Source organism: Homo sapiens, chromosome 21 (assembly GCF_000001405.40).
Source record: "Homo sapiens chromosome 21, GRCh38.p14 Primary Assembly".
In the NCBI taxonomy this organism is placed as follows: Eukaryota; Metazoa; Chordata; class Mammalia; order Primates; family Hominidae; genus Homo; species Homo sapiens.
The window spans coordinates 31,088,773-31,643,394 of NC_000021.9; the positions used below are offsets into that span (position 1 = coordinate 31,088,773).

The following is a 554,622-nucleotide window of genomic DNA, read 5'->3' on the forward strand; positions in this document are numbered from 1 at the left end:
AACTTTATTACATGGGGTGCAGTGGTTCACGCCTGTAATCCTAGCACTTTGGGAGGCCGAGGCGGGCGAATCACCTGAGGTCAGGAGTTCAAGACCAGCCTGGCCAGCATGGTGAAACCCCGTCTCTACCAAAAATACAAAAATCAGTCAGGTGTGGTGGGCCACACCTGTAATCCCAGGTACTTGGGAGGCTGAAACAGGAGAATCGCTGAACCTGGGAGGCAGAGGTTGCAGTGAGCTCCAGCCTGGGCGACAGAGCAAGACCCTGTCTCAGAAAAAAAAAAAAAAAACTTTATTCCTTTTTCTTGCTGAATAATACTTCCTTACATAGATATACAGTTTGTTTAGCCGTTCATCTGTTGACAGACACTGAGTAATTACCACCTTTTGGCTATTGTGAATAATAAGCATTGTTGCACAAGTAACTATTCAGGTCCCTGCTTTCGGTTCTTTTGTATGTATACCCAGAGCATACGGTACATTCCATGTTTCATTTTTTTTCATTTTTTTAATAGAGTCTCCCTATCTTGCACAAGCTGGTCTCCAACTCCTGGATTGAAGCAATCCTCTTCTCAGCCTCCCAAGTAGTTTGTATTACCGACATGAGCTACCACACCCAGCTATGCTTAATGTATTTGTGTGTGTGTATATATATATTTTTTTTTATTTATTTTTTTTTTTTGGAACCACCACCATAGTCTATTCCACATCAGGTGTACCATTTTACATTCCCACAAGCAAGCCACAAGGGTTCCAATTTCCCCACACCCTTGCCAACAGTTGCTGACGGGATTTTTCATTGTGCAAAACTGAAACTCTGTATCCATTAAACAACTTTGTTTTCCTTCCCCCTACCCTTGGCAACCACCTTTTCCTCACTCCAAACACAAACTTCCTACCCATTAAGCAGTAACTCCTCCTTTCCTCTCTCCCAGCTCCTGGTAACTTTCAATCTACTTTGTTTCTATGAGTTCGGCTACTTTAGATACCTCTTGTCAGTGGAATCATACAGTGTTTGTCTTTTTATGACTGGCTGGCTTCACTTAGCATAATTTCCTCAAGGTTCCTCCAAGTTGTCATATGTAACAGGGTTTTTTTTCTTTTTAAAAGCTGAATAATATGCCTTTGTATGTACATTGCATTTCCTTTATCCATTCTTCCATCAATGGACATTTGGGTTGCTTCTACCTCTTGGCTACTGTGAATAATTCTGCAATGAACATTGGTTTGAAAATATCTCTTCAAGATCCTGCTTTCAATTCTTTTGGCTATATACCCAGAAGTGAAGTTGCTAGGTTATATGATAAATCTATTTTTAAGTTTTTGAGGAATCTCCATATTGTTCTCCATGGCAGCCTGTACCATTTTACCTTCCTACCAACAGCACACAAGGGTTCCAGTTTCCCCACATCCTCTCCAACACTTGTTATTTTGTGTTTTTTGATAGTGGCCATACTAATATGGGTATGAGGTGACATTTCATTGTAGTTTTGATTTGCACTTCTCTAATGATTAGTGATGCTGAGCATCTTTTCATATGCTTGGTGGCCATTTGGACACCATCCCTGGAGAAATTTATATTCAAGTACCTTGCCCAGTTTTTAGTTTTTTGTTGTTGAGTTGTAGTAGCTCTTTATATATTCTGGGTATTAATCCCTTGTCAGATATATGATTTGCAAATATTTTCTCCCATTCTGTAGCTTAGCTTTTCACTTTGCTGACTCTTTCCTTTGATGTGCACAAGTTTTTAAGTTTGATGTAGTCCCATCTGTTTGTTTTTGCTTTTGTTGCCAAGCTTTTTGTGTCATGTATAAGAACTTATTGCCAAATCCAAGATGATGAAGATTTATCTCTGTTTTCTCCTAAGAGTGTTATGGTTTTAGCTCCTATATTTAGGCCATTGATTTATTTTGAGTGAATTTTTTTTCTTTCTGCTTTTGGGCTTTAAATAAAACAAAATTTTATTGAGCTGTAAAATTATTTATATACATATTTTTGGCTTACATTTATATGAGACATCCACTCCAAATGAAATTTCAAATGAAATTTTTGACATTTTATTTCAAAATTATACTTGTGTGGTTTTCTGCATATTTACAAATAGTAGTTGTAATTTTTTCTCTTATGATTTTATTCTCAAACTATAAATACTGACTTAGATACCCTTAATTCATCATAATCTGTCAAACATTTTCTGATTTTATTTCTCTATATTTTATAGAGGATATGTCTCAGGTTTGGGATAGTATCTTAATACAATAAAGTAACTTAACCCCTGAAAAAGGCAAACATACAGATAAAGTCTTACCAAAAAGCAATAATTTTTCAGTCAATTTGATAAGAAAGAAGGATGAACTATAGACACCCTGAATAAAAATTGAGGCATTGTTATTTTTTTACTCATCATTAAGAAATATGGGTTTTAATTAAATATAATTTCTATAATTAACTATTTAAAATTCTTTTTTCTCTTCTATAGTTTTTTATTGATATATAATAATTACACATAATTATGGAGTACATTTGATATTTGGTTAGATTAATACAATGTGTAATCAAATCAGAGCAATTAGAATATCTATCACCTCATTTATCATTTCTTTGTGTTTCTAACACAGAAATGCCAGATCTTCTCTTCTAGCTATTGTGAAAGGCACAATAAATTATTATTAACTATTGTCACTTTATTGCTCTACCAAACATTAGAACTTATTCCTTCTATTTAATGTATTTTCTTTATTGGGTAAGGAAATACATCCCCAATCCCCACTACCCTTCTCACCCTCTGGTAACCATCCTTCTATGTTCTACTTCCATAAAATCAACTTTGATTGAGACATATGAATAAGAATATGTGATATATGTGTCTTTCTGTGCCTGACTTATTTCACTTAATGTAAGGTCCTCCAGATTCATCCATGCTGGCACAAATGACAGAATTTCATTCCTTTTTTTGGCTGAACAGAATTCCATTGTGTATCTGTGCCATATTTTTTAATTCATTTATCCATTGATGGATACTCAGGTTGTTTTCATATCTTGACTACTGGGAATAGTGCTGCAATAAATATAGAAATGCAGATATCTCTTCAACATCCTGACTTCTTTTTTTTTTTTTTTTTTTTTTGAGACAGGGGCTCGCTCTGTCGCCTATATTAGAGTGCAGTGGTGCAATCTCAGCTCATCACAAACTCTGCCTTCCAGGTTCAGGCGATTCTCCTGCCTCAGCCTCCGTAGCTGGGATTACAGGCCTGCACCACCACTACTGGTTAATTTTTGTATTTTTGGTACAGATGGGGTTTCACCATGTTGGCCAGGCTGGTCTCAAACTCCTGACCTCAAATGATCCACGCACCTCAGCCTCCCAAAGTCCTGGGATTACAGGCGTGAGCCACCGTGCCCGGCCACTGATTTCTTTTCTTTTGGATATATACCCAGTACTGGGATTGCTAGATCCTACAGTAAATCTATTTTGAATTTTTGAAGAACCTCCATACCGTTTTCCATAGTGGCTGTACTAATTTACATTCTCATCAACAGTGTACTGGCATGAATTTGTCATTTCTTGTATTTTTTATAATAGCTATTTTAACTGGGGGAGATAATATCTCATTGCATATAATATCTGATTTGCATTTTCCTGATGACTAGTGATGTTGAACATTTTCCCATATACCTGTTGGCCATTTATATGTCTTCTTTTGTGAAATGACTATTCAGATCATTTGCCCATTCTTTAATCAGATTATTCAGGTTTTTTGCTATTGTTTGAGTTTCTTACATATTTTGGTTATTAATCCTTTGTCAAATGGATGTAAATATTTCCTCCCATTCTGTAGGTTGCCTCTTCACTCTGCTGATTATTTTCTTGCTGTGTAAGAAGTTTTTTAGCTTGACATAATCCTATTTGTTGATTTTTGCTTTCGTTGCCTGTACTTGTGAGGTTGTACTAAAAAAAAAAATCTTCGCCCAGACTAATGTCCTGGAGCATTTCCCAGTGTTTTCTTCTAGAAGTTTCATGGTTTCAGGTCTTACATTTAAGTCTTTAATCCATTTGATTTGATTTTTTAATATGGTGAGAGATAGGGTCCTAGTTTTATTCTTCCACATATGGATAGCCAGTTTTCCCAGCACCGTTTATTGACAAGACAGTTCTTTCCCCAATGTATGTTCTTGGCATCTTTGTCAAAAATGAGTTGGCTATATATGCATAGATTTATTTCTGGGCTCTCTATTCTGTTCCATTTGGTCTATGTGTCTGTTTTTGTGCCAGTACTATGCTATTTTTGGTTACTATAGCTTTGTAGTACATTTTGAAATCTGTTAGTGTGATACCTCCAGCTCTGTTCTTTTTGTTCAAAATTGCTTTGGTTATTCAGGGTCTTTTGTTCCAAGTGAATTTTAGGATTTTTTTTTTCTATTTCTGTGAAGAATGTTGCTATCTTTTGGATATTTGACACCCCCACCCCACCACCAACTCTCACATTGAAATGTGATCCCTGATGTTGGAGGTGGAGACTGGCAGGAGGTGTTCGCATCATGGAGGCAGATTCCTCATGAATGGCTTGTTGCCATCCGCCTGGTAATGAGTTCTTGCTCTATTTACAAAATCTGATTGTTAAAAAAAAGGCCGGGAACCTCCTTACCTGCTCCCTTCCTCCCTGTCTTGTCATGTGATCTCACCGGATCCTTTTCAGCTTCTGCCATGAGTAGAAGCAATCTAAGGCCCTTGCCAGAAGCAGATGCTGATGCCATGCTTCTTGTACAGCCTGCAGAACCGTAAGCCAAATAAACGTCTTGTATTTATAAATTACCCAGGTATTCCTTTACAGCAACATAAGCAGACTAAGACAAGTGTCACTGGTATTTTGATAGGGATTGCATTGATTCTGTAGATCATTTTAGGTGGTGATATGATTTGGCTGAGTCCCCACCCAAATCTCATCTTGAATTGTAGCTCACATAATTCCCTCATGTTGTGGGAGGGACCCAGTGGGAGATAACTGAATCATGGGGGCAGTTTCCCCCATACTGTTCTCGTGGTAATTGATAGGTCTCACGAGATTTGATGGTTTTATAAGGGGAAACCCCTTTTGCTTGGCTCTCATTCTCTTCTCCTGTCTGCAGCCATGTGAGAGGTGCCTTTTGCCTTCTGCCTCCTGCCATGATTGTGAGCCCTCTCCAGCCACGTGGAACTGTGAGTCCATTAAACCTCTTTCTTTCGTAAATTGCCCAGCCTTGGGTATATCTTTATCAACAGTGTGAAAACGGACTAATACAGGTGGTATGGACACATCAATATCAGTTTTTCCAATCCATGAGCATGGGATATCTTTTCACTTTTTGGTGTCCTCTTCAATTTCTTTCATCAGTGTTTTGTAGTTTTCACTATAGAGATCTTTCACTTGGTCGATTAAATTTATTCCTAGGGCTTTGTTTTTGCTTCGGTAGCTAGTATAAATGGGATTGCTTTCCTTTTCAGATTGTTCTCTGTTGACATATATAAATGCTACTGATGGCCAGGCATGGTGGCTCATGCCTGTAATGCAAAAACTTTGCAAGGCCAGGGTGGGAAGATTTCATGAGCTTAGGAGTTCAAGAACAGCCTGGACAACAAAATGAGACTTTATCACTATGAAAATTTTTTTAAAAATTAGCCAGCTGGGACTTTAGTCCCAGCTACTTGGGAGGCTGAGGTAGAAGGATCACTTGAGCCTGGGATGTCTAGGCTTCAGTGAGCCGTGATCCTGCTACTGCACTCCAGCCTGGGTGACTGAGCAAGACCCTGTCTCAAACAAACAAATAAACAACAAATGCCACTGATTTTTGTATATTGATTTTGTATTTTGCAACTTCACCAAATTTGTTCACTAGTTCTAACAGTTTTTTGGTGGAATCTTTAAGTTTTTCTAAATGTAGAATCATGTCATCTGTAAACAAGAATAATTTGACTTGTTTCTTTCCCATTTGGATGCCCTTTATTTCTTTCTCTTACCTAATTGCTCTGGCTAGGACTTCCAGGATTATATTGAATAAAAGTGGTGAAAGTGGGCAACCTTGTCTTCTTCCAGATCTTAGAGAAAAGGCTTTTGATTTTTCCCCATTCAGTAGGATGCTAGCTATGGGTTTGCCATATATGACTTTTGGCCATATAAAAGTCATATGGCTTTTATTGTTTTGAGATATATTCCTTCTATACTCAGTTTGTCAAAAGTTTTTATCATGAAGAGATGATAAATTTTATTGAATGCTTTTTCAGCATCTATGGTAATTATATGGTTTTTTGTTCTTGACTCTGTTTATGTGATGTATCATGTTTATTGATTTGCATATGTTGAACCATCCTTACATTCCTGGGGTACACATGATCATAATGAATGATCTTTGCAATGTGTTGTTGAATTTAGTTTGCTAGTATTCTGGTGAAGATTTCTACATGTATATTAATCAGGAATATTGGTCTGTCATTTTCTTTTTTTGTTGTCTCCTTATCTAGTTTTAGTATCAGATTAATGCTGAAATCACTTTGAATTAATTTTTATATATGGAGTGAGGTAAGAGTGCAACTACATTCATTTACACGTAAAAATCCAGTTGTCTCAGAACCATTTGTTGAAAAGACTACTCTTCCCCCACTGAAAGAACCTGGCACCTTTATCAAAAATCCATTCACCATAGATGTATGACTGTCAATTCCATTTTGGCCTATATGCCTATCTTTGTAAGTATCACATTGTTTTGATTACTATAACTTTGTATTAAGTTTTGAAATCCAGAAGTGTTAGCTTTCCAATTTTATTCTTTTTTTTTTACTTTTATTTTAGGTTCAGGGGTACATGTCCAGGTTTGTTACATACATATATTGAGTGGCATGGGGGTTTGGTGTACAGATTATTTCAGCACCCACATAATAAGCACAGTACCCAATAGGTAGATTTTTAAATTATTTTTCTTTTTCAATATTGTTTTTGCTATTTAGGGGCACTGTGCAATTACGTATGATTTAACAATTGGCTTTTTCACTTCTGCAAATAAGGCTGCTGGGGAAACTATTTTTCAATAACTAAACTGAAAAGATCTTAACACCTAATGCAACTTTTTTCCAGATACTTATAAGTTTTCTGGAAAACCTAGTGACTGTACATGAAGAATCAAGTTAATCAGAGAGCAGATACTACCCGTGACAAAATGTCTAAGTAATGAGACTATTCCTGCTCAGGAAATAAAAGCGAAAAAAAAAAAAAAAACCTGTCTCATTTACATGTTCAATCAATCCAATCAATCACCAGTGTTTATATTTCTATTAAACTTCCGTAAAAGCCCAAAGCAGAGTTTCATTTTTACTTTTTAAAATTCTAGTATCTTTGCTAAAAACAATGCCTACGAAATAATGTCTTTGGGAAGGATGTCACCCAAGCCGATACAACCAAATAAGTTTTGATCCCAAAAGTGGTCCCATGGGGAAGAAAGTATATTCCCAAAGAGGATGATTTTACCCAAAAATTCTCTACGGCAACTGCTGCGCTCAGAATAGGCTTAACACATGCATACATACATACATCCACACATCTACACACACGCATTCTAATTCCAATCCGGTCACATCTTGGTTTGGAGTGAAATTTTTTACAAGCATATTAGCTACTTGTTTATTGTTTCCTACATCAGCTTTGTTGTCTTATATATGAGACTCTGTTTCCAATCAGCTTGTTTCTGCACAGGCCTTCAGAGCGCCCAGCACAGCCCCAAGCTCCTGTGGCAGCCTCACCAGCTCATCTGTTCTACCTGCAGCCTTAGCTTGTTCTGCACCAAGGCAACAGTTTTTGTGAATCAGAGTTTGAAAGCCTGAGAAATGGCCGTGCGTGTTGGCTGATGCCTGTAATCCCCGCACTTTGGGAGGCCGAAGTGGGCGGATCACGAGGTCAGGAGATCGAGACCATCCTGGCTAACACGGTGAAACCCTGTCTCTACTAAAAATACAAAAAAAGTTAGCTAGGCATGGTGGTGGGCGCCTGTAATCCCAGCTACTGGGGAGGCTGAGGCAGGAGAATGGCGTGAACCCGGGAGGCGGAGCTTGCAGTGAGCTGAGATCGCGCCACTGCACACCAGCCCGGGCGACAGAGCGAGACTCCCTCTCAAAAAATAAAAGAAAGAAAGCCTGAAAAATCCAGCCCCACCGTGTGTTATCTCTACGTCACCCCGGGTGTGTTAGCCAGGGTCCTCTAGAGGGACAGAACTAATAGGATAGATGTATATACACAGGGGAGTTTATTAAGGAGTATTGACTCACATCATCACAAGGTGAGGTCCCAGAACAGGCCATCTGCAAGCTGAGGTGGCAAGGAAGCCAGTTCAAGTCCCAAAGCTGAAGAACTTGGAGTCTGATGTTTGAGGGCAGGAAGCATCCAGCACGGGAGAAAGATGGAGGCCAGAAGAGTAAGCTAGTCTAGTCTTTCCATGTCCTTCTGCCATTTTTTATTCTGGCCGAGCTAGCCCCTGATTAGATGGTGCCCACCTAGATTGAGGGTGGGTCTGCCTCTCCCAGTTCACTGACGCAAATGTTAATCTTTTCTGGGAACACCCTCACAGACACACCCAGGAATAATACTTTGCATCCTTCAATCCAATCAAGTTGCCACTCAGTATTAACCATCACACTGGGTCATAACCCAAAATGTAGTTCCCCGCAATCATCTGACACCTCCTCTCTCCTTGTGTTCCTTCTGCTCTGTGCCCTTTGCTTCTCTTCCTCCCAAATCATCCCCTTGTGCCCTCTAGGACGTTCAAACCCTGATGAAAGGCCGGCTCCATCCTCAGGCTTCATCACATCACTCACTTCCATATTGCAGCTTCCTGGGTTTGCACCCAATTGAGTAAAGCCCAGCACACACATCTACATTCCAGTTGCAAGGGGTGTGTGGGAGGGCTGGGAAAGGAAGCTGACCAGATTTTACCTTTAGAAAGCAGGACAATGCTCCCGAGGTGAGACGCTATCTATGCAAGGAGGGTGTTCAACATTTGGACAGCCACGGCTGGAAGATGTCCACTACCCAGGTTTTCATAGTCATAGGCAAGGGGAAGTTGTGGCAGTGGAGGATTCAAGATAATTTTTTTTATTTTTTTTTATTTTTTTGAGACAGGGTCTTGCTCTGTCACCCAGGCTGGAGTGCAGTGGTGCGATCTCAGCTCACTGCAATCTCCACCTCCCGGATTCAAGCCATTCTCCTGCCTCGGCCTCTCGAGTAGCTGGGATTATAGGTGCCCACCATCACGCCTAGCTAATTTTTGTATTTTAGTAGAAATGGGGTTTTGCCGTGTTGGCCAGGCTGGTCTCGAACTCCTGACCTCAAGTGATCCGCCCTCCTCAGTCTCCCAAATTGCTGGGATTACAGGCGTGAGCTACTGCACCCGGCCTAAATTTTACAGGAAGCAGGACTCAGTGATGGATTGGATGTGGACTACAGAGAGAGATGACTAGTTTTCCAGCCTGAGCAACCTGAGAGAAGGTGAGGCCATTTACTGAGATGACGGAAGAAGATAAAGTGAAGGTGGAAATGATAAGTTCAGTTTGGGACATATTGGCCTTGAGGGGCTTTGTAAATTTTCAGGTTCTGAGGCTCCAGTGGTGGCAGCAGCAATCACCCGTGGCCTTGTGTGTGGCACCCAGCATCTGTTCTAATTCCATCCATCACCAGCTGATTCTCATTTCCCAAGCCTTTGTTCAGGCTATCGAACTCCAGGGATCTGAGTTACCCTCTCCTATTCCTAAACACTGTCCCCAGCCAAACCCCACTTAACCTAATTACTAGGCATGTGAGCCTGGGCAAACCGCTTCACTGCTCTAGGCCTCGGTTCCTCATCTGTAAAATGAGAGGGTTACAAAATATGACGTCCAAGGGTCCTTCTACGTCCATTCTGGTTCTAAATAAAATGCGGCACTTTGCTGATCCACCGCGAGAGGGCACCAGAGAAACGTCCTCGCACAGGACCGCGCTGAAAGTGCCCCGAACCAGCCAGGCACGGTACCAGGCGGGATGCTGTGAGGGAGGTGGAAATAAGGTGGAACGCCATCCTTCCGCATCCTTCCGCATCCTTCCTACTCGGGCAAACCCTTAGATCTGGGAAAAACGTTCGATAAGCAGCAACCGCAGCCAACATTCTATTTATCCCCTTTATTTCTTTATCAAGACAAAAATCATTCTCCGGCTCTTCACTGCCAGAACCTGTTCGTTAAATGCACGAATTTTCAAGGTAAATTAGATCCAACTGGCACATTACAATCACCTGGATGCTCTTAAATACACCGATGCTCCGCTCCCAACCCAGAGCAGCGTGAGGGGCCACAGCCCTCCCTTTAGCTAAAAGATGAACTTGGGACAGATTCCTGCTTGGGACGGGTTCCTGCTCATCTCCCACTCCTGGACCCCGGAAACTCACAGCCTGGTTGCTAAGTCAGATTTAACTCCTTTGTGGACATTGCCAAAAAAGCTTGAGACGATCCTACAGGTCTCCAGCAGGGAGCACGGGGGTACACGTCATACCCTCAAAGCTGGGTCGGCAAAAAGCCCTTGATGCGTGGCGAGCTTGCTCTGTTATCCTTACTACGAGAAGCAGAGTGGCATCTTGCTCCTTGGATTTCTAGCATACAGTCCTGTTATGATAGCTAATCGATAAACTGTCTGGCTTGGAAATGCACGGTCTTCCAGTCTTTCCCTCTGTGTGCGGTCTAATCCCGGTCATGAACACGAAACACAAAAGCTGCTGTTTGTGGTGTGAGCCACACCTTCCTCCCTCACCTCTAAGATGGTGAGAAAAGATAAGCTTATCCGCCCAATTCATCTGACAGGGTTTGGGAGGACCAGATACATGTATAGGTACATGTTCTGAAGTGTATAATACAAATGCAATCTCCAGGTGGAATTATTTTAAAGGTGTGATTAATTTTACTGTTGATAATATAATTATACAAGGGTGTCATTGTTTTCAAGGTAACGTTCACATCACAGTGTTTTATTTACAATAGCTAAAATGTAAATGATCTAAATATCCAACATTATCAAATATCAAGTTGAGACCCTCCCTTTGTTAGCAAGTATTTGAGGACCTATAGCGTGTTAGTCTGTTTTTGCATTGCTATAAAGGAATATCTTGGCCAGGCTCAGTGGCCCACACCTGTAATCCCAGCATTTTGGGAGGCCAAGGTGGGCGGATCACGAGGTCAGGAGTTCAAGACCAGCCTGGCCAATATGGTGAAACCCTGTCTCTACTAAAAATACAAAAATTAGCTGGGCATGTGGCGCATACCTATAGTCCTAGCTACTTGGCAGGCTGAGGCAGAAGAATCGCTTGAACCCAGAAGGCAGAGGTTGCAGTGAGCCGAGATCATGCTACTGCACTCCAGCCTGGGTGACAGAGTGAGACTCTGTCTCAAAAAACAAAAACAAAAAAGAAAAAGAAAAGGAATACTTGAGGCTGGTAATTTATAATAAAAGAGGTTTAATTGGCTCATGGTTCTGCAGGTTGTACAAGCATGGCTCCAGCGTCTGCCTCTGGTGAGGCCTCAGGAAGCTTCTAATCATGGCAGATGGCGAAGGGAGAGAAGGTGATGTCACATGGCAAGATCCAGGGTTGCCGGGAGGTTCCAGACTTTTATACAACCAGGTCTCACGTGAACTCACCGAGCAAGAACTCACTTATCACCTGGGGATGGTGCGAAGCCATTCACGAGAGACCTGCCCCCGTGATCAAATCACCCCCACCAGGCCTCACCTCCAGTACTGAGAATCACATTTCAACATGAGATTTGGAGGGGGCACACGTCCAAACTCTATCATTTGGTGTGTCATCCCAAAGGGAATCTTTGTAACCATTAAAAAGTATGTTATAGGAAGATGCTTAATGATAAGGGGAACTACTCATGATGGATAATAAATGAAGGCAGATAGTACAATAAGGTACAATATGATTCTATTTAAATATGCATTTATATATGTGTATAAGTTAGACACGTGTATACATATGAAAATATAGGAGCAATACCCAAATGTTAGCAATGGTTATGTAGAGGCAAACCGGATCTGCCATATATGGGTGGCTTCTTGTGTCATTTACAGACAGAAGAACAGCTAATATGACAACTAAGTGGGTTTCCCTCCATTTAAATTTATTACTAATTAAATTGTGACCAGGTACAATGGCTCATGCCTGTAATCCCAGTACTTTGGGAGGCCAAGGCAGGAGGACTGCTTGAGGCCAGGAGTTTGAGACCAGCCTGGGCAATACAGTGAGATAGTTTCACTACAAAGAATCTTTTTAAAATCAGCCAGGCATGGTGGCATTTTCCTAGCTACCTGGGGTGGTGGGGCAGTGAGGGGAGTGGGGTTGGGGGGAAGTGGAAGGCTGAGGCAGGAGGATCATTTGAGCCCAGGAGTTTGAGGTTACAGTGAGCTATGATCACTCCACTGCACTCCAGCCTGGGTGACAGAGTGAGACTCTCTTTAAAAAAAAAAAAAAAGTGTGTGTCTGTGTATAAATGTGTGTGTATATGTATATATAAGCTATAAAAATTTGAACTTACATTAATTTTGGAATTTAAAAAACAAAAGAATAATTCAAGCAAATGTACTTCAAAGAATGAAGGACTTTTCAGTTTTACAGCTCTGAAAATCCTCATGTTGCATCTTGCTTTTCCATTCCTATTTCAAATACTGAACTCCTTTCTAGCTCAGAAAAACAATTATTTTGCCTGTACCTATCTTAGATTCTCTGGCTGGTTCTCTAGCCCTGTAACTTAGACTAACAAAAGACAAGTTAACAAAAGAAAATATACAGATGTATTAGATAATGGTTTTATGTGAAACGAGATCCTTCATTAGGAAATAAAGACCTAAAGAAATAGTTAATTCTAAGTATTTTTTTATATATACTAGGTTTGATGAAGAGTAGTACCTGGGGTTTGGGGTTTATATGGGTACAGGATAGCGGGAGGTGGCAGGCCAAATGGCGACATCTGGGTGTGAAAACAGGAATGTCCCCATTTAGGGCTGCAGGTTTCCAGGCCTGGGGGTGGGGCCTTTGCCAGGGAACTGCCCTCTTCTACCCAGTATTTCCCTGTCTCCTGTCTGTGTATCAGCTTGTTCAGAAGCCCATCACCTTCTCAGGAAGTTCTTGGAGGAGGAAGATAAAACAGCTCTCAGGGAACAGGAATGCTAATGACAGGTGTATATCAGGGGCAGCTCATACACTTGTATCTGCCAGATTATAAGCACCTTTAAGCAGAAATCATGCTTATCCATATTATGCCCCCCACCTCTTATGTATAATAGGTGCTCAATAAATGTTACATGGATACGTTTCTCAAATCACCAAGGTAAATTAGATCTAAATATTTTCAATCCAATTACAAGACAGAGAAGGAAAAAAGGACTAAGTTTCTTGTTAGTCATCAATATTGACCAATAGTTCACTGTTCTACTGGCACATTAAAATCACCTGGAGGAAGCTTTTAAATACAGTGGACTCTGGAACAACATAGAAGTTAGGGACAACCCCCCATGCAGTCAAAAATTCATGTGTAACTCTTGACTTTCCAAAGACTTAACCATTCATAGCCTATTGTTGACCAAAAGACTTACCAATAACATCAAGTCAATTAACACATATTTTGTATGTTATATGTAGTATACACTGTATTCTTACAACAGAATAAGCTGAAGAGAAGAAAATGTTATTAGGAAAATAATAAAGAAAGAAAATATATTTACTATTCATTAAGTGGAAGTGAATTACCATAAAAGTCTTCATCCTTGTCATCTTCATGTTGAGTAGGCTGAGAAGGAGGAGGAAGAGGAGGGGTTAGTCTTGCTGTCTCAGGGGTGACAGAGACAGAAGAAGATCCACGAATATGTGGATTCACACAGTTCAAACTTGTGTTGTTCAAGGGTTAAGGTATGATGATGCTCTGATCTCAACCCCAGAGATTGTGATTTTCTTAGCATGAGGAGGGAGGGTCTTGGCATCAGTATATTTTCAAAGCTACTCAGGCTTGAGCATATACAACTGATGTGTATGATTTCCTAATTTCACTGTCCCTCAATACCACCAGAAGAAAACATCAGCTACCTGGAAGCCAAATGGAGGCCATGTCATATTCTGAGCATCTGTCTACATGCACATTAAGCTATCATGTGCTTCCCTTAGACAAAAGATTGCACCTCTTCTGCAATTGCAGGAAACCCCAAGTGAAAAGGTCCTAATGAGCACAACAGGGAAAGAGCAAGGGTGGGACCTTCCAGTTACCGAGTCCCTCACTATCTATGCATCACTGCCCGCTCCTTGCTCCTAAAGACCTAGGAGTTCCTCCCACTGCCCCTCCTCTTCACCACTGCCACATCCCAAGTGTGGCTATCAGTTATTAGTAGCAGAGACACTGAGTACATATCTATGGAACTTTATTACTCTTCACTTTATTGCTGTCCCAGAAAATATCTATGGAAACTTATTTACTCTTCACTTTATTACTGTCCCAGGAAACAAGCATAAACAAGTACCTGTGTATACGTGTGTGCAACTGAAATTTCTATGAGGAAACAGGAACTAAAAATAATAACGAACACAGGAAGTAAAAATAGTATCATGAAATCTCAATGTTAAGCCCTTGCCTATGTTTGATTTTGACATTTTCGTAGATTCTGACCTTTCTTGTAGGCATTTCTGAACCCATTTGCAATTATCTGGGGTAATTCCCTCCAGTTCTTATCATGGAGAGCTACCCTTATCTGCATCATAAACAGGTGAAATTCTTCAAATTTTACCCAGTTTCCAGGACTAATGAAAACTCTAGCTCCTTTCAGAACTGGGTTCTTAATTGTTGGTCTCCATCGAAAAGAGAACAGTGAAGAAAGTTCTTCAGAATCTGTTCCCTTACAGTTTCCTGTGTGGCTCTGGATTTATCTCTTGACTTTACAGAGATTGCTCTTCCTCTTCTCAGAAGTCTCTGTGTCACCAGAAATCCCTCTCCCAGTGTCTCCATTTGGTCACTGTCTTAGTCTGTTTTGTGCAGCTATAACAGAATACCCGAGACTGGGTAATTTATAATGAGCAGAAGTTGAGTGCCTCATGGTTCTGGAGGCTGGTGAAGAGAGCAAAGATCACAGGGTGGCCATCAAGCAGACCATCTGGAGGCAAAATCCCATATCTAAGAAATTCAGAAGTCATTACATTTCTCTATTATCTAAAGCTACATCTGGCACCAGACCTCTTTCCCAAGAATTTGTAAGTAACTAGAATTTCTATACATCTCCAGAATGCATGCATGTCGAAACACACTGTGCGACCTTTGCTGACATCAAAGCACCAAAATGTCTACAAATGTAATTATTTATAATGACCTGTGTGACTAATATGGTCCAAATTACCCTTAAGCTCCCACTGTAAGGTCCATAAATATCACTAAGGGAAATCCACTGCAGTGCACTCAGTCCTGTCTTACTGAGGCACCCCACTGCACTCCGCTGCAGCATTCTTTCTATCAAATAATACTTTCCTCTTCAAACCTATACTGCTGTTGGTATATTCTTTTACCCCCGTGTATTAGTCTGTTCTTATACTGTTAATAAAGACATACAGGAGACTGGGTAATTTATAAAAGGAAGAGGTTTAATTGACTCACAGTTCCACATGGCTGGGGAGGCCTCACAATCATGACACAAGGTGAATGAGGAGCAAAGTCACATCTTACTTGGCGGCAGGCAAGAGAGAGCATGTGCAGGGGAACTACGCTTTGTAAAACCATCAGAACTTGTGAGACTTATTTTCAATCATGAGGACAGCATGGGAAAAATGCACCCCCAAGATTCAATTATCTCCCAGAAGGTTCCTCCTATGACACATGGGCATTATTACAATTCAAGGTGAGATTTGGGTGGGGAGACAGAGCCAAACCATATCACCCCACAAGCCAACCACTCTCATTGCTGGGGCTCTGACACCTCACCCAGAGGCTGGAAAGTCCAAGATTGAGGAGCTAGCATCTGGCCAAGGCTTTCTTGCTGCATCATGCCATGGTGCGGAAAAAAGAGAGGGTGAGAGAAAGACAGAGAGAAAGAGGGAGAAAGAGTAAGAGATTGTGAGGATCCATGGCTGTTAGCTGCCTAAACATTCACTGAGAAATCACTGGCATGAGGCAGATTGAGGAACGGAAAAAGAGCATACAAATTTATGTAACATGTACACATAGGAGCCTTCAGAATGAAGACCCAAATTTCCAGTGAGTTACAGAAATTTATGTACCATTTTTATGTTACAGAAAGAATGGGGGCTTGGATTCTTGTAAAACAGGTTATGGGAGAGGGGAGAAGAGGAATTCTATTGAGCGGCAATAAGTGATTGCTAGGGAGGATGATTGGGTGGAGAACAGAGATGAAATTGTAAATAGTTTTCTTTGGAATTTAAATGGACTTGGAAACAGCCATTATACTTATAAAAGTTCTGCTCTGGTGTGGTCACATCTTAGTTTTCTTTTCTGCAACAGATAATGAGACAACAGGAAGAGAAAGAAAGAGTCATTATTCTCCTTGGTAGCTCTGTGTATTAGTCTGATTCGTCTGTTCTCAGGCTGCTAATAAAAGACATACCCAAGACTGGGTAATTTATAAAGGAAAGAGGTTTAATGGATTCACGGTTCCACATGGCTGGAGAGACCTCCCAATCATGGCAGAAGTGAAGGAAGAGAGCAGAGTCACGTCTAACATGGTGGCAGGCAAGAGGGCATGTGCAGGGGAACTGCCCTTCATAAACCATCAGATCTCATGAGACTTATTCACTATTGCAAGAACAGCATGGGAAAACCTGCACCCATGATTCAATTACCTCCCACAACACATGGGGATTATGGGAGCTATAATTCAAGATGAGATTTGGGTGGGGACACAGCCAACCTATATCAGTTTGTATCTTAGGCAGATAAAGGAACTTCAGTTTGTTTGGGAGAGCTCTTGGGGATAGGTGGTCAGAGACCTTGAGGCTTCTTCATTTCAGCATGGCAGAAATGCCATATTGTGAGGTATTGCTTTCTGAGCCCCAACAAGTTCAAACTTGTAAACTCCAACTAAGCCCCACCTCCAGAGTCTGTTGCATTGGGGATTAATTTTCCAACACATACTTTTTGGGGAACACATTCAAGTCATAGCAGTCACTAAGATTGTCTTAGTGTGTTGGTGAGTTCGGCCACACGTGAAGCATCTTTACCCATCTGCTGTGGTTTGAATGTGCCCCCTTCTCAAATTCATGTTGAAACTTATATTAGTCCATTTTCATACTGCTATGAAGAAATACCTGAGACTGGGTAATTTATAAAGAAAAAGAGGTTTCATGGACTCACAGTTCCACATGGCTGGAGAGGCCTCACAATCATGGTGGAAGGCTAAGGAAGAATAGAGGCACATCTTACACGGTGACAGGCAAGAAGGCATGTGCAGGGGAACTGCCCTATATAAAACCATCAGATCTCATGAGATTTATTCACTATTATCAGAACAGCACAGGAAAAACCCACCCTCCTGATACAATTACCTCCCACCAGGTCTCTCCCAAAACATGTAGGAATTATGGGAGCTACAATTCAAGATGAGATTTGGGTGGGAACACAGGCAAACCATATCATTCCACTCCTGGCCCTTCCCAAATCTCATGTCCTCACATTTCAAAACCAATTGTGCCTTCCCAGCAGTCGTCCAAAGTCTTAACTCATTACAGCATTAACTCAAAAGTCCACATTCCAAAGTCTCATCTGAGACAAGGCAAGTCCCTTCACTTAAGAGCCTGTAAAATCAAAAGCAAGTTAGTTACTTCCTAGATACAATGAAGGTACAGGCAATGGGTAAATATACCTGCTCCAAATGGGAGAAACTGCCCAAAACAAAGGGGTTACAGGCCCCATGAAGTCCAAAATCCAATAGGTCAGTCATTAAACCTTAAAGTTCCAAAATGATCCCTTTTGACTCCATTTCTCACATCCAGGTCATGCTGATGCAAGAGGTGGGCTCCCATGGCCTTGGACAGCTCCACCCCTGTGGCTTTGCAGGGTATAGCCCACCTCCCAGCTGCTTTCAAGGCCTGGCATTAAGTGTCTGCAGCTTTTCCAGGTACACGGTGCAAGCTGTCAGTTGATCTACCATTCTGGGGTCTGGAGGATGGTGGCCCCCTTTTCACAGTTTCACTAGGCAGTGCCCCAGTGGGGACTCTGTGTGGGGGCTCCCACCCCACATTTCTCTTCCACACTGCCCTAGCAGAGGTTCTCCATGAGGGCCCTGCCCCTGCCGGAAACTTCTGCCTGGACATCCAGGTATTTCCATACATCCTCTGAAATCTAGGCAGAAGTTCCCAAACCTCAATTCTTGACTTCTGTGCACCCGTAGGCTCAACACCACGTGGAAGCTGCCAAGGCTTGGGGTTTGCACCCTCTGAAGCCACAGTCTGAGCTGTTCCTTGGCCCCTTTTAGCTATGGCTAGACCAGCTAGGACAAAACAGGGCACCAAGTCCCTAGGCTGCACTCAGCAGGGGAGCCCTGGACCTGGCCCAGAAAACCATTTTTCCCTCCTAGGCCTCAGGCCTGTGATGGGTGGTACTGCTGTGAAGGTCTCTGACATGCTCTGGAGATATTTTCCCCATTGTTTTTTGGTGATTAACATTCGGCTCCTTGTTACTTATGCAAATTTCTGCAACAGGCTTGAATTTCTCCCTAGAAAATGCATTTTTCTTTTCTGTTGCCTCATTAGGCTGCAAATTTTCCAAATGTTTATGCTCTGCTTCCTCTTGAATGCTTTGCCACTTAGTAATTTCTTCCGCCAGATATCCTAAATCATCTCTCTCTAGTTCAAAGTTCCACAGATCTCTAGGGCTGTAGCAAAATGCTGCCAGTCTCTTTGCTAAAGTATAACAAGAGTCACCTTTGCTCCAGTTCTCAACAAGTTCCACATCTCCATCTGAAACCACCTCAGCCTAGACTTTATGGTCCATATCACTGTCAGCATTTTGGTCAAGGCCATTCAACAAGTTTCTAGGAAGTTCCAAACTTTCCCACATCTTTCTGTCTTCTGAGCCCTCCAAATCCCTAGGAAGTTCCAAACTTTCCCACATTTTTCTATTTTCTGAGCCCTCCAAACTGTTCCAACCTCTGCTTGTTACCCATTTCCTTTCTTACTCTTCCCCTCTGTATTGAGACTTCATCTCAAAAAAACAAAACAAAAAAACAGTGTGTATCACTTCTCCTTTTGCTCTCTTCCTCCTGCTCCAGCTGGCTTCCCCTTTGCCTTCCACCATGATTGTCCATGCTTCCTGTACAGCCTGTGAAACTGTGAGCCAATTAAGCCTCTTTTCTTTATAAATTACCCAATCTCACGTAGTTCTTTATAGCAATGTGAGAATGGACTAATACAATTAATAAAACATTTCAGAGTCATTTCAGAATCTAACCAATGACTTGGACTTTTCCAGCTTGAGATGCCAGCTTTCCTCTTGCCTCCCCAAGACAATTTTATTTTTGCCATGTCAAAATTTCTTAAACATAGTATCTACCAAGGTACAATAGGAACATTTCCTTGTAGAAAGCATGACCATTTCTTAACTTATAAAAACAAGCTCCATGGCAGAGAGGGATCCCCTCTGAGGCCCCACCACATGGCAGTGGCAGCCTGGGATCCCACTCCCGGGATTAGTGATATTGCTGGAGTCTGTAGATCTGAAACATAAGAATTATCCTGGACAAGCTGTCTTCATAAGAGAGCTCTTAATAAATAAAAATCAGACCAACTTTTCTGGGCTATTACAGAAAAATGAGCAAAAGAAAATAACAACTGAAGGGTAGCAAATATAACACCTCAAAATTTGACACTTTGGCATAAGGAACCTTTCTTTTCTTTTTTATTTTATTTTATTTTTTTTTGAGACCAAATCTTGCTCTGTTGCCCAGGCTGGAGTGCAGTGGCACAATCTCGCCTCACTGCAACCTCCGCCTCCCAGGTTCAAGCGATTCTCCTGCCTTAGCCTCCTAAGTAGCTGGGATTACAGGCATGCACCATCACGTCTGGCTAATTTTTGTATTTTTAGTAGAGACGGGGTTTTCCCATGTTGGTCAGGCTGGTCACGAACTCCTGACCTCAAGTGATCTGCTCGCCTTGGCTTCCCAAAATGCTGAGATTACAGGCGTGAGCCACTGTGCCCGGCCGACATAAGGATTCTTCTGAGATGAAGGCAATTGAGAAGAAGCAGATAGGAGAAAAGCTCTCTGCCCTTCCCCTATTTGCCTAAAAGCAAAACAGATTTACATCAGGGTCCCTCCTCTCGTCTTTACCAAAAAGAGATGACTTTACAGCCTTATCAACCTGAAGATGGCACCAGAGGAATCCACATGACAAACTAGCCTTTATCCACCCTTAGTTTCCTTTCTGTTTATTTGCCTTCCCACAATTTGCCACCCCTAAAGACTGAAGGTCCTTTTCCTTGTCTTGTCACTTCTCTAAAGATGTACTGCTCTTTGTTAAAGGTACTATATACAGCAAAGTTCTCAGCCACCTCTTTGACAGTTACTCTTTCTCTGAGTTTTCTCCCATGTGTATATGAAATATACTTGTTAATCAGCTTCTGTTTGCTTTTAATAATCTGTCTTTTGTTACACAGATCCCAGTTAAAAACTAAGAAGGATAGAAAGAAAAATTATTTTCCTCTCACAGGCAATTACAAGTTTTAAAACTCAAATATAATTTTTTAAGAGAATTTCAAGATCAACTGCTTAAGAAAGAGCAGTATCAATAAAACTCTGGTAGAATTCTCAAGTGTGTTCCTTATAAAAATTGAGTGAATAATATAATTTTAAGTAAAACAAATTGTGTATGCCCTGAACAAGATTAAGAAAAATTAAAAAAAAATGAAACAGTTGATGGAATTTCATGTGTATTTGTACTATAGATTTTTTTCTGGTGTGCAGAGTTATAGGAGAAATCTGAAATTCAACCAGAAAAAAATATTTTAGTAAATTTTTCCTATCTTAGCTAAGATATAGATTATGGGTTTTAATTCTTTTTTAATTCCCAAACTGGGGTACTTCAGACTCAGCTATCTGAACATGAATTATTGAGTAATACAGCAGTGACACAGGGCTCACCCACAAATTGCTAGTTTGATTACAGCTTCCATATTTGCTTTAAAAATCAGGCCGGGCGCAGTGGCTCACCCCTGTAATTCCAGCACTTTGGGAGGCCGAGGCAGGCAGATCACGAGGTCAGGAGTTCGAGACCATCCTGGCCAACATAGTGAAACCCCGTCCCTACTAAAAATACAAAAATTAGCCAGGCATGGTGGCATCACCTGTAGTCCCAGCTACTTGGGAGGCTGAGGCAGGAGAATCGCTTGAACCTGGGAAGCGGAGGTTGCGGTGAGCCGAGACGGTGCCACTGCACTCCAGCCTGGGCAACAGAGTGAGACTCCGTCTCAAAAAAAAAAAACAAAAAAAAAAACCAGTACAAAAATTGAACACACTTTCAAGGTAGCTTTTCCATTATTTAAAATTCAATATGAAAATGTTTATTTTTATTCTAATCACTTAGATCACTTTTAAGTCTAGATTAACTTTTATATATTTAACAGGGCGGTGAATAACTTTACAAGTGGATACAAAACTGTAATTAGAATAAAGGCATTTTCCAGCTTGTTCTCTACAAATGCCAATTTTCACTTGATTTGTCAAAACCAGAGCTAGAAGCTTCCAAAGCGAACTTGGCACCATCTCATCATCTCAGAACACTGAGAACATTGAGGCCCTGCAGCTTTGTCGATGTGGGCTGCGGGAGGGAGAGAGAGACACAGCAGGTGGTGACCACTAATTGGTCACAATGATAAAGTAGGTATTATTATCCCCACTGCAGAGGTGCAGAAAGAGACACAGAAGCATTGGTGTTTTGCCCAGGTTCACACAGCTGGTCAACAGAAATGTCAAGGTTCAAGCACACAGGGGGCCCACCCCAAAGCCCATGCACTTCCTCTCCATTCAGACGCCCTGTTCTCAATACAGAGGGGAAGAGTGAGAAAGCCTGGACTGCCCTCGACAATAACTCTGACTTCTCTGTAAAAATTTCCAATTTCTTCTCAGAAACTCCCTAAGATAATTTTGAAAATATATTCCTTCTGACAGCTAAATGTCATAATAAATGTTTTTATTACCAATTTAAGTAGTTTCAAAGGATGCTATGTCTGGCTATGGTAGATTACTGCAGTAATGGTCCCTAAGGAGTCACACTTCCCTGGATCCATGACCCTGGAGAGTTCCTTCCCAACTGGACACACGGCTTGCTTTTGCCAAGGGTTATGAAAAGGTGAATCAGGAAGAAGCCTGAAAATCACTTGTGTTCTGGGGCTTGCTCCTGCTACTCTTTGGAACCTGCAGTCACCATGTAAGGAAGCCTATGCTAGTCTACCGGTGGAAGAGAGACCACGTGAAGCTCTCCTGGCTGAGGTTCCTAGACCAAGCAGCCTTCCAACTGACACATACGTGAGGCCACAGGGTGTGAGAACATGCAGCCCCAGCTGAGCTGAACCGCCAGCTGACCACGGAGCTCCACCAACCCAGCCAAGTCCAGAACTACCCAGCTAAACCCCCAGATTCATGAACAGCATAAGTGCTTGTTGTATTAAGCCACTAAGCCTTAGGGTGCTTTTGTTACCTAGCAATTGATACACTTACATATTATAAAATTTGATATTTTCAAATAAAACTATTATGTCAGTTTTAATGTATCCAGTGTATCCAAAATCCCAAATCAATTTAATGCTCATCATCCATTCAAAGGATACATTTAAAAACTCAAAAATTTCACATCATTCCTTTTTTCTTTTAGCCCCATTTTCTAATATCCTATTATATCCTATTACCCTATCAAACTTCTCTAGAACAAAGATCTAGATAAATGTCTATGTTAAAAGTTTTGGCATTTCCTATGACCATAAAGCTCCAACTATTTTTTTAAAAAATCACTTATGGATTGTGTTATCACTGCAATTATTATTGGTAGACGATTGACCAATATAAAAATATATCAGCTAGGCACAGTGGCTCATGCCTGTGATCCCAGCACTTTGGGAGGCTAAGGTGGGAAAACTGCTTGAAGCCAGGAGTTCCAGACCAGCTTGGGCAACATACGGAGATCCTGTCTCTACAAAAAATGTAAAAATTAGCCCCAGGGGTCATGGCATGTGTCTGTAGTCTCAGCTGTTCAGGAGGCTGAGGTGGGAGGATCGCCTGAATCCGATTTGAGGCTGCAGTGAGCTATGATTGCGCTCTTGCACTCCAGCCTGGGTGACAGAGCAAGGCCCTGTCCCCCTCCACCGCCAAAAAAAAAAGTGTATGTATATATATATATATATTTTAGTAAAAGGTACCAAGGTTTATTTCAAGTGAATGACACTCCATCCCTACCTTGACTTTCTATCCATTCCCCAAACTAAACAACTCTGTTCCTGGAGCCATTACCACTTTCCCATCTGCTGGAGTTTATATATATATACACAGAGAGAGAGAGAGAGAGTTTATATATGGGTATATATATATATATATATATATATAGAGAGAGAGAGAGAGAGAGAGAGAGAGAGAGAGAGATACATAAAAATATCAAATATAAAGAGTAAAATTTCACTGGAAATAATCTCTTAAATGAAATGGATATTTTTATTTTTCAATTAGTTCATGTATCCAGTCAGTGGATCTTATTTTTAGCTAGACAGAGTTCTGCATCAATTCTATTTCTACTTTTCATTTTTGTAGATGCAAGCACAGAAAAGCCTTGTTTGAAGACTACTGGGAGTGAAAGAAGTTTAATTACGGCAGTTTTATGTGCCACTCAATTCTCTGACCTCTTGAATTATCTGCACCAAATCAGAGATATCATCTATAATTAATGATTTATCACCTGACGACTTGATTAGGTCCTTCTTCAAACTGATTAGGAGCAAATAATTAGAAACCACCTGGCTTACCGAAGGATTAGCTTCCTGGTCGGTGGTGTCATTTACTTTCCGAACACACCACTTCTCTGTGACCATTTGTTTGGTATCCCAGAGGTTCTTCCTCTAAGTACAATCCAGGACAGCTGAGAGGAGTCTCTTTTTTTAATAAAATGGGAGCAAGATGACTGTCAAAAGGGAGGGAGGGAAGAGAATGTGCAGTTTATCACAAGCACATTCCCAAGCAGATCAGTTTTAGGAAAGGGCATTTGACATTGAGTATCTAGATAAGGATTCCCCTTAAACCATCTGCACCCTTGAACCCTTGGAAAGTCACATTTTGGTTCAAGGATCATTGCTCTATTGGGTCTGATGCACCTTACTCCAGCTGGTGGCGAGAAACTCCCTGAGACTTGAAAGGTTAATACGAGACCTGCCAGTCATTGTCTGTTTCCCTAGTTTTCCACAAAAACACATCTTTTATGCAAGGGCTCTTAGTAAAAGGTATCAAGATTTGTTTCAAGTGAATGACACTCCGTCCCTACCTTGACTTTCTGTCCATTCCCCAAACTAAACAACTCTATTCCTGGAGCAATTACCACTTTCCCATCTCCTGGAGTTTAGGAGTGAATTGTAAGATTATGGTCACTTGAGACCTAGTCCTGTGACATCACTGGTCCAACTATTGAGTCTATTCAAACCTTAAAAAAAAAAAAGTCAATAAATCCTTATTCCTCAAAATGGCCATGTCTGTCATATAAAACTGATTTCATCAATATCATAAAAAACTCAACCTTCATTTAAATCTGGAGGCAAGACATCAGACAGCATGTATGAGGTAAGGGAATATTTAAAATCTCTGAAACTTTGAAGGGGAGTTCATGGATGCTCAACTCCTGTCACCAGAAACACCCAATACCCTAAAGACTAACAGTAAAACTGAGTGTGCCTGTAATCCCAGCACTCTGGGAGGTTGAGGCGGGTGGATCACGAGGTCAGGAGATCGAGACCATCCTGGCCAACATGGTGAAACCCTGTCTCTACAAAAAAATTAGCCGGGCGTGGTGGCACATGCCTGTAGTCCCAGCTACTCGGGAGGCTGAGGCAGGGGAATCGCTTGAACCTGGGTGGCAGCGGTTGCAGTGAGCCGAGATCGCCCCATTGCACTCCAGCCTGGCGACAGAGCGAGACTCCATCTCAAAACAAAACAAAAAACTGAGTGTGAACAGAGAAAGGAGGACAGGAGTGGGAGAAGTCCCAGCTCACCAAGCATATCCGGCCCAAATAATCGAAATACAAACTCAGGTGGAAAAGCCATTTCTGTGACAAAGTGGACACACTAGACAGGAAGTAGGATCTTGACATCTCACCAGAAGCCAAACAGGAATACAGCATCTTAGAATTTAGAAATGGCAATCAAGATCTTTAAAATGTATATAAATGTTCCCAAAGCTACCTCTTCAGTATTCCCTCAGGAAGCAACTGGACCAGTGCACAGAAATATCCAATATGGGTGTTCATCATGTTTTCTTAATAACAAAATAAAACCCCTGGAATCCTTCATGCCCATCAGCAGGGAATTGGTTATGTAAATTACGGTGAACTATGACTATTATGATGGATGTGGCCATGACTTACAGTGACGCAGACCTTTTTAGAATGTCAAGAAAATGTCTACAACTTGTATCATTAAGAGTAAAAATCAGGTTAACAAAACTGTATGTTAATAAAATATAAACTCACTTTTAAGTGTGTGTGTGCACACATGCACACCCCATGCATATATTCAACAAACCAATCAAGGACAATCAAATGTTACCATCTTGATTGAAAGTGAGGGGCCTATAATTAACCAACCATTAATGTCTAAAATACAAGGTAATGGCACCACGCGGAACACCCAAGCACAGAGTACAGCAGAACAGAACACAGGACATCCTGTAACCAAATCATTCTTGGGAACAGCCCAGGAAGCCCCAGGTGGTGTTCAAGACAAGAAACTAAGTATCGAAGTTAAAAACGATGAAGCTGGTGCCCAGAAAGCTGAAAGTAATCCCACTAGGGCCTCTTGGGCTAAAAAAATCTAACTTCGGCTTGACCTGGGTATGAAGTATGTTGAAGAACATGGAAAAAAAAATTCTGAAGGATTATGTGATTCCTGAATTTTTAAAAAAATATTAGGGACCCTGGATTTGGGTTTTTTAAAAAAGCGTCACACCTCCCCAACCTGAGGGTAGTTGACTGTACAGAAAGTGCAAGGTGTGCACACATAGTCTAAATCCCTTGTCATTTTTAATCCCAAGGGACTGCCTGTAATCACAGCACTTTGCGAGGCCAAGGCGGGTGGCTCACCTGAGGTCAGATGTTCGAGACCAGGCTGGCCAACGTGGTGAAACCCTGTCTCTACCAAAATATACAAAAATTAGCTGGGCAAGTGATCCTAGCTACTTGGGATGCTGAGGCACGGACAACTGCTTGAACCTGGGAGGCGGAGGTTGCAGTGAGCCGAGATCACACCACTGCACTCCAACCTGGGTGACAGAGTGAGAAGAAAGAGAGAGAGAGAGATAGACAGACAGAGAGAGAGAGAGAGAGAGAAATAAATCCCAAGTGACAACAGCAGAGGATCTACTGCACACAAGTTAGAAGCCGTCAGCCCAGTTCGACAGCAGTGACATGAAGATGTGCGTGACTCACATCTCACTCAGGAACACAGTCGAGGTGGTGGACTCAGTGACAGCAGAAATTGACTTACTGAAACAGTAGAATGTATGGGCTAAAGGTTGCTTCAAGATGTAGAAAGAATAGACCAGAATAAACTCCATTGTCGACGAATGAGGTTTTCTATGCAATGCATTCTATTGGTACATGGTGGAGGCGGAGAGGCATATGACAGGCAGAAGAATGGAAACAAGGTGATCCCAGGAACACGACCTGGGAGGGTTTCTACCCCTGCACTGTTCAGCAGGAGACAGTATCTTGCCAACAGCATCCATACTCCATGTGTTTACAGAAGCCTTACACATTCATGATTTGTGTTCTGAATACTCCTTTTTCCTTCTACCAACAATGACTTCCTTTAGAGAAGCCTAGGGGGATTGTGACACTGCCTTTTTTTTTTTTGAGATGGAGTTTTACTCTGTTGCCCAGGCTGGAGTGCAGTGCGGCACGGCAATCTCAGTTCACTGCAGCCCCACCTCCCGGGTTCAAGTGATTCTTCTGCCTCAGCCTCCCAAGTTGCTGGGATTACAGATGTGTGCCACCACGCCTGGCTAATTTTTGTATTTTTAGTAAAGGTGGGATTTCACCACATTGGCCAGGCTGATCTCGAACTCCTGACCTCAAGTGATCCACCCGCCTCGGCCCCCCAAAGTGCTGGGATTACAGGTGCGAGCCACAGCACCGGCCATGACACTGCAATTTTGATCTCACACATTCTCTACGTAAGTGGCTGAATATTTTGAGTATTTCTTTCTCTCCTTGTATTTTCATGACTTCCCCCCAACCTGCTCAACACCTCCCTTCTAAGGCAACTGTCACAGGGATTCCCTATCCCAGAATAGGTTTGCATCAAAAAGCAGAACTGCCTATAAAACTTGGGTATCAACAAAAAATTTGCAAAAAGACACAAGGTAAGGGCTCCCCACTGCAACCCAGCTTCACTGTCCTCATCCCCATAACCACACACACACAGAAAAGGCAATAGCCAGCAGGGCACGATGGCTCATGCCTGTAATCCCAGCACTTCGGGAGGCTGAGGTGGGTGGATCACGAGGTCAGGCATTCGAGACCAGCCTGACCAACATAGTGAAACCTTGTCTCTACTAAAAATACAAAAAAATTAGCCAGGCGTGGTGGCGGGCGACTATAATCCCATCTACTCGGGAGGCTGAGGCAGGAGAATCCCTTGAACCTGGGAGGCGGAGGTTGCAGTGAGCCGAGATCACGCCACTGCACTCCACCCTGGGTGACAGTGTGAGACTCCCTCTCAAAAAAAAAAAAAAAAAAAGGCAATAGCCCCTGGCTGGGGATACAGTCAGGAGAGCTCTGTGGAAGGGGAGGGACCAGAACTTGGGGGAGGCATCCTGGCAACGTCCCAGAGAGGAGACAGAACACCGGGGACCAGGCTGCAGAAGAATCCTGGGTGAGCAAAAGGATACACTAGAGAGCCCACCATCACGCGTGAAGGAGCTCGTGGATGGATGAGGACACTGGTCACTGCTACAGTTATCTTTGCAGAAGGAAGCACCCCGCCCCCAAACCTTAAGAACTGAAAGGGAGAGGAAAACTGAGGATGTTTTCTGCCAGCCTGGTGGGAGGGAGATGAGCCTGAAAATAAATGAAAACTAGTGGGGAAAGGCATGATTGTTCCTCTATAGTTGACTTTGAGCACTCATTTCCTCTGCACACACAGGCTCAGCTATTGGTGAGGAAAGCAGCCCAAACTGCTAAATCTCATTTACACCAGAGTACAAACTGCTGGAATAACTTCATGGAGCAGGTGTTAAAGCTGGCTTCAGTCATCCCCCAAGTCGGATGCACTGGCTACAGAGAGACATCTTGTGTCTTAAAGATGTACATATTGCTGCTGTAATGCCTGAATATATTTAAAATAAAGAGGAATGTGCTCCAAATCACTGCTCAACATCAGAATGTTTGGAGGCTACCAAACGAATGTGACTCAAACATGAACATGGATGAGTCATCAGAGGATCCTGTTAAGATGGAAGTTCTGGTTTAGTGCCTCTGGGTGGGGCCCAAGTTTCTGCATTTTTCTTTTCTGAGACAGGGTCTCTGTTTCCCAGGCGGGAGTGCAACAGTATGATCACAGTTCACTGCAAGCCTCAAATTCCTGAGCTCACCTCCCACCTCAGCCTCCTGAGTAGCTGGGACTAAAGGTGTGAACCACCACGACTAGCTAAGTATTTTATTTTTCGTAGAGATGGGGGTCTCACTATGTTGCCCAGGCTGGTCTCGAACTTCTAGCCTCAAGTGCTCCTCCTGCCTCCCAGTTTTCTGCACTTCCAACAAGCTCCCAGTGACACCGACGCTGCTGGTGTCAGGACCTCCACTGTGAGGAGCAAGTAGCTACACCACAGGGCTCCCCATGCGCCAGGGAGAGGCTCTTCTAGTGACAGGAGACAATCTTTTCACTGAGGGCAGGGATGGATGGGGTAACATTGATGGGTAAGGTTTGTAAGGGACTCGAGAGGCTCAGATCTGGGGACTCTGACAGGAAGAGAAAGGCAGCCCAAGACTGTATTTACCTTGTTTGGTGATTCTGTGAAAGACTCAGGCAGCAGGCCCCCGGTGATAAAATGTGGAGTGATTCAAGAGCTCAGTCAGGCCAGTCAGAGCTCTGCACTTCACCCCAATATTTTCACAGGAACCCCCCCAGCCTGCTCCCATCGGGATAGGCAGGAGACTGGAAAAGAAACAGTGCCCAGTAGGGGCAACGTTAGGTCAAGATGCCATGCAACTGTAATGCACCTTTTGTTGTTGTTAAAACTTCAAGCGCTACAACAGCGTTCTCCTGATGATCACGAGTTATTTCAATAAATGGCATTCCCAGGAATCTTCTCCCACGGCCGCTCTCCCGCCAACAATTCATACTCATCCTCCCATCCAAAAAGGCATAGAACCGCCCAGACACTTTTCGTTATTTTTATTGTTTGACAAGCATTTACAACGTTCCATTCATAGACCTAAAAACATAAAAATAGACCTTCTTTCAGCTTATAAAAGAAATATATAAGAACTTTTGACATAGACACGTCATGACCTTATGTACAAGAGACAATGGCACCCTCTCCAAGCACCAGACTTCCGAGTGTTTTCAGATGGATGTGTTGCACTGGAGCCAGTAAATGCGACGATTAGAAGCCTCTGCTTCCGTTTTCCATCTGGACGCGATCGAACCGGAGATGATATGGAAAAATGCAGTGATACAAAGGGTATAGAAACCATTCTAAAGCTTTTTCAGAAAACCAGAAGATATAGCAAAAATTTAATAGAATAAAACTTTCAAAAGATCAAGCTCGAAGCCCTGGAAACCCGAAAGGCGGGGGGAATACAGGGTGGGAACGCAGGAAAAGCAGGCAGAGGCACAAGAGCATGATGTACTGAACTCTCTATTGTCTGGAAATATAAAGTCATAACTGATTTTTATAAAATATAACTCCTAAAGCTACTATAAAATTCAGGTCTTTAAAGTACCTACTGATGTGTCAAACACCAAATAGATATTTTCCCCAAAAAGAAAGTTTTCATAGTATTTTAAACCCTTCTTAGGAAGTGGACATTGTGACATGGGAAAAGAAAAAGCTATAAACCTTTTTTTAAAAAAAAAAAAAAAATTGAAAGTGCTATAACTTGTTTTTCTTCTTAGTATTTGGATATCTGTTTAGACTGTTAATGTTTTGAGCATGTTTACCCTGTTTCGTTGGCATGAAGAAAGTGTTAAACACAAGAGAAGTTTTTAAAGAGGTTGTTCTGTTTAAAGGTTTGGTTATGGACTGTCAGGGAAGGGGAAGGTAATCTATGGATGAAGATGCAATTTTGATGGAAAAACCAATGATCACCATGGCAACCCCATGAGAAGGAGGCTCCCCTCCCTGCCATGTGCAACAGACACACACACCGCCCACCGGGGTGTCATGTTTAATCCAACCAAACTCCCATCTCAAATATAGATTCAAACATTAAAAAAAAAAAATCCGCTTTTTGGAAGAAAAGTATATCCTTCGCATGAGCTTGCTGGCCTTTCATATATAAATATAAAACCACCACGCCTCACTCTCTCTGTAAAAGGTTATATCCTCATTTTTTAGGCTCAGGGATACATACACTAACACTGTAAAATTCTCATCTATTTGTGCCCCTGTATCTCAGGTAAAATACAAAAAATAGTGTTTCTTTTCTTTCTCTCAAGCGATAAATTTGGATCTCTTTTCAAAGAGTTTGGCATCTCTATAATTCTATGCAAAACTAGAGCTTCCGAACATGGACACAGAGTAAGACCAGCCATAGACCAAAACAGGAAGGAAAAAAAAAAAGAGGCTCATTGAAACATGAATCGCCACCCTCTCCTCACACATTCTTAAAATACACGGAGATTCTCAGACATGGAAGAGGGAAGGGTACAGTCAGAACACGGCAAGCTGTACACATTTCATTTTGTGTGTGAAAGAGGTTTCCCCAGCTAGGAGACTGATTTCAGATAGAAGGATCGTGTGTGTGCTACTATCCCTTAAATTAATCTGTTGTACATCCGTTAACTCCTGGGGTGATTTGCTTTCCAGTGCTATAGAATCTTTTTTCTTTTAATTGTTCAGGCCCTGATTTATTGAGAATAAATAAAAGCCCTTAGTAATATACAGAAGATAGGACTCAAGCTTATTTGGGATTCTGATCAATTCTTTCTGATGTTGTTGAAAATGACAAAGTTGGGTGGCTACATGGCTTCAGAACCAAGTCAGCTGCCAAAACCGTGTGTGCAAGAGCGCGACCTAAGGGGACATTCTTGTCGACGGTACAGGAGGGTGGGCAGAGTTAGGGCAGGAAGTATCTACACACATTCTCTACGGGGCAGGTGACGCAGTCAGATCTCAGTGTTCAGTTTCCTGGAGGGGGCAAAGTCTTCACGCCTAACCCAAATGACTTCCTCGCTTGCGCTCTCCAGGCCTCCATTGATCCCCGACAGGGCAGCTTGCTTCTTGAGCTGTGCCATGCGGGACGCGTGACTATCCAGGGTTTTCCGGCCTCTTTCCCGCTGACTGATGGAGGTGGCCTGAAGCCGCTCCTGCAGGTCTCTGTCCACTGAGGCACCCTTCACGGACTCACAGAACTCATCATCGTCACTGAGGATGTCTGTCTCCTTGATGTCATCTTGCTCCTCATACTGAGCAAGATCAAACTGCTCCTCTACCCATCGGTCAGTGTCCCCACCACCGGGGGGCTGCTGGGACTCTTTCTCCGGGCTGCTTGCGGAGACGGCATCAGAATCAATGGTAAACCTGTTTCGAGCCAGCCGCCGCCTCCTCCTCCCAAGAGACTTGCTTGGGGCAGACACTGCACACACACACAAAAATATAAAAATAAAACCCCCACATGCTTTACGTGAGATGAAAATCCAGAAAGCAAAGGACAGGAGAAAATAAAAACCAAAACGGTATGCATTGAATGCCTTGATGTCTTTTGGGGCTTAAAGTCTACATATCACCAATCTGTCATGGAGCATTTACCTTGTCGAGGTATCTGGACTTAGAGGATGTTCTAGCAACTGATGCAAGGGCAAGGGGGAACCGGGGCACACAGGAGAGGTTGTAGGTTATGGGCAAAGGGGCACTCAACTCCCTCTGAAATAATCTACTGTTCTAGCCTGTGCACCTAAGAGATGGGTAACACAGACAGCAGCTGCTCTCAAGTAGACAGACCACTGATTTGGGGATCAGTTAGTGAGTTAGTGTCCTCAATCCTGGCCATGTCCCATGGCCCAGTGCTATGAAGATCCCCAGGGCTGTCCCAGGGTTGTTTAGCTGGAATAGGTCTTTAGTAAGGGTGGGGGTGCATCTATGGTTTTGCTGTCTTTGTAGAATGTGCATCAAGGAGGCAGAAGCACCAGTGTAAGTTACTTGTTTTCTGGGAACTGGAACATAACATTTCTTGGGATCTGCAGTTAGATTAAGGGCACCACGTCACTCTTAGAGAGCCTATGAAAAAGAGTGGCTCTCAAAGACATGGGATCTTCAGTTATTTCCCTGTCTTCTTTCTGACAAAGTCCCACATGAGCTAGGAAGCTAAGCAAATGTGTGCCTTAGTCTCCCCCAATTACAGTCTGTGTATCACTCATTCTTCTCCAAAGCAATTAACATATCAGTGCCTCATTGGAATGAGAAATAAAAAACCGATGACATCCAAGCAGTTTGATCAACAAAGTGCTGTATAAAGTGACTACCAGTTAAGAAAAATTCATTCTTTCACCTACTGCCCTCTAGGAAGCCAGAATTAAAAACAAGCAAACAAAAGACACCATCCGATCAAGCCAACAATCCCACCACACACATACACGAGACTGCTCACAGGGAAGGCTTCTGCTTCTCCCTCGAGAGTGAAGCGGTTGTTGCATTAGACACGAAAAGGTGAAATGCAACACGGGCTTTCCAGTGGAGGGGAAGAGTCTCAACGCCAACTGGGAGCTGCTTTCCTGAAACCTAAGCCCCAGAACCATCCAATTGCTTCAGTGCTGCTAGAAGATGCCTCGTGTCTCAATTACTGCCAAATGCAGCCTTGACTTCGAACCCAGCAGGCACAGGGTTAGAGTGGTCAACGAGGGGCTGAATTGGCTCTCATGGCAGCCATCCTCTGCTTCAGACCCCTGCGTGTCCATCACTATTCCTGAGTGTTCCGCCATCTAAAACTGTGGAACAAATGGACACTACTGTTGGTTGAGGATGGGAATAAAAGCCATTTCCAGGCAAAATGGAAAAAGGGAATAGAAAATAGGAAAAAAAACAAACAAACTCTGACTTCTATTGAGAAGAGACAAAAATTCTTGTTCACTTTTATCTCAGCACCAGCAAAATACAGCATCCCTCTCTCCAATCACCACATTAGAACTACCCCAACTCAAAGCTACTGGAAATATTTGTTAATGATTTGCATGCTGAAGTATCTAGGAGTAAAGTGTGTTAATGTCTACATCTTTGAAATATGTCAAAAATAAGATGAGGTGATGGATGACAGATGGATTCTAACAGATGAGTGATAATGAGAATATAGAAAAACATTATAGAATATAGATGGTAGGTATGAATTCTTTCAGCTCTTCTATAAGTTTAAACATTTTCATAAGAAAATAGATAGAACAAAGAAAAAAATTTTTAATTGGGTTATTGGCAAACGTATAGTACTTTAGGCTGAATATGGAAGCAGAGTATTTGGCTTTACTATCCTAGCCAAACAGAACAGAGGGAGAAATAAACTACCTGAGTATTCAAGACAAAGCAAAATGAAGCATGAGTATCTGTTCCTAGTATGCTTAAGAACCCGGCTACCATTATTGGGTTCTTCCCAGTCTTTCAGGGATGCAATCTTTGACTATTTCCAGTGGTCACTGTTAAGACTGACCAGCTATGCTGTGCTGATCTACTCAGGCACCATTTTAAAATCCTCTGACATGAAGATTCTGAGGATAGTGAGATGCCTCCAAACAAAGTGATACAGACTTTCTTCAGCCAAAAATGAGCCATCAGGCAGAAAGATCTTTCAATCAGCTAAATCCAACAGGCTATGACATCAAGGCTTTCTCTTGGTAATCATGACGGACGATGGTGTTAAATTGTGGGCTGGTTTTGTTTTCTTTCCAAATGGATCTCAGCAGGAAAACTTCTGAGTGACAGACTAACCATGCTTAGTTTCAAAGTAAATGCAGCTCTGAATTTAGGTTCATTGATTAACAACTGAAACAGGTTGAGTTCCCTGAGGTTGAGACACATATTCCCAAACCTTTTTAAACATTTCCCTAGCAAACAAGAGGGGCAGATAAGACAAATCCAAGATAAAAATCTCTAAAGTGAGTTATAAAGGACCAATAAACTATTCTTCCATGGCGACCCCATGCGAAACTGCGCATATGGACGTATGAAAGACTCTTAGGATACATCAGAAAACTCAGCAAAGTGCTGGGTGTTCACTGCACTAAGTTTTCAACAAACATTTATCAATTGATTGGAGAAGAGGTTTACAGTAACTAGTCCCCTAAATTAAATTTAAGGTGCTTGAAGAATGTAATATCCCATGTCAAGCCAGGTAGGTTTTGTCTATGAAAACCTTCAAGCATTCACACTTCTGTCCATCCCTCTTCAATAGGTAGGATGGTAATGGGTACAAAGGCCAGAAACTTTTCTGGCAAGTGCAAAGGGGGCCTTCTTTTAATGAAATCCTCCCTGCAAAATTCTGGGCTGCCTCTTAAGAAAGGTTTGATAAAAATGTTAGTATCTTGATGTCATTAAGTCCCTAAGTATTAAAACAGCCTTCTTCCTAGATACATTTTGCTACCATTGACAGGTGGCAGTATTTATTTTATTTCTCTATTGCTCCACTGTAATGGATTAAGTCCTACAAGAATATTTATGCTGGGACCATTTAAACTCTAGATTCTTGTTTCCAAGAATAGCTCGAGGCTTCCCCAAATTAACATGGAGACTAAAAATAAAGTTGCAGGCACAAGGTCAGGATAAAAACTGGAAGTGCCATGTGGGCTACCAAACCTAGAATCCTTACTACTGAGAGCAGGCATTGCTGTGCTGCCAGGCCGTGAAGCCACCATGTTCTCAGAACAGAGGGCTGTGACCTTGCTGAAATGTGACACACGGCTTTCTGCTAGACAAAGCTGGCTGTCATGCAAAGCAGCGACTCTCATTCTGCAAGCAGGCTGAGACAGCCTCTCCAGAAAGAGGATGTGTCTGCAACCCGACTTGGCAAATGAGGGAGGAGCTCACCAGCCAAAAGGAGAAGGGAGGCAAAGGGAAGGCTTGAGGGAGGACAAGAGGAATGTAGATACAGGGCGGATCCCCAGGAGCCACTGGGAAGGAGGCAAGGGCAAGGAACCTCACACCAGGGAAAAACCGTCCTCCTACATCAGCCCCCACCAGGCCACACCTCACCCCCACTCAACAAGGAGGTCAAGCTCACTGGAGTTCTACTGCGGAGTGGGGGTGACGGGAATCTTGAACGTCCGAATCCCCACAGTACCTGCCCTGCTCATGGCCGGCCTGGCCCCCTTCAGTGCACACAATCTTTTGCCTCCAAAAGGGACATATTGCTGGGATGAGGGAAGGCTCTCGGTTTTGAGGAGCTGTCTTCTGTGCTTATCACGCAGGATTGAATGCACAGCCTTTAGGAAATCCTTTCGGCTCTCTGGGGAGCTAGGAAAAGAAGATTTACAGATGTTAGAGAATCAGGGCTTAACACATGGGGAACTTCTAAGGTTATCAGGTGCAACCAAATAAATATCCCTTAGGGCCAAAGGCTAAAGACTGAGGCCTTGACTCCAATTTCTATGCTGAGCGGTGATTTCACGCCAGTGATAAAGAGCACATAACTCCTTTCCCTTCATGCTTTGTGATCTATCTCCTGGCGCTGATGTGGGGCAGAGTAGCCCATTAACGAACAGATCTATGGACAGTGGGAGTTTGTACCAAGAAGCTGCCAAATTCTGCTCCTGGCACTCAAGGCAGAGTTTTTCATTATAAAATGTTTTTGAGGGCAAATGAACCACAAGATTCTTGCGGCTCTGCAGAGCACCCAAAGGCCGACGTCTCAACGTCCTAATGTCCTCTAGAGCTGAGCTCCCTCCTGGTAAATATCAATGGTTCCCATGACACATTTCAACATGTATATATTAAGGCTGTAAAGAACTATAAAATCTTCCCAAGTCCTAATTCTCATGGTTAAAAAAAAAAAAAAAAAGTGCTTCCTAGGAAGAGTTATTTTTCTTATTATATTCCCAATATTTTTACCCAGGTAAGTTTTACCTGGTATTCCCTATTAACAATAAATACGGCATCCGTGTAGGCAGGGCTACTAAACCCCATGGACCTTACCAACAAAATCACAAACAGATGAGCCAAAATAGACGGTAAAGGTGGTGCTCAAACCCCACGAGGTTATACAAACAACATTTCACTTATAGTCCTGACAGCTTCCCGGGGATCTGCCTTTTGTTGACCTCTGTCACCCAACACAGAGAGATCTGATGTAGCAACACAAAACATGGGTTTTGAGGTTAAACCCACCATTTATTTTCTTTTTCTTTCTTTTTTTGACACAGAGTCTCGCTCTGTCGCCCAGGCTGGAGTGCAGTGGTATGATCTTGGCTCATTGCAACCTCCACCTCCCAGGTTCAAGTGATTGTCCTGCCTCAGCCTCCCAACTAGCTGGGATTAAAGGCACCTGCCACCAGGCATGGCTAACTTTTGTATTTTTAGTGGAGACGGGGCTTTGCCATGTTGGCCAGGCTGGCCTCGAACTCCTGACCTCAAGTGATCCGCCTGCCTTGGCCTCCCAAAGTGCTGGGATTACAGGCATGAGCCACCATGCCCAGCACCAGTGTTCATTCTCTATAAGGCCTTAGGCTAAGTACCATCTCTAAGCCTTGCTTCCCCATTTGTAAACTGGAGTAAGAATTGTATTAGGTTGGTGCAAAAAATAATTGCAGTTTTTGCCATTAAAAGTAATGGCACTTTTAATTACTTTTAATGGTAAAAACTGCAGTTTCTTTTTGTACCAACCTAATACCTTGGTCTGACTAAATGAAATAATGAATGTAAGGTGTTTAGCATAGTTCATGCTTGGTAAAGGTACCTTCTTACCATACTAACATTATAAAATATTGCTAATAATCATAATATTGATTCTATTGTCTTTTGTAGGTAATCCATAGTATATTAGTACTCACTGTGTGAGGTACTGGGTAATTACTGAGTAAATCACTGAGTATCTACGATTAAATTAAAGTTAGCCAGACGTGGTGCTCACGCCTGTAATCCAAGCACTGTGGCAGGCCGAGGCAGGCAGACCACGATGTCAGGAGATCGAGACCATCCTGGCTAACATGGTGAAACCCCGTCTCTATAAAAATACAAAAAATTAGCTGGGCATGGTGGCACATGCCTGTAGTCCCAGCCACTCGGGAGGCTGAGGCAGCAGAATGGCATGAACCCAGGAGGCAGAGGTTGCAGTGAGCCGAGATCATGCCACTGCACTCCAGCCTGGGCGACAGAGCAAGGCTCTGTTTCAATAAATAAATAAATAAATATATATATAAATAAAAGCATGATTCAATACGGGCACATTTAAAGCCAAATATATTAAACGCCATCTGTTGGAGTCATCTATCTTGTATTTTTAGAAAAATAAAAGAATAGGTTTCATATGGGAGAAGACCTCAAATTCTCATGGCGGAGGGAGAGAATACAAGGAAGGGCAAAAGAGGGTGGCAGGGTAGAAGAAAAACAACAAGAAATAAGTAGAAGCCCACATCATGAGCCCAGCTTCCCCTCAAGACGTGCAGGTGATCAACACAGGCTGACCTCCATATGTGCTCCAAATGATCAGGAATCCCGATAACACCTTCACAAGCTGTCAGCTCCTCCCAGCTGACTCTCCATTTACTGCATCTCAGTGATGTTACAGTACAAACAACGTACCAAACACCAGAACACAACGTAAGACACCAAACCGTTCCAATCTGCAGAAATGTCAACACGGCCTCGACTTTACAGGCCCAGGCTCACCTGCAGCACAAGTGAAAGACCCTCTCCGGCCTCCCTTCAGACTCGGATTTTACATGGACAATTTCACACACGGCATTTGCCTCTGCATCTAAAGAAATTAAAACAACAATGAATCAGGGTATGTTTCAAGTGGATTTATTTACATGTTTGCAAAAGCATTTTTCAGCTGTGATAGAGGATTAATAATGCAGAACACTGTATAAGATCAAAGATATTTTCCTACTATTTCACAATCTAAAGAGATGAAGCGACTGAAAGCTTAATGGATGCAAAGAAGAGAACACTTGGAAAATTTCCAGTTGGTAAAATCTTCTAGATGGTCTAAAAGGTCAATCATATGGACCGAACTTTTTTTTTTTTTTTTTCTTTTTTGAGATGGAGTCTCATTCTGTCATCCAGGCCGGAGTGCGGTGGTGTGATCTCAGCTCACTGCAACCTCTGCCTCCCGGGTTCAAGTGATTCTCCTGCCTCAGCTTCCTGAGTAGCAGGGATTACAGATGTGCACCCCACGCCCGGCTAATTTTTGTATTTTTGGTAGAGACAGGGTTTCACCATGTTGGTTAGGCTGGTCTCGAACTCCTGATCTCATGATCCACCCGCCTCGGCCTCCCAAAGTGCTGGGATTACAAGCGTGAGCCACCGCGCCCGGCCTGAACTCACTCTTCCAGCCATGCAGTCTGGTTAACTGAACTGTGCATTTCAATTAAATGATTAATTGTTTTGGCAACAGTTGGACTCAGTGGAGCCAAAGCCTCCTATGCAGATTTCATCCGGCCAGGGATACGACAGGTAAGCCTTTGCTGTCTGTTAAGGGAGGCTTCCCCCAGGTGGCTGGGCCTAAAGCCCTGGAGACCTAATTGGGTTTCTCGTCCCCAGCCTACCCCTGGAGTCTGCTTTGAACACAGCAGAAAATGGTATATCAAGAAGGTAAGGGACAATTTTAAAATAATTTTGAAGCTCTGTAGTGCCTATAATAGCACAGTACTTTAAGTCATGAATAAAGTGTTTGTGAAAGGAACAATTCACTGCAGACATTCAGGCCATACATTGTGAAGTCTCACTTTTATCCAGTGGTTCAGAACCCTGGTCACAAACCCTCACTGTGGTTGCATGATTTAACCCTAACCAGAATCTATCTGCAAAAAATTGTACAAACTTTCCAAACTAAAATAAAAACCTAGAAATTCCACGTTGTGATTCTCAAATCCACTAGAGTGGATTTCATAATGAAAGACATCTTGACTAGCCTTTATAACTCAACTAAAATAAGCTTTTATCTTGATGGTTTTAAACTTGACTTGAATGAAAAATAGAGAGTGAGAATGGAATGTCGTATTACAAAGATGGCTTTGTCTTCAAAATTTGAAGTTTTTATGTGTTTACTCCTCAACGCAGGCGAAATTCCTGGCTTAGAAGCTGTCAGTTTGCTACAGAAATAAACTTTCCCATTTGTAAACCTGGCATGAGGAAACAAAGGAACTAGATAATTCATAACCTACGATTCTAAGTAAGACTTTAGTATTTAAGTGCTCAAACCTCAAAATGCTATGTATTGCTGCCCTAGACTCACAACTTACAGGTGCCTGCAAATTCATATATAAATCAATTTTGCAAATCACATCATAAGTAAAAGGGCATCCGGCAAATCTCTACTGGAAGCTTAGAGAGAAACCTTCTAAAACAAATAATCATTCCAAATATATTTGCCCTACATGGTTTTTGCATTTGAGTTTTCCTACTGTAAGGCAGAAAAACTGTGAAGGAAGAGATGCCTCATTTAATTTGGAAGAGTAACTCAAAGTGTGCAAAATATGGCAAGAGGGTTCTCCTCATGACGTTGGACTAGGGTGGGTTGGTTTTCTGAGGATCAGATCCAGTTTTACTGCTTATGACAAGTGGAAACAAGGAGGCTAAAAAACAGAAATTGGATAGTAGGAACTTGTAGATGCCAAAAGCATAAAATAGAAATTCTCTTGATCATGCACCTGCAGGTCTCTACCACCAAGGCTTTTCTTTACCAAAGCTGCACCTGCTGTCCAAGTGGGACAGGGAACAGATGTGGCTAAAGAGTTTCCATTTGACTCTCCAGAGATGCTCATTCCAGGATGTGCCTGGGAGAGCCACACAGTCCATTCCTCCTCTTGAGAACTTGGCTTCAAATTAGGCCCAGGATGGGGAGCTTCTGGGTCACAGAAATATCACTTTTCTTAGTCAGTACCCCTGCTACTCATGTGTTTCAAGCATCGTCTAATTATATTATGAAGTATACTTATAGCTACCCAACAACTCACTTCACTGCTATGTGGATCACAGAAAAAGAATCAACATTTCAGGTTGGGCATGGCAGCTCACGTCTGTAATCCCAACACTTTGGGAGGCCAAGGCGGGAGGCTTGCTTGAGCCCAGGAGTTCAAGCCTAGCCTGGGCAAAATAGCAAAACCCTATTTCTACAAAATATTTAAAAAATTAGCTGGTTGTGCTGGCACATGCCTGTAGTCCCAGGTACTTGGAAAAGATAGCTTGAGCCTAGAAATTTGAGGCTACAGTGAGCTATGATAGCACCACTGCTCTCCAGCCTGAGCAATGGAATGAGACCCCATCTTTAAAAAAATTAAAATCAATGTAAAAAAGAATCAACATTTTAAAAGCCTTCACACTAACAGCAAAGATAAAGATTTGTAATACTTTAGGGAAAAAACATGTGTAGTCAATGCTTTTTAGTGCTTTTGGTGGTATTTTTGGATCTCTCAGTTGAAAGGCAAGTGAGTAGTTTATGTGGGCTTTGTTTGCTCAGTCTCAAGGATTCTTTCAAGAAGCACAGGCTCACTGTACTCAGGTGGTAGTCACTATAGTATTAATCTATAGAATAGAATAACTAGAATCTTTTCCAGGAATTTTGAAGACATTACACATCCATTCACTCAGTTCATTCATTCACTTGGTTCATTCATTCATTCATTCAATATTTAATCAATGGCTGGGTAAATAAGAGGCAATAGAGAGACCGAGAGACAAGAGAGTTAAGCATAGGGAAAAAAAAAAAAAAAAGACGGTAGAAGAGTTAGACCAAGAGTGTGGATTCAAACAAATAATTCCTACACACATCAGAAATATGTGTGTGAAATACCCAGCACAGGTGAGAGTTTACCTGCACTCGCCAAAGCTCGAACCTGCAGCGCTTCCGTGGGGATCATGTGTCGAAATCTGAAGGGGTCCCAGTCCTCATAAATGGAAAGCCTGTGAGATCCTACCTGCAGAGGAGAAGGAACCAGCTGCATAAGAAGAATCTAACCTGCCCCGGACCAGTTCCCTGCATTTTCTAAACCAGCGACAGACTCTCACGCAGTAACTCTAGGCGTGCCCAAAGGATCTTCACCCCCATGAGCTCCTGTCCATCCAGCAGGAAGTGAGAGGCTGCGTGATAAATACGTTGAGGGGAGGGTGTGCAAAGAAGTTTGCTAAGCAAATGCAGTGAAGAGAGACACACAGAGAAGAGGAGAAAAAGGATCCCAAAAGAAGAACAGGGGCAACAGAGAAGGGGAAAAGTAGCGTTAGGAAGGTTCTGGGCCATGGCAGACCCAATCACCAATTGAGTCCAGTTGGTTCCAATTCACAAAAATGAGACCAATTCATGTTTGTGCTCTAAACATAAGCCTGCCTGAAAAGATGGCAGGATGAGTGATCTCAAGCATCCTTAGCAATGCTTAAGAAAGAAAAAAGATCATAAAAAGGCTCATACTGACAAAATGGTAGAATTATGCAGGCATAACTGATAAGCAGATAGAGAAATAGTTTCAAACCATGGGGTAACATAAGATGTCTTACAAGTTTCTTCTTCTGTTTGGAACCATCTTTATACACAAGGACCACAGCAGTTTTGAAGACTGGAAAAAATAAAATAAAGACAGTTATGGTATGTCATGTGTAGGGTTTTCCCCTTGACATCACCAACTTGTGGTAATAAACACTACAGTTATGAAGAGGACGTTGAGATCCCAGTTAACTGACTCCCACCCACCTTCCATTCATTCATCACATCTGTGAAAATCAAAAGCCTATTGAGACACAAGTTTCCAGGTTCAAAATAAACATAGAAAGCCTACATAAATGGAATTAACCTATGGCCCAAAAAACTTTTGCGTAAAATATGTTAGGTATGATACAATTTCAAGGTTAAAACTTCAGCTGATACATATTCAACAAAAATGTACTAATTCAGTAGATGGAGGAATAATATAAACGTCTTTCACAATAACAATGCAATTGCTGAAGATGATTTACATTTATGCAAATTAAGGTAATAGTGCACATAGACAGTGATAATTTAGGAAATATAACTCATCTTTTGACCTAAAGAAACAAAAATGAGTTTATGAAATAGAATTCAACTGTATGTCTTCCAGAATGACTGAATCAGGTAAGCTCTCTAGGAGTGGTAAACATGTAGTTTCATTCTTATATTCTTTCGGGGGTGGGGAGATACAATGGAGTTATGCATAATCTTCCAGAGAATTTGTTAAGCAATGCCAAGCACATTTAACCTGCAGTGATTCTGATTCTTCCTAGAAGGGTAAGTAGAGTTGGCACCCAGAAGGAATAGAAGGGTGACTGACTCCTGCCTGTCCTTTGTTCTCTGTGTCAGCGTCTCTGCTATGGTCCAAATGTTTGTGTTTCCCCAAAATTCATACCTTGAAACTAATCACCCTTGTGATGGTTTCAGGAGGTGGGCCTTTGAGAAGTGATCAGGCCCTGAGGACTCTGTCCTCATGAATGGGATGAGTGTCCTTATAAGAGACTTGAGAGAGATGCCTTGACCCTTTCGCCATATGAAGCCACAGCTAGGAAGTAGGAGAAAGCAGGATCTTGGACTTCCAGCCTCCACAACTGTGAGAAATAAATCTCTGTTGTTTGGAAGCTGGCCACTTTATGGTATTTTGTTATAGCAGCCCAAATGGACTAAGATAGTCTCCATTATCCCTTCATACTGACCCCAAGGAATAGCCCAGTCACACAGCGGCTGAAGGAGGCACAGCCTTGTACACCAGACACAGAATTACAAAAGGAACAAACATTCAGAGAATTCTCAGGGATGGGCCACCAGGCTCACAGGCCCTTTGGAGGCCAACTGGAAGTATCTGGTTCAATTTCTATCCTACGGAGGGCAGGTCGGTCTTGTCTCCTCTTTGTGTAAGATCATGCTAATCTCCACTGCAGGGAAATAAGCGCTGAGATGCAAAGAAACTGACTCCAGCCACTCGGTCTAGACTGCCCATAGCCCTTCACACCTCACAGCATCTGACCCCTCAAGGTTCCCAGAGCACAGACTGGCAGGTTCCCCACAAAGGTTCACACTGACCCGAGGAGGCCACACCAGCTCTTCACAGCAGCTGAGCACAAGCAACCTGAGAAGGCCTTTTATTCCCACTATGAAGCCTTCAGAAATCAGAGAGGCTGGGACAGCTAGGTCCTCTTAGAAATGAAAGAGCTCTACCCCAATGACTCTAATCTCAGAAGCGCCACCATGCCACTGGGACCACAGCTCAATGCTATGATTCCCTCGATTTCCCTCAATCTTAACCATTGTGGATCACAGCAGGAGGGCCAGAAAGTGAGCTTCAGCCTGGCACCGGGACCTCAGCCTCTCCCTTAAACTTTCCCTAATCCTCGGAGCTAGTGTTACTCAAGTGACTCCACAGTGTTGCCCGATCCCTTCAGACATGGCCTTGATGATCTCCAAAACTCATGCTACCTTTGCCAGCCTAAAGCATCCACTCTGTGCCCCAAAACGTGAATGTCAAATACCCTTCAAGGCAGAAGGCTATTTCTATTTTTGTTTGTTTCTGTTTAAGGCAACAATCACCAACATTTGGTACACATGAGCCATCCTGTGAAACATCAAGGCGCTTCGTTGGCAGCAAGTCAACTTCGGTTTCAGAAGAAAGCTGCACTATTTCCTGAGGTTAGAGGTTTAAACCAAAACAAGACAACCACATTTTAACCCCAAATCTGCCGACTGAGGGTAACCATGATCCTTCCTTCACAGCACCTCTTCCTTATTTCAACTCCTTGCTCAGCCTTTCTGCTAGTTCTGCCTTGCTACTTGAAATCACACCCAAACCATCAAACTTGTCTCTTTAACGGCTGGGAATCCACAGAAGCTCATCATGACTACAGCCTTTGTTCATAATCCCAATTTTAATCCTTCCCCTTCTCTTTCCTATTACTCTGGAGAGGATTCTGAATAATGATAAACACGTCTTGTACCTCAGAGCCTTCAGTTTTTCTCTTATGAACTACAGCCCCTATTGAGTTTGCTGACAGTGTGATGCCCATGAAGCTGGAGTATGCAGTCTCCATTTACACCAGGGACAGGTGCTGTGGGCCCGCCTTCCTGGAGACAGCACCCACACCGACTTCTCATAAACAGCCCAGGAGGCAGGGAACAGAGTAATGTAGAGTCCACTATCGGAGCCTGTGCAGAAAGTGGTACCTAAATCCCCAACCTCAAAACCAGCATTTTCCTGAATCACTTACACCATGGGTTGGCAAACAAGGGCCCTCAGGCCAGACCCAGGCCTGCTGCCACCTGTGTGGTGCAGCTGCTGATCCAGCCATCTCATTCATTTACATGTTATCTAGGGCTGCTTCTGGCTCCAGTGGCAAAGCATGTGGCCTCTTGGCCCAAAGCCTAAAATGTACTATGTAGCCTTTAACAGAAAAGAGGGTCGGGCGCGGTGGCTCATACCTGTAATCCCAGCACTTTGGGAGGCCGAGGCGGGCAGATTACAAGGTCAAGAGATTGAGACCATCTTGGCCAACATGGTGAAACTCCATCTCTACTAAAAACACAAAAATTAGCTGGGCGTGGTGGTGCGTGCCTGTAGTCCCAGCTACTCGGGAGACTGAGACAGGACAATCGCTTGAACCTGGGAGGCAGAGGTTGCAGTGAGCCGAGAACGCACCATTGCACTCCAGCCTGGCAACACAGCGAGACTCCATCCCCCCAGAAAAACCAAAAAAACAAAACAAAACGAAACAGAAAAGAGTTTGCCAACCCATTTTCTCCTACTTAAATTATTTTCTTATTCTAAATCTCTTGATTTCTAACTACAGTGAATCTGTAAAACTGAGGGCAAAGCCATGAAAAATCTAAATGTTGACCTCTATGACTGCTAGTCTGTAGTCCCACATCACTGTGTGGGTCATTTACATCAATATCCTGCATCCCATGAATGACCCATTAAGCAGCATCCAGGAGATCCCAGACTCCTCCAAGAAGAAATCACTATAGAAGAAACACAAGTGGTGATGTTGAAAAGAAAGCAAATACTACTTCCCCCCTCCCCCAAAACACCTACCCCATCAAAAACTAACAACTTGTTAAAATACCCCCAATATTCCTTTGAATGGCCTATTTAGTCACATGCTTTCTCTGCACTTACATTTGTTTTGTTTTGTTTTTTTGAGACAGAGTCTTGCTCTGTCACCCAGGCTGGAGTCCAGTGGAACGATCTCAGCTCACTACAACCTCTGCCTCCAGGGTTCAAGCGATTCTCCTGCCTTAGCCTCCCAAGTAGCTGGGATTACAGGCACCTGCCACCACATCCAGCTAATTTTTGTATTTTTAGTAAGGACGGGGTTTCACCATATTAGCCAGGCTAGTCTTGAACTCCTGACCTCAAGTGATCCGTCCACCTTGGCCTCCCAAAGTGCTGGGATTACAGGTGTGAGCCACCACACCTGGCCTCCTTTGTTATTTTTAATGAAATGACCTCAACAGCTACAGGGGCTCTTTGGAAATTTTGGGAATATTAGTAACTTTTCAATGAAGGCTAAGTCATTGAAATACAAAGTCCAATGGATCTTTGCATTAAATACTTTGATTTTAAAATCACTAGGACATTCCATTTGGGGATACTTTGTTCACATCATGGAGGAAAAAAAAAAGTTTAGTTAAGAAGGAGAAAGCAACCTCCGTTCCCAGCAAGCCCACAAAAATAATATAAGGCAAGAGAATAAGGCAGATTTCCATTATATTATGTTCCTACCCATGAGTCTTTTAGCAAGAGGCTAGGACAAAACGCAACCTAAAACAAAAGCATGGAGTGTTGATAGTTTTATATTCATGAACAACACAGCAATATGCCAATAAGCATTTACATTGCAACAACAAGCTATGTTTCCTAAATTATATGCTAACCCATGTTTTTTCTCTCTCTCAAAAAGCATATTACAATACAATCACATGAGATCTCTAATTGCAGCAACTGCATCCATCTAAACTGGTTTATTAAAAAATAAGTCATTCGCAAACATCTCTAATTTCACTAGTATTGAGTGGCAATGCGATTGGGATGCACCTCACAGCTGATCCAGGCACTCCAGAGTTGCCACAACAGCTCAGCTGAGAACCAGCATCCTAAATCCTGGCCTTAAGACCAAACAGCAACAAAGTCAGGAAGCAAATAAAAGATCTAGGACTGGGGGGTCTCAGAAACAGAGGCCATTTTGTCTTGATTTTTCACTTTATTTTTCCTTGGTTTATAATTAACCCATTATTTTGAAAAGACACGCAGAGCAGCAGCCAAAAAAAAAAAAATTCTTTTCCTGCCTCTGTGTTTATGTCTGGGATAGACTTGGGCACAGCCATTTCCGCCCACCCATGTGGCTGAGTGACCACATAGGGCAATTTAACTCGAAGGTTTCATTTAGTGTTTGTGAGATGTTGGTGGCTACGGCAGGAAGACCGATTCAAGTAACTGCAATTAACTTTATTTTTAATCAATTGGGTCTTGAAAAAGAAATGTTCTTGTTTTGAAAACTAAGCTAGACTTTTCCCCCTCCATAAAACGCTTTTCTGATACACACCGAATGCTGCCAACTCTGGTTCCTTTTTCCACTTGCCCAGCGAGGCCGGCGGGTTCAGCCAGATCACGGTAGTGTGCAAAAGCAGGTCTCCCATGCTCAGATCTGCAACCTGAAAGCCAGAGACGTGACAAAGCTTACTGGGTGGTGTTATCAATACTCAGATTTTCATGATGTTTGAAAATTCAGCATGCTGATATTAATTTTACTTCAAGAAAATACTGCTCCTAAAAACATTTGCTTAAATATGTGAGATAATGCTAAGTTAAACTGCTGGATTTAGCCATTCCACAATGTAACATATCAAAACATCATGTTGTACACCATAAATATATAAAATTTTTACTTGTCAATTTCATGTTTTTGAGAAAAGAAATCGCACCAAAATGACAGACTACATTTTTTAAAAATATTTTCGATTTGTGACTGTCTCAATAAACACCACCTCCCATCAAAACAGGCTGAAGATACAATATCCAGTTAACCTTTCCAATGGGAAATAATAGTATCATTATGTTCTAGCCAAGTTTGAGCTAGGAACAATACAATGAAATTTTAACGAAAAAAAAAATCCTTTAATTCATATGAAATCTCCTAATTGAAAAATAAATCCTCTCCATTCCCAAAGAAACACATGGAATACAGGGGAGAGAAAAGGCTCATCTTTTTTTTCCCCATTTATTCCATGCTTGTCTACTAGAATTTCAGAAAAGGATGGCAAATAGGTACAAACTGGGGCTCTGAAATTCACATGCAGTTAGTCTGTCAAAACTGATCTACAAAACTGGAGATGTTTTGTGTTCAGAGACAGTTTCCCAAGGAGATGCTAATGGCCGTCCATGACAAAGATCCACCCCCAGATAACTGCAGACATTTCCACCAGTGAATATCCACTTTTGGGAAATGTAGGCAAATTATTTCTTCTTCCAATCCATTTCAAAGACGACTTTATTTCACTTTAGATGAGGGAGAGAGAAGCCAATAAAGAGTTTGAAGATTCCTCTATTGGCACAGGCAGCGTGAATGCTGGAATCCCAAGAGACCATGAGGTTTAGTCGCTCACCCCCAGCGGTCACACGCTAAACTGTCTCCGACAGACAAGTGCTGGTTGCAGAGCCATCTAGACACGATGATCCAGAGAGTCTGATGCAAGTTCAACGTCTATGCCTCACAACAGTCCCGTCTGCTTTTCTCACTGCAGTCACTGGCCTCCTTCCAAATCTAGCTGGGTTTCCTATACAGCAGCAACCTGGCGACCCGCCACTGAACACAGTGCAGTTTGGATTGCCCTTCTCGAGCCACCAAAACAGGCTACCGTGCTGAGATGTGGCTCCAGCAGTACAGGATACAGAGGTATTGTTGCCTCCCTTGATTGAAATTATTATAATCATCACTGTCATTATTACTAAGCTATAGTACCATTAGTACAATCAAGGGTTAAAATAATTTTTAAGCAGCCATATTATTTTGTCTATAGATATTAAGTAACTCATCAACCAAACCCCCAGGATATGATCAGCCAAGGTAATGACATAGTCTCCACTACCTATCCCCCGAAGACCCACATAGAAGAGGAGGAGTTACATACAAAAGACAAATTCCCAGAGGCCACAGCCCCTGGGAGTACGTCTTTAAAAGTGATTAAAGGCCAACATGGTAGACTGTCCAAACTCTACTTCTTCCAACAGAATTACATTATCTGCACCTTCTGCCATGTGATTTTCCAGCACCTCCCACTAGACTAGGCAGGGTACACACATCGCCGCCCGGATGACTTTGGGTGTAGGCATGTGACTTAGAGCCCACCTTCCAGCCATGGGAAGGACTTGCCCAAGACAGCCATTGCTGCTTCAGCCTGGATCCTGGAAGGAAGAGACAAGGAGCACACCAGAACCTTCAGAACTGGAGCTAACCAAGAGAAACCAAACCTTGGTTGACCTACAAAGCCACATACGAGATAAATATCTGTTGTAGAGAACCACTGAGATTTCCAGTTATTTGTTACACAACTGAAAATGGGCTGATGCTGTTCCTGTGCACAGGGTTTTTCTCTGGACAAGCTTCCCAGGGCAAGTGGACTAGGGGGTCAGGGTGCTCCCTCTGGCCACAGCCTCTCTCTGGGGCTTCCACTGGTTCCCTTCTGAATCCTCCTCCCAAACCCCAAGAAAGAGTTCTGCTGGGAGGCCTCCACCTTACTAAGGACTGGGATGCCCGACTGAGTCAGCATTTTTAAGGACTTCTTTTAAGGGGAAATGCCCTCTTGCATTCTTCTTCCTCCTAGTTAAGCAAAAGGGATTTCTTAGCCTAACTCCCCAGAGTTTAACATGGGGGTAGGAGGTTGAAGGCCCAGTTTCATCAAAAAGCTGTTTCTTTGCCAGCTTTGTTCTCTGTGAACCTATTTGCCTTCAGAGATATCTTAAGGAATGTTGGTTGAAGACCCAATTCAGGTACCTTGTGTTCCTAGAATGTTACCATTTTACAATAAACCTGCTGTTACCAGCAGATACTGATAAATGTTCCTATTCCTCTTTACAAACTTCATCAATCCATTCTAGGCTGTTACTTCACATTGCCACTAAGAGGGAACCACAAGGATCAGGAATTACTTTTGTGAAAATCTGAATATAATTTGGGTACCTCCACAATCACCCGCCTGAGTCTCCGTAATTCTTCCAATATACTGCTGAGAGCAGTGGAACAGAATTGTCATTGATCTTGGCACAGACCATCCTATTTCCCAAGACTCATTCTCCCTAGGGTTTTGTTCTTACGGCATTGAGGCTGCTGCATCCTTTCCAGTTTAAAGGCCATTCTCCTCAATGGAAGAAAAAGAGATGAAATGGGGCTTAAGACTTGAGTAAAACCAACTGCCTTGGAGTAATTGATTCCCACTGGGGGTCTATTTCCTGCTCGTTTGTCTTATCCTTCCACAACAATATCTTCTCTTGCTCTCTTTGGCATCTTTTCCAAGCCAGAAATTTTCTGGGCTTTGCACCTCCTGGTAAAAGTAGGATTTTCCTCCTCTTCAGTCCTGGTACTCAGCCAGTGTCCCTCCTTCCATCTTTTGCACATTTCTTTTTACAATCTCAGCCCACAAAAAATACTTTGTATAGCACTATATCACTTTGTTCCTCACTGGAAAGATTTCTTACATATCAGAATTTCATTTTAAAGGACTTCCAGGTTCACTGAAGCCATATTCCCTTTTACAGTCTCTGACTTCTGATCATATTCATCTTTTTTTCCTAAATTCTTTGCAACCCAATATCCATTTCGCCTTCTAATCTTTAGCATCATGGTCATTTGCTCCTAAGGTCATTACAATCTAATAATTAATTTGGCATATAAAGAAAATGTAATATGACGTAATGAAAATGTTCATTTCCATGGCCCAGTAAAATGCACTTCTGTCAGAATGAAATAAACCAAAGGATGGGAGGACTTCTTATAATAAAAAAAAGTTTACAGTATTATTCATATTAGTCAATAACAAAAAGCATTAAAATTCTGTGATCAACATAAAATCAAGGTATAAAATTACCTTCAAGATATAACTAAACATATACATAGATATTAATTTAAAACAATCAAAATCAACACCAAAATATGGTAAGTTCTATGTCTTGAAACCATAGTTTTCTTCTTGCCTTTTTCTGTATTTTGCCCTCTTCTTTAATAAGCATAATTTTTTTCTTCTTATAAAGTTTTATAAGAAAGTGAGAGCTAAGTCCAGGGTGGCAACCTTCATCTTTTCTATACTCTGATAGATTAAATTACCTGCCAAGTAGTCTCAGAACATTCTCATGCTCTGCTTGTAATGTTATGTAAAAACAAAATTGTGTTGCAGTTGAAAACTACATATCCTCTACAGCAGACCTTCCTGGGCTATCAGATCCTGACTGTACACTGTCTTTGAGAGCCTGTGCGATTCTTTGTAAAGTGTAGGTAACAGACAGATGTGTAAATTCTGTCCAGTCTGATACTGGCCTAGCTGATTTCCTCCAGCTGTGGAAAAACCAGTTTGTCTCATTTACAATTCACCTCAACATTTCTTCACTCCATATGTAAACTTCTGTGATTGTGATTTTTCCAATGAACCTTTACAACACCTGCCTGGGTCCTTCACATCTTATGAGTAAAATAAATTATGAGAGGTCATAATTTTACCTCTTTCAGAAAATTATCCTTTAACAGCCTGAAAACTTGTTTTGTTTCATTAAGGACAAAAAAATGAGCCTGGATAATGGCCTTTAGTATCTCTGGAGATAAGGTGCTTTCTCTAGCCTACACTAAACAACCAAACTTTGCCCCACCCACACTGCTTTTAACCCTGCTGCTAGTCACAGCAAGAGTGTTTTTCCTCTAGGTTCCTTCCCACATTTTCTCTTTTTTAAGGTGGAAAGAAAAACTGAGTCTAATCTCTAGTTGAATTTGAGCATACAGAGGCATTGACGAATGTTACTATATATCATATCCCTATGATTCCTCTAAGTATTATTGGCATTTTGTAATTGAAAAATAATAATTGTATGTATTCAGGGGTACACAGTAATGCTTTGATATATGTACTGTATAACCCATCAGATCAGAGCAATTAACTTATCCATCATCTCAAACATCTACCACTCCTCTGTGTTGGCAACATACTTTTATTCAGGTAAGTGCATGTTAATGACTCAGGCACAACTTTTAGCTCACCTTAAGTCTTTCTCAGGTGTATCTGTTCCTGCCACTGCTCTTCTAAGTAGGTTTTTGGGTAGATTTAACTGATTCAGAGTCATTTGAAATTTTCATTCCTTTGACAACTATTTTTTGGGCACCCACTATGTGCCTGGTGTCATTCTAATCTCTGGAGGTAGAGCCTTGGACTTTCATGACATTTCTAGAAACAGCCCAGATTGTGGTAATGGAAGTTCACTTTCACACTTAACACAGAATAAAGCCAGAGATCCCCAGGGTGAGGAGCTGAACATCAGGAAAACATTTCCTACAGGAAGAAATAGTCCAGCTGAGGAAGAAAATTCACATTGCAGCCTTGGATAAAGCACAGATGTTCCACTAAGAAAAACAACAGCATCCTAACTATTTTACTTACAAGTAACACCTTTTTAAAAAATAAATAAATAAATAAAAGCAAACTCAAACTCGGCTTTCCTGACAGATGTCCTGAGAAGATGGGGACCCTCACCTCTTTTTTCTCACCAGTCTGTTCAGCAATCAGCTGGTCAAACACAGCCCCAAACTCTTCATGGATTTTCTGCATCTCATTGATGTGACTGGCAACCTTGTTCATGGTCTTGATGGCCACTGGAAGAAAACAGGTTGTGAAATGAGAGGCTATTTAGAGACCCTCATGGAGACTCAGGCCTGCCGGGGGTCCCAGGCCGAGGCCTACCGTCCAGGTGGTAGTGCTCCTCGCTCTCCGCATCGGTCAGGGCGAACAGCTCCCTGAGCAGAAGTGGGTACTTGAGGATCCTCTGGATGGGCTTGATGAGGTACGACTCCAGCGTGGATGAGTGCTGCTGCTTCGGGTTCTGGGCATCCAAGAATGCCTTGAAAGCCGTGTCTGTCTTGGCTGGCAGGGTTTAAACACAGGTCATGGGGGTGGAACGCCCACGTGACTCCCTTCCCACAATTTCCCTCCCTTCCTCAGTGACTCCAAGGTGCCTTTTTGCAGGACTGAGCAGAGAGTGGGTGGCAGGAAGAGGGACAGGTAGGGGAGGGGGCAGTCAGGGAGACCACAGGCAGTCAGATCTATGTATTTATGTGTTGGGGGTGGGGTGGGGAGAAGCCTGATGAGTTAAAGGATGACGGAGTGTAGACTGCAGACACCCGGATTTCCAGCGGCTGCTCTTTATCCTCCTCCTATTACACATGTTTTTTTATCCTGATGTTTTGACACCTGGGGCCTTACTGTCCATGGGGAGACTGCCCCGCCCACGCTGGCCAGTTCCTGGAGATAGTAAAAGACTTGCCAGGAAATGTGCCTTTTATAGAGTCCCCACACACTGCCACCTCCTGTCTGAGGCTCTTACACCCTGGGCCACCATTCCCCTGTCCTAATCATCTCAGGGTGGGGAGCACACATCTCGGCTTCGAGTGCACCACAGAGCCCGGCCTCCCCAGTTCCTTCCCTCAGAAACCCCAAGAAAGGCTCTTGGCCACATTTTCCCCTCGCTCCCTCTGCCTCCTGACACTGCATGTCCTCATCTGGCCCGCATGGCATGGGGTGCCCCTGCCTCTTGGGAACTGTGAGTGACAAACTAATAATCATCCGTCCCCTGAGCTGTTGGCCCTGTCATCCCAAAATAATGATAAACCTACATTCTGAACACTCCTTACCCTGGTTTTCCTAATCTTTCAAGCATTTCACTGCTGGAAAAACCTCTTTTGAAAAAGGCAAGCATGCCGTGCACAGTGGCTCATGAATGTAATCCTAGCAGTTTGGGAGGCAGAGGCGAGCGGATCACTTGAGGTCAGGAGTTTGAAAGCAGCCTGGCCAACCTGCTAAAATCTCATCTCTACTAAAAATACAAAAAAAAAAAAAAAAAAAAAAGCCAGGCTGGTGGCAGGCGCCCATAATCCCAGCTACTCAGGAGGTGGAGGCAGGAGAATCACTTGAACCTGGGAGGCGGAGGTTGCAGTGAGCCGAGATCGTGCCACTGCACTCCAGCCTGAGTGACAGAGGGAGACTCCGTCTCAAAAAAAAAAAAAAAAGAAAGAAAAAAAGAAAAAGAAAAAGAAAAAAAAGGCAAGCAGATGCAGAAGCAGCAGCATCTCGCAGTGCCAGTGAAGCAGAGCAAGGCAGGATCTCCCACGGTGATCTACTCAAAGTTAACTCGGTGGCACCACCTGTGGGCATCCGTGGGCTCTGATCTGATGCAGCTCAGGCAGCACTTTCCTCACCAGCCTTGCCTCCTTCCTCAGTGTCCCAGCTGGTTTGGGAAGCAGCCCTGGGGAGTTGTGGGACCCCAAACAGAGGTACCTGGCAGGGGATGATACGAAGCCGTGGCTAATGTCTTCCAGGTGCAAAGGAATGTCAGGGGAGGGCAAAATATGGGAAGAGGAGGGGACAGTGTATCCAAGCAACGTAACAGTGGACACACGCTGCCTCTGGGCTGGTGAGCACCTGGGGGTGATGGGGGCTGTGGCACGTCCAGCGTGGGCACTCTGGACGTTTCCAGTGTGGAAACTCCACACACCCCTCCCCCATACCTCGCCCAGTCACCTCTCCATTTGGCTATTCCTGAGCAGCATCCTTTATGATAAACCAGTAAATGAACACAATCAACATTGGAAAAAGCACATTCTTCACATTCATCTGGATGACTTTCCCCCATTGGAAATTCATTTCCAATGAATATTCATCTGGATGACTTTCCCCCACTGGAAATTTAACATGGCACTCCAGTGACTCGATACTTTTCATAACAGCACCTGGAATGTCACAGGAACTCAAAAATCTCTTCAATAAATAAATACCCTCTCCCCGCAAAAAACAGTGGGAGTGTATATATAATTTTTATATATATATATACACACACACACACGTATATTTTATTAGAAAGTTTAAAATATAGAAATTTAAAAGTTTAATGATATATATTTTTTATTAGAAAGCTTAAAATACAAAAATTTAAAAGTTTAATGATATTTATAGATTTTATTAGAAAGTTTAAAATATATAAACATTAAACTTTTAAAATGTCTAATAAAAATGTCTTTCCATCCCCAGTGGTTAGGGGTATGAGCTAAGACTAAAGATGCTATAAAAGGGCATCAGAACATGATTCTTCTGTCTTTTTTTTTTTTTTCTGAGACGGAGTCTCGATCTGTTGCCCAGGCTAGAGTGCGATGGCACACTGTGGATCACTGCAACCTCTACCTCCCGAGTTCAAGCAATTGTCCTGCCTCAGCCTCCCGAGTAGCTGGGACTACAGGCATGCACCATCAGGTCTGGCTAATTTTTTTTTTTTGTATTTTTAGTAGAGACGGAGTTTCACCATGTTGGTCAGGTTGGTCTCGAACTCCTGACCTCAAACGATCTGCCCACCTCGGCCTCCCAAAGGGCTGGGATTATAGGTGTGAGCCACCGCACCCAGCCCTGTCTTTAATTTTAAAACACAGCAATCATGGGGGAAGACCTCATAAGACCACAATCTTGTTATCCCTTTTAAGCCCCATTAAGAGAACAGACTCCCTGGGTTGGCATCATTTCTTGTCTTTCCAAAGCACAAAATCCTGAAGAGAAAGGACACTGGGAAGAGTGGCCGACTGGCCCCATGTGACAGGAGAGCTGGGCCGGGCTGGGGGCCAGCATATGTGGAACTGATGGATTTTGTGGGGCATCCCAAGTCTAGGGCCACATCTAGAAGGACCTAGGAACTCTTCCCCAACAAAATATTCTCGTCCAAAAATATGGCTGTGGGTATTTCACCCATCGACTGAATTCCATATCAGAGCAAAAGACTGCACAGTTCACAGCGCTTGGCGCAGTCCAGGAGCGTCACTCCTCCAGGCCAGCTGTGAGTCCGCGATGAACATGAACATGCACTTTGTTGTTCTCAGAGTTATCCTGACACTCTGGGCTCATTAGACAATTAGAAAATATGGGTCAGCTGGGCATGGTGGATCACACCTGTAATCCGAGCACTCCGGGAAGCCAAGGCGGGCAGATCACCTGAGGTCAGGAGTTCAAGACCAGCCTGGCCAACATGGTGAGACCCCCGTCTCTACTAAAAATACAAAAATTAGCTGGGCATGGTGGCGTGCACCTGTAATCCCAGCTATTCAGGAGGCTGAGGCAGGATAATCACTTGAACCTGGGAGGCAGAGGTTGCAGTGAGCCGAGATCACACCACTGCGCTCCAGCCTGGGTGACAGAGTGAGACTCCATCTCAGAAAAAAAAAAAAAAAAAAAAAAGAAAAGAAAAGAAAAATATGGGTCATTCCCACTGTTTTAAGGGATAGTTTTGAAAGATAATATAATATTTTTCTTATTGAATTAAGAAAAAATCCATGGGGGCAGAATTTAATCTAATTGAGTGATTAAAAATAACACAAATTGCTCAAGGGCAGAGATGGGTATATAATTTCACTGTGGAGCAAAGCACTCTAAAATTGTTACTTTAACAATCTCGTAACAATTAGCATTCAATAAAGGTTTTAAAAGAAACACACTGCACACACAGAGCCATATGCCCAACACAGCACACGGGAAAGGTCAGGCAGCATGACAAGGAGAATCCCAGGTCCCCTTTTCATTTGAGGTTCCACCAGAACTCTGTTGCACAGACCACCACTACCGTTAAGACTGTTTTTATCTGGGGCAGGCTCTTTGTTACCCAGAGATCTGTATTGTGCTAATACTTCCTATAATAGGTTTTAAATTAAGTCAAGCTAGTTCTCTTTGGCAGCAAACATAAACACAAGAACATTATTTACATATCCGGGGACCTGATCAGCAGCTGTTTACTTGGCAGCTACAGTGAAGTGTTAAGGAACAGCAAGCTGATTTCCAGAGATTCTTTAAAATCAAACTTTCTGTTGGTGCAACTGTTTGCCAAGAAAATGTTTCCTTAATCCTTTTACCATCAAAAACCACCATATGCTGAACTATGGCGACATAACCACTTTCTGGAGACTCTCAGAATGTTCCACCGTCTTCTCAGAGCACTTAAGGAAAAGCAGCTTGCCCATATAAAAATTCTACTGTGTCCTGCACAAAAATAACTACAAATGCAGCAGTTTTCAAGGATAACTGAGACAACTTTAGAAGTGCTTTTGGGAGCTGTTATCACACTCCCAGGAACAAAAGTAGGTGAAGGAAAGATAAAATTCCACAAAAAGGTATACGGTAAGTCCTCACTTAATGTAGTCAGTAAGTTCTTGGAAACTGCAACTTTATGCAAAATGACATACAATGAAACCAATTTTTTTCCTCATCAACATTATAACAAAATGATGTTGAACAAAATGACATTAGTTGGGAACCTGCTGTACATCGTGTCACTTAAAAGTCACAGTTTCCAAGAACCTGTCGACAACGTGAAGTGAGGACTTAGTTATGAAGTGTGGTAGGTTATAATCGAAATTAAAGAAAAACAGAAATAAAGCAGGGAATTTCTAAACCCCCTACGTTTTTACATAACTGCAAAATGACCCATCAATTCTGGCCCCAAATAGCAAGGTAAAACTTTCATTACAAGAAAATTGACAAAACCATTAATTCAAGATATTGGCCAGGTAATCCTAGCACTGTAGGAGGCCGAGGTGGGCGGATCACCTGAGGTCAGGAATTCAAGACCAGCCTGGCCAACATGGTGAAACCCCATCTCTACCAAAAAATACAAAAATTAGCCAGGTGTGGTGGCAGGGGCCTGTAGTCCCAGCTACTCAGGAGGCTGAGGCAGAAGAATCGCTTGACCTGGGAGGTGGAGGTTCCAGCCCAAGTGACAGAGCAAGGCTCTGTGTCAAAAAAAAAAAAAAAAAAAAAACAAGGCAGGGAGCAGTGGCTCACGCCTGTAATCCCAGCACTTTGGGAGGTCGAGGCGGGTGGATCACCTGAGGTCAGGAGTTCGAGACCAGCCTGGCCAACGTGGCGAAACTCCATCTCTGCTAAAAATACAAAAATTAGCCAGGTGTGGTGGTGCACGCCTGTAATCCCAGCTACTCGGGAGGCTGAGGCAGGAGAATCACTTGAACCTGGGAGGCAGAGGTCGCAGTGAGCCAAGATCGTGCCACTGCACTCCAGCCTGGGCAACAGAGTGAGACTCTGTCTCAAAAAAAAAAAAAATGAAAAAAAAATGAATACATTACATTGCTCAGCACCCATATCAGTGGCTTGCTGGAACATCTATCTGGCAACCAATGACTCTTAGATTTCTGCCCAAAAGCCCCCAACCACTGTCAGCCACACAACTGACAAGCAACACACCCCCACCTCCACATCCTCAGAGGCCTTACCTTTCACCAGGACCTTGGGAACTTTTGTGTGGCTGGCGCAGAAGGCACTGTAGAGCTTGAAGCGGTCAGCATAATACAGGAATGATCCCCCCAGAGAGAACAGCACTTTCTGGATTTGACGAGAAAAGGCACAGTTGGTTGTTTCCTTCCTCCACTGGAAATATCAGCAGGTTATGGCAGGGAGCTCACATCTGCCTGGCCCACCCCACAAATCAACATCTTCCGTGCCTGTCAGAGCCTTTCTTTGCTATCAAATGCCCTAAAATTGCCCATTACAAAGTATGTGCTTGTACAAGTTTGTGTAAAAGGTGTTGGACTTTTTGTCTTCTTAGTATTTATAGGGTAGATGTCCCTGGTTTTCCAGGTCTGTGTCTTTTAATAACCTATCCGGGCTGTTTGAATGTTGATGAGAAAGTATATACTTTGGAAAAGTCAGAAATCTCAATTCTCTCATTAGCTCCTGTTGGCAAACTAAATAAAGGCAGGAAATGCTCATACCTCCCGCCCCCGAAGCAGAAAACATGTTCCTCTGATCACTATCTTCATGCCTTCCAAAACCACCTTCTCCTCTAGCAACTAAGAACATAAGCAATATTAAAGGAAGAAACACGCTCAACTATGGAAGTCAGGTATCATCTCCCCAGCCTCTCTGCCCTGTCCCAGTAGGATCACAACTGGGTAGAGGCCTTCTCATTAAGATTTTACTATGCCTGAGAAGATACTTTGTATCCCACACATTATATATAGAGATATGTTATATGTAAATATATAATATATAGATATATATAAATATATATTCTATAAAATATATATTTTATATAATATATAAAATATATAATATATAAAAATATATAATATATAATTAATATATTATATTAATATATTATATTAAAATATATATATATATATATGGCCTCAGAAAAACACCTTCTGTTTCACACTGAAAGAGTCTTGTTTAGAGAGGGACCTTATTTAGCTTATTGAGGCTTAGAATTAAAAGGCAGGGTTCAAGCAAAGAAATAAGGTTTTGAATTTGAGTAACAAACTAGGTTCCCCAAAGTGCAATTTATCTAATGAACAATGCAGAGGATTCTGAGTCTGTCCATGACCAAAAAAAAAAAAAAAAAAAAAAAAGGTTTATTTTAAACCATACATAATTGGTAATTAGATGCCTCACTACTCTTCTTACGTGTTCTCCTTTTCCTCCTTTACTTTCCAAGCCCTCCGCAAATCTCCACCCTGGCTTGGAGGGTGTCAGCAGGAGTACCCTGGGTACTGCCATCGGACTCTGTGAGGGAGTTATCCTTGGAGCCTGATATGGTTTGGCTGTGTCCTCACTCAAATCTCACCTTGAATTGTAGCTCCCATAATCCCCATATGTTGTGAGAGGTAACTGAATAATGGAGGCAGGTTTTTCCTGTGCTGTTCTCATGATAGCGAATAAGTCTCAGGAGATCTGATGGTTTTTATAAAGGGCGGTTCCCCTGCACACGCTCTCTTGCCTGCCGCCATGTAAGATGTGACTTTGCTCCTCCTGAGGCCTCCCCAGCCATGAGGGACTGTGAGTCCATTAAACCTCTTTTTCTTTACAAATTACCCAATCTCAGGTATTTCTTCATAGCAATGTGAAAATGAACTAATACAGAGTCATACCCAAGAATTAAGCAAAAAAAGTTGTGGAAGAAAATGTGCTAAATGTAACCCCTCCCTTTAGCCATCCTAAAGCCATTCATTTATTTAACTTAATATTTACTGTTTATTTACCCTACCATAACCACAGATGAAACACTAAGGTATTCACTTATTCCTCCCGCCTTAAAAATTGATTCTCAGGGAACAATGTGCACACAAATATGAGGGTTTATACACAAAGACTCCACTTCCCCAATGTTTCTGTTCTGTAGGACTTCAGAACGCTTCTCACAGGCTGACGTACATTGCAAATTTCCAAATGAAAATTTTATCAAAACTTATTTGACATCAGAACTAATTATTTCCTTCTGATACTACCTTGAGACTAGTGCTCTATGCAACACAGTTTGAAGATTTTAACAAGTTTTTCTTTTTCTTTTTTTTTTGGTCAAATATACAATGAGGAGTTTAAAAAGAGCAGCAATTGTGGAAATCAGCAGCAACAGGTTTGGGAGCAAATCTGGAAACCAACTCAGAGAGCCTGGAGAGAATCCTGCAGGCAGGCACACTAGTGTTCATGAGCCATCTCACCTTACAGATGGAATGGAGACAATCAGATTGTGCCATAAACAGCAAAGTGAAGGTATATGAAGAGGGTCCCACTTATGTGGAATTGAGAAGAGTGATGGTTGAGTATGGAAGTACCGGTTTGGTATCCTTGATCCAAAATACTTGTGACCAGAAGTACTTCAGATTTCATATTTTTTCATATTTGGGAATATCTGCATTATATTTACTGGTTGAGCATCAAAAATCGAAAATCCAGAATGCTCCAATGGCCATTTCCTTAGAGCAACATGTTGGCACTCAAAAAGTTTCCAATTTTAGAGCAGTTTGGATTTCAGATTTTCAGATTTGAGATGCTCCACCTGTCACTAAAAGAAGCAATGTACCTGCCTCTCCCTAGAATAACACTGCTCTCAGTACACTCAAGTCTATATCAAAGTTCTGGTACCCAAAGTCTCCTTTTTGTGAATCTTTTTAGTGATTAACTGGACCCAAACTCAAAGAACCAGCCCCACAGCAAAAGACTTGTAAATGAATATAATGAATGTTAGCTACTTTAGGTTAAAACGTAGTATTTTAAAGTATGTCTATAACCATATTTTAACCAACCCTGGCCTCCAGAATATATCCATTTTTATTAAGCAGCTTTTTTGTTTATCTAACTACCAGGCCACATTATGTGTTCTACTGTGCAAATTATCAATTTACTAATTTAGAAAACAGGTATCACTACAATGAACCTAACTTATTTCAAATGAAGAGCATAACCACCAACAAGCAATTTTTGAACACAAAAATGAACTATATGGAGTATTTAGGGTGAAAGATATATTATTGTGCCTACAACTTTCTCTTAAATGGTTTTGGAAGAAAATATTTTATATGTACACATAGACACACCATACATGCATAATGTACACACATGCACATATGGATACATATACACATAGGAGACAGGGAGGGAAAGAAAGAATAAAGCAAATGTAGCCCAATGCTACCATTTGGGGAATCTAGATGAAGGGTATTCAGGAATTCTCTGCACTATTCTTGTAACTTTTCTGTAAGTCTGAAATTATACCCAAACAAAAATGAACACCTATAATATATACATATATATTCACATACTTATGTGTGTTTGTATGTAATTCTTAGTAGCTCCTGTTGCAGAGAGGCAATGTAAAGAGATAACACATACACAAAAAAACATATATTGAGGTAGAATATCGAGGTGAGGCAGTCTTTACCCCGGCTCCAAAACTTGTACCCTAACATTACACAGCTAGATTCCTGCAAGTGTTAGAAGGCAGGCAAAGTGTATGGGGGCCTATACACATATGAACAGCTCATTCTTAACACAAATGCAAAAGAAATTGAGTGGAAAAAGGATCAAACGACAGCCATTGCAACAAACAGGATTAGAAAAATTGGATATTCATACACACACAAATTAACTTTGATTCCTACATTAAACCATAACAAATTTAAGTTCAAATAGATCAGAAGTCTAAATGTAAAACTATAAAACTTCTAAGAGAAAACTACAAAACTTCTAAGAGTAAACACAGGAAAAAATCTTTAGGCAAAGATTTCATAGATAAGACACCAAAAGTGTGATTCAAAAAGGGAAAATTTGAAAAACTGTACTTCATCAAAATTAAAAACTTCTGCTCTGTGAAGGGCACTGTCAAGAAAATGAAAAGATGGGCCTCAAATACAGAAAAAAATATTTACAAATCATGTATCTGATAAAGGACTTATAAAGGATATACAAAGAACTCTCAAAACTCAATATTAGTAAACAAATAACCCAGTAAAATAAATGAGCAAATTATTTGAACAAACACTTCACCAAGGTGGATATACTGAGGGCAAAAAACAAGCACATAACAGAAGACGCTCATCATCGTAAGTCATTAGGGAAATTAAAATTAGAACCATAATGAGCTGCTACTACACACCTGTTAGAATAGCTAAAAAGAGAAAGTGACTGTGACCTCAGCAGAACAATGAGGAGGAACTGCTGGAGGGAGCTGCAATGGTATAACCACTTTGTAAAACAGTTGAGCAGTTTCTTAAAAAGTTAAACATACCCTTACCATATGACCCAACCATTCCCTTCCTGGGTACTTAAGAGAAATGAGAGCATATATCCATACTAAAACTTGTACACATATGTTCACAGCAGCTTTATTTGTAATTACCAAAAACTGGAAACAACCCAAATGCCCAAGAAAGGTGAATGGATAACAAAGTGTGGTCTATCCATTCAATGGAAGACAATGCAGCAATGAAAAGGGATGAGCTCTTGATACACACAGCAATATGGACGGATCTCAGTACAACTACGCTGAGTGGAAGCAGCCCCAGAAAAACGGGTACTTGGTATGGGATTCCACCAATATAAAATTCCAGAATGCAAACATATTTAACATAACAGGGAGCAGAGCATGGAGCAGGGGTAGAGTGGGAGGGCAGTAAGAGGCAGAAGAGAAAAACCACAAAAGGGCAGGACAAGACTTTCAGGAGAAATGATTATGTGCATTGTCCTGATTGTGACGATGGTTTCATAGGGGTGTGTGTGTGTGAATTCATCAAATTCCACACTAAGTATATGCAGCATATTCTACTGCACAATTATACCCCAATTAATCTGTTAAAGCACATGAGGGTGACACGTAAGCCAACACATGAAGCAATGTGCTTTGTTAATTGGAGGTGCAACACAGGAAATCTGCAATAAAAGAAAGCCAAGCAGGGGAGAGGAAATAAGCATCCTTGCTAAGGCACTAGTCATAAATCCTCATTAGGCTGCAAGGACACCGTGTGCTGGAAGATTGTCTTTCCCCTGGATAATGATAAGCATTTCCATTAAGCAAAGTTTCCCAGAACACGATAAATTAATTTGTTTACTGGGTAACCAGAAGTGCCTTTTTTTTTTTTTTTTTTTTTTTTTTGTAAGACGGAGCCTCGTTCTTGTCCCCCAGACTGGAGAGCAGTGCTGCAATCTCGGCTCACTGCAACCTCTGCATCTCAGGTTCAAGCGATTCTCCTGCCTCAGCCTCCTGAGTAGCTGGAATTACAGGTGCCCACCACCATGCCCAGCTAATTTTTATACTTTTTGTAGAGATGGGATTTTGCCACGTTGGCCAGGCTGGTCTCAAACTCCTGACCTCAGGTGATCTGCCCGCCTTGGCCTCCCAAAGTGCTGGGATTACAGGCGTGAGCCACCATGCCCAGCCAGGAGTGCCTATTCTAATTCACTGATAGCTAAAGCATTAAAGGCCCCCACATAAACCAAACAAAAGGTCAAGGTTGGTACTTCTTCTCACGTAAAAGCCAGCAGCTGCACCAGTTTAATGCAAATTGATGGCATTGGGCTTCCCTTAGCCAGACCAGCAAGACACACTCCATTCCCCTCCCTCTCAGACACCCTTAGGAACAGACCCCACTGTGGCCCTCCAATGAAGACATCAACACGATCAGGGGATTCAACTTGAGCCACACTATAGCCCTGACGCTGGAGGCAGCTTTGCACTATTTACCTTAAATTGATCAACCTTCTCAAGCTTTTCCAAATCAGGTACCAGTCTCACTCCATCTTCTAGAGTTTTAAGGAATTCTACTTGAAACTCTACCATTTCCGTTAAATTTCCAAAAAGCACGTCAAGCTAGAAATAAAACAGAATTTAATGCACCTCATATCTCATTAGTCTTCCTAAACGTTATTTATATCTGATTACAAGGTTTTTCTATCAATTCTTATCAATTAAGAGAATAATCCCACTACCAGAGAGCGGGGCAGTTTTTTACTCTTCATGAGCACACCAAAGCTTAGCAGGCAATAATTTCAGCTAGTTACAATTAAATAAATTTAAAATGTTTTCAGTGTTACGCATGTCCCCATTTTTCCTCTTTACCAACAAGTCAAACCACGGTATGATGGTCACAAAGTTGAAACCATTTCCAGCATACCTCATCCTGGGTGAGAAAAGTTTCTTTTTGAAGAGGCTTTAGGTATCTCTCCATAAGACAGTTTAAATCCTAAGAATTGAAAAGAGAACTCATTAGCTTATGTGTTTTATTTTTTATATACCCTAGAACTTAAAGTATAAAGCATATGTTAATGTCTATAAAAGGATCTAGAAGAGAACAAACAGATCCTGTCCCGAAGGCTAACGTTAGAGACTTTAGGTCGTTAAGGTCCATTTCATGCAGGAGTAAGCCAACCTTTTCTGTCAATATTTTAGGCTTCGAGGACTAAAATACGGTCTCCATTGCAACTTCTTCAACTGTAGCACCCAAGCAGGCATAGACAATATGTCAAGGAATGAGCGTGGCTGTGTTCTCATCAAACTTTATTTGCGAAAACAGGCAGCGAGCTGGATTTGACCTGAGAGCCGTCGTTTGCTAACCCCTGATTTAAAAGACTAAGATATAGATACTTAAACAGATCACCCTGCTTTCGCATAGGAAATGTGACCAGGTGTCAGAACAAGTGATAACACAAAGACAACAGACCTGGCAGTCTTCTGGCTAGATTCTAATTAGATTATGAAGATCATACCCTCAACTTTTAAAAAAATTAAATGTAGCTTTCTTATTAGGTCAACAACACATACATATATATATATATATAAATGAATTGCCGTGAAAATCACTAGGCTTCCTTAAAAATCACAAGAAGGCTGGGCGTGGTAGCTCTCACGCCTATAGTCCCAGTACTTTGGGAGGCCAAGGTGGGAGGATCGCTTGAGCCCATGAGTTCGAAACCAGCATGGGCAACATGGTGAAACCTCCTCTCTACAAAAAAAAACAGAAAACGGGGCTGGGCATGGTGGCATGCACCTGTGGTCCCAGCTACTCAGGAGGCTGAGGAGGGAGGATTACTTGAGCGCAGGAAGTAAAGGCTGCAGTGAGCTATGATCACACCACTGTACTCCAGCCTGGCCAACAGAGTGAGACTATCTTAAAAAAACAAAAAAAACAACTCAAAACAAGCTTTTAACATTCAGAGTATAGGCAAAATTCCAGGAGAAACCAAGACGCTCTTCATGAACACAGTTTAAATCAGCTGTTAATGAAAACCAGCAGACACACCAACTTCACTCCTTTACGAGGCAGAGGGAGGGCAGGGGGAGAAAAAAGAAACATACCTTCACGTAGGTGCGCTCCGTCTCCAGGAGCTCGCAGATCACCTTGCGCAGCTTATCTGCATCCGAGAGTTGTCTCATGGTCGCCAGCTGAGGCCCCGTGGAGTCCTGAGGAGATGGGCTCTGGTCAGAGGGGTTCATCTCATGCAAACTGCGGCAAAATGCGGCCACCTGTTCTGTACTCTTCGGAGCACAGGGGGGAAGGGAAGGCAGAGGTCATTATCCCTCATTAGACGCACCTGACACCTGGACCGCCTAGAGGTGTTCTCCCTGGTTAGTCAACTGTCACATATGAATGTCGTCTTGTGTTTCCACAAATTGCTCCACATTTAGGAGAGCTTCTTGAATGCTCATAACAACCAGGATAACAATTGCTAACATACACTCATCGCTTACCACACGCCTAGTGCCGGTCTAATGCATTTCATCTGCCCACACGGTAAGGACAACGGAAGCCCAGAGGGGTTAAGTAACTCATCCAAGATGATGCAGTACGTAAGTGGCAGAGCTGGGATTTGAACCAGGCAATCTGGTTTCAAAGCCTATGGATCTTAACCACTCCCCAAGCAAGAAGTCGATAAATCAGGAGACATAAAAGTTAGCTGCATTTCACCCAAGGTACAAGCCTCATTAATTATCAGACTCCCAGTTCAGTAAACTATCTACTTTGCAATGTTGCAAAGATGATTTTACAAGCTAAGGTTCTTCCTGTTAAAAATGGACACTGAGTCAACTTTCTAGATTAAGAAAGATACCCATACTTAAATAAAAGTTTCTCCCTCTCCAGCTTCTCCAAAGGCAAAAAGATACCACTCCCCTTTAAGAATAACGAGATTAGCCCTAAAATAGGCCTCAATGGGAGATCCCAGTCTCCACATCTACCAGGGATGAATCAGGTGTAGACCATAAAGGTTGCACACGTTTTGTCATCCATTTGAAACGTAGGATTCCAGGATTCTAAAATTCCAACTCTTCCAGTTACACAAACAGTTCTCCAAAGCAAGGGCTGCTGTAAAAACCCATGAGACCAGTAGTTTTCCAACTTGGCTGCTTATGAGAATCACTGGGGAGCTTTTCAACCTCCCGATGCCCATGCACACCAGAGATCAATTTCATCAGAATCTCTGGGGTGGGATATGCAGATATCAATATGTTTTAAAGCTCTCTGTGTAATTGCTCTAGAGGCTATGTAGTAGCACAAAATTTAATTCACTAATATTTGTTCCAAAGCACCACTCAATGAATGTTTGATGGAAATTTTCTTACTTTTTTTTTTTTTGAGACGGAGTCTCGCTCTGTCACCCAGGCTGGAGTGCAGTGGTGCGATCTCAGCTCACAGCAAGCTCCACCTTCCGGGTTCACGCCATTCTCCTGCCTCAGCCTCCCGAGCAGCTGGGACTACAGGCGCCCGCCACCACGCCCGGCTATTTTTTTGTATTTTTAGGAGAGACGGGATTTCAACATGTTGGCCAGGATGGTCTCAATCTGACCTTGTGATCCACCCGCCTTGGCCTCCCAAAGTGCTGGGATTACAGGCGTGAGCCACCGCGCCCGGCCCCGGAAATTTTCTTGAAGCTAGTGGCTGTCCTTCTCACGCTTCTCTCTCTGCTTCTATTGTCTAATTCAACTCTAGGCACAAAGCATTTCCAGTAAATACCGGTGCAAATAAAGAATAACTTCTTCTATCATCCACCTACCTAGCAAGAACATGAGAATACCCTCCCAAAAACAATCGTTGGTGCACAGAGCTAAAAGTCAAGGCTGCTGTTTTGTGTAGGTCAGAAAAGCTAAAATCAAGTGTATGCCATGGAGGAGTTTTAAACACAGAGGAAGGCAGCCAACACTGAAGAGCCTTTCCCTCATTAGCATATCCAAAAGGGAAGGAAGTCTGGAATAAAGATGAGGCAAGGACAGGGAAAATCAGAACCTAAGAAGGATGCATTAGCTGCAGTGGCATGACAGGACAGAGGAGAGCCAGGACCCACATCCACATAATTATTATTCTAATTCTCTTACAATTACCACAGCTTATTCATTGCTAGCACTAACCCTGGTCTTATATGCCAGAAGGTGTCAGTCACCTGTCAGTGGCACTATTCAATGTTTTCTGTGGAAATGCATGTTTCTGACACTGAGTAACCCCACAAACAATTTTCCCTTAGGTGACTGACTGGAAAAATTGACCAAAATGGGCTCAGCTCTATGGTATGTAAATTATATCTCAACAAGGCTGTTAGAAAAGAAAAACTGTGTTTTTCATCAAAGCTTGTTTCAGTAGAAATAAACTAAACAATTTTATTTAGTTAGCTAGAATTTCACTAACTCAAAATCATCATTAAATATACAGTCAAGTAGGGCTTTGTCTTAAAAATTACAAAGGAACAAATACATCCATTTTAGCAAAAAATCTTCATGTGTCTTTTAGATGATCCAGTGATAACTGTAATAGAAAACTCATTATAACACAGTCATAATGAGAAAGAAAGCAAACCCTTGCCAAAATGAAAATCCATGGACAGACAGTGATAACAGCTGACAACTAACTGTGCCCTGTCCCTGTCTTATCCCAAACTCTCCTTGGTTGCTTTGATTTGGTACCTGGCAAAGGCACCTAACACAACAAATGTATAATTGGCACCTCGCTTTATACCATCCTTTTCTAAAGCTTCCAACAGTAACCACAGCTGTCTGTTTTTCACAGAATTAATAGGAAAGCTACTGCTCATAGCAAATATATTCTTCACTGCAGTCTATTACAGTGAGTCCTCACTTAACATGGTTTATAGGTTCTTGGAAACTGACTTTAAGCTAAACGGCATAAAGAAACCATTTTTACTGTAGGCTAATTGATACAAACAAGTTAAGTTCCTACAGCACATTTCTGGTCAAAGAAAAAATCACCACGCTTCTAAATAAAGACCAAAAGACTTCTAATATTAAACACTGAAATAAATGTAAGCCAGATATCCATTTAAGTAAGATAAATAAAAACAAGTTAAGAGAACTATTTACCCAGCTTTTGGTGAACTGGTGAGTGACGGTGGTCATAGCGGTAGTGTGTTAAGTCAAGCAATAAATGTTTGCAAAGCAAAAATTGTTAAGGGGCACCTCCTACCATCATGCAGTTCAAAAACTAGCAAGAACAACTTTGGCAGGATCTCTGAATACTTTTGTACTGCATAGTTTCCTGCTATGCATTTGTATGATTGTATACTTTACAAGTTTTTATTTTATAATGATTTGTATTCACTTATTCACTCATTTTCCAACCCACTTATTCCAGCTCAGGATCATGGGTGACTGGAGCCTATCTTGACAGCTCAGGGTGCAAGGCAGAAACCAACCCTGAATAGAATGCCATTCCATCACAGGGTGCACACACATACACACTCACTCAGGGACCACTGAGACATGCCAATTCATCCCATGTGCGCGTTTTTGGGCTGTGAGAGCAAACCCGAGTACCCAGAGAAAACCCACGAAGACCTGGATTTAACATGCAAATTCCACGCAGACAGTGGTCCTGGCTAGAAATCAATTTTTTTCACATAAACGTTATGATGAAATGATGTTGAACAAAACGTTATCTGAGGAACTGCCACAGAGGCAGAGCACACCTTTTATCATTTAGGCAAACTGTGTGAAATCGTGATTCACGAAAGGCAAACATGGGGATCTGACACATATCAAAGGCAGGAAATTCCAAAAGACAAAGGAACCTAACACATTCCTTTGTGCTTCCAATTCACACCTCACTACCTCTGGGTTTTCATTCCATCTGTTCTACCATAAATACTTTGAGAATTCCATTTTTAAGAGTGTGAACAGGGTTTCTGACTTGGTCTATGTAAGTTTACCACGCCTGAGGTTTGGCATCCTTAGTTTGAAGCAGGCCTGTGGGGTGAGCTCAGGTTAGTAGGATGCAGGCTAGGGCTTCAGTCCTCTAAATTCAGCTGTCTCCTAGGCCCAACCTCACCCTCAGACAGCCAGAGATAAGTTCTGGCTTATATTAGGAAACACCTTTAGCATCTCAGGGGACAGCTAAAATTCCCTTGGGTCCTCTTTGGACATTTCACAGCCTTAAGTATCCCTTCCTTATTAGGTACGACCTAGGCCTAGGATAGACTTAGCTGAGTGGTCTCTCAAGTTGAGCAAGGGGCAAAGCAGTTTCCCCACCGGCAACCCTACTCAATGAATCAAGGCACCAACCCTCAGGTGTAGCACAAGGAACTGAGTCCAGATGGATGTAATCTCTTTACTGTCAACTGCACGTTATTTGAATAAAGAATAAAAAGGTACCATATGCATCATTACAAGTTATAATGCACATACATGTTGTTAAGCGGTGTTATATACAAGCCTCTTAAAATTTGCTTGGAAACAAATTAAAAGGATGTCATCAAGTTTGAAAATTCTGTTTTATTAAAATAACACCCCCCCAAATTTTTTTTGGAAGGAATTATGAAATGCAGGTTTTCTTTAGAATACCTCTAAGCTAGAGATTTTTCCATACTGTGGGGCTCAGCTTTTAAATCCCCCTCCCTCTTTACTGTGGCCAAACTTCTTTACATCAAAATCCATCAGGCCCTTCTCCACGCAGCTTAGCCATGATGTGGAATATAGGAGGAGTTGGGTTCAAGGCTTTGCCCCGCTCCACCACTGAGTGTTACAGATGGCATCCTAGTCATTCCCACACCAAGCGCTGTAGCCACAAGTGCCAAGAAAGGTCGCCTCAATGGGAGCTTCTCAACACGCTCCCAAAAGCCAAGTATCCTGGATGTGGGACAAGCAGCTTAGGACTCCAGCAAGGGGAAGGCAGACCAGGTTTCTCCAGTGGGGAAAGTAAAAACCTCTCCCCTACTTGAGGACTGTAATCAGTCACCCTGGAAACCAAAAAAGTACTTACAGGCATTTTGAGAGTTTAAAACTGTTAAAGGGTAGCAGAGCTTTTCCACTGTCAGGACTAAGAATTATCCAACCAACATACAGACAAGGAGAGGACAATGGCAAGAGGAAATGGGCCACTTTACTGAGACCAGCGTGATGCTCAATGTTTATAATGCTGCTTTCCTCCTGTGGAAGATGAAAAGAAAGTACAAAAAGAGGGGGTAGACTTTTAAGTACACACTATCAACTCAAGCCACCCAGCTGTTTAAGCTCTTCCTGTTATGCAACCACCAAAGGCAATTTCTAACTCTAGATGAGTTCACAGTTCTAAAACTGTTCTTTGAGTCTGACCGATTTAACACATCCCACAGATTTAAAAGGGGCCAGAGTGGCCTAAAATCTTATAGCCTTTACTTAAGCTTTTTTTGGGGACAATGCGCTCCATAATTTCAGAGACACTATGTACAATGGTAATCCCTACAGTTCTCGATCACCTTTTCAGTTTCCTCTTGAACAAACTTCAAAGAAGAAATATCCAAGAAGGAAGAAGGCTTATTTGAGCAAATCAGGTGTACGCACTGTAGAAGTTTAAGTTTGATTAAATGACACAACATCTAATAGTCGACAGACTGAGCTATTAATAATAAACTATTAAAAGGTTGAATCTGATTTTGCTAAATTATTTCTTGCCATTACCCCACTACACTTCCTCATTGGAGAGTGAATATTTACTGTAGGAATAGACCTGTTCAAATAGGTCAGTTGCTGTCAAACCAGTAACACGTCCCCTGAGCCAACCCTTCTATATCTATCTCCTTCTCAAGGAAGCAGAAATAAAGTCAAAAACACCTCAAGCCTTATAAAAGGAAACAAGTTGAACATCCTATTTCCAGACCTCCCTGCCGATCACTCGGACAGCCCGTTCTGAGGGGGGATGGGAGATTCTCACCATGCACGTAACACAAAACACAATCAAAATCTCAATAACCAAAACAAAGGCAAAAAATGCAACTGACCATTAATTAAACAAAAAAATGCAGATTACATCTTTCTGCCATTTAAGTATAAAAGAGTAGAAAAATGTAAAGATGCTAGGCAAATTCAACTCCATACCAACTCTGAACCTCCCCACGTCCCCCACCAAAAGCCACAATACAGACTTTATGAACAAGGGTATCCAGAGGGTAAAAGGACAGAATACGGGGAAATGGGAAAGGTGTAATCACTGTCATTCGGATTGAAAAACAACTGAGCTAGAAAGTCATAACACAATCAAACCTAGCAAGATAGGATTCAAACAGCAAAGGCGCTCACCAGATGAAGTGTTCGATACATAGAGTCACCGGACTTGTCATTGTTTTCAATCCTGGGCTTGCGCTTTATTTTCCACAGTGCAGACATCATCAGGAATGTATTCTCATGGTAATTAATTCTACCACCTGACGTGTTCAGCACGGAGACAGAAGTTTCTTAAAATATTCCCAGAGCACCAAACGCCTCCTAGCTCTGAAGAGAGCATCCTCTCATATGGACGTCCCATGCTGGTTTTCCCATGAAAATCTACGGCCACGTCTCAACGCAGCAAGGACAGCGACGGTGAGACCCCGGAGCTGCACTCGCTTCCCACCAGTGCCCTCTGGGAAGCTGTCAAAGGCTAAACTGTGGACCAGAACTCAGGCTTTGATTTCACCTGGCTAAACAACAAAAGTTCCAGAAAGGGAGAGCTGAAACTGGCAAGAAAACAAAGCACAAAATGCCTCCCCGGGATGTAAGCGTCTCTGCCCTGCAGCCTGAGATCAGCTGATTGGCCAGCATCCTGCACTGCTCAGGAATATTAAACCTGCCCGGCTCCGACAACTTTCAAGGTATTCCACACTGAGTCAAGAGCAGGCAACTAAGAAAAGTTGTGTGTGTGTGTGTGTGTGTGTGTGTGTGTGTGTGTGTGTGTTTAACAGTTGATAATTTCACATTTTTCCACTCATGCTTTGTTATAAAAGCAGACATTTCTGAGACAAAAACAATATGGATGAGAAAGAAAAAGTCATTCCTAATGGAAATGTCCTGAAAATTATTCTAATACATTTGCTAAATGGAAAACACAATCACAGCTGCCAGGCGGCCTGGAATGCATGACACATGACCGCACTGCCCTGAAGCTAATTAGCATTCATCTCCAGAAACAAGAGTTTTCAATGAGAAGCAGAGAAAAAAGTAGCCAGTGATGATGAGGCTTTTTGAGGTTGTCACCCACAGTCACAGGAGAGAGGAGGCGGCTCAGAAAGAGAAAGGCTGCTAGACTGTCCCTGCAGTGTGACATTCCCCTGCCCCTCCCCAGCGGCTGTGACATTCCAGTACCACCACGCTCAACAACAAGCATACAATTATTTACTTGCTCAACTCTAAAAGGCCACACATAGCAAAAACTGCTATTCAGTACAAGTGCAAAACATACAGAACTCCAACATGCTTTTTCTTTATGCTGACCGATATCATGTAAAACAGTCCATTTAGAAAGAAACCAAGAATATTACACAAAATCAACAGCTCTAACATATTCAGCTGGAATAAAAAGTGATTATTTGTTTCTGTTTATTTAGTTATTTACACATTTACATCTCTACACTCAGCCTCGTGCATTCAGACAAGGCTAAATCATGCTTCCGAGTTTAGACAGCTAACGATTGAAAAATTAATTTTCAGCTTATTCTCAAGAAAAGCTTCACACTTATATAGGAGACGCATCAAAAAATATTTAGCCTTGATCAAGAAACTTCAGGTGTTTTCTTGCTCTTACTTTAAATCATAAAAAGAGACACACAGAAACATTAAGCATTAGGAAAAAATTTAAGTGGTTTATGGCTGTATATATAAATGGCCTACAGCACCACTAATAAATTAATTCCTTCTTTTTATGAAACCCAGTATTTAAAACCAGATGTTAACAATCTGGACACAAGGTAGTTTTAACATAGCCACTAACAAGACAAGACCTGGAGCCAAACCAGGTTTGCATCCTGGTTTTGTCATCACAGAGCTGTGTGACCTTCAGCAAGTCGCTTAACCTCTCTGTTCCAGTGCCCTCATCTATAAAATAGGGCAGATAATAGTATCTCCCTCAAGAGTGTTGTGAGGCTAAGATGAGTTAATATGGAACAGTGCCTAATATATACAAGACCTTAAATAAGTATTACTTCTCATTTACTATTAATAACACACAGTAGAACCCAGCCACCAAGAACTGCTCATTTAAGCTTTTTGCGTTCAAATACCCTAAGTGAGAAATTTAATTGACCAAAGGTTATTTTAGCTAACTAATTTGAGTTGCATGACAAAATTTCAAATAGAGAAGATGAAGTCTGAATCAAAGCAAAACCAGGAAGTATTTCGGACACAGAATTACACAGTGCTCCCCACATCCAACCCAGCAGAATGAAATACGAACTTATGGTTTGAATGCAGTCTACTGCATGATCTTTAAAATATATTCAAATCATCACCCAAACTTCTTAATCTTTTTTTTTTTTTTTTTGAGATGGAGTCCCACACTGTCTCCCAGGCTGGAGTGCAGTGGCGCGATCTTGACTCACTGCAACCTCTGTCTCCCAGGTTCAAGCAATTCTCCTGCCTCAGCCTCCCGAGTAGCTTGTCAATAATTTTGAGAAAATTCTGTCCCTTTTTAGAAAGCCCACTAAGAATTTCTACAAGAAAATCTTTGAACAGCACCATCTATTTCTATATTTGACCCTTCATGTTCCAGATAAGTTCAAGAGCCTTGTTCTCTGGAAAAAGAACCACGGAGTCAGAGCGACACATGGGACCAGTCAGCAAAGCCCTGGAGCCTCTTCCGTCCTCTCCACTGCCAGAACCTCATATTATACAGGACTCTGTTTATGACCTCATGACTCACTATATTTAACATGGAAACGATCTCTCTCAAAATCCACAAGGAGATGAGAACACTGACCTATCAAAGTAAAGTAAAAATGACCTAATCATTTTGGATCCAATACTTTTTAAGTGTTCAGAAATAAATGTTTTAGATACAGGAAAAATAGCTATTTGCCTAAATCCAGTTAGAAATTGAAAATTAATATTTTTAGTTCTTATAATACTGTAACTTAATAGATACCCTTCAAATTGTCTTACATCAGTATAGAAATATCTGTTTCTCCTGAGGACAACTGACCGACCCCACAAAAGTAAGTGGGTAAAAGAAATGTAAGGGTCACCTAAATAAAAAGGAACTTTAAGCAGTTGGTTTTTTAAATTTGCCTTAAAAGGAAACATGTGCATTTCCAATGATCTGCTTTTTAATTAACAACCAACAACATAATGCCTTTCAGTCTATAAATATTAATGTTGCTTTCAAATATTAAATTTTATATTGTGCCCAACTTAAAAAGACACTGAGAATGAAGATCCTACAGTCAGGAAAGAGAAACAAATATGGATAAAAGATACTGAAGAATCAAATATGTGCACACAAGAAAGTCCTACAGAATATACACATACAGGGGGAATCAAAACAGGAAATGTACAAACGTAGGTTTTCAAAATAATAGTTCATGTTTGAAAAGCATTTTTCCATTATCAATGTGCTTTCTCATAGTTATATTATTTGACCCACCCAAAAATCCAATCTCCAAGCAAAGGTAAGAATCACCCTGATTTTGCAGATGAGAAAACAAAAGTATACAGTTATGTGATTTGCTTAGGTTAAGTGACTAGTAAGCGTCAAGCAAAAAAAAGAGAGATCGTAGAGAAATATACATATCTCAACAACATTATAGAAAAAGATGAATAAGTATGGAAACAAAATCACACGCAATTGCTTTTTTTGCGGGGGCAGTGTCGTTTGGATTCAGGTAACACAGAGGTTTTAAGTTGGGTTGTGTTTTGAAGACTGTGGTAAAAGAGGCTACTGACCCATGGAACTCTTTATGAAGTGGAATAGAAGCATGATAAGTTATGGGCAACAGGCCGGGTGCAGTGGCTCACGCCTGTAATCCCAGCACTTTGGGAGGCCAAGGCGGGTGGATCACGAGGTCAGGAGATCGAGACCATCCTGGCTAACACGGTGAAACCCTGTCTCTACTAAAAATACAAAAAATTAGCAGGGCGTGGTGGCGGGTGCCTGTAGTCCTAGCTACTCGGGAGGCTGAGGCAGAAGAATGGCGTGAACCCGGGAGGCGGAGCTTGCAGTGAGCCGAGATCACGCCACTGCCCTCTAGCCTGGGCGACAGAGCGAGACTCCATCTCAAAAAAAAAAAAAAAAAATTATGGGCAACAATTTCAGTGTCTTGCACCAAAAAGTCAGGAGAACTTTCTTACTATGTTCAACTAAGGGAAAGTGTATTTGGATTAATTTTAAAATATGGTTTCTTTCCCTTTAACATAAAAGTTGCTCACTTTTAACAAGAGCTGAATGCAGGTAATTCAAAAGGAGTTCATTACAGAAACCCTAAGTAGCAAGAAAGCATAGCTGACTCAATCCCACATACTTTTGATGCTGTTTCATCCTACACAAATGAAGATGTAATAGGGAAATGGAATAAAATTATGGCATTAACTGGGAGCTCCAGCAGTGGCAGAAATTTAAGAAAAGGGATTTTATTTCATTACGAGTGATTTCTCCCCTATATTCTCACATACAGGTTTGTTACCAAGGCTATAATTTGGATTTCATTTCCTGCTATTCAGCAACATCTCAGAAGCAAAAACACTTCGTCCATGGAGAGGCCTGGTAACCACATACAGCTGTGTAGGTGACATTGTCAGCTGTGATTCTTCAGTGGTTCAAAGCATGGGATGTGAAAATGAAAATCTCTCACCTTGCTGCTGTGATCAGTCTCATCTGAGGATTCCAAGTCTGGCCCCTCGGTCTCCTCTGGAGCGGTCTCAGCACTGCTGCCCTGCTCGCTGCAAAGGCTGTGCCCTGTCAGATGAAATCAGAAGAAAATGTGGGTCAACATGGACAGTAATTGCTAAAAGCCACCCCTGTGTGAGGGGGACAAGGAATCTCGCTCATGACATGTACATATACTGTAAGACCCTCCAAGTACAAGCTCCATCACCTGGGCTCAATCAAATTAAAATGATAGTTGTTACTGTTACTACTAGTATTATTACTTTATATTTTTCATAATAAATAATAGTTGTTGTGGATTGAATGTCTTTGTCTCCCCCCATACAAATTCTTATGTTGAAGACCTACCCCTCAATGTAATAGTAGTTAGAAGAGGGATGTTTGGGAAGTAATTAAGTTTAGATGAGGTCATGAGGGTGGGGTCCCCATGGATGAGATTAGTGTCATAAGAAGAGATAGAAACCAGAGTTCGTTTTCTCTCTACCATGTAAGGACACAGTAAAAAGGCAGCCGTCTGTAAGCCAGGAAAAGAGCCCTCACCAGGAAACTGAATTGGTTAGTACCCAGATGATGGGGCTTCCCAGGCTCTAAAACCATGAGAAATAAATGAGTGTTGTTTAAGCCACTCAGTTTATGGTATTTTGTTACAACAGCCTAAGTTAAGACAATAATAATTTATAATAAAAGAATATATATATTATATACTAAAAAATTAACTGATTTTGTTGATTTTACAATTAGCAAATTGATGAATTAATTCATTAATTACTAAAATAATTAAATAAGCCATACTGAGAACAGTACAACAAAAAAAATGACTGTCCCATATCCATTACCTGAAAAATCCTGCAACGTCTGTTTTTGCCATGTCTGGCAAACTATAAACATCTTATAATACCTGCTCTTCCCATGATATTCTGTGCAAAAGTGCAAGCAACTTTCTTCCTTTGCTATTTACTGAGTGCCCACCACAGTGGTTCTCTATAGTGGTCCTCTGCGTTGAGAAGAGAATATGAGGATCACTTTCCCCTGGGGTGCTTCTCAAACTGACAGAGCATCTGGATCCCCAGGGGAACATGTTTAATGCAGATTCTCATTCAACAGGCATGGGGTTGGGCCTAAGACTGTGTGTTCCTTACTAGCTCCGAATGATACTAATCAAAACTGCAGGTCCATGGACCACACTTGGAATAGAAAGACTCTAGAACATTAAAAACCTTCTCTAATTGAATCTGAGAAGACAGTGGATTGAGTACCACTGTCCTAAAATATGAGGCACTGGATCACGGACTAGAGCACTATCAATATAACCAGACAAGAGAGAAGGAAAGAGAAGAAATGGGAGCAGAAGGAGCCCCTGATGCTTTAGATGAAAGATTCCGTCTGCAAAGTGGCTACCTTGCTCCAATGACACCATTACAGCTGTAAGCTGCCTGGCAACACTTTCTATTCAGGTCCAAGCTGGCCAGGAAAGTTAGGGAGGAAGTGGACCCCTGAGCAAACTTGGCACCAATGCTGCCTCCTACCATCCCTTTCTTCTCTGGAATGAAGCACCAACTAAGTGAGTGTACCCTGAATGGCTTAGAGGTTTCTGTGTGTTTCCCCACCTTTTGGCTCTGGCTCTTGGATTTTCTTGTGTTACTTTTCAGTATTCAATCACTCATTACTTGCTCTTAAGGTGGTAGTGGTCAAAGAAGGAAGCTCAGTTAACTTGGCAGATATCATCTATGGCAACTGCCATTGCCAAAGCAAAAGTGCTTGAATATTTTGCACAGGGGCAATGACCTAGGTACAGGTACTGATCCCTGATGTGGAACAGCTGACAAGCTCATCTGGGAACACAATGGCAACAGCACTCAGTGCTCTGATCACAGGAACCACAGCATCCTCAGTGGGACGTCCGGAGCAGCCAGGAGGCACGACTGACAGGGGCCCCCTTCACACTGTGGTCTGCAGAATCACAACCTCCTGGAGTTGAACAACCCATATACACTGTGCAGAGAAATGCTGTAACCCTGCACATCCCATCGCTCACAATGCCTAGGATAGCTGATGCTCATAAAATAGTGGGAAAGCAAATAAAAGGATTTCCTTTTTTTTTTTTTTTTTTTTGAGATGGAGTTTCACTCTTGTCACTCAGGCTGGAGTGCAGTGGTGCAATCTCAGCTCACTTCAACCTCTGAGTCCTGGGTTCAAGTGATTCTCCTGCCTCAGCCTCCCCAGTAGCTGGGATTACAGGTGTGCACCACCATGTCCGGCTAACTTTTGTATTTTTAGTAGAGACAGGGTTTCACCATGTTGGTGAGGCTGGTTTTGAACTCCTGAATGCGCCCACCTCGGCCTCCCAAAGTGCTGGGATTACAGGCATGAGCCACAGTGCCCGGCTGGATTTTCATTTTTAATAATACCGTTGAGAGCCAGGTTTCCTGAAGAGCAAACAAATAAATCTACAAAACACTTAGAAATGCTAAATAAAGTAAAACAAATGTCCTTTTTAAACAAAGCTGAGCTCCGAAAACTCTCCAAAGCCCAAATGAAGAAGATAAAGTTGATAAAGGAAGTGGGGTAGTGTCCATGCTATGGCAGCCTAAGTATATCCATCAATCCCCAAGCCCTAAAACGGCGTTTCCCACAGGGTGTGAGAACCTGTTGGTGTTAGCAGGGGGACAATTCTTTTGGGACAGAATTGTGCACTTCGTAGGTACACTTGGCACTAGGCTCCCTGGCTCCTGAGCACCAAACGATTAGGACTTGATTGCCACTGTGACAATCAAAAATGTACCCACACATTTCCCAACAGCAGCACCACCCAGTTTGAGACCCACTCCCTGGAGCCTTCGGTTTTAACTGTAAGCCCATGATACATGATACAGAAAACAGGGCTTGGGTCAGTACAACTTCAGGAGTTAGAAGTGAATGTCCCACATTCATATGGTTCCCCTGAGGGGCTACACCCCTCAGTCTAAAAAGACATAGACTAAAAGAGAAAAGTGCTCACTGGCAAAAGAAAAAGAGATGGAAAAAGAAATTCTGCCTATACTTTGGGGTAGGAGGGTGGAAAAGGAATACAGCAGGTTTCTTCCCTGAGATTCTTATTATTTTTTTTTTTTTTTGGAGACGTAGTTTCACTCTGTCGACCAGGCTGGAGTGCAGTGGTGTGATCTCAGTTCACTGCAACCTCCGCCCCATGGGTTCAAGTGATTCTCCTGCCTCAGCCTCCTGAGTAGCTGGGATTACAGGTGCCCGTCACCACGCTGGCTAATTTCTGTATTTTTAGTAGAAATGGGGTTTTGCCATGTTTGCCAGGCTGGTCTTGAACTCTTGACCTCAGGTGATCTGCCCACCTCGGCCCCCCAAAGTGCTGGGATTAGAGGCATGAGCCACCAGGCCCAGCCTGTTCCCTGAGATTCTTTTTCTTTTTTGAGATGGAGTCTCGCTCTGTGGCCCAGGCTGGAGTGCAGTGGCGCAATCTCGGCTCACTGCCAGCTCTACCTCCCGGGTTCACACCATTCTCCTGCCTCAGTCTCCTGAGTAGCTGGTACTACAGGCGCCTGCCACCACGCCCTGCTAATTTTTTGTATTTTTAGTAGAGACAGGGTTTCACCATGTTAGCCAGGATGGTCTCGATCTCCTAACCTCGTGATCCACCTGTCTTGGCCTCCCCAAGTGCTAGGATTACAGGTGTAAGCCACTGTGCCAGGCCCCCTGACATTCTAATCATAGGACTGACTTCATATGTTTGTATTCCAAGGCATCTGGTAGGAGCAAAAACAAATCTACTCTGGTAGAATTCACTCTTAATGATGATATCATATAATACCCAGAGATAGAGCTTGGTCAAAGAAGAACCCATAATCCCATATTATAAAACACAAGAGGCAACACATCACTATGAGCAAGAGGCAACAGACACAATAACTGACAAAATCAGGCCACCAAGGAATGACACCGCAATGATCAGATGTAGAATGTCAAATAAGTATGCTTAAAATATTTTTTTAAAAGAAGAAAGGGGGCTGAACACGGTGGCTCATGCCTGTAATCCCAGCACTTTTGGGAGGCTGAGGCGGGTGGATCATCTGAGGTCAGGAGTTCAAGACCAGTGTGGCCAACACGGTGAAATGCCATCTCTACTAAAAATACAAAAATTAGCTGGGGGTGGTGGCACATGCCTGTAATCCCAGCTACTTGGGAGGCTGAGGCAGGAGAATCACTTGAACCTGGAAGGCAGAGGTTGCAGTGAGCCAAGATCGCACCACTGCACTTCAGCCTGGCAGACTGAGTGAGACTCCGTCTCAAATAATAATAATAATAATAATACTAAAACAGAAGAAGAAAGAGATAATTTCAAAAAACACCAGGTAAATTAATAGAATTTTTAGAAATAGAAACTATAACCAATGAAATGAACACTCAATAGATGAGATGTAAATTGACGAAATGAGAGAAGACTGGAACATCTATCCGAAGACACTGACTTACTAGAGCTCCTAAAGAAACCTTCAAATGTTAAAACTATCAATATGGAATTGCATTTTCAGCTAAAATATCATCCACGAAGGAGACTTTAAGACTTTTGAGAAACAAAGAATGAGAAAGTTTATCATGAACAGAATCTCACTGAAAAAGTTCGCTAAAGGATGTACTTTCAGGTGGGGAAAGAAAGAAAAAGATCTGGTATACAAGCGAAAATGATAAACAGCTGATACACACACAGGTAAGTCTTAGTATATATGACAACCCCCTCAACTCCCCAAAAAAGGTACTTGGGGGCAAAAAAAAAAATACAAACTGTAACTAAAACAATGGTGGAAGTGATTATATTTAAAGCCATTTCATAATTTTATGCAAGAGGGAACTAGAAACATTAACTTTGGTTTCTGTTAATAATCATCTTAAAATTTTAAGATCAAACACTAAAAGAACAGAAATAGATTATACAGGTTGAAAGGAGAAAGCAGAATTTATAAATGCAACCTAGAAGAGGACAGGAAAGGAAAAGAAAAACAAGCAAGACAAATTCAGCAAAACAAGATAATAGAAACAAATAAAAATACACAGATATTCTAAACAAATGTAAAACAGGCTAAACGTAATACTTAAACTTCATGTTTAGATTATAGAAAAAAACAGTGCAAAACAAAGCCCCAGCTGCATGCTATATGGAAGTAATAGACTTAAACACAAAAGACACACAAGATTAAAAGGCTGGAAAACTATATTAGGCAAACATAAAGAAAGCCTCAAAAATGTCAGACACAATCGATTAGTCAGGATACAGAAGATGTAAAAATCAGTAATTATACAGCTTGATCCATGAATGCATTTCAAACCTATTCCCAAGAAATTGGTGAATATACATTTTCCATAAGAATTAGCAATTTATGCAAGTAGGCCACATATTAGGCCACAGTGTAAATTTCAAGCAATACCAAAGAATCTGTATGGATGCAGACCACACTGGCAACATTTTTCTTGGAACTAAATATTTTATGAAAGAAAAAAAGGCCAATAACACCCAGGACAGTTTTTAAAAAGAAAAACAAGATTAGGGTACTTTACCTACCAGATCTCAAAACATATTATAAAATTACAGTAATCTAAAGCAGTGCACAACAGGCTAACAGAACAGAGAGCTCAGAAACAGAGCCTCCATCCCATGCAGATGTTCCTCAACCTATGATGGGGTTATGTCCCAATAAACCCATCATAAAGTCAAAAAATCATTAAGTCAAATCATCATAAATTGGGGACCATCTGGCCAGGTATAGTGGCTCACACCTGTAATCCCAGCACTTTGGGAGGCAGAGGCAGGCGGATCATGAGGTCAGGAGTTCGAGACCAGCCTGACCAACATGGTGAAACCCCATCTCTACTAAAAATACAAAAATTAGCCGGGCATGGTGGCACGCACCTATAATCCCAGCTACTCAGGAGGCTGAGGCAGGAGAACCGCTTGAACCCAAGAGGCAGAGGTTGCCAGGAGCTGAGATTGTGCCACTGCACTCCAGCCTGGGTGACAGAGTGAGACTCCATCTCAAAAAAAAAAAAAAAAAAAAAAAAAAATTGGGGGCCATCTGTATATGGAAATGTGAAATACAGCAGTTATGCCATTGCGGACAAGTGAGAAAGGAATAGAATATTTGATAAATGATGCTAGGACGGTAGATTACCCACGTGAAGAAACATAACATTGGAACCTAACTCACACCATTCACAAAAATCAGTACCAGAGATATAAATCAGTATATGAATAGCCCAAACTGTAAATCTTTTAGAAGAAAATATAGAAGACAGCGTTTATTACTTCAGGGGAGAGAGAGATTTCTTAAACAAGATGTAAAGAGTACAAACCATATAAGATTGAAAATTCAGATTTTGCTGAAATTAAACACTTTTGTTTGTAAAAAGGCACCATAAATACAAGAAGACATCACAGACTGATAAAAGTTATCTTCAATACATCTAACTAACAAAATGTTAACATCTAAAATATAAAAGAACTCTTACAAATCAATAATTGGCGGCATATCTGATTCTAAAGCATATATTTTTTTATCCCCATATGTCATGTTTTCTACCCTTAACTGAAGGTAAAAATCAATAAAATGAATTAAAATGGGCAATGCAGTTTGTAGCAGATCATTTGCAAAGATGACAGTGATTATTTCTTTCATCTCTTTAAGCGCAGACTTTTATGTCTATTTCGCCACTCCATGAATTTGGGCTGGTGTTGTGATTTGCTTTGATAATATGTTAATTGTGATCCAAGGCCTCAAGTGACTTTGCAGTCTCTGGTCTTGCCCTGCTGGGAACTCTGAGCCCACCATACAAAGAAATCTCAAGCTAACCTCCCATGAGAGACCCCAAGGAGAGGAGGCCCAGCTGTTTAGTCACCATACGTGGGAGTGAGTAAGGCCATCTTAAACCCTCCAGCCCCAGTCAGACCACTGGATCACAGAGTCACATGAGTGACTCCAGGGAAGGTTAGCAGAACAACCAACCAGCTGAGTCTGGCCCAAACTGCTGAGCCACAGAACAGTGAGCAAGTAAAACAGTTGTTTCAGAGTGGTCTATTACGTGGTAGTAGATAACCAATAAGTGGTGAGGGGGAATTTCATGATACCAGAAAGCCAGAAAGCAGGAGGTGACAGTGGTACGCTTCAAGGAAGCTGAGGAGAGACACCAGCATGGCAGGAAGAGGGAATTCAAGTGGGAAAGGGCATTGTTCTCACTCCCATACTTGAGGGCCTTCTCTAAACACTCCCAGCTTAAGAAGTGTAGACAACAACATGGTCAAGTTTGTTTGTTTTTTTTTTAATCCCATACAAACAGAGTTTTGCAATTTCCTACTCTAGCTTCCCCTGTGCTACTCACAATAGTAGTAGGTGAGCGGCTTTCCCCTAATGACAGAAATTGGAGGAATTATCCTCTTTGTTCTGGACATTCCTGTCCCCACCTACTTACCAGGAAACAAAGCACGACAGCTCTGCTACCAATCAGAGAGAGAAGAAAGCTGAAGATAAGGCTCAGTCGTGGCTGGAGAAGCAGGATGCCCATCCACATCCCAGTACTGAGCACACTGCCAGGCATGCAGCAGGGGACCGGGGGAGAGGAAGAGGGCTCGGTCTAGAGAGACAAAGTCTCAGGGAATGAAGAAGCCCAGAGCAGGACTGTGGACTCTCTCAGACAGGGATCATAGGCCAAATCAAAAGCTGCTATAGAGCCCGGCGCAGTGGCTCACAACTGTAATCCCAAACTCTTGAGAGGTTAGAGCAGGAGATCACTTGAGTCCAGGAGTTCAAGGCTGCAGTGAACCATGATTGTGACACTGCACTCTAGCATGGGTGACAGAGAGAAACCCCAACTCTATTTGAAAGTAAGAAAAAAAAAAACTGCGGTAACCCTGTAAATAGAATTGATTGTTGTGAACAGGTAAAATCAATGCTTTGCCTTTTAAGTTACCTACAATAATATTTTTGTGACTGCAAAAACGTTTGCAATCAGTACCTCTGACGCACCATCAACAGGACAGACAACGAGGAGATTTGGGGAAGTACAAACATATTAGTGCAGTTTACATTGAGATTTACCTTTCATTTACCCAGATTACACACATCTACTTTGGTTTCATTCAAGTCCATGTGGGACTTAAGCTTAAGGAGGAAGAAAAAAAATTCTGGCCTCGTGAGATGTCTTAACAATGTGCTCTAAGCAGACCCTCCAATTCAAACATTGACAAAGAGAAACAATTACAACACGAAACTTTTAAAAGGTCTTTTTAATGCCTGAGTTTAAATCCCTGATGGAAAAAAAACGTTTGGGGGTGGGGGCAAAAGAAAGCTTAAACACTGTCAATAAAGATATTTAGCTGGAACTCAACTGTTAGGATATAATTTTATTTTGCGTTTCAGTCATTTTACTGTTATAAGATTTTAAGAATTCCATATAAATACCCATAATAACATCAGCATAAACACTCACCCCTCCAACAAAGCTAAAAAACAAAGCAAGAAAGAAAGAGAGAGCGAGAGAAAGAGAGAGAGAGAGAGAGAGAAAAGAAAAGAAAGAAAGAAAGGAATGTTACAATTTGAACTTGGTAGACAAATAATAACTCCTTTTTAATCAAATGTCACAAAATCTCAGTTTTTGTTTCCTATAAAGAGAAATTTAAAATTCCATTAAAACTGTAGATTTAAAATAGTAACTTCTTTTTAGTCAAATGTCACAAAATCTCAGTCTTTGTTTCCTATAGAAATTTAAAAATCCATAAAAACTTACTAATCCTGTTAGCTTGTTGTGAAAGTCAAATATACATTAACAATCTTTAAAAATATCAAAATAGAGCATCTCAGTCTCCGAAACATGTTTTTTCACACGCAGGATTTGACGGTGTCATCAGTCAAATCTCACTGGAAGTTACCCCGCCCCCGGCCATAGCAGGGCCCACGCAGGCAGGCCATGTGCTGTGTGACAAGAAGCACAGCAGGCCGACAGTTTACGAGGCGCGCGTGTCTCCAAATGTTATCGACAAACAAACAGAGGACCATGTGCTGCCGGGTATCTGTGAGACTTCAGAGAATCTGAAGCCCTGGACCATATTTGTTTGTGGGAAGAGAAATCTGTGCAGTTCCTCTTCCTTTGCCGCCCCTCCCTGCCGCCTGACTGTCTTCGGTTTTCAGAATCGAGCTCCAGGCCATCTCCATGGAACATCAGACCAAAATAGAACCTCACACTTCACGGGTACTGCACAGAGGCACGTCCTGCCCATGCAGACCAAGCGGCTGTCCGTGCTCAGCACTTGGCAATTCCTCTCTCTGAAGCAAGGTGCCTTCGACTTTCACGGCTATCACAGAGGCCTTTCCTGTTCAACAAACGCTGCTTAATCTACTTCCTGCAGGAGGGACACTGGTCTGGACTGCAGAGCACAAGCTTCCACTTGGCATCAGACAGACACGCCTGAGGTTTATCAAAGGATCTGACTCTGCAACTCCAGCGCTGGCCCTAATTGCCTTTAACATGCCATAGGCCTGCTGTTAGCCACACGCACTTGGCTTTCTCCAACACCACAGCAGGAATAACCATTTTTTGAACAAGAAGCAGCTCTTGGAACGCTGGAACTTTTATTATTTTTAAAATTGTTACCTTTTTTCTCTTTTTCTTTTTTTGAGAGAGAGTTTCGCTCTTGTTGTCCAGGCTAGAGCGCAGTGGTGCGATCCCGGCTCACTGCAACCTCCACCTCCCGGGTTCAAGCAATTCTCCTGCCTCAGCCTCCTGAGTAGCTGGGATTACAGGCACCTGCCACCACTCCCAGCTAATTTTGTGTACTTTTAGTAGAGACAGGGTTTCACTGTGTTGGCCAGGCTGGTCTTGAACTCCTGACTTCTGGTGATCCACCCTCAGCCTCCCAACGTGCTGGGATTACAGGCGTGAGCCATCGTGCCCAGCCTGTTACTTTCTTTTTTAGAGATAGGGTCTTGCTTGTCTCACAGGCTGTGTGTAGTGGTATGATCAAGGATCTCTGCAGCCTCAACCTTCTGTGCTCAAGTGATCCTCCTGCTTCAGCTGCCTGAGTAGCTGGGACTACCGGTGCACACCACCACGCCTGGCTAATTTTTAAATTTTTAGTAGAGACAAGGTCTCACTATGTTGCCCAAGCTGGTCTCAAACTCCTGAGCTCAAGTAATCCTCCCGCCTCAGCCTCCCAAAGTGGTGGGATTACACGTGTGAGCCACAACGAACGCTTGGCCTCTGGCACTTTTATTGTAATCCTGTGGGCTACTCACTGAGGTAAACCAAGGCACCTGCTTCGCCCCAACTGGTCAAGTGGAATTCTAGGGACAATCACAGCACAGCTGTATAAACCACAAAAATAAAGTGAACGTGAACCCAAAGAGAGAGAGAAACAGGCGTTTGAAACTTCGGAAAGACACTAATGGTGTCACTTCAACTATGATTCTTATAATTTGCATAAAAGCTGAGGTTTTGCATAATTACTGTTACATAATTCCATTTATTTTTTCTTGGCTTTCTTCTTGATGTAAAAAGGAAAAACAAGGCCATAAATGGGGATTTGTGTTGGAATTCTCTCAATAAATGCTTTATAAAACTTTTTTTTTTGAGACGGAGTCTCCCTCTGTCGCCCAGGCTGGAATGCAATGGTACGATCTTGGCTCACAGCAACCTCTGCCTCCCAGGTTCAAGAGAGTCTCCTGCCTCAGCCTCCCAAGCAGCTGGGATTACAGGCGCCCGCCACCACGCCCAGCTAATTTTTGTATGTTTAGTAGAGACGGGGTTCCACCATGTCGGTCAGGCTGGTCTGGAACTCCTGACCTTAGGTGATCCACCTGCCTCGGCCTCCCAAAGTGCTGGGATGACAGGTGTGAGCCACTGCGCCCGGCCTATAAAACTTTTTTTTAAGAACTGTTTTACATCTAGATTTGCTTTGCTTTCCTATATTGATGTTCCCTGCAACATTTCCCTAAAAGGGTGATAGAGCTATACCTTTTAATAAATTAGGCCAGTAGTTCTCAACTGGGTAAGATTTGGCTGCCCAGTGGCCTTTTGGCAATGTCTGAAGATATGTTTGATGGGCACAACTTGGGGAGGTGGCGTACTATTGTCTCGTAGTGGCTTGCAGGGGTACTGCTAAACATCAACACACAGGACAGCTCCCCACAGCAAAGCATTACCTAGCCCAGATTGTTAATATTGCTAGATAAGATCAGTATTCAAAATAAATCACACAAGAACACAAGAGAGACTTTTTTGAAACCTCATACAAATACAGTTCTGCAACTTCCTATTCTAGCTTCCCCTTCACTGCTAAGATCTTTTTATAAAAACAGCCACTGAAGGAACTATCTTTTTGTCCTAGACATCCTTCCCTTTTTTTCCTACCAATATGTATGAAAACAAATGCTTAAAAAAAAAACCAAAACAGATGAAAGTAGCTCCAGTAAGACTGCAACCAGAACTCAGGGATGGCAAACAGCCAAGGATAGGAAACTGAGTCTTACAGAGAACACTCAGCATAGACTCTCCTTATGCAGATCCTGGCTTTCTAAGCCAACGTGGCAACCCATTCAGCAGGCTTCCCTCGTAAACCAAGGAACGGGAGAATGGAGAATGTACTACAGGACCACCTAACAAATTTTCATTACAAAAAAATCTCAATGAAGCAGATCACAAAATGTGATCAAGAAACTATAGAAGGTTTGCATGTCACCGTAAAATTCCAATTATCTTATGATTCCACCAAGACAAGAAAAAGGACAGGGAGCAGTAACCAGGAAGAGTTGGTGACCTAAGGCAGTGGCTCCCAACCAGGGCTGGACATTAGAAGCAACCACCGGAACAAATGCAGACCCAGACCCCATCCCACACTAGGTGACTCATGAGCTCTGAAAAAGGGCCCAGGAACCTCAGCATTCTAGACTACAGCATTCAGTTCTTTCTACTCGAGAAAGGAAAATATGAACAAGCTGTAATTCACAAACTTAGTTATCAGGTAATTCACCTGTTGCAGACTGAGGTGGCGTAGAAGGCAGGGAGAATACTGAAAAAGAGCAATCTCTGGTCATAGGCCAGGGAATCCTCATGTCCCCCATAAGAGAATGGCTTCAGGTACAAAACATTTATTGAGCGCTTACTGGGTAATATTCTAAATGCTTTACTTTTATGCCTCATTTGGTCCTCACAACAGCCCAATGAGATGACAGTGTGGCATTATCCCCATTTTGCAGGTGAGGACACTGAGGCACAGAGGGATTAAGCATGACCAGGTCAAGGTCATGAAGCTGATGAACATAGAAATGGACTGATTTCTGGCCAGGCATGGTGGCTCATGCCTATAATCCCTGCACTTTCGGAGGGTGAGGCAGGTGGATCACCTGAGGCCAGGAGTTCGAGACCAGCCTGGCCAACATGGTGAAACCCTGTCTCTACTAAAAATACAAAATTTAGCCGGGCGTGGTGGCGGATGCCTGTAATCCCGGCTATTTGGGAGGCTGAGGCAGGAGAATCACTTGAACCTGGGAGGCAGAGGTTGCAGTGAGCCAAGATCCTGCCACTGCACTCCAGGCTGGGTGACAGAGTGAGACTCTGTCCCCCCCACCAATGACTGAGTTCCAAAGAAATGGACTAAGTTCCAAATAACTTGGTTCCAGGCCCTAATCTTCGCCACTAGGCTGTGATGCTTCTACATAGAAGAAACAAACCTCTCTATGAGAAAGCAGTTCAGAAATAATCCAACTTTGAAAGCTAATCCCATACTCACTCAGGGTCCTTAAGGGAGGACCTGGCCAAGTCTGACCACTTGAGTTTGTGAGACTGTGGAGCTCTGCAGGACAAGCCTCCAGCAGCCAGGTAGCAGCCAGCACTCACGTGGACCCCAAGGTCCCTGAGACCCAGCAAGGCTCTCTGTCGAGGACACCAATCATCCACCTTAACTTACTCCCATCAAACCTCAAACCTGCCACTCAGGATGTTTCCTATTTTTGTTACTTCTAAATTTAGACTAAGGCTGTAGTCCATCCTGCCCGTTGTACAAAATTTTCTCGGTTGTTTTCTATTTTAACTGCAGTGGTCTGCTGATACTGCTTTATCTCTGCCCCATCACAGAGCAATCTTTCAGTTATTTTATCCTGTTTATTTGCCTCCACTTTTATCTTCCACTGTTAAGTGGGGACTAGGAAGCAGAAGCAATCAGAAGGCAGATAGGCAGAGACCCAGGTGGGGAAGTGAAATGCCTTCTCTCCACCAGCAGGTCCAATTGGGCTGCTACTTGACCAAGTATTCAGGAATTCTTTTTTTTTTTTTTTTTTTTTTTGAGACGGAGTCTCGCTATCGCCCAGGCTGGAGTGCAGTGGTGTGATCTCGGCTCACTGCAGGCTCTGCCCCCGGGGTTCACGCCATTCTCCTGCCTCAGTCTGCCGAGTAGCTGGGACTACAGGCACCCGCCACCTTGCCCAGCTAATTTTTTGTATTTTTAGTAGAGACGGGGTTTCACTGTGTTAGCCAGGATGGTCTCGATCTCCTGACCTCGTGATCTGCCTGCCTCGGCCTCCCGAAGTGCTGGGATTACAGGCGCGAGCCACTGAGCCCGGCCAGGAATTCTTCTGAAATTTACTAATTTTGAAGCCAGTTTAGAAACTTTACCAAAAACAAAAACAACAAAACAATACAGTGGCTTTACTTCCATGCTTTATTCCTGAGTCAGTCTGATTACCTAACTTGACAAAGCAGACTCTGTTCTGGAGGATTTTTCTTTTTTGATGGAGTTTCGCTCTTGTTGCCCAGACTGGAGTGCAATGGCACAATCTTGGCTCACCGCAACCTCTGCCTCCTGGGTTCAAGCGATTCTGCCGCCTCAGCCTCCCTAGTAGCTGGGATTACAGGCATGTGCCACCATGCCTGGCTAATTTTGTATTTTTAGTAGAGACGGGGTTTCTCCATGTTGGTCAGGCTGGTCTCGAACTCCCGACCTCAGGTGATCCGCCCACCCTGGCCTCCCAAAGTGCTGGGATTACAGGCGTGAGCCACCACACCCAGCCTGAAGGATTTTTGATGATTGTAAAACTACAAAATTTTAAGAAATAAAGCAATGTGGCCGCACACAGTGGCTCATTCCTGTAATCCCAGCTCTTTGGGAGGCCGAGGCGGGCAGATCACCCGATTTCGGGAGTTCGAGACCAGCCTAACCAACATGGTGAAACCCCATCTCTACTAAAAACACAAAAATTAGCCAGGCGAGGTGGCAGGTGCCTATAATCCCAGCTACTCAAGAGGCTGAGGCAGGAGAATCGCTTGGACCCAGGAGGCGGAGGTTGCAGTGAGCCAAGATGGCGCCATTGCACTCCAGCCTGGGCAACAAGACCGCAACTTCGTTTCAAAAAAAAAAGATAAAGCAATGAAAAAATGAAAAACTACATTAAAACATAAACTGGAGGACAAAATTTGAGTCATAGTTATTATCAAACTTTCAGCTCCATGCCTGGCACATAGTAAATACTTAAAAAATATCAGCTCCGAGTTATGGCCGCTTAATTGAAAAAAAAAAAAAACCTTCCAAAGATGATCCCAAAATTGCAGTTTTAATGTGTTTTAAAATAATGGCAGGGTCCATGGATTTAGCGCACAGCCTCCAAAGGTGAGCGGTCTGAAGGAGGTAACGTGGTCAGTTGTAAAGTCCAGTTGTTTAGTTTAAAACTCCACCACACAAAAGACCAGACAGCAACTGTATACACAGAAATACTCAGATATTTCTAAAATAGATATATATAAAATGCATTTTAAAAATCTTTTAAATGCATTTCAAGATTTATTCAATGCATTTTAAACTCTATTAAATGTATTTTAATAGATTTTTAAGCAAACACACGTACACGTACATATACATACACAGATTTTTTTTTTTTTTTTTTTTTGAGACGGAATCTTGCTCTGTCGCCCAGGCTGAAGTGCAGTGGTGCAATCTCAGCTCACTGCAACCTCTGCCTCCCGGGTTCAAGCGATTCTTTTGCCTCAGCCTCCCGAGTAGCTGGGATTACAGGCGCCTGCCACCACGGATGGCTAATTTTTGTATTTTTAACAGAGGTGGTGTTTCACCATGTTGGCCAGGCTGGTCTCAAATTCCTGACCTCAGGTGATCCGCCTGCCTTGGCCTCCCAAAGTGCTGGGATTACAGGTGTGAGCCACTGCGCCCGGTAGACTTTTTTTAAAAAAGAAGAAAGAAATAGACGAAAACATTAACCGTGTCTATCCTTAAAAAAACAAATTGTGAGCAATCTCAGTCATACTTTACATCAGGGACAGCGAATTTGATGTGTAAAGGGCCATAGAGTAAACACTTTTGGCTTTGTAGACCCTAAGTCCTTGTCACAACGACTCAACTCTGCCATTACAGAAGGAAAACAGCCAGAGACAAGGTGTAAATGAATGGCATGACTGTGTTCCAATAAAACTTTATTTACAAAAACAGGTGGTGGGCTGCTTTTAGCCTATGGATTATAGTTTACCCACCTCTTTTTTTTTTTATATCTGTAACCCAGAAGAAGGGCTCAGACAGAAGAAAAAAATCCAAAGAAAGTTGAGTACACACTGTTGCTTATAGCACATATGTGCAAGCTTATAAAATCCTTTAAATAATCTAATCTAACATAATATGTCTCATTCAAAGTCATATTCCAGAAACAACTCTATCTGTGAACCGTTTTATGGGATCGATCCTGCCATCTTGTGGTCACATGAAATAACAGCCTTTATAGTCTTCATTCTCCTTTACTAAGGGTACACAACTCACTGGAGCCACTTTTCAAAAATTTGATTGGGATGTGGGGACCACAATAACATAATGAGTCAAGGAAGTCAACTGTAACTGAGAGCAATCAATTTTCTGAAGCTTCAACTTGTCAAAATCTTCCAAGGAGCCAATGGACAAAAGAATGAGGGGTCCAACTTCCTTAGCAAGCCAAGCTTCAGAAAATGATTTGAAAAACAACAATAGCAGGGCAAGAATATCCAACTACCCAAGAGCCTTCCATTTCAGATTTTGAACAGAACGCTCCTTTTGTATCCCAAGCTTTGAAAAGAGAAAATAATGACAAAACCCCAACTTACTAAATCAACCCAAACCCGAGAACCCGGTCATGGAGAAATAAATGATAGTAATCTATGCTGTTCATCTGTTCCATCACTCACTCACTCTCTTGCTGAACAAGAAAGGGCCACCCATGTAGCAAACCACATGTAAAGAGCCGGGAAGACAAAAATGAGGAATATAAACCCAGTCTCAGGAAACACATTTAGGCGAAAAGAGAGACACAAGCAAGTAAGAATCGCATGATCTAATGAGGGCCCATATGGAAGTCAAATTTGCAGGGTTGTGGGGGCCCAGAGGAGAGAGCTAACTCTATGGGGTCCCAGGAAGACTTCGAAAGGCAGGTGGCACTCACGCTGCTTCTAGTAGAATGAGCACAGGTTGCCAGAAGGAGCGGGGAGAGGAAGGAAGGGCAGGGCAGGGGGGTCACTGAAGCGCTCGGGTTCAGTCTTCAGGTTGAAAAAGTCCAAAAGACAAACAGAGCTCTGCACACATTTCCACTCTGGGCCTCTCAGCATCTCAGCTCACGTCCTTCTCTCAGACAGCAGGAAAGCAGGGCTGAGTGGTGGTTTGGAAGATGACGATAGAGAAGGCAGGAACAGAGGTAGGACTTAGTCTCAGCATCTTATGTGATTCCCAGCACTTCTTCTTCTTCTTCTTCTTTTTTTTTTTTTTTTTTTTTTTTTTTTTTTTTTTTTTTTTTTTTTTTTACGAGACAGGCCTCTGTCTCCCAGGCTGGAATGCAGCAGTGCAATCACAGCTTACTGCAGCCTCAAACTCCTGGGCCCAAGCGATCCTCCTGACTCAGCCTCCCAAGTAGCTGGAACTACAGATGCTCTCCACTATGCCCAGCTCATTTTTTTTTTTTTGGAGAGATAGAGTCTCGTTATGTTGCCCAGGCTGGTCTCAAACTCCTGACCTCAAGGTATCCTCCTGCTTCCACCTCCCAAGTGCTGGGATTACAGGTGCGAGCCACCACACGTGGCCCAATTCCCAACACTTCTGTGCCTCTGTATCTCTATCCACAGCAAAGTCTTCTAAATATTCACCTTTCCCCAAAATGAGAAACAGCAGAAGCATTATAAAGCTGCCCATGGGTGACAGGTGGATCTGTAGCAAAACAGCTCTATGAGAAAATAAAGTTCCCTGCGCCTTTGAAATTTCAACAGGAAATGCAGGGCCAGTCATCAGCCCATCTTGCACACACATTTTATACCACCTGCCAGACAGAGGCACTCACTGAAACACACAAGCCGCATGATAAACTCCCCGGGTCGTGGCACAACGGAGTTCAGACTCGCCCCCAGCACCCTGCACAGCCATACCTGGGTTGCTGGTGAGAAAGGCGAGGGGGCTCTCGCCAAGGTCGGCAGGGCCGTCCACTCGGTGGGGCGGGCTTTCCAGCAGCTCCACTCCTTCCTCCAGCTCGGGGTAGGTCCTCACCAGGAGGCCCAGCGAGGGCTGTGAGAGGAAATCTTTGAGCATAGAAGAGTTCAGGGCGTCAGCAGCACGATTATTGATCTCAAGAATCTCATCTCCTGCTTTCAGGCCTGCCAACGCAAGATGGAAAATTTTTAATTTCACACACATTATCAGAACACAACAGCTTAGGAGCTCTGCTATAAAGGGCACACCTGCTGTGGGTCTCACAGCCCCAGGTGCTGCTGCAGACAGGCTGCGGTGCTCGGGAGTGATCCTCAGGAGAGGACAGGGGCCTCAGGTTCTGAAGGTTCTAGATTTGCAGGTTACAACATGCCTAGCTGGTCCTTCATACATCAAGCAAACAAACTTACTCCTTCATTAATTTGTGTGTTCCAAGCATCTGCAAATTTCTCACAAATGCTAATTAATTCCGGTTATCTTCCTACACTTTTGGGGCGGGGCGAGCGGGGAATGGCAGTGCTCTCTGATGACTGCCATCACTGTGTTTTGTACATGTTCATGCCTCAGTGCACACTTAAGTCACAGCCAGCTAATATCTATTGATTATTTCCAAGGAACCAAAATGCAGGGCGTTCACTCTGGCTATGAGGACAGAAGTAAGAATGTCTCATTCCAAATACACTTAGAGATGACAGTTTCAAGAACCCAATGCAATCATTTTGTCCTTTTTTGTTTTGTTTTCAAACTACATCTGAACCTTGGGATGAATCTCTTTTGGTAGATCCCCAAAGGATCTGCTAGGGGAATTGCCAAAATTTGGGACCCAAGGGAACGACCATGAACAAGCCCAACCTAGAAGAACAGCAAGTTGAGACACCAAGGTGCAGTTCAAACTCGCACTGGAAGAACATTCCAGCAGCCTGAGAAATGGAGAGGGTGGGAAGAACATGAAAGAAAATAAAATAATCCTTTCAGCTAGGGAGAGAAAAGGAGCCCAATTTCTAATTTTATACACCAATATGGAAAAACCAACTTGAAAAAGGGAGTGAGCGAAGGGCAGGCAAAGATAAATTGCAGGAACGAGAAGCCTCCCAGGCCCTCGGGCATCCCACTCAGATTCTGCAGAAAATGACCCTACAAAGAAGTTCTCGCTTCCCAGCTTCACAGAGTCACATGCCCTGGACATCCTTATTCAGGTTTCTAAAATATCTGAAATCATTTTTTTTTTTTTTTTGAGACGGAGTCTCACTCTGTTGCCCAGGCTGAAGTGCAGTGGTGCGATCTTGGCTCACTGCAACCTCTGCCTCCCAGGTTCAAGCGATTCTCCTGCCTCAGCCTCCCAAGTAGCTGGGATTACAGGCACTCACCACCACGCCCAGCTATTTTTTGTATTTTCAGTAGGGACGGGGTTTCACCATGTTGGCCAGGCTGGTCTGCTGACCTCAGGTGATCCAAATTTTTTAAAATTTTTATTTATTTATTTTTTCTGAGACGAAGTCTCACTCTGTTGCCCAGGCTGGAGTGCAGTGGCACGATCTTGGCTCACTGCAACATCTGTCTCCCGGGTTCTCCCATTCTTCTGAGTAGGTGGGACTACAGTCATGTGCTACCATGTCTGGCTAATTTTTGTTTTGTTTTGTTTTTGAGACGGGGTTTTGCTCTTGTTGTCCAGGCTTGAGTTCAATGGCGCGATCTCAGTTCACTGCAACCTCTGCCTCCCCGGTTCGAGTGATTCTCCTGCCTCAGCCTCCCATGTAGCTAGGATTATAGGTGCGCACCACCATGCCCAGCTAATTTTTGTATTTTTAGTAGAGACAGGGTTTCACCATGTTAGCCAGGCTGGTCTGGAACTCCTCACCTCAGGTGATCCGCCCACCTTGGCCTCCCAAAGTGCTGGGATTACAGGTGTGAGCCACCGTGCCCGGCCAATTCACAGCTAAATTTAACATAAAATACCCCCAATATCTTTCTAGACACGCCAGGTGTTGGGATCGTGTTTGTGGACCAGGAGGACAGAATGGACATCACTCTTGCATCTGTTGAGAACAGAGCAAGGGGGTTAGTACAGATGACCGTTCATCTTCATTTAACACCAGGGCTCTCAGATTCAAAGACCTAAAACAGGATGTGACTGAAACCAGAGCAGTAGATTCCCCACCCCCGTGCCACGCAAACCGGCACACTCGTTGTGATGAAAGAGATAAAAATCAGTCTTTGGGCTTGAAGGGGAAGAAATCCTGTCATCTCTGCTCTTAGCTGAGATACAGCTCAGTGACTGGGTCAAACTCTGGCCCCAGGCTGCCTATGGCCTAGAAAGTATAGAAGGAACAAGAAGGAAAATGCTCCTCTGTGACAGTCAGCAGCAGATAAATTATCCTGACTTTATTTCTCACTCGTCACACCTTTGCCTTTCCATGCATAGCCAAGTCCGCGGTTGTGCTTTTCCAGTGTTTACAGGACAGGTCAATATAACCTGCACAGGTAGCTTTGCAAGCCATGAACTACCCAGAACTCAGCTGAACCAGGACAAAAAAGGCAGTGGCGAAGATCAGCACTCAATTTCCCTTCTCTGCTCCATTCAGCAGTAGTTAACACAACAGATGCAAGGTAAGTACATCTAAGCACAGTTGATCTGGATGTGTTGATCTCTGACGTTCAATACATATTATTTTGCCACTTCTTGGATGAAACTACAAATCCCATAGCAAGAAGAAAGAAACAAAGGTGGATTTCCAGCCCTACCTACCTGTCCCATTTATTTACAGCGAGTATAGTGGGTCGAATAGAGTCCCTGTCCACCTAGAATGTCAGAATGCAACCTTCTTTGGAAATAGGGATAGATATATATCACAGATGAAATTGTAATAATATAATCATTGTAATTATATAATAATTGCACATCATAATTATATATAATTATGCTATATAATTATATATAATTATGTTATATAATTATATATAATTATATTAACGATTATTATATAATGTATTAATATATTCTATATTTATATATTATATGCTTATATATTTATATATAATATGCTAATATAATATATTATGCCATTATATATTATATATTAATATAATATATTATATATTAATATAATATATTATATATCATATAGCTATATATTATATTAATATATTATATATCATTATATGATAATTATATTATAATAATTACAATATCATCATTATAATTATATAATAATTACACATAATTATATACTATTACACACGAAAGTTACAATGAACTCACAATGATTTAGTGTAGGTCCTAAATCCAATGACTGGTGTTCTTATAAGAAAGCCATGTTAATGACACAGAGACACACACAGGGCAGAAGCCATGTGACTTCAGGCAGAGATTGGAGTGATACAGCCATAAGCCACAGAATGCCAAGTGCTGCTTTCACACCAGAAACCAGAAGGAGGCATGAAGCCATTCTTCCCTCAGAGGCTTCAGAGAAATCAATCTTGCCAATACCTTAATTTCAGACTTCTGGCCTCCTAAACGGCGAGAGGATAAATTTCTGTTATTTTAAGCCACCCAGTGTGTAACAGTTTATTACAGTAGCTCTAAGAAATTAGCACTGTGAGCAAATCATCTAGGTTGCAAAGACTTTCCAGGGGTAGAAAAAGGATGAAGAGTTGGGGTTCCCCAAGTAGCCCAAATGCATTATAGGCCATTTAAGGGCTAAAATGAAACAGGCAGGATGTAGCGGGGAAGCGCTCTCTAAAGAAGGGGAGGGAGGCTGGATCTCAAATCCCTAGGTTCTCAACTTTCGCAGATTCTTCTATGAACGGAAGCAACAGAACAACTGGTTTGAAAGAGCTCTGCAGGCTCAGGCAATAGCCAATGTCAGCTTTGACCAGTGTGGACCAAAGTACAGAGGGGTCTTCCCCCATGCTCTGCTCCAGGAAGAACCCCCCCAGGATCCCCACACCATCCTAGAAGATGGAGAAGGACGACCACATGATTAGAATGGAATTTCCCACCAGCCCCAGGGTAATGGGCTCAATCAGTTTAAAATCCAAAAATGAGTGACTTGAGAGGCTGAGACAGGAGGATCGCTTGAGCCCAGGAGCTCAAGAACAGCCGGGGCAACACAGCAAGACCCCTGACTCTGAAAAATAAATAAGTAAATAAATTAGTCAGGTGTGGTGGCATGCACCTGTACTCCCCTAGCGACCTGGGGGGCTGAGGTGAGAGGGTGGCTTGAGCCCAGGATTTCGATGCTACAGTGACCTATGATTGCGCCACTGGACTCCAGCCTGGGTGATAGAGCAAGACCTTGTCTCTAAAAATTAAAAAAAGAAAAAAAAAGTTCAAGAATATGACCTTTCTGGTACACTTAAGTTAATGGAATAAAATGCATATTCCCTGGAAGGGTTTTCAATGAGAAAATGTTCAAATACTTTCCACAAATGAATCCTTTGGGCATATCTTTCTCCTTCAAAAACTAGAGAAGCCCCAAAGGGCATTTAAGACAGACAGACCAGCCCTCCTTCACTGACTTACCTTTCTTGGAAGCTAAACCGGTTTCCTTCACACTATTCACGTACAGCCTTCGAATACCATCTTCTTCCACAGAAGAAAGTGAAAACCCTGTGAAACACAAAAAGACAGAATGGCAGGGCTCACACCTTCTGAATGTTTAGCAAACAACAGGAAGTGCCTGCTGTGAACTAGGTATGTTTCATGTTTGTCATTATAGTTTGGACTGATTGTTTTTTCTTGTTTTACATAGCAGAAAAGTGTATTTTTAGATCACTCTGGAAGTCACTACTTGTAAAAATAAAGATTACTATGTACGTCTATCTTCATATTACCTACCAATCAACTCAAAGGAAAGCAAATTATTTTGTTTAATCTTGCTTCCTGGTAAACGCCATCATTTTTTCTTTTCCATACTCTCCTCCAAAGCAGAAAACAGAAAGATTAGCTTACCTCAAAGTCCCCAGACGTTTTTCATCAAATCTATGTCCTAGAATATGTTAACAACTGTACTGTTGGAGGGTGTGTGTTCATCCATATGTATGACTATATGGACACTGCTTTAATACAATTCTGCAAACAGGAGCAAGATGCAACTCACATTACGAATCTGTAATGTGAATTACACATTACAGAAACTGTACCTGATTTCACACTCTAGCAGTATCTGATCATAAGATTATCTTATACTTCTCTGGGCTCCCAGAGCTCAAAGCCAACTTGCTAATTAACCCTGGGCTCTGCTACATACTTCAGAGAGGAAAGCAGAGTGAGGCCGAGGTATTCTACGTGGCTTGAGGATCCTAGGTACTCAAAACTCTATGGTTACAAGTCCTGGTCACTCCTGTTTCCAGACCGCCTCATGTAAAACTCTTTCCTAATCAATTACTTTGAATGTCCACAGTGAATACCTACTTTGCTAAGGGAAAGAAATACCTTTGCAGATATTTCTAAAAAGGGCAAGGGGAACACATGTCATTGTATATATCTGCAATAATTTCAGCTCTGGGAAAAAAATCATCCCATAATATAGATACCCATCGTAATGCTGAGGGGAGAGCAGTGGTTGAAAAAAAAACAAGCAGGCAAATAGCAAAACAGAATTTTGTAAGATTGGGTTCCAGGGAGTCATTGAGCCTTTTTAGGCCATGTCATGATGAACACATGGTTTTTTGTTTAGTTTACAGGACCAGGAAATGGATAACCTCACATAGGCAAAAAGGCTAATTGCCATCGCCCTCTCAAGTACCGTAACACCCTCAGATAGGGAACAGCAGAGGGCCACCCGTGAGGACTTTCCAAAGTCTTCATTTCATTCTCTTATTTTAAATTCTCTTCTTTCAGCAACTTCTAACTTTCAGATTAAGTGTCAAGAAGCCCTGCTGAAATCAAAATATTTTTACACAAGAACCATTTAAGTTACATTAGCCTTAACACAGGTGTATTTATCTGCATTTTAGTGGAAATTAAAAAAAAATCTATTAGGCGAGATAGAATCAAGGGCTACGTCATAGGAAAGAATGAATAGGATTCATCTAACTATTGGAATTTCCTTTTTGAAATGCCATCATTCTACTACATTCTGAGACCAATTTTTTTGTTTGTTTGTTATTAAAGAGACAGGGTCTTGCTCTGTCCCCCAGGCTGGAATGCAGTGGTGTGATCATAGCTCATTGTAGCTTCAAACTCCTGGATTCAGACAATTCCCTACCTCATCTACCAGAAGACCTGGGACTACATGTGAGTGCTACCATGCTTGACTGATTTTTTAATTTTTTTTAGAGATGGGGTCTTACTATGTTGCCCAGGCTGGTCTCAAACTCCTGGCCTCATGCGATCCTCCCACCTCAGCCTCTCACAGTGTTGGGATTACAGGCTTTCACTACTGAGCCTGGCCCCAGTTTTTTTTCTATTAAAAAATTAGCACCCCTGTGGGGTACCAGGAAACACCTTTGCTTAACTGGAAGATGGCAGGAGAGGCAACATGGTGACAGCCTGCTGCAAGTCACCTGAAGCCAATTAGATGGAGACATGGAGACACCTCAGGTATGATTTGCTCCATTCCCTCTTTTTTTTTTTTTTTTTTTTTTTTTTTTGAGATGGAGTCTCATTCTGTTGTCTAGGCTGGAGTGGAGTGGTGCGATCTCAGCTCACTACAACCTCTGCCTCCCAGGTTAAAGCGATTCTCCTACCTCAGCCTCCCTAGTAGCTGGGATTACAGGCACACACCACCACACTCAGCTAATTTTTCTAATTTTGGTAGAGATGGGGTTCCGTCATGCTGGCCAGACTGGTCTCAAACTCCTGACTTCAAGTGATCCACCTGCCTCGGCTTCCCAAAGTGCTGGGATTACAGGTGTGAGCCATCACACCCAGCCATTCCCTCTTTTCTTGGTCCTCTTTTTGTATAATCAAAAGGTTAAATAGAGGAGACTTCCAGTCTGAGGACTGCAATTGATTATGTAATTTGTACCAGACAACTGGGTAAAAAGACTAGGTCTGAGAAACAGATCAGACATCTCTAATTAGTGGGGAAATCTCTATGATAGGAAAGAGGATGGAAGAAACGATAATGGGCATAAGTTCCTTCTTTGAAGATCACCCAAATGAAAGCCAAAAATTTACAAAAGTGAATAGCACATTAGCTCTGTACTGGAATTCATATTGGACACCAGTTTAGGGGTCAAACAGGAGCCCCTTTCACTGTTCCAGGTAGGCAGCCCTCCCCACACCTTGCCTTGCAACAAACATGTGAGCGGCTTCCATTTAAAGATGCCAATACTTTGCACACTGGGGGAAAACCTTATAACCATCTTCTACATGAACAAATATAAAGAAAATTATGAAATATCCTACAGCTGGATTATGTGGAACTGAATGAAGAACATAATGATTTTAACAGTTAATCAGCAAAGTCAGATCTATTTCTTTTAAATAGGACAGCAATGTTCTAACTCTCAGCAGACAACTCTAATATCGTCCAAAATGATTGCCAACAGGGGGCAGAGGGAAATTATTCAATATAAACCTATGTATCCACCAACTGGAAGGCTGTTAGCTTCAAATACAGGAAGGGATCATGAGTGGCAACTGGAATAATGATCAGGAGAACGAAGGAAGTGCTTAAAATTAAGTGATGAAACTAAGGTCGGGCGTGGTGGCTCATGCCTATAATCCCAGCACTCTTGGAAGGCTGAGGCGGGAGGAAAGCATGAGCCCAGGAGTTTGAGACCAGCCCTGGCAACACAGTGAGACCCTGTCTCTACAAAATTTTTTTTAAAAAATTAGCTGGGCATGGTGGCACGTGCCTTGTAGTCCCAGCTACTTGGGAGGCTGAGGTGGGAAGGATGGCTTGAGTCTAGGAGGTTGAGGCTGCAGGGAGTCATGATCCCACCACTGCATTCCAGCCTGGGCGACAGAGTAAGACCCTGTCTCAAAAAAGAAACTAAGAACAAACTCATGAGATGAACCACCAAAAGATTCCTCAACCTAGAAAAACCATAACATGATAAACAATAGAGAATTACTCAAAACTAGAGTCCAGGATACAATGAAAATTCAGATAACAAGCACAGGCACCTATAACATGAGGAGAACACACGACTAAAAAATATAATAGTACTAGAAGTACCCAGAGAAAAGGAACATTAAGTTGCTGAAATGACGCATCCTTCTACTTCAAGGCAGCCGAGGGTCTCATGCTTAGTCTAAGTATCATGTAACTGGATATGTGAACTAATTTCAACAGTAAAGTGTGGGAGTGAGCTGAGGGCTGAGATGGAGAGAGAGGCAAGAGAGAGAAATTAAGTAAATGTTCCCGCTTTAAGTGTGTTCAGTCAGTTGGATTATTAAATTATATTCTCCTCCCTAAAGTGTTCTAAAATAGAAAGCAGCATATGATCTGTATTGTGAGGTGTTTCTGTGTTTGTGCCGGCAGCTTTTACTTGTACTGAACTCAGTATCTAACCAGAAGCCACTTAGCTAGGTGTTAATATTAGATACAGATGGGCTGAATTTCGACTCTGCGGTAGCTTTTAATCCAGAGGCAATCAGATCTCTGAGGACTGGGGGAATGTTTCACCTCTTCAATCAATACGCTGCTGGAACATCAAATGCCAAAACCAACCCGAGCACGGAGAAGAAATGATTTAACTGAGCTTATTAGCCATGAGTGGCAGGCTTTTCTTTTCTTTTTTTTTTCTTTGAGACAGAGTCTCACTCTGTCACCAGGCGGGAGTGCAGTGGCACAATCTCAGCTCACTGCAACCTCTGCCTCCCAGGTTCAAGTGATTCTCCTGCCTCCCGAGTACCTGGGACTACAGGTGTGTGTCACCAAGCCCGTCTAATTTTTTTATCTTTAGTAGAGATGGGGTTTCACCATGTTGGCCAGGATGGTCTCAATCTCTTGACCTCATGATCTGCCCACCTCGGCCTCCCAAAATGCTGGGATTACAGGTGTGACCCTCTGTGTCCAGCCTGTGGCAGGGCTTTTCAAAGTGAAGTCAGGGAACAGGTGCCAACTGTTTGCTAATGGCAGTAATGTCAGGACAGAAATCAAGACTAAGCATTGAGAACCTCTTGTAGCTTTGACATTGCCACAACCTCCAAGCATGGGATTTTGTATTTCACAAAAGCAGCAGTGGTCACAAAAGAGTGGAAATTAAAACAAAACAAAATACCTGCTTCTTTACATCGGATGAGTTGGGAAGCACTGTTTGTAACACTCTCAAGACTGACGCCTGGTGCCCTGTCATACCCTCCTCAGGGGGTAAAAGTAAATGGGTTCTGTGAGTAATTCAGTGACTTTAACAAAAAGTATTAAAATGTATACAAACGGTAGCAGTTTCATGCCCAGTTCCAATTTCTGAGTCCCTGAATCACTCAATCTTAGAAGCAGAGTCCAAGAGCTTTGAAATTCAGCCTTCTGAACTTGATCTTTGCTAGTTTATCCTTACTCAACAAAAATTAAGTAAACTGAAGAGAAAAAGAATAATCATTATGGAGCATCTAATTTTGGAGGATCCAGGCACTTCACTGCTACCAATTACAGCTCTAATTACTGAGGTCGGCTTTTTGCTGCATAATAAGCCGCTCATAAACATTTATTCCTTGCCATGAGAAACATTCTCCTGGCTTTATTATGTCTTTAGTTTTAAGGTCAAGAAATAAACAGCATAAAGTTATAACGCAAGTGGCCAGGGTTCAAAACTGGATTCTCTTCATTAGGCCCAAATCCTCTATTGAGTATTCCGAGATGAAGACTGGTGGCCTACAGGGGAAGGTGCAGAAGGAATGTAATATCCCAGTGCTCAGAAAAGAGTTTTAAAGATTTTCAAATGCTAAAAAGCTTAATAACCTGGGCCAGGCACAGTGGCTCATGCCTGTAATCCCAGCACTTTGGGAGGCCGAGGTGGGTGGATCAGTTGAGGTCAGGAGTTCAAGACCACCCTGGCCAACACGGTGAAACCCGTCTCTTCTAAAAGTACAAAAATTAGCCAGGCATGGTGGCACACGCCTGTAATCCCAGCTACTTGGGAAGCAGGAGAATCACTTGAACCTGGGAGGCAGAGGTTGGAGTGAGCTGAGATCGCGCCACTGCACTTCAGCCTGGGCGACAGAGGGAAACTGTGTCTTAAAAAAAAAAAAGACAGCTTAATAACTTGATTCAGAGAGAAATCTTAAGCGAGCATATGAGGTAGTCTTTATGTCTTTCCACCGGGAACTTTGTTCTCCTTCTACCAAACAGTAGAATCACACTTCAGTGCTCCCTCGTAGGTAGGTATGGCTGTGTGACTTGCTTTGGCCAATGAATTGGGAGTGGGACAACACCTGCTTTCCCATCTCCCCTTCCCCCTCTGCAGAGTGACAAGCACTGTCCCAGGTGGCAGCTGCTCCAGACCTGGGTGTGGAATGAGGACAACGTATGGAGTCCCAGCCAACCCACAAGGGACGCGTGGTGAATGTGAGAAATAAATGTCACTGTTTCGAGCCACCGGGCTTTGGTGGCTGTCTGTTACCTCAGCTAACCTCGCCACTCCTGACTGATACAGCACAGCATGGATTTTCCTCACTTAATTTACTCAGGCACCAACTCTGTTACTATTCAAGCCATACAGTGTAATGCTAAGTAAAGAAGACTGGTCTTAAACATATGGAAAGGAATATATATTTAACTCCGCCAGAATGTAGACAACCGCATAGGAAAGCGTTAACACAGCAGGCATGACTGCTATTCTTCGAAAGGCCCGCTTACAAATTTGAACCTTGGCTGGTATCCTGAGAACTTGGATTTTGGGAGGGTTCCCAACACCCTGAGTGGCTCACAGTGCCTAAACTGTGGTACAAACAATGGGATTTATGGTGAACGCCTACTTTCCTCCTGGGAGTCTGGAATTTTGGTGCATGCTAGGCAGAGGGTGCCTAGGGAACCAGCCTCCCCAGAAAAGCCCTGGGCACTGACTCTCTAACCACCTTCCCTAGGAGAGAGCATTTCTCAGGTGTCCTCACAACTTGGTGCTGCAGGAGTTATCCTCATTCTACGTGACTCCACTGAAACAGGGCCCGCTGAAGCTCACACCTGGTTTCCCCTAGACTTCACTCCATGCGCCTTTTCCCTTTGCTGATTTTGCTTTGTGTTGATACAGGAGTTAAGATGAAATGATTTAGGCAGAGAGCGAGGAGAAGAAAATCCTCAGTAACATTTTCCTTTTAATGAAAAGCAACCCCCAAATAATTTTTTTTTGTAACAAAAAGCAGCCTGTAAAATCAAGCTGCACACACAGACAAGCAAGCTGGAAGCTTACACCGGTGAGTGCCGGCAGTGTGAATCGGGAAAAGCTAGCTGGGACTAAGCATGTTCAAAATGGCGGCTCCATCCTCTCTTCTCTTTGTCAGCCATGCGTACAGTAAGAAGCAGTGAACATGGCCCCCGCCAGGCAAAGACTCCATTTGCATAATAAAGATTAGGATAGGGCAGCCAGCTTCCATGCGTGCTGTGTAGACCTCACACCTGGTCCAAACAATCTGTGGGCCTTATGTAAATCAGACACCGCCTCCTCAAGCCTGGCTATACAAATCCAGTGCATTCCGCCGCTGGCCGGAAGACCCACTCGGGCACCCCTCTCTCTCTGCAGGAGAGAGAGCTATTCTCCTTTCTCTTTTTTTTTGCCTGTTAAACCTCTACTCCTAAACCCACTTCTTGTGTGTCCGCATCCTCGATTCCCTTGGCATGAGACAACGAACCGTGGGTATTTACCCAAGACAACGAAGCCGCTTCAGTATAATTTGCTATTAAAAAAATCATAGTTGTGAGTATGACCAGAGGCTGAGCTCTGTGGGTCTTCCTAGTGAATCAGCAAACCTAGGGATGGTCTTGGGGACCCCCCTACACACCACCAAAATAGTTCCTTTAACATTATTTGTATGGGAAGGGAGGATAATGTAGGATAATGGCTTACTTATTTTGAGATTTCTCAAAATTTATAGTTTTCGGGAGGGGGTGTAAAAGAATAATTCCTACATTACTAAGGTACATCATAGTATATGTTAAACAAAAATTATGGGAGGTCATTGTTGTGAACTGAGTTCCTGCATTATGCCCGAAAGGCCAGATCAAATAAAAATGGAATCACTCATGCTGGATGCCACATAATCAAACTAAAACTTTCAGGAAGCAAGTAGATCCCCAAACAGACCAGTTTTTCCTGAAAACATGAGATTCCGGTCTACCTGAGTCAACAAAATAAGTAGGTCCCCTCTGCTTTAACCCTTACAAAAAAGTAACCTGAAGTAAGCTAAGTTAAACAATCAGTTTTCTTCTTCCACTGTTCTGTTTCCTTGTCGCCAACTTACAAACATCACTGTTCTGCCACTGCCCAGAGGGAGCTCTCATTCTATTTTGTAGAATGGAGGCTATCCCATGCATGAATCACAAATAAAAGCCAGTCAGATTTATAACTAAACTTGTTGTAATTTTATCTTTTGACATATAAAATAAGCTACCCACTTCCTTTTTAGGACAGTAGAATCCCAGTAATTAAAGTTATGAAATTTAACACCAAAGTCTACATCGTACCCAGAGTAAATATCCCTGTTATTCCCTAGTGTGGCTGCCCTCCACAGAGCAGGAGCCAGATATACTATCTGTTTTAGATAGGACTCAAAGGCATTTTGTTGAACTGTAAATAAATGCATGCTTACATAAGAAATACTTTACCTTAAAACACAAACAAAGAAAAATAAACTTACCGTAAGTATCAGCAGCTGTATCTGACTTCTCAATGTGGATGCTCTGAGTGACTTTTGGACAGATTTCAATTTCTTTGTACAGCTGAAAGTTACAAAGGGGAATCTAATTAGAATTTCATTATAACTAACTTTTAAAAATGGTCATCATTTCATAAATCTATTTTTTCACAATTGATACTTACGTGAATTTGCACTTCACAATCTTATCATTAAACGAAACTCATTAAAAGTAAAAAGTAAAAGTAAAAACTTCCAGCTGTCGTCCTCAAACATAGCCACAGTTTGGTTTCTAAGTAATTCCTCCACATCACTCTGTCTGTCTATTCCTACCCAATGTCTATCACAGACCTGAAAAATAATGCTAAAGTAATGGAGATCTCTAGTTGTGGGGAGAAAAAGTTTATTAAAATCAAGAAGAGGTTATAAAGATCTTGGTATGGAATTCATGGAAATAAGATAAATCTCTATGCTTCCATTCAAAAAGTTCATCATAGTACAAATAAGTAGAGACAAATGATAGCATTGAAACAGAAAACAAATTACGTAAAGGAGGATATTCTTTTTTTTAGCCACTGAACTGTATCGAAATTAGCTAGAAAACTGAAGTACACAAATTAATCAGCCTTCTAAAAGCCCAAGAAAGGAAATAACTTATGACTAAGTCCTCAAAAGCAACTGCAACAAAAATGAAAATGGAAAAGTGGGACCTAATTAAACTAAAGAGCTTCTGCACAGAAAAAGAAACTGTCAATAAACAGACAATCTACAGTATGGGAGAAAATATTTCCAAACTGTGCATCTGACAAAGCTGTAATATCCAGAAACTATAAGGAACTTAAATCAGCAAAAAGTGAATAATCTCATCAAAAAATGGGCAAAAGACATGAACGGGCACTTCTCAAGATAAGACATATATGTGGCCAATAAATATATGAAAAAATGTACACATCGCTAATTATCAGAGAAATGTAAACCAAAACCACAATGAGATACCATCTCACACCAATCAGAATGGCTATTACTAAAAAGTCAAAAAACAACAAATGTTGGTGAGGCTGCAGAGAGAAGGGAATGCTTTTCTTTTCTTTTTTCTTTTTTTTTTTTTTCACACGGAGTGTTGCTCTGTTGCCCAGGCTGGAGTGCAGTGGCGCGATCTCGGCTCACTGCAGCCTCCATCTCCCAGGTTCAAGCAATTCTCCTGCCTCAGCCTCCTGAGTAGCTGGGATTACAGGCGTTTGCTACCACATCTGGCTAATTTTTTTTTTTTTTGTATTTTTAGTGGAGATGGGGTTTTGCCATGTTGGACAGGCTGGTCTCAAACTCTGACCTCAAATGATCCGCCCACCTCAGCCTCCCAAAGTGCAGGAATTACAGGCATGAGCCACCATGCCCGGCTGAGAAGGAAACACTTATACACTGTTGTTGGGAATGTAAATTAGTTCAGCCACTGTGGAAAGCAGTTTGGAGACTTCTCAAAGAACTTAGAACTACCGCTTGACGCAGCAATCCCATTACTTGGTATACATCCAAAAGAAAATAAATCATTCTACCAAAAAGACACGTGCACTGTATGTTCATTGCAGCACTATTCACAATAGCAAAGATGTGGAATCAATCTATATGCCCATCCAGGGTGGATTGGATAAAGAAAATGTGGTACATGTATACCACAGAATACTATGTAGCCATGAAAAAGAACAAAATCATGTTCTTTACAGCAACATGGATGCAGCTGGAAGCCATTATCCTACGTGAATTAACACAGGAACAGAAAACCAAATACCTTCTCACTTACAACTAGGGGCTAAACAATGAGTACTCATGGACATAAAAATGGCAACAATAGATACTGGGGACTACCAGAGGGGGAAGGCAGGAGGAGGACAAGGGTTGTGAGACTAACTGCTGGGCACTAGGCTTACTACCTAGGTGACAGGATCAACAGTACCCTAAACCTCAGCATCATGCGATATACTCAGGTAACAAACCTGCACATGTGCCCCTTGAATCTAAAATAAGAGTTAAAATTATTTAAAAAATTTTTTAAACAAAAAAGGCTGGAAAAAGAGCTTTGTACAAAGTCAAGATAAGAATGATGCAGAGTTCACACATCATAAATGTTGTTTAAATTAATCAATATTTCATTTTCTTTTTTCTTTTTTTTTTTTTTGAGACGGAGTCTCGCTCTGTCGCCCAGGCTGGAGTGCAGCGGTGTGATCTCGGCTCACTGCAAGTTCCGCCTCCCAGGTTCACGCCATTGTCCTGCCTCAGCCTACCGAGTAGCTGGGACTACAGGCGCCCGCCACCGCGCCCGGCTTTTTTTTTTTTTTTGTATTTTTAGTAGAGACAGGGTTTCACCATAGTCTCGATCTCCTGACCTCGTGATCCGCCCGCCTCAGCCTCCCAAAGTGCTGGGATTACAGGCGTGAGCCACCGCGCCCAGCCGGATATTTCGTTTTCTTATGTCAAGATCTATCATCAAGACAATAACTTACAGAGTTCTGACCATGTGTCACGCCTCTCACGCTAACTCCATGAGACAAGCGTGATGTCCATTTTACAAATAAAGGCAAGAGCCTAAAGAGAAAGTACTTTCCTAAATTCAGAAGACCAGTTCATACACAGCTGGGATTATGAACCCAGGTCTCACTGGCTCTAGAGCCGCATTCTTTCCACTACACTACGATGCCTCCCAGATCAGCCTTCACTGGAACACAGGGTATGAACGCAAAGGGAACCTACCCTCTTAGGTCAGTCAAAGGTTCAAATCCAAAATTTATAATAAAAACTCACAAACAAATAGATGTGTCAAATGCTCATATAGATTTTTAAAATTATTACTCTATCTTAAAATGAAAACCAATTTTGAGCCAAGGTCAATAACAAAAAACGTGGCCGTTAGCACTAAAGAGAAGTCTTGATGATTATCTAAACTTGCCCGTATCCCTGACCACACAGCCATTCGTCCAGAAACGATTTTATTCAGGCAGGTAGAAAAGAGTGGCCAGTTTCTTCTCTTTATTTGCTTGGGGCATTTGAAAGGTCAGCATAATACTTGTGACTCAGGAGCCTGAGAAAGCGTTTGCTATAATAGAATGCCAAGGAGTGTGGGGGATAGGAACGTGGACAGGACAGCTTGGATCCTTTTAAACACCTCAATTTAATGCAATTTCCACCAAATGCAACGTGTCAAGGGCATGACTGAATGTGGTTTCAGTGTTATACTTTAGAAATGTTTCATACTGATACATTTACAAATGAGAAGAAATCAGTTATACTACTTTTTCATTCAGAAAATAGCCACCAAAACTCTAAATACTAAATTCAATAAGGTTTACAATGTATAACCTAACACCACAAAATGCTCAAGGAAATGTTATCAACTACGTTCACTTCAACTTATCAGGAGCCTTACTTTTATTTTTTAAAACTTTAAGAGCCAAACCCTTCCTCCAGGTGGCAGTATATAACTGTTTGTTTTAATCATTTCCACAGGATCTAGTGGGACTAGAGCTTTGTGCATAATCTTTCCTATATTTTCATAATACTACTTCCTAGTTTTCTTTGAAATTAGTGTGAATATCACTGTGTCTTTTGCTGGTCTCAGACAACAACTCAGTATCATAAGACAGGCCCGCTGGCCACAACATCCTTAGGCTGGTTGGACTAAAGCCAGGTTTAGTGAACAAAACTAAAACTATATCTCAAGAAGCGTTTGTACTTTAAAATATATTTTCAATGCAACCACGATATCTGGAACTAGAAATCTGGAAATTCAGTAGTTTTATACATAAATGCACTTAATGATGAAATAGCTCACATCTTCCCTTTCTTTTATTAAATCAATAATGTTGCAACTTTCCCTGTTTTCAAAAACTGGATGAGAAGATCACCAGATTTTAAGAAAAAAATTGCTTACCTAGGGCTCTTGAGTTCTCACAAAATCAGGATCATTTCTTTCTCTGTCTCCTTTGGGTGGCTTGGTCTGAGCCACCGTCACGCTCTTGCCTGACGATGACTCTCTACAGCCTTCTATGGGCCCTGGCTGCTCATCTTCTCATGCCCTATGGGCCCACTCATCTGCCATAGTGAGCCTTTCAAAGCCGACAATGCCCTTTCTCTCTGGGGTTTCCTATGGCACTTAGGCTCTACATGGCCTATCCTTTTTCCCTCCCCCCCACCATCTCCTGCATCCCCTCTTTCGTGCCCTCTCCGCCAATCCTCCTCAAACACCAGGTAAGCCACCTCCACCATGGCCACCCTCCCCCTGCCCAGGCCTTAGCCAGCTTTGTTCTCTCAGCCTAGAACATTTTTTTTTTTTTTTTGAGACAGAATCTGGCTTTGCCACCCAGGCTGGAGTGCAGTGGCACGATATTGGCTCCCTGTAACCTCCGCCTCCCGGGTTCAAGCAATTCTCCTGCCTCAGCTTCCTGAATAGCTGGAACCATAGGCGTGTGCCACCATGCCTGGTTAATTTTTGTATTTTTAGTAGAGATGGAGTTTCAGCATGTTGGCCAAGCTGGTCTCGAACTCCTGACCTCAGGGGATCCACCTGCTCAGCCTCCCAAAGTGCTGGGATTACAGGCGTGAGCCACCATGCCTGGCCAGCCTAGAACACTTGTCTGCAAAATACCTCTATGATTCCACTCCCTCTCTTCACTCACTCACCCTGTTCGAACATCACATTAAAAAAAAAAAAAAACACACAAAAAATAAATAAAATAAAATAGCAACAAGACCCACTGCAGATGTGCCATCTCCCTCTCTCTACTTGCCCCAACTTCTTGTCTCTCCAGGCTTTGAACATTCCCTGACATATTACACATTCACATGTATTTTTACTTGTTTCTGCAAACTTGAATACAGGTTCCACCAGAAGCAGAATTGTTTTGGTGTATCCCCAGTGCCTAGAACAGCTAGAGTAGTGCCAGGCATACAAATGCTAAATAAATATTTGCTAGATGATAGCTGGGTGTGGTGGTGGGCAACTCTATTCCCAGCTACTTGGGAGGCTGAGGCAGGAGAATTGCTTGAACCAAGGAGGCAGAGGTTGCAGTGAGCCAAGATCGCGCCACTGCACTCCAGACTGGGCAACAGAACAAAACTTCATCACAGAAAAAAAAAAAAGTGATATCTTTATATTTACAAACCTTAAACTGAAAATCAGCATTTCCTTTTATCCTAAATGAATGTAGGCAACAAACATAGTAATAGTAGCAGTGCCTGTGACTCCGTCACGAATGGAAATCACAGTTATTTTCATATCATGTTTTAGCTGCTGCTAGTGTCTCAAAATATTATTTATGCTCATCGTTACCTCAGAACAGTGGTAGCTATTAGATCTACTGCTAGGTCTTGTAATTTAATGGTCTAGCTATTAGGTCTATGTCTACCTATTAAGCCTTATAATTTAATAAGCTAATAAATAAGAACATATATTACCAATAATTCAAAAAATATTTTTGAGAACTATTTCAATATATTTAGGGCACAGGTAAGCCTATGTATTCTATTTTACGCGATTGAAAATATCATTCTGAGAAGGGGTCTGGAGGCTCCACCAGGCTACCAAAAGTATCCAAAGGACAAAATAATTAAGAACCTTGGTTGAAACAGAGGTTTTGCAAGACTGTGGCATTTGCATCCTTACAGATCTATGGGCTGGAGACCTTCTGCAACAGGCCAAGAAATAATACCATGGTCTCCCTGTACTTAAGATTCTTTTAAAATACATATATAGCTATCTGCATACAAAAATTGTAGATCCAAACAGACTAAAGAGACCACACAATGGGCAAGGCTTAAAAATAATGAGTCCATACAATTTCAAAAACTATGTCTGAAGTACCTATACCTCTTATGTGAAAAATATGAGGAACATGGAACCTGGTTAGGCATGATCCCTATAATTCAGGATGCAAAATACTCATTAACCCCAAGATGCAAAATATATAATCTAATAACTCTTCTAGTGTTAGCAGGAAAGCACTTCCCTTTTTTAAGTAAGAAAAAAGGGTTTTCTTTCCTTTACTCATACAGCAGCACCAAGACTGGCCTTTTCCCCAGGCCAGAAAAAGAATACATCAGCCCTCTCTGTTAAATGTACTGAACACAGAACAGTTACTGATTTAAGTGATAGTTGGAAAAGGGCTCATTATTTTGATAATCTTCTATTGCATAACGTGCTATAAGTGTTACAAAAGCACACGCTCTCTTACATTTCCTTAAAAGCCCTTAAAGGGGCACAAGGTAACTTTTCAGATAACAGAAATGTTCCAAAGCATGATCACAGCAGTGGAAACAAGACTGTATACATTTGTCAAAACTCATTGGATTGTGTCCTTAAAGTTGGCAAGAGTTTCCTTAAATGTAAAGTATACCTCAATAAAGTTGACTAAAAACACAATTTCCTACTCATTTTTAAATCATGCTTCCCTTTTCCAAAAAGAGAATAATACTTGGGTTTAAATGTTCAGTTCCGCTTTCTGTGGTGAAACCCTCTCTGAAGTCACTGTTATTCACACATCCATGGCAAGCAGTCAGAGCCCCCAGAGGAATGACTAAGAACAGAGAGAGCACAGGAACTCCAAAATAGAGGCGCCTTGCTCCCAAAATGTTTCTTTCCTGGAACTGACAAACGCACCACTTTGCTAAAGAGCAAAGAGCTTGTCACTGGGCTTACTGCAATAACAACCATTGTAATTTACCAAGTAAGCATATTATCTCTAATCTTTGTAAAATCCTAGAAATTAAGTATTAGCATTTCATTTTTTTTTCTTGGCTAGTTCCATATGATTAGTAAGCAGGTCTGATTCAGAACCCCAGTCCCATAAGTATGTTCAAACTCAAATATATGTAAATGTCCCCGAGAAGCTATATAAATACAGTTCCAAAAGACTAGGACATAGATGGCAGCTTTTTTCACCCAACAAGATTTGATCCAGCAGTTTCAACATGGCTACGGATGTCACACAAAATTAGAATTAGCACTGTTTTCTGTAACAACAACCAGCTGATTTTTAAGTCACCAATTAAAATAAAAGACTGGCCGTGCGCAGTGGCTCACGCCTGTAATTCCAGCACTTTGGGAGACTGAGGTGGGAGGATCACTTGAGCCCAGGAGTTCAAGACCAGCCTGGGCAACAAAGCAGGATCCTGTCTCTACAAAAAAAAAAAAAATTAAAAAATAAAAGTTCGTCAGCCATGGAGCTGCGTGCCTGTGGTTCCAGTTACTCAGGAGGCTGGCACAGGAGGACCACTTAAGCCCAGTAGTTCAAGGTTGAGGTGAGCTATGATCACACCACTGTACTCCATCCAGCCTCGGTGACAGAGTGAGATCCTGTCTCTAAACAACAAAATAAAAATACTAAAATACAATAAAATAAAAGATTGCCAATGCAAGGAAAGCTAGTATTATAATAATGACTAAAGTTCTATCTAAGAGATAGCTCTAGATTTTGATTTGTCATGATAGCACTGCACTGCTTCGTGCGTAAACAAAGGTGATCATTCCACTCTGGAATACTGAGCTAAGTAGGGCCATCTCCACCAACTTAAGGGCTATGAATGAAGCTCATTTATTTTTGAACTCGTTCCACTCCACCAACTACAATTAACACGAGAACACTCATAATTTGAAGATAATCTCCCATAAAGTGTGCTTGGACAACAGTCATAACATTACCAGCTCATAGATGTCTTCCTCGGGCTGTGGAACATAGAGCTGCATTTTGTTTTCTATTAGAAATTTCAGGCGCAGGTAATGAGCAGAATGATCCAGTTGATGTGTCTGGGACAAAAAAGAAAGAAAGAAAGAAAATGTCTGTTCAATAGTAAATAGGCACAATTAGTTCTCCACCAACATACGATGTATTCCTATGACCAATAGAGTTTGTTGTTGTTGTTGTTGTTGTTTTGAGATGGAGTTTCACTCTTGTTGCCCAGCCTGGAGTGCAATGGCGCAATCTCGGCTCACTGCAACCTTCGCCTCCTGGGTTCAAGTGATTCTCCTGCCTCAGCTTCCTGAGTAGCTGGGATTACAGGCGCCCACCACCACGCCCAGCTGATTTTTGTGTTTTTAGTGGAGATGGGGTTTCACTATGTTGGCCAGGCTGGTCTCGAACTCCTGACCTCAGGTGATTCACCCGCCTTGGCCTCCCAAAGTGCTGGGATTACAGGCGTGGGCCACTGCTCCCGGCCCAATAGAAATTTGATGCTGAATGGGGGTATAAAGTTTCTATACTTCTTAAAAAGTTTACATCGTAAATGCAAAGTTTTAAAATAACTTTCATTGAACACACTGGTAACATTCCAAGGGTATCTTAGGATTCAATGGAAACAACTGACTCACATCTCCACGCCTCCTTATTTGATTCATTGTGCTCTCTAACACTGGTAAAATTTTCAACACAACACAGCAGATCAAAAAGGTTCTTAAATATAACTTCATAGATAGGTGATTAAAGAAAAGGGTAACAAGAAAGGTAAGAAAATACTGTATTTACAATGAGAGAAAAAAGCTGTGCCCAGGCAAAGTTGTTTTTTTAACCACATAGGGACAGTGGGACAGTTGTTAACAGTTCATTTGCAAGCGAGTCAGTGTGAAGACAAGGCTTTTGGACTTCAATCTTATTTATATACTCCCCAAGTGAGACTCCCTCCAGGGGCAGTGCTAATAGGCGTGTGTCCAACTATGGAAACACACTGAATGACTCGCTCAAAGAAAACAATTCTAAAATTGAAATTTTCAAGGACCCTTTAGTCCAGGATGGAACAATAGATTTTTTCTTCCTGTCTAAAAAGTAATCTTTGAATTAATTTTGAGGAATAAGTAATAATACCAACATGGTTTTATAAATCATTCTCAGTAGACAGTCAAGAGGATACAGGGAAAAAAAGAAAATGCTCTCCAAAAGTTACACAGCAACATGAAAATATATTGCTAGAGAGAAAATGTTTAAACCAAGTGATTTTTTTAAGCATCCTTATCTTTTAGGGGTACATCCTAAAGCGCTAATAGATAGAAATGATATAATGTCTGGAATTTGCTTCCAAAACAAATAAGAGTTGGGGGTGGGAGTGAGTAAATCGATAAAACTTAATTTGATCATTACAGATGCTAGGTGATAGATACATGAGAATTTATTACATTGTTCCCTACTTTTATACAAATTGGACATTTTTCACAAAATAAATATAAAACCTCTTCACATTCAAAGCTCTGCAGGTGAGAATTATTTCAAAATAAATAAAGTTAATTTTAACTGGTTCAGTACTCTTTCTACTTACCCCACCCTCAAAATAATATTTTTAAAGCCAAACTAACAGCATTCCAATAACCATTCCAGTAATATATATTCAGTTACACTTAACGAACTCTTAGATACGCCAGACACCATGTGCAGTAGTGAGAATACAGAAACTAATACAACATAAATGCAGTCTTCAGGAGTGTCTGCAGCTGCAGGTAAAAGCTATGTAGATGTGGAAGGTGAGGCAGCAGTGGTTTAGCATTTTAAATAAATATGTACATGCAGGACAGGCAACCTGCATTCTTGTAAAAGCACATTTCCAGAAAGTGGAAATGAGTTCACTCTGAACACATAGCAGAAGGATAAAGTTTTCTATCAGTGATTCTTGGGAACCCCAACCTTTCTCCTCTCCTGAGTAATATGATAGTTTGCAGCCTGCTGTGCCAGACACAGATGCCATTCACCGAACATGTCCCAGTGCACCTGGCTTTTGTCCTTTCACTGCCTATATTTGAGACCAGATGCTCAATGTCTGACAGATCCAAGATTGTTGATGTCAAAGATAATAAGGCTGGAGGCGAAAGCCCAGGGAACATAAAACAGGAACTTTTTAAGTGTGCTACTTACTGCTGGAGAATCATCAAGATAAATAAACAACAACAAAATACTAATATTTAGGGTGATGTGATGAGCAAGAAAAGTTTTCCTAAGAGAGATCGAAGCTGCAAATGTTTCCCACCTACCTGGGTCCTCACTGAAATCTTTAATTAGAAGCAAAAATTTTGGTTCACCATCTGTTTCCGACTGAGGCGGAAGGGAAAGAAATGAAATTTCATGGGTTCTTAGTAACAGGAACAAATTCACTTGGAAACCTTATCATCATCATTAATAAACACTTTGTGGGCACTCCTTAATGAGACTGCCACTGAAACAGACTGTCTTCCAGAAATCAGGCCAAAACAGCAACCTCACCCAAGAAGTTCTGGTTCCTGAAACTTCAGTGTGAGAGACAGCCCACTGTCAGGCACAAATAGCCTAAGGTGGTCCTGGTGTGGACTGCGGAGAACTGCAGCATCCCCTAAATGCTACAGTACTGAAAACATTTATACAAACATGCAGAGAATGTCAAGGCACCTCACTTGAATTGTGTAATGCATTGCAGAGAACTAAAGAATGATAAATATAGCAATGGTAATAAGAATGATTCTTGGCTGGGCATGGTGGCTCATGCCTGTAATCCCATCACTTTGGGAGGCCAAGGTGGGCTAGTTGCTTAAGCCCAGGAGTTTGACCAGCCTGGGTAACATGGTGAAACCCTGTCTGTATCAAAAATACAAAACTTAGCCACGCATGGTGGGGTGAGCCTGTAGTCCCTGTAGGCTACTCAGGAAGTTGAGGCGGGAGGATTGCTTGAGCCTGGGAGGGCAAGGCTGCAGTGAGCTATGACTACACCACTGTACTTCAGCCGGGGGACAGAGTGAGACCCTGTCTCAAAAAAAATTAATAAATAAGTAAAAGGAAAAAAAGATTATTGCCACAAACCATCATATTTTTCAAACTTCTTTAAGTTACAATAATGTCTTGATAACTTTAAAAAATAAAAATCAGCACAAGCAGCAAACATGAAAATTATAATGGTCTTACTTGTAACTTAAGAGCCCTAATTTTGGTCAGTAAATAGTTACTCTCAAAACAGGACATTGGATCAAAATATATACCAGTGTGTCTTACTATTTTGGTAAAAGTTTCTGAATTATGAGCCCTTGTTAATCACGGCTGGTCTAACATAAAAATAAAATCCTAATGAATTAATTAAATCAGATCATCAGAACGATCAAGAAGAATTTTATGCTCCTTAGATACCTGTTAGTCAATATCAAAGCAAGTCAAACAACTAACCATGTTCAGAATACATCTTTGTGCAAAGGAATTTCAAATGTTAATGAATATTTAAACATAGTAATTCTAAATGTGTGGCCTTGCTTTAGACATAAAACATTCAAGTGAAAACTCAAAAGAAAATTGAGACTCGTAAAACATTCAAGGAAAATTCAGTTAGGAAAAAATTTAAATGGTATAAATTTGTTTTCCAATGTACATGTACTTAAGTTACTTAGCATTTGATGCATTTTGAGGCAATGCAGCCGCAAATTATACCCTAAGTATTATGGTACAACAATTTTTAGTTTAGTTGGCATAATTTTTTAAATTCGCATCTTACTATGACTATTTCAAAGGATGAAACAGCAAAACACAATGTAGATATTTTCAGTAAATAGTTTGCACCAATTAAAATAGATAACATGTCTCAGAATTTACTGCCTTAGAGCTCCTAATCCATTATGTTTTGCTATTTTTCTTCATATTCTTCCATTTCAGTCAAACTTCTAGAAGACATACAAACATGCAATTACTGCATACACAAATGCAAACATGTAGTCACTGCATACAGAAATATGTATACACACACACACACACAAAGTGCTATTGTAGAATTTCTAAAGATATTTTCCCTCCCCTTCAAAGTAACCTTTTCTTTCTCTAAACGCCAATGGTTATAGCATATCCAAAGCCACAGAATGACGTAGTAAAAGCATGAAATAAAACTGACACATGGTCACATGTGAATAATATCAGTAGGTATAAATGAATGAAAATATGTTGCAATTATTTTTGTAGTTGTAACGATCAGAATATATCCAAAACCTACAGGGCAACATGGTTACCTGCTATATTTAGCAACAATCATTCCAGTAACATCTGTGACATGAATTGTATATGAAATGAAGATCTTGAAACATTTACTATACCAGAACTTGACTGGTGCTCAGATGGCAGATGGCAAACTGATGTGAAATGATGTGGATCAGATAGAATAGGAAAGAGAATGAGCTGAATGCAAGAGACAGAAGAAACAGATTGATTATTAAATATTAGAGAAAGCATCTATCACCAAACATTGAGAATAACAATAATGAAACAAAAGACAGGCATTTTTACAATCATGTTTGTTTTCAATGAGGAAAAAAAAACCATTCGCCATTATATCAGATTGTTAATAACATGGGACACTGTTTTCCCCATTATCTCCTTCCCTCTTAAGAATAAAATCAGATCCACTAATTACAATAAGGTGTTTTCCAAGGAAGAAACAAGCTTTAGAAGGCACCTGGCCCTGAGCATACTATATCACTTTTCCTACATGGGTGCTTTTCCAAAGACCATCAATTTCTGAAATGCACACACAAGTCTTCCAGTTTTAAACTCATGAGATTTTTTATGTGTGTGTATTTTTAGTACAGATGGGGTTTTGCCATGTTGGCCAGGCTGCTCTCGAACTCCTGGCCTCAAGTGATCTGCCCTCCTCAGCCTCCCAAAGTACTGGGATTACAGGTGTGAGCCACCGTGCCCGGCATAAACTCATGAGATAGAAGCTTGTTCCACATCACGTTGTTTTTGCTTTTATTTCTATGTCTTGGGAAAAAGACCTGAAGGCCCAGGGAAAATTGGACAGGACTAACTTTTACTGTTGGAGAAAGGGATTTTGTACCTTAATGATGCCATCAGAAACCTTTCAGGTGACAGAAATAAACACTTTAAAGGGGATCAGGTCCACTACATTATCTAGATATGGTCTCTAACTGTCAATGACAATACTATTCTTCATTCCCCTAGTTTCTTCCAAAGCAAAAGCTTGAAACATACGTAAAGTGGGCCAATCATTCATTGCTTCACTCACTGATCAATCTTCCACCAATCAATGGTAATCGGAAAACTTTGGCTTAACCTTCGATTCCTGATCCAGTTTAAAGCCAATGTGCACAGGATGCTCCAAAGCCATGTTATTCTTCTGGAAACACCTTCCAGAGTTCGGCTTATACAAAAAAGCCAGAAAGTTCTACTTTTAACACCTTCATCTGCAGATCTGACAATAACTCTTCAGCTCTGCAGAATGTTAATGGGTCTCTAAAGAATTGTGCTAATTATAAATAAAGGAATGCAGAAATCCTCTACAGACCAATTTTGTTAAGTAATTAACATGAAAAAATTGTGAACTGAGATACCATTATCTCCAAAAGCTAGAACCCTCGTACATGAAGGATTCAAAGCACACAGAGAGGTGATACCATTTATTTTTAGCATCCATGTCAGGGCTGACTTTAGTTATGGCCCAAAACAAGTGATTCTTCTATTTTTCCTCCACATACATAAGACATTTTAAGAGGCTAATTTGAGCTGAACTGTCCATTTCTCTGATTCATATGAAGAGCCATGTTTTTTCTTTAAAAAGCCGTCTGTGATTTGCTTTTTTGAAAATACAAAAATTGCTGATAGTAGAACTACAAAATTGAGGTACTTGCGGAGGTAGTGAAAGTCATTCAGTATTTACAAACATTGTGTTGAATGATGAGATCTTTAAAACGTCATTTCATCCATCCAACTTCTTCTAGGATAAAATTGTGATAGAAAAGTTTTTCATTTTTTTTTTTAGCAGCCCCAAAGAAGACCAATTCACTCCCCTAAGAATATATTCTAGATTCTTCTGAGCCTTACTGATTGTCCTTCCTGAAGACTAACCCAGGTTCTGAGAGTTCTTGTGGACACTCGGCACTGCAGGATGCACCCAGCTGTAGAGAAGCCAGACGTGGGTTCAGTCTCTCCTTTGCAACTGACTGTGATGTGAGTTCAGGCAAGCAGCTAAGGCCCTCTGAGCTTCACTTCCTCCATGTGTACAATGGCAAAGTCTCAGCTCTTTCTCAGGCTCAGACCTGATACGACTACGACATAGAACTATTAATGCTATTCATTATGTAAAAATAAAAACAAGCATGCAAGTAAAGTTCTTCTTTCCTCTCTCTCCCCTCACTCAAGACCATTCACCTGGCTGCCCTTCACGGGGAAAAATGAAACCAGGTTCACTTTGAAAAAGATCAAGGCATTTCTTCCATGGTTTAAGGTGAAAGAGAAAAGGAGCTCAATCATTTGTCATGTTTCTAAAAAGGCTAATTCTGTGTTCACAAAAGAAGAATTTCCCATCAATGGAGGTCAAACTTATATTTCCTTCCATTTTCCCCAATTCTAAAGATGCCCATAGTGTATCGGTTACTGATTAAAGAGCAGGTGACAGAACAGTACCCATAATATGATGCCATTGAACACATGTATCTGTATGTGTGCGGAAAAAGGAATGAATGGTCAAACGCCAAAATGTTTGCAATGGTTATTTCTGGATTTCGTGAATAAGAGTGGCCTTAATTTTCTGTTGTGTTCTTCACCTAGATTTTCTAAAAGGTTTGCAATGAGCATGTGATACATGCATTAGAAATCTATCAAACACACACATTGAAAGATGCTACTTAGAAGAGTTCCTCTCTTCCCAAAGGTGAAGCATTCACTAATATAATTTTGAATACTATCACAAAGGAATGCAATGCTGCTCCGAAATGAAAGGGAGGTGTGTTTTAAGCACCTTCCTCTCCCACACGGCTCTGGGTTTCCACATGTGCCTTAGAAGATTGCTACACCCCATTCTGCTCTTCTTGGAGAAACAACCCAAAGCAGCTCCATACCTTGCAAATCAGCTCCAGGGTGTCCCGTGCAGTGTCGCCTGGCCGGACGACCGTCAGGGCAGGCTGATTATTGGGCAGACAGAACCAGGATGGAGTGAAATACTCGTGGACCCAAATGTCGCAGTCAGGGTTGTGCTGGTGAACGTTAGGTAAGACCACTTCTTTCTCCCTCTATAACAAGAAATAAAGTTAGCAGGGCAGCAGCAGTGGAGCTCTGACAACCCTAGATTCCCAGACTGCACACAGGAATCACCGATTCCCATGAAAACAGCCCAGGGCAGAAGCGGAGGCAGTGGTGGGAGGCAGGGGAACCCTTGGAGAGAGAGAAACTACTGAGAAAGCAGATTTATGGTGCAATGGAGAGATTTCAAACTTCAGCTGTGAGGCAGGCTTCACAACCCACAGCATCCATAGGTGATCACGGCATGAATGAGTGGGCATCAAAATTTGGAAGAAAAGAAAGAAAGAGAGAGAGATAGGGAAGGAAGGAAAAGAAAGAAAGAAAGAAAGAAAGAAAGAAAGAAAGAAAGAAAGAAAGAAAGAAAGAAAGAGAGAAAGAAGGAAGGAAGGGAGAAAGAAAGAAAGAAAGAAAGAAAGAAAGAAAGAAAGAAAGAAAGAAAGAAAAAGAAAGAAAGAAAGAAAAAGAAAGAAAGAAAGAAAGAGAAAGAAAGAGAAAGAAAGAAAGAGAAAGAAGGAAGGAAGGGAGAAAGAAAGAAAGAAAGAAAGAAAGAAAGAAAGAAAGAAAGAAAGAAAGAAAGAAAGAAAGAAAGGTCACCATTCAGCTCAGCTTTATGGCTCTTATTTCTTCCACAAACTCATTTCAAGTTTCAAGCAGGGAATTCCTACAACAAGCACATCTGCCATGAGAACTTTACAGTTCAAAGCAATGGTGAAGCCCCAATCATTTTTTTTTTTCAAAAAGATCATGTTTTAGCACTACATATTTATATTTATATTTATAGACAGCATCATTTTTGTGCTCTCCTTGGACCTTCAGCACGACCCGGCGCCAGAGACAATTCAGTTTTCTGGAGGTCAAAGAACTTGACGGATAACATCATGGCACAATGTAGCAAAAACAAGCCTCCTTTGCTGCCATCACTGTATCCTCTCCATCACTGCCTGAGGACCAGGGAGTGGAATGAAGTTTGTGAATGTGGGAGAAGGGTCGGAAGTCCTCCTTTAGCAGCTGGGTTAAACCTAAGCAAGCTAAGCAGATGAAGCAGAGGATGTTCCTTAGCTTGATATAATGTTACTTTCCTTAGATTGATACAATGTTAGGAGCCCCGCGAAATAAGCAAGGAAAGAATGATGTTAGATTTCAGCAATGTAAACATAATATTGATGCTCAATATATGCTAAGTAATAGGCCTTCATTATTGATTTATAACCAGGCCACTAGTTGGTAAATATGTATCTACTGATGACCAAGAACAAGGCTGGTATCAGCAAATTACAAGAAGGAACAAATTTCCCAATGAAGGCTGAGAGGTGGTAATATAACCTCCATTCAAAAGAAGAATGGAATCCAAGAATGGGGGAAACGTTTTCGTAAAAGCCATTCAACTAAATCCAACTGGGGAAGATAATTTCAGCCTCGCCTTTGAACAGAGTTGCTTTAGCAGATAAGCTGGACTCCAGGGAAGGAATTGTCAAAAAGCAATCAACATACCTAAATCCCATTAAGTATAATTGGAATATTCAGACTCTGTTCCAGTGTGCCACATTAAATAAATGCCCCTTAGCACTGGATCAACCCAAGTTTTGCATCTAAACACTCTGAGAACAAGGCATTCTAGCCAGGATGTGGGAGAAAGACGTACCTTAGAAAAATGGAAAACCAAAAATGCTACACAGAAATCCAATGGAAAAACTTTCGCAGTTTCCAAGTTCTGTGGTCTAGAGAAGATATCTCAGTATTAAATGTGGACTAATAATGGTATGCAAGATGAACTGGCCAACCTCAGAAATGACCAAGTTAACATCAAAAACTATGCTTGGATTGCACATAGGCCCAAAAACTGAATTTCTTCAAATTTCATCAGACAGAGATGCTCAGACAGTGGCCATGGATGAGTATTTCCAAGGACAGTGGCCTTTATATCCAGGATAGCATCATTCATGAGTAGTTTGTGTATGAAGGAAAGAAAAGGCCTTCCCATGGCCACTCTTCTCTCTTCCCCTCCAATAGCAGAACTCCCCATGGCACTCTGGATTCTGAAGCTCAGCTCCATCTACAACATGGGGCTGAGCCACTGATGACTGACACTACTTGGATGCATGGCAACTGAGGGCTGAATTCTGTCATATTGATTCTGAGCCCAAGAACCAGAGGATCCCACCAAGGTCACATTATCAACATCAGACCATCCCCCATCCCCCACACAAACAGGCTCCCAGTATCACTACTAGGGTCTTGAAAACGAGAGACGTCTATTTATTTAGAGGCTGAAAAAAGTGGCCAATTAAAAAACAAATCAGTATTTTTATGGGCTTTCAATCAGAGCAGTTTGAAAGCCCCTGTTTAAATCCAAGCACAAGGCTGAACCAAGCCTGTGAATCTTTTTTTTTTTTTTTTTTTTTTTTGAGAGAGAGTCTTGCTCGGTTGCACAGGCTGGAGTGCAGTGGCTCCATCTCTGCTCACTGCAAGCTCCGCATCCTGGGTTCACGCCATTCTGCTGCCTCAGCCTCCCAAGTAGCTGGGACTACAGGTGTCCAGCTAATTTTTTTTTTTTTTGTATTTTTAGTAGAGACGGGGTTTCATCGTGTTAGCCAGCATGGTCTCCATCTCCTGACCTCGTGATCCACCCGCCTTGGCCTCCCAAAGTGCTGGGATTACAGGCGTGAGCCACCACACCCGGCCGAATCTTTAATTGAATACTTGACTTGGGAGGCAAATGCGTTTTTGTTGTTTTTCTTTTTTTAAAGAACACGCTATCAGAACAGTTCTTTGAAACTAATGGGAGCAAAACAGCATGTGTGGGCAGAGAGGGAGGGTAGTAAGAACACACCTCTTGGGAAGAGAAGTTGTACATGGAAAGAAATTGGCAATGGCATAAAATATTCAGCTATTCAGAACCCAAATTTCCTCTTACATTCTAGTTAGAAACTCACACATCAAATGGTAAGTATGGGAAATGTTATGTCAGCAGGAGAATGTTCCCTCTACCACTCAGTTTTAAATATAAAATGATTTTCCATCTCTTGTTGACTTATTACATAACTTTTAAAAACTGATTTCAGTTTTTAATATTGAGTTTACTTAATTTTAGTAGCTCAAGACAACACTGCACCATGTATATGTTGATGCACTTGTGGTACTTTTAGAAAAGAAAACACACGTTTATTTTTACCTTGCCATCTGGAACAATGTCATCAAATATTCCCTCTAAAGATTTCTTTACAGCTTCGGTTCCCTCTCCAAACACCTGCATATACAAAAGTACCACCTTAAAAAGGAATCTGGGCAACAGGGCAAACGAAACGTAGGAAGGGGGAAGGAAATGGGCATGGCTATGACAAAACCTTACACACGTGTTCAGATACTCCTACATCAAATCCCAAAGCAGGTACAATAATTTATGGGAGCAGACCTGGAAAAACACATCCCTCTATCTAGATCACTTCCCTACGTGTTTGACAGTTGGAAAAAAAAAAGTTTGCTCTCAAATATGGATAATTCATCTCTACTTAAAGAAAATAGGCTGGGCATGGTGGCTCATGCCTATAATCCCTAGCACTTTGGGAAGCTGAGGCGGGAGGACTGCTTGAGCCTAGGAGTTTGAGACCAGCCTGGGCAATATAGTTAGACCTCATCTCTACAAAAAAAAAAAAAAAAAAAGAATTACATTAAATTAGCCAGGCATGGTGGGGTGCACCTGTAGTCCCAGCTACTCCTGAGGCTAAGGCAGGAGGATCACAAGATCACATCACTGAACTACAATCTGGGCAACAGAGGGAGACCTTGTCCCAAAAAAAGTAAAAAGAGAAAGACAATAGGTTAGGCGTGGTGGCTCATATCTGCAATCCTAGTACTTTGGGAGGCTGAGGCAGGAGGATTGCTCCAGCCCAGGAGTTTGAGACCAGTTTGCTCAACAGAGTGAGACCCTGTCTCTATAAAAAATTTGAAAATTAGCCATGCATAGTGGCATGCTCCTGTAGTCCCAGCTACTTGGGAAGCTGAGATGGGAGGATCACTTGTGCCCTGGAGGTCAAGTTTGCAGCGAGCTGAGACCACACTACTGTACTCCAGCCTGGGCAACAGACTGAGACCTTGTCTCAAAAAAAACAAAAAAATAAAAAACCAGAAAGAAAAAGAAAAAGAAAAATATAAATAAAAGAAAAGAAACTAGCAAAAGCAATGAGCTAGATAAACTCACAATGAAGCATTTCTCCTATAGCCTCATATACCTGACCAGATACTTATAAGTAAAAATCTGCTTGCTTTGTAATACATTCTTAAGTAGAATGTGAGAATATTATAGTTTTTTACCTCAACATGGCAACATAGGGGTTTTTTTAATTAAAAAATAGAAAATTGTCTCTTCCTTGAAATGTAATCAATCCTGCTAACTTAAAGATGCCATGAAAATTAGAATAGGGTAACAATGCCACTAGGTAAGGAAACTCATGGACATGAGGAATTTTGTGATTATCCCTAAAACAAGAATGTAGTATCAGGATAATGTACACAATTGAGAAAAAGCCTTTCCTCCATGCAAATAAAATATACAAAAACATACAATGTTTTTAACTTTTTTTCGGTAGAGAAAGCATGTTGCTATGTTGCCCAGGCTGGTCTCAAACTCCTGGCCTCAAAGAATCCTCCCACCTTGGCCTCCTAAAGTGCTAGGATTACAGGCATGAGCCACCACCCCGGCCAAAAAAACATAATTTTTGTCCATTTCAAATTATAGAATTAATGACTAAATTCCTACTGGTATGTTTATGGCTAAGCAAAAGGTTCTTAAAAACTCATACTTTTAGAAAAAATACAAGAATTGTTTCTAAGACATTACATTGTGCTTTGATTTTAGAAAAATGTTAAAACATTCTCTTGAATTCATTTAAATTCAGTCATATATTTCAGTAGAAAAGGGCGGTAACATAACCTGGTGCCAATCAAGCAGAAGCACATGAACAAAGGGTTTTGTTAGAAAACAAGTCCAAACTGTGAAGTCCAGAAGCAGTGGGCTGAGCCATCTCTCAGGGCAGAAGACACATACACAATGACACCACCACCTCCCAAAAGAAGAAGAGAAATGGGCCAGGCGCAGTGGCTCATGCCTATAATCCCAGCACTTTGGGAGGCCAAAGCAGGCAGATCACAGGGTCAGGAGTTCGAGACCATCCTGACCAACACAAAAGTTAGCTGGGTGTGGTGGCAGGCGCCTGTAATCCCAGCTACTCAGGAGGTTGAGGCAAGAGAATCACTTGAACCCAGGAGGCGGAGATTGCAATGAGCTGAGATCGCGCCATTGCACTCCAGCCTGGGGCAACAGAGTGAGACTCTGTCTCAAAAAAGAAAAAAAAAAAAAAAAAAAAAGAAGAGAAATGCTGATGGTTCATGTCCTCCTTTTTGCAGGTTTTAACTGAGAACCATCAAGTCTCTTTTGTTATTTTTCTGATGAAATGTTGACTTTCCTCCACAGTTTTTTCTTTAGATTTACATAAAAGTAAAACCCATGGAAGCAAGCTCAATGATCTACTCTCCCCAAAGATCACAAGACAAACTGCGAAACTGCTTCAGTCTCACACTCGCTTAGCATTTGCTCATCTGCTCTCCGCAGGTTCCATCAAGGATAGGGAAATGCCACATTAAAACAGAGAGTATCAGCCAGGCACGGTGGCCCACGTCTATAATCCCAGCACTTTGGGAGGCCGAAGTGGGCAGATCACTTGAGGTCAGGAGTTCGAGACCAGCCTGGCCAACATGGTGAAACCCCATCTCTACTAAAAATATAAAAATAATAAGCTATTAGCTGCACGTGGTGGTGAGTGCCTGTAATCCCAGTTACTCAGGAGGCTGAGGCAGGAGAATCACTTGAACTGGGAGGCAGAGGGTGCGGTTAGCCGAGATTGCACCACTGCACTCCATCCTGGGTGACAGAGCGAGACTCCATCACAAACAAAACAAAACAAAACCAAAAAACCAATGAGTATCACAGTCAGCTAAGGGACTCAGGGCATCAGCTTTCAGGACTAATCTCTTTTCTAAAATTCATTTCTTAAGTAAATTAATGGCTGGAACTGTCCGAGCAAACAAGGAGAGATCATTCTATCAAGTCAGTCGATGACGTCCTCTCACTTTTCACAAGGGCATGCGGTGAATAGGTCAAACTAGCAGTCTTAGTCATGACCTCCAAAATGCTGAAGGCCTGACTTTCCAGCCACCGCAGCCCACAAACTGGACATTCTTCTTCCGAAAGACTACAGATGCTCACGTTCCTTTAGTCCCTGAAATCTAAACAAGCAGTTCTGGAGCTACTCATTTCTCAAAGCCGAACGACAAGGAAGACAGTAACAACAGACAGTGGGCTTCACGGAAGTAACCCCAGCAGGAGACTGGCCTTGGCGAGTGAAGAAGTCAAATTTAATGGGCAAGAATTGGGTGGCTGTACATGGTCAGTGGACACCCGTCACGGCACCAGGCTATGTTGCGCCCTCACGACATACCGAGATCCCGTTCCAGCCCCTGGACCTGAGCAGAAGGGGGCTGTGGCAGTGGGCGAGCTCTCTCGGATTCCTGTCTCCTCATTCCAGTAGGCAGAGGATCTGCCCATTTAATGTCAGCTCCAAAAAGTCAAGGGCAGAGAATAATCAGAATTCCCTGGAGGCTGCCTTTCATCCAGTGCCAGAGGCAGCTTAAAAAGTCTCTGCATGGCCAGGTGCAGTGGCTCATGCCTGTAATCTCAGCACTTGGGGAGGCTGAGGCGGGTGGATCATGAGGGTCAGGAGTTCAAGACCAGCCTGGCTAATATGGTGAAACCCCATCTCTACTAAAAACACAAAAATTAGCCAGGCATGGTGGTGGGCACCTGTAGTCCCAGCTACTCGGGAGGCTGAGGCAGAAGAATCACTTGAATCAGGGAGGTGGAGGTTGCAGTCAGCCAAGATTGTGCCACTGCACTCCAGCCTGGTGACAGAGCGAGACTCTGTCTCCAAAAAAAAAAAAAGACTGCACTCAGGTACCCACTTGGCTTCATTGCAGAGCCCTGCTTTTTCCTGAAGACTCAGGGTGAATTGTGCGCTTTGAGTAGGTCTGTAATTAATGAGGGTTTGGAAAGGATGCAGGTGGGAAACTGCAGCTTGGTGATAGACTAATAGCAGAGTTCAATGTTATGGGTATGCATTATCTATTAAAAGTGTCTAGCACAGCTAGTTTCTTTGTGCCAACTAGTTGATTTTAAATAACACTCGGCCTCACTGAAGAAACACACACACCCCAAATTGAGGTGGCCACAGAAGTGATTTGTGCGGGCTCACTTTTCATCTGCTCTGGAACCTACCTGATTGATGCTTGGCCGTCCCTGCTTCTTTTTGGAGGTAGTATCCAGACCCCACAGAGAAGAAAACCTGCTCCTTCGCTTGCTCGCGGATCTGGACATGGCCTGAGTACGTCTTCTCACTCCAGTTTCACCAGTGCGTGCTGCCACCTGAGGATGGCAAGGACAAGCAGCCACAAGGGAGATGCATCAGGACCACCCACTTGTGCCTTGAGGTCCCCGTAAGTCCCACCCTTCAAAAAACCCTCCTCCATCATGCCAGCCAACCCTGACCCCAATGCCTAAAGTATTCAATCCATGACCCAGACATATTGGGACTTTGAGAGCCCTTCATGGATTCAGAATGGAAATGAAAAGCTGGCAAATTCAATCCTTGTTTGAAATCATCAGCAAAAATACATAATATAGGAATAAAATATATGTTCTGTTTCCAAAAATGACATGTCCTTCTGGTCACAGGCTTGAACTACAGCAAGGGAAATGAGCCAGGCTTTCTCTCCAAATGCTACAGAGCTGTTTCTGCATTCTATTGAAAAATGGTGCTAAAGCGTCAGCAACAATAGTGGAAAAACAACAGATTTTGGTTCCTGGGTTTCCAGGTTAAATCTAAAATTACCAATCTCTACTATTTTGTTTTCTTAGGATATATAAAATCACGTTTTAAAATCAGACGAGTGATCATTGGCCCCCAATATCCATTCTCTATTCCATCTTAGTCAGAAAAATCTCAAATGTAGGCCAGGTGCGGTGGCTCATGCCTGTAATCCCAGCACTTTAGGAGGCAGATGCAGGCAGATCACCTGAGGTCAGGAGTTCGAGACCAGCCTGGCCAACATGGTGAAACCCTGTCTTAACTAAAAAATACAAAAATCAGCTGGGCACAGTGACAGGCACCTGTAATCCTAGCTACTTGGGAAGCTGAGACAGGAGAATTGCTTGAACCCAGGAGATGGAGGTTGCAGTGAGCTGAGAACACGCCACTGCACTCTAGCCTGGGCGACAGAACGAGACTCTTTCTCAAAAAAAAAAGCGGGGGGTGGGGAATCTCATATGTAAGTGAGCATGCAGCCACTGAGTCCAAGATGACTTATTTTCCTTGCAGTAGGGCATGGATTGGGCTTAAGTCCTGGTCAATGGCATACAAGCAAAAAATATTTGCAACTTCCAGGAACTGTGCTCAATGGGAGGGGGCTTTCTGTTATTCTTTCCGCTATCCTATCTGTTTTCTTTTTCCTGATAAAAGGAAGGTCTGTGTTGTGGTCTAGGATGTCCCTACCTAAGCCTTTTCAAGGATGGCAGAATAACAAGACAAAAGGGACTGGGCTCACTGAAGATGAAGGCACCTTACCAGACTTGCATCACTTACATGTCCTATGTTTAGGTAAATGGGAAAGAAAACTTGTATTTTTTTGTTGAACAAAAGCTAAACTCTGTCGAGGTATTACAATGTGCCAGCAACCCAGAGAAGCATTTCCTTTTTTTTTTTTTTTTTTTTTTTTTTTGACGGAGTCTCGCTCTGTCACCCAGGCTGGAGTCCAGTGGAGCGATTCCAGAGAAGCATTTCACAAGGGAACACCCTAAATGTAAATCTGTCACCAGGATAATTGCTCAAGTAGAATCTCCACAAGGACTCCAGAAAGTCCTCCCAGGCAAAACATTCAGGCTTGAACTTTATCCTACCAGGTGGCAAGCAAAGTCCCAGGAATTTAAGGGAACTTCTGCCAGAAGGTCTCCATGGGCCACCCACCCGCTCGCCTTTCAAAAAAGGGAGTGGCAGGAGGAACAGCGAGTCAGACTTGAAATGAAACTTCTCCACCCACTCTTTTGTTGCCAGAGGTGAATGTCTTGGAACCTACTTGTAGATTCCCACACAGGCAACTCCCAATGTGACAGATGCCAATTGGCAGCAATGCAGGGGATGAGGCACTGTTGGTAACATGAGGGGCCTCCCCAGCAGTCAGCGTGTTGGTTGGAAGGCACGCCCCTCTGGGGCTTCAGTACTGACAATGTAAACACCGCAGAAGCCCCACGGGTGGCAGGGACCCCTACGTACATTAAAAACAGGAATCAAAACGGCTTCTCTACAAGGGTATTAGAGGGAAGGTTTTTGGACCCAAACAAAAATAGGAAGATGAGGGAGCTGAGAGGTCTTGCATTTTGCATTTTCTCAGCTTAGCACGTTAAAAAAACAAAACAAAACAAAAAAAAACCCCAGATCAGGGCATAGAAAAATGTGGTATCCAAGACACTGGTGAGAATTTTCATGAGAAAGATCTTAATCTAAGATTACACCGGAGGTGTCACAGGGAACAAAATCACAAGACAAACACACCGTAAAATATGTAAAAATTTTCTCTTCTCTATTTTCATCACTTTCTCAGTTAAAGGTAAACAAAGGTTGTAAAAGGAATAAATTATAACATGCAGACATGCATATGCTCACATGACTATGTCAACACTGAATAAATGGTGTTAAAAATTTTTAAATTCTAGAGGAAAAAAATGTCCATTTGGCCTCACAGTCATATAGTCATTTTATAAATAAATCCAGTCATTAACAGTGACACATACATAGAGGCAACCGTATAAAATACGTCGACATATATTACTGTTTGCTTTCTTCATACACACAGCAATACCTGTACTTACTGTGTCTAGTTAATTGTTTACTTATTTCTTACCCTTCTCTCCCACAAGAATATAAGCTTCAAGAGGACAGGATCTCTGCGCTGTTCACTATAGTCCTAATCACAAGGATAAAACTGACGGATGCCAGGCACTTACATACATTTGTTGCTTGAACAAATAAATACATAAATACCACAAAGCAAAAGCACATCCTATATAACACGGTGACAACAATGGGTGCATCACACCAACACGGCACATGTATACATATGTAACAAACCTGCACGTTGTGCACATGTACCCTAGAACTTAAAGTATAATGTAAAAAAAAGAAAGAAAAAAGAAAACTCTTCAGTTTACAATTTCCAGACAAAGACAGCATGAAAGAGAAATTCATACACCCATAAATATTCTCAGTTATCAGCTGACTAGTTAGTTTAGTCTGTTTAACAAACACTTTACTTAAGTTTCTTATAAGCAGTAATTCTAAATTGCTTGGGGCCTTGTAAACTGCAAAAGTAACCACTATCCCCAAGACAATAATGACTCAAAATGAGCAAAGGGATTTAGAAAAAGGGCTGGCAGAAGAACTGCTGGACCAGAGCTCAAGAGTTTCCCAATGATCTTTGCCCAGACAATGCCTCCCTTTGTGGCCTGAACCTGATTACTCTATCATTCTGCTCATCTGTGCAAACAAGAACAATGATAACCTTCTTTCAAAGAGTACAGCGAGGACCCTTCAGTTAATTACTGCAAATCACTCAGCATTATGGGAAGCTTTCTCAGTGAATGCTACTTCAATTGTAGCTCCCCAATCTACCCAGCCCTGTTACCCTCACACCTCCTCCTTCCTCCTCCCCCACTAAAAAGAAGAAAAAAAATTTCTGGACAAAGACTAAATTGAAGAATGTTTCAACCCCAAGGAGAAAAAAAATCCCAGGGGTCAAATGACAAGGAGAGGAGGGAAAGAAAATAAGAGTTCCTAATAAATCAGACTGCAAAATTCCCTGCCCGGGATCTTCCACAGGAGCTAAAGCAACAAATAGGAACAGACACCCAACAGGCTCGCCTGACTTGTTCCGGCTGAAATGAAACCCCTCATAGAAAAGAGAAGTTGCAGGAACATATTGAAACACCCAGACTTGTATCACTGACAAAGCGAGCAAAAACCCAAGAAAGGAACAGAGAGTTGAACGTATGGACTTCAATGTTCTTTAAAACCACTGACCAAAACACCTCAGAGTAACTAACTCTCCCATCCCCATCTTCAGCTGGCCAAATTTTAATAGCCTGCCCCCCTGAAAGAAAAGTACACACACATCACAGACATTGAGATGAAGGAAATTAGAGGGTCCGAAGATGAATTATGGAAGAGTAAAACGGTAACCTTCTCAGGGAGGCTGCGCCCAGTGGCTTTGAAGAAAATAATGAAAGCATACAAGTTTTAGGGAGAAAGCAAAATTATTTTCTCCAAAATCTAGCAAGGTACAGTAAGAGGAGGAAGCCACTTCGATGCTCCGGGTTTGGTATTAATACAGATGGTACCTCGATGACATCACGAGTTCCCTTCATAAAAATGCGTCCTCAATGGATGATATTCTGACAAGGAGATAAAGAAGAATTTCTATCCTAGTTTTTTTGTTTATTTTTGTTTTGCAGAATAGGCGAACTGAGATTTGGCTAAGTTAAAAATTGGTGTCCAGGTCTCCAAGAAATAGATCTGGAGTCAAAAACTGAAAACGTTTTGTAAGTTTATTCAACACAGCACTTTGTCCCACCACTACTGAAAAAACAGGATTTAATAGCTGTATGGAGAGGTGGTAGCCAGGGAGACCAAGAGCTGAGCTGTAATTAGCAGAACAAATCAGGATGCCAGTTTTAATAACTCCAGAAATTGGTTTAAGACTTCTTTAAAAATGTAAATCTACCCCTAATTATCTGAATGATGATGCTAATCTATTTATAAAGAATACAAACGCCTCTGACTGAATTATAGCTCTGAATGCAATTGAAGGGTACAGCTGACAAAGCAAGAGAAGAACAGCACAGCTAAGGTTTTACAAAGCAGTTTCTGGAACCTGAGACTTAACATTTAATTCTCTAGCAAATGTGCTAAGGTGCAGTACATTCTAAGTGGGTGTCGACTTGGAAAGACTAAAACCATGTTACTCATACAGCAATTTTTGAGAAGGAGCCAAAAGTACACAAAGCTGCTCGCAATTTAGCAAGTACATGAAATTACAGATTATAAACACACAACACAACTATACAATCTGCCGCTCTAGAGGTCAGATGGAAATTCCCTTCCTCAAGCAATGCATATATGTTCAGCTGGCGAATCACAGAGTTCTTCGCCTTGCTCTAATGCATCGGGTATTCGTGGTCATCAAAACAATGGTAAAAATAAAGTGAAATGGAGAGCTCCAAAGAGATCTGTGTTCCATATATGGTGTATGTGTGTATGTATGTGTGTGTATATATACATACATGTACACATACATATATATATATATATATATATATATATATATTTTTTTTTTTTTTTTTTTTTTTTTTTTGAGACAGAGTCTCACTTTGTCACCCAGGCTGGAGTGCAGTGGTGCGACCTTGGTTCACTGTGACAACCTCCTCCTAGGTTCAAGCGATTCTCAGGCTTCAGCCTCCTGAGTAGCTGGGATTACAGGTGTATGTCACCACACCCAGGTAATTTCTGTACACTTAATAGAGACAGGGTTTCACCATGTTGGCCAGGTTGGTCTCGAACTCCTGACCTCAGGTGATCCACCTGCGTCGGCCTCCCAAAGTGCTGGGATTACAGGCATGAGTCACTGCGCCCAGCCTGAGAATGCATTGATGTATGAGAGTGAGCACTCCACTCACCATTCCCACCAAGTTTATATAAAAAATATGTATTTGGGTTCCAAACATGACACTGTCTAAAGATGACAAGAGCTATCAACAAATACTACATGTGAACAGCGCTGAAGATGGTACCCTTCATATTTCCTTTGCACAATAGCTTAGGCCCCCCCATCAAGAGATAGATGCTTAAGTAATATATTCCAGACAGGTTTAAATGGAAATTTGCATCCACTGCAAAGGGAGGGCATTTCAGAAATCCATACACAGCAGGAAGCTCGAAAAACACTTAGGAGACTCTTGTCAAGTCCTGCTCAGGATTAAGCGTCAAGCTTAATGTTTTTCAAAAATTCATTAGCTTCTACTCACCAGGGCATGAAACGATGATACCGAAAAGATTCCAAGGCGGCCCATGGCCACTTTCGTTGGTCGACTTGCAAAAGCGAGAAGCCTTTTGGGGTTTGGCAGCTCCCCACCCTGAAGGCTGGCTAAATAACAGCGGAAACGAAACAGGTCCATTTGGAACTGCTCGAGATTTTGCTCCCAGACAAAGATCTATGGTAGTGAAAACACGGGAAAAGAAAAAGTGAGAAAATGGGAAACAAATGCTAATATCTTTATCCTATACAGATCTATATGTCGTAAAGGCATTCATTATAATCCTAAGGAATAAACAACAGGTACCTAAGTTTCTTAGTTACTTATGTTTCTTCTGCAAGATCTATAGCCATAAATTCAGCATCATAAATAGAAAGTGACAAGTTCCTCTGTTCCCTCCTATCTTGGAGTTCGTACTGGGGGCATGATAGGTCTATCAACTCCAAGATCTGGACCACAAACTCTAGACTCCAGAAGTAAAAATGTAGAGATTTCCATCACCAAAGAACTATATGACTTAACAAGAGGTAGGTTTTCATACAAAGAAAAGTGAGACGAATGAAAGGCTAGAAGCAATGGACCAAGTGCTTTTGGGAAGAGCGGGGTAGCCCGGAACACAGGGTGGAAGTGGAACACAAGATGGTGGAGACCCAGACTCTGGAATACAAAGTTCCAACTGTAGCATGTCTCTGAGACATTCCCTTATTTTTCAAAGTGGCAAAATAATAACTACCTCCTTAGGCTGTTGGGATGTTTGAAAAAGATAATACAAGCATAAGTACAAGGTCTGGCATAGAGTGAAGGTGCAGTGATGCTGACAATGGTACAGATAATGAGGAATGGTTGAAATCTCCCTTTTTGCTTCAACAAAATATATATCACTGTACACACATGTTCATAGCAGCACTGTTTGCAAAAGGTGGAAACAGCTTGAATGTCCATCAAGAAATGGCCAATAAACAAACCATGGTGTATACGTACAACCAGAACCCAGGAGTAAAGTGCTGATGTATGCTACCATGTGTATCCACCTCCAAAACATGAAGCTCAGGGAAGGAGCCGGACACAAAAGGCCACGTACTGTGCAATTCCATTCATATGAAATATCTAGAATAGGCAAATCCATGAAGACAGAGTGCCGGGGGCAGAGAGGAGCAACTGCTTCACAGGTACAGGGTTACATTTTGGGCCAGATTAACAATTTCAGGGCTAGATGGGGGAGTGTTTGCACCACATGGTAAACGTACTCGATGTTACTGAATTGTTCGTGTTAAAATGGTTGATTTTACATTGTGTGAATTTTGCCTCAATTTAAAAAAATACAATGTCAGGTAACAAAGGGAAACCCCAGAGGGAGAGAAATGTGGAAGGCCCATGTCAATTGTTCAATGATTTAAATATCATTTATTCATGTAATTATTTCCTGAGCATTAGGACAAAGTGTCAAAGCACTACCAGATGGCTATTACTGACAGCTGAATAGCAGGCAAAAATGTGCTTTGTTCATTTCACTAAATCTTTTTTCTTTAGCATGAAATATACTTATGCACATATAAAGCAATTATATATCTAGATCTAGATAGATAGATAGATATATCTCTCTCTATATATATCTATATATATAGAGAGAGAGCTTGCTCTGTTACCCAGGCTGGAGTGCAATGGCACAATCTTGGCCCACCGCACCCTCTGCCTCCCAGGCTCAGGCGATCCTCTCCTCTCGGCCTCCTGAGACTACAGTTGCGGCTAATTTTTGTATTTTTTTTGTAGAGATAGGGTTTTGCCATGTTGACCAGGCTGGTCTTGAAATCCTGGGCTCAAGCGAGTATGCCCACCTCAGCCTCCCAAAGTGCTGGGATTACAGGCATGAGCCGCCACACCTGGCCAGATATATATTTTTAATGTACGTTACCTTTTCCAAATTAAGAATTCAAAATTTACTGAGGAGTCAGAAATGAGTCCCCACCATAAGAGAACTCCAAGTCAGTCTGATAACATGGGAAATGAAATTGCAAACTTTCTAATTACACAGATCCCCTAGAAGAGCACATCATTGATGGGGGCCAGGGCTCCTCTACTGGGTTTCTGTCTTTCATTCAATGTAATATTGTTCCGTTTAGCTATTAACAATCAGCTATGAACAAAGGGTGAAGAACACTGACAGTCACAGTAAAGAACTTAGCATCCTGGATGACAGGCTGTCGAGGAGATATCCGATGATGTTTCACGATTCCAAAACAGCAAAAAAAAAAAAAAACCCTTTTAGAGACCTAACAATTTTGTCCGGACCTAAACACGGAAGAACGATTACCTGATCTAATATTGTTTTCTTTTTCTTTGAGTCAGTGACTGAAGACAGCTGCATTTCACCCATTTTCTTCATCTTTTCATCCATGTCAATCTTCTGTTCCAGTTTTTTGATCTCTGATTTCAGGAGTCGGAGCGTGTCTTCCTTGTGGTGGTGCCTCGCGACCGCAGTGGCGCAGGCAGAGTGGATGGCGGTGATCCAGTTTTCAAGCTCCGTCTGGCTAGTGGTCTGTACCAGGAAGAAGGGGCAGGAAGAAAAAGGCACCTCTTAGGAACTTAAGAGAAATGAACCGGAGCATTTCCAGAGAAGCAATGCCTGGGAGTCGAGGTGACAGGTCTAGACACCCATGGATAAGAATAACCTGACCTCCTCTTTCTTCAGGAAATCAGTAACAAAAAGTGAGTCTCAGGTCAGATGCCCACTCTCCCCTCCTCCCTTTCAAGGGCTGTCCTGAATGAAGCCACCATGTCTGCTCACTCAATGTACTTACTGAACTCACTTGTGAAAGTGATACTCCTAACACACAACTTGGTGTCTACTCACGAGGGTTGCTGTGAAGCAAAGGTCAGTTTCCAGATAGGATCGGTCAGTTATAGGACATGAGTGGGACTGAGGGACATTACTGACATAGGAAGCTACAACAGCCCTGCCCCTCGTGAACCACTGCAACCCAAATCCAAAGGTCCTATTCCTGGTGCTAAGCAGCAAGACAGAACTAGGGTTGGGGAAGTGGTCAGGTAGCCAGAAGAAATACCGTCTTTGGGGACTCTATGGAACCCTCTAAGAATTGCAGCCGCCCAACAACACTCCATGTGCTAAAAGTGGCCTGTTTGAGAAGGGCATTAAGAAAATGGTGAGCGACACCCACCAATGGTGACCTGCATGGGATTGGTGTGACTCGGTGTTCTGAAAGGCAAAAGTCAGAATAGTTTTCAAGAGACAGCACATGTGATAACTCGCTATTAATGATTCTTTAGGAATTCAATCAATGAGTTTTTACAAGTGAGGAGATACTGGACTTTTCCAGATACTCTCTTAAGCCCAGAGAGGTGAAACAAATGCTCAGAAGTTAGCCCATCTCAAGAAATAATCTATTCAGCCACTACAATACTAAAGGAGCTACTAACATTATTTTTCATGCACAAAAACACTTCATTGTTTTTTCTCCTTTGAAGCGCCTTCTTAGTTTTCTAACTAATTTGAGTGATGGCTTGTATACAAAATTCTGTGTTTTTTTTTTTTTTTTTTTTTTGAGACAGGGTCGTGCTCTGTTGCCCAGGCTGGAGTGCAGTGGCGCGATCTTGGCTCACTGCAGCCTCTGCCTCCCAGGTCCAAGCAATTCTCATACCTCAGCCTCCCGAGTAGCTGGGACTACAGGTGTGTGCCACCATGCCCGGCTAAGTTTTATATTTTTAGTAGAGACAGGGTTTCACCATGTTGCCTAGGCTGGTCTCGAACTCCTGACCTCAAGTGATCCACCCGCCTCGGCCTCCCAAAGTGCTGGGATTACAGATGTGAGCCATCTTGCCCAGCCACTTGTAAACAACATTCTATTAACAGGAACCCACCAGCACATGACACTGTGCTGGCTGGCAGCTGGAATTTAAGTCAAGATAGTACTTTATCTTTATTATTTCTGAATCTGATCAGTTTTGTATTCCACAGAAGAAACAGCATCAAATATTAAAAATGGTGTCAGCCAACAAAGTCACCTCCCACTGGGCAAACCTAACTGGTCCAGCAGTTGTTATGTGGATAACAAATATTTTGCCTGTGGATAAACATTTCAATATGCTAGACAATCTGAAGAAGAAACAGCAGAAGTACCACCTGATAAAGCAAATGGAATCACTTTGTAAAGACTGAGTGGGAGGAGGAGAGGCGATAAAGAAACCGGAAGCCACAGGTGAGGACTTGTAGATTGAGAAACTTAGGAGGAAAAATGCATGTCTATTTATGAGATTAAATTTGCTTCACTTTATTTTATAGTTGTCTCCTCTTTGCAGGTCATTATCTTATAGTTTGTCCTTACATATCATCCTGAAGTTCCACCAGAAAAAGAGAGGCTCTCCTGCATCTAATGAGAGCACCAAGCTTGCTCCTGCTGATGTACTGTACAAAGCTTGATCATTGGATCTCCCAGTGCCTCACAATAAATGGGTATCTCGTTAGGTGGGGTTATACTCCCAGCCCTTTTTTTTGAGACGGAGTCTGTCTGTCACCAGGCTGGAGTGCAGTGGCGCGATCTCAGTTCACTGCAACCTCCGCCTCCCGAGTTCAAGTGATTCTCCTGCCTCAGCCTCCCGAGTAGCTGGGACTACAGGCATGTGCCACCACGCCCAGCTAATTTTTGTATTTTTTTTTTTTTTTAGTAGAGATGGGGTTTCACCACGTTGGCCAGGATGGTCTCAATCTCTTGACCTCATGATCCGCCTGCCTCAGCCTCCCAAAGTGCTGGGATTACAGGTGTGAGCCACCATGCCCGGCCTCCTTTTTTTAAAAAAAAAAAAAAAAAAAAAAAAAAAAAAAAAAAAAAAGGAAGGAAAAAAAGAATCCAAGATGAAAATACCCAGTGTTGGCAAAGATATGGAGTAACCAGAACTCCTATGCACTGCTGGCCACTGGCTGGAAAGTAAACTTGTACAACTGCTTTAGAAAGCTGTTGGATATTACCTACTAAAGTTGAATATATGCATACCCTGTGACCCAGAAAATGCACTCTGGGTACACACTCAAGAGAAATGCACTCATATGCACACGAAAATATACACACAAGAACATGCCCAGCAGCAAATCATGGGTGAAACTGGACACCATCCAGGTGCCACCAATAGGGGAATGGATGAATATGTGGGATAATCACACAATGAAATACTATACAGCAAGAATGAAGGACCTATAACTATAGATTAACACATATAAACTGGGCACACATCTTGTTGGGGAAGGAATCAGATGCACTGCAGTATATACTGTAGGATTCTATTTATATAAAGTATTGTATTAGTCCATTCTCATGCTGCTAACAAAGACATATCCAAGACTGGGTAATTTATAAAGGAAAGAAGTTTAATTGACTCACAGTTCAGCATGGCTGAGGAGGCCTCAGGAAACGTACAATCATGGCAGAAAGGGAAGCAAACACGTCCTTCTTCTCACGGTGGCAGCGAGGAGAAGTGCAGAACAAAGCAGGGGGGAAAGCCCCTTATAAAACCATCAGATCTAGTGAGAACTCACTCACTTTCACAAGAACAGTATGGAGGTAACCGCCCCCATGATTCAATTACCTTCCAATGGGTCCCTCCCACGACAAGTGGGGATTATGGGAACTACAATTCAAGATGAGATTTGGGTGGGGGCACAGCCAAACCATATCAAGTATCAACACAGATAAACTAATATACAGTATTAGAAGTTGAGAGGGCAGGTTTTTTTGGTGGGATGAGATGCAATGGGTAGAATCTGGTAAGAAGCACAGTAAGGTTTCTGGAGTGCTGGCCACCTTCTGTTTCTTCATCTGGGTGCTAGTTACATGGTGCTGGGTGCTGGTGTATGACAGGGGTGTGTTCAGTTTGTTAAACACCATCAAAATGTGCCTTTTCTGTGTATACGTTAAACTATCATAGAAAGTTTCAAAGAACATCCTTCCAAGGTATATTATCCTAATATTTGAGTATAATTTTTCTATAACTATGCTAAAAATATGATACCTCATATTCCGGTTTTCATTAAAAACTGTCCTTACAAAACTACAAAGGAAGTTCCAAAAAGCTTCACCCTTCTCCACCATTTATTTCTTTGTCCTCCCAAGTGCCTGGTAGTACCTGATAAAAAGCTGGTTCCTTGACCCGAAACATGCTTTCCATTTTGTTTGTATCGCTCAGTGGAAATGAGGAGCTTTTAGATTTTAGGGGAGTTCGTGTCTTCACCCCCCCTTTTTTTTTTGAGATGGAATCTTTCTCTGTTGCCCAGGCTGGAGTGCAGTAGCAGTGCAATCTCGGCTCACTGCAACCTCCGCCTCCCAAGTTCAAGAGATTCTCCTGCCTCAGCCTCCCGAGCAGTTGGAATTACAGGCACCTGCCACCATGCCCAGCTAATTTTTGTACTTTTAGTAGAGATGAGGTTTCTCCATGTTGGCCAGGCTGGTCTCGAACTCCTGACCTCAGGTGATCCACCCGCCTCGGCCTCCCAAACTGCTGGGATTACAAGCGTGAGCTACCGCGCCCGGCCATCTTCACCCATTTTTAAAGGATAATGTGTGGGCATCCAGATGCAATCCCTGCAGAGGCGCACGCAGCACTAAGGAGAGGCTATGGTTCCTGCACAAACACCTGGCAGGTGGAAGCTCAGGGGCGGTCCACATCCATATCTTCAAGGCAAACCTCTCTCATCTCTGCCTCAGTTAGAACCTCCCAGCCCCTACCCTCACCCCCTAACTCACAGAGTAAGAAAAGGAAATACCTACAACCCTGACATAATACCTGAGTAATGGATAGAAAGATCTGAAATTTCTGACAGCAAGCTCGGCTGAATATATGTTATGAACTTAAGAATTTAAATAAAAATATTTATCCAGAAGGGACTCAGATGACCATTTTTCACAGATGGAGGAAAAAAGCCCAGAAAAATTAGGAAGAACACAGTCATTTATTATAAATCCCAATCTCCACCAACCCTGTTCTTAAAAAAAAAAAAAGTTTTGGTTCTGTTTTTTCCTTGTTTAATATGACATACTGATCCTGACCCCCAGCTCTTGTTAATTGCTCTGAAAGCCAGGCTGCAGAGTCACAAGCATTACCCATTCGATAATTATTATTTTTTAGACAGAATCTCACTCTGTTGCCCAGGCTGGAGTGCCTGGGCATGATCTCAGCTCACTGCCACCTCCGCCTCCTGGGTTCAAGTGGTTCTCCTGCCTCAGCCTCCCTAGTCCCTAGCTGGGACTACAGGCTACTAGGGAGCCACACACCCAGCTAGTTTTTTGTATTTTTAGTAGAGACAGGGTTTCACCATGTTGGCCAGTCTGGTCTTGAACTCCTGACCTCAAGTGATCCGCCAGCCTCAGCCTCCCAAAGTGCTGGGATTACAGGCGTACACCACCAAGCCCAGGTAATTTTTGTATTTTTAGTAGAGAGGGGTTTCACCGTGTTGGCCAGGGTGGTCCTAAACTCCCGACCTCAGATGATCACCCTGCCTCGGCCTCCCAAAGTGCTGGGATTACAGGCATGACCATTCAATATTTTGAGCTCTTCTCATTCTAGGAATATGGGAGAATAGAACTTTCTGGCCCCCTCTGAAGCCAGGCATGGCCATGGCACTTGGCTTTGGCCAGTAAAATGTGAGTAGAAGTGACATCACTGCTCAACAAAAGCCTGATTCGCCCCATTCTTGCCCCGTTGCCACGGTCACAGAAGCACTGTGTCAAGATAGAGCTTCTGTCTGCCTGGATCCATAAGAGTCTAGGATGAGTACGGCTCTGGAGCCAGCCTCGATCATGCCAGGAAGGAGAAAGCATGTTAAGCCGCTGAGATTTAAGTGCTCCTTTCTTCAGCCTAATTCTATCCATCCTGACTGATCTACCAGCAAAGTAAGAATTCCACTGCAAAACAGGGGATGCCTCAAACATAACGGAGTCTGTGTAGTGCACTTGGAACCCCAAGAAAGACCATAATCTGATATGTTCTGTGGAACTGCAGCCTTTTGCTCTCCTTATTTAATGAAAGTGGGTCTTCTTTCCCCTGTGAGGACCCCAGCCCAATTCAGCCAATAGCAACACAATCCATTCTGATGTCAGAGAGTTCACGTTTGTCTTCCACGTAAGAAGGAAAAACGAAGGAAGCTGACCAAAGTTAAACACCCTTTGAATGGTATATATTTAATTTCGGCAAAGCAGCTATCCTGGAACTTATAAAGAAAGACAGTGGTTGCTAGGGGCCGGAGTGAAGGGGATATGGAATGTTGTTATGTAATGGGGACCGCATTTAAGCTTTGCATGATGAAAAAGAGTTATGGGCCAGGCGGAATGGTTCATGCCTGTAGTCCCAGCACTTTGGGAGGCCAAGGTGGGCGAATCACTTCAGGCCAGGAGTTCGAGACCAGCCTGAGCATGGTGAAACCCCGTCTCTACTAACAATACAAAAATTAGCTGGGCATGGTGGCACATGCCTGTAGTCCTAGCTACTCGGGAGGCTGAGGCACAAAATCGCTTGAACCCGGGAGGCGGAGGTTGTAGTGAGCTGAGATTATGCCACAGTACTCTACCCTGGGCAACAGAGAGAAACTCCATCTCACAAAAAAAAAAAGTTCTGGCGATGAATAATGGTGATAGTTGCACAACAGGGTAAATGTACTTAACGTCACTCAACTGTCCACTTAAAAATGCCTAGATGGTAAATTTTATGTGTGGTGTACCTCAATTTAAAAGAAAAAATAATTATAAAATAAAAAAAGCATAACAATCCCCAAAACCTAGAGAAGCATATATAGAAATGTGTGATGACAGCTGCATGAAACATTTAGCCATCAGCCCTTTTAACTATTAAGTATGCCTCAGCCCCCCAAACTTTTTAAAAACCTGTCAATGGCTGAAGGCAGTTCCATTAGAGAGAACTTTTGCTCCCACTGTCTTGTCTAAATAAAGCAACAGTCCCTACCATTCTCTATCATGAAGCCAAATCAATTTCTCAGAAGGACAATTCAATAAATGAGCTTTTCTGCAGTTTGTCCCTTTGCAGTGGCACACAGGGAGCTATGTGTCCACAAGAGGAGACGAACTCTCCACTGACTGCTTTCAAAAGCTAGTTGGGTGGAGAAAAAGTCTTGCAACATTTCATGACCATTTACTGGCTTAACACCTCAACTGCTCACAGTGGACTCCTGACCTGACACAATGTTGTTCCTCAAGGTCTCTCCAGGATTTAAATTCTGACATGCTAGAAAAAGCCATCCGAAGCCACTAACCTTGCCTCCCCTTCTTGAACCGGGCAAGGTTAGTTAGGGACATCAGATTCATGATGGGTCCCTTCGTCAGAATTCAGAGGCCAAGAAGGCAGGAAGGAGAGACCACCCAATGGTGCCCTCTCAACTTGTTAACCACAAATCACCTTCCATTAAACAAACAGCAGCAGACAGGTAAAGAGAGAGGGAATTCTGTGATTCTTCCTTTGCCTTCTGGAGATGCTATAAATACTGTATACAGTTCGGTGAAGGGAATAAGCAAAGTTCTTGCCAACAGACAAATATAATCAGCAAAAAAATGCATTTTGCATAACAGCCCCTTTGAGTGCAGAGATAAGATGAAGCTCAGGACTTCATTATGTATTTAAATAGATCCAGCTTCAACTATCCAATGGCATGGAGGACACTTGGTGATTTCAGATAATCAATGGTTTACGTAAGTGGCAGGAAAAGGGAAATTCATTTTAAACACGAGAAATACTAGGGAATATATGCCAAATCTAGGAAACTAAAATTTGAGATAATTCAAGTTTATAGAAGCACAAGAATAATTGTAAAGTAGGTCAAACGCTTTCATTTTAAAAGAAAAAAAAAGAAAGTTACCATTTTTTAAGAGGCTAGATAGGAATAAAGCTCCAGTGTGAATTCTGAAAAGGCTTTTTTCTTGTTGATTCTATACTCATCATATTTTGTTTACATAAGACTTATTTAAGCTATTATTTTTAATATCTGTAAAGAGAACTTAAGGCCAGGCATGGTGGCTCACGCCTGTAATCCCAGCACTTTGGGAGGCTGAGGTGAGATCACTTGAGATCAGGAGTTCAAGATCATCCTGACCAACATGGTGAAAGTCCATCTCTACTAAAAATACAAAAATTAGCCAGGTGTGGTGGTGCATGCCTGTAAACTAAGCTACTTGGGAGGCTGAGGCAGGAGAATTGCTCGAACCTGGGAGGCAGAGGATGCAGTGAGCCAAGATGGCGCCACTGCACTCCAGCCTGGGCAACAAGAGCGAGACTCCGTCTCAAAAAAAGACAACTTTAAATTTGAGGTTTCCCTCCCCCACTGAAAATGGTGATATAATGGATCCCTCTCACCCTCACCCACGCCGGGTTCATTCTTTGGAGAAGAAAGGAAGCTCTGGACTCCAGGAAGACAGACACAAGGAAAACAGGGACCGTGCGCTGCAAAGAGGCGAACAGATGGCAGCCTGCCTGAGGAAGGGCAGTGGCAGGATTCATCTCTGGCAAAGCTCAGTCGCCTCCAAGAAAAGACTCACAAATAATCGTCAACCGGAGTCTCTCCACAAGGCCGCTTACTGTCTGTCCATGCTATGAAAGGTCCCAGTACTTCTAATGTGCACAGATGATATAAGCAGCTTTTTCATATCTCACATGTAAATATGACCAGTCAAGGATCACCAGACATTTGCTGAAAGCCCCCAGCATGAAAGGCAGAGACTAAAGCACACAGGAGAAAATGTACTAGGAGAAAGGAGAAGCCATGCCTGAAACAGAGAAAGCTTCCCTAAAATCTACACAACCCTTGGAGATGCAAGGGAATCTAAAACTATAAACAAGTGAACAAAAAGTACAGGTTACAATAAAAAGGAACAATGAGACTGAAAAGAGAGCAGGAGAGGGGAAGGGAGGGAGGGAAGGAGGAAGGGAGAGAGGAGGTGGGGAAGGAAGGAAGGAAGGAAGGGAGGGAGGGAGGGATGAAGGGAAGGTGGGAGAGAAAGCTTCTTTTAGGAATTAAAAAAAAATAACCAAAATTAAAATGTCAATAGAAGGAAATCACTATGAAGGATCAGAACACCAGCAAGGTGCAGTGGCTTAAACCTGTAATCTCAGCACTTCGGGAGGCTGAGGCAGGTGGATCACTTGACCCCAGGAGTTCAAGACCAGCCTAGGCAACATGGCAAAACCCCGTCTCTACAAAAACCACAAAAATTAGCAAAGCATGGTGGTGTGCACCTGTCATCCCAGATATTCGAGAGGCTGAGGTGGGAGAACCACCTGAGCCTTGGGAGGCTGAGGCTGCAATCAGCCATGATTATACCACTGCACTCCAGCCTGGGCGACAGAGTGAGACCCTGTCTCCAAAAAAAAAGAGAAGAAATTGTGCTTGCTTTGGCAGCATATATACTAAAAAAGGATCAGAACACCAGTGATAAGGAAATGATGCTAAAGAGAAAAAAAGAAAATAAAACACAAACATGCTAATCAGAAATGGGAACATAATCAGAAAATAATTAAACCAAGGGGAAATGATCTCCAAGCCAAAATTCCAAATTACTCAAATATTATGCAAGTAAAAGGTAGAATGAAGACATTTTTAAATGTGCATCATTTTATAAGAAGTTACTCCAGGTTATTTTCATGAAAACGAAGCAGCTGGTAATTCTACAGAGGCTGTTGTACATGAGGCCCGGAGAGCAGCCATATGGGAGCAGGACAATGTGCCAGGGGAGGGCAGGCTTCAAAGGAAAACATCAATGATGAACAAGCTAACATGCTGGAGATTTAGAAAATATCACTGCCACATAACCAGGAAAATAAGCAATATGAGCCTTCCTCCCAAAAAAAGGGGGCAGTCATTAACTACAGAAAAAAAAATTAAGAAATTATTACAGAAAAGAAATAAGATCACAGTACACTACTTGACTCAGCAGCCAATACTATTTATATGGTCATAACAATGTAATAACACTGATTAGTGCTTTAATCCTAAATGTTCATATACCTATATGGGAAGATGAGGAAAGAAGAATTTATAGCTAACACAGCTAAATGTTCATCTATCATAATAGAAAGTCAGTAGTATCTAAAATCCATTAGAAACAGCAGTATAAACATGTTAATGAGGGCAAATACAAGAAAACAAAAACATCAGCTAAAGTAGTTTTGTATCGTTGCTTCTAGGGAATAAGCCTCATGAGGCGAAGAGGGCAAAAGGAGGAAAATAATTTCACTTTAAGCCTTTTAATGTTAGCTGAATTCTTTTAAACTATGCTGATATTGATTTAATACAAATTTAAACTAATGTAAGAAAAGGAAGAATACAGTTAGTAACATAATTTGCATGATACATAACAGTATAGAAATTGTATAGGAAGATCTAGCTCAACCACAATTATACCTCTGCAGTGTGGGGAAACCTCTGAGGCACCCACAAGAAGGCATAAAATCTAGCTGATTTCCAGCCTTGTATATTCATTTTGCACTTCAACATCCACATTCTCCATTAATAGTCTCCTAAGAGGTAGGCAAGTGGGGCCCCTGCCAGGGCTCTGCACCTCAGGAGGTCCCATAGTTTGGAGGGCTTTTCTTGAAATTTTCCAAGTCTCCCTCTGTCTCCTGGAAAGGGGAGGTTTCAGGAGGTTTCTCCCCTTCAGGGAGCTCTCTCACCCTGTACCAGCTATTCAGTGTCAAAAAGATGCCCGAAGCTCTTGAACTTGAGTCTGTGGCTAGTGAGTCGCACCCACCAGACCGTGTGGTATTTCTTTCACCAGATTGCTTGAGATTGGGCCACCAGAATGGTGCTGACAGTTGATCCGGAGTGAGCCAAATTCTTTATATAGATAAAGCCTCCATAAAAAAATATTTGCCTGGGGCTCCACATATCCTAGAGTTGGCCCTTCACAACTAATCCATGCCAAAATCAAAGGTAAATATTTCTACAGTGGCTGGCTAGGGGCAGGGATATAATCTACGGTGTGGGGAAAACAGGACTTAGCTACAGACTAAGTCAACACGGAAACCAACAAAGAGAATGAAGACCTCGCACTCAGCTTGTCATATCAGTGGATAATGTGAAGTTAAGAGGAATATAAACACCAGGGAAGATCAAATAAGGATCCCAGAGGATTTCAACAGTTTATTAGAAGGATAAAAGCCACAAGGATAACATATCAAAGAGGTACATTTAAGTTCTGAGTTGGGTTTTTGAAAAAAAAATCTATTAAAATAAGATGGGGAAGGCCTTGTTGGGTAAGAATTGATGTTGAGGGTTTAAGATACCACGAGCTCAGTCTGAGTCAACAGTTTGATGTGGCTTTTAATAAAAGGAATTGACTCTAGAGGAAACAAGGACAACGGGAACCTCACTGCAGCCTGCATGGGGCAGACCACACAGAGGCTCACACAGGATGCTGAGCGCCTGGGCACGCTTACAAGTAAGAACAGGGAGAATGGCTTGGGAACCTTAGGCAGGGTTGCCCAAAGAGACGTGGCAGGAGGTAAATGAAAGCCGTTTTTAAGTATTTAAAAGGTGATGAGTAAGGATAAGCAGAAGACTTGCACAGGACTCTGTGGGTGAATATAGAAACAAAGAGAAATGGCAAGACTCACCAGAAAGAACATATTATCTCAACATGATGAAGAACTTTCTAGGACTTAGGGCTGACTAACAAAACCGATGGTTGAAAGCTGGGAGATCTCCAGGAATGGGAGAGGCTGCCCAGTGGGCAGGCTCACCTGTTGGCCAGGGTCTTGCAGGGACCATACCTCCTTTGAGAGGGGCACTGGGTCAAGATGCCAAATCCCCATTAAAGTCTCTTCTACCACAAGTCCACTTGACACCTCCTTATGAAAGATGATTTACAGGTTTTTCCCTAACCTGGCTGCCCTTGTCCAGGGCATGTGGCCATGACCTTCCTCAAGTCTGACACACACAGCTAGACATGGCTTCCAAGGTAGTTCTCTTGAGCCTGACGAAACTCAAGACCTTAGCCTTTTCACAGTGAAGCCACACTTAATTTTTGTAAAGATGCTTATTTAAGAGGAGCCCATGGAACTAGTCTTTTTTTCTTTATTACTAAAATGGTAACTGTTAAGCATTTGCTATCTATCAGACACTTACCATCATTATCACACTTAATCTTCAACTCAACTTAATGGCATATGAGTCTTTTAATATGCATACAATACCCTTGCACAAGTGACTTTCTAAATGATGAGAAAACTTTCTATGGGAAGAAAAGGCAATCAATTCCTAGAGATAACATTTTCTATACCCCTTTAGATATATAACTGCATATGATTTTCTACTCTATTGTCTTTCTTATTTGCCTGGTAGCTGTGTTCCCAAGGCATTTAACAGACAAATTAATAACTAATATTAGGATATGTTACCATAAAGGTGGGTGAGCTTTTTGGAATTGTATGTGACATCCTAAGGTAATGAATGAATGAAGGCCCAATAGGAAATTGTACTTTGTAGGTGGTAGGTACTGTCTCTGGCTTCAAGTTGAAGGAAAGAACTTAAATTAAAATAGTGCAGACAGCATAGCACTTCTTCCATATACATGACTCCAACATTCCTGCTCATTCCCACTCTCCCCTGGCCTCACACATATAAATTCCTTTTCTACTTTTGTTGGTAACATGAATCTCCTTTCCATGGGTGAATCTGTGGGTATTTGAGTAACAGTGTCAAATCAGCAGCACACAGGCTCTGGAAACTGTGTGCACTGAATTGAGCCCTGGGGCTGGAATAACCTACACATTACTTCCATAATCATGGCTGATTGCCTGTGCTTTAGCCTCACCCCTACACAAACAGGTTTCATTCTGATTCGGCTGCTCCAGAGTTACATGGATTTATAATAAGCAGAAGGCAGAGAATGCCTTCATGGTATCCAAACAGCAGTAATTTCCTCCAAAAGCTTCCTTTTGTGCTCTATCCCTCATAAATGGCATAAAGCTTTCACCATAGCAAGAAGACACAAAGGTTTTCAAAACTAAGATCCTACGTTGTCACATATAAAAAAGTTTACCTCATGTGATCTATTGGGTATTTACATTCTACTAGCAATTTTATGGCCATGAAGTTCCTTTCAAAAGGAATTCACATCAGAAATGTGTAAGTTAAAAAGAAAACCTTCTGATTCCACTTGAGGGTTAAAAAAAATTTTTAAGGGAACCTTTCTGAAATCCATCTGAGAATCATCTAACCTGTGTAGTGAGGCAAGAATAACCAAAATCAGGTTTCACTTTAGAAATATTTCCAATGAGTAGCTTAATTGTAGGAATGAGAAAAAGCTAGTCACTTTTTACTGTAGCCACTGACTCTTGCCCACGTTCTTCTTAGGGTCAACAGTAATAGGACAAATAGTATACTCAGACAATAAAAGGCTTTGGAGAAACATAGGCTTGATTTGAGTTGAGTTTGGGTCCAATTACTAGCTTTTGTAAGCCTCGACTTCAACAAATGGGGTATACAACACACATCAATGGATTAAAATGTGGATACATAATCCAACTAACTACTGCTCTAAGAATTACATGTGACTCACATTAAGATGGTGGTATACAATAAGGGCTAAGTAAAACATAGCCACCGATCTCACAATAATGTTACTGTTGCTGTCAGGTAGTTAGACATTTCCTCATTTGCAAGATTTCCAATTAACAAATAAAAACCATGTCAGATGCAGAAAAACAATTTTTTTTTTTTTTAAGATAGGGTCTCGCTCTGCCACCCAGGCTGGAATGCAATGGTGCAACCACGGCTCACTGCAGCCTTGACCTCCTTGGTGCAAGTGATCCTCCCACCTCAGCCTCTCAACTAGCTGGGACTACAGGTACATGCCATCGTGTCCAGCTAATTTTTTTTATTTTTATTTTTTGGTAGAGACAGGGTCTTTCCATGTTGTCTAGGCTGGTCACAACCTCCTGGGCTCAGTGATCTGCCTGCCTTGGCCCCCCAAAGTGCTGAGATTACAGGCATGAGCCACCATGCCCAGCCAAAACAATTATTTATAACATATATACAAGAAAATTTTCATGACATTATAGCATGTAGATTTAAAAAATAAGACACTCAAAGCATTACCCATTAAGGAAGGCTTAAGAAGTGAGAATGGGCTACAATTAAGTTTCACTGCAACAAATGACACCATTAAGAGAGTAAAAAGCAAGCCACAGAGTAGAAAAAGATACTTGCAATGAATATAATCAACAGCGATGATATACAAAATACACAAAGAGCTGCCATAAATCATTAACAAAGAAACTCTGATGGAAAAAAAATGGACAAGAGAGTAAAATAAGCACTTCACAAAAGATGATATTGAAATGGTCATTAAGCGCATGAATATGTGCTCAATTTCATATTAATATCTTAAAAAGGATTTTAAAAAATCTCAGTATCAAGTTTGCAAAGATGAGGAATAACTAGAATTCTCCTAGGCTGCTAATGAGAGTATAAATTACATTAATCATTTTGAAAACTGTTTGGCATATCCTGAATATGTGCCTAACCCATGACCCTGCAATGCCACTCCTAGGTATATATGTTTGTCCAACAGAAATGTGGACAAACATAACCTGAGAACAGGTACAAGAGTGCTCACAACAACATTGCTTGTGATCCTTAACACCTGGGAACAACTCAAATGTACCTATGGAATGGTTGCTATATGTCCCAGTTGGCCTGGGACTGTCCTCGCTTATACCTGGTATACTGGCATAACTGTTAATAGCGTCTACTCTCGAAAGTGTCCTGGTGAATGCCATCAACATCAATGGGGGTTGGGGTGGGGTAGGAGGGTTAAGAACTTCCAAAGAGCCATTCCTTCACAAAAGCAACACGAACAGTGGTAAAAAATGGTCAAAATCAACTTTTTCACAATTCCAGAAATTAATCTAAGTTCTGCAACAATCTAAGCTGCATTTATTAAAGACAAATGGCTGAACTTCAGTAAAAACAGCAAGTTTTGTGATATTTTAAATTGCTCTATTTCCATCTTTTTCTCCTCATCTATACAATCACATGAAAACCAGCTGTGTAGCACCACAGGAGGGAACAACCTTCCTCAAGTCTGACACATGGAACTAAACATGGCATTCCAAGGTAGATCTCTACATCTTCCCCAAAACACCTTTCTCAGAGAACCATCACTAAGCGACCTGTCTAGCAGGTCCCAGAAAAACCTCTTCACGAGCTTGTTGCTATTTGACCTGACTCAGACCTCATTCATGCAAACACTCTTCACTCCAGGGGGTGCTTGTGAAAAACAATTAATGACAATTGTTTAGCACTACAGTCGCCTGAAGCAGTGATAACAGTCGAACAAATAAGAAGTTGACCAAGAAACTTGAGGAAAAGTTGGGGAATACGATTTCCACAAAAGGCTCTGAAAAGCTATGACACAGTCCTTGGAATCTGGAAGGTCACTGATACGGTTTGGCTGTGTCCCCACCTAATCTCATCTTCAATTGTAGTGCCCATAATTCCCACATGTCGTGGAAGGGACCCAGTGGTAGGTAATCAAATCATGGGTGCAGGTCTTTCCATGCTGTTCTCGTGATAGTAAGTCTCATGAAATCTGATGGTTTTATAAAGGGGAGTTCCCCTGCACATGCTCTCTCTTGTCTGCTGCCATGTAAGAAGACTTTGCTCCTCCTTTGCCTTCTGCCATGACGGTGAGGCCTCCCCAGCCATGTGGAACTGTGAGTCCATTAAACCTCTTTTCCTTATAAATTACCCAGTCTCGGGTATGTCTTTATTAGCGGCTAAGAGAGTCACAACACAGTCTTAGTGAATTGACTAATACAGTCACAAATATGTATAAGGCTGTCCACAAGCCCAGATAGTCCCAAGAAGTTCCTAAGCTCACCCTATGACTGACCCTACAGCTCGGTGAAAGCAGAGATGAAGGCTAAGGCAGAGATGAAGCTAGTTGCCTGAGTGTTGATCATGTGCTTGAACTTGCAAACTTCTGTTCTTAGGAAAGACTAGGAAACTTATTGCTTCTGTACTTTTAAGGAAATCTCTCTCTAATAATTAGCTGACTACTAAACTAGCTGAGCAGAGACTTCAGTGGGCACACATAACAAAGCCTAAATATTTCACAGATTTTAAGAAAGTCACTAAACAAAGAAGCACTATCACCACCGATAATCAACAACAATAGCAAATCCTGGAGGATGGGAGGTGGATCTGCTTTCAGAGTTGCCACATTTATATTATTTTAAATGTACAATTTAAACCAAAAAAGTATGAGACATGCAAATAAACAACAAACAACAATAAAGTATGGGCCAGGAATGGTGATTCATGCCTATCATCCCAGTGGGTTGGGAGACCAAAATGGGAAGACTGCTTGAAGCCAAGAGTTTGAGACCAGCCTGGGCAACATAGCAAGATTCTGTCTTTAAAAAATATTTTTAAAAAATCAGCCAGGTGTGGTGGTGTACACCTGTAGTCCCAGCTACTTGAGAGGCTAAGGTGGGAAGATTGCTTGAGTCCAGGAGTTCAAGGTTACAGTGAGCTATGATTGCACCACTGTACTCCAGCCTGGGTAATAGAGCAAGACCCTATCTCTAAAACAATTAAATAAAGTATGGCCCATATATAGAAAAAGAAGTAGTCAATAGAAACTGTCTCAGAAAAGTCCCATGTTGAGTGTACTAGACAAAGATTTCAAGCAACTATTTTGAACGTATTCAAAGAACTAAAATAAACCATGTCTAAAGAAATAAAGTATGAGGCTAATATCACATTAAATAGAGAATATCAATAAGGAAATATAACTTTTGTTTGAAAGAACCAGGCCAGGCACAGTGGCTCATGCCTGTAATCCCAGCACTTTAGGAGGCTGAGGCAGGAAGATCACTTGAGGCCAGGGGTTTGAGACCACCCTGGGCAATAAAGCAAGACCTCCATCTCTACAAAAAAATAGAAAAAATTAGCTGGCTGTGGTGGTGCACACCTGTAGCCCCAGCTATTCAGGAGGCTGAGCTGGGAGGATTGCTCAGCCCAGGAGGCTGAGGCTGCAGTGAGCTGTGATCAGTGCACTACTGACCCTACAGCTCAGTGAAAGCAGAGATGAAGGCTAAGGCAGAGATGGAAGCTAGTTGCCTGAGCGTTGATGATAGGCTTGAACTTGCAAACTTCTGTTCTTAGGAAAGACTAGGAAACTTATTGCTTCTGTACATTTAAGGAAATCTCTTTCTAATAATTACCTGACTACTAAACTAGCTGAGCAGAGACCTGGCAATTTATGAGACATGCAAATAAACAATAAACAACAATAAAGTGGGTTGGGAGACCAAAACAGGAGGACTGCTTCTATTGACATTCTAGTAGTCAATAGAACCTGTCTCAGAAAAGTCAGATCCAAAATCAGTGCACCACTGCACTGCAGCCTGGGGGACAGAACAAGACTCTGTCTCAAAAAAAAAAAAAAAAAAAGAAAAAAGAAAAGAAAAGAAAAAATGACCAGGTGCAGTGGCTCAGGCCTGTAATCCCAGCACTTTGGAAGGCCAAGGCAGGTGGATTACCTGAGGTCAGGAGTTTGAGACCAGCCTGACTAACATGGAGAAACCCCACCTCTACTAGAAAAAAAAATACAAAATTAGCTGGGCTTGGTGGCACATGCCTGTAATCCCAGCTGCTTGGGAGGCTGAGGCAGGAGAATTGCTTGAACGTGGGAGGCAGAGGTTGTGGTGAGCTGAGATTGTGCCATTGCACTCCAGCCTGGGCAACAAAAGCAAAACTTCATCTCAAAAAAAAAAAAAAAAAATATATATATATATATGTATATTTCATATATATGTATATTTTATATATATATAAATATAAAAAAATAAAAATAACCAGAAGAGCTCAACAGCAGATTTGAGTTGGAAGAAAAAAGAATCAGTGAACTTATGACAGATCAAGTGAGATTAAGGAATAGAATGAAAAAAAAATGAACAGAGTCTCAGAGGCTTATGGGACTTCATCAAGCATACTAATGTAAACACAACAGGAGTCACCAAAGGAGTGGAGCAAGATAAATGAGCAGGAAGACTATTTGAAGAAATAATAGCTAAAAACTTTCCAAATGTGATTTAAATACACAAACACATGCACACAAATCTACAGATCCAAAAGACACTACCCCATAAATATATACACATTGTATTTTGTGGCTACTAGTACCCACAACAATTTTTAAAATTTAAAAATATTAAAAGATACATATCTGAAAGACAATAAATTCCAGGTAAAGTAAACTCAAAGAGAATGATACCTAGACACATAATACTCAAACTGTTTAACGACAAAGTCACGATCTTCAAATCAGCAAGGGAGCCTCATAGGATAAACAGCTGATTTTTCATCAAACACCATGAAGGCCAGAAAGCAGTGGGATTTTCAAAGCACTGAAATAAGATGGTCAATTAAGAATTCTATATCCAGCAAAACTATCCTTCAAAAATGAAAGGGAAATTAAGTCATTCCCAGATAAATAAAAGTGTCCTGGCTTGGATGATAAAAGACATACTCAATTCAACTAGTAGGCTGCATTTGTGAGTGGGGTGGGGTTGGGGAAGGTGGCTTAGGTGCCTGAAACTTCTATTTCTTGTCCTGGTTGGTGGTTGCATAATTACTTTATGATAGCTCACTGAGCAGTACACTTATGTTGTGTGCACTCTTCTTTCTGTGTTTTACATCACAGATTTTTAAAAAAGAAAACACAGATGCTTTGTCTTTATATAATCAAAATTAGCACTTTATATTTCTTACTTTAATTGTCCAAATAGAAACAGCTTCTGAAGCCAAAGCCAGAAACTTGGTGAAATAAATGATTTCTTTCCTCTATACCTTTGTTCTAGCCCCCTCCTTGCATGTTATATTCTTACGGTCCTTGTCACGCCATTTATACCTGCTCTTCCTTTAATAGTCATTGGTAGGCTTTACCACATTATAAAGATTTGCTATGTCTGTCCCCTCCGTTATATGTGAACACTTTTAAGAAGACGAACTGTCAGCTGGGCGCAGTGGCTTACACCTGTAATCCCAGCACTTTGGTAGGCCGAGGTGGGTGGATGACCTGAGATCAGGAGTTCGAGACCAGCCTGACCAATATGGTGAAACCCCGTATCTACTGAAAATACAAAAATTAGCCAGGCGTGGCAGCAGGTGCCTATAGTCCCAGCTACTCAAGAGGCTGAGACAGGAGAATTGCTTGAACCTGGGAGGCAGAGATTGCAGGGAGCTGAGATCGTGCCACTGCACTTCCAGCATGGGTGACAAAGCAAGGCTTCATCTCAAAAAAAGAGAGGAACTGTCAAAATCTTCTTAGTATTCTCAATAGCACTATGCAGAGCACATAGGAAGCACAGAATAAAGGTTTGAGAAAATAATTCTTCAATGGAATCAATAAAGAAAGCCTTCCTACATAACAACACAAAAAAGTTCTTGCAGAGTATATTACAACTATTCCAAACTCAAAAGATTCCCTATCAGAAAAATGTTAATCCTGAAGCAGTTAGCAGAGAAGTATTTTTTTTAAAAAATGTTGAAATTCAAGGATGCTGAGTAGAAAGTTCTGATCAGATGAGGAAGAGAAACTGTTTAGGTGATGCCAGTCATTTCTGAGATGTCATTATTTTACTTTATGATTAATATGAGAAAGGAACATATTATAAATAAAACTTTTTGACAGCTCAAATCATGTCTAAAAGAAGAAATTCACGATCCCTTTCTTAAATGCAACAGAAATGGTACTGAGACCACACAAAGATATCCTTCAACTCATGACAAACAGAGCAAGTTTCTCACATCCAACTCATAGCCCTCCTTAGCCTTCACTTGGAAAACTTCTGAATGTACCTACTCCTGGAATTTAATATAGATGTTTATTTTGTCATTCACTGTTTTTGTTTTTATAATGAGCAACAGATTAATCTCACCACTAAAAAAAAAAAAAAAAAAAAAAAAAGCAGTGGAGGGAGACTGGGTGCCTAGGCAAGAAAAGAAGGTAGCCAGTTCAGAGGTTTGAAATGCCCTGCAAAGGAAGTGCCCAACAAACCTGAAAAAGGAAGGCATCACCCAGGGAATTGCTGAGGCAGAAGACAAAGTCCTTCTTGGGGTGCTCAGGCACCGCCTGCACAATGCTGTTCTCCACCCAGACGGCGTGTTTGGGGATGCTGTTGTGGTCTATCCCAGACCTGCCGTCGCTCTCGTAGAAAAATAGCGTGCATCCTGAGGAAACAGAACAGGGGTGTGCATGAGTATTCAGTGCTTGGGAAACAAAAGAACCCACAGTTGAACCTAACATGTGCACCCTGTCAGAGGCTGAAAATTAAAGCACGTGGAACCCAGGAAGTAAAGAGAATGGAGCCAGGCTTGGACTCAAGTCTTGGATGGGCCTAAAGAAGGACAAAGATCTTAAATTGTAGCTTCTCAGCCTGCCCGGGTTTCCTTCCTGCATGCCCTCAAGTTCTCTCAAACCCTTCCTTTGGGTTTTAGAATGATTCATTACAGGTCTCCTCACAGACATAGGGTCTTGTGACTCCTCTGTCCCGAGGCAGAGGTCCTCCAGGCCAGAACTTTGCCTGGCACTATGTGAGGATCAGAAGTCACTACCGTCCGATTGAAGCCCATTCAAATATGTCTCGTATGATATGCAACCAGAAAAATCTAGAAAATGTATTTAGTTCCAGACCATGCCCTTGGATAAAACAATATATAATACCAGCGTTAAGTACTTTAAGGATAAGAAAAACAATGATACATTTTTGGTCTAACATCCCATCTATAAACTTTTTTTTTTTCTAGAAGCCAACCATGCCCTTGTTCCTACTGAAAGAGGAAATCTATGGCACACATACAAAGGCCTGGGAGAAGCCGGAGTCCTGGTCCATGCATAATTGCACTGTGAAACTAACAAGATAGTAGCAACAGAATATTTTATAGACTTGTGGCAAGATGGCTTCCATAGACTCCTTCCATTATCATCTAAACTTGAGGCTCACTTTAATAGCAATTATGAGCTGAACATTTACTCCAAACTAACTGAAATCAATTTCAGGGGAAGCCAGGGTATAACTTTATGACTCTTCCTCAACTTCAACATAAGCTGTCCGTCCATTTTCACCATTTTCCTTACCACAAACAAGTGCCACACTTCCTGTGAACTGCACAACCCTTGAAAGTTCAATCTATTCGGCTACAATGGGAATCTGTCAAGCAAATTTGCTTATATGCGATTAGTAGTGTAGAATGATGCAGATCAATGGAAAGGTCACACTGGTTCAAGGGCAACTTTTCCTAGCCTATAATATTTCACATTACCACAGAATAGCTGTTGAACTCTACGTCCCTCCAAACAGATGAATGTAGCATATTGATATGCCCTGCCCACTTATTTCACATTTTTTTTCTCTTGGTACAGTTTGACCATGGGCTCTGCTTACAAGTCCTTATTGCACGGTGCTGCTGAGCATCATGATTTCATACTTGTGGTCCTTGTCTCCATAATTTAGGAGTCTCAATTATTCCTTCTACCCATTCAAGTTACAGTTGCTTCTTTTTTCAAAGGTAAAGCCCTATGCTAATGCTTTTTTGAAAGATAAAGTTTGCCAGGCACAGTGGCTTATGCCTGTAATCGCAGCACTTTGGGAGGACAAGGTAGAAGGATTACCTGAGCCCAGGAGTTCAACACCAGTGTGGGCAATATAGCGAGGCCTCGTCTCTACTAAAAATAAAAAAAATCAGCCAGACATGCCTGCGGTTCCAGCGACTCAGGTGGCTGAGCTGGGAGGATTGTTTGAGCCCAGGAGGTTGAAGCTGCAGTGAGCCATGATCATGCCACTGCACTCCAGCCTGGGCAACAGAGCAAGACCCTGTCACAAAAAAATAAAAATGAAAGATAAAGTTTTATATTGCTTATTGTTAAAAAATTTTAGTGGAGTTCTGCAGGGTTATTTTTATTTTTTATTACTATTATTTTTGTAGATATGGGGTCCCACTGTTGCTCAGGCTGGAGTACAGTGGCACAATCATAGCTCACTGCAGCCTTGAACTCCTGGGCTCAAGTGAACCTCCTATCTCAGCCTCCCAAATAGCTGGAACTACAGGCATATACAACCATACCTGGCTAATTTGTGTATTTTTTTGTAAAGACAAGGTCTCACTATGTTACCCAGGTTGGTCTCAAATTCCTGGCCTCAAGTGATCCTCCTGCCTCAGCCTCCTATAGTGCTGGGATTACAGGAGTGAGGCACCACACCAAGCTAATTTCTTTTAGTTTGGGGTTTAAAAGTTGCATGGTACAATTTAAATACATACCTGTAGAGTAGTCTGCCCCAACTCTATTTTTCTCAAATCCCAAAGATTTTGAGGATCTCAAGGCTTTTCAGGAACACTTGTATGAAAAAGCAGAATAATCTGTACCTCCTATTTCCATGCCTTAGGCTAGCACAGATTAGAGAGACAAAGAAATAACAAAAATGGGAGGGGGAAACCGTTTTCCTCTAAGTCAGAGGTTCTTATGATGGGGCAAACTTGGCAATGTCTGGTGACCTTTCTGGTTGTCACAACTTGGGGGAAGGTGCTATTGGCATCTAGAGGACAGAGCCTAAAGAAGCTGTTAAGCATCCACAATGCCCAAGACAGCCCTCACAACAAATAATTATCCAGAAAATGTCAACAGTGTCACTGTTGAGAAACCCTGCTCTAAATAGTTTTTACGACTAATTCAACACTAATGAAAAGTAGATTCCTAACATAAAAGGAGCAACACACGTTAGCATAGCTTAAGAAGAGAGAAAGAAGCCTGTGGATAATGAATTAGGGGACACTCACCAATCCTAACACACGCACCTAGTGAATGTTGTATGGTCCCATCAGGTAACTGTTTGTATAATTTTTCAACTTTGATTTAGAATCATCCACAACAAAGCACCACCAAAAGTGATTAAAATCAGCTTTTACTCATGATCAACTCGTTCCAACTTTAAGATGAACGCGAAGCAGCAAATCTGAGAACCACGTTCTCCCTGGTGAAAGTCTGTTTACCTTCATCTTCCCTGGAACATAATCTGTACGTTCTTCCGTTGTCCATGGAAACACTCCAGAGACTAATTCCAAATGAAATCTTTTTTTAAAAAAATCAATTACTTTGCCTAATGGGAAAGAATCTTTAGGGAAAAAAAATCTCTATCCCACAGTTCCAACATGTTCTGCTTTTTATTTCCCAATATTCAAGCATTGCTAAGAAAAAGTCAGCTGCAAGTCTTGCTTTTGAGCAGCAAGGACAAAGCCCTGAGGATGTCAACAAATCCTGGGAACCCATCAGGATGAAGCAAAGAACTCGGTGGCTCCATGTTCTGGGCCTGAATTCCAACAGGCTGTGTCACTCAGCTCTGCGTCACCAAGAAAGTAAAGACTCCCTTCCCTAAAGGGCCTGTGGGCTGTGCTCCTGGACACCTGCACCCTGACTTCCTGTGTCATTTACTCTCTGAGGGAATGGCAGAAACAAAATAAACCCCTCTGATATGTCCCAAGTAAAAAAAAGCCAACTAATCATTTTTATTTTATGCCACTAACATTGCTGCTCTCAAACTGAGAGTGAGAATCCCCTGGGAAGCTTGTTTAAATCACAAAGTCAGGGTCTGCTGAAGGCTGAATTGTGTCCTCCAAACATCCTAAATCCAGTTAGCTCAGAATATGATCATCTTTGGAAATAGGGCCTTTAAAGAGGTAATTACGATAATATGAGGTCACGTGGGTGGTCCCTGATCCAATATAAATGGTGCCATTATAAGAAGGAATTTGAACATAGACAAGTAAAGGGAAGACCATGTGAAGACATCGGAAGAAGACAGCCATCTCCAAGTCAAGGAGAGCAGTCTCAGAAGAAACCAACCCTGCCAACACCTTGATCTTGGATTTCCAGCCTCCAGGACTGTGAGATGATACATTTCTGTTATTTCCACCATCCAGTCTGTGGTGCTTTGCTATGGCAGCCCCAGCAAACTCATCCAGGGCCTACCTCCAAATCTTGTGATTCAGCAGGTGTGGGGTACAACCCAGAAAGACCCTCAAGAGGCTGTGATGCAGGTGATCTTCGGATCAAGCTATTAAGAACTTGGCACTAATTAATAAAATGAATGCTAAGATGGGCTGCTAAGGATAAGAGGCTGCAGCGTCCAGAGGTGTGCCCATCTAGGGGAGAAGCGGGAAGTGGAAGAGGAAGAAGCCTTTCCCCTCATCTCCTCTCACTCCCCCAGAGCAGAGCAGCTGGTGTGATCCAGGCCCCTCAGACATAACCCTGTAACACCTCCAAGTTAAGCCAAGGCACGTCACACATGAGAAAGAACACTGCAGTTCTCCAAAATGCTTCCACACGATGCACATCTATGTCTCATAGGCAAGACCACTACAGCAAAAAATCATCAAAAGATAATGTTCTAGGAGGCCGGGCACCAATGCAACTGTAAACCCAAGGCCAAAGCAGGAGGATCGCTTGAGGCCAAAAGTTGGAGATGAGCCTGGGCAACATAGTAAGACCCTGTCTCAACAAAAAATAAAAACATTAGCCAGGCATGGTGGCACATGCCTGTAGTCCCAGCTACTTGGGAGGCTGAAGCAGGAGGATCACTTGAGCCCAGGAATTTGTGGCTGCAGTGAGCTGTAACTGTGCCACTGCATTCCAGCCTGGAAGACAGAGTGAGACCCTGTCTCAAACAGAAAAAAAAAAAAAAAAAAAAGAAAAAGATAATGCTGTAGGAATAGCTGAGCAACAAAACTTCAGAAGGAGCCAGGGCCTCTGAGTGACTTCATAGAAAAGAGTTATCACACAAGCCTTAAATCATCTATTTTTGATAGGTGGGAGGGAAATAAAGTTCTGTCTTGCTTATGGCATTGGGATTGGCATTGCTGGTCTCTGGCACATGCAGCAAAACCTATATCCTGACCAATACCCTCCCTTCCTGTGTCATCAGGCATCTGAGCAACAGCTGGCACCAAGAATAATGGGGCCAACGCAAGTCCTACTTGTGCAAGGGTTGACCTGCACCTGCACATCACCGCATAGGCATTTGTGTTCACCTCACTGAGCAGAGCTCTAGGCTGCTCCATGTCTCTAGGATTGCATGTTCCCAAACCAACCACAGTCTGTGAAATCCAGTATCGAACGGTCTAGTTTGATACTGATAAGCCCAGGCTTCTTCCTCTTGTGCCCTTCCATCAATCCTGTTGACCTATCTAACCTAGCCTGCCATGTATTAACCCTGTTTCAAGTCTAGCTTGGGAAGAAAAGTCTGTGTGTTTGAGAAGTGTTTTTCCTTTTAAAATATAGAGCTCATAAATATATTACATTTTCTAGGCTACCAGGATGTATGCAGTACGTGCAACAATACGTACATGTACTTCACGAAAATGTGCAAAATGACAACAAATACCAACAAATACAAGCATGGTTATATAAACAGAAAATAAAGTGATCTACACATGCATGTCTGTATCTATATATACACAGTCAAAAACACAAAGTTTGACTATTAAATAGTGACTGGCTTTTTCATAAACATGATGGTCTATACAATCCATTAATATCAGGTTGAATCCTATGAAATTAACATTATTCTACCAATTTTTTCCTTTAAACATGGCAATTTCATAGAATTCAAGCTAATAAATTTCCCTCCAAAATAGTCACTTTGAAAGACAAAAAGCTGGATGAGTCCAAAAAGATTTGGTTTTTTTGGAACTCATCCTTTGAAACTGTCATCAAACCAGTTGCATACATGCCAAAACTAGACATGAGATGCTCCTCTAGCGTTAACTGTGAAAAGAGAAAATCAAACATCATTTGCAGGGGTGGGGATGGGAGAGTTACTAATTAGGGGGCATAAAGTTTCACTTAAGTCACATGAATAGGTTCTAGCTTATTTATTTGTTTGTTTGTTTATTATGAGCTGGTGTCTTGCTATGTTGCCCAGGCTGGTCTTGAACTCCTGGGCTCAAGTGAACCTCCTGCCTCCCAAAGTGCTGGGATTACAGGTGTGAGCTACTATGCCCAGCCCAGATGACTAGATTCTAGAAATCTGCCTTACAACATTGCACTTGTAGTCGATAATGCCATATTGCACATTTTAAAATGTAAGAGGGTAGATTTCATGCGAAGTGCTCTTACTATGATAAATGTTTTAAATTAGTATGATTTTCAAATTCTGTATAACAACAACAACAACAAACCCACCCATCCCGTGAGTATGTGCACAACGGGGCACCTCTATTGGTGCATTTGGCACATAGCCGGGGCCCTCCCGCTCTCACCTTTCAGGGACACCCAGTAGTGCTTCCACTTCCTCCGGGTGGCTGACTCCACCTTCTTGTTCTTCTTGTGCACCAGGAAGTTCTTGACGGCCAGGGCGCCGGCCTTGCGCACCGTGCCCTGTGCGGCGGTCAGCAGGATGTCCGACTGGCCCGGAGAGCTCAGGGTGCCGCTGCTCTGCTCATCGCTGTGCGCCGAGCCGGCCTCCTCCAGGCTCTCGCTGTTGGTGGTGCTCATCTCCAGCTCCCGCCGGAAGTTCTCGTACACCCCCTGACGAGCCGCATCCCCGGTGGAGCTGCTGCCGCTGTCGCTGCCCACAAAGGCCCGGCCTGTGGTGGGTGAGTAGCTGGAGTTGGTGGCATTAGATCGCCTGGACAGGAGGTCCGTGTCGGTAGTGGCCCCTTCAATCCCACTGTCTGCAAACTCACTGCCCTCGCCTGCATTAACATCCTTGGGAGCAGAAAGAGAGAGCAAAGAAGACAAGCGTCACGTGGAGAAGGAACCCAGGGTCACGTGGAGAAGAGCCCTGGGTCCAGCCAGGGCTCTGTAGCAGCGGGATACGCATAAGGCACAGCCACTCCTGACGGCTCCTGGACCAGGTCCTGCTCAACCCTGGACCCGCACAGACCCAGCAGAGCTGCTCAGGAAACCTTCAGCCGCCCTCCGTGAGAGCACACGATTTGGAATGTTCAAGAAATATAAAAGAAATAAGGAGCACTTCAAAGAGCTTATTATTTCTCTAAGATAATTAACGAATTGGCAAATTCGCGATTGAGATTCTACCGCTGCCATGCTGAGAACCCAGCATCCTCAGCCTCATCAGCTTATCCTGAACTCCAGGAAATTCTGCAGGCAGATGAGTTAATTGTTCCAGACGTAGGGGGTGACAATGAATAACTAGGTCTTTATAGCTGATATCTTTAAAAATAAATAAATAAAAGGCATGCTTAGGAGTCTCTTTTATAATGGAGTGACTGAAAAGATAGCTAGTGCACCGCCTCACCCACTCACCCAGCACGGCTCCGTGTTCCAGGAGCAGGCAAGAATCCTCATCCTCTAATCAGATTCGCTTCTTGAAAACAAGCAGCCTCTCACTCTGCATTGTGCTAAATAAGTCTGTGGGGCCTACAGCTCCATTGAGCTCTCCAATTACCTTGCCCTTTCAAAGCTGGGATGCTAGGAGCCTTGGGCAGGCTACTTGCTGCCCCAGGGCCAAATGACAGCTCGGGGCAACTGCCAAGATACTGAGGGTATCAGTTCCCAGTTTAAAAACATTGGGAACTTCCAAAGCTGCTTCTGCTCTGAAGCTGAACATTTCCGGGACAGACAGGTCTGTTCTGAAATCAGTATCTTAATTGCTCTAAAGAGCTACAGGCATTTCCATAAACAATAATTAAATAATGGTAGTCATCAAGGAAGGATACTCACTGCAGTATTGGACAGACAGCTCAAAGTCTTATGCATAAGAAAGGAGCCTAATTGTTCTCCAAGGAAGAGAACGGGAGGCTGAGTCTAATATAGAAGATGCCAAAGTAATACACAGTTTGGCAGTTTCACCAATTTGGGGGCCTTTAGTCTCACAAATGGCTCATTCTGGTTCAAACACGTAAAAACTAACCAGATATTCTGAATTACCATACAAATGAATGCTCTGGGCTCCTATCTTTGCTGAGAGGCAATGGGGGCAGTATGAGCCATGCCACAAACTAATACTGGCCTACACAAGGCCCCAGACAGACACTGTGCCCATATCTCCACGAACTTCACTTAGTTCTAAGAATTGCTCAAAGTTCACCTTCATCATGAAGAAATACTAAATAAGCAACTAAAAGAGATGTATAGCAAGACATGGAAAAAAGAGGGTGGTGGGAGTAGAATGGCAGCAGGAGATTGCTGGGTGAGCTTCTAGGGATCAACTCCATTATAAATGGAGCTTAGACCCCTGGGAGTTAGAGGGACTTAAGGGAAAGAAAGAAACCACGAATGCAGCTCAGATGCAGACCCCTATAACTGCTGGTTCCCACAGCTTTGCTATCTGCTATCCTGCTTATTAACATCCACGGGTGGTCATGAAAGACCTAGAGCCAATTGGTAAAAATCCTCTACACAAACAGGAAAACACTGTTATCAACCCACATTTCTCCTTGGCAGGGACATTGACCATATGCTTCCCTCTTGATACAAGACAAAAGAAAATTTGACAATTGTTGATTATTCAGGATAACCAATGAGTTACACAAGATGAGTCTGTGAATTTTCCAAACTTTTGGATTCATTTTCATGTCTCAGTCCTTCTGGGAAGAAGGTTTGGTATGCGTGAAAACATCAGCTATTAAGCTCTCTCTAAAATGCAAAGAGGTGAAATGCTTCTCTGCAAGACAGGGAAATTTAGCTACACAGGTAACATCCCTATTCCATAAGAGAGACTTTGGTACAAAGGAGAAAAAATGATCCCAGGCATCTTGTAATTCCCAGAGCTCCAGAAGAGGAAGGGACTTGGCAAAGCTATCTCATTGATTGACAGCCTGCGGCTTAGAAAATCACAAGTCTGGTTGGTGGCAGATGGGAAGTTGAAACCTATCCTTCCAAGTACACTTTCCACTATTATATGGTGACCTCATGACTCAGCTGCAGGTAGCACCTGACCAGATTCTGTCTAAATATTCAGTCTCAGCAGGGCATGGTGGCTCATGCCTATAATCCCTGCACTTTGGGAGGCTGAAGCGGGTGGATCACCTGAGGTCAAGAGTTTGAGACCAGCCTGGGCAACAAGGTGAAACCCCATCTCTATTAAAACTACAAAAAAATCAGCCACACATGGTGGTGCACACCTGTAGTCCCAGCTACTCGGGAGGTTGAGGCAGGTGGGAGGATCACTTGAGTCCAGGAAGTGGAGGTTGCAGTGAGCCAAGACTGCACCACTGCACTCCAGCCTGGGCAACAGAGAGAGAGAGACCCTGTCTCAAAACAAAACAAACAAACAAATCAATCCCATGCCTTCCCCCTTTTCTTACCAACAATGGCTCTTCCAGATTTTTTCAGCAAAAGCTGAGTGACTGTGACCTGCCTGGCAAAAAGCTAAAACCTGCAAGTGCAAGAAAGGGGAAGGAGGATGGGAAGAGAGAATAAGGAAAAGCGAGGCAGAAACCCGAAAGACCAACTCTCAAGGGCGTGTCTCATAAGAGTTCACTACATTGCCAACACCATCCATCCCTTTACAGAAGGCCCTCACATCTGTCTCTATTTAAACTAAGAGTAAGGCCTCAATGGACACTCACCTCTGTATAAGACCTGAACATCTGCTCATGCCAACTGATGCTGTAGCTTTGCCATGACCAGACTGTGTGTGTTCAACTCTGGGACAACCACTAAACCAAGCAAGGAAGTGATTACTCCAGGTAAAAGACCTGCGGGCCCCAGGTGAGCTTGCATGCTTTGGAAGCAAACAGCTCCGTGTCATCAACGGGGAATGCTCTTGTCATCTGTGATCCAAGACAACTCCACCTTGTCTCCTTAAGTGGTTATTCAGGCTCAGTGGTACACATGCCCCCACTGATATGTGACCCAGCCCATTGAGAAACGGATGCAGGTTGCCCAGCCCCAGCCCTTATTCAGTCATGAAACTTGGGATGTCCCAAATTCCCAGAAGTCCATTCTCCAGCATTGCTGGAAAGGGTGATGACCCAGCCAGAGGTGCTACTCAACACCGCTCTTTCTTTCCTTCATTGTGTTGCAAACTTACTTAGTGGTCATCTTTCAGAGGGGCTCCTGCTACTACCCACCTGAGAATCCTGATCCTCCCCCTATCCCAGAAGCACCTGTAAACCTCCCCAGTCTTCCCAGCAGTGAGGAATACAGAAGACTGACACCACGGAATAGTCCCAGGGGAGCCTCAGCAGTTTTTGTAGCAACTGCAAGGTAGGTTACCTCTTAGAGTCAAATACTAAATTTTAATCAAAAAAGGCAGAGGACATCAAGGGAGATGGTAAGATCCTGGCTAGACAGAGAAATAATTCTAAACATGGTTCATGATCTAGCTGAGACTTCCAGAAAACAGCTCAAAATAAACTCTCCATGTTAGAACCACTCCGTTGAAGAGATTTCCGATCATGAACAACATTCACAGGGCCGAGAGGCTCTTCAATCCTGTTCTCCCAGGACAAATTCTCTGAAGCCAGATTTTCAGGGCACTCACCAGTTGCCATTCCACTGGCAGCTTCCCCAAAAAATGAATGTATGCACAAGTGGCCAGCTGTAGCCTAATACATACAACAGCTGTGGGCAAGAGTTTTCTTAGCATTTGAGCTGGGCAACAAATGCTTAAATGAGCTCCCAGGCTAAAATGAGGGAGGCAAGAGGCAAATTCAAAGCCTGTTTTCACTGCCTTGAAAACTGGAGGGTCACGCAGCATGAATGTAGACTAATGACACATTGTGGTAAGGCTCCAGTTGTTTTGACAGGAGACTTCAAATACTACCAAAGGGAGAGGTTTTCTGTGCTAATGATGTGCGAACACAATTTTGAAAATGCAATTAGCCAGAAAGTGCAAAGGCTCTGGGACAATTCCAGGACCAGTAGAATCAATTGGCCACTTGTAGTTAAGTTATAAGTCGAATGCAATTAGATACTGTTTCCTTTGTCACTTGAATTTCCCTGATAGATCCAGCTTGAATACACCTGTGTTAAGATGCTAACTACAATGCAGAATTCACTGAATTCCAGGGGGTAAAGAAATGTGGACCTACAGAAACCCTGAATTAGAACTGTTTCTGGCTTGTTAAATTCTAACATGTCCTTCCTCTGATTTATCATCTTCTTCCTAACCCCAAAATATTAAGTACCCCTCACTACACACACACACACACACACACACACACACACACACACACGTATATTATCTTTGGCTCTCAGTATTATCTCCTTGGTATTCTCAGTATACTCTCCTTTGATAATCTCAGTACAGCAAGTATCAATTCTAGGTAAATGACTCTGAACCAATCCATGCCTCAATTTCTTGATATGTATAATGGGGAGAGCAACACATCTACTTTGTAAGACACTGTATAAGACACTGTGAGATTGAGTTAACCCAGGAAAAGTGTCTTAAACTGAGCCCAGCACATAGTACCTGCTCAAAAATGTTAACTATAATTACGGTCATCTCTACCTTCAGCCCTACTTACATCTTGGCCCAAGGAGAGAAGGCATTGCCTGAACTCAGTTGCTAACTTCCTGCACCAACATGGAAGAAAGGTCTCTGAGAAACCTGGGAAAAACACAGGCATACCAAGGCTGGTGCCAGCCTAATACTAATTAGGCTTGTTAATTGTTCTCACGTTCACAAAACAGCACACTAAACTAGGAAAATGGTGACGTTCTCTACATTATAAATTAGTAACTACTGGTCACTATTATGAAATACTAATAATTGCCATCCCTGATTTGCCAGAATAGGAAATCAACTCTATTTTCCCTCCCCTTCCTTTCTTAGGGCAAAATCTCTATGCCTTTCTTTTTATGTTTCCAACAACCCATTCCTTTTCTTCTAACGATTTCCAATGGGAGTGACTCACAATTTCAGCTACAAGCATTGGAACCAAAATTCCTACTGTTACTAAAAAGGGATTCCAAAGTAAGTTGGCAAAAGCTTGAAATGTTCCTTCAGGTAACTCCTGATTGGAGAAGCTTTATGTCTAAGTTAAATGAATCATTGCCTCTCCTTTCATCTGCTTTTCTATGTATGTGCTTATACCTTACAGTCATCCCTCCCCTCCCTCCTCACTATCCATAATATATCAGAGACTCAGTTTTTTCTCTTCCCCTCCGAGTGCCACATCACTGGTTGAGCAATAAGCTCTCTCTTCTAACCCATCTTCCTTCCATCAATCCATCCGGCACACCACTGCCAGGTAAATGTTCCAGGAGCAATGTGGAGGACTCCTCAGACTGCTGTTCAAGACCCTCCCCCGGTGTCCCGCGTTAAAACTTGAGCTTCGATGTCCCCACCCACTAGTGAAATTGAAGAACTCATTCCAGGGCATACTCCCAACCTTTCTCACTCCCAAGAATACTCACGTCCCCCCTTTTACTACAACCAGAAGGCTTCTCTGTGCTTCCTCCAACTACCATGCCAACCTCTCCACAGCATCTCCTCTCCCACCTCCACCCCACCCCAGCCACCCTGAGCTCCTCCTCCTTGCTCGAATGTGCTGGGCACCCTCCCACATTGCAACTCAGGAGCCAGCTCCCTCCTCCCCTCCTCTCCTTCCAAGTCCCTATCCAGGTCTGCCCTCACCCTGACCACCCTGTCAGAAATTGCCCCCCACATCCCCCACACCCCATCTTCCTCAACATGCCCTGTCTTTCTTCCACAGCACATCGCTTCCTTATTATGCTAACTGTTTTCTGCCACACACACACCCACTTCACCCCAACGAGCTCCACGAGCTTGTGGATCTTTCCTTGTTGACGCATCCCAAGTGCCAAGAATAAAGCCTGGCATGGGGAAGGCACTTCAAAAATAATTGCTGAATGAACTCACTGCTGCTCATTTTCCACCACAATCTCAAAACAAGGAAAACAGTTTCTCATGGAATGCACTGCAGCTGGAGTTAAAGGTTTTGTCATTTCTAAACTCAGCTCATGCTCAACTAAAGTTGAGGTGACAAATGAGTCCTAGCTATAAAGCTTACATTTATAGGCTTTAAGCAGCCTAGTTGGATTATGTCTTGTGTGGATGCAATCGGAGTTCACTTAAATTTTTGTTCTTTAACTCTTTTAAAAAATTGAGGAAGTAAGAAAGATATATTAGGCTGGACGCAGTGGCTCATGCCTGTAATCCCAGCACTTTGGGAGGCCAAGGCGGGTGGATCACGAAGTCAAGAGATCTAGACCATCCTGGCCAACACAGTGAAACCCCGTCTCTACTAAAAATACAAATATTAATGCACCTGTAGTCCCAGCTACTCCGGAGGCTGAGGCAGGAGAATCACTTGAACCCGGGAGGCGGAGGTTGCAGTGAGCTGAGATTGCACCACTGCACTCCAGCCTGGCGACAGAGTGAGACTCCGTCTCAAAAAAAAAAAAAAAACCAGAAAGATATATTGAACTATCTTATGGCCCAAGCTAGATACTCGGTCAACTGGTGGTCCAAAGCCAACTGGGCCCAAATGACAATGTGACAGGCTGGTCAGGTGTTTCCTAAGTTCTCCATTGGGATCCATGGAGACCCTGTCAGGCCTTTAGGGCAGGCTGGCTTTATGGCCACATCCAACAGTCACACATTTACAGTTATGCTGTAAAAAAACAATGATTACACATTGTTATGACACAATTTGAGTCAAGGGGCTCAACTTTCCTCTATTCTTATACTAGGAATGTGATCTTCTTTTTTTTTTTCCTTTTTCTTTTTTGAGACAGGGTCTCATTCTGTCATGCAGGCTGGTGGAATACAGTGACATGATCATAGCTTGCTGCAGCCTCAACCTCCCAGGCTGAAGCATCCTCTCACCTCAGCCCACTACGAAACTGAGACTACAGGCACACACCACCACACCTGGCTAATTTTTTTGAAATTTGGTAGAGACAAGGTCTCACTATGTTGGCCGGGCTGGTCTTGAACTCCTGAGCTCAAGCGATCCTCCCACCTCGGCCTCCCAAAATGCTGGGATTATAGGCATGAGCCAATGCACCCGACCTAAGAATGTGATCCTCAAAAGCTGAACTGGTGGGCATAGTGGTCCATGCCTGTAGTCCCAGCTACCCAAGAGGCTGAGGCAGGAGGATCACTTGAGCCCAGGAGTTCAAGGCCGCAGTGCACTATGATAATATCTGTAAATAGCCACTGCACTCCAGCCTGGGAAACACAGCAAGACCTGTCTAAAAAAATAAAATAATAATAATAATAATAATAATAATCCTGAATGTTCCCAACCTGTATTAGCATAAATGACCAGCTCTCAAAGTATGGACTAGGGTTCCCTAAAATACTTCCAGGGAGTCAGTGAGGCTCCTCCTTTTCCAACTACCCTGTGCAAGTCCAGGTTCTGCTCATAGGGTCCAACCAAACAGTATATTGCAAGAGAGTGAATGCAAAAGTAGGTATGAGACGCTAGTGTCTTCTGTTAAGCTAGAAATCATAGAGATCTGCAAAAATGGAAAACAATGCCTCTGTCCCACATCTTTTATTTTAGAGAATAAAATATTGTATTACTTTAGAGATAGGGTTCTCATTCTGTCACCCAGGCTGGAGTGCAGTGGTGTGATCTAGCTCATGAAAGCCTCAAATTCCTAGGTTGAAGCCATCTTCCCATCTCAGTCTTGCAAGTAGCTGGGACAACAGGTACTCACCATGGCCAGCTAATTTTTCCTTTTTTTTTTTTTTTAGAGGCGAGGTCTCACTATGTTTCCTAGGCTGGTCAAAAAATATATTTTTAATATAAATAAATAAATAAATATTTTTATATAAATATATATTAATAAAATATATATATACACATATATACTTTTTTTTTTTTGAGACGGAGTCTCACTCTGTCGCCCAGGCTGGAATGCAGTGGTGCAATCTCGGCTCACTGCAACCTCCACCTCCTGGGTTCAAATGATTCTGGTGCCTCAGCCTCTCGAGTAGTTGGGATTACAGGCACCCGCCACCACGCCTGGCTAATTTTTGTATTTTTAGTAGAGACGGGGGTTTCACCATGTAGGCAAGGCTGGTCTCGAACTCCTGACCTGAAATGACCTGCCCACCTCGGCCTCCTGAATTACTTTTTAAGAGTATAAAAAGGTCTAAGAATGGCTAACATAAGCTATCTCTCAACTACCTACCCACCTTCCAACTTCCCAAAAACAGATCTTGGCAAAGAAGATATATATTCTTGTTGAAAATGCATGGGTTTGTTTGCAAAATAAATATCTCATTGCTTAACTTACGTGCCAGAAAAAGAAAGATAAAGAGAAAAGAAAAAAAAAAAAGCATCAAACAGAAGATAGAGGAGAACAGAAAAAAAAAAGGGTGTTTTAAAAATCGATTTTACATGAAAAAATTTGTTTTATAAAAACCTGAGGTTCTTAACCAGAAAGAAGCCTCTAGATGGACTTTAGGGGACCTATGGATCCCTTGAAATGATATGCAGAAGGGTGGTCCCTGTCTTTATCTAAGGAAAACGTCCACATTTTTCATCTGATTCTCAAGAGTCTGTGACCAAAGGTCAAGAATCATATGGTTGTTGATGTGCATTTTCAGCCCAGGAAACAAACTTATCTCTGAGTCATTGAAGCTCAGTTGCAAAATAAAACAAAACTTTAAACATCAAGACAATTTTTCTAGGAACTCAAGCTCCTCCTCTGACAATGCTGCACTCTTTACCTTGTTATTAATGAAATCATCAACGCGACTACTTGCTTATCAAAGAAAGCAGCCGTGAGGGATGGCTCTGCTACAGTTATCCTGGCCATCTCTCTCCGTAATCAGTGTTTTAGGTGACAAAAGTGGGCAGTAATAATTTTCTTTTCAGCCAAGTCCTTTTTTTTTTTTTTTGTATCTGTACCAAAATTGAGGGTTTTGATCTTAAAATCTGAGGATATTGAGCTGAAACCTTTTCAAGCACGGGGAGGTAGTCAGTGTGGGTGTGTGCTTTGGAAGAAAAGGCCCTCCTTGATTAGCAAGTCAGAAAGAAGACTTGGATTTTTGGCCGGGTGCGGTGGCTCACGCCTGTAATCCTAGCATTTTGGGAGGCTGAGGCGGGAAGATCACCGGAGATCAGGAATTCAAGACCAGCCTGGCCAACATGGTGAAACCCTGTTTCTACTAAAAATACAAAAAATTAGCCAGGCGCCGTGGTGCATGCCTGTAATTCCAGCTACTCAGGAGGCTGAGGCATGAGAATCGCTTGAACCTGGGAGGCAGAGGTTGCAGTGAGCTGAGACCGTGCCACTGCACTCCATCCTGGGCAACAGAGTGAGACTCCGTCTCAAAAAAAAGAATACCTGGGTTTTCATCCAGTTGTGACACCTCATCTCCTAATCTCTTTATTTTCTAGGGATGCTGCTGTGTCTGAAACTGGCCAGTGAAACCCACAAATCTATTCACCAGCACCACACCTGGCTAGGGACGCTCCGAGAGCCGGGCTCCTTGCTGGTCTCCTGAGGCTGAGGTTCCCAGAGACATGCTCAGTACAACCTGGCCGTGTTCCTTCATCTCCCAAGTGGATGAATGAAGCTCTCCTCACAAGCATGCACAACGGCTCCACGCCAAAGCTTCCCACAGAACACAGAACCTGGCTATAAGGCTCCATCAAACGGCAGGTTTCTCTCTCTCTCCAACTCACCCACTGAAAGTTTCAGAGACACGGGAGAGCAGAACCCTAGAACAATGAGGCAATCTTCAACATCACAACTAACAACTCCTATTTATTAAGCATTTGTATGTGTAAAACTGTGCCATGAGTTTTCCATTCATTCCCTTGCAGAATCTCCAGCCTCATTTAAGAGGCACTGAGATCCATGGAAGTCAAATAACCAAGAGGTAACAACCTCAAAGTTGCAAGCTCAGATATGCTGCTAACTTCCTTGTCTGACACTAGGCAGCCCCCTCCTCTGTCTGTAACCAAAGAAATTCATAAAGTTCAGGCCCAAAGACGAACTAGCCATCAACTAAATCTAAGGAGTAACCTATTAAGTACTTTTACAGAAACCAACAGAAATAAATTCTGCTTCAAATAGCATGAGGCTTTACTCATACTGACTCCCAAGACAAACTTTTCTGCACAGCGCACATGTGGATGCACAACAAACATGCTCATAAAATACACGAATTAAACCAAAAATTGCCAGCAGACCCTGTAGCACATATGTGCCACCATTCAAGACTTAAATGTGAACTCCTGTGACTTCACATTACAATAATCCATCCAACTACTGAAAAAATCCAAAAACAGGAAAAAGGGCCAAAAACCCATTTTTGATCATTTTCAAATCAAATGAAGTTGTTCACATTATTTCAGATAAAATGTGTTTTCTTCCAGGCTTAGAGGTCATGCTCTTGGGTCAAATGTCTGCCAGGAACTCTTTTCTGGGGAGTAAAATTGCTGACAGGATGATCACAGATTCAACTACATCATCAGGGCAGCCAAGGAGACTTTAATATCTATGATTCAAGCTCACTGGAGAGGTCCCCTGGGTCAAAAACTTTTACCAAAAAAAAAGAAAAAAATTTTTTTTTAAAAAAGCATTCTTTTCAAGGAAGCTTCCACACCCACTGCCTCTTAAAATACACTGTTTGGAACATAGTGGGCTCTCAAGAAATAGCGTTGGATGAACACGCCAAACTTAGACTAGGAAATGTGGGCGGGTGGATAGTGTTGTGCATAATTCCGGGGTTTGTTTCAAGTCATTAAAGATCCTCACTCAACATATAAAGTCAATACAAAAATAATACTTCCGTGCATTTTATACGCTCCACAAGAGGTTTCCATGCATGGTATCCTATTTGGTTCTCCCAATGGCCCTGTGGGAGGCTGGTGTCACTCAGACTGGACAGCAACAGATCCTGGGGCACAGAAGATGGAGTGACTGGCCCAAGGTCACCACTGGGTAAGCACACATGCCAGGATGCAAATGCACTTCTTAGGATTCCTGGCCAATGGCACTTCCCATTACATTAAGCTGCCTAAGCAGTGATTTTATGAGACACCACCTTTAGATGATCTCACTTCCATATATTCACAATTTTAGAAGGTGACAAGCCAAAGAATAGAAATTTCGTATAATAATGACACATGAGAGCTTTCAGTGGTACCAGACCTAGAGGGGAGAACTGTCCTTTGCTTTGCCCATTTTCTGGGGGTAGCCGTAACTCAAAGGCTCAAATCCCCATCAGCCATCGAGTATAGGGGAGAGCCATCCCTAGTGTCAGAACCACAGAGAGCCAAAATACAACAGGGCACCCTTCTCAAATCTTACATAGCATATGCACTAACTGAGCACTGTTCAGGTAGAAATGAAAGTCCAAGGTGATGTTCTGTTTTTAACAGTCTGCGTCACTGTATCCTTCTCTAAGCTCCGAAGGCCCCATAGATCATCTCTTTGAATCAGCCTTGCAGTGCCAATCTGATAATGCCTTCAAGACAGCCCTTCAATCCCTTTCAGGTGACTCTTTAATAGGTCACATATCTCCATGATCTGTCCAATTGACAGTGCAGAAGTAGCCCTCGCAGGGTAGACAGAGGGGCTGCAGGTGGGTTATCTGGTCATTTGTGTCATTACAATCTCAATTCAGAAGAGATGGGTTTAAAATTCAGGGAGTGCATCTGGAGGCAAGCTTCAGGCTTACGTTCTCAGACCACAGATGCAGCCTTGGTAGCAACTTGGTTTCTAGGACACAAGTGTTTTTTTTTCTTTCCTTAGAGTCAAGGGGTACACGTGCATGTTTGTTACATGGATATATTATGCAATACTGAGATTTGGGCTTCTATTGAACCCATCACCCAAACAATGAACACAGTACCCAATAATTCGTTTTTCAACTCTTGCTCCCCTCCCTCCCAGCTTTTGGAGTCCCCAGTGTCTACTGTTTCCACCTTTATGAGGTACTCAAGATATTGATCCAAACAACTACCCCGAGTCCTCAACCCATATGCCTCCACTAACAATGATGAAAATTACAACAGCTAACAAAGTTGCCCTTACTGGCTGCTTCCTAAGAACCAGGCACTATGCTTCACATATTATTTCATTCTACTTTCTCAAAAAACCTTATTACCCCCATTTGACAGATGAAGAAATTAAGGCTACAAGAATGTGAACAACTTACCCAAAGTCACTCAGGTAAGAAGACGTGGAGCCAAAATATCCGGCTTGGACACCATCAGCAAAACCTGTCCTCAGGCAGGAACACAGACAGTCTAATGCCGATTTTCTTTTTCTCGGCTTCCCCTACATCCTCCATCCTATGCCCATTATATTTAGACCCCCTTTCCAGCAGAACATACCCTTGAAATGCCCATTTGACTTGCACTGGAGCAAGGCTGGAAGGTGCAGTACCACCTCCTACTGGGCAATCAGAGTGCTGACTGCAGGGAAGTCTGCTGGTCAACCTTGAGGCTGCTCCGCCATTCAAGGCAAACGGACCCAGTCTGGAATTTTAACCTGAAGCACCATCTACAAACCACCTCCACATCCTCAGCAAAAGCCAAGACTCCCTGAACTCTGCCTCAGAGAACAGAAGTACCAGAAAAGGCCCAATGCATGCAGGATTACTCCACATTTCTTTCTTTCTTTCTTTTATTGACACAGAGTCTCACTATGTTGCCCAGGTGGGACTTAAACTCCTAGGCTCAAAGCATCCCCCTGCGTCAGCCACCAAGCCGGCTCAACTGCCCAACATTTTATTATCCTAATCTTAATTATCATTGCCAGCTAAGGTAATGGTGCCTCCATTCACTAGGAAAACACTTTCAAAATCTTTTTTTTTTTTTTTTTTTTTTGAGATGGAGTCTCGCTTTTGTTGCCCAGGCTGGAGCGAAGTCTCTTAGTTTCCTCCCCACGGTTTCGTGCACTAGACCCCGAAGCAGGCAAGCTGAGCATCTTTATCCCCATTTTTCAGAGGAATGACTAGAAGTCAGGGTTTGCCCAAGGTCAAACAACTAGCTGGTTGCAAAGTAAGAATTGGAAGCCACCCATGTTATTCCTTCCGCTACACCTCCCTCCAGAGACAGGGCTGGCCAGCATCGCACGGAACAGGAAATTGAAATGGCTCCCGGTAAGGCAGCGAGCCTGCCAACCACCGAGAGAAGCTGACAAGTGACCCAAACCCGCCCAGAATTTAAAATGCCTCCTCAGAGGAGTTGCCGACTAACCTCCTCCCACCTGCTGCAGTGAAGAAATAAGTTCCAAGAGTCTGCAACCCACCATGCCTGTTTTTCCACGGGAAGGACCAAGTTAGAAAGGAAGCTTGAATAAGTGGGATGCTGTTGAAGAACTAAGATGTAGAAGCAGTTTCCCAATATGAACTTACTAGCTTTTTTCCCACTCCTATCACATCGCCACTCCCCCCACACACTTCCCTTAATCCCCACCCCTTAACCACAGAACTCTAAGAGGGGCAAAGCAGAAGAGAGAGAAATCCTCCCAAAACAGCACCAGCTGCAGCAACTACCAGGCAAACAGGGTAAAACCCGATTAAAAGATGGAAATCTTCTAAGAGCAAAGTCATGCACTTAAAGAGTCATGCACCATTCCCAAAATATTGAAACAAATTTCAATCACTTTACCTGAGTTGTTTTAGCTCTTCTGCCTTGCATGCTGTTGCTATGGCTAATTTGTGGGTTGGTGGCACCTTCAGAGAGACAGTGAGATTTCCTACAGGGAAGTGTGTTATAATTACTGTACGGAGGAGTCTCTTCAGCAGCAGCTGGTGGCATCTTATGGTTTGCAAGATTGGGAATATCAGACACCAAATTCCGACAGTAGCCTGCAAATTTGCTCCCCGGCCCCCCGTTTGCTGTCACTCCAGAGTTTTTCTGAGCATACAAGTCACCCAAGGAATTGGCTCTCTGACAGGTGCTGAGCTGCCGCGGACTCGCCCGCGTTTCCATCCCCCGAGCCTCCTCGCAGTCCTTCTCTTCGGCGGAACCCAAGATTTCTTCGTTGCTTGTTAAATGTTCTTGGCTCAGATCAGAGAGTGAGAATTCCAGGCTGTCCTCCCGCCAGATGTCTGCAGATTTGGAGCGTTTCTTCTTAAAGCTCGCCGTCTCCATGAAAGTGGGCCCATTGGATGTATAGGAATGCTGCCTCCTGCCTCCCTCAGCCAAATATGTAGCGTCATCCCCGTAAAGCCTGCTCTCCTCAGTGTCTGGCATGCTCTGCACAGAGGCTGCTGTGAGGACGATGCTGCTGTCTACGCTGGGAGTGACAGAAGAGTCAGTGTAAGACACAGGTCTCAAGCCCATGTCCACTCGGTCCACCCAGATGGGGCTCCCGAAGTCTTCTAGGGTACCATCTTGGGAGAAGGGCTCCAGGCCATTTTCAGCCAGGGACTGGGGGATGCTGGGGGTGCTGCTGGATCGGGTGCTCACTTCGGAGTTCCTGTGGATCACCTTCCCCGAGGAAGCGTGCCTGGTCCTCCGCGTCTTGTGCGAGAGGCGCAGGGAGCGGGAAGTGTGCTTGCGCCCCAGGCTGGCATGCTTTTCTCCATAAAACTCGTGCTCTACATGTTGACTTTCTGCGTTTCCCATGGTTTTATGGTCTGCAGCAAAGCGGGGGGAAAGGGGAGAATTGAGTCACTATTAGTACAGGTATAGGCATCTTAGAGAAAGCGCTCAGCCTGCAGGGAGGGCAGAACACCTTGGCTCACAGGGGTTGTTAGGTAAGTAACAGCACAACTTCCTATATGCACCTGGTAGGTTCTCGGACTCTTACCTGGGAGCAGGTGAACAGTAACATCATCTACTGAGACTGCCCCCTGAGATGTGAAATGAGCTCATAAATATGAGCATCAGAGAGTTAGACTTGTCTCTGCCCAGAGAGAAGATGGCCACAGGCCATAGCTGAGAGCGCTGCTTTTGGACAGCCAGAAACTCTGCTGACCTTGTCTTCCTTACTAAACATTTGAAGTTCTGCTCCTATCTATACATTGAAAACTCTGAAAGTACAAACCAAAATGTTCACCAAGGGAGTAATTTCTGTTTGAAATGATACACATATTTCAAAAAACAAAACTTAGAGGTGCATTTGGTAACCTCCTTCCCTCCCTGACAATGGGTACGTTTCGTTTTTTCATTTTTTTTTTTTTTTTGGCTCTATTTGAGCTCTAATGATACTTCAAAATCAATCAAAAATGGAAAACCTCAAGGTGTAAGTCTGATCAACTTTTCCTAGTAAATCAAAGTCAAAAATTAAAAAAAAAAAGCTTTGACCTTTAATGTCACAGCCTTCTGAGAACCTGGATTTTGGGGCATTTGGGGAGGGCTATGGAGGGGTGGTGGGGATGGGCAAAACAAAATAGAAAAAAATAGAAACTCCGCTCTCTGCTTAGCAGTAGATTAATGGGTTTATTTCTGGGAGCAAATCCAACCTGTGAACATTAATCTGGTACAGCATGCCCTGCAAACAGAAATTCACATTGTGAAACCACTAAGTGTGATTCCGCCTTCTGGGGCCCCCCAGGTTAATTCAAGTCCCTCCTTAATATTTTTACAGTCTCTCTCACTGACCCGATGACACAATTCTGTTACCCACAGTGGGAAAGAGAAAAATCTTCAAAGCTCGACAACTGTGACTCTACTTAGCCTATTCTTGTTCCATGAAGTCTCTCTAGCGCACTTCAAATTGTATGCACTTAAGATAACGCACATGAAAATAGCTGGAAAGGAAAGAAGAAAAACAGAGTAACTGGGCATATCTCTGAGGTGGTTCTTTTAACCACCTATAGAGCCATTCATTCAGAAAATACACATTGAGCACCTACCATGTTCTAGAAGCCAGAGATACAGCAGTGAACAAAAGGGACACATCCCCTACTCTCATGAAGCTAATTTCTAGCCAGGGAAGGCACGTGATAGACAAGAAAGTAAAAGCATCGTGGTGAAGCAGGAAGTGATATTACCGTGATCATTGCAAAGAGATCGAAAGAGCCTGGAACACAATATACCTTCACATTGATCCCAGACTTACTCTATAATTCCACTGTTCAGGCTAAAACGTTGCTGAAACTCTCACCAGCACATCTTCACTGAAATAAAATTTGTGGCAACACAAAGGGAAACCCTCCATTGAATGTTCCAGTGAGTTCAGGGGTAACTCATACAGACACCAGATGTTAAGCTGTTCCCAGGCTGGAATATTCCCCACCAGGTCACACATCACAGGAATCTCAGAGGGAATTTTCCAATAAAGACAATCTCTTTTTTACTAGGAGCAAGTAGATTTCAAAGCAATATGTTCACGCTTCTCTGGTATCTTTAAGAAGCAAGAAAAAAGATAAAAACGAAAAGATCAACGGTCTGTGCACAACCATTTATATTATCTAAATTCCTAAGAATGGTACATGCTACATTTCTTACAAGTAAAATAAATAAATATGCATTTCAATAACACTAAAGGCTTTGACCAATGCCTTGGAGTTCTTTATTTTTTTAAAGTACATATTAAGATACCTGGATGTGCCTATGTAACTATATGTTTTGCCAATAAATAAAGACTTAGAACCAATGTTAGTCACAGCCCCATTTTAAGACTCACATAGGTTTAAATTTAAAAGAGGAAAGAACTATGAGGAAATAAATTGAGTAAAAGGCAAAACTGTCGCCTCAAATATGCTAAGATTTACCCTCCTCTAGCACATATATCAAAAGTTTGCAAACATAAATTGACACATATATTTTCAACAACAGCTTTCTGGTAAGGCTTGTTTCTGCCAACAGAAAACTCATCAAGTTAAAAGCCTCAGGAGAGGTTTCCTGAAGGAAATGGCCCCAACCTTCAAGAATTACCGCACTACATGCATCACGCTGATGGGTCTGTTATATTAATAGCATTTTTAGTAGCAAGATTCTTTTCAGCTGGCCAAGGTAGGAAAGAAGCCACTTTTATCTTCAGAACTAGAATGTAGAGAGGAATGCCAAATCTCCTAAATCCTACTAAGAGAAACTCTCAGGGGATGGCCTAAGGAGAGTGAGCAGGAAGTTTGAAGCAACTGAAGTTAAGAAAAATAAGTTTCTAGGGATTGCTGAAACACCCTTCAATTTGAAAGCTGTTCCTGAGAGGTTAATAAGAACGATGAAAGCCCATGTGGGATCAGCGGAGGACTCTGAAATAACATCAGCGTGAAAAGTTGAAATTGCTCATTGCATACAGGAGACACAATCTCCACTTCAGGGACAACCCCTGCCCCACTGGCAACCCCCAGAAAGTTGGTGAACTTTAAGTTTGTTTGTTTTTTTTTTTTTTTTTTGAGACGGAGTCTTGCTCTGTCGCCCCGGCTGGAGTGCAGTGGCACGATCTTGGCTCACTGCAAGCTCCACCTCCCAGGTTCACGCCATTCTCCTGCCTCAGCCTCCCGAGTAGCTGGGACTACAGGCGCCCGCCACCACGCCTGGCTAATTTTTTGTATTTTTATTAGAGACAGGGTTTCACTATGTTAGCCAGGATGGTCTCAATCTCCTGACCTTGTGATCTGCCCACCTAGGCCTCCCAAAGTGCTGGGATTACAGGCGTGAGCCACCACGCCCGGCCGATGAATTTTAAGTTTTACCCTTTCCATGTACAAATGTAAAATGCCAGCTACTTCCATCATCTTAATTTCTTCCTATTCAATCTTACTTAACCCTTTTTATTTTTATCTTCAACAAACAAAACCTGATTTGCATTTTATATTTGTGTGGGTTTTGTTGTTCCTGTAGCCCAAAGAAAGCAAATTCAGAGCAGAAATTAACTTTTACTTTTTTTACGGCTTCCACAAGACTAGAAATATTCCACGCACGATAAAGCATCAGTAAATATCGGTGCATTTTAGTAACAAAAGCAAAAAGTGAAGGACCAGCACCTCACTAACATCATCACACAGTCACTAGGTAGGAGAGAGAATATTTGGGACAAGGAGGACAGGCTGAAATGCAAAAATTGGGATTGACATTGAAAAGGTGGATGCCAGAAAACTGGTACTAGATCTCAAGCTTGGAAACACTACCAGTTTTAAATTCATTAAACTCTTAATTTCAGACTATGATTTACTTATATAGAATGTTAGTGGTCCCACATAGCTCTCATGTTTAGGGACTAGGTAGGAGGGAGGGAGGACAAGCTTTTAGCCTAAGAACAACTCTCCATATTCAAACCTCAAGTCTGGCTTCTCGTGCTTTTCTTTCTTTCCAATCTTCTAAGTCAAGCTTGTCCAACCCATAGCCCACAGGCCACATGGATGGCTTTGAATGCAGCCCAACACAAATTCATACACTTTCTTAAAACACTATGAGATTTTTTTGCAATTTTGGTTTTTTTGGCTCATCCGTTATCGTTAGTGTTAGTGTATCTTATGTGTGGCCCAAGACAATTCTTCTTCTTCCAATGTGGCCCAGGGAAGCCAAAAGATTGGACATCCCTGTTCTAAGTTCTGGCTTCCTTAGCCTGCCTCAGGGCCTGTGCCTGTCCCTCTGCCTAGAACGCTCTGCCTTTCCGCCTACTCCACCAAGTTCCTTCAGACCTTCAATCAAATGTCCCCTGGTCAAGGAGGCCTTTCCTGACCCCTCCTCCATCTAAAATGACAACCAGTGCTGCAGCACTCAACATTTCTTACCCCTCTTCTTTTGCTTTGCCTTCACATTGATCATAATTGTAACCAACATATATTTCACTTACTGGTCTTTCTTATTCTCTATCCTTTCCCACTAGAGCCTAAGCTTCAGGAGGGCTGGAAGTGTCTTGTTTCCTGCTGTATCCTCATTGCCTAGAACCCAGCCTGAAAGGTTGTAGGTGGTCCATTAAAAAAAACACCAAAAACCCAAAAGAAAAAAAAAAATACTGGAATGAATGAATGACAAAGACACTTTAATCTAAGATGTGAAAACTCATACAACTACAATGCAACATAGGTGAGAACATGACCACAATGCTAATGAGACACAGCACACATCAGTCTTAAATACGCTAGCCTCTTCTCTCAGGATGCCTGGAAGAAACTTCCCAATCAGCTCTCTGCTCTCTGGGTCCCTTCCACCTGCAGGTCTGTGTCAGTCCCTTACTCTGGACCACTGGGTTGAAGGTCATCCTGATCCATGAACTTAGGGGTGAGGGTGTTCAGCTTGTGCTCCAGTGTGTTCCCCTCCCCACCCCCAATTCTTCCTGGGGAAAGAATTAAGGGCTTGCACCTGTCTAATTCCACTGAATTCTTGCCTCCAGTTCCTATCTTCCTCTTCCTTTTGGAGCTGCAGTGCAGAGGTTCAGGAATGAGGTTAAGAGTTGAGAGGGCAAGTGTAGAACTGCTCAGGCCTAGGACGATCCAGAGAAAGTGAGAGCAAAGGAGTCTTAGTGGCATGATGGGCAAGAGTGTCATCTGAAAGTGGTATGGGGTCAAAGCATCAGGAGTTCCTGGGGGAGTGCTCAGGGCCAGGGATCAAAGACAATAGGATGAGTGTGATTTTTCTTTTCTTACCAACACCATGATCCCTCTCTTAAAGTGATAAGTTAAACTTTTCAATAAGTAATCACCTTAAGGGCCTTTAAATCCCACCAAATTAAATGCAGATGCTCCTCCATTTATGATGGGGTCATGTCCTCATAAACCCATTGTAAGGTGAAAATATCCTAAGTCAAAAATTCATTTAATACACCTAACCTACCAAACATCATAGCTCAGCACAGCTTACCCTAAATGGCTCAGAACACTTACATTAGCCTACAGCTGAGCAAAATCATCTGACACAAAGCGTATTTTAAGTATTGAATGTTTGTTGAATATTTATTTATAATAAGTGTTGAATATTTCATGTAACTTACTGAATACTGTGCTGAAAGTGAAAAACAAAATGATTGTATGTGTACCACCGTAAAGTTAAAAAAACACAAGTCAAACCACCCTAAGTTGGGGACTGTCTATACATAGTAAAGGAATTAAAAGGTATTTTAAGAAACTTTATCAATATACACAAATACTTATTAGTTAGGGTGGTTCATATATATATATCAGGTAGGTGGTCATTTCTCAGGGGCTGCTTTTATAGATTTATTAGGCTACTAAGCCTTTTGTAAAAAAAAAAAAAAAAGATATAGAACTATACACATATATTGAAACAATGTCAAATTCCTGGCTTTAGTATTTTACTATAATCATGTAAGATGCAACCATTAGAAAAAACTAGGTGATGGTTACATTTCCTGCATACAATTTCCTGTGAATCATAATTATTTTGAAATAAAAAGTTGAACAAACAAAACGAGCCTTAACTAACTAACTGAATATTCTAATGAAACTGTAGTTTAAAGTAAGGGTTCTTCCAAAAGAAATATAGTTGAATCCCCTTTTATTTTTAGCTGAAAAGCATCTAGAATATTCTAACATAATTTCAATGAATTAGGCAACAACAACAACAAAAAAGCAAGCATTTAGCATCATCTGGCAAAATGTGATCAGAAAGTACAAAGCAAACAGAACAGTGGTCCAAAATGAGGTTAAATAAAGAGGTGATGTTGATTATAGGATAAAGCTTCTGTCTTAATAAACTAGTGAAAAAAAAATAAGTTGTTAATATCTGGTGCCAGCAAGTTGGAGTAAACCAACTAAGGCCTATCTTGCCCCAGCTAATGACAACTAAAAACTCTGGACCAAAAAGTAAACAAAAGCAAACAAATAAAAAAATAAAATAAAAAAAGATCAAAACCTGAGGATGCCACCCATTTAAGGGTGAGTTTCCTATTTTGTTTTTGTTGTCCTAATTTCTCACCCAGCCTTATACCAAGGGTGAGTACGGCTCCAGTGAAGCTATGGCACAGGCAACAAAAACTCTGGATCAGACCTTGTTGTTCCACCCAGAGGAATCAAGAATGGTCCCTGTAAGCCAGAGAGAGTGTGGAGATCTTAGAGAAAAGAGAACTGGAAAAGAACATCCCATAATGGTGTGTATAAATCTGCACAAGTGACAGGCTCACTCCTCAGATGCACATGCCTAGGACTGACCCAAAGCAAGATAGCAAAAGCTTTGAGAACTGAATCATGACATAAACCACAGCCCAACCCTCAGACTAACCCCTGAGTGGCACAAAAACGGGACAAACTCAAAGCAGTATACCAAAGGCTTTGAAAACTGAACTGACATTAGAGCCTCCACCCACGGAGGTGAGACAGCACTTACAATCTGAACCAAGTCAGGTTGACTGCCTGCAAAATAACAACAAGGAAAAATCAATATTCTCCAGATGATGTAACAATACCTGGAGTATCACAACATAATATTCAAAATGCCCACAATGCATTCCAAAGAACCAGGAAAATTTAATTAGCTCTCAGGGGTAAGTACAATCAATAGATGCCAATCCCAAGGTTGCCCAGATGTTGGAATTATCACACAAAGACTTTTAAAGCAACTATTACAAGTGTGCTTCCTGAGTAAATGTAAACACCCTTGAAATTAATGAGAAACTTAACTGCTTGCAATGCCTGTGCAAGATCATTATGAACATCAATGATGATATTAATACATGAGTAAATGCTGGGCATGGTGGCTCATGCCTGATCCCAGCACTCTGGGGGGCCGAGGTAGTTGGATCACTTGAGGTCAGGAGTTCGAGACCAGCCTGGCCAACATGGCAAAAACCCATCTCTACAAAAATACAAAAATTAGCCAGGCATGGTACACACCTGTAATCCCAGCTCTACTTGGGAGGCTGGGGCAGGAGAATCACTTGAACCCAGGAGGCAGAGGCTGCAGTGAGCCAAGATCGTGCCACTGCACTCCAGCCTGGGAAATAGTGCGAGACTCCTTCTCAAAAAAAAAAGTACATGAGTAAACAAACAGAACACACATAAAAAAGAAAGGTCAACCCTATATGACCCAAGATACAGCACGTACCTTGCATTTTTAAACCACCTGTACTGCATAAGAAAATATTCCAGTTAATAGAAAGCCACCCTGTGTTCAAAGTCCTGGGCATAAAGAACATAGAAAAATATTTCCACAACCACAGATTGTTGAGGGAAAACAGGAAAGAAAAAGACACAAAGGAATCTGGAAACAACTTCATCACCTTGAGAACTAAGGAGGTTATAATAATATTTTTATGGTTTAGGATGTCTAATGCCCTCAATTACACCAGCGGTTCCAGTGGTGCTCCTAGCAGACAGCAGGACAGGATGCCTCACCCCCTAGCTGAAGAACAGGAAACTTCCACATGAACAATGCCCAGCCCTGTGGGTCAGCTGGCCAGGGCTTGCCCCGTGTGGGAGTAAATAATCCAAAAGGTGATTCTACCACTGGGGTCAAACATCTCTAGTGCAAAATTCTTCTCATCTTCCAGAATTAAAATCTGAGATTTGAGATGCACGTTCAACATACAGACCTTGAGACAGCTAAAAATTTTCTCCAAGAATATTAAGATGTGGCTGGGGGCGGTGGCTCACACCTGTAATCCCAGCACTTTGAGAGGCTGAGGCAGGTGGATCACTTGAGGTCACGAGTTTGAGACTAGTCTGGCCAGTATGGTGAAACCCTATCTCTACTAAAAACTACAAAAATCAGCTGGGTGTGGTGGGGGCGGGGGGCAGGGGTGCCTGTAATCCCAGCTACTCGGGAGGCTGAGGCACGAGAATCTCTTGAACCCTGGAGGCGGAGACTGCAGTGAGCCGAGATTGCACCATTGCACTCCAGCCTGGGTGACAGAGCAAAATGCTGTCTCAAGTTAAAAAAAAAAAAAAAGAATATTAATATGTAAATATTTCACATGCATATACACATGATAAATCTGCGTAAGAATTTTAAAAAGCAATTATTCCGGATGGATTGCTTGTAGGGCGTTTTAATTTTCACAATTATACCTTTTTTTGGTATTTTCTAATGTTTTTATAGTAAATACGTAATTCACTTTAAGGAAAGTAAAATAAATAGAACATGCCAACAGGTTTTTAAGTCACCGAATTTTTTTTTACAGTTGAAGAGAGTAAGGATGTGGGCACTATGCTGACAGCTACAACAAAACGGCATCAAACCCAAACTCTAAAACAGATGGCCTGGAAAAATTACCTAAGATGAAGAAAATACTACCTAGCTTGGACTTATTCTACTTTTTCGCTATATTTCAATGGCACACTGACCTCCTCTCATTGTATCTATGGCAGCGTTATTTGTACACTGGCACATTTGTCTTGTTTTTAAGTACCCTCTTCTCATTTTATTATAAAATCTCAATGGCAGAAACCATCTCTTACTTGTGATGGTAACCTAAATATACGGAAGTTTTCGTCTAGCTCTTCTGAGTGGGAATGTTCAACACCGACATTGCCTTATAACAAGGGCACTTCAAATACATAAAACCTTAGATCTCACTGGTGGGTCCATGATCATCCAATTCATATCATATTCAAGTTAACTGTGAAAGCAAGGTTTCTCTGTCGTTGGGAAGGACATTGTGAAATCTGACCATAAGGCATTTAATGATGTAAGTTATAATGATTAATAATATAAATTTTCACTCCCCTGAGGTATTTAAAAACTTATTAAAATAAACGTAATCATTACCCTTCTATGACTTGAAAACAGGCCTCCAAAACTGCAGGAGAAAGGATGAAATGTATTTATTTCTAAGTTAAATTTGAAGCGAAATCACAAGACAACAGATTGCAAATGTAAAATTAGATTCTAGTGGGAGGTCTTGGTTTCAAGCCTGTTTTTTCCCTACTGGAGGCTGAGCTTGAAGACGGTGTTGGGGGGTGGGGGTGAGGGAGAGCTAAGATTAAATTGAGACGAAGTTCTGAAAGTTTTCGCTAAATCGTTACAACCCATGAAAAGAGTTTTGCCAAGTCACACACAAATACCCTGAACACCAGAGACTAAGCAGGAAAGTTTTGCAACAAATATAAGATGATCTTTGATTTTGAAAAGATTATTATTTTGACTGTGTTTATTTTTACTTTTCAAAGATTATCCAAAGCAGAAACAAAACATATCATTGTTTTCAAGTCAGATTTTGAAGCTCGGGTTTGCCTTTTTCAAACATAATCCGATATAAAGATGGTGAAGCCCAGGGATAAATTTACGAGATCCTGAGGGCAATTCACAGCGGAGAAAGGATTTCATAGGCACCTACTTTGTCTTTTCTGTTTTGTTTTAACGCTAATGCTTTCGAATTGTCAGATAGGTGTAACCCTAATCCAAGGAAGTGATTCCAAATTCTTTTTCCCACGAGCTACACACAACAATGATAGTAAAACGTATCTGTCCCACCACCTTTGAAGCATTTCCATTAATTCATACAAACATATAGGCTCAAATATACATATGCAAACCTACCTTAAAAGGCAACAGTGGTCCCCAGCCCAACTTGCTCCAAGAGCACTGTGGCATTTAGATATTGAGGTTGGAAATGATGTCCGGATGAACAGCCACAGGGCTGGGGACGATGTCAGCACCTGCCCCCTGCGGTGGCCATCACAGTTTCATCTAAGTCTGTGAGAATGCGCCAAAAACCTGGAGAGGAGCAGGTCAGAGGAGATAGAAAAACAGAAAGAAAAGGATGAGGCAGAAGGAAGGAAATGGGCATTTTCTGTCAAACCCATTTCGTCAATTCCATGACGTCAACTTTTTGTGAAATACTGTCAGAGACGTTTGAACCACAGCAACTCCATCTTAAATAGGAGCTGGGTACAATGAGGCTGAAACCTACTGGTCTGCATTCCCAGATGCTTAAGGCATTCTAACTCACGGGATGAGGCAGGAGGTCAGCACAAGATACAGGTCATAAAGACTTTGCTGATAAAACAGATTGCAGTAAAGAAGTCCGCTAAAACCCACCAAAACCAAGATCGTGACAAGAGTGACCTCTGGTCATCCTCACTGCTACACTCCCACCAGCACCATGATAGTTTACAATGCCATGGCAATGTCAGGAAATTACCTTATATGGTCTAGAAAGGGGAGGCATGGGCTGGGCGTGGTGGCTCATGCCTGTAATCCCAGCACTTTGGGAGGCCAAGGCAGGCGGATCACCTGAGGTCAGGAGTTCAAGACCAGCCTGGCCAACATGGTGAAACCCCATCTTTACTAAAATACAAAAATTACCCAGGCATGATGGTAGGTGCTTGTAATCCCAGATACTCAGGAGGCTGTGGCGGGAGAATCGCTGGAACCCGGGAGGTGGAGGTTGCAGTGAGCCAAGATCACACCTTTGCACTCCAGCCTGGGAGGCATGAATAATCCACCCCGTTTAGCATATCATCAAGAAATAACCATGAAAATGGGCAACCAGCAACCCTCGGGGCTGCTCTGTCTATGGAGTAGCCATTCTTTTATTCCTTCACTTTCTTAATAAACTTGCTTTCACTTTATAGACTCTCCCTGAATTCTTTCTTGTGCGAGATCCAAGAACCCTCTCTTAGAGTCTGGATCGGGACCTCTTTCCTGTAACAATATGACATCCCAAATCAAATGATGCAACATTTGGATACAGGCATAAAATGACAGGCTTAAATCAGATAAATAAATAAATACACACCAGCCTATTTACATTTAGGGTAATACATAGCCCTACAGACTAAGTTATCTTATTATTTTAATCTATCTGTGTATATTAAGGTGTTGGACAACAGAAACAGGTTACTACAGAATGATTCCCATGTCCCACTCAATCTTCAGAGTCTCAAGAAACAGAAATGAAAGGAAACCAGCAACCCTCAGTTATTCTCAAAGTAGTGCTGTATTTATAACAAACATTGAAGAAAATGCTGAAAGAGAGTAAAACAGAAGCCCAAATCACTTACATAGAACTTTCCATTGTATACACGTTTTCTTACGAAGGCAAACATCAAATTCAGAGAAAATGCATGAAGAATATGCACAGGAAAAAATTTAGGTAAAAGATCCAAACTGCAATTTAACATGGAAAATCAATGGACAAGAGCTCCAGGAACACGTGGGGTTAATGGGGTTGTTTTATTTCCTTCATCTTTTTAAAGCCTGCTGGTAGAGGTGAAATTACAAATACTAAGGCAAGCAAAAGAAAGGCCTGAAGGGCCTCTTTGGGTGGCTTCATTTTGGTACTTTCTTCCCAGACATTCCCCTGGGGCTGCCCGCTGCTGGTGGTTTCAGCAGGTGGGAACCTGAGATGACAAACACTTTGAGCAGGAATATGAAGAAAACTGCCTATTTTGTGGAAAGGAGCCACATACAGGCAGTAAATAAATATATACGTCTATCCAGAATGGAACAATAAGCAAAGACAGTTCTTCCTTATCTTGGAAAATATGCTATTTAACCATGAAGTTAGTGACTCATGCTTGCAGGGAAAGGAGCACGAGTTCTCAGCAATACCCCATTATTACCCCACAATATATTCCCTTTCCACAATTCCCCCATTGCTACCCGGTTGGCTCCCTTTCCCTGGGCATCCTCCTTAAACGGCTCTCTGCGAATTTCCGAATTTCCAAAGCAGTTCCTGAATTGCTTAGGAACTGGCAGAAATTAATAAGCAATAGCCCATTTATGCTGAAATGGACTCATTACGGTGCCAGCTGCCAATAATTTGCAAGGCTGGATTCTTCCTGGCAAAGGAGGCCGGCAGGCGGCTGTCCTTCCACCTGCACAACGGAGGCTGATAATGCATTTTCTATACTTTAAAAAAATTACGTATTCAGATAGAATAAAATTTTTTCTCTATCTATATTCTTCTAGTCCCTGAACAAAAAAATATATAAATAAATAAATAAACAAAAAAAAACTATACAGAGAGAAAGGGCATTATTTGAAAAACACGAAGGAAAGCAAAACGGAGTCGATTTGGTATAACTTCTTTCTGACTTTCGTGGGGAAAAAATTTGCCTATGACCCTGGTTGCGGAACTGATCCATGACATGGACTAATGAAGAGCTCCACAATCAGCAGATATGCTAAGGTCACAATGTGCCAACAAGTACGTATCCATTTCCCTTACAGCAGGTTAATTGTCTCATGGCCTTGTGAATGGATGCCACCATGGCAATTTGGGAACTATCAGTACTCTGGGTTTTCTCCAAGAGCTGCAAAGAACTCAGTTTCACTGGGAGACAGCTACGTACCAAGCTCAGTGTTGGGAGTCCAAGCTGGGAGTCGGGCTGCACGCATCCGGTCATATCTTGGCTTTGCAAGTCAAATCTTTACTTTCAGCGTGACTTGGGGCAAACTCTAAATGTCCTATCCCTCTAACAGGTGGGGATGATAAGATTCCTAAATCATTGGGTTGTCATGAGCATTAAATGAGATCATCTATGTTACAGAATTTGCCTCGTGCCTATCCCATTATCGTTTCTCAATAAATGTTACCCTATCTCAGGATCGGTTCTCAATAAACATTAGCTATTATTTCCACTACTATTTAAAATGTTTAAACCATAAAGAATGTGCTACAGAATGGGCCAGTATTATGCAGGCTTCCTTAGCAAAATGATACCTAATTCATTGAAACTGAATCATATGTTATAAATTGAATGACATCAGTCACCTTAAATTTGCTGTGGAACAAGGAGAGTTAACTAATCCAGCTAGAAGATGCATGCGGTCTACTCAATCGGCTACAGCTCACACAGACACACAGACACACACAGACACACACGCGTGCGCGCACACACACACACACAGCCATACTGATGAAATCCAGCAGTACCAGTAGGCCTGCTTACATTATGTTAAGATGACTCCTAGGGAAGCGAATGCTGAAATTACCAAGTTTTTCAGTCTCACTCTGAGGCATCCTTGATATGGTTTGGCAGTGCCCCCACCCAAATCTCATCTTGAATTGTAACTCCCACATTCCCACGTGTCATGGGAGGGACCCAGTGAAACGTAGTTGAATCATGGAGGTGGGTCTTTCTTGTGCTGTTCTCCCAATTGGTGAGTAAGTCTCATGAGAGCTGATGGTTTTAAAAAGAGGAGTTTCCCTGCACGAGCTCTCTCTTTGCCTACGGCCATCCAGGTAAGATGTGACTTTCTCCTCCCTGCCTTCCTCCTTGATTGTGAGGCATCCCCAGCCACGTGGAACTGTGAGTCCAATTAAACCTCTTTCTTTTGTAAATTGCCCAGTCTGGGGTATGTGTTTATCAGCAGGATGAAAATGGACTAATACAATCCTCAATTCATATGGCCAATTTCTGTGTCATGTGTCAAATAAGCAGTTTTCACAGGAAAATGTGTGTACTGGAAGTATTACCAAAACTAATCTCAGGCTTCAAATACCCGCAAAAATTGATGGGGCTGAGAAGTCCCACTGCTCCACTCCTGTAATATTATTTAAGATGAAAATACGGTGTCAGAAATACTGTGTCCACAGCATTTAATCCTTGGCTTTTCCAAAAATGTCTGCCAAACCAGAACTTTCTTTTTCACCTTCAAAGTGTCAAAGACACTTGGGGGTGGGGGGGCAGGGGACAGACACAGTGGCTCATGCCTGTAACCATAGTGCTTTGGGAGGTTGAGGTGGGAGGATGGCTTGAGGACAGGAGTTCAAGACCAGCCTGGGCAAAACAGTGAGACACCCACCTCTACAAAAAATAAAAAAAATTAGCTGGGTGTGGTGGCGTATGTGTACTCCCAGCTACTTGGGAGGCTGAGGTCAGAGGATCCCTTGAGCCCAGGAGTTTGAGGTTATAGCCTGGGCAACAAAGTGAGACCCTAACTCAAAAAAAAAAAAAAAAAAAAAAACAACGACAAAAAAACACACTCATAAGGGAAATTCTGTCATTTTTAAGTCCTTGCAAGTTCCAGGCATCAGTGTGTAGAGAAAAGGATACTGTATTGTATTTGCCCTCAAAATACCCAGGTTCAATTCAGGTGCTATTACTTCATAAATAAAGTGACTTTTGGATAGTAAATTACCCATTCTGAAAACCATCAGAAAAAATGAGGACGTAAATATTATTTGTCTTATCAATACTTACCTCTAATACCTTTTCTTATAGGAAAGAAATTAGATAATCAACATGTAACACTATAAACTATAAAATTTATGTAAGTATGGAAATTCTTACTGTGTTTACTACGATTTAGTGTCCCCAAATTTTCCATAACCAGTAGTTTAATGACAATCAGGAGGTTTTCCTTTACATTGAGCTTAAACAGTGGGGGCAGAAGTCTTGGATCAAAATCCTAAACATGTATTTCATATGCAATAAGCACCAACAGCCTTTAGCTTTTAACAGTCATACTTAGACCCCAAATCAGTACTGACAGATAAATAGGTGGATGGTAGATGGGTAGATGAATGGACAGATAAGTGGATGGATGGATGGATGGATGGATGGATAGATGGACAGACGGTGATGGATAATAGATATATGGATGAATGGTAGATGGATGGATGGGTGGTGGATGGAGATAGAGATATGGATGAATGGTAGATGGGTGGATGGATGGATAGAGTGATAGTGGATGGTGAATGGATAATTGATGGGTGGTAGGTGGATAGATGGATGGTAGATGGGCAGATGGATGGATGTAGATGGATGGATCTAGCACATTAGAAAATTTTAAGTGGCTCAGAAATTAAAGAAGTTTCATCACTTTTTAAACTGTTACTTAAGAAAAAACTTGGGAATGACTTCTAAGGATACACAATTTAAAAAGTAATAGGAGGAATGAGGGTAACCATGAATATCCTGTTGAGCTACACATCTAGCTCCATTTAACAGTAAGCTTTATAACAGCCAAGTCAAATAGGAAAAACATGGCAGTTGTAAATTTCACAATGTCCAAATCGATGGCTCAAAGGAAGCACAAAAGTTCTTGGTTCTTGGTACTCGGATCAAACAGGCATCTCCACTGGTGTTCCTCTGAGGCCACTGTGATATGATGAGCAATGCTCTAGACCTCATCCTTCCACGGAGGCTCAGTGACAAATTTCATAGGAATGTTTCTTGTCTTGAAAATTATTTTTTTAAAAACCGCAATTCAGCAGCAAGCAGCCGTCTTGAAGACGCAGGATACTGCTGCAGAGTGGACAGACAGTGTTCCTTCCAGGAAATTCTTCTTGAGCACTGCCTGCCCTCCACGGAGTGCAGAAGCATGACTGAGTGGGGGTGACCTTGAGATGGACTCTCTGGCTCACAGCTGATTGTAGCTGGGACATGCTGACAGATGACCACACCCCATCTGGTGTAAAGCCACTGTTTTCACCAAGGGTGTGTCTGTCTGGCTTCTGTGAAAGCTGAGATAGCAATAAGGATTCATGCACAAAGCTTCCTACCTTCCCACTGACGGCCCTGGGGCAGGGCCAGGACTCCCAGTGAAAAACCAATCCCTCCGAACAGATGAATGAGCCATGATAAGGGCCCCAAGTTCCTACTCCATAAAGCATGAATGAAATAGTTTTAGCCCCACCATATTTCAAAGGCAGGTATAAAAAGACACCCAAATCAGAAAATTATTAAAAAGTCCCCAGAACTTTCCATATCCACAGACTGCCCTAGTTTTGGGCAATGTTACTTCCTAATGTATCCAAATATATCCTAAATAAACTAAGCAAGAGAACAGATTCATACAATCAATATGTTTAAGTCAACCACAAGTTGGGAACTATCTAAAATCATAACTTTAATTTTAGAGCGGTAAATCTTTGACAATACTTAATCAACAGGTTCAGCCAGGACAGACATTACCATATTTCTTAGAAGTAAAGTCGGTACATTTCAAAGTGAAGTTACTATGTATGTCAACTTAGGGCGAGCTACCATTTATGGAAAGCTTACTATCTGGCTGGCACTGTGTTCATGGCATCAGGCCAAAGTGCTCTTTAGACTTCCCCTAAGTTCTTGGTGTTTATCACCTTGCAACTACACCTTTGACTGACAGCTGCCAACATACTGCAACACTGACACCACATCACTTCCTGCAAAGCTTCCTCCCAACAGGGTTTAGAAGCCACCAGACCCCCAAGGGCTGTGTTACATGGCCAGTGTCCAAATCTCCCAAATATTCATACAGCCTGACTCTAGGAATGGTTCAAATGAGGCCCCAGCTCGCTGAAATGGATGTAATAACTTTCTCAGGACACACCATGAGAATCATGTGCTTTCTCCAAAATCCAAGCAGCATCTCTTTTCCCATTTCTTTCTTTCTTTCTTTTCTTTCCCTTTTTTATTTATTTATTTATTTATTTTTGAGATGAAGTGTTGCTCTGTCGCCCAGGCTGGAGTGCAGTGGCATGATCTCTGCTCACTGCAACCTCTGCCTCCGGGATTCAAGCAATTCTCCTGCCTCAGCCTCCCAAGTAGTTGGGACTACAAGCGCACATCATGCCCAGTTAATTTTTGTATTTTTAGTAGAAACGGAGTTTCATCATATTGGTCAGGCTGGTCTCAAACTCCTGACCTCAGGTGATCCACCCTCCTTGGCTTCCCAAAGTGCTGAGATTACAGGCATGAGTCACCGCGCCCATCCCCTTTTCCCATTTCTTAAAGCCGCAAAGCTACTGAACACTTGGGAATTCCACCCAACACTCCAAGAGTAGTTTCCATGGAATGCTAGAACACAGCTTTGGGCTCGCTCTTGGCTCCTAAATTCCAAGTTTCAGTCACATCAAAAAAGCACGCTTACATCGTAAGGCAGGGTAGAACATTTGATCCCCAAAGAAAATAGAAATGGAGCTGAATGTCATTAACTTCTAATGCTTAGATCTGTCCTTTGCTATTTCACCACACTGTGGCTTAACGTACAGGGTGTTCCCTGTGAGAGAACTAGGTAATCTAAGCTCGTGCAAGAAGACAGTGGGAGAGGACAGTATTCATTCTCAGTGTTTTCATACCTCCTATGAAACATAAGAGAGTAATAATCCTTAAACCGCACACCAAAATAATCGCCTCAAGAACATATCAACACCTTGGTTTAGAAGAGATGTCAAAATCAAATCACTTTATCCAACAACTCATTTTCCAAAATTGAGCCACCCTTAGGTCTCTTCCCTTGGACAGAGCTGCCTCCCACTCCCATGTAAGTTGTAGAAGCTGCAACAGGCACAGGAGGAAGCCACACTTCCTAGGACACACAGCAGGGGGGGTGGAGGGTAAACAGAGCTCCTCTTTCACTGTCAAAGACTGAAGTTCCAGGAAAGGAATTTTTTTATTTTTTATTTTTTTGAGATGGAGTCTCGCTCTGTCACCCAGGCTGGAGTGCAGTGGTGCGATCTTGGCTCACCGCAACCTCCACCTCTCAAGTTCAAGTGATTCTCTTGCCTCAACCTCCCGAGTAGCTGGGACTACAGGCATGTGCCACCACACCCGGCTAATTTTTTTTTGTATTTTTTTTAGTAGTGATGGGGTTTCACCAAGTTAGCCAGGCTGGTCTTGAACTCCTGACCTCAAGTGATCAGCCCACTTTGGCTTCCCAAAGTGAGGAATTTGGTTCTAATTCTCTGTTTTCCAAGCCTGAAGTTCAGCCTTGAGCCAGCCTGGAGACAAGGGAGTCTCCATTCCAAGGGACATGGCCCAACATGGGAAGTCAGGGAAAAAGGCACCGCAAGGGACTCTCAGACTCAGCAGCTTCTGTCTACCTCCAAGACATTCTCCAGACCTGCCCCAGTGACCCAAAAGCACGAAAGTGCAACCTGCAATTTCCCTGATGGCCTCTGACCCCTACAGCCTGGCTTCCCCTAACCTGTTCCCTTACCATGCAGCCAAGAGGAAAGTCTTTCAGCCAAAAATACAGTCAGGATATCAAGAGGTCCCCTTCCTTCATCAGGAAGCAGAACAGGATGTGGTCATCAGCTATGATTTCATTCCCCAAGCCACCCCCCCAAGCCAATTCCCAACCCATAGCTGCCTTCGCACACAGAGGGGTGTGGCCACTCTGGAATCAGGGAAGAGCTTGTGGGGGGGGCGGTGAGGCCATGAACTCAAGAGGCCAGGGTGGCAACTAAGCCTGTTGGCAACAAGGGCTGGGACTGCCTGCATCCAGACAACAGAGAAGATAATCCCAAGCACTGCTGGAAAGGTCACGGGGATGGGGTGTGAAAATCTGCCTTGTTGTCCCTGGATGCTTTGAGCCTAAAGGGCCCATCCAAAAAGAATCACTCCCCCCATGGACTTGCTGCTTTCACCTTGGGGCTGTCTCTGCTGCTGTTGCACTTGTGTTGACGGCATGAAATTCTTTTAACAGAACATGGTTAAAGAGAGATTTCACGCCAGGCATGGTGGCTCACATCTGTAATCCCAGCACTTTGGGGGGCCAAGGTGGGTGGATAACTTGAGGTCAGGAGTTAAGAGTCCAGCCTGTCCAACATGGTGAAACCCTGTCTCTACTAAAAATACAAAAATTAGCTGAGTGTGGTGGCCCACACCTGTAATCTCAGCTACTCGGGAGGCTGAGGCAGGAGAATCGCTTGAACCCAGGAGGTGGAGGCTGCAGTGAGCGAAGATCACACCATTGCACTCCAGCCTGGGCACAGAGTGAGATTCCGTCTCAACAAATAAATTAATTAATTAATCAATTAATTAAAATAAAAGAGAGAGTTCAGTCTTCCAGATAATGAGAAAGCTTTTAAGGCTATGACATTGTAAGTGGAGAGGAAGAAAGAGAATCTAGAAATATTAAGTATGTAAGTGTGTGTATATCATTGATCAGCAACTTAATTTAATAACTAAAAGGTATTGGGCAAGTATGATAGTTGGGAAATAAGAGTTTCCATATGTAAAAAGTGAAATTGTAATAGGATCCTGTGTTGCACCATTGCTAGGGGGATATTATGAATATCATCAACCTTGATATGTGTTTAGGTAGCATAACCTAACAGAAGGATTTTAATCAAAGACTAAATAAACATCGCAGTGCAGCAAAGAATATTGCATTTTAAAGTTAATGATTTAAAAAAATATTTAAAGGGTCCAGGCACAGTGAGTGGCTCATGCCTGTAATCCTAGCATGTTGGGAGGCTGAGGCAGGAGGACGACTTGGGCCCAGGAGTTCGAGACCAGTCTGGGCAACATGGTAAGACCTCATGTCTATTTCTTTAAAATAAAAATATTTAAAGGACTGGGCTTGGTGGCTCATGCCTGCAATCTTAGCACTTTGGGAAGCCGAAACAGGAAGATCACTTGAGCTCAGAAGTTCAAGACCAGCCTGGGAAACACAGTAAGACATCATCTGTAAAAGCAATTAAAAAAAAAAATTAGTCAGGTGTGGTGGCATGCACCTGTAGTCCCAGCTACTGGGATGGCTTGCCCGGGAGGATCACTTAAGCCCAGGAGATCAAGGCTGCAATGAGCTGTGGCTGTGCCATGGTACTCCACCCTAGGCAACAGAGAGAGATCCTGTCTCAACAAATTGTGTGTGTGTGTGCATTTATTTATTTAAAGAAATTCTTCCCACAGATTTTCAAAATACAGATGATTCTTTTGAAAGAGAAGAACTGAGGTTGAAACTTGAGGACTTTGTCAGAGGTACCACAAGACAGAGTGACGTAACCATGGTCAAAAGGCCTTGAGTCCCAAGTCACTCCCTGGGCACTTGGTCCCAAATTCTCCTTTAGTCACTCCTCATTTTAAAATGGAAAAAAAAAATGACCTTAAGTTTTTATTTGCAAATCATTTCAAGTTGTTTCACAGTTATACAATTAAGACTACAAGCTCTAACATGTAAAAACATAATTCTTTATTTCATTGATTTTAAGAAACACTATTTTTGACTCTTAACATCTTTGAAATTGAATATATCTTACAATCACAATGGTGTATTGGGGTTTAGTGGTGCCATTTTCTCTGCTTCTTAGTGGTATGCAAAATAGTGGTGCATTTTACAAATGACAGCATCTTATGAAAAAGAGTATATAAAAATAGGCTTCTAAATAGCTACGCTTAGGGCTATCTAAAAACTGCTTATGAATTGTTTGGGTAAGACAGAGTATCTATGTAGAATTTTACTGATGATCACACATTCAGTTCAACTCAACCAACATTTTACTGGGCACCTGTTATATGTTTGGAATGAGGAAATAGACCATTTCTTTATGATGCATATAATCTGGGAAGACAGTGGGCATCTACCCACTCAGACAGGGCTGTAACAGCTAGTCTGGCATTATTAATAGTGAAGGATGTGAAGAAATAGACTAATTCTGCTAGGAGAGGCTCTCGGTTGAACCTGGTCCTGACAGGTTAATAGGATTTGGCTTAGCTTAGGAGGATGAGAGGAAATGAACAGGGATAGGAGAGAGTTTACACAAAGAGAAGGACAGAAATTTCCAGTAAAAGAGAAGGGTATAAGCAAAGACTCTGAGGAATGAAAGTATCATTAGCCCAATGTTGCAGTGAGGCGAGTGCATGGGAAAAAGCTGGAGATGATGAAGCTAAAAAGATGGGCTGGGGCTATGGATGCTACACAAAGGAACTGAACATGATTGTATTTGATGGGATTACACGATGAGATTTTATTATGGGAGTTACATGATCAAACATAGTTTTCCCACCTGGGTAGCTTGGAAGAGAAGGGAAAGACTTATTGCAAGCCATCAATAAGTTGGGATGGCCCAACGGGGACAGTGAGTGCCTTGGAGTAGTGAGAATGACAGGTAGGATCACCAGGACTCGGTGGCCACATACATCCTTTGAGGAAAGAAGGAGGAAGAACAAGGAGGCATAGACTTCTCTGAAGTTCCTGGCTTGGTAACTGAAATGGAAGGTGACAATAACACCTTCCACTCTGAGGTATAATCAAGCACCAGATTCAAATGTTATCCCTGAGGGGCCACAATTCACTCACAGTGATCTTACTGGAAATTTGGTGTCCATTCCACAAAGGACCTCAAAAACAAAGGACTGGAACCCACTAGAACAGCAATACAGTTAAAAAACAAAAACAAACAAACAAAAAAAACAACCTTCCTGCCTTAGTATGTTTGGGCTGCTATAACAAAATACCTTAGACTGAGTAATTTATAAACAACAGAAATTTCTTGCTCACAGTTCTAGGGGCTGGGAAGTCCAAGTTCAGGTTGCCAGCAGATTCAGCATCTGATGAGGGCCTGTTCCTCACAGATGGCACCTTCCTGATACATCCTCTCCTGATAGAAAGGGCAAACAGGCTCCTTCAAGTCTCTTTCATAAGGGCACGAATCCCATTTATGAGGGCAGAGCACTCATGACCTAATCACGTCCTAAAGGCCCCACCGCATGATACTATCACATTCAGGTATTAGGTTCCAACATATGAATTTATACCAACATTCAGAGCATAGCAACTCCCAAAAAACTTAGATCAGGGAGGATATTGGAATGGAGACACAAATAATGGCCAATTCCAATGCAGATTTATGGAACTTAAAACACACACAAAAACAAAACCAAACCCTCTAATTATCCATGAGAGGCCAGAAGTTTCAAACATTATCTCAACCACACTTTGTATGGACTAAATCAATACCTGTAATAATAAATGGATTTAACAGCTTCAATAATTTAATGCAAAAATAAAAATAGGATGCCTCAGCCTTGGCATCATAAAGTTAAAAAGTAAATCAGATTTGGGTTCAGTCTCCAAAATATTCTCAGGCTGCAGGAAACCCACCATGCTGTTGACTCACATCTTGAACTCACTCTTATTATTTAAATAAGATCACTGAATGCAGGCAATGATCAAAGCTGTACAAATCACAGTGCAATATATCTGCAATGCATAAATAAGCATGCCCAAGTGCCACTTAAACACATGTAGCATTTAAGAACAATCATTTAACTTTTCTGTGAGTGTATAAAATAAGAAGTCAATAGCTTTGCAACACCATGCAGATCTCAGGCAATGCCCTGGTTTATGTGAGTGACCAGACCAGCAAAGGATGAGAGTGGAGCACATGGTGATGGGCACAGAGGGATGGCAAGAAAGACATGGGTTAACTATGGGACACAAGTGACTTGGCCCAACTCTCCTAAGCACCCATTCTTTTTAAAGTTAGGTGGATGGTCTGGAAGTTTTTGTGCTCCCTACGCCTGGAAAGAAGTCCATATTTCTTTAACTTTCTCAAGTCAAAACCCACGGGCATCACAATGGTAACCACCATGAGATTTTTCTCTACTGGGTATTCTTTTTTCAGTATAGGTGATTCAATTAAGGCAAAAGTACCACTGAGCTGGACCCCAGAAAAGTGACCTAAGCTCATTTAAAAGCCGGTGCAAGATATTTTGGCTGTACAACAATTACTGTTCATCCTAGCCAAATGACAAATTGGGAGAGAATAAAAAGCATATGAAGTCATTGCGAATCAGATTTGTTATGTAGAAGAAAACAAAAATCAAACAGAGCCCATATTCCCCTCCCTAAAAATCATAAGAGGATAATCAGCCTCTTTTAATATAAAGGCAATTCCTGGGGAGTCATGGGAACGTTTCTCAAACAGTGATACATCAGTCCCCATGCAGAAAACCGATACATAAAATCACAAAGCAAATCTGTTTCTAGTATGACAGCAACAGGCTTTAAAAGCCTGACATTCACTGCCAAGTAATATCTATGGGACCACACACAAGGGAAGTGAAACAGACACTAGGCTTGCCCTCTACGAATCAATGAGTATACTCCTGTCCAGGGCACTATGATGCAAATGGTTTTATTGGCATCACCATTCAAAAAAATAGTTCTAAGCATGCCCACCCCGAAGAGTATGCCTACCACTGCTGATTTATTTAATGTATATATACTTGAAGTACTGTTCAAATACATTATGCACATTTCAATTTTCTGTATGTATTTATATAGCACATAATTTATTTGAACCAACAGAAATCTAAAGGCAAAAGATGAAACATAAATTTTGAAATTTCCTTTCATGCCCTGATGAATTCATCTTGCACATTCATCTGATATTGAAGGCCAGTGCTCAAGGAAATACAGGGCCGATCTGGGACCTACCAAAAAAAAATCAGGAAAGGCAACTTGTGGAGAACTCAGGCTCAAAAAACAAACATTGGCTGGGCATGGTGACTCACGCCTATAATTCTATCACTTTGAGAGGCCACAGCAGGCAGATCACTTGAGGTCCGGAGTTCAAGACCAGCCTGGCCAACATGGTGAAACCTCATCTCTACTAAAAAAAAGAAAAAAATATATAAAAATTATCCAGGAATGACGGCGCGTGCCTGTAATCCCAGCTACTCTGGAGGCTGAGGCAGGAGAATCGCTTGAACCCAGAAGGCAGAGGTTGCAGTGAGCCAAGGTTGCCCCACTGCACTCCGGCCCCGGTAACAGAGCAAGACTCTATCTCAAAAAAAAAAAAAAAAAAAAAAAAAAAAAAAATTAGCAACAGATTATGGAATAGCTTTTTACCAAAGAGGATCTGTTTTCTGCTGATGGCGACTGCTTTTGCAACTAGCAAACCCCACCTGTGTTTCCTCAGTTTCCCCATCTGTACAGTCAAAATATTATCTACATTTTAGCCTTATTACGAAGTCATATCATGTGCGAGGGCCAAAATCTCCCAGAATCTTCAGGAAGGTAGCACATCACCATTAAGGAGACATGTGCTGATATCCTCTGGCTCCTCTGAAATCATCTGGTGATAGCACTAGCGCTCACTAGGGACCACTAAATTCAGCTGTGCTTTTGCAACAACGATAATAACAAATTATCCCTTCACCAGTAGTTAATAAAACCGCACCATATGTAGAAGAAGAAAATTATAAGACAGAAGGGCTCATCTCCACCCACCACAAGTCAAGACAATACTGTGTATTGTGATTCACCAAGATGCAGTAAACAAAAAAACACCTTTCCAACCATAACTGCATTTCTCAGTGTGGGTGATTTCAGACACAGCCAGGGTAAGAAGCCAAGAAATTTCAGTTCTACAGTCTGGAAGAATAAAGGCTAACAACAACAGGCAATGAAAAATTATTTTTAAAAAAGTTATACAAAACTTTTCTCCTCATAGATAGAAACAACAACAACAACAAAAAAGCTTAATCTTCCAGAAACCTGTCTCTGGCCAGCTTCCAATCCAGAAAGTCTGCTGATGATGGAAGGAGCTCTCCTTAGGAACTCATATGGCTATGACCTCCCATCTGCATCTGATCCTGCTGATCTGCACCCCCTCCAAAATACACACCCTTCCCTCAAATTCCATGCCTTTATTTATTTATTTGTTTATTTATTTATTTATTGAGATGGAGTCTCGCTCTGTCGCCCAGGCGACAACACAATGGCGTGATCTCGGCTCACTGCAACCTCCACTCCCAGGTTCAAGTGATTCTCCTGCCTCAGCCTCCTGAGTAGCTGGGACTGCAGGCATGCGCTACAACACCTGGCTAATTTTTGTATTTTTAGTTGAGAAAGAGTTTCGCCATGTTGGCCAGGCTGGTCTTGAACTCCTGACCTCAGGTGATCTGCCCGCCTTGGCCTCCCAAAGTGCTGGAATTACAGGCATGAGCCACCGTGCCCAGCCGAATTCCATGCCTGTATAACCCTCAGATATTCCTCTTGCCCCAACTGTAGGTTCTGCCCACAGCCTTCTACATGGCTCCATCTAGTTCCTTCCAGACTCTCCTTCTTCAGCACAAATCCCTCTTTCTCACCTCCTGGGATTATCCTACTGATGATCCACCACTTAGGGTCAAAACCTTTCACCCTTATGAGGGCAGCGTGATTGGTAAATGTAACATAGGCTTAGGATCTGAGAGACCTGATCCTAACCTGCCATTCACTGCATCTGTGACCTTAAGCCAGCCACTTAATATCCCTACGAATCACTTTCTCCATCTGCAAAACAGGATACCTGCCTGCAGGTTTGTGCTGGGAATTAAGTGAGGCAATGTATGTAAACACACTTTTTCTTGGTATTTAGTTGGAGCTTCATGAATATTCATTTCTTTCTTTCCTCTTGTGTCCTTCTTCCCCTTGTTCTTCCCCGAAGGTCCCTGAAGTATCTTCTACATCTTGTCTCTTCTATTCCTACCCTTCTAATCCAGGTCAGGTCACCTTGCTTTCAATTTCCTTTTTTTTTTTTTTTTGAGACAGAGTCTTGCTCTGTGGCCTAGGCTGGAGTGCAGTGATGCGATCTCGGCTCACTGCAGCCTCTGCCTCCCGGGTTCAAGTGATTCTCATGCCTCAGCCTCCCGAGTAGCTGGGATTACAAGCATGCGCCACCAGGCCAGGACAATTTTTGTATTTTTAGTAGAGACGGAGTTTCACTATGTTGGCTAGGCTGGTCTCAAACTCCTGGCCTCAAGTGATCCACCCGCCTCAGCCTCCCAAAGTGCTGGGATTACAGGCATGAGCCACCGTGCCTGGCACTTTTTTTTTTTTTTTTAAGACAAGGTCTCACTTTGTTACCCAGGCTGGAGTGCAACGCGGTGATCTCAGCTCACTGCAACCTCCACCTCCTGGGTTCAAGTGATTCTCATGCCTCAGCCCTCCAGGTAGCTGGGATGACAGGTGCGCACCACCACGCCTGGCTAATTTTTGTATTTTTAGTAGAGACATGGTTTCACCATGTTGGCCAGGCTGGTCTCGAACTCCTGACCTGAAATGATCTGCCCTGACCTCAGGTGATCCACCTACCTCAGCTTCCCAAAGTGCTGGGATTACAGGCGCCCGCCACCATGCGCAGCTCATTTTTGTATTTGTAGTAGAGACGGAGTTTCGCCATGTTGGCCAGGATGGTCTTGAGCTACTGACCTCAAGTGATTTGCCCTTCTGGGCCTCCCAAAGTGTTGGGACTACAGGTGTGAGCCACCGTGCCCAGCCAAGATTTACTTTAAAGAATTGGCTCATGCATTTGCGGGGGCTGCCAAGTTTGAAATCTGCAAGGTAGGGTTGGAGACCCAGGGAAAAAATGATGCTGCAGTTTGAGTCCAAGGGCATCTGGAGGCAGAACTTCTTCCTTCTCGGGGACCTCAGTCTTCTGTCTTAAGATCTTTGACTGATTGGATGAGGCCTACCAATGTTATGAAGGGTCATTTGCTTTACTCAACCCCTACTGATGTAGATGTTAATTACATCCAAACATAACTGACAGCAACATCTAGACATCTAGACTGGTATTTGACCAAACGACTAGGCACCACAACCTACCAAGTTGACAGATCAAATGAACCATCATTCCCCACACAACAGACTTTTTCTCCAGTGCCTAGTAATGCCATCAATATTAGCCAAAGGAAGAAAGAGAATAAAATGTATTCCCACAGAATGTCTACAATGCAATATCCAACAGGTGCTCCTGACAGACTCTCTTCCATCCCACAAGGCCACCTGTCCTGTGCTCTGAAGGGAGGTCAGCTCAGGTGTTCCAGGTAGCCACAGTCTCCGGGGCATGAAGAGGTCGCTGCGAAGAGCGGCAAGTCTTGCAGAATGTCTTCCTTTCCATATATTTCAAGACAATTGCAACCATCCAAGCTTTTGTCTCTTGGTAGCCAACATCATCAAGAGTGGTGACTACCTTTTATTTCAACATGGAAAACTGCATTAAAATATATTTACAGATTGGAAAACACACATATCCAGGAACAATGTGGTAGTTTATACCACAGCTTCTGATTCTTGAAACAGCCGCTACTTTTAACCACCCTCCCTCCCCTCCCAACAAACATAAATTATGGAGGTCCTGGGTACATAAGCTACCCTGTTGGTGTTATTTCTGCTCTAGTCTTGGATCTGAAATCATCACCCTCTCCCACCTCTAAGCCAAGACTTCAAGCACACAGCATGGTGAGGGTGGGGGGTGTCCCCAGCAAGTCCTCAATTCCAATGCAGCTGGGCTTAAAGTTCAGCATGAAAGGCCAGCAGTGGGGAGGGAGGTTGGAATGATTGTTCAACAGCCTCCCACTCCCTGCTCATGACTAATGCATCATACTGGCAGAGCATTTCCTCCCAGCTAGTAAGAACTGACAAGTCACATTTAAACCAAACCAATGCCAAGAAGGCTCAGGAGGCACTCAGCCCCTCCAAGCCCTAACTATACCCCTTTCTGAAAATACCCATCTAGAGAGAAAGCAAGCTGAGAGTGTTGGCTTAGGAGTCCTTTCTAACTCTGCTTCTCCACCACAGAGCAGGGAGTTTGAATTTTCAAGGGTCAAAACAAAGAACATACATAGTGGGTAAGCAATTGGTATTCCATTTTGAGCACCAGGGTAACCTGTTAACTTCGGGAAAATCAGTTAATTTCTCTGTGGTTTCAGGTTCTTCCTCAGTAAAATTTAGCACCTAGTAAGGGCTTTAAAAATGTTGGGCTTCACAGAAAAGAGAGCCGTTGGGTATGGTATGTAAAGAGAAAAAACATGATTGTGGGCATCATTAATGTAGAGATTTATTTTTCCAGTAGTGATTTTCCATTCAAAATAGCATCCATGAGAAGAAGGAGGGAAATTAATCAAGTGTATTCACTAAATAGAGCTTGGTGATCAAAATAACATCAGCCTTCTGGTTCTGCGGCTGCCTCACTCGCACAAGCACGGGGAAGGGGGCCCCGCACACGGCCTGAACGCATGTTGGCACCAGGGTGGCAGCTCTTGAGCCACCTGTTTGGTTCTGTTTCTCTCACTCCGTCCCCACACTCACAGGAACAGCCTGCCATCTGCGCTGCGCCACCCAGCACAGCTCGGTTTTCCATAAAGGTAAATAAGATCCTGACGCTAGTTTTCATCTAAAAATTTCCCTTCAATTTATGGCTTCCAGACCTCCATCTCAATTCAACTCAACCCCATTCACTGTCACCATATGCTTAGCACCCACCTTGTGGATGGCATGGTTCAAGATTCCACACAGCATGGTAGGACAAGGAAGGTTTAAGACTTCTTAAAGGGTCTTAAAGGGCCAGGTGCGGTGGCTTACGCCTGCAATCCCAGCACTTTGGGAGGCCAAGGCGGGCGGATCATGAAGTCAGGAAATCGAGACCATCCCGGCTAACACGGTGAAACCCCGTCTCTACTAAAAATACAAAAAATTAGTTGGGCGTGGTGGCAGGCACCTGTAGTCCCAACTACTCAGGAGGCTGAGGCAGGAGAATGGCGTGAACCCAGGAGGCGGAGCTTGCAGTGCGCCGAGATCACGCCACTGCATTCCAGCCTGGGTGACAGAGTGAGACTCCATCACAAAAAAAAAAAAAAAAAAAAGGTCTTAAAGATTATTTGGGTGGGTAGCAATGAAGACATGAGATGGGGACCCCAAAAATGTAATCTAAGGCTCAAAAGTTAGGTGCCATACGATAAACTCAGAGGCTATGAAGAGGGAGGCATGCAACTTAATGAAATTCTTTATGATGAACAGTTAACAGGTTATCCTAGTACTCAAAAGGAATACCAATTGCCACAGGATGGTAATAGAGCTGAGAGTCTCTACAATTCAATAGATGCCCTTAACAGGACAAAGGTAAAGAATACACGTACCTTTTGAGAATATGCACATTAGGATTCTCAGGTTCTTGACTCTGATTATTTTTGTTTGTTTGTTTTTTGAGACGGATTGGGCTGGAGTGCAGTGGAGCGATGTTGGCTCACTGCAAGCTCCGCCTCCCGAGTTCAAGCGATTCTCCTGCCTCAGCCTCCTGAGTAGCTAGGATTACAGGCATACAACACCGCTCCTGGCTAATTTTTTGTATGTTTACTAGAGACGGGTTTTCGCCATGTTGGGCAGACTGGTCTCGAACTCCTGACCTCAGGTGACCCGCCTGCCTCAGCCTCCCAAAGTATTGGGATTACAGGCGTGAGCCACCGCACCCGGCCAACTCCGAATTTTTAACCTGGATTTGATGATTATTCAGGAAAATAGTATGATCATTTTGGTATACTATTTAATGTATAATCAGAATACTATTGAAATCCTTGGGAAAGGAAACATTTCTATTTCTGGGGGTAATAAGGAGTATTTGGATATACTTTTACCCTAAAATCCTGGTATAGAAGAGAATACTCATTCCAAAAAAAAATATGCACACCTCAAAAGGTTTAAACTTTATTTAAATGAACAAAAACAGATAATTTCAAATTTTCGACTATTTATATGTGAAGTGGATGATCTTCACCTAAAAGTGACAGAGGACTTCCCCAACGGAGCCCCAAATCAAAAACAACCATTTTAAGACAGGCAGAAATGACAAAATACATAATTTTTAAAACTCCTGCTTATGCATGAATCATCTGCAAGATAATCCACAAGAGAAAAAGATAATACTTAGGTGCTGACACTCATGTCTCTTCTATTTCAAATCCCTGGCTGAAGAAGAAACAAAATGAGTCTTCTTATCAGGGGAGTCCAGGGTCCTTTTAGTTTCAATTTGAGATTGGACTGGAATTTTTTTTTTTTCTTGAGACAGAGTCTCGCTCTGTCACCCAGGCTGGAGTGCAGTGGTGCGATCTCAGCTTACTGCAACCTCTGCCTCCTGGGTTCAAGCAATTCTCCTGCCTCAGCCTCCAGAGTAGCTGGGACTACAGGCATGTGCCACCACGCCCAGCTAATTTTTTGTATTTTTAGTAGAGATGGGGTTTCATCGTGTTAGCCAGGATGGTCTTGATTTCCTGACCTCATAATCCGCCCGCCTTGGCCTCCCAAAATGCTGGGATTACGGGCATGAGCCACTGCATCTGGCCTGGACTGGATTTCTGATCTGCATTTCTCAAAGGCATATCCTTGACATCCCTTCTCCTAAACTCATGCTACTAACTCTTCAGGGCTGTTCTAGAGGAACGTTCTAGGGATACATGCACCCTTCCAACTTCATGCTATGTAAAAGAATGGCACTAGCGGTGAGTAAATTAAGAAAATGAATAAAACTCAATTACAATTTCACATTATATAAAATTAGAGGGTATACTTGAAAACATTATGCTAATTGAATAAACCAGACAAAAGAGGACAAATACTGTATGATTCCACTAATGCGGGGTACCTAGAACAGTCAAACTCATTGAGGCAGAAATAGAAAGGTGGATGGCAAGCTGTTGGTGAATGGGTACACAGTTTTGGTTCTGCAAGACGAAAAGAGTTCTGGAGATGGATGGTGGTGATGGCCACATAACAGTGTGAACGTACTTTCCTTTGAGACGGAGTCTCGCTCTGTCACCCAGGCTGGAGTGCAATGGCGAGATCTCGGCTCACTGCAATCTCCGTCTCTTGGGTTCAGGAGATTCTCCCGCCTCAGCCTCCTGAGTAGCTGGGATTACAGGCACCTGCCACAACGCACGGCTAATTTTTGTATTTTAGGTATCACCATGTTGGCCAGGCTGGTTTCGAACTCCCGACCTCAGGTGATCCACCCGCCTTGGCCTCCCAAAGTGCTGGGATTACAGGCATGAGCCACCGTGCCCGGCCAATGGGAATGTACTTAATGCCACTGAGCTGTTCACCTGAAAACAGTTACAATGGCCAATTTTGTGTTTTACGTTAGGGTTTTGAGACCCCAAAAATATGATATAATGCTCAGAGTTAAGTGCCATACGATGAACTCAGAGGGCTATGAAGAGGGAGGGGTGCAACTTAATGAAATTCTTTATGATGAACAGTTAACAGGTTATCCTAGTGCTCAAAAGGAATACCAATTGCCCGAGTATGACGATACATATATTATGGCAATAAAAACATTAGAGGGTGTAATAATAACTGCTATTTGCAGGGTGCTTCATAATTTGAAAAACGTTTCTATGTACATTAGATAATCTAATCATCACAGCCACCTGGGTGGGGGAGGGCACATGACTTACTCTTACACCCATTTCTGTGTAAGTGGCCTGTCCACAGCTGAGCGGATGGAGTGGCTTGACTGTCATGAGAACCCAGGTGGGCTTCCTTCCAAACCTGCAGTGCCCACTTCACTCCGCCACCCTGCCTTCCAATAACTATGCATATTTCTGTAGAAATACAGGAATGTTACCAGGTGCTCCAAGAAATATGCATTCTATGGCCAAAGTTGGGCACTCCAACTCCAACAGTAACGAAATGGATTTCACTTTATTTAACCTAGTGTTTTCTAAACTTTCTTAATCATGAAAACTGATTTTGTAAACTGTCTATTGAAAACCTGTGAAAGAGTTAGTGTGTCATGGTGACTACCGCGGGAAATAATCTTAATGAAATGTGCTCAGTTCTACTCCTACAGATTCCATCTACTTGTAATAATCAAGTGATCAAGGTGTTTACTTAATTGGCATTTCCAAATATCAGTGTCATGGCTGGCCAGCTCTACTCTCATCTGGTATTCTTCCCTCTCTAATTGTCTGTCTTCCCTCATCTAAAACTTTCCATCAACCATAAAAGTACCACACATAATAGACCATGAAGAAGGTAATCACTAACGTGACAGACGTCATCCTTGGCTCCTGTACTTCTTACTCACCAAGCATGGATCAGATCAGATCCAATTGAGGGTGTGTGTGTGTGTGTGTGTGTGTGTGTGTGTGAGAAACAGAGAGAGAGAGAAAAAAAAACAATGAGAGAGAGAGAGAGAGAGAGAGAGAAAAACAGATGGAGAGAGAACTGGGCCATGAGAAGTATAATGGTATATATCCTCCCCACCTCAAATCCCTTTTCACAGGCCTGCTACAAATGAGTCAGAGAAAGAAGCAAATATATCACTCCGTGTTAAATAAATGTTATCGGAGGAGGGAGGCGTAGGGCGAACAGGAACACAGGTTCAACAACAATACTTAGATTTGGAGTTTAATATACCTCATTAGCAGTTTCTTCACACTAATGGAAACAAAAACATCAGCAACCACAGACCAAAATTTCTAATCATGGGTTTCTTGTCTTGTTTTGTTATGAACACAGTGCATCCAAAAACCTTTAAGACAAAGCAACAATTTGTTCAAAAATAATTTATAATATGATAGGCATATTTAATTATTGAAAAGACTTCAATAGCTCCTTCTGGGATTCAATTAAAAATAAATGCCCCTCCCCTATGCCTTTCGCAGCCCTCCTTTTTAAGTTGTAAACCTGGCCATGCTACCACGTCACCACCTTCTCCCTTCCATGACATTTCTGAGAAGGCATTAACTGCTGACACTGGCCCAGGCTTCAGTGGAGAAAACACTAAACCTATCAACTGTTATTTCTTGTTGGGACTTGCACTGTTTGTTACGTATGTTCAATTTATAATGGAGTTTGTCAGCTTATTTTGTTTGAACTTGACACAATGGGAAAAGCCCTTACGGGTTAATTATTAATCTTGAAATCTGAAACAGATAATGAACAGGTCTTGAGCAACTGTGAAAGAGACCCAACAGCATTAGTCAAAATAGGGACTGTTCCTAGACGACAGCAGTCTCAAGCCCCAAGGCACGACGTTACCCATTATGTGGTAGGGAGTAAGGGATTCATGCTTGGGGAATGGGCTTCAGAGCCAGACAGAATCGGCGGGGATTTTGCCTCTGCTGCTTGAGGCCCAAATGACAGTGGAAAGTCATTTCACATCACCAAGCCTCGGTTTCCTCACTGGTAAAATGGGAATAATAAGAGTACATGGAACAATCTGTTGGAAATCACAGTCCGCTGCCTGAGCCACAGAAGTGATCAATAAATGGCAGCCTGGAAAAACCAAAGGTCGGATCTTTCCTTACGTCTGCATGTTGATTGGTCATCATAATCTCCAGTCTCCTGAGCTGACAGAGCTTGGATGTTGTCCTTGCCCAAATCTCATATTGAAATGTCATTCCCAGTGTTGGAGGTGGGGCCTGGTGAAGGTGACTGGATCACGGGGGAGGATTTCTCATGAATGGGTTAGTACCAGCCCCCCTTGGTACTGTCTTTGCGACAGTGGGTGAGTTCTCGTGAGATCTATTCATTTAAAAATGTGTAGCACCTCCCCACTCGGTATCTTGCTCCTGCTCCCCTGACTCCACACTCTGGCATGAATGGAAGTTTCCTAAGGTCTCCCCAGAAGCAGATGCCAGCATCATGCTTCCTGTACAGAACGGTGAGCCAATTAAACCTCTTTTCTTTATAAATTACCCAGTCTCAGGTATTTCTTTATAGCAATGCAAGAATGGCATGAGCCATAATAACTGGAATTTTTCAAAAAAAATAAACAAGTATGGGAAATGCTCTCTGAAATTAGTGCCTGAATTCACAGAATCTCATTCCTTATTGATTACAATGAAAATACACAAACTCTTTCATGGCCAGAGGAAGGCACAACATAGAACAGAGATGGGGGCATCCTGAACCCCTCGTCAATGATAAACGTCAAGGATAAGAAGTGTCAATGCAAAGGACCACTGACTTGTAAAGTAATAATACATCAATTCTCTAGCTTCTTCACATCTTTACTACAAGTTTTTGCAAAAGATTATTGTTGCTAAAGATTAAAGTCACAGACAGTTCATCTTCTAAACGTAAGTAACTATTGTTGACTAAAGATGAAAAGAAGCAAAAATGTAAGGATCTTGGAAAGAACATTGCCAATGGCAAACATTATTTATTGCTCCAGAACTTATCAGAAAGGCACAAAGCAAATCAGAGTTACCAAATAGAGATACGGTAAAATGCTAATTCTATAATACTTAGATTTTAAAAGTCACACTTTTGAGGCATAATCAAATTCCAGCTATCTCATGGTAGGAGGTGCCAGTAGTAAAATGTATTTGCTGCTAAGTTGACTCAAGAAAGGCAGCACCAAAAACATGGCTTATAGTAGACAACCCCCAGTTATGTATGAAAGTAACAGTAAGGATGAAACTGCATTGTGAATTTTGGAGCCGAGTGAGATTATAAGATGTGATCACTTTTTGTTAACAACCATACACAACAGCTATTATGAATATTCCCAGTGCTTAGGACAGGGGCGAGAATGGAAGTTGTATCAGCTCGAATGCAGATGTGCTATCCTCACGAGTTCTCCTGGAAGGATCCAGACCACAACAAGGCCAGGAAGCCAGTGGCCTGTTTCTAGAAGGCCTAATTCCTAAGAACTAGATTAATACAGTGGAATTTAAAATTCTACAATAAAAACCCTGGGTTCAATTTCTCATTCTTCTCTAGATTCTCTTAATAACAGCCCGTAACTATGGAACACAGATGAGGGTATTAAAACAAGACACCATTGGGATTCTACAGCACAAAAGACCAGACAGGAATTACATTCTAGGTAAATTAATCAAAACATAGAATAAATAGGTAGTTATCCATCCATGCTATCTAGGTGGGATTTTGGCTTAGAGAATGAAAACATTATTCAACATAGAATGGAAGCCAGGCACAGTGGCTCACGCCTGTAATCCCAACACTTTGGGAGGCAGAAGAGAGTGGATCACCTGAGGTCAGGAGTTCGAGACAAGCCTGGCCAACATGGCGAAACCCCCTCTTTACTAAAAATATAAAAATTAGCTGGGCATGGTGGCACACAACTGTAATCCCAGCTACTCAGGAGGCTAAGGCAGGAGAATTGCTTGAACCCAGGAGGCAGAGGTTGCAGTGAGCTGAGATTGCGTCATTGCACTCCAGTCTGGGCAACAAGAGTGAAACTCCATCTCAAAATAAATAGATAAATAGATAAATAAATAAATAAAATATATATAATATATATAAAATGTGTGTGTATATATACGTGTAATAAATAAAATATATATGTAACATATATAAAATGTGTGTGTATATATGTGTGCGTATATATATATGTGCATATATAAAACATATATAAAATGGAGATGTAAATAGCCTGCAATGCTATCCAGAGTCAATTTTAAGTTACTTTTTGTTTCTCTAAAATTGTATTTTAATTTAAATTACAGGGCCAGCCTGAATTCTGATAAGAAATTCACTTTTCCTCAGGAGAAAGAAAATGTTTTCATGGCATTGTTAAAAAATGTATATATCTCCACTTTTTTAAGGGTTAAAAATCACTTTAAGTAACTGTCTTATATAAAATTAAACCTTTACAACACAAAAAGAAACCACTTCCAGTATATTAGTCTTGGTAATATGAATATATTTAACTATCATAACTTCAAATGCAACATTTCAACCTTGAATGTTTTCACATTGTTTTGTTTAAAAACAAAACCCAAAAAGTCTTAAGGACCTTCAGATTCCAACGCAAGAGCAACACATTAATGCTGTATTAATGAATGCTGTCTTTGACATACCGCAACCCCTCATTCTCTTCCACGTAAAAGGCTCTAGTGCTACAACATAATTGCCAAAGTAGAAGCTGTTGTGTTGTTTAAGTTCTAAGAATGAGCTGGGCAAGAAGACATTTCTTCCACTTAATGTAATCCATGTTTTCACACTAACTCCAAACGCACAACACTACACCACAAAAGCCAGGATGCTGCATAACGGCCAAGTCTGCCTTCCTAAACATCTAAGAGATTTTCTTTTCAAGGAGACTACACTGCTTGCACTGCTTTCTGTAGAAAAAGATGAATTATTTCACACAGATTCTGGTAAAGACAGTCTCAGGAAAAGATCATTATGATGTAGACTGCCATTTTAATAAAATTAAAATCTATCTATATTTTCTGGAGCTATTTTCCTAATTGATGTTGCTTGAAGATTTTAAAATCTCCTGAAACAGCAATTGGGAGGCCCATTTTACTGGCCAATATATAATTCCATTAGTAAGGCAGACTAGCAAAGAATAATCATATCAATTTCCTAATCAGCTGCAACCATGCTGAATTTGAACTGGCAAACTCTGATGTGTAAGTTGCTAGCTGTGATCTTCATATCACTAAAACGAACAAGATACCATTCTAACAACTTTACACAGACATAGTCTAGGAGACATTGTTCTGCCATGGTCACAGTAACAAAAAAGTGGTATAAAATCAGTTACTTTATAAATACTGATAATTTGCAGCAATAAGGAACAGGACATTAAAAAAAGTAAATTTTCCCATAGGACACCTATGACTAGGAACTCTTCCTAAGAGAAGCCAAAGTTTTAATTATTCAGTTTCACAACTACTGTACTGGGTTACCTACTCTAAGAAAGAAAAGGTGCTCTACAGAGGTTTCCCCCACACACAAAGAATCAGCATTAATTGAGCATGATCTCTGTCATTCACAGATCTGGCAGATTCATTAACTCATTTTAAATGAATAAGGCCAACAGGATGCGGGAAGGTGTGGCTGATTGAGTTCCAGGGCTGTATCTCAGCTTATTGATGGCACCCCATTAGGAAATTGAATACAAAGAATTGGTTTTTTTTTCTTGTAATGTTGTCATATTTAAATAACTTTTGAACTTAAACCTTCTGGCTTACAGGGCAGCATTGTCTTCATTTAATTAGCATCAAAATGATTTATAATTTTCAAAACAAAAAAGAACTAGACCTTTAAAAAAACACCCTCAGGGAAAAAAATCACCAAAAGAAAACAAAAAGTGGTCGGGCATGGTGGCTTACCCTTGTAATCCCAGCACTTTGGGAGGCTGAGGCGGGTGGATCACCTGAGGTCAGGAGTTCGAGACCAGCCTAGCCAACATAGTGAAACCTTGTCTCTACTAAAAATACAAAAATTAGCCAGGCGTAGCGGCATGCACCTGTAATCCCAGCTACTCAGGAGGCTGAGGCAGGAGAATTGCTTGAACCCTGGAGGCGGAGGTTGCAGTGAGCCGAGATCGCACTACTGCACTCCAGCCTGGGCAACAGAGTGAGACGCCATCTCAAAAAAAAGAAAAGAAAAGAGAAAGAAAAAGCAAATGAGATAGTGAATATGACATAGCTCTGTCCCAGGGTTCTACTTTCAAAAGCAACGAAATAGAAGATGCTGGCTTGGTGGGGCTTCTGAGGGCTCTGGCCTTCATTTGGCTGTGAGAGCTACACACATGTTCATATACTTCACTTACTCCTCTAGCAAAGAAAAAGTTCTTTTTCCAATTTCCTCAGAAACTCCAGGCCAACGTAAAGGTTTCCTATCTAAGTTAGTATCAGAGGCATAAGAAATGGTAAATATAGCAACCATGCAAATAATGTGTAGCTAGAGGGAAGGAAAACGAAGAGAAGGAAGAAAATAAAATTAAAAAGTAAACGACAAAATAATCTTGGAAGCTTTTGTGAAAAGGGAATCAGGATACACAGATTAAATCCCAGTCTGAAGTTTTGAAATGCTCTTTATTCATTGGAAGCTATCAGGAAAAGCTGCTTTTAAGAAATCCATCTTACAGCCTCAAAATTAGGGGCCCAGTTCAATTCCACTCAGCCAAACAAGTACCGTATGCCACAGGTAAGAGCACCGTGCTAAAATATCAACGTGGTTAAGATTCTTTTTAAAATGTGGTTGTGGTTGCTGAAAATTCAATAAGACAAAAAGAATTTTTCAGTCTTAGTAAATCCTGACAACAGATTAGAATATTGTATCATTGGTATGTCTTGAATTTTTTATTTTTGAGACCGAGTCTCACTCTATCGCCCAGGCTGGAGTGCAGTGACACACCCAGTGGCATGATCTCAGCTCACTGCAACCTCCGCCTCCTGGGTTTAAGCGATTCTCGTGCCGCAGCCTCCCAAGTAGCTGGGAGTACAGGTGCCCACCACCATGCCCGGCTAGTTTTTGTATTTTTAGTAGAGATGGGTTTTCACCATGTTGGCCAAGCTGGTCTCAAACTCCTGACCTCAAAAGATCCACCCGCCTCGGCCTCCCAAAGTGCTGGGATTATAGGCGTGAGCCCACCACACCCAGCCCATTGAATTTCTAAATTCACGGAACTCCTGTCTCCAATAAATATCTTTCATCACACTGCTCTGTAGTAACTTTATATGTGTACAAGAGACAGACAGACAACATTTATAAAATAAATGGTAAAAATTTAAAATATTTTGCTCAACAAAGATGTGCAACTAGAAGTGTTCATTAGGCCCTCACTCCACTAAAATGCTGACTTTTAAAAAATCTACCTATAAACAATGTTTTAAATTAAATTTGGAGCCAACAGTTTTCACTGATTACTTTCAATGTGGTAAATGAGAATAAACCATATAGAAAATTAGATGATACCGAATAAGCGATTGGTTCTACAACTGGCCAAAAAGGCTGGATCTCAGGACTCAGCAGCAAGGGGGTAGCAAATAGATTAGGGAAGGAGCGATGGGCATTAACTCTGAAATAAAAATAAAAAAAAAAAAAAAACAGTTCTTAGCCTTTTTCCTTCTTTACAGGACCTTGGATGAGAATTTTAAAACAATCTCCAAAGGTTCCACTGATAGCTGCCCCTCACGGGGGCTCACCTCCTTCTCTCTCACCCACACCTCTCTTTAAAAAGCTGCCCTCCTAGCTCCCTGGAAATTTTATCAACGGCCAGTTGCTGAGAGAAAAGTGATTACGACATTTTCAAACTGGGGTTTTAACATGACTGAACCCCTCCTGAGTCTTTTAATAATTTGTATGAGAATTTGCCTGGAGGCGCAGAGCTACCCTTCTGTGCCAGTTTATGAATTCTAAACAGGCCTCATTTTTTCAATTTAGGCACAAAAACAATTCTCCCTAAAACCTCCAGGAAAAAAAAATGTCTATGGCTTATTTAACCCAATCTAACTACAAGATATACTTTTTTTAAAAACGTGGTGACTGGAGCCAGAAGGTGTCTGCTCACGGGGGTGACTGCCATGGTGGTGTCAGAAGCCCCAAAGGGCAAGTCCCCCAGGGGAGGAACCGCCAGTGTCCTCACAATCCAGGCAGAGCACAGGATGGTGGCACACAACGAGACAGAGGAGCACACTTGAAGGGGTGCCTGCAGGCCAAATCAGGGACAATTTGAGTACCAAAATAAATAACAGAATGGCCTGGCAACCCACCAAGACCTCATCTCTACAAAAAATTTAAAAATAAGCCAGGCATGGTGACATGCACCTGTAGTCCCAGCTATTTAAGAGGCTGAAGGAGGAGGATTGCTCGAGCCCAGGAGTTTGAGGCTGTGGTGAGTTCTGATTGCACCACTGCACTCTGGCTTGGATGAAAGAGCAAGACCCTGTCTCTAAAAAAAAAAATCAATAAATAATACTACTAGCAGATTATAACCCACTGAATAAAATAGGAAACTACAAGTCCATATAGAGAGAAATAAAATTGGAAATCTGATGAGAAAGAAGAGACTTATATAATTTCAAAGTATCCCCCCACAAAACATTTACTAACATTTCTTTCCTTCACAAAGAGGAAAATAATAACTTCACAACTGGGAAGGCTGGCAATGCTGTCTTAACCAAGTGGCCAAGGTGAGTAGACAGCATCAGAAGTAGGACAGGCCAACTTCGGGAGCACTCAGAGAACACACAGGAGGAGGACACCCTACATCGTGGCCTGTGATGTGTCTGCCAGTGATGCAACGATCCAATGTGGAGTGAATCGTGAGAAAACATCTGGGCAAACCAAACTGAGGGGCATTCTACACAACAACTTGCCTGGACTCTTCCAAAGTATCAACGTTGTAAGTCCAGGAAAGACTGTGCAACTGTTCCTGACTGAAGGAGTCTAAAGACACGAGACAATCACGGGCAAGGCATGATCCTCCACTGGAAACCTTCGCCGTTTTCCAGCGCCCCGATTGACTGGCAGGAATGGGTCAGCTCATGCTGTGACTCTGACCCCTGTATGGTGGCTGTATAGAACAGTTGCCTTGAAAAACACTAATGTCTTTGGTAAGAGCCAAAGACATTTGGTACTCTCGAATGATTTAGAGAAAATAAAATTCTTCATACTGCATTGCATCGCCAACTTTTCTAGAAGTTTGTGTCAATTTCAAAACAAAAACAAAATCTCAAACCCGACGGCTGATTTATTCTTAGTTATGTATACAGGTGAAAACAGATATGGATAACTGATATAATGGAATGAGGCACAAATTACCACATCACTTATTCTACTAATGTGAGAATTAATGACAATGTATAAAATTTGCTAATTTTGTATTAGAAAAAACAAAAGGCCCTTTAGCCACATGGGTTAATGTGCTCTTCTTGTCCTCACCAGAGTATCCACACCCTCAGCCAGCAGGTTGTGCAAATTCAGGGCTTTGCTCTGTCTTTTCATGCCAAGCCACTCTTATGACCATTACCAACCCTCTGAGTACACGGAGGGCTAAGAAACACCTCCTGCATCCAAGAGTCCCAGGACACCATCCAGAACACGGCCAGAACTAAGGAACCAAATAGGAATCCTTGTCAGGTCTTCTGCTTTCAAAGGCCATGCTGTCACAGACTGAACAAACACATGGGTTCTAGTCCCGGATCTACCCCGGAGAACTCTGTGGCAGTATCACACTGGGCCTTGGTTTTGCTATCTGGAAATTGGGGAGGTGGGTGCGATCATCTAATTCTGATCAACCCCACCAGCATTTAATAAAGGTCTCCCCTTTTGCCAGGTCCTGGTTCTGTCTTCAAGGAGCTCAAGTCTAGCAAGGAGGGGCTTGCAAACAGATGCCTCTGGACAAGTGAGGGGTAAGGGGAGAGGGGCCATTATCTCATTAGACGGTACAGGCTCCATCCTGTTCAGGAAGAAGACACTGGAGAGGAGGGAAGGTTACAGGAAGATGGAGAATCTCAGTTGAATTTACAAGATAAAAAATAGAGGTTTCCCTAAGTGAAATAAAAGGATGGGGAGAAGAGAGCCAAGTTAATTCAATCAGAGTCAATACTATACAATGGGCTGGGTGCGGCAGCTCACACCTGTAATCCTAGCATTTTGGGAGGCCAAGGCAGGCAGATCACTTGAGAAACGAAATCGGAATCCCTGTCAGGGTTCAAGACCAGCCTGGGTAACATGGCAAAACCTCATCTCTACAAAAACTACAAAAATTAGTTGGGCGTGGTGGTGTGCACCTGTAGACCCAGCTATTCGGGAGGCTAAAGTAGGAGGACTGATTGAGCCTAGGAGGTGGAAGTTGCAGTGAGCTAAGATCGCGCCACTGCACTCCAGCCTGGGAGATGGAGTGAAATGTCATCTCAAAACAAAAAACTAAAAGCTGCACAATGGTTCGTCTGCATGACCTTAGGCAAGGTAGGTAACCTCCGTCTCATTTCCTCGTTTGTATAAGGAAGATAATGGCATTATCTAACTCATCCTTGGGAGGAGGGTTAAATGTTTTCATATATTCTATATGCCTATATATTTTATATATTTAATATTTAACCTGTAATTATTAAATCACTAATATATGGTTTATATTATATATTAATTACATATAATTATTTTAAACATTTCATAATTTAATCTACATTTACTATATTCTAAATGCTTCAGTCGCCAGGAATGTTTACTATAGTATACTCTATAAAAGGACCTGGCACATTGTATGCACGCAATAAACGCGTGTTGTAATTTGTTATGATGATATTGATAATATCCATTATAATTTGGTGTGATTCGGGAAGGGGATGCAATGTGTGTGTGATGGAGGTGGGAGGGTTGCAGCAACTCGTGCAACCAGCTAATGCCAGATGAGCCAGCTGCCAGAGGCCAACAGACGCCAGGACAAGGAGTTTGAACTTGATTCTGTCAATAATGAGCGTCATTCTGTTGTAGTCCCTATGTACAGCCTATTGATTCTCAATTTAACAAGTTTGGTTATCTGGTTTGACAGCCTACAGCAAACTAAAGGCTGGGAGTTGGGGGGGTTAGTGCTGATGCAGAGGAGGAAACAGGGATGAAAAATGAAGCAACTATAGGAAGCAAATGCAATTAGCTTGAAAACTTCACCATTCTGGGCCTTACAAGCTCAATGACCTCCACCTCACCAAATCTCTGCACGATATACCGATCAATTCTGTGGGAGGGGGAAAAAACTGACTAAAGATCAATTTAGAGTAATTTAACATATTCTGTCAAAGACGACTAGTAACAGATGAAAGGTTTAAAGGTCTTCCAAAATTAAGCTGGGTGCGGTGGCACAACCTGTAATCCCAGCACTTTGGGAGGCTGAGGTGGACAAATCACCTGTGGTCAAGAGTCCAAGACCAGCGTGGCCAACATGGTAAAACCCTGTCTCTACTAAAAATACAAAAATTAGCCGGGCACGGTGGCATGCACCTGTAATCTCAGCCACTCAGGAGGCTGAGGCAGGAGAATCACTTGAACCTCCAAGGCTGAGGTTGCAGGGAGCCAAGATTGCACCACTGCATTCCATCCTGGGCGACAGAGTGAGACTCCGTCTCAAAACTAAATAAATAAATGAATAAAAAAATAAAACGAAACTCTTGCAAAATTATTTGAAAGGTGAAAAGCTTTTAAACTTATTGGGAAAAAAATCTTTCAGCAGGAAGAGTCATGTGCCTAGAATTCTAGAGTCCTAGACCGGAGAGTCTGGCTGGCGTCCTTCTGAAAAGTCATGAGAATGCTTCACAAATGAAAAAAATGAAGATGTGGCCTACAAGCCCTGGAGAGCTAGGATCAGTGAGAAACTCAGGACAAACTTAAGGGCATCTCTGAAGTCAGCATAGATCCCTATAAGAAACTATATGAAAAACCCAAATCTGATTTCAACTAAAATCCATCATGCGTGACCAGACATTCATTCTGGCTCTCTGAGCTGGATATAAAGACATCATCAGGCAAAGAAGAAAAGTCTCCAGCATTTTAAAAAGTAAAAAACCCAAATCCCCTTCTTTCCCATCTGTGAGAAGCTCATAACCACCTAACGCAAAAATAAGTCCAGAAATGCAAATCAAATACCCAGCTACCAAGTGAAGTAAATTGCACAGCTAATGTCTTCCTAATAGATACACTTCACCTTAAGATTAAGTTTAAATACCCAACAGTGGCAGAGATGCTAAATCAATTCCTTTTTCACCTGGGAAGTAAGGAAATGTACATTTCCAGGCCCATCACAGCTATGTGGGGGCCACACGCCTGAGTTCAGGCCAGTGAAATGTGGGTGCAAGGAATGATGGCCACTTCCAGACCCTGCCCCAGTCACGTCCCTGGAAGGCCTCCAAGCTCTATCTCTAGTATTCCCTGCACACCAAATGCAGAGAAGCCAGGTGAGGATTCTGAGAGCTTAGAACCAACTAGATAGAGGAAGCTTGGGTCCTTGTATGACCACATGGCGAGAGAGAAAGCAGTCCCCTCCCACAGCCAGCCAGCTTTGGCCTGTGACATAGGCAGTAAGTAAACCTATAAATCCATGAAGCCACTGAAATTCCGGGTTGTGCGTTACAAGAGTCAGCCACCCTGGGTGAAAAATGGCCTTGGGTTAACGAACTTCTGTGAGAATCTTCTAGGTAGTCACAAAGCTACCAAAACCACTCCAATAAAGTCTGGGAAATTTACCCCCATGGAGGTTAAACTAATTTCACAGACTTACAACCGGGACACACCTGATTCCTAAAAATCCAGGTCACTCGCTGCCTTTCAGACGCAGAAGGTAACCACTCCCTGATGGAAAACGCTACCTACTGCATTTCCTTCTACTACCAATTTGGTGACCCCAAAATGACAAAGCAGACAAGTTAGAAAAGTGCTCTTGTTAGCGTAGCCAAAAACCCTAAAGGAAAGGTTACACAATGCAGGATGAGAGAAGAAGGATGGCACTAACAACCGTCATTGAGGAAAATCATGTAAGGCAGGATGTCAAAATGTTTATTTCTACAGCAAAGCATACTTTGCATTTTCGGATATTTACATTTAGCTCAGTGACTCGTGCAATGCAATCCTCTGACAAAGGGCCGCATTCCAATTTTTCTTAAGAGAAAATAGAGTGCAAACTTGTCTTAGCAAGTCAGCAACACCTGCATTGGCTTGGCAGGACTCTCTCACGATATGTAAATAATGAACTGCCAATAAGCTCGTTCCAGAACAAAGGAGAAGAAATTTGATTCCTCTCCCTGATGTCTCTGCCATCAGGAAATGGTTTTTTTGTTTGTTTGTTTTGTTTTTTTTTTTGTCAAATTTGGAGGAATATTGTCAAAATTGCTAACTCAAGGAGGAACAAAGACCCTCCAAAGGGGAGCAGGAGGGCCTGGATTGGGCTGCCAGTTTCCTAAAAAGGGGATGGACTTCAGTTTGGGAACAATTCATATTACTAAGAAATTGTCTTCTCTAAGACATTACCCAATGAAAGACTAAAGCTTTAAACATTTAAGTCAAATCATTTCAAATATGCCCACCATGGGTTCCAGGGATTATGGCCCAAACAGAATGGAAGGTGATTTATCATCACCCTTGTCCAAATAATTTCCTGAAGACCATCTGACACCTGGGTCTAAGCAAAAATGCCAAAACAGCTCCATTTCTGCCACATTGGAATGTATCAAGTGTGTGATGAGCAGTCCATGAATTGAGGGGGAGAAGAGGATTCTCTACATCTCCTCACTAGCCTATTTATGCCTGGTACTTACTTCTACAAAAGTCTCTAGTACCCACTTCTTCACATGGACTGAGCAGTGATTGAGAATTTAACCTCTGCGGCCAGAAAGACAATGAGAGGTGTGATAGTTAATACTGAGTGTCAACTTGATTGGATTGAGGGATGCAAAATATTGTTCTGGGTGCGTCTGTGAGGGTGTTGCCAAAGGAGATTAACATTTGAGTCAGTGGACTGGGAGAGGCAGACCCACCCTCAATCTGGGTGGGCATCATCTAATCAGCTGCCAGCACGGCCAGAATAAAAGCAGGCAGAAGAACATGGAGGGGACTAGACTGGCTAAGTCTTCTGGCCTCCATCTTTCTCCCATGCTGGATGCTTCCTGCCCTTGAACATCAGACTCCAAGTTCCTCAGCTTTTGGACTCTTGGACTTACACCAGTGATTTGCCAGGGGCTCTTGGGCCTTCGGCCACAGACTGAAGGATGCACTGTTGGCTTCCCTGCTTTTGAGGCTTGGGGACTCGAACTGGCTTCCTGGCTCCTCAGCTTGCAGAAAGCCTGTTGAGGGACTTCACCTTGTGACAGTGTGAGTCAATTCTCCCAATAAACTCCCCTTCATATATACATCTATTCTATTATTTCTGTCCCTCTAGAGAACCCTAATATAAGGGAGTTAACCACATTAAACATCAGTTTTTCATCCATATATGAGGTTCCTAATAATGACCCCCTCCCAGGTGAGCCATGAGAGTTAAGCACATAATACTGGTCTTGGAAGGGAAACAATATAACAGGTGAGTTAGCGTCATTAGTATACGCAGCATGTAGTGGCAGATCCCTTACAGATCATGGGAACATGAGGAATAATGAGATTTCAGGAGTTCTAAAAAAGACCCTCCTTGTTCACAAAACACTTTCCCTAACCAAAAATTTCACTGTTTGATTTTTAAATTATTTCTCTTCTTAAGAAACATACATACACCCAAAAGGAAAAAAATCTGAGCCTTATCCGTATGAAGGTGTTTTCACTGAATCCATCCATAATAATAGGGTCACTTTACAATGAGCAAACTGAGGCTTGGAGAGGTCAACTATATGGCCCAAGTTCTCGAAAGTAGCTGAGTAGAAATTCCAACGCAGGTCCACTTGCTCTTAAGTTCATGCTCCTTTCCCGGAGGATTCTGCTAGATACAGTAACTGCATTCTCCCTAAGGGAAGGTTTTTATAGCCAGACAGAATGACGGGAAGAAAAGAAAAAAGAATATGAAAATAGGAAAAAAGGCGAATGAAAGAGGTTAGGTTATGATACAGAAATGTGTGCCAGGGGGCATCCTTTTAACAAAGGTCAAGCCCTCTGAGACATAGCTCAGCAATCTTCTCCAGCCCACATCACACACAACCCTTAAATTACGGCAGCTACTCACCTGCCTGGTGCAAAAAGAATGTTTCTGTGCATAGTGTGTCCAATATATTATTTAATAAGATACGACAAGCCCAAACATTCTTCTTGCAAATTGTTCAGAGTGGTGCAGAAGCCAAGTTTTCATGCGTAATTTTCTTTTCTAAGAATGTGAATACATTTATTTGCAGCAGACATTTGCTTTTAGTATACTTAATAATCCTGGAAATTCAGTATGTTTCTTTCCTTAAAAATCAACATGATACCTACAAAAAGTACTTCCGGAGGGGGATGGGGGTGAGGAGGAGTACACCAGGAAAATTGTTTAGCTCTTTGTGTGTTTTTTTTCCACTACATTTACTTTAATAACAAATCCTTGCAGTTGAGTTTCAATGTTATTCTGAGTCTTCTGGGAGGCTCCCATCTGGGTTCCAAATAATCACCATTTGCAACATTTGTAGGTGAACAGACTGTTGGTTCACAATATAGAGAAAAGAAAGATTGTTCTTTTAATGTCATTCATGATATGTGGGGGCAAAATAATTTATTAAAAAATTCAGGAGTTCAATAGAGCACACTTTATTTTTTTTGAGACAGTCTTGCTCTGTTGCTCAGGCTGCCATCCAGTGGCGCAATCTTGGCTCACCGCAACCTCCACCTCCCAGGTTCAACCGATTCTCCTGCCTCAGCCTCCCAAGTAACTGGGATTTGCAAGCATGCACCTCCACACCCAGCTAATTTTTTGTACTTTCAGTAGAGACGCGGTTTCACCATGTTGGCCAGGCTGATCTCAAACTCCTGACCTCAAGTAATCTGTCCGCCTCGGCCTCCCAAAGTGCTGGGATTACAGGCATGAGCCACTGTGCTCAGCACACTTTTTTAAAAAAGATTAAACAGATGCTTTTGAAACAAGGCCAGAGTGCCCATTCACTTAGTTAATGCAGTCAGAATGGACAACTTAACAGATTCTCAGAAATCCTAATGGGAGTGTAAGATGTGATTCCTGCATGGTAGACAAACAGTACAACTGCTACTAAGAAGAACAATGTTTATGGAAGAATTACGCTATGAATTTTACATATAAAAGCTCATTCAGTCTTCCCAACAATCCAGAGAGAAAAATATCATTATTATCAGGACCATTTCTCACTTACAAATGAGAAAAGTGAGGCCAAGGAGGAGAAGTCTCCCACATGAAATGGTTAACTAGTGGCCAATCACACTGACCCTTGGCAAGGATATATTTTTTTTAAGTTTTACTATCACAGAAAATCAGAACATTCAGCAGATTTAAGCTCACTGATATTAGAGGTATCCTGAGAATAACTGTGGATAAATGATGATTGGCAGTAGGATATATTATATAAAATGTTAGTAAGCCCACTAAACTCTTTGACCCTACCTATGAAGAAGAAAAAGGGCCAACATAGTCAAAGCATTTAATGAAAAGAAAGCAAATATTTCTTTAAATTGCTCCCACTGCCCTAAATATATAGTAAAACAAGCTGCACATACATCAGTTTTTCTTAAACAGGGACCCATATTTTTATTTCTCAACCCCAGTACACACACATAATAGCTTGGTTTACTTTTTATCCTATTCCAATATATTTTTTTAGAAATATTGGCTGCAAACCACTAAAATTATTTTATAAACTCCCAAAAGGTTTCAACCCTCAGTTGAAAAGCGCTACCCAGACGGAAATTACAATTTTGCACACGGAGCTATTTGTATTTTTAAAACGTGCATGCTTGTAAAGGGTAGGGGTCACACAGACTTGCTAATTTCAGCGCTTCTGCATAGGCCCTGGGAATGGACCCAGGACAAGGATGCTTAGCACACGATCCCTGGAGGACTTTCAAAGGTATCTGAACCTTCTGGAATTGAGTGTAAAAATTATGTGCAGGGACGTACCTGCATTTGTATAAAGAGCAGTTCCATGGCTTCTACCAGCTTTATAAAGGTGGGGTCCATCCAAGTTTCACGTATTTATTTATTTAACTACTTTAATTTTTTGGTGAGAGTCGCCAAACCTCGCACCAAAACCACATTTTGGTTAAATATAAATAAAATCAACATGCAATGAGGCTGGGCGTGGTGGCTCACTGTAATCCCAGCACTTTGGAAGGCCATGGCGGATGGATCACCTGAAGTCAAGAGTTGGAGACCAGACTGACCAACATGGTGAAACTCCATCTCTACTAAATACAAAAAAGTAGCTGCGCATGGCCGGGCGCAGTGGCTCACGCCTGTAATCCCAGCACTTTGGGAGGCCGAAGCGGGCAGATCACGAGGTCAGGAGATCGAGACCATCCTGGCTAACACGGTGAAACCCCTTCTCTACTAAAAATACAAAAAAATTATCCAGGCATGGTGGCGGGCGCCTGTAGTCCCAGCTACTCGGGAGGCTGAGGCAGGAGAATGGCGTGAACCCGGGAGGCGGAGCTTGCAGTGAGCCAAGATCACGCCACCGCACTCTAGCCTGGGCAACAGAGCAAGACTCCCTCTCAAAAAAAAAAAGTAGCCGGGTGTGGTGGCGCATACCTGTAATCCCAACTACTTGGGAGACTGAGGCAGGAGAATCACTTGAACCAGGGAGGCGGAGGTTGTAAGTGAGCCAACATAGCGCCCCTGCACTCCTCCAGCCTGGGCAACAAGAGCAAAACTCCATCTCAAAAAAAAAAAAAAAAAAAAGGACAGGCGCAGTGGCTCACTACTGTAATCCCAGCACTTTGGGAGGCCGAGGCAGGCGGATCATGAGGTCAGGAGATTGAGGCCATCCTGGCCAACAGGGTGAAACCCCGTCTCTACTAAAAATACAAAAAGGCGGGTGTGGTGGTGCACGCCTGTAATCCCAGCTATTCAGGAGGCTGAGGCAGGAGAATCACTTGAACCTGGGAGGCGGACGTTGCAGTGAGCCGAGATCGCGCCACTGCACTCCAGTCTGGGAGACAGAGCGAGACTCGGTCTCAAAAAATAAACCTGCGATGAAAGGAGATCATCAACCATGATGACCCTGAAATTGTGTCACAAAAATACGGCCGACTGTCAATAACCTTCACTCATTTCTTCTACATATTGAGTGCCTACCAAGGGTGATCCACTGTATTAAGATTCTGGGTTAAACTGGAAAAGGAGGAAGTTAAATGAGAGGTACCCTGATGTCCTCTGCAGTGTTCTAGTATAATTACACTACAATTCTGAAATCCACAAAATTGAAGATTGTCACCTAGCTGTTTCCTGCCTCCCACAGAGAAGCTGCCAGAATGCTCTGAAAGAGGATGAGTTTAAACCAAAAATCGTATCGTTTTATCACTGCTTGTTCCCAATTAACAGCCAAAATATTTCAAGGAAAGGTTTATACCGATTGAGACAATGGTGACATGTAGCCACCCTCAGATGAAAAGGCATGAGCATTTTTCATAAAGGAGAGTATTTTGTGAGGGCTAAATCAAAAACTGCATTCCCACTTGAAAGACCATTAAAACACTAACAGTGCATTCTTCTCCTCACCCTATGGCTGGGAAACAATAAGCTCTGTCGCTAAGAAGTAATCAGGACTGTGTGGTTTGACCCTTATCGGATCTAAGGTGTTCTGAGCCAAGATAGGATTGTGTGATGGGCATGCCTATGCCTCTTGTTTCCTTCCACATCAAGGATTCGCAACTACAGCAAACTTCCTGGCCTCTCTGAGCCCTCAGGATGGCTCTGGGAAGGTGAGTCATTGATGTCAACAGAGGAGAGAGTTTGGGAGAATGACCCACACATGCCTAGATAAAACCCTTCTATTTCACTTGCTTAGGAATCCAGGCCTCTGGGGAAGTCAAGGTTGGACCACCGTGGATCGTGAGGTAACTGGAAAGATCCTGCCCCCCAGGGAGGGAGGCCTGTTATCCAGTGCCAGGTCTGCCTAGGTGGGTAAGTCTACCTAACTCAAATGGCCAGGGATGTCCAGGAAACCTACGTTGCTGTACCTCTGAGTCACAACCTCAAATCCTATATTTACCGATAATAAAGCTGAGCTTTTGGTCTCCACTTGCTGAACCCTTTGTTTGTCTCAGTTGGTCCAGAAATTAAGCAGGAAAAAGAGCTTCTCAAATCCCCGTAAGCTCTGTCCTCTCCATCTTCTCAATTTCAAGTGGATTGACGACACTTAAAACACTGCTTGGCCGGGCATGGTGGCTCAAGCCTGTACTCCCAGCACTTTGGGAGGCCGAAGAGGGTGGATCACCTGAGGTCAGGAGTTTGAGACCAGCCTGACCAACATGGAAAAACACCGTCTCTACTAAAAATACAAAATTAGCCGGGCGTGGTGGCACATGCTTGTCATCCCAGCTACGCGGGAGGCTGAGGAGGAGAATTGCTTGAACTCGGGAGGCGGAGGTTGTGGTGAGCCAAGATCGCGCCATTGTACTCCAGCCTGGGTAACAAGAGTGAAACTCCATCTCAAAAAAACAAAAAACAAAAACCAAACAAACATAAAACACTGCTTGGTCGGGCACGGCGGCTCACGCCTGTAATCCCAGCACTTTGGGAGGCCGAAGTGGGTGGATGACCTGAGGTCAAGAGTTTGAGACTACCCTGGCCAACACAGTGAAACCCAGTCTCTACTATAAACACGAAAATCAGCCAGGCATGGCAGCACGCACTTATAGTCCCAGCTACTTGGGAAGCTGAGGCAGAAGAATCCCTAGAACCCAGGAGGCAGAGGGTGTAGTGAGCCGACATCACACCACTACATTCCAACCTGGGCAACAGAGTGAGACTCTGCCTCAAAAAAAACCCCAAAAAACAAACAAACAAGAAAAACCCCACCACTGCTTAACTCATCTGTGACTTTCCAATTTTAGGACAAAAGTACATGTGCCTACTTGATGAGACAACTATAGGTCTTATTCATATTCTCAGGCAGCCCCAACACAGCAGAGAAGTTCCTAGAAATCAAAACATAACTAATGACCCAGCTCAACAGGATTTCAAAATGAAGATATTTTTCTTTAGGTTACTGCACAATCACAGAGTAACAGCAGCTTTGCAGAGTGAGTTAAACAGTAATTTGGGTACAGCTCCCAGGTCTTTGCAGAAAGAGGATCAAATTCTTTTTTATTTTTTGAGACGGTCTCAGTCTGTCACCCAGGTGGGAATGCAGTGGCACCATCTCAGCTCACTGCAACTTCTGCCTCCCAGGCTCAAGTGATTCTCCCACCCAAGGTTCCTGAGTAGCTGGGACCACAGGCACATGCCACCACACCCGGCTATGTTTTGTATTTTTCATAGAGACAGGAGAAAGGGTTTCACCATGTTGGCCACGCTGGTTTCGAACTCCTGAGCTCAAGTGATCTGCCTGCCTCAGCCTCCCAAAGTGCTGGGATTACAGGCGTGAGCCACCGTGCCCAGCCACAGGATAAAATTCTGTCATTCAAAGTGAATTTCCAAAATAACAAATATCAAGGGTGAGTGTCCCAAGACATTCCCACAGCCTAATAAAATCCAGGATGAATTATCAACAATTTGGTAGTTAGTCAAGAGACTCTACTCTGTATATAGAGCATCCAAGAACCCAAAACCTACTGGTTCCTACTTAGATTTTCTATTTATGCATCTGATTAGCAAAATCTGTCAATTTTATCATGGTAAAGCCAACAAAATTTACTACTTTGGAAATAGTTCTTTTTGGCTTTGAGTCTGGGAGGGGAAAAAATGGAAAGAGTTCTGCATATAAATCTTCCTGATGTTATTTTGTCTTTATCTTGATAATGTTACTAGAAAGATAAAATCTGATTCAGCCTGGTTTCTCATTCAGGATGCTTCCTCCATAACACAACATTACAAGATGCCCTTCGAGTTGGTGGTTTTTGTTTTTGTTGTTTTATACAAAGACAGGGTCTCGCTCTGTCCCTCAGGCTGGAGTGCAGTAGCGCAATCACAGCTCACTGCAACCTCGAACTCCTACACTCCTGAGACCCTCCTGCTCCAGCCTCCCAGCTGGCTACAATTACAGGCCTATACCACCATGCCCAGCTAAACCTCTGAGTTTTGAATCAAATTTTTTTGTGTCTCCAGCACATCACAATTGGGCCTCAGTTTCTACTCATTTGGCTTCCCATCATGAAGTACAGCATAAAGGTTGCCAGGCCTTTTGTTTCTGGAGCTTTACTTTCTGCTGTGCAACAAGCTAAACACCCAGACAGTGACTAACCAGCCTTGAGAAGGGTGAACTGATAAAAAAAAAAATACATGTTCCAAAGCTGCTCAACTGGTGTACAAGTGCATAGTTGAGTCCCCGTTTTCAATTCTTTTGGGCATATACGTGGAAGTGGAATTGTGGGGTCACATAGTAATTCTATGTTTAACATTTGGAGGAAGCAGTAAATTCTTTTTCACAGTAGCTGTGCTATTTTATGTTCCCACCAACAATGCACAAGGGTTCGAATTTCTCCACATTCCTTCCAATACTTTATTATTTTCCATTAAAAAAATTACTATAACCTGGCCGGGCACGGTGGCTCATACCTGTAATCCCAGCACTTTGGGAGGCCAAGACGGGTGGATCATGAGGTCAGGAGATCGAGACCATTCTGGCTAACACAGTGAAACCCCGTCTGTACTAAAAATACAAAAAAAAGTAGTCGGGCATGGTGGCGGGCACCTGTGGTCCCAGCTACTCGGGAGGCTGAGGCAGGAGAATGGCATGAACCCGGGAGGCGGAGCTTGCAGTGAGCCGAGATCGCACCACCACACTCCAGCCTGGGTGACAGAGTGAGACTCTATCTCAAAAAAAAAAAAAAAAAAAAAAATTACTATAACCTTTCTAGTGAGCATAAGGTGGTACCTCACCATGGTTTTGATTTGCAATCCCCTACAGATATTGAGCATCTTTTCATGTGCTAATTTGGCTATGTGTATATTTTCTTTGGAGAAGTGTCTATCCAAGTCCTATGCTTATTTTTTAAATTACATGTTTTGTTGTTGTTGCTGAGTTGTTTCATCACTGTTTATAGCAGCATTATTCACAATAGCCAAAAAACTGAAACAACCCAAATGCTCATTTACAGAGGAATAAACAAAACATATGTATATATACACCTATGCTTACATGTATATAAACATATATATAAAAGATACATATATATATCATCAACCCAAAACAGGAATGAAATTCTGACACATACTACAACATGAATGAACCTTAAAAACACGATGCTAAGTATGATGTATGATTCCACTTAGACGAGGTACCTGGAATAGGCAAATTCATAAACAGAAAGTAGAATGGAGGTTACCGGGGCAGGGAGGTGGAGGATGAGAAATGGGAGCTATTGCTTGCTGGGTACATATTCTGTTTGGGATGATGAAAAAGTTCTAGAATTAGATCATGGTAATGGTTGTGCAATTGTTCACTTAAAAATGGCTACAGTGGTAAATTTTATTATAGATATTTTATCAAATGCAAAAAATTCACTTTACACTTCTGAATATCATTAGTCAAAAAAAATCCACAACATTACAAAAAATAATGGCTTTGGTCAATGATGGTTGAGTCTGAGGTCTCCAAGGCAGGAATGAGCCAGAAAATGGCATTCAGGGTATGTGGTATCAGAAGCTTAGGTCAACCCCAGCTGCACACTGACCAGTGAGCAATGGTAGGTGACTCCCTCTACCTCTCAGAGCCTCGCTAAATGTGGAATTGAAAAAAAGGAGAGTTGGGCTGGGCGCGGCGGCTCACGCCTGTAATCCCAGCACTTTGGGAGGCCGAAGCAGGCGGATCACTTGATGCCACAAGTTTGAGACCAGCCTGGCCAACATGGTGAAACCCATCTCCACTAAAAACACAATAATTAGCCAGCGTGGTGGCACACACCTGTAATCCCAGCTACTTGAGAGGCTGAGGCTGCAAAATTGCTTGAACCTGGGAGGTGGAGGCTGCAGTGAGCTGAGATCACACCATTGCACTCCAGCCTGGGTGACAGAGTGACTCTGTCTCAAAAAAAAAAAAGAGATCTGGGTACAGTGGTGTGCACCTGTTGTCCCAGCTACTTGGGAGGCTGAGGCAAGAGGATCACCTGAGTCCAGGAGTTTGAGGCTACAGTGAGCTATGATTGTGCTACCGCGCTCCAGCCTGGGCCACAGAAAGAAGGGGGCGGGGGGGGATGACCTGAGAGTTATAGGACAGGTAGAGGAAATTCCCTATGTGCTCAGTGCAGGGACTGGCCGAAGAAGCCATTCAGCATCGGCAGGCCTGCACCTCTGCCTCGGACTCAGGCTCCTCCACATAATCTGAGGCCGGTCCACACTGCCTTCTCAGAGTACGTTATTTCCCATGCTCTACTGTTTGTTTGTTTGTTTGTTTGTTTGTTTGTTTTTGAGACGGAGTTTCGCTCTTGTTGCCCAGGCTGGAGTGCAATGGCGCGATCTTGGCTCACTGCAACCTCCGCCTCCTGGGCTCAAGCGATTCTCCTTCCTCAGCCTCCAGGGTAGCTGGGATTATAGGCACGTGCCACCATACCCAGCTAATATTGTATTTTTAGTAGAGATGGGGTTTTGTCATGTTGGCCAGCTGGTCTCAAACTCCTGACCTCAGGTGATCCACCTGCCTCGGCCTCCCAAAGTGTTGGGATTACAGGCGTGAGCCACCACACCCAGCCTCTTCTGTGTTTTAAAAATAGTTCAGGACAGAATTTTAAAAGCAAGTAAAAATTGCTCCTTATAACATAAGAAGCCAAACTGATTGAAACTTTAACCCTTCTTGACAGCCTTCAAAAACCATCTCAGGCCGGGCACGGTGGCTCACACCTGTAATCCCAGCACTTTGGGAGGTGGACAGATCACCTGAGGTCAGGAGTTCAAGACCAGCCTGGCCAAAATGGTGAAACCCCATCTCTACTAAAAATACAAAAATTAGCCAGGTACGGTGGTGGGCACCTGTAATCCCAGCTACTCGGGAGGCTGAGGCACAAGAATCACTTGAACTTGGGAGGCAGAAGTGGCAGTGAGCCAAGATCGTGCCACCTGCATGAGACTCCATATCAAAACAAACAAACAAACAAAAAAACAAAAAAACCAACTCAGCAGAGAAAGAAATAAAAATCTAGAAAGAAATCATCTAAATAGGAATAGTGAATACCTTTGATAGTTTTGATTGCCATCTTTTTGCTTAGCCATATATTCTAGTGTTCCTATAATGAATATGCATGATTATCTAAGAATATCATATGCAAAAAGGAAAGAAAATACTAGCTTGGAGTCCAGCTTCTCCCAAGTCTCCTTGCTCCTTCTTCTCCTCCTGGACCACAGTCTTCCCTCTCACTCTGTGTGTTGCATCTGCCTCATAATGATGGGGAGGACAATTCTAGCTCGTATTCACAAAGGTGTACCTGTGGAGAGCACTCCTCTAAGTCATGACACACGTAAATTCATGTCCTACTCACGATACCTCTATGGGTGGGGGGGGGTGCCATCATCTGCCATCTTATAGGGGAAGGAACTGAAGCCTGGAGAATGACAGCAACTTGCCCCCTGGGCACCCTGCTCGCCTGTGACAGCCCTGGCTTCAAACCCACACTGAATCCTGAACCCAGTCTCTTGGCCTCAACAACCTGGCCCCTCCTGTGGGTGTTTCTACTTTTGCCACTGCCTGTCTCTGTGTCACGATGCATTGACTTTTCTGTCACCTCCGCCACACTGTGAAGCAGGGGCTGTGGCCCTACCCGAAACAGCTAACCCACAGTCTGTCCACTGAATTGAGTTATGGCTGAATATTAGGTCCCAAACGCAATGACATTTTAAACCTATCTACACATGCAATTGTATTTCTATTTCCACAAGGGGGTCAAGCAACCACTGGTCACTTCAGCCAGGCGGGGCCCACTTCATGGTTTTCCCACAGAACTCCCGCAGGTGAGACAAAGCGCCCCTCAGGGAACTCGGTTCCTTGGTGGAGTCCATGGTAGAACGCTGTAGGTGCACTTCAGGGCTCCACAGCCAAAGTAAAGAAAGATGAGAGGCCGGGCGCAGTGGCTCACGCCTGTAATCCCAGCATTTTGGGAGGCTGAGGCATGTGGATCATGAGGTCAAGAGATCGAGACCATCCTGGCCAACATGGTGAAACCCTGTCTCTACTAAAAATACAAAAATTAGCAGGTCATGGTGGTGCCCGCCTGTAGTCCCAGCTACTCGGGAGGCTGAGGCAGGAGAATTGCTTGAACCCGGGAGGCGGAGCTTGCAGTGAGCCAAGATCACGCCACTGTACTCCAGCCTGGGCAACAGAGCGAGACTTTGATTCAAAAAAAAAAAAAAGAAAGAAAGTGCATGAAGCCATAAAAAAAGTGGTGCTAAACCAGTCTGAAAAGACTACACATTGTAGGATTCCAAGTATATGACGTTCCAGAAAAAACAAAACTATTTAGAGACATCAGTGGTAGGCCAGGCGCAGTGGCTCATGCCTGTAATCCCAGCCACTTTGGGAGGCCAACGTGGGCGAATCACTTCAGCCCTGGAGTTCAAGACCAACCTGGCACCATCTCTATAAAAAATTTAAAAATTAGGCTGGGTGTGATGGCTCATGCCTGTAACCCCAGCACTTTGGGAGGCCGAGGCGGGTGGATCACCTGAGGTCAGGAGTTTGAGACCAGCCTGGCCAACATGACAAAACCCCGTCTCTACTAAAAATAAAAAAATTAGCTGGGTATGGTGGTGCGGGCCTGTAATCCCAGCTACTTGGGAGGCTAAGGCAGGAGAATCGCTAGAGCCCGGGAGGCAGAGGTTGCAGTGAGCCGGGATCGCGCCATTGCACTCCAGTCTGGGTGACAGAGTGGGACTCTGTCTCCAAAAAGAAACACACAAAAATTTAAAAATTAGCTGGGTGTGGTGGTGTGTGCTTGTAGTCCCAGCTACTCAGGTGGCTGAGGTGGGAGGATCACTGGAACCCAGGAGTTCAAGGCTACAGTGAGCTATGATCACACCACTTCATTCCAGCCTGGGCAACGGAGCAAGACCCTGTCTCAAAAAAAAAAAAAAAAATCAGTGACTTCCTGGAATTAGCAAGAAAAGGGAAGAATTGGTGGAGCACAGAGGATTTTAGGGCAGTGAAACTATTCTGAATGATACTGTAATGGTGGGTACAGTAATGGCCGCTTGACCCCCTTAAAAACAGAACAATGACTGCGTGCGTGGAAAAGTTTAATTCATTGCGTTTGGGACCCAACATTCAACAATAACTCAATTCAGTGGACAGACTGTGGGTGGATACTGTAAAGGAGAATCACTTGAACCTGGGAGGCGGAGGTTGCAGTGAGCTTAGATGGCACCACTGCACTCCAGCCTGGGCGACGGAGAGAAACTCTGTCTCAAAAAAAAAATTTTATTTGGTGCCTGCTTATGGGCAGAGGGATGCTGTCCATGATGGTGATAACAACAGTAATAGTAATTGACACTTGTAGAGGACCTACTGTAAGTCAGACGCTGAAGAAGTTTCTTAATTTTCTGACAATTCTATCAGGAAAGTACTTGTCCCCATTTATAAATGAAGAATCCAAAGCACAGAGAACTCAGGCAACTTATCCAAGGCCACACAGCCTGTAAGTGATGGAGCTAGTGATTTTTATTCCCACAGTGCTGCTCTCAGCCATCTTTTCTGCCTGTAACCTTTCAGACAGCTGCCTCTAGCCTACCTCTGAATTCTAGGATTCCATCCACAGGGCCCCTAACATTGCCAAAAGCAAAGAGATTAACTGCCCAACTAGAATATGTGACATTCAGGCTGGAGACAAAGATTTTGGCTTGATTTGGTTTCCAAACAACAAAATCATTTCTTTAAGTATTTCAAAAATGTTTAAGAAATATTTTGGTAATGTTTCCCTGTACTGCCCCCAAAGTACAGGGAAATGGTGAATACCTACTCCATACCAGCATCCCTCAGTAGGACCACAAGGGTAAACAATGAGTACACCAACACTGTAATAACCAAAGGAAAGAACAGAAGTATTTTTTTACAGGCCAGGCACGGTGGCTCACACCTGTAATCCCAGCACTTTGGGAGGCCGAGGCAGGCAGATCACTTGAGCCCAGGAGTTCGAGACCAGCCTGGACAACATGGCAAGACCCCATCTCTACAAAAAAAAAATACAAAAATTAGCCAGGAATGGTGGTGTGCAGCCGTAGTCCCACCTACTCAGGAGGCAGAGGTAGGAAGACCACTTGAGCCTAGGAGGTGGAGGTGCGGTAAGCTGTGATCAATCATGCCACTGCACTCTAGCCTGGGTGACAGAGGGAGGCCCTGTCTCAAAAAAAAAAAAAAATTAGTTTTTAGTTTCATACTACTAGAGAAGAATCATGGAAAGATACATTCTCATAGAGTATGTTTTTAGAATTTACTCAGAAGGGGCCAGGTGCAGTGGCTCATGCCTATAATCCCAGCACTTTGGGATGCCGAGGCAGGTGGATCACTTGAGGTCAGGAGTTCGAGACCAGCCTGGCCAACACGGCAAAACCCTGTCTTTACTAAAAATAAAATAATTAGCCAGGTGTAGTGGCGCTCACCTGTAATCCCAGCTACTCGGGAAGCTGAGGCATGAGAAACACTTGAACCCGGGATGCAGAGGTTGCAGTGAGCCAAGATGGCACCACTGCACTCCAGCCTGGGCGACAGAGCAAGACTCTGACTCAAAAAAAAAAAAAAAGAATGTATACAGAAGAAGGTTCATCTAAAATAACATAAATATTCATCATGTATCTGGGGAAATATAGATACATTTCTACCTTTTAAGTCAAAAAGCTGGAAAGAAACCAGCCATCAGTGAGTTAAGAGGTGTCACACGGAGGGGGCATTGAAGAACCCACACTTTTCAATATTTTTCCCCTTTACTGTTTACTTTCACATGCAACTGCGAATAAAAGCAGTAGATATACTACACACTGGCATTTAGAAATTGTTTAAAATGGAGCTAAAGACATTACATTTAAAATTGAAGAAGAGCATCCCTTTGCAAACCAACCGTGTTTCTCACGCCCTCCAGACCCTCCAGACCCTGCTGAGGCCTCTGCTTTTCCACTGTCAGGCAGAGTCCCCCTGGAGCAAAACTGCTGTGCATCTGAACACCCTGACCCCAGCGAGACCCCAACTCCCCTCCCGCAGGTGAGCCACTGAATTCCTCACCTATTAATGACATGTCCTGATTTTGTTTGGTTTTGTTCTGTTCCATTTTTCTTATAGAATGCCCCATTCTCTAGGAATGGAGTTGAGCAGCTGCCACTCTGTCCTCTGATCAAAGTTATGGTCCTCTCCTGTCTTCCTGTTGTCCCAGCTCACCTGAGAGACTTTCTGGGAAGAGACTCTTAGAGGGAAGGGGAGTACTATGGCATTCATGGAGAATCCCCAGTGACCAGCTTGGAAGGCAGCTGAAATTTTCAAAGGAACTTCCTGCCTATCTGTATCCCAAACTAAAAAGATAGAAAGAAAACCAAACAGCTTTACCAGTTAACAATACCATCCTTCAGTGCACACCATCAGACTCCAAATAATCCATATTAAGTGGTAAAAGCCCATGAACTGGAAAGAAAGAAGGCTTCTGCAATGACAACAACAAAAAGATAGGGCAAGTCCCTAGTATCTCAGGGTATTCCCCACGCCCTGCAGATGTGCGTGATCATACACTTCCCACCAGGTAATACTCGGGAAGTATTTAAGATGCTAGATGAAAGGCATTTGTTACCCAGGGGCAATCCCCCTAAGTTTCTTGCAGTGGTGATTAAAGCGATTGCCCTCCATCCCTTCCCTACCTTCCAGTGATGTGAGGTTTAACTAATGTGCACTTGGGGTTTTAAGATCCCTAGATGAAAAGAGGACCAGATGTGAAAGTTATTATTATTTTGTTCAAAGTAGACGGGTATACTAACATCTGTGGGCAAGTTTACCACACGCCACTTAAAACAGGCTAACAGGGTCATATGCCAAAACGTTCAGGTTTGCATTTTTGAAAAGCTCAGAGATCTGACAGATGTGTTCCGGCCGCGATTTAACATGCGGCTCCAGTGAGAAGGAAGCAGATATGACAAATGGTTCACTTATTTCAGAACTAAAACCCCAGAGGAGCAGCCTGAGCCAAAAAGGGAAGTGATCAATGGAAAAGACGGTCGAATCTGCTCACAGGCAAGGCAAGGGGGCAACACAGAGCATGTGCAGGGAGGAGGAGCTTTCTGTTTGGAAGGTAAATGAAACACTGGGCTGCAGAGAACCCGAAATTATCTTCAAGCATTTTTTAGCCACGCTTGAACTCATTCTAGAATTCATCAGCTAAGTACCCTTATAGGATAAAAAGTCCCTTTCTTCATCTTCTATAAAGAAAGAGATCTGTGGGCTGGGCGCAGTGGCTCATGCCTGTAATCTCAACACTTTGGGAGGCTGAGGTGGGCAGATCATTTGAGGTCAGGAGTTCGAGACCAATCTGGCCAACATAGCAAAACCCATCTCTACTAAAAATAGAAAAAATTAGCCTGGTGTGGTGATGCACACCTGTGATCCCAGCTACTTGGGAGGCTGAGGCATGAGAATCGCTTGAACCCAGGAGAGGCAGAGGTTGCAGTGAGCTGAGATGTGCCACTGCACTCCAGCCTGGGCAACAGAGTGAAACGCCGCCATCTCAAAAAAAAAAAAAAAAAAAGGAAAGAAAAGAAAACAGAAAAGAAGAAAAAAGATTTGTGCCTAGAGAAATTGCAAAAATAAAGACCACCCCACCATCACCCTGCACCAGTAGGATCCAGACTGTGTGAGCAATAAGAAAGTCTAATCGATGCCCAAACACAGGCTTACTGAGAACCATGGTCCACATGAAATGGTGCGTAGTCTCCTCCCAACGCAGCTGTCAGGGAGAACCTATGGACCTAAACCAGATCGTGTCTCCCTAGTCCTATCCACAACCCTCAAAGGCTTCCCATCTCACCAGCAGTCCCGCAGACCCTGCCCTGACGACCCTCCTCTGTCTTCATCTCCTTGGCTCTCCCACTTTGCTCTTTCCACCCAAACTTCCAACATGCCCAGCCCAGCCCTCTGCCCTCTGCCTCGATGCTCCCTCTGTCAGCACAGGGCTCGCTTCCTCAACCCCTTGCCATCTTGGCTCCAATGTCACCCATGCAGTGGGGCCTTCCTAACTCCCCTATGTTCAAAAGCTCAAACACCCAACACTTCCTTGCTTCAAGGGCCTCCACTGTAACAATCACCTTCCCACATGGTACATGTTGTAACTACAGTCGCCATTCCCTATCCACGGGTTCAGTATCCATGGCTTCCATATCTGTGGACTCAACCAACCGTAGATCAAAAATATTCAAAATAAATCAAGAAATGATTGTGCCTGTACTTAACACGTACATATTTTATTTTATTTTTTGAGACAAGGTGTCACTCTGTCGCCCAGGCTGGAAAGCAGCAGCACAATCACGGCTCACTGCAGCCTCAGCTTCCTAGGCTCACATGATCCTCCCACCTCAGCCTCCTGAGTAGCTGGGAACACAGGCACACGGCACCACGACTGGCTTATTATTATTTTTTTTTTTTATTTTGCTCTAAGTTCTGGGATACATGTGCAGAACGTGCAGGTTGGTTACACAGGTATACATGTGCCATGGTGGTTTGCTGCACCGATCAACCCGTCATCTAGGTTTTAAGGCCCGCATGCATTAGGTATTTGTCCTAATGCTCTCCCTCCCCTTGACCCCCACCCCCCGACAGGCCCAGGTGTGTGATGCTCCCCTCCCTGTGTCCATGTGTTCTCATTGATCAGCTCCCACTTATGAGTGATAACCTGTGGTGAATTTTTCTATTTTTTGTAGAGATGGGGTCTCGCTATGTTGCTCAGACTGGTCTCGAACTCCCAGGCTCAAGTGATATTCCTGCCTTGGCCTCCCAAAGTGCTGGAATTACAGGTGTGAGCTACCATACCCAGCCCAGACATTTTTTCTTGTCATCATTCCCTAAACAATACAGTATAACAACTATTACCTAGCATTTATTTTGTTTTAGGTATCCGGAGATGATTTCAAATGTGTGGAAGGATGTGCCTAAATTATATGCAAATGCTATGCCATTTTCCAAAAGAGATTAAGCATCTATGGATTTTGGTGTCCTCAGGGCAGGGAGGGGATGTCCTGGAACGAACCCCCCACAAATACGCAGGGACAACATCTCTTGATATTGTCTGTATCCAGAATGTCAGTTCCCTGAGGGTAAGGATGCTTCCCAGCCTTCTGCCCTATTGTCTCCTTACTACCTGCAACTGAGCACGTGAACGCAGTGAACACACAGATGCTGACTTCAAAAGTCAAAGACAACCCGCAAGAAGAAACGCTGAGGTCGGCTCCCAGAAAAATCCTCGTAACTGCTCACTTTCGTGCTAAGGTGCCTGTGCACACAGTCCTGACGACTCCTTGTGGGAAGGGTGATAAGACTGAGGCAGGATTTGAGCATTTCTGGTCCCCAGGTCACAGTACATTCAAATACGACCAAATCCCTGCTGTCCGTAACCACCCTTGATGCAGGAAAGTGTGGCTAACACGGCATCTACCATATGAATCAGCTCACCAGAAAATGCATCCTTAGTGTCCACAGCGCAGCACATGGCCAGAAGGAAGAAAACAGGAACATGAAGTCAGTGCTTTCACAGCTATGAAGCCGCCAGGGAAAATCCCATTCTTAGAGTATCAGAGCCTCCTGCTTGATGAGGGATTCTCCCCTGCTGCCCAGTGACTGCTGCCCAAGCCGACAGGCTGCAAAGAACTTCAAGAAGTACTATAGGTCAAAAGACACTTTACTAGATGTCATGAGTAGAATGCAGTGCTGTGTCTCCTCAATTTGGTTTGAATGTTGTTGCTGTTTCATAATACCATTTTATAGAGCAGTTTAAGGTTCACAGCAAAATTACGCAGAAAGCACAGAGATTTCCCATATACCTCCTGCCCCACACGCACAGCCTCCCGACTACCAAGATCTTTCAACAGAATGGTCTGTTTGTTGCAATCAATAAACATATATTGACACATCATTATTACCCAAAGTCCATAGTTCACATTAGGGTTCAGTCTTGGAGCTGTAGATTCCATGGCTTTGGATGAATGTATAATGACATGTATCTACCATCACAGTCTCATACAGAGTAGTTTCACCACCCTGGGAGCACCAGTCCTGTGTGCCCTGCCTGTTCATCCCTCTCTCCTCCCTAGCCCCTGGCAACCACCTTGATGGTTCTTCCATGTTCTTTCATGACTAGCTCATTTCTTTTCAGTGCTGAATAATATTCCATTATCTGGATGTACCACAGTTTATACATTCACTTACTGAAGGGCATCTTGGTCGTTTCCAAGTTTCCAATAAACCTGCCATAAACATCCGTGTGCAGAGTTGTTTTTGGTTTTTTGCATGGTTCTTTGTATTTTTTGTTTGTTTTTGTTTTTCTTTTTTGGGGGACAGAGTTTCCCTCTGTAGCCCAGGCTGGAGTACAGTGGTGCAATCTCAGCTCACTGCAACCTCCCCATCCCAGGCTCAAGTGATTCTCATGCCTTAGCCTCCCAAGTAGCTGGGATTACAGGCATGCGCCACCACGCCTGGCTAATTTTTGTATTTTTGTGGAGTTGGGGTTTCACCATGTTGGCCAGGCTGGTCTCGAACTCCTGACCTCAAGTGATCTACCTGCCTCAGCCTCCCAAGGTTCTCTGTATGTTTTTAATAGCAGTTTGGTGTGGGGAGACACACCGAAAGAGAAATGCAAAGAATGACCTTAGTGAGTTAGAGACAAAATAGACTTCATACTCTCCAAGAAAGTCCCTCTTTCTAAGAACACTTTTGAGAAGTTAAATTTGGCAAAGAATTCTAGTGTTAGTTTTATATACACATGCATCCATTTCTAATACTATGATTTTTTTTCAAGCACTTCAGATGGATTTATAAACTCGGAAAGGTAAAATGTGATTTGAACATTTTCTTTTGTCCCTATTAAATAAACATGTCCGTGGAACTTCGCTGTAGATTCCATTATACTTAGGCTATGTTTTCCCAACTGGTACTACCAGCCCACGTGTTCTCTGAGGGATCCACTGTTGTGACATACAGAGCCAGTGCTAAAAAAAACAAAAATGCTGGGTTGAATGCATTTCAAAGATTCAACCAAGTAGTCAACGAAGATGATGACAAACTGTAAAACAAAGATGCCTACAAATTTCTGGACACAGGAGTAGAAATGAATTATGAAAGTAAGCATCCATCCCACCAATTATGTCTCAAAATCCATATATAATTATTAAACTGAAGTTGCAAAACTGTAGGCATCTCAAGGCAGATAGGTTCATCCTTTGGAAAAGGGGAGCTCACCACATCAAACACAGCCTGCAGGCCCATAGGCCCAACCAGCCACAATGACTCCCAGGGGAAAAATGAGGAAGGAGGATGTCCCAGAACCCAAACGTGTCTTAAATGTTATTCCAAAAGAAACTACTTCTCAACTATCTCTAAAATCCAAATGCATTCCTGGTAGGACAGAGCCTACCCTACCACACTCCTGAGGACTGGGAATCTCCGGCTATGCCACACCAGCTTGAAACATCCAACCAAAAGGCATTTGACCAGGCCTTCCATTGGACAGCACTACTTTCCTACTGAGGGCTGACATTCTGCAGATAAATTTCCCAAATCCTGTATTTACCACTCTAAGTATTCCTGGGCACTCACACCCACTGCCATTTGTGAGTCAGAAAGAGGGCTGGCAAGGAAGCCTGGTGGATACACAGACAGAGGTCACAGAATGAGGGTCCCACATGCAGGATTTCAGTCTGATTTCAAACGATGGAAATAAGAGGCAGGCAACTCACATTTCAATACCAACTTCATGTGCTCTTGAGAAAAGGGAAATATTGAACATTCAGATCAGCTTTTTGCTTTCTTTTAACTACAAGGTCCCAGCGAAAACATAATCCGTGTCTAACATATCCAATTACTGAGAAAAAGCACGTACATGCTCCTGTGTTCTCTTCACCTGGCTAGTAACAAAATGGTATATTTTCCCATTTTATTTAATTTTTCTGCTCTCAAAATTACTTCCAGATCCTATTTTTTCTTTAGTTTTCATTTTCATCCTACATGAAACCCCCTACTCCTGGAGTAAAAAGGAAAGAAAGAAAAGGAAACAACCACAAGTTAACACGGTATTTTAAAATACAACACCAAAAATATAAAATCCAGCCACGGCATCTGAGACTGAAAGAAACAAATAAATAATGTGTAAATAAATAATGCAGCACTATCAAGCTAAAAGTTGAGTCTTGGTACATAATATCCATATTACAGGCTTTGCCAACTATACAGAGAGAAATTTCTATACACTCAAGGAACCTAAGGATGCAACTCACAGCCCTGAGCAACAGGCTCAACTAAGGTTGAAGAGTCAGGAAGAGCCCAGGATAAGAACTTTGGTCTCCTGACCTCTTTCTAGCCCAGTGCTCACCTTCTCATATTTCATATTAATGAAATACTAACTAGCAAATAATGATAATCATTTTGTTTAAACATACATGACTGAGCTTACCAGAAATACCCTCACTCACCTCACTCAAAAAAACTTTTTTTTTTTTCACCAAAAGAGAAAAACCACTGTGCCCTGAGCAGGAACCATTTCTAGCAGTATCAACACTGCCACTGGAACCACCCAGAGAAAATGCTCAAACCACCACCAGGGAACTCGCGATAAAACACCCACACTCACATTCACACTATGTATGTGATCATTAAAATCACCCTCCAATGATCTACAAAAAAAAAAAAAGTCTGTTGGTTAGAGCTCTTCATGACTAAATGGCTCATCAGACATCTGCCCAAACTAGATTCCTCTAAATATTGAGAAAGGTGAAGCAGAAACACTAAGAGTCCACATTGGTTTTCTGTCCCAACTCTTAAAAAGAACTAAATAAACCAGGCATGGTGATGTATGACTGCAGTCCCAGCCACTCAGGAGGCTGAGGCAGGAGGATTGCTTGAGGTCAGGATTTCAAGGCCAGCCTGGGCAACATGGCAAGACCCCATCTCTCAAAAGCAATTTTTATTTTAAATAAATAAATGAATTAAAGATTGTAGATGCACTGTTCACTACTTGAGCTACCAACACAGGGAAATCAGGACCACAGAGGCTAGGGTTTCTCAGCTGCCCCGAGGGCTGAGGATCTGGGTAGGTGTGGTTTGTCCGCCTGGGGGCTGCTGAGCCTAGTCCAGGCACTTTACTTCTCTCCAACTCCGTTTTTTTCAGCAGTAAAACTGGAATATTAACAGCTCATTGGATTACTTTGAAGATTAAATGTCCTGACTCTTCAAATTTATCAAACTTCTAGTTTATACCTCTCATTTGAACCCTTCTAAACTTCTAGTTTATACCTCTCATTTGAACCCTTCTATGAACTCTCTTTTTGTTTTTTCTTTTGCGACAGGGTCTGGCTCCGTCTCCCAGGCCGGAGTGCAGTGGCGCAAACATGGCTCACTGCAGCCTCAACCTTCTGGGCTCAAGCAATCCTCCCGCCTCAGCTTCCTGCGTAGCTGGGACCACAGACATGCACCACCACACCCTGGCTAAGTTTTTTATTTTCTTGTAAAGATGAGCCCTCACTTTATTGCCCAGGCTGGTCTCGAATCTCTAGGCTCAAGTGATCTTCCCACTTCAGCCTCCCAAAGTGCTGGGACTATGGGCATGGGCCATCACGCCTGGCCTGAACACTTATGAATTCTTGATGGTATATCTTTTCTTCCCTTCTACACTGTAAGCTACGCTGTACCCCAAAGATGATATTCTACACTGTATCCCAAAGATGATATTCATAGCTACCCAACAAATGATTTGTTGAAAGAATGAATAAATGAGCTAACCATACCACCCTCCCCCCCAAAAAATTAATATGAAGCATAGTAACTAGATGTCACTCTCCTAACCTGAATACATTACCTTACCTTGGCTTGTTGAGACTTCTGCAAATACATTAGAAAGATAAATAGCAACAGTTACTACGTAGAGGTGAAAATCGGAAACGCTTCCAATCAACGCTTATGGCTATAGGCTTTTCCACTTCGATTCAACCCCACGCTTGGTTTGCATGCAGGCAATTGCAACAGCCCCTAGTGTTCCATTCTAAAGCTGAAACCACGAAAAATCCATTTTATTTTCACTTAATGTCAACTCTTGTGCTTTCTTTGAAGAGGGATTCTGCTGCCTCCAGCCCTCCCCACCTGGGTGCTGTTTCTTTATTATCCCCACCTCCCCGCCTTTTTTTTTTTTTGACTTGGGATCTCACTCTGTTGCCCAGGCTTGAGTGCAATGGCGTGGTTCTGACTCACTGCAGCCTCAAAGTCCTTGGCTCAAGGGATTCTCCCCCTGCTCAGCCTCCGGAATCGATGGGATTTTATGCAGGAAACACTGCACTCGGCTGTTCTTCATCAATGCTTCAGTCCTCATTACACATATTGATGCTGTTTGATCAGCAAAAAAATCCCACTGATAAGGGCACCTAACTGCGCTATCTTGACTCTCCGGGGATTTCAGATACCCTCACCTGCGCCTCCAGTAAAGCTAACCCAGGCCTCTGGAAAGAATTTTTTTCTAGCTCTGAAAGTAGTTATCTGCAGCCCATCCCTCCCTTCACAGCCCCCACATGGTTCATTCCCATCCCCATAAGCAAACCGAACTCTGCTGAGCATCAGTTCGGAGCAGAGAGAAAAGGCTGTGTGCTTTGAGCAGACTGGCTCCTTCCCAAGCTAAACACACTTATGTGCATCTGACTCCATTACCGCCCCAGCCTGCACATGTACCAGGGCGCCCAGCCTTTCCGGAGGTGAGCTTGTGTTTACCCACTGCCATGGGAGTATTTCCCAGTCAGCCTCTCCTCCCCACAGTGGAGACTGGCTGCAACCACCCGACCCCCAACCCAGGCAACCAAATGTGACATCCAAGGAGTTCCCGGAGTGGCCATCTGTCCCTGCCATGCCAATGTTTACGCGACATGGGCAGGAGAAGGACAGGCCAGGGAAGCCTCCAGGGTATCTTGCATCAGACCCAAGGCATCCACATCCCAGGCCGTTTGTGCCACAAAACAAAAACAGTGAAAGAAGAGTCCTCTGTCTAACCAGAGAGGTTCCCGGTTCCTAAAGAGAAGCATCCATCTCTTTAACTTTCCTGAGGGTGTTCAAAGAACCAGCCTGATACGTTTCACCTGTGGACCAACATCTAAAAATAAAATGAGATCCCTAATTTTGCAGTTTTTAAAATATTACCTCACCCTCCCCACCCTCCACAAAGTGAAACCTAAACATGGTATTTCAGACAATAATGACTTCAACAAGCTCATGAACAGTGAAATGCTAGGAGGAATTGGCTAATGTAGAAAAGATTTAGATCAGAAATAAACTCAAGCCAGGTGCGGTGGCTCATGCTTGTAATCCCGGGAGGCCAAGGCAGGTGGATCACCTGAGGTCAGGAGTTCAAGACCATCCTGGCCAACACGGTGAAACCCTGTCTCTATTAAAAATACAAAAATTAGCTGGGCATGGTGGTGCACACCTGTAATCCCAGCTACTTGGGAGGCTGAGGTGGGAGAATTGCTTGAACCTGGGAGGCGGAGGTTGCAGTGAGCCGAGATCACACCACTGCACTCCAGCCTGGGTGACAGAGCGAGACTCTGTCTCCAAAAAAAAAGAAAAAAGAAAGAAACTCAAGAGTCTCCAAATTCTAGAGTTAATATGACCATTAGACATGCTCATCTAAATGTCTCTGTTTATATTCACAACCGGAGGTCAAGATGTGTGGGAACAGTCACGAGTTTAGAAATCAGATAACACACAGTTCAACTCCAGGGTCACTGCCACAATAGAGTGATTTTAGTCAAGCTACCTAGGTTCCACCAAGTAGACTTGGAGATGAGAATACGCACAGGCTCAGAGGGGCTGTGAGGTGCAATCATGTATTCTGTTAGAGATCACAAAGCAGAAGTATGCCAGGCACACAGTAGGTGCTCAATGTTTGCATCTTCCTTTCCAGCCCTAGCCCTCCTTCCATAGCCTTACAATGTCGGGGGCGCACCCAGGAGGCAGAAGATGTCCAAGACAGAATAAGTGAAGACAGACGCCACTGGGGAGCGTTCGGCCGGCCATCAGCTAAGACTCAGCGCACTGACTCTGCTGGGACATATTTCTGTTATCTTTCGAATGGGGACAAAAGATGCTTGACATGTTTCACCTACCATTTGCATGAAATCTGTTGAACTACATCTGAAGTACTGGGGGAGAATCCACATTATTCATCACATAAATGTGCTTAAACTCCCTCCGGGGGGAAGATGGGCTAGCCACTGTGCCTGAAGCCAAGAGATGACACATCCATTCTATGACTCAACTTGAGCAGCTGCAGTGTGAAAATACACACACAGGCTCACACAGAAATGGGCTAACAATTTTTAGAATTGCCCCTTGCTTTTTTTTTTTTTTTTTTTTTAGTTTTGCTCTTTAACCTCATTACTTTCCTTTGCTCACAGAACCTGGAAGCAACGTTGACATTTCTTTGGACAGCTCTGACCGGGTTTTAATCCCAAAAAGAATCCCTTAACACTGTGGCACATGAGGCACAGGGCACAGTCACAGGTCTCAGGGACTCATGATCCTACTTCAGGGAGAGCTCAGAAGGGTAACATCATCTGAGAAGGAACACTGGTTCCGAGGGGCAAAAATCACAGTGGCTGGGGCAGTCCAGAAAGACAGCCGGGAGGAGGTGGACTTGAACTGACTCTGAAGGAGAGGTAAAATCTGAATCGGCAGAGAGCAGGCAGGAGGCCAATGGGGGTAACCAACAAGGACAGGTGCCCTGAGACAGGACTCAGGAAAGCTGACTCTGGCGGGCTGTGTGGCCACTCGTTCAGCTAACATTTACTAGGCACGCCATGGCAGTCACTATAGCCATGCTGGGGCAAGTATAAAGAGAATCCAAGCAACCCACCCTGGAGGAACACACAATAGCACGGTGATCAAGAGACTAGACTCCATAGGCCAGGCTGCCTGGTTCAAATCCTGGTACCTCACTTTCCAATGCTATTGCTTTGAATAGGTTACTTAGGCCAGAGGTGAGAAGTCATGTATACGTTTTTGATTAGGAAGTGTTTTCAGAGAAAACCAGAAAGTAGGTAGGGGAGATCTTGAAGGGAAGGAAGCCCTGGGGGCACTCTAGACCCAGGGCAAGATAAGACCTCAGCCTTGGCCTGGAATATGTGCACCCTTCTCAGGGTTAGCCCTTGCTAGGGATGCCCTGGGGGTATAGAGACTACCAGGTAGTTGGCCAAAGGGAATCCAGCCCCTAAAGGCACCCTCCACCAAAGACAGCAGGAGCGAAAGCACTCAGGGAGAGGGAATTTACTAGACAGGTGAAGGGGACCCAAAGGGATAGGGGCTGAACATGGACAGCCGGTGCTCCAAAGGGTTAATAATTGTTGTTTTTATTATTATTATTGTTGTTATTATTATTATTATTATTATTATTATTTTGAGACAGAGTCTTGCTCTATTGCCCAGGCTGGAGTGCGGTAGTGTGATCTCAGTTCACTGCAACCTCCACCTCCTGGGTTCAAGCAATTCTCCCGCCTCAGCCTCCCGCGTAGCTGAGATTACAGGTATGTGCCACCACACCGGGCTAATTTTTGTATTTTAGTAGAGACAGGGTTTCACCATGTTGGCTAGACTGGCTCGGACTCTTGACCTCAAGTAATCCGCCCACCTCGGCCTCCCTAACTGCTGGGATTACGGGTGTGAGCCACCACACCCGGCCTATTATTATTTATATGATTATTTTTACCCCTTGAAAAAGGCATGTAGCCTAATTATGATAATACAATGTGTCTGTATTATCACAGGGAAAGTGAGTGCTTTGGCTCCGCTCTCTGTTGGAGGGTGCCCTTAGGGACTGGATTCCCTTTAACCAACTACCTGGGAGTCCCTGTACCCCCAGGGCATCCCTAGCAAGGGCTAACCCTGAGGAGGGTGCACATATTCCAGGTCAACCCGGAGGTTTTATCTGCTCCGTGTCCAGACAGCCCTTGAAAGAAAGGTTTCTCCAAGCCACTGTGTACATGCGGAGAAAGGAGTGGCTACGCTGCTGTGCGTCTGGATGCAGGCAGAGCGGAGCAGCAGGTAAGACTGGAGGAACAAGTCACGGCAAGATCTGCAAAGCAGGACCCGGAATGCAGGGTGGGAAACTCTAAAAGTTACAGGAATCATGCATTCCTCAGGAAGCACCTGTGATTCTTGCCCTCTCTCAAGTCCACAGTCTCCTATTGTGTTCAATTTCTGGACCAACCAACATAGGAGCCCAACCTGGTAAAGGTTAAATAATGCATCCCGATGTCACCTGCTAACAAGGTCGAGGTGCGTTTGTCCACGAGAGGAAGGCAAAGTTGAAAAGAACAAGAGCAACTTCACATAGCTAGAAAGCCCCTTTTGGTCTACGTCATTCTCCTCCTAGGAAGTAAACGGGGACTGCATGGGCTAACGTGACCGTTCCCACTTAGAAGGGAAACTGAAGTACCCACAGCCCTTTCTGCTGGAATTCCCTAGAAGGGGTCTGTGCCACATACAGGAAGTAGGGAGGGTGTCTTTGCAGCATATTTCTTCTCTTGGAGTTAACTGCGAACGTTGCACGGCGACCTCTTGATCCATTCTGTGAAAGCCCCAAGCCTGTCATGCAATAAAGACGTCCAGTTTCACCGCAGCAGGGAGGCCGCATGAAATATTCCACTTGAACAAAACCACTTAGCAGTTTACATCAATGCTTACCCTGTCGCATTGAAAGTGATGTGAACCCACACCCAAGAGCCCCCAAACCAGCACGTTGATACCAAGTTTCCCCAGCTGCATCCAAATCAATTCCTTCTTCCCCTTTCCTAGTATCATGGGGGCAGACAAAAGAGAAGTCAGAAAGACAGAGGATTACCCGCAGCCAACTCCAAAATAAAATAACCATGGGAACCACCCAGGAAGAATGGGAAAGGTTCCCAGGAAACCCATTTCAAAGCCTCAGATTGCAAGTGGGGAGACTCAGCAACCCTTTAACCACCAAAACAATCGTCACAAACAATGAACTTTCTATTGTCCCAAAAAAGGTGGATTTGGGCAGGATCAAGATAATAAAGACTTTAAAAGCTTCAATCCTCATTCCCCAGCCTTTTGCAAACGCCACACTTACCCCATTGGAAACAGAAGAGGCTTTGTCAAGATCTCCAAATGGGCCATCTGCAGGGACTGCTCACATACTAGGTGAGAGACTAGGATTCAGAGCATTATGCCCATGGTACCAACCAGCCTCCTCTTCCTCCTCCTGGGCTTCAGGTCTAGAAAGGTGGGTCTCAGTCCACAGTGATTCTACCTATAAGAGCAACATAAGAAAATAATGGGTTTTGTGCTTCGTTTTTACATACCTCTAGAGATTGCAAGATTATCCTCAGAAACATTAACGTGATAACACAGGAAAAGTACCTTACATGTTGTAGACACTCAATACATTAGAGTATGGATATTTTGATAAGCAGTTCGTATTTTAATAAAGAAGCATTTACCAGGCTTAGTTATCTATAGCTTTGTAGAAAGCACCTTGACTGTAGAGATTCTTGCCCACCAAAATCTCATAGTTAATGGAAACACTGAAGCATGTGGCTGCAAGGTACTAGAGGAAGCTCTACGATTCAGTACAAGAGCTCACAAATCAATCCACCCTGAATCATTCAAGAAACAAAACTTTCCAAAAGTGATGATCTCTTCCCTAAAAGTGTTACCAATGAAAGCCATGCTAACACTTGTTTTCAAGCAACGGCATCAAAATAAACTGGAGAAGTGGGTGTTGCAAAATACTCATGAAAACGACGCCTCCTTGTTCTCCATTCTCATGAAAGCATTGGCTAGAACAAAATAGCACCACTGGGTCATAGTGGGCAGGCCAGACCAGGTGCAGCTAGTCAATCTGTCTTCATTGAAAATAACTCCACACTTGAAGCTGATTCACTACCCAAAATGTAAACCAAGACTCACTCCTTGAGCAAAGCAGAACTTTAGCATAGCACCATAAAGCAAATGAAGCCTTTTCCCAGCTCACAATCCCTTTCCATCCCCAGTCCAGTCCCTTGCAATACTAGATGCATAAATAAATGCTAAGTAATTATGCCATTACATAGGACAAGGTCCTTATACCCTAGGACCTTGTCAACTGAGAGACCCTAAGAAGAACCAATGGCTCAGGGTTGGGCAAACTCAATAACGCTACATTCCCTTGTCGGGGAATATTAACCAGCCAAGCTCCTCTGTCCTATGCTCTTATTGTCCCTTTTTGGTTACAGCATCAACCATAATATCAAACAATCAACACTTCCCCCAAAAGTGCTTAGAAACTCCAAGGTCTGAAAAAGTACTCCAAGGTCTGTGGCACGAAACTGCTATGGCAGTCACCAGCATCGTCTATCTTCACGTTTAATTCTTTTCCTGTTTTAATTTAATTTTTAGAGAGGGGGTCTCACTATGTTGCCCAGGACAGCCTCAAACTCCTGGGCTCAAGCAACCCTCCCGTCTCAGCCTCCTGAGTAGCCGGGACTACAGGCACACACCGCCATGACCAGCTTCCAAGTTAAATTCTTGAGTAACTAAATTTAACACACTTTGCCTTCATAGAAGCAACCCACTAACTTACATCTCAGTCGCTGCCAAGTTTCGGGCTTTGTACTCATTTCATTTTTACACTAAAGGCAGGCAAAAAAAAAGGAAAGAAAAAAACAACAGAGCAGAGCAGTGGGTAAGATCCTTAGGAGATGAGACAAACTGAGAGGAAAAAAAAAAACCAACACTGGGAAAGTAAGATAAAAATTGGAGGGAAGAAATGGTAAGATAATCAACTAGGAAAACAAGATAAAAATACTGAAAATATGGAACTTGCCCATAATGAAGAGAGAACAAATGGGGGAAGTGGTTTTTGTTTTATTCTACGGCAGTAACTTCACCTTCCTTCACCTTCCATTGAGAGAAGTGGAAAGGTTGGAGGTAGGACAAGAAAGGGTAGGAGGCAGAAAATACTAATCGTTACACTGAAAACACTAAGTGTCACTATTAAATGCCTACTTTGTGCCAAACAAAGGATAGAAACCTTACACGAATATTCATAATGAAATCTCATTATACGCTGAATTCACAGTGCAATTTCACAATCAGTTTCCAGATCACATTTGGGGAAATACAAGTTCAGAGAGGTTAGGCAATTTTCCTGAGGCCACACAGTCAAAAGGGGCAGAGCAAGAATTCAAAGCCAGGTCTTTCTGACTCCAGCATCCTTTCTGATATACTTAGAAAGAATCTGTTCTGAGAAAACTTTAAAATGCTCAGACTCATGCATTAAATATGAACCAAAATGAAGTGTCTTCTCCAGTCATTACAGCAAATTTGTTCTGCTGTCGTACAAGGTAAATCTGTATTGTCAAGTGGGTTGAAAGTACCTACAATTCACTTTAAATTACCAGTAAGTCTTATGTAAATTCTAGTTACATTTTTCCAGAACAATATCACAGGGTGTGCCTCAATTAATACACAAAACCCACCTTGGAACAATTTGGTCCACTGTGTGTGGTGTTCACAAACAGAAAGTATATTTTAATAAAACTGAAAAAACATAATCTATGTCAAACATACAAAGACAAATACATGGTGTCCTCCTACTTGCAGCTAACGAACTCAGTTGCTAATTTTCAAAGGCTGTTTAAGGCCTTTTTCGACAGAGTTCCACTGGGCAGAATTTTAAAAATGAATATAAACTCAAGAAAGGAGGTGGCCTTTGTTTGTGTTCCAATTAAGATACCATCAAAAATCGAAGTTGGTTCTTCCAAAAGACCAATAAAATTGATAATACATTAGCAAGACTGATGGGGAAAAGGTACAAATAACGCCATGAATGAAAAAGGAAACATATCTACAGATACTACAGTCTTTAAAAATATTATGAGGACAGCATGTTCAATATTATACCAATTTTAAATTGTACATAAAATGGGAAAATTTCTGTAAAAATTAGGTATTAAAACAAACAATTTTAATGATCTAGTATCTATTAAACAAATTTACAATTTAAAAACAGTCAGATAAGGTGGCACATGCCTATAGTCCTAGCTATACAGGAGGTTGGGGCGGGAGGATCACTTGAGCCCAGGAGCTCCAGTCCAGCCTGGGCAACAGAGCAAGACTCCATCTCTAAAAAGAAGAAATAAGTGAATAAAATTTAAAAATATAACCAACCAGAGACAAACCAGCTTATTTACTGGGAGAGGTGGGGAGACAATATGAAAAGATAATGATACAGAAATTGCCACTTTCTCTCACATCTACACGGTCATATACTAGCATTAACCCCAATTTCAAATGTCCTCATGATGGTATCTTCCAACAGTCACATGTGACAATATCTAAAAACCTTTGCTCTATGAACAATGCAGTTCCCCTTTTTGTAGCTAAGAATTATTGTTCCATAAAACTCCGTCTATTAGTCAGTTTCACCAGCATTATCATGAGATCCAATTTGGTTGTCTTTCCTGTTGAGTGAGTTACTAAAGGTTCCTTGTGGGGTGGAGGGGCGTGAGGGAGTAGATCACAGACCTCATGTCAGCATCAATTTCACATCTACCTGCTGCTGGGTCCTTTCTTGAGCTCAAAATGAGCTAGAACTCAGGGCTCTAGCCCTGGATCATGCAACCTGTTGTTCTTCCCTAAGCCATGTCTGATTTGGTTTAAAAGTAATTTCCTCTCCATCTGTATCTTTAACTTCAAGGAAGTGGGAGAGTCAGAGCAAGCTAAGCAAACTGCGGCCCCAGCAACCTGCCTCCCGACCCCCAAAGTTCAAGGGAAGGTATGCTGAGAGAGTCTGCCAATTCCGCTTCGATATAAGAAAAATGATAAAATCAGCTACTGACATTTTCCTGATTGTACCCACCCCAGACCTGGGAAAGAACATTTGGCTTGCTATAAATACAACAGGAGCCACACATTTTTCACCTTCATTTCTTCCCCTCAAAGTAAGATGATTCTGTAAACATTCTCATGAAGGATTCGCTTACAAAAAAACAAAAACCAGCTCCAGCTGCTGGTGTACTATTAAGTTGTTGATCAGGTATGAAACAAGTGCAACAGGTAACAGTTAACCCAATAGCCTCCCTCTGACCCCTACACACTGAGCAAAAGCTACACAGGCCAAATGGAAGCCCAGTGACCAGCTCCAGACTTGAAATAAAACCTAAATCCTGTCTGTGAGAAGCCTCATTTGAGCTAAGTTTATCCTTTGCTGGGACATACTGCCACTTGCAATGATCCCAGCCCCCAGCACCACCTTCCACCCAAACTTCCTCTCACAAAATTGACTTAGGCAATCGATCCAAAGGTAAGCTAGCTTTCACAGAAAGACAGACATTTAAAAAAATGATCCAGATAAACAAATCACACCTCCACAGCCAGGAACCTAGAGTCGAACTAATTTAATCAGATGTAAAATTAATGAGAACCCCGAGACTTCCGACGTCCCACTCCAGAACTCCCATCCAGGTGCGGTCGGGAGCCACAGCTTCTGAATATTCCTTCGGAACTTTTTTCTCACTTGATTCCCAAGCCTGTCATGGGGTTCTTTTTCAATGGCACTGACCTGCAATTACCCAACGAGCAGCGGGACAGCCCCGGGCAGGACGCATCCTGGGTGGGTGACGTGATCCCGCAGTCTCCTCCCCGACCCCATATCCCATACAATGATCCTCGCTTACAGAAGTCAAGGGGGAAAGATGACGCTTTCAAAGCCCGAATCTCTTTACCCTGGAGCCAGAACCAGCGTCGCCGCCGTCCCCTGCAGCTCAGCCGGCAACGCGCGCCGAGCCTCGGGGCGCAGCTTGGAGACGCGCTTGCTCGTTCTGGGAAGGGGCACGGGACGCACGGTTCCCCGGCCCCAGCTGCACAGCTCAGCTCGGGGCTCTCACCTATCCTCGTTCAGAGCCACATTCGGCTGCCTCCCCTGACCACCCGACACAAAGAGATTCGCCGGTGGAAAGAATCGATTTCAAAATTCAAGCTCACCGCTGCTCAACAAGGCGCGCACGTTTCTCCCCGTCTGGCTTCACATGTCCCAAACTTCCAGTAACAGAAATGAGGAAGCAGCAGCCTTCCCCGGCTGCTGGCGGAGGCAGTGGGTGTAACTTGTGAAGTTTCGTGCTATGATGAATCTGGTCACTTGGGTGTGTTGGAGAGGGTTGGTCGCTCCTCCCTTCCTCCTCCCACCATCACCTCCCTCCTCTCCGCCTCCCTCTCCAATTTAATTCTTCCCTCTGGCATTCGCCGGCTGTCACTCAGAATCCCAGCACCCTCCCCACCACATCCTTGGGGGCAATGTATTTCGAAAAGGTCTTAACCATTTTACGGATGAACCTGGTCACCCTGCACAAAGCGTGAGTGCTTGTCAAATAATTTTCTACAGCACGTGGCAAAAAAGCAGCGCCTCTTAAAAGATATAAAAGGCCAGCAATGTTACATAAGCGCCCCCCACCAGCCCTTCAAGGACAGAAACGTGGGTAGTTCATTCAGTGGAGACCTAACTCCCAAACATCTATTGAAAAGGAGTGAAGGGCAGAAAAACAGAAACCAAACTTTCAGTTGGCTGCCTTTTCTTTCATATGTACTAGAAAGTATTTCCAATATACAACATATATTTGAAAAGAATATAATGAACACCCACGTGCCCACCATGTAGCATAAAAAAATTAAAATTACTCACATAGTGGAAACTATCTGTCAACCTCTTCCTCGCTGAAATACATCCCTCTTTCCTTCCCCCTGGAAAGAAAACTGCCCCAAATTTGATTTCCCATGAGCAATTTTTATATCAGTTTCTAAAAATGTGAAAGGGAACATGCTAACTTAAAGTTTACCAGAAAGCCATGCAATGAACATCCCTCTGCTGTGCTTGACCTTGGTTTCCAAACAGAAGTTTCTTTAAATAAAACTTTAAATGACCTCAGGTTAAATGATGCCTCAGGTGGCTGGTTAAAGAGAATGAAAGAAATCACAAAAGAAGAAAACGGTAAATCTGAAGTGACAAGTGAGAGGCTATATCTGAAAGGGTTGAAGCATTCATGGATGAAATTGATAGATTAATAGAGTATTATCATTTTATAAGGTTAAAAGCTGTGCCAAAAACTAAGGATACTCATCCATACTGCAAGGGACTTTCCTCAAAGACACAGGCTACAAAAATAAAAACCCAACATTCATTAAAGAAGTCATAATGACTCAAATGCCAGCCAGGGATGCAGCCTGGAAACAGTACTCTAAAAAGGGAACTTTCAGAAACATTTAAACTTGACTCAAATATATATGTATATATATCCATATATATATTTTATATATATTCATATATATCCACACGGATTCACACATATATATATTCATATGTATATGAACATGAAGAAAGAGATGGCTGGTTCATCTTTACATTCTTGGTAAAGAATATAGGCTGGTATAAAGGCTGGTATAGCAGAAAATTTAATAACCACCTGATAAATGAATTAAGCAAATAAACAAAAGAGTACCCACAAACACATCTAAAGGAACAGAATGGGCACGGTGGCTCACGCCTATAATCCCAGCACTTCGGAAGGCTGAGGCAGGTGGATCACCTGAGGTCAGAAGTTTGAGACCAGGCTGGAAACACGGTGAAACCCCGTCTCTACTAAAAATACAAAAATTAGCCAGGCACGGTGGTGTGTGCCTGTAATTCCAGCTACTCAGGAGGCTGAGGCATGAGAATTGCTTGAACCTGGGAGGTGGAGGTTGCAGTGAGCCAAGATCACACCACTGCACTTCCAGCCTGGGTGACGGAGTGAGACTCTGTCTTGAAAATAAATAAATAAACAGAATGAAGAAAGAGAAGAATGTTTGGATACAGCAATGGTCCTTAGTTGGAGGTGAATTTGCCTCCGGGGAACATTTGGCAATATCTGGAGGCATTTTTGGTTGTCACAGCTGGGGGTTGCTACTGATATCTAGTAGGTAGAGTCCAGAGATGCTGCTCTACATCCTATCATGCATATAACAGGCCCCCACGACAAAGAATTATCCAGCCACAAATGCCAATAGTGCTGCTGCTGCTGAGAAACCCTGATTTAGAAGTTTCACTATCACCTGTCATTTAATTAATGTATTCCATCTATTCCATATAGCATCATCAATTTGAAGAGACTCTCCAGGGACTTAGAAAAACATGAAACAACACTTCTCCTTTTCCACTGTGCAGCATTCAATCGCTGAGAACCATACATATGGGCTCAGAAGAAAGCAGACACTGAGATCAGAGGCAGGAAAGCATCCCGTGGTTTTGGGTGCAGCCTTGGCATCCATGCACTCACCAAGCTACTGACTTACGCTGAATCTGGATGAAAACAATCATGAAGGGGATGGGAGAAGGATGATGTAAAGCCAGGCGGGACTGTCTTGAGAATCAGAGATCGCGTACTTCGGGGAAGCCGACATGGTGTGCAGCGAGAGATGTGACAGATACTGAGACAAAGCAGCCCCATCGAGGCCCATCAGTCATTTCTCCATTGACAATTATGAGTCTCCGCTGGAACTACTCCACACACAACAGGAAGGCGCTTCATCTCATTACAGCATATAGAAAAGAATGTTACAAATCACTCGTGGGAAGAGGAAGGCAAGCACCATGAAGTCAGTGGTCAGAGCATCAGAGCAGTGGGCTTACACGGGGAGCACATCTTGCCTACAGGTTTTCTGGTCTCATGATTACCTAAGAAGGTTTCTTTTAGCTCTGGGTGGGTGGGGGGCATATACTTTTTTTTCACCTTCTTTCTGATATTATTATTTAATTTTGCATGGAGGGGGAGAAGAGCTTTTTGTTGTTACTTAGTGTTTCTCTAAAGGGGACGTGGGGGAACAGTAGGTTTGCTCATCTTGAATTTTCTTAAAGCCACATATATGGTGGGGACGCAATACATACATGTTGGATTAAACCAAATAGTCCCCACCTTCTTCCCTATCTCTCAGGCCTAAAAATAAAGGGTCCCCTGTAGATGCTTCTAGAGAAGAATAACTTGAGATCAAGAGTCTGAGCAACATGTGAACACGTTACATAAACCCTGCTGGCTCCATACAGTGGCGGGCAGGTTTTCACAGATCTGAACAGAACGGCTTACCTGATAGTGATGAAAATACAGCAATATCAGAACTGGAGAGGCCCCAGGCATTGGCCTTGGGCCTCGGAGGGAAGCAGGACTTAGCATCCAAGAATTTACTGCTATAGCAGAAGGGCTGTGTCCTCCTGCCCAGGAAGATTCCCCCACAACACTAGTAGACAAGTGGGCAGTAAGGAAGACGCCTATCCCTCTAAAGGTACCAGTTTCTTAACCTGCAGTTCTGAAAGCCACTCGTTTTGCTTTTTAAGTCATGCGAATTTCGGAAAAGAAAATGTGAACGCAGGTCCGAGCCCCATCAGCAGCAATGAACTTATACACAAATGTACAGTATTTCTGCTCCAAAGAAATGCAACCAGTAGAGGGAGCACAGCTGACTTTTGTTGTTAATTTCTCAAGATCGGGATGAACCTGGGAATGACGCTAAATGATACAAAAATAACACACATCACCGCAAAAGAAAAGATGCATGCACGGACGTTCAGAGAAACTGCAAACCCTGACACCCTTATGCACGAACGTTCAGAGAAACTGCAAACCCTGACAACTTTATGCACGAACGTTCAGAGAAACTGCAAACCCTGACACCCTTAGGAGGTATGTGAATTGTTAGTGGATATTTGCACAAGAGCTGGCTAAACAGACAGAAGAGGACTACATAAAAAATAAATTCATGTTGGAAAACAATATGTGGCATGTGGAGAAAAGGTCACAAAGGGTTAAACTTCTTTTTCCCTTTGTCAAGTGGATTTACACTCAGAAATGAAAACGTATGGAGAGTTTATTTAAGCATATTCTCTCCAAAAATTTTAACTCAAGTGTTTAGCTTGCTCACTCTCTCTCTCTATATATTAGATCTACAATAGCTGGGCTTTAAAATTCCTTTCAAATTGCATTCTCAGTGACAGAGATGACTTCCAAAAGCAAGCATTTTCTGGATTGCTCTTCAGGGGTCTCCAGAACCAACTTGGTCAGGAATCAAGGTGTCTTCAAGATCTGCGAATTTGAAGCCATCAGCCACAATGGAGCTTACCTCCACCTTTTCAAGCCTTCATAGAACAAAAACAAGGTAAGAAGTGCTGGCACCAACGCGTCCTCACCTATGTCACCTAGCAACAATGTTATCAGCAGCAAGGCCAGGGAAGAGTCTCCTCCTCCTCCTCGTGTTAGGTGATACGCAACAGGGGTGTCAACACCGTCAAATTACCTGAATCCAAACACGATTTCCCAGCATAACTGCAGTTCCAAATATGCATCCTGTTAATGGAATCCATATTTGGACTGCTATGGAAATGCAGAAGGTTTTTCATAACTACATTTTGTGGTTGACTACCAACGGATTGCCAAAATCAATTTTTTATATTTGAAACTGATGAAAGGTCTAAATATGGATCCATCCCACACACTCCCATGCTAGGTAATCTGAGGGTCTGCTTGGGAATACGGACATGTTTGAAAACACTGCAAACACTTGTTTCAGCCCTGGATGGGGTCTTTCTATTCTCTGAGAGACAAACAAGGTTCACCTTTCTAGGCAAAGTTTTAAAACACAGTCTTCATTAAATTTGATTTGATACAAGAATGTTTTACAACTTCAAAGTAAACCTTATGCCAACCAAACTTAGAGACTCTTTACATAGTTTTCTCTATCTGAAAACAGAATACCTAACAAATACATAGAGATATTCTTAAAAAATACAGGGCCAGCCAAAAAGAGGCCAGGAAACTCTAATAGCTTTTAAACACCACCTCCAGAATGCATTGCAGGGACTGTGTGGCAAATTCCCTAAAATCCAAGGGCTTCAATTTCCTTTACTATAAAATGATGAATGTTCGATTTAATTTTCTCTGCCTTCTGAGCTCTATCTTCCAATTATAAGTTTCCATGATTTTAAAGCCCCCATTGTTTTCATTACCCCAAATTAGATTTCCTTACAGAAGAACAACTTTCATCTAACAAGTCAAAGTCAACAGGGTCAGGACTCCTTGGTAGCCCACATTCTTCTAAGTGAAGCCAGGTTTGTAACTGAAAGGGTGAAGGGAAAAGGGAGGAAGTGCAACCAGAGTTAGATAAAGATAACAAAGAAGGCCAAGGAAACATCCGTGAGCTCTTAGCTCCCACCAGCAATAAACCATATGGGGCCAGATGCTGTCCCACCCACACACACAGTAAGGCTTTTGATTTCAAGGGCCCTGGGTGCCTTGCACAAATGGTGCATGTGTTCACGGGGGGTAAAAGCATCGAAGTTTTTCCTAGTTTGGGACCTTTCAGATACCTCCCTGCTCGGCAGCAATAAACAATAATAATTGTTATTGGCACTAGAAGTAAGATAATATAGAATAACTAAGAAGACAAAAAGTCAAGTTCTAATTTCAGTCCTGCCATTTCTTCAAAGAATGCCAGGATAGCTTTATAATCCCCAGTATAGCCTCTTGAAAAAGCTGGGTCAGGGAGTATCCCATCGGGGAGGCCTCATTGGGTCATGAGAGAAGCAAGGATACAAAATGAGAAGAGCCGGTTCAAGTCCAGGGTCCAGCGACAACCAGAAGAGTAACTCAGAGCAAGTCCCTCTGCCTACCCTTCGGTAAAGTGGGAACTTAAAATAATAGATGCCTATTGGCAATGGAATGCATGGGTTAACAGGCTTTGGACTGGGCACATGCCCAACACTGTCTCTAAATGGGCGAATGGGCACTAAACATGTCAAGACAATTTTCAATCAGGAAATAAGCCAACCCTGTTTCTTAAACGATCTTAGCATTTATAATGTTCTCAATGTTTTCACATTGACGGTGCTATTTTGGCAAAAAGTACAGTTCTGGCACTAGTTACGTGTCAGATAACAGAATGGAGGTCCTTCCCAATGGGGTCACAGAGGGCTCACCCTCTTGAGCCCTAAGCCTTCCCCAGAGAGTCCCTACTGTGGGGAAGTAGCAGGCCACCCTTGTGAGGGTGGACGCAGTGAGCCACAAAGGCCCGACACTAACCAGGTCCAACCAATTTAATGGTATTTAATGGTATTCATGGGTGGGAATCATTTTGATTTTTATTTTATACTAAGATACAGTAACTGTCACTTTAAAATTTTGGGGGGCCAAAACATACTGGGGCAGGGAGTGGAGAATGACGCTGGCTAAGAAGGTGATATAGTTTGGATATCTGTACCCACCCAAATCTCATGCTGAATTGTAATTTTTGGTGTTGCAGATGGGGCCTGGTGGGAGGTGATTAGATCATGGGGGTGGATTTCTCATGTAGAGTTGAGCACCATCCCCTTGGTGCTGTTCTCGTGATAGTGAGTCAGTTCTCGCAAGATCTGGTTGTATAAAAGTTTGTGGCATCTCCCCGCATCTCTCTTTTGCTCCTGCTCTGGCACGTGACATGTCTGCTCCTGCTTCTCTTTCTGCCATAACTGTAAGTTTTCTGAGGTCTCCCCAGAAGCCAAGCAGATGCCAGCATCATGCTTCCTGTACAGCCTGCAGAACCATGAGCCAATTAAACCTCTTTTCTTTATAAATTACCCAGTGTCAGGTATTTCTTTATAGCAATGCAAGAATGGCCCAATACACGATGAGACATCTAGCACAGGGGTAGGATGGTGAAGTGAAAAGGACCCCACCTATAGACCTGCTTGTAACACATGACACCTTACAGAGTTTTGTACTAACCACAGGCACAAAATCAATTAAAATTAGGTGACTTGTAATGAATAATGGCTAGGGAAACGTGTTGATGAGAATCCACTTGTCTTGTGTTCCCTTCCACTAACATAGGCATTTGATTTCACTCTAGGAATACTTGCTGCCATCTTCCCTAATGTAAATGAAAACCAAACATGTACAAGTTACTTTCAATCAGAGAATACGACAAACCTGTATCTCAAAATATTAAAGGGTCTAACATAGGGGTGACACATTTAGGGTCATAGACCTCTATATGTAAGAGAAGAAAGGAGGTCTTATAAATCACTCATTCATCTGAAGTCAGAAGGAGTAAGTGACTTGTTCAAGCTCACATAATAAAACCATGACAGCTTCAGCCCAGTACCCAGGTCAACAGAAATAAACTTGCTGTATGTTCCACTCAATTATTACCTCCTTTAAAAAATATGTCCATAAAATGAACATTCAATGCAGTGTATGCACATATAATTTGGGGGCTCCAACCTAGTACAAAAGGCACATACAAATAAAAAACAATATAAATTGAGCCCATCTAGAATTAATAAGCAAACCATAAAAAGTGGGTACATGAGAAATTCTTGGCTAAGCTCCAGACAAGCAAGCAAGGGGCCCAGAGACCTGGGAGGGAGGACGCAGTCAAACCCGGATGGCTGGAGGCAGTCTGACTCACCAGCAGCCAGCGTCCTCCCAAACAAATTACAGAGGCAGGCTCAGCAAGAATGCAGGGGAAAGATCCACATGTGCCCAAGGGGTTAAGATAGCAACCTGGTCAAAGATACAGACTTCCTCAGTTAGGAAAGCTCTACCCCTGGAATACCAAGAAATTAAAGTTCATCTCTGGCAGGGCGTGGTGGCTCATGCCTATAATCCTAGCACTTTGGGAGGCCGAGGAGGGCAGATCACCTGAGGTCAGGAGTTCAAGGCCAGCCTGGCCAACACGGCGAAACCCCATCTCTACTAAAAACACAAAAATTAGCCGGGTGTGGTGGTGTGTGCCTGTACTCCCAGCTACTTAGGAGGCTGAGGCAGGAGAATCGCTTGAACCCAGGAGGCAGAGGTTGCAGTAAGCCAGGATCACACCACTGTACTCCAACCTAGGCAACAGAGCAAGAGTCTGTCTCAAAAAAAAAAAAAAAGTGCATCTTTGCTAACGCCACAAAATACCGTCATTTTCACTTGTCTGTGAATATTCATTGCAGCATTACTCACAATAGCCAAGAGGTGAAAACAATCTATGTGCCCATCAGATGAATGAATAAACAAAATGTGGTATATCTCTGCAATGGAATATTACTCAGCCATTTAAATATTGAAGTTCTGATCTGTGCTGCTACATGGATGAACCTTCAAAATATTATGCTAAGTGAAAGAAGTCAGACACAAAAGGACAAATATTGCATAATTCCACTTACACCCAAGTTTTGGACATAGATAGTGGTGATGGTTGTACAACATTGTGAATGTAATTAATGCCAATGAAGTGTGTACTTAAAAATAGTTAAAATGCCAACTTTTATGTTATATATATCTTACCACAACTTTTAAAAAAGATTCCAAAAATATCATTTTCAACGTTTTGGCTCACATATATGTAGCTTTAAAAAAAAAAAAAAAAAAGCTGCTGGCCTGGTACAGTGGCTCATGCCTAAAATCCCAGCACTTTGGGAAGCCGAGGTGGGCGGATCACTTGAGGTCAGGAGTTCAAGACCAGCCTGGCCAACACAATGAAACCTCATCTCTACTTAAAAATAAATAGATAAATAAATAAATAAATAAATATTAGCCAGGGATGGTAACGCACACCTGTAATCTCAGCTATTTGGGTGGCTGAGGCACAAGAATAGCTTGAACCTGGGAGGCGAAGGTTGCAGTGAGCTGTAATCATGCCACTGCACTGTAGCCTGGGCAAAAGATTAAGACTCTGTCTCAAAAAAAAAAAAAAAAGTTGCTGCTAAAAACAAAAGTAATCAAAACTTTACACACATTAACCAAGCCTTCCAATAAGCCAACTCTTCCTGTCATATCACCATGATCTTCACACGCCCAGATAAGTGATTTTCTCTGATTGTAAGAGATAAAATGACATTGCCTCACCTATCAAGGTAAATCTTTCACAATTATGAAGATAAAACAAGGCACACCCTTGCACAGTATGCTGGAGGCACAGCAGTAGGGAACAGCTGCTTCCACCAACCCATCCCAACCCCAAATTTCAACGCATATCAAGAAACCAAAAAGGGTCAGATATGAGTCCAAAACCCTAACAGTGGGGGAAATGAATCAAACCCAAATTCTTAATTGTAAATATTAAATGTTACACATGTTAACTGACCACATTCAGGTGTACCCTCAACTCGCAGTAATTTCAGCAGTTAAGACGTAAGCAGGGGTGCCAGGCAGTCTAAGTGAGAATTGCGGGTCAGCCAGGAATTCCTCTTCCAGTCACAGGCCTATCCCTTAATCTTCATAAAGCCTCAGTCCCTCATCTGTAAAATGGGAATAAGAGCATTTCCCTCATAAAACTATGTGAAGACAACTTTGATGACAATGAGTTGCTGACATTTCCTGAGCACTTTCTCTGTGAAAGCCACTAGGCTAGGGGCTGCTCATTCAATTTTCTACCTGGTCCTCATGACAGCTCAGCAAGGTACTACTTATTACTAGACCCATTTAACAGATAAAGAAAACTGAGGCACGGAGAGGTTAAATGAACTGCCCAAAGCCACTCAACAAGTAAGAGGCAGGTCTAAAATTCTAACCTAGTCTCTGTGAGGCTGGGACCCCAGCTCTCTCCAACCTCACTACTGCATTTGGGCTACAATCTTGTCATTAACAACCTTGACATCCTTACATTTGATTTATTTGTTTTTATTTATTTATTTATTTATCTTTTTTTTTTTTTTTTTTTTTGAGACAGAGTCTCACTCTGTTGCCCAGGCTGGAGTGCAGTGGAGTGATTTCAGCTCACTGCAACCTCTGCCTCCTGGGTTCAAGCGATTCTGTGTCTCAGACTCCCAAGTAGCTGGAATTACAGGTGCCCGCCAACAAGCCCAGCTAATTTGTGTATTTTTAGTAGAGATGGGATTTCACCATGTTGGCCAGGCTGGTCTCGAACACCCGACCTCACACAATCTGCCCACCTCGGCCTCCCAAAGTGCTGGATTATAGGTGTGAGCCACCATGCCCGGCCTTATTATTACTAATATTACCCTTTGTATCATGAATCTCAGTTTCTGGGTTCACAAAGTCAGAGGGCTGAGTGTGATTCCCAAAGCCTACACTTACTCATGGAGAACCTCATGCCCTCTTAAGGACAAATGTGGCAGGCAAGCAACATATTTTAGGGTTTGTCATGAAGCTCCTGGAAGTTAATTGTCACTCCGTCTGAGAAAGGTGAGTGAACAAGGTATCTAACGTGAGCCAGCTCAATTGCACAAGAGGCAAATAATATGCATAATGCATGTGTGGGAGATTCCTAAATGTATTCCTGGGGCCCTTTCACAGAACCAAGGACCCCCCCTCCACACCCCCACCACACGAAGAGGCAAGTTCAAACTCTGGACTGAGATAATTAACGGCTGGTGGATATTTTACACTGACCTATTTATAATACCTCCCTGAAGTACTAATGTTGGTTCACAATCAAAAGAAATACATACTGAACAGAATCTTGCTCGCAGCTGAACCACCCAACTTCCCGGTAAAACATGCATGACAGGTGACTCACAAGGATGACACAGTTCCTGGCACAGGCACCAAGAGTTACTACCGGTGTGGAGGAGGCTCAGCCAGCAAGTTGACAAACACTTCACCACATCACCTAAAACACCAAAGTTCAACCCTATGCTCTCAGATGCCTGGTTTCTGAGAAAGGGAATTTCTCAGAATGGGACCACAACGCTGACAACCTGCCCAGCTGACAATCCTTGCTGTGGGCTGGCAGACGCCAAGATAAGTCATCTCTGACTTTTATTTTTCTCAGCCTCAACAACTTCACACACCTTGCTTAGGCTCAGGCTTATGATTCAGACTTCTCACCCCTCCCAAAGCCCTGTACCCTGGGAGCCTTTGTTCTTTTTCTGGCCACAGATGAACTCAGCCCATTAAAGAAGAGCTGTAATCCCTTACACATATAACTTTCCATTGGCAAAAATTAGTCAGGTCGGCTGGGTCTGAGGTCAGCAGTCTCCTGCAGAAACACCCACCAGACACTGTTCCCCCACCACCAAAAAAAAAAAAAAAAGGTAGCGGCTAATGAACTGCCCATTAACCGTCTGGTAGAAACACACACACAGATACTACTGACTCATTCCATTTCAATAACCAAAAACAATATTCTTGGCCTTTGGCATGAATATGGGTTTTTGTTTTCTTAAGGATAGTGGCCACCTTGGTCTATTTGCTCCCGTGCAAACTTGTTCATCTTCCGCTTATGAAGGTAACCTTAGACTTGAGGTCTTTGTTCAACATCACCTTCTCAATGAAGGTGTCCTCCTGGCCAGTGGCCCCACCCCACCACCTCCACCCCTCATCCCTGGCACATTTCCTTTCTTACTTCCCTGATTTATTTTTCTCTCCTTTATTATTTATTTATTTATTTATTTATTTATTTATTTATTTATTGAGAAAGAGTCTCGCCCTGTTGCTCAGGCTGGAGTGCAGTGATGTGATCTCGGCTCACTGCAACCTCCACATCCCAGGTTCAAGCAATGCTCTTGCCTCCGCCTCCTGAGTAGCTGGGACTACAGGCGCGTGCCACCACACTGGGCTAATTTTTGTATTTTTAGTAGAGACAGGGTTTTGTCATGTTGGCCAGGCTGGTCTCAAACTGCTGGACTCAAGTGATCTGCCCGCCTCGGCTTCCCAAAGTGCTGGGATTCAGGCGTGAGCACTGCGCGCCCGGCTATTTTTCTCTCCTTTGTACACATGCTGAATATTTTCTTATTTTACTCTTTTTCTTGTTTCTCTCCTCCACTAGAACATAAGCCCCACAAGAGCAGGCACTTTTATCCATTTTGCTCACAGTTCTATTGCAAGTGCCTAGAAGAGGGCTTCATACGTGGTAGACTCTCAACAAATATTGCATGATTTGAATAACGGTCATTCATTACCCCGAGATGATAATTCAAGACAAGAAGCATGATCAAAACCACCCAGGTCTGAGGTCTCTTCTTTAACCATAGAAAAAAAGTCCTTTTAACCAATTCCTTCTGAATCCTTAACAGCAAAGAAAGAAATAAGGAACAATAGGAGAAATAGACATTTATGTCAATAATACACAAACACTTGGAGTTTTCAACTTATACATTCACTAAGGATGTTCAAGACACTGCATGCCAAATCTCTGAAATACACAGATTATTAATAATAAAGGGTAAAGATACCAATTGCCCGTATGCCATCATTGTCATGCATCCCCCCCACAGCTCACACCTCCCATCTTTTCAGACCACTCAATCTCATACTCTGTTAGGGTCTGAATGTTTGTGTCCCCTCAAAATTCATATGTTGAAATCCTAACCCCCAAAGTGATGGTATTCTAAGGTGGGGGCCTTTGGGAGAGGATTAGATCATGAGATCGGAGCCCCCAGGATTGGGATTAGTGCTCTTTTAAAAAGAGGTCTCGGAGTTCATTCATCTCTTTCACTGTGTAAGGACATAGCCACAAGGCGCTGTCCAGAGGAAGCAGCCCCTCACTAAACACTCAATCTGCTGTTGCCTAGATCTTAGACTTCTCAGCCTCCAGACTGTGAAATACATTTCTGTTGTTTATAAATTATCCAGTCTGTGGTATTCTGTTATAGCAGCACCAATGGAATAAGACACACTCCAAGAATCCCTTCATAGCTTCGATATTTCATGCTCCTCCTTAAGAAATGTAGATTCCATCTGGGCGCAGTGGCTCAGGCCTGTAATCTTAGCACTTTGGGACACTGAGACAGGAGGATGGGGCTTGAGCCCATGGGTTCGAGACCAGGCTGGGCAACACAGCAAGAGCCCATCTTTAAAAAATAAATGAATGAATAAACATTTTTAAAATTTTTAAAAGAGAAGTGTAGATTCCATCATCTGTCATTAATTTCCCTCCCTCAACTCCCTGGCCCATCTTTTACTTGGTCATATCCTTTTGGCAAAAACATCTGGTTAAATCCATCAGACTGCCCAGTTCACACCTGTACCCAGACAGCTGACTGTGGCTAGAGAAAACAGAAGAAAGCATGCAAACATGTTGGCTGGTCTCACTTTAAATTCCTGACCCCTAATGTCAAGTGTCCCCTTAAATGCCACTGGCAATCACACCAAAATTCTCTGTCTATTCCCTCACCCACACTCACGAAGTTTATGTCTTCTGCTTTCCTTCCAGATTCCCAACAATTTCTTCCCATCTGATGACCTTTTGTTCTACTTCTCTGAGAAAAATGAAGCAATCAGAGAGGACTACCACAAACTTCTAAGACTATATATATTCTCTGGTGATCTATCTGCATGCAGGTATATACACTCTACCTTTCTGCCTGTTGATGTAGACAACTATCCATACTCCTCTCTAAAGCCAACCCCTCCACTTGTGATGAGGTCCAATCTCCACCCCTTGCTCACTCAAGGGCAATGTTTTAGCAATTTTCCTCTCTCTCCTCCACATCATCAAATTATAACTATGAAAATTTGCTGCTTTCTCCCTCTCCTTTGCAGAAATATTAAAAGAGGCATCTGTATTTGCCATGTTCCCTTATTTTCCCCATTCTCTCTTAAACCCACTCCAGTGCATCTTCCATCCAACCACGTGCTGTTCTCAAGGGCACTAATGATCTCCCGGTTTATAAAGCCAATGTTTCTCTCTTGTCTTCATTGTACTTGACCTATTCTATCAGCAGCATTTGACACCACTGATTACTCATTCTGCTCTGGTGTACTTTCTTCAATTGCTTCCAAGACACCATAAATTCTTCTGCCTTGCTGGCTGCCTTTGCTGGTTCCTCCTCTTCTCCCTGACCTCTTAATGTTGGAGAACCACAGGGCTTAGTCCTTGGTCCTCTTCTCTCTTTTCTTTACACTGTGGTCCTCAGTGAGGGAGATAGGTAGATCCACTGTCCCGATCTTAACCCAAAGAAAGACTTGCTGTCCAGCTACGGGGGCTGTGGTCAGAAGGCAGCCTCGAGCCTTCAGTTCCTGCAGGACCTGTCTCAGGGCAGAGGGCGGCATCCCAGGGTAGGCCATATCTGGTGACTGAATGAGGCAGGGATAAAGGACTGGTCATATCAGCCTCTGCAGGACAAGGATGATGGGCAGTATTAATTCCAGAGCTTCCAGCCAGGTTGTTCTACACCACTGTTTGACTTCTCCACGCGGTCCTGCTTGCTTCCTCTTTCTTTTGCAGTTCATCTAAATGCCGTCTTCTTGCCTGTTTCTGGAGAAATCAACCTACAACTCTTGGAGATCCCCTCCGGTCTCATGACTGCGAATACTTTCCACATGCTAACAACTCCCAATGCATGTCTCTAGCCAGTGCTTTTTCCCCTAGACTCCACAATCGAATACCGCACTGTGCACGTACACCCTCTGGGTATCTTCCAGGTGCCTTTCCCAGCTGAGCTAAGGGCAATTGAACCCTCCCAACTATTCAGACCAAAATACTTGGTGCCATACTTGCCTTCCCTTTCCTTTCACATCCCACATCGAATCAGTCGGAAAATTCTGTTGCATCCACTCTCCAAATATGTGCCAATCCAAATCTCTTCTCACCCCTTCCTGCTGCTGCCACTATAATCCGAGCCACCATTCTCTACTAGATTACGACAAAACCTCTGAACAAGTCTCCCTGTTTCCACTCTTGTCCTTCTACAATCCATCCTCATCCAGGACCATGGGGATCCTTTTAAAGTATAAATTAGATCACAGCATTCCTCCGCTCAAGGGGTAAAAGCCAAACTCCCTAGAGGGACCCACAAAGCATATCACCCCTCTGGCCTCGTTATTACTTCTCTGTCCTCATCTCCTGCTGCTTCTCCCCTTGTTCATGCCACTGAAGCCACACTTGGCCTCCTCGATGTTCCCTGAACTTTCCAGACACACTCCCTCTTTCTGGAACATTCCAGGTAGGCTGCTAATTTCTTTATATTCTTTTAGTCTTCATTCAAATGGTACCATCTCATCACTATACCCTAATCTACCCCGCTTACCTCCCAGAACTGCCCACCCACCCAAAGCAGGTCTACTTTGCTTTTTTAAAATATCATTTCCCACTTCCAACACACTGAATCATTAAGTTAAACTTAATTAATTCATTTAAAATGAAGACGTAACTCATTACAATTAATAAACAATTATTTATTTTTTAATAGTAATTCACAAAGACAAGGGTCTTTGCCTCTTTTGATCACCAAAGTATCCCAAGTACCTAGGACACTGCCTAGCACACAGTAGGACCTAAAAATAAATACATTTGTTGAGTGAACAAATAGTATTTGCTCTTCACAAGATTAGGTTGGCAGAATGAAGCATAAAGGGACAAAAATAAAACAAAGAAAGAAAGAGAAGGTAGGAGACATAGAAAATACAGTGAAAGGGCCGGGCATGGTGGCTCACGCTTGTAATCCCAGCACTTTGGGAGGCCGAGGCAGGAGGATCACAAAGTCAAGAGTTTGAGACCAGCCAACATAGTGAAATCCTGTCTCTACTAAAAATACAAAAATTTAGCAGGGCATGGTGGCGGGTGCCTGTAATCCTAGCTATTCAGGAGGCTGAGGCAGGAGAATTGCTTGAACCCGGGAGGCAGAGGTTGCAACAAGTCGAGATCACACCATTGCACACCACCTGGGAGACAGTCCACAACTCTGTCAAAAGAGAAAAAGAAAGAAAAAGGAAGGAAGGAAGGAAGGAAGGAAGGAAGGAAGGAAGGAAGGAAGGAAGGAAGGAAGGGAGGGAGGGAGGAAAGACAATGAAAGGATGTAATATGAAGAAAAAAGAGAACTGGACTGAAGAGATACAGGTTGGAAATTTCCCAAAATGCAAAAAAGATACCAACCCATAGATTCAAGAAGTCCTACAAACCCTGAACAGAATAAATAAAAATATATTTACACCTAGACATGTCATAGTGGAACTGGAAAGCCAAAGGCAGAGAGAAAAACCATAAAAGCAACAAGAAGGAGACTGATGAGCTATTGTACTAAGAAGCAACAATTAGGCAGAGAGCCGACTTCTCAGCAAGAACAGATGCCAGAAGATAATGAACTGGTATCTTCTAAGTGTTTGAAGAAAATCACCGCCAACTGAGAATTCTATATGCAGCAGAAATAAAGATAATTTAAGACGGACAGAAGTATAATAATAATAATAATAATTAACAATAATGTCTTAGATGTTTAGAATAGTATGAAAGAAAAAAATTTACTATATATTATAATCCAGTAGAGAATAAAAGGAGTTAATATACTCTAATGTCCTTGTATTATCTAGGAAGGCTAATGTCCTTGTATTATCTAGGAAGGCTTCAAAGTACTAATTTATATTAGACTTTGCAATCCAAGGTAGCTATGGGTAATCCTGAGGTTTTTTTAATAGGATAGACATTAAAAAGCCAGTAACTGATCATTCTGACTACATTCCAGGTAAAAACTTAGTTGTTTACTTAAAAAATAAACAAGACAATAAAATGCAAGCCACACGGTGAGACAATGTTTGCGACTCATGCAACTGACAAGGAGATATTATGCAGAATAATTTAAAACACACACATGCACACAACTGTACAAATCAATAAGAAAAACATCAACTACCAAATAAAAAATGACAAGTGACATTTGTCAGGCAGTTCACAAAAGAAAATATTCCAATGACCAATAAACCTATGAATAGGAGCTTGGCCATGCTGGTTTTTCAATTTACAAAATGTAAATTCAAACCAGGAAATCCACTTATTACCAGAAGAGCTAGAATTGAAATGACTAATAACACCAAGGTTTTCTGAGGGCATAATGCAAGAGGAACTCCCTTATCCTACTAGGGAGAGTGTAATTGGGTCAGGCACTTTAGTAAAGATGAAAAATCAGCAATTTCAATTCTAGAAATACACCCCAAGAAACACATGGACATGAGTGCTGGGGAAGGTATCTCCAAAAAAAGTCCATTGTAGCACTATTCACAATAGTCAAACATTGGAACTAATCCAAATGATCACCAGCAGTAGAATGGATTATGAAGTTATAGCCTATTTATACCATGAAATTGTATAATAATTAAAGTGTACAAACTAGAGCTACACCCAAGAGAAAAGTTGAGGAAATAAAGCCAGACCCAGAATACTTAATAAAGTATGATTCCACTGATATACAGTTCAAAAACAAGCAAAATTAAACTACAGTGCTTAAGAATCTACACTCAAGCACTAAATGTGAGACAAGAAGCAAAAATATGATTCCATAAAAATCAAGCCTGGTTGTTATCTTTAGGAGGCAGGGAGAAAATTGTGATTGAGGATGGGAGGGGAGGCTTTCTTGGGGGCTGCCAATGTTGCATTTCTCGAGCTGGTGATGGCCACATTACCCAGTAGGCTGTACAGTCACGTGTTGTGCACTGTTCTGAATGTGTGGCATGTTTCACAATTTAAGAAGAGTTATAAAATCCACATAAACTATCCTGTAGACGAATATTTCCCACTGAATAGTAACCCCTTCCCAAATAAGAAAGCCTTTTAGATTTTGGCTATAGATATAAAATCTTGTATAAATATCACTGCTTCATTAAACCACTCAAAAGCCCAATGAGTAACACATTTAATGACAGATAAGACAACTAAAGGTGATACTTAGTTCATTAAGACATTCTCCTCTTCCAACTATTAAACTAATAGCAGATGATATTATCATAGATTCCTTTGAGGAAGAAAGATTAGATAGATAGATAGATAGATAGATAGATAGATAGATAGATAGACAGACATGTGTATACATTTGGTATGTATACATATACACATATATACATATACATGCATGTAAGTGTATATACACATACACATATATGTGCATGCAAGTATACATATATGACTGACATAAAAACATGTTCCTTGGCTGGGCACAGTGGCTCATGCTTATAGTCCCAGCTACCAGGGAGGCTAGACAGAGAGATTGCTTGAGCCCAGGAATCCAAGGTTACAGTGAGGTATGATTGTGCCACTGTACTACAGCTTGGGTGACGGAGCTGTCACCCTATCCCTTTTAAAAAAAAAAAGATATACTCTTTACTGTGACTTTATTTGAAAATGAAGGCAGCATAAGAGTGAGTTCAGTGCATCCACCCTCTTCCTTCACTCTCTCTCTGGTGTCACTGGACTGGATGAGTTATGGACATGACAATTCCAGCCCAAGGGCACTAGAAAGTAAGTGAGAAGGGAAGAGCTGACTTATCCCACACTGAGCCCAGAGATTCAAACCAGCCACCCAAGGTTCGCCTTTCTCTTCATGACGAGTCATAGATCCATTACCCATTAATGCAGTGACAATTATTATTATTATTATTATTATTATTATTATTATATTTGAGAAAAGGTCTCGCTTTGTCACCCAGGCTGGAGGGCAGTGGTGCAATCTTGGCTCACTGCAACATCTAGCTCCCGGGTTCAAGCGATTCTCCTGCCTCAGCCTCCCGAGCAGCTGTGACTACAGGCGCCCACTACCACACCCGGCTAATTTTTGTATTTTTAGTAGAGATGGGGTTTCACCATGTTGGCCAGGCTGGTCACGAACTCTTGACCTCAAGTGATCCACCTACCTCAGCCTCCCAAAGTGCTTGTATTACAGGCATGAGCCACTGTGCTCAGCCAACAATTATTTTTAAAGCAATGCTAGTCCATCACCCCTTAGGGCAGGGAGCGCTCACTCTCATTCTTACTTACACTGTAAGGGGGTTTATCATTGTATTTTCTGATTAGGATGCCCTACAGAACAGGACATCGAGTTCTCTGATGGGTATTTTTTTTGCATAGGATTGGTGGAAGAGACTATTCCTTTCCCCCTTTATTTGTAATGTTTTCCTCTGTACTGCACCTCCATACTTCTTCCACCATCCTTAACCACAAGATGGGCACAGGATCCAGCTGGGATCATTGTTGAACCTCAAGCCCTGTACACAGTGATTGGTCCAGGGGTGGGTTCACGATCGATATTAGCTAATCAGAGAAATTCCTTGGGAATTTTTTTATTTTAAAACTGCGGACGTCAGCCTAAAACTGCTGGCAGCCATGCTTCTGTTTGGTTCAAGCTGGCCTGAGAAGAACTAATCTGATCCAGGGAAAACAGGGATGAAAGACAGAGAGCATTTGATCGTGTTAACTTCCCTGGGTCCAGCTGTCCCCTAACCCCAGCCTTACCCTGACTGGTACACAGACAAACGTATTCCCACTTTGGCCCTAAATCAACTTAGGTTTCTGATCCTTACAACCCAACATTCTAACAGGACCGGGATTTTGTTTTTTTTTCTGGGTTTTTTAAATGGTTTTACTGCTGATGTTGTTTTGCAGGGGTAAGAAGCAGAGAAGATCTGCTCCTGTGATCCACAACACTCCTCCATACCACATATTTGTGCAAAAACATCTTGTTAGTCCCTAAGCTTCCTCTAATGATGTCTTTTAAAACTGCACCTTACATGTCTTCTCCTTGATTAACACCCTTGTTTATTACCTCATTCAATCCTCCTTTTCCCTTTTCCAAATGCTGAATGATCACACGATGAATGTCTTAGATTTTTCTCTCTTCTGTGAAACTGCTGATCACTCCCAAATTAAGAATTAAAAATGGAGCAGCTGCAGACGCTTTGCTAGCATCCAGATTACAATCTTAGAGTTCTTCCAGAAGAAAGCTCTCTGTTTCTGAGGAAACTCTGGTTGGTTGGGGGGCAACCCAAGGAAGTATCTCTGAAACCACACAACATGCAATGAAACCACAGGAAAAAAAGGGGGAGGGGGTTCTTCCTGTGTATTTGCTGAAGTATTTTGCTTTAAGAGAGATCAGTGGTGTTCAATTTCAAGAAAGAAACACCCATGAGGAAAAGTGCAGAGCAAAACAGCCCCAGGACATCTCTACCCAACACACAGGCCTGCTGGTGTCACTTGCATTGAACTTATACATTTCTTCATTATCCTAGTAATAAAGTCTGTGATTTCAGCATTTTACAGGAAGGTAAAAACACATTCACAATAGCACTAGCCGATAGCTTTCTTAAGTAACTGCATGGTGAGCTTCATAGTATCCCCCGTTCCTAAAGACAGATTAGAGGCCCCAGCACTGCACTGTTTCAGATTTCTGTGGGCCACCAAAAATAAAAAGCATCCCAGGTGGAGTAAACTTGTTAACCAAAGGGCTACTTAAAAATAAAATTGCTTGTAGAGAGCTCTCTTACAGCTTAATGAATGAGGCACCATTTCTCAAACTAAGATTGTGATCAAATGAGAAACCCTCCAAAGACCTCTGCTGAATACCTCACTTACACTCAAGCCTCCGCAGAGGGAGCCAATGAATGAGCCCCCAGCAACTGAAGTGGGTGTGGGGGAGTGGAGAAGGTTATATTTGAGCATGTGATGGTAGAATTGAGAAAGCACTGAGACATCAGCCACAGATGGAGAGGAAAGAGCAGCTCTACCTATAGGAATTGTTAATAAGAGTTCTGTACTCTCTATTAACAAATCTTGGAACAGCTGACACCATGATGGCCAGGGACCATGGATGGACGGATGGATGGATGGGTGGATGGATGGATGGCTGCATGGATTGATTGATGGATGGATGGACGAATGGACAGACTGAGTAAAGAATGGTGGCAGTTACAGCTGAGTGGGTGTGTGTTGATGGGGGAGGAAGGACAGAGGACAGGCCAACCACACCATAATTGTTGAGTAATGGCACAGTCCAGAGTGGGCAAAGTTTTTCTTTAAAGAATCAGATAAATATTTCAATCTTTGCGAGCCATATACTCTCTATTGAGCTCTGCCCTTGTTATGTAAAAGCAACCAAAGACAGTAAGTAAATGAAAATGACTTTGTTCCAATAAAACTTTATTCATGAATGCTGAAATCTGAATTTCATGATTTTTACATGACACCAATTATTCTTCTTTTCCCCCCAGCCGCTTAAAAATGTAAAAGACATTTTTAGTTCAAGGATCTTACAAGAATCAGTGGAATTTGGCCCTCAGGCCAGAATTCAACGACCCCAGATCTAGTCTCCAAACACGCCAGTCACTCAGGATAGTGATCAGGAAAGAAGATCTCCCCAGCAGATCCTGGGAAGAGATCTAACACAACGCACATTTTCTATTCTGTGCTCTGTATATACTTCTCCTTCTGTCTTTATTGCATAATTCTCCATGGATGTGCTGATGTTTCCGTCTTGTCCAATGGGATATAGGAAGCACCTGCTGGCAGGGTCTGTGTCTCACTTATTTCTTTCTTTTTTTTTTTTTTTTTTTGAGAGGGAGTCTCGCTCTGTCGCCCAGGCTGGAGTGCAGGGGCATGATCTCGGCTCACTGCAAGCTCTGCCTCCCGGGTTCACGCCATTCTCCTGCCTCAGCCTCCCAAGTAGCTGGGACTACAGGCACCCGCCACCACGCCTGGCTAATTTTTTGTATTTTTTAGTAGAGATGGGGTTTCACACCATGTTAGCCAGGATGGTCTCGATCTCCTGACCTCGTGATCCACCTGCCTCGGCCTCCCAAAGTGCGGGATTACAGGCGTGAGCCACTGTGCCCAGCCTGTGTCACATATTTCTAAATCTTCAGCACTTGGCATAGTACCTGGAACATAACAGGTGCTTGAGAGATATTCCCTGAATCAAACCATATTCCCCAACAACTGCAAGATTTCACTGTCAAAGTATGACATAAGGCCGGGCACGGAGGCTTATGCCTGTAATCCCGGCACTTTGGAAGGCTCAGGCAGGTGGATCACGAAGTCAAGAGATTGAGACCATCCTGGCCAACATGGTGAAACCCCGTCTGTACTAAAATATACAAAAATTAGCTGCACCTATAGTCCCAGCTACTCAGGAGGCTGAGGCAGGAGAATCACTTAACCCGGGAGGTGGAGGTTGCAGTGAGCCGAGGTAGCTCCACTGCACTCCAGCCTGGAGACAGAGCAAGACTCTGTCTCAAAAAAAAAAAAAAAAAAAAAAAAGTGTGACTTGAAAGGCAATCCACCTTGATACCAGGCATCCCCTATCTGATGTCACAGCCATGAATACTATGCCCTTGGCCCTTGGGATGGTTGACAGAGGTCATAGGAAGTAAACCGTACTCATAACCTTGAAGCTGGATTTCACCCTTTGCCAAAAGCAACTCTTAGTTTGTCACATTGTAAAAGGCAGGAAACCAGTTACCTTATTCTTGCCATGACCACACAGATGTTACTTAACTTACGCATGTCCCAAATGGAAAGAAACATATCCATCCGTTAGCAGAGAATGAAAAACATGTCACCCTTTGGCTCCTCAGTTTGGGAATTGATGGGCAATGAACACACTCCTGGTTCCTTTTCTTTCCCATCCATCTCTCCCTCCAGGCCATCCATCAGGAGAAAGCTCAATGTCATCTTCATGGTGAGCACTATGTAGCCATATCCTACAGGCTTTCTTTGCAATACTTAAGTTTCCAAGGAAGGCAGAGACTATTAAAAAGAGGATGCTCAGGGGCTTTCTTTTTTCAGACAGAGTCTTGCTCTGTCACCCAGGCTGGAGTGCAGTGGTGCCATCTTGGCTCACTGCAACCTCCACATCCCAGGTTCAAGCGATTCTCCTGCCTCAACCTCCCGAGTAGCTGGGAATTACAGGCATGTGCCATCATGCCTGGCCAATTTTTCTATTTTTAACGGAGACGGGGTTTCGCCATGTTGGCCAGGCTGGTCTTGAACTCTTAACCTCATGTGATCCACCCGCCTCAGCCTACCAAAGTGCTGGGATTATAGGCGTGAGTCACCATGCCCAGCCTCTTTTTAACACTTTACTGGAAATCTTGACTAGAAGTATGCCAGGGTCAAATCTGTATACAAAGGGAATACAAAGAACCACAGGAGAATCTGTAAGGAAATGACTCATGAGTATTCAGATTTGGATGGGTCCCAGAAAATAGCTCCAGAAACATAATTGCAATCCCAGGCAGGAAGCCAGGCAGGCAGGTAAGCAGGCAAGAAGTAAGGAGAGAAGGAAGGAGGGAGGGAGGGAGGGAGAGAGGAAAGGAGGAAGTGAAGAAGAGAAGAAGGGCACAAACAGAGCAACTCACCTGGTTCATCCTCAACCCCCACCTGCCCCAGCAGTCTTTCAGTTGCAAGCCCTATGAACAGCAAAGGGGACACAGAGCTGGAAGAACGCCACTATTGCCTTTCTCTAGGTAGGTCTGTCAGTAACTCTTTGCTTGATTTGCACCAAGACTTAGTTTCCCAGTCAACAGAATGGGACTAGAAGTACCCAGACCAACAGGCCGAAATAACCTCATTCTGTACATTTTTGAAATTCACTAGTTATCCATTTTAAATGGCATTTGGATTCTTTTTTTCTTTGTGAAGAAGTCTCCATAGCAACTGAACTTGAATACCTTGGTATTCAACCCAAACTTACCTACCTAATAAGTTTGGCAAGAATGTTTTTATTCTTTTCTTACCAAAGGCCACATTTAAGAGGATCCAGAAATTCTGACAGGCCTCATGCATTCTATCTGAGACCAAAGAGCAGACAACCAAGAGACCTGTTTATCAGCAAAAGCAGCAACATTCCGTTTCTTCGCCATTTGGGTAACTCTGTCCTTTATCAATTACAGTCCTTGACAGACTCATTCCTATTCGTTACCTATTTGTTCTTGTGTGTTGGTATTATATTTTCCACATCCTCATGGGCCACTAAATTATAATATTTTAACTTCAAATGACGTCTAACTTGGAATCACGTAATCAATATTACTTTACTGAGTGTTTATCTTCCCTAAACTGCTTCATGGACCACAAAAGAAGACCTAAAAAACAACATCTGATGCTCAGTTTCAATGGATCAATGAGCTGAACCCAAAAATAGCCACTCTAGAATATTCATGAGAGGCCTCTCAGTATAACTGGAAACTTCATACCAAGTTTCACTTTCAAAGAATTCATTTTAAAACATGTTCTCTGATTTTAAACTCAGTTATTTATATGATATTAAAGAGACTTTAACCAACTTGATGGCAAACCTAACAAAAGATGTCTACCAATTATTTTAACTTCATCAAAGGTTTTAAGGGAAACTATTTAAGACATATTAACAACTTCCTATTTTGTTCCATAGGCCCCATTCTTAAAAGGCTCCTCAGGGCTTTAATATTCCATAATATTAAAAGGGCTTTAATATTCCATAATAATTTATTTTACGCTTTCTTAATAACCTTTTCTCAAACTCCAGGTGAATCATTTCTGCAATTTGTTACTGTTTGTAGCTCAACAAATTATTCATTTGAGCTGGCTGAGCCACACGCATAACATTTTTAATTAGAGTGCCACAGTTGACTTCAAATCCAAAATATCCCAATCCAAAATTATTCTGTAGGCTTCGGATTTGCTGCCAGGAGTCTAAAAAGCTAAAAATAGCGACCAAACTTTCACATCACAAGGCAGAAAAAAGCATTTCAAGAAAGCGTACAGGCTTCAAATAGATGCGTGAACAGATCCCAAAAGGCAGGCATAGGCTGACAAGACTTCAGATTTGACCGTCCCCAGTATACTTATATTTGTAAGAAGAAAAGGACGGGAGAAAAACTCAGTAAAACAGCAGCTCATAATGATAAGCTACATAGAGTAGCAGCAGGGGGAAATATGGCAAAACTGGTAAAATACAAGCGTCTAGACTCTCTTTAGTATAAAACTAAAGATATTAAATTAGCATGTCAATTTTGAACAAATCTATAATAATGCAATCAGCAAACTTCAGAATGTAAGATACTTTACAAAGCAAAGGACTTGGACTCTTAAGTAAAGAGAAAAGAGAAGAAAGAAAGGGATGATAGGTCGGGCGTGGTGGCTCACGCCTGTAATCCCAGCACTTTGGGAGGCCGAGGCGGGCGGATCACGAGGTCGGGAGATAGAGACATGGTGAAACCCCATCTCTACTAAAAACACAGAAAATTAGCCGGCCGTGGTGGCGGGAGCCTGTAGTCTCAGCTTCTTGGGAGGCTGAGGCAGGAGAACAGCGTGAACCCGGGAGGCGGAGCTTGCAGTGAGCCGAGATTGTGCCACTGCACTCCAGCCTGGGTGACAGAGCGAGAATCCATCTCAAAAAAAAAGAAAGAAAGAAAGAAAGGGATGATAATGAGGAAGCTACATGAGACTGAAGGTACACATGCATCAGTTGCAAGGTGCTTTGGTCTCAATGTCTGTGTGCCCTTCAGATTCATATGCTGAAATCCCAACCTCCAAGGCAATGGTATTAGAAGGTGAAATATTAGATGGTGGGAAGGGTAGGAGGGAAGGGAGGATAAGGAAAGGTTGCTTAACAGATACCAAATTACAGCTAAATGGCAGGAATAAGTTCTAGAGATCTATACCACTATAGGGTGACTACAGTTAACAATAATTTATTGTACATTTTCAAAAAGCTAGAAGAAAGGATTCTGAATGTTCCCAACGTAAAAAAATAATAAATGTTTGAAATGATGGATATGGTAATTACTTTGATTTGATCATCACACATTGTATACTTGTATCAAAATATCACTCTGTGTCCCATAAATATGTACAATTATTACATGTCAACTAAAAATAAAAGGAAAAATACATTTAAAAGAAGAAGAAGGGTTAGGAGGCTGAGGCGGGTGGATCACAAGGTCAGGAGTTCGAGACCAGCCTGATCAACATGGTGAAACCCCGTCTCTACTAATACAAAAATTAGCTGGGCGTGGTGGCACGTGCCTGTAATCCCATCTACTCAGGAGGCTGAGGCAGGAGACTCGCTTGAACCCGGGAGGCAGAGGTTGCAATGAGCCAAGATCGCGCCACTGCACTCCAGCCTGGGGTAGGACTTTTGGGAAATAATTGGTGTCCTTATAAAGGGGGCCTAAGAGAGACCCCTTTCCCTTCCACCACATGAGGACACAGTGAAAAGACAGTAGTCTATGAACCAGGAAGCAGGCCCTCACCAGGCACTGAATCTGCCTTGGTTTTGGACTTCCAATACCCAAGAACCATGAGAAATAAATTTCTGTTCTATCTAAGTTACCCAGATTAGGGTGCTTTGTTATAGGAGCCGAATGGACTGAGACACAATGTATGGGTGTTATTTGGATCACGATTCAAAAAGATGAGCTGTTAAAAAATTATGAGACAGAGGTTAAGTTTGAAAAGTGACCATATGCCTGATAATATTGAGATACACAGGCAATATGGCTTTTCTTTTTATTTTTTGAACCCAGACAGAGGCTGGAACAATATGGCTTTTTTATGTTCTTATCTTTAGCAGTATATACAGATGAAATGAGAGCATATCTGTGATTCATATACAGACAACCCAGTATGGGTATGTGGGTGTGTTTTTGTGTGTGCACGCGCATGTGTGTGTAGTGACTGCAGGCCAAAGTAGATTGGCCACAGGTTGATATTCCCTGAAGGTGGGTGATGAGTATGTGAGAGTTTCTGTGGGGGTTTATATACTATCCTCTCAATGTGTAAATGTTTGAAATTACCCACAATAAAAAGGTTTTCAAAAAACAATATGTACAAGACATACTGCGGTCTATATGCCCAGACTATACCTCTGGGTGGCCTGAGGGTGTGTGTGGCCTGCAGACATATTTTGTTTGGACAGTGGACTGTTTAAAAAAATGTTGTTTCCTTTTTGATCCAATATTTAAAAATAAGAAGACTTCACATAAAAATTAGGATTTCCAACTAATCTTGAAAAAATAGAAAGATCTGGCAGCAGTAGGCTATAGCAACAAGCCCCGGTATGCAGCCTGTGCCGCCCTCTCTCAGACCCAGCACCCACACATTTCTGGGGCCTCCCTGGTCTGTGGCCATTTGAGTTTGGCCCCCAGTGTCCCAGGCTTTTCAGAGCAGCAACTCAGTGCCAACCTCCAGGGACAAACTTTCCAGAATGACTGTGTTCTTCTCTCAGCCCAGACTCCTAGAGCTTTGTTTTCTGACCAGTCATCAAAAGTTCCTGACAACAACTTCAATTCAAGCACTTGAAGAGTTTTAGTTTATATTACACAAAGCGGTGATTCAAAACATATGGGTAGTCAACAGACTGGAAAAGAAAACCCCAGAGTTTCTGAAGTTTATTTGGCTTGAGGACCTCTGGCCGGTTCTGCCGACTCTCCTTATCATTCAGGCAACAGGACTGGCTCCTGTCTTGCTCCACAGACTCCCAGAATGCAAAGGCAGGAAGGGGGCTAAGAGCTCATTTAGTACCTTCCTCCTCATTTTACGATGAGACTCAAGCCAAGGGAGGTTGAGTAATTCATCCAATCACTTTCCAAGGGGTCTCTGGAGGAAGGGATGGGAAAGAAAATGTAATGTAAGATGGAGTGCTGACAGCTCCTATACACATGCCAGAGTTACTGGATGACAATTTGTTCCTGCATGTTTTTACTCCCTGCAAAGTACTTTTCCAGTATGATTATGGAACAAGAGCAACGTTTCTCTAGAAAAAGATAGATTTTCAACCTTAAAAAGAACTAAGGGTTGAACCACTTGGGTCATGATATTCCTGTTTAATGGACCACTCTAAGAGGAATGACCGTTGATGAGGTCTCCTGGCACCTAACTGATGTTCCTCACTTGTACAATTACTTGTCATCAGGCAAGAAGACAAATAAGAGGAAGGACAGGAAAGTCCTTCTAACTCCTCAGGTTCTCTGAAGACTCTTTTAGATCCTAGACTCTTCATAACGGCTCTCAGACTCATTCACCCCTTCAGCCCGGCTGAGTCAAAGGAAATTCTCAAGGTCATGCAGTGGCCACCATATTTGCAGAGCCCACCCTCGGTGAACTTGGGTTCTTCCCAAAGTGAACTCACCCAGTTAACAATAGACTATTCTTGAAATTTAATTAATTCAATGGCAGACAAGCCAAAAGAAGAGAAATTAAAGCAACCCTGAGGCAATATGAGTTTGCACAGTGGAGTACATGTAATACTCCCAGCTCCCCAACGCGGAAGGCTCATTTTCCTCTAGTTCCACCTCATGGGCTGGCACATCCCATCAGCTTTCTTATCACTTCTGATGGGCTTTAAGTTAGCAACTCTTTTCTCCCATTAAAAATGTAGGAAAACATCATCAGATTTTGTCATCCAAGGTCTATAGGCACCATAGCAATCACTTAGCTGGGGTTCCCCGGCTTTCTGGGCATCAAAAACTGGGCTTGAGGAGCTCCTTCTGGGCCAGTGGTCACAGGTTATATCACATTAATTAGTCTGACTCATAATTGCTCACCACCACTGTTAAGCTGAAAAGGTTTGAACTGAGTGCCCAGTAGGAAATATGGAGGCTTTGGAGCCTTAGGGGGGCATCTGTGACCAACCCCTGCTCAGCCGGAACCTAAGAACCACGAGAGCAGTGGGAGAGGAGCCACAGAAATCAGTCTGGCAAGAGAGGGCCAAAGTTGAAACTGAGACAGTGGCCACAGAGGTGAAGAGAAGATGTGGACAGGAAGGGGCAGGCGAGGGTAGGGGTGGGGGCAGGGTTTGAAAAACTAGGTAGCTAGAGAGGCTATGTACCAACATGACATAAAAGATACAAAACTGGCTGGGTAGGTGGCTTACACCTGTAATCCCCCAGCACATTGGAAGGCCAAGGCAGGAGGATCACTTGAGACCAGCCTGGGCAACTCAGTGGTGCGGTGGCTCACACCTGTAATCCCGGCACTTTGGGAGGCCAAGGCAGGCAGATTTCCTGAGGTTGGGAGTTCGAGACCAGCTTGACCAACATGAAGAAACCCCATCTCTACTAAAAATACAAAATTAGCCAGGCGTGGTGGCGCATGCCTGTAATAGCAGCTACTCGGGAGGGTGAGGCAGGAGAATCACTTGAACCCGGGAGGCAGAGGTTTCGGTGAGCCGAGATTGCACCATTGCACTCCAGCCTGGGCAACAAGAGCAAAACTCTGTCTCAAAAAAAAAAAAAGAAAAGAAAAGAAAAGAAAAAGAAAGAAAAGAAATTCCTTCTCTACCAAAAACAAAAACAAACACAAAAATTAGCTGGGCATGGTGGCACGTGCCTGTGGTCCCCCAGCTACTCAGGAGGCTGAAGCAGGAGGATCATTTGAGCCCGAGAGGCAGAGGTTGCAGTAAGGTGAGACTATACCACTGCACTCCAGCTTGGGATACAGGATGAGACCCTGTCATAAAATTCCTTTCTTTTGCTCTGCATTAGTCTCTTTTCACACTGCTGATAAAGACATACCCGAAACTGGGAACAAAGAGAGGTTTAATTGCACTTACAGTTCCACATGGCTGGGGAGGCCTCAGAATCATGGCAGGAAGCGAAAGGCACTTCTTTCGTGGTGGTGGCAAGAGAAAAATGAGAGACAAGCAAAAGCAGAAACCCCTGATAAACCCATCGGATCTCGTGAGACTTATTTATAAGCCAAACCATATCATGCTCATATAACAAATATGCCTTGAGCACCTAACATATGGCAGGTACTGTGCAAAGCACTAAGATACAAGAGACAGCAGAAAAGAACAGGGAAGAAACAGAAAGAGAGGCAGGAGGGTGTCTGGAATTTTTTTCTTTCAGGGGAGTACTAGAGATGAGAGAAGAGTAATAAGCCCATTCAGAGAGATGCTGAGTTAAAGAGAAAGCTGATGAGCAGAAGAAACTAGAGAAAACTAATTCAAGAAAATGATCAAATCTAGCCATGCGTCTACATAAATATACTTCCTTTTCCCCCATCGTTTAAATCAAAATCCCTCTTACCTGGTCGTTCCCTCTTCCTCTCCCCACTCCTCCCATATCCTCAAAGCTGCCATCACCTACAACAGCTCCCTCTGGAAGCAGCAGCATCCTCTCTTCTCACTCAAGCACAGCCCCAACCAAGGTCACCAGAAGCCCCACCCCCACCACATCTGTCACTCTAAATGGCCTTTCCCCTCCTTGGTATCTGGGTAGCCCCTGAAACCACCAGCCATGCCCTTGTTGGGGAAGCCTCTCATTTAAATTCTGTACCAATTACAGAAAATTCCATGTAAGTTCCAGACCCAACTCGCTCAGTGCTTGGCGCTGTGAAGAATGCCAACACCGAGTATGGAACCCATTCCTCCCAAATGGCACAGCTGGTGTGCAGCGGGCAGGGGGCGATCCCATAAAACAGATACTGGGTGCTGGTAAGAAGAGGATGGGAAGCAACCACTGGGCAAACGATCAAAAACTATCCACTACAGCATCCAAGTTTCCTTCCTGTAGCTTTGACAATTTCTTCCCAAACTTCCTCCGGCTCCCTTTCCTTCTCCCACCTCATATACCTACATATACGGAATATTCTGCATCTGTCCCTCCAAATGCCCATTGGAACTCTCAGCAACTTCACACATCTACTGGAATCCAGCACTCAGGACTAAAGGATCGGATATCCTCCCTCCCTGACTCCTCAAATTGACCTGAATCTCAAGGTGGAAGGAAGAGATGGACAGGAACAGGAGGGGCTGTGAAACTCAAGACTCCCTGGGACAAGCTGACACTTGCTCTGGGTTCCCACCCATCACGCTGCTCCTGCAAAGAAGTTCATCCCATCAAACTGAAGGAAAACATCAGGTTCCCAGCAGGGGGACAGATTGTTCCAAGGCAATATGGGATAAGACTTGGTTCCCAGAATTTATTTATTCAGCTTCTAGGACCAAAGCGACAACTAGCCAACTGATAATTTTGGAATATATTTATAAAAGAAAAACAAATATTCGTTATTCCTCTGGGCCATTAAATTATTTTAAACAGATAATACCCTCCTTTAAAAAAAGATTAAATTTCTATTTTCAACCACTAAAAATGAAGTTTGGCATAGATTCAGTGATGAGGGGAAGCAGAGAGAAATTTAGCAAGAAATGGCAGAGAAAGGGTGAAATTTCTGGTCTTTACATTAGACACAGTGACTCAGATTCTTTAGTTTTTCACCTTGTACTAGAATTCTCTGTATGTTTTTTACACACAGCAGAGAAATATACCCACTTTTGAACTCTTAATTTTGGCTCTTTATTCTTTACTACTAAATAATATTCTAAGAAACATCCAGTATGCGGTTGGCTTTCACAAACATTTCAGATAAATAAAACATCAGAAAGTCACTGTTTAATAGAAAAAAAAGTGATTTCCAATTACCACCAACATTCTAACAAACACAAACAGAGCAAAGCCATCTACCTCCAGGCAAATGTGGTGTTTGGGTACAAAAATGTACATGCATTTGTGCATGAATATGTATATATCTCCGTGTAGTATACACATATACATGTGTATGTTCAAGTAATAAAGACTAAACAATGGGCAAAATACCAGAATTATCAGAATCACTTTCAGTGGTAAGTAAATAACAATTATTTTCCCCTTCGTCCACCTTTCTGTTTTTTCAACTTCCCACCATGTTCATTCATATATAGAAAAGGAAAAATCAACAACTTTATTTTTTATCACACATATGAAGATGTATGTTCTTATAAGGTATGCTCATCTTCTTATATCAAAAAAGCCAGGCACTAAATAGAAACCTATACATCCTGTGCCACCAAAAAAACCCATAAATTGCAAAGTGAAGCTGAGTTTCTCTTTTTTTTACTATATGCAAACCTGTTTATTAAGAGTAGAAAAAAGGCCAGGTGTGGTGGCTCACGCCTGTAATCCCAGCACTTTGGGAGGCTGAGGCAGGAGGATCACAAGGTCAGGAGTTCGAGACCAGCCTGACCAACATGGTGAAACACCATCTCTACTAAAAATACAAAAATTAGCCGGGCATGATGGTGGGCGCCTGTAATCCCAGCTACTCGGGAGGCTGAGGCAGGAGAATCACTGGAATCCAGGAGGCAGAGGTTGCAGTGAGCTGAGATTGTGCCACTGCACTCCGGCCTAGGTGACACAGTGAGACTCCACCTCAAAAAAAATTTAAAAAAAAAAGAGTAGAAAAAAATAGAGTCCTTTGTGTCAAATTGCTATGTATATGCTTAAGGGCAAGCATTTCGTAAACGATACTGCCACATCCTACCCTTTGTTTTTTGAGATCTCTGGTTCTCTATTTCCTTAATTGTGCTTCCCCACATAGAGCTAAAATGAGTAGCATGAACAGATGTATACATTCACACACGCATGTACACATGTGCACACTCACACACCATCCCTGATAAATGCATCTCAGTCTCTGACCATAACACCAATCACCAAGAACATGATTCTCCCCAAACCATAGGTGCTATCTCAGGCTCCTGGGCTCACTGTCTCGCACTCCACGGTATGCAGGGCACCCAGGTTTCCGTCTGCACCCTCTCCATTTCATGTTTCCACAGGGAAAGACATACAGTGTTTAAAGCAAACTCCTGATTATGCGTGCTAATGAAGGCAAACATTGGCACAGATGCGTGTTTGGCACGAGATTTCCCTAATTGCATTTTGCTTAGGCTACCATCAAAATTAGTTAGTGCTCCCCCAAACACACGCACAGCAGAGGGAGGAGGAGATGCCCACTGAAAGGACTTGTGGGTGATGGAGGGATGGCTAAACTGTGACATCGGCCTCAAATAAAAGAACCTTTTCCATACTCAGTGCCTACATGCTGACTAATGTCATGTTCAACTGGTCTTTAAAGTGCAGAGGAAATCTAGAATGCCTTCTGTAATATCCTGGATGAATGGTAAGTGATGGAGCTCCAATCTAGAAAGCACAAAATTTTAGGCAACTCCTTGCTCTGCTTCTGAGATAGGAATTTTTACTTTATTTTATTTTATTTTTTGAATCAGAGTCTCACTCTGTCACCCGGGCTGGGGTGCAGTGGCACGATCTCAGCTCACTGCAACCTCTGCCTCCCGGGTTCAAGCAATTCTCCTGCCTTAGCCTCACGAGCAGCTGGGATAACAGGCGGACGCCACCATGCCTGGCTCATTTTTGTCTTTTTTTTTTTTTTTTTTTTTTTTTAGTAGACACAGGGTTTTACCATGTTGGGCAAGCTGGTCTTGAACTCCTGACCTCAAGTGATCTGCCCACCTCAGCTTCCCAAAGTGCTACGATTACAGGTGTGAGCCACTGCACCTGGCTGAAACTTTTTTTTTTTTTTTTTTTAAGATAGATTTAAGAGATGCCTTTCTGCAACTCCCACCTGCTGGAGAAACTCAGACCAATTCTCTATCATTTCTGTATGGTAAGCCTTCAAATAACAGAAGAAAGTGGTCCTGTCTTCCCTTACTGCTTCTTCCTCCGGGTAAGCTGCTACCCTTGGCAGGGTTTCCTGTCACCATTTTGGTTCTGCTCGTCTGACTACTCAACTCACTCAAGGTCTTCCTTAAAACACTGACCATGGAGCTGGCTCTAGTCCTCAAGGGCTGGAGTGCCCTCCTGAAAATTCAGTGGGATCAGGACACTATGCTCCCCTTAGCCCAAGAGTGGGCTCATTCATCTGCAGTGACTACATCACGCCTCTGACAGACACTGATGCCAAGCCAAACCCTTCTGTATATGTACAACAATTTATTCTTTTTGTCTCATTGTCCTCAAACTGTACAGGACATCACATTCCTGCTTTTTAAAGGTTATCTAGCAGGTTTCTGTCTGCCATCCTAGGCTACTAAGGGTATTTAGACTTTGTACTGAAGATCCCGCAGGGGTCTTCTTGGATACCACATCTCCCATCCAGATGCGATATCCAGTTCAGAAACAGTCAGCAGCTACATTTTTCACTGTGTCCATTGAGGAATAAGAAAAAAAAAAAAAAGTGGGCCAGGTGCGGTGGCTCACACCTGTAATCCCAGCACTTTGGGAGGCCGAGGTGGGCAGATCACTTGAAGATGGGAGTTCAAGACCTGCCTGACCAACATGAAGAAACCCCGTCTCTACTAAAAATACAAAATTAGTCGAGCATGGTGGTACATGCCTGTAATCCCAGCTATTCAGGAGGCTGAGGCAGGAGAATCACTTGAACCTGGGAGGTGGAGGTTGCAGTGAGCTGAGGTCATGCCATTGCACTCCAGCCTGGGTAACAAGAGCGAAACTCTGTCTCAAAAAAAAAAAAAAAAAAAAAGTCATTAAAAGCTGCAGGAGAGAGAATGACATAAATAAGAAGAAACAAGATAAGCCAAAAGAGCCACAGAGCCCAGAATCCTGGGGGCCTCACCATCCAGCACAATCCCTAGATAGGTAACATTACTGTTCATGTTAGCCAGGAGGCACCTTATGTCTTCAAAAAAAATTAACACCAACCTCCTTTAAAAAAAATTCACATGATCTTGGCTTGATGTATGTTATTTGCAAACAGGAGTCCTATCTAACATAGAAACTATTCTGGTAGAAAAAGTCAGTGTCCCACATAAAGTACCTTGCCAATTTCTATTAAGGTATTGGGCAGTCTGTCCTACCAGTGTGATTCACTAATTAACTTTCTTTGGTACGTTCCAGCCTGCTTCAAATCCGCAAGGATCCCTGCTCTCCAAAGGGCATTTTAGTATCTTAACCCTCAAGGCTTTTAACCATTTTACTCCCATTTCTACTTGGCTTCCCTGATTCCCTGAAGACAATCTTTTTCCCACTCATACTCGCTGCCACACAATTTGGCCAAGAGAGTTGGTCTTCGGTATCCGTAGGTTCTGCACCCCTGGGTTCCACCAACTGCAGATCCAAAATATTTTAAAAAAGGAAAAATAGATGGTTGCACTGCATCCGTACTGCATATGTACAGGCTTGTTTTGCTTGTCACTATTCCCTAAATAATGCAGTATAACAACAATTTACATAGCATTTACATTGCATTAGGTATTATAAGTAATCTAGAGATTGCTTATAATATATTGGAGAATGTGCATAGGTTTTGTGCAAATACTAAACTATTTTATTTGTTTTATTTTGTTTTTTCAATTGAGATGGAGTCTCGCTCTGTCGCCCAGTTGACAATGCAATGGCGCAATCTCGGCTCACTGCAACCTCCATTGCCCGGGTTCAAGCGATTCTCCTGCCTCAGCCTCCCAAGTAGCTAAGATTACAGGCACCCGCCACCACACCCGGCTAATTTTTGTATTTTCAGTAAAGACAAGGCTTTGCCATGTTGGCTAGGCTGGTCTTGAACTCCTGACCTCAGGTGATCTGCCCACCTCAGCCTCCCAAAGTGCTGATATTACAGGCATGAGCCACCTCGCCTGGCCTACACTATTTTATATAAGGAACTTGAGCAGCCATGGATTTTAGTATCTGTGGGGGAGCAGAGGTCTGGATCCAATTCCCCACGAATACCAAGGGATGACTATACAGTGACATTAATGAAATAACATCAATGAATAATTTCTGCTTCCAAAAACACTGCACTATGCCCTAGCCAAAGAATCACCCAAGGTTGGACTCTAGGCAAGTTATAAGTAACTCTAGACTCCAAATGGATAATAGAAGACCCAGTCCTTAAGAAAAAAAAAAAAATGTGAAAACGTATGTCCACACAAAAGCTTGTACACAAGTTTCGTAGCAGCATTAGCTGTTATGGCCAAAAAGAAAAATAACCCAAATGTCCATCAATTAATGAGTGGATAAATAAAATATGGTACAGCCATACAATAGAGTATTACACAGCAATAAAAAGAAATGAAGTACTGAGACACAATACAACAAAGATCAACCTCAAAAACATGCCAAGTGAAAGAAGCCAGTCAAAAAAGACTCCATACTGCATAATTCCTTTCATATAAAATGTCCAGAACAGGAAATCTATGGAGACAAATTAAATGGTTGGGGTTGGGGATTGGGTGAGAAGAGCTGGAGGGAAATACGGATGGCTGGTAATGGGTACAGAGTTTCTTCTGTCCTAAGAACAATTTTGAGGATGGTGGCAAAACTTTATAAATGTACTAAAATTATGGAACTGGCAGGGTATGTTGGTTCATGCCTGTAATCCCAGCACTTTTGGGAGGCTAAGGCAGGCGGATCATTTGACTCAGGAGTTCAAGATCAGCATGACCAACATGGTGAAACCCTGTCTCTACTAAAAATACAAAAAATTGGCCAGGCATGGTGGTGCACACCTGTAATCTCAGCTACTCGGGAGGCTGGGCATGAGAATCGCTTGAACCTGAGAGGTGGAGGTTGCAGTTGGAGCACGCCACCGCACTCTAGCCTGAGCGAAATAGTGAGACTTTGTCTCAAACAATAAATGTTAAGTGGCTCACGCTGTAATCCCAGCACTTTGGGAGGCCGAGGTGGGTGGATCACTTGAGGTCAGGAGTTCGAGACCAGCCTGTCCAACATGGTGAAACCCTGTCTCTACTAAAAATACAAAGTTAGCTGGGTGTGGTGGCACATGCCGGTAATCTCAGTTACTTGGGAGGCTGAGGCAGGAGAATCACTTGAATCCAGGAGGCGGAGGATGCAGTGAGCTGAGATCACACCATTGCACTCCAGCCTGGGCAACAAGAGCGAAATTCCATCTCAAAAAAATAAAGTAATATAATATAAAGTAAAGTAAATATAAAAATAAAAAAATTATGGAAGTGTACATTTTAAATGGATGATTCGAAAGGGGTATGAATTATAGTTCAATAAAGCTGTTTTTTAAAAAATCCATCAGAGGATAATTAATCTATTACCACAGTATAAAGAAAAGGAATAGACTCAATACCCTACTTTTTTTAGTTCATTAAAATGTGGGTCAAAATCCTAAATTTAACATATCCACAATGTTCATAAAGCAGTTTATATAGTTAATTCCATATAATTTGCATTGTACCGGATCGGTTAGGGACAGGGGCTTTAGAATAAAACTAGGTTTAAGTCCCAACCCCTTCACTCACATGTTGAATGACCTGGGATCCTCCCCCAAGCCCCAGCTTCTCTATAGGTAAAATGAGGAAAATAATAGTGCTTCTTTCACCGATGAGTGAGTACCTGACACAGTGCAGCACTCAAACAGTAACTTTATAAGTAAATAAATAACAACAACAAAACCAAGTACTTGTGTGCAATATACTAAACCTTGCTAGAAGACACAGATAATACAGTCCCTTTCTTCTATTAGATTATGACACCAAGCTGACTGTTTAGTGCTGCAATAATAAGAATGCTATGGACTGAACATCTGTGTCCCCGCAAAATCCGTATGTTGAAATTCTAATCCCTAAGGTGATGGTATTTGGAGGTGGGGCCTTTGCGGGGTGATTAGACATGAGTGGAGCCCTCATGAATGGTATTAGTGCTCTTATAAGAAGAGACACTACCAGCCTAGACAACATGCTGAAACCCCACCTCTACAAAAAATAGACAAAATTAGCCAGGCAGCCGGGCACAGTGGCTCACACCTGTAATCCTGGCACTTTGGGAGGCCGTGGCAGGTGGATCACTTGAGGCCAGGAGTTCGGGACCAGCCTGGCCAACATGGTGAATCCCTGTCTCTACTAAAAATACAAAAATTAGCTGGGCATGATGGTACACGCCTGTACTCCCAGCTACTCGAGAGGCTGAGGAACAGGAATCACTTGAACATGGGAGGCGGAGGTTGCAGTGAGCTGAGATCACGCCACTGCACTCCAGCCTGGGCAACAGAGTGAGACTCTGTCTCAAAGAAAACAAAAAAATAGCCAGACATGGTGGTGTACACCTGTAGTCCCAGCTATTTGGGAGGCTGTGGTGGGAGCATCACCTGAGGCTGGGAGGTCGAGGCTGCAGTGAGCCATGATCACACCATTGCACTCCAGTCTGGGTGACAGAGTAAGACCCTGTCTCAAAAATAAAAAACAAAAAGAACAGACACTAGAGACATCCTCTCTCTCTGCCATGTCAGGATATATATAGAGAGAGGCTGTCTTCAAACCAGGAACCCAATCATCAGGGACCTTGGTCTTGGACTTCCTCACCTTCAGAACTGTGAGAAATAAATGTTTGTTGATTAAGCTGCCCAGTTTGTGGTATTTCACTATAGCAGTTCAAACTGCCTAAGACAAAGACCAATAAAGCATTATGAGGAGAGACTTGTGCAGAAGACATTTAAACTGGGTCAAGCAGAAATTCTTGAATTAGAGAATGAAAAGAGGGAAGGAAAGGAACAAAATGATAAGCACATCTCCCATGCAATATGCTTTTGCTAACTCTTATCCAAACACCAGAGACCTCTGGGGCTAGATGTTTGAACGCTTATCAGCGCACTGTATATCCGTATGAAAAACCACAAGGTAACTAGAAACCATTGGCTAAAATCATAGGTGACAAAAGGCATGACTTGAGATTTACGCCGTGTCTAGAACATAAGGGCAGAAGAAAATAAAAAGCAGACAGATTAATTGTGTATTTTGACCAAGGTACAAGGATCAAATAGATACATTTCAATTTCCAATTTCCACATTTCTGATCATTAGCTACCACACTCCTATGTATCTCATGAAAGAAAGCAAGAAATGAATTATCTCAGAGCCAAACAACCTCCTGACAACTCTTTGATCTGTTTTTTTCCGAAAGACTGACTACCTCCAATGACACTGCTCTCTGAAAAGGCAATTAATGAGACGGATGTAGCACACTGAATGAGAGGATTGAAGTACCTATGCTTTTTCTTTTGACAGTTTATAAAACAGATTTTTTTAACATGTCAGTCAATTGGTGATATTTTAAATGAGATCACAAAAGTCAAGGTCTTTGCTACAAAAAACACGGCAAACAAACTAAAAAAATTAATGAAAGCATGTGATTCTAGTGTGAAACAACGACCCATGTGTCATTATTGGTTCAAGAAGTATGCTTTTATGCCTTCAATATGGAAAAGTAATCAATTTCACCTTGGCGAATTACCATTATGCACTTAGGTTTAAACTAGATGTCTCAATATTATCAATATCTTTTAGAAGTGTAAAACATAGGCCAGGCGTGGTGGCTCACACCTGTAACCCCAGCACTTTGGGAGGCCAAGGCGGGAAGATCACCTGAGGTCAGGAGTTCAAGACCAACCTGGCCAACATGGTGAAACCCCGTCTCTACTAAAACTATGAAAATTAGCCTGGCGTGGTGGTGGGCACCTGTAATCCCAGCTACTCGGGAGACTGAGGCAGGAGAATCACTTGAACCCAACAGGCAGAGGTTGCAGTGAGCAGAGATCGTGCCATTGCAGTCTACCCTGGGCAACAGAGCAAGACTCCCTCTCAAAAAAAAAAGTGTAAAACATAATAGTTCCATAAATTCAGAATACTTAAAAGAGTAAAGCTTTTAATCCCAGCCCTGTCATGATCTAAACATACAGTGATTCTCTGAGTGCCAGGGGCCACTAAGCATTACAAGGATTGTGCAAAATGATGTTCATTGAATACCTATTATGTACCCGACCCTAGGCTATATCCCACTCCCCAGGAACTCAAAAGTTGGTAGGATGAGTCCTTTCCCAGGCACCTCTTCACACTTCAACAGTTCTTTCACTCAACCTTACAAACAGGCTCAAAATGGGCTTTCAGAGATTCGCCAAACTGATACTGGCTTGTCCACCAACACTGTACACCTATCTCTTTCAGGCTGTCATTTCCACGGACAATTCCTGACATGCCTTGGGAAAGAAAACCTCCTGTATCTACATGGGACTACAGGTATCACATCGTATATATGTATCTCCATACCTTGTATCTATCTACTACATAAGGTTACACACCAACAGGACGTGTCCATGTAAACAAGGTAGGCATGAGAAATGAAAAGCGAGCTCATTACAGTATGTGGGGCACTCGATTTCTTTAAGACCAGCTTCATTTGCTGTGATTTTCCACTTTCCAGAGTGAAAACCTGGAACGGAAAATGAAACGATGTTTCCAAGGTTATGCTGCAAATCATCAGAACAATCTGGGCCAATGGACAGGTTTCTAGATCTGACAGCTGCTCCTCTATCTGCTGGGACCTGCTGTTTCCAAATTATCATATGCAATCGAGCACCTCAGGAGCAATGCAAATTGCTAAAATCTAAGTAGAGCAGGTGAAGACATTTGCTGGCTGACGACCATATTCTTGTAACGCACTCTGGGGCCACATATCCTGTGGTGTTCATAGATGCACTTCCAGTCTCAAGCAGGGGACTGGGCACCTCGTAAGTTTAATGAACAAATAAGGCAATTAAGATACTCAAGGAAATATATAACATCTGAAGAGGATGGAAATAGAAGTAATCAAGCAAACACATCATCAAATGAAAAAAAAAATGTCAAAGATCAAGGGGGAAGATACCCAAATTAAAAATGTTTTCCCTGGGAGGCCAAAGCAGAAGAACTGCTTGCAGCCAAGAGTTCAAGACCAGCCTGAGCAACATGGCAAGACCCCATCTCTACAAAAAAAAAAAAAAAAAAAATTTAATTAGCTGGCATGGTGGCACGCATTAGTAGTCCCAGCTACTCAGTAGGCTGAGGTGGGAGGATTGTTTGAGCACAGCAGCTTGAGGCTGCAGTGAGCTATGATCACACCACTGCACTCCAGCCCGGGTGACAAAGCAAGACCCTGTCTCTAAAAAACAAAAGAAAGAAAGCTTTCCCAACCTCCTTGAATTATTCTGTATCGTCTCTTGTACTTCAGGATCATACAGCTTGAGTTTGCTTTAAATTTAAAAACCAGAATCTACAAAATATCTTACCTTAAGTCCCACAAATAGGTCAAGAGCTGTCAGTGGAGACCCAAGAGGGTTGCACAGAAGGGCTACACATACCACTAATGGAACAGGAAACCATTTTTAGTGGTACATGGAAAACCATGTTTCATCTTTACAGTTATAACTATTTTTCAATGTGTATTAAAAAATGTATTAGTAGCACATTAAGCCCATGACATCAGGACTAGGTAAAGTAACCTCACACCCACACAAGCACACACACACACTGATATGATTTGAATGCTGTCCCCTCTAAATCCTTTGTTGAAATGGAATCCCCACTGTTGGAGGTGGGGGCTAGTGGGAGGTGTTTGGGTCATAGGAGATGCCACATGGCTTCATGCTGTCTTTTTTTGTGTGTGTGAAACATGGTTTCGCTCTTATTGTTCAGGCTGGAGTGCAATGGCGCGATCCAGGTTCACTGCAACCTCCGCCTCCCAGGTTCAAGCGATTCTTCTGCCTCAGCCTCACAAGCAGCTGGGATTACAGGCACCTGCCACCATGCCTGGCTAATTTTTAGTATTTTTAGTAGAGACGGGGTTTCACCATTTGACCAGGCAATGCTGTCCTTTCAATAGTGTGTTCTTTATAGATAGATAGATATAGATTTTTAAAAAACAGACTTTATGAGGTTAATGACTATTATCAACCATCATAAAATAGAATGGGACTTTCAAAATCATACAAGCCACAAGGCTGTGGGCTGCTACGAAAGAAGGGTGGGGTCAAGGGTCCCAAGGCATTTTGGGGTGCGAGATGCAGGGAGAGCCTGAGAGTCACCCAGTGTCTGTAGGGACGGTTGGGTCAAGGCAATAAGCTAGGATCTGTACAAGTGAAACATTCATCAGAATGTGACCCACCCTGAAATAGGAGGGAGGAAAATCTTTAAGAGTTTCACAGGTAAGGTCCCAAAACTACAAAATAATAAGGGGGTAATGTATATTCCTCACCCAGTCTTGGCATCAATTTGTGCTTTAAAAAATATACTGCACTGGAAGATTTAAAAAAAAAAAAAAATGTACCCTACACCAGCTGTTTAAAACGTAAATCTTATGAACAAATATGTATATATAATAAATTTTAATAATATTTAATTTAAAATTAAAATGTTTAATATATTATATATTTATATATAATACATATTGATTATATATTAATTATATTAGTTAATATAATTATATTAGTTAATATAATTAATATATTAATTGATAATATATTAATGTTATTTATACTGGTATTAATATATTATATATAATATATATAATAAACATTTTAAACAAATAACTGTATTGTGCCTATGCAGAAATGAACCAAAATTAAACTCTAAGAGAATTAACTTCAAGGTCAAAGCAAGGACGAAGGTGGTGGCAGATGCTGGGGTATGCTATGTGGAGGGGCTGCCAGGGACAGGGCATCCCTCTCCTGCCAGCAGCCTGCGCCAGCTATCTCGAGGCTCTGAGAGGGGCTGTGATGAAATGGGGCTGTTTCCCTGGGCCCGCAGCCCTGGCACGGGTGCTGAGCAGAGACTTGTGTTGGCTTCTGTGAGGCTCAACTCTGCTCCTGGTCTCCCCTATCCTGCCCTGCCCCTGGCTTCTCAGGGAATGGAGACCCACTCACCCTCCCTTCTTGGTTCTGGGGGTCCCCTGGCATGCCCAGAGCTTCTGAGGATGCACTTGGGAAATCTCACCTAGAAAAGCAAAAGCAAAATCAAACCCACACCAAAAGACCCATAGAAGATTAAAGAAATGCAACCACGTGCAAAGGTGTCTAAGCCCAAGAGGTAAGTGGCTACCTGGAGACATGGAGGAACTGCCGCAGCCCTTCCAGATGGGCCGCTAAGACACCCATATTGCATGTGAGGCTATTTCTCCCTGAGGGGACTACTTGGGAACTCGGAGCAGAGACCCCTGCAAACTGCAGGGCAAGGGACCCAAAGACATCCTTGTGCCTGTGCAAGTGTCCAACATGTGCCACAGGTATGGCCCAGGGAGGACAGGCCAGGTACATACATCTTAGGGAGGGCACGGGTGGAAGGAAAGTAACAGCCAGAGAGAGGTGACTGAAACAAGGTTTTGCTTCAAGAGGGAATCCATAAATGGCTTTTGCTATTGTTAAAAGAATAACTACAGGATACAGGGGCACTGACAGCCGGAATGGATGCTGGGAGCTTATTTGCCTGCGGAAGGTCCTTGGTTTCTGCCTTGGTGTCCAGGGTGTTTTTGACGTCCTGAGCTTTATCTGCTCCGGCATGGCCCCGCTGGGCTGGGCACCCATGGCCTGGCACCAGCCCTTGTCTAAGCACCTCTTAGAACTTCTGGTATCTGCTCTCTTAGCTGTGGCACCACCTGCCAGACCCACCACCCTGGGCCCCCCAGGTGGCTACAGCCTTCTCTTTTCCCAGAGATGTGGGGAGCCCCCGTCCCACCCCGAGAGCAGACTGAAGCTCAATACAGGGCTTTTGTTTGTAGAAGCTTATTCTCTTTTTTTTTTTTTTTTTTTTTTTTTGGAGGTGGGGGGCACAGTTGAGACAGGGTCTCGCTCGTGTCGTCCAGGCTGGAGTGCAGTGGTGCCATCTCAATTCACTGCAACCTCTGCCTCCCAGGTTCAACCAATTCTCCTGACTCAGCCTCCCGAGTAGCTGGGATTATAGGCACCCACTACCACACCCGGCTAATTTTTATATCATGGGGTTTCGCCATGTTGACCAGGCTGGTCTCGAACTCCTGACCTGAAATGATCTGCCCACCTTGGCCTCCCAAAGTGCTGGGATTACAGGCATGAGCCACCGAGCCTGGCCTGTCTTTTTTCAAGGAGAGGCTGTATATGGATGGTGTGCAGGGACACTGTCTTCTGACGATGTTGGGAAGGGGAAAAGAGGAATCAGTCCTTGTCCCACGGAGGTAGCCAGCAAGGATGAAGGGGAAGACCAAGGACTTCTCTCTACGGCTGCGGACGCTGGTCCAAGGCACAGGGTGCCAGCCCCAGTGGTGGGCGGCTCTGTAAGTTGGTGCCAGGTGGCCGTGCATAGTGGCCCGTGGTGAGCGTCACTTGGGGAGGAGGTGGGCCTGGAGGGAAGCCGGCAGCAGCAGTGTGTGGGTCTCTCCCAGGCGCACCTTCCCCAGGGGCAGGTGCATGGAGTGAAGTCGCCTCCTCCCAGTGGCCCTGATGAGGAGGCCTAGAGCCTGGTTCCTGCTGCAAGCACGCAGGCTGCCCGAGCACGACTTCTGTGACACAATGGTGAGTTCTCATGAGATCTGGTTGTTTAAAAGTGTGTGGCACCTTCTCTCACTCTGTTGCTCAGGCTTTCACCATGTGACATGCCTGTTCCCGCTTCACTCTCCGTCACAATTATAGGTTTCCTGAGGCCTCCCTAGAAGCCTAGCAGACGCCGCAAAAAGCTTCTTGTGCTGTCTGCAAAACAACGAGCCAATTAAAGCCCTTTTCTTAATAAATTACCCAGTCTTAGGTATTTCTTTATCCAACGCAAGAAGACCCTAACACACACACACACACACACACACACACACACACACACACACACACAACCTCTTACGTGAATACGGTGAATCTGATAAAGAAGGGTACAAATGCCAGAAGTTGATCTCCAAGATGCAGGGGACAGGGTGGTCAAGAGAAAGTGCAGAGCCGGGCATGGTGGCTCACACCTATAAGCCCAACACTTTGGGAGGCTGAGGCAGGAGGATCACTTAAGACCAGGAGTTCAAGACCAGCCTGGGCAATAAAGCAACACCCCATCTCTACAAAAAATAAATGAAATAAAATAAAATAAAATAAAGCCAAGCATGGTGATGCACACCTATAGTCCCAGCTCCTCAAGAGGCTGAGGCAGGAGGATCATTTGAGCCTAGGACTTGGAGGCTACAGTAAGCCATGATCATGCCACTGCATTCCAGCCTGGGTGACTGAGCAAAACCTTGTCTCTTAAAAAATAAAAAAAAAAACAGAGAAAGTGGAGGGAGCCAGGAGGCTGGATGTTAAGCCCTGCTGCTTATGTTTTTATGCCTCAATTTCTTCATCTGTAAAATGGGGATAATAATTGAATCTACATCACAGAGTTCATATGAGAATTGAAGAAATTAAAATAGTAAGCACTCAGCAAAAGCATTACCTATCACTATAATTTAACACAAATTTAAGGTAAAAGCAAGAAGACAAGGGGAAAGAAGGGGCAACCACGGGCTGCCAGCAGCAAGAAGCACTGGCTCTGCTAAGCCAGGGTTCAGAAAACTTTCTCTGCAAAGGGCCGGATGGTAAATATTTCAGGCCTTCCTGGCCATAAGGTCTGTGTCACACGCACTCAACTCCACCACTGGCACATGAAACGAGCCACGGGTAATACATACGTGAATGGGTGTGGCTACATTCCAATAAAATTTTATTCGTGGATGCTGACATTTGAATTTCATATAACTTTCCCATATCACAAAGTATTCTTCTTATGATGTTTTTCCCAACCATTTATTTTATTATTTTTATTTTATTTTATTTTATTTTATTGAGATGGAGGCTCTCTGTGTCACCCAGGCTGGAGTGCAGTGGCACGATCTCAGCTTACTGCAACCTCCGCCTCCCGGGTCCAAGCAATTCTCAGCCTCCCGAGTAGCTGTGATTACAGGTGCCTTCCACCACACCCAGCTAATTTTAGTATTTTTAGTAGAGACAGGGTTTCGCCATGTTGGCCAGGCTGGTCTGGAACTCCTGACCCCAGGTGATCTGCCTGCCTCGGCCTCCCAAAGTGCTAGGATTACAGGCGAGAGCCACCGCCCCCAGGCTTCCCAACCATTTAAAACCATAAAGTCTATTCTTAGCCTAAGCAACAAAACAAGGCAGTGGCCGGCTAGGTTGCTGAGCCACATGCTACAACACACTAGGCATACACAGGCTGCCCAACTACATTTATATTCATTTGAACAGACTGGTCGGCTAGACAATCAAAGTCCCATGCGTTGGATACTACCATTTAATCTCTTATTTTCAACCTCTAGAGAGAGAAAGATTTTAACCAATATTTGATGAACTGTCTAACCTACTTAGTGAGAACAAGCTTCAATTTATCTATCTTAGCCCTGGTATTTTTCTATATAAATCAATTCCTAAAGCACATATTTATAACTATAAATGTCAAGCCTCCACTCTGAGTTTTGGGCTCTTCATTCTGCACTCCACCACACATTATGTCCAACATGACAAATTTATTTCATTACATTCAGTAATCAGGAATATTTCCAGTGGTGGGAAAAAGCCTTGGAACATATCACTTTTCAGTATGGCTTCCTCATTTTAAAGATATATTTTTAAAAAATCTATTAAGAGGAATTTTTTAGAAAGCACAAAGACTTTCTTAAGCAAGAATGAGGGAACGTGAGAGATTTTTGGAGAATTTATACTTACTCATTCCTCAGTACCCACTTTGTGGATGCAGTATTATGGACATAATGTTTTCAGTTTTGATTAAATAATTAATGATGTAAAAACAAGGTATTATTTAGATTCTCTCCAATCACCAGGAGAACAGAACCTCAGGACTCCAACTTTCTTGTTTTTCTATATTCTCTAAAGCAATTTGAGAATCTCACTAATGGACAAGTTGTAAAACTTTTGTATTACTGTTATCAAAAATGACAAGTGATTTACCAGTATACACGTTCACTTCACTATTGTACCCTTTAAGATAATATCTTCCAATTTAAACTTGATCTTGGCTTTGCCTTTTCCTATGTATTGAAATTACATTAGCTCTTCTCATCAGCATCCCCCCGAAAGTAAGAATTAAGAATGCAGGAGCACCTATACAATCACAGATGTTATGAGCAGGAAGAAGGTCATCAGACAAGATTCCAGGAGGTGAAACATTGTATCAGCTCAGAAGAGAACCATGATCCGTGCAACCAAAGACTGAAATTTTTAAGCAAAACTTCATTATGGTTCTTGAAAAGTAAAGTCTAAAAACAACAACAAACCACCTTGTATAAATGTATATTTTGCTGTTTGATCGAGCCCAGAGCTTTTTAAATGAACCTATGCCAGGAAACACTGATGTTCACCCATTAAAAACAACTTTTTAATTGCATGCTGCTGAATTCTAATACATTCCAAATGGAGGCTCCTCATTCTCCTTTCTTCATGCAGAAAGTGACGACTAGCTTTTCCAGGATCAAAACCAGACCAGTATTCAAAGATTCGTAGTAGGACCTGGGCACGCACATCAAAGGGACTTCTCTGGCCTTCTACCAGCCACGCCTCTTCTTAAAGGCAGACAGGCAGATACCTTTCTAGATGATACCAGGGCACCCTGGACCCAATGCCCACGTCCAGGCCTTCTAGGGGCTCTTTCTTAGTTCTGACCTGGCAAGGTAGAGGACGATGCTACGTGTGCACTCATAGGCCCGAGGGCAGCTCTTGGTGGGGATTTTAAAGGGGGCTTCTTTGTGTACGCTGTTGTGTCCATAAAACCTTTCATTGTCCAAGATGGAGCCAGGGGTGGGAGGATAAGGAAAGGTCATGGCTGGGGCTGGCTTTTCCCTACCTTACGTTCCCACATGGTATTCCAAGGAGTCTGACAATTGTAACTCTGAATCCAGCTTTCCAAGTCGTTATGAAAGTCTAGGCCGGGCGCAATGGCTCACCCCTGTAATCCTAGCACTTTGGGAGGCCGAGACAGGCAGATCACCTGAGGTCAGGAGTTCGAGACCAGCCTGGCCAACACGGCAAAACCCCGGCTCTACTAAAAATACAAAAATTAGCTGGGCGTGGTGGCAGGCGCCTATAATCCCAGCTACTCGGGAGGCTGAGGCAGGAGAATCGCTTGAACCCAGGACGTGGAGGTTGCAGTGAGCTAAGATCGCACCATTGCACTCCAGCCTGGGTGACAGAGCAAGACTCTGTCTTAAAAAAAACAAAACAAAACAACGGAAAGTCTATTTGTCAAGGTGGGAGAATATATTTTATTTTACAATTTGTTACCTGGACTTACAACTTTTACATATCCAGACAAAGGTTATATGTGCCTCCATTTGTATTCTTGCCCGCAGGCCTGCTTCCTTCCACCAAAAAGAGACCATGAATACCTAACTTTTTTTAAAATTAAAAGCTGCTAGACATATAAAGAGAGTCCCTGATTTAGGACGGTTAGACTTACAGTTTTTGACTTGACAATGGCACAAAAGCAATAAGCATTCAGTAGAAATCATACTTTAAGTACCCATACGCCCATGCTGTTTTTCACTTTCAGTACAGTACTTAATACATTACATGAGATATTCAACACTTTATTATAAAATAGGCTTTGTGTTAGATAATTCTGCCTAACTGTAGGCTAATGTAAGTGTTTTGAGCACATTTAAGGTAGGCTAGGCTAAGCTAGGATGTTCGGTAGATTAGGTGTATTAAATGTATTTTCAACTTAAGGTATTTTCAACTTACGATGGGTTTACTGAGTCATATTCTCATTGTAAGTTGATGAGCATCTGTACTCCCATTCTCAGAAGCCATGAAAACACGGTATTTTAAGGTTAACTTGGTATTGTCTGCCTTGTTAAAAAGTCGAAAATGAGGCTGGGCGCGGTGGCTCACGCCTGTAATCCCAGCACTTTGGGAGGCAGAGGCGGGTAGATCACCTGAGGTCAGGAGTTCAAGACCAGCCTGACCAACGTGATGAAACCCCGTCTCTACTAAAAATTCAAAATTAGCCGGGCATGGTGGCAGGCGCCTGTAATCTCAGCTACTCAAGAGGCTGAGGCAGGAGAATCGCTTGAACCCGGGAGGCAAAGGTTGTGGTGAGCTGAGATCGCGCCATCGCACTCCAGCCTGGGCAACAAGAGCAAAACTCTGTCTCAAAAAAAAAAAAAAAAAAAAAAAGTCGAAAATGATCTTCAATACCTGATATAGTGTTGTCATTTGTCCCCTCCAAATCCCATACTGAAATGTGACCTCCAATATTGGAGGTGGGGCCAGGTAGGAGGTGTTCTGGTCAAGGCAAGGGCAGATCCCTTGGCTTGGTGCCATCCTTGCAGTCATGAGTGAGTTCTTGCTCTGTTAGTTCAAGTGAGAGTGGGTTAAGAGAGACTGGCACCGCCTACTCTCTCTCTTGTTCCCTTTCGCCATGTGACATGCTTGCCCCTTCATCTTCTGCCATGAGTAAAAGCTTCTTGCAGCCTCACAGAAGCCAAGCAGATGCTGGTGCCTTGCTTATACAGAACCGTGAGCCAAATAAACCTGTCTTCTTTTTTTTTTTTTTTGAGACTGAGTCTCACTCTGTTGCCCGGGCTAGAGTGCAGTGGTGCGATGTCAGCTCACAGCAACTTCCCCCTCCTGGGCGCAAGCAATTCTCATGCCTCAGCCTCCCAAGTAGCTGGGACTACAGGTGCCCACCACCATGTCCGGCTAATTTTTGTATTTTTAGTTAGGACAGGGTTTCACCATGCTGGCCAGGCTGGTCTCGAACTCCTGACCTCAAGTGATCCGCCCACTTTGGCCTCCCAAAGTTCTGGGATTACAGGCATGAGTTACTGTGCCCAGCCCTCGCTTTAAAAATTACCAAGCCTCAGGTATTGCTTTACAGCAATGAAAAACCGATTAACACAGTACTTTGCCAGAATTATTAAAAATGAAAAACGAATGCAACAGGCTGTCCACTGACGTCCACTTCTGAGGCTGCTTTTGAGGCATTACTATTCCATGAGCTCAACACCACCCTGTCCTCCCCAGCAGCATCCTCTGCCTCTGCACCCAGAACACGCCCAAGAGACATGGAGGCTCCCAGAGCTGAATGCAGTCACATCGAGCCTTATAAAACCTGTGTGTGTCCAAACTGCTGGATTCCACATGAATGTCGGGAATCCTCTCCACCACCACTGAGAACCATGGCTAAAGTATATCTGAATTTTTTAAGAGAAGAATTTCAGTACCTCCTTGGACTTCAGTTGTTTGTGAGGACTGCTAAATAGCCATTTTCTAAAGCTGAGAGTGTCTGTTTGAATGTGGAGTATCATAAAAAGTCACTTAAGGAGTGGTTTTAATGGAAACAGAACCAGCACTCAGAATGCCCTAAATCTTTCCTGTCTTTACCACTGACTGTTATACTATATAATAACCATATGGCCTGCATTTCCAGGAGAGTTCCAATTTCATGTATCTTATTACATTAAATTAATAAATAGGCTTATACTGATTCTTAAAGATTTTCTTTTTTTAATATTTTCCAAATGTTATACAATAAAGCACGTTTTTTCATAATCAGAAACAAATAAATTTCATTTATATATTATGTGAATATACATTTATATTTATATTCTGTGCATACAAAAACCCGCATGTGAATGCTTATAGCAATTTTATTCATAATTGCTAAAACTAGGAAGCAGCCACAATGTCCTTCAGCAGGTGAAGGGATAAATAATCAATGGTATATCACACAAAGGAATATTATCCGGCACTGAGAAGAAATGAGCTAGCAAGCCACAGAAAAATATGGAAGAACCTTGAAGACATATTACTAAGTGAAAGAAGCCCATCTGAAAAAGCTACACACTGTATGACTCCAACTACACGACATCCTGGAAAAGGTGAAGCTATAGAGACAGTAACAAGAGCAGTGGCTGCCAGGAGATGGGGGAAAGGAGGGATGAACAGGCAGAGCACAAAAGATTTTTAGGGCAGTGAAACTAATTCTGTGGGATACTATGTGGTGAACACACGTAATTATACATTGGTCCAAACGCACAGAAGGTACAACACTGAGAGTGAAGCCTGGTGTAAACTATGAACTCTGGGTGGTGATGACAGTTGAATGTTGGTTTTCTGTTTGTAAGAAATGCACCAGTCTGGGGCAGGATGTTGGTGGTGGGAGAGGTGGGCCAGGAGTGAGAGAGGAAGGGGCGTACAGGAACTCTGCGCTTTCCACCCAATTTGGCTGGCAACCTAAAACTCCTCTAAAAATGAAAATCTACTCATTCTCTCTCTCTCTCTCTCTCGCTCTCTCTCTCTCTCTCTCTCACACACACACACACACACACACACACACACACACACACACACACACTGCCAGAGGAGCCAGGGCAAACACACAGGGCTCCTGTTTATGGCCACTTGCCTGAAGCAGTGGGCAATCATTCCCTCCACCTCCTTGCCCACAGCCTTGGTTTCTTCTTCCTTCCATAGTATAAAGTGATTCTAGTTGCTACCCATGAGCTACAGGCATTATTATAAAACTAGTAAGTGGGGCCAGGCATGATGGCTCATACCTGTAACCCCAGCACTTTGGGAGGCCAAGGTGGGTGGATCACTTGAGGTCAGAAGTTCAAGACCAGCCTGGCCAACACAGTGAAACCCCGTATCTACCAAAAATACAAACATTAGCCAGGCATGGTGGCGCGTGCCTGTAGTCCCAGCTACTTGGGAGGCTGCGGCACCAGAATTGCTTGAGCCTGGGAGGCAGAGGTTGCAGTAAGCTGAGATCGCGCCACCACACTCCAGCCTGGGCAACAGAGTGAGACTCTGTCTCAAAAAAAAAAAAGAGGAGGTGGGGGGAGAACAAAACTAGTAATTGGAGCTCTCTGGAGATGTCACTACGTCTCAGGGGGCTACTTCTAGAGAAGTGACAAATGGCCCCACACACAGATCACTGCTTGCCTCCAGAGAGAAGCAGTCCACTGGGGACACGGTGCCGCTGCAGCCATGTGACAATAAGGATGGCTTTCACACCAGAGCAGCAGGGAAAATTGGACAAGAGGGGCCCTCGGAGACCGAGGTCATCTAAACACAGCCAATCACCAGATACGCCACAGAGGCGAAGAGAAGGGCCAACCCTGCATTTTCTGCCACAGGAGAATGTATTGTTCTCTCCAACTGAGAAAGCAGATTGCGTTACATTTCTCCACATAAATGAACTTACACAGAGGGCATGGGGGTAGTAAAAGGTGCTGGACGAGAGAATAAATATTGACTAAAACATCTATCTTGGGGAGGGGGCGCATGCGTTCCCCTGGCTGTCGCGTGAAAATTTTTGCTTTATAAATTGGGGAGGTTATTAAAAGGACGTGAGATGCATGGAATTAATGAACAACTATCTGTGAAAATCTATCCTAATTAGGAAACAACATGTACATGCCTGAAACAGCAGGCCAGTAGGGAGGGCCTGAACAGAAAGAAAACAAGGAGCGAAAACAAAATAAGGCTGTCTAGCAAATGAGGGCATCATTCTTCCTCTAGATTTAAAATTCAACAGGAACATGGCTTTTTTCCTCCGTAATGGCTGTGAAATTGATTGGGATATAGGCTAACAGAGGTCCCCAGAGTGCTAAACTAAATTAGAGGAAGTCTTATAATTACAGCTAGCAGTTAATTATTATATGATGGGAATTGTAATCAAAGTAACAGATACACTATTATTTTCCATCTTCTCTGCAAAACACATCTAACAAAGTCTCTTAAGAGGAGTAGAGGGGCTTGTTTGTGGTTCAACTTATGCCGATTCCTACTGCCCAAAATCCAAACAAGAACCTCGCTCCTGCAGGTGACTTGGGCTGTGACCTCGGCGCCTGCCCCATTCCTGCCTTTCCCACGCATGCCTCCTGCCAATCTTCAATACATTCGCGGGTCCCTCTGCCTGGAATGCTCTTTCTCTAGATTTCCACGGGGTCTCTCCCTCCACGCAGACCTCAGGATCACACCTCCTGGGAGAAGTATCCACTGACCACCCTGTCTAAAATAGATACCTATCACCCCCTCCATGTTTATTCTCCTACCTGCCCCACTGTAGCTCCCGAAACACTGTCTGGCTCTGAGTTGGTCCTCAATAAATATAAAAAATAATAATAATAAATGTAAAATGTTTAAAATTAATATAATAATATGAAATATTATATAATATCAATTATATTATCAATTATAACAATATTATATTTAATAATATTAATATAAAACAAAATATTGGGCCAGGCGCGGTGGCTCATGCCTGTAATGCCAGCACTTTGGGAGGCCAAGGTGGGCGGATCACTTGAGGTCAGGAGCTCAAGACCAGCCTGGCTTCACATGGTGAAACCCCACCTTTACTAAAAATACAAAAATTAGCCGGGCCTGGTAGCAGATGCCTGTAATCCGAGCTACTCAGGAGGCTGAGACAGGAGAATCACTTGAACCTGGGGTGGAGGTTGCAGTGAACCGAGATCGCGCCACTGCACTCCAGCCTGGGCGACAGAGTGAGACTCCGTCACACACACAAAAAAAATTTAAATAATATTTTATGCCCTTCCACTTTTCTAATAGTGGAAAGAAACCAAAGCAAAGGGATCCTTCGATCGCTGTGATATGATTGTATTTAAGCGAACAACATTCTAGCAAGACCTATATTCAGACCAGCCTGGAAGTGATAAAGTCTGTGTTCAACTTAGCAGCAGATCTTTAGATGTAACATCAAAGAGGTAATGAAAGGGAATTAGGATTTTTTAGGTATCTTTTATATTCTAAGCACTATGTTTGGCTCTGAAGAGATATGATCTCTTAACAAAGAACTATCATGCCCGTTTGTAAGTGTCATTTTATAAACAGCAAAAAACTGAGGCAGAGAAGTTGTTCAAAGTCACATATACAGCAAGTGCCAAATTCCTATACAGATCTTTTTGCATCCAAAAGCTCTAAGGGTCCATGTTTCAAACCGCTTCCTTCCTCTTTTCCTTTCTCTCCTCTTTTCCTCCCATTTTAATTCCTTTGAAAAAAATTCAGAAGTAGAAACCAATATACAAAAATCTTGATACCTGCCACCCAAAATGAACATTTCTAATTTAAATCATGAAAATCACATTGACCAAATCAGCTCCTGGTTTAAGTTGCCCAATATCCCCGCGCCAGAAATGAGATAACAGGACAAAGAGCTGGTGAAACCTCATTCAAATTACAATTTATGGCCATCCTTCCTGGCTTGGTGCCAACACGTTATGATCCAAATCTGTTAGGGGGAGTCTTCCCAGTCAAAGGCAGCTCTGTGTAAAACAAACCTCTCTATACAGAAAGAAACGCTTTCATTCCATTCCAGAAGTCAGAATGTGAAGATGCTGGGCTGCTTTCTGCCAGGGCAAAACGAAAGACATGGAAAACAGGGAAATGAGAAGGGACAGAGGCAACAGGTCTCACACTAACCATTTACAGATAACAAAGGAACTTCAGAATTCTTCCCTGCTACCTTGTAGAATGGATGAACCATGGAATACCTGATAAACTTCTAAGCAAGCTTCAGCCTGCCCCTGTGCAGATCTGCACAGACTCCAAGTACCTCCCACTGCCATGGGATGTACATGGACCAATGTGTTGGCTTCCCTTTGACCTCCCCCCTACAACCTCCCCCAACCTCCCCTCTGCACCAGCAGAATGGGACCCAGGGGCACAGGAAGTGCCTAATCTCTGCAAGCAAATGTCAATCTTCAGGGCAAAAAAAAAAAAAAAAAAAAAAGCTTTGTTCTTTAGAACCAGAGTTGAAACTAGGTTGAAATGACCACATCAATTCACTAACTTGAATTCACAAAGGAAGCACCTGTTTTCAGAAAGGCGTGTAAAATTGTAAAACAATCTTACTTTTTATGCCATCCTTCTGAATGAAGAACTGTGGATAAGCTGGGCCTGGGGGAGACCTGGTCAGTTTTCCCACACAGTGGTAATGGTTTGTGTTACTGAAGAAAATGTCAAAAATTTTTTCTTAAATAAACCACCACATAATTTTACTCCACTAAAAATGAGAAATAACATAGCCATGGGAAGTAGCCCACATCTTTTGTATTCTCCATCACACTTCAAATATCTAAACACCTGACCAAGCACATAAAGAAATGGTGGATGTGCTATCACTGCAAAATTCCAACTGTAGGCAGAAGTTTGCCATCCTCATAGCACAGTACACAGTTCCCAGACAGGAAAATTCTTTGTGCTCCCTCAGTAAAGGAGAAAAATTATGACCAATTACAATAACAAGGGCATTAGCCACTTTGATAAATATCTAAGCAGGCTTCCGTCTGTGCCTGGGCAGATATGGAGAACGATTTAGTGTGATATGAGAATACAGAGTTGATCACTTATCTTGTGAAACTGAAGAAGAAAGAGAAATGTAAACGTCAGCATCTCTTATCACCCAGGCTCTGACTCTTCTCAAACTATTAAAAATAGCCTTTGGGATGGGCCCGGTGGCTCACGCCTATAATCCCAGCACTTTGGGAGGCTGAGGCTGGCAGCTCACCTGAGGCCAGGAGTTCGAGACCAGCTTAGCCAACATGGAGAAACCCCATCTCCACTAAAAACATAAAATAAATAGATAAATAAAATAAAATAAAAATAGCCTTTGCCAGAAACTAAAAAGAAACAGCAAAGCCAAAATTAATTCCACAAGGCGGAATTGGTTGCTTTACTCATTTATACTATGTATAATAAAGAGTAATAAATTTCTATTATTATAAATCTTACTTTGACATTTTAGATATAACATCAATGCCCCCTGAGATATACTAAAATTTGTCTATAAAGCAAGGAAATTATTTTTTTTTAATATTGGCTTGGATAAGTTCTCTCTTTAAAATTTATATGAGAATATCCTTAAATACTTCGTGCCATTTCAAACCGATTTTGATTTAAGATATATTACAATCTATTAAAGTTTTAAAAATAATAAATTAACGTTTAGGTCAACTAAATTAAATAATTATATACAATACATTATTGCTTTAAATCCCAAGGCAAAGAAAGGAAATTGCTTCTTCAGGCTGACAGAATGAATTGTATGCATCCACTGTGGGGGGAAATACCTTCTTCATCTAAAAGAGCTTGCCCCAAAAGTTTCTATTGCTCACAGCAAAGGTTGCAAAATGTGAACATTTCTAAAATGGAGGATTTTGTGTCTTGAGATATATGTTATAGCCCAAGAGATGAGTAAACCATAGCTGTTACAAAGAGGTGTTATCTGAAATTTTCCAAGCTTAAATTCAATATGACATTTAGCATTATTAAAACCCATTAAGATTTTTGACTTTGAGTTGATACAAGCGAAATGAGTGGCCCCCTGCACAAATAGACATGCCTTTCCCTGGATCATCAAAGCCAATATACCAGCTCATAAATGTCTCTCACAAGTTTTCTTTATTCCCCTAACTCAAATAAAGCTAACTTCATGGTTGCCTTGGAAAACAGACCTTTTTCAGAGAATGTTGACACTTTCATTGATTTCTAAGGGCTCCTGATAGCGTATGGGCACACACATACACTCACTCACACATATAAGTCAGAGAAGCCTGACTGTCAGCTGTATATGATCCTATCTACCAAAAAAAACAAACAAAAAAACAAAAGCTAAACCAGAATTTTAAAGAATTGGAAGGAAATATAAGGGGAAATATAAGGACAACACTCTTTTTTTTTTTCCTTTTCTTTTTTTGAGACGGAGTCTAGCTCTGCCACCCAGGCTAGAGTGCAGTGGCGTGATCTTGGCTCACTGCAACCTCCACCCCCTGGGTTCAAGCAATTCTCCTACCTCAGCTCCCGAGTAGCTGGGACTACAGGCACCCACCACCACACCCGGCAAATTATTTTTGTATTTTTAGTAGAGACAGGATTTCACCATGTTAGCCAAGCTGGTCTCAAACTCCTGACCTCAGGTGATCTGCCCACCTCAGCCTCTCAAAGTGCTGGGATTGCAGGCATGAGCCACCGCACCCGGCCAGACACCACACTTTCTGATTTATAAATTAGAGCAGTGGCAGCACATGCTGAAATATACACTCCAGGAGAGCAAGATCTTTGTGGATTTTCTGCACTCCTATATCCCAACTGCCTAGTAAAGTGCCTTTGAATGGATTTTAGCTCATGGAATCCTCTCAACGACATGATGAGACAGGTACTATTCCTACCCCATTTTACAGATAAGGAACTGAAATTCAAAGAACTTCGTTACCAAAGTGACACAGCTGGTTAGTGGGGCATAGAAGCCTTTAGGTCTTGCCCAGTCCTCTTCTCTGTCTTTACCATTTGGTTACTGTATTCCTGTCATCCAGTGACTTCAACACACATCAGAAGTCCTTGACTATTAAAGTGGAATCCCGGCCGGGCACAGTGGCTCATGCCTGTAATCCCAGCACTTTGGGAGGCCGAGGTGGGTGGATCACCTGAGGTCGGCAGTTCGAGACCAGCCTGACCAACATGGAGAAACCCCGGCTCTACTAAAAATACAAAAATTAGCTGGGCATGGTGGCAGGCTCCTGTAATCCCAGCTACTCAGGAGGCTGGGCAACAAGAGCAAAACTACTCTTGCCTGGGCTACTCCAGCCTGGGCAACAAGAGCAAACTTCATCTCAAAATAAATAAATAAATGAATAAATAAATAAATAAAGTGGAATCACTGCAGGGTGAGTCTGCATTTTTTAAGTCGAAGTTAGGAACTCAAAAAGTAAACAAGTGCATATGAAAAGATGAATTCATATGCACTAAGTTAATTCAAAAGCATGAATGAAAGTATTTTTTAAACTAAATATTCATTGGTGATGTCATGTATCCAATGACCTCTGCCCCTAGTCAGTGTTAGTAACCAGCTCTTCATCAGCTACAGATAGACTCCAGCACTTCTGTACCTCTTCCTCATTCTACTGTCTAGACCTGAAATTTTAACTGGGAAAAGCTGGAAGCTAACACTAGGCAAGAAAAAATGGGCCCTGCCCTCCTATTGTAGCCTAGAGCCGAATATAAACAATGGTAAACTGTTCCTCTATTGGGATATGGCAGCCATGTCAATCATTGCTTCCCAACAATCCCACCTTTTGGAGAGCCTGCCTGGGCAAGTCTGAGACCACCCATCATACATACACCCTTGCATCCCAGCAGAAGCTAAGTGAATACATGACTCAGTATTGGCCAAACAGACTCTCACTTAAAAATTTGGAATTAAGATTGGGCTCATGCCTGTAATCCCAGCACTTTGAAAGGCTGAGGCTAAAGGATCGCTTGAGCCCAGGAGTTCGAGACCAGCGAGACCCCATCTCTACAAAAAATATAAAAATTAGCTGGTCATGGTGGTATGCACGCCTGGAACCCTAGCTACTCAGGGGGCTGAGGCAAGAGGATTGCTTGAACCCAGAAGTTCGAGGTTGCAGTTAGCTAGAACCGCACTACTGCCCTCCAGCCTGGGAAACAAGGCAAGACTCTATCTCTTAAAAAAAAAAAAAAATTGGAGCCCGGGCATGGTGGCTCACACCTGTAATCCCAGCACTTTGGGAGGCCGATGCGGGTGGATCAGGAAGTCAGGAGATCGACATCATCCTGGCCAACATGGTGAAACCCCGTCTCTACTAAAATACAAAAAATTAGCCGGGCGTGGTGGTGCGCACCTGCAATTCCAGCTACTTGGGAGGCTGAGGCAGGAGAATCGCTTGAACCCAGGAGGCGGAGATTGCAGTGAGCCGAGATTGAGCCACTGCACTGCAGCCTGGCGACAGAGTGAGACTCTGTCTCAAAAAAAACAACAACAACAAAAAATTGGAATTGAGACACTGTGAGACTAAGACAGTTACCTAGAGGAAAGGTCAGGTAGTATTGGACTAGAGCAACATTGCACCAAATCAAAGCCATTTGGTAAGCAGTAAATCTGAGATGTCGTCAGAGACCAACCAAGAAAGTCAGTCTGCAAGTAGGAACAAGAAAATGGCAAAACCTTGCAGAGAAAAGCAAAAATTGACACTATGGGGGCCTCTGAGAGATGCAGGACCAACGTCTCTTCCTGATTTTCCTGCTTTACAAGGCCCGCACAACCCTGGCCGTCCACGACATTTCCCATATCCCTTCAGTAACACCATTTTTGCATGAGTTCACTTGAGAGAGCTTCTTCACATTTCATCATAACCAAAAGATCCCAAGAACATAGTATTTCCCCCCTCAGTTTCTCCCCGTTAGAAAAACTGACTAAAGGCCGGGCGTGGTGGCTCACGCCTGTAATCCCAGCAGCACTTTTGAGAGGCCGAGGCGGGGGTATCATGAGGTCAGGAGAGCGAGACCATCCTGGCTACCATGGTGAAACCCCGTCTCTACTAAAAACACACAAAAAAATTAGCCGGGCGTGGTAGCAGGCACCTGTAGTCCCAGCTACTCGGAAGGCTGAGGCAGGAGAATGGCGTGAACCTGGGAGGCAGAGCTTGCAGTAAGCCAAGATCATGCCACTGCACTCCAGCCTGGGCGACAGAGTGAGACTCCGTCTCAAAAAGAAAAAGTGACTAAACAATGTATCTTCCTGTACGTCTCCAAGAAGACAGGGGCTCACAGCACCACGGCTAATGTGCAGGGCTCATAATCACAGACCACTGCCAACATCCCTGAAATGCCGAATCCCAAAAGGCAGCATGACTCAGAAGAATTTGAATTATCCCAAGGTTAACAGTTAAGTATAAAGATGATATACTTTTTTATTTTTTTAAGACAGAGTCTTGCTCTGTCATCCAGGCTGGAGTGCAGTGGCACAGTCTTGGCTCACTGCAACCTCCGCCTCTCCGGTTCAAGTGATTCTCCTGCCTCAGACTCCTAAGTAGCTGGGACTACAGACGCGTGCCACCACACCCGGCTAATTTTTTGTATTTTTAGTAGAGACGGGGTTTCACCATGTTAGCCAGGATGGTCTCGATCTCTTGACCTCGTGATCCGCCCGCCTAGGCCTCCCAAAGTGCTGGGATTACAGGCGTGAGCCACTGCTCCCGGCCGATGACATACTTTTTTAAGAAAAAATTCCATAGTACAGAGAAAACAAAAACAACTCCCCGCTGCTTTTTTTGAAGAAAATCTACCAAGCTCTCAGGCTGTTTTTCAGCTATTCAGGTAGCGCTACAGAACAAGGCCAGTCTGACTCATGATAGCTCAAAATTATAAAATAATCTACCATGGATTCAGCCTTACTGGTTTCAAATACACATAACATACAAACAGATGCCCAGATAAATACATAAAGAAGTGAAGCTAGAATAAGGAATAGTCTAAAAATTGCTGGGGGCTGGAGAATAGAGAGATCCCTTCTGCTTGATGCATCTTGCTTGATACTGGAAGAAAGAACGAGGAGAAAAGTCAAAAAATGAATTAGACAGTCCCTGCCCTCAAAGACTTCCTAGTCTAGCTGAGAAGACAGTCACCCTCACAAATAGCTCAAATCCAGGGCAGATAGTGACAGAGGCTAATTGGAAGTCTCAGCAAAGCGTGATGGGATCACGGAGGCAGGAGCAATTAATCACAGGCAAGCCAAGCAGGCGACACTTAGCCGCAACTCACACAGGGCTGTCATTGTAAAAGGAAATCCACTCTAACAGTTATCATGAAATTGCATCCATGATCTTTGAGTCTTATCAGTCCATACCTTTTATCTGATTAATCGAAATCCCACCCTTTTCCAGGAAAAACAACATTTGTTTATCATTCCCTCCAAGAGCTCTTAAGATGACACAATGACCTTGAATTATCCTTTTATCTTTAGAAAATATCCTCCCTCTGAAAAGGCAACAAAAAAGTGAAGATAATAACCCCAAGGAGTTCAAGACCATAAATGAAAATAACCAAATTGCTTGGTCTCTATCCCATAACTGAGCTGCTGGACTTCACAGTCCACTCAACTGTTTGCCGTGTTAAAAATACTTAAGCAAACAGAGCTATGCTAAAAAGCCATGTGTCTATACAACATTTATTACAGTCTTAGACAGAGGTTCTGTCCCTCATCAAAAAACACTGGTCAAATCCTACACTAAGTCCTATTTTAAAGAGGAAAAAAAAAAGTGTATGCCAAGCTAATGAAATTCCAGTATGGTCTTTTTTTTTTTTTTTAAGAGATGGGTCTCTTTATATTGCCCAGTCTGGTCTGGAATTCCTAACTCAAGTGGTCCTCCTACCTCAGCCTCCTGAGTAGCTGGGATTACAGACTTGAGCTACCACTTCCACCTATTTATTGTCTGCAATTCTGTGACTTGCATTGTGCCAATTTCAATTTCCTGGTTTTGATAATGCAGTATAGCTAAGTAAGATGTCACCACTGGGGAAAGCTGGGTGGTGGGTACCCAGGACCTCTCTATTATCTTTCAACTTCTTGTAAGTAAGTCCACAATTATTTAAAAATAAAGTTTAAAAAAACACTCATGACATTTATCATTTTGCAGAGCTCTACCAATATCCAACAGCTCCCTGTTCCTCCTAGATCCTAATATTTTGATATTGGCCCTTAAAACTTGCAGATACAGGCCAGGCATAGTGGGCATGCCTGTAATCTCAGCACTTTGGGAGGCCGAGGCAGGAGGAATGCTTGAGCCCAGGAGTTTGAGACCAACCTGGGCGAGAGAGTGAGACCCCCTCATCTCTACACAGAAATAAAAAAATTAGCCAGATATGGTGGTGCACAAACTGTGGTCCCAAGTACTCGGAAGGCTAAAGGCAGGAGGATCACTTGATCCTAGGAGGTCAAGGTTACAGTGAGCCATGATCATGCCACTGCACTCCAACCTGGGTGACAGGGCAAGACCGTGTCTCAAAAATAAATAAATGAATAAATCACAATAACAAAAAACTTGCAGGTACAATTCAGCAAACACATGACCCTGCTCCTGGGAGGGGCAGCCAGAAAGGGCATTTCCAGCACAGTTCACTCTCTTCAAGAGTCCAAGAAAGTCAATGTCCTCAGCCTATCCCCACCCTGGACCGGTTCCTTTGCTTTGCTCTGCCACTAATCCCCCTTCCCGAGCCCACTTCCCCTGTATTAGTCCACTTTCACACTGCTGATAAAGACATAACTGAGACTGGGCAATGTACAAAAGAAAGGTTTATTGGACTTAACAGTTCCACATGGCTGGGGAGGCCTCACAATCATGGTGGAAGACAAGGAGGAGCAAGTCACATCTTTCATAGATTGCAGCAGGCAAAAAAAAGAGCTTGTGCAGAGAAAGTCCCATTTTTAAAACCATCAGATCTCATGAGACCCATTCACTATCACAGGAACAGCACGGGAAAGCCCCGCCCCCATGATTTAATCATCTCCCACTGGGTCCCTCCCACAACACATGGGAATTATGGGAGCCATAAGATGAGATTTGGGTAGGCGACACAGAGCCAAACCATATCACCTCCCAACACACACAACACAGATGGGAGACATTTAAAAGTGATATTAAGAAAAGCAAAACCAAGTCAGAGTCTCCAACCACAAAACTCACCTCCACCTTCCTAAGCCTTAACTCTAATAAACCTCAACCATATTTGCTTTAAAAGTATAAAAGACTGGGCTCCTATGGAATTCAAAACACAAGACATACTCAAAGAGATTGCCGTCATCCTAAATTCTTCTCAAAGATACACAAACGTGCAAGCCCTGCTGGTGATCACTGGCTTAGCAGTGATTAATATGGCTCAACACCCACCCCCACCCCACTCAACACAAATTGAGTCCCATGGCTTAAATGTTATCTTAAAAAAAAAAAAAAATCACTCCTAACATTGTCACTCTTGAGCAGGTTCCCAAGATAAAATCCAGACATCATTATAATTTATTAAACTTTTGAGAACTTTAATACTAGGCCTATAGAGCAATGATTAAGAGAAGGAATTTGATGCTAAAGAGGTCAAATCCCTTTAGCTGGATGCATATAGAACCCACCCTTTAAGACCTGAATAATCTTAAGCAAGTTACTTAAACTTTCTCTATAAAATGGAGAGGATGATAGGATTAGTTAGAATCCTGCTTCATTATAATTCTCGGGAAGATTAAATAATTAATACAAAAAAGCTTTAGAACAGGGCCTGCCCTACAGCAGCATGTGTTGTCTATTATTATTACTAATGCAATAAACTTTCATCAAGCACCTGGGTCCCAAACTCTACGAATGCAAGATAAAAGAAGGCACAGCCATGATTCTGGAAGAATCTGCATGTTACTAAATATTCAGACAGAGAAAAGTCAGACCATGCTGGTGCCACCAGCCCATCAGAGCTCTCAGCCCTGTAGGTAGAACTTACGAGTCACAAATAAAACTCCAACAAAGCAGACATGAAATGTCAGTGGTATGTGTCACTCTACCCCTCCTCATTCAATTTTCACCTTAAAAAAAATCAACAAACTCCCAAATACACTGCCCTGTTTCACACAAAGTTTGTGCCATTAGATGAGTTTTTTAAGTTCTGCAGATCACTCTATTAAAACACCAGACATACCAATAACACTGCAACTACTGGCCAAAACCATTCTCCTCCCTTCTTGTCCTTCTTTCCCAGGACACTTTTAAGGTCATACACCAATGACATCCCCAACATTCCCATGAGCAAGGGAAGGATTCCCGGGAAAGTGACAGCTCTCACTAGGAGGCAGAGCTCCGTGCCATATTGATGAGGTTCTCTCGAAACATCTCAAAAGCAGGGATCCTTGTGGTTTCTGAAGTGTTGCCAATCACACAAAGAAAGCCTAATGCATGGTTTTCAAGTCAGTTTTATAAAACGATTCCAAACCTCTAAGTGTGTGAAGCCAAAATTGTAAACGCTGCTAAAATCCCTGGAGTTGTTTAATATTGTTTATTACGATTCCTCTTGGCACCTCCAAAGTCTCTCATCCTGGGCTCATGGAGCATTTTATTAATTTACACACCATCAGTGGAGTTCACAGATGGTGGGACCGAAACACGAAGAAGCGGCTCAAGCACCTCGGCAAAGATCCCAACAACTTGTAAATAAACATAGCTCTAAAAGACCCAGAAGTCTCAACCTCCTCTCCCAAGCACTACTGCTACCACTGGTGCTGAGGTGAGCCACTGGATACCCTGGTTAAAACCAAAAGAAAGTCCGTGGCTCGACCCATCGGGAGCAGGCTCCAGTTCTAAGGTTAAGGATTTCAATACTGTCCTTTTCAAATGAGTCATTTGCTCTTAATTTTTTTTTTTTTTTTTTTTTTTTTGGACAGAGTCTCGCTCTGTCACCCAGGCTGGAGTGCAGTGGTGCAATCTTGGCTTGCTGCAACCTCCACCTCCCTGGTTTACGCAGTTCTCCTGCCTCAGCCTCCAGAGTAGCTGATATTACAGGCGCCCGCCACCACGCCTGGGTAATTTTTTTGTATTTTCAGTAGAGACGGGGTTTCACCATGTTGGCCAGGCTGGTTTTGAACTCCTGACCTCAGGTGATCGGCCAGCCTCAGCCTCCCAAAATGCTAGGATAACAGGCGTCAGCCACCGGGCCCAGCCTAAATCAATCCTTTTAAGGATATTTAAGGAATCAGTGAATGGCTGACCTGTCCAATGTGCCCACAGAAGGAAGTAAGAGCTCTTTGGAAATTTGCATGCTTGCAATTGAAAAGGCTCCTTGAAATTTTGCTGTATCTCACATTGCAGAAAACAAATCCAAACTTAGGGCAAAGACATCAGTTCTGTTAAAAACCTAGGATTTACTTCTACATTATTCAGGGTATTCTTGAAGCACCTGGTTATACTGTTTACTATGTGTCTGTCTATCCTTCTTTTGTTTATATTTTAGTTATTTTTACATTTGTGGCCAAAATCTTACACTTGTAAAGAAAAGAGAAAGACAAAGAGAAGAAATGAGAGTCTGTCAACTGAAAATTTAGGTCACTGACATCAAGTGGTCATCCTGATATCAAGGGGACAAGCCAGGATGGTGAAAGATGGGAACCACTCAGGCCCTTGAATTCTCTTCTTTTATAAAGAAAAGTTCAAATTACGGACTCTCTTTCCCGAGTCAGCTAAAAGGATTCAAAATTACAAAGAGCCAAAACTCCAGTTTTGAAACACTCTTCCTGTTTATAGTGAATAAATTCCCCAAATGCAGAGGAATTAGATTTTAATGAAAGTCTCCACTATCATGCTATTGCTCAATAACATTTTGGCTAAACTGGCTTAACCCTTCCCACAACTTAGAAAATTCTGACACTCTCATCAACGTGAATGGGGAGCAAATTCCTATTCTTAATATCTAATCACTTTTATTTTTCATCTTCTCCCCATGTCTTAGATTAGTTCTATTTTGAGGACACTGATGAGCTCTGTTTACTGTTCTCACACGAAGACAATGGTTCTCTAAGTATGGTCCCCACAAGAGCGTCAGCATCACTCAGGAACTGTTAGACATGCACATTTTCGGGCCTGACCTGAGACCTAATAAATCGGAAACCTAGAAGTGGGGCAATCTATGGTTTACAAAGCTTCCAGGTGGCTGTGATGCAACACACTTTGAGTGCCACCGCTCTCAGCCACCGAAACACCATCACCTGTGTCACCCACATGCCCCCCCCTCCAGGCTTCATCAGTGCGGTGGGTCCTAAGAATGTCTCTGTAAACACATTGCTCCCACACTCATGCTCCTCACTCCCCTAAATGGCAGCAACTCAGACCTTCTCCTTTTCTTTTTTTTTTTTTTTTGAGACGAAGTCTCGCACTGTCACCCAGGCTGGAGTGCAATGGTGCCATCTCAGCTCACTGCAACCACCACCTCCTGGGTTCAAGGATTCTCCTGCCTCAGCCTCTCCAGTAGCTGGAATTACAGGCATCCGCCACCACACCCAGCTAATTTTTGTATTTTTAGTAGAGACGGGGTTTCACTATGTTGGCCAGGCTGGTCTTGAACTCCTGACCTCGTGATCCACCCGCCTCGGCCTCCCAAAGTGTCGGGATTACAGGCGTGAGCCACCACACCCAGCCAGACCTTCTCCTTTCTTAGATCTGACAGTCTCAAAGTTGAGTTTTCTCACAGACTGCCCCTCCACCCCACCTCCTGCTCCCCACATCTCTCTAGGTTGAGGTTCCACAGCCCACAGTCACTCCGCACACCGACTTCCTGCTCCTTGGATGCCAAGCACACAGGACTCCATGCTCAGCTCCACACACCAGCATCACCACCCCTCTCAAAGCCCCATTCAGACCTCCGCACCACAGGCCCGCTTCCCTTGCAGCCATGGCTTGTCCCCCAAGTTCTGCAAATACACCTCTGCCCCTCTCCATCTCTCCTCCAGTGCCTTGCGGCCTTCTCTGGGCTGGAGGAAAAAAATCCATGCTCTCCCAAAGGCCTCCCTCCCTGGTGGGGGGCAGGGGACAGCTGGCTTTTTTTGGCTAAAAGTTCTAACCCTGTCCCCAAAAGCAATGAGAGCTAGGTGAAGGGCAAAGGGTTAAGGAGGCCTTTTTTTTTTTTATTTGGGGGCTTGGGGTTTTCTTTTAAGCAGGATTTATAAAGGCTGGCTGTTGATTCCTTTGAGAGAAAAAAGGAGATCCAAGTTTTCTCTGGCACTACACGAGACAGCCAGGGAAACGCAGCAACATCCTGTCCTGGGAACTGACTGAAGCAGTTATTAAAGTCAATGGAGGCAGCACTGAGGGCGTAGCAGTGTGTGTGTGTGTGTGAGGTTGTGTGTGTGACAGTGTGGAGAGTGTGAGTGTACATGTGAAAGAGCATATATGTGTGTGAAAAAGGGTGTATGTGTGAGTGTGAAACAGTGATTGTGAGTGTGTGTGAGACTGCATTATGTGATTGTGAGCATGTGTGTGACAGTGTATATATTTGTGTGGGTGTGTCAGACTGTGTGTCTGATAGTGTGTGTAATGAGACAGTGTGTGTGTGAGTATATGTAGGAGACTGCGAGTGTGTGTGTGTATGTGTGAGCAACTGTGTGTAAGAGTGTGTGTGACGGTACGTAAATGAGACAGTGAGAGTATGTGAGTGCGTAAGTGTATGAGACTGTGTGAGGGTGTTACGTATGTGAGCATGTGTGAGCGACTGTGTAAGAGTGTGTGTGATAGTGTGTATGTGTATGTGAGAGTGCATGAGACTGAGTTTATGTATAAGTGTGAGCATGTGTGAGCAACTGTGTAAGAATGTGTGCATATGTGTATGAGACTGTGTGAGAGTGAATTGAGTGTTAGTGTGTGTCAGTGACTATGTGTAAGTGTGTGTGCTGATATGTATATGTACGAGACAGGGCGTGAGAGTGTGTGTGAGTGTGTATGTGAGAGAGACACAGAGAGAAAGAAAGGGAGGAGAGAGAGGCAGAGGGAGGGGAGAGAAAAGAGAGAGACCAACAGAGACAGAAAGGGAGAGTCTGAATCCAGTCAACGTGAGTCCTCCCACTGGCAGGCAGATAAATTACCTGGTGGTTTCCTGTGTCTGACGGCAACTAAAATAAGGCATACAAAAGCATGAACTCAGCTGAAGTGAGAGCATTAGGGGCCCGCTCCTCACTGGACGATGTTACAAAGAGCCCCTGAAAAACATTCCATGTTACATCACGGCCACAAGGCAAGTGGCTCCAAGGGTGAGTGGGCTCCTGACATTGAGGACAGGACTGTCCTGCCCACTGGGGATGATTTAGAACCTCTCTCTGCCTCCCACCTCAATCATAAAAGCACCCCCACCCCCATGATCCTAAATGTCCTCAAAAGGGAAGTAGCACCCCACAGAAAATGAAACTCCTGAAATAATCCAAGGGCAAAGAGGAGAGTAAGAAGCTGGGGCTGTGCCTTGAACTTAAAATAATAATAATAACAAAATGCAGCAAATATTAAAAGCTAGAGATTTTAAATACAGGGGATGTCCTAGATTTCACTGTCTGGATAAAGGTGACTACAGAGCAGAAGTTAGCAAACTTCTTGTAAGAGGCCAGCAAAGAAGTATCTCAAACTCCAGGAGCCATTCAGCATGTCTCAACCCTGCCACAGAGGTGCAAAAGCAGCCGTGGAAGATAAATGTATACATGTGGCCATTTCCCAAGAAACTTTTTTTTTTTTTTTTTTTTTGGAGATAGGGTCTCACTCCCTTGCCCAGGCTGGAGTGCAATGGCGCCATCTCGGCTCACTGCAACCTCTGCCTCCCAGGTTCAAGCAATTCTCCTGCCTCAGCCTCCTCAATAGCTGGGATTACAGGTGCCTGCCACCATGCCCAGCTAATTTTTGTATTTTTAATAGAGATGAGGTTTCACCATGTTGGCTAGGCTAGTCTCAAACTCCTGGCCTCAAGTGATCCATCCGTCTTGGCCTCCCAAAGGGCTGGGATTACAGGCATGAGCTACCATGCCCAGCCCCAATAAATGTTATTTACAAAAACAGATGACAGGCGGGATCTGGCCTGCAGGCGGGCTATGGTTTGCCGACTGCTGGGTATCAAGTGTAAGAACGTATGTAATGGGCAATCGGACAGCACTAGAAAGTGCATTTCGTCAGCTCTTTTAAAGAAACAAGACGGCTACCCAAAGGAAAAGAAATCGTTATATCAGAAAGACACCTGCATTTTATATTTATTGCAGCAGGATTCACAGTAGCAACGATACAGAATCCACCTCGGTGTCTATCAACAGATGACTGGATAAAGGAAATGTGATATATATACACAATGGAATAGTATTCAGTTGTGCAAATGAATGAAATCATGTCTTCTGCAGCAACCTAGATGGAACTGGACGCCGTTATCTTAAGTCAGACACAGAAAGACAAGTATTGCAAGTGCTCACTTCTAAGTCGGAGCTAAATAATGTGTACTCATGGCTGTAGAGTGTGGAACGATAGACAACGAAGACTTGAAAGGATGGCGGGGTGCAAAGAGGGTAGATGATGAGAAATTACTTATGGGCACAATGTATGTTATTTGGGCCATTGGTACTCCATAACAGCAGTCCCCAGCCTTTTTGGCACCAGGGACCGGTTTCATGGAAGACAGTTTTTCCATGGATGAGGGGGTGGGGGATGGTTTCGGGATGAAACTGCTCCACCTCAGATCATCAGGCATTAGATTCTTATAAGGTGCACGAAGCCAGGCACAGTGGCTCACGCCTATAATCCCAGCACTTTGGGAGGCTGAGGCAGGTGGATCACCTGGGGTCAGGAGTTCGAGACCAACCTGGCCAACATGGTGAAACCCCATCTCTACTAAAAATACAAAAATTAGCCGGGCATGATAGTGCATGCCTGGAATCCCAGCTACTTGGGAGGCTGAGGAAGGAGAATCACTTGAACCTGGGAGGGAGAGGTTGCAGTGAGCTGGGATCACGCCACTGCACTCCAGCCTGGGAAAGAGAGCAAGACTGTCTCAGGTTAAAAAAAAAAAAAAAAAAAAAAAAGGGAGCACGCAACCTAGATCCCTCGCTCGCATGTGCAGTTCACAATAGGGCTCATGCTCCTATGAGAATCTCATGCTGATCTGACAGGAGGCAGAGCTCAGGTGGTAATGCTCACTCACAGGCCGCATACCTCCTGCTGCGTGGCCTGGTTCCTAACAGACCATAGACAGGTACTGGTCCATGGCCTGGGGATTGGGGACCCCTCCCCTAAAAGCCCTGACTTCACCACTATGCTGCAATCTATGCATGTAACAAAATCGGACATGTATTCCATAAATTTGGACCACTAAACTAAAATATAAAGAAACAAAATAATATCGTAATTCTCCTTTCTCAGATGCTTCTGTTCCTGGATGGGAAGATCTCCCCACATCCACTAATTTGTATCTCCCTTACTCCTGGCTTGTGCATGTCTTCCTCTTTCTGCGTATTTCTTTTTTCTTTTCTTTTCTTTTCTTTTTTTTTTTTTTTTTTTTTTTGAGACGGAGTCTCACTCTGTTGCCCAGGCTGGAGTGCAGTGGCACGATCTCAGCTCACTGCAACCTCCGCCTCCCGGGTTCACGCCATTCTCCTGCCTCAGCCTCCCAAGTAGCTGGGACTACAGGCACATGCCAACATGCCCGGCTAATTTTTTTGTATTTGCAGTAGAGACGGGGTTTCACCGTGTTAGCCAGGATGGTCTCGATTTCCTGACGTCGTGATCCACCCGCCCCGGCCTCCCAAAGTGCTGGGATTATAGGCATGAGCCACCACGCCCGGCCCTCTTTCTGCATATTTCATTGCACTCCATTCTCCCCTCAGTTTTGCTCCTGTCTTTGTCCCCTGCGAAAGGAATACGATTAAATTGATTATCATTCTGCTCCATTAAAAAACAATGGGTAAAATGTATTATCTAGCATTCGCCAGGCCCCTCATCACAGATATGCTGTTTCTTGATACCAGCTCCAGATCAGATTTGAAGTCCCAGGCAAAGAACGTGCAAACAGACCAACCAGATGCCATCTCCTTCCACAGGGTTCCAGTGCTGCTAAATGAGATGAAGACCCAGTCCCAAAGCTGTGAGTGTGACTCAGCCAGTCCCCCCGCAACACGAGCTGGGGTTACGTCACCTGCACAAGGTCAACATCTGGAAAGCAGCAGAGCAACCGTCGTGATGGGAGTGGTGCATTCTTCCAAGTTCAAGGCAACTGCAAACATGACATTTGGCGGATGACAAAGGCCTAAAAGGAGACTTAGGATTTGGTTCAACTCTGTACTTCATTCCCTACCGCCTCAGGCTCTCAGGAGCCCATGGATTTTGCCACTCTGAAAGCACAAGAGAGAGAATTCCAGAGTTGCGGAGAAAAATCTTTGGCAAGCCTCGAAAATGGCCAGAACTCATTTTCTTTGTGACAGCGGAACATACAAGCTAAGGGTCCCCATGTAAAAGTTCCCGTCCTCTTGTGAATCTCCTTAACAACAAGGAGCAGTCAAGTGTCCGTAAGAAAAGCATAAATATACAGCTTATGTACACATGTCTTCTGCAGGTGGTTTTCATCAGACTCAAAAGCGAAGCTGTCCTTTTTCTTCTCGAATCTAACAGTGAAGAATCCCAAAGGATATGAAAAGCTCTCAGAATGAATCAGCCACCACTGGGAAAAGCTTACTAACAGGGCTAATTCCAGGGGCCAGTGGCAGATGGAGGTGGGAGCAACGGCCCCTTTCTATGTGTCCAGTGAACAATCAAAAAAGCATCCCAGGTCAGCTGAGGACCCTCCACCATTTCCTCCTGTCTCTTGTCCAACTTGATGACTTCCAGAACTAAAATATTAAAGAGTGTCTACGTCAGGAAGTGACATCAACCAGAACAATATGAGCCTCTGAAGGACAGGTGTCTGGGCAGTTGGACCCGAACCATAGAAAAAAGAAATTCTCTCTTCTGTTGCCACTGGTGCAGATGGATGAGATCTGAGAATCATTTCCTCAGCGGGCAAAAACCCAGGGAAGAGGAACTGGAAAAAGGTCACGTCCAAACAAATATGTCAACCAAACGAAGAGAGTCCCAAAAGGCATGGGCGGACACACACCGCCCACAATAGGAGAAAGCCACCACTGATTTGAAATCATCACGCACTCCAAGGAACATTCTCACAAATGGCCCCTGGGAAAGTTTGTGTGGTCAGGTGGTTAGATGGCCCTAGGAGGCAGGAAGTCACAGAAAGGGTGTACCCCTGAGGGATGGGGAATGTTCTGTGACTCTTCCAACACTGAGTGTCTCCTTACACCTATAAAACTAAAGCTAGGGCAAAATCAGCAGTCCACGTAAAACAAATGGGAGAGCCTCAGCTATAGAATGTCTTCTTACCCAACGGCCCCAAAGCGTAAGAGAAAATCCCACTATCCCATATAAGATGTCTCTACAAAGTGCTTAGCACAAGGTCAGGAATCCTCAGTAAATTTAACCTAAATTTATAATGTTATTGGTTATCTTATTAACAACAACAATAATATTCATAGCTGCCAATGAAGCAGGTGTTCCCTCCAGAGATTAAAAACTCAGTTACCGTCTAAGCAAACCCATTGAGTTCGCTAATGAACCACTTTCTGGAAATCATAGCTATTCAAAATATTCTTTCAAAGTCCAGTATCCCCCATGTGCAAACACTTGCAGTGTCTGCCCCTTCTTCCCCTCCCATTTCTAACCCAGCAATCAGGGATATGGGTGATCAGTTACTGATGCTAGGACCCAATGTCCTCATTCCAACTAAAATACAACACACTACCTTCACCCAGCTTGCTTTTCTCTGTCGCCACAATTTTTCTCTCCTTTACTTCTCCACTATATGAAGAAATGGTAGGATTGTTGTGGCCTCTTCTGGTTTTACCATTCTCAGCTTCTACACCCTTTTCTTCACATTGCTTTGTTTCCAAGGGCTCCATGACTCCGTTTTACTGGTCAGGGAAGATAATTTGAACGTTTGAGCTCCTGGGTGATGTGGGGACAAAACTGGCCTCTCATTCATTTTTGGCCATGACCCAACAGAATGCCTTCCCCACACTGTCTCCTCCATGTCTCTGTCTCGGCCACCTCCCAGGTCAAGCTCATCTTTATCCTAGTTTATGACCACAGGCTCCTAACAGACATCCTGCCTTCTAGGCCTCCTCCCACCAACCAGCCTTCCCAATGCTACCCAAGGGATTTCTCTCCAAGGCAGGACATAGATTTCATTCTTCCCTAATGAGAAGCTTTCAGTGGCTTTAACTTTCTGTTAGTAAAATTCAAGCTCTTTGGGGTTACCTTTAAAAAGGCCTCCATAACGTGACGCCAGTGGGGCTCTCTCTTCTCCCCTCTCGCCAAATCCTCACAAATCCTATATACCAGCCCCATAGGACAACTCCTCTCCTATTGTGCCCTGCACCTTCAACACTCCACCATTTCCCTGCATGCCTCTGCCACCCGATGCCTCCCAACTCTGGCTAGTCTTCGAAGCACCCTGCAAGATATGCCTCAAATACTGTGCATTCCACATAGTGAAATTTTTTTAATTTTAATAGTTTTGGGAGTACAGGTGGTTTCTGGTTACATGGATAAGTTCTTCAGTGTTGATTGCTGAGATTTTGGTGCAGCCATCACCCAAACAGTATACACTGTACCCCATATGTAGTCTTTTATCCCTTACCCCCTTCCCAACCTTTCCCCCTGAGTCCCCAGAATCCATTATATCACTCTTATGCCTTTGCATCCTCATAGCCTAGTGCCCACTTATAAGTGAGAACATACAATATTTGGTTTTCCATTCCTGAGTTACTTCACCTAGAATAATGGCCTCCAGCTCCATCCAAGTTGCGCAACAGACATGATTTCATTCCTTTTTGTGGCTGTTCCAAGGCAAATATATGCCACATTTTCTTTATCTACTCATTGGCTAATGTGCACACAAAGTGAAGTTTAATATCCAGATAAAAGTGATCACTTGCTCAGCGCTCTCAACCACTTTGCTTACATGACACATATTAAGGGGGACTCCTTAAACTATGTTGGGACATCATGTAGTGGGCCCTAAAGTGAATCAAATTAACATCTGATATGATCCAAGCAAAGATCTTGGTGTGGGACCGAATCAACAAGTCAAAGGAATGTCTTTAATGGGGATGCTGCCTGTATTCATCTGTTTTGACGCTGCTGATAAAGACATATCCAAGATTCAGTAATTATTTTATTTTATTGTATTTCATTTTATTTTATTTTTTTGAGACAGAGTTTCACTCTTGTTGCCCAGGCTGGAGCGCAATGGCACAATCTCGGCTCACTGCAACCTCTGCCTCCTGGGTTCAAGCAATTCTCCTGCCTCAGCCTCCCAAGTAGCTGGGACTACAGGCATGCGCCACCACGTCTGGCTAATTTTTTGTATTTAGTAGAGATGTGGTTTCACTATGTTTGTCAGGCTAGTCTTGAACTCCTGACCTCAGGTGATCTGCCCACCTTGGCCTCCCAAAGTGCTGGGATTACAGTTGTGAGCCACTGTGCCTGGCCAACTGAGTAATTTATAAACAAAAAGAGATTTAAATGGACTCATAGTTCCACATGGCTGGGGAGGCCTCACAGTCACAGCAGAAGGCAAAAGGCACGCCTTACATGGTGGCAGGCAAAAGGAAAAAATGAGAATCAAGCAAAAGGGGAAATCCCTTATAAAAACATCAGATCTCATGAGACTTACTACCATGAGAACAGTACGGGGGAAACCACCCCCATGATTCAATTATCTCCCACTGGGTCCCTCCCACAATACGTGAGAATTATGGGAGCTACAATTCAAGATGAGATTTGGGTGGGGACACAGCCAAACTATATCAGTGTCCTAACAAGCAAAAAGCAAGCACTTGCCATCAGGGACAGAAGAGAACAGATGTACACCTGCAGGTCAATTCCTGCCACACTCTACCTGTGCAGTCAGGGACATGGAGGTTTTCAACAGGATGACCAGGGACAGTCTCGCTGAAAAAGAAACATGACAGAACCCACACCTGAAGGGGGTACATTATGTAACTACCTGGGGAAGAGTGCTCCAGGTAGAGAGACACAGGACAAGAGGCTTGAGGCTGGCACTTGCCATATGAATGAGCAACAGCTGAGTGGAGAGAGAGAGAAATTGAAGATGGGAAGGGGCAGCTCAAGTCAGCCAGGAACCACTGTGAGCCCTTCAGTTTTTATTTCGGGGCAATTGGAAAGGCCCAAAAGGTACTGAGCAGAGTGACACTATCTGACTTTTAAAAAGGTGCCCTCTAGGCCAGGTGCGGTGGCTCATACCTGTAATCCCAGCACTTTGGCAGATCACTTGAGGTCAGGAGTTTGAGACCAGCCTGGCCAACATGGCGAAACCCCATCTCTACTGAAAGTACAAAAATTAGCAGGGCGTGGTGGCACACGCCTGTAATCCCAGCTACTCGGGAGGCTGAGACAGGAGAATCACTTGAACCCGGCAGGCGGAAGTTGAGGTGAGCCGAGATCACGCCACTGCACTCCAGCCTGGGCGACAGAGCGAGACTCTGTCTCAAAAAAAAAAAAAAAAAAAAAAAAAAAGTTGCCCTCTGGCTACTGTTTAGACACAGGGTGGTGGGAAGGCAAGAGAAAAAGCAGCATCCAAATGCAAATTAAACAGCTGCTGTTTTCAGGCAGGGACTGAAAACACCAGCTACCAACTTGGATTTAAGAAAATGGCCAAGGGTGTCCACTCTCCCCTACCCCGGTGGCTGCAGATACAAAGACCTGCAGCATCCTGGCGAGGGATGAAAGGAGAGCTCTCTGTAGTTTTTCAGGCCAACTCCACAGAAGCTATTAGAAAGGTTAGCAGTAAGTGCAGCCCAGCTTTAAACACAGGAGTTAGAGGGGTCACCTCAAATGAAAAGGAGACTGAGAGACAACCTTCTCTTGGGAGCTCCCCTGGAAACAGAGGAAAACACACCGCCAGAGAAGAAAGTCGCCCTGAAAATACCAGCGACACTGGACTTTGCACAGAATCAGCTTCAGAGAGAGGCCTTTTGCTGCAAGCAGGGTGGCGAGGCCTCTTAGAACTACCGTTTCTTTTACTGCAGTTGAAGGAAAGAAAAAGGAGTCAAGGTCACACACTCAGGTGGCTTTGAAGCCCAGCCCCCACCGAGCGGTCTAGCCCAGTAATCCTAGGTTGAAGATGTGTGCAAATTACTCTTCTCTGCACCTCCCATGGTCTCCACGAGATCTGCCGGGCACACCAGGGCTGGCCAGTGACCCTCCTGAAGGAGCTTCAGCTCTGGAATCAACTCAGCCTGAGACCCTGGTAACTAAACTCCTCCAACCTCCTCGCTTCTCCTCCAAAAATCGGTATTCAGTGAGATTCACGTATGAAGAGCACTCAGCACAAGGATGGTACTCAGCAAAGGGGAGTTATTATTGGGATCATTATTGCTAATTCTCTTCAGCTGCACATGAATGCGTGAGAAATTCATGTTAAGTAAAGTAAAATAATGGAAACATTCACTGGTACCATAAGCAATAGATGCATCATCATTAAACAATAGAGTGATAAAAACAGGACAGTGACGCACCTTGTAGAGCGATGTGTCATCTAAAACATCTATTCAAGGAACAGAAGACTCACCTTCAGTTAAATGCCATCCTCCCCAAGATCTTGATCCTTCGGAGATACAAAATCTTCAGCAACACTTACAAGTGAGCTGTTAATACTAGTATGTCCAGACGCTGATGACAGCATTTAAAACCCTCTTTCTGGACACTAATTCAGCAATAATATGCATTAGATGCGTTTAACAGTTTAAACTCTTTTTCCAGTAAATCTGTGTTTAAAATTTTTAATCTAAGGATGGAATAAAAGATACAAAGATTTACACACAAAGAAGTTAATACACCCCACAAGTAGAAAAACAAAAGTGGAAAACAAAATGATGAGCAAAAAGAAGCAATTAAATAAACTACATAACATCCTAGACTGAGCGTGGTGGCTTACACCTGTAATCCCAGCACTTTGGGAGGTCAAGGCGGGTGGATCACCTGAGGTCAGGAGTTCAAGACCAGCCTAGCCAACATGGTGAAACCCCGTCTCTACTAAAAATACAAAAATTATCCAAGCGTGGTGGCGCGTCTGTGGTCCCAGCTACTTGGGAGGCTGAGGCAGGAGAATCGCTTGAACCCGAGAGGTGGAGGCTGCAGCGAGCCAAGATCGTGCTATTGCACTCCAGCCTGGGCAACAAAAGCAAAACTCCGTCTCAAAAACTAAAAATAAAAAATAAATAAACTATATAACATCCTTATAAGAAACTTCTCTGCAATTTTTGAAAAAGCGACTTTAGGAAAAATATCTGTCAGGAGAACCTGAGCTACCTGAGAACCTAGCAAATGGGCAAGGTTGGATGAGATGCAATTTCCTGACTTTGCCACATAATAATAATGATATGTCATGGTATAGAAAACAAGCCTTGAAAGGGACAAAACAGCTCATAGCCCAGGACAGCCACATCAGCCTCCATGTCTGTAAAAAATACCCATGCACCAGAGCCTTCTCCTCTTCTGTTGCATCTCCTCTGGACATCAGTGAACACAAGCTCCACAGAAATTCCAGGAACTAATAGAAAGAACCAGTTGACCTTTCCAGGGAGGCTTACTTAAGGGAAATTTGTGAAAAACTTTTCCAGTATCCCAGACCCTAAAGAGTCTAAAGGTGAGTACATGCAATAAAGCCTCGAAGCAAAGCATATCAGATTGTCCAAAATGATGCAACCATTTAGAATTCATTGAATTGACCACCTGACTTGTTTTACTGTGGTCTACATCACTGTTAGTGTTGGATGTGGTTTTAACCAAGTGTGTATTTTCCAAACTTTGTCCAGCAGAGTAGAATTGCTTTCAGAACTCAAACTTCTATCTAGGGGGTCAAATAGGGTCTCCCTCAAAATAGTGGGTCAAATAGGGTCTCCCCAAAAAATTCACATCCACTCAGAACTTCAGAATGTGACGTTGCTTGGAAATAGGGTCTTTGCAGGTGTAATTAAGATGAAGTCGGCCAGGTGCGGTGACTCACGTCTGTAATCCCAGCACTTTGGGAGGCCAAGGTGGGTGGACCACCTGAGGTCAGGAGTTCGAGACCAGCCTGGCCAACATGGTGAAGCCCCGTCTCTACTAAAAATACAAAAATTAGCCGGGTATGGTGGCGGGTGCCTGTAATCCCAGCTACTTCGGAGGCTGAGGCAGGGGAATCGCTTGAACCTGGGAGGTAGAGGTTGCAGTGAGTGCAGTGAGCCGAGATCATGCCACTACACTCCAGCCTGGGCAACAGAGTGAGACTTCCTCTTAAAAAAAAAAAAGAAAAGAAAAGAAAAAAAAAGATGAGGTCATACTGAATTAGAATGGCCCCTAAATCCAATGACTAGTGGCCTTTAAAGAAGAGAGGACATACAGAGAAGGCCAAGTGAAGAGGGAGGCAGTGACTGGACGTTGCAGCTACAAGCCAAGAAATGCTAAAGATTGCTAGGAGCCACCAGAAGAAGAGTCGGGAAGAATTCCTCCATAGAGCAGGGGTCCCTAACCCTCGGGCTGCTGACCGATACCAGTCTATGGCCTGTTAGGAGCTGGGCCACACAGCAGGAGGTGGGCAGTGGGCAAGCGGGTGAGCATTACCACCTGAGCTCCGCCTCCTGTCAGATCAGCGGTGACATCAGATTCTCATAGGAGCATGAACCCTGTTGTGAACGGCGCACGCGAGGGATCTAGGTTGCGCACTCCTTATGAGAATCGAATGCCGATGATCTGAGATGGAACAGTTTCATTCTGAAACCTTGGGTCCGTGGGAAAAACTGTCTTCCATGAAACTTGTCCCTGGTGATAAAAAGCTTGGGGAACACTGCCCCAGAGCATTCAGAAGGAGCATGCCAGCCGGCTGCAGTGGCCACGCCTATAATCCCAACGTTGTGGAAGGCCATGGCAGGAGGACGGCTTGAGGCCAGACTTTTAAGACTAGCCTGAGCAACACAGTGAGACCCTATCTCTACAAAAGAAAAAAAAATTAGTCAGGCATGGTAGTGCACGCCAGTACTCCTAGCTACTCGCGAGGCTGAAGCAGGAGGATCTCTTGAGCCCAGGAGGTCGAGACTGCAGTGAGTTATAATCACACCACTGCACTCCAGTCGAGTTGCTGCAGGTAAACAAGAGTTCCATAGGCCTAGATAGGTGACAGAATGACCCTGTCTCTAAAAAAAACAAAAAACAACAACAAAAAAAGGTAGCATGCCTTGCCAACACCTTGACTTCAGGCTTCTGGCTTCCAGAGAACTGCGAGAGAATATATTCCTGTTTTCGTAAGCCACCAAGTTGGTGGCAATATGTGATGGCAGCCCTAGAAAACTAATACAACCTACATACAAAAGTCTCAAAGTAAAGACAAGAAAATCACACAAAAGAGGGATTATTGAGAGGAGAGAATATTAAGAACACATGTTACTTTACAGCTCCGTCTCAGGATACGTATCAAGGATGGAAGATACTCCTGAAGAAATGCTGAAAGCTAAAATTAAGATTTTATAAGCAGTTTTCTTGTTCCTCTGAGCAGTGGTTCCGAAGCATTGGTGTGCATAAGCGTTACGTGGCAAGAGCATTAGAGTGCAGACTCCCAAGCCCCCACCCAAGATCCTGATGCAACAGATGGTATTTTTAACAAGGAACCCTAGATTCCAGTGACACTGGCCTCCTGATCACATTTACGAGAAGTCTGTTGGGAGCTGAACATACATATAACAAAAACATCCTCTGGGGATGTTCATCAAACTCCCTATCCAGCAACCCAAAACCAGATGACCCCTTGATGCCTGCGCTCACACCATCCACGACTGCCACCAGCAATGTCCTGTGCCTCCACCTGCACTCCACCTTTGCACCAATGAGCACCTCTCATGAACACATTGAGTATCTTTGTACCTTTGCTCATGATCTCTACTCAGGGGTTCCTCTCCCTGCCATGGACATATTGGCTTTCTAAAGAAAGTTTGTTCACCTTCCAAAATCCCAATTAAGCATCATTGCTCCGTAAAGATTCCCTAGCATGCTTAAGGGAGAATCATCCATTGCTCCTGCAGCACACTGGACCAGCCTGCAGCATAGACAGCTGTCTGCCCCATGACATGGGGCGCTCCCTACAGGCCCAGTCTCTCTCTCTCTTTACTGTATCACTGTATCACTGTCACACAGAGTCACTTAAAAGTCACTTAATACACACTGATTGAGGGGGTTCCTGATAAGAGAACTGTGAACAGCACTATCTTTTTTTTTTTTTTTTTTTTTTTTTTGAGACGGAGTCTGGCTCTGTCACCCAGGCTGGAGTGCAGTGGCATGATCTCCGCTCACTGCAAGCTCCGCCTCCCGGGTTCACGCCATTCTCCTGCCTCAGTCTCCCGAGTAGCTGGGACTACAGGCGCCCGCCACCACACCTGGCTAATTTTTTGTATTTTTAGTAGAGACAGGGTTTCACCATGTTAGCCAGGATAGTCTCGATCTCCTGACCTCATGATCCCCTCGCCTCGGCCTCCCAAAGCGCTGGGATTACAGGCGTGAGCCACCGCGCCCAGCCTGGCACTATCTTGAAGATGTGAAATAAAAGTCAAGAGTAGCCTACCCTCGCTGTCCCTGCCCCATCATTATACACATTCAGAGAATCCACAGTTTCTCCATTATAGAAACTAGCACACTTGTGATTAATATCAGCATACTAATTCACTTAATGTCCATCTTCCCCACAAGCCTGTGAGCTCTCTGCAGCCAGGGGCTGTGTCTGCTATTTACTGCTGTACCTCTAGGCCCTAGCCCTATAACGAACTCATGGTGATAAATGAATCCTTCACATGTGAGATCATTTGGCATCCTAGAAAGTTGTAAAAAAAAAAAAAAAAAAAAAAAAAAAAACCTTGAAAACATTATGCTACGTGAAAGAAGCCAGTCACAAAAGACCACACATTTTATGATCCCATTTATATGAAACGTCCGGAATAGGCAAGGCCACAGAGAAAGAAAGTAAATTAATGATTATCGGGGGGGGCGGGGGGGGGGTCAAGGGAGTTGGGGAGAAATAGGGAATGATTTGGGGCATGATGAGAGTGTTCTGAAGTTGATTGTAGTGATGATTGCACAACACTGAGAATATACTAAAAAACCACTGAATTATACACTTTACGTGCATGAATTGCACGGTGTGTGAATTATATCTCAATAAAGCTGTTAAAGTTATAGAAGTTCTGCTGTTACAGATACTTGAAAATTAAGTTTGCTCAGAAAAGGAAAATGGTCTAATTGGGAGAAACCATGGAAATCTTTTAGAAGACGCATGGTCTTCTTTCTTTTTCATTTTTAATAGATGCAGATTCGGTTTTATTTAGTATCCTGTAACTAGAGCTTAAATGCTTGTGAACATCTGGTCTGAGCTGCTCATTTCTAAAGAAATAAAAACTGAGACTCAGAAGTTCAGTGATTTGTCTACGATCTCACAGCCAGTGTGAGGAAGCTTAAGATTCAAACTCAATCACAGCTATTCACAGAAGAAAAAGGGTGGATTTGTGGATGCCATCCAAGTACCCACCAACAGGTGTGTGGATAAACGAAATGCGGTGTAGACGTTCCATGGAATATTATTCAGCCTTAAAAGGAAAAATATTCTGACACATGCTACAATATGGATGAACCTTGAAGACATTATGCTAACTGAAATAAACCAGTTGCAAAAAGAGAAATCCTGTGTGCTTCCACTTATATGAGGTACCTAGAGTACCAAATTCATAGAGAAGGAAGGAAAATGGTGGTTGCCAGGGGCTGGGGGAGCAGAGGGAGAATGTGGAGTGATTATTTATTAAACACAGAGTTTCCGTTTCGCAAGATGAAAAGAGTTCTGGAGACTGCACAGGAATGTAAATTAACTGTACTGAACTGTACACATCAAAAGTGCTAAGATGGGCTGGCGCAGTGGCTCACGCCTATAATCCCAGCACTTTTGGAGGCCAAGGCAGGCGGATCACTTGAGGTCAGGAGTTCGAGACCAGCCTGACCAATATGGTAAAATCCTGTCTCCACTTAAAAAATACAAAAATGAGCTGGGTGTGGTGGTGCAGGCCTGTAATCCCAGCTACTACAGAGGCTGAGGCAGGAGAATCGCTTGAACTGGGGAGGCAGAGGTTGCAGTGAGCCAAGATCATACCACTGCACTCCAGTCCAGGCAACAGAGCAGGACTCCGTCTCAAACAAAAAAAAAAAAAGAAAACAAAACAAAATAGCTAAGATGGTGAATTTTATATTATTTTACCGTAATTAAAAATAAACAATTTTTTTAAATCCAAAGTCAAGTCTCCTAACTCTCATCCTGAACTCTCTTCCACGGTGGCCCTTCCCGGACCCAGTGGAATGCACAGATGGAAAGGAAAGCAGGCTGCTTGCTCAGACTTCACAACGGAGAAATCAGAGAGGCCCAAGTCACTGCTTCCAAGGAATTTCGAGAATTTTAACAAATCTCAGCAGGAGCAATCAGTACACAGATCAATAAAATGGAGGCCACTCCACAGGTCTGAGTCTTCCCAAAACGCAGCCCTGCCAAGAGGTAAATGGATGGCAGCAAAAGATAATCTGGTATTGAGTGCCAAGCAGGTTAGACAGCTTCTCAGACTTAAATGAGTTTAAGTCAACTAGGGATCTTGAGATTCTGTGATTCTGGTTTAGTTGGTCTGCAATTACGCATTTCTAACAAACTCCTACATGATGCTGGTCCAGGGACTGCTTTTTTTTTTTTTTTACATTTTTATTTCAATTCCCTCCCTCCCTCCCTCCCTCCCTCTCTCCCTCTTTCTTTCTTTCTCTCTCTCTTTCTTTCTCTCTCTCTCTTTCTTTCTCTCTCTCTCTTCCTTTTTGAGACAGAGTCTCGCTCTGTCGCCCAGGCTGGGTTGCAATGGCGAGATCTCAGCTCATTGCAACCTCCGCCTCGCAGGTTCAAGCAATTCTCCTGCCTCATCTTCCCGAGTAGCTGGGATTACAAGCACATGCCACCACACCCACCTAATTTTTTGTACTTTTAATAGAGATAGGGTTTTGCTAATTTTTGTATTTTTAGTAGAGATGAGGTCTCGTCATGTTGGCCAGGCTGGTCTCAAACTCCTGACCTCAGGTGATCCACCTGCCTGGGCTTCCCAAAGTGCTGGGATTACAGGCGTAAACCACCGCGCCCAGACCATTTTAATAGTTTTTGGGGATCAGGCGGTTTTTGGTTACATGGATAAGTCCTTTAGTGGTGATTTCTGAGATTTTGGTGCACCCATCACCCAAGCAGTGTACACTGTACCCAGTATGTGGTCTTTTATCCCTCACCCACCTCCCACCCTTCCTCCTGAGTCCCCAAAGTCCATTGTATCACTCTTATGTCTTTGCATAAGGGCCCGCTTTTTAACACTTTGAGTAGCTGGCGTAGCAATGAAACTACATCACATTCCTTACCCCAAATGAGAAGCCACCTTCTCAGACTTGGGGCTCCATGGGATCATTCTATTTTCAGTAGATCTAAGCACACGATGACAAGCCAACACATTTCAGCTCACTTTAGGTTGAGTTAGAAAACATACATATTTCACTTCCACGGTTTGTGAAAATGAAATCTTCATTATGTTAAAATCAGGCCAGTGGATTGGTTGCTTGATTGCAGGGGAAGGAAAGAAACCAACTGTGGTCTGTTTCTAAAGGAAATATAAAATAGGACTTAAAACTCAGAAGTCAGTGGAATGTGGTCTAATAACTGATTCAGAAACTCACTCAGGTCCCTTGGTAAGCCACAATGTCAGGAGCTACAACTGAAAGAGAGCCCAAACATTCCACTTTGCAGAGAGTCATAGCACGGTTTTTTTCAACTTTGGTTTTCATGAAGTCTGGGGTTTCATGCCAGTTCTTAGTGAAAATTAACTTGAAAGAAAAGTCATCAGAACAGCAAGAAAAAGCAATTTGTAAGGCCCAGAGCCTCATCAACCAACAAGACAGATGCTATAAAGACAAGCACTTGAGGGAAATTAGAATATTTAATAACATGCTATGTTTTTGAGGGGCTTGGGGTGGGTGTTTTTAGTTTTTATTTTTATTTTATTATTACTTTTTTATACATAGTGTTTGTTGCCCAGGCTGAAGTGCAGTGGCACAATCATATCTCATTGCAGCCTCCAACTCCTGGGCTCAAGCAATCCTCCCACCTCAGCCTCCTGAGTAGCTAAGACTACAGGTGTGTGCCACCATGCCTGGCTCATGTCTTATTTTCTGTAATGACAAGATCTCGCAATATTGCCCAGGTTGGACAAATTCCTGGCCTCAAGCAATCCTCCCGCCTTGGCAATATACTATGTCTTTAAGATTAAAGGTCATCGACCGGGCACAGTGGCTCACACCTGTAATCCCAGCACTTTGGGAGGCCAAGGTGGGCGGATCACGAGGTCAGGGGATCGAGACCATCCTGGCTAATATGGTGAAACCCTGTCTCTACTAAAATATGCAAAAAATTGGCCGGGCGTGGTGGTGGGCGCCTGTAGTCCCAGCTACTCGGGAGGCTGAGGCAGGAGAATGGCGTGAACCTGGAAGGCGGGGGTTGCAGTGAGCCGAGATTATGCCACTGCACTCCAGCCTGGGGGACAGAGCGAGACTCTGTCTCAAAAAAATAATAATAAATTAAAATAAATTTTAAAAAAGATTAAAGATCACCAATTAAAATTAAAAACATGGAGCCAGACGCAGTGGCTAATGCCTATAAGCCCAGTATTTTAGGAGGCCGAGGTCAGGAGTTCAAGACCAGACTGGGCATCATAACGAGACCTCATATCTATGAAAAATTTTTTTTAAAAAATTAAAAATAGCTAGGTGTGGTGGTGTGCACCTATAGTCCCAGCTACTCAGGAGGCTGAGGCGGGAGGATTGCTTGAGCCCAGGAGATTGAGGCTGCAGTGAGCTGTGATCACACCAGTGCACTCCAGCCTGGACAACAGAGCAATACCCCGTCTCAAAAACAATAAATAAATTTAAATACATTAAATTAAAAGCAGTCTTCTTGTAGAAAGGGAACGAAAAACTTTTTAAAAAGAGAAAGCAAATAATCAATTCCTTGCAACCAAAAACCATCCCAAAAATCCTCTATAGAAACTGAACGCGGCCAGGCGCAGTGGCTCATGCCTGTAATCCCAGCACTTTGGGAGGCCGAAGCGGGTGGATCACCTGAGGTAAGAAGTTCGATACCAGCCTGATCAACATGGTGAAACCCTGTCTCTACTAAAAATACAAAATTAGCCAGGCCTAGTGGCCTGTAATTTCAGCTACTTGGGAGGCTGAGGCAGCAGAATCGCTTGAACCCAGGAGGCAGAGGTTGCAGTGAGCCGAGATCACACCATTGCACTCTAGCCTGGGTAACAGGAGTGAAATCCCATCTCAACAAAAAAAAGAAAGAAAGAAACTGAATGTGGCAAACTAACTCTGCACCAAATAAGCTTCTAATTTCCACTGCACTTGTTAATACCCCTTCCTATATATGTGTCAGCTAATTTACCTTCTGGTTTTATTGTTATTATGATTAGTAAGTCCCCAGGACAGGAGAGGGTGGTATACCTATTACTCATGATATACATTAAGCGATTCTCTCGAGGTTCAAAGCCACTAATGTTTACTTGTTGCAAAGTCAATTTAATTAAATATATATACACAAAATACACACAACTCTTCCCTTTAAAGGCTGGAAATAAACAATTCAAATGGAAACCTCAAGATGTAAAAGGAGAGACCTGGCACAGTGGCTCATGCCTGTAATTCCAGCACTTTGGGAGGTCGAGGCAGGCAAATGGCTTGAGGCCAGGAGTTCGAGACCAGCCTGGGAAACATGGCAAAACCCCACCTCTACAAAAAATACAAAAATTAGCCAGGCATAATGGCACATGCCTGTAGTCTCAGCTACTGGGGAGGCTGAGGTGGGAGGCCTTCTTGAGCCCAGGAGGCCAAGGCTGCAGTGAGCTGAGATCACGCCACTGTACTCCAGCCTGGGTGACAGAGCCAGACCCTGTCTCAAAAAAAAAAAAAAGTAAAAGTAAAGCAGATACAGTGCTCAGCACTATCCAAGGTGAGGTAAGATAACATGCTTCATATCCTACTCTGGTGGCAGAATTGATACAACCTAACTTTGTTTGTTTGTTTGTTTGTTTAAGGCAGGGTCTCACTCTGTCCCCCAGGCTGGAGTGCAGTGGTGCGATCATGCCTCACTGCAACCTCTGCCTCCTGGGCTCACACCATCCTCCCACCTCAGCCTCCCCAGTTGCTGGGACCACAGGTGTGCACATGACCAGGCCCAGCTGGGTTTTGTATTTTTTGTAGAGACAGGGTTTCATTATGTTGCCGAGCCTGGTCTCGAACTCCTGGGCTCAAGTGATCCGCCTGCCTTGGCCTCCCGAAGTGTTGGGATTGCATGGGATTGCAGACGTAAGCCACAGCACTGGCCAACCTACCTTTGTGGAAAGTAAATTGGCAACATCTAAAGACTCAAAAATATTCAGACCCTTTGACCCATTAATTCTTTTTCTGAGGATCTGTCCCAAGGAAATGATCCAAGATTTAGAAAACGTTGCACATGGAAAAAAAAGACATCCACTGCAGTATTTCCTAAGAAGAGAATAAAAATTGGAAATACACCCCGGGGAGGCGGAGGGGTGTGCCCTGCCACTGTAGCTAAGTGGGACCTCATTTCCCAGAATTCCCTCTCCTGGACGGCAGGGAGTGAGTGGCAGCCATGGGGGAGTTTGCACAGTATGTGAAGGCAGGAGGGGAGAAGCAGGTCAAGCAGAGTTAGGCGTGGGCGCACCACCTGTGGCTGCAGCCTCCCACAGTCCCTTGGGCTCCTGGGTCAGGCACTGTGCAGTCCAACAGCCAGGGCGTGGAGTCTTCTGTGCACCGCTCCCAGTCATCCAGATGGGAAGTGGAAGAAACAGACATGGGCTCCACCGCGAACTGGCTCCGCTACTCCACATGTTACTTTTCTTCTGGACTCCTGGCCCAGCCAGAGGCAGAGACAACAGTCTTCCACAGACTTCTTTCAGCTCCCAAAGTTGCACAGGGGGAGCCGGGAGTGGTGGCACACGCCTGTCCTAGCACTTTGGGAGGCCTAGGCAGGTGGATCACTTGAGGTCAGGAGTTCAAGACCAGCCTGGCCAACATGGTGAAACCCCGTCTCTACTAAAAATACAAAAAATTAGCCAGGCGTGTTGGCGGGTACCTGTAATCCGGCTACTCCGGAGGCTGAGGCAGGAGAATCGCTTGAACCCGGGAGATGGAGGTTGCAGTGAGCCGAGGTCGCGCCATTGCACTCCAGCCTGGGCAACAAGAGCGAAACTCCATCTCAAAGAAAAAAAAAAAAAAAATATATATATATATATATATATACACACACACACACACACACACACACATATATATATATATTGCACAGTGGGGAATCCCCATGATAAATCCCTCTGCCATGCGCCTCACCGAACCCAAACTGATAATTACCATACATGCAAACAAGAGCTAAGTAAACCCCAGTGCAGCACCCATGGAATAGGAAACACTTGTTAAATGAATATTTACAAATGATTTAAGGCCACCTGCAACACAACCATTTTTACCACTAAATGGGAAAAACATCAAGCTAGCGTTTATACTTATGTATTATGTATAATAAACAAAGACCAGACAAAGGGGGAAAAAAGATGAAATCAAAGTATACCTGCAAAATAAAAATAGTTTCAGTCTAGGCTGAACTGAGTTAGCTTTTGATTCTTCCGTTCTTAAAGTTTTCTGTAGATTTTCTGCATGGATTTGTTTTAGAATTAAAATTCTCTGAAGATTTTGTATGAATTTCTAAGAATTAGGTTCTAAATTCTTTATTGTTTTCTTCATTTAAATTCCTTATTGTTCTGTATCTTTTCCTCCACTCTCACCTTAGATTTTGAGTCTATCATAAAGTAATTTTTCTAATTTAAAAAAGCCTCTATTTTTTGTATATATGTAACAGAATTGCAAATATGATTACTTCATTTCACTGCTAAAAACATCTTTGGTTGTTTTCCAGAAGAAAAGCCAAACTTCTTGGCATGATCTGGCCACTGATCTTGCCAGCTTAGCTCATCTTATAACCCTGACTTAAGAATATGTAATAGTAATAATAAGAACATAATGACAATAATAATAATTCTCATCCCCAGAGGTGACCAGGCCCTTTGATTGTTCTGTACTTCTGCATGTATGGGTCTCCTGGCTTGAAAATGCTTTCCTTCTCCCCCTTATCCACTGGAAGAACAACCACTCATCATCTAAGACTTAACTTGAACTTGGCTCATCTGAAGACCTACCTAATTCTGCACCGCCTTCAACTTCACCTCCCAAACTACTCTGAGATGCACTCCACGTATGTTCAGTAGCTCTTACCAGACTGTACTGAATGTGTCCATCTCTCCAGCTGTAGGGCTTGTTAAACCTCTAGTTGTTGGGCTATACCCCTAGAATTTCTGATTCAGTAGATTGGGGGTGGATGGGGGTGGGCAAGAATGTGCATTTCTAGCAAGTTCCCAGATGATGCTGATGTTGCTGGTCTGGGAACCACAGTGGGAGAACCACTGAGCTAGACTCTGAGACTCTTGAAGGTGGGGACTTTTATTCAATGTTGCATCCTAAGGCCCAAGAACAGTACCTGACACTTACTGCAAGATTGGTCAGAAATCATTTTATTTATTTTACTTTTTAAAATACAGTCATATATAGTCACACATCACTTAACAACAGATACATGTTCTGAGAAATGCCGTTAGGCAATTACGTCACTTTACGAACACTAGAGAGTGTACTTAGACAAACCCAGATGGTACAGCCTTTTGCTTGTAGGCCAAAGCCTGTACAGTATGGTACTGTCCTGAATACTGCAGGCAACAGTAATACAATGGTATTCGTGTATCTAAACATATCCCAATAAAGAAAAAAATACAGTCAAAATATGAGATCACCGTCATATATGCAATCTTATGGGACCACCATCATGTATGTGATCCCTTAACCGAAATGCAACATGCACTGCAAAATGACTGTAAACAAAATCCTTTCCCATACACATGGCTGCCATCACTAGAATGCCACATCGCATGCTATGCAGAGTTACATGCCATCTTACAACTAATTCCTTGATCATATCTTTGTGAAATCTGGAAACCTTAATAAATATGGGGTGAACATGTCAAAAATCTAAGATTCCTTTTTTTTTTTTTTTTTTTTTTTTTTTTGAGACGGAGTCTCGCTCTGACACCAGGCTGGAGGGCAGTGGCGTAATCTCAACTCACTGCAACCTCCACCTCCCGGGTTCAAGCGATTCTCCTGCCTCAGCCTCCTGAGTAGCTGGGACTACAGGCACATGCCACCATGCCCAGCTAATTTTTGTATTTTTAGTGGAGACAGGATTTCACTATGTTGGCCAGCATGGTCTCGATCTCCTGACCTCATGATCTGCCCGCCTCAGGCTCCCAAAGTGCTGGGATTACAGGCGTGAGCCACCACGCCCTGCCCTTCCATACTCTTTATTCTGCCACTGCGTTTCTACCTCTATAATGATGACAGGCTGGCAGTACCAAAGCGAGGAGCCAGAGTTGGGTGATCTGGCCTGCTTTCTAAATTACCTTCCTGGTAATAGTGACCATGGCCTTCCCAGACACACTCTCCGGCCAGTTTGTGAAAAAGCCATAGGAATGCAGAGAAGAAAAGCAACTCCACTTGTAAAGACTGGAAAGATGCGGCAACATGCATGAAGTGGGAGGGGAAGGCACAGTAAGAAAGATTTTCCAGGGAAACAGTAGAAACAAACACAGGGGTGTTAAAATAAATGACATGCCCCTGCAGTGTCAGGAAATGTGCCTTGTGGATGAAATAGAATGTGTGATGGGAGACGGGAGCAGAAAATAATTTGGGGCCAGACTGTGGAAGGTCTGAAGTGCCGTATCACAAAGATCAGACTTTAATCTGTATGTGGTCGCTCCCGTCAAAGGGGAGTGGCAATGATCAGAATTACATGTCGGAAAACAACTCTAATGGCTGGATGAATGATAAAAGGGGCATTGGAGGGGACATTCTGTGCATTACAGATAAAGAAATGCCAAATGAAACTGCAAGGGAAACATGTAACAAATTTAAATGTATGTGGGTATGTCTTTATCCAACATTGAAGTAATGGCCTTTTGTGTTCTCTTTTCAGTCTCTCTCATTTCATTTCCAAAACAACATAAGGTAGATAAATAACCAATTGAAGCAATAGGTACTAGAGAAATTGAAAGCCAGAGCTCTTCAGAGCAGGGGAGTCACCCAAGCCTTCCTAGATTTGATCCTAGCCTTTAAAAAGTAAGAAAGACTTCACCAGTATGAATGATGCCATTTATAGTTATTGGTATCATTTAGAGCTATGCAGAAGAGCTAAGTTTGCCTTGCTCTTTACAGCCAAAATCTTCTGAAATGTGCCTTAAACCCAAATTAACATCATTCAGGTGATTAGGTTGAGCAAACTGGGTAGAAGGAGAATGAAAACGAATACATCAGTTATGCCATTTGCAGATACAACCTCTGAAAGTAAATGGAATAATTAGATTTATACTTCAACTGCAATAATGCTTTATGGTCCATTCTTTTAGTTGGAAGCTAGGGCAATGCATACCAAACTCTGGAAACTCAAATCATTCCTTTTAGAACAATTTCTCAGAATATAAGAAGAAAAGGAAGCAAATTAAAAAAAGGATTGATCCCTTGGAGGCTGAGAGATTTTAATTATCCTTTAAGATGAGGGTGGTAATTGACTTATACTCTGAAACATCTTAACTCAGCGCTCATACACAGACACAACTTAATGATCAGATTGTCAGGGAATACGTTATTCCACACATGTGAATTTACCACATAACTGAACCTTAATATTTCTAAATGTCCTTTTTTTTTTTTGAGACGAAGTCTCGCTCTGTCTCCCAGGCTGGAGTGCAGTGGTTTGATCTCGGCTCACTGCAACCTTCACCTCCCAGGCTCCAGCGATCCTCGCACCTCAGCCTCCTGAGTAGCTGGGACCACAGGCATGTACCACCACACCCGGCTAATTTTTGTATTTTTGTTAGAGACAGGGTTTTGCCACGTTGCCCAGGCTGGTCTCAAACTCCTGAGCTCAAGCGATCCACCCACCTCGGCCTCCCAAAGTGCTAGGATTATAGCAACCGTGCCTGGCCTAAATGTCCAAATATTTGTTTAAATGTGTTTAAATCCCTATTTTTAAAGAAAAAAAAAGGCATTGTAAAATATATTGCAGAACTTCTACATCCAGCTAAGATGCAGTAACAAGGACCAGATTTATACTCCCACCTGAAACAATTTAAAAATTGGACAAAATCTATGAAACAATGGTTTTCAGACACTGAACAACAGGTAGCACAGGACACTGATCTCTAACAGACTAAATACCAAACAGATGAGCATTACGATCTGCCCCAGTGTCCCGGCTGCTAGGCCTTAGCACAGGGAGAGGGAACTCGAGCAGAATCTGTGGTGCCCTGGAGTTGAGAAGTTGAAGCTGAAATAGATAACCATGCCACCATTTGAAATGGGCATGCTAAAGCGTTTGCTTCTTGATGGCAAATGGTCACTTGTATACTATGTTATGCTCGAATATTGTGAAGACCATGGTTAAGAGCTGGAAAGATCTCTTCTCAATACTGTTAAACTTTTAAAAATTCAGACATGCTCTTATAATGAATTTTTACTTCCTCACTTCCTAACAGGCCATCACTGCAACTAACCACAACCGTGTTTTAATTGCAGTTATAGTTAATTGCACCTTCCATCTTTTGAGTCCCAAACGCGATAGCTCAGAGTGTGTGGACAGGCTCTAGGTGAGACACACAGTGACCCTCCAGAGTGAAGCACTACTACAAGGACTGTGGTGAGCTCTGTGTTAACAGCTTGGCCGTCCCAGTTCTCTGTAATGTCCCACGGAGACTTTTGCCAACAAGTGACCTCTGGCCTGGCACTCAGTAGGCATGCAATGAATAACCACTGAACTAATTAATTACTTAGTAAACGAATGAAGTATTATGGTTAAAAGTCTCAGGCAGCATGTATCCTCTTTGCTAAATTCATATGCTGTTCATATTTAGATCAGTCTGAACAGACTACGGAGATGTCTTTGGTACTGAGCAGATTCTTGGCTTCCTTCCCTAAGAGTGATCCCCAACATTCTTGCCAAGAACTTCGGGGCCACTGGCCACACCACCCCTTTGCCTGAACTGAACCTGTTTGTAAAAGAACACTGGAACCCACATTGCACACCAGCAGTCTCAGCCTTCATGTCTTTAAAACTAACATCCTGCTTCATTCAAGTTAGTCTTTAAAATGCTCTTCGTCTTCAAGTTTAAGGCAAGAAGATAAAAAGGGTTTACTTTATGCACCCAGGAATTACTCTAAAGATACATGCTTATAGAGTAACTTTAAAGTTACTCTAAAGATACATGCTTATAAGGTCACAAGATGCCTTGTCAATTGTTGTAAACAAGATTTTAATTAATTCCAGGAAATTGATGAATCTAATTTTCATATAAAAAGGCCCAGTGGAATTTGAGCCCTGAATCATTCATACACGTTTGCTGCATGTAGTACTAATGACAATAGTACTAATTTTCATTCACACAGCAACTTATAGATTATGGGATGAAACTAAGTAGGCAGCTCCCATTCACATTACAGAAAGCAAATGAAAAATTGGCCTAGTGTTTCTTGGCCCCACTTTGGTTCATAAACTTCTACACTGCCATCAAGATCTGCCATGGTTTGAATGTGTTCCCCAACATTCAAGGGTTAGAAATTTAATCTCCAATGCAACAATGTTGAGAGGTGGGACCTTTAAGAGGTAACTAGGTCAAGAGGGTTCTGCTCTCATGAATGGATTAATGTCACTGTCTTGGAAGTGGGTTCGTTATAAAAACAAGCTCGGCCCTTTCTTGTTCTCTCTCACTCTCTCTCACCATGTGATGCTTTGCATCAGGGCAGCAAGAAGGCCCTCACCAGATGCAGCCCCTTGATCTTGGACTTCCCAGCCTCCAGAATCATGAGCCAAATAACCTTATATTGTTTATAAATTATGCAGTCTGTGGTATTTTGTTATAGCAGCCCAAAACTAAGACAAGATCCTTCACATATGCCACCTCCTCCATAAAGCCTCATTTTATATCTGTGAAGAAACTTGGCTATTCAACCTCTATTGTCCCATAGAACTTTGTTCTCATCCCTACAGCAACACTTACTGCACTATGGTGGGATCTATCTATTCATTTATCAGCCTCCACTATAGACTGCAGGCTCCCCCAAGGACAAGCACCACGTAATATACACGTCATTCAATCACCAGTGTCCACCACTGCCTCTGGCACATGGCAGCCACTTAATAAGCAAAGGACTCTTGTTCCCAAAAGATAAATTCATTTATCTAAAGTATACGCCAGAGCCAGGTGCGGTGGCTCATGCCTGTAATCTCAGCACTTTGGGAGACTAAGGCAGGCAGTCAGCAGTTTGAGACCAACCTGGCCAATATGGTGAAACCCCATCTCAACTAAAAATGCAAAAATTAGCCAGGCATGGTTACGCATGCCTGTAATCCCAGCTACTCAGGAGACTGAGGCACAAGAATCACTTGAACCTGGGAGGTAGAGGTTGCAGTGAGCTGAGATGGAGATCACACCACTGCACTCCACCCTGGGTGACAGAGCGAGACTCGGTCTCAAATAAAAATAAATAAATTAATTAATTAATTTAAAAAAATATAGGCCAGGAGCAGTGGCTCACACCTGTAATTCCAGCACTTTGGGAGGCCAATGCAGGCAGATCGTCTGAGGTTAGGAGTTTGAGACCAGCCTAGCCAACATGGTGAAACCCCATCTTTACTAAAAATACAAAAATTTGCTGGGTGTGGTGGTGCATGCCTGTGATCCCAGCTACTCAGGAGGCTGACACAGGAGAATCGCTTGCACCCAGGAGGTGGAGGTTGCACTGAGCTGAGATCACTCCACTGTACTCCAGCCTGGGTGACACAGTGAGATTCCATCTCAACAATAAAAATAAAAATAAAAAACGATACAATATAAAACCTTCGCCACTGTAGCAAACTCTGAAATATTTACATTTTTCTTATCTCAAAAGTAATGTCTTTGTAAAAGAAAAAATTTGGTAAAATATCACATTATGGAGAAAATAGTTCTCCACTGTTCAAACTATAGGTTTCCGGTCTATTTTTAATGTAAATATATCAAAGTTAAGCTCATATTATACATAGTTATTGATCTAATTTATTTTATATCCAATATCTTAAACATACTCCCATGTCACTAAAATATTATGGCTGGGCACACTGGTGCACGCTTGTAATCCTAAGGATTGCTTGAGCCCAGTTCAAAACCAGCCTGTGCAACATGGTGAAACCCATCTCTACTAAAAGTACAAAAATTAGCTGGACGTGGTGGCAGGCACCTGTAATCCCAGCTACTCAGTGGGGCTGAGGTAGGAGGATCAATTGACCCTGGGAGGTTGAGGCTGGAGTGAATCATGATTGTGTCACTGCACTCTATCCTTGGTGACAGAGAGAGACCCTGTCTCAAAAAAAAAAAAAAGCAACTACATAATAGGGTGGTATGGTTTGGATTTGTGTTCCCACCCAAATCTCATGTTGAATTATAATCCCCAATGTTGGAGAAAGGGCCTGTGGGAGGTGACTGGATCACGAGGGTGGACATCCCCCTTGTTGTTCTCATGACAGTGAGTGAGTTCTCACAAGATCTGGTTGTTTGAAAGTGTATAGCACCTCCACCCTCTCTCTCTCTTCCACCTGCTCTGGCCACGTAAGAGTTGCCTGCTTCACCTTCTGCCATGAAAGTAAGTTTCCCGAGATCCCCCAGCCATGCTTCCAGTATAGCCTGGAGCACCATAAGCCAATTAAACCTCTTCTCTTTATAAATTACCAAATTTCAGATATTTCTTTATAGCAGTGTGAGAACAGACTAATACGTATGGATATTCCATAACTTACTTAACCATTTCTTTCTTTTTGGACAGTTAGATCACCTCTGGTAGTTGAACATTCAAAAAATTATCTCAGCTTGCTTTCTTAATAAGAGGTTAACCCTTCCAAGATGATGCTGCAGGAATTCATGAATGGAGCAGCTACCCTCATCAACTACTTTTTACTAACCCCTTAAGCACAAGACAACAAAAGGTCCCAAGACGTGACCATGTTACTAGGCCACACATACATATGTAATTGCGTATTTGTGATCTTTTTTTTTTTTTTTTTTTTTTTTTTTTTTGAGACAGAGTCTCACTGTGTTGCCCAGACTGGAGTGCAGTGGCATGATCTGGGCCCACCACAACCTCCACCTCCCAGGTTCAAGTGATTCTCCTGTCTCAGCCTCCCAAGTAGCTGGGATTACAGGCGCCTGCCACCATGCCCAGCTAATTTTTGTATTTTTAGTAGAGACAGGGTTTTGCCATGTTGGACAGGCTGGTCTCGAACTCCTGACCTCAAGTGACCCACCCACCTCAGTCTCCCAAAGTGATGGGATTACAAGTGTGAGCCACTGCACCCAGCATATTTGTGATCTTTTCCATGAGCTGACAGTCTGTGCTGTGTTTGTCAAATAGGGCACTGGAGAGAATGAAAAGATCTGTGCACAAACGTACCATCAGCTCACCTGTCATGATGTAACCCTTTTCCCTCTTTTTCTTGCATGTGTCCTGCTCTCTCCCCCAAGTCCTCTTTTGTATCCCACTTCTTACTACCAACTACCTGTTAAGAAACCCTCCAAAGGTCAAAAGTCTCTGTCTCAGTGCTATTGGCATTTTGGGCTGAATAATTCATTGTCACAGGGAAAGAGAGAAGTTCTGTGCATTGTAGGATGTTTGGCAGCATCCCTGGCCTCCATCCACTGGGATGCCAGTAGCAACCCACAACAACCCCACTATGACAACCAAAACCAACTCTAGACATTGCCAACTGTCTATCTCCTAGAAGGCAGTTTCATCCCCAGTTGAGAAATAATAATCTAAATTGATCATTTACTTATTTGATAATAAACGCAAGAAAGAGATCCACTAGAGCTGTGAGAATTCAGTTTCAATTACATTAACATGCTGACTATAATCACTAGGTAGCGATTACCTGATGTCATGCAGGGGAAAGTGCTATCGTTGATTGGGGATGTCTGCCACAGGTTGGGGAAGGGCAGCCTGCCATCCCCACCACCTCACCAGAGGCAGCTGAACAGGAACAGGGGGTAGCCACAGTGATTAAAACTAGACTTGGCCCCAAGAGACCCAGACCCAATACCATCTTTCCTTGAACCCACAGAAGAATAACAGAAACCTTAAAAGCATTGTATTCTTTGTTTTTGTTCGTCTGTTTGTTTGAGATGGCATCTTACTCTGTCGCCCAGGCTGGAGTGCAGTGGCACGATCTCGGCTCACTGCAACCTCTGTTTCCTGGGTTCAAGCGACTCTTGTGCCTCAGCCTCCCGGGTAGCTGGGATTACAGGCATGCACCACCATGTCCAGCTAATTTTTGTATTTTTACTAGAGACAGTGTTTCACCATGTTGGCCAGGCTGGTCTTGAACTCCTGACCTCAAGTAATTCACCCGCGTTGGCCTCCCAAAGTGCTGGCATTACAGGCATGGGCCACCACACCCATACAGTATTGTATTCTTTAACATGCATTTGATTATAACATCCTACGAAATGATCCCCAGAAGAAACTACAGTTGACCAGTCATTAATATGTATAAGCTTCCTATTCTATCCAAGCACGCTGTACGCCATCAAAGGCTGGTAAGAAATAGAACTTACTTTACCCGCATCCTCAAAAAGTTGGCAGCACTGAGTGCTAACCCAGAAACCATAATTATCGTGAAAAGAAATAGAACCACTTTCTGCTGAACCATGTAATCTATGTTTAAAAAAGAGGGAGGGGTCTCTCGAAGAACCACTGGTTGTCTAAGAATATAACAGCTAGTGTAGAACAAACCAGACTGAGATGGAACAAAACCATGGATGGCTGATGCTTCCGATTGTCAATAGGGTCTTGATCACCGGCAATGTAACCTTGCAGTTACCTAACCTCTCTGTGTCTCAGTTTCCCTCGTTTGGTAAAACAGGGAAAAAATAGTACTCATACCTCCTAGTGTTGTTAAGATGAAGAAATAAGAGAATAACAAAAGCCATATGCAGTAAGTATTCTACAAACGTTAGCTAATATTGTGTGATGTCAGAACTATATTCAATCGAGAAAGCATCCAACAGCTTGTGTCATATTTGCCAGCAGCGTAGCAACTGAAGGTGTTAAGAAATGAGAAACTCAGAAAAAGTCTCACTCAAAGGCTGTATTCACAATCTAGCTTTCCCTTATAATTTCAGTGTGCTCAAACTACATCTCATGCAGGTCCAAATATTTCTTCTTACCTAGTCCTTAGTGGAATTAAGAAAATCTGATCACCACACTGCTGACTCCCCCAGTCCCCAAATATCTGATTATAGCCTAATTCCTGACACAAAATAAACCTAAATTCTTGGCCTTTAAAAAAAAGTCACAACACAAATGACCAAGTTAATACAGATGCTATCAGGGTTGTCCTGGTCCCAGATCAGTGATTCTTAGCAGAATAGGTTAAGAAAACCTTTAGATTTCCAATGGATTGAAAGACAAATGGCTGGGCATGGTGGCTCATGCCTGTAATCCCAGCACTTTGGGAGGCCGAGGCAGGCGGATCATGAGGTCAGAGCATCGAGACCATCCTGGCCAACATGGTGAAACCCCGTCTCTACTAAAAATACAAAAATTAGCTGGGTGTGGTGGCGTGTGCCTGTAATCCCAGCTACTGGGGAGGCTGAGGTGGGAGAATCACTTGAACCAGGGAGGCAGAGGTTGCAGTGAGCAGAGATCATGCCATTGCACTCCAGCCTGGCAACAGAGTGAGACTGTTTCAAAAAAAAAGAAAAAAAGACAAATGAAGTGGTAAACTGTCCACTTTAATTAGTTGCAAAGGAAAACATGCATTTACATTTTCTGTGTTCCCCATTCTAGTTCCCAGCACCCCATCGTGGAAGGAAACACATAAGGTAATATCTCAGTGGGTTCCCAGAGCAGAAGAGTCACAGCAAGATGATTATGGTGCCTATTTAATCAGCTGGTCTTAACAGGTCACCATGCTTTTATGAACTCAGGATATGGGAAGAATCCTTTGTGATTTTGCTGGTTCAATTTCTCTCTTCATCTTAGAGGGAAATGCTTGCCTTTTTCCATGTGAAAGCTCACAGCACAACAGAATCATGGCCCATTAGGGTTGGAAGGAACTTAGCAAATATTATAAACAGCATTTACCAAGGTGTGGCCCAAGCATCCCCCTGCATAAGAATCACATGTGACACTTGTTTAAAATGCAGATTCATGTGTTGGTATTCAACAAACTCATTCCTTCTTAAATGTGGCTGCATGGCTTGACTCTAGCCAATAAGGAATGTGAGTGGGAAAGATGTGTCTGCCCCTCTCACAAACCTGCAAGCACTTTCCCCTTCTAGGACTTGAGTCCCAGGAATATGGCAATGTTGGAAGGCACAAGTTGGCGATAGCAGAGCCACAATATGGAAGGAGCCTGGGTCCTGGAATCACCATTTGGTAAAGAACTTTTATGTGGACAAGAAATAACCTTTTGTTGGGTTAAGCCACTGTAATTTCAGACTTTGTTCCAGGATTGAGCCTTCCCTACCTAACATACAGGCTTCCTATCTTAGACATAGCAAGTAAGATCTGGAGGTCACTGAAGAAAAAAATTGACACTTGTTAAAAGAGTAATGAAGACTTAATTCAAAACTATTGCTGAGCATGGTGGCTCATGCCTGTAATCCCAGCACTTTGGGAGGCCAAGGTGGGTGGATCACTTGAGCCCAGGAGTTCGAGACTAGCCTGGGCAGCATGGTGAAACCCCATGTTTACAAAAAAAAAAAAATACAAAAATTAGCCAGGCAGGGTGGCACATGCCTGGAGTCTCAGCTACTCAGGAGGCTGAGGTGGGAGGATCATTTGAGCTCAAGAGGTGGGAATTATAGTGAGCTGAGACAGTGCCATTGCACTCCAGCCTGAGCAATGAAATGAGACCCTATCTCAGAACAAATAAATAAATATATATATATATATAGAACAATAAGGGTATTGTAACAGGGAAAAGAGATCAAGCTCAACTCCAAACACAGCAAGGACAAGTGAGAACTTACAGCCAAGGAGTGAAGCTGAGAGGGTCAGTCAATGGACAATTACTAAGACGTAACGTCAGGAGTAGGGAGTTTTTTTTTTTTTTTTTTGAAACAGAGTCTCCCTCTGTTGCCTAGGCTGGAGTGCAGTGGCACGATCTTGGCTCGCTGCAACCTCCACCTCCTGGGCTCAAGTGATTCTCCCACCTCAGCCTCCTGAGTAGCTGAGGCTACAGGTGCACGCCACCATGCCTGGGTAATTTTTGGATTGTTAGTGGAGACAGGGTTTCACCATGTTGGCCAGGCTGGTATGGAACGTCTGACTTCAAGTTATCTGCCTGCCTCCGCCTCCCAAGGCACTGGGATTACAGGCATGAGCTACCACGCCCAGCCGGGAGATTCTTGCAATCTTGCAAAACTGGCCTAACAGAATTCTTGCTAAAGACAGGCCAAGGACTTACACATCAAAGGTGGAAAATGAGGAACTTGATCAGATTATCAAGGGTGGTCAGATATCAAGAATGAAAGGATAACCTAGCAGGATTCTTTGCGAAGACTGGAATGGATAAGCCAAAGAGAGGATGGGGCCAGGGTCACAGCCTAGTCAAAAAGAGGGCTCAGAGGAGCCTGACTACAGTTTCATCAAGGAGGGAATTATTGTCAAGGTAGGGCTCTGGAATTCTGTATTTAACAAGCTCATTAAGATTTAGAAAGAAAAATAAGCTGAGGAAGGAGAAAGACCATGCACCAGGTCACATATGCAAATATGAGACGGCCAGGACCTGAAGAAGTCCCCAGGGACTGGTCAGGTTGGATCCAGTGTTTCAATGAACTAGTGTATTAAATAGCAAATTGCAATGCGGCTCCTATGTACATGTTACCCAGGATTGAAAGCAACTTTGAACTGCCTTGGAGCAATTTCCACAGAAAGCGTATCTGCCTGAGAAGTAGAAACCTTGGACTGTGGAGTTTCATTTTACAACTTTAACTCTGAAAAAACAAAGGGAAAAGAGGATGGAAAGGAATGGGTTACAAAAGTGCCCAACATGGGACAAGGCCAGGGCTGTTGGACTCCCCAGCTGCTTTTGGTCATTGGGAATAATTAAACCCCCTAGTAACAGACAAGAAATAATGAACAGACATATCAGGGCCAGCTCCCCAGATATTATAAAAGCATGGGAAGTAGGGGAGGCAACATCTTCCCACAAGACAATTACAGTAGAGATGCGTCCATAACCCAGAGTCTATGGACCACGCTGCTGTATGTCAGTGGTTTAATTCTTTTCCTTTTAAGGAAAGATCTGATATTTTAATGGTTTTTTAAACGTTATCATGCAGAGCTAAGTGTTAATATTCTTTCAATGCATTCTCCTGCTTTTTAGCCTCTCTTGCCTTCCTTGCAAATCTGCCTGTTGAAGCCCTCCTTGACCATCAAGGACCAGTTTAAATGCCCTCATGTAAGAAGTCTCACCTGACCCACAACCACCACCACCCACCACTGGAAGAAAATCCCCTGATATCAGACTCCTGTGGTCCATCAGTGGTGAATCTCTTTTAGCTTCTGAAATATAATTTCTGATGTTTATTAGAGGCAAAAAGAATCATATTTTATAGCCATGGTTTCTACAATGAGCCCTGAACTATTGTGGTTTTCCAAGTTTTCATTCTCAAATAAGCTCAGAGCATCCCTATCCCTCCTGCAAATCCCTAAAAACTGGAATTTGAAATTCATTGTATGCAACATAAATCTGACTGGTTACATAATATAAAACATCAGACAGAGCTGGCTTCCATTCAAGTCATTTAGAACATGTTTCATAAAAGCTGAACCTCATGGGAGGCAGCCTCTCAAAGCCAAAGCAAAGCTGCAGTTCATCCTTAGACCCTCCTTGGTCTCAAATTAAAATATCCAGGAGGATAGAAATTGATGAGATTTCATTAAGTAAAAAATTTCATGAAAATCAATCCTAACCTCTGTAGCTCCCAGCAGCGGGATCTGTGTTTATATGAACAGCATTAAAGATAAGCTGTCCCACGGAAATTACAGCAGCAGTTATCAAACAACTTTAATGCACTCTTAAGTAGAGGCACTAAAATTTAGAATTCGCACTGGCTTTTCTGTCGTTCACGGCGTGGCGCTGAGTCAGCCTGCAACCACACAAGAAAACAGCTGTTGAGAAATACAGCTTCCTGATTTAAAAATAAAATCAGTAAATTTCTACTAAAAGTTTCTGCTAAATTCCTTATTGCATTCTATTTCAAAGGAGGGGTGAAATATCTAGAATGCCACGATGGTTTTTAAGCATAAGGGGTTGGATCTGATGAATTTCATGTTTGTGCTCTGGGACTTTACTAGAAAAAAATGAGGGATAGATGACTAATTGCTACAATATTAATTTCATACTTACATTCCCCATAAGGCATGAAGCAAAATTTGTCAGCTTGAGGGAAATGAGACTGGACTAATTATCAGGACCTCAGCAAATAATGATCCAATATCCAAAGAACTGCAGTCTGCCATGAAATATTTGACAATTCTTTTAAAAAGTCAGCAAACTTTTCTAAGAAGAGAACGCAGGCCAGGCGCGGTGGCTCACGCCTGTAATGCCAGCACTTTGGGAGGCCAAGGTGGGCGGAACACCTGAGGTCGGGAGCTTGAGACCAGCCTGACCAACATGGTGAAACCCCATCTATACTAAAAATACAAAATTAGCAATGCATGGTCGCACATGCCTGTAATCCCAAGTACTTGGGAAGCTGAGGCAGGAGAACTGCTTGAACCTGGGAGGCGGAGGTTGCAGTGAGCTGAGATCACGCCATTGCACTTCAGCCTGGGCAACAAGAGCGAAATTACATCTAAAAAAAAAAGGAAAACAAAGAACAGAAGAGAAGAGAAAAGAAAGAACAGAATGCAAAGACAACTACTGCTTTTGATACAGGCAATTTTATGACCAGTAACAAGTAGATGTTTCTGTGGGAAATGTCTCCTAGCATATGAGATACAACATCAAATGTCGCAGGCTAATGTGAGAAACAGTCTATGATGATGAGTGAATCTTGACTTTGAGCAACACACGGAAACTCCAAGGCCTCAGGTTTTGTTTTTAAATCTATTAAATAAAGAATCTAGGCTCATTGTATTACTGTGCCCCTGCTGGCTTCAACCTTCTGTAATGCTAAGACCAGCCTCACTCTGTTTAATACGTGTGTCTTCCAGAATGTTCTTTAACCACAGTTCTTCTGTATGACATTTCCTCTGGTTTTGCTGAAAGAGGGGCAATGGCTACTCCAAAAGACTCCTTTATGTAAGTTCCAAACTTTGTGGAAAATAATCTGGTAAATCCAGGAGATGTTATATTCCCACTTGCCATTCTGGATGTCGTCTATTAATTCCAATTAATAGGGACACAGCTCATTGGTGACTACATGGAATTCTATCACCCCAAATGCTCACCTCTCACTGCCTACCCTGCAGAAATCTCAGGCACTCAAACTGCAGGCAGTATCCAAAGACCTGTTCTCTTCATCAGGAGACCCAGGAGATCCCCAATCCTTGTAAAATTCAAGAGTTTATTCAAGACTATCAACCATTGTTTCCTGGATCGGACTATACCCATTACATTTTAACAGCCCTCTCTGACTCAGGGACATGAGTACAGCCAGGGGGAGGAGGGGAGGAGAGACGCTAAAGGAGAGATTGGGGTTTTGTTGGTTGTATTTTAACGTTTGAGTTTTGGGAAGGTTGGTTTCATGGTTTTACTTTTGGTTTTTTGAGGACTATGTTTGTTTTTATTTTTATTTTTTATTTTTTTATTTTTGAGACAGAATTTTGCTATTGTTGCCCAGGCTGGAGTGCAGTGGCACGATCTCAGCTCACTGCAATCTCGGCCTCCCAGGTTCAAACTATTCTCCTGCCTCAGCCTCCCAAGTAGCTGGCATTACAGGCACCCGCCACCACACCTGGCTAATTTTTGTACTTGGGGTAGAGGCAGGGTTTCACCATGTTGGCCAGGCTGGTCTTGAACTCCTGACCTCAGGTGATCCACCTGCCTCAGCCTCCCAAAGTTCTGGGATTACAGGTGTGAGCCACCTCGCCCTGCCACTGTGTTTGTTTTTTAACTTACCCTACCATTGGCTGAAATTTCTGCAGCTGAAAAATAGAAGCAAGCTCTAGTTGCTTTCTACTTAAGATAGGTATGTAAGTCCTGGCTACATCATGCCTCATGACCCAAACAGCCATTCTAGGGGCACAGGCAGCAGGCAGCATGCATAATTCCATCTGTCTCATGCTAAGATTCACGGGTGATCACTTTCAAAGAGCATGCTGAACTTCTAGTGAAACTTTACACACTGAAAACTTACACACCACACTTTCATGGTGGACTGCAAGGTCAGTGTTTATGGACACTACTGAGAGAAGGCCAGGGAGAGTGATGAAGTATGAATATGAAAGATGCAGAGAAGGCAAAGAAAACAGAAAAGAAACACAAAGCTTATGTCCCTGACATAACGATGGGAGACAGTCACTCACCACAAACAGGAAATAGAACAAGAAAGACCTCTAGCCACAGTGGCAGGCACCATAGCAGCAGCCGGGCCACGCTCAGCCAACCCACCAGAGCGTTTTCGTGCAAAATGTTATCGATGTGCTGCACATCTTCAGTGAAAACAAATGCTAAGCACAGAAAAGTTGCAAATCTTGCAGTAAAAGCAAAACAGTAAAGTTCACATAGAAATACTTTATTCATCTTAAAGAAAAGATTTACTTTGAAGAAAGTAGGGTAGCTGGAGACATTCTTGGAAATTCTGGTTTGCAAAACCATTGGTTTTGTTTACTATCAGGGATTTTGTGTTAAGACAAATGATATCAGTATCATTCTTACCCCTATGAACCACAATTATTACGGCCATTGTGGGCCTTAAGGTAGGACAGGATAGGGTAGGATAATAAGAAAGATAGAAAAGTAGGCCAGACACAGTGGCTCACACCTGTAATCCCAGCACTCTGGGAGGCTGAGGAAGGGGGATCACTTGAGCCCAGGAGTTCCAGACCAGCCTGACCAACAAAGGGAAACCCCAACTCTACAAAATTTTTCTTTCTTTATTTTACTATAGCTGGTAGCAACTGGGAAAAAAATTTTTTTTTAATTAGCAGGGTGTAGTGGTGTGCACCTGTAGTCCCAGCTCTCAGGAGGCTGAGGTGGGAAGACTGCTTGAGCATAGGAGGTCAAGCCTGCAGTGAGCTGTGTTCATGCCACTGCACTCCAGCCTGGGCAACAGAGCAAGACTCTATCTCAAGAAGATTTAAAAAAGGAAGAAAAGCAAGGAGAAGGAAAAAAGGAAAGAAAAATGGAGAAAGCAGAGAAATAGGAAAGAAATTCTCTGAAGATCAATAAATTAGAATAAAGGAGGAAAAATATGAGAGTGATCTGAATGTGTTAAAAACTGAACTGTGAGTTCGGAGATAAGAGGAGCAAAAGCAAATGGAAGTGAAGAGACTGTGGCTCACGTGTTTCCCTGAAGCATCTGCAGGAATGTTGGTCAGATGCCTGCTGGCCTGAGAAATGAGGAGGTGGACAGTGACCAGGGATGAGTGCTTGTACTAGTCAGGGTTCTCATGATAAACAGAATCTATACATATGCACATATATGCACAACACACATGTATATATCTGCATGAAGAGATTTATTATAAGGAATTGGCTCGTGTGATTATGGAGGTTAACATATCTGAAGATCTGCAGTTGGCAAACTGGAGAACTAGGAGAGCAATGGTGGAGTTCCAGTCCAAGGCTGAAAGCAGGAGGGAAAAAATGATGTCCTAGCTCCAAAGAAAGTCAGGCAGGAGAAATTCCCCCTCACTCAGGGGTAGGGCCCGAGTTTTGTTCCATTCAGGCCTTCAACTGAAAGGAGAGGAGGAGAGACGAGGCCAATATCTTTCACTCAGTCTACTGATTTCAAGGTTCATCTCATCCAAAAACACCCTCATAGAAACAACCAGAATATCTGACCACGTATCTGGGCACCTTGTGGCCCAGTCAAGCTGACACACAAAATTAACCATCACAGCAGTCATTGTGTAATAGGCCCCAAGAAAAACACATGAGGAACACTGGTTACTCCTAAAACATCTACATTGACCAAGATTAGAGGACAGAATCTAAATTAGAAGTGCAACTTGGAGGCCAGGCGCGGTGGCTCATGCCTGTAATCCCAGTATTTTGAGAGGAGGAGGCGGGCGGATCACCTGAGGCCAGGAGTTCGAGACCAGTCTGGCCAACATGGCAAAACCCCATCTCTATTAAAATACAAAAGAATTAGCTAGGCGTGGTAATGCGTGCCTGTAGTCCCAGCTACTCAGGAGGCTGAGGGACGAGAATTGCTCGAGCCTAGGCAGTAGAGATTGCAGTGAGCCAAGATTGTGCCACTGCACTCCAGCCTGGGTGACAGAGAGAGACTCCATCTCAATTAAAAAAAAAAAAAAAAACAAGAAGTGCAAATTGGAGAAGCCCAAGGAAGGTGCTGAGCATGGAGGTGTCTTGCAAATATTCCTTTCCAGCTCCACCACAGACCTCAGGCTGCAACTTCCCTGTCACTCAAGACTCCACAATCAGAACTGTGGCAGCTCTCAGAACCTCTACAAGACAGGATGGCAAATCCTCAAATTATAGGCATGGGTTTCGGGTCAGAAAGTCCAGCTCTGCCAAGTGGAGATCCCTGGCATCTACTTCTGAAAGTCCCTGTGGCCTAGGTACTTGACCTCTCCCAACCTCAGTTTCCCCATTTGCAACAGCAAATATAACAGTGCCCACCTGCTAGGATTGGCTTGTTTTGGTTTTTTTTTCTGAGACAGGGTCACTCTGTCACCCAGGCTGGAGTGCCATGGTACCATCATGGCTCACTGCAGCCTCAACTTCCCAGGCCAGGTGATCCTCCCACCTCAGCCTCCCGAGTAGCTGGGACTACAGGCACACACCACCACATCCAGCTAATTTTTGTATTTTTTGTAAAGATGGGGTTTCACCATGTTGCCCAGGCTGGTCTTGAACTCCTGGGCTCAAGTGATCGTCACACTGTTGTTTCCCAAAGTGCTGGGATCACAGGTGTGAGCCACCGTGGCTGGTCAGGATTGTTATGAGATGAGAAAGAAGCAACAGATACTAAGGAATTAGCCCAATACCAGACACATACTAGGTGCTCAAAAAAACAGTCATAGTTCTTTTTGTTTTGTTTCTTATTTTATTTATTTATTTATTTGAGACAGAGTCTTGCTCTGTCTCCCAGGCTGGAGTACAGTGGCACAATCTCACTGCACTGCAACCTCCAATTCCCAGGTTCAAGCGATTCTCCTGCCTCGGCCTCCTGAGTAGCTGGGATTACAGTCATGCGCCACCACACCCAGCTAATTTTTTATTTTTAGTAAAGACGGGGTTTCACCATGTTGGTCAGGCTGGTCTCGAACTCCTGACCTCAGATGATCTGCCCGCCTCGGCCTCCCAAAGTGCTGGCATTACAGGTGGGAGCCACTGCGCCTGGTCTGTTTTTTAATTAAATGCTTGTTCCCTCCACAAAGTTTCTGCCCAGAAAAACACCAGCCACTTCCACAGAGAAATCTTCCTGGCAACTGTCACAACTCCCTTTTCTTTCTATCCAGGGTAGGCCTGGTTTGTAGTCAGGCAACTGACTATGTCAAGTACCAAGAGAGGTCCCTGCAGATTGACCAAGCCTAGGCAGAAAATGTTCACACTGAGGCATAACTGAATTAGGCAGAAAAGCAAATGCCTGGCAGGTTGGTTGAGAGGAAGGCCAGAGGGGCCTGGGGGACTTCCTTTGGGCAGCCAGGCCGATAATCAGGCAGCAACCACGTAACTGGCCTTGCCTCTTCCCTCCCCACAGAATATAAGGGATAATGGAAGGAGCTGCTCGTGAATCGTGCAGCTGCAGCAAACAGGCCTCCTGGGCCCCGAAAGCATTGCTACCCTTTTCCCCACTGCCTGTTATCGGACAAAGGCAGGATGCAATTTCCCTTCTTCCCAGAATATACAAGACAACTCTGTATCCTATCATAACTGGAATCCTGCAAATTACCTCTTTTCAGAGAGGCCCCATCCAACTTCCCTACAGAAACAACAGTGCCTCTCTCCTACTCCAAGGAGAAGCACGTCCGAGATGTTTTCTTGGAATGTTTCCTTGACTTTCTGCAAGAAGCAGGTCGTGCTTATTAACGGTGCCAGCTCCTCCTGTAGCTCTATTGTTAGGAAGTGTCACTCTTGCCCCTGGGCACCCTGCCTCCCACCCAGATCCGAGATTCTTCAAGGCAGAACAGGTGCTTTCTCTCTGCACATTGCTTTCCTGGGCCTGGGAAAATGCAGAGCACATACCCAAAGGACCTCAGTGAAGGGCAGCATTGACCCACAGAGGCACCAGGGGGACAGGGGGACTCTCTTCCCTCCTTGAGAGTTGTGTTAGTCTGTTTTCATGCTGCTGATAAAGACATACCCGAGACTGAGTAATTTATAAGAACAAAGTGTAATGGACTCACAGTTCCACATGGCTGGGGAGGCCTCACAATCGTGGCAGAAGGCGAAACGCGTGCCTTACATTGGTGTCAGGCAAGAGAGAGAATGAGAGCCAAGCGGAAAGGGTTTCCCCTTTTAAAACCATCAGATCTCATGAGACTTATTCACTACCATGAGAACAGTATGGAGGAAGCCACCTCCATGATTCAATTACCTCCCACTGGGTCCCTTCCACAACATGTGGGAATTACGGGAGCTACACTTCAAGATGAGATTTGGGTGGGGACACAGCCAAACCATATCAAGAGTCTATCAAAACAGTCCTTGTGGGCTTCAGACATCATTAAGCAGCTCCTAATCCATCTAGTGGTCAATTAAGCTAAGAAGCTAAACTGAGATTCTCAGAGGAAAAAAAAAAAAAAGGTTCGCTCTGGATGGATATGGCTGAGGTCCCACATGCTAGGATAGGCCCCGGCATCTGCGTCATCCCGTGGAGCAATATGCGGCTCCGAGGCCAGCATAAATCAGGCCCAGAGCCACAGGTGCGGCCAGCCCACCTGGCCACAGGCATGCCACAGCACCATCCATCACACTGTGGCTGCCCAGCCATCAGCAGAGTCGGCCACGGGGACAGGAGGGCTTGGTGACTGGCTGCCAAACAGCAGCATGTTTGATTAATATTATCATATTTTTCTCATGAATTTTTAAATTCAGATAATTCACCCCGCATTACTTTTATAGATGTATATATACACACTGCATACAGGGAAGTTAGCCAAGTCTACACATGACTGAGTAATCCAATTTCAATGACCTTGATGATTCTAACATAAAGAAAGTCACTGGGCCTAAGTGGACCAGAGTCTGTAGTTCAGAGAAAGAGCAAATGCGGTGGCTTGGGAGGGGTAATGGGAAATGTGGCCAAGGACATCCCAGGAAGGACAGACAAGCTCCAAACCAACACAGCAGAAATGTGGAAGTGAAGCAATTTGTTCATAGAGAAAAGGATGGACAATTAAGCCAACACCAGGCACCAGGCTGAGTGAAAGCATGTGTGTGCGTGTGTGTGTGTGTGTGTGTGTGTGTGTGTGTGTGTGTGTGTGAGACACAGAGAGAGAGAGAGAGAGAGAGATAAAGAGAGAGTGAGAGATACAAAAACTAGTGTTTAGGAAGATGGTTTACAAAGGACATGTCCAGGAAAGTTTGAGAGTACTTCGTAAGTGCAAGGATACTGAAAATGACAAAGAAAAAGAAGGGTCAGTGCTAACACCCAGACTAAAAATCTGGTGGCTGGAACACTGGAGGTGATGCTAATAGAGATGAAGAAGTTGGAAGAGGGAAAACAGTAAGTTTGGGTTTCAGGTTAAACTTCCAAGATTGGCAGACCACCTTACAGAGGGCACATCCTAAGGTGATCGATCCCAAATGATCCATGTTCTTGTATAACCCCTCCCCTTGAATGTGGGCAGGACATGACAAAATGATGAGGTGTCACTCCTCTGATTATATTTCATTATGTAAGATTTCATCTAAGCAGGCTGGGCCTTGAAAAAGCAAACTGCCGAGCTCAGGAGTTCAAGACCAGCCGAGCCAACATGATGAAATCCTGTCTCTACTAAAAATACAAAATGTTGGCCAGGCATGGTGGCACACACCTATAGTCCCAGCTACTCGGGAGGCTGAGGCATGAGAATCACTTGAGCCCGGGAGGCAGAGATTGCAGTGAGCCAAGATCGCACTCCGGCCTGGGCCACAGAGCAAGACCCTATTTCGAAACAACAACAACAAAAGAAAGGTTATAAGCGCCATGGCTATGACTAGTGTCAAATTGCTTGCCATTGTTTTAAGAAAGCCAGATACCTGGATTGGACTCTGGGGTGTTCTCCGAGGGACACCTTCGTCACACAAACTCTGTACTTCCTGGAATCGATATAGCACTAAGTTATGTGCACCAAATTATAAAAGACTTATCCATAATATTTTCTCACTGAAATTCTCAGGGCTTTTAATATCTCCAGAATATATTTTTCCATTTTCCATAAGACTCAAAAGTAATAAAAGCTCTAATAAATCTACTACAAAGTCACTGCAAAAAGTAGAAGATGAAGAGGACTCTGAGGAAGACAGCAATCATGATGAGATGAGTGAGCAGGAAGAGGAGCTTGAGGATGACCCTACGATAGTCAAAGACTATCAAGACCTGGAAAAAGCAGTGCAGTCTTTTTGGTATGACGATGTCCTGAAGACAGGCCTAGATATTGGGAGAAACAAAGTGGAAGATGCGTTCTACAAAGGTGAACTCAGGCTGAATGGGGAAAAGTTATGGAAGAAAAACAGAACGGTCAAAGTGGGAGATACACTGGATCTTCTCATTGGAGATCTTCTGGATCCAATGTATCTGGGAGATATATTGGATCTTCTGTTTGGAGAGGATAAAGAAGGAGGAACCGAGACAGTGATGAGGATTCTCCTGAAAAAAGTGTTTGAAGACTGAAAGTGAAAAACACAGTGGTGTTACGGCGGTGGAAAAACTTAAAGTTGCCTAGGAAGAGAATGTCTAAATAAACGGATTGCTTTTTGCAATACAGCTGCTTTCTAGTGGTAGAGGAAGCAGTCAAAGAAAAAAGAAAAAAAGAAAATTGCCATGTTGGAACTGCCTATGAAGGGGCTGTGTGGCAGGAACTGTGGGTGTCTATAGGTAGGGAGAACGGCCTCTAAGCACTGAGGTGGCCTCCAGCTGACAGCCATTAAGAAACCAGGGGGCAGGGCATGGTGGCTCACGTCTGTAATCCCAGCACTTTGGGAGGTCAAGGTGACCCGAGCTCGGGAGTTCGAGACCAGCCTGACCAACATGGCGAAACTCCATGTCTACAAAAATGCAAAAATTAGCCGGGTGTGGTGGCGCACGCCTGTAGTCCCAGCTACTCGGGAGGCTGAGGCAGGAGAATTGCTTGAACCCAGGAGGCAGAGGTTGCAGTGAGATTGCGCCACTGCACTCCAACCTGGGCAATAGAGCGAGACTCCATCTCCAGTAAATAAATAAATAAATAAATAAATAAATAAATAAATAAATAAATTTTAAAAAATAAAAAAAAAGAAAGTGCAGTAGAATGAATACATTTCCATGGGTTAAAAAGGAAATGGCCAAAAGAGGGGGGAAATAATTGTGCTACAAAGACCAACATGACCTGGCCTGCTTGACCTCGCTGAACCTTCTATACGCTCCTTCTTGCTCAGCCTGGTCCAGGCACACTGGCCACCTTTCTGTTGCTCCCACTCCAGCACGAGCTGTTATTACCTCTTCCCAGAATGCTCTTCCTCCATAGACACATTTCCTTCCATTGTTTGCCCAAAGCCTTTCCTATAAATGCCTACCCTGACCAATGTATTTTTAATTGCACTCCAGTTACCTCATGAGCTGCTGTACTTTTATCCAGACCATTTATCACCTTCTGCCATGCTCTAAGATTTACTATTTGTTATGTTGATTGTTTTTGTCTCCCCCTGCTAGAATGCAAGCTCCACAAAGACCGATTTTTGTCTGTATTTTTTTGCTGATAAATTCCAAGATTTCAGAACAATACATAGTACAAAACACATGCTCAGGAAAATATTTACTGAATGGTTCAAGGCAGTCATTAAGCAATGAGATTGGTCTACATGTATTACTGTTGTAAGATGTCCATGAGATCTCATAAGGTTAAAAATTTTAAGAGCATGTCAGAAAACAACATGTGTACTATGATCCTTTCTTATATATGTAAAAAACAAAAACTTTCCTTTCCAAGCAATCCATTCCTGAAGTCTTAACACGGGCCAGAGCAAGGTAGGCGTTCACACAGGAAGGGGAGGCCATGATGTCACTGAGTGGGGTGTCCAACCCAACCCAGCAGGGTGAGGAAGGGGCCATGTGGAACAGCAGCCCAGCACGCGTGTCCAAGCCAAGCATGACAAGGAGGGCATCCACGTGGGAGGAGGTAGAGCCAGGACATAGAGATTGGTTACAAACATGCCAGTTGACCAAATAAGTAAAGATATGAAGGATAATGGGCACCAGAGTTTTGCTTGTTGGAGAAGCCATTTAAATGTGGAAAAAGAGAAAACTAGAATGAACCTTGTGGAGCTGAATCAGAATTGAAGGCATCAGTGTGAATTCATGTGTGTGAAGATGTAACTCCCTAGTGAGCGTCTGGGGACAGCGACTCCCCAATAAGCAGGGAGCACACCTTAAGCCCAGATTTTGGTTTCTACGTCCTGGTGTCCACTAAAAGAAACCACGACTCCTTAGAGAAATGGCTGGTTCCCCTGCTGGGGCAAGCAAAGAATAAGATGAGCCTAGAGTCCAGGCACGGTGGCTCACACCTGTAATCCTAGCACTTTGGGAGGCTGAGAGGGGTAGATCACCTGAGGTCAGGAGTTCGAGACCAGCCTGACCAACGTGGAGAAACCCGTTTCTACTAAAAATACAAAATCAGCCAGGCATGGTGGCACACGCCTGTAATCCCAGATACTTGGGTGGCTGAGGCAGGAGAACTGCTTGAATCCAAGAGGCAGAGGTTGCAGTGAGGTGAGATCATACCATTGCACTCCAGCCTGGGCAACAAGAGTGAAACTCTGCCTCAAAAAAAAAAAAAAAAAAAAAGACCCTAGAACATAGGCTAGAAAGTAAGGAAGTACTTAAAGAATGATAGCACAGAGAAACAAGCTCCTCTCAGCCAGATGAGTGGCAATATGAGTATCAAAATAATTTAATTTTAATTTTTTTTTTTTTGAGACGGAGTCTCACTCTTGTCGCCCACACTGGAGTGCAGTGGTATGATCTCAGCTCACTTCAACCTCCACCTCCCAGGCTCAAGCTATTCTCCTACCTCAGCCTCCTGAGTAGCTGGGATTACAGGCACCTGCCATGACGCCCAGCTAATTTTTGTACTTTTAGTAGAATGAGAGTAATGAAATATAGGCCACTGAACAAGACACAGTAAACTATGAGTTAATAGTAGAACAGCTCAAAATCTGGACCACCAGATGGGAAGCGCTAGAACACAGCGATTCTGTGACGCTGCTGCCAAAAATGCAGAACCAGATTCTAATTGTGGAAAAATTATCAGGCAAACCAAAATTGAGGAATCTTCTAGAAAACAATAGCCTGCCATCCTCAAAAGTGTTAAGGAAAATCATGGCTGTCAAGGAAAAACTGAGGAACTGATCTCAACTGAAGGAAACCACTAAATGTGATGCATGATTCTGAACTAGATCCTTTTGCTTACAAAGGACATTCCAGGAACAAGGGGAGAAATCTGACTGGGGTCTGAGGACTAGAGGGTGGCAATGTGTCCGTGTTAATTTCCGGATATCAACGGCTATCTTGAGATTACACAGGAGAATGTTCCTGGTTGTGGGAAGCACACACTGAGAATTCCAGGGTAGCAGAACATCAATATGTCACTACACTCAAGTGGTTCCAGAAGGGGGTTGTTGGAAAAGAAATCTCTTTTGCATTATATTCTTATCTTTCTGTGACTGTTTAAAATTTGTATATTATCTAAAGAATAAAACATTTGCAAAAAAAGGTAGGCTGGTCCACAGATCATTTCTGGAAGGGTGCAGGAGAGATGGAGGAGGCTCAGGAAGGAAGACTCTCCTATCAGCTCTGCAGGGACACTGTGGCACAGAGAGGGTCATACCTGGCGGAACCCAGGACCAGGTGCGTGAGGATCAGTAGCCTCCCTGCCGCCCTGGCAAGGGTGAGCTTCCTCGAGCTCCTGTTCCCATATCCGCCTGTCACTCAGGGCAAAGGGCCTTTGCCAGGGAAACTGGGAAACGTCTGCTGCATTTGGAAGATTTTTTAAGATAAGATGAAAAAGTTGGCAAATTTCTCACACTGCTTCTTTCATTATTATTTTAGGCTGCAAAGAGGTTTGTGATGTGCTACAGTTGATCAACTTTCATGTTTTTAAAACTTTTTACTTGGAAATGTTTTATGGTAGGTACATAATCCCCATGTACTCACGATATAGCTTCAACTATTCAATCCTAGTTTGCTATACTCCCCCAACACTGGCTTATTTATTTTGAAGAAAATAAGCATCCTATTCTATCATCCATTAATACCTCAACACTTATTTCTAAAAGAGAAGGACCTTTTACTTAAACATCATCCCACCCACCACCCAAAAATCCTTACCACCACCAATTAACCATTCCCTGTTTAAATGTCCCTGATTCTGTCTGCCTCTCTCTCCTTCTCTCACAGTTGTTGTGTTCAAATCAGGATCCATACAAGACCCAACATTGCACTTGGTTGATTTGATTCTTCCACAGATTCCTTCTATTTCTTTTCCTTTTGCAATGTTTTTCACAGTTTTCCTTTTCCAGTTCAACATCTTTGCAGTTTAAGATGCTCCTCTCTCCCCCTTTTTACTGACTCCCCATGTCTCCTCCCTGATCATTTTTTTAGAAAATTTCTTATTAACAAATCTTCCATGAGCCCAGAATACGGGCACTTTATGTTCAGGCTCCGGCAGGGAGCTCAGAGGAGGAGGTAGAGAGCTCTGCTAATCCCAGCACGAACTTCACAGAAAACAAAAGTGCAAGTAAATTCCACAGAAACACCCAGACGGTCATTGCTCTACCATTAGCCAAGATTTGGGTGCACCACTGTCCCCTTAGCTTCCTCATCTTTAAATTAAAGGCATTGAAAAAGATCATGATAATGACAGCAATGACAACGACATTAACAGGACATTTAATATTTGTCCAAAGGTCCCTCAAGATTCCTTCCAGTCAAGACTTTCTCTGTGATTTTAACCATCAAACACACTTCAATATATTAGTGAAGAGCAACATTCTGGTTAGGGGGGAGATATTTCATAAATGACAAATGAAAAGTAAGACAATGATAACAAAGGAACGGAGACCACAAATGTAGATGACAAAAGAAAACTACGGTCATTGTCATATCTAAATTTGAATAACATGCTATGTTTCAAAGCACTTTCTTATACATTAGCAAATCTCAGCCACACTAATAGGTAAATGATAAAGAATGGTATAAAAGGTTAATAATGGTGGAACCTTGGGTATGCAGGTGTTTCACTAAGCCAGTGGATCTCAACCAGGGTAATCTTGTGTCCCCCCACCTCCTGCCTCCAGGGGTCATTTAGCAATGTCTGGGGACATTTTGGTTGTCCCAGCTAGGAAGGTGTCCTGACCTCTACTGGGCAGAGGCCAAGGCTGCACTGAAATATCCTTCGATACTTGGCACAGACTGCACCACAAAGTATCCAGCCCACAATGTCAGTAGTTCAGAAACTGAGAGATCCTGAGATAGGCAAGTCCCCTTGTTACCCAACTAAAACTGTACTAGACCAGGGGACTAGGGAGGCTACTGAGGCCTGAAGGCACAGGAAGTCAGACACCTTGTATTACAACCCTCCACACTGTGGGCTACCCTAACACATGAGGTTCGATAAAACAATCGGCCGGGTGCGGGGGCTCACGCCTGTAATCCCAACACTTTGGGAGGCCAAGGTGGGTAGATCACCTAAGGTCAGGAGTTCAAGACCAGCCTAGCCAACATAGTGAAATCCGTCCCTACTAAAAATACAAAAATTAGCTGGGCATAGGGGGCGGGCGCCTGTAATCCCAGCTACTCAGGAGGCTGTGGCAGGAGAATCGCTTGAACCCGGGAGACGGAGGTTGCAGTGAGCCAAGATCACACCATTGCACTCCAGCCTGGGCAACAAGAGCGAAACTCCATCTCAAAAAAAAAAGAAAAAGAAAAAGAAAAAAGAAAACTGTCCTGGTTTGGTTTTGTTACCGAGATAGATCACAATATATATTTCTAAGTCTGAACTATTCCCTCAATGTATTCTTCTTGGGAAACTGTACTTACCAGACACTGTCCAACTGAAGAATTTACCTGCTTAGCAGACCTGTCTCTGAATGACAGCACCTGCGCTGATTTAGACAATGGGCACCTGCATCCTTGGGAACCCTTTACTCTAATGGGAGCGACTGACAATGAATACGTCCATGAGAAAGAGTCAGGTGGCCATGAGTGCCATGACGAGAACAGAGCCGGAACAGGAAGGGGAGGGGAGGGAGGGGTCTGGGGAGAGGGCTGCTACTTCAGCTTAGGTTCTCAGGGAAGCCTGTCCGGGGAGGCGATATTTGAGCCAAGACCTGAAGGAAGTGAATGGCTAGCCAGGCAGAGCTTGGAAGGAGAGTATTGGGGGCATGCAGTGGGAAGGCCTGTAGCAGGGGCACGCTGCGTGTATTCTAGTCCCAGAAGAAAGGCCTCTGAAGTGCCCTAAATGAGGAGGACAGGAGGTGAGAGAGAGGCGGGGCCAAATCCCTTGAGGCCTCCTAGTCCCAGCAGAAAGTCTAGCTTTCAAACAAACTATAATGGGAAGCCATTGGAAGTTCAACCGGAGGAGTAAGGAGACTTGATTGCTATTGATTGATTGATTGATTGACTGAGACAGGGTCTTGTTCTGTCACCCAGGCTGACTGCAGATCAAAGCTCACTGTGGCCTCAACCTCCCAGGCTCACACGATCCTCCCACCTCAGCCTCCTGAGTAACTAGGACTACAGGCACGTGCCACCATGCCCAGTTAATTTTTTTTATTTTTTCATAGAGATTGTCTGGCTATGTTGCCCAGGCTGGTCTTGAACTTCTGGATGCAAACTATTCAGATCCCTCTAGCTATTCTGTGGAGAATGGACATTATGCAGGCAAGAAGGAAGAAGAAAACCAACTGAGAGGCAACTGCATTAAGAATTTTACTGAAAATCAAAACCACCCAAAAAGAGAAATATCTGCCATTGATAAAGATATTCCAAAGAAGAATTCACTCCTAAAAGCTATTTCAAAAGAAGAGAAAAGGCCCCAGATGTTTAATTATTAGTGGTCTCTTTCCAGTAAGGGTGCTGGGCAGTGTTGCCTCCCCACCCTAGATGGCGTCCGCAACCAGAAACTCTGGTGTGAAGCTATTAATAACTTTCTCCAACAGGCTGGGACTCTGGGATTTTACCATCAGGGGGTGGTGAAGAGCACCCACCACCTGGGAGAAGCCTGGCCAGAGGGAGCAATGCACAAGGAACTTTTGGACCAGAGTAAGAGTGAATATAAGCTCAGATCTGCGTGGTATACTCTCTCTCATATTTTATTTGTGTTCTTGAGTGTTCTGGTCTCCCAGTCTTCAAAGAGCCAACTGGAGCCGGATGGTGCATGGGAAAAACGGAGGCTGAGACTCTCAGCCTGAGGTTCCATTATCTTCCCCTCTTTTTCCTCAGGGTGCTTTTCCTCATACTTATTATTCCCAGCCAGCATGGCAACAAGGTCCATGGGGGACCCACACCCAGATTACAGTGTGGATCTAGAAAATGCACCAAGGAAGCTCCTCTGCAGGTTTTAAACAAGCCCCAGGTCAGTCTAGCACGTGGTAGACTCCAACTCCCCAGGAAGTTAGCCTGAGACCTGAAGCTGAAGCCACTGCCCATTTTAAGGAGTTTGTCCTCTCCTCCCTGACAAACCCCAGGCAGTAGTGGGTGGGTGGTCAAGCATCAGAGGATGATCCCCTGTCCCTGCCTTTCTTCTACCATCTCCTTCGACCACACACACATAAAGGCAGGTAGCAAAACCCCACAATCTGTGCACCACTCCGGAAGTGCCACTGTTCAAGGTTGGGCGTGGTGGCTCACACCTGTAATCCCAGCACTTTGCGAAGCTGAGGCGGGTGGATCACTTGAGGTCAGGAGTTCGAGATCAGCCTGGCCAACATAGTGAAACCCCATCTCTACTAAAAATACAAAAATTAGCCAGGTGTGGTGGTGGGCACCTGTAATCCCAGCTACTCGAGAGGCTGAGGCCACAGAATCACTTGAACTGAGAGGCAGAGGTTGCAGTGAGCCAAGACGGTGCCACTGCATTCCTGCCTGGGCAACAGAGCGAGACTCTGTCTCAAAAACAAAAATGAAAAAGGAAGTGCTACTGTTGAAGAACAAGTATAGACATCCCCGCATCCTAAGAGGTCCTTCATCCACCCAAACTTAAGCTTCACACTTCAAAGACTGTTAATTACACATTATGACACCAATTATATCTGAATGCATTATAAAACAGAATCTTTGGTAAGCTATTTTACTGTTTTAATTCTTTTCTTCCACCATTTTTAATAATTAAACTCCTGTTTTTATATTAAGATGCAATTAAAAAAGAAAAGTCCTTTAAATTTTCAATCTATTTCATTTTTTTTACATAAAGAATTCAATAGCCATCCATTATAATGTAGCACACAATATAGCCAAAGGAAAAATGAATAACTTAGATAAAACAAGATGAATTCCATTTAGGGGGAAAAAATACAAGTCTACGTATTTTGAAAGCCCTTAGCATGAAATAGTCAATTAAAATATGGGGAACTCCCGACCAAACACAGATAAAACAAACCACATGGTAGCATACTCCTATGAAAGAGAAAGCTTTACTCTGTAAAAGAAGAGGGCACAGCGAATCGGGTCTCAAAATGCTGAATTTGAGGCCAGGTGCAGTGGCTCATACCTGTAATCCCAGCACTTTGCGAGGCCGAGGCGGGCAGATCACTGGAGGTCAGGAGTTCGAAATCAGCCTGGTCAACATGGTGTAACCCCGTCTCTACTAAAAATGCAAAAAATTAGCTGGGCGTGATGTGCATGTCTGTAATCCCAGCTACTCAGGAGGCTGAGGCAAAAGAATTGTTTGAACCCGGGAGGCGGAGGTTGGAGTAAACTGAGATCACGCCACTGTACTGCAGCCTGGGCAACAGAGAGAGGCCCTCTCTCAAAAAAATAAAAATTTAAAAAATTTAAAATGCTGAATTTGGGGACTGCCAGCATTCAATTATCGATGAAGTAAAAGGACACCATTATTTAGTGTGAGCCTACCCATGCTGAATTACATTTCAAATATAAGGATAATGTCTCACATGTACAAGAGTAAACAAGGAAAATTAAATAATTTTGATCCTTTTGTGTGTGTGTGAGAGACCTGATCTTGCTCTATTGCCCAAGCTGGAGTGCAGTAGTGTGATCATGGCTCACTGCAGCCTCAACTTCCCAGACTCAGGTGATTTTCCCACCTCAGCCTCCCGGCCAGCTGGGACCACAGGCATGCGCTACTATGCCTGGCTAATTTTTCTATATTTTTGTAGAGACGGGGTCTCTCCGTGTTGCCCAGGCTGGTCTCGAACTCCTGGGCTCAAGCGATCCTCCCGCCTCAGCCTCCCAAAGTGCCGGGATTACAGGCATGGGCCACCATGTGCAGCCAGTTTTGATACTTTAAAGCCACAGTTTGTGAGCTACAAACTTCACATTCACATGTACTAAGACTGAACAATGTGTCGGGGACGAGAAGTATTCCTGTGTGATCCATCTACTACAGCCTTATTCATCCTTTGTTTCTCTTCTAACCCAAAGATCAGCAAACTTTTTTTTAAAATAAAGGGCCAAATAGTAACGATCTCAGGCTTTATAGGCCATATTTCACAACTACTCAACTCTGCTGTTGTAACAAGAAAGCGCAGCTATAAATAACAGGTACACAAAGGAGTATGGCTGTGTTCCAAATAAAACTTTATTTACAAAAACAGGCCCATGGGCTGTGATTTGCTGACCCCTGTTCTAGTTCTCAGGGTGCTAGAAAGGAGGAGTGAAGCAGAGATACACTTAAGACACTCCTGAAAGAACACAGTAGGAATAAGCAAAGAGATCCAGTTGATCCTAATGTATCCACCAGGCATAGCCGATTACACCCAGGAGTATTCTTGTAAGACAAAAACCAAGTCGAGAGATATTAGGTTGGTGCAAAAGTAACTGTGGTTTTTGCCCCTGAAAGTAATGGAAAAACTGCAATTACTTCTGCACCAATCTAATACCAGGGAGGCATCATTTCTCAACAACCACAACTCTCAAGACACGAGGGCCTCTCCCTCACAGAAGCAGCAACATTCCATCATGGGGTTTGTCCCCTGAACTGCATATCCACTGGAGATTCTATAGTGACCTCTCCGAACTGCCTACCTAACCCCACTTTTTTGTTTTTTTTTTTTGTTTTTTTTTTTGAGACCAAGTCTCACTCTATTGACCAGGCTGGAGGGCAGTGATGCAATCTTCGCTCACTGCAACCTCCGCCTCCCAGGTTCAAGCCATTCTCCTGCCTCAGCCTCCCAAGTAGCTGGGATTACAGGCACCTGCCACCATGCCCAACTAATTTTTGTATTTGGAGTAGAGATAGGGTTTCACCATGTTGGCCAGGCTGGTCTCCAACTCCTGACGTCAGGTGATCCACCCACCTCGGCCTCCCAAAGTGCTGGGATTACAGGGGCATGAGCCACCGCGCCCAGCCAGCCTGCCTCTTCTTATGTCTAGCAGCACACCAGGGCTGGGGACGCAGGCTGTGGTCACCAATTCAAAAGAGGTAACTGCTCTACCAGGGAGTGACCTTACCCAGGAACTAATCAACAACTCGATGAGAGCTCAAGACATAAGCCTTTCGACTCCAGCTTTGAACTCTTACCTGCCGAAGGGCCGAGAAGAGCCCACTGAGCCCAGAGCAGCCGTGATCAACCACTGTCACTTCACAAACCCCAAATACATGGGTTCTTCCTTCTCGTGGACACATCTTCCTCTCACACTTCACACTCCGCCCGGAGCAAACCCTGTCAATTCAACCCTCAAAGGGTTCCAGAATCTGCTGCATCTCCATCGCCAGCAGCCCATTGCCAGTACCAGCTACATCGCCAGCACCCTCATCACTGTCACCTCCTAATTGGTCTCCCTGACTTTGCTCTTGCCTCACTTCCAACAGAATATTGTCATGTTAAAAAAGAAGTAAGAGGCCGGGTGCAGTGGCTCATGCCTGTAATCCCAGCACTTTGGGAGGCCGAGGCAGACGGATCACCTGAGGTAAGGAGTTCGAGACCAGCCTGGCCAACATGACGAGACCTCATCTCTACTAAAAATACAAAAATCAGCCAGGCATTGTGGCGGGCACCTGTAATCCCAGCTACTCAGGAGGCCGAGGCAGGGGAATGGCTTAAACCCAGGAGGCGGAGGTTGCAGTGAGCCAAGATAGCGCCATTGCACTCCAGCAACAGACTAAGGCTCCGTCTCCAAAAAAAAAAAAAAGAATAGGGGGTGAAAATCAACAAACAGCAGGCACAGATTTGGGGCTAGATAATAGACAAATAAGTGAAAAAGCAAATTTATTCACATACCCTTGATGCCCCTAGAAAGTCCTTCAAAGCACATGACAGGGCGTATATGAAAGTGTAAACTGCTCACCATATGACCGTCAGGCTTCTGAAGCTGTTTACATCTGGAATGCGACCATCAACCTGGAAGGTAAGAAAAACAAACAAACAAAAAAACTTCTGAGTGACAAACAGCTTCCACAAAGCCCATCCATTTTATTCCACAGAAGAAAAAGAAGTGCGTCATTTATAAAACTCTACCAGAGGAGGCAACAGCCATCGCTAATAACAGAGGAAAGAAACAAAGGCCGTAAAATTAGAAGCAGAGGAGCAGAACCATCCAGGACCTTGAAATAAAGATGGAGTCCACACAGAGTCAACCCCGGCACATCACCCTAACAGCCTTCTACAGTAACAATATTCCTAGGTCGGCAACACAGGCTCAACCAGGCTCAGAATCCTGTTCAAGGACACAAGATGAGTAATACGTTTTTATTCTATTTTTATTTTTATTTTCTTAAGATGGTTAAAATTGCACCAGGCGCAGTGGTTCACACCCTAATCCCAGCATCTTGAGAGGCTGAGGCTGGCAGATCACTTGACCCCAGGAGTTCAAGACCAGTCTCGGCAACACGGCAAAACGCTGTCTCTACAAAAAATAAAAATACAGGCCGGGTGCGGTGGCTCACGCCTGTAATCCTAGCACTTTGGAAGGCCGAGGTGGGTGGATCACTCGAGGTCAGAAGTTCAAGACCAGCCTGGCCAACATGGTGAAACCCTGTCTCTACTAAAGATACAAAAATTAGCCAGGCGTGGGGGCATGCACCTGTAATCCCAACTACTTGGGTGGCTGAGGCAGGAGACTCCCTTGAACTCGGGAGGCGGAGATTGCAGTGAGCCAAGATCGAGTCACTGCACTCCAGCCTGGGTGATAGAGCAAGCTTCCGTCTCGGGAAAAAAAAAAAAAAAAAAGCCAGATGCGGTGGCTCACACCTGTAATCCCAGCACTTTGAGAGGCTGAGACACGAGAATTGATTGAACCCAGGAGGCGGAGGTTGCAATAAGCTGAGATGGCACCGCCGCACTCCAGCTTGGGGGACAGAGTGAGACTCTGCCTAAAAAAATAAAAATAAATTTAAAAATAAAAATGAAAAATATCAGCCTGGTGCAGTGGTATGCAACTGTAGTCCCAGCGACTAGGAAGGCTGCGGTGAGAGGATTCCCTCAACCTGGGAGGTCAAGGCTGCAGTGAACGGTGATTGCGTGATTGCACCACAGCACTCCAGCCTGGGCGACAGAGCAAGAACCTGTCTCAAAAAAAAATTTTTCTTTTCAAAGCTAATATATTCTTATTTTATTTTATTATTTTTATTTATTTATTTATTTTTAGTGCAGAGTGCAGTGGCAAGATCTGTAGTCTTGAACTCCAAAGCTCAAACGATCCTCCCACCGCAGCCTCCCAAGTAGCTGGGACTACAGGCATGTGCCACTATGCTTGGTTAAAAGCTAATATATTCTCTTAATAAGGGAGGGAACAGCTTTCAAAGAAAGACAGAATTAAGATGAATGAGTAAAAGCTGAGGCAGATTTCAGCCCTTGCTTGAGACCAAGGCAGGGCTTCTTAACAAGGAGAACCAGCCTATAAGGGCAGTGACTGGGCCCCTGGCAGTGAGTAGTGATCTTCTTTTTTTTTTTTTGAGACGGAGTCTCGCCCTGTTACCCAGGCTGGAGTGCAGTGGTGCGATCTTGGCTCACTGCAAGCCCCGCCTCCCGGGTTCACGCCATTCTCCTGCCTCAGCCTCCGGAGTAGCTGGGACTACAGGCGCCCGCCACCATGCCCAGCGAATTTTTTGTATTTTTAGTAGAGACGGGGTTTCACCGTGTTAGCCTGGATGGTCTCAATCTCCTGACCTCATGATCCGCCCTCCTTGGCCTCCCAAAAGTGCTGGGTTTACCGGCGTGAGCCACCGCACCTGGCTAATTTTTTTGTATTTTTAGTAGAGACGGGGTTTCACCGTGTTGGCCTGGCTGGACTCGATCTCCTGACCTTGTGATCCGCCCGCCTCGGCCTCCCAAAGTGCTGGGATTACAGGCGTGAGCCACGGCGCCCGGCCTTCTTACAGGTCTTGATATTCAGGCGAGGTTGAACTAGAGGTCCTTGAGGATCCCAATCAATTCCAAGGTTTTATGATGGGTCATGTCAAAGCAAAAAATTATTCTGACATTTTTTACAAATGGTAAGGCAGACTTTATTTAGGATTACAACAACAGGTGTCAAGGTCATTGCAATAGGGAGAAAGATTGGGCTCAACTCCAAATACAGCAAAGACGTCTGGAGATCAGTAGCCAATGAGCCGGGGAGGCGTCTGTGGAGGGGAAATTACTAAGAAGAGATATTAAAGTCAGGGGGATTCTTGCTAAATCAACTTAACAGGATTCCTGCTGAAGGCAGGTTGACTTAGACAACAAGGATAGGGACAAGGAACTTGATCAGGTGTGATCAGATATCCAGAATAAAGGATATCTCTCTAAACTCATCTAGCAGCTCTCTAACTTTAGCAGGATTCTTGCTAAAACTAACTGGGAAGGCCTGGAAGGTGGGGGTGGGCTAACGGCCTAGCTGAGAAGGGGGCTCAGAGAAGCCGGATTCAAGTTTGGTCAAGGAGCAAGTCTTCATCAGTAATAGTAACTCCAGGGAACAGAGGTCCTGATACCTCGAGGTGGTGCCCAAGGCAACAGGGAAGTACTAGCCAGAGCAAAGAGCAGAATCCAGACGTCCTGGCCCGAAGCTCAGTGGGGTGAGTTGTAGCTGGTGCCCAGTAATACCTGACACCACATAACACCTTCTAGTTTCTCCATTTCTTCCCGCGTATAATTGCGCTTTTTTGCAAAATCTAGAAATGGCCGTTTCTAAACATCAAGCTACCGTACAATAAGGGGAAACTACCTTTGCACATAATGCCATGTGAGCAATTTATATACAATTCCCTGTGATATTGAGGCAGATTGATTCATCATCATGAAGACAATGAGGCTTTTCAAAGTGGCCTTGTAATGACAGGCATATAAATAAAATAGGCCAAAAAAAAAAAAAAACTGAAACTAAAAGACTGGATTTAAAAGCCTCTGGCAAAAACCAGGAAGCTTGCGATCACTAACAGAATTACTAAACTACCCTAGCAAAGTTAAACAAAGTTCCATAATCCCCAAATCCAAAGGAGAGCATTTAAAGCTGACCCCAGCCTGGTCAACATAGCAAGACCCCATCTCCATAAAAACTTCTTTTAAAGATTAAGTGGGCGTGGTGGCACATGCCTGTTGCCCTGGCTACTTCAGAGGCTGAGGCAAGAGGATCATTTGAGTCCGGGAGTTCCAGGCTGCAATGAACTACGTTCACAACACTGCACTCCAGCCTGAGTGGCAGAGTGAGAGTCCCTGTTTCTTAAAAAATAAAAATAAGGCCGGGCGCAGTGGCTCACACCTGTAATCCCGGCACTCTGGGAGGCCGAGGTGGGCAGGTAATGAGGAGTTCGAGACCAGCCTAGCCAATATGGTGAAACCCCGTGTCTACTAAAAATACAAAAATTAGCTGGGCGTGGCGACACATGCCTATAATCCCAGCTACTTGGGAGGCTGAGGCAGAAGAATCCTTTGAACCCAGGAGGCAGAGGTTGCAGTGAGCCAAGATTGGGCCACTGCACTCCAGCTTGGGCAACAAAGTGAGGCTCCATCTCAAAAAAAAAAAGAATAAATAAATAAAAATAAAATAAATAAATAAATAAAATTAGCCAGGCATGGTGGCATGCCTGTAGTCCCAGCTACTTGAGACACTGATGTGGGAGGATTGCTCGAGTCCAGGGTTCAAGGTTACAGAATATCCGTTTCTAAAATAATAATAAAAGTAAAAACAGGCCAGGTGCGGCAGCTCATGCCTGTAATCCTAGCACTTTAGGAGGCCAAGGCAGGTGGGGGGATCACGAGGTCAGGAGTTTGAGACCAGCCTGGCCAACATGGTGAAACCCTGTCTATGCTAAAAATATGAAAATTAGCTGGACGTGGTGGTGGGCACCTGTAATCCCAGCTACTCAGGAGACTGAGGCAGGAGAATTGCTTGAACCTGGGAGGTGGAGGTTGCAGTGAGCCAGGATCATCACACCATTGCACTCCACCCTGGGCGACAAGAGCGAAACTCTTAAAAAAAAAAAAAAAGTAGAAATAAATAAAACGACACAGCTGCCTTTCTTGATCTCAAAAGTGCGATCTACTTGCTGGGCAGAGGTTATTTAAGAATCCAGAAGGGTTGGTCACACACAGTGGCTCACGCATGTAATCCCAGTACTTTGGGAGGCCAAGGCAGGCGGATCACTGGAGGTGAGGAGTTCAAGACTAGCCTAGCCAACATGGTGAAACCCTGACTCTACTGAAAAAATAGAAAAAAAAAATTAGCCGGGTGTGGTGGTGCATGCCTGTAATCCCAGCTACTTGGGAGGCTGAGGCAGGAGAATCGCTTGAGCCCGCAAGGTGGAGGTTTCAGTGAGCGAAGATCACACCACTGCACTCCAGCCTGGACAACAAAGTGAGACTACCTCTCAAAAAAAAAAAAGACCGGGCACGGTGACTCAGGGCTGTAATCCCAGCACTTTGGGAGACCAAAGCGGGCGGATCACGAGGTCAGGAGGTGGAGACCATCCTAGCTAACACGGTGAAACCCGTCTCTACTAAAAATACAAAAAAATTAGCCAGGCGTGGTGTCGGGTGCCTGTTGTCCCAGTGACTTGGGAGGCTGAGGCAGGAGAATGGCGTGAACCCGGGAGGCGGAACTTGCAGTGAGCCGAGATGGTGCCACTGCACTCCAGCCTGGGTGACAGAGCGAGACTCCATCTCAAAAAAAACGAACCTAGAAGGGCGACGTGCTAAATACTCTCAGATTGCCCTTCAGATGACTTTTCCTCTTTTTCCTCTGGGATCTGTGCCTGGGAGGCTGCCCTTCCACACTTTCTGGCCCTGGGGAGGCACCACGGGCAGGGATGACTGTCGGAAGAGGGTCAAGACAGTAGGAACACTGACCCCCTGCTTCCTCCCCACAGCAGCACCTGGAGGTCTCTCGATCACAAGTCCCTTTTTCTCTCAGGCTTCAGTTCTAGGGAACAAAGGGGCTTCCTCCTGCTGCCCCAGTGGAACCAATCCCTTTTTTTTTTTTTTTTTTTTTGAGACAGGGTCTCATTCTGTCACCCAGGCTGGAGTACAGTGGCACGATCATAGTTCACTGCAGCCTTGAACTCCCGTGCTGAGCTTACATGATCTTGCCCCTCAGCCTCCCAAGTAGCTGGGACTACAGGCACACGCCACCACACCATACCTGGCTAATCTGGGAAGCAGCAGGGGGGTTGGTAGAGAAAGGGTCTCATTATGTTGCCCAGGCTGGTCTCAAACTCCAGGGCTCAAGCAATCCTCCTGCCTCAGCCTCCCAAAGTGCTGAGATTAGAGGTGTGAGCCACTGCACCCAGCCTGTCTGCTTTTCTTAACTCCGTGAAAACACTTTCTCTCGTGACTCTCTTCTGTCACCTGTGAGTGTGCGATATACTTTCCTGCCAAGCCTCTGACTGACAACAGTAGAAGAAGAAGAGGGGCAGAGAATTTAACATTCAATTTTCTGGCCAGGCACGGTGGCTCACGCCTGTAATCCCAGCACTTTGGGAGGCCAAGGCAGGCAGATCACGAGGTCAGGAGATGGAGACCATCCTGGCTAACACGGTGAAACCCCATTTCTACTAAAAAAAGTACAAAAAAATTAGCCGGGTGTGGTGGCGGGCGCCTGTAGTCCCAGCTACTCAGAAGGCTGAGGCAGAAGAATGGTGTGAACCCGGGAGGCAGAGCTTGCAGTGAGCCAAGATCGCGCCACTGCCCTCCAGCCTGGGTGACAGAGCGAGACTCCATCTCAAAAAACAAACAAACAAAAAAAAAATCAATTTTCTATCTTTGCCCTCAATGGAGAGGGAAGAAACAGAGAACCTGATTTTTAAGCTAGATTTCCAGGCATGGGTAGGGGCAGGTGTGGCGCACTGTCTGAGGAGGCTCCGAGTGTTACGAGTGTCAGTGAAAACCTTGAATTTTTTTTTTTTTTTTTTCTGAGACACAGTCTGGCTCTGTCACCCAGGCTGGAGTGCAGTGGCGCGATCTCAGCTCACTGCAACCCCTGGCCCCCTAGGTTCAAGTGATTCTCCTGCCTCAGCCTCTCAAGTAGCTGGGACTACAGGTGTGTGCCACCACACCTGGCCAATTTTTATATTTTTGGTAGAGACAGGGTTTCACCATATTGGCCAGGCTGGGCTCAAACTCCTAACCTCAGGCGATCTGCCCACCTCAGCCTCCCATAGTGCTGGGATTACAGGTGTGAGCTCCCACGCCAGGCTGAAAACTTCAAATGTTATTTATTTATTTACTTATTTATATTTCCTTGAGACAGAGTTTCACTCTTGTTGCCCAGGCTGGAGTGCAGTGGCACGATCTCGGCTCACTGCAACTTCTACCTCCAGGGTTCAAGCGATGCTCCTGCCTCAGCCTCCCAAGTAGCTGAGATTACAGGCATATGCCACCAGGCCTGGCTAATTTTGTATTTTTAGTAGAGACAGGGTTTCACCATGTTGGTCAGGCTCGTCTCGAACTCTTGACCTCAGGTGATCCACCCGCCTCAGCCTCCCAAAGTGCTGGGATTACAGGTGTGAGCCACCACACCTGGCTAAAACCTCGAATTTTCTACACAAAATTGTGTGTATGTGTGCATTTTTCTGAAAAGAGAAATCCAGAAAGGAAAAGGTCAAAATGTTTCTATATCCTCAAAAGGTGACCAAAAATTTTAAGAGACAATGCTGCCGGGAAAACCATGTAGAAACAGCCACTGTCTCCCCAGGAGAAGAGAGAGGAACCGGCAGGTGGTGGGTACCCAGGTCAGCTCCATGAGCAGGAATGCCACCTCTTCCCTTGCCAAGGGGAGCTGGGCTGGAGGAAGGACCAGCACCACCCCTCCAGCCGCCACCCACCCCCGAGGGGGCAGCTGGGATGGTGCGTTCCTGCAAATCTCTCACAGCTCCCTCTCAACACTCAGTGACATTTGCAAAGCTCATCAGCCCAGCAGGTGTCGGATGCACAAGCAACAGCAAAAGCAGTTCCGGGGCTGGGGAAAATCTCATCGTGTTGTTCTGAAAACCTCCGGGCTGCTGAGAGTCTCCAGGCAGCAAACCAGGAGGGAAAAAATACTCAGGAGACAAGAGAACAGCAGAGCGGACCACACAGGAAATGCCCAGGTGGGCACAACGAAGCCCGGAGCTGTCTGCAGATTCCTGCCCCGGTGGGCATCGGTCAGCCCTTCCGGAGCCCAGATCCGCCCCTCAGGAGCTGTGTGGGGAGGATCAGCGGCCCCCTCCCACTAGGCTCGGTTCCCCCCTTTACCACACAGACACGATCATTCAGAATGAACCTCATAGGGCTGTTGTGGGGTCAAGGAGAAAATGTGCTTTGCATGTCACCAAGACCCAGTAAATGCCTTCAGATGTGTGTTGGGATTAGTATCAGAGCTCTTCTCTGTTTTCTTCCCTGCAGGGGTGATCACGGGTACAAACAAACAGCAGGTGACAAGGGAGGTTGATGGAATCAACTTCCCAGTTCCACAGGGCCCTTGCCCAAAGGGAGTGGCAAGGGCTAGGTAAGGTGGCTTATACCTGTAATCCCAGCACTTTGGGAGGCTGAGACGGGTGGATCACCTGAGGTCAGGAGTTAGAGACCAGCCTGACCAACATGGAGAAACCCTATCTCTACTAAAAATACAAAATTAGCCAGGCATGGTGGTGCGTGCCTGTAATCCCAGCTGCTCGGGAGGCTGAGGCAGGAGAATCACTTAAACCCAGGAGGCAGAGGTTGCAGTAAGCTGAGATTGCGCCATTGCATTCCAGCCTGGGCAACAAGAGCGAAACTCCATCTCAAATAATAATAATAATAATAATAATAATAATAAAGGGAGTGGCAAGCCAGCCAGGCAATGCCACCTGAGAGGGGCGGGAGCCTTGAGTCCACAGGGAGCCCTACAATGATCTCCATCTCCCATGCTGTGGTCCCTTTTCCAGCTGTGTCAGTGTCCTCAGCTCAGAGGCACAAGGCTGTTGTGGTTAAGAGCCTGGATGGGGAGCCTCGGTGGACACTTGGTCTTGCCATGAACTGACTGGACGGCCGTGTGCAAGTTATATCATCTCTCTGTGACTTAGTTTCCTCATCCATAAATCAGGATGATCATAATCATAGTACCTGTGTTTCTGTGAGGTTTAAATAAATTCAAACAAAGTTATCAGAATAGTGTCTGGGCCAGGCTCAATGTCTCACGCTTGTAATCCCAGCACTTTGGGAGGCTGAGGCGGGCAGATCACTTGAAGGCAGGAGTTTGAGACCGGCCTGGCCAACATGGCTAAACCCCATCTCTACTAAAAATACAAAAATCAACTGGGTGTGGTAGCACATGCCTGTAGTCCCAGCTACTCGGGAGGCTGAGAGAGGAGAATCGCTTAAACACAGGGGGCAGAGGTTTCAGTGAGCCGAGATCGTGCCACTGCACTCCAGCCTGAGCAACAAAGCAAGACTGTCTGAAAAAAAATAAATAAATAAAAATAGTGTCTGGTGTGCAGCAATAACTCAATAGATGCTGGCTGTCACATGCCCCGCATGTTTCAGTGAGTTTCCAAGGACCATTAACAAAGAGGCCTCTGTGCTCCAGATACTGGCACCACCAGCCCATGAGCCTACTACTACATGGCCTTGATCCTAAGATGGGTTCTGTAATTTAATGTTCCTAAACTTACAATAGACATGCACATTTCACATAGATTTTCTCATCTGTTAAATGGGGATAATAACAGCATCTAGCTAACAAGATTAGTGGAGGATTAAGGATTAATATAAGCAGAATGCTTTGAACAGAGCTTGGCATGGCGTACGCATCAGAAATTGTCCTCTGCAGGTATTTTCACCGTCATTACAGTAATTGATCTGATCTGCTGCAAGTCTTCGCACTCCAGTCAAATGTGGAAATTCTTCCTCACCCCTCACTCAATCCAGGCATCACCTGACCCTGGTACCAAAGATGCACGGTCTGGAGCTGGCAAGGGAATGGCCTCGGTAAACAGAAAGATGCTGTGGAGTTTCAGGCATTTTCTGGGGTTTTCCCACTCTGTTGTCTTCCCAGAATTAGTTACTTACAAAAAGAACATGGCAGCCAGGCACGGTGGCTCACGCCTGTAATCCCAGCACTTTGGGAGGCCAAGCGGGCAGATCACGAGGCCAGGAGATCGAGACCATCCTGGCTAACACGGTGAAACCCCATCTCTACTAAAAAATACAAAAAATTAGCTGGGCGTGGTGGCGGGTGCCTGTAGTCCCAGCTACTCGGGAGGCTGAGGCAGGAGAATAGCGTGAGCCTGGGAGGCAGAGCTTGCAGTGAGCCGTGATCGTGCCACTGCACTCTAGGCTGGGGGACAGATCAAGACTCCATCTCAAAAAAAAAAAAAAAAAAAAAAAAAAAAAAAAAAAAACATGGCTTAGAAGTTGCTGAGTTGCATATTAGATCCCAGGTTGATTTAAGGTTAATTTTGTTTTTTTTTGCTGTTGGAGTAATTTTCAGGTCACTATGTTGGCTTCTTGGTGGCCCCTGGAGCACAGCTGGCCTCCCGTCAGTCTGAGGGCCTCATGGAAAATAAACCTTTAGCAGGGGCACACAAGGAAAACAACCGGAAGTGGAGAGAAAAAGTAGCAGGAAAGGGGTCCCAGTACAGTCAAAGATCAGCGAGTGAGCCAGGGATTGAGACAATCACTAAATCAGTGGCCTCCACTGTCCGTAACAAAGTCTGAAATAAGTTCCATAAAATCACTATTTTCCCCTCCTCTGTCACCTTAGCTGGTGCCGCCCTGCACTGGAGACTTGCAGAATCATTAGTCTGTTCCTGCACTGCTATAAAAAAACACCAGAGACTGGGTAACTTACAAAGAAAAGAGGTTTATTTGGCGCACAGTTCTGCAGGCTGCACAAGAAGCATGGCACCAGCATCTGTTTCTGGTGAGGCCTCAAGAAGCTTCCACTCATGGCAGAGGCAAAGGGGGAGCAGACATGTCACAAGGCGAGAGAGAGCGCAAGAGAGAGAAGGAAGTGCCAAGCTCTTCAAACAATCAGCTCTCCCATGAACTAACAGAGTGAGAGCTCACTCATCACCATGGGGATGGCACCAAGCCGTCTGTGAGGGATCCACCCCCATGACCCAAACACCTCCTGCCAGGCCCCACCTCCAATACTGGAGATCACATTTCAACATGAGATTTGGAGGGAACAAGCATCCAAATCGTATTAGAGAATATTAAACCAATTAGGGTACAGTCAATGAAAGGCAGAATCCTAACAGCACAGACTCTGGGTCAGGACACCTGGATTCAAATCCTGGTTCCCTCAACATTTAGCCATGTGACCATGGTCCAGCCCCAGGCACTCTGTGCCTCAGTTTCCTCATCTGTAAGATGAGGATGGCAGCAGCTAACAGGCAAGTGAGGTGTAAATGAATTAATATATATGAAGCTCTTAGAAAAGTGGCAGACACACAACAAGCACTCACAAACCTTTAGTCTTTTTTTTTTTTTTTTGAGATGGAGTTTCACTCTTGTTGCCCAGGCTGAAGTGCAATGACGTGATCTCGGCTCACCGCAACCTCCGCCTCCCGGGTTCAAGCGATTCTCCTGCCTCAGCCTCCCGAGTAGCTGGGACTACAGGCATGCACCACCATGCCCGGCTAATTTTGTATTTTTAGTAGAGACGGGGTTTCCTCCATGTTGGTCAGGCTGGTCTCGAACTCCCGACCTCAGTTGATCCGCCTGCCTTGGCCTCTCAAAGTGCTGGGATTACAGGCCACCGCTCCCAGCCAACCTTTAGCCTTTATTATTCTTCAGTTCCTGCACCCTGGGAGCCCTACAGGGAAAACCTGTTTAGGGTAAGGAAGGGAACTTTTCCAGCTTCCTGCAGCCGGTGAAATGGGAAGATAATTGGAGACCCACAGAACAGGATTTGAATTGCAGCCGCTCCACATATAAGTTGCTGTGAGCTAGTTTTTTATTATTATTATTATTATTATTATTATTATTATTATTTAGTTTTAGACAAGGTCTTACTCTGTCTCCCAGGCTGGAGTGCAGTGGTTTGATCACAGCTCACTGCAGCATCGACCTCCCCAGGTTCAGGTGATTCTCCCACCTCAGCCCTGCAAGTAGCTGGGACTACAGGTGCACATTATCACATCCAGGTGATTTTTGTATTCCTTTGTAGAGACAGGGTTTCTCCATGTTGCCCAGGCTGGTCTCAAACTCCTGGGCTCAAGTGATCCACCCTCCTCAGCCTCCCAAAGTGTTAGGATTACGGATTACTGATTACAGGAGTAAGCCACTGCATCCGGCACTGTGAGCTATTCTAGTTATGAAGTTCTCTGAAACTCGTCCTCTTCATCAGCTACATAGGGTTTGGCGACTTCCTGGAATTGTTGTAAGAAATGAGACTACACCATGTAGGTATTAAATAAATGTTATTTTCTTCATCTCTTCCCCTTCCTTGGGGTGCAAAGGAGGCAATCAAAGCAAACGCTACATTCTTGCAACTCTCAGAAAGCTTGTCACCCACCCAGATCAAGGCCTCAGGGTGCCCTGATACATCATGGCCAGCTGGGTCTAGTGATGTTTTCTTGCCAAGAAACCAAGAATCAGTGCACTTCACCAAGGCACACCCATGTGGCCTGTCCTCCAGTGCTGAGATGTCAGCCATTTTCCACCCATGGCCCAGAGAGCAGGAATCAGGAAACGCAGAGAAAACAGCGAAACGATCTTGGCCTGGAGTTCTCCTGAGCAAATCCTAATTCTAACCAAAAGTTATGGGAACAACTTGACAACTACTTCATGAGGTGATGTCCGAATCATTAGCAAGAAAGGGTAGGGCAGGTCATTTTTATATAAACATCTGAAGGATAAAGAGTGTAGATAAATGTCAAAAACAATGCCTAAAACGGCTGCCTACTGCCTGCTTACACAGCTTTTTCCTTCTTTAGACAAATGATAAAACATCAGCACTTCTGAATATAAATCATCTTCAATTAAGACATTTCTGTTGGAAAAGCACTTTTGGCAGGACAAACGAAATATCTGCCACTGTTCTCCAACTTGGGTCTTTCAAGGTTGGCAGGGCGATTTATTTTTGTTGATTAAACAAAATACAAATGGAAAGGGCCTAAAAATTGATTAGCCAATTAAACTCAATGATTCTCAACAATGAAATGTGCATTATTAGCTTTGCCAGAGTTATAAAAATGTCTCCTAGCTTTACTGCCATTTTCACGATTTACACCATTGATATTTGTGCTGACAGAAAGATTAAGGACTGGCTGATGCAAAATTTGTCTTCTCTTTTGCTGGAACGGAAGGAAGAGAAACGATTAAGGGCTTGGGCCATTTCAGGAAGAACATCTGCACTGCATTGGTAATTCTTGAAAGAACGATCTGGGTTGAGCGAGGGAGCTGTTGTCACTCATTTTGTGTGTACTTGTTCTTTAGTAAATTACAGATTCACTAATAGGGGCCAATTTGTTGAGATGACAACAATCATAAATATCCAGATTCTTCATTTTCTCTTCTCATTTTCCGTGGGGATGAGTGTCCAGACAGGCAGCCAACCAAATGATGGGTGTCAGATGCTTTTGCAAAATCGATCCATGCACGGAGGGACGCCATGAGCCTATTTCAGTCCCGAACAGTTTTTCTTAATTGCCACCATGAGGTCAAGATCACAACTGCAATAAATTTACTTACAATAGCCCAAAACCCAGGGCAGTAGAATGCTGATGCTTCCTGGTGGTCAGAGCAGAAATGTTGCCGGCTGCTATGAATTTTTAAACTTGATTGTATATAATTGTTAATCACTGACCCATTCTGCAACCCTTCTGGGCTGGAACATGTTGCTAGGCAACCAGTTTTGCTCTAGATACTTTCTGAAAGCTAGTGAGGCAACAACCAAGTGTCAACTAAGTAAACACTAACCATTAGAGACAGGTTCAAATAAAAAAGGGATGCCTGACTTCCTTAGAGCACATGCATCTCATGTCCTTTCTTAATGTAGACATGTATTTCCTGCGCTTACGACTTAGCAAATAAGCAATCTTAGGTTGAACTGGGGGAAATTGCCCTTTTGGTAGCTCAATTTGGCAATTCATATGGGTCAACCTAATCAGAGGGAGGTTTCCACAGTCTGTGAAATAGAAGAACTATTTTCCTCCACAAGCGTAATCATAATTGGGCTTTGCATCAATAACACATCACTTACCTAAGTCACATATTTCCTGAAATTCTTTTTATAAGAAAGAGTTGGGAGAGGCAATCTGCTGGCAAATGCCTGAATAAGAAATCACAGTTATTTTTCCATTTTAGACTAACACAATCTGATTTGACCGATTCTTGTACAATATCCACGCATTCCCCACCTTTTCAAATGTTCAGCGACTCAGGAAAGGGAACTAAATGCATTTTTTTTTTTTTTTTTTGAGACGGAATCTGGCTTTGTCACCCAGGCTGCAGTGCAGTGGCGCAATCTCGGCTCACTGCAACCTCCACTTCCCAGGTTCAAGCAATTCTTCTGCCTCAGCCTCCCAAGTAGCTAGGAGTATAGGTGCACGCCACCACGCCCAGCTGATTTTTGTATTTTTAGGAGAGACGGGGGTTTCACCATGTTGGCCAGGCTAGTCTCAAACTCTAAATGCATTTTTTTAAAATTGAGATCAGGAACCCCAGAGGACATCCTGAAGATGAGGACAGAACTGCCAACTGCATGAAAGAAGTTCATTTAGGAGGAAAGAGGAAGGAAGGCAGCATGTTGGTATCATGGCATGATGCTATCCTTGGGAAGCAAGTGAAGTCTAATGACTCTCCGTGTCCCAGGCAGCTGAGAGCCTCACAGTCAAGAAATGCTAAAGAAACAGAATGGCCCTATGTTAGTTTACAGAATATCTCCAGGAGGTTCTTAGAATGAATTACCACTGGGAGTACAGAATAACAACCAGCTTAGGCAGTGCATGCGCACAGGTGATTAACCTCATTAGGAAAGAATTGGGAAAAAATTATGAGGTGAAGGGAGAACTCGCAGTGAAGTTTAAGGTTAGATTGCTGGCCTTATTGAGCAGGTGTGAACAGCTATGCAATTTTAATTTTTAGCAAGCAAAATCAATTATTTCTAGGATTACTACATAACAATTTATAAACTAGACACATGTAAACTTTTTATTGGGCAAATGGCAAATTGCCTTAAAAGGACAATAGAAAGTTTGTCATCCATTCCCAGATGAGTCCTCTTAAAATAGAACCAAGCTTTCTGTTTAGTCTGGATTTGCTTTACTACCTACTTGTAATTAAAAAGTTTAAAAAAATCAATCCATACAGAAACATGTAGAGTTAAAAGTGAACAAATTATATCCTCATTGTCACTCCCCAGAGGTAACTGCCAATTTGTTTGCCTACTTTTCACAAAAGTCACATCGTAATACATATCCTGGCGACTTGCTTTTTCACTCAACATTATAGCACAGAAACTACTTTTAAATGGAGTCCTCTGGAACATTTCAGTATTCACCAGCCAACGTGTCCACAATTTCAAAATAAAGCTTCTTTTTGTTTTTCTTTTTTTGTCTTTTTTGTTCAAAATAAAGCTTCTAAGTTGGTAAGAATCATCCCCTACCCATGAGTTTACAACAATTTAAAGACCACCAAAACAATGATCAATTATTCATCTTTCCAAAAGCTCCAAAGCACGCTGTCAGAAGCCAAAGTGTTTCAACTCCATAGATGTGTCAAGGAAATCCAGCCCAACACAAATGGGGTGGAGGCAGCTAGCTGACACCCCAAATGCGTGGCTTAAGTTGGAATCCTAAAGGAAAGATGACTACATCACCCAAAAAGAGATAAATGAAATCCAGAAACATCGAAGACTCAAGAAATATTAAGAGCCAACTGCTAAATTAGATTCTGAAACTATCTGCTATGCACTAGGAAAAGAATGTGATTTCTACAAGGACATTTTTAACTACCTGTGAAAGAAATCGTGAGCCTGGTGGGAACAAGCAACTATTGAGACAAGGAACAAAAACAGCTTCGTGAGCATTAGGACTGTCACAACTGTGGTCTGCACAACTTAGATTCCACATTGCTTCAACTCAAGAATTGCTAAACCATATTCTTTACTTGAATTCTGGAGAAAACGGTCCTAATAGCTCAATGAACAGAATTTTAAAAAGCCACTTCCCCTCTCTAGACATTAGTTTTCTTGTCTATAAAATGAGAGGACTTGATTTAAAAAAACTCTAAAATCTGCAACATGATTTATTCCTGTGATTCTGTCTGGTTATAATTATGCATGTGGATGGATGATTGGATGGATGGATGGATGGATGGATGGATGGACGGAGGGGCGGGCGGATGGACGGACGGACGGATGAATGGAAGGATGGATGGATAGATGGATGGATGGATGGATGGAAGGATGGATGAGCGGCAGAGGTCTGCTGGAGTGGGATTGTATAGGCTTGTGACCAATTGTTAAAGTTTTAGGAATTTTGTAGACCAGTTGATATCATGCTGATAGCTTGGAATTGGCGATGATGGGAAAATTTATACCATAGAAATCGACAAAACACTACAAATCAGGCCTCTTTATTCACCTTGGGAGCCAATTTACTAACACGCCACTGAAGGAAGTGAAAAAGGAAGGATAAGAAGAGGAGAAGAAAGACAAAGAAACAGTACCTGTAAGTGCCTACAAAGTCCTCCAAGTGGGCTGTTCCCCCATATCTCCACATTGATACACTTCATATTTTCTCTGCTTGAAACCCTATTCCCCACTGGGATTCCCTGCCTGTTTTCCCTCTTTTAGAAAAGCCATTCCCGGCGTCTGCCCTCCACCTGAGATGCCCCTACACGTGCTCTCACAGCATGCAGTAATTACCCCTCTCCACCCTCCTAGGGAACACCTACTATACAGTGCGGCCATTGTCCATTTAGTCAGCCCTGCTAAAGCATCAGCTAATTCTGCACAGCAGCTATGCATTTTAGCTCTTGGTGCTTAACGCCCAACACAAAGACAGGCACATAGCCACCATCCAATCAATCGATTTTAAATTAAAGCAATGGTTTTAGCTGCAAGGCAGAGCAAAAACATCTGATGATAAAAGGTTCAGCCTCCAAGAGCAGCACTTCTATCCTGGTCATCATTGGGTAGCTTAAGCTTTTCGGGTCCACTTTCCCTTACATTGTGATTTACCATTAAATCAGTTAACCTACTCTTGTCACAAAGCAGTGTAGTGTGTCACTGGCCCACTTTGTTTATTTCTTTGCTACTCAATGACATCCACATGTCACTATGAGTTGCATTTTTAAACAAGGAATTAACTGTCTCTGTCCTGGATTTACCCAAGGGAGGCTTGGGATGCACCCTTGGGCTCTATTGCCTAATACACTAAAGTGACTTGGAGCAAACTGCTTAAACTTTCTCATCCTTAGCTACCCAATCCACTAAATGAAGACAGAAGACTAGAAATAGCACAGACAAGAAAGAAACCACCACATTGCCGCATGCCAGAGTAAAGGCAGGGACACCAGCCAGCCCTGACCTTGGCAGTGGCTGCAAATGGAGCCACACCCTTCTATCACCTTTGGAAGGAAGGAGGGAAAGTGTCTTAGTCTCCCTGGGCTGCCATAACAAAATAGCACAGACTGGGGGATTCAACAACATTCATTCATTCATTCATTCGTTTGTTCATTCATTTATTTTTGAGACAGAATAGTCTCACTCTGTTGCCCAGGCTGGAGTGCACTGGCACAATCTTGGCTTACTGCAACCTCCGTCTCCCAGGTTCAGACAATTCTCCTGCCTCAGGCTCCCGAATAGCTGTGATTACAGACATGAGCCCCCACGCCCAACTAATTTTTTTGTATTTTTAGTAGAGATGGGGTTTCACCATGTTGGTCAGGCTGGTTTCGAACTCCTGACCTCATACGATCCACCACTTCAGGCTCCCAAAGTGCTGGGATTACAGGCATGAACCACTGCGCCCAGCCAACAGACATTTATTTTCTTACAGTCCTAGAGGCTGGTAGTCCATGATTGAGGTGCTGTCTGCATTGGTTTCTGGTGAGGCCTTTCTTCTTGGCTTGTGGACAGCCACCTTCTTTCTGTGTCCTCACATGGCCTTTCCTCTGTACACACAAGTGTGTACAGGTCCTATACACTCAACAATAAGATTTAACCCAGATGCCAAAGGTATAGTCAACACTTCCAAGTTAAGCCATAGCTCCTTGTTGGGGTACCTGTTTCTATCCTACATCATGAACTGCTTTTACTCACACTTCTGACACCAAATGTGTGGGGTTTTTCCTCACACCAACCAATGCTCCAACTCTCTGGATGCCAACTGAGGGTCCTACAATTCAATTCAGGACTGACGCTAACTACCCACAGTTAGCAGAGAACCTACAGGTTAAGGGCTCAGTCCCACAAGATTGCCCCCATTTCAGACACCAGCTACAGATGGAGGGCCCACACTTCGGCTTGACCAACTACAAATTCTGGGGTTCCCATGATCCTCTCCCCAGGCTCAATAATTTGCTACAATGGCTGGCAGAACTCAGGAAAACACCTGACTTACTACTACTGTTTTATGATCAAGGACACAACTCAGAAACAGCCAAATGTTAGAGATGCACAGGGCAATGTGTTGGGGAGAGCACCCAGCTCCCACACCCTCTCTGGAAACGCCACCTCACAGCACCAACATGTGTTCACCAACCCAGAAGCTCTCTGAATTCTGTTGTTTAGAGATCTTACAGCATGAGTGAGTAAATCATTGGCCACTGATGATTAATTCAATCTCTCGCCCCTCTCTCCTCTCCCTAAGGAGAGGATGGAGCTGAAAGTTTCAACCCTCTAATCACATGGTTTGGTCTTTCTGGAAACCAGCCCTCATCCCGAAGCTATCAAGAGGTCCCCAGTGTACCAAAGAAAGACATTCCATCGCTCCAGAGATTCCAAGGGTTTGGAGAACTGTGTGCCAGGAACTGGGACAAAGTGTGTGTGTGTGTGTGTGTGTGTGTGTGTGTGTGTATACATATATATATACACACATATATATTTATATACATTTTTTTTCTTACCATAACAAACATCCTTTTTTTTTGAGTCGGAATCTTGCTCTGTCGCTCAGGCTGGAGTGCAGCGGCGCAATCTCGGCTCACTGCAACCTCCATCTCCCAGGTTCAAGTGATTCTCCTGCCTCAGCCTCCCGAGTAGCTGGGATTACAGGCTCCCGCCACCATGCCCGGCTAATTTTTGTACTTATAGTAGAGACAGGGTTTCACCACGCTGTCCAGGCTGGTCTCGAACTCCTGACCTCAGGTGATCCACCCACCTCAGCCTCCCAAAGTGCTGTGATTACAGGCACGCACCTGGCCCATCACACCCATCTTAACCAGAAATTCTGCCTTGCACACCAACCTAAAGATGGTGCCCTCTTGTCACCTGGGCTAAATCAGCCTAGCATGAGGGAATCAAGAAAGGGCTTATTTTCTGGCTCTGAGGCAGTACCAGTTTGTTTTGTTTCTGTCTAGTGATGGCTTCTGGTGGGAGGTGGGAGGAGAGAGCGCAGAGTGGGAGCCCAGAAGCACAACAGAAGGGTGATGCAATATGCAAGCTGACGCTCAGGACACGCCTACCTGCCTGCCCATGTGCATCTGGTAAAGTGAATTTGAAGCTTGCCGGTCCTCAGCTGAACCAGAAGCACCCCTAGTCAAGGCCAACGTAACACTGAAAACAGCATGGGAGCCCTTGGCAGTGACCCAGAGCAATGTAAGGACTGTGCTAATCATGAGATTATAAGAAGAACAGATACCATTTACTGAGTAGCTACTGTGCCAGGCCCTGGGCACTGTGTATATATAATCATGGTCACACTGGTAATGAAAGTGTTGCGCCCATTTTACAGATGAGGATACAGAGGCTCAGACACTAAGCAGCCTGCCCCAGGTCACACAGCTGGTAAATGAAGGACAGGAACCCAAGTGTATCTGGCTGTAAAGGCCATGGTCTTGGTATCACACCATGGCGGGCTGTCTCTCTGGCTCCTTCCTGAAGTCCTCAGACTTATGTTTAGAAAAAAGGAGATATTTTATAAACATAAGCAAACATAAGTAGGCCAAAACTAACAGGACTTGCAGCAAATGGTGCTGCAGTCCCCACCACCATGGGATCAAGCACCCTCCCACTCCTTTGTTTTATGAAATCTGAGGTCTTGAAAAGACACATACGCACTGCACCCCACGCTTCAACCCGAGATTCAGTGTGTAAAAGACAGAGTGGGTCTCGTGCCAAGAAGTTGGAGCCAGTTTATTTTAGTCTCAATGTTAAGACAGCCAGCACCAGGTTGAGGCTGAGAATTGCTCCTTCTAATTAAAACTTTATTTTCAAACACATGTCACAGTTTCAACATGGTGAGACTCATTTTTTGCTATGTGGATTTCTAAGAGTAGAAGCAGCTGCTTCTACTGACAGTCTCTTCCATTCATTTTGGGACAACCAGAGGATCCCAAGGGGCCAAGATTGGTTTTATATGCAGGACAGGAGCAATGTGAGCTCTGTGAGCATTCAAGATACCTACAAAATCAAGAAAAATGAGACACTATCATCAATCTAGCTGATATCGCAAGAGGCACTGCTTCATGACAGAGTCCGTGCATCCAGTCAAGGAGCAGCCTGACAAATCTGCACATAGGACCAGAGACAATGTCCCTTGTCCCCATCTGGTGGGAAAGTAAGGTCCAATATAAGAAACTCCCAAGCAGATCCAAGGCAGCCTTGGAAAAAGGGACTGAACCAAGTCATTATGGAACCCTGGTCATTGCTGGAAAAGGAGTGAGAAAATCCAATGCCATAGGCTGAAAGGTTGGGTCCCCTGCAGAACTCACACTTTCAAATCCTCACCTGAAATGTGATGGCCTTTGAAAGGTGATCAGTCATAAGGTGCAATCCTCATGTATGGGATTAGTGCTCTTATAAAACAGACCCCAAAGAACACCCTCACTCTTCTACCAGGTGAGGACACGGCAAAAGTTGGCTGTCTATGAGCCAGGAAGCCAGCCCTCACCAGACACAAATCTGCTGGCTCCCTGATCTTGGACTTCCCAGCCACCAGAACTGTGTTGTTTACATGCCACCCAGTCTGTGGTATTCTGTGACAGCAACCCAAACAGATGAAGACACCCACTAAGAACACTGTACCCCAACTGCCTGTCACTTTGCGTGTCCCCCACAGGACTCCACAAAGAGGCTTCTGGGCTGGGGACTGTGTGTGCTTTGCTCCCCGGTTCATCTGCAGGCACATACCCGCAGGTATGAGCTCAATACGTCAACACCTGCTGGTTGAATTGGCACAATGGAGCTAGCACTGTGGGTGGCCTCCAAACCCAGCTTGCCTCTGCCTCCGGGGCAGGGACATTACTTAAACAGCAGCTCTTAACCAATGTGAAAATCAGGGAGAAACACACAAAGGAAGGACTGAGGAAGGCTGAAAGAGCAAACTACTATGGGTTTCAAATCCTTTAGTAGTAAACCTACTCAAGGCCCAGCTATTAAAGCAGGCCCCAAAGTCCACAGCACTGTGCATCCTGTAATCTCAGCTTCCTGCTCCTCCAGGAAGGGAGGCCTGAGAGACTTTCTAGGACCGTGACCCCAGCCATGGCCATCTTCACGTTCTGAGGCTCCCCCAGTACAGCCAGTGCTGTGACCTAAATGTTTGTGCCCCACCTCTCCAAATTCCTATCTCCCTGAAATCCTAGCCCCTTAGGTGATGGTATCAGGAGGTGGGGCCTTTCGGAGGTGACTGGGTAGGAGGGCAGAGCCCTTGTGAATGGGATTAGTGTGCTTATACAAGAGGTCTCAGAGTACAAGCCAGTCCCTTCCACCATGTAAGGACTCAGTGAGAAGACAGTCTTCTACGAACCAGGAAGCAGGTCTTCACCAGACACCAAATCTGCCAGTGCCTTGATCTTGGACTTTCCAGCCTCCAGAACCGTGAGCCAAATAAACTTCTGTTCTTTATAAATTACCCAATCTCTGAATAATTTCATTCTTTCAGAGTAGCAAAACACAGACTAAGACAAGCACCAATCGTAGCATAACACATCCACTGAGGAACAGAGACTGAAGAGCAAGTGTAGAGCAACACGCTGCCTTCCCACAAACCAGGGCATGCCTCACTCCATGCCTCGCACACATTCCAACTGGTCCCCAGAAAGGAGTCCCAGGGGCTTCTCAGACATGGGCTATTCTCATCCTCACATCTTACAACACAGAACATAAAATAACTCTGACCCCAAGAGGTGGCACTACTGGGTGGACAATTTTTAACTCACTGTAGCATTGTCCAGGAGCCTATAAAATTCATGTGCTCATTCCGAGACAAAAAAATGAAAACATTTAATACACTGTTGCCTGAGAGTGTGGAGAGAGGAGGCAGAGAGAAAGCAAAACGCTAACTCTGGGATAACAGATCAAAATTCAGACCTGGAATCTCTAATGACCATATTCTCTCTGTTGGACTCCAGCAGCCGCCATTGTATCAGGAACCTCAATAAGCTCTCACATCCTCAGAGACAGCCTGCCCTCTAGAGACAGCACACTCCTGAAGGGAGGGGCTTGTACGGCTTGTGTCCCAGGGAAGCAGCAAGGTGCCAACAATTCCAACACCACCACCACCAACAGCCACTGGGTGCCAACCACGGCCAGATACTGGTCTAAGCCCCCACACGTATTAGCACACTAAAGCTTCGCACCTACCTGAGGGGTAGGTGCTACTAACATTCCTACTTTGCAGATGAGGAAACCCAGGCACGAAGGGGGTGAGTTCCCTGTACAAGGTGACGGTCCAGCTCCAGAACCTTTCCTCTTAGCTCTACGCCCTGCCTAACCACATGTTCGCAGTGCCTGGTTCTCTGATTCCCTGATTCCAAGCAACCATCTTCACATACACGATCTGCTCCCCTGTGGGCTCAGAACAAGCTGCACACCACTGAGTGGAAACCAATAGCACATCTCACCCCTCTTCCACCTGAGGATTCACCATTCAAAACCAGTTCTTGTCCACAATAAAATATGAACTGTGGGGAGGGAGGTGCCATAAGGCACTGTGAAACCAGCGTCCCTTTAGGAGGAATGGGAGTCCCAGCCATCCAGCACTGGAACGCAGGACACTTTCCACTCTGGATCATCCTGGGGAAAAAATGAAAACGCTCGCCCTCTGACAGCCAGTCAGTGGCCCCCAAGGAACTCCCCACCATCCCTCTGAAAGCCAGCTGCACCGGCGTCATCCTGCCCTCAAATCTGAGGCTGCATTTAGAACCTGAAGCAGCAGAAATGAGCGTCCCGCTGTCCTGCATCATCCTACAGGGTCAGGACGAAGGGGACAAAGGGTGCGTCAGCACCTCCACCAGCCTGTCCCTCCTTGGGCAGCAAGATTTACAAAGCATTTAATTTAGGTCCGACAAATATTATGTGCCCTGAGGTGCTGCTCTGGGCTTGGTTGTGCCTTTTTACATTCATCTGCTCCTCAGTGACCACTGCCCAATCACCCATGTCACGGGCTTGGCAGCCAGGCTCAGGTGGAAGCTTCCTGCATCCGTCCTCTCCACTGAGGAGGGGAACAGGCTGGGCCATCCTTCCTGATGGGAAGCCCAAGGACCAGTAAAGCCTGGTGGTCTTTGATGTGGGGCAGTCCCAGGGCAGAAGCACTTTGTGCAAAGCTGCCTCGTCCACAGCCTGAGATGTAATGAGAGTCATATCACCACTCAGGCCCCCGCATGTCACACGAGGGAGCACTGAGACCTTTCTGCTGTGTGGCCGCTTTGCCCAACTCCTCACCGGGGCCACAGGAGTCTCCACCTAGGGTCAGGAGAGGACAGGCAGTGGTGCTAGCTAAGACTTGGTGACACAGCCACAGCAGTTCTCTCCTTGGAATGTGGGATGGCAGATCTTCAGGGGCTGGGAAAGGAGGCACTGGAGGTCACGCCTAGCTTCACAGGTGCTTGACAACCTGGCTGCCCATCAGTTTTGTTCAGGGCTGGGGGCAATCCAGGTGATAAATCCTGACTGGTCCAGTCCAGGGGTTTAAAACTCAAGGAGCTTTTTCCGACAGGGCACATTTGATGGTGTCTGAAAACAGCTGGAGGTGGGGGCTGTTAGTCATGAGCAGAGCCCTACAAGGCACAGGACAGCCCCCACGACAAAGAATCCTCCAGCCCAAAAGCTCAATACTGCCACGGTTCACACGTCCCAGTCTAAGCAACTTATGACATCCAGTTTTCCTTTGCCAGAAACCAGGATTTTCTTTTTCTTTTTTCTTTTTTTGAGAAGGAGTCTCACTCTGTCGCCCAGGCTGAAGTGCAGTGGTGCGATCTCGGCTCACCATAACCTCCGCCTCCTGGGTTCAAGCGATTCTCCTGCCTCAGCCTCCCAAGTAGCTGGGATTACAGGTGGCCGCCACCATGCCCAGCTAATTTTTTTTTTTTTTGTATTTTTTTTTTTTTTGAGACGGAGTCTCGCTCTGTCGCCCAGGCCGGACTGCGGACTGCAGTGGCGCAATCTCGGCTCACTGCAAGCTCCGCTTCCCGGGTTCACGCCATTCTCCTGCCTCAGCCTCCCAAGTAGCTGGGACTACAGGCGCCCGCCACCGCGCCCGGCTAATTTTTTGTATTTTTAGTAGAGACGGGGTTTCACCTTGTTAGCCAGGATGGTCTCGATCTCCTGACCTCATGATCCACCCGCCTCGGCCTCCCAAAGTGCTGGGATTACAGGCGTGAGCCACCGCGCCCGGCCTTTTTTTGTATTTTTAGTGGAGATGAGGTTTCGCCATGTTGGCCAGGCTGGTCTCAAGCATCTGGGCTCAAGTGATCCGTCCGCCTTGGCCTCCCAAAGTGCTAGGATTACAGGCACGAGCCACTGCGCCCGGCCACTTGATCCTTTTAAAACACAAAAATGTAGGAAGAAATCTATAGTCTATTTGTAACTCCTGACCTCAGGTGATCCACCCACTTCGGCCTCCCGAAGTGCTGGGATTACAGGAAACCAGGGTTTTCATCCCCACTTCACAGCAGAGGGAGGGCATGTGAAAGAGTAGTCGCTGAGAAGGCAGGAGACTGTCAGGCAGGAATGTCTATGCCGACGCTGGGCACAGGACTGAGTACTCCAGGGAGCTTTACAATTGGTCCTCATAGCTACCCTTATTCTCGTTTCACAGACTGGGAAACTGAGGCACATAATGAACACATTCTGCTTAGAAGAGCTGGGATTTGAATCCAGGCAGTCCGACCCCAGTCAGTGTATTCAGGGGGATGGGGAGGGAGATACAAAATTATATCTGTATTCTGTGTGATCCTCATATGTACAGACAGAAAAAAGAAAAGGAAGAGGAGGAAGGGGAAACGGGAGGTGTATTAATCTGCTCTCACACTGCTAATAAAGACATACATGAGACTGGGTAATTTATAAAGGAAAGAAGTTTCATGGACTCAGTTCCACATGGCTGGGGAGGCCTCACTATCACAGCGGAAGGTGAAGGAGGAGCAAACTCATGTCTTACATGGTGACGGGCAAAAGAGCATATGCCAGGGAACTGCCATTTATAAAACCATCAGATCTCGTGAGACTTATTCACTACCAGAACAGTATGAGGGAAACCATCCCCATGATTCAATTATCTCCACCTGGCCCCATCTTGGCATGTGGGGATTATTATAATTCAAGGTGAGATTTGGGTGGGGACACAAATCTTATCCGGAAGGGAGAGGAGGAAAGAGGAGAACAAGGGAAAAACATAGATATATAAGAGAAAAAAAGACAGGAAAACATAAGTGAAAAATGTTAACAGCAGCTATTCATAAGTGGCAAAATTATGGATAACTTTTGTTTTCTTCTCTATGCCTTCCTGTATTGTATTCTCTCCAAGGAAAATGCATGCTACAATCAGAAAAAAAAAAATACTTGCCAAGCATATATTTCAAGATTTTCGTCAGCACCAGCCAACTAAACGGTAACAATAATAACTGTGGGCCGGGTGCAGTAGCTCACGCCTGCAATTGCAGCAATTTGGGAGGCTGAGGCAGGAGGAATGCTTGAGTCTAGGAGTTTGAGAACAGCCTGGGCAACATAGAGACCTTATCTCTACAAGAATTTTTGCAACCTTGGCCAGGCATAGTGGTGCACACCCACAGTCCCAGCTACTTGGGAGGCTGACGGAGGAGGATGGCTTGAACCCAGGAGTTCAAGGCTGCAACGAGCTATGATTACACCACTGCACTCCAGTGTTGGTGACAGACAAGGTTGGGGGGGAGAGGAGGAGGAGGAGGAGGAGAGGGAGGGGAGGGGGAGGGAAGAAGAAGAACAAGAGAAGAACAAGAAGCAGGAGGAGAAGAAAGAAAGAGAAAGAAAGTGAGAAGGAGATGAAAGAAAGAGAGAGAGGGAGGGAGACAGGGAGGGAAGGAAGGGAGGGAGGGAGGGAGGGAGGGAAAATTGTGCTAAGGGAAAAGTGCAGACCCCCCCCCCCTTGGCAGATGGGAGGGGCCACCCTGGGTCTCTTGGACCCATCATACCTCTACAACCATGACCTTAGGAAGCCATCCTCAGGAAGCCACGCTCACAGCACACCTGTAAGGATCCGGTCCTGAAGATAAACACTCCCTGGAGTCTGAGACAGCATGTCAGCTCCTCATCCATCTCAGGGCAGACAGTCCCCAGAGGGAGAGCCCTGGAGGGGAAGGTCAAATCCCCCTCCCCTCCCCATCCCACTTCATCTGGCTGTTCATGCCCATGCTCAAAGCACTTGAAGAAACTTCCAGAAAAACAAGGTTTCCGGATCATTACAATTGTCTTTCAGCAGTTTTATTAACTGGCAGGAGTAAGAGGAAAAAGAAGACTTTTTTATCCAGCCCTTCATATGAAAGTTTGTTCTAGGAAAAAAAAGGAAAAGAATTCTAGCGTTCACTGAAAAGTGTGCCTTTCCAATTTTTTTCCCAAAAAAACTTGTACATGTGTTACTGTTAATTCTGTTTGGAGTCTCCTTCCACCATAAAAACCTACTGTATGCAGAGGTGCCCATTATCTAATAAATCTTTTTTGTTATTATTCTTGTTAACTCAGAGAGGCAAATTCTTCTATTCCTGCCCTGTGATCATGACTTGGGGTCACTGTGAGGCCCTCTCTAATTCTACTTTATGTAAAATAATTAAGTGGCTTTATAAAAAAATTCTTACAGATATCCTCAAGTTTAAAGAAGAATCTCTAAAGTTTAAGATACCACACCCAAAAATGCAGAGATTCAAAATACCCAAATGTCACCATTGATTAAAACACGAAATAAAATGATTTTTTTTAGACTGCCAGCAGGACTGGACCTAGCCTTTACATAATAATAATAATAAATGCCTAGTTGCCTTCCCAAGAGCACCCCTTGGATGCCTCCCTCCCTGTCAACAGAACACTGATCATCCAAGTTCATTCTCAGGCCAGGACAGACTCAGGGAACCGCCGCTGCCCAGCCCCAGCCTGAAATAAGCCAGATATAAACCAATGAGAGCCTCCCATTACTCCTTGCCTGTGATTGGGTTAGGGCTGGCCATGTGACTCAGCTGCCACCAATGGAACAAGACAGGAAGTAGACTGGGGAGTTCCAGGAAGGATTCTTTGCAGATGAAAAGAGGCCAACTGGTAGAAATGCCTGCCTCTTCATTCAAGTGTTGTTGCAATTACTGGCAGTGCTGCAACTCCAGCTGCCACCCCTGCTATTGTGTAGAAATAAGCCCAAGGATTGGCCGAGCGTGGTGGCTCACGCCTGTAATCCCAGCACTTTGGGAGGCCAAGGTGGGCGGATCGCGAGGTCTGGAGATCCAGACCAGCCTGGCCAACATGGTGAAACCCCGTCTCTACTAAAAATACAAAAATTAGCCGGGCGTGGTGGTGCGTGCCTGTAATCCCAACTACTCCAGAGGCGGAGGCTGAGGCAGGAGAATCGCTTGACCTAGGGAGTCGGAGGTTGCCGTGAGCCGGGATTGCGCCACTGCGCTCCAACCTGGCTACACAGTGAAATTCCGTCGAAAGAAAGAAAGAACGAAAGAAAGGAAGGGAAGGAAGGGAAGGAAGGAAGGAGCCCAAGGATCAAGCAAAGAACCTGAGGACAGTGGAGTAGAAAAGTGGAAAGAACTCATGATTCTGATGCCATCACTGCATTAATGAACTAACCTTGGAACCACCATGTGAGATACTAAACCCCATATTGTTTAAGGTATGTTTGGTTGGGTGTTTTGTTTCTAGCAGCCAAAACCATCCTAACTGATAGAACCCTATACCAAGGCTCATTACTAAGAGTCTGGAATCTTACAAACATATTAAAGCCAAAAGACAATGTGTCAGATTGTCTGGAGCTGATCCCCAGCAAGGCACAGAGAAGAACGGAGAGGACAGGCGACCAGGACCTTCACGATGACTTCCTGTCGGTCACCAACCTGTTTTCCAACCCTCCTTTCTTCACACTCTGTCTGTAACTCATCCTAACAGAAGGCTGACCAACTGATATCTTTTATGACATATTCAAGAGGTAGAAAATTGATGCTTTGTGGCCATCTGAGAAGGAGCAGTGAAAGCCAGGATTCAAAAGCTCTCTTTGCTTTCGCAATTTATAGACTACCCACTGCTAAATGTCATCCCCAAGTTTAGACATTAAATAAAACTGATTGATGAATCTACGAGACTTTGGAGAAGAAAATCTTCCAAAGCAATTTTTTCAAGGATGGAGGTTGGTGGGGGAGACAGTGCTAGATAAATCAGTACATAAATCATCTTGTTAAAGATAAGAATTTCACGTAGGACTCTCCATGCTTAGGAAACAGACATAAACAAAAGATAACACCATCTGACTGGATAGAAAATTTCTCTACTATGTGCCTGCAAGGTTATTCTTCAAGAACTAACTTCCTGAGACTACATAAGCATTAAAAATAATTACTTATATATGTGTGTATATATATATGTGATGTGTGTATATATGTATGTATATGTATATGCATACGTATGTGTATATGAACACACAGAGAGAGAGAAAGAGAGGAAAATGAATCTCAAGACCCCAAAATCGTTAAGCCAAGGGAGAAGTCAAGCTGGGAACTACATCAGGTAAACCTGCCTCCTATTTTATTACTAAATAAGACAGCTAAAAAGATTTTAAAAAGCTACATACCTCCCTCACAATTTGGAATTTCCTGGTGGGCCTCAAGATCTTTACCCGAAAACAGTTCTGAACTGAAAGCTGATCTTCACAGGTGCAGGAATGAAAGTCATCCCTCTGCTCACCTGAGACGAAGGCATATCTGATTGCTTCCTCCACCACACTGTTTATGTAAGAATGCAGATTCACTGAACCAGACTGAATTGTGTAAATTTACACAAAGAACAGAAAACTTTAAAGACTGATCAAGGACTCAAAAGAATGCAACCTTTTGTCTCTTATCTACCTATGACCTGGAAGCCCCTCGCTTAGAGTTCTCCCACCTTACCAGACCAAACCAATGTACATCTTACACATATTGATTGCTGTCTCATTTCTCCCTAAAATGTATAAAAGCAACCTGTGCCCCGACCACCTTGGGCACAGGTCATCAGGACCTCCTGAGGCTGTGTCATGGGCACACTGTTAATCTTGGCAAAATAAACTTTCTAAATTGATTGAGACCTGAGATATTTTGGGTTACACACACACACACACACACACACACACACACACACACACACACACACGTTAAGTGAAAAAAATCCATCTATCATATATATACTGATTCCAAAAGAAGGTACATACGTGCTCAGTGAAAAGACCAGAAAGAATCTGGAGGAATAAATAATTTTTTAAGGTGTGTTTTAATGAAGTTGCCTTTTTAATGAAGTTAATAGTTATGTATTTTTTTTTTAAATGAAGTCGTTTAAGTTGATGATGAGTATCTGTATGTTCTCAGATATCTCCAGTGCTTGGAACTGTCTGTTCATCAAAACCACTCACTGACCTTCTTACCTTTATTAAGCTCAATCCTGCGTAATCTGAGGGCCAACTACATTCCAGGTACCATGCAGGCTCTGCAAAGGATTCAGTTATATTTCAGATACAGCCCTAGTGGCCTTGAACTCTTTCTGGAAGGTGAGAAATGAGGGAAAGCATGAAGGAAGATGAATTTTACCTTCTAAGAATGCATAATCTAATTAGGAGCAGGGAGGAGTAAGTGAAGGGTAAATACAGACACATATAACCTAAGACACACAATCAATCAATGATAAAAAGATATAAAATGATAGCTTTAAATGAGGAAGAGATCGCATTGAGAATTTCAGGAAAGGTGTCATGAGAGAGGTGGCATCGGAAATGGAAACCAAAGGATGGAAATTAGGTAGACTGGCATTTTCAGAGGGTAGCAACAGCTTAAGCAAAGACAAAAAAACAGAAAACTTTAACAAGAATTCTGGGAACAATGTAGAGTATCAAGATAAGCTGGAGTGCAGGGTATGTATAGGCAAGTCATGGGTTTAGAAGAAAAGCAGATGGCAAGACCTGCAGGACCAGATGCCAGGCTGCCTTGGTTTGAGAGGCAACGAAGGGTTAGAAGAATAGCCTGGCTTGGCAGTGACACGTCGGAGCTGTGCTTTAGAAATAAATGGATCCAGCAGCAGCAGGTGACCTGGTCTGGAGCTGGAGAAGGGACCAGCTGGTGGCGTCTGCACTCACTCAGGGCAGAAGTAGGGAATGTATAACCACAGCTGGCAGCACAGTGGGTAGAGCGTAGACAGCTCCACAGATATTTGTTAAAGTGAGTTAGGTTTCTTATGGGCAGGAATTAGATCTATTTCTTTTTTAAAAAAAAAGACAGAGTGTCACTCTGTCACCCGGGCTGGAGTACAGTGGCGCAATCTCAGCTCACTGCAACCTCCACCTCCCAGGTTCAAGCAATTCTCATGCCTCAGCCTCCCCAGTAGCTGGGATTACAGGCATGTGCCACTACGCCCAGCTAATTTTTGTATTTTTATAGAGACAGGGTTTTGCCATGTTAGCCAGGCTGGTCTCGAACTCCTGATCTCAAGTGATCCAGCCACCCTGGCCTCCCAAAGTGCTGGGATTACAGGTGTAAGTCACTGTGCCCGGCCCATCTAATAATTTATTTCTGTACCCTCTACAGGCTCTGAACACACATAAGGCACTAACTAATGATGCCAGCTCCTCTTGCCCCCTTCTTCTTCCACAAGTGATCCAATCCAAAAAGCACACAGATGAAGCACCAAGATCAAGACAAACCCTCCCTTTTCCTATTTCCAATGAAGAATCCTCTTTCTCCCAAAGCAAACATGAGGAAAGCACAGAAGCTGAACAAACACTCCAGGAAAGGGCTATGGGTCCAAGAAAGAATACCTTATCAGCTTGATATGAAAAAGTAAGATGCTTTCCACCTCTCTGCTCCTATGCAGGAAAAGTCAGCGTAGAAGACTGCTAAAAATCAGCCAGGCACAGTGGCTTACGCCTGTAATCCCAGCACTTTGGGAGGCCGAGGCAGGTGGATCACACGGTCAAGAGATGGAGACCATCCTGGCCAACACGGTGAAAACCTGTCTCTACTAAAAATACAAGAATTAGCCGGGTGTGGTGGCACATGCCTGTAGTCCCAGCTACTCAGGAGGCTGAGGCAGGAGAACTGCTTGAACCTCGGAGGCAGAGATTGCAATAAGCCGAGATCGCACCACTGAACTCCAGCCTGGCGACAGAGTGAGACTCTGTCTCAAAAAAAAGGAGTCCTAAAAATTAACAGAAATGTATACCCACCTAACTAGCACAAAGCAACACCTGCAGAAAAGTGCAATAGAATTAGAGGTTCTCTGAGAACGTGCAAGGATGTCCTCATTCTTCAGGCCACCACACTGAAGTACTTAGGCAGCAAAGGGACGTCATGTTGCCAAAATACTCTAAAATAGGTCAGGGAAAAAACAGTGTGTGTATAAGTGTGCATATATAAATGTGTAGGAGGATAAATGTGTTAGGCGTAAAAGTGTGTGGATACATATTTAGATAAATATAGAGAGAATTATAAAGCAAATGGGATGAAATGCAAACAACTGGTGAATTTTGGTAACGTGTATGTCTTAATCAGCTTGTGCAGCTGCAACAAAATACCTGAGACTAGGTAATTTATAAAGAAGAGAAATTTATTTTCTCACAGTTCCGGAGGCTGGGAAGTCCAAGATCAAGGCACCGGCAGATTCAGTTGTCTGGGGAGAACTGCTTTCTGCCTCCAAGATGGTACCTTTTGATGTGGCATCCTCCAGAGAGGAGCAGCGCTGTGTTCTCACCTGGCAGAAGGTGGAATGGCAAGAGAGCCAAATGCCGCGTAAAGTCTCCTTTATAAGGGCCTTAATGCCATTCACGACAGAGGAGCCTCCACGGCAGAGGAGCCTCCACAGCCTAATCGCCTCTTAAAGGCCCCACCTCCCAACACCATCATACTAGAAACACCTGAATTTTGGAGGGGCCACATTCGAACCACAGCAATACATTCATGCACTGCACGATGACATTTCAGTCAGTGACAGTGGTCTGAACCATATACGACAGTGCTCTTATTACAATGGAGGCCAGGCGCAGTGGCTCACGCCTGTAATCCCGGCACTTTGGGAGGCCAAGGCGGGGCGGGGGGATCACCTGAGGTCAGGAGTTCAAGACTAGCTTGGCCATAGTGAAACCCCGTCTCTACTAAAAATACAAAATTTAGCCAGGTGCAGGGGCAGGCGCCTATAATCCCAGCTACTCAGGAGGCTGAGGTAGGAGAATCACTTGAACCCAGGGGTTGGAGGTTGCAGTGAGCCGAGATCGCTCCACTGCACTCCAGCCTGAGTGACAGAGTGAGGGTCTCAAAAAAAAAAAAGATTACAATGGAGCTCTCACTGCCCCTGAAGAGTTTCCCAAAAGACAAGGACAAGACGTGGAGGTGGACAACAGTGATACTGCTGGCCTGCTCCTGTGTAGGCCTAGGCCAATGAGTATGTCCGTATCTTGGTTTTTAACTAAAAGTTTAAAAAGTTAAAAAAATAAAATAAAATGTTTAAAAGTAGAAAAAAGTGTACAGAAAAAGGATGTAAAGAAGGAGAATACTGGCCAAGCACGGTGGCTCACGCCTGTAATCCCAACACATTGGGAGGCTGAGGCAGGTGGATTACTTGAGATCAGGTGGTCGAGACCAACCTGACCAACATGGTGAAACCCCATCTCTACCAAAAATACAAAAATTAGCTGAGTGTGATGGCATGCACCAGTAGTCCCAGTTACTTGGGACTGAATCCAGGAGACGAAGTTTGCAGTGAGCCAAGATTGCATCACTGCACTCCAGCCTGGGCAACTCTGTCTCAAAAAAAAAAAAAAAAAAAAAAAATGGAAACTATCTTTTGTACAGCTGTGCATTGAGCTTATGTTTTAAACAGGTTACAACAGAGTCAAGTTTTTAAAAAATTAAAGTCTGTGAAGTTAAAAAGCTACAGTAAGCTACTGTTATTATTAAAGAAAAAAAAATTTTTATACATTTAGTGTAGCCTAAGTGTCCAATATTTATAGTCTATTTTAGTGTCCAGAATGTCCTAGGCCTTTACATTCACTCACCACTCACTCACTGACCCACTCACCGCAACTTCCAGTCCTGCAAGCTCCACTCATGGCAAGCACCCTATACGGGTGTAGCACTTTTTCTCTTTCATTCTGTATTTTTGCTGTATCTTTCCTTTGTTTAGATGCACAATTTTTCCATGGACTGGGGTGGGGGGTCGGGGAGGATGGTTTCAGAATGAAGCTGCTCCACCTCAGATCATCAAGCATTAGTTAGATTCTCATAAGGAGCACGCAACCTACATCCCTCGCATGAGCAGTTCACAATAAGAGTTCGCACTCCTATGAGAATCTAATACCACCACTGATCTGACAAAAGGTAGAGTTCAGGCCGTAATGCTCACCCACCTGCCACTCACCTCCAGCTGTGCGGCCCTGTTCCTAACAGGCCATTGACCGGTATCGGTCAGGGGTTGGGGATCCCCTAGGCTATCATCCAGCGTAGGTGTGTTGTAGGGTATACCATCTAGGTTTAGGAAAATACACCCTATGTTGTCTGTACCATGATGCAATTGCCTAACAACACATTTCTCAGAACATATCCCAAGCGTTAAGCAACGCATAACTGTGTATGAAAGTTTTTTACATTATTCTTGCTACTTTTCTGTAAGTCTGAAATTGAAATAATATCAAAACAAATAGTTATAAGAGTAAGGAAGCGTTATACTGATATGATCTTTAAAAATATGCAAAATAAAAAAATGCAAAATGAGATGTATGGAATATCACCATTCATTTCAGAAGTGGAGAGGAAAAGGTACTGATATGTATTTATTTGGATGTTATATCCGTAATGGCAGATAAGAAACTGGTACCATTACTACCTCTTTGTAGAAGGGAACAGGGTAGTTGGAGATGGAGTGGAATGGAGATTTTTCACTATTTACTTTTATATATTTTGAATTTTGAACCTTGTGAACATATTGTGTATTCAAAATATAAATAAAGGAAATAAAATTACTTTGAAAATATGTTCAAGGAAAATAATAAAATAATAGCGCGAGCAGACAGTTTGGAGTGGCTTAGGCCAGAGACACATAAGAAATCAGCTAAAAGCCACCTGGCAGGGTGCTGCCCAGATGTCACCTCATGAGCCACTGTGCTTGGAGAGTTGCCTGTTTAGAAAGGGCGCATTCCAGACAAGTAAAGCTGGGGGCTTGGAAAAACATGTTCTATCAAGTTTCAGCCTAAATTGGACAGAACTTTCACATAAAATAAATTATGTGATTGACTTACAAGCCACAATTCCCCATAGCCCTGTTCCCCCAAGCTGATATTGCTGGTTCTGTGACTGAATCATGTGACACACTGCACATCTGTCCTCCATGTGACTGTCACAACCTGCTAAAGCCCTCAGGAGGATATCCCATTCCTTGGAAGGACAAACCCGAATGTAAACAGCATCCAACCCTCTTCAGTGGCAGCCTCCCTCCCTTGGAGATAACAGCCAACAAGCCATTTGGTGGTGTGTCACTGAAGGAAAGAGATTCTTGGATCTACGCAAGAGCTTTCCAAGATGATCACAGATTATTCCAGCAGCAAGCAATTCTGAATGGACAAATGAACTTTCTCACCAGCCTAGACTCACCACGTTAAACTTCATGGGACTTGAGCAAGCTCTCAGACAACCATAGAGAGGTAAGAAGGTACTACTGTCTGCAGAAGCCAGACTGAGAAGATGGTGAGCTCATCTGGCTTTCCAATTGTCAGAACACCAGGCAAGGGACCCCGCAGCACCCCCACTCTCCCTTAAGGAAACCCACAGTTGCTCTCCCAGCCAAGATCCCGGCTCCATGACCCAGTCTCTAGTGCTTTGGGGAAGGATTTGATTGGGCACACCTGTGCATGTTTGTACCACATGAACTGTAGCCTGAAATGTGATTGATATTTGTATTTGAAAAAGGGTGTGGGACTAGTGAGAAGTCAAGACATGGGATGAGAAAACAGGGTCCTGGCCAGACACGGTGGCTCACGCCTGTACTGCCAGCACTTTGGAAGGCTGAGGCAGGTGGATCACCTGAGGTCAAGAGTTCGAGACCAGCCTGGCCAACATGGTGAAACCCCATCTCTACTAAAATTATAAAAATTAGCCAGGCGTGATGGCGGGTGCCTGGAATCCCAGCTACTTGGGAGGCTGAGGCAGGAGAATTGCTTGAACCCGGGAGGCGGGGGTTGCAGTGAGCCGAGATCATGCCACTGCACTCCAGCCTGGGCTACAGAGCGAGACTCCATCAAAAGAAGAAAGAAAAGAAAAGAAAAGAGCGAAGAGAAGAGAAGGGAGGGGAGGGGAGGGGAGGGGAGGGGGAAAGGAAGAAAGGAAAGAAAAGAGGGTCCTTTTCCCCCAGAACATTAAGATGATGGGATCTATTTATTTGGCAAAGATACCTTGAGCATTGGCTCTGTCAGTCAGTGAGCAAAGCCTGGAAAGACAGAGCTGAGGAGCTCCTAGTCCAGTGGAGGGAGACAAACACCAATCACAAGGGATGGGGAAGGTCCTCACCCCATCTCCCTGGGGTGCTATGAAGGAGACACATTTACACATAAATGACATACTTTAACAAAGATACAGCCAGGCACAGTGGCTCACACCTGTAATCTCAGCACTTTGGGAGGCTGAGGTGGACAAATCACTTGAGCCCAGGAGTTTGAGACCAGCCTGGGCAACACGGTGAAATCGCATCTCTATAAAAAATACCAAAAATTAGCCAGGCATGGCAGTACACGCTGCACGGGGGCATGAGGATCACTTGAGACCAGGAGTTCAAGGTTATGGTGAGCAACGGTCACGCTGCTGCTCTCCAGCCTGGACCAGAAAGCAAGACCCTGTCTCTGAAAAAAAATTAAGACTAAAAAAAAAAACGCTGAGCACGGTGGCTCACGCCTGTAATCTCAGCACTTTGGGAGGCCGAGGAAGACGGATAACAAGGTCAGGAGTTCAAAACCAGACTAGCCAACATGGTGAAACCCCATCTCTACTAAAAATACAAAAATTAGCCAGGTGTGGTGGTGTGCCCCTGTAATCCCACCTACTCAGGAGGCTGAGGCAGGAGAATTGCTTGAACCTGGGAGGCAGAGGTTGCAGTGAGCCAAGATCGAGCTACTGCACTCCAGCCTGGGCAACAGAACAAGACTCCGTCTTAGGAAATAAAAAGAAGAAGAAAACAAAAAAAAAAACAGCTGGATGCAGTGGCTCACGCCTGTAATCCCAGCACTTTGGGAGGTCAAGGCGGCAAATCCCCTGAGGTCAGAAGTTCAAGACCAGCCTGGCCAACATGGTGAAACCCTGTCTCCACTAAAATACAAAAATTAGCTGGGCATGGTGGCGGGCACCTGTAATCCCAGCTACTCAGAGGCTGAGGCAGGAGAATCACTTGAACCCAGGAGACAGAGGTTGCAGTGAGCCAAGATCGCACCATTGCACTCCAGCCTGGGTGACAGAGCGAGACTCCATCTCAAAAAATAAAATAAAATAAATAAAAACAAAGAGGAGTGGTAGCAAAGGAGGACAAGTACACCCTTGGAAAGGCCAGCTTGCTGTCAGAAAGCTGGATTCGGGCCCAGCTCTTCACTGACAGGCAGCATATGACTGGGTCAGCTACTTCACTCCTGAAACTCAGTTTTCTCTGGAAAGAACAACAGCAACCTTCAAAAAGGTGAAGCTGCAAGGGTCTAACACAGCATCCGCCATGCAGTAGACCCTTGGCCAACGAGGCTTTTCCCCTTTGTCAGCTGACATCAGGCCAGCACACAAGTCCTCTGTTAGGGGTTTAACCGGGTCTCCCAGAAAGATATGTTGAAGTCCTTACTTTACATCCCCAGTAGCTTGGAATATGACCTTATCTGGAAACAAGGTCACTGCAGATGTGGTCAAGTTAAGAAGAGGTCACACTGGGGCACAGCAGTCTTTTAATCCAGTATGTTTAGCATCCTCAGGAGGAGGACAAGGAGAGACAGAGACACACAGGGATGATGGAGGCACAAAATGGAGGGAGGCCTCTACAAGTCAAGGAACTCCAAAGCTTTCAGAGAAACCACCAGAAACTAGGAAGAGGCATGGAACTGACGGTCCCACGGAGCCGTCAGAATGAACCTACCTGGCCGACATCTTGATTTTGGACTTCTGGCCTCCAGAATTGTGAGAGGATTCATTTCTGCTGTTGGAAGCTACCAGTTTGTGCTATGTTATAACGGCAGTCCGAGGAAACAGCTACATCCTCCTCCCCTCTACAAAAACCAAATTCTTGACTTGCCTGAGAAAACAGGACACTTTTACAAAGGCAACTAATAAATAACATTTCAGGAAAGGCTATCTTTGCTAACACGCCCTGGCAGCAGAAAGAGAAATGTGGGTGTTTTGTTGGTTCTTTTTTTTTCCCTCTCTCCTCCTCCCTGCCCCTCTCATATTGGACTCGCCACCATTTGGGGTTAATGATTCCCCCAAGGGATAAAGATACAGCGAAAGAAGGACCTTCAGATGCAGTCCAGAAGGTCAGGACCACACATTCCATTACTGCAGAGGCTGGTTCACACCCCACGTACATTGCACCCTCCAGGAGCCCCTTACCAATGCTGCTCAGTTACAACGGTGAAGAACCGGGGTGCTGGATTTTTTTTGTTTTTAAAAACGGAATGGGCTCTCAGCAAGCCACAGGTCAATCAGGATGGAAAGAAGAGAAGGGGGAGAGAGTCAACGCAAAGCAGAAAATCACTTTTCTAGGCATCTACACAACTAGGAGGAAAAAAAGTGACCTTTGGGCCTGATTGACCAAAGTGACCCAAGCTCGACGGCTTTCTTTGGCCTTTCGTATCTACCTGTTGTTCTCTCAAGACAAAACTGGTATTTCTCACTGGAACCCACCAAATCCATGAAGTGGTTTTTGTTTGTTTGTTTGTTTGTTTGTTTGTTTTTTGAGACAGGGTCTCGCTCTGTTGCCCAGGCTGGAGTGCAGTGGCGCGATCTCGGCTCGCTGCAACCTGCACCTCCCAGGTTCAAGCGATTCTCCTGCCGCAGCCTCCAGAGTAGCTGGGATTACAGGCATCTACCACCACGCCTGGCTAATTTTTGTATTTTTAGTAGAGACGGAGTTTCACCATGTTGGCCAGGCTGGTCTCGAACTCCTGACCTCAGGTGATCTGTCCACCTCGGCCTCCCAAAGTGCTGGGATTACAGGCGTGAGCACTGCGCCCAGCCTTGTAAAGTGGTTTTTACCAACAACAAAGAAGCCACTTGCTTGGAAATGTGGGACCAACGGGCTGAATGCCCCATCCGCAGCCACCTGGGAATTTAATCAGGGTAAGACTAAGAGCAGGCACTGCCTTGTCCATCCTATTTATTCTCCCCCAGGTTTCACTTAGCTGTTTTGAGAGCTGGGGGAAAGTTCCAGTGTCAAGGAATTCAACTGGCAGAATTAATGACTCAATAGCTTCAGTTCTAATAAGGTTACCAAACCAGTCCGCCAAGTAACATATCTTAAAGAAAAAAAAAGGTAAAAGGAGAAATACCAGAGAGGACATTTTAGGGGCCCACAAACACTGTCAGGAAGGAAGCAATTTTATTATTTGTTTTTTATTTATCTTTTGAGACAGGGTCTCGCTCTGTCGCCCAGGCAGGAGTGCAGTGAGGTAATCTAGGCTCACGGCAGCCTCGAACTCCTGGGCTCACGCAATTATCCCGGCCTCAGCCTCCCAAGTGGCTGGGATTACAGGTGTAAGCCACCGCACCCAGCCTGGAAGCAATTTTAAGAGAGGGCTGACTTCCATGTCCATTACTACCACAACCACCACCATCACCTACCACTTCCTACCACCCTCCCCCAAATCTGGGTCAGCACCAAGCATGAGGAAAATGGAACTAAGGACAGGATTTCAGCTAGGAAAAAAAGGAGATCACGAAGCCTAGATAATGAGTCAGGTGAGAGGAGTTTCTGCTCCATTCAGGACGCTGCCTTAAGATGTATTATGCCTAGATCATCCGTCTTGAGTTTCCTGGTTCACTCCGGATTGCACCCTTTAAAGCATTTCGTAGTTTCCCTTTACAATCAGATCCTAATGATTCAAGGATTGCTAATCCAGGTGGCTGTACTCTCCAATTTTGGTTGCCAGCCATTTCTCTGCTTAGGAGCATCTCATCAAAGGGAGAGCAAAGGAAGTTTAAAGAAAGCCAATCAGTCAAGCAAGGCACCCTCACATTCCAAGCTCTTACTTGAGTTAGGATGATGAAATTGACTTGGCAGGGGCCAAATCAAAAATAGAGGAAAAAAAAGGATGGGCGCAGTGGCTCACGCCTGCTGTGAGAGCCACACCCTGGGCTCTGATGTATGTTGCAGTGACATGGCTAAATGTACCAAGGTCAAAATTGTCCATAATCCGCTATTGTGTCTCCCTTAGGAAAATGGTGAAGAAGGCTGGGTGCGGTGGTTCACGCCTGTAATCCCAGCACTTTGGGAGGCTGCGGCGGGTGGGTCGTTTGAGATCAGGAGTTCAAGACCAGCTTGGCCAACACAGCAAAACCCCGTCTCTACTAAAAATAAAAAAAATAGCCAGGTGTGGTGGTGCGTGCCCGTAATCCCAGCTACTCAGGAGGCTGAGGCACAAGAATCACTTGAACCCGGGAGGTGGAGGTTGCAGTGAGCCGAGATTGTGCCACTGCACTCCAGCCTGGCCAACAGAGTAAACTGAGGAAAGAAAAGAAAAAGAAGAGAAGAGAAGAGGAGAAAGAGAGAGGAAGGAAAGAAGGAAGGAAGGAAGGGAGGGAGGAAGGGAGGGAGGGAGGGAGGGAAAGAGAGAAAGAGAAAGAGAAAAAAAGAGAAAGAGAAAGGAAGGAAAGAAGGAAGGAAGGAAGGGAGGGAAGGAGGGAAAGAAGAGAGAAAGAGAAAGAGAGGAGGGGAGGGGAGGGGAGGGGAGGGACCTGAAATCAGCACTCCAAAATACACTTGCTTTTTCTCTGACAAAACCAAAACGGCAGGCTGTAGGGATCCAGCACTGTGCATCCTGCATGAAAACAGTGGCTGACAGTGTCAGGACCCACAATACCTCTTCATCATCACAGTAAAGTCCGCCCTCAGAAGACTGGAGAGGTTGAAAGACCAGGAGAAACACCACCATTTGAGACATCACTAGCCTAAAATAAATAGGTTAATTTATGTTTAAAAAAAAAAAGTGAGGACCAGACTATGACCCCTTCCACGTCCAAAATTCTAAGCACGATTTGATAGACTAACTATCCTAGGTATTCCAATGGAAGAGTTGGGATCAGCCCATCCACTTTCCCAGAGCAGATCTCTAATGCTTATATGGTATCATTCACAAAGGGATAAAAGAGTAACTGTCCCTCCTGCCAATCCCTGCCCAACCTTACAGTGAACAAGAGCCTGAATCTTCCAGATGAAGCATGAGCGCTCTCCAAGTTAAGCATGGGCGTGCAAAGGGCTGGCATGCTGTCTGTCTTGACTTGCTGAGGACTGACAGGTTCCTGCTTGCTGGCATATGTGTTACAAGGCAACCCAGGCCTACAATGAACAACAGCCTGAGAGGGGTTGCCTTTGCAGGTAAAAGGGAGATCTGATTTAATCTTCACAGAGATGCAAGGGTGCATCCAGAAGAGGGGGCATGGCCGCTGAGAAGTGAGGAATCCAACCCTTTGGGGTAATTCATTCCCCGATACTTTTCAAGGATGGGCTGCCACTATGTCAAAAAGAAGGTACAACAAGTTCGCTACCTGGCAATTTCAGAAGCCACCTTGAGGGCAATGCACCCCTCCTCCAAGTTCAAGAATGCCACTGTAAGAAGCAGAAGCAATATGGGGAGCTGGGATCTAGGTCGCTCCTCTGTTAGATCTGAAAAGACTAAAACATGAAAACTTCCAAAGCTGGTAAAGCTCCTACTTCCCAGTTAGCTCAACCCAGTGGAACCAAGGGTAGTTCTCCAGGTCAATGTCTCTGACTGCACCAGGGGCTGATGACTTCTGCAGTGGAGGGGGAAATGCAGAACTCAGTTTGGTTTTTTCTACGTTCAGATCCCAAGTCATCCCTTTCTTCTTTGGATGTTAAAGTAGTATTCATCGGCCTGCATTTTTTCAGGATCTCATGCTTGCTAATAACCACTGTTACTAAAAAAAAGAAAAAACTTCTAGAGAAACCTGACCCTTCTCCCAGAAGCTAAGAACTTGACAGCTATGGTCTCCTCCACATAATAGATACTCCTGCCCTGATACTGCAAGACAGAAATGACCACTTTTAAAGAAATTAGCAAGTACCTTCAACAAATTTGTTATTAGCCTCTGACAGTCCCGCACTGGAGACCTCAGAAACACCAAAAATAAAAAGATACAATCCCTGTCATAAAGGGACTTAGGACACAGAATGAGTGAGGACCCCATGGGCCTAAAGCAGCATCCCATGGTGTGTAGCTAAGAACAAACCAGATTCAATCACAACTCAGCCACTGATTGGCCGGGCGACCACAAGGCCAAGCAAGCTACTTAACCCTCAGTTTCCTCACCTACAAGATAGAGATCGTGAATCCACCTCACAGTGTTGACATAGGATTCAATGATATAACTCATGCAAAAAAGCTTAGCTCTCTACAGGAGATATTATCATCAGCATGAATAATTAGATTCTAAGACCAAGAAGTATAAATGTTAAAAGATATGAAAGGTCAAGGAAATTTTAAAACTAGAAGACCTGGAAACTGGATAAACAAAGAGCAAAGAGAGATCAAGAAAAAAAAAAGTAAATGTATTCTTCTTAAGCCAAGCTCACTGGTGTCATTCACAAACACAGGGAATTCTTGACCAAAAAGATGACTAAGATAACTACTTCAACCAGCACACTCTGGAGCCCATGGAATTGGAAGAGCACTCATTGAGTGTAGACATTGCAGAGAATTGTGGGGGAAAAAATCAGTGGATCAGCATTACCGTCTTAGATGTTTAAAGCCTCTGAAGTTTTCTTAGATGGAAAGATCATCAAAGGTTACTATTCCAGCTCATTTTAAAAGCTGATGCCAGGCCGGGCACGGCATCAGATTTTTTTTGTAATCCTAGCAGTTTGGGAGGCTGAAGCGGGCGGATCACCTGAGGTCGGGAGTTCGAGACGAGCATGGCCAACACAGTGAATGAAACCCCGTCTCTACTAAAATTACAAAAATTAGCCGGACGTGGTGGCGGGTGCCTGTAGTCCCAGCTACTTGGGAGGCTGAGGCAGGAAAAATGCTTGAACCCAGGAGGCGGAGGTTGCACTGAGCCAAGATCTTGGGCCACTGCACTCCAGCCTGGGCGACACGGTGAGACTCTGCCTCAAAAAAAAAAAAAAAAAAAAAGGCTGATGCGCACAACAGGAAACGACCAACTTGCTCAAGGTCCCACAGCTTGCTGGAGACAAAGCTCTGATTACAACCCAGGCACTGATGGCTGCCCTCATAGTTTTCTGCCCAGCACGACTCCTCTTCACAGCAGGAAATCAGCCACCTACACAGGCTCCCTCCCCATTTCCATCTCTCTTCCCATCCCTAATAGCACTCTCTCTAAACTCACGCACTCTCACACACGTACACACACACACACACACACATATGCATCTGCATCTTTTTCCTCCCTTCCATATCTTTTTTTAAGGTATAAGAAATACATATACCATAACATCTATCATCTTAACCCTTCTTAAGTGTACAGTTCAGTGTTATTAAGTACATTCACATTATTGTGCAACTATCACCAACATCCATCTTCCGAACTCTTTCCATCTTGCTAAACTGAAAGTCTATACCCGTCCAACACAAACTCCCTTGAATTTCACTACTCTAGGTCCCTCATACAAGTGGAATCACATAGTATTTCTCTTTCTGTGTCTGGCTAATTTTACTTAACGTAATGTCTTCAAGATTCATCCATGTTGTAGCATGTGTCAGAATTTCCTTCCTTTTTGGCCAGGCACAGTGGCTCATGCCTGTAATCCCAGCACTTTGGGAGGCTGAGGCAGTTGAATCACTCAAGGTCAGGAGTTCAAGACCAGCCTGGGCAACATGGTGAAACCCCATCTCTATTAAAAATACAGAACTTAGCCAGGCATGGTGGCGCAAGCCTGTAATCCTAGCTACCTGGGTGGTTGAGGCAGGAGAATCACTTTAACCGGGAGGCAGAGGTTGCAGTGAGCCGAGATCGTGCCACTATACTCCAGCCTGGGCGACAGAGGGAGACCCTGTCTCAAACAAACAAACAAAAAACTCCCTTCTTAAGGCTAAATCATATTCCACTGTACGTATACACATTTTGTTGACCCACTCAATCAACAGACACTTGGGTTGCTTCCTCTTTTGGCTATTGTGAATAATGCTGTTATGTGCGTGGGTATGCAAATATCTCTCTAAGTGTCTGCTTTCAATTCTTTTGGGTAGAGACCCAGAAGTGAAATTGCTAGATCATATGGTAATTCTATTTTTAATTTTTTGAGGTGCATGCACCTTTTTAATTTTTTTTTTTTTTTTTTTTTTTTTTTTTTTTTTTTTTTTTTTTGAGACAGAGTCTTTCTCTGTCGCCCAGGATGGAGTGCAGTGCAAGGATCTCAGCTCATGAAACCTCTGCCTCCTGGGTTCAAGCAATTCTCTTGCCTCAGCCTCCTGAGTAGCTGGGATTACAGGCACCTGCCACCATGCCCCGCTAATTTTTTTGTATTCTTAGTAGAGATGGGGTTTCACCATGTTGGCCAGGCTGGTCTTGAACTCCTGACCTCAAGTGATCTGCCCACCTCAGCCTCTCAAAGTGCTGGGATTACAGGTGTGAGCCTGTAAAAGGGACCATGTCTGGTCCCTTTTAAAATTATATCACACTTCTCCATAACTACAACTAATAGCAAAATATGTTTTCTTTTTTATTCAACTAATGTTTATTCAGCACCAATTATATGGTAGGCCTTGGGCTATGTACCTGGGATACGATCAATCATGACCTAAAGTCATGGTCCCCGTCCTCTTGGGACTCACAGTCTAGCAGGAGGGACAGACAGGAATCAGATCACAGGCAGCTATCTGGAGCAGACAGACAACAGTGAAACTGACGCAGGCAGCAGTAACTCTGCCATCAATCATATTATGGGAAGGTGTTTTAGGGTGGTAGCCCAGGGGTGGGTGTGTGCTGTGGGTTGAATTGAGTGCCTTAAAAGATATGCTGAAGTCCTACCTGTCCTACCTCCCAGAACCTGTGACTGTGACCCAACTGGAAATAGGGTCTTCGTAGACATAATCAAGTTAAGATGAAGTCATACTGGCTTAAGGTGGGCCCTATTCTAATGACCAATGTCCTAATAAAAAGAGGGAGACTTGGACACAGACAGACATGGGGAAGGAGGACATGGAAGACACAGACAGGGACAGGAAGGACGCAGCTGCACACTGAGGAAGCCACCAGAAGCTGGAAGAGGGAAGGACAGGTTCTTCCTTAGAGCCTTCAGAGTGAACGTGGCCCTGCTCACACCTCAGTCGTGGACTTCGAGCCTCCTGAACTGTGGGAGACTACATTTGCATTGCTTGACGCTTCCCCTCCATGGTACTCTGTTAGCACAGCCCTAGGAAACCCTACAGGGTGGAACGTAGTCCTAGGTTGGATTCTTTTCTACCTTTCCTTGGAGTGGGGAGGAGAGAGATAGAGAAATAAAGAACTAGGTTTTCATATTGAAATTTCTTTTTTTTTTTTTTTTTTGAGACAGAATTTGGCTCTTGTTGCCCAGGATGGAGTGCAATGGCACAATCTCGGCTCACTGCAACCTCCGCCTCCCGGGTTCAAGCGATTCTCCTGCCTCAGCCTCCTAAGTAGCTGGGATTACAGGCATAAGCCACCACCACACCCAGCTAATTTTGTATTTTCAGTAGAGATGGGGTTTCTCCATGTTGCCAGGCTGGTCTCAAACTCCTGACCTCAGGTGATCTGCCCGCCTCTGCTTCCCAAAGTGCTAGGATTACAGGCATAAACCACCGCGCCCAGACTCATCTTGAAATTTCTAACCAACTTTCGATCCTGGCCTGTGGACCTGGGTCTCAGCTTCTGACTCTGTAGGGTGAGTGTGCCCTTAGACTATATCCGAGATCCTAGCGTTGAAGTGGTCCTAAGGTTCCCACGGAGTCTTTTTCAAGCTAGCCCACAGGGCAGTTCCTGATCACCCCCATGGGAGACCTATGCGCACACTATTGGTATTAAGATATGACTTGCTGCAGGACATTTAGCAAACTGGGCTGTGCTACGAACTCACCTGCCCCTCCCCCATGCCTTGTCATGAACAAAAATGCCTCCACCCCCATGTCTAGAGAAGCCAGCAAGAGGTGAGACCCCCTGGAGGGAATGAGTCTTAAAGCTGGGTCATAGAGCAGGCCACTGATTTTCCATGAGATCTATGTTTGAATACATTTGGAGTATCTGCGTGCCTCCGTGGTGGAGATTATGGGGTATGGAGGGCACCCTGCACAACGGTTCTTCAGGACTACCCGACAAACCCTACCTGCTGAGACTGGGAGGTCACCCCAGGGAGACTCACCCATTTAGGGAACCACTACTACAGCTGGGAGTGTCTCACCCTGTTGGATGGATCAGGCATGGCATGGGGAAGCCTCCTGAATATGACATGGAAAAAGGAAGCAGACATCCCCCGGCAGAGGTGCAAACCCAGCTCTCCTGGAGTCCTGCAAAGCCCCCAGGACCCACTCAAGGGCCATGTGAGCACCAAGTCACCTGCCTGGCACAGGCGCCACTTCCCACCCGCTCCTCGGGCACCCAACTGTTCCAGCACTCATCACTGCACCTCCTCCGCCACTGTCAACACAAACACCCACACCCAGGCAGGAAGTAAAAATAACCAGCCGTTTCATAGCATGTCTCATGCCTCATCTCCTTCCCGAGGCACGCCTCTCTCAGTCCCCTGCAGGCATCAAGGACCCACAGAGAGGAGAGAGAGGCAGGGAGTTAAGACAGTTCCAATGCCCTGTGCTTTGTCTACACTGTCAGACAGAGATCATCTCTAAAAGGGATAAAAGTCAGAGGCCCTTCCCTTGCAACAAAGACGGGGCTGCATGTTTCTCTCTCAGGGGCGCCCCCTACCTGGAAGGACAGTTCTTTCTACCAGTAAATTCCACGTGCCTGGAGAGCCGCAGAACTTCAGGGATGAGTCAGCCAATTACCGCTGGGCCCCTCCCCACCACGAGAGTGTGTTTATCTATCTCAGGCAGAGGTACTAGTGCCCAGGCAGAAAAGACATGAAAATCACAACCCCAGACCAGAACTAGCATCTTTTATGAGGCACAGCCATCAAAGGACCTCCTGACAGCAAAGCCTGGTGCTATGGTTCTGAAGTGCATCCCCCAAAAAGATATGCTGAAGTCCTAACCCGGGGTACCCGTAAATGTAACTGCATCAGTTTGCTAGGCTTGCCATAACAAAATACCAGAGTCTAGGTGGTTTGAACAACAGCAACTTATTATCTTACAGTTCTGGAGACTGGAGTCCGCGACCAAAGGGCCAGCAGGGTGGTTTCTCCTGAGGCCTCTCCTCGGCTGGCAGATGGCTGCCTTCTTTCTCGCTGTGTCCTCACACAGCCTCTCCTCTGTGCGTGCACATCCCTGGTGCCTCTATGACCAAATTTCCTCTACTCATAAGGACAACGGTCAGATGGATTAGAGCCCACCCTAAGGACCTCATTTGCACTTCATCATCTCTTTAGAAGTCCTGTCTCCAAATACAATCACATTCTGGCGTAATGAGGGTTCGGGATTCAACATATGAAGTTTCAACATAGGAAGTTTTGGGGGAACACATTTCAGCCCATAACAGACCTCATTTGAAAACTGTTGGGCTCACACCTGTAATCCCAGCACTTTGGGAGGCCAAGGCGGATGGATTGCCTGAGGTCAGGAGTTTGAGACCAGTCTGGCCAACAAGATGAAACCTCGTCTCTACTAAAAATACAAAAAATTAGCCGGGCGTGGTGACAAGCACCTGTAATCCCAGCTACTCAGGAGGCTGAGACGGGAGAATTGCTTGAACCCAGGAGGCGGAGGTTGCAGTGAGTTGAGATCATGCCACTACACTCCAGCCTGGGCTACAAGAGTGAAACTCCATCTCAAAAAAAAAAAAACAAAAAAAACTGTTTACTTTTTATGATCATGTCTTGCAGATGTAATTCATTAAGATGAGGACATATTGGAGTAGGGTGGTCCCTGAGTTCCTATGACTGGTGTCTTTGCAAGAAGAAAAAAGACACAAAGATACACACAGTGAAGGTAACCATTTGAAAGCAGAGACACATAGGACAACGCCATGTGGCAACAGAAGAGAGACAAGTCAAAGAATGCCATAGGTTGCTGGGAAGCACCATAAGTTAGGAAAAGGCAAAGAAGGATTCTACACAGCATCACAGGAGGAACCAATGCCGCGGGCACCCTGAGTCTGGGCTTGTGCCCTGCAGAACAACGAGAGAATAAACTTGTGTTGTTCTAAGTCACCCTGTTGGTGGCACTTTGTTAGGGCAACCCTAGGACACTCAGCCCTAGGAAACCAGGGTGAGCAGTTGGCTGGGCACTAAAGGTTCAGACCTCTTGAGGCCGCTTAGCCATACATAGAAAGCCTCCGTCAACACTATTTCCTTCTAATAAAATTCAATAATTGACTTGCAATACAGCCTAGCAGAGGAATTCTTAGTGCGGACTCTGTGGCCAGACTGCCTGGGTTCAGAACCTTGGTCTGTCCCTTACCAGACATCTGACCTTGGCCAAGACACACCCCCAGGGCCTCAGTTTTCCTCATCTGTAAAAAGGGCATGATAATAATAGTATCTAGCTCATCCTGCTAGGAAAATCACATGAGGCAATACTTACGCAGCAATCAATGCCTGGCACCGAGTCCAAGCTATGCATGGGTTTGATAAGTCCTGACAAAGAGTTATGTCACCGACGTATGCTTCTCTCAGTTGTATGTGAAATCCCGAAGAATCCTGGGTCGGGCCTCCCCGATCCTGGACTGATCATGTGTAACCTTAAAATTCACCAAAGTTCCAGGAAGGCACTTTGCAGAAAGGGAAAATGTAATAATACAAAGGAAACATTCCTAAATGATTAAAATGTCCCAAACTTACACCTCGTTGCTAGGGCAAGGGAAAAATATTATAACAACAAAATTTAATTTGAGAATCTATTTGAAAAATCAGCTGGAAGTGACAGGCAGAAATAGACAAGAGAGACACCATCTCAGCCATGGGCACGAAGGAGAGTGGCAGGTTAGGGTCAAGTGGCAAACCACAGCCCGTGGCAAACTCCTGGGTATGTCACACACAAAAACGTTGACAAGACATTTACCTAAGCTGCCTGGGATGCACTGAATTTCCTTATCCTACTGCAATTTATTTTATTTGTTTATTTTATTTTTTGAGATAGGGTCTCACTCTGTTGCCCAGGCTGGAGTACAGTGGTACAATCTTGGCTCACTGCAGCCTTGACCTCCTAGGTTGAAGCGATCCTCCCACCTCAGCCTCCCAAGTAGCTGGGACTACAGGCACATATCACCATGCCCAGCTAATTTTTTTTCACTTTTTGTAGAGGTGGGGCCTCCCCTGTGTTGCCCAGGCTGGTCTCAAACTCCTGGGCTCAAGTCATCCACCCGCCTCGGCCTCCCAAAGTGCTGGAATTACAGGTATGAGCCATCTCATCTGGCCACAATTTTATTTTTACTGTTGTCACAACAGCACTATATAAATCAATGAATGGCCTGTGACCCAGTTTGAAAACTACGGACACAGCCCTCTGCAAAATCCTTCCTACTTCATTTTTTCAGAATATTTAACTCCAGGGACTAAATTCTGAGGAAAACTCCCGGGACCTTCTTTTCTTTTCCAGAGTCAAAGACAGTCCTGTCTTTTTCTTTTTTCTTTTCTTTTTTTTTTTTTTTTTTGAGACAGGGTCTCACTCTGTCACCCAGACTAAAGTGCAGTGGCGTGATCTTGGCTCACCGCAACCTCCACCTCCCAGGCTCAAGCAATCCTCCCGCCTCAGACTCCCAAGTAGCTGGGACAACCGTTGCAAGCCACCATGCCTAGTTAGGTGTTTTTTTGTTTGTTTGTTTGTTTGTTTTGTATTTTTGGTAGAGACGGGATTTCACCATGTTGCCCAGACTGGTCTCAGACTCCTGAGCTCAAGTGATCCTCCTACCTCAGCCTCCCAAAGTGCTGTGATTACAGGCACGACACACGGCACCCAGCCAAAGACAGTCTTTTCTAACCATAGGGAAAACTATAATGTTCTAAAATAAACAATATGAGACTGGACACTAAAGACTATGAGGAAACAGGCTTCCAGAGGGCTAACTGCTCTATGCTAAAAATTCAGTGAAGTTTAACATTTACTCTTTTTTAACATAATTCTTAACTTCTAAAGCAATGCTATTTATTTTGTTTAATAAACATTTTCACACATGCCATATATATATGTTCCATACATATACACGTACCATGTTCCAGACACTATTTTAAACCCTTCACAAATATTAACTCATTTAATCCTCACAATGACCCTATGAAATAGGTAAACTATATGACACCATTTTACAGGTGGGGAAACTGAGGCCCAGAGAAGCTACCTGCCCAAAGTTAAGAGCTGGGATTCCAGTCCACTAGTCTGTGCTGCTCTAATTGATTTCTTCATCAATTTTCTCACTATCTCAGGTGCCCCTGTTCGCTATTAAGCGAACTTCCTCTTGAGTTTCAATGCTACCATGTTGTGAAATGCAAACTCTTAAACAAACAGCCCTGCCATTCAGGAGGGTGACCCACAAGCTCTCACCCTTTCAGCAGTCATCATCCCTTCCATGTTCTTTAGCAGTAGAATCAGACTGTCAAAATTAGCTCCTTAGAAACCAGAATATACCTATATTGAAAGAGCTAACTTCTGGATCTGTTTTAATGGAAACTCTTGTACAGATACCATGCCCTTCAGTTGTTTTCTTTAGGGTCAATCTAGACCTACTTGTAAAAATAAGGTTCTGGAGCCAGATGCAGTGACTCATGCCTGTAATTCCAGCACTTTGGGAAGCCGAGGCGGGTGGATCACCTGAGGTCAGGAGTTCAAGACCAGCCTGGCCAACATAGCGAAACCCCATCTCTACTAAAAATACAAAATTAGCCGGGCATGGTGGCATATGCCTGTAATCCCAGCTACTCCGGAGGCTCAGGCAGGAGAATCACTTGAACCTGGGAGGCAGAGGATGTAGTGAGCCGAGATGGTGCCATCGCACTCCAGCCTGAGCAACAAGAGCGAAACTCCATCTCAAAAAAATAATAATAATAAGGTTCTGGCACATCCCCCAAAGGCCTGCGACAGAGGGACATTTCTGGAAGGAAAATTCCCTTGTATTTCAAAAGCGGCTCTGACCCCATCCTCCTGCCTCATCCCACCCTCAATTGTATTTCATGATCTAAGAGGTGAAATTAAGAACAGACTCCCTGACTTGTAGAATCAAAGATGTTTGCCCCCACACATAATGCAAACCCAAGATTAAAGAAAGTAAAAACCGTTTAAGACCAAAAAGGCAATTATCCAACCAATCTCGTTTAATGAGAGAATTTACAAATTCTAGGTTCTTCCTTCTAGGGTTCTAAAGATTAGCCACCAATTGCTCAGGGCCAGCAAAGCAGCTGCCACAAATGTTAAGTTCCTAGCTGGAAAGTTAAAAAAATCATATTGATTTTTGAACTTTGGGAGGCCAAAATGGGCAGATCACCTGGGGTCAGGAGTTTGAGACCAGCCTGACCAAGATGGTAAAACCCCATCTCTACTAAAAATACAAAAAAAAAAAAAAAATAGCCAGGTGTGGTGGCAGGCACCACACCTGTAAACCCAGCTACTCAGCAGGCTGAGGCACGAGAATCGCTTAAACCTGGGAGGTGGAGATTGCAGTGAGCCAAGATTGCACCGCTGTTCTCCAGCCTGGGTGACAAAGTGAGACGCTTATCTCAAAAAAAAAATATTGATCTGAGTTTTGATACAACCACAGTCCTCCAAACCTCCAGCGTTCTGAACTGCAGAGTGCACGCCTGGAGGTCTGGAGTGTGGTCCCTGCTGATGCAGCTGCGCTGCCCTCTCTCTGCAAGAAAAAGGCCTCCTGCAGCCCGCAGCTGGGTGGAACCACGGGACAAAGCAGACTTTGTTCCAGCGGAAAGCCGATGTTAGGAGTTGGGAGAGATGGAAAGCAAGATAGAGTCACTTTATTTCTTGCTTCCAACTCTCATTATGTCTATTACACAGGCACACGACAGCTGCCAGACCCAGAAGTAGGCAGACGGGCCTTGCCTGGTTCGGTGACTCTTTTGCCAAAGGACATTGTGGATTTGACTACACTTTTGCAGAAACCCAAGTTTGGCCCTGGACCAAAAACCAGTCCTACCCTTTGTTATCCACCTTTTACCTTTCTTCGCTATCGACCCACAGGCCCCAACTCCAAAATCATGACCCACCCTCCCCACGCAGCCCTCATGTGCCTGGAGGGCCCCTTCTTCTTTTGTCTCTCTAGGAAAATCTCACCATCTTCTAGGTTGAGTTAGATACTCTATCCTCCATCCTATTGCACAGAAATCCTCAAAGTGTGGTCCCTGGACCAGTGGCATCAATATCAAAATCTGTGCACTGTGCCCCAGATCTACTGAAACAGAAGCTTGGGGTGAACCAGCAACCTGTGCTTTCACAAGCCCTCCGGGGGTGTTGATGCCCACTCAAGCTTTGCCCACTTCAACAGCCATAATCACTACTTTACCTCCTCCCTACTTAGCTTAGGACTCTGTCATTGTAAGTCCCTCAGAGTCTGGCACAAGCTAGGCACCCTATAAACACCCAATTGTTGAATTAAGCTAAATAACCTCTTCTAAAACTTGAAAGGGCAGTGTGAAATCGACAACTTTACAGGCTGCTGAACCTCCACCACCATCTTCAGACATGCAGCGCCAGCAACACCCAGGAATCCTGCAGAATAAAATCCTGCAGAATAAAGCCAGACTCGGTCAGAATTTCCATGGAGCAAGTGATTTGGGAAAAATTAATATGTGGCTCCTGTTCATGACCATTGTCTGCAGTAAGATTCTAAAACACACCAGGGACTGGACACATGGCTCACACCTGTAATCCCAGAACTTTGAGAGGCCAAGGCAGGCGGATCACCTGAGGTCAGGAGTTCGAGACCAGCCTGGGCAACATGGCAAAACCCCATCTGTACTAAAAATAGAAAAATTAGCTGGGTGTGGTGGTGTGCACCTGTAATCCCAGCTACTCAGGAGGCTGAGGTAGGAGAATCACTTGAACCCAGGAGGCGGAGGTTGCAGTGAGCCAAGAAGGCGTCACCACACTCCGGCATGGGAGATACAGCGAGACTCCATCTCAAAAAAAAAAAAAAAAAATAGGGGCTGGGCACAGTGGCTCACACCTGTAATCCCAGCACTCTGAGAGGCCAAGGCAGGCAGATCACCTGAGGCCAGGAGTTAAAGACCAGCCTGGCCAACATGGTGAAACCCCATCTCTACTAAAAATACAAAAATTAGCCGGGAGTGGTGGCATGTGCCTGTAATCCCAGCTACTAGTGAGGCTGAGGCAGGAGAATTGTTTGAACCCAGGAGGTGGAGGTTGCACTGAGCTGAGATCTCGCCACTGCACTCCAGTCTGGGTGACAAAGAGAGACTCTGTCTCAAAACAATAAATAAAATTAAAAAATAAAACACACTAGGGCAATGTTGGGAATGACACTGGTTTATGTCTCAAAAGGAGTCTTCACTGGCTCCATCAGGACAGCAGAGTTGAACCACTCCCTAAGGAAGAGAATTCTCTAAGAGAAATTAACCCACAGTATTTGGTATAACGTCCTCTTGCCTCATTAGAGCCACTGATTCCAAGCTTCCACCCTGCAAAACTCAACACACTATTGGTGCTCACACAACTGGACTTACCCTAAAAAAAAAAAAAAGAAGGAGAAGAAAAGATAGATAAAAATCAGAATAAAATTGAATAACAGGGCAGCACAGCACAAAATCCTTAGAAATATAATGAATTCAGGCTGGGCTCGGTGGCTCACACCTGTAATCCCAACACTTTGGGAGGCCGAGGCAGATCACGAGGTCAGGAGTTGAAGACCAGCCTGACCAATATGGTGAAACCCCATCTCTACTAAAAATACAAAAATTAGCTGGGCGTGGTGGCGGGCGCCTGTAGTCCACCTACTTGGGAGGCTGAGGCAGGAGAATCACTTGAACACAGGAGGTGGAAGTTGCAGTGAGCCAAGATCACGCCGGTGCACTCCAGCCTTGGCGACAGAGCAAGACTCTGTCTCAAAAAAAAAAAAAAAAAAGAAAAGAAAAGAAAAGAATACAATGAATTCACATGTTCTAGGCTTCTCTCTTTGCCAAGCACTATGTCAGGGTCTTCAAGGCTCACAGTGCAGCGGTTAAGGCTACAACTCTAAAGGCAGACCACACAAGTGTTCCCTGCTCCATCACACGATCTCAGGAGATCTGTGTAAAGAGCTTTAAAACAGACTGAGGGTCATGGCTCGTGCCTGTAATCCCAGCACTTTAGGAGGCCAGAACAGGAGAATCACTTGAGGCCAGGAGTTCAAGACAGCCTGAGCAACATGACGAAACCCCGTCTCTGTAAATAAATAAATTGTTAAAACTTTAAAACGGTCCTATAATATAAAAATATTAATGGATGATACTATTACTATGATTACTCATTGTGGAAGACTAAAACTGTCCCCAAAGTTATCCCCAGGCCCTAAAGAGGGAGGCAGAGGGAGAGTCCACGTAGATCTAAGAGAAGAAAACACACGCAGAAGAGGAAAAAGCTATGTGACCACAGCGGCAGAGATGGAGCAATACAGTCACAGGCCAAGGAATGCCGGTACCATGGTAGAATATGAAACACCCAAATATGCCACTTTGGCTTAAGGAAAGTTTTGAATTAAAGACACTTAAACAACAGATGCAAGAAGGGCACTCTGACCTCCTTTTTCTTCCTGCAAGCCAGAAATAAAACCATGCAAAAGATGTCCTTCTTGTACCAGGAGGAAGGAAACTTTCTTATCAACAGAGATGGCGAGTCGAGGCCAAGAGAAATCTGTACAAACAAACCTTGTTAAACTAACCCTTATCTTCCTAGTCACTCCTCCATGATCAACTTCCTTAGCCCAAACCCCTCTGCCTAGCCACGTTTCCACAGTTTAATGCACTTGGTTCAAACAAGTATATGAGCTCTCAGCCCTCACCGCCCCTTCGAGTCTTCATTTTTCTCATGAACTTGTAAAAATAACTCAATAAAATATGCATGCTTTTCTCCCGTTAATCTGTCTTTTGCTAGTCTAACATATAAGGCCTCAGCCAGAAATCCTAAGATGGGTAGAGGAAAAAGATCTCCCTCTCTCATACCAGAAGCTGGAGAGGCAAGGGTTCTCCCCTGGTGCCTTGGGTATGAGCATAGCCCTGCCAATTACAGTTGGGGCCAGTGGAACTCATTTGGGACTTCTGGTCTCAGAACTTAAAAAGAATAAATGAGTGGGGTTTTTTTGTGGGTTTTTTGGGGTTTTTTTTTGAAATGAAGTTTCACTCTTGTTGCCCAGGCTGCAGTGCAATGGCATGATCTCGACTCACCACAACCTCCACCTCCCGGGTTCAAGTGATTCTCCTGCCTCAGCCTCCCAAGTAGCTGAGATTACAGGCATGCGCCACCACGCCCAGCTAACTTTGTATTTTTAGTAGACACGGGATTTCTCCATGTTGGTCAGGCTGGTCTCAAACTCCCGACCTGAGGTGATCCACCCGCCTCAGCCTCCCAAAGTGCTGGGATTACAGGTGTTGGCCACTGCGCCCGGCCCTAAATGAGTGTTTTTTAAGCTACTGAATTTGTGGCTTAGGAAATGAAATACCATCATCAGTCACTTCATCTTTTTCAACAATAATGCAGGCGAGCCAGTATCACCCCCACTGTAAGCACAGGAATGCTTACACTGGGAAGGTGGGGTGGCAGCTCACATCATGGAGATAGGACAAAGCCAGGTGCAAGTAATAGCAATCTGATCTTCCCAGCATGCCTGGCCGGCTCCAGTGAATCCACATGTTGCTTTCTGGCCTTTAGGGATAGCCTGGAAAACAATCACCCTGGTAACATTGTTTTTACAGAAAATGTAGTCTGGATTTCAAATAAAAGACAAATGGCTCACGCCTGTAATCCCAACACTTTGGGAGGACAAGGCAAGAGGATCACTTGAGGTCAGGAGTTCGAGACCAGCCTGGCCAACATGGTGAAACCCCGCCTTGGCCGGGCGCAGTGGCTCACCTGTAATCCCAGCACTTTGGGAGGCTGAGGCGGGCAGATCACCTGAGGTCAGGAGTTCGAGACCAGCCTCAACATGGAGAAACCCCGTCTCTACTAAAAATACAAAATTAGCCAGGCGTAGTGGTACATGCCTGTAATCTCAGCTACTCAGGAGGCTGAGGCAGGAGAATTGCTTGAACCTGGGAGGCGGAGGTTGCGGTGAGCCGAGATCGCGCCACTGCACTCCAGCCTGGGCAACAAGAGTGAAACTCTGTCTCAAAAAAAAAAAAAAAAAAAAAAAGAAACCTCGCCTCTACTAAAAATACAAAATATTAGCCAGGCGTTGTGGCCCATGTTTGTCATCCCAGCTACTCAGGAGGTTGAGGCATGAGAATTGATTGAACCTGGGAAGCAGAGGTTGCAGTGAGCTGAGATCGCACTACTGCACTCCAGCCTGAGCCACAGAGCGAGATTCTGTCTCAAAAAAAAAAAAAAAAAAAAAAATTAAACAGAATTACCACATGATCCAACAAATCCACTTCAGAGTAAACACCCAAAAGAAAGCAAGAAATTGAACAGATATTTGTACACCCGTTAACAACAGCCAAAAGATAGAAGTAACCCAAGCGTGCTTTGACGCATGAACAGATAAGCAAAAGGTGGCATATCCATACAATGGAATACTATTCAGCCTTAAAAGGGAAGGAAATTCTGGCACGCACTGCAACACAGAACCCTAAAAACATCATGCTAAGAGAAATAAGCCAAAAAAGACAAATACTGTTAAGATTCCACTTACATGAGGTCCCTAGAGCAGTCGAATACATAGAGATAGAAAGTAGAATGGCGGTGCCAGGGCCTGGAGGGAGGGTGGAAATGGGAGTTATTGTTGAATGGGTACGGAGTTTCGGAGTTTCCATTTGGGAAGATGAAAAGTTCTGGAGATGGCTGCTGGTGAGGCAACGTTACATTGTAAATGTACTTAAAGCCACTGAACTTGACACTTTAAAATGGTTAAAATGGGCCGGGCGCGGTGGCCACGCCTTGAATCCCAGCACTCTGGGAGGCTGAGGCACGCGGAGCACCTGAGGTCGGGAGTTCGAGACCAGCCTGACCAACATGGAAAAACCCTATCTCTACTAACAATACAAAAATTAGCTGGGTGTGGTGGCGCATGCCTATAATCCAAGCTACTCGGGAGGCTGGGACAGGAGAATCGCTTGAACCTGGGAGGCGGAGGTTGTGGCGAGCTGAGATCGCGCCATTGCACTCCAGCCTGGGCAACAAGAGCTAAACTCTGTCTCAAAAAAAAAAAAAAAGAAATGGTTACAATGACAAACGATGTTATACATATTTTACTGTAATAAAAAAAAGAAGTACTAGCAATAACTGTTTAAGAATAATAGGTTTTTGAGTGCGGTTTTACTTTTTCCTTTGAGTCCTAAATTTTCATTCATGAAATTTCTCTTAAAAAGAGAAAAGGCATTTGTGGTATAAACAGCAAAAGGAAAGAAATGTGCTGTCCTAAGGCAGGCCAACTCATTGAGGACCCACAGCTTCAGGGATTAATGGGATTCCTGTGGCAATGACCTTCCCCACTTCTGTAATATGAATGATCGCAAAGCGAAAATCCAATTCCCTCTCTGTGTTTATGAAAGCCATTCCTTTAGGACAGCTGAAGCAACAAAGCCAGTCAAAAGCACTTCCCAGCCGTGCGATTGGAGATTTATATTGCACATCAACATAAAGAAACATTATGTAACTTAAGCTGTGGGCCAGGAGGCGTGGGTCAGAAGCTGAATTCAAGACATGCTTCGCCCTCCAATTCCCACCACTGGACCAATTAAAAACTCCCCAGGCTTCTGCTGCCTTTTCCGTAAGGTGAAAGAACACCTGCTTCATAAGGTAACCGTAAATCCTGCAAAGAACCCATGCCTGGCAAATGTCAGGGGTTTAGACACAGCATGTGTGAAAGAACACAGCCTGCCACAGAGCAGGTGCTTAATAAATGCCCAAGGCTTGCTTCCTTTCACTCCATCCATGCAGGCACTCAAAGCTTTATGCTTGCTTGTTCCTCAACTTCTGAAGAAGGAATAGATTGCCAGATTTACTCTTAATTGCCTCAACTCCGCCACCTTCTCTAAAAAGAAACCCTCATCCTAAAACTCTTAATGAGGTCGGCTTTCTATTTTATGGCCAGATAACTGGAAATGACCGGAGAGCTGGCAAAATGACAAGCTGGAAGGCTTCATTTAAATTAGAAAAAGGTTTCTAGAGTTTCTCTTCAAGATTATATTCTAGAGATCCAGAAAACCTAAGGTTCCAGCAGTCATTAGCTGCATGACCCTGGGCAAAGTACTTATCCTTAGAGCACTGATATTCACATCACAAATGATGTAAACCAGATATACACAATTGAGTCTCTTAAAAAGTTAAAAGAGTGCACACCTGTAATCCCAGTGATTTGGTAGGTGGAGGCGGGAGGATCACATGAGGCTAGGAGTTGAAGACCAGCCTGGGTAATATAGCAATACCCCATCTCAACAAAAAATTTAAAAACTTAGCCAGTAGTGGTGGTGTGCACCTGTAGTCCCAGCTATTCAGGAAGCTGAGGTGGAAGGATTGCTTGAGCCCGGGAGTTCAAGGCTGTAGTGAGCCATGACTTGTACCACTGCATGCCAGCCTGGGCAACAGAGCAAGACCCTGCCTCACACACAAACACACACACACACACACACACACACACACACAAAGTAAAGGACAGTAAGAACTCTAATAATTTTTTTTGTTTGTTAGAGTATCACTCTGGCCCAGGCTAGAATGCAGTGGTGCAATCTTGGCTCTTAATAATTCTTTTTTTTGGAGACGGAGTCTCTCTCTGTCGCCCAGGCTGGAGTGCAGTTGTGCCATCTCGGCTCACTGCAAGCTCCGCCTCCCGGGTTCAGGCCATTCTCCAGCCTCAGGCTCCCAAGTAGCTGGGACTAGAGGCGCCTGCAACCACGCCCGGATAATTTTTTGTATTTTTAGTAGAGACAGGGTTTCACCATGTTAACCAGGATGGTCTCAATCTCCTGACCTTGTGATCCGCCCGCCTCGGCCTCCCAAAATGCTGGGATTACAGGCGTGAGCCACCACGCCCGGCCGGCTCTTAATAATTCTTAATTATTCTTAATAATTTTTAATTATTAAGAAATTATTGCTGGGCCCGGTGGCTCATGCCTGTAATTCCAACACTTTGGGAGGCCAAGGTGGGCGGATCACCTGAGGTCAAAAGTTCGAGACCAGTCTGACCAACATAGAGAAACCCCGACTCTACTAAAAATACAAAAAAACTCAGCCAGGCATGGTGGCGCATGCCTGTAATCCCAGCTACTCAGTAGGCTGAGGCAGGAGAATCGCTTGAACCCGGGAGGCAGAGGTTGCGGTGAGCCGAGATCGCACCATTGCACTCCAGCCTGGGCAAGAAGAGTGAAACTCCATCCCAAAAAAAAAAACAAAAACAAAAACAAAAAATAATAATAATTAATCATGTCCCCACCATGAAACTATTAAACATAATTGTTTATCGTCAGGGAGCCCTTGTTCCTGGGCTGGGCCTCAGGCTTCCCATCAGTAGTAAATGGGCCAAACCACCAGTTCTCTCAAAGGAGGCTTCTAACACGAATGTTCCACAACACTTGTAAGGCCCATCTGTCCAACCGAAGCAGTCCTTTATAAAGTTCTATCCAAATGGGATCACTGGCTATAACATATCAAGAATTGGAAATAGTGATGACCAGGAAGTTTCTTTTGATTTGACCAATTAAAACAACATTTTTTTCTCATATCTAACACTTATTCTCATATCTAACACTACCCCGTATTTCAATGTCATAGGTTTTTAAGCTACAACCACAAATTCTGTCGTTTAAATTTAGGAGCAATCACAATAATTCACCGACCAGCTATAAAATAAATTTTTAGCACATTCTCAATCATTCTCAATAAACTGTCATCATTCACGGATTTCAACAGCACCCAATGCCATGTTTTTAAGCAGCAGTAACTCCTCTGCAAAGCAATATTTCTCTTTGCAACTTATCACACCTTACAAAAGATACCTGCAAAGAGAGGTAAATCAAACAAAACATGTAAGTTATGTTTATTTTCCCATTACAAACGGTATCAAAGTACAGAGCTACAGCATCGAGACATAAAAAGGATGCCCTGAAATTTTACTGGGTGCAATTTTCACTAAATATAGCCTAATGAACTGAATAGTTCAATGCTTTTGCAGAAAAAGTCCTAAGCAGTGCAATTAAGAAAAATCTAAAACAACACAATGATTTTATATAAGCAGCAGAAATCTTCTTCCCAAATGAGAACAAGTCATATGCACCACTCATTTAAGACTCTTCAAAATGCAGAAAGATGTCTGGATTTTGAAAGTGAGGAAGGAAGACTAATAGTTCAGGGCAGCAGCATGAAATAGCAAAAGCTCCCAGACATCAGGGATACAGCCTGAAGCCTCCAGGCTCAACCTAGCTGTTTACTAATTGTGTGACTGTGGGCAAATCTCTTCATCTCTGAACCTCAGTTTGCTCATCAATAAAGTGGAGATAATAGTACGTACTCAGTGGGGCAAGATGGCTCACCCCTGTGATCCCAGCACTTTGGGAGGCCAAGGCGGGCAGATCACCCGAGGTCAGGAGTTCGAGAACAGCCTGGCCAACAAGGTGAAACCCCATCTCTACTAAAAATACAAAAATTAGCCAGGCATGGTGGCCTGTAATCTCAGCTACCCGGGAGGCTAAGGCACAAGAATCACTTGAACCCGGGAGGTGGAGGTTGCAGTGAGCTGAGATCGCGCCACTGCACTCCAGCCTGGGTGACAGAGCCAGATTCCATCTCAAAAAAAAAAAAAAAAATAGTATGTACTCTGCCTGCTCTGCAGGCATGATAATTCCCAATGCTCACTCCAGCCTGGGTGACGAAGCCAGACCCCAACTCAAAAAAAAAAAATAGTGTACTCTGCCTGCTCTGCAGGGGTGATAATTACCAATGCTCAGGTGAAAAAAAAGCTAAGACTCAGGATACACTTCCAAGACTAGTGTGTCAGGCCACTTTTGCATTGCTGTAAGGAAATACCTAAGGCTGGGTAATTTATATAGAAAAGAGGTTTAATTGGCTCATGGTTCTGCAGATTGTACAAGAAGCACGGCTTCTGGGAAAGCCTCAGGGAGCTTTTACTCATGGTGCAAGGTGAAGTGGGGGTAGGAGTCTCACATGGCAGAGGAGGAGCAAGAGAGAGTAGAGGGAGGTGTCACACTTTACAACAGCCAGATCTTGCGAGAACTGGCTCACTATGGCAAGAACTGCACCAAGCCAAGAGGGATCCGCCCCCACAACACAAACACCTCCCACCAGGCCCCTCCTCCAACACCGGGAGTTAATCTTAACAAGAGATTTGGAGGGGACATCCAACTATATTAGCTAGTGAATCCCAGAACCTGGACTCAAAAGTATATTCTCTTGCTAGATGGCAAAAAGCATTTGCTGGTGAAGGGTTTGATCCTGAGAGCTTTGAAATAGAAAAATGGAAAATCTAATGGGAAATCAGGAGGAATAATCAGAGTTTACTCTCTCTCTGCCAAGCTTATAAGCAAAAGAGCTGAAGTGTATTGAACACTATGCCCAAGAGTTTTATATCCATTTTATCATGCAATGCTCCTTTAGCTAGATAATTACAGCAAAAACTTACATAGCATTTAGTGTGTGCCTTGTACCATTCCAAACTTCTATCATGTGATTCATCTGCTCTTCCCAACATCTCAGGGAGGCAGACACATCCTTGTCTTAGTACATTTGTGCTGCTACAAAGGAATGCCTGAGACTGTGTAATTACAAAGAAAAGGGGTCTATTTGGCTCATGGTTCTGCAGACTGTACAAGAAAAATGGCAGCAACATCTGCTTCTGGGGAGGCCTCAGGAAGCTTCCACTCATGGTGGAAGGAAAAGGGGGAGCGAGCATGTCACGTGGCAAGGAGGAGGAAAAGAGAGAGGGGCCAGACTCTTTAATAATCAGATCTGAGGCTGGGCGCGGTGGCTCATACCTGTAATCTCAGCACTTTGGGAGGCCGATCACCTGAGGTCAAGAGTTCAAGACCAGCCTGGCCAACATGGTGACACCTGTCTCTAATAAAAACACAAAAATTAGCCAGGCATGGTGGCGCACACCTGTAATCTCAGCTACTTCGGAGGCTGAGGCAGGAGAATCACTTGAACCCAGGAGGTAGAGGTTGCAGTGAGCTGAGATTGCGCCACGCACTCCAACCTGGGCGACAGAGCCAGACTCCGTCTCAAAAAAAAAAAAAAAAATCAGATCTGACGGGAACTCATAGAGCGAGAACTCGCTCCTTGTGAGAATGGCACCAAGGCATTCATGAGGGATCCACCCCCAAGACCCAAACACCTCTCACTAGGCCCCACCTCCAACACTAGGAAACAAATTTCAGCATGAGATTTGGAGGGGACAAATACCCCAACTATTAGGAATCATCATTTTATAGACAAGGCACTTGAGGCACAGAGCCAAGTGACTTCCCCAAAGTCACACTGCTAGCAGGGCCAGAATTCAAACCCAGGCAGTCTGGCACCAGAGTCCATGCTATTAACCCCTGTACCAGGGACTCTTATTATATGAAGAAATAAAATGAGAGGGTGACACATTAATTATGTCATCCGACGCCAGGCACGGGGGCTCATGTCTGTAACCCCAGCACTTTGGAAGGCTGAGATGGGTGGATCATTTGAAGTCAGGAGTTCGAGGCCAGCCTGGCCAACATGGTGAAATCCCGCCTTTACTAAAAATACAAAAATTAGCTGGGCTTGGTGGCGGGCGCCTGTAGTCCCAGCTACTCGAGAGGCTGAGGCAGGAGAATCGCTTGAACCCGGGAGGCAGAGGTTGCAGTGAGCCGAGATCACGCCACTGCACTCAAGCCTGGGTGGCAGAGCAAGACTCCATCTCAAAAAAAAAAAAAAAAAAAAATTATCTCATCCAAGTGAGCACAACTTGCTTTGAACCTGGTCTGCAGTTCTCCCTGTCTGGGCACTCACCACCATGCTGTGTGTTCAGGCCTGGCAGGCAGGGGTGCCACCCCCATAGCAGCACTGAGCCCTGGGGCAGATGAGTAAGCAAACAGGATGAGATCTGGGTCTTCACAGCAGGAGACTGAAGAGGGAAGGATAAGAAACAAGTGACCAGGGAAGATGGAAGGCAGCGGGAAGCAAGCAGCAAAACTAAAAGAGGTCAAAGGCTCCACTGACTGTTTCTGCTGACTTTGATGAGTGCATGCACGGCGGAAACTTCTGGAAACTTCTGGTTTCCGTAACTATTTTATCTATGCTCAGGGGCTCCATGAGCTGAGTTCATTTAGCAAATTAATGACCTTCTAAGCCTTTTAAGTCATTCTGAACAGAAAAAGAATTGCTCAGCAAATCACTTGGAGAGGAAATCTCATGAGGAAACTCCCTTTTTTTCTAAGACGATATGACAATGCTTTCCCACGACAATGCAGACCCTGCATGGCCACAGGTGGGAATCGTGATAGTAAGCCTGGGGTCACATATCTCATCATGTACTTTACCTTCATCATATATCTATGGGAATCTCAAAAGCTGTATTCTCTTTTTTTGTTGTTTGTTTGTTTGTTTGTGACAGAGTCTCCCTATGTCACCCAGGCTGGAGTAGAGGGGCATGATCTCAGCTCACTAAAACCTCCGCCTCCCAGGTTCGTGCGATTTTCCTGCCTCAACCTCCCAAGTAGCTGGGACTACAGGCACGCACCACCATGCCAAGCTCATTTTGGTATTTTTAGTAGAGACGGGGTTTTGCCATGTTGACCAGGCTGGTCTCGAACTCCTGACCTCAGGTGATCCACCTGCCTCAGCCTCCCAAAGTGCTGGGATTACAGGCGTGAGCCACCACGCCTGGCCAAAAGCTGTATACTCTTTCCTGATCTTCCATCAAGCTTCCAAAGACTTCCAAAGATATCCGGGCCACACACTGTGGAACAGACACCGGAGAAACTGGGCTCCAACACAGAGACTAGATTTAACTCCTGCTTGGCAACAGCTGGAGCCTAGAAGCTCTGCACACCAATACAGAGCCTGCAAAACTCTCCATGCCTCCTGCCTCTGTTAACCCAGCTTCCTCCCCCTGTCTTAAGCTGAAACTCCTCCGTGGGACTTACTCATGCTGACACACAAGCATTTTCTAAATAGAAAATTTTGGTAGAGAATGAGTAGGGTAAACTCAGGTTATCAGAATCTTAGAGGAGGCCCAGAGACACAAAAAGACCACATTTAGGTGCCTCTCAACTTTGCAGGAAAGTTCTAAAAATAGAGGGCCTGATTTCAAGTGGAAGTGATTTTAAACTACAATCTATTATTTAAATAGCAAACACGTTGAGTATCTAAAAGATCAAGACAAAGATGAGTGAGACATTCGAAGAGCATGGGGACCTAGCACACATTTTTGCCAGCTCTCCATCTGCCCTGATGGATTACTAAATTCACAGCTGACTCTCCAGTTTTAACCATTTTCTTCTGATTGGGTGTTAAGACATTCCCAGAGGGAAGGGATGGAGCTAAAATCACCCATCTATCAGCCACCTGCCCCACCCCATTCCACCCTGTCACTTATCACAAAATCCTAAAATACAGATATGATCTTAAAGGCCACCAGTCCCAACCCAATGCTTAGAATCTCCTCAGTGTGTCCCAGTCTCCACTCACCTGGGCCACTTGTGGTCAACAGTCTCTCAATGTTGATCACATTGAGTCCCCTGATCAAGCCCATCACTACCCTTCAGAAACAGATTTGCTCCCAAGGAAATGTCTTGCTTCTCCCTACACAAACAGGAACAGAGTGGGAGCACCATGTGTGTTAATTCCAACAGGATGCTAGACTGTTGTTGATACAAGTGTTACAGTGTTAATATAGCTGAGATGGGAAGCCCTAAACTAGTGATTCTAGGCTTTCCAGCGTACAAGATTGATGAGACTTCAGTGTTTAAACAACATTCACTGACAGAGAGAAAGAGATAACTAGGGAGATTAAGGGAGCAGGGAGGGGGGATGCCGATCAATGAAAATATTTCTTCCAGGGAAGAGGCAGCACTATCAATGCACTAAGTATGTGACCTCTATTTAAAATACTTCCCAAAGCCAGGCACAGTGGCTCATCCCTATACTCCCAGCACTTTGGGAGGCCAAGGCAGGAAGATTGCTTGAGGCCAGGAGTCCAAGACCAGCCTGAGCAACATACCAAGACCCTGTCTCTACAAAAAATTTGAAAATTAGCTGGGCATAGTGGTGCATCTAGCTACTCAGTCCTAGCTACTCAGGAGGCGGAGGCAGGAAGCTCCCTGAGCACAAGAGATGGAGGCTGCAGTGAGCTAGGATCGCGCCTCCATACTCCAGCCTGGGCAACAGAAATAAAAATTAAAATAAATAGGCAGGTCACGGTGGCTCACACCTGTAATCCCAGCACTTTGGGAGGCCGAGGCGGGCGGATCACATGGTCAGGAGTTTGAGACCAGCCTGGGCAACATGGTGAAACCCTGTCTCTACTAAAAAAATAAAAAAATTAGCCAGGCATGGTGTGGTGTGCCTGTAATCCCAGCTACTCGGGAGGCTGAGGCAGGAGAATTGCTTGAACCCGGGAGGCGGAGGTTGCAGTGAGTGGAGATTGTACCACTGAACTCCAGCCTGGGCAACAGAGCAAGACTCTAAATAAATAAATAAATAAACAAACAAATTAAAAAAAAAAAACTCTCAAGATTAAAATTCAGTTCTATTTATCATATCCTTTCAGGAAACTGGAAGAATAGGTATTATGAAAATGAAATGTCTTTTTATTCTTTTTTTTTTTTTTGAGACAGAGTCTCAGTCGCCCAGGCTGGAGTGCAGTGGCGCGATCTCAGCTCACTACAAGCTCCGCCTCCCGGGTTCACGCCATTCTCCCACCTCAGCCTCCCGAGTAGCCGGGACTACAGGCGCCCACCATGCCCAGCTAATTTTTTTGTATTTTTAGTAGAGACGGGGTTTCACCGTGTTAGCCAGGATGGTCTCGATCTCCTGACCTCCTGATCTGCCCACCTCGGCCTCCCAAAGTGCTGGGATTACAGGTGTGAGCCACCGCGCCCAGCCGAAATGTCTTTTTATTCTTTCAAACAGATACTTGAGTCCAATGGGGAAAGGTGGAAAAAAAAAGTCACAAAACCTGTCCTCAAAAAGCCCTCCATCCTATTAGGTTGGGGAGAGAAAATTAATGCAGATAAAACAATTAGAAAACAATAACTAATGTAATTATGGGTTGTTACTACTGTAACAATTACTAGTGTAATTTTGAGTTCCAAGCATAAGATTTCAGAAACGAGGAGTATGTTCCCTTCAGTAGCTCTTGAATACCTTGAGTAAACAGAGAAGGAAGCAGGAAACCAAACATTCTCTTCTTTATCTCTTCAATGTATCTTCTTTATCAGCAAATGGATTTCCTTTCAGGGAGTTTAAGACCTTGTGGGTCAGGGCTACCTGCCCAGTTCAGGCCAGAAGGAAACAAAGGAAATAAATTAGGTCACCCATCCAGCATTGCTCCTTCCCAAATACCTGCTCCTCAAATGCAGAGAGCAACTGTCATTGCAAGACAGCTGTGCAGACATGTGTTTATAAACTTAAAGTCCATGAACTCCAACCTGGTATCATCTCTCCTAACTCCAGAGAAAATTCACCTCATGCCCCCTTCCTCTCGAGGGAAGGTCCGCAGAGACAATGTAAGATGTTCTCACCAGGGAAGATTCCACCTTGCTTGGCCTCCTGTCAGTTTCTGTCATCTCCGCGGAAGTGTCATGGACATTACAGCATTCTCTTGTTGCCACCTTTGCTGGAGCCAGGACCTAGCACTGCTTTTGCGACCCCCCTGCAAATGTTTATTTCTACTAACACGTTGGAAGGCAAGAAGACAACCTGGCATTCACACAACCATATGAGGAAACTCAAGGAGGAACTTAACTCCTTTCTTAGAGCCTGATGTCACCACTATTCTCCCAGTTCCAGGCTACCGTCAATGCCATCTCCCAGGGCAACCTCATCTGGGAAGGTCTCCTCTGAATTCATACTGAAAAGGTTTTGAAGATGACCTCCACATATTTCAAGAATAGCTATCATCGATCTACCTGAAAGTTTGCTGCCAAGCAAAGTTATCTCTACACAACATTTCTTTAACCCTCTCACCACCACTTTTTAGACAAGGCAATTGAGGCTGAGACATTCAGCAACTTGGCCAAGAGGCCTGAACACTGTCCAGAGGCCTGAACAGTGATGGAATTCCAAAAATCCCAAAATCCCCAAATGCCTGCTCTTCACCGTCAATGCTATTCTGTCTCCCTTCACAACAGTGTAGCTTTTCAGTCTGGCAAATGGAAACCAGCTCAACGTACTAAAGCATATTTGTGTGGCTATGAAACTCCTAGAGGAAGCAGAGCCACGAAGATGAATGGAGATCTACAAATAAAACTGTGGGGCACCCCAGTGCCCGACTGTATGAGCCCCCCTGGTGGGCACACACCTGGACGCCTCCTGGTGGAAGCAAGGCGCCTTCTGATCCACACTGAGCCATCAGCTGTCCCCACCAGCTGGTCAGCCGCACTTCGCATCCCCAGAACCAACCTCCAAGACCCCGGACCCCTGGCCTGGAAATGTAAGTGGGCAGGCAATGTTTCTGGAAGACACTCTCCTATCTGTTCACTCGTATACCCAAGCCTTATAATCCCCAGAATACAGTAGGATTGGCTTCATTCCTGAGTAATAAATTTAGAGGTTAAAAAAAAATGATTCCTAGTATCAAGAACAAGAAACAGGACTGAACAGTCCTGGCTCCAAGTCAATCACAGCGCCACTGACTTACGCCCCACAGAGTAGCAACCATGGCTAATTTCTCTCCAGATGGCGGCTTGTACTTTTCCAAGCAGAATCTCATCTCCCCAAGCCTTGCCTCACCTTTCTACAGCTCTTTGTGTTTTCCCAACGTCCTCTCTGTGCACAGAGGGCTTTGCAACACCTCCAAATTTACTGCCACCCACAGATTTAATTAGCAGACTGTTTACTCCCCCCTTCTCTGATTGGAATATCTTAAGTAAAACCAGGCCTCCACTGAGCCCGTGGGTACTCCACCCTGGGCCTCTGTCCAATCGGCTCCCCAGTGAAAAACAGTGTTTGCTCAGCTCCAACTGTAGGGTTGGCCCAGGTCCAAGGCAGGTCTATGCTGTGAGCCAGCCACCGGTGCCACACAAGGGCCGCAACCCCTGGGGGCTGCCTAGTGAGAGGAGACTGTATGGAAGGAAGGGCAGAGGTGACCAAATAAAAAGAAACAAAACGACACCCTGGTAAGCAAGGCATTAGTAGTAAAAGTTAGGGTACAGAGACAAACTGGCTAAACACATATTTCTCTTGACTTCTCCATGTGATCGCTATAGTGAAAGAAAAAAGAAGAGGAAGAAACAGTAGCATACATTATAGAAGGGAATGAGATGGTGAAAGAAATGGAAAAAGGAGGATCAAAGAGGACCCAGAGAAGAAAGGAGGGCAGGAGAGAAGGGAAGGGAATAATCTGCTTTTTTTTACTCACCATTAAGTAAACTAATTAAAAACCACTAAACTGAATATCCATTTTACATTCAACTATACAGGAGTTAAAAAAAAAAAAAAGATGCCTCCTTGGGAGAAACAAAATCAACAGCAAGAGAAACAAATATGAAACCAACAGAAGGCCAGGCACGGTGGCTCATGCTTATAATCCCAGCACTTTGGGAGGCCGAGGCAGGCAGATTGCTCGAGTCCAGGAGTTTGAGACCAGCCTGGGCAACAGAGGGGAACCCCATCTCTATGAAAAATTAAAAAATTAACCAGGCATGGTGGCGTGTGCCTGCAGTCCCAGCTACTTAGGGAGCTGAGGTAGGAGGATTCCTTGAGCCTGGGAGTTCCAGGCTGCAATGAGCCATGATTGTGCCACTGCATTCCAGCCTGGGTGACAGAGCAAGACCCTGTCTCAAAAAGAAAAAAAGAAACCAACAGCAAGCAATGCAAACAGGCCTACAGTTCACTCTCCTACAGAGCCATTTAATGATGCAAGGACTGACATGCTATCTCTGGCTGTGGAGTAAGAGTGGAGGAGATTACACAGAAGCACCTCCTTGGTCCAACTAAAACTAGGCACAGCCTTGGCTGCACACACCAAAACAGCCCAGTGCTGATGGTAATTACACACATGACCAACCAACACACAAAATCTCTTCTTGATAGGCTGAGCCTCCCCCTCCGATGCTATGCTGCTTGCTTTTATGTCCTTCATTAATTTTTCCTAAACTATTTTAAGGTTTTATGACTACTCTTACTTCTTTATTCTTAGACTTTTAAAGGGGAGTCAAGCAATTAAATACACAGAGCTATTGTTACTCACAATAGGCACTGATATAATGTCTACCTAATCTTTTAAATGTGCCTACATTAATTTTGCTGCAGAGAAAATTCCTATCTTTCCAATATGCTAGTGATGAAAATTCATTTTTGGAAACCACTTAGCCTTGTACTTTTTAATCTCCCCGCACTCTAGCTTCAAACACGCTTTGTGGGGTGAAGGGGCCCATTAAAATTAAGAAATTCCTGAAATAAGAGAAATTTCCCCATCCTATCCAGCATGGGCAACGTGGCCAAATCCCATCTCTACAAAAAATTAGCCCGTGTGGTGGCGCATGCCTGCAGTCCCAGCTGCTCAGGACGGGGAGGTAAAAGGATCCTTGTGTCCTGTAGGTCGAGGCCACAGTGAGTTGTGGTTACACCACTACACTCCAGCCTGGGCAACAAAGAGAAAAAAATAAATAAATATACCTACCCTAGCAGGTTATCCCAGCAAGATAGGTGGACAGCCTTTCTCTAGGCCAGGGGAAAACATAATTTTAAATTTTCAGGCCAGGCGTATCTCAACATAATCATGCCTGTAATCTCAGCACTCTGGGAGGCTGAGGTGGGCAGGTCACTTGAGGCCAAGAGTTCAAGGCCAGCCTGGCCAACATGGTGAAACCCTGTCTCTACTAAAACCACAAAAATTAGCCAGGCATGGTGGCACGCACCTGTAATCCCAGCTACTCGGGAGGCTGAGGCAGGAGAATCGCTTGAACATGGGAGGCAGAAGGTGCAGTGAGCTGAGATAGTACCACTGCACTCCAGCTTAGGCAACAGAGTGAGACTCTGTCTCAAAAACAGTAATAATAAAATAAATTTTCTAGTAGCCACATGTTTTTAAAAGTTAAAAGGTTAAACAGAATTTCATAACCTATTTTATTCAACCAGGTATATCACGGATACTATCATTTCAACATATAATCAACACAAAAAATTATTCACGTGGCTGGGTGTAGTGGCTCACACCTGTCATCCCAGCACTTAGGAAGGCCAACCCAGGAGGCTCACTTGAGGTCGGGAGTTCAAGACAAGCCCACTTACAAAAATTATTTTTAATTAGCCAGGGGTGGTGGTACACACCTGTAGTCTCAGCTACCAGGGAGGCTGAGGTGGCAGGATCACTTAAGCCCAGAAGTTTGAGGCTGCACGAGCTGTGTTCATGCCACTGCTCTCCGGCCTGGGTGACAGAGCAAGACCCTGTCTCTAAAAAAATAAAATAAAAAATTATTACTGAGATAGCAAACATTCTTCTCCTTCTTCCTGTGTCTTTGAAATCTGGTTTGTAGTTTATGCTGACAGTACTTCCCAATTCAGACTAGCCACATGTCAACATAGTGGGCAGTACAGCTACAGACCCTCTGATGGAAATGTGCGGACAGGAGGGAATAGGGTTAGATAAAGAAGTACCTAAGCACGAGGGATTCGGGATCTCTTAAGTGCTCAATTACAGGATGTGCTTAGCTTTCCTTTCACACAGCCCCTCCAAAGGACACACATGCCCTGTGGTCTTTCGGAAATACCCGCCTGGCATCCAGAGAATCTCTCTAGGGCTCTGAGTTGCAGTTCCAAAACCTCACCCACTCCATATAATGGAAAACACAATGAAGAGAAAGCGAGTACCTCCAAGGTACAAAAACCACGCTAGGCGCTGACACTAAGCATATTCAAACTCACCATTAACATCTAAGCCTAACATGCTGGCCAGGAGACATTGTCTTCTATGGATCTCCATGCCTTATTAAAAAGTCATTAAATCCAGTGCCTACATCGAGAACAACCAGACTTAACAACAGGAAACTGAGCTCCCTGGCCTAATGGCCTGTCTTGTTCTAAGTTCCAGGACAAACCAAAGAAGCACTTAAGAATCCAAAATCAACTGGGTTCATGCCTGTAATCCCAGCACTTTGGGAGGCCGAGGTGGGTGGATCACCCAAGGTCAGGAGTTCAAGACCAGCCTGGCCAACATAGTGAAACCCATCTCTTTTAAAAATACAAAAATTAGCTGGGCATGGTGGTGTGTATCTGTAATCCCAGCTACTCGGGAAGCTGAGATAGAAGAATTGTTGAACCCGGGAGGCAGAGGTTGCAGTGAGTCGAGATCACGCCATTGTACTCCAGCCTGGGCAACAGAGCAAGACTCTCTCTCAAAAACAGAATCCAAAATCAGCACTTAAGAATCTTAATTTCTACCTGCCTGGTCAAAACCACTGCCCATCACTGAATCTTGACTGCCCCCAAAATCCTAAAAGAGTAATCATTGTGAGCATTTGACATATTTTCTCAGTATCTTTGTTGTCATAAAATTAATCCAGGGCCAGGCATGGTGCAAACACTTTGGGAGACCAAGCTGGGAGGATTACTGAGCCCAGGAGTTCGAGAACAGCTTGGGCAACATGACGAAACCCCATCTCTACAAAAAATTAGGCAGGTGTGGTGGCACCAGCCCTGGCTACTTGGGAAGCTGAGGTGAGAGGATCACCTGAACCCAGGAGGTCAAAGCTGCAGTGAGCCATGACTGTGCCACTGCACTCCAGCCTGGGTGACAGAGGAAGACCCTGTCTCAAAAAAAAAAAGGCTGAGCGCAGTGGCTCACGCCTGTAATCCCAGCACTTTGGGAGGCCAAGGCAGGCGAATCACAAGGTCAGGAGTTCGAGACCAGCCTGGCCAATATGGTGAAACCCTGTCTCTACTAAAAATACAAAAATTAGCTGGGCATGGTGGCAGGCGCCTGTAGTCCCAGCTGCTCAGGAGGCTGAGGCAGAAGAATCGCTTGACCTTGGGAGGAGGAGATTGCAGTGAGCCAGGATTGTGCCACTGCACTCCAGCCTGGGCGACAGAGGAAGGCTCCATCTCAAAAAAAAAAAAAAAAAAAAAAAAAAAAAAGTTTATCCAGAAAGTTCTTGTTCCAATTTTTTCTCTTATCACTTTAAAACTAAAGCACATGCAAATGGGCTCTGATTCCTTAAATTAATTGAAAAACATGGACCCCAACCTTTACAGAGCTTCATGCACAAGCTTATCAATGAGTATGGCCTGCCCATCTAAAGATTTTCTAAGAGGCTGCCCACGTAAAGGGGATGTCAGAGCTCCTGGAGCTTTGGGACAGCCACAAGCCCTCTACCTGGTTCTCTATCTAGGTCTTTTCCTCCTTCCCATTGCCCCAGTCTCTCCCAGAGCTCAGACACACTCTATACCTTCCCATGGGAACAAAAAAGCCCCCAGGTGAGTGTTTTTTGGCTGATGTGTGAGTTTGACATCCAGCACTGGCACATCCACCGTGTGACACTTGGGACATCACTCAACTCATCACTTGCTCTTTTCCCAAGCAAGTACCAAACTGAAGGCCCATCAGGTGCCAGCAGCCATGCCAGGGACAGGGATGACAAAACACCAGAATGAGCCTGCTCTCAAGAATTAGAGGCACGCCAACAGATGAATGGAAGACGATGGGTTACTATGCCAGCAGAAAAGGTCCTGGGAGGCTTTCTAGAGGCGATGGTGCCTGTGTTGGGCCTTTAAAAATAAGCAAGAATGGACCAGAAGGGGAGAAAATGCGGCACAGGCAGAGAGGCCGGGGGTTGATGCTTCCTGGGCCCACACCAGGCACCAGGCCTGTTCAAAGCATCTACAGGAATCGGCTCATTCACTCCTCACAACCATCCCTATGAAATAGGTTCTATTATTTTCCCCATGTGATAGACGAGGAAACTGAGGCATAAGGCAAATTGCATCGTCCGAGGTCATTCTATTCATAAGTGGCTAAGCAATGCAGTCTGGCTCAGATTGGGGGTTTCCCCTATGGTCTGTGAGATGACTGCCCTTACCCACTGCACACCATGGCACCTGCCCATGCAAGCGCATGCTGTGCTTGTGAACTGCAAGCAAATGGTGCAATCTGGACCACCCCGGATACCCCAAAGGTCACCTAAATGCAGGAAGCTGAAGGAAGGGAGTCTTCAGGACAGCCGGGACCCACTAGAGATTCAAACTCTCACCCGATACTCTTCAATCCAAACATATTAGGTTGGTTAAAAGTAATGGCAAACATCACAATTACTTTTGCACCAACCTAAAAACCTATAGTCACCCCACAGGTATCTGCTGACGTGTGTCCCCCAGCAGAGCTGAGTGGGCAGGGCTGGGGTGAGCAAGGAGTGAGGAGAAACGGGTGGAACAGGGCATGGGCACGAGCCCTATGGCCTCAGACCTCATCTCAAGCCACGGGGAAGATGATGAATTCTAAACCCCAACACTCAGACACATACTAGGGAGACAGCTGACCTCCCATGGAAGTCACATTGAAAGGTTAGGACAAGATGGCAGGGACCAGGAGGCCATGTTCAGGAGAGAGGGCAAGAAGAGGGCATTAGCTTCCTAGGCCTGCCATGACAGAGACGTTGATTGTCACAGTTCTGGACACTAGAAGTCCAAAATCCAAAGTGTTGGCAGGACTGCACTCCCTCAAGAGACTCTGGGGAAGGATCCTTCCTTGCCTCTTCCAACTTCTGGTAGCTCCGGGCGGCTTCTTGGCTTGTGGCTGCATTGCTGCAATTCTGCCTCTGTCTTCGTGTGGCATTCTCTGTGTGCCCACACCTCTGTATCTGAACCATTGGATCTGGGGTCCACTATAATCCAGTAGGACCCCTTCTTATCTGATGACAACTGCAAAGACCCTATGTCCAAAGGCGGCCACATTCTGAAGTTCCAGTGACATGAGTGTTTGGAGGGATAGTATTCAACTCACCCGCATAGGGCTGAACATAGGTCAAGGGTCTTGGGACTGAAGAGGAGCAAGCAAAGGAAAAAAATATAGCAAGGTGTATGACAGTAAAGAAGATGTGCTATCTTTTTGGTTGGGGGGGATGCAAAAATTAGCACGCCTGTGCTTATATAAACCAATACTGCAAGAAATCGCAAAAAAAAAAAAAAAAAGTATTAATAGGGCCGAGAGCAGTGGCTCATGCCTGTTATCCCAGCACTTTGGGAGGCTAAGGTGGGTGGATCGCTCGAGGCCAGGAGTTCAAGACCAGCCTGGACAACATGATGAAACCCTGTCTCTACTAAAAATACAAAAATTGCCCAGGCATGGTGGTGGATGCGTGTATTCCCAGCTACTTGAAAGGCTGAGACACAAGAATTGCTCGAACCTGGAAGGCGGAGGTTGCCATGATCCAAGATCGCACCACTGCACTCCAGCCTGGGCAACAGAGCAAGTCTATCTCCAAAAGAAAAAAAAAAAGAGAGAAAAGTATTAATATTTACCCAAGAGGATAGAAAACTAGGGTATTAAGGGATGGGGTGAGCACAAGACTGCTCTATGTGTACTTCATTATAATCTTTTTAATCTTGAAACCATGTAAAGGCATTATTTATCCAAACAAAGAAAACTTAAAAACAATGTTTTGGAAGTGAAAATTACAAATGGATGAATCTCACAAACATAACAGTGAACGAAAGACACCAAATACAATCAAGTACATCCTGTGCGATTCCTTACTATCAAGTACAAAAATACATCTATGGGGTTAGAAATCAGGATTGGGGTTGCCCTGAAGGGGGCGCAACAGGAAAGTTTCTGGGGTCTCAGCATGTTCTGTTTCTAGATCTATGTGCTGGTTACATGGTTTTATCCCATTTGTAAGAATTCATCAAGCTGTACAAATACAATAACGTACACTTTTCTGTATGTATGTTATATTTAATTTCAATAATTTTTTAATTAAATACATATGTGGCCAGGTGCGGTTACTCACGCCTATAATCCCAGTACTTTGGGAGGTTGAGACAGAAGGAATGCATGAGGCCAGAAGTTTGAGACCAGCCTGGGCAACACAGTGAGACCCTGTCTCTATAAAAAATTTTTTAAATAGCCGGGTGTCATGGCATGCGCCTGTAGTCTCAGCTACTCAGGAGGCTGAGATGGGAGAAGACCGTATCTCTATATAAATTAAAAAGTATTTTTAAAATAAGTAAATATATACATAATGTTAGTGCATAGCTTCCTATCTGTAAAATGGGGATGATATCACCCCGTTTACAGCAAAGCTCTCCTGCCTGAGGACGCCCAGAATTCCAAGGAAGAACACAGAATGCTGTCATCATTCAAGCCCAATGTCATGCACGTCCATGTCACATGCTCTAAAAGATTTTTCCAAAAGAAATATGGACATGACAATGTTTTCATTAATGCTGCCTTGGTTTCGAAAGAGATTTGGCCCCTTATTGTCAAAGCCTGAAATTTTAGCTGCAAAGCAAGCGGGGAGGGGTCCCTGAAAACGTTTTTATGCATTTCTCGCTGAAACAAAAGACCAAAAATGGACTTTCCCCAAGAAGTGGTGGGAGGAGGGGCAGCCTGCACGCATCGTCCCTGCACGGCCGCTCATTCCAGCCACCTACCATGCCTCCCGTAATGGAAACACCACATTTAAACAGGTGCCGTAACAGTAAAGGGGCCCCATAAATGGGAAACCCAGGAGGCCTCTCAGAGCTGGACAGCTGGTGCGAAAGGGAGGGTTACAGACCTAAGTGGTCCCCAGACTTCCGGAGTCTGCTATCCTTCACCTCACACACTCTTAAACATCCATTTGCCTCCAAGAGCACACACACACCACATACATTAAATCTCTCAACAGGAAATTTCTTCCATTCTTAAATGGTCTCGACTAAATAAAATACCTTTGACAGAGTATTCTGAGGCACTGGATTGTATTAAATGACAGGGGAAGAGAGGGAATGGGTTACTCTTTTTTTTTTTTTGAGACAGAGTCCCGCTCTGTGGCCCAGGCTGGAGTGCAGTGGCACGATCTCGGCTCACTGCAAGCTCCACCTCCCGGGTTCACGCCATTCTCCTGCCTCAGCCTCCCGAGTAGCTGGGACTACAGGCGCCCACCACCACACCCGGCTAATTTTTTGTATTTTTAGTAGAGACGGGGTTTCACCGTGTTAGCCAGGATGGTCTTGATCTCCTGACCTCGTGATCCGCCCGTCTCAGCCGCCCAAAGTGCTGGGATTACAGGCGTGAGCCACCGCGCCCGGCCGGAATGGGCTAGTTATTCTGTACTAAACCTTCTGCTCAGTTTAGCAGAGTCACATGGACACTCCGGACTGCTTCACAGAGGGACACGAAATGAGAAGGGGGAGGGCAATGTGGTGGCCCTGGCAGACGCAGAATTCAGGGGAGGGTGAGAATCAGTGAATCCCAGCCACATAAGCACCCAAGTGCTGCTAGCAGTTGATGAGAGTGGATTTCATCGCACCCAGGTTGTGTGGCCTGTCACGGATCTAATCTCTTTGCTTCTCCAATTTTTCATCTGTAAAATGGGATGGCAGTACTCACCTTTTGAGGACTTCTTAATGATAACATGTAAAGTATCAAAAAGGCCCAGTGCAAGCTGTGGTACGCACCTGTAATATCAGCTACTTGGGAGGCTGAGGCACAAGGATCACTTGAGCCCAGGAGTTCAAGACCAGCCTAGGCAACATAGTGAAACCTCGTCTCAAAAAAACATAAAAAAAAAAGAAAAAAAAAATTAAGGCCTAGCACAAGGGAAAGGATCAATAAAAGGTAGGAAGTACAGGCCGGGCGCAGTGGCTCACGCCTATAATCCCAGCACTTTGGGAGGCCAAGGCAGGTGGATTACTGGAGGTCGGGAGTTCAAGTCTACCTTGGCCAACGTGGTGAAACCTCATCTTTACTAAAAATACAAAATTAGCTGGGTGTCGTGGCATGCGCCTGTAATCCCAGCTACTTGGGAGGCTGAGGCAGGAGAATCACTTGAACCCAGGAGAAGGAGGTTGCAGTGAGCCAAGATCACGCCATTGCACTCCAGCCTAGGCAAAAAGAGCAATACTCCATCTCAAAAAAAAAAAAAAAAAGGTAGCGAGTACAATGGTTATAGTCCTAAACACCACTTATAAAAGTATTCAAGTGGCCGGAAGAGGTGGCTCACGCCTATAATCCCGGCACTTTGGGAAGCTGAGGCAGGAGGATCGCTTAAGCCTGGGAGTTTGTGACCAGCTTGGGCAACATACGGGGACCCCCATCTCTGCAGATGAGGCTCTCTTATGTCCAGCCTGCTCACTTCTTAAACTTCTGGTTCATAAAATCAAAGACTCAAGACACTGGAAGCTAGAAAGGACCTCAGAAACAACATCTCACAGATGAGGAATCCAAAGACAGTTGTTCATAGTTTTCTTTTGTTTGTTTTTTTTGCTCTGAGGCGTAAGAAAGATTTAAGTGATAAGATAATGATAGTGTTTTGTAAACACTTAAAACAATGTTTAAAGTAATAAACACGAAAAGTAAAGTCTACCTGAAAAGTAAAGAAATGGAGAAAGAGAGAGAGCCGGAGATATTGTTCAATTAACAGCAACAAAATAAAGTGAAATGATTAAGATTCCGTTGCTAGTTAGGCTGTGGTGAGTCCAATATACTTATTATTGATAAATTCATATATGGATATATACATCAACTGATGAAGACCAATCAAGCTTCTGGAAGGCAGTTTGGCAATTCAAATCAAGAGCTATTTTTTACAGTGTCATATTTAATACATATTGAATACAGAACCCACATCCTGGGAATTTATCCTGAGAAAAGTATGTTTAGAAAAGAAAGCAAGCAAACAATATATACTTAAAGAATGTCAGGCTGGGCATGGTGGCTCATGCCTTAATCCCATCACTTTGGGAGGCTGAGGCGGGCAGATCACTTGAGGCTAGGAGTCTGAGGCTAGATTGGGCAACATGGCAAAACCCCTTCTCTACAAAAAATACAAAAGTTAGCCAGGTGTGGTGGTGCCCGCCTGTAGTCCCAGCTACCCGGAAGACTGAGGTGGGAGGATCGCTTCAGCCCCAGAGGTTGAGGCTGCACTGAGCCAAGATCATGCCACTGCACTCCAGCCTGGGCAACAGAGTGAGACCCTGTCTCAAAAAGAAGGAAAAAGAAAGAAAAGAAAAAGGTCAAAAAAGATTATTAAAATAGTGATGAAAATAATACTACATAAATGTTCAATTACAGGAGAATAGTTAAGTAAATTATGAGCTCACTGAAATGTATGACCATTATAAATGAGAAATATGAGGATAAAGTGGCTACAATATGCAGGCTGATGGTGTAACACTACCTGAAAAGAAACAAAATACAAAGCTGTATCTATTTAAGAGTTACAATTATATAAAAAGTACATCCAAAATATGGATAAGAAAAAACAGAGAAAACCAAAAGCAACCAATGTGTTCCTATCCTAGGAATGCAGAAGAATGTCTCCTTTTAAATGCATTTTATTGTTCTTACAAAAATCATGCAGTCAATAAAAACACATTTTAAAAGAGTAAGCTGATCCATGTGCAGCACAAAATCCCTTTCGAAGCTAAGTGCTTGCCCAACTGCCTAGAAAAATAGGTTGGGAAAGTCAAGCAAAGGCCTGAATCCTTATCAGATCTCAATTAGCAATTTCCTCACTTTCCCTAAAACCAGTGCCCTCACCCCTCCCTCTGTGGTCATTCGAAATGAAGACTATGCCCTCAACCCTTGACCCAACCACAGGCATTCAAGCCAGGCTCCTCCCATGAAGATCTCCTTCATTCTTCTGAATGCTTAGTAATGGGTACAGCAGGCCAGGTGCGGTGGCTCACGCCTGTAATCCCAGCACTTTGGGAGGCCGAGGCGGGAGGATGACAAAGTCAGGAGAACGAGACCATCCTGGCTAACACGGTGAAACTCCGTCTCTACTAAAAATAAAAAAAAAATTAGCCGGGCGTGGTGGTGTGTGCCTGTATTCCCAGCTTCTGGGGAGGCTGAGGCAGGAGAATGGCGTGAACCCAGGAGGAGGAGCTTACAGTGAGCCGAGACCGCGCCACTGCACTCCAGCCTGGGGGATAGAGCGAGACTCCGTCTCAAAAAAAAAGAAAAAAAAAAGTAATAGGTACAGCATTGTGGGATCATCTCACCTCTGAGGCAAAATGTTTTCTCCTTGAGGTTAGGGAACTCAGCTTCTCTCTATTTCTACTTGCCCCCCAACCCTTACTACTCCCTCAAGGATCATCCATGATTTTCTACACATAGGCTCAGTATCCAGGTACAAATTCTTCCGCAACCATTTGCAGGTTAGGTCCTGGGCTGCTCAGTCCCTGTGACACTTTTTAAAAACCCAGGTCCACGGTTGGGCACAGTAATGCCTGTAATCCCAGCACTTTGGGAGACTGAGCAGGGCAGATCACTTGAGGTCAGGGGTTCAAGACCAAGGCCTGGTCAACATGGCAAAACCCTGTCTCTACTAAAAACACAAAAATTAGCCAGGATGGTGGTGCGCACCTGTAGTCCCAGATACTCGGGAGGCTGAGGTAGAAGAATCACTCAAACTCGGGAGGCGGAGGTTGCAGTGAGCCGAGACTGCGCCACGGAACTCCAGCCTGGGTGACAGAGCAAGACTCCATCTCAAAATAAATAAAAAATAAATAAAAATAAAAACAGGTCCAGAAGGGCTCACCTTGGAATCAAAGGCATATCGGTGCGATGTTTTTCTTGGTTTTCTGGTTTCTGTTTATCTGCTGGTTCCAAACTGCTTGCCTACCCTGCTTCCCCCTCAGAGTACATGCTGCCTCATGTTGCCTCTTCCTATACATCAGTTTCACCCTGGCTGGAAACTGCTCATCAGCAACTAAGAGAAACTTTCTTCTCCAATGGGCCCATAGGGAAGTTGCCCTCTCTGATCTCTCCTGAGTAAAATCCCCTTTTCACTTTGGGCTTCTCGTCCCACAGCCGCCACCATTCCAAGCTCGCGCTCTTGGCAATGACCTGCGCGTCATGCGTGCGTACAGACTGCTGAGTTACAAATCGGGGCAAGTTTATCCAAACACAGGCCAAGCTCCTCCACAGCAGCGCCGTGGGAGATGAATGTGGCTGAGACCTTGCCATCTAAGAGTTTGCGGTCTGGCAAGTGTCCACAGAGACCCAAGCTAGACTATAACAACACACAGAAAAGAAACATTGTAACGATTCAGAAGGGAAGGGACGACTTCAAGTCACGGAGGAAGCAGAACATCGAGGAAAACTGTAAGAAGATGGCTGATTTCAACCACACCTAGAAGAGGAGGTAGATTTTGACGTGCAGAAATAGAAATGTCCCAGATCTGGAAACAGTGTGAGCAAAAGAATAAGAAAACAGGATATATCCCCGAGGAGAAGTAACTCCTGTTTCACTGGCTCAAAGGATTTGAACAAGGAGTCCTGTCAGACAAGATTGAAAAACAAGGTCTGGACCAGTAGGGCTAGCCATAGCCACCGAAAGTTTAAAACACAGGTGGCGTATCAGAGCTAAGCTTTCAGAAAATCAAGCTTCTTAGCACTGAGGACATATCCATATTACACGTCCTTAACCAATTTAAATAGGCAGTCTAAGACCCAGCACAGTGGCTCACGCCTGTAATTCCAGGACTTTGGGAGGCCAAGGTGGGCAGATCGTTCAAGTCAGGAGTTCAAGACCAACCTGGCGAACACAGCGAAAACCCATCTGTATTAAAAATATAAAAATTAGCTGGGCATGGTGGCAAGTGCCTGTAATCCCAGCTACTCAGGAGGCTGAGACAGGAGAATCGCTTGAACCTGGGAGGCGGAGGTTGCAGTGCCAAGATCATATCACTGCACTCCAGCCAGGGGGGCAGAGGGAGATGGTCTCAAAAAATAAATAATAAATAAATAAATAAAAATAGGCCACTTGTGGTGGCTCACGCCTGTAATCCCAGCACTTTGGGAGGCCCAGGTAGGCAGATTACATGAGGTCAGGATGAAAAGCCCATTTCTTTCTCAAAAGGGCCACGATCCCTCTTGCTGTCCCAGACCACCAGAGCTAACATTTGGTTCCGGTGAAATGGAAACCTCGAAATGACGAAGGAGTTCAAGAGCAGCCTGGCCAACATGGTGAAACCCCACCCCTACAAAAATACAAAAATTAGCCAGGCACGATGGTGGGCGCCTGTAATCCCAGCTACTCAGGAGGCTGAGGCAGGAGAATCACTTGAACCCCGGTGGCAAAGGTTGCAGTCAGCTGAGATCACGCCATTGCACTCCAGCCTGGGTAACAGAGCAAGACTCCGTCTCAAAATAAATAAATAAACAAGCAAACAAACAGGCAGTCTAACAGAGCAGCTGGGCATGGTTATGGGTTGAACTGTAGCCCTCAAAAAAAGATATGTCAAAATCCTGGCCAGGCACGGTGGCTCACGCCTGTAATCCCAGCACTTTGGGAGGCCGAGGCAGGTGGATCACAAGGTCAGGAGATCGAGACCATCCTGGCTAACATGGTGAAACCCCATCTCTACTAAAAATACAAAAAATTAGCCAGGCGTGGCAGCATGCGCCTGTATTCCCAGCTTCTGGGGAGGCTGAGGCAGGAGAATGGCGTGAACCCGGGAGGCGGAGCTTGCAGTAAGCCAAGATCACGCCACTGTACTCCAGCCTGGGTGACAGAGTGAGACTCCGTCTCAAAAAAAAAAGATATGTCAAAACCTTAATCCCTGGTACCTGTGAATGTGAGCTTCTTTGGAAACAGGGTCTTTGCAGATATAATCAAGTTAAGAAGAGGTCATACTGAATTAGGCTGGGCCCTACAGCCAATAGCTGATAACCTTATAAGAGAAAGGGGGAGATGTGGAAACAGACACACAGACACACATGGAGAATGCAGCCATGTGATAATGTCAGAGATTGGAATGATAATGTGACAAGCCAAGGATTGCCTGGAGCCACCAAAAGCTGGAAGAGGCAAGAAAAGAATTTTCCCTAGGGCCCTCAGAGGGAGTGTGGCCCTGTTGACACCTTGATTACAGACTTCTAGCCTCCAGTTCTGTGAAAGAATAAACTTCTGTTGTCTTAAGTCACCAGATTGAGGTACCTTGTTACCGGGAGGAAACTAACAAAGACATGAATTAAATGTCTTGGAAATCATCAATGCTTTGGGACATTCAGAGAAGATGGGATCATTCATGAACCAGGAGGCAATCCTAGAGAAAAGCTGAAGTCATGAGACACAACCATGATTGGGACTGTGGATATAAGACTAGTGTCTAAGGAGAAAGGGGAAAAAAGGGGAGGCACTCAACCCTCCAAGGTCAACAATGTTCTGATGACTGAGGGTCTTGGTTCAATCCCAGCCTGAAAGGATCCATTAATAGCGCTAATCCTTCCATTGAGATTTAATCACTGGGCTCCTCTGTGGCCCCCACTGGCTTTCTCATCTTTGTTCACTCTGACAGAGCCCACATATTCTTTATTCTTCCCAAGGTCCTTGTTGTTAAGAGGAACACTTTGTGATTAATCTCCATGTGTAAAGTGGATTACAAAACGAGAAAATATGACTTTGGGGGGCTTAAGTGTCCACTAGTCACACCCATTCAAAGATGAAGGTGTATATTCATTAATGTGATTTTTCTGATTATACAAGTAACTACTACTCATCACAAAATCTTTCAAAGTTAGAGAAAATCATACAGAAGAAAATAAGTTGCTTTTATACAGGAAGAGAAAAAAATTGTTTTAATTTATTTTAAAAAAAATTTTTAATAAAAGAAAATAACAACCACCCTTAATCTCAACACTAAAGAATATTTATAATGGGTATTCTGGCACACTTTATGTAATGAAAAGAGGTATTTGTAATTTAAAAAAAAAAAAAAACTGTGATGGAATCTTCCAGAAGAATTACCCAGGTAGAAGGAAAAAAAAATGTTAAAAAGAAACCAGAGGCCAGGCTCAGTGGCTCACACCTGTAATCTCAGCACTTTGGGAGGTCCAGGCAGGCAGATCACGAGGTCAGGAGTTCGAGACCAGCCTGGCCAACATGGCGAAACCCCATGTCTACTAAAAATACAAAAATGAGCCAGGCATGGTGGCGCATGCCTGTAATCCCAGCTACTCAGGAGGCTGAGGAAGGAGAATCGCTTGAAACCAGGAGGTGGAGGTTGCAGTGAGATGAGATCGCACCATTGCACTCCAGCCTGGGTGACAGAGCAAGACTCCATCTCAAAAAAAAAAGAAAGAAAGAAAGAAAGAAAGAAAGAAACCAGAGCATGCCTGAGAAAAATGGAGAAGGGTGGGCCCATGTAATCAAAGGCTATTAACCATTTTAACACTGCTAGAGGTCAGAAATATTTTATTCATGGCAAAGGAAAAAATTCAAGGATATGCATGTCACAGCATCTACAGTGGGAGTAAAAACTATTAAACCTGACTCTCCTCTGCTCCAGAATTCCACGAAGTAACTTGTTGAAGCTTGAAAAACCTTGAGTTTTCAAGTTTTTCCCAAATTAAAGTTCTCTAGCAACCATAATGCAGCAACCAAGACCATATCTTATACCCTTGAAACAACTTTCCCCAAAGCCCTGTTACTACTGTCTCAGCTGTCTCAGCTGCAGGGCTGTGCCCCAAAATAGTGGGGGGGGGCTGGCTCCTATGTTGTAATAAAGATAAGGTCCAGGCATTCCAGCTTACTAGTTGCTAGTTGCTAGGAGGCTCATAAATTCACTTTTCCTGACTTGGATGAGATTCAGAACTGCTGTATCACAGGCTGAGAAGACATGGATCACTACAATTAAAATTCAGTCTGTCCAAAAGGAACAATTTTAGCCCTTCCCACTCTAATAAGCTACATTAACTGGTCCTGTTTTAAAGAATGGGCAGTTAACTGGGATCTCTAAAGTCTTTGTCATGAAGACTGCAGGTTCCTCATGCTAACCGGCAACTTTTAGAAACAAAGTATATCTGGTTTTGAGCCCATCTTCCAAGAAAGAGACTGTCATTTGTGTATTCTTACTTGAAGTCCACTGAAATTGTGGCAACAGACTCCCACAAACTTTTAAGATAATTTGAATTGTTTGATACAATTGGTGAGGTTTCACAGGGCCAAGGTTGCAGGCAGATCCAACCCTCAAAATTAAAGCAATTAGCTGTCCGTCAGCAGGGGGAAAAAAGGAAAAAAACTACAGGGTGAGGATTTTCAATCTACTTTTAAGGAATTCGATTGCTAAATTGTTTAGTTAACTAAGAACCACAGTTACAAGGTTTTAATTTTTATAATTACAATGAAATGTTAAAGTTCAATTGATATAATTGTGGCACTGAAATTGTAACTTCTAATCACAGAGATTTCAAGATGAGATAATTATTTGAACATTCACACATCTTTTCTAAAATGTCATGGTAGACCATGCACCACACTTGGAACGTTTTCTGAAAATATTTTCAATGCTCGATAAACTGCTTAAGAGGAGTAATTTTGTAATAATCACCCAGCAATATATTAACCATAACAGATTTGAGGGTTAAGGATGAGCTTTGCATGACACAGTTATTAGCAATATCCAGAAGACATTAATTGAAAGAACTTGCTCAAGCACACAAAAGCCCAAAACACCTGAAATTATTATCTAGCTTTAAAGAACTTTCTACTGTATAAAAGGAAGATACACTTTCTTAATTTAATTCCAGCTAAAATAATAACCAAAAGCTGATGCCTCAAGATAGCTCAGTTCCAAATATCTAGAAAGTACAAGATTCTTTCCTAAGACATTTCAACATGTGATCTCGAATAGTATTTGTTATTTGTGTCTTTTTTTTTTTTTTTTTTTTTTTTGCTGAGAGAGTCCCGCTGTGTCACCCAGGCTGGAGTACAGTGGCGAGATCTCAGCTCACTGCAACCTCCGCCTCCTGGGTTCAAGCAATTCTCATGTGCCTCAGTCTCCTCAGTAGCTGAGATTACAGGTGTGTGCCACCACACCCAGCCAATTTTTGTATTTTTAGTAGGGACGGGTTTCGCCATGTTGGCCAGGCTGGTCTCGAACTCCTGACCTCAAGTGATCTGACCACCTCAGCCTCTCAAAGTGTTGGGATTACAGGCGTGACCCACCGTGCCAGGCCATCTGTGTCTTTTAAATGTGGGGTTTCTCAACCTTAACCTTTTGTTGTTGTTTTTTTTTTTTTTTGAGACGAGAGCCTCGTTCTGTCACTCAGGCTGGAGTGCAATGGCACAATCTCAGCTCACTGCAAACTCTGCTCCTGGGCTCAAACAATCCTCCTGCCTCAGCCTCCCAAGTAGCTGGGACTACAGGCATGCACCACCATGCCCAGCTAATTTTTGTATTTTTTTCTAGAGATGGGTCTTCACCATGTTGGCCAGGCTGGTCTCGAACTCCTGGCCACAAGCGATCCACCCACCTCAGCCTCCCCAAGTGCCAGCATTGCAGGCATGAGCCACCGTGCCAGGCCAAGCTGAACATTATTGACTATGGACCTGATCACTGTCCTGGTGGGCTGTTCTATGCACTGGAGGATGTTCAGCAGCATCATTGGCCTTTACCCACTAGATGCCACTAGAACCTCTCTAGCCATGACAACCAAAAATATCTCCAGACATTGCCAAATGTTTGGAGGCAAGGCTGCCCCCAGTTGAGAGCCTCTGTATTAATAAAACACAACAAAAACTACCACCCAGCAAAAGTTTAACACCCAAAAGCTGATACCAAAGGTAGTTCACTTCCAAATCTCATTGCAAATATTTCCTTCAAGAAGCTCTGATAAATAAAATAACTGAGTGATTCAGAGTTTTTTTAAGTAAACAAAGTTTTGCTTTTTTTAAGTGTGAAATTGGTGTTTTAAAACAAAATGTTTCCTGTGTTCCTTTTCTTGATCTATAACTTAATTAGTCATGCCAGAAGTGTAGAAAAGGAAATGTAAATTAGCATACCACCTACATATGTAGTGAAAAGTATTGGCAGAATCATGACTAAGTAAACATTTTTTATTGACTTTCAGCTTTTAAAAATAAATATGCATAGGGCATCATCAAGAAAATTAAATGACAACGCACAGAATGGAGAAAATGTTTGCAAATCATATATTTGATAAGGGACTTATAACTAGAATAGATAAAGAATTCTTACAACTTATTAATAAAAAAAAATTAAAAATGAGCAACACGTCTGAAGATACATTTCTTCAAAGAAAATATACGATTAGCCTACAAGCACATGAAACGATGTTCTGTTCAATGACATTATTTATTGGAGAAATGCATATCAAAACCATGAGGAGATACAGCCGCTCATCCAATAGGATGGCTATAATCAAAAAGACAGACAATAACAAGTGTTGACAAAGATGTGGGAAAATTGGACTCTTTATGCACTGCTGGTGGGATGTAAAATGGTGCACCCACTTTGGGAAATAATCTGGTAGTTCCTCAATACGTTAAACATAGAATTACGTATGACGTAGCAACTCCATTCTTAGGTTTACATCCAAAAGAATATTTTTTTAAAAGGCCGGGCGTGGTGGCTCACGCCTGTAATCTCAGCACTTTGGGAGGCCAAGGCAGGCAGGTGGCCTGAGGTCAGGAGTTCGAGACCAGCCTGGCCAACATGGTGAAACTCTGTCTCTACTAAAAACACAAAAATTAGCCAGGCATGGTGGCATGCATCTGTGGTCTCAGCTACTCAGGAGGCAGAGGCAGGAAAATTGCTTGAACCTGGGAGGTGGAGGCTACAGTGAGCCGAAATCGTGCCTCTGCACTCCAGCCTGGGCGACAGAGAGAGATTCCGTCTCAAAAGAAAAAAAAAAAGAATTTAAAAAAAAAAGATATTCAAACAAATACTTGTGCCATATTCATTCATAACAGTAACTACACACAAAGGCCAAAAGGTGGAAATAACCCAATGTCTATCAACTGATACATGGATAAACAAAATGTAGTATACCCATACAATGGAATATTATTCAGCCAGAAAAAGGAGTAAAATACTGATACACGTCACACTACAGATGAACCTTGAAAACATGATGCTAAATGAAAGAAGCCGGTCACAAAAGACCACATATTATAGGATTCTATTTCTCGGTAATGTCCAGACTAAGCAAATCCATGGTGACAGAAAGTAGATTAGTGGTAGCCAAGTGCTGGGAGGAAGGGTAGAGAAAGGAAGTGACTGTGAATGGGTACAGGGTTTCTTTTGGGGTGATGAAAGTGTCCTAAAATCGACTGTGGTGATGGTTGTACAACTCTGTAAATTTATCAAAAACCACTGAAATGTCTACTTTAAAAAGAGGTGGAAGTATATCTTAATAATACTGTCATAAAAATAAAAACAATCTATAGAGAAAACCTAGAAGACTTAATCATGATTACAGAAATACAATGTACCAACACAACATTACCACTCCTGACTGCTGACGGAGCTGGGGGTAGAGCCAGGAAGAAAGTTAAGGAGAAAAAGAGAAGATCAGGACATCCATTTCTAATTTCACAAGGGCAGGGAGGGATTAAAAGTCACTGTCATTGGTTGATGTAACTAAATTAAAGGTCTATGTCAGTAATATAAAGACTGAAGAATAATCAATTCAAGAACCATAAGGCCAGGCGCAGTGGCTCACGCCTGTAATCCCAGCACTTTGGGAGGCTTGGAGGAGAGTGGATCATGAGGTCAGGAGTTCAAGACCAGCCTGGCCAAGATGGTGAAACCTAGTCTCTACTAAAAATACAAAAAAAATTAGCCAGGCACAGTGGCAGGTGCCTGTAATCCCAGCCACTTGGGAGGCTGAGGCAAGAGAATCGCTTGAACCTGGGAGGCAGAGGTTGCAGTGAGCCAAGATCATGCCACTGCACTCCAGCCTGGGCAACAGAGTGAGACTCCATCTCAAAACAAAAACAAAAACAAGAATAAAAGAAAAAAGAAAAAGAACCACGGCTGGACGTGGTGGCTCACACCTGTAATCCCAGCTACTTGGGAGGTTGAGACAGGAGAACTGCTTGAACCTGGGAGGTGGAGAGATTGCACCAAGCCGCGATCATGCCATTGCACTCCAGCCTGGGGAACAGAGCGAGGCTCTGTCTCAAAAAAGAAAAAAAGAAAAGAAAAAGAAAGAAAGAAAAAGAACCATTAAAAAAAATGCCATGGCTCACACCTGTAATCCAGAACTTTGGGAGGCTGAGGCAGGAGGATCGCTTGAGTCCAGGAGTTCAAGACCAGCCTGAGCACTATAGTAGAACCCCTATCTCTATAGCAAAAAATTAAAAAATTAGCCGGCCATACTGGCATGCACCTGTAGTCCCAGCTACTCCAAAGGCTGAGGCAGGAGGATCGCTTGAGCCTGGGTGCTTGAGGCTGCAGTGAGCCGTGACTGCACTACAGTCTAGGCAGCAGAGCGAGACCCTATCTCAAAGAAAAGAAAAAAAGAACCATAAGTATAATTATCAAAAAATGTGGAGAATGAAGGAAGTAGGTGAGATGCAATTGCCACTCATTATAACAGGAAGCTGAGAATTAAATCATATATTCATACTATTTAGAGATATAAAGATAATCACTAGAAGCACTAAAAACAAAAATGAACAAATGTAATTGTTTCCAGAGAATATCAGGCTGGATGGGAATAAAACAGGACCGGGGCAGAAGACTGTTACAATACTTTTCAAGAGAAGCGCATCTGTTCTGAGTCTCTTAATGCTATATGGAATTTTTACTCTGCACTACTTTTTTTTTTTTTTTTTTTTTTTTTTTGAGACGGAGGCTCACTCTGTCACCCAGGCTGGAGTGCAGTGGCGTGATCTCGGCTCACTGCAACCTCCACCTCCCAGGTTCAAGCAATTCTCCTGCCTCAGCCTCCTGAGTAGCTGGGATTACAGGTGTGCGCCACCACACCCAGCTAATTTTTGTATTTTTAGTAGAGACAGCACCCAGCCTGCACATTATTTTTACAATCAAATCGAACTTTGCATTACTTGAGTCGAAGTATCTGCATGAAATAAAAATATAATTTATGTCAGAAAAAATATTAAACTAGATCATTACTACTGAGTAAAATTGTGAATTAAGTGTGATTTAAGCAAAACCAACTCAAGTTTGATAGACAAAAACTGCGTCCCTACTACAAAGGTAGCTGAGAGATGTAGGCTGGATCCTTAACAAGAAACCTCCGCCAGGCGCGGTGGCTCACACCTGTAATCCCAGCACTTTGGGAGGCCGGGGCAGGCAGATCACCTGAGGTCAGGAGTTCGAGACCAGCCTGGTCAACATGGTGAAACCCTGCCTCTCCTAAAAATACAGAAATTAGCCAGGCATGGTGGTAGGCGCCTGTACAGCTACTAGGGAGGCTGAGGCACAAGAATTGCTTGAACCTGGGAGATGGAGGTTGCAGTGAGCCGAGATTGTGCCACTGCACTCCAGCCTGGGTGACAAGAGTAAGACTCTATCTCCAAAAAGAAAAAAAGAGAGAGAATAAGAAACCTGTTGAAAGTCCCTACCACACCACATGTAGGGCAGACAGTAAGAATCATCATAAAAAGGTCAAAACTCTGCCATGGCAAGAATGAGCATCCAAATACCTTAATAACTCTGGAATCCAAAGAAAATTTCAGGTGAAAGGAAGTGCACGTGGCACCGCCTTCATCTCTCCACCAACAAGCACAGCCGACCCCAGTTAGAACACACTTTGAAACCAAAAGGCAGATGCTGCTAACCACTAGAACAAAGCAGAATCTGCCATCAGAACAGTACTAGATAGAGTTATTTAAAACATACTCAGAGTTACAGCTGGGACACTTGGGACACAGGATTCTGAGAGACCAAAGTGGGTCATTTTTGAGCATGTCAGGTGGTAGAATTAATAATGACACCAGGCAACAGGCATGAGGAGGAGTGTCCTGGGGTACCCCACGGAGCTTGGGGCCTTAGCAGTGTGGAGATGCACCCTGTGGTTATCAGTACCCAGGTAGCCCATATTATGCTAAAGAACTTGCCCTCCAAATTATCACTTTCCAAAGATATCCTGTGTCCTGTGAGGAGATGGAGATGCACATTCTGCAAGAAGGAAAGAACTTACACTTTACTCCAGTTGGTTGGGTGAGGGTCCTGTTAAGTTTCAAACAAAACAAAACCCACAGAAGGTCATGGCAAGAATAAACCCCGTGGTTCTGAGCCTCTGAAAACACTGCCCAAAGAGTGAGTGGGAACGAGCTCATGAGACCCTCCTGGACTTTCCTGCAAGAAATTATCATTTGCCTGGAATGCGGCCACCCAGCCCAGGTGATGGCCAAAAGAGGGTTGGGTTGATAGAGATCTTGCCCCAGGATCTGAAGAAGCCCTGGAAGGTGAGGCCTGGGGCTGCAATCTTTCCCAACAGACAATGGAGGCCTCCAACAAGGCTCAGAGGAGAGGTTTTGCAGGTCAGACCCTCACCCCTACCTCAAGGCCCCTCAACAAGCAGACGTCACTATTGTCCCGATCCCACCTTCCCTCCTGAGCAAGCAATGGGTAGCAAATCCTGTTCACCCCATTTCCATGGTCCTGACATCTCCCCTTCCCCTAGCGAAGAGGATTCCAAGACCCACTCCTCATCGTGACCTCCCCCTGCCCCCAGATGACGCGGTGGCTTTCTGGGGCTCATTATTACCCCTGCAGAGTGGGCAGAGGAAACCAAGAGCAGGAACTAGGATTGATGGATTGACCTATGTTTACAAGGTTAGCAGCTCTCAGGCAAGGTGGGAGGGACAGTGGAAGGGAGGCAGGAGAACGCTCCTTTGGAAACAGGCTTTGCAAAGCCAGGATTTTTTGGCAGGATATCCTGTCTTCCTCATGGTCACAGAGAAGCGTGTTTTGGGTCTTTAAGGAAAAGCAACTGAATCCTCATAGCCCAATCTCCAATCAGTTTCTCCACCCATTCCAAGCTTGGACACTCAGCCCCACTGCCTCCCAATTATATCTTTTTCCCAGCACAACTGCATTAGAGTCCTTTGCTCTTTAATAAAATCATACTCTAGCGGGGCAGAAGCTGGAATAAATAATACAGGTGTTATTTTCTTAAAACCAAAGACACTTCCCCCTCCCTTTCATCTTTCTTTCATGAATTCAAAGTGGTCCCAAACAGAAAACATCCATATTATACTTCAGTTTTGCTAGGTTCCAAAAGGCTAGGATGCCCCCACTCCAACTACACCCAAGTCTTCCTTTAAGGAAAGAAATACTTGGTGACAGGACCAAGCCTCAAAGGGCCCTGGGCCCATTCTGAAACTGAGATTGTGCTCAGCTGAAAGAAACTTCCTCCCACAGAGTTCTTCGATGAATCATCACTCTTTGTTTAACATCCTCTGAAAGCAGACAATTGATCGGCTCTCAGATCATGCCTGCGTAGTACCCCCACCCCCTCCACCTCTGCAATCCTTTCAGTGAGCTGAGACCCCACTCCAGGGCTCCGTGGTAGGATGCAGTCTCCCAGCTCTGCCTCAGCCCAGAGGGAGAAGAACCTCTTCACCTAGTGAAAGAGCTTCAAGGTCTTCTAGAAGAATCTCACACACGCACTGGAGGAATCTCTGCGGCTTCCCATGCCCACAGTCTAGGCCCTTATGAATTTCTTAATGAGGTCCCTGGAGACCACAGGAACAGGGAAGGTCTTATGCTGGAGGGTGTGGAGGACGGTGCCAGAGGCTGGGAAGGGAATGGAAGGGGAAAACTCCACCTAACTATTAATATCGTGTACCCTTTTACACTAGAACATTGTTTTATTTTAAAAAACACTCTGTTCCTTGCTGAGTACTGCTTTATTTCTGAATGTCTCTTTTATTATTTTTTTAATAAATGATTTGGCCTACAATGATGATGAGAGAGAATTTGTTCTTTTTTTTTTTTTTTACACAGGAGTTATAGCTTATATAAAATGGAGTACTTAGAGATGAAAAGACCTGAAGTTTGGAATTGGGAAAAACAGAAACGTTTACTAGAGCCCTGCTAATCTGATTTTTCTGGTCCAGAATTGAGGGAAAAACAAAAGGAGAGTTACCCTTAGAAACATACCTTCTACCTGTTTGCTTAATTTAGAAAGAAAATGTACATGTAAATATACATGTGTGTATATAACATACACACACACATCCCCAGTGAAAGTGTGTTTTTGATACAGAAGACCAAATGACTGGAGATCGTAAAACGAGGCTCTTTCTTAACCACGAGCCTGAGTCCGTGGTGTTCAGCACTTTCATGAGAATCTGTAACCTGGCCCAGAGGAACAGAATTTTCTTCCTGGCTTCTCACTCCCACTCCTCTGCCCTCCTCAAGCAGACAGAAGCCCCCTCTCCCGGCACAGATTTCTAGGCAAGGCTTTGATGTGGTTCCCATGCTCTCACCTGCCTTCCTCATTTGGAAAAACCAGAGGCTTCTACTGCACATCTATGAAAGTGTTGTCTCACAAAACGTGTTTCTCCTTTAGACAGTATGATCCTTGCAGAAATCGCAGAAGTGTTAATACATGCACCTAGTAGGCCCTCAGCAAACTCTCCCAAGGAATTCCTGCTCAGGGCTCCAGGGTTTCAGTCGGCACACTAGAACTGCAGGAATCTGGGGGGAAGGAGACAGGCCCAACGCTGCTTTTCCTTTCTGGTTTAGAGGGGGAGGGGAGAAGAGAGGAGCAAGGAGAAAGAACTGCAAAGGGAAAGGAGAGGAAGTCTTTGTCCGGGCTCTTTGGACGAGCATTAGAGTGGAGTTAAATTGTCAGCTAATGAGATTTCCTAACCACGTGCTCCCTTTTAAGTCTAGGCCCCCAACTGATTTGATCCCCACACAACAGCAGGGGGGAAAGAGGCCTTCAGCATCCCTAAGGGCGCGAGAATTCCCAGAACAAGTACAAGAAGGATGAGAATCATTTCTGAGAGTTCAACTTTAAATAGGTTATCATATTTATTAATTGACATCTAGCAACAATGCTACTGGCCGCGTTCCACATCAACAGCCGAATAGGGGTTCACGGGAGTCAGATTCCACTCGGGGTAACTGAGGCAGGCCCAGGGGAACGGAAGAGACAGAGCGCAATCCTGAGGGCTTCTCCAACCACTGGACAGCCTACAAGTCGAGTTTATGTTTGTTTGTTTGCCTGTTTTGGCTGGCAAAGGCCCCTGGGGCCTACATTCAAAGAATGTGTTGTTGGACCCAATAATTTATTCCAACAGGCAAAAGGGTGTTAAAACAGGAAGTTTTTTTTTTTCAATAAAATCTTTGTCGTTAAGCCTGAGATCATCTGATCTGATTATGGACTGTTATTATTTTGTGTTGTTTATTTCTATATGAAACTGATTTCTCTTTTTGCCTAAAGAAAAGTAGCAGTGCAGAGCTAGTGGAGGAAAAACAACTCAAAACACATTCACAACATTTTGAAGATATTCAATGAAATTGATTCTCTTCTACCTTCCCTGCTTAGTCAACAGCCTCTTCCTTAAGTTTTATTTCTCCTCTATTCAAAGATAATTACTTAGCAACGTCGGTGTTTACCACGCAAAGGCATCCACCCTCCCTAGCCCAGCTTTTTACCTTGAGATACAAAAAAGCATATGCTGGAAACCAACAATTTACCAAACTTCTTCAGCTACAAGGCATAGCTTAAATTTCATCTCTCCTAGAAAGTGTTCCCTCCTAACCTCCAGACATCTCTTTGTTCAAACCTCCCTCCTTCCTGGACTTAATCACTTTCCACAGCAGTCCTTGGTTCACTGGCAACTGCTTTCCACCTGGAAGGGTTTTTCCTTCTCCAAACCCAGGTCTGGGTCCCAGCAGAATCTTGAAGAAGAAAGAAGAAACAACTAAAACCTAATGGAAATTCAAACACATTTTTAAAAGGGCTGCAAGCGATTAGATAAATCTAATTAAACCTAAGGCCAAGTAAAACAAGTCCTGTTTGAAGCTGAGAACAGCAGTCCTTCATGCCTTTTATAATAAAAAGAAATTGGGGCTGGGGGAGTGAAGAACGCAGAAAAGGAAAGCGACAAGGGGCCATCCTCTATTACAGATTTCCTCTAACACAGAATCAACAGGACTCTAATATTTCATACGTGGCTGTCACTGTGCTTTGAGGTTAATCTATATGGTCGTTTAAGCCCCGCCCCCCTAGAGGTTATTCCTTATCCCCACTTTACAGATGCGCAAACTGAGACACAGGAAGATAGAATAGCTCGGCCGGGATCACCCAGCTTGTGAGTGACACCGAGCAGGTACTGGAACCCGGGTTTGTTTGACCTCAGCGCACAGGCTCTAAACCTCTGCTCCAACTCAAAGTATGCGCCAAGTCAGCGTGCATGGGTAACCCGATCCGGACGGCTCTGACTCGGGATGCGGCACAGCTGCCCTGCGGGGCCGCGCGGGTGTCACCGAGGCGGGCACAGACTGCACAGTGTCCCCAAGGGCTCGCGCACGTCCTTCAAGACCTGCCAGCGCGCGGGAAAAGGCAGGCTCCGAGTCAACCAGGGCTGACCCGGGGGCAAGACCAGGAGACGCGACGACTGGAACCGGGTGAGTGTGGCCGAGTCGGCGCCCCGAGGGCCGCCAGCCTGGACCCCAGGCTGGGACACGGGCGCCCCCGGGTGCAGGGGACCTAGAGGCGCCGTGCGCGGCGGGGGCTGGGCGCGAAGGCGCCGAGACGGCATCTTTCCCCTGCAGCATCCCGCCCCGCGGCCGGGGGGAGGGGGCGTCACCTGACAGCGCGCAACAACTTCTCCAGGTTTCGAGGGGGCAAGCGGCAGCCGCCGGGGCTGGGGGGCGCACGGCGCGCTGCTCTCGCCCAATGGCGAGGTCTGTAAACAAAAGCGGGCCCCACGCGGGTCCCCAGCCGGGTGGCGAGGGGCGCGGCGCAGCAGCATCGCAGCGGCAGAGCTGGTGAGAGGGCGAGGCGGGGACGGGATAGGGCGCGGGGACCCAGGGCACAGTCCCCGGGACCCGACCGCCCGGATGAGGCATTGTCTGCGCACCCGCAGGATTCCGCTTTTAATGCCCCCCTCCGGGGGTTCGTCGCGGGTCCCCAGCTCCGTGCGCCGGCCCCCGGGCTTTCCGCCCGGTGAGCCCGGCCCCGAGGGCGGCACGGATCGCCAAGGTGAGCGCCCAGGACGCGTCGCCGAAAAGCCAGGCCCGGAGGTGCCTAAGTCAGGGACCGAGACGCAAACATAGACACAAGGATGCACAAGCACGCCCTCCCCGAAGTTGACAAAAATCAGCCGATAAAATACAAAGTGCCGCGGCCGCCGCAGGTCAGCGCTGACCTCCTGCTGCCGAGAGGACCGAATGCCGACGTCCGGACGCTGTCATTTCCATCCAGCGAAGGCACCTGGGCTGCACGGTCTCGTCTCCCTCCTTCGCGCGAGGGATGCCTCCTCCTGCCTCTCCTCCCCGCATCTCCCCACCTCCCAAGTGTGTGAACACGAAAACAATACGTGGAAAGCCCGATCGGGGGGAGCTAGGACCCGCCGGGAGCCCCAGTGTGCGGGAGACGGGGGTCAGAACGTGCCCGGCACGGGCACCGAGGCTCCGGGCATCCTCGCCGCCGTCTCCCGGGGCGGCTCCGGCCGGACGCCCGCGCACCCCAGGCCCGCGGTACTCACCCGCGACGGTCGTCCGGGATCTCCGCGACGGGGCCGGGCACGATGCGGGGCAGCCGTGCCCCTGGGGCTGCGGGCGCCAAGGCGTCCGCGGAGCTGCAGAGCTGCGCGCCCGACGGCGGCGGCGCTGCTCTGCCGGCCGCGCTCGAACCCGCTCGTGGTCTGCCAATCGGAGCTGTCAGGGCCCCTCCGCCTGCGGCCTCGGGGGCCGGGCCGCGGGAGCCCGTGGGAAACCGAGCTCCGATTGGGCCGCCTGACAATCGCTCCGCCTCCGGCCAGCCAATCCGAGGCGGTGGATGCAGGAGCGGGGCGTTCGGAGTTGGGCTGTAGAGCGACTATGGGCGCACGCCGGGTATCCGCGCCGCAGCCAGGCTCGGAGCGCGCGGCTGGAGGGGCGCGGGCGGCGCGCGCTCCAGAGATGCCTTCCTGCGAGGCTCCGTCAGCGCGGCCCGGGGAGATCGCCCGCAGGCAGCGGAGGCGCGGCGGGCCGGGGGACGACCAGGGAGCCCCTAACAAAGCAGCTTTGGGAGGGCCGGAGGCCTCTGCCTCCCTCGGCGATAGGTCCGCGAAGCTGCCTGTCATCTCGCATAGGTGGAGGTGGCCAATGGCGTGCACAGACGGAGCTCTAGTTGGCGCGCGCGCGCGGCTCGGCATCGGTGGGATTGGTCGGAGGTAAAGGATTTTCCTGCCACCTAAGGCGGAGAGGAAGGGGGATCGAAACGGGGGAGGCGAAGAGTCAAAAAATGTTGTGCCTGGGACAAGTGGTCTGGCGCGGGAGGCGTGTGCCTGGCTCTAGGGGGAGACAGGAACTTTTTTACGAGAGAAAAAAATCCTAACGCAATCCCTTCCCGTGGATGCTAGAGGATGTTAGACCCTGAGCAGCCTCCAGGTAGGGCATGGTGGCCTTCACCAGAGTCCAGGACTCCCAGGGTTCACTTACCGTGCCCAGCAAGCGAACTTGGAATAACAGCGTGGGGTTTGGGCCTTACGCTTACCTGCTGGGCAGAGTAAGTGACTCGGGCAGGGTTCACGCAGACCTCCTGGGCTCCTCTGTAAAATCCGGAAACTACAGTTGCAGTTTACCTCTCGCAAGGTTGTGGAGAACGCGGAAACGGAGACGCTGGCGGTACAGCCTCGAGCGAAACCTTTCCCTACACGAGGCCGGAGCTTCCTCCTCTCCTGAAGAGCTCTAGACTTCCCCATTTACAACAAAGGCTGGGATGTATGTTCCTTACACCTTGATTCCATACACACGTGTTCGCCCCGGGAGCTGGGAAGGTCTGCGCTCCCGGGGTGATCTTGTTGAAAACAAAAAGAATTGCCCACGCTGTGGAAGATAAACCTAAACCGGAAAATTGAAAGTCATCCCTGATTCCTCCTTCTTCTTAACCCTCTCCCATCCATTTTTGTTAACCTCCCAAACCCATTCCTCCCATCCTGTCTCACCTGGACCTCAGTAAAGGGCTCCCATCGTCCTTCTGTCCCAGGCCTTGCCCCCTGAAATCTGTTCTCCACTTTGCAGAATGATCCTTCTAAGCAGAAAAATCTCATTTTGCGCTCCCAACTCTGGGTCTCTTTTCTTTCCCCAGAACACGTCAACCCCCAGCCCCTCCCTTCACTTCACTAATTCCTACCCTTCTTCAGATCCCAGCTTGGCCGCCAAGGCATCCATGCAGTAGGCATTGCTGAACTACTGCTCTTACAGACCCCGGGAAGCCTCCTGTACCCTGTCAAGGTTAGATGCCACATTTCCACTTCCAGTGCTTCCACCCCCTGTGCTCCCCTCACAGGCCTGTATGACACGGGGCTGAAGTTGCCTGTTGCACTGCAGCCTTCCATGGAAGCCGGAATCTTATCTATCTTCCCTGCTGGATCCCAGTCCTAGCACAGTGTTTGGCACATTTGGGGCACTGAAAAAACATGGAATCCATGAATTATAGAGGAGCTATAATTATAGGCAAGAGCTTTAAGGATTTGAAGTGCTTCTAAAACATCAGTTTGAGAAGAATGGGTAGCATGGTAGCTCTTGAACGGATGCGTCCACCAGGTTCCATGATCAGTATTACAGGGAGGTTTTTGAGTCAAGTTTGAGAGATTTTCCAAAGACACCCCTTCCAAAACCAGCCTCGTTTCAGCCAACAGCTTGGAATGGAGAATAATTCCCTTGAGAAGCTTTTCATCCCAGGACAAAGAGCCATTTCTTTACCTGTTACAAGCCACCATCTAGGGGAAATACATATATTTGAAAATGAGTAGAGGGTTTTTCCCTAAGGAAGTTTAGAAGTACATCTGGCCATCCTTAAAAGAACAGACCCTGGAGTGAGGCTGCCTAATTTCAGGCCCGGTTCCTTTCTAGCTGTTACCTAGGGCAAGTTACTTCAGGCCTCCGTGCCTCGGTTTCCCCATTTATATAAATGAGATAACAATAGTGCTTCATACCACATACAGTTGGTACGAGGATGAATGAGTTAATATTAACAATGTGCTGGCCAGGCGCGGTGGCTCACTCCTGTAATCCTAGCACTTTGGGAGGCCAAGATGGGCAGATTGCCTGAGCTCAGGAGTTTGAGACCAGCCTGGGCAACACGGTGAAACCCCGTCTCTACTAAAAATACAAAAAATTAGCCGGGCATGGCGGTGTACTCCTGTGGTCCCAGCTACTCAGGAGGCTGAGGGCAGGAGAATTGCTTGAACCCAGAAGGCAGTGGTTGCAGTAAGCCGAGATTGCGCCACTGCACTCCAGCCTGGGCAACAGAACGAGACTCCGTCTCCAAAAAAAAAATAAATAAAAAACAACAATTTAAAAAAAAAATGTGTTTAGAAGAGTACCTGGCACATAGTAGCATTTAATAATGTTTACTGAATAAATAAACAGCTTCCACTGGACATGTGTGTGATGGGTAGGGAGTCCTCATGAGTGAGTGGCGGGTTACTAGAGGCTTCCCTGAAGGTGAGTAATGGGATCTCTCTTCCCTGCCTCATCTGAGGGCTGCTGCCTTAGGGTCTCCTGTTAAGGAGGTGACATTATTGTAAGGAGAACCTCAGATGAATCATCACAGCAGCCATCTGATTGCCTTGTGCCTAAGACGTCTGAAAAGCACTTTGAGATGCAGAATCCTGGCGGTAGGTTGGCTGGGTTGAATCTCAGCTCTACCACCTACCAGCTCTGTAGCCTTGAGAAGGTTACTTAATCTTTCTTAAGCCTCAGTTTATTGATCTCTGAAATAAGGGTAGTAACACCTAACCCGTAAGGATACGGAGACAGTTAAAAAGAGGTCACGCGTAGCATATGGTACAAACTCATCAAAGTTGGTGATCGGGTTCAGCTAAGTTAGTGAAAAACAGGATAATAACATTCCATTAAATGGTTGAAAAACCTGGATGAGGCCGGGTGTGGTGGCTCACCCCTGTAATCTCAGCACTTTTTGAGGCCAAGGCATGTGGATCACTTGAGGCCAGGAGTTAGAGATAAGCCTGGCCAACATGGTGAAATCCCTTCTCTACTAAAAATACAAAAATTAGCCAGGCGTGATGGTGCATACCTGTAATCCCAGCTACTCGGGAGGCTGGAGGCAGCAGATGCAGTGAGCCGAGATCCAGCCACGGCACTCCAACCTGGGCAACAGAGTGAGACTGTCTCAAAAAAAAAAAAAAGAAAGAAAGAAAAACCTGGATGAGACAATGCAGGAGAAATACTCACTGCCCATAGGGGAGATAGATACATAGGGAACCACTGTTTGGGCCCTTTCTCTCATTCACTTTCTCCCTGAACCCCACTTACTTCAACATGTCAGTACTTTGGCTCTCAGAATCTGCTCACAGCTGACTGTGGGAGGCTTTGTTCCCACAATCATGGTGCTGGGTTCTGCCACTGAAGTTGACAGAATTAAGCCAATCCAGCCTTTGGGTACCTTTATTTTTATTGTATTTATTTATTTATTTATTTATTTTTTGAGACGGAGTCTTACCCTGTCGCCCAGGCTGGAGTGCAATGGCACAATCTCAGCTCACCACAACCTCCACCTCCCGAGTTCAAGCAATTCTCCTGCCTCAGCCTCCCGAGTAGCTGGTATTACAGGCGCGTGCCACCAGGCCTGGCTAATTTTTTGTATCTTTAGTAGAGACGGGGTTTCACCATGTTGGCCAGGCTGGTCTCGAACTCCTGACCTTGTGATCTGCCCACCTTGGCCTCCCAGAGTGCTGGGATTACAGGTGTGAGCCACCGCACCTGGCCTGGGTATCTTTCTTGACCTCGCAAACCTAAAAAGCTACTGCAGGCTTCAGTGCTGTTTCTTGTCTCCGCCCTACACGGTACATCGCTACTTCACACTGGCAAAGAGAATGGGGCATTTTGATTAAAATACAGACAAATGCCATCTGGCCGAGTATTCTGACATCTTATCTCCTGAGGGCACTGTTGACATCTAAAGAGAACATGGAATTGGCATTAAAGGAAAAAATGGGGTGGTCAAAGGCAGAATCAAGGTTTAGGGCAGGAGAATGAGCACAAGTTACATTTCTAGTACATGACCCTAGCTGCAACTAAGAGTCAACATTTTCTTCCCCACTGGTTATTGAAAGGCTGACTAAACAATCGTAGCTGAGTTACAACAAATGGTCTTCCCCAGTACGAAGATACCTACACATGCGCTCTGGGCAGCCCTGCCTCACTTGTGTTCCTGAGCTGGTCTTTCTCTCTAACAGATGCTCCCTCAGGGTTAGACTTTGGCCTGTTTAATTCACTGCTCTATTCATAAAGTGTCTCGAACAGTGCCAAGCACATAGTATGTGCTCAATAAATATCTATTGGATGAATGAAGTTTAGCCTTCCGCACTCTACGAGGAGTTTGGCACTGAATTATTTTCTTTTCTGTCATCTATTTGTGGATGCCCTCTTTAAAGAAAGGACAGGAGGCAGCTTATACAAAAATAGATCTTGGGCTAGGCGTGGTGGCTCACACCTGTAATCCCAGCACTTTGGGAGGCCGAGGCAGATGGATCACCTGAGGTCAGGAGTTCGAGACCAGCCTGGCCAACAAGGCAAAACTCCATCTCTACTAAAAATACAAAAGTCAGCCAGGCGTGGTGGCAGGTGCCTGTATTCCCAGCTTCTTGGGGGTCTGAGGCAGGAGAATCACTTGAACCTGGGAGGCGGAGGTTGCAGTGAGCCATGATCACACCACTGCACTCCAGCCTGGCAACAAAGCAAGACTGCATCTCTATATATATATATTTTTTTATATGCATATATATATTTTTATATATGCATATATATTTTTATATATGCATATATATATTTTTATATATATAAATATATATATGCATGCCAGGCATGGTGGCTTATGCCTGTAATCCCAGCACTTTGGGAGGCTGAGGTGGGTGGATCACCTGAGGTCAGGAGTTCAAGACCAGCCTGGCCAACGTGGTGAAACCCCATCTCTCTTAAAAATACAAAAAAAAAGTAGCCAGGCGTGGTGGCGGGTGCCTGTAATCCCAGCTACTCGGAAGGCTAAGGCAGGAGAATCGCTTGAACCCAGGAGGCGGAGCTTGCAGTGAGCCGAGAGAGCGCCACTGCACTCCAGTCTGGGCAATGGAGTAACATAACACTGTCTCAAAAAAAAAAAAAAAAAAAAATACACAGGCAGCCAAATTAACCTTCCTTCGGAGGGTCTTGTGATGCCTGGCAACGTCTTTTCCCTGGGTAAAGAACCTTGTCGCGAGTTCCTCAGATTGTTGATGTGCTGATTAATGCATACCCCACTGACACTGAAAAGTATGCTGACTTCTTTCTGAGTCATAAACTTTCACTGACTGTCTTTCAGGGGTACATTTTAGCCGGTATGTTGCAGTCTGTAGCCAGTTCTTACAACCTCTGTATTGCACCCTCTAATGAAAAAGGACAACCCCAGTATAAGGAGTCTCCCTCCCTTCTCCCAAACACCTTGTAACAGACTCCAGAACACTCCCAACTTTGTTGATGTGACTTCCCCCATCATCAGTCTTCACATTTGGCTTCCAAGAAGCCTTTATCAAATTATTTCAGTCTTAATTTTGGTTGACATTTTATATATATATATATACGTACGTGTATGTCTTCTGTTGGTTCTGTTTTTTTTTTTTTTTTTTTGGAGAACCCTAATGCACATCCCAATAGTTTTTCCCATAACCATTCAATATTCCTCTGCAGACTTGCTACCCAAAGTGTAGTCTGCGGATCAGCAGCAGTGGCATCGCCTGGTGTCAGAAACACAATCCCAGACACCAAGCCAGACACTTAACTCAAATCTACGTCTTAACACTCAGGTGATATATCTGTGTATAAAGTTTGAGAAGTACCTCATAACTTCTTTGGGGTTTATTTATTTATTTATTTATATTGAAACAGGGTCTTGCTCTGCCACCCAGGCTAGAGTACAATGGTGGAACTCGACTCACTGCAACTTCTGCCTCCCGGATTCAAGCGGTTCTCCTGCCTCAGCCTCTCAAGTAGCTGGGATTCCAGGCGCATGCCACCATGCCCAGCTAATTTTTTGTACTTTTAGTAGAGACGAGGTTTCACCATGTGGCCCAGGCTGGTCTTGAACTCCTGAGCTCAGCTGATCCGCCCGCCTCAGCCTCCCAAAGTGCTAGGATTACTGGTGTGAGCCACCGTGCCCAGACACTTTGGGGTTTTTTGTTTGTTTGTTTTTGTTTTTGAGACAAGGTCTCACTCTGTTGCCCAGGCTGGAGTACAGTGGCGTGATCTCAGCTCACTGCAACCTCCACCTCCTGGGTTCAAGCGATTCTCCTGCCTCAGCCTCCCAAGTAGCAGCGACTACAGGCACGCGCCATCATGCCCGGATAATTTTTTTGTATTTTTTTTGGTAGGGATAGCGTTTCACTGTGTTGGCCAGGCTGGTCTCAAACTCGTGGCCTCAAGTGATCTGCCCACCTCGGCCCCCCAAAGTGCTGGGATTACAGGCATTAGCCACCGCACCAGGCCACGTCATCACTTCTTTGAAAATGCAAAACCACCTGGGAAGAATAACAATATTAAAAACAACTGCTTGGTAAAGGAATTTGTTTAATCAAGGCTTTCTTACCTGAGGACAGATTTTTGGGAGTCGGGTGAAAGGACCTAGAAAAGAAATCAAGAAGTCAGGATATTTTCCCAGCAATGATAGGTCTTCAATTATAAAGAAGAGAGCAAGGAAGCCTCAATATGCAAACTAGCATATCCAACTAATACAGATAAACTCAAGGTCAGAGAGGCAGGACTGGGCAAATCAGGCCACACTACATTCACAGAGCTAAGCAGTGCCCCCTCTTTGTAATTTGCTTTATTGCATTTTATTTTCTGTGTTTTCACTGAAATGGCAGTTTATGGAGAAACTCTCCCACTTGGCTGTGAACAGGCTCTAAGCAACAGCAACACTTCTGCAGAATTGGCAGGGACAGTGCTATGGAATATTTCACAAACTTCAAGGCAAAGGGACAAACAAACAACCAAAAAAAAAAAAAAAAAACACCCTCAAAATGTATTTTCAGAGGAAAGAACTTTCACTGGGAAGGGACCCATGGATCTCCAAAAGAAAACCAATTTGGTTTCATTTTTTTCTGCTTCTGCACTCCAGCCTGATGATTAATTCATCAGCATGGGACAGAACAAAAGCTCCTCTTAAACTGTAACTACTACATGGGGTGGGTTTCTATGATGATGTTGCAGATCTTGGCCTAATGGGCTTTCTCTTCACTGACACACAAGGTTCAATATTCCTGCCCCACCCACCATGAGGTGAGAGTTGAAGCTGCCCCCTTTCCCACCTCCTCCAGCGCCCGGACAAGGCACGATGCAGGGACACGCAGGGCACGTGCCTGCAACTCCACCTGCCTCAAACCATGTGTTTACTCTCTATCCTGTAGAAGTGTCATCGCTCCCCCAGCCTAACAGAATGACATGGAAAAGGCTGGAATGTAGCCACACTGCCTCAGCAAAACAATCCCTAGGCTTAGAGACGCTGCTGTCCACAGGCAAGCAAACTGGGACAGTGGAGCCACAGAAATGTGCCTCTCTTCTTGGGGGTAGGGTGACAGCTTCAGTTTCTATCTATATGGAGTTATTGCCCTTTCTCTGTCTCTCTCTCTCTCTCCCCCACCTCTCTCCTTCTCTCCCTCTCCCTAAAGAGGCAGTAGTTAAAGGCAAAGAGCCTGGTGATTAAAAAGCAGACTCTGCCCTAAATCAGACCTTTCTTCTGTCCCTTACCAGCTGTGTGACCTTGGCAAGTTAGTTAACATCTCTGTGCTTCATTGCCCTCATCTGTAAAATGAGGCTTATAGGCCGGGCACGGTGGCTCACGCCTGTAATCCCAGTACTTTGGGAGGCCGAGGCGGGCAGATCACAAGGTCAGGAGATCGAGACCATCCTGGCTACCATGGTGAAACCCCATCTCTACTAAAAATACATAAAAAAAAAAAATTAGCTGGGCGTGGTGGTGGGCTCCTGTAGTCCCAGCTACTCGGGAGGTTGAGGCAGGAGAATGGCGTGAACCCAGGAGGCAGCGCTTGCAGTGAGCCAGGATCACGCTCACTGCACTCCAGCCTGGGAGACAGAGCGAGACTCCGTTTCAAAAAAAAAAAAATGAGGCTTATAATAGTAGTGTACTTCTGATAGGGATGTTATAGGGATGGAATGAGTTGATGCAGTAAAGAACTTAGTACCTGGCCTGTGTTAGAGACACTATGGATCCCTGGCTCATCTACAAAAAGCCAGACTCACTATCCAAAGGCATAGTAAGGCCAGGTGTAGTGGCCTCCCAAATCCTAGCACTTTGGGAGGCCAAGGTGGGCAGGTCACTTGAGGTCAGGAGCTTGAGACCAGCCTGACCAACATAGTGAAACCTCATCTCTACAAAAAATACAAAAATTAGCAGGGCATGGTGATGGACACTTGTGGTCCTGGCTACTCAGGAGGCTGAGGCAGGAGAATCGCTTGAACCTGGGAGGCAGAGGTTGCAGTGAGCCGAGATTGCACCACTGCACTCCAGCCTGGGCGACAGAGTAAGACTCAGTCTCAAAAAAATAAAATAAATGCGTACTAGGTTCCTCTCTCTAGAGCCCCCAAAAGTCTCCTGAAATCAACCTGTCCATAATCTCATCATATTCACCCCACCCCATTCCCCAAACAAGAATAAACAAATCCCACTGATCTCTTCTTCCATTTTTCAGACAGGCAGTTCTTAGCCTTACCATCTAATGGAGGTACTGCCCAGGCTGGAAGAATGGGAGGCAGCTTTGACTTAACCTCCCCCTTTACCTTTCATCTGATAAATGCTGAAGCAGTTTCTGGATCTCTCTTCAGAATGACTCTGGACCCCATTTCTCCACAGGCCTCTGCTGCTCCCTGAGCCTCCTTTATTTTAGATTTTAGATTTAGGACAGGGTCTCGCTCTGTCACCCAGGCTGGAGTGTGGTGGCACGATCACGGCTCACTGCAGCCTTAACTTCCCAGGTTCAAGTGATCCTCCCGCCTCAACCTCCTGAGTAGCTGGGACTACAGGCAGGAGCTACCAAGCCTGGCCAATTTTTTAATTTTTTTGTAGAAAGGGAGGTCACATTAGGCTCCCCAGGCTGGTCTTGAACTCCTGTGCTCAAGCAGTCCTCCCACCTCCATCTCCCAAAGTGCTGGGATGACAGGTGTGACACACCGCGCCCCGAGCCTTCTTTAGAAGGTACAGAATGTGCACTGATTAGAGATGTGTGGTGATTTAACAAACATTTAAAACTGCCTGTTTTGTGCAATGTAACAGACCGGGGCTGAAGGAAAGGAGAAATACAGAGACACACTACAGACACACATAGTGATAGAGGAGGGTCAGCAGGGAAAGCAAGAACCAACATACTGCCAGGCCAGGCAGCTCAGCGCTGTGCAGGGGCTGATGTGGTGAGCACTTGCTTCAGTTTCCCACATCAGCAATGTCCTCCCGATGATGGTGCCCAACAGCAGGGTCCTTAGATAGTAAGGCTAAGAACTGCCTGCCTGGGAAACCAAAGAAGAGATCAGTGGGATTTGTTTGTTCTCGTTTGGGGAATGGGGTGGGGTGGATATGAGATGACGGACAGGTTGATTTCAGGAGATTTTTGGGGGGCTCTAGGAAGAGAATCCTAGTATGCCTTTTAATTTTATTTTTTTTTTAGACTGAATCTCACTCTGTTGAGGTTTGAGTTTACTAATTAAGTACTATATTACTTGCTGCAGGCCACCATAACAGAATACCTTAGACCGCGTGGCTTAAACAGCAGACATTCACTGTCTCCCAGTTCTGGAGACTAGAAGTTCAAGATCAAGGTGCCAGCAGATTTGGTTTCTCCCAAGGCCTCTCTTCTTGCCAGCCAAGAAGAGAGGCCTTCTTGCCTTCTCGCTGTGTCCTCACGTGGCCAGGTGTCTCTCTATGTCCAAACTTCCTCTTCTTATAAGGACACCAGTCAGATTGGATTAGGGCCCACCATCATGGCCTCATTTTCACTGAATCACCTCTTTAAAAGGCTTATCTCTGGCCAGGCGCGGTGGCTCACGCCTGTAATTCCAGCACTTTGGGAGGCTGAGGTGGGCTGATGATGAGGTCAGGAGATCGAGACCATCCTGGTGAAATCCCATCTCTACTAAAAATACAAAAATAGCTGGGTGTGGTGGCACATGCCTGTAGTCCCAGCTACTCGGGAAGCTGAGGCAGGAGAGTCCCTTAAACCAGGGAGGCAGAGGTTGCAGTGAGTTAAGATTGCGCCACTGCACCCCAGCCTGGCGACAGAGCAAGACTCCATCTCAAATAAATAAATAAAAGGCTTATCTCCAAATACAGCCATATTATGAGGAACTGGGGGTTAGGGCTTCAACGGATGAATTTTGAAGGGGCACAATTCAAGCCATAACAAGTACCCAACACCCCACCCGTGTCTTCTATATGCTGTAAAGAATAAGCATGCAGTCTGGGTGTCGCGGCTCACACCTATAATCCCAGCACTTTTGGAGGCCGAGGCGGGTGAATCCCTTGAGCCTAGGGAGTTTGAGACCAGCCTGGGCAATATGGTGAAACCCCGTTTCTACCAAAAATAGAAAAATTAGCCAGATGTGGTGGTGTGCACCTGTGGGCCCAGCTACTTGGGGGGCTGAGGTGGGAGGATTGCTGGAGCCCAGAAGTCGAGGCTGCAGTGAGCTGTGATAGTGCCACTGCACTCCCATGTGGGCAACAGAGTGAGACCCTGTCTCAAAATAAATAAGAGAAAGAATAGGCCGGGCACGGTGGCTCACTCCTGTAATCCGAGCACTTTGGGAGGCCGAGGTGGTCGGATCACCTGAGGTCGGGAGTTGGAGAGCCTGACCAACATAGAGAAACCCCGTCTCTACTAAAAATACAAAATTAGCCGGGTGTGGTGGCGCATGCCTGTAATCCCAGCTACTCAGGAGGCTGAGGGAGGAGAATCGCTTGAACCCGGGAGGCGGAGGTTGCAGTAAGCCAAGATCGCGCCATTGCACTCCAGCCTGGGCAACAAGAGTGAAACTACTCTGTCTAAAAAAAAAAAGAAAGAAGAAGAAGAAGGAGGAGGAGGAAAGAAGAAAAAGAAGAAAGACACCACAGCTGAGTATTTGGAGCTATATAGATACCCCTTCCCTTCGAGTTTCTTCCTGTTTTTTTTAGTTGAGTAACTGCTGAATTGAATTGAATTCTTTGGTTGGTTAGCAAAGGGTCATGGAAAAAGTGTCCTCTCTTCTCAGAGGCGTTTCTTTAAAAAAAAAAAAAAAAAGAATGGGAAAATACATTATTGAGATTTCCAAGGGTTTCATTTAAAAGCCTGTGAGTAAAGGAGAACAATGGTTATGAAGATTCGTATCAAAAAAGAGAAGGGCCCAAGGCAGGGTGCAGGAGCGCAGTGCCTGGAGCCTCAGGGCAGAGACCTCCTCTGCTTGGGAAAGGAGCCCTTTCTGACTGCCCTCCACATATCCCGCATTAATCCATGGCTGTGACTCCACTACCGTCTATAGGTGCCCTTCAATAGCTACATTATTCATTCCTTTCAGCATGTAAGTTAATTTTTCCCCGTCTAAAACAAGTGCTGCTTTTATCCTCTCAAAACTCATGGTATGTAAGAAGCAACATTCCAGGCCCTGTTATTGCAAATGATCAGTCAAGCCTCAGTATTCTAATGTATAAGCTGGTAGCTGAAAAGTGTAGCAAACCACAGCTAGCCAGACATTTTCCCCTGTATTTACTTCTCATTCCTGTGTCATTTCTCTGGCCAGCTGATGGAAATCTAAAAGATGAGTGACTTTTCCTTCCCCTCATTCATTACTCCAAGATAATTCCTGACTGAAAATGCAGAACTTGGACATTATTGTAATTCATTTTTAATAGCCAGCTAGACCGGGTGTGGTGGTTCACGTCTGCAATCCCTGCAGCTGGAGAGGCTGGGGTGGGAGGATCACTTGAGCTCAAGAATTCGACACCAGCCTGGGCAACAGAGCGAAACCCCATCTCTGCAAAAAAATACAAAAATGAACTCAGCATGGTGGTGCATGCCTGTAGTCCTAGCTAATCAGGAGGCTGAGGCAGGAGGATCAGATGAGCCCAGGATTCAAGGCTGCAGTGATCTAGGATTGTACCACTGCATTCCAGCCTGGGTGACAGAATAAGACCCTATCTTTCAAAAAAAAAAAAAAAAAAAAAAAAAGGAGCCAGCTAATACAGGACAAAATAATTATCTCTCTCTCTCTTTTTTTTTTTTTTTTTTTTTTGAGAAGGACTCTGTCTGTGTCACCCAGGCTGGAGTGCAGTGGTGTGATTTCGGCTCAGTGCAACCTGCAACCTCTGCCTCCCGGGTTCAAGCGATTCTCCCACCTCAGCCTCTCGAGTATTGGGATTACAGGCACCTGTCACCACATCCAGCTAATTTTTGTATTTTTAGTAGAGACTGGGTTTCATCATGTTGGTTGGTCAGGCTGGTCTTGAACCCCTGACCTCAGGTGATCCGCCTGCCTCAGCACCCCCAAAGTGCTAGGATTACAGGAATGAGCCACTGCGCCCTGCCCAAAATAATCCTTTCTGTCGAAAAAAAAAAGTGTTTCATGTAATAAACACTGGTTCTAATCCTAAGAGAAAATATATAGAAAACAGAACTCACAGGTGTTTCTTGAAAGTAGGTCACATGGCACCAAGTGGCTGAGCACAGAACACTACACTTATCTTGATTGTCTGATAAATAGTATTTTGAATTTTGTTTCTACTTGACCGATCTACTGTCTTTGCTTCCTATTGCTGCTGTAACTAGTGACTACAGTAGTGGCTGAAAACAACACAAATACACCACCTTAAAGTTCTGGAAGCCACAAGTCCAAAATGAGTGTTCCACGCTAAAATCAGGGAGTCAGCCAGGATGCGTTCTTCTGGAGTTACCTAGCCCCTGTGTTCATCTTCTGGGCAACCAAAAGATTTTGACTAATATTCAATTATTTGAGCATGGCTACTAAGTTAACTCTCCTTTGTTTTTTGTTTTGTTGTTGTTGTTTTGTTTGTTTGTTTGAGATGGAGTCTTGCTCTGTCACCCAGGCTGGAGTGTAATGGCACAATCTCGGCTCACTGCAACCTCCGCCTCCCAGGTTTCAGCGATTCTCCTGCCTCAGCCTCCCGGGAAGCTGAGATTATAGGCATGCGCCACCACGTCCATCTAATTTTTGTATTTTTAGTAGAGACAGGGTTTCACCATGTTGGCCAGGCTGGTCTCAAACTCCTGACCTCAGGTGATCTGCCTGCCTCAGCCTCCCAAAGTGCTATGATTACAGGCATGAGCCACTGCCGGCAACTCTCCATTGTTTTTAATGTCAACAAATCAGACAACCTTTTAGTCAACCAAAAACAATCTCTCAATTACACATACCTAGATATGTAGTGAATATGAATTTGAAAATGAGGAGAAATCCAATGCAATATACCCCATCCAGCACAGCCACTGTGTAACTGGCGCTGGTAAACATTTGTAAAGAAACCAACTTCAGTGACATTTGTGACATTTTAAAGAGTAATTGGATGTTTGTTATGAATCTGAGTCTTTAATATGAACCAACCATAAGAAATGTCAGTTTAAAATCATTACTCTTTTTGCTAGAGAGCACTATATCTGCAAACCCAAGCCATTCAAGTTTCACAAATAGGTGTTTTGATGCATCCCCTGGTGATTTATGTTGAAATATGATTTACTCCAAAGCTTAACAGTGTCAGTTTGATTCAGGCACATGAACCAATCAATGCAATGTGCAAATCCTTCAGTGTTGTTTGTCTCCACTGTGAGGAGGCTCACTGTTCAAGTGGTGTCCCTAACATAGATCAGTGGCTGTGAAAGACATTCTTGGTGGCTTCACTCTTTTTTCCATGCTAATGGAATGTGGATTTTGCTCAGGTGGTAATGTGCCCAATGCAGGCATATCCCCAAGGGATGAATCATGATTGGGCTAAGTCTGTCATGGATATCACATTCCAACTTGATAGATAGTCACATTCCTGGCTTCCCTTGCAGCTACATTGACTGTTAACTAATAATGAACTAGTATCGTTACTAAGACAGGGGACATCTACTGGAATGCTTCTGAAAAATATTATTTTCCCCTACTAAAAAGGAACAAGAAGAGAGTTTGCTGGCATCTCTCTCCTCTTTTCCGTAAGAGTTGTGGCAGCCATCATGAAGTTCTGAAGTGAAAATCCAACTAACCAGGAATAAAGTGAAAAAGAGAGTATGGATATGGGATAACATGGTCGATTACCAGACTATCTCTGGAAATGTTTACTTCCACCCTTTTTACTGAGAGAGAGGAATATATGTACACTATTCTCTAAGCTGGTTTTAATTATATTTCCTGTCATGAACAACTGAGAACATTCCTAATTGATAAAGAGTTTGGGGGAGCAAAATCCATTTAAAATAACAAAAAATAAGAGAATTCAGCCAGGCATGGTGGTTCACACCTATAATCCTAGCACTTTGGGAGGCCGAGGCGGGCAGATCACTTGAGACCAGGAGTTCGAGACCTGCCTGGCCAACATGGTGAAACCTCATCTCTACTAAAACTGCAAAAACTTAGCTGGGTGTGGTGGCGCATGCCTGTGGTCCCAACTGCTTGGGAGGCTGAGACCCGAGAATCGCTTAAATTCAGGAGGCAGAGGTTGCAGTGAGCCAAGATCGCCCCAGGACACTCCAGTCTGGCAACAGAGTGAGACTCTGTCTAAAAAAAAAAAAAAAAAAAAGAGAGAGAATTCCCTACAATTTAGAAAAAGCTTTTCCTGTGTTAATAATAATATCTTCAGGCCAGGCTCAGTGGTTCACACCTGTAATCCCAACATTTCAGGAGGCCGAGGCGGGTAGATGCCTTAAGCTCAAGAGTTCAAGACCAGCCTGGGCAAGATGGCAAAACTCCATCTCTACAAAAAATTAGCCGCAGGTGGTGGTGTGTGCCTGTAGTCTGAGCTACTCGGGAGGCTGAGGTGGTAGGATCACCTAAACCCAGGAGGAGGTCAAGGCTGCAATGAGCCATGACCATATCACTGCACTCCATCCTGGGTGACAAAGTGAGACACCGTCTTAAGAGACAATAACAATAACCTCTTTCTTTAATAGAGTTGGCAACTTGTTTTGAGCTCTAGTCTTTTAAATGCACCCTTTCTCTCTCTCTTTTTTTTTTTTTTTTTGAGACGGAGTCTCACTCTGTCACCTAGGCTGGAGTGCAGTGGCGCGATCTCAGCTCACTGCAACCTCTGCCTCCCAGGTTCAAGCGATTCTCCCGCCTCAGTCTCCCAAGTAGCTGGGATTACATGCGCCTGCCACCATGCCCAGCTAACTTTGGTATTTTTGGTAGAGACGGAGTTTCACCATATTGGCCAGGCTGGTCTCGAACTCCCGACCTTGTGATCCGCCTGCCTCAGCCTCCCAAAGTGCTGGGATTACAGGCATGAGCCACCGTGCCCGGCCTAAATGCACCCTTTCAACCCAAATCATATTTAATACATACTTCCTAGATTTTCTGAAGTATAGCAGAGTCTGAAGACTTAATGTTTATTTAGGTGGCAAATTGCGGACTTCCTTCCATTCATTTTTAACCCAATGACTGGACAGTGCACTTTCAGAATTTATTTATTTATTTGAGACGGAGTCTCGCTCTGTCACCCAGGCTGGAGTGTGGCGTGATCGGACGTGATAAGAGTTAGACCAAGGCAGATGTAACCCTAGCGAAGCGGCTACGTTTTCTGGGGTATATACCCTGGGGTTTGTTGTTGCGCGCCAGGAAAATTTAGGACACAGACACACACAAGGAGTTTAGGAGCGGAGGTTTAATAGGTAGAAGAGAAGAAAAAGAGAAACAGCTCCCTCCATAGAGGAAAGGGCCTCTGAGCAGAAAGGACTGAGCAGAAAAGGAGCAGCAGTGGTGAATGCCCCGAATTTTATAGTCCGGTTTGAGCAGGTGGTGTCTGATTTACATAGGGCTCATAGGCTGGTTCAATCAGGTACGACATTTACATAGTGAGTTGGGGAACGCTGGTCCCCCTACCCTAATCTTACGCAAATGGGCTTTCCAGTTGATGGCACCATCTTGTCTGCTCCTTACAATACGCATGACTGACAGAGAAGAGAAGAGGGAGCCGCCATTTTGAAAAAGTCTAGTCCTTAGTTCCTCCCCACATTCCCCCAGGCAAGCTCCCAGCTTGCTTGTCTATGTCTGCAGCTTGACTTTACAGGCTGCTCTTTGTTAGAAAAATGATTTGGGGCTGCTTTTCATTAAAAAGAAAAGCCTGCCGGGCGGGGTACAGGCTCAAGCCTGTAATCCCAGCCCTTTGGGAGGCGGAGGCGAGCAGATTACCTGAGGTCGGGAGTTCGAGACCAGTCTGACCAACATGGAGAAACCTCATCTCTACTAAAAATACAAAATTAGCCAGGCGTTGTGGCACATGCCTGTAATCCCAGCTACTTGGGAGGCTGAGGCAGGAGAATCGCTTGAACCCGGGAGGCGGAGGTTGTGGTGAGCCGAGATCATGACATTGCACTCCAGCCTGGGCAACAAGAGCGAAACTCCGTCTCAATCAATCAATCAATAGAAAAGCTTTATGGAGGACTCCCGTGCCCTTACTAGCTGCCTAAGTAATTTCTTTTTTTTTAATTTTTTTTGAAACGGAGTCTCACTTTGTCAGCCAAGCTGTGGTGTAATGGTGCGATCTCGGCTCACTGCAACCTCTGCCTCCTGGGTTCAAGCGATTCTCCTGCCTCAGCCTCCCGAGTAGCTGGGATTACAGGCGCCTGCCACCACACCCAGCTAATTTTTGTATTTTTAGTAGAGATGGGGTTTCACCATGTTGGCCAGGCTGGTCTCGAACTCCCAACCTCATGTAATCCACCCACCTCGGCCTCCCAAAGTGCTGGGATTACAGGCGTGAGCCACTGTTTCCGGCCAGTAATTTCTTCTTAACTCCTGTATCACTAGTTTGGGAGGAGGGGAGGAGGCAAGGAACAAGACAGAGAAGGTACAGTCGCCTACAGTTGTCATTGTTTTGTCCGCTTGGCACATATCTCCTCCCTTTCTTTTAGTATTAGGAACTCTCTTTCTCACGGAGAACCCATTAACCCATTCCCGTGTGATTTAGCTGGAGTTCTTCCAGCAGCATCATACAAGTGGGCACATGGCCAACCCTCCCAGGCCAATCAGAGTGCATGCCATTTTCCGGGTTACTGTGATGGGTTGAGAGGTGGGCTCAAAAGCTGTGAGTCAGAACCTGGCTGGGCCAGTCGGAATTGCTCCTCCAGTTTTCCTATGGAACTCTTGGGAGAATGACATGTTCTCTAGAGCAGAAGCCATGAAGAAAGCTAAGCTGAGAGCTGTCAGAGATGATCTTGGCTTCCATGTGGAGCTATCTGGCCAGAGAATATGGCCCAAAGGAAAGCAGAAATGACAGAGAAGCAGGGGTACAGGAAAGGGGTCTAAATGGCATAATTTGGCTTCCTGAATCCAACTCTACCTGAAGCCATTCCCATTCCTTACTTATGCTGCCCAGATATGGGGAACTAATACATCTCTTTTTTTCCTTACAGTGGTTTGAATTGCATTTATATCACAGGCAAAAACAAAAAACAAACAAACAAAAAAAACACCTTGACAAAGATGGAAAGTAAAGGAGAAAGATGGAGACTGGGTTGGACAGGATGGGTGGTCTCTGAGGGCTCTAAATGCCAGGCAGAGAAGCTTGCCTTATTATGATACATAAATCCTTTCTGGAAAGAGGTGAGAAATGCTGTTATCCACCTTTAGCTCTGATTCTTCCCTTCATGTGCTGAGGGGCACTAAGAAGACTCTTTCTTTTAACTGTAAGAAGAGGGTAACAGCCACATTTCACTCCAAACCATTAATTTAATAAGTTTAGACAGAAGAGATTATTAGCCTCAGAAGGTGTTGCTTTCATTATCATTGAAATGTGCTTTTTCTGCTTTCTACTATGTTCTATTCTTCCCTCCCTGAATGCCCACATGCAAATTAGGGAATGTTGCAATGCCCAGAGCAGAGTTATAACATCCAGCTGTACTACAACAGCAGTTTTACATAAATGGCCATCCTCTAAACTGTGGACATTTGATAAAGTATGTGGGCTCTTCTCATAATTAAAAGCCCAAAAGGGAACCAAGGAAACACAGAGAACATTATTCTAGTGACTTATAAAACTGGGCTGGAGAAAATCTCCTATGTCTAGAGGTGGAAGAGAAAGGATAAAAAAGGAGAAGGAGTAGAACAGAAAATGCAAATGAGAAAAAGAGATGGCGGTGGAAAGAAGGGCTGCAGTAGAAGACAGGAGAGAATAGAGCAAGCAGAGGCAGGAAGCCAAGTACGAAAAGGAGGAGAGGAGTGGGGAGTGTTTAGATCAAGACTCTTCTCTTGGCTGGGCGCAGTGGCTCACACCTGTAATCCCAGCACTTTGGGCGGCCGAGGCGGGCGGATCACCTGAGGTCAGGAGTTCGAGACTAGCCTGGCCAACATGGTGAAACCCCATCTCTACTAAAAATACAAAGATTAGCTGGGCATGGTGGCACACACCTGTAGTGCCAGCTATTTGGGGAGGCTGAGGCAGGAGAATCGCTTGAACCTGGGAGGCGGAGGTTGCGGTGAGCCAAGATCGTGCCACTGCAGTCCAGCGTGGGTAACAGAGGGAGACTCCATCTCAGAAAAAAAAAAAAGCCAGGCAAGGTGGCTTTTGCCTGTAATCCCAGCACTTTGGGAGGCCAAGACAGGTGGATCACGTGAGGTCAGGAGTTCGAGACTAGCCTGGCCAACATGGTGAAACCCCATCTCTACTAAAAACGCAAAGATTAGCTGGGCATGGTGGTGCACACCTGTCGTCCCAGCTACTTGGGGAGGCTGAGGCAGGAGAATTGCTTGAACCTGGGAGGCAGAGGTTGCAGTGAGCCAAGATCGCACCACTGCACTCCAGCCTGGGCAACAGACAGAGACTCCATCTTAGAAAAAAAATAAAAATAAAAAATAAGGCCAGGCAAGGTGGCTTACGCCTGTAATCCCAGCACTTTGGGAGGCCAAGGCATGTGGATCACGAGGTCAGGAGTTCAAGACCAGCCTGGCCAACATGGTGAAACTCCGTCTCTACTAAAAATACAAAAATTAGCCAGGTGTGGTGGCGGATGCTGTTAATCTCAGCTATTCGGGAGGCTGAGACAGGAGAATCGCTTGAACCCAGGAGGCGGAGGTTGCAGTGAGTCGAGATCGCACCATTGCACTCCAGCCTGGGCAACAAGAGTGAAACTCCATCTCAAGACCCTTCTCTTCTCTGGACCTCCATTTCCTCCTCTGGGGCATCCATAGGCAGAGCCAACTACATAATTTGCAGGGCCTGATACAAAATCGAAACGTGGAGCCCTTTGTTCAAAATGTACTCAAAATTTGGAGGCAGCAGCAGCACAGCATTAAACCAACTGTGGGGACCTGTGCAACCATGGAGGTCACATGCCCATGAAGCTGGCTCTAATAAATTAGATCAGGATTTTCAGAAGGTGTTCTGTAAACTCCAGATATTCCAAAAACAAAAGATTCCTTATTCTCATCTCTAGGAAGTGGGGCACATTTCCCCATCCCTTCATTGAAGATTCAAAATGCGCGTGAACTGCTCCAGAAAGCCCTGCTTGAAAGCAAGAAACGTGTGTGCCTTCATTTCAACCAGTTTCTCAAATGTATTTGACCATAGCAACATTTTTTCCCCAATTCTCCATATTAATACCCCATATAACCCATTTTGCAAAATGCTTGAAGTCGATGGTCTTGAGGTCCCTGGAGCTAGAAAAGGCATTAGCAGTCACCCACAGCAGCCCCTCCTGCCCTGAGATTGGATGCTCACAAATCTGCTCTTCTTGGCCTTGATGATGACAGTGGTCTCTTTCTTCCAGATTTGATGAGTGTGGGGCATGGGAGGAGATTACTGGGGTTGCAAAACCTGCAGCAGGTTCTCAAAGATGACATATCAACTCCCCTAAATGCCCCTCCACTCAGGCACCATGAAAGCCTTTGTTTTAATACACTCAAAATGTTGCCTCTTCACGGCCGGGCACAGTGGCTTATGCCTATAATCCCAGCACTTCGGGAGGCTAAGGCGGGTGGATCATGAGGTCAAGAGATCGAGACCATCCTGACCAACATAGTGAAACCCTGTCTCTACTAAAAATACAAAAAAAAAATCAGCTGGGCGTGGTGGTGCATGCCTGTAGTCCCAGCTACTCAGGAGGCTGAGGCAGGAGAATCACTTAAACCCGGGAGGCAGAGGTTGCAGTGAGCCGAGATCACGCCACTGCACTCCAGCCTGGGTTACAGAGTTAGACTCCGTCTCAAAAAAAAAAAAAAAAAAAAAAAGTTACCTCTTCACTAATTTCTAATCTCCCCAGAAAATTTGTAAGGGGGTTTTGATACCATATGTAGGACAGGAATAAATACAATGTTTATAGAACTCTTGCATCTCAGATCATTGTATTCAATTCAAAGTGTGTAATTTTATTTGGGGAGGATTTATGCTGAGAACTATCAGTATCCCAGCGCCTTTGATCAGGAACCCAGGAACTCCTAAAGTGTAGACCATTATCCCCTATAGAGATTAGTTAACTTTCAATCTGGGTAAGAAGAATAAAGTTTTTTTGCAAAAGAAAGCCCAAATGCCATCTTTTTCCTTCTCCATAAACACTAGGATAAGAAGAGACTTATAAGTAGAAGCTTGAGGTTGAATCTCATCTCTATCTTTGTTGCACTGAACTAATCACTACATCCCCTCTCTGCCTTTGTTTTCTCATCTGTAAAGTGGGAATAATAATAGTAGCAAAGATTCTTCTAGCAATAAGATAAATGCATGAGAAAGCTGTCTAAAAATTGAACTGTAGCAAGCATGGCTAAAGCACTTCTTACCTATTACAAATGTCTAGAGCCAAATTTCCACAGTACGGCATGGACAGATGATTTTAAAATCAGAAAGAAAAAAACAGTTATAAAAATACTTAGTGAGATTTGGCCAGGCATGGTGGCTCACACCTGTAATCCCAGCACTCTGGGAGGCCAAGGCGGGCAGATCACGACGTCAGGAGATCCAGACCATCCTGGCCAACATGGTGAAACCCCGTCTCTACTAAAAATGCGAAAATTAGCCAGGTGTGGTGGCAAATGCCTGTAATCCCAGCTACTTGGGAGGCTGAGGCAGGAGAATCGCTTGAACCCAGAGGCGGAGGTTGCAGTGAGCTGAGATCGTGCCACTGCACTCCAGCCTGGGTGACAGAGCGAGACTCCGTCTCAAAAAATAAATAAATAAATAAAAATAAATACTTAGTGAGAGTCTCCCTCACTGGTCACTTTGCTTGGGGGTTCAAATTATAACCCAAAGCTATGGAATATGCTTACTTGGGAGATTCTTACAGCTCCTATACATGAATCTTTTTGAAACATATCAAGGGTCCTTAGAAATCTGATCTGGTGTGACTCTCAGAGCACTCTGATGACACCTGCTGGCTAGGCATGGTGTGACAAGTGTGTTCTAGTCTGGACAGACGGAGATGGTCTGGAACCCCTGAGTGGAGTACCTGGGAAGCTGAGGCTGGAGAGAAATCCTGACCTTCAATCTTGCTGTGCAAAGTGTGGTCCTAGGGCCTGCAGTATCGGGATCACTAGGAGCTTGTAAATGTGGGATCAGACTCTACATTTTTTTTTTTAGAGACCGGGTCTTGCTGTGTTACCCAGGCTGGTCTCAAACTCCTAAGCTCAAGCAATCCTCCTGCCTCAGCCTCCTGAGTTGCTGGGAATACAGGCACTGGCTCAGACTCTACATTTTCATGAGATCCTCCAAGTGATTCGTGTGTGCTTTAGCGTGAAAGAAACATGTTCTAGTGTTCTAGAGGACTTAATCTAGTGACTAAGCGTCTATGTCAAAGAAAAAAATTTTTTCTTTTTTTGAGACAAGAATCTCACTCTGTCACCCAGACGGTAGTGTTATTGTGTCATCCCAGTTCACTACAACCTCCACCTCCCAGGCTCAAGCGATCTGCCCACCTCAGCCTACCAAGTAGCTGGGACCACAGGCACGAGCCACCACGCCTGGCTAATTTTTGTATTTTTTGTAGAGACAAGGTTTCACCATGTTACCCAGACTGGTCTTGAACTCCTGAGCTCAAGCAATCCACCCACATCAGCCTCCTGAAGTGCTGGGATTACAGGCATGAGCCATTGTGCCTGGCTGAAAAAAAAATTTTAGCTCCACATAGGGCTAGCAACTCACAGAAAGCTTGGCACTTCTGCTGTTTCTGGTCCAAGCCTTTCGTTACACCAGTGCATAAACAGGCCCATTGCCCCACAACAGTTTTTCTTATTTTCATTTTTATCCTGTTTTCTACTTATTCTGTTGAAGACATTTTTCCTCCCAGAGGAATATTCCTACAATTCTGTAACAAAATGATAGGAAAACAGGATTCCCATTACAGAAAATTTGCTTTAAGATCGTATTTTTCAAAATACAAAGGTTTCTTAGAAGTGTTTTTGTGCTTTTTTTAAATGTTCTGTGTACTGGTCATACCTACAAATAACAAATAATAATAATAGCACGGCCAGGCGCAGTGGCTCACTCCTGTAATCCTAACACTTTGGGAGGCCGAGGCAGGTGGATCACGAAGTCAGGAGTTTGAGACCAGCCTGGCCAACAGTGAAACCCCATCTCTACTAAAAATACAAAAATTAGTTGGGCATGGTGGCACGCACCTGTAGTCCCAGCTACTCAGGAGGCTGAGGCAAGAGAATCACTTGAACCCGGGAGGCGGAGGTTGCAGTGAGCTGAATTTGCACCACTGTACTCCTGTCTGGGCCACAGAGCGAGAATCCATCTCAATAATAATAATAACAATAACAATAATAATAATAACAGCACAAGGGAAGCAGGACTGGTGCTCTCCCCACAAACACCTGATACATTCATTTCTGTTGCCTTGTTTGTAATAGAAATAGAGTCTAGGTAATATAAGCAAAAAAGAAATAAACAAAGGAAATGTATTAGATGGATATGGTGGTGGCTTATAGAAAAACAGTACAAGCTGAACAACGACATCTCACAAAGGACAGGAAACGGTATTAGGTGTCCAGGAAGCTGGTGTTTCCAGGGCAACACCTTTGGGACAATTGTTTTCAGCCCTGCCTGTGTCACTGATCAGTATACAAATTCTGGGGATAGAGAGTCTGTTAGGCCTCACTTGGTTCATGTCCAGCCTTTGGATAAAGAAGGGCAGGACATTCTGATTTCAGGACTCCCCAAAAGTGTATCTGCGGAGGAAGGCAGGGTTGAGCATCCATTCTGGTTGGTTGAATGTGGTCATGCCCAAGCATTCCAGTTGTTGCAGATTTTGACTATCACCCTGAGAGAGGGGTAAATCCCCAGAGGTGAGGTTTTCAACGGGGTGTGGTAGCTCACGCCTGTAATCCCGGCATTTTGGGAGACTGAGGTGGGCGGATCACCTGAGACCAGCCTGGCCAACATGGTGAAGCACTGTCTCTACTACAAAATACAAAAATTAGCCAGATGCGGTGGTGGGCACCTGTAATCCCAGCTACTTGGGAGGCTGAGGCAGGAGAATCGCTTGAGCCTGGGAGGTGGGGGTTGCAGTGAGCCAAGATCATGCCACTGCACTCCAGCCTGGGCGACAGAGTGAAAATCTATTTAAAAAAAAAAAGAAAGAAAAAGAAAATTGATGTTTTCAAGCTGAAAAGAAGAAAAGGTTAATAGGCAGGTGAAACCATGCCTCTGTATTGTGAGATACATATCCCCCATAGTATTGACTGGTAAGAATATTTATAGCCTATTTACTCTAAAGCCCATGTATTATTATTATTCCAAACCCATTGATTATTATTATTCCAAAACATATCTATTTTTAACTGTTTAAGCACATTATTGGAACATGCACTGAGAGCTTGATGGTCTTTGATTCTTCAAGGCAAATCAACTTTCTACCACGTCATCGGAATAAAACAGAAATTAAACAGTTGAAAGGGCCTCTACTCCCCCAAGACCTCTGGTGTCCACCCCCATCTAATATTCTTATGTATTCATAGGCGATGTTAAATAAATGGCAAGAATCTCCTATTTCTTTTTTACATAAGAAGAAAGACTGCATAGCTATGAAAAATACACTCTGTCACCAGAGCCACGCAAGAGATCTTTAGAGGAATAAATAGCCGCAGTCTCATAGCAACATTCAGATGAACAATGCTGAGAGCTGAAAGATGTTCTTCGGTTAGAAATTCATGCCTACAAAAGAATACCATCCACGAAGTTCCTCACTGTTAATTACAGATAGTAAAGCCAGTCCACAGGCAATGGAAATGAGGGTCCATCATGCAGCCGGCTTCTTGGGAAGGACTGACCAATATCCTCAGAAAGCTAAAATGAATGAATATGCTTTTTTTTTTTTTTTTTTTTTTTTATTGATCATTCTTGGGTGTTTCTCGCAGAGGGGGATTTGGCAGGGTCATAGGACAATAGTGGAGGGAAGGTCAGCAGATAAAACAAGTGAACAAAGGTCTCTGGTTTTCCTAGGCAGAGGACCCTGCGGCGTTCCGCAGTGTTTGTGTCCCTGGGTACTTGAGATTAGGGAGTGGTGATGACTCTTAACGAGCATGCTGCCTTCAAGCATCTGTTTAACAAAGCACATCTTGCACCGCCCTTAATCCATTTAACCCTGAGTGAACACAGCACATGTTTCAGATAGCACAGGGTTGGGGGTAAGGTCACAGATCAACAGGATCGCAAGGCAGAAGAATTTTTCTTAGTACAGAACAAGATGAAAAGTCTCCCATGTCTACTTCCTTCTACACAGACACGGCAACCATCCGATTTCTCAATCTTCTCCCCACCTTTCCCCCCCTTTCCATTCCACAAAACCGCCATTATCATCATGGCCTTTTTTTTTTTTTTTTTTTGAGACAAGGTCTCTCTCTGACCCCCAGGCTGGAGTGCAGTGGCACGATCTCGGCCCACTGCAACCTCCACCTCCTAGGTTTCAGCAATTCTCCTGCCTCAGCCTCCCAAGTAGCTAGGATTACAAGTGCCTGCCACCACGTCTGGCTAATTTTTGTTTTTTTAGTAGAGACGGGTTTCACCATGTTGGCCAGGTTGGTCTCGAACTCCTGACCTCAGGCGATGCGCCCATGTTGGCCTCCCAAAGTGCTGGGATTACAGGCATGAGCCACTGCACCCAGCCAAATCTGCATATTATAGAGAGGTCTCAGTAACCAGACCCGTAACCTCACAGAGGCTTCTTAAGTGTTTTCTTTTATATTCTGTGCCCTGGTCACACCTACAAATAACAAATAATAATGATAACAGCACAAGGGAAACGAGGATGGTTTCCCTCTCCTACTTGCTACAGACCTACCTCCACAAATAGAGCTGATACATTCGTGGAGCCTATTTGAAGGCTTACTTCTCTGCTTAAAAACTCTTCCATAAAGTAAAATATCGACTTTTGTACTCTCTGGGGGATCTGGCATCCATGGCCCAAGTAGTTAGTAAATGCACATTTTTTCTTTTTTTCTTTTTCTTTTCTTTTTTTTGAGACAGAGTTTCGCTCTTGTTGCCCAGGCTGGAGTGCAATGGTGCTGTCTCTGCTCACTGCAACCCTGCCTCCCAGGTTCAAATGAGTCTCCTGCCTCAGCCTCTCAAGTAGCTGGGGATTACAGGTGCCCACCACCATGCCCGACTCATTTTTGTATTTTTAGTAGAGACAGGGTTTCACTTCGTTGGTCAGGCTGTTCTCAAACTCCTGACTTCAGGTGATCCACCCACCTCGGCCTCCCAAAGAGCTGGGATTACAGTGTGAGCCATCAAGTCCGGACTATCCTCATATGTTTTAATAAGAAGCTAATGTTTTCCCCCAGATTCTGGAGACACAGTGACCCTCTAGGAAGCGGTGGCAGGTATACAGCCATGGTTACCTGACTGAGACAGCTCAGGACAGAGCAATGGAACTGGAGTCCCCTCCTGGCTTTGTCATCTTGTTCCAGAGTGGGCTAGCCCAGGAACCTGACTTCACTGCACCTCAGTTTCCCCATTTAGACAATTAAGTGGCAGATTTCTGTTCACTCCTAATGCAGCTCTAAAAGCCTGCCTTTCTAGTTATCTTCTAGGGGTAGAAAAGAGAGTCAGAAGAGGCCGGGCACAGTGACTCATGTCTGTAATCCCAGCACTTTGGGAGGCTGAGGTGGGCTGATCACTTGAGGTCAGGAATTTGAGACCAGCCTGACCAGCATGGTAAAACCCCATCTCTACTAAAAATGCAAAAAAAAAAAAAAAAAAAATTAGCCGGGTGCGTGCCTGTAATCCCAGCTACTTGGGAGGCTGAGGCAGGAGACTCACTTGAACCCAGGAGGCGGAGGTTGCAGTAAGCTGAGATTGCATCACTGCACTCCAGCCTGGGCAACAAAGCAAGTCTCCATCCTAAAAAAAAAAAAAAAAGGAGAGGTGGGGAGGGGGAGTCAATATAAATGAACAGAAAGCCACCTCTCCCACTTTAAATATATCCGGGCCCTCTCAAAAAAAACCTCACATTTGAAACTTTCCTTTAGGTTCCCCATCTCTGGCCCATGGACTTTGGGGGAGCAGGTCCAGGAAATAAGTCCTTTAATTGGAAGCCAGAAGTATAAGAAAAATGGATCCAGGAGTTTATCCTTTAAATACCAAATCCTTGATTGGGCCTCCTTCCACCAACTGTTCTTTCTTTATCTGAACAAAACAGCAGTGGTCGGTACCAAAAGGCACCGTCCACCGTGCTGGTCTATTTCTGTCCTGCATTGTCATTCTAAATGCTGAGACGATGGCTTATCAGGACCTTGGAGAGATCAACGCTATCCTGAGAGATTGAATTAAGGTATTGGTAAATGCCTGCCAAGATTGAATTAAGATTGGTAAATACCTTGGTAGGCTAGAACAATGGATGAAATCTAACAATTGAAATTTAATCGGAAAAAAAAAGAAATTTAATCAGGATAAATGTACATTCTGGTCCACAGAATACCAAGTGCATAAAAATAACTGATACTATGGAAAGAGGTTGTTGGTCTAGAATGTTCAGGTTACTACAATCTCAATCTGTGCCAATAGGATGACTTAGTGCCCCTACTCAACTCAAACGTAGCATAGTGTGGGCTTTGATGAACAAAGCTGATCCAAGCAAGAGAAGAAAAATCCCCCCGTCCTTTGCTCAGGCCACATCTATGTCATTAGCATGACTTGAGTGTCAGGAAGGAAAGCCAGATAGACTCCAGTCAGGTGAGCGGTGGCCCTGCTGGATGGAGAGACCATGAAAAGAATACAAAATTCAGCCAGGGCCTGAAAAGGTGAATGAAGACAGCAGCAACCTTAATGCAGAATCTCAGCCACCAAAATCAGGTGCTAAAATTAAAAGGGGTTGAGAAAGAATCACACAGGAATGTGAAAGAGTTGATGGGATGGAAGTGCCAGATGGCAGGACATTAAGGTATCTTAAAAGAGCTAAAAGAAAGGCAATCAAGGCCGGGCATGGTGGCTCACGCCTGTAATCCCAGCACTTTGGGAGGCCGAGGTGGGTGGATCACCTGAGGTCAGGAGTTCAAGACCAGCCTGGCCAACATGGTGAAACCCCATCTCTACTAAAAATACAAAAATTAGCTGGGGGTGGTGGCAGGCGACTGTCATCCCAGCTACTCAGGAGGCTGAGGCAGGAGAATTGCTTGAACCCAGGAGGCGGAGGTTGCAGTGAGCTGAGATTGCGCCATTGCACTCCAGCATGGGACTCTGTCTCAGAAAAAAAAAAAGAGAGAAATAGACTTTCTGAAGAGAAGAGAGAAATAGACTTTCTGAAGAGTTCATCTGAAGAGCTATCCTGCAGGTGACAATGTGGTGAGGCTGTGATGATAATGTCCCATGAGGACCATGGAAGAAAATGAGCTTGCTGAGCTGGGGAAGAGATGGAGGTGAGATCTTCAAATCTGGGGAAGACATGTTCAAATGTGTGAAGGGCTGTAACATCAGAAGGACTTCCAAATAAACATGGCAGATTGAACACATATATACATATACATATATATCTATACGTAGATAGAGAAATGGAATATGTTGATAAATAATATTGGTCTTTTAAGAGATTTCAGTATTGGAAGTTTGATTTATTAGATTTTGAAGAGTTGTTTAAGCACCTGGGGAGGTTTTGCTTTTTAAGTTGGAAAATCAAGCCTAACAACTCTGTAGTAGACATAAAGTATAATGATCAAAGACCGTGGGAGACAAGGCAACAGCAGACAGGATGTATCAACAAAATGTCTGAAAATGGTAAGTTCTGACTGGGTGCAGTGGTGCACGCTTATAATCCCAGCACTTTGGGAGGCCAAGGTGGGAGGATCACTTGAGCTCAAGAGTTCAAGACCAGCCTGGGCAGTATGGCAAAACCCCATCTCTCAAAAAAAAAAAAAAAAAAAAAAAAAAAAGCCAGATATGGTGGTGCATGCCTGTGGTCCCAGCTACTTGGGAGGCTGAAGTGGGAGCATTGCGTCACCCTGGGAGGTCTCAGTGAGCCAAGATCACACCACTGCACTCCAGTATGGGCAACAGAGGAAGACCCTGTCAAAAAAAAAAAAAAAAGTAAAGTAAAGAAAAGAAAAGCAACAAGGAAGGGGAAGCGAAGGGGAGGGGAAGGGGAGGGGAAGAGGAGGGAAGGGGAGGGAAGGGAAGGTTAGGTTCTGATGGTGAAGGGAAGGTTCTGATGGTTACTTCACCAAGCAAGAGAAGCTCTGGTTGCTGAAGAAGTTCCTACAGAGGGGGATCCTGCTATGGTCTGAATGTTTGTTTCCCTCCCAAATTCATATGTTGAAATCCTAACCCCATGGTGATGGCATTATTTAATAGAAGGTGGGGGCCAGGCGTGGTGACTCACGCCTGCAATCCCAGCACTTTGGGAGGTCTAGGAGGGCGGATCACAAGGTCAGGAGATCAAGACCATCCTGGCTAACATGGTGAAACCCCGTCTCTACTAAAAATACAAAAAATTAGCCGGGCATGGTGGTGGGTGCCTGTAGTCCCAACTACTTGGGAGGCTGAGGCAGGAGAATGGTGGGAACCTGGGAAGCGGAGCTTGCAGTGAGCCAAGATGGGGCCACAGCACTCCAGCCTGGGCGACAGAGCGAGACTCCGTCTCAAAAAATAAATAAATAAAATAAAAGAGAAAAAATAGAAGGTGGGGCCTTTTGGGAGAAGTAGTCAGAATCAAAATGGACTCACTAATGTTAAAAAAAAAACTAAACAAACAAACCAACAAACAAAACCCCTGGCACATAGAGCCGGGGAAGACCATGAAGAGAGGATTCTCTTGCTTATACGCCTAGTAACAAAACTATCACAAAGACTGCAAAACTCACAACCTAGCACAATGGCCATGATAACCTCACACAAAAGAATACTTTTGTGACTGGGCACGGTGGCTCACCTGTAATCTCAGCATTTTGGGAGGCCAAGGCAGGAAGGATTGCTTGAGCCCAGGAGTTTGAGACCAGCCTGGGCAACATAGGGTGACTCCGTCTCTACAAAAAACACAAAAACAAAAAACTTTTGCAAGGACATCTACTCAGCAACTACGTCCAACCTTGTACTGGCATCACCTTTGTTACTGATCTTTGCAGCCAAGAATAATTATTTCAAAACAATTATGTAATCTTCTTCACTTTTTCCTTTAAAAACCTTTGTTTTCTTTTACCTCCCTGAATACGTACCTAGTTTACTATGGCATGCATATGCCCATTGTAATGCTCTTTTCCCAAGTAAACATCATTTTCTTTTGGAGAGCCTCTGTTTATTTAGGTTGACAGTCATAAGAGTGGGGCCCTTATGAATGGGACTAGTGCCCTATAAAACTGATTTATGGGCCAGGCATGGTGGCTCACGCCTGTAATCTCAGCACTTTGGGAGGCCGAGGCGGGTGGATTACCTGAGGTCAGGAGTTCAACATAGTGAAACCCCCAACATAGTGAAACCCCCATCTCTACTAAAAATACAAAAATTAGCCGGGCGTGGTGGCATACCCTTGTAATCCCAGCTACTCGGGAGGCTGAGGCAGGAGAATTGCTTGAGCCCACGAGGCAGAGGTTGCAGTGAGCCGAGATCGTGACACTGCACTCCAGCCTGGCCGACAGAGCGAGACTCAGTCTCAAAAAAAAAAAACCAAAAACTGATTTATGGTAACAGAAATATGAATGGGCTGGGCATGGTGGCTCATGACTGTAATGCCAACATTTTAGGAGTCCAAAGTGGGAGCATCACTAGTGCCCAGGAGTCTGAGATCAGCGTGGGCGACATCCCTATAAAAATAAAAATAAAACATCTCTACAACATCTCTACAAAAATAAAAATAAAAAATTGGCCAGGGGTGGTGGTGCATGCCTGTAATCCCAGCTAGTTGAGAGGCAGAGGTGGGAAGATTGCACCAGGAGGTTGAGGCCACAGTGAGTCTTGATCACACCACTGCATTCCAGCTTGGGCAGCAGAACGAGAGCGTGACACACACACATACACACACACACACACACACAGAAGTCAGAATGATGGTTGGCCTTGGGGATGGAGGTGATTGCTGGATGAAAAGGCACAGCATGCAGTGGGGGAGCTTCTAGGATGATGGCAATGTCCTAAAATTTGATTTGGTCAGCAGTTACACAAGTGTGGACATATGTAAACGTAGCAAACTAGACATTTAATATTAGCGCACTCTATGTAAGTTACAGCGCAACAAAAAAGCAATTAAAACTCTTGCGTGTGGGGAAAGATGACCCAGGATACAGAAAACCTAGGCTGCAACTCAAGAAGTCCTGGGGGGTAGTTATTGTGCAGACAGCCTGAGGAGCAACCATTCTGCCCCCCCTCCCCCCACAGCAGGAGGATGGGGCGAGAAAAACTAGGTACCAATAATAAAGCAGGTGTAGTTGGCCATATGGAAAATAGTGTTCAGATGAGTTTTGTAATTCAGTTGGAGAATTTGGCAAGAATTAGTAATGGCAGCTTAACCCACATCCAAACTAGTATCCTCAATTTTCTATATCTTCTCTGCCACATTTGGCAGAAGAAAAAGAGAGATACTTAGAAAAGATATAGAAAACTGAGGGTACTAGTTTGGATACAGGTTAAACTGCTATTAAAAAACAGACTGGGGCCAGGCACGGTGGCTCATGCCTGTAATCCCAGCACTTTGGGAGGCCGAGGCAGACAGATCACTTGAGGTCAGAAGTTTGAGACCAGCCTGACCAACATGGTGACACCTTGTCTCTACTAAAAATGCAAAAATTCCTGTAATCCCAGCACTTTGGGAGGCCAAGGGGTGGGGGGCGGGGGGGAGGGGGGGGGTGGATCACGAGGTCAAGAGTTCGAGACCATCCTGGCCAACATGGTAAAACTCCGTCTCTACTAGAAATACAAAAAATTAGCTGGGCATGATGGTGCATGCCTGTAGTCCTAGCTACTCCGGAGGCTGAAGCAGGAGATCGCTGGAACCCAAGAGGCTAAGGTTGCAGTGAGTAGAGATAGTGCCATTGCACTCCAGCCGGGAGAGAGAGCAAGACTCCATCTCAAAAAAAAAAAAGCAAAAATTAACCAGGCGCAGTGGTATGCACCTGTAGTCCCAGCTACTCAGGAAGCTGAGGAAGGAGAATCACTTGAACCCGGGAGGCAGAGGTTGCAGTGAGCTGAGATCCTGCCACTGCACTCCAGCCTGGGCAACAGAGTGAGACTCCATCTCAAAAACAAAACAAACAAACAAAAACCCCAAAACAGGCTGGGCACAGTGGCTCACACCTGTAATCCCAGCACTTTGGGAGGCTGAGGAGAGCAGATCACTTGAGGTCAGGGGTTGGAGACCATCCTGGCCAACATGGTGAAACCCCATCTCTACCAAAAATACAAAAATTAGCCTGGTGTGGTGGTGCACACCTGTAGTCCCAGCTACTCGGGAAGCTGAGACAGGAGAATTGCTTGAACCCAGGGGGTGGAGGTTGCAGTGAGCCAAGATCATGCCCCTGCACTCCAGACTGGGCAACAGAGGGAGACTCTGTCTCAAAAAAAAAAAAAAAAGGAGTAGCTATATTTCAAGCATTTTAGGTGAAATAATATGATGTCTTAGATGTCTTGGATCCAGTGGTAAGAGAAAAGGATGGGGTTATGTGTGTAGTTATATCTGCCTGATTTAGCCAGAATAAGTCAGAGAGGCCTCCCTGGAGGAGGCAGCATCAGAGTTGGGACTGTAGAGGGTTTGCCACATGAAGAGGGGAGAGGGCTTTCCACAAAGAGGAAACAGCTGGAAGAAAGACATATAAGCCATAGAGTGGGTGGTATTGAGATCTTGAGAAGATGTTATAATTATAGCAAAGAGTAAGGGGACAGAGAAGGGGACATGTTTAGAGATGGGAAAGGGTCTGAGAGGACCTTCTAAGGGTGTTGAGTCTATTCCTATAGGAACTGAGTCTGGTGTGTGTACGTGAAGATGATGCTATCTACTAAGCTATACTCTTTTCAGACATTTTCTTGAGGGTGGTCATTTGCTCTCAAAAAGGTACATAGATTGAGGTCAGGAGTTCAAGACCAGCATGGGCAACATAGCAAAAGCACATCTCTAAAAAAAATTTTTAAATTAGCCAGGCATGGTGGCACATGCCTGTATTCCCAGCTACTCAGGAGGCTAAGGCAAGAGGATGGCTTGAGCCCAGGAGTTTGAGGCTGCAGTGAGCTATGATCATGCCACTATGGTTCAGCATGGGGGACAGAGCAAGACCCTGTCTCTTAAAAAAAAAAAAGTACATAGAGAATTGAGTGCTCTAGAACCTGAAGAATCCCAGCAATCCAAATGATCTGATCTGATCCACTCTTTATGATGAGGTAAGGGCCTCAGAGAGGTCCCCCAACTAGATATCAGTGGAGCTGGGATTAGAACTGGGTCTCCTGACTTCCAAATTACCTCATTAAACAGGGATGCCAGGTTACAACTGGGACTGGGGGCACCTTTCTCATTGTATACATAAAACCATGAAAAATGTAAAACACAAGAATACATCAGCACACATTCATTGGCTGTCAGAACAAAAACATCATCACGTTGGACAACCTCTGGAAAACTCCACTACACACTCATGAGTGAATGAGAGTGAAAAAAGCAAACACTGTCTTAGTATTGTTACCAAACAGTATTTGACCTATTTGGAGCATGAAGGTACATAGTCCAGGGGCACCCATCTCTATGGAATAAAATGCAAGCGGCACCTCCTAGAGTTGTGCAGTGGCCCTGTGCCCAAACCTGGCATTCAAGCCATCCCCCAGGAGTAATCCTAAAAGCACATTCTTGAGGCTGACCTGGGTGGGTAATGGAGGCGGTGACTGAGAAAACATTGTTTCTCTATATGCAGCCAAGTCGCCCCTATAGAACTCAACCCCCAGATCCTGGCTCAATCAACTCTGCTCTAAGGATCTCATTCTGCTAACAAAGGTCCAGAGAAGGAAGGAGTCACATGTTTCTCAGAGGATACGTGGATAACAAAAACAACGCCATCCAGTTTGCCAAAACAAAGTCTCCCTGTGGCCCTGCTGTCACTTTCCAAGCTACAGACAAGTGCCTTTTTCCCCCTAACTCTCAACTCAGCATTGTGGGAACTAAACATCACAATCAGCTTCAGGAGCCTCACTGTTGCCATGGGTTACATGAATTCAAATCTAAGGATGGAACCAAAACAGGCCCTTAAATATCAGCCCTCGAGTGGGAGGTGAAATGAAGTGCTCTAACACCTTAAAGGAAAACAGGAGACGCGTGGCAAGGGGTGGGTCCCGCTACAGCAGGATGGGTGGTTGCTGCCTGGAGCCTCGATTTGTTAACAGCTGCTAAAAATATTCTCTGTGTATAGGGCTTGCAAGTCTTGGCGGATACCCAGAGAAATAAGAACGAATGTCTGAAACTAGACCTGCGCCGTCCAATGATAGCCACTGGCCACAGGCGGCCATTAAGCACTTGAAACATGGCTAGTCTGATTTAAGATGTGCTATAAGCGTAAAACCCACACCAGATGGCAAAGACTCAGGATGAAAAAGGAATGTAAAAGTCACTTTAATAATTTTAGGTTATTTTGTACAGTAGTCACTGTATTGGGTTATCTTAAATATACCATATAGTGAGTTATCATACAGAACTAAATAAATCGGGTTAAATAAAATATATTACTAGAATTAATTTCACCTGTCTCTTTTTACTTTTTAAATGTGGGTACTGGAAAATTTTAAATTACATATATGGCTTACATTTGTGGCTTTCATTTGTGAATTACATTCTGTTTCTGCTGGGCTGCAAACTGTGGGTACCTTTTTCCAAACTCATCCCAACTCCCATTCAAATCCTTCCCTTTCTTTTTCCTTTTCCACATTTCTCTCTCTCTCCTTTTTTTTTTTTTTTCTTTTTTTTTTGAGATGGAGTCTGGCTTTGTCACCCAGGCTGGAGTGCAATGGCACAATCTCGGCTCACTGCAACCTCTTCCTCCCGGATTCGAGCAACTCTCCCGCCTCAGCCTCCTGAGTAGCTGGGATTATAGGCACCACCATCATGCCCGGCTAACTTTTGTATTTTTGTAGAGACGGGGGTTTCTCCATGTTTGCCAGGCTGGTCTTGCACTCCTGACCTCAGGTGATCCACCTGCCTCTGCCTCACAAAGTGCTGGGATTACAGGTGTGAGCCACCGCGCCCAGCTCACATTTCTCTTTTAGTATCACATTTTCTATTTTTTTTGACAGGAAAAATGGCTCACTTGTATCATTAAATAGGAAGACTAATAAATAGTTAACATTATTTAAAAGACTAAATGCTAATGCTTTACCTGATTTATGGCATATAATCTCCCCCAACTATCTTATAAGGTAGGTATTGTTATTAGCACAGAGAGGTTGAGCTATATGCCCAAAGTCACACAGCTAGTAAATAGAAAAACTAGGATTCAAACCCCAGGAAGTCTGTCTCCCAAGCCCTCGCTACTCCACCTACCATAAAAGAAATGGGAAATTCTAATAGACATCTCTTGTGAACAGTTGATTGTTTTTTCCGCATTTGCAGTGCCCTGGAGCCCTAGGTAAGATGGCAGTGAAGCTTAAAAGCTAGTGGTGGGCTCCTAAAATGTGTCCACCGGTGCTCTGAACTGAATTGTGCCCCCTCCCCATCTTTACCCACAATATGATGGTATTTGGAGATGGAGCCTTTGGGAGGTGATGAGGTTCAGTTGAGGTCATGAGGGTGGGCCTCTCTTGATGGGATTAGCGTCCTTATAAGAAGAAACCCCAGGAGCTTGCATGCACTCTCTCTCCTGCTCCAACACACACTGAGGAAAGGCCACATCAGCACACGGCAAGCCAGGAGGAGTGCCCCCACCAGAACCTGACCATGCTGGCACCCTGATCGCAGACTTCCAGCCTCCAGAACTGTGACAAATACATTCCTGTTGTTGAAGCCACCCAGCCTGTTGTTTTGTTATGGTAGCCCAAGCAGATGAAAACATCAGACCCCCGAGTTTGGTCACTGCGGCTGAAACAGCCGATCTCTGAGAACTTGTTATGCATTAAGAGCCTATTGAGGGGGCTCTTAGCCTTGGAGGATGCGAACAGGCAGGAAAGACTCAATGAAAGCGCTTATAGAGACTTCAAGTGGCAGAGGACAAAGGAATGACATAGCCGGGAGGGGACAGGGATGCTGGGCTGAAGATGAGGGAATAGAAGGAGGTTAGGGGCACACTGTATACCATAAAAGATCCAGAGTTTTTAATGAGGAAAGGCTGTAAGATGTGTGCACAACAGAAGAACCAATATATACCATAAAAGATCCACAGTTTTTAATGAGGAAAAGCTGTAAGATGTGTGCACAACAGAAGAACCAATATCCCAATAAGTGGGATTTAGAGAAAGAGAATTTACCTATTGACCTAGTGAGGCTACCATATCCGATTATCTTTTTTTTTCTTTTCTTTTTTTTTTTGAGACAGAGTCTTACTCTGTCACCCAGGCTGGAGTGCAGAGTGCAATGGCTGGGATTACAGGCACATGTCACCAAGCCTGGGATTACAGGCACATGTCACCAAGCCTGGCTAATTTTTGTATTTTTAGTGAAGATGGGGTTTCACCATGTTGGCTAGGTTGGTCTCAAACTCCTGACCTTAGGTGATCCACCCACCTTGAACTCCCAAAGTGCTGGGATTATAGGTGTGAGCCACCACCCCCAGCCCATATCTGGTTATCTTAAGCTCTGGGCTCAAACCATGGTGCTTCCACCAGTTACAAAGTTGGCTGCTTATAATTATTAGAAAAAGTATTTAAGCAGTCAATGTGGTAAGGATTTGCTTCCTGTATATTTAATGTGGATTGCAGTCTTATCCCAAGAAAAGTTCCCTCTCCCTGCTTGTGTTCCTGAGGGCTTTGGGGATGGAAGAGAAAAGGGTAGGATTGATGTCAGCCCCATGGCACATCCCGGGAGCCCCCTCATCAGAGCATGTGATCTGGGATCCCAGAGGGAGCATGCTGCATATGGAGTCACAACTGTGCTTTGTTTATTGGCAGAAATGAAGTTTGAAAACAAATGGTTTATAGCAGGTGTCCCCATCCCCTGGGCAGCAGCAGCGCCTGCCAGGTACCGTTCTGTGGCCTGTTAGGAACCAGGCCGCATGGCAGGAGGTAAGTCGTGGGACAGTGAGTGAAGCTTTATCTGTATTTACAGCCGCTCCTCATCGTTCGTATTACCATGTGAGCTCTGCCTCCTGTCAGATGAGCGGCAGCATTAGATTCCCATAGGAGCATGAACCCTACTGTCAACTGCAAATGCAAGGCATAGATCTAGGTTGCACACTCCTTATGAGAACCTAATGCCTGATGATCTGTCACTGTCTCCCATGACCCCCAGATGGGACCACCTAGTTTCAGGAAGACAAGCTCAGGGATCCCACTGATTCTACATTACGGTGGGTTGTATAATTATTTCATTATATATTACAGTGGAATCACAATATAAATAAGGTGTACAATAAATGGAATGTGCTCAAATCATCCCAAAACCATCCCTCCCACCCCCATGTATGGAAAAATTGTCTCCCATGAAACTGGTCCCTGGTGCCTAAAAGGTTGGGGACCATTAGTTTAAACATGATCAAAGAGAATCAAAGCACATCAGAGTGATCAAGAGGAAGTGAAATGATGGTTAGAGGGCAATTACAAGGGAGAAAGTGACATGCAAAGGAAACCCAAAGGCACCAGGGGCTTCAGTGTCAGGGTGCAGTCATGTGGATAGGAAAGTGCCTTGAACCCAAGTGGCTCCAGTGCAGATCCCAGAGCTGGCACTTAAAAGCTGTGGAACTGTGGCCGGGTGCGGTGGCTCACACCTGTAATCCCAGCACTTTGGGAGGCCGAGGCGGGTGGATGATTTGAGGTCAGGAGTTCAAAACCAGCCTGGCTAACATGATGAAACCCTCTGTCTACTAAAAATACAAAAAAATTAGCTGTGCGTGGTGGCAGGCGCCTGTAATCCCAGCTACTCAGGAGGCTGAGGCAGGAGAATTGCTTGAACTCGGGAGGCAGAGGTTGCAGTGAGCCGAGATTGCACCACTGCACTCCAGCCTGGGCGACAGAGCGAGACTCTGTCTCAAAAAACAAAACAAAACAAAACAAAAACAGCTGTGGAACTGCTGAACCTTCTCCCTTCCCCTTCCCCTCCCTCCCTCCTTCCCTCCCTCCCTCCTTGCCTCCCTCCCTTCTTCCTTCCTTCCTTCCTTCCTTCCTTCCTTCCTTCCTCCCTCCCTCCCTCCCTTTCTCCCTTCCTTCCTTTCCTTCTTTCTTTCTTTTGAGACAGGATCTTGCTCTGTTGCCCAGATTGGAGTGCATGATCATAGCTCACTGCTTGAACTCCTGGGCTGAAGCAATCCTCCAACCTCAGTGTCCAAAGTAGCTGGGACTACAGGCGCGTGCCACCACACCCAGCTAGTTTTTAAATGGTTTATAGAGACAGGGTCTTGCTATGTTACCCAGGCTAATCTCACACACCTGGCCTCAAGTGGTCCATGGAACCCTTCCAGTCTGCATTACCTTCCATTCGAACAAGAATCGTGGCAGAAAAAACGTCCAACGGTGACCGCGACAACATCTCCCATCCACGGGCTCTTCTTACAAGGACACTTTAACTCTCCTCCTGCGGAGAGGTGAACTTGAATCTCAGGAAGAGTAGAAGTGATGCTGTGTGACTTCCACGTCTATAGAAGGCGGTACAGCTTGCATCCGGCTCCCTTGCCCGGGACATTCGTTCTTGGAACTTGCAATGCTGTGAGGAAGCTCAGTCCCGTGGAGGGGCCTCACGCAGGCGCACTGCAGACATCCCCGGCAGAGGGTGCAGCCGGCGGCAGCAGCAGCTGCAAGGCATGGAGGTGATGAACCTCGGGATGGATCTGGCCCCAGCCACTGGGCCTCTCCTGTGCTCTAAGTCTTCCCAGCTCAGACATCATGGAGCAGAGACAAGCCCCTTCCAAACCCTGACCCAGAGAAGCCGTGAGCATCATAAAGCAGTTATGGCTTCCCACCACTGTGGTTTGAGTCATTTGTTATGCAGTCATAGATAAATGGAACGAGTGTAATAAAAACTACCTTGGAGGCTGGGCGAGGTGGCTCATGCCTGTAGTTCCAGCACTTTAGGAGGCTGAGGTGGGAGGATTGCTTGAGACCAGTGGGAGACCAGCCTGTGGGCAACATCGCAAGACCTTGTTTCTACAGAAAATAATAATAAATAAATAAAATAAAAGCCACCTTGAGAGTTGTGAGAACCAGAGATAACATGACAAACACCTAATTCGCTGCCTGTCTTACAGCCAAAGCTCAGAAATGCTAACTATTATCACCATTATTGAGAGGTGAGAGGATCCGGATCAGCTAGCTCTATTTATCTTGTCCTGTCAATCACCTTTTCCCCACTCCCCACTGTCCCCTACACTTCCAAGAAACCTGAGAGTCAACCCAGTGTAGCAAACCCTCCTCCTCTATAAGCTCAAGCCACTTTCTTCTACCTGGAAGCAATGAAGGTGTTTTTAGGGGTCAGGAGAGGTGGGGGCGGCACGCGCCTGAAGCCAGCTGTGTGTTATGCCAAGCCCTTCGGTCCAACTGGCCAAATCTCCTTAGCCCATTGCATCATGTAGATCACATGTCTTTATTCTTTTGCCTTTTGAATACCACGATTCATTTGGATCTGGGGCTGACCCTAAATTATTATTATTATTATTTTTGACGCAGAGTGTCATTCTGTCACCCAGGCTGGAGTACAGTGGTACAATCTCAGCTCACAGCAACCTCTGCCTCCCGGGTTCAAGCGATTCTCCTGCCTCAGCCTCCTGAGTAGCTGGGATTACACGCACGTGCCACCATGCCCAGCTAATTTTTGTATTTTTAGTAGAGACAAGGTTTCACCATGTTGGCCAGGCTGGTCTCAAACTCCTGACCTTGTGATCCACCCGCCTCGGCCTCCCAAAGTGCTGGGATCACAGATGTGAGGCTGACACTAAAATTATTGCAGGGTCTCTGTTGACCCAGGTGCATCAGAATCGGCCCAGGGATGCCAGGGGAGGAGCCAGCACAGCCTTGGTTGAGAATGTAAATAGCTACAGTGTCAACTCACTCTCCCCTCAGTTGGCCGCAACCAGTGGAATCCTGCTGCAAATCACTTCACTGTGTGTTGTGACATGATGCAGGTTTAGGGAACAAAGGTTCTCCACCCTCTCTTGGAGCTGTTAGGCAGACCCACCCACCCACTCTACCATGTGTCTTGAACAAGGTGTGTCTCTTGCAAAGTAGCTCTCCCTCCCTCTGTTTTTTTTTTTTTTTTTTTTTTTCCTCTCCAAATTGAGTTGTGAAACAAATGCAGAAACAAAGACCCAACATCCAAGGTCAAACAATTCAAGGCAAAGTTTACAACCATGGAAATGAACTCTTGCATTTAGATGATCACTGAATTCAGGTTAATAAAGCCCCAGAGGCAGCCTTCCTTCGATGTTCACATTCACGGCCATCGTGAGAAACTTGTCAAATGAGTGTTATGGCTGGGCAAGTGTGTGTGGGAAATCCAGGCACCCCACTATGTTCCACGATCCAAACCGAAATGCTGGAAGGTAAATATATTTCCAGAGTGGGGACATTGTGTTGCTGTGCGGTTCAAGTCAACACACATTCCCTGAGTGCCCAACTGCAGTGTTCATGAGGCACCTGTCATGAGCCAGGCCCTCTGCTGAGCACCATATGTGCATTACATCATTTTGTCCTTATAGCAACCACAAAGGGTAGATACTCTGAGAGTTTCCATTTTACAGATGAGCAAATAGAGGCTTGGAGGGTTAATTCAGGGCCACCAGAGTTATCACAAAACAAATTTAGGATTTGAACCTGGTCTGTGTAATATGGACGTCAACCTCTGTTTCACTAGCCTCGACCACAACCTCTGCTGTAAGTGCCAGGCACTGCCCATGCTTCTGGGGGGCTCGGTAAACTCCATGGACCTTTATTAAGGCCCTATTTTGTACTATGTTAAATGTATGGAGAATAAAAAATGACTAAGGCTGGAGAATAAAAAATGACTAAGGCTCAAGACAGCTCCCTACATAATAGAGAAAGGAATAGAAAATCTTTCTTTTTTAAAGACTATTGTATAGGTGGGGCACGGTGGCTCATGCCTGTAATCCCAGCACTTTGGGAGGCCAAGGTGGGCAGATCACCTGAGGTCAGGAGTTCGAGACCAGCCTGGCCAACATGGTAAAACCCTGTCTACTAAAAATACAGAAATTAGCCGGGCGTGGTGGCAGGTGCCTGTAATCCCAGCTACTCAGGGGGCTGAGGCAGGAGAACCACCTGAATCCGGGAGACGGAGGTTGCAGGCAGCCGAGATCTTTCCATTGCACTGTAGCCTGGGTGATAGAGTGAGATTCTGTCTCAAAAAAAAAAAAAAAGACTATTGTATAAAATGTTGTGAAAATTCCCCTCCCCAACTGCGACCAACCAGGATATCCCGTTAGGCTTGCAAGAGCACTCCCAAAGTGGCCAACTGTTGTGGGTTGAATTGGGCCTCCCAAAAACATAAGTTGAAGTTCTAACATGCACGGAGGGAAGAGGATATGAAGAGACACAGGGAGAAGGCAGCCATCTGACACAAGCCGAGGAGAGGGGCCTGGAACAGATCCTTCCCTCACAGCCTCTGGAGGAGCCAGCTTGGGATCTTGATGTTGGACTTCTGGCATCCAGGACTGTGCGAGAATACATTGCTATTGCTTAAGCCACTCAGTTTATGGTGTCACAGTGGCCCTAGCAAACCAACACAGATTTTGGGACTGGTACCTGTGCATTTGGCCTTTTTTGGAAATAGGTCCATTGCACATGTAAATAAAATGTATGTTAAGATAAGGTCATTCTGGAATAGGATGGGTCCTTATAAAAAGAGAAGAGGCCGGGTGTGGTGGCTCATGCCTGTAATCCCAGTACTTTGGGAAGCTGAGGTGGGTGGATCACTAGAGCCCAGGAGTTCAAGTCCAACCTGGGTAACATAGTGAGACCTTGTCTTTTTTCTTTTTTTTTTAATTTTTTTAAATTTTTTTTTAGACAGAGTCTTCCTCTATTGCCCAGGCTGGAGTGCAGTGGCGTGATCTTGGCTCACTGCAACCTCTGCCTCACGGGTTCAAGTGATTATTTTGCCTCAGCCTCCTCAATAGCTGGGATTACAGGCACATGCCACCACGCCCTGCTAATTTTTCTATTTTTAGTAGAGATGGTGTTTTGCCATGTTAACCAGGCTGGTCTCGAACTCCTGACCTTAAGTTATCCACCCATCTCGACCTCCTAAAGTGCTGGGATTATAGGTGTGAGCCACCGCACCTGGCTGAGACTTCATCTTTAAAAAAAAAAAAAAAAAAATTAGCCAAGCATGGTGGCATGTGCCTGTAGTCCCAGCCACTCAAAAGGCTAAGGTGGGAGGATCCCTTGAGCCAGGGAGGCAGAGGCTGCAGTGAGCTGTGATTGCACCACTGCACTCCAGCCTGGGTGACAGAGGAAGATCCAGTCTCAAAAGAAAAGAAAGCAAAAGAAAAGAAATACTTCCCACGTATATGTCAACTCCTTTCTCCCTTGTCTTTCTCAGCTGAAGAGAGTGGACAGTGAAACACTAATTCCAAGCCTCCTTTGAAGCTAGGTGTGACCATGTGATGCAGCTTTGAGATGTAGGCAATGAGATATCAGTTGAAAGCCCTGGGAAGCTTTCTTTTCCTGAATATAAAGGCAAATGCTTAAGAGGAGAAGGTTTTTGCTCTCTGTCCTTTGCCATGCCTCATTTTTCACACCTGGAATATGGATATGATGGTTTAAGGTACTGCAGCTATTCAGTGTCAGGAGAAGAAAATGACAGGCTGGGCGTGGTGGCTCACGCCTGTAATCCCCCACTTGGGGAGGCCAAGGCGGGCAGATCTCCTGAGGTCAGGAATTTAAGACCAGCCTGGCCAACATAGCAAAACCCCGTCTCTACTAAGAATACAAAAATTAGCTGGGTATGGTGGCGTGCACCTGTGATTCCAGCTATGTGGGAGGCTGAGGCAGGAGAATCACTTGAACCCGGGAGGTGGAGGTTGCAGTGAGCCGAGATCGAAATTGCGCCACTACACTCCAGCCTAGGGGACAGAATGAGACTCCGGAGTCCAAAAAAAAAAAAAAAAAAAAAAGCAGCAGCAGCAGCAGCAGAAGAAAACTGGATGCTAAAGAGAGGGAAAGGAGGCAGGGCGGGGCGCAGTGGCTCAGGCCTGTATTCCCAGCACTTTGGGAGGCCAAGGAGGGTGGACCACAAGGTCAGGAGTTCAAGACCAGCCTGGCCAACATGGTGAAACCCCGTCTCTACTCAAAATACAAAAATTCCCTGGGTGTGGTGGCGCGTACCTGTAATCCCAGCTACTCAGGAGGCTGAGGCCAGAGAATCGCTTGAACCCAGGAGGTGGAGGTTGCAGTGAGCCGAGATTGTGCCACTGCACTCCAACACTCCAACCTGGACAACAAGAGTGAGACTCTGTTTAAAAAAAAAAAAAAAAATGGAGAGAGATAGAGAGAGAGGGAAAGGAAAAGAGAAGGGTTCCATCAGCAGCTGCAGCAGTCCTTGGTTACCTGCTCCTGGATTGCTTGTTACATGCTTAAGCCATTGTTTTTTGTGTTTCCTGCTGCTCACGGCTAGAAGCTATTCCAATGGACATATGTTAGATAAATCAATTTGTAGCAGGTTGAATGATTGAAACCAAGGGATTTAATCAGAGCTGGTTTCATAGGGGTGTGACCAGTGCAGTCACACAGGGCCCCACATTCAGAAGGGCATATGCTTGACTTAAACCTCCACTGTCTCCACTTTGCCTGCATTTTCATTTTGCACTGGGCCCTATAAATTATGTAGCCAGCCAGTCCTGGGTTTAATGAATCAGTAGGATCCTAAATGAAATTGGTAAATGATCAATAAGCTCTGTCCTCAAAGTTGACCATTCGACATTTTTATTAAAGTCACAGAAGAGGACATAGAAGACACTATCAGATTTGTAAGTAGCACAAAATTTGATAAATGGCCAGTTAGTTAGATGACACATTTAATATTTTTTTAAAAATCTGAATAGTCAGGAAACTCAAATCTAAAAGAAGACATCTAACAAGAGATAAATGAGAACCCCTGTATTTGGATTTATTGTTTTTTCAAACACAAGGGCAGAACAGTTCATGTGGAAGGAGCTTTGTTGTAGGGTCAGGGGGTTGGGGTCTTGCAATTGCAACACTATGTGTCTCAAGTAAATCACTCCTTCTTTGGGTCACAATGCCTTCATTTGCATGCTAAGGGGTTTAGGTGGGTGATATAGGATCAGTCGCACGATTCTAAGTGAGCGATTGCCCTGGATTTGAAAATCTTGCCATATAGTGATACTTGGTAATAATATTTCATGTAGGAAGGAGTCATGTATATATCGTCTTAAAACTTGGAGCTGGTTGGTATCAGGTGAGTGGGTTAGGATTGATACCCCCCGGCCTTTTACCCTAGTGACACACACACACACACACACACACACACGTACAATATTAATGTGCATATAATAGTTATAACTGAAGATATCATATATATGATTTATAAGTCATTTTATTTTTATCACATTTTATTATAGTCACCCAGAATATACATTATCAAATAAAGGTTTGTATATAATACACTCCTAATGAGAAAAACTCATGTAATATTACCCTAACATTTATTGTTTAAAATTGATGTAATATTTTTCTAACATTCAAAAACCTGTTGGAATTTGGGTTGTCTTTTTGCCCATTTGTGGACATCAGAAATTGCCTTGTGTGTTACAATTGCTAATGATGTTAATACTACTTGTGGAGCATACCAGGACTGGGAAAGATTGGTTGTACAAAAATACAAGGAAAACATTCATCATTCATTTTTTTCTCATCATCATACTCCCCAACCCCACAAGAAATCAAGCCTCAATTGTCATGGAATTATTGGCTAGTGACCAGCAATAAAAGAGTGAAACAATTAAATAGAATCCAGTGCCCCCAGGCTTGTGCTATTAACATCAAAAGAGAACTTGGCTGGGTGTGGTGGCTCACGCCTGTAATCCCAGCACTTTGGGAGGCTGAGGCAGGGGGATCACCTGAGGTCAGGAGTTCGAGACCAGCCTGGCCAACATGGTGAAACTCCATCTCTACCAAAAATACAAAAATTAGCTGGGCATGGTGGTATGCGCTTGTAATTCCAGCTACTAGGGAGGCTAAAGCAGGAGAATTGCTTGACCCCAGGAGGTGGAGGTTGCAGTGAGCTGTGATTGTGCCACTGCACTCCAGCCTGGGAGACAGAGGGAAACTGTGTCTCAAAACAAAATAAAACAAAACCAGAACTCACCTCCTTTTCTTATTGCAACAATTAAATGAGATGATTCAAGCAAAGTGCTGGGTGCAAGGTAAGCCCTCAGTAAATGAATTCTTATAATCATGCCTCCACCTCATGGGCAAAACTACCAGCTAAATCCTTTTCAGTGTCAAAGAAATGAAATTCAAGGAAACTAAATCAATTAGAGCCAGACAGGAGGCTACCCGTCTTTGAACCGAAACAAGAGGAACAAGGCCAGGGTGGGAAAGAAGGCCAGGGGTGTAAACTTCGTTTCCATTTACACTAGAGTTACCTACAAAATGAAATTCTCCCAATGTCAAAACAACAGTGAGGTGGTGGCGCCACCTGCTGGTCACTAAGACACAGTTCTGTGGCAACTGAGGCTTGATCTCTTAGTGGTTGTGAGGAGGAGAAAATGAATGATGAATGATTTCCTTGTATTTTTGTACAACCAATCTTTCCAGGCCCTTTTGTGCTCAGCAGGTAGTAATAACATTGTTAGCAATTTTAACACACAAAGCAATTTCCGATGTCCACAAACGGGTAATTTTGCACTTAGATGATACTAGGGAAAACACACAAGCCTTGTTTTCGTAGGACAGCCTGGTCGAAAGAAAATGGATTTTGTAGTTCATCCCAAGTTCTAATTCCAGCGCAGCCACTTGCCGGGTGGTCTTGGGTGAATTACTTAACCACCCTTAGCCTTTTTTTCTCTGCTGTAGAGTGACTAACAGAGCCTTCGAACAGGGTCTGGGTAGACTTGGGGGCGGTGGAGAGTATCTCGAAGACTTTCCAAAGGCTTCGAAAGCACATGGGTGGTTTTAAGAGAAGCAGTGTGCAGATTCCCAACCTCCACTTTCTCCCTGATACGGTTTGGAACTGTGATCTCACCCAAATCTCCTGTCGAATGGTAATCCCCAGTGTTGAAGGTGGGCCTGGTGGGAGGCGATGGGATCTTGGGGGTGGATTTCTCATCAGTGGCTTAGCTCCATCCCCTTGGTGCTGTTCTCCTGACGGTGAGTGTGTCCTTGCGAGACCTGGTCGTTTAAAAGTGTGTGGCGCATCCTCCTTCGCTTTCTGTCTTGCTTCTGCCATGTAAGACGAGCCTGCTCCCCCTTTGCATCCACTATGAGTAAAAGTTTCCTGAGGCCTCCCCAGAAGCAGAAGCTGCCATGCTTCCTGTACGGCCTGCAGAACTGTGGGCCACTTAAGCCTCTTCTCTTTTTTTTTGAGACAGAGTTGCACTCTGTCGCCCAGGCTGGAGTGCAGTGGCAAGATCTTGGCTCACCACAACCCCCCCTTCCTGGGTTCAAGAGATTCTCCTGCCTCAGCCTCTTGAGTAGCTAAGATTACAGGCGTGCGCCATGATGCCCTGCTAATTTTTTTTTCTTTTTTTGAGACAGAGTCTTGCTCTATCGCCCAGGCTAGAGTGCAGTGGTGTGATCTCGGCTCACTGAAACCTCTGCCTCCCAGGTTCGAGCAATTCTCCTGCCTCAGCCTCCCAAGTAGCTGGGATTACAGGCACCCGCCATTGCGCCTGGCTAATTTTTGTATTTTTAGTAGAGACGGGGTTTCACCATGTTGGCCAGACTGGTCTTGAACTCCTGACCTCAAGCGATCTGCCCACCTCGGCCTCCCAGAGTGCTGGGATTACAGGTGTGAGCCACCGCGTCCTGCCTCGAGCTGGTTTTTAGACTTCATGATCCTTCCTCCCCTTTACTGGAGGAACGCATGCCAGTCACTTGCTCTCAGTTTTACTAAAGTTCACTTTCTTCCCAGGTAACCCCTGGGGACTAAACAAAGGCACAAATGGAAATACCTGTGCAGGGGATGAAAATGTGAATGACTAATAATAGGGTAACAAGCCCTGATGAGTCATTTTATTTCCCAAGCATTGTTTTACCCCAAATTGAAGGAAGACCTAATTGAGTTTCCTACTATTTAAAGTATTGAAAGTTATTTCACTAAATGATTTCTGACATATAATACTGAAGGAATTCAAAGGATTGATTAACGTCACTGTAATAAGCCTCTTTCCAGACCATCTCTTGATTTACGACAGGCTGGTTTCTCAGAGCATACATCTTTTTAAAATTATTATTAAATAATTATAGATTCACTGGAAATTGCAAAGATAGACAGGACTGATGTACCCTTCACCTAGTTTTCTGCAATGACTAATCTTATCAAAGGAGAATAGCAAAACCAGGAAATTGACATTGGTATGACATATGTGTGTAGTTCTGTGTCATTTGCTTACATGTGTAGATTCACATAAGGCATGGTGGCTCATGGCTGTAATCCCAGCACTTTGGGAGCCCAAGGCAGGCAGATCGCCCGAGGTCAGGAGTTCGAAATCAGCCCATGGTGAAACCCCGTCTGTACTAAAAATATGAATATTAGGTGGGCATGGTGGTGTGCGCCTGTAATCCAGCTACTCAGGAGGCTGAGGCAGGAGAATAGCTTGAACCCAGGAAGTGGAGGTTGCAGTGACCTGAGATCACGCCACTGCACTCCAGCCTAGGTGACAGAGCAAGACTCCATCTCAAAAAAAAAAAGAAGATATGGAATGATTTCATCTAAAAGATCTCCCTCGTGGTGCCCCTTTATTGCCACACCCACCCCATGCCCCCACCATCCCTCACCCCTGGCAACTACTGATTTGTAATCCATCTCTATAATGTTGTCATTTCAAGGACATTATAAAAATAGAATTATACATATATGCAACTTTTTTTTGAGACAGGGTCTCACTCTGTTGCCCAGGCTGGAGGGCATTGGAGCAATCTTGGCTCACTGCAGCCTCCAACTCCTGGCCTCAAGCAATCCTCCTCCTTCAGCCTCCCAAGTAGCTGGAACTACAGGCACACGCCACCACGCCTGGCTAATTATTTTATTTTTTGTAAAGATGGGGTCTTACTTTGTTGCCCAGGCTTGTCTTGAACTCATAGGCTCAAGTAGTCTCCTGCCTTGGCCTGCCAAAGTGCTGGGATTATAGCCATGAGCCACCCCACCACCTGCAACTTTTTGAGATTGGCTTTTTTCAACCTTCATAATGCTCTTGAGATCCATCCAAGTTGTTGCAGGTATCTATGGTTCTTTTTTTATAATGCTGAGTAGCTTCTCACAGGGCATACCTCTTTATGTATAAAAAATGAGGATAGGCTGGGTGCAGTGCCTCACACCTGTAATCCCAGGATTTTGGGAGACCGAAGCGGGCGGATGGCTTGAGATCAGGAGTTCGAGACCATCCTGGCCAACATGGTGAAACCCTGTCTCTACAAAAAATTAGGCGTGATGTCATGTGACTATAGTCCCAACTACTTGGGAGGCTGAGGTGAGAGGATCATTTGAGCCAAGGAAGTCGAGTCTGCAGTGAGCCGAGATCATGCCACTGCACTCCAGCCTGGGTGACAAAGTGAGACCCTGAAGAAAAAAAAAAAGAAATAAATAAAGAAAGAAAGAGAGAGATGGACAGAGAGAAAGAAAGAAAGAAAGACAGAAAGAAAGAAAGAAGAAAGAGAGAGAGAGGGAGGGAGGGAGGAAGGGAAAAGAAAGGAAAAGAAAGAAAAGAAAGAAGGAAAGAAAGACAAGAAAATAAAGAAAAAAAACTAAGGAGTGCTGGGATTACAGGCATTAGCCACCTTGCCAGGCCCACAATCTTTTATCTTAACCTGAACATTCCCTTTATTTATTTATTTATTTATTTATTTTTCATTTTTTTGAGACGGATTCTCGCTCTTGTCACCCAGGCTGGAGTGCAATGGTGCGATCTCAGCTCACTGCAAACTCCACCTCCCAGATTCAAGAGATTCTCCTGTGTCAGCCTCCCGAGTAGCTGGGATTACAGGCGACCGCGACCACGCCCAGCAAATTTTTGCTTTTTTAGTAGAGACGGGGTTTTGCCATGTTGGCCAGGCTGGTCTCGAACTCCTGGCCTCAGGTGATCTGCCCAATTCTGCCTCCCAAAGTGCTAGGATCACAGGCACAAGCCACCGCGCCTGGACTGAAAATTCCCTTTCTAGCAATCCCAGGTCTTTAGACAAACTCAACCAATTGTCAACCAGAAAATGCTTAAATTCACCTGGAGGCGCCCCCCCACTTCATCCCCTGCTTTGAGTTGTCCCTCTTTTCTGGGCCAGACCAATGAATTCAATGAATTTCTTAAATGTATTTGATTGATGTCTCATGTCTCTCTAAAATGTATAAAACCAAGCTATGCCCCAACCATCTTGGTCACATGTTCTGAGGACCTCCTGAGGGCTGTGTCACAGGCCACGGTCACTCATATTTGGCTCAAAATAAATCTCTTCAAATATTTTACAGAGTTCGACTCTTTTCCTCGACAATAGTAAACACTGTAATATATTTTTGTTGTTTTAATCAATTGTATACTACTGATTATAATTATAAATTCATTCAAATTAAAGGATCTTATAATTTTATAATCAAAGGAAATTGAAAATATTTAAATATACATATATAATATAAATGAATATTTGGCCAGGTGTGGTGGCTCGTGCCTGTAATCCCAGCACTTTGGGGGACAGATTACCTGATATAAGTCATGAATCCTGGTCTTTATTTAAGGTATGTTTTTTGGATGAATTCATGTAGGTAGAGTGCTTAGAATAATAACTAGTAAAAAGCAGGTACGTGTTAGCTGATGTCTTAGGACAGCTTCTCCAGAAGCAGAGGCTGAGAGAGGGATTCTTGTTCCAGTGACTTACTGCAGGAGGATCTTGGGAGGAGGGGGTGAGGGAGCAGGCTGGGCAGGGGAGTGAGTTAACTGAGGAAGGCTGTGGTTTTAGCTGGAGACTGACTTCAGGCTGACCCCAGGGGGAGCCTGCACTGCAGAGGGGTTCCACTTCGAGGCAAGGGAGCCGGCCTTTTGCAAGCTGTGAGCTGCAGCTGACACTTGCTGCCCAAGTGACTAAGGCATCAACAGCATCTGCTACAGCTCATATAATTTTTTACTGGGGATGTGGAAACGAAGAGAAATAAGGAAGAGTTCCTGTATTCCATGTAGAAAGCTTATTTTCACTTGGGCATAAAAGGAGCAAATGATGCAATTACAGACTATTCGCCTATGGAGTGCTGCTGACCATCAAGACAGAAAGGCTCAGAGAGAAGAGGGCCCACCAGGCCAGCTCAAGGGCCTGGAGAAGGTGCTGGAAAAAATTACTCTTGGTCCCGAGACCAGCTCGGTCAGGGAGACCCTAACCCAGCGGCACTAGAGGAATTAAAGACACACACACAGAAATATAGAGGTGTGAAGTGGGAAATCAGGGGTCTCACAGCCTCCAGAGCTGAGAGCCCCGAACAGAGATTTACCCACGTATTTATTAACAGCAAAGCAGTCATTAGCATTGTTTCTATAGATATTAAATTAACTAAAATTTTCTAAATTTTAACTAAAATTAACTAACTAAATTAACTAAAAGTTTCTATAGATATTAAATTAACTAAAAGTATCCCTTATGAGAAACGAAGGGATGGGCCGAATTAAAGGAATAGAATAGAATTAAAGGATAGAATAGAATTAAAGGAATAGAATAGAAGGGATGGGCCGAATTAAAGGGCTAGTTAACTGCAGCAGGAGGATGCCCTTAAGGCATAAATCGCTCATGCTATTGTTTGTGGCTTAAGAATGCCTTTAAGAGGTTTTCCTGCCCTGGGTGGGCCAGGTGTCCCTTGCCCTCATTCCCGTAAGCCCACAACCTTCCAGCTTGGGCATTAGGGCCATTACGAACGTGTCACAGTGCTGCAGAGGTTTTGTTTGTGGCCAGTCTTGGGGCCAGTTTATGGCTGGATTTTGGGGGGCTTGCTCCCAACAACTTGGAATGGCACTTGAAGGGTTCCAGGAGCTTTGGATGATTGGCAGGGGAGAAGGGGGAAGGTAGGGTGGGTGCGGGGTAAATAAGAGAGGCAAAGAGCATCAGATGGAATCAACTCTGCCTGGGAGCTTGCCCTTAGTGGCTGGACCTGACAGGAGAGGGACAGGGGACCGAGGAGGGGCCCATGTGTATACAGAGACTGCAGTGAGTACAAAGGAGGGTCAACAGACAGGCAGAGGGGAACATTTGACACTGTCACCTTGAACTCCCTGACAAGATCCTTTGAGATACTTTTTTGTTTGTTTGTTTGTTTAGACAGCCTCACTCTATCGCCCAGGCTGGAGTGCAGTGGTGTGATCTCGTCTCACTGCAACCTCCGTCTCCCAGGTTCAAGTGATTTTCCTGCCTCGGCCTCCTGAGTAGATGGAATTACAGGCATGCACCATCACTCCCAGCTAATTTTTGTATTTTTAGTAGAGACGGGGTTTCACCATGTTGGCCTGGCTAGTCTTGAACTCCTGACCTCAGGTGATCCACCTGCCTCTGCCTCCCAAGGTGCTGGGATTACAGGCGTGAGCCACTGTGCCCAGCCTGAGACACATCTGTTATTGCTATGTCACAGACTAGAACATTGAGGCACAGAGAGGTTAACTTATTGCTCAAGGTTTCACAGCCGATAAGCAGTGGAGCAGAGAATAATTCAGGCCAGCCGGCTCTAGGGTTGCACTCTGAGCCCCCATCTTGTACTGGTACCACCTTAGAGTGTGGCAGGGGCAATGGAAGAGCAGCATGGCCCAGGCATGGGGGCTCTGAGCTGTGGGCAATGGTGTCAGGTGAGCGTGAGGCCAAGTGGGCCAAGCCAGTCCTGATACACAGGGCAGAGCCCCAGCTCCTACCTTTACCCAACATCAGGCAGGCATTGCCAAAACTTCAGCTAAGCCTTCTTCAGCTCTGCTGCAGCTCAAGGGATGAAAAGCTAGATTAGGCAACTGGGCTGGCAAGGTGAGGACAAGAGGAAGGAAAGGGAGAAGGAAGCCCAGAAGGTTGGAGCTGGGAAGCAGGGAGAAACCTGGGGCCTGGGAGGGCAAAAGAATGAAGGGCTTCAAAGGGGTGGTGAGATCAGATGACATCGCTGAAACCATGTGATGTGGTTTGGCTGTGTCCCCACCCAAAATCTCAACTTGAATTATAATCTGAATTATAATCCCCATGTGTTGGGGGAAGGACCTGGTGGGAAGTGATTGGATCATAAGGGCGGTTGCCTCATGCTGTTCTTGTGGCAGCGAGTTCTCGTGCGATGTGCTGGTTTTATAAGAGACCTTCCCCACTTCACTCTGCACTTCCCTCTCCTGCTGCCATGTGAAGAAGGACGTGTTTGCTTCCCCTTCCTCTATGATTGTAAGTTTCCTGAGGCTTCCCCAGCAATGCAGAACTGTGAGTCAATTAAGCCTCTTTCCTTTATACATTACCCAGTCTCAGGCAGTTGTTTAAAGCAGCGTGAGAATGAACTAATACGCTGTGGAAACCAAGTGAAATGATTTGAGCTCCCAAGGAGAGATGGCAGCAGGGATAGCCAAACCCTGGGGCAGTGCCCACTCTGAAGACAGAGCCCTGGCTGTGCCTCCCTATGGGAAGCAGCTAGGGAGGTTTTGTTTTAATTTTTTTTTTACTGTGGTAAGATACACACAACATAAAATTTACAAATTTAACTATTTTTAAGGGTACAAAGTATCATTAAATACCTTCACATTGTTGTTCAGCCATCACCACAACCCATCTCCAGAACTTTCCATCATCCTAAGCTAAAACTCTGTACCCATTTAACAATAACCCAACATTTTCGTGCTCCTCCAGCTCCCAGAAACCTTTATTCTACTTTCTGTGTCTATAAATTTGCCTCCTCTAAGTGCCTTATGTAAGTGGAATCATAAAGTATTTGCCCTTCTGTGACAGGCTTATGTCACTTAGCATAATGTCCGCAAGGTCCATCTATGTTGCAGCATGTGTCAGATTATAATTTTTTTTGGCTGAGTATGCTAGCTCACACATATAATCCCAGCACTCTGGGAGGCCAAGGCAGGAGGATCACTTGAGGCCAGGAGTTCGAGACCAGCCTGGCCAACATGGTGAAACCCTGTCTCTACTAAAAATACAAAAATGGGCTGGGTGTGGTCGCAGGTGCCTGTAACCCCAGCTACTCGGGAGGCTGAGGCAGGAGAATCGCTTGAACCTGGGAGGCAGAGGTTGCAGTGAGCCGAGATCATGCCATTGCACTCCAGCCTGGGCAACAGAGTGAGACTGTCTCAAAAAAAAAAAAAAAAATAGGAGAGAATGAGAGAGAGAGAAGGAGAACTAGCAGAGGTGAGGTGAGGTCCTTGCTTAGTTAACTCTCCCCTGCCTCGTTCCCCTTCTTTTGTGAGCCCCTCCTTGGTAAAGCCTTTACAAGGGATTTGGAGGTGTAGGTAGGATAAAAAGGCACCACCAGAGCCCTTCTCAGTGACATTGGACCCCAGGGCACAAGCACCCCACCCACACCCCACAAGCCTGCCCCTCTGAGGACACGGTAATTTGGCACAGTAGCACTTTCGTAGGTATTGGCCTTTCTAAGTTAACAATACAGATGACAGCCCACGATACAGATGACAGCCCACAATACAGATGACAGCCCACAATACAGATGACAGCCCACTTTAACCAGGACTTGCTGGAGGGTTGGGGCTGTCTCCTAAGCCGCTGGGCATAAGGGCTTTGAGCTTCTGTGAAGCGTGAATCACTGAGTGTGAGTCGCTGAGCTGATTATTCTCCGTGCCCTCCTTATGCTTTCTTCCTCCTTCCCAGCCCTGCTCTGCACCCTGTGGGCTTGACCTCTGTGGACACATTTTCTGAGTTTCTTTCCCCTTTGTCTTCCTGTGGGTTTGGCTAATGAGAGGCCCTGAGAAGAAGTCGGAGGGCAAGAGAAGCAGCTGGGGTCTTTCTTCCCCGTCCCTCCCTACTTCTTGTAGTGATGCTGCCTGTGGCTTGGGGCTCTTCCTCCCCAGATCCGGCTCTCACCCAGCTCAGTCACGCTCTCTCCTCCCCTGACCTCTACTACAGTGAGTGGTGCCGAGGGGCTTCACCGTCCCACTTTGTAAAAATTAGCCCCGCACGCTAGTTTGTAAACAAACGCTCTGTTGAATTCTTTCCAGAATTCCATTTGAGTGTGCCTAAGGGTGCCCTGCTTGAGCTATGATGCTACAGATATCCCCATGAGAAATTTCTATCCGTGGGCAAGGGCAGCAAGGGGTCACGGGATCGTGGTGTGATTTCTCTGCCTTAAATTAGTTCCTAATATGTTGTAATATTGTTGATGTCAGTAAGATCCAGGATGGGGCCGGGCACAGTGGCTGACGCCTGTAATTGCAGCACTTTGGGAGGCCGAGGTGGGCGGATCACCTAAGGTCAGGAGTTCGAGACCAGCCTGGACAACATGGTGAAACCCTGTCTCTACTAAATATACAAAAATTAGCTGGGCGTGGTGGCAGGTGCCTGTAATACCAGCTACCCTGGAGGATGAGGCAGGAGAGTCCCTGGAACCCGGGAGGCGGGGGTTGCAGTGAGCTGAGATCGCACCACTGCACTCCAGCCTGGGTGACAGAGCAAGACTCCATCTCAAAAAAAAAAAAATAATAATAATAATAAAAAAATAAAAGGTCCAGGATGGAAAATGGAGACTGAGGATTTGAGAGGGGTCTGGTTCTGTGTGCACTCATTCTTCTCTCCATCTGCTGAGCATATCAGGAAGATGGACTCACAGGAGGATGTTGAGCGTGGAGTAGAAATCCATTATTAACCTGACAAACTCATCCAATCCAGGAGCAATGGTGGAATCAATCTTTTTATTTGTTGTTGAGAGTTCCTGACTCGGTGCCACCACTACTGGAATGCTTGTGATCCACAAAGCCCCCGACAAGATCAGCAAACGTTTCATGCCTGATGGGCTTGGCATTCTGTCAGGCTGTAGCTGGTAATTGCAAATAGACTATAGATTTCCTCCTACATTTTTGTTTTTTAAAAGGATCAAGTGGCCGGGTACGGTGGCTCACACCTGTAATCCCAGCACTTTGGGAGGCCAAGGCGGACAGATCACTTGAGCCCAGGAGCTTGAGACCAGCTTGGCCAACATGGCAAAACCTTGCCTCTACTAAAAATACAAAAATTAGCCAGGCTCGGTGGCACACATCTGTAATCCCAGGTACTCAGGAGGCTGAGGCAGGAGAATCACTTGAACCTGGGAGGCAGAGGTTGGAGTGAGCTGAGAGATTGCACCACTGCACTCCAGCCTGGGCAACAGAGTGAGACCCTGTCAAAGAAAAGAAATGAAGAAAAGAAAAGAAAAGAAAAAAGAGAAGAGAAGAGAAGAAAAGAAAAGAGAAGAGAAGAAAAGAAAAGAAAGGGAGGGGAGGGGAGGGAAGGGCAGGGGAATAGGGAGGGGAAGGGGAGGGGAATAGGGAGGGGAAGGGGAAGGGGGGAAGGGGAAAGGGAAGGGGAGGGGAAGGGGAGGGGAAGGGGAGGGGAAGGGGAGGGGAAGGGGAAAGGGAAGGGGAGGTGGGGGCAAGTTTCTTTAATAGTCTTTTTCTCTGCTCTTAGAGATGAACAGATTGCTGTTTCTGTGTGTTGTTTTTCAGTTGAGCATCAGCTGAAGGAATTGCTTGGGTATACAGGGCCTCGTTGTATCAATAGTATGTCCTTAAAATAGAATCAACTCACAAAGTGAGATGCTCACACCATGAGAGAGATCTACAGACTCACAGCATGTGAACCCCAGAAGATTTGGGGTTTTGCAGCAGCCACCTCCACTCGGGTGACTCCATGGAGGATGGTCCCAGGAACCCCTTCCCTGGGAGGGTTCCCTGGCCTCTGAAGCCTGGCAGGAGCTCCTTCTAGGAGAGGTTCTGCTCTGCAGCCCAGAGGCTGCATCTGCTATAAGGAAGTGCTTAACAGGCCAGGCACAGTGGCTCATGCCTGTAATCCCAACACTTTGGGAGGCAGAGGTGGGCAGATCACCTGAGGTCAGGAGTTTGAGACCAGCCTGGCCAACATGGTGAAACCCCATCTCTAATAAAAATACAACAATTAGCCGGTCGTGGTGGTGGGCGCCTGTAGTCCCAGTTACTTGGGAGGCTGAGGTAGGAGAATCACTTGAACCTGGCAGGCAGAGGTTCCAGTGAGCCAAGATCGTGCCACTGCACTCCACCCTGGGCGACAGAGTGAGACTCCAGCTCAAAAAAAAAAAAAAAAAAAAAAAAAAAAGAAGTGCTCAGCAGACATCGTGCCCTTTGCCCTTTGGCTAATCATGTTTTAAAAATACCTTTTTCTTTTTTGTTTTAAAAAAAGAAGAAGAAGAGGAATTCTCCTTGGGGACCTGGTCTGCAAACTCCACTTCTGTTCCCACTTCTAAAGGCACAGCTGTTGTCCATGGAGAGTTCCAAAGATGTGTCTTGATGACAATAATGGAAAGTAGTTGGTGTTTTTCTTCCTTCATTTGGATTTCAGTTTTGTATACTAAACAGAAGTAATTGCATTTGATGACAAAGGAAAAAGAATGAAATCAGCAAAGGGATCATTTGGGGTTTTTTGGCTCAGTGATTCCTGTGGCAGCCGTTGTGGTGGTTAATTTTCTGTGTCTATTTGCCTAGGCCATGGTACCCAGTTGTTTGGTCAGGTACCGGTCCAGATGTTGTAAAGGTATAGGTATATTTTTTTTCTTGAGATAGAGTCTCACTCTGTCGCCCAGGCTGGAGTGCAGTGGTGCAATCTTGGCTCACTACAACCTCTGCCTCCTGGGTTCTGCCTCCTGGGTTCCAGTGATTCTTGTGCCTCAGGCTCCCAAGTAGCTGGGACTACAGGTATGTGCCACCAAGCCCGGCTAATTTTTTTTGTATTTTAAGTAGAGACGGAGTTTCACCATGTTGGCCAGACTGGTCTCGAACTCCTGGACTCAAGTGATCTGTCCACCTTGGCCTCCCGAAGTCCTGGGATTATAGGGGTGAGCCACCGTGCCTGGCCTGTAAAGGTATTTTTAAAACGTGATTAGCAGGATGTGGTGGTTCACACCTGTAATCCCAGCACTTTAGAAGGCCGAGGCAGGAGGTTGGCTTGAGGCCAGGAATTTGATACCAACCTGGCAAGATGGTGAGTCTCTACAAAAAAATACAAAAATTACCCAGCTGTGGTGGTGTGTGCCTGTGGCCCCAGTTACTTGGGAAGCTGACGTGGGAGTATGGCTTGAACCCAGGAGTTCGAGGCTGCAGTGAGCCATGTTTGTGCTACTGCATGCCAGGCTGGGCGACAGAGTGAGACCCTGACTCACAAAAAATGTGATTAATATTTCAATATATGTAGTATACTCTGAGTAAAGAAAATTACCCTCCATAATGTGGGTATGCGGTATCTATCAGTTGAACACCTTAAGAGAAAAGACTGATGTCCCCTGAAGAGGAGGGAATTCTGTCTCCAGCCTACCTTGGGACTGAAGGCTGCAATATCAACTTTTTCCTGGCCTGCACTGCAGATTTAGGACTTGCAGCCCCTACAATTTTTTCTTTTTATTTTTTTTTGAGACGGAGTCCTGCTCTGTCGCCCAGGCTGGAGTGCAGTGGCACGATCTTGGCTCACTGCAACCTCTGCCTCCCAGGTTCAAGCGATTCTCCTGCCTCAGCCTCCCAAGTAGCTGGGATTACACGTGCCCTCCATCACATCCGGCTAATTTTGTATTTTTAGTAGAGACGGGGTTTCACCATATTGACTAGGCCAGTCTTGAACTCCTGACCTCAGGTGATCCCGCCCACCTCGGCCTCCCAAAGTGCTGGGACTACAGGCGTGAGCCTGCAGCCCATACAATTACATGAGCCAGTTCCTCAAAACAATCTCTCTCTGTCTCACACACACGCACCCGCCACACATGTACACACACACGCCTGCATGTACACATGTACACACAACTATTTCTGTAGAGAACTCTACCTAGAACAGCCATTTTGCCGGCTGAAAACAGCAGTCTGCTTTCTCAGGAACTTAGTTATTACTATTATTTGAGACAGGGTCTCACTCTGTCACCCAGGCTGGAGTGCAGTGATGTGATCATAGCTCACTGCAGCCTCTACCTCCTGGGCTCAAGTGATCCTCCCATCTCATCCTCCCAAGTAACTGAGACCAAAGGTACACGTTACCACACCCAGCTAATTTTTAAATTTTTTTGTAGAGACAGGGTCTTGCTATGGTGCCAGGCTGGTCTTGAACTCCTGGGCTCAAGTGATCATCCTGCCTTGGTCTCCCAAAATGCTGGGATTATAGTTGTGAGCCACTTTGCCCGACCAGGAACTTACTTTTAAAGAATACATGCCTGTAAGGCTGGAATTTAGTATTGCCAAAATTACTCTTATGAATCTTTGGTTCTCAATAAGGTCTGGTGTATGGAGCCATCTTTACACAATATGTTGTTGGGTGGCATGTCAACCCAAAAATAGTCCTTTTCTCCGCTCTTAGAGATGAACATATTGCTGTTTCTGTGTGTTTGTTTTCAGTTGAGCATCAGTTGAAGGAATTGCTTGGTTATGTAGGGCCTTGTTGTATCAAAAATACGTACTTACAATAGCAGAATCAACTCACAAGGTGAGATGCTCACACCATGAGTGGTATCTACAGACTGACAGTGTGTGAAGGAATTTTGGATTCAAATCTCTAGTCTTCCTCCTACTACAGGGTATAAAATTGTTGATAGGAAGAGCAGACAAAATCTCTTTTATGATGTAAACTCATATTCTCTCCCTCTCTCTGCCTCTGCCCTCAACATGCATATATATAGTTGATTTAAGTTATATGTAAATGTAAGCTGGGTGCAACTCTCCTGTCCAGTAAGAATGAGGGCCTGGCCTACTGTCAGATTTCACTAAACACATTTCTGGACAGTGGTGTGCATTAAGAGGTCTCTTCATAACCCTCCCCAAACGAGTCTTCAGTCATTTGAGTTTGCATAGCAATGTGAAAGAGACCACTCTCTTCCTTTTTTTTTTTTTTTTTTTTTTTTTGAGATGGAGTTTTGCTCTGGTTGCCCAGGCCGGAGTGCAATGGTACGATCTTGGCTCACTGCAACCTCCGCCTCCCACGTTCAAGCACTTCTCCTGCCTCAGCCTCCCAAGTAGCTGAGATTACAGATGCCCACCACCACACTTGGCTACTTTTTGTATTTTTAGTAGAGATGGGGTTTCACCATGTTGACCAGGCTGGTCTTGAACTCCTGACCTCAAGTGAGGAGGCCTCAGCCTCCCAAAGTGCTGGGATTATAGGTGTGAGCCACCATGCCTGGCCCTCAGACATCAAATTTAACTCTTGTGAATATTATTTATTATATGACACTGTGGTAGCAGCTGCTAAGATGGCCCTCAGTGATCCTTGCCTCCTTGTGTGAAAAAGGGGTTTATGCCTCAGTGTGTCCCCCCCCAGTATTGGCTGACCATTGTGGTGAATAGAATTCTGGGAAAATGATAGTGTGGGGCTGATATGGTTCAGCTCTGTGTCCCCACCCAAATCTCATCTCAAATTGTAATCCCCATATGTCAAGGGAGTGACTGGATGGGAGGTGATTGCATCATGGGGGCAGGTTCCCTCATCCTGTTGTCATGATAGTGAGTGGCTTCTCATGAGATCTGATGCTTTTAGAAGTGTTTGGCAGTTCCTCCTTCACTATTTCTCTTTTCCTGCCACCTTGTGAAGAAAATACTTGTTTCTCCTTTGCCTTCCACCATGATTGTAAGTTTCCTGAGGCCTCCCCAGCCATGCAGCCATGCAACCTCTTTCCTTTATAAATTACCCAGTCTCAAGTATTTCTTTATAGCAGTGTGAAAATGGACTAATACAGACAGTGGCTTCCAGGGCTAAGTCATCAAAGACATTGTGGCTTCCGTCTTGCTCTCTTGGATTACTCATTCTGAGGGAAGCCAGCTGCCATGTTGCAAGGCCACTCAGTGCACCTTCTGAGAGGCTCATGCAGAGAGGACCTGAGGCCTCCCATCAACAGCCAGCACCAAAATACCAGCCACGTGGGGGGACCATCCTGGAAGTGCATGCTGCAGCCCCAGTCCAACCTTCAAATGACTGCAGCCCACTTCAGCCAATATCTGACTACAACTTTATGAGAGAATTTGAAACGGAATTGCCCAGCCAACCCATGCTTGACATTCTGAGCCACTGAAATCATGACAGAGAACAAGTGATGATTGTTATTATAAATCACTATAAATGGAGTAATTTGTTAGCAGCAATAACTAATATAGAAACATTATCTTTTTTAATTATTTATTTATTTATTTATGTTATTTTATTTTTTGAGACTGAGTCTTGCTCTGTCATCCAGGCTGTAGTGCAGTGGTGCAATCTTGGCTCACTGCAACCTCCGCCTCCTGGGTCCAAATGATTCTCCTGCCTCAACCTCCTAACTGGCTGAGATTACAGGTGCCCACCACCACACCTGACTAATTTTTTTTGTATTTTTAGTAGAGACGGTGTTTCACCATGTTGGCCAGGTTAGTCTCGAACTCCAGGCTGGAGTGCAGTCGTACAATCATAGCTCACTGCCGCCTCCACCACCTAAGCTCAAGCAATCCTCCAGCCTCAGCCTCCCAAGTATCTGGGATAGCAGATGCACACCACCATGCCCAGCTAATTTGATGTGAGTTTGACTACTTTAGTTACCACATGTAAGTGCAATCATGCAGTATTTGTCCTTTTGTGACTGGCTTATGTCACTAAGCATAATGTCCTCAAGCTTCATCCATATTGTAGTGAAACGGCGTTATTTGTCTGGGGTAAATATCCAAGGTTTGTTGTTTCATGACCATGGAAAACTAAGATGCAGACATACAAGAATGAGGTTCAGAGTGGAAGATTAATAGGTGAAAGAGAAGAGCTCGCTGCAGCAGAGAGGCGTCCCAAAAAAATGGATTGCTGCTTCTGCGAATGTAAGGGGTTTTATAAATGAGCTTGAGGAGGCGCTGTCTGATTTACATAGGGCATGAAAGATTGGTTGGACCAGGTGTGCCCTTTGCATAGGGTGCAAAAACCTGGCTGCCCCCACCCTAATCTTTTATTATGCAGATATGTTCTCTGGCCTGCGCCATGTTGCCTGTTTCTTTACTGTACACGTGGTGACAAAGAAAAGGGAAGATGGAGCCTCCATGTTGAACATACCTGGCCCCCAGGTAGCCCTTTTCTATTGGCACAGCTGCCGGCATTCACCTGTGCAAGCTTCCAGCTTGCTTATCTATGTCTGCAGCTTGATTTTTCAGGCTGCTCCTTGTTAGAAATGATTTGGGGGCTGCTTTTGTTAAAAGGGAAATTCCGCTGATGACTGTTTTATGTTTTACCCACTATCTGCCTAAATAATTTCTTTTTTTTTTTTTTTTGAGACGGAGTCTGGTTCTGTTGCCAGCCTGGAGTGCAGTGGCGCAATCCTGGCTCACTGCAACCTCCACCTCCCAGGTTCAAGCGATTCTCCTGCCTCAGCCTCCCAAGTAGCTGGGACTACTACGTGGCACGCGCCACCACGTCCAGCTAGTATTTGTATTTTTAGTAAAGACAGGGTTCCACCATGTTGGCCATGATGGTCTTGATCTCCTGACCTTGTAATCCACCTGCCTCAGCCTCCCAAAGTGCTGGGATTACAGGCATGAGCCACCACGCCCGGCCCAGTTCTTCGGGTTTTTTTTTTAGACAGGGTCTCACTCTGTTGCCCAGGCTGGAGTGCAGTGATGTGATCTCAGCTCATTGCAACTTCTGCCTCCCAGGTTCAAGTGATTTTCTTGCTTCAGCCCTCCAGATACAGGCACCCGCCACCATGCCTGGTCAATTTTTGTGTTTTTGGTAGAGACAGGGTTTCACCATGTTGGCCAGGCTAGTCTTGAACTCCTTACCTCAGGTGATCCTCCCACCTTGGCCTCCCAAAGTGCTGGGATTAAAGGTGTGAGCCACTGCGCCCGGCTCCGTTCCTCTACATTTGTTAGTGAGCATTTTACTTTCCCTGATAGTGAAAGATCTTTCCTTTTTCTTCCTATTTGTTCTTTGGTGTCACTCTGATTCATGGATTCTTGTTTTAATCAAATGTAATATTATACCGATAGTCATTCTGATGAACTTTGGGTTTTTTTTTTTTAACCTAACAATATATTCTGGATATCACTCTGTGTCAGTTCATAGAGATCTTCATTGTTGCTTTTTACAGTGACATGGTATTCCATTATGTAGACATACCATAATTTATTCAAACAATTTCTTACATATGGACATTGAGGTTGTTTTTAATATTTTGCAATTACAAATTATGCTTGAATAAATAGCCTTGTACACAAGCACATATATATGTATAAAAATATATATGTAGGCCAGGTGTGGTGGCTCACACCTGTAATCCCAGCATTTTGGGAGGTCAAGATGGGCAGATAATGAGGTCAGGAGATCGAGACCATCCTGGTTAACACATTGAAACCCCATTTCTACTAAAAATACAAAAAATTGGCCGGGCGTGGTGGCTCACACCTGTAATCCCAGCACTTTGGGAGGCTGAGGCAGGTGGATCACAAGGTCAGGAGATCAAGACCAGCCTGGCTAACACGGTGAAACCTGTCTCTACTAAAAATACAAAAAATTAGCTGGACCTGGTGGCACGTGCCTGTAGTCCCAGCTACTCGGGAGGCTGAGGCAGGAGAATCACTTGAACCTGGGGGGCAGAAGTTGCAGTGAGCCAAGATTGCACCACTGCAATCCAGCCTGGGCAACAAAGCAAGACTCCATCTCAAAGGAAAAAAAAAAAAAAAAAATATATATATATATATATATATATATATATATATATATATATATATATATATAAAATTGTTAGAGGTCATTCAGGAATTCAGGATAAGTACCCAGAAGTAAGATTTCCGCATCAGAGGGTAAATGCTGTGTAATTTTGTTGACTATTACTCAGTTCCCCTCAACGGGATCGCACTATTGTGTGAATCCCACAGCCTCATCCACAGCCTCACCGCATAGTGGTTTGTAAAGATTTTGAGTTTTTGCCATTCTGATGGGCAATAGGTGCATTGCAATTTAAATTTCTGTTTATATTATTATGTAACTAGAGCTTGCATTCACCCACCATGTGAGTGGTTCCTAAGACTTTAATTTTGAGAAATGGCTTCTACTCAGGCTCCAGGTCCTTATTCTTCAGCCCCGACCCCTCTTTCCTCCCTGTAGACACTTCCTTCCATCTAAACCGCCACGGCAGCCTCCTTCAGCACACAGATAACATCCTCCTCACTGAGTGGGCAGGAAAGGAGGTTCAAAGAATGAAGTGGTTTACCCAGCCAGTAAATGGAGAATCCAAGACTAGAGACCATCTGTTCATTTTTGTTTGTTTGCATTTTTTTCCTTTCTTTTCTTTATTCTTTCTTTCTTTTTCATTTCCTTTCTTCCTTCCTTTTCTTCCTTCCTCTTTCTTTTTTTCTTTCTTCTTTCTCTTCTTTCTCTTTCTTTTCTTGCTCTCTTTCTTCTTTCTTGTTGTTGTTTTTGTTGAGATCATGTGCTCAGATTCCTAGTACATGACTATAAAGTTAGGAAAGAGCCCCCAAGACCACTTTCCCCTCTGATACCAATTTAAAGTTTAGGGGTCCCCACAACCACCTTCAAGTTCAATAATCCACTTGGTGGACTCGCAGAACGTACTGAAAGCTATTATACTTATACTTACAGTTTATCATAGCAAAAGGACACAGATTAACATCAGCCAAGGGAAGACACACATAGGGCAGTGTCCAGGAGAGCTTCCAGCAGTCCTCTCCCAGTGGAGTAATGGACTCCTTCTGGAAACTATATGCACGGACTATATACATGGAGTATTGCCAACCAAGGAAACTCACCAGGCTGTTGGTGTCCAGAGTGTATAGTAGGGCTTGGTCTTGTGGACATGGCTGGCTTGACCTTAGTCTATTCCTTCAGGGGTCAAGCTGATATGGTGTGGCCAAATCTCCCACCATAAATCACATTGGTCTAACATGTTGTGTCTGTTTGGCATGGCCCATGGCCTCCAGGTAAACACAGTGCTATTATCAAGCAGGACATCTAAGGGCTTAGAGATCACCTCCCAAGAGCCAAGGGCAAAGCCCAGATCTCACTTCAAGTAAGCTTAAAATTCTTTACTACACAACACCCTTTCCTTGTTACAGGAGAGTGGGGGTGCCCTGCTGGCCCTCACAGAGGAAGAGCTCATAACTCATAACCCACAAAACTGTAATGAAGGGCAATCCCATCCGACTGAAAAATGGGACTGGAAACAGGCACTGAACATTCCAGAAGGAAAGAGAGGGGCACAGGGGAGCGCGTAAGTGGATTTAATGATGGCTAGTCTACAAGAAAAAGTGCAATCGATTCAGGTTATTGAAAATTCACCCCCAATATTTTCCTCTACTCATCAAACGTGGAAGAAAGGGGCTCATTGGAGCTTGCTCATGGCTCGCATCAGGGCCAGCCGGCCTGTCTTGTTCTCTGATTATAACATCAAGGACCCCTAGGTGGTGCTGATTTCTAGCTTGGGTGGCAAATAGTTAACAACAACAAAAAAGGAATCTGAAAGTTCAGCAAACCTCTTCTTTTTTTTTCAAACTTTTTTGTTTTTGATTAAGCACATTCCACAGTACAAAGCTGTCATGAATAATATCTGTACAATTGAACAGTTTCAATAGCTGTTCAGACACAAATTTATTTCAAACAAATAATTGGCAAACATAATTAACTACAAGTTAGAATTAGACTATCCCAGTGCTTTAAAACATTAATATAGCAGTAATTTACATTTGCTCAATTATGGTTAGCAAAATAAAGTCCAGAGTATGGCTGGGAATTTACTATTATAATCCCAGAAAGTCAGAATTCCTTGGGTGCCAAAGTCCCTTGCTATAATTTAGTAGGAACAATTCAAAGGTTGTGTACATATTCAAAGGCCATGATCTCCCAAGGAACAAGGGGGACTTCTATATTAAACAAGCAAAAACAACAAAAAATCTATTCATTCATTCCGAATTGTCTCCTCCTCTGCCCCTACCTTCCCCCTGGGCTTTCCTGAGCAGTTTGATATTGAAGTTGTAGGACGAAAAGAGGTCAAAACTAAATCACTTTCACAACCACCATCAAGCTTACAACATCTGCCTTATGAATGGAGGTTTATTGTTTACGCTTTGAGACTCAACTTCTCAAAAACATAAATTAGTAACATGGGAAGGAAGGATTTTTTTTAAGAAAAACTAAAAAAGCAAAGCCAACTCGATAAATCACATACACACACATTGATCCCCACACCGTTCTCAATGCAAAGGACAAATCGGAGCCCAAGGACCTTCCCTTTAGTAGTAGAGCATGCTTCCACAGGAAGAGGTTTAATTTATAGGAGGCTGTTTATTGGTCCTTTAAAATGCTATTGATGGCCGGGCACGGTGGCTCCCAAAGTAATCCCAGCACTTTGGGAGCCTGAGGCAGGCGGATCACAAGGTCTGGAGTTCGAGACCAGTTCGGTCAATATAGTGAAACCCCGTCTCTATTAAAAATGCAAAAATTAGCTGGGTGTGGTGGCACGTGCCTGTAGTCCCAGCTACTTGGGAGGCTGAGGCAGGAGAATCACTTGAACCTGGAGGTGAGGAGGTTGCAGCGATCTGAGATTGCGCCACTGCACTCCAGCCCGGGCTACAATGCGAGACTCTGTCTCAAAAAAAAAAAAAAGTTATTGACATTCCTTGATCTTTGGAAACAACGGCAAAGGGCAAATCAAACCTAATATTGAATAAGGGAGAAGGAGTGCCAACTGGATGCCAATGTCCTTTCCATGCACTGTCAGGGTGATAGTGCCAGATGCCAACGTCCTTTCCATGCACCATCAGGGAGACAGTGCCATTTACACATTTGGGCTGTGTACTCGGGAGTACTCGGGAGCTTTGAGAACCTGCTGAGGCCGCAGCAGCACGTGACACCAGAGATGACTGGGGTGGGATTCATGGACTTGAGGCTTTACACCACTTAGGAGTGCCCTCCCCTCAGCATGGACCTCTGAACCAGCCTGACCTGACCTGCAGGCTCCAACACACCAGCGGGCCCTGCCAGAACCTTGGCAAGGACAGGATGCATGAATTCCAGAGCCAGGACAGCCCGTCAATAGGGCCTTATTATTTCCCCTTCCCAGGGCCACAACTGCACAGAATAATGATTTTTGACAGTGAAGCCAAATGAATACTACGGGAAGTGACCACTAGTACTCAGGAGTACTTATGAGAAAAAGAATAAGAACAAAAATGTTTAAGTTACCTCTCTATTGTATAATATATACTGTACAACAAATAAAACATTCATGTTCAACTTTAGAAATTACATTTTAAAACAAGATTCTCCTTAAAAACACACACAAACCACACACACAATGACAACAAAATAAAAACACTGTAGGAATACTGCAGGAAGGGTTCCAGGTAATCCACATCAACCCTGGTATCAGGTTCTTGAGTCCAGTCCATGGCTAAGCGCGAACACACTCTGTATTAGTGTCTCAAGTGCAGGGGGCCCTGACCCCAGCAACTTTGAAGTTAAACTGTTATGTACATTATATCTACATGTGAATACAGTATTTTAAATTAGGAGGCAAGCACACATATAAAGGTGTTACTCTACCAAATATCAGGAGATGGTTGCGGTTCAGAGAACAGTTAATAAAAGGGCTAACCCCCATGGCACGTGTATACCTATGTAACAAAAGTGCACGTTCTGCACATGTATTCCAGAACTTAAAATATAATTTAAAAAAATTAAAAATAAAATAAAAGAGCTATGTTGGGAGATAATAACTGACTTATAGTTCTTTTTTTTTTTTTTTTTTTTTTGAGACGGAGTCTCGCTCTGTCGCCCAGGCTGGAGTGCAGTGGTGCAATCTTGACTCACTGCAACCTCCGCCTCCAGGGTTCTGGCCATTCTCCTGCCTCAGCCTCCCAAGTAGCTGGGACTAGAGGCGCCCACCACCACACCCGGCTAATTTTTTGTATTTTTAGTAGAGACGGGGTTTCACCGTGTTAGCCAGGATGGTCTCAATCTCCTGACCTCGTGATCCGCCCGCCTTGGCTTTCCAAAGTGCTGGGATTACAGGGGTGAGCCACTGCGCTCGGCCAACTGACTTACAGTTCTTTAAATTAAAAGAAATTGGTATAGAAAGGAAGTATAATCCAAAACATATTACTAAAACGACCCAGAGAGATTTTTCCATTGTCCAACATGTTCCTAATACAGCAAGTCAAAATTCATAATGACTTGGACGGTCAAAAGGAGAATGTTAACTTTTGAAAATGAAAGCCGTGGACATTCTGAGTAGGTGTTTGGCACCCAAAATTTCACTGAAGAAGAATGCTGTTTCTTAGTATCAAACCAAAGTGCAAAGCAATATAAATTAGAGGCCAAGACTTCTCTTGGCGTCAATTTACTTCTGTAAAACAGATTCTATGTTCCTTTTCTATGATCAGTTTACATTTGAAACATTAGATTTTTTCACTAATGAGGGAAGGAAATGGGCTTCTGTGCTACTTTCAAGTCAGTGAAGCTAAGGTCTCCTTCTCAAAGTAGAGCTGGAATCAGAGGTGAGAAATGTCGGGACTTGAAGAGTTAGGCTGCTTTGCATCTACCCAGCGTCTAGAACCAATTCCAGCTTCATAACTCAGCTGTGAACGAACTCCCTTAGGCATTGGTAGCCACGTAGCCAGTAGTTCAAGACTAGAAAACCCGGAAACGGGTGAAAGTGCAGACTGTTATCTAGAGATGTAAGTGTATGTTCTGGAGGGGGAATGGGTCTCATTCTGGGCACTGGGAGGCACATTTAAGAAACCACAAATCAAAATAGTGTCATCATGGGAGCTGCTGACGATTTGAAACTCATCAAACTGTAGGCAAAACACATGTCCAGAATGTTCCACCAATGTGCGCAAACACAATGTGCTTGCTGGGGCTCGAGGGTCAAGAGCGGCTTGCAAGTCCTAAACTTTAATTTTCCCATCATAGGCCCGGCTGACCATCCTCTTGTTATCAAACTGGATGCATCGGACCAATTCTTCATGTCCCTCTAGGACTCTTAAACAGGAGCCACATTCAATATCCAAGAGCCTAATGGTATGATCTGATGATCCACTAACAACCAGCCCATCCCTGTACTGGAGACAAGACTCGCTTGTGCCCATTGAGAGTACGAGCAAATTCACAGGTGCTCATGCTCCAGACTTTGATGGTCCTGTCACCAGAGGCAGACACGATGTATTTCTCGTCAAAGTCTACTACGTTGACAGCAGCTCAGTGGACAACCAGGACACCACGTAAAGTGATATCGGTCGCAGAAGCCATGTCCCACACAGCAATGGAGCGGTCCTTGGAACAGGTCACCATCAGTCCACTGCTGAAGCGTAAGTGCAGTACATCCTCATTGTGGTGGATTAATGTGTTAAGAACTTCACCCGTGTTCACTTCCCACACTCTCACCGTAGAATCCGAAGAGCCAGTTACAATGACACGCTCATCCTACTGCAGATAGAGGACAGAACCTGTGTGGCCATTAACACTTTCAAACATTCCAGGCTGGTTTTATCCCAAATCTTAATTATCTTGTAGGCCACTGATAATTTTTTCATCATCGTACTGTAAACCATAGACACCTTTACTATTTTCAGAGTGGTACTGAATCCTCTGCAAGCTGTGTCGGCCACACCGCTAGGTGGATTCTATAGTCTCTATATCCTGGATAATGTTTGGGTATAATGACCTATAAAATGAATTTGGAGGGCTAGATATGGGTCTGTTTTGAAACAGGTACTGATCCCACCCTCTTCTTTCTGAAAGTCCTTTCCATAGGGGATCAGTGTGTACCATTCGTTCAATCAGCTTCTTCCAAAGCATTCATTCTGAGATCAATCCCTGCCATCCTTTACATACCAGCTCTGCTGCACACAGAGACCTGGTAACCAGGTACAAAAGAATGTTTTCTGCTATGTGATCTAAGCCTTGCTCGGGTAAAGCAGTAATAAAGTCCTGCTGCAACATGGGCTTCAGGTAAGAGTTGATACGTCCATGGTGATAATGACACATTCGTGAAATAAGATGTTCCACAAATTCCAACTGATCTGATTCAGACCCCTGGTTAAAATATTGAATATACAAGTCTTTTTCTTTTTGGTAGTTTCCTTCTGATGGCCTCTTTCTGGAGATGATCACAAATGATGTTCCATTACTTATCTGCCAAGGAGTATTTTTCTTTGGGGACTTATCTTCATCTTGATCTTCCAGAACTGAAGTGTTAGTTCCACATGGCTGGGGAGGCCTCATAATCACGGCAGAAGGCAAGGAGGAGCAGGTCACATCTTACGTGCAATGGCAGCAAGCAAAGAGAGAGAAGCTTGTGCAGGGAAACTCCCCTTTTTTAAAAACATCCGATCTCAACCAGGTGCGGTGGCTCATGCCTGTAATCCCAGCACTTTGGGAGGCCGAGGTGGGTGGATCACCTGAGGTCAGGAGTTTGAGACCAGCCTGACCAATGGAGAAACCCCATCTCTACTAAAAATACAAAATTAGCCGGGCATGGTGGTACATACCTGTAATCCCAGCAACTTGGGAGGCTGAGGCAGGAGAATCGCTTGAACTTGGGAGATAGAGGTTGCAGTGAGCCAAGATTGTGCCACTGCACTCCAGCCTGGGTGACAGAGTGAGACTCCATCTCAAAAAAAAAAAAAAAAATTACAAAAGTAATACATATTCACAATTAAGAAAAACAATTAAATAGAAAAAAGAGCAAAAATGATTACCTGGGCATGGTGGCAGGCGCCTGTAATCCCAGCTACTTGGGAGGCTGAGGTAGAAAAATTGCTTGAACCCAGGAGGTGGAGGTTGCAGTGAGCTGAGACTGCACCATTGCACTCCAGCCTGGGCAACAAGAGCGAAACTTCATCTCAAAAGAAGAAGAAGAAGACAAAGAACAGAGAGCAAAAATAAAATGTACAAGTCCTTCTCCTTCCCATAACTCCCCCTCGCAGGCCTGCCTTCCGCTAGCCATCTCCTGGACTTCCTCAGGCTTGACCCTGGCATCCAGGGTTTCTCCCTTACTGGCAGGCAACACCCACATTCCAGGTGGGCTTCTTTGGAAGCAGAGTTACTTGCCTTGAGTTGGAGGGGTGGGGTGGAAAATCATCCCTTCCCCACAAGCTAACCACACTCTTCACAGAAAGGATTGCTCTGATGTGCCTATGGATCCTCCCTTTCCCCTTGACAGCCTGCAGGAAAGGAATGGGTTCCAGGTCAGAGAATTGGTCCTGCCACCTCTTAGCAAGTTATGTGGGGTTGCCTTTACTCCTCACTTTGAAATGTCAGCGGCTTGTCACTTGTCACTTATATTCTCGGTTTGAGGCTTCAGCTGACATCCTCAGACAAGAGTCTGTTATGGTCTTTCAAATCTAGGGGTCCGTAGATTGACCACCTAAGACCATATTTGTCCCAGTGGCCATTTCATAGTTGGCTCACTCTTTCTCCAGCATGAACGTGACATGATCAAAATTATGACTGCCCTTCATAAGGGTCATTCTGGCTGCCCTAAAGGGACTTTGCTAGCATCTCTGGCTTCCATGCCTACTCAATTAGAAACTTTCCATCTTTGTCCAGTTTTAACAGACTGAGATCTTGGCCAAGCCTAAAATCTGAGGTTCTCACCTATCATCTCCATGAATGAACAACAAATACTACCTACTTTGCTGATTTCTATGACTCAAATATCCTTTCATTAGCAAAATGCGGAATTACAGAATGGAAGCAGCTTGCATTTTGTTTTGATATGGACTTATTCATCAAATATTTATTAGAGTTGACTCTGTGCTGGCACTATGCCTGGACTGGAGGTTTAATAATGAACAAGACAGGCAAGGTTAAATTTGACGAAAGGCCAGATGCGGTGACTCATGCCTGTAATCCTAGCACTTTGAGAGGCCAAGGCGGGTGGATCGCTTAAGCCCAGGAGCTCGAGACCTGCCTGGGCAACATGGCAAGACCTCGTCTCTACAAAAAATACAAAAATTAGCTGGGCATGGTAGTGTGCGCCTGTAGTCCCAGCTACTTGGAAGACTGAGGTGGGAAGTTCCTTTAAGTCTGGGAGGCAGTGAGCTGAGACCATGCCACTGCACTCCAGCCTGGGAGACAGAGTGAGACCTTGTCTCAAAAAACAAATGGACAAAAGATACCCCTGTGAGCTAGCTTTCAGTTCTGGAGGAAAAAATTCTCTAGGAACTGAAAATCTTAACTTAGTCTCCATGATAACTGAATCTTACCTCTTGTAAAATTTGCCTTAATAGTATTTTTAATAGTTAAAGCATTTAAAATTTTTATGTTGGATTTATTTTATTTCATTTTGGAACTCGGGTTCCAAAGGTAGATTTAATCATACTCCTCAATTTGTGGCACACTTAAAAAAAAGAATAACTTTATTGTGGTAAGAATACTTAACATGAAAGCTACCCTCTTAATACGTTTTCAAGTATACAATACAGTATTGCTAAATATAAGTACAGTGTTGTACAGCAGGTCTCTAGGGCTCATTCATCTTGCTTAACTGACACTTTATGCCTGTTGATTAGAAACTTTCCATTGAGGCCGGGCATAGTGGCTCATGCCTGTAATCCTAGCACTTTGGGAGGCTGAAGCAGGTGGATCACCTGAGGTCAGGAGTTGAGACTGGCCTGGCCAACATGGTGAAACCCCATCTCTACTAAAAATACAAAAATTAGCCAGGTGTGGTGGTGCGCACCTGTAATCCCAGCTACTCGGGAGGCTGAGGCGGGAGGATCACTTGAACCTGAGAGGTTGAGCTTGAAGTGAGCCAAGATCACACCACTGCACTCCAGCCTGGGTGAGATAGCAAGACTCTGTCTCAAAAACAAAGAAAAAAGAAACTTTCCATTGATCTTTCCCCAGCCCCTGGCAACTACCGTTTCACTTTTGTATTCCATGAATTGGCCTATTTTAGATACTAATTTTAAGTGGAATCATGCAGTATTTGTTCTTCTGTGACTGGCTTATTTCACTTAGCATAATGTCTCAAAGTTCATCCATGTAGTCCCATATTGCAGAAGTTTCTTCTTTTCTAAGGCTGAATAATAACATTCCACTGCATGTGTATTCCACACTTTCTTTATCCACTCATTTGCTAATGGACAGTTGGGCTGTTTCTGTATCTTGGCTATTATGAATAATTCTGCAATGAATATGGCAGTGTTAATAACTCTTGGAGATTCCAGTTTCAATCCTTTTGGATCAATACCCATAAGTTGAATTGCTGGGTCATATGGTAGTTCTATTTTTAATTAATTAATTAATTAATTTTTTTTTTTGAGAAGGAGTCTCACTCTTGTTGCCCAGGCTGATGTGCAATGGCACGATCTCGGCTCACTGCAACCCCCACCTCCTGGGTTCAATCGATTCTTCTGCCTCAGCCTTCTGAGTAGCTGGGATTACAGGCATGCCCCCAGCTAATTTTTTTTTTTTTTTTTTTTTTTTTTGTATTTTTAGTAGAGATGGGGTTTCACCATGTTGGTCAGGCTGGTCTGGAACTCCTGACCTCAGGTGATTCGCCCACCTTGGCCTCCCGAAGTGCTGGAATTACAGGCATGAGCCACTGCGCCCGGCCCTATCTTTAATTTTTTGAGGAACCTCTATGCTATTTTTCATAGCGGTTGCACCATTTTGCATTCCCATCTACAGCGTAAGAGGATTCCAGTTTCTTCATATCCTCACCAGAGCTTTTTGTCTTTTGTCTGATAATAGCCATCCTGACAGGTGTAAGGTGATATCTCATTGTGGTTTGGATTTGCATTTCTTTGATGGTTAGTGACATAGTTTGGATATTTGTCCCCACTCAAATCTCAGGTTGAATTGTAATCCCCAATGCTGGAGGTGGGGCCTAGTGGGAGGTGTTTGGGTTATAAGGGTGGATCCTTCATGGCTTGGTGCTATCTTCAAAATAGTAAATGAGGTCTCACAGGATCTGGTTGTGTGGCTTTGGGAGGCTGGGGTGGTGGATCTCTTGAGCCCAGGAGTTTGAGACCAGCCTGGGCAACATGGTGAAACCCAATCTCTACAAAAAATACAAAAATTAGCTGGGTGTGGTGGTGCATGCCTGTGGGCCTAGCTACTGGAGAGGCTGAGGTGGGAAGATTGCTTGAGCCAGGGAAGTCAAGGCTGCAGTGAGCCGAGATCGTGCCACTGCACTCCAGCCTGGGTGACAGAGCAAGACCTTGTCAAAAAAAAAAAAAATTGTGTGGCACCTCCCCCGAATCTCTCCCACTCTTGCTCCCATTCTTGCCTTGTGATGTGCCTGCTCCCCCTTTGTCTTCTGCCATGATTGGAAGCTTCCTGGGCCCTCCCCAGAAGCAGAAACTGCTATGCTTCCTGTACAGCCTCCAGAACCGTGAGCCAATTAAACCCCTTTTCTTATATATAACCCAGTCTTAGGATTTCTTTATAGTAGTGCAAGAACAGCCTTACACAATTAGTGACAGAGTGTCTTTCTGTTGGGCATTTGGATGGCTTCTTTGGAGAACTGTCTATTCAAGTCTTTAGCCCATTTTAAAATTGGGTTATCATTATTTTTTTTGCTATCAAGTTGTAGGTAGTCCCTATGTATTTTGGAAATTATCCCCTTATCAGATGTATGGTCTGCCAACATTTCTCCACCCTGTAGATTGCCTTTTTTACTCTGTTGATTATTTCCTTTGCTTTGCAGAATTTTTTTAGTTTGGTGTAGAACCACTTATTTATTTCTGCTTTTGTGGCCTGTGCTTTTGGTGTCATAGCCATGAAATCGCTGCCAAGACTAATAGCATGAAGATTTCCCCTATGTGTTCTTCTACGAGTTTTATAGTTTAGGTCTAATATTTAAGTCTTTAATCCATTTTTAGTTGATTTTTGGGATAGTGTAAATTAAGGCTGCGATTTCATTCTTTTAGATGTGAATATCCAGTTTTCCCGACACTATCTGTTGAGGAGACTTTTGTCATTATGTATTCTTGGCATCCCTGTCAAAGATCAGTTGACCATTATTTGCAGATTCTGTTAAGTCTCTCTCTATTGTGTTCCACTGGTCTATATGGCTGTCTTCATACCAGTACCATATTGTTTTCATTTCTGTAGTTTTGTAAAATATTTTGTAATCAGGAAGTGTGATGCCTTCAGCTTTGCTCTTCATTTTCAAGATTAGTTTGGCTATTTGGGGTCTTTTTTGGCCTCACATGAATTTTAGAATTGCTTTTTTTTTTTTAATTCTGTAAAAAATGCCATTGCAGTTTTGATAGGGAATGCATTCAATCTGTAGATGACTTTGGGTAGCATTGGACATTTTAACAACATTAAGTTTTCTAATCCATGACCATGGGAAGTCTTTCCATTTATTTGGATCTTCTTCAATTTCATTTATCAATGTTTTGTAGTTTTCTGTTTATAAGTGTTTCACCCCTTAGTTAAATTTGTTCCTAAATATTGAACGGGGTCTTGCTATGTTGCCTAGGCTGGTCTTGAACTCCTGAGCTCAAGCGATACTCCCACCTCAGCCTTTGTGACCTGCCCGCCTCAGCCTCCCAAAGTGCTGGGATTACAGGTGTGAGCCACTGCGCCTGGCCAATTTTTTTCTATTTTTTATTCTCTATATTGTCGATTTCTCCTCTAATTTTTATTATTTCATTTCTTCTGTTAACTTTGGGCATAGTTTGTTCTTCTTCTTCTAGTGGTTTTTTTTTTTTTTGAGATGGAGTCTCGCTCTCTCACCCAGGCTGGAATGCAGTGGCGCGATCTCGGCTCACTGCAAGCTCTGCTTCCCAGGTTCACGCCACTTCTTCTAGTTTTTTGAGATGTAAAGTTTGGTTGTTTGAGATGTTTCCTCTTTTTAATATAGGCATTCATTGCTATAAACTTCCCCGTTAGTACTGCTTTTGATTCAACCCATAAGTTTTGGTATGTAGTATTTTTATTTTTAATTTAATTTAGTTTTTTCAGAGATGGAGTCTCACTCTGTTGCCCAGGCTGGAGCACAGTGGTGCAATCATAGCTCACTGCATCCTTGATCTCCCTGGCTCTATAAATCTTACTGCCTCAGCCTCCCAAGTAGCTGGGACTACAGGTATTTGCCACAATGCCTGGCTAATTTTTTGTTAGTTAGTTTGTTTCTGTACAGAAGGGGTCTCACTATCTTGCCCAGGCTGTTCTAAGACTCCTGGGCTCACATAATCCTTCTGTCTTGGCCTCCCAAAGTGCTGGGATTACAGGTGTGAGCCACTGCACCCAGCTGGTATGTAGAATTTCCATTTCTATTCATCTTAAGATTTTTTTTGATTTACCTTTTTTTTTTTTTTTTTTTTTTGAGACAGAGTCTTGCTGTCCCAGGCTGGAGTGCAGTGGTGCAATTATGGCTCACTGAAGCCTCAGTCCTCCAGGCTCAAGCGATCCTCTTGCCTCAGCCTCCAGAGCAGCTGGGACTATCAGCATATGCCACCACACCTGGCTAATTTTCTTGATTTTCTTTTCTTCCTTTTTTTTTTTTTTAGTAGAGATGAGACCTCACTTTGTTGCCCAGGCTGGTCTTGAACTCCTGAGCTCAAGTGATCCTCCTGCTTTGGCCTCCCAAAGTGCTGGGATTACAGGCCTGAGCCACCATGCCTGGCCTCAGAGCTGTTTTTTTCTGCTATTGGCTTCTAGTTTTATTTCACTGTGGTCAGAAAAGATACTTGGTATGACTTCAGTCTTCTTAAACTTGTTAGGACTTGTTCGTGACTGTTATGGTTTGAATGTTTGTCCCCTCCTAAACTTATATGTTGGAGATTTAATCACCAATGCAACAGTTTTGGGAAGGGAGGCCTAATGGGAGGTGTTTAGGTCATGAGGGCTTTATCCTTGTGAGTGGATTAATGCTGCACTTGAACAAGCGATTTGGAGTGGGTTCATCATCTTCTGCACTTTTGCCATGTGAGGAGCAGCGTTCTTCCCCTCTGAAGGATGCAGCCAAACTTCGCAGCACCCCAGCACCTTGATCTTTCACTTCCCAGCCTTCAGAGTTGTGAGTAATCAATGTCTATTCTTTACAAATTATCCATCCTCAGCTATTCTCATACAGCAGCACAACATGGATGAAGGCAGTGGCCTAACACTACAATTTACTCTGGAGAATATTCCACATGCACTTGAAAAGGATGTGGATTCTGCTGCTGTTGGGTGGAATGTTCTCTGTATGTCTGTCAGGTCCATTTAGTGTACAGTGTTCAAATCATTTGTTTCCTTATCAATAGTCTATCTGGATGTTCTATCCACTATTGAAAGTGGGGTATTGAAGTCTGTTACTGTAATTGTATTGCTTTTTTTTTTCCTTTTTACAAAGTAGCCAGAGGCTCAGATATTATCGTATTGCTTTCTCTCTTTAGTTCTATCAGCATTTGCTTTACATATTTAGGTGTTCTGATGTTGAGTGAATATTTATAATTGTTATGTCTTCCTAGTGAATTGGCCGTTTTATCATTATATAATGTCCTTCCTTGTCTCTTATGACAGTTTTAAATTTTAACTCTATTTTGTCTGATCCAAGTATAACCACTTCTGCACTCGTTTACCAGTTGCATGGAATATGTTTAAGGACACACATTGCTCTATGTGTGTCCTTAAATCTAAAGTGAGTTTCTTATAGACAGCATGTAGTCTTGTTTTTTTATCCACTCAGCCATTCTATATCTTTTGATTAGGGGGTTTAATCAATTTACATTTAAAGTAATTATTTATAGGGAAGAATTTACTACAGCCATTTTATTGTTTTTTGTTTTTGCTTTTGTTTTTTTGAGACAGAGTCTTGCTCTGTCGCCCAGGCTGGAGTGTGGTGGCACGATCTCAGCTCACTGCAACCTCTGCCTCATGGGTTCAAGTGAGCACGTCTGGCTAATTTTTGTATTTTTAGTAGAGATGGGGTTTCACCATGTTGGCCTGGCTGGTATCAAACTCCTGACCTCAGGTGATCTGCCTACCTTCGCCTCCCAAAGTGTTGGGATTACAGGCATGAGCCACCATGCCCAGCCTTATTAATTGGTTTGTGTTAGTCTTATAATTCTTTTGTCCATCTGTTCCTCTCTTGCTGTCTTCCTTTTTGTTTTGTTTTTTTTTTTTTTGTATTGATATGCTTTTATTCCTTCCTCTTTTTCTTTTGTGTAATTTTTACAGATATTTTCTTTGTCATCATCATGGGGTTTACAAAAACAATCTTATGGTTAGAACAGTCTATTTTAAGCTGATAACAACTTAAGTTCAATTGTATACAAAACATAATACTTTTATTACCCCCTACACACGCTTTATGTTGTCATAATTTACATGTACTTATCTTATGTATCTATTAATGTATCCTTTAACTATAGGTATTTATAATGCTTTTGTCTTTTAACTTTTATACTAGAATCAAAAGTGATTTACCCACAACCATAACAGTATTGCAGTATTCTGTATTTGTCTTTGTATTTACCTTTACCAGTAAGTTTTATATTTTCTTATGCAACTGTTTTGCTGTTTTAGCATCCTTTTGTTTCAACTTGAAGAACTCCCTTTAGCATTTTTTTGTACGGCAAGTTTAGTGGTAATAAAATCTTTTAGCTTTTGTTTTTCGTGGGAAAACTTCATTTCTCCTTCATTTTGGAAGGAGTATTTTGCCAGGCATAGTATTCTTAGTTGACAAGTTTTTTTTTTCCTTTCAGTACTTTGATTATATTACCCTATTCCCTTCTGGCCTACAAAGTTTCCACTGAGAAATCAACTTATAGTCTTATAGGGGCTCCCTTGTACATGTCCTTATACATTCTCCTCTTAACCATTTATTATTTATTATTATTAATATTATTATTATTTACAGATAGGGCTTACTCTGTGGCCAAGACTTCAATGCAGTGGTGTGATAATAGTTCAATGAAGCCTCGAATGCCTGGGCAAAAGGGATCCTCCCATCTCAGCCTCCAGATTAGCTGGGACTACAGGCACAGGCCACAATGTCCCGCTAATTATTTTATTTTTCGTAGACACAGGGTCTTGCTTTGTTGCCCAGGCTGGTCTCAAACTCCTGGGCTCAAGTGATCCTCCTGCCCTGACCTCTCAAAGTGCTGGAATTACAGGCATGAATCACCACACCAGGCACTTCTTGACCATTTTTAAGTGTATAATTCAGTAGCATTAAGTATTTCATATTGTTGTTGAACCAGTCTCCAGACTTCTTTTCATCCTGTAAATCTAAAACTCTATACCCATTAAATGATAACTCTTCATCCCTCCCTTGCCTTAGCACCTGTCAGCCACCATTCCACTCTTTGTCTCTATGGATTTGACTAATCTGTTTATCTCATATAAGTGAAATCATATGATATTTGTCATTTAATTTTATTGTATTGTAGAGATGGATCTCACTCTGTTGCCCAGACTGGAGTTCAGTGGCATGGTCATAGCCCCCTGCAGCCTTGACCTCCTGGGCTCAAGCAATTCTCTTGCCTCAGCCTCCCAAGTAGCTGGAACTACAGGCATGCATTACCTTGCATGGCTAATTAATTTTTTTTGTAGAGACAGGATCTCATTATGTTGGCCACGTTGTTTCCAAACTCCTGGTTTCAAGCAATCCTCCTGCCTTGGCCTCCCAAAATGCTGGGATTATAGGCATGAGCCACCTCACCTGGACTATTTGTTCTTTTTTGTCTGGCACATATTGCTTAACATAAGGTCTTCAAAGTTTATCAGTGATGTAGCATGTTTCAAAATTTCCTTCTGTTTTAAGAATAAATAATATTCTGTTGAATAGATACTCTACATTTTACTTATTCATTCATCGGACAATAGAAACTTGGGTTGCTTACACCTTTTGGTTATTGTGAATACTGCTGCTATGAACACAGGTATACACATATCTACTCATGTCCTACTTTCAATCCTTGTAGGTATATACCCAGAAGTGGAATTGCTCCCTCACTATTTATTTTTACTTTTATTTTTGAAACAGAGTCTTGTTCTGTTGTCCAGGGTGGAGTACAGTGGTGCAATCTTGGCTCACCGCAACCTCCGCCTCCCACGTTCAAGCAATTCTCCTGCGTCAGCCTCCCAAGTAGCTGGGACTACAGGTGCCTGCCACCACGTCTGGCTAGTTTTTGTATTTTTAGTAGAGACAGGGTTTTACTATGTTGGCCAGACTGGTCTTGAACTCTTGACCTCAAATGATCTGCCTGCCCCAGCCTCCCAAAGTGCTGGGATTACAGGTGTGAGCCACCGCGCCTGGCCACCCCCTCACTATTTTTAATTATAAACTAAATGGCTCTGTGTTGAAAAAAGAAAGTCAGGATGGGCACACAGTCTGTTGAATATTTACCACCAGTTTGATATCTTAACTGGAGGTCCTCATTTAAAATGAAGAAAAGGGGCCAGGTAAGGTAGCTCACACCTCTAATCCCAAGACTTTAGGAGGCCTAGGTGGACAGATCATTTGAGGTCAGGAGTTCGAGACCAGCCTGGCCAACACTGTGAAGCTCCGTCTCTGCTAAAAAAGTACAAAAATTATCTGGCATGGTGGTGTGTGCCTGTAGTCCCAGCTACTTGGGAGGCTGAGGCAGGAGAATCATTTGAACCTGGGAGGCAGAGGTTGCAGTGAGCCGAGATCGCACCACTGCACTCCAGCCTGGGTGACAGGGTGAGACTCAGTCTCAAATAAAATAAAATAGCCGGTGTGGTGGCTCACGCCTGTAATCCCAGCACTTTGGGAGGCTGAGGCAGGCAGATCACGAGGTCAGGAGTTCAAGACCAACCTGACCCATATGGTGAAACCCCATCTCTACTAAAAATACAAAAACTAGATGGGCGTGGTGGCACGTGCCTGTAGTCCCAGCTACTCGGGAGGCTGAGACAGAAGAATCACTTGAACCTGAGAGGTGGAAGGTGCAGTGAGCCAAGATCGTGCTACTGTACTCCAGCCTGAGCAACAGAGTGAGACTCTGTCTCAAAAAATAAAATAAAGTAAATAAAATGAAGGAAAGGGATTTTTTTTTGAGACAAGTTATTGCTTTGTTGCCCAGGCTAGAGTGCAGTGGCACAATCTTGGCTCACTGCAACCTCAGTCTCCTAGGTTCAAGTGATTCTCCTGCTTCAGCCTCCCAAGTAGCTGGGATTACAGGTGACCATCATCATGCCTGGCTAATTTTTGTATTTTTAGTAGAGACAGTGTTTCACCATGTTGGCCAAGTAGGTCTAGAACTCCTGACCTCAAGTGATCCACCTGCCTCGGCCTCCCAAAGTGCTGGACTATTTTGGAAGGTGTGAGCCACCGTGCCTGGCTAGGAAATGGATTTTTTTTTTTTACCTTCTCACAGATTCATATAAGGTCCCACTCACTGACATTCTTTCAATCACATCTTGTTTCTGGTGTAACTATTTACACTTCTCTCTCTCTCTCTCTGTTCATAAATTGTACCCATCACAAGTATCATAATCTTATTAAACACTTCCCATACTCACATAGCTAATAGCCTTACATTGTAGATATGTAATTTCACACAATCTGTTGCTTTAAGTTTATATAAAAGATCAAGTTCCTTTCAATAAAAGAACAACAACAATAAAAAGATTATGACCTTACAAAAAGCCCTTGAAATGTCTAAAATAGATTAAATAAAATATAGACCAGCACCTCAACAGGGAATAAGAAACAGCTAGCATTTCACAGACTTACACAAAGCCAATGAACACATGAACATGTACTCATTAGCATGAATAATCAAATAAGTAGAAATTTAAAATGAGGTTTTCTTTTTCACCTCTCAGATTGGTAGGTAAAGAGACTGGTATTATGGTTTGGTGAGGCTGTAGGGAAATAAACAGAGTAGGAATGGAATTAAGCACAACCATTTTGTTTTTTAAATTCATTTTATTATTTTTATATATTTTGAGACAAGATCTCACTCTGTCTCCCAGGCTGGAGTGCAGTGGCGTGATCTCGGCTCACTGCAACCTCCGCCTCCTGGGTTCAAGTGACTCTTGTGCCTCAGCCTCCCGAGTAGCTGAGATTACAGCGGTGCGCCACCAAGCCCCGCTAATTTTTGTATTTTTTAGTAGAGATGCGGTTTTGTCATGTTGGCCAGGCTGTAAGCACAACCATTTTGAAACACAATTTGGCAACAACTTGTGAGCTGGCATATATACTTTGAGCAATTTGTATCTCAGAAGCATTCCACAAGTCCATAAGAATATATACATGTCCATAGAAAATACACATCTGTTCTAATAGCAAATAATTGAAAACATCTACAAGTCCATCCATAGGTGTGATATGTTGAATTGTGTCCCCTAAAAAGATAAGTTTAAGTCCTAATCCATGGCATACTTGCGAATGTGACCTTACTTGGAAATACAGTCTGTGCAGATGTGATTAGTTAAGACAATGGTCCCCAACCTTTTTTGCACCAGGGACTGATATGAGAATCTAATGCTGCCACTGATTTGACAGGAGGCGGAGTTCAGGTGGTAATACTTGTCACCACTCACCTCCTGCCATGTGGCCCGGTTCCTAGCAGTCCACAGACTGGTACTGGTCTGCAGCCCAGGGATTGGGGACCCTTGAGTTAAGATGAGGGCATATTGATATGGCTCCGATGAGTGGAGGAACACAAGGGTTCTTGGTCCTCATGCCGGTTTAGATAAAACAACATGGACACAAGTGGAGTGGTTTTTTTTTTGTTGTTTTTTTTTGTTTTGTTTTTTTTTTGAGACGGAGTCTCGCTGTCGCCCAGGCTGGAGTGCAGTGGCGCAATCTCGGCTCACTGCAGGCTCCGCCCCCTGGGGTTCACGCCATTCTCCTGCCTCAGCCTCCCGAGTAGCTGGGACTACAGGCGCCCGCCACCTCGCCCGGCTAATTTTTTGTATTTTTAGTAGAGACGGGGTTTCACCGTGTTAGCCAGGATGGTCTCGATCTCCTGACCTCGTGATCCGCCCGCCTCGGCCTCCCAAAGTGCTGGGATTACAGGCGTGAGCCACCGCGCCCGGCCGTGGAGTGGTTTTAATAGGCAAGTTTAATAGGCAAGAAGGGAGAAGGCAGAAGGAAGAAGCTCCCTCGTACAGAGACAAGAGGCAGAGAGGCTCCAAAGCCGAAAGAGTAGACACCAAGTGGAGTGAAAACCAGCTAAGTTTATATAGAGGCTGGAGGAGGCGGTGTCTGATTTGCACAGGGCTCAGGGGATTGGTTTGACCAGGCATGTCATTCACGCAGCCCGGGAAAAAGCTGGTCCACCCACCCTAGCCTTTTAATATGCAAATGCAGAGCACCATGATGTTCTACACACGTGGGGATACGTGGGGGCGGCCATGTTTGCCAGGCACTTGTGGGGCAAGGGCAAGAAGAAGAGGGTGGGAATTGTCATGTTTGGGTAGACCCAGTTTCTAATGGCCAGCATGTGCATATCAAAGGTTGCTGGCCTGGCTCTAAGAGCCTGGGCTTGACAAGAAACCTTTCTGGAACAGCTTTAAAAATGAAAACTTCCCAAGGACCCCTTTTCCTCTCTATCTGCCTAAAATAATTTCTTAATAACTCCTACCACAATACGGGATTAGAGTTGATCCTAAACCCAATGATGGGTGTCCTTGGAAGAAGAGGAGAGGACACACAGAAACAAGACACATATAGAGAGGAAGACCATGTGACCACATTGGCAGAGATTGGTGTGATGGGGCCATAAGCCAACGAACACCAGGAGCCACCAGAAGCTAGAAGAGGCAAGGGAGGATTCATTTCTAGAGCTGTTAGAGAGACTGCAGCCCCACTGAGACCTTGATTTTGCAAATCCGCCCTCTAGAACTGTGGGAAAATAAATTTCTGTTGTTTTAAGCCACCCAATTTGTGGTAATTTGTTATGGCAGCCCCAAAAAAATATTGTAATAAGGGTTAGTTCAATAAATAGTGGTACAGGCCAGGTGTGGTGGCTCACACCTGTAATCTCAGCACTTTGGGAGGCCGAGGTGGGTGGACTGCTTGAGGCAGGAGTTCGAGACCAGCCTGCCCAATGTGGTGAAACCTCATCTCTACTAAAAATACAAAAATTAGCTGGGCATGGTGGCACGTGCCTGTAGTCCCAGCTACTCTGGAGACTGAGGCAGGAGAATCGCTTGAACCCAGGTGGAGGTTGCAGTGAGCCAAGATTGTGCCACTGTGCTCCAGCCTGGACGACAGTGAGACTCTGTCTCAAATAAATAAATAAATAAATAGTGGTACATACACGTGACTAAAGATGGAAGTGAAAACCTCCCATCTATTCCCTTTTTTTCGTTTTTTTTTTTGAGACGCAGTCTTTGCCCTGTTGCTCAGGCTGGAGTCCAGTGGTGCAATCTCGGCTCACCTCTGCTTCCTGGGTTCCGGAGATTCTCCTGCCTCAGACTCCAAGTAGTTGGAATTACAAGCCCACACCACGCCAGGCTGATTTTTGTATTTTTACTAGAGACGGGGGTTTCACTATGTTGGCCAGGCTGGTCTCAAACTCCTGACCTCGGGTGATCCGCTCACCTTGGCCTCCCAGAGTGCTGGGATTACAGGCATGAGCCACCGTGCCCAGCCTATTCTCTTTTATGTTTTGGTTTCTGAACTATGTGAAAATAATTTATTTCATGAAAATAAAGTACAATTTAAGGGCTGGGTGTGGTGGCTCATGCCTGTAATCCTAGCACTTTGGGAGGCGGAGGCAGGAGTATTGCTTAAGCTCAGGGGTTTGATACCAGCCTGGGCAACATCGTGAAACCCCATCTCTACAAAAACTAGCCAGGCATGGTGGCATGCATCTGTAGTCTCAGCTGCTCAGGAGGCTGAACAGGTAGGATTGCTTGAGCCTGAGAGGCTGGGGTTGCAATGAGTGTGATCGTGCCACTGTACTCCAGCTTGGGGGACAGAGTGAGACCTTGTCTCAAAAAATAAATAAGTAAATATGGCTCACGCCTGTAATCCCAGCAGTTTGTGAAGCTGAGCCAG

At 44.0% G+C, this 554,622-nt stretch overlaps 1 protein-coding gene, 3 long non-coding RNA genes and 2 pseudogenes across 17 annotated transcripts, besides 25 other annotated features; 3 read left to right on the plus strand and 3 right to left on the minus strand.

Annotated features, from left to right (window-relative positions):
* Window positions 1-29,645: 29,645 nt before the first annotated feature.
* TIAM1 (TIAM Rac1 associated GEF 1) lies at window positions 29,646-470,315 on the minus strand. Of its 14 annotated transcripts, none has more exons than NM_001353688.1 (30): window positions 470,155-470,315; window positions 375,211-375,263; window positions 250,471-250,650; window positions 187,960-188,136; window positions 179,639-179,923; window positions 177,238-178,211; window positions 162,970-163,417; window positions 156,716-156,888; window positions 136,954-137,178; window positions 134,634-134,819; window positions 128,781-128,927; window positions 124,626-124,700; window positions 121,273-121,443; window positions 114,136-114,240; window positions 106,452-106,533; window positions 98,229-98,315; window positions 93,649-93,873; window positions 76,190-76,293; window positions 65,475-65,654; window positions 64,294-64,362; window positions 63,864-63,989; window positions 58,123-58,231; window positions 52,553-52,732; window positions 52,346-52,464; window positions 47,161-47,269; window positions 42,118-42,176; window positions 41,441-41,543; window positions 38,293-38,380; window positions 35,750-35,922; window positions 29,646-32,065 (listed from the first exon to the last, which is right to left on the minus strand). In NM_001353688.1, exons 6-30 carry the CDS (start codon window positions 178,198-178,200, stop codon window positions 31,596-31,598), a joined length of 4,776 nt encoding a protein of 1,591 aa, NP_001340617.1. In that variant the 5' UTR covers window positions 178,201-178,211; window positions 179,639-179,923; window positions 187,960-188,136; window positions 250,471-250,650; window positions 375,211-375,263; window positions 470,155-470,315; the 3' UTR covers window positions 29,646-31,595. The 14 variants fall into 14 exon arrangements, with proteins under 14 accessions (NP_001340617.1, NP_001340620.1, NP_003244.2 ...); NM_001353691.1 differs by lacking the exon at window positions 179,639-179,923 and adding an exon at window positions 372,452-372,547; NM_003253.3 differs by lacking the exon at window positions 179,639-179,923.
* Window positions 44,322-44,371: an enhancer, noted in NCBI's record as "active region_18352". NCBI's record gives its function as "activates an Ori minimal core promoter by ATAC-STARR-seq in GM12878 lymphoblastoid cells {active_cell/tissue: GM12878}" and the evidence as "EXISTENCE:reporter gene assay evidence [ECO:0000049][PMID:35858748]".
* Window positions 48,295-48,344: an enhancer, noted in NCBI's record as "active region_18353". NCBI's record gives its function as "activates an Ori minimal core promoter by ATAC-STARR-seq in GM12878 lymphoblastoid cells {active_cell/tissue: GM12878}" and the evidence as "EXISTENCE:reporter gene assay evidence [ECO:0000049][PMID:35858748]".
* Window positions 69,902-70,431: an enhancer, noted in NCBI's record as "OCT4-NANOG-H3K27ac hESC enhancer chr21:32530991-32531520 (GRCh37/hg19 assembly coordinates)". NCBI's record gives its function as "activates a minimal SCP1, AML or CMV promoter by ChIP-STARR-seq in naive H9 embryonic stem cells {active_cell/tissue: H9 hESC(naive)}" and the evidence as "EXISTENCE:reporter gene assay evidence [ECO:0000049][PMID:30033119]".
* Window positions 87,260-87,554: a silencer, noted in NCBI's record as "tiled region #15669; K562 Repressive non-DNase unmatched - State 22:ReprW". NCBI's record gives its function as "represses a minimal TATA promoter and a strong SV40 promoter by Sharpr-MPRA in K562 cells {active_cell/tissue: K562}" and the evidence as "EXISTENCE:reporter gene assay evidence [ECO:0000049][PMID:27701403]".
* Window positions 93,732-94,231: an enhancer, noted in NCBI's record as "H3K4me1 hESC enhancer chr21:32554821-32555320 (GRCh37/hg19 assembly coordinates)". NCBI's record gives its function as "activates a minimal SCP1, AML or CMV promoter by ChIP-STARR-seq in naive H9 embryonic stem cells {active_cell/tissue: H9 hESC(naive)}" and the evidence as "EXISTENCE:reporter gene assay evidence [ECO:0000049][PMID:30033119]".
* On the plus strand, window positions 166,648-173,686 carry LOC105372777 (uncharacterized). The gene is made up of 2 exons (XR_937661.3): window positions 166,648-166,885; window positions 173,008-173,686. It is a non-coding gene; the product is annotated as an uncharacterized LOC105372777 (long non-coding RNA).
* Window positions 240,628-240,828: a silencer, noted in NCBI's record as "peak4402 fragment used in MPRA reporter construct". NCBI's record gives its function as "represses an SCP1 promoter by STARR-seq MPRAs in K562 erythroleukemia cells {active_cell/tissue: K562}" and the evidence as "EXISTENCE:reporter gene assay evidence [ECO:0000049][PMID:32103011]".
* Window positions 249,587-250,786: an enhancer, noted in NCBI's record as "MED14-independent group 3 enhancer chr21:32710674-32711873 (GRCh37/hg19 assembly coordinates)". NCBI's record gives its function as "activates an origin of replication core promoter dependent on BRD2, BRD4, P300/CBP and CDK7 cofactors, and independent of MED14, by STARR-seq in HCT116 cells {active_cell/tissue: HCT116}" and the evidence as "EXISTENCE:reporter gene assay evidence [ECO:0000049][PMID:35650434]".
* Window positions 277,657-278,856: an enhancer, noted in NCBI's record as "CDK7 strongly-dependent group 2 enhancer chr21:32738744-32739943 (GRCh37/hg19 assembly coordinates)". NCBI's record gives its function as "activates an origin of replication core promoter dependent on BRD2, BRD4, P300/CBP, MED14 and CDK7 cofactors, with strong dependence on CDK7, by STARR-seq in HCT116 cells {active_cell/tissue: HCT116}" and the evidence as "EXISTENCE:reporter gene assay evidence [ECO:0000049][PMID:35650434]".
* Window positions 315,050-315,250: a silencer, noted in NCBI's record as "peak4404 fragment used in MPRA reporter construct". NCBI's record gives its function as "represses an SCP1 promoter by STARR-seq MPRAs in K562 erythroleukemia cells {active_cell/tissue: K562}" and the evidence as "EXISTENCE:reporter gene assay evidence [ECO:0000049][PMID:32103011]".
* Window positions 361,815-362,028: a silencer, noted in NCBI's record as "fragment chr21:32822900-32823113 (GRCh37/hg19 assembly coordinates)". NCBI's record gives its function as "represses an EF-1alpha promoter that drives an FKBP-Casp9 reporter gene in an ReSE screen in K562 erythroleukemia cells {active_cell/tissue: K562}" and the evidence as "EXISTENCE:reporter gene assay evidence [ECO:0000049][PMID:32094911]".
* MTRES1P2 (MTRES1 pseudogene 2) lies at window positions 363,680-364,544 on the plus strand (annotated as a pseudogene).
* Window positions 381,828-382,791: an enhancer, noted in NCBI's record as "NANOG-H3K27ac-H3K4me1 hESC enhancer chr21:32842913-32843876 (GRCh37/hg19 assembly coordinates)". NCBI's record gives its function as "activates a minimal SCP1, AML or CMV promoter by ChIP-STARR-seq in naive H9 embryonic stem cells {active_cell/tissue: H9 hESC(naive)}" and the evidence as "EXISTENCE:reporter gene assay evidence [ECO:0000049][PMID:30033119]".
* Window positions 406,504-407,005: an enhancer, noted in NCBI's record as "H3K27ac hESC enhancer chr21:32867589-32868090 (GRCh37/hg19 assembly coordinates)". NCBI's record gives its function as "activates a minimal SCP1, AML or CMV promoter by ChIP-STARR-seq in naive H9 embryonic stem cells {active_cell/tissue: H9 hESC(naive)}" and the evidence as "EXISTENCE:reporter gene assay evidence [ECO:0000049][PMID:30033119]".
* Window positions 407,006-407,505: an enhancer, noted in NCBI's record as "H3K27ac hESC enhancer chr21:32868091-32868590 (GRCh37/hg19 assembly coordinates)". NCBI's record gives its function as "activates a minimal SCP1, AML or CMV promoter by ChIP-STARR-seq in naive H9 embryonic stem cells {active_cell/tissue: H9 hESC(naive)}" and the evidence as "EXISTENCE:reporter gene assay evidence [ECO:0000049][PMID:30033119]".
* Window positions 421,029-421,088: a silencer, noted in NCBI's record as "silent region_13239". NCBI's record gives its function as "represses an Ori minimal core promoter by ATAC-STARR-seq in GM12878 lymphoblastoid cells {active_cell/tissue: GM12878}" and the evidence as "EXISTENCE:reporter gene assay evidence [ECO:0000049][PMID:35858748]".
* Window positions 433,226-433,725: an enhancer, noted in NCBI's record as "H3K4me1 hESC enhancer chr21:32894311-32894810 (GRCh37/hg19 assembly coordinates)". NCBI's record gives its function as "activates a minimal SCP1, AML or CMV promoter by ChIP-STARR-seq in primed H9 embryonic stem cells {active_cell/tissue: H9 hESC(primed)}" and the evidence as "EXISTENCE:reporter gene assay evidence [ECO:0000049][PMID:30033119]".
* Window positions 456,371-457,103: an enhancer, noted in NCBI's record as "NANOG-H3K4me1 hESC enhancer chr21:32917456-32918188 (GRCh37/hg19 assembly coordinates)". NCBI's record gives its function as "activates a minimal SCP1, AML or CMV promoter by ChIP-STARR-seq in naive H9 embryonic stem cells {active_cell/tissue: H9 hESC(naive)}" and the evidence as "EXISTENCE:reporter gene assay evidence [ECO:0000049][PMID:30033119]".
* Window positions 464,650-465,369: an enhancer, noted in NCBI's record as "H3K27ac hESC enhancer chr21:32925735-32926454 (GRCh37/hg19 assembly coordinates)". NCBI's record gives its function as "activates a minimal SCP1, AML or CMV promoter by ChIP-STARR-seq in primed H9 embryonic stem cells {active_cell/tissue: H9 hESC(primed)}" and the evidence as "EXISTENCE:reporter gene assay evidence [ECO:0000049][PMID:30033119]".
* Window positions 465,370-466,089: an enhancer, noted in NCBI's record as "OCT4-NANOG-H3K27ac hESC enhancer chr21:32926455-32927174 (GRCh37/hg19 assembly coordinates)". NCBI's record gives its function as "activates a minimal SCP1, AML or CMV promoter by ChIP-STARR-seq in naive H9 embryonic stem cells {active_cell/tissue: H9 hESC(naive)}" and the evidence as "EXISTENCE:reporter gene assay evidence [ECO:0000049][PMID:30033119]".
* Window positions 468,461-469,274: an enhancer, noted in NCBI's record as "H3K27ac-H3K4me1 hESC enhancer chr21:32929546-32930359 (GRCh37/hg19 assembly coordinates)". NCBI's record gives its function as "activates a minimal SCP1, AML or CMV promoter by ChIP-STARR-seq in naive H9 embryonic stem cells {active_cell/tissue: H9 hESC(naive)}" and the evidence as "EXISTENCE:reporter gene assay evidence [ECO:0000049][PMID:30033119]".
* Window positions 470,088-470,900: an enhancer, noted in NCBI's record as "H3K27ac hESC enhancer chr21:32931173-32931985 (GRCh37/hg19 assembly coordinates)". NCBI's record gives its function as "activates a minimal SCP1, AML or CMV promoter by ChIP-STARR-seq in naive H9 embryonic stem cells {active_cell/tissue: H9 hESC(naive)}" and the evidence as "EXISTENCE:reporter gene assay evidence [ECO:0000049][PMID:30033119]".
* Window positions 470,180-470,809: a silencer, noted in NCBI's record as "silent region_13240". NCBI's record gives its function as "represses an Ori minimal core promoter by ATAC-STARR-seq in GM12878 lymphoblastoid cells {active_cell/tissue: GM12878}" and the evidence as "EXISTENCE:reporter gene assay evidence [ECO:0000049][PMID:35858748]".
* TIAM1-AS1 (TIAM1 antisense RNA 1) lies at window positions 470,461-471,715 on the plus strand. Its single transcript, NR_171013.1, has 2 exons — window positions 470,461-470,823; window positions 471,245-471,715. It is a non-coding gene; the product is annotated as a TIAM1 antisense RNA 1 (long non-coding RNA).
* Window positions 494,629-495,413: an enhancer, noted in NCBI's record as "NANOG-H3K27ac hESC enhancer chr21:32955714-32956498 (GRCh37/hg19 assembly coordinates)". NCBI's record gives its function as "activates a minimal SCP1, AML or CMV promoter by ChIP-STARR-seq in naive H9 embryonic stem cells {active_cell/tissue: H9 hESC(naive)}" and the evidence as "EXISTENCE:reporter gene assay evidence [ECO:0000049][PMID:30033119]".
* Window positions 495,414-496,198: an enhancer, noted in NCBI's record as "NANOG-H3K27ac hESC enhancer chr21:32956499-32957283 (GRCh37/hg19 assembly coordinates)". NCBI's record gives its function as "activates a minimal SCP1, AML or CMV promoter by ChIP-STARR-seq in naive H9 embryonic stem cells {active_cell/tissue: H9 hESC(naive)}" and the evidence as "EXISTENCE:reporter gene assay evidence [ECO:0000049][PMID:30033119]".
* Window positions 497,431-497,631: a silencer, noted in NCBI's record as "peak4405 fragment used in MPRA reporter construct". NCBI's record gives its function as "represses an SCP1 promoter by STARR-seq MPRAs in K562 erythroleukemia cells {active_cell/tissue: K562}" and the evidence as "EXISTENCE:reporter gene assay evidence [ECO:0000049][PMID:32103011]".
* On the minus strand, window positions 500,237-509,987 carry LOC107985488 (uncharacterized). Its single transcript, XR_001755005.1, has 3 exons — window positions 509,379-509,987; window positions 508,827-509,146; window positions 500,237-500,275 (listed from the first exon to the last, which is right to left on the minus strand). It is a non-coding gene; the product is annotated as an uncharacterized LOC107985488 (long non-coding RNA).
* Window positions 538,285-539,888, minus strand: FBXW11P1 (F-box and WD repeat domain containing 11 pseudogene 1; annotated as a pseudogene).
* Window positions 552,235-552,452: a silencer, noted in NCBI's record as "fragment chr21:33013320-33013537 (GRCh37/hg19 assembly coordinates)". NCBI's record gives its function as "represses an EF-1alpha promoter that drives an FKBP-Casp9 reporter gene in an ReSE screen in K562 erythroleukemia cells {active_cell/tissue: K562}" and the evidence as "EXISTENCE:reporter gene assay evidence [ECO:0000049][PMID:32094911]".

Coding starts and splice junctions, on each gene's coding strand:
- TIAM1 (NM_001353690.1), bottom strand. CDS start 178,200: ATGGGAAACGCAGAAAGTCAACATGTAGAGCACGAGTTTTATGGAGAA. Junction 163,418..177,237: donor GAAGAGCTAAAACAACTCAG/GTAAAGTGATTG, acceptor TCTGCTCCCAAG/GATGTTAATGCAGGCGAGGG. Junction 42,177..47,160: donor ACCAGAGTTGGCAGCATTCG/GTGTGTATCAGA, acceptor TATTTTTTCCAG/TCTTCAAAACTGCTGTGGTC.